This window comes from Giraffa tippelskirchi, chromosome 13 (assembly GCF_054371585.1).
Source record: "Giraffa tippelskirchi isolate mGirTip1 chromosome 13, T2T-mGirTip1v1.2.pri, whole genome shotgun sequence".
Taxonomy (NCBI): Eukaryota; Metazoa; Chordata; class Mammalia; order Artiodactyla; family Giraffidae; genus Giraffa; species Giraffa tippelskirchi.
The window spans coordinates 119,890,066-120,384,694 of NC_137287.1; the positions used below are offsets into that span (position 1 = coordinate 119,890,066).

The 494,629-nt window shown below is 49.6% G+C and overlaps 2 protein-coding genes, 7 long non-coding RNA genes and 1 other non-coding gene across 18 annotated transcripts in view; 6 read left to right on the forward strand and 4 right to left on the reverse strand.

The window, feature by feature from the left end:
- Nucleotides 1–7,373, reverse strand: part of KCNG1 (potassium voltage-gated channel modifier subfamily G member 1) — a 16,079-nt gene extending 8,706 nt beyond the window's left edge. The window contains exon 1 of the mRNA XM_081560325.1: nucleotides 7,342–7,373. The gene's annotated coding sequence lies outside the window, so the exon portion shown is untranslated. The remainder of the gene's footprint in view (nucleotides 1–7,341) is intronic.
- Nucleotides 7,374–64,264: 56,891 nt separating this feature from the next.
- LOC145533253 (uncharacterized) lies at nucleotides 64,265–73,780 on the reverse strand. Its single transcript, XR_014073942.1, has 3 exons — nucleotides 73,560–73,780; nucleotides 65,654–68,723; nucleotides 64,265–65,560 (listed from the first exon to the last, which is right to left on the reverse strand). It is a non-coding gene; the product is annotated as an uncharacterized LOC145533253 (long non-coding RNA).
- A 37-nt stretch (nucleotides 73,781–73,817) lies between these two features.
- Nucleotides 73,818–147,600, forward strand: LOC145533252 (uncharacterized). Its single transcript, XR_014073941.1, has 3 exons — nucleotides 73,818–73,922; nucleotides 77,834–78,222; nucleotides 147,224–147,600. It is a non-coding gene; the product is annotated as an uncharacterized LOC145533252 (long non-coding RNA).
- Nucleotides 147,601–148,466: 866 nt separating this feature from the next.
- LOC145533652 (U6 spliceosomal RNA) lies at nucleotides 148,467–148,573 on the forward strand. The gene has a single exon (XR_014074232.1). It is a non-coding gene; the product is annotated as a U6 spliceosomal RNA (small nuclear RNA).
- Nucleotides 148,574–225,791: 77,218 nt separating this feature from the next.
- LOC145533256 (uncharacterized) lies at nucleotides 225,792–288,627 on the forward strand. Its single transcript, XR_014073947.1, has 4 exons — nucleotides 225,792–226,069; nucleotides 243,892–244,064; nucleotides 286,734–287,265; nucleotides 287,777–288,627. It is a non-coding gene; the product is annotated as an uncharacterized LOC145533256 (long non-coding RNA).
- A 10,014-nt stretch (nucleotides 288,628–298,641) lies between these two features.
- LOC145533254 (uncharacterized) lies at nucleotides 298,642–326,376 on the forward strand. 2 transcript variants are annotated; one of them, XR_014073944.1, is made up of 3 exons: nucleotides 298,642–298,798; nucleotides 319,064–319,168; nucleotides 319,709–322,999. It is a non-coding gene; the product is annotated as an uncharacterized LOC145533254 (long non-coding RNA). The 2 variants fall into 2 exon arrangements; XR_014073945.1 differs by lacking the exon at nucleotides 319,064–319,168 and adding an exon at nucleotides 326,054–326,376 and having other exon boundaries at nucleotides 298,702–298,798; nucleotides 321,773–321,997.
- LOC145533255 (uncharacterized) lies at nucleotides 305,489–310,448 on the forward strand. The gene is made up of 2 exons (XR_014073946.1): nucleotides 305,489–308,669; nucleotides 309,865–310,448. It is a non-coding gene; the product is annotated as an uncharacterized LOC145533255 (long non-coding RNA).
- On the reverse strand, nucleotides 314,121–468,754 carry NFATC2 (nuclear factor of activated T cells 2). 8 transcript variants are annotated; one of them, XM_081560330.1, is made up of 12 exons: nucleotides 439,981–440,321; nucleotides 437,897–438,294; nucleotides 431,678–432,686; nucleotides 427,323–427,494; nucleotides 387,935–388,137; nucleotides 386,883–387,055; nucleotides 373,452–373,592; nucleotides 359,660–359,715; nucleotides 358,887–359,013; nucleotides 356,957–357,646; nucleotides 322,153–322,240; nucleotides 314,121–314,740 (listed from the first exon to the last, which is right to left on the reverse strand). In XM_081560330.1, exons 3-11 carry the CDS (start codon nucleotides 432,160–432,162, stop codon nucleotides 322,197–322,199), a joined length of 2,091 nt encoding a protein of 696 aa, XP_081416456.1. In that variant the 5' UTR covers nucleotides 432,163–432,686; nucleotides 437,897–438,294; nucleotides 439,981–440,321; the 3' UTR covers nucleotides 314,121–314,740; nucleotides 322,153–322,196. The 8 variants fall into 8 exon arrangements, with proteins under 8 accessions (XP_081416456.1, XP_081416457.1, XP_081416458.1 ...); XM_081560331.1 differs by lacking the exons at nucleotides 437,897–438,294; nucleotides 439,981–440,321 and adding an exon at nucleotides 468,431–468,754 and having other exon boundaries at nucleotides 431,678–432,175; XM_081560332.1 differs by lacking the exons at nucleotides 437,897–438,294; nucleotides 439,981–440,321 and adding an exon at nucleotides 451,531–451,888 and having other exon boundaries at nucleotides 431,678–432,175.
- Nucleotides 315,592–317,467, reverse strand: LOC145533257 (uncharacterized). Its single transcript, XR_014073948.1, has 3 exons — nucleotides 316,341–317,467; nucleotides 315,977–316,249; nucleotides 315,592–315,760 (listed from the first exon to the last, which is right to left on the reverse strand). It is a non-coding gene; the product is annotated as an uncharacterized LOC145533257 (long non-coding RNA).
- Nucleotides 388,366–399,590, forward strand: LOC145533251 (uncharacterized). Its single transcript, XR_014073940.1, has 4 exons — nucleotides 388,366–389,241; nucleotides 389,600–389,885; nucleotides 396,860–397,038; nucleotides 399,032–399,590. It is a non-coding gene; the product is annotated as an uncharacterized LOC145533251 (long non-coding RNA).
- Nucleotides 468,755–494,629: the final 25,875 nt, after the last annotated feature.

Here is a 494,629-nt window from a genome sequence, read left to right on the forward strand (position 1 = left end):
CCTCGGGAGAAGTCCCAGGCTGGGCTGGGGAGACCACCCTGACTCTGGAAAGAGGCCACCGAGGTTTGGACCAGTGGAGGGGTCTGGAGAATCGGATGGATTTGCGGCGGGCTTTGGAGAGCAGGAGCTGAGGGGACTTTTGCTGTGGGACTGGAGTGCGGTGAAGGGGTAGGACAAGGAGGTAGGGTGATCCCAGGGAGGCCATTCATCCGGGTGACGGACAGGTGGCGCTAGGAGGCCCAAATTAGAGGCAGCGTTTCCGGGCTACAGGATGATGGAGGGAGAAATTGTGGGCCAATCAGAGAGAGAGAGGTCAGGGATGGGGGCCTCCCACATGGGTGATGGGTGGTATCAGAGCACCAAGGCTGACCCGATGATCACTGGGGAGGGCGAGGGGGAGCTCTGACCTGGCTGGGCTGGATGGGGCAGGAGGGCCCGGCTGGCAGGGACATAGCAAAGCCTGGGGGCCGGTATTCCCTGTGCTCAGTGCCCAGCACCCATCCCCTTGCTGAAGCTGCACACCGCCCCAGCCCTGAATGTCCATGCAGGTAGACACTAGTGGGATTATGACCTGCAGACTAATCCCCGCACCCCTACCCAGCCCTGGCCAAGAGATGTCTGTGTCCTTATTCTGATTCCTGGAAGCAGTGACTATGTTAGCTTCTATAGCAAGCAGTAATCAAGGTTACAGATGGAAATAAGGTAGTCAACCAACTTCCTTTGAGGTGGGAAGATTTTCCTGGACTCTCTGGGGGCCCCCATGCAACCACCAGAGTCCTTAAAAGATGGAAGAGAGAGGCAGGAGGGTGCATCAGAGTGATGAAACGCTGTGAGAGAGACCCACCTGCCAGTGCTGGCTTTGAAGATGGAAGGGGCCATGAGCCAAGGAAAGCGGACAGCCTCTAGAAGCTGAGACAGACGAAGGACAGACTCTCCTCTGGGCTCTCCAGAAAGGAACGCAGCCTTGGAACGCAGCCTTTCCACACCTTTATTTTAGCCCCGCAACACCCACTGCAGACCTCTGTTCTCCAGAATGTGAGGCAGTAAGTTTGTATTGTTTTAATCCACTCAGTTTGTGGTGATGTGTCACAGTAACAATTGGAAACAAATACAGCAAGTGTTGAGAAAAGCTGGTTAGACTCCAGGTTGGGGGCGGGGGATGGGGGGTGCGATTTGCTGATGACCTCAAGGTGGGGAAGCAGAAGAGCCCACTAGCTCTGAAGTCAGGAGACTTGGGTTCAAGGTCTCCTGTGACTTTGAACAAGTCATGTCCTTCCTCTGAGATGCAGTTTCCTTATCTGTAAAATGGGGATATATGTTGCTCTGACCTCCCGGAGTTATGGTCAGGACTAAAGCAGAGGACACAGATGACATAGGTGCTTGGCCCAATGCCTGACCTGCAGAGGAGTCTCAATGGGCCTGCTGTATTATTACTAGCTATGATGGGGATCTGTCCTTCTCCCCTCTTCCAGACAAAAGTGACTCCTTTCTTGACCTGATTAGGCAGGACTGGACCCCAGCGTTGTCTGACCCCCAGAGCCCGTTGCTGGAGGGAATGCAGGAATATAGCCTCTGGGAAGGCCTGAGGGGTAGCAAGGGGAATGAAGGATGCTGGTGTCTTATGACCCGGGAATCCCACTCTTGGGTATATCCCTCAGACTTGGATCCACAGGGCTTATGACAGACATTGTCTGTAATATATTGTTGATACGCCAATCCTTGACTCAGGATCCGCTCCGGGGACTCAGATGTAAGCAGGGAACAAGGCACAAGAATACATCTTGTGCTGCTTTGGTGCCAGGAGGTCTCCCAGTGCCTCTCCCGGGGGTGCGGGAGAAGAACAAGTGATCCAGATGGCAAATGCCTGTAGGTTGCATAGGAACTGGAAGCAATGGACTAGATGCAGGTTTAGCAACACATTCAGATCTTAAAAACATGGTCCCAAGTGGAAAAAAAAAACAACAGAAGTTTATAGCACTTTGCTGTTTATGTAAATGAGCACACACACAACATTACAGATCTTACAAAGACTCGAGCACATGTAAGGGTCTCTGTCAACCACAGGGAGGGTGCCTGGGAGGGCAGGGGGAGGGAATAAGCTTGGGGATTGGAACGAAGGGCACAGTGACTAAGACAGCCTGGTGATGCAGAGCGATATGAATTAAAGAGTGTGGTTAGCACAACCCTGGGTTTTAATCCAGGTTAGAGAAGAAGAGCACAAAAACTCTCACGGCCCTGGGTTTTGCATCTCCCGGGACTCAGCTGACATACAGACCCCCAGGTCCCTCCCAAGACCCGCCATCAGAACCCTTAAGGGGGGCAGGCAGGAACCGGCATTTCTGAAGGCTCCCTGAGAGCCTGTTGATGTTTGAGAGAGAGGAAAGGCAGGGGCCAGGAAAGCCGGCAGGCCTTCTAGGTGCTCTGGGCTTCGGCTGGGAGCCCTCTGCCTGACTTCCCAATCTCCTTGGGGTTCTGGAAGGCTCTGTGGGTCCCACGCGAGGGGAGCCTTGCTGGAGAAGGGGAGACTCTCTGGTTCATGAGAAAATCTTTCTGCACTGGGGCTGCCTTGATCGAATGCCCCTTTGTGAGCCCACAGATCCTCGGATTCTCCCCAGGCAACTTCTCTTCCTCCTGGGAGAAAGATGACGTTCAGAAGCTATGACAGAGGGCTGAGTGCACATTTCGAAAGAGAGAGGATCATTGAAAGCAGAAGGGGTTCTGGAGGGCAGCAGCCCCACCTAGAGGCTGCTCTGTGGCCAGCATGTGACTGGGGGTGGGTACAGGGCCTGGGGGCAGGGGTAGGACTCCGGGGTGGGGAGCAGGACGGGGGGGAGGTCTCTGTCAGGCCTGTCTGGCTATTGCTGCTGCTTCTGCTATTAACCTTTCGGCCTGATACAGCCATCTGTACCCACCAAGTCACCGGCCCTCTTCCGGGCCTGTCTCCCCGTATAGCGGGGACAAGTGTGCCGACCTCACCAGGCTGTTAAGAGGATCTGGTGAATGAAGATTTCATCCCCATTTTACAGACGAGAAAACTGAGGCTTTGAATGGTGAAAACTCATGACTCTGGTGGCAAGCGATGAAGCCAGGCTCCAACTAGGTCTGTGGGACTCTGAGCAAACCTCTTTGACTCTGCATTCTACTATCTCCCTACATCGCTGGCTCCTGGTGGCAGAAGGGTGCCCAGCACTAGCAGCAGGCCAGGGAATGGGTGTCTCACCCCTGTTTTCTAGGCACAAGCTTTTGAAGAGTCTTTTGGGATGGGGAGAAGCAGGCAATTGCCCATAGCTGGGGAAACATCCTTATTCCTACTGGCTATTTGCATAAGAGCAGAGTAAGGAATCAACAACACTGGTTTCATCGAGTTCTGGGTTGCCATTTCGGTCTCTGGGCAGAAGAACTCTCCTGTGGGGTAGCAGGTCCCAAGCAGGGCTGAGGGTGTGGCCTCTGGACCATGATGCTTGGCCCACCGATCACCAGCTGTGCAGCCTTCTGCAAAGAACTTCACCTCTCTGTGCCTGGGTCCTTAGCTGTAACCTGGGGTGTCATCACACTCACCTCCTAAGTGCTTGGAGCCATGCCTGGCACGTTAGAAGTGCCCCCTGTTTGCTAGAATGGCTTCTAGGCAGCACGCCTGGCACCTCACCTGCCCGCTCCTCCCCCCGGCATTTCTTTCCTCAGATGAGCAGTGTGAAGCCGGCACCGCCTTCCAGAGGGCAGGACCTCAGTGCCCGCTGGCCTCACCTGGCTGAAGTCAAGTCCCTCACTCTGCTGGGCCTCAGCTTCCCCATCAGTCAACAGAAGCTGACGAGGCACATGCCTGCGGTCGGCAGAAGGGTGGCCTCCGGAAGAGGTCCACATCTCAAGCCCTGGATGGAACCTGGGAATGTAACCTTACATGGTGAAAGGGATGATGTTACTGCGATTAAACTGAGGCTCTGAAGATGGGGAGACGGCCCTGGATCGACCGGTGGGCCCAGTGTCACGACAAGAGTCCCTATAACAGGGAGGCAAGTCCATGGGGTTGCAAAGAGTCAGGCATGACTGAGCAACCATCACTCAAGGGGATCAGAGGCAGAGATGAAAGAGATATGATGGCAGACGCTGAGGCTGGAATGACGTAAAGCCAGGAGCCAAGGACGCAGGGAGCCCCCAGAAGCTAGGAAAGGCAAAGGAAGGGACTCTCCCTGCAGGAACACGGCCTTGCTGGCCCTTTGGTGTCAGCCCACTGAGGTCCTCCTGGACTTCTGATCCCCCAAAACTGTAAAATAACAAGTTTGTACTGCTTGAAGCCACTACACTCTTAGTAGCATGTGGCAGTAAGAAATGAACCAGGCGCAGTGCAACTTTCTTTAAAAAAAAAACAAAAAGCATTTTTTCCCTGAGCTCCTCAGGCTTTGGTTTCTTTCTCTCCTCCCCACACTTGCCAACCCGTGTCATTCCTTAATCCCGAGCGGGTTTCGAGGGGACTCCAGCGGTCTCTCCCTGCAGTCCCTGCCCTGCCGGGGGAGTATCATCTGTCATGGTCAGGGTTCCTGGCTGGGCTGACTCAGAGGCGGATCATGCCACATTAATCCTCAATTAGGCCGTTAATCAAAACGGATCCAGCCATTAGGCTGGCCCAGGCCCTGGCACACCGGATCCCTGTGAGATGCTGTGCCCACGTGGGAAATCCATCTTCCCTGACGTTCTCCTGTCCACCCTCATTACAGTCCAAGTGGGCTGGCCCTGCTTCCAGTGAGCTGGGGCCTAAGTCACTGGGGTGGGGGCATACTTGCTGGGAGCAGGGCTCTTTCCTCCACCCCACCTGCCCCCTAAGAGGGAACATCCAGGGACCCCCTTCTCCCCCCAGACAGAGGCAGCTTCCAGAACCTCCCTACAATGTTCCTCTGGCAAAATAAAAACAGTCATGCTTGCCTTCTACCAGGAGGGGATTTGGGGCGGGAGCCAGGGGGTCTTTTCTGTTTGTTCCCTGGCGGCCTCTGATTCGGGAGCACAGGGGTAAGCGGAGGCACAGGCTTGGGGGGCAGTGGGGACCTTGGGGCAGCAGGTGGGGGGACACCTACTTAAACAGTCCTTCGCTTCTTGTTCCTCAGTAAGTGTTGAGCCACATGTCTGCGGTCAGCTGCGGCGGGACGGAGCGGGGAAGGAGGGGCGGTATGCCCTGTGAGGCCATCGTTCGGATCCTACCTGGACCACAGTGACTCCATGCGTGGATTCCGTCAGTCAGATACTGTCTGCTAGGGAACAAAAATGGCCAGGAGGGACTGAGCGCTTGCAGCTAGACTTCCTTGCCTCTGCCTTTGTATCAACTCTCTTTTAGAGTGGCTTTTCCAGCCACCATTTTCCAACCATGGGGCTCCATCTTTGGGTTTAGTGAGCCAACCAAGGGTGGATTTCCAGACCCTCTATCTCTGGCCACCAGAAACGTTGACTCTGCTTCACCTATTCGGAAAGGGGACGTGGAGAAAAGACGGCTGGGTCAAGACTCTTTAGAGGGGCCCCGGGTTGACTCCTCAGTTCTGGTTGGAGTCTCTCAGGCCTGCATTCAGGCCACATCTCTGGACCCTTCTGATCTCTGGGGCATCGTCCTCACCCTCGCCACGGCCCAGCTGTGTGGGGTGCAGGGGATTCAAAGCGGTGGCGGGACGGGAGCCTGACTCCCAGATCTGCCCCCATCAGACTCCAAGGCTCCCCTTGCCTGGGCCCTCAAGGCTTGGGACGGGGATCAAGGTTGTACACTCATGGCCTCTGTGGGGTTTGACTGTGTCCCATGACAGACATCTTTCCACTGGAATGGGCTCTTAGGGAATGACGGGTGAAGGCAGTCCCAGGAGCCGTCATCGCCTGCCTTTCAGACGCGCCTTCCCTCCCTCCCTGCTTGGCGGTGCCTCTGCAGAGCTCCAGGACGGAGGACACAGGGTCAAGCTCAGGCCTGACAGCTCCTGAGAAGCCCACCCAAGAAAGCCGGCGCCTGCCCTGGCTCCCGCCCTGGGGCCGGGTCGCCAGCAGTGCCAAACCTGCCTTGGAAACGTGAGCGGGTGAGGCTTCCCGGAGCGACTCTGACTGTGCTGTCATGTGTGTGGGTATCAAACACACCCCAGTGAATAAACCTCGGCTCAGATTCATGGAGTCAGAAGAACCCATCCTCCTTAACACACGCGATGAATCAGAGCAGTTCCAGCTCCCTTCTCTCACCTCCCCTGCATTTATCTTGAGGGGTCAGCAAAGGGGGTCTCTGCAACTGCCTCGTTCACTTTGCTGACTCTGATGCCTGGCACCCTGGATGTGCTTATGGACAGCAAGTGCTTAAAGAAACGCCCGCTGAATGGACAACTTCCATAGTACACCCCATCGGTGGGAGCCTGCCTTCATCAGTATGGGTAGATGGGCTTTTCTCAATCCTTCTCCCATTAAAACCTTTCCCCTAAGGAGCTTTTTAAACGTCTTTTCTTCTTATCCAACAACCTATTCCAGCCTCCCTCCTCCCCTTGAGAATGAATGCAGTAGATGGAACAAGGAAAGGCCATTCTGCAACCTGTCCAGTGACCCGCCTGTACACAGGGGGGCATGGGGTGCTCTCTCCAAGCTGCAGGCCGGCTCCTTCCTATCCTGCCCCACATCCCATCCCTCCCCCTCCCAGTTCTCTCCCCAGCACAGCACCTCAATAACTGTTCCTAAAATAATGAACAGCTGAGATTCGGCATGGTGAGATGCATATAGTAGGCGCTCAACCAGTCTCTCAACCAACCCGTGAATGAATGAAGGAGCTTCCCTCTTTTCCCTCCTCACCCGAAGATTCCATCCAGGCTGAGCCCCTTCTGGGTAGGGAGACCCCCGAGGGTGAGGAGGCCACCTTCCCCTCCAAGGAACAGAGTCTTCTCAAGAGTCCCCAGCGCCTAGCACACAGTGGGCTCTCAATAAAAGCTTGTGGCCCTAATGAACGACTCAATAAACCCGCCTGACGCGAGTCTCCACTCTGTGCCTAAGGATGGAGTGAGTGAGCGGGTGACAGACGGACGCCCCCCCATCAACCTCTCCCCAACACCCCCTCCTCCCTGGACCCTCCTGCGAGACGGCGAGAAACCTCGGCCACAGCTGGGATGCGGCCCCCGCCCTGTCACTTCGCGCGCCGGGGGACCCCAGGGAAGCGCAGAAGCCGGACCCGCACGGTGACCGCCGCGCGCAGCTGCTCCCGGGTCCCCGGTCGCCCCAGACCGCCCCCCTCGGCGGCTTTCCGGGTCCCCGTAGGGGCCACAGCTACGTGCGGCTCCCCCCGCCGGGGCCCGAGTCAGCCCGCCCGGCGGCGCCCGGCGGGGCTGCAGCGCGCCAGGGTCCCACCTCAAGTTCTCGGCACGGCGTCCCCGCCGCGGAGTTGGCCGGGCCGCGGCTCGCGTCCCCCGGCGGCCGGCGGGTCCCGGCGAGGACGCGACCAGGGGCTGGAAGCCGCCCGCGCCGCCTCCCGGAGCGGCCGGCCAACTTCGGCCCCCGGGTCCTGCTCGGCTCCGGCACCCGGATCGAGGGCCACCCGCCTGTGCCTCCCGGTCCCCGCCGGGCTCCGAGTGCGCCGGGAGCGCCGCGCGGCCGCCGCCGAGGGAGGGAGGGAGCGGGGCGGGAGGCGGGCCGGAGGGAGGGGCGGGGCGCGGGGCGGGGAGCGCGGGCGGCGGCGGGGAGCGCGGGGGGCACGCGGCGCCCGCCCGGGGTGTCCGGGCGGCCCAGCGCCGGGCCTGGGCTCTCGCGTGCGCCGCGCGGCGCCGGGCTCCTTCCGAGCCTCCGCCTGGCGGCCCGCGCCGAGCGCCCCGCCGCCGCCCTCTCCGCCTTCCCCCGCGCTCTCGCCCGCGCCCCCCCCCGCGCCGGCCTGCCCTCGGGGTCCCCGCGCTCCGCTGCCCTGGGGCTGCAAGCGCCCCGCGGCGCGCAGGCCTGCTGGGGTCACGTGCTTCCCCGGCCCCGCAGGTCGCGGACCCCTCGCGCGCTGCCCGGGGCTCCAACGTGCCACGTGAAGCGCGCCGGCTCCGCTGCCCGGGGCTCCAACGTGCCACGTGAAGCGCGCCGGCTCCGCTGCCCGGGGCTCACGCCGCGCTGGCCGGGTCTTGTATTTTTCCCGGGAGGTCCTGGTGAGCCGCTGCCCCTGGGCGCCTCGTGCCGCCGCGGGGCAGGGCCAGCACGCGCCCGGCGCCGTCGACTTCCTAGGACGGCACGTACCACTCCAGGTGCCTTTCCCTCCAAGTCCCCGTGCGCCACCGCCCCAGAGTCCGCGCGGCCCAGCTGCCCGCACTCCTGGCCGACGCGGGGCACTCGGACTGGGCCCTGGGGTCCCGAGACGGCTGAGAGCGACGCCTCTCCTCGGAATGGGTAGGAGTCGCGCTTTTGCCATGGGGGTTGGGTTGGAGGGTTCTGCCAGAGAGGGGGTGCTCCACCGCGCAGCCGGCGTTTTTAGGGTCGCTGACCTCGCGACAGCGCCCCGCCGCCCCCTCCACTTTTCCTTCCAGTCTCTACGCCGTTTTCCACCGTCAGAGAACCAAGCAAGGCCGCGAAAAAACCTGCCCTGGGCACAGCCTGTGGCCTCCTCCTCCTCAAGGATGGGGAGCGCCCCCTCTTTCTGGGAATAGAGTTTGTTGTTGTTGAGTCGCTCAGTCGTGTCCGACTCTTTGTCCGACTCTTTGCGACCCCATGGGCTGTAGCCCACCAGGCTCCTCTGTCCATGGAATTCTCCAGGCAAGAATACTGGAGTGGGCTGCCATTTCCTTCTCCAGGGGATCTTCCTGACCCAGGGATCAAACCTGCGTCTCCTGCATTGGCAGGCGGACTCTTTACCACTGAGCCACCAGGGAAGCCTGAGAATAGGGTTAGAGTGTCGCTTATTAGGCAGACATTTGCTCGCTGATGCTGTTGAGGTGACCACGACAAGAATCCGCCCCCAAGAAGGCATGTTCTTCTGGGAGAGAGGCAGGACTAGGAAGGCCATGGGGAGGCGCAGGATTGGATGCTCAGAGAAAGGCAGGGAGGAAGCCAGAGCAGGCTGGTGGGGGTACAGAGTTAAGTGGAGAGACTGCTTCAGCTTGACCTCAGGGGAGGTGACACCGAGCCCTGGACAGGGAGAAGGCGCCCGTCCTCGGAAGGTCTGCTAAGAGGGCTTTCCTCATAGACGGAACGGTGAAGGCCGCGGCCCTGAAGTTGGAGCGAGGAGACGTGTTTGAGGAGCAGCAGGGACATCAGAGAGGGGATTGGGGGATGTAGGAAAGGAAATCCACCTGAATTTGGGGGCTCTAGTGCTCCGGTGGTCCCTACACACACTGTGAGAAACAGCTTTATGTGGTGGGTCACGCCCTGCCTTCCTCTCGCTTCTGAAAATTGGCATTTATATCTTTCCTTGCTCATCATCTGTCTGCATCGAGAGCTAGACCCCACGCTCCATCAGGGTCAGGATTATGTGCTGTCCCCCTAGTATCTCCCACACTGTCTGGCACAAACAGACCAGGCTTCTGAAATTGTCGTTGGAAGGATGCTGAAGGACCGTTCTATGGGACAGAGTTGATCATCTCAGTGAGACCTGGGACTTGCTGACGACCACAGGGCAAAGGTGGAGAGCAGGAGTTCTCAAACGTATTGTGCACCCAAATCCACTTGTTCAAACCCGGATGGTTGACCCTACCCCCTGAGTTTCTGTCTCTCTGGGTTTGGGGTGGGGCCCTTCAAACGAGTTCCCTGCTGCTGCGGCCAGACAGCACGACTGTTGGTCTGGGAGATCACATTTTGAGAGCCTCTGATGTTGAAGATTTGAAACACAGCCCAGCTGAGTCTGACTTCAAAGTTCATGTGAGCTACCAGATCCCCTGGGCCTTGCTTCTGCTTGGGTAGGATCAGCTGGACCTTATGAGCATCTCTGTGGAGGGGCTGTGCCCGGGGGCTGAGCCTGTCAGAACTCCGTGTTCTGAGTCCAGTACTGGGGTGACCTGTGGACAGAGGACCCGAAATGGTGGTGGAGACCTCAGTAAGGCCAGATCCTCCCTCCCACCCCCTATCCACCCTACAGGCACAGGCTCGCTTGCGGGGCCCAGGAACTAAATTACTGCCTGATCTTATCCCTGACTCGTGGTAAACTATGCCCAATAAAATTCTTTTAAATCCTTTTAAGGAATTCCCACGGCGGTTCCCACCTCCCTTTGAAGCCTTCCAGATTTTCAGCTCTTCTTTTCATATCTCCATGTCCCACCCCGAGAAGCATTCCTTCCCAAGCTGTTATGTGGAAATGGATGTTGATGATGCTTGGAGAGTTTCCGGAAAAGATGGAAATCGTCCATGTTTGCTGAGCACCTGTGGGGTGCCAGGCAGGTTGCTGGGGGATTTGTGGATGTCAGCGGCACATATCGGGCCTGTTGGTGGGCTTTGACTCCCAGACATTTTTTATTTGGCCCTGCTGGGTTAGCATTTTCTTAAATGTTAAATTTCCAACTAATTTGAATTAGTTGGCCAACTTTTAAGAATCAGAAGATTTCACATAATTTTTTTTTTTCTTTTGAAACACAGGGAGATCTGGCTGGCATCTCCTGTGTGAGTGGTGTGTTGGTACTGGGTTGTGCCCGCCCCTTTGCCTGTGGATTGCCCCTCAGCTGCCATCGTGTCCTCTGAGTTACCCTGGACCCCCCAGCAGCATGAGTTGCTGTGTCTCGTCTTGGTATATCGTCTGGGGCCTCACAATAAATGGCAAAGCTGGATCTCAATCCAAGCCTGGCTGACCTAAAAGTCCAAGCCCGTCTCTGAAAGACAAGCTACTCTTAGAACCGGGGGCAGGAGGAAGACGTGTTGTCTCTGGCCCCAAGGAAATACCTTAAAAGGGAGTTACTGTCAGTGGTTTAAGGATATGCTTTCCCGCCCATTCATAACCCACTGTCAGTAAGTCATAAAGTCCTGGGTTGTTTTTCCATGGCAAGAAGAGTTATCCAGAGCTGGCCAAACTTTTTAATCCATCTTGCCCCTTGAGATGAAAAGGCTAAGATTTGCAAGACAACTGATTGGAGTTAGGAGGGGGATGTCAGGGAGGGGGGCGCCCGGGCGTGCCATTTGCTCCCGTGAGCTCTCCTGGCAGGGTCTTGCTGAGTGTCCCTGGAGCGCGGCTTGTTGCAGGAAAGATGCAGCCCTGAGAGTTGGGGTGGGGATGGGAGTTGGGGTGGCATTCGTCTGCAACCTCTCCTGGCACTCCGTTGCTTTCCTGCCCTCTTCCTGGAGTGATCTTCCTGTAGATTTCCACATAACCATTTTCTCCATGTCTTGGGCAATTGTCACCTTGGGACTCCTGTTTGGGCCGGGATCAGGGTGGAGGTTTGTGATGCCAAGAGCCGACTCATTGGAAAGGACCCTGATGCTGGGAAAGATTGGAGAAGGCAATGGCACCCCACTCCAGTCCTCTTGCCTGGAAAATCCCATGGATGGAGGAGCCTGGTAGGCTACAGTCCATGGGGTTGCTAAGAGTCGGATACGACTAAGCAACTTCACTTTCACTTTTCCCTTTCATGCAATGGAGAAGGAAATGGCAACCTACTCCAGTATTCTTGCCTGGAGAATCCCAGGGACGAGGGAGCCTGGTGGGCTGCCGTCTGTGGGGTCACACAGAGTCGGACCCGACTGAAGCGACTTAGCAGCAGCAGCAGCAGCTGGGAAAGATTGAAGGCAAAAGGAGAAGAAGGCAGCAGAGGATGAGATGGTTGGATGCCATTGCCGACTCAATGGACATGAGTTTGGGTAAACTCCAGGAATTGGTGATGGACAGGGAGGCCTGGCGTGCTGCAGTCCATGGGGTCGCAAAGAGTCAGACGTGACTTGGTGACTGAACCACAACAGCAAGGTAGAGTGGGGGAGGTTGAGGCCCGCAAGAGTACAACTTTAAGTCTTTATTTTATAAGTTGCTATCTTGCTTATCTTGGGTTTGTCTTGCACTAATTTCAATTTTTAAAAGATATTGCATCAAAATGTTAACTTGATCATGAAGCTTTGTGGCCCCTCCTTACATTTGGCTCCCCAGGTGAGGGCCTCAGCGGCCTCTCCTAGTCCCAGCTCTGCTCTGAGTCTAGAGTGTTCTGGACTGGGAGTCTGGAGAGCTGGGCTCCGGTCCAGCCTGTGCCCCTTGACTCTCTGTGTGTCTGGACCAAGGCCCGTCCCTGCCCTGAGCCTCTCAGCTGCACCACCTAGCCCAGAAAGGGCTTAAAATGATACGGTAGTTTTTATAATGTATTGATGCTAAAATGATCCAAGACACCCACTAAAGCCGTGCATCATGCCCATCCCTTGGTACTTTGGGGCGTAGGACGCCTCACTGACTCTGGTCATTATGGGGTGCTACTCTCATCTTCCCGCGACCCCACACGAGGTGTTTCTCTGGACAAACACCAGGTCTCTGTGGCTGTCGAGTGCAGTGAGCACTGATGACTTTGTTCATTTTCCCCCTGAGGGAGATGCTCGGTTCTGGAAGTGTGGGCATGCACCCTCTTCTTTGATGTCTTGGTTCTTGATCTTAGGCTTCTCTTGTGGCTCAGCTGGTAAAGAATCTGCCTGCAATGCAATCTGGGTTTGACCCCTGGGTTGGGAAGATCCCCTGGAGAAGGGAAAGGGTACCCACTCCAGTATTCTGGCTTGGAGAATTCCATGGACTGTATAGTCTATGGGGTCACCAAGAGTCAGACGCGACTGAGGAACTTTCACTTTCACTTTTCTTGTTCTTTGGTTTCATTCACTGGCTCACACGACGCACATTCATTAAGGATCTTCTACATGCCCAGCGTATAGAAGACACATTTCTGGCTTTGGAAGAGCTTAGTTCTAGAAAAGGAGGCTGCACGTAGCCGATCCATGTGCTGAGCGGGGTCTGCTCGGGGTAGAGGACTTCTAGTTAATTCCACATCCAGAGATCTGAGCACTGCCTTTCCTGGGAGGAGCCTGCATCCTTGGGGCTGTCTCCAAGGGCCCCCAGCCTGGAGCAGCATACAATCACCTTCCTAATAGAATCCTCTCAAGAGTGCTTCAGTGTGACGTTTTGCATCCACACTTGAAGGGGAAAACCTCTGAGTTAGAGTGTTCAGTTCCTCCTAACTCCCCATCTCCACCCCCTCCCCCCATCACCCCTTCCAAGTCCCGTCCCTCCTCTGGACTGTGCTTTGCTTTTTCCTGGTCTGACAGCCCTCAAAGCCCACTTCAAAGCCCACCCCCTTCTTTTAGCTTTCCTCCACGGCTCCAGCCCTCGGGGGACTCTTTCCCTCACTCTTTCCCAAAGCCTTTATCAGCTAATAGGCGCTCCGCCTGGAGCTTAATTAAGATCTGTCTGCAGCCCAGCCAGAATGTTCTGATTTCTTTGCAGGGAGATGGCACTTGCCCAGCAGCCAGTAACAGCCGGGAGGGTTCTGCCCCTCAACTTAACTGAGTGCAAACAGATGAATTTTGCTAGGGCTTCCATGTTTTTAAAAATAAGGAATTATGTGCCAATATTTAACATCAGGAGATCTCACACAAATATCTGGATTTCTGGCTTCCCTTGAAAACTAAAAGATGTGCCAACCCTGGACCTGCATACCTCCCTGCCAAAAAAGCTGGCTAGAGACGGTAGCAGCTTTTTCCCTCTGATGAGACGTGGGTTCTCTAGTTTGCCACAGTCGCCACTGCTCCTAGACGGCTAACGCTGGGCTCCCTTTACGCATCTGCTTTACCTTCCTGGCTCCTGCAGGCGTCTGAGATTTTAACTGTTGCTTTCAACTTTTTCTCTTCTAAGAGGAGAGACAGCTCATCAGAGCGCTGTGCACTGGCAGAGGCTCAGCAAGGCTCAAAGGGAGGCTGGGTGTCGTTGCTCAAGATTGTTGGGTCGATGGGGGAGGGGAGAGTCAGGCGATTGTTTGCCATGAATCCAGGCTGTAGTTTCTTAATATCAGTGAACTTAGATGGCTCTTTGAACTTGGCTGGTACTTGCTTTACTTGTATGTATAGCAACATACTTATTGCGACTATAAAACAGTACAAAAATTAAAATGCACTAACTTGTTGAGAGCGCTGACCGTGTGCCAGAAACTGTTGTCAGATTTTTTTTTTTACATGAAATTCTCACAACAACCTTGTGTGGTCGGTGCTATTATTTCTTCCGATTTAGAGACGAGGAAACAGGTAAGTCACTTCTCAGGATAGGACGCAGCCAGAAAACAAGAAGCTGTGATCGCCGTGTCCACAGAATGACTCCGGAACCGGGGCTTAGCGGGACTGGAGGTGCCGGTAGACGATGGTTTTTAAAATCTACTGTGTCATCTGTCTGTGTTGTCTCATTTCCTGGGATGGGACCCGCCGCTGTCCTGCTGGGAGTCTGTGAGCCTTGAGGCTCCCTTGCCCTGGCACACGGTTGGGGGTTAGGCGGCCCTGCAGGTCAGGCCCTGGAGGTCTTTGCCCTGCAGACACGCAGGAGGATGATAAGGCTTCAGCCAGAGGAGGATGGAGTGGGTGTGGGGCAGGAAAGCAGCGGCCTGCAAGCCAGGACCGGGTCCCCCCAGACAGCCCATGGATCCCCGAGACTCAGATGCCCCAGCCAGCCCGGGGCACCCGCTCACTTCCCCTGTGACCCCACGTCCGAGGTCAGCGCCCCGTTGCTGGGCTCCCTGCATCCGTCTTGCTGCAGTAGAAGGTTTCCGTGCCCTTGTCGTTCGTTACTTTGCATTGCTTCTGGGCTGCATTCCCTCTTATTTCATTTTCCTTTGAAATCCTGAACTCACCCTCTTCGGAGCTGACAGGACCATTCATTTCCAAGGCTGCAGCCAGTCGCAGGGCGGCTGACAGCTACGCGGAGTCCTCTGGATTTCTGCCACCTTGTTTTCTTCCTGTGGACAGGGATGGGAGACAGGAGAATGTCTTCGTTTTGCAGCAGCAAAGCTGTCAGAGCCTCAGAGCTAATCCCTTTGGCCCCAGAGGCCACCGCCTTGGTGGACTCAGTCCCCCTGTCTTTTGTCCTTTTGGACTCAGAACCTTGAGAGGGCACAGGAGGTGCTTTGCTAGTGTCCTGTCAGATACCCTTGGATCATCATAATCGGGAAGATGCCTAGAGACTGTTTGCCGACCCTCTCTGAGGGTTCAGACAATGAGACAGAGCCCAGAGTGGACAAGAGATTTGTGGAAATTGCACAGCAAGTGAGCGACAGAGCAAGACTGAGGGCTGCAGCTCTTTTCGTTAATTGTACAAGCTGGGCTCTGCAGAATCTCAGAAGGCTCAGCCTCGAGACCTCCTGCTCATGCCCCAGCCGTCTGGAAAGCTCTACCGCCAGCCCTCTTCCTCCTCCGGTCCTAGCCCAGGTGTATCTTCCTCAAGCGGCCTCGGATGCCTGCATCCAGAGCAACCCTTCCCCCGCATCACGTTCTTTCGCAGCTTCTACTTTCTTCAGAGCTCTGATCAGTCCCCCAAATAATCTCCTATCCGAGTTTCATTTACATGCTTATTGTCTCCCCCACCAGAATGCAAGCTCCATGGGGGCAGGGACCCGGCCTGGTGTCCGTTATATTTACCCCTTTCTCAAGCAGCTGGCACACCAATGGTGCTCCGTGACTATATATAGAACAAAGAAAGAAAGCCATCCAGGTGGATTTCAGGGACTTCAGCTTATCCTTAGACTAGGGAATGGTTTTCCATAAGCGATGAACATCTAAATGTCTGCGGAATCCCTTTCATTTGCTCTGTTGTTCAGTCACTGAAGTTGTGTCTGACTCTTTGCGACCCCGTGAATGGCAGCACGCCAGGCTTCCCTGTCCTTCACTGTCTCTGGAGTTTGCTCAAGCTCATGTCCATAGAGTCAGTGATGCCGTCCAACCATCTCATCCTCTGTCATCCCCTTCTCCTCCTGCTGTCAATCTTTCCCAGCATCAGGGTCTTTCCCAAGGAATCGGCTCTTTACATCAGGTGGCCGAGGTGGCTCAGCCCATCAGGTGGCTCCAGGTATTGGCGCTTCAGCATCAGTCCTTCATTTGCTTTAAGTCAGATTTTATTGGTGGGAATAAATTCACTCCTAAGAATGCTTCAAGGCCATACGTCTAGCCTCGCTTGGATTGGTTCATTTGATACCGTTTGCTTGGCTCCAGGTCCGTGCTACGCCCTCTGCCAGGTGCTGGGTATGCAGAGACGAGGAGGAGCTGGCGTTCACCAGGATTCTTCTCAGACTGGGTCTCGCCACAAAGGACAAGCCCTTGGCTCATGTGGTTGAAAAGTCGAGGGGCTCATCTGCCTGACTCCAAAGCCCACGTTCTTAAAAAACCTCCTAGGGACTTCCCTGGTGGTCCAGAGGCTAAGACTCCACGCTCCCAATGCAGGGGGCCTGGGTTCCATCCCTGGTCGGGGAACTAGATCCCACGTGCACAACTAAGAGTTTGCATGCCACGATGAAGATCCCGCGTGCACCAGCTGAGACCCTGGAGAGCCAGATAAATAAACATTAAAAACAGCTACTTAAAAAATTACGGTGTCATTTACATACAGTGAAATGCACAGGTCCTAAGTGTGTGGACTGCTCAGTCTTGACAGAGGCATGCATTTGTGTAACACACCCCTGTCGAGGTGCAGAGCATTTCTATTATGCCCTCCTTTCCTATGAGGCCTTCCTCCCCAAAACCTGCCATCCCGGGGCCCCCACCGTTCCCGTTTCTTTCACCGTAGATTAGCTTTGCGTCTTCTGGAATTTCACGAGAGTGGAACCACACTGAGTGTACTCTTCTTGCGGCGTCTGCCTTCTTTGGCTCAATGTGAAGTTCAGTGCTCAGCTTTGAACTTGGATTATCGTAGCATGTGTCACTGGTTCGTTTGTTTTCATTGCCGAGTGCTATTCCGTTGTGGGCTTCCCTGGTGGCTCAGCGAAAAAGAATCTGTCTGCCAATGCAAGAGACGCAGGTTCGATCCCTGGGTCGGGGAGATCCCCTGGAGAAGGAGATGGCAACCCACTGCAGTGTTCTTGCCTGGGAAGTCTCATGGACGGAGGAGCCTGGCGGGCTATAGTCCATGGGGGTCTCAAAGAGTCGGACACGACTTAAGCAACTAAACAACAACAAACAGGTATTCCATTGTGTGGACACGCCGCGTTTGGTTGCTCCGTGCCCTTGTTGATGGGCATTCGGGCGTGTGTTCCCAGTGAGGGGCTTCTGTGGATAAAGCTGCTGGCGGCGGGTGGTCTGCAGGGGTGGGCTTGGCTTTCGCAGCCCTCTTGTTGCTGACTCAGATCCTATTCTTGGTGCCCCCCAGGTCTGGACTCCCAGTCTCGCTCAGCCCCTCGGCCACCCCTGGGATGGAGCGCTCTGGTACTTTCTCTGCCCTCTGTCCGTACCCTTATTATGGCTCACGCTTCATGTTCGTCCCCCTCAGGGCCTCCCATTTATTTTCAAGAGCTTCCTTTTGAAATAAGGAAAAAGGAACCTCATCCATTTCTCCTTTCGTTTCTGCTGAAACAGTTTTAATCCTTTTTCACACGATGTGGATTCTTCTGACGTATGGGGCAGAGTCTTGGATGGGAAGGAATGGGCGGAGAAGGCAACCAAAACTTAGCGCCCATCTCAAGAGCGTCTGTTGTGGTATTTACATATTGTGGGATGGGTTTGGAAGGGAATGCTTTCTCATCACTTCAGGCTACTGGTCAAGTCATTGAATATTTATTAAGCACCTACTGTGTGCCAAACGCTTTGTTGACTCATGGACCCTGAATGCTTAAAAGATATGCTTTCTTCTCAGGGGTAGAGTGGCAGCTCTTGCCTTTAATTTCATCAGGACAGAATGAAAAATCTTTTGGGGAAAAGAAAAAAAATTTGCTGTCAGCCATAGTAGTGGTTTGTGCATTCATTGGTCCACTCTTTTATGCATCTTGAAATAAACATTTATCGAGTGCCTGCTTTGAGCCAAGCCTTCTACTGGATCTTGGGGCTATGGCTTTGGTCATGACCCGTAAGATCTCTGTCTCCATGCACGTTATTTTTTACTTTTTAATTTTTTTTGATGTGGACAATGTTTTTTAAAAGTCTTCATTGAATTTGCTACAATAATGTTTCTGTTTTATGTTTTGGTGTTTTGCCCACAAGGCAAAAGATTCGACCAGGGATTGAACCCACACCCCCCAGCACTGGAAGGTGAAGTCTTAACCACTGAATCTCCAGCGAAGTCCCTTTCGTGCACTTTAAATGTTAGTGAGTGAGAGAGGCAGAGAATAATACGTATGGAATGAGACATAATGGTTAAGGAAGGGTGGACAAGTCAAGCGGTGAGGGTTCCAGAGCAGTGGGGGCAGGTCTGGGGAAGTGACGTCCGGGGCTGAGTCCACTCCTGATCAGAGAGCTGAGCCAGATCCTTCCTCCAGAGTCTGCCCCTTGCGCTCTTTTCTACGAGTCGGAGATTCACTGTGTCGAGCCATGATCACCCTCATCCCCCTCTCTGTGGCTCCTGCCCTGCCTGCATTCTCCTAAATCCAGCCCATCACCTGGGACAGCAATCCACTGGTGCCCGGACCACCCCTGGCTCAGCTGTTCCAGCTGCGCTTGCCATTGCTCCAACTCACCAGGTGTCAGGAAAAGACTTCCCTAAGATACTTGCACGGCTTGATCATTGGCTTGTTTTTAGGTCTTGGCTCCAACATCACCTTCGTAGTGAAGTCTTTCTGGGTCACCCTCTTTAAAAGGACAACCACCCGTCCGCACTCCAGGACCTCCCCAGCCTCTCTTCTGTTTACTTTCCCTCTTGAGCTTTTGATCACCTTTTGACAAACTGCAGATTTTGATCATCTGGGATGCGGGGAGGAAGCAGTTGCCGGAATCCTAGGGAGAGTGCAGTGGAGACGGAGAGCTGTCTGGGGAGAACCAGTGACCTTGGGTTGAGGGACCAGGCCGCCTGGTGAACGTGCTCTCTCCTCACTCCTCCATAGGCTTCCCGTTGGCCAGGCCGAGTCAGAGGATGGAGGCAGGCACTTGTCCTCTAAGGGCCCAAAGAAGGGCGGAAAGTTGATCTGGAAGGGGTGGACTACAAACTCTTGTTTGAAGCCCTGAGCTTTTACTGAAGAGTTTGTTAGCCCTCACAGTGGGCAAGGAGTAACCCAGTGGGCTGGACCTTCATCAGACCAGCAGCATTTCCACCAGGATGTTTGCAGAGAATTACAAGGCCTGAATTTGAACTTCAGCTTTCCCCTGACCAGGTGTGTGATTTTGGATAAATCACCGGGCCCTCAGAGTGCAGATCCTCATTTGTTAAAACGCAGTTAAAAATCCTTGCTTGGGATTTCCCTGGTGGTTTAGTGGCTGAGACTTGAAACTTCCAATTCAGGGGGCCTGGGTTCCATCTCTGGTCAGGGAGCTAGATTCCACATGCTGCAACTAAAAATTCCACATGCCTCAATGAAGATCAAAGATCCCATGTGCCGGAATTAAGACCCGACACAGTCACATAAATAAATATTTCTTAAAAAGCACCTGCAAATCAGGAAGAATTAAGGAAAAAACCTCTCTTCTACATCCCTCTCTGGATGGTTGCGCAGTTTCAGTGAAGATTGGGGAATGCTCTGCAAATGGCAGAGTCTTGGTCAAAATTGGTTGCTTTAATTCCAGCTGCCTAGCACATCGCTTTTTTTTTTTTTTTTTTTAAGCACATCGCTTTTGTTGACTTGGGAATTTCAAGTCTAGATGTAAAATGGGTTCCTGGTCACCATGAGGACCTGGGAATGACAGATGTTTCCAACTCAACTGATTCCCTGAAATTGATTTCTGATGGAAAAATCCACAAAATGCTTGAACTCCCAGGTGTGGGAGTTCTGTTAATCCATCAGTATGCGAGAGGCCCAGTTTCTGCGGGGGCCCTGTAGACAAGATCTTGATTCCAGCTTTTAATGAACGCTTCAGGTAGTGATCGGTATTTTCCCCTCCTCCCTCTAGAGAGGGGAGCGCCCCTCTGGGGGTGAGAGAGGGTGCCAGGGTGGTGGGCAGAGCTGCAGGAAGAGGATGGGGAAAACTGCCCGGGCCCATTTCCTTGTTCCGGGACTCTTAGGCCAGGCGATGGCAGGTAGGAGACACCCCGCAGCCAGAGTCTGGGGAGCCCTGCCCAGGGAGCGCAGGGGACACTGCTGTGGATGGCAAGGCGTTTGGAGGCAGAGGACGCACGCTTCAGCAATCTGGGCCACTAGCCCAGCGTAGAGTCGGCTGGTGGGCACGGCATGGCTAATTGCAGTGATTTGGCATTTGGTGCTGGGTACAGGGAGCAGGAAATGGCAACCCACTCCAGTACTCTTGCCTGGAGAATCCTAGGGACAGAGGAGCCTGGTAGGCTACAGTCCATGGGATCGCTAAGGGTCGGACACGACTGAGCGACTTCACTTTCACTTTTCACTTTCGTGCATTGGAGAAGGAAATGGCAACCCACTCCAGTATTCTTACCTGGAGAATCCCAGGGACGGCGGAGCCTGGTGGGCTGCCATCTAATGAGGTCGCACAGAGTCGGACACGACTGAAGTGACTTAGCAGCAGCAGCAGCTGGGTACAGGCATTGTACCAAGTGCCAGCGTTAGAGGCGGTTCTCAGCCAGCCGCTGCTGCCCGCTGTCACTCTCTGGCTTTGATGATGGTAATCCTGTTTGTTGTCGGGGGTGGGGAGAGGGGCCCTCTTTTTCTCACCTTGGCAGCTTATTGAATCCATTGGCCTCCCCGCCCTGGGGTCTCAGGCTTCAGCGGCCCAAACTCTAGCCTTGACAGGGGAACTCCGAGGATTCAGCTCTGCCACTTCCTTATTCCATCTGTGGACAAGTTGCTTCGTTTTCTGGGCCTCAATTTACCCATTAATAAAGTGAGAGAGTTGTATTGTGATGTGTGAGCTTTCTTCCAATTTGAACGCCTTGTGCTTCTAGGTTGGGTTTCTCAGCCCAGATGCCGCAGGATGCTTCCTGTTTTTGTGCTTCACCTTATTGCACTTCACAGATACTGCGTTGTTGTTTTTTATTTTGCAAATGAAAGATTTGAGGCAACCCTGCACCTGGCAAGTCTCTCGGCACCATTTTTCCAGCAGTGTCCTCTCACGTTATGTCTCTGGGTCAGTCAGTCAGTTCAGTTGCTCAGTCGTGTCCGACTCTTTGCGACCCGATGGACTGCAGCACACCAGGCCTCCCTGTCCATCACCAACTCCTGAAGTTTACTCAAACTCATGTCCATTGAGTCGGTGATGCCATCCAACCATCTCATCCTCTGTCGTTCCCTTTTCCTCCTGCCCCCAATCCTTCCCAGCATCAGGGTCTTTTCAAATGAGTCAGCTCTTCTCATCAGGTGGCCAGAGTATTGGAGTTTCAGCTTCAACATCAGTCCTTCCAATGAACACCCAGGACTGATCTCCTTTAGGATGGACTGGTTGGATCTCCTTGCAGTCCAAGGGACTCTCAGGAATCTTCTCAAACACCACAGCTCAAAAGCATCAATTCTTTGGGGCTCAGCTTTCTTTATGGTCCAACTCTCACACCCATACATGACTACTGGAAAAAACATAGCTTTGACTAGATGGACCTTTGTCAGCCAAGTAATGTCTCTGCTTTTTAATACCCTGTCTAGTTTTGTCATAGCTTTTCTTCCAAGGAGCAAATGTCTTTTAATTTCATGGCTGCAGTCACCATCTGCAGTGATTTTGGAGCCCCCCCAAATAAAGTCTCTCACTGTTTCCATTGTTTCTCCATCTATTTTCTATGAAGTGATGGGACTGGATACCATGATCTTTGTCTTTGAATGTTGAGTTTTAAGCAAGCTTTTTCACTTTCCTCTTTCACCTTTAATCAAGAGGTTCTTTAGTTCTTCCTTGCTTTCTGCCATAGGATGGTGTCTTCTGCATATCTGAGGTTATTGATATTTCTCCCAGGAATCTTGATACCAGTTTGTGCTTCATCCAGCCCGGCATTTTGCGTGATGTACTCTGCATAGAAGTTAAATAAGCAGGGTGACAAGATACAGCCTTGACATACTCCTTTCCCTATTTGGAACCAGTCTGTTGTTCCATGTCTGGTTCTAACTGTTGCTTCCTGACCTGCATACAGGTTTCTCAGAAGGCAGGTAAGGTAGTTTGGTATTCCCATCTCTTGAAGAATTTCCACAGTTTGTTGTGATCTACACAGTCAAAGGCTTTGGTATAGTCAATAAAACAGAAATAGATGTTTTTCTGGAACTCGCTTGCTTTTTCTATGATCCAACAGATGTTGGCAATTTGATCTTTGGTTCCTCTGCGTTTTCTAAATCCATCTGGAAGTTCTTGATTCATGTACTGTTGAAGCATTACTTTGCTAGGGTGTGAAATGAGTGCAATTGTGTGGTAGTTTGAATATTCTTTGGCATTGCCTTTCTTTGGGATTGGAAGGAAAATTGACCCTTTCCAGTCCTGTGGCCACTGCTGAGTTTTCCAAATTTGCTGGCATATTGAGTACAATGCTTTCACAGCATCATCTTTTAGGATTTGAAATAGCTCAACTGGAATTCCATCACCTCCACTAGCTTTGTTTGTGGTGATGCTTCCTAAGGCCCACTTGACTTCACATTCTAGGATGACTGGCTCTAGGTGAGTGATCACTCCATGGTGGTTACCTAGGTCATGAAGATCTGTTTTGTATAGTTCTTCTGTGTATTCTTGCCACCTCTTCTTAATGTCTTCTCCTTCTGTTAGGTCCCTACCTTTTCTGTCCTTTATTTTGCCCATCTTTGGTTGAAATGTTCCCTTGCTATCTCTAATTTTCTTGAGTCTCTGGGTCATCTTTTGGGTATTCTTGCCACATTTCAAACTTTTTCACTGTTGTTGTATCAATATTTGTCACGGTGATCTGTGATCAGTGATCTTTGCTGTTACTATCGTTCATTGTTTTGGGGTGCCACAAATCATACCCAGGTAAGAAGACGAGTTCAATCGATGCCTGTTGTGTGTGTTCGGGCTGCCCCCACGGCTGGCCGTTCCCCCACTCTCCCTCTCTGTGGCCTCCCTGTTCCCTGAGACACAGCAACGTTGAAACTGGGCCAATTAGTAGCCTTACAGTGACCTCCAACTGTTCAAGGAAAGGCAGACAGAGTTGCATGATTCTCACTTTAAATCAGGAAGCCGGAAATGATTAGGCTTAGGAGGAAGACATGTCCAAAGCTGAGAGAGGCCAAAAGCTAGGCCTCTTGTGCATCATGGTTGGCCAAGTTGTGAATTCAAAGGAAAAGTTCTCGAAGGAAATTCAAAGCCCTACGTCAGTGAGCACATGAAGGATAATACAACAAACCTGCCTTATTGCTGATGTGGAGAGAGTTTGAGTGGTCTGGATGGAAGACAAAAGCAGCTACAGCATTCCTTAAAGCCAAGACCTGATCTAGAGCAAGGCCCTGACTCTCTTCAGTTCTGCGAGGGCTGAGAGAGGTGAGGGAACTGAAGAAGGAAGGTTTGAAGCTGCAGAGGTTCATGAAGTTTAGGGAAAGAAGCCATTTCCATCACAGGTAAATGCAAGGTGAAGCAGCAGCAAGTTATCCAGACGGTCTAGGGGAGGGGGAGGTAATCCACGAAGGTGGCTGCACTGAACAGTGGATTTCCAGCAGAAAGAAAACAGCCTTCTGTTGGGACAGACATCATTTTGTCGACAAAGATTGGTATAGTCAAAGTGATGCTTTTTCCAGTAGTCATGAAGGGATGTGAGAGTTGGACCATAAAGAAAGCTGAGCACCAAAGAATTGGTGCTTTCGAAACGTGGTGCTGGAGAAGACTCTTGAGAGTCCCTTGGACTGCAAGGAGATCCAACCAGTCAGTCCTGAAGGAGATCAACTCGGAATACTCACTGGAAGGACTGATGCCCTGAAGCTGAAGCTCTAATACTTTGGCCACCTGATGTGAAGAGACAACTCATTGGAAAAGACTCTGATGCTGGGAAAAGATTAAGATCAGGAGGAGAACGGAGCGACAGAGGATGAGATGGTTAGATATCATCATCACTGACTCAGTGTATATGAATTTGAGCAAATTCCGGGAGATAGTTAAGAACAGGGGAGCCTGACATGTTGCAGTCCATGGAGTTGAAAAGATTTAGACATGACTGAGCAACTGAACAACAACAAAATTGGAAAAAGATACCATCTAGGACTTTCATGGCTAGATAGGAGAAGTCAGTGCTTGGTTTGAAATCTTTAAAGGACAAGCTGCTTCTCTTGTTAGGGGCTAATGCAGCTGGTGATTTTAAGCTATAGCCACTGCTCAATTCCAAAAATCCTCGTTGCTGGAAAATGAAGGAAGAATTCTCCCTGGGAGGTTTTGGTCACATACTCTATGACCATATACTATGTGCTGGACATTGGGAATATAAAGTTGAACCAGAAAGACCTGTCCCTGCCCACACACGAAACCCATATTCTAGAGGGAGCTTGGGGAGAAGGAGACGACGTTCAGGTAACCACGTAAGTGATAAGGCATTTTCAAATCTCACCCTTAAAAAAAGTGTGATGGATGGAGTGCTCCGTGGTGCCTAATTAATTTTCTTCTTTAACAATTTTGAAATTTGCATGTTAAGTTTTAAGTAATTAAGTAGTGTAATCAGACTTTCTTAAGCATTAGGTACATTTGGAAGTTCACGGTTCATGTATTGCCGAAACCTGGCTTGGAGAATTTTGAGCATTACTTTACTGGCGTGTGAGATGAGTGCAATTGTGTGGTAGTTTGAGCATTCTTTGGCATTGCCTTTCTTTGGGATTGGAATGAAAACTGACCTTTTCCAGTCCTGTGGCCACTGCTGAGTTTTCCAAATTTGCTGGCATATTGAGTGCAACACTTTCACAGCATCATCTTTTAGGATTTGAAATAGCTCAACTGGAATTCCATCACCTCCACCAGCTTTGTTCGTAGTGATGCTTCCTAAGGCCCACTTGACTTCACATTCCAGGATGTCTGGCTCTAGGTGAGTGATCACACCATCGTGATTATCTGGGTCATGAAGATCTTTTTTGTACAGTTTTTCTATGTATTCTTGCCACTTCTTAATATCTTCTGCTTCTGTTAGATCCATACCATTTCTTCCCTTTATTGAGGCCATCTTTGCATGAAATGTTCCCTGAGTATCTCTAATTTTCTTGAAGAGATCTCTAGTCTTTCCCATTCTATTGTTTTCCTCTATTTCTTTGCATTGATCGCTGAGGGAGGCTTTCTTATCTCTCCTTGCTATTCTTTGGAACTCTGGATTCAAATGGGAATATCTTTCCTTTTCTCCTTTGCTTTTCGCTTCTCTTCTTTTCACAGCTATTTGTAAGGCCTCCTCAGACAGCCATTTTGCTTTTTTGCATTTCTTTTTCTTGGGGATGGTCTTGATCCTTGTCTCCTGTACAATGTCACGAACCTCTGTCCATAGTTAATCAGGTACTCTGTCTATCAGATCTAGTCCCTTAAATCTATTTCTCACTCCCACTGTATAATCATAAGGGATTTGATTTAGGTCATACCTGAATGGTAGCGGTTTTCCCTCCTTTTTCAATTTAAGTCTGAATTTGGCAATAAGGAGTTCATGATCTGAGCCACAGTCAGCTCCTGGTCTTGTTTTTGCTGACTGTATAGAGCTTCTCCATCTTTGGCTGCAAAGAATATAATCAATCTGATTTCGGTATTGACTATCTGGTGATGTCCATAGGTAGAGTCTTCTCTTGTGTTGTTGGAAGAGGGTGTTTGCTATGACCAGTGTGTTCTCTTGGCACAACTCTATTAGCCTTTGCCCTGCTTCATTCTGTACTCCAAGGCCAAATTTGCCTGTTACTTGAGGTATTTCTTGACTTCCTACTTTTGCATTCCAGTCCCCTATAATGAAAAGGACCTCTTTTTTGGGTATTAGTTCTAAAAGGTCTTGTAGGTCTTCATAGAACCATTCAACTTCATCTTCTTCAGCATTACTGATCGGGGCATAGACTTGGATTACTGTGATATTGAATGGTTTGCCTTGGAAACAAACAGAGTATGATGTATGCAGAGTACATCATGAGAAACGCTGGGCTGGAGGAAGCACAAGCTGGAATCAAGATTGCCGGGAGAAATATTAATAACCTCAGATATGCAGATGAGAACCACCCTTATGGCAGAAACTAAAGAAGAACTAAAGAGTCTCTTGATAAAAGTGAAAGAGGAGAGTGAAAAAGTTGGCTTTAAGCTCAATATTAAGAAAACTAAGATCATGACATCCAGTCCCATCACTTTATGGTGAATAGATGGGGAAACAGTGGGAACAGTGGCTGACTTTATTTTTTGGGGGCTCCATAATCACTGCAGATGGTGATTGCAGCCATGAAATTAAAAGACATTCCTTGGAAGTAAAGTTATGACCAACCTAGATAGCATATTGAAAAGCAGAGACATTACTTTGTCAACAAAGATCCGTCTAGTCAAGGCTATGGTTTTTCCAGTGGTCATGTATGAATGTGAGAGCTGGAATATAAAGAAAGCTGAGCGCTGAAGAATTGATGCTTTTGAACTGTGGTGTTGGAGAAGACTCTTGAGAGTCCCTTGGACTGCAAGGAGATCCAACCAGTCCATCCTAAAGGAGATCAGTCCTGGGTGTTCATTGGAAGGACTGATGTTGAAGCTGAAACTCCAATACTTTGGCCATCTGATATGAAGAGCTGACTCATTTGAAAAGACCCTGATGCTGGGAAAGATTGAGGGCAGGAGGAGAAGGGTACGACAGAGGATGAGATGGTTGGATGGCATCACTGACTCAATGGACATGGGTTTGGGTGGACTCCAGGAGTTGGTGATGGACAGGGAGGCCTGGCGTGCTGCAGCTCATGGGGTCACAAAGGGTCGGACACGACTGAGCGACTGAACTGAACTGAACAGATCCAGAGATAAGACTAGAAAATATATATATGTTTTGGCTTCAGAATAGATAGAGGCTAGGCAGGAAAAATACTTTGAATTCTTATGGTTTGGGTAATTTATTGAGGAGTGTGTGTGTGTGTGTTTAGTCACTAAGTTGTGTGACCCCTGGACTGCAGCCCACCAGGCTCCTCTGTCCATGGGATTCTCCAGGCAAGAATCCTGGAGTAGGTTGCCGTGCCCTCCTCCAGGGGATCTTCCCAACCCAGGGATCAGACTCATCTCTCCTTCATTGGCAGGCGATTCTTTATCACTGAGCCATTTGGGAAGCCCCTTATTGAGGAGTAAGTAATCTTATTAGAAATCTGGATTTGTTTCTTAGGAGTGCAGTAATAAAGTGCCACAAGACAGCTGGAATGAAACAATAGAAATGGATTCTCTCATAATTCTGGAGGCCAGAAATCTGAAATCAGTGTATTAGCAGGGCCGTAGTCCTTCCAGTGCCTCCAGGGGAGAGTCCTTCCTTTGTTTCCTACCTTTGAGAGCATCCCTGTGTCTCCATTTCTTCCCCGCCCATTGTCTTTTGAACCACCTGCTCAAGAGAATTGCAGACTCTCAGCAGCATTTGACACAGGTGATCTAACGGTTTTTAAACTTTATTTTTATCCGATTTTTCTTCTGGCTGCACTAGGTCTTCACTTTGGCACGTGGGCCTCTCTAGTTGTGGCGAGTGGGCTGCACGGCGCGTGGACCCCGTGTTTGTGGTGCACGGGCTTGGTTGCCCTACGGCGTGTGGGATCTTTGTTCCCTGGCCAGGGATCGAACCTGCATCCCCGACATTGGAAGGCTAATTCTTAACCACTGGACCACCAAGGAAGTCCCTGACACGGTTGATCTTGTCCTCGAGCTACATCCTTCTTGGCTTTGGGGACCTCACGTGCTCCTAGCTTCCCACCTTCCTCCCTGATGGCTCTTGCCCAGCCTTCTTTGCTGCCTCCTCCTCTTCCTCCTGACTTTTGAATACTGCAGTAAATCATGACTTAGCTTTTGTCTCTCTCAGCTCCCCTATCTGCATACAGAGCCTGTGCTGAGCTGTGCTTAGTTGCTCAGTCGTGTCTGACTCTTTGCGACCCCGTGGACTGGAGCACACCAGGCTCCTCTGTCCATGGAATTCTCCAGGCAAGAATACTGGGGTGGGTTGCCCTGCCCTCCTCCAGGGGAGCTTCCCGACCCAGGGATCAAACCCAGGTCTCCCACATTGCAGGTGGATTCTTCACCATGTGAGCCACCAGGGAAGCCCAAAAATACTGGAGTGGGTAGCCTATCCTTTCTCTAGGGGATCTTCCTGACCTAGGAATTGAACCAGGGTCTCCTACATTGCAGGCAGATTCTTTGCTAGCTGAGCTACCAGGGAAGCCCATATAGACCCTACGTGATCATATTCTTTCCCAAGTCTTAGAATACCATCTATACTGGACTGATCCTAAGTTTATATCTACAGCATTGATTCTCTTTTGATCTCCAAACTCATGTAGCTATGTATTCAACAACTCCACTTAACGAAAAGTTCCACTGATCCCCTCCCAACCTTCCCCAGATCACTCTTGCCTCATCTTCCTCACCTCTGTCTCACCCTAATGTTATCAGCCTAAAGCCCTCAGAGTCTTCCTTTATTTCAGCACCCCCTCTTCCATCCCACATCCAGTCCATCAATCCGTCACGTTGGTCTTCCCTTCAAAACAAATCCTGAGTCCAACTTGTCAACCCTCCATGGTCCCTCCTCTGAGCCAGGCCACCATCACGTCCTGCCTGGAGGGATGTGGCAGCCTTTTAACTGGGCTCCTTGCTGCTGTTCTTGCCTTCTTACAAGTCATCCTCCTCCCTGCAGCTGGAAGGATCTTTTGAAACCTTAATTCAGATGATGTCATCACCTGCTTAAAATTCATCAGTGGCATCCCAATGCACTTAGGAGGAAAAAAAAGTCCCGATTCCTTCCCGGGTGTCTGGTAGGGCTCCTGCCCACCCCCCACCCCCAACCTGTCTTGTCACCTCTGCCTCGTCTAGGATGCTACTCCAGGCTTCCTTCTGCACCTTGAACAGGCTTAGGGTTTTGTCCTTGGTTTCCCTGTGGATCCTTTCATGGCTGGCTTTTTCTGTTCTTCATGTTTCAGCTCAAAACCACCTCTCCTCAGAGGCCTTTCCTGGTGGGTGACGCCTAGCAGTCTTTGGTAGCTTCTTCGATTTCTGATATGATAAGATGTCCCAGACTCATGCTGTGTACTTCCTGCCCCAGATCTAGACTCAGTCCTTTCTCCAGGGGCTCTGGTTCCTTTACTGGGAAGTGACGCCTAGAGACCACAATCTAGGTACTGGGTGTTCATTGCGGCTGGGTCGGTCATTGTTCCTGGGTATTTTCAGAAGATAGCATTTGGGTGCTGTTGGCATTTTAGTCCCTAAATCATGTCCAACTCTTTGCAGTACCGTGGACTGTAGGCCACCAGGCCCCACTGTCCATGGGGTTTCCCAGGCAAGAATAATGGAGTGAGTTGTCATTTCCTCCTCCAGGGGATCTTCCCGAATCAGAGATTGAACCTGCATCTCCTGCGTTGGCAGGTGGATTCCTTACTGCTGAGCCACCAGGGAATCCCACTGTAGAGTCAGTAAATAGGACTTAAAATATATACAATAAATCATGATTTCATACTTCAGGAACTACAGGGTTTTTACTTAACTTCACTGATTTTACATTGTGTCTCCTTTTCCTCACACCAAAACCTTCATTCTTTCAACAAAAGCATAATTGCTCATCTTTTTTATTCCATTACACACACACACAACAATCTCAGAATAGCAAAATATCAGTGTTACCATCAACAATATGATGAACTAAAGCAATTTAAGATTTACTTGCAGTGCTTTTTTCCCTTGGGATGAAAAGTGAAAGTTAAACTCACTCAGTTGTGTCCAACTCTTTGTGACTCCATGGACTATATAGTCCACGGAATTCTCCGGGCCAGAATACTGCAGTGGGTAGTCTTTCCCTTCTCCAGGGGATCTTTCCAACCCAGGGATCGAACTCAGGTCTCTCACATTGCAGGCAGATTCTGAGCCACAAGGGAAGCCCAAGATTACTGGAGTGGGTAACCTATCCCTTCTTCAGAGGATCTTCCCAGGTATCGAACTGGTGTCTCCTGCATTGGAGGTGGATTCTTTACCAACTGAGCTATGAGGGAAGCCCTTGCCCTTGGGATAATGCAAGTTAAGATACTGTCATTTAAAGTCACTTGGTGGAGGGGACTTCCCTGGTGGTCCAGTGGTTAAGACTTCGTCTTCCAGTGCAGGGGGTGCAGGATTGATCCCTGATCAGGGAAGCTAAGATCCCACATGACTCGTGACCAAAAAAACTAAAATATAAAACAGAAGCAATGTTGTAACAAATTCAACAGACTTAAAAAATGGTCCACATAAAAAAACCTGAAAAAAAGTAAAATCACTTGGCATACCTCCTCTCTGTGAGGTGATGACACCAGCTGGATACACAGTGTCTTCTGTTTTAATTTGTTGTCATTTTCCAAGTATTGCTTTGTGAAAAATTCAACTTTGTTTATGAATATGTAAAATATTTTTGTGGTTTTCATATTGATTAATTCTCCTGCCACTGCTCCCAGATGTCCACAATCTAATCTCTGGACTGGAAGCTGTGAATATGTTACTTTACAGGGCAAAGGGATTACTGCAGATGAGATTAAGGACCTTGAGATGAGGAGATTATCCGTGATGATTAGGTGGGTCCAATGCTTGTGTGTGCTTCCTTAGTTGTGTCCAACTCTTTGCGACCCCATGGACTGTAACCCGCCAGGCTTCTCTGTCCTTGGAATTCTCCAGGCAAGAATACTGGAGTGGGTTGCCATTTCCTTCTCCAGGGGATCTTTCTGACCCAGGGATCGAACCTGCGTCTCCTACCTTGCAGGCGGATTCTTTACTGTCTGAGACACCAGGGAAGCCCAATGGGAATCATAAGCGTCCTTACAGAGGGAGGCGGGAGTGGGGGAGTCAGAGTGAAGCTGTGGCAGTGAGAGCAGAGGTTGGAGAGGAGAGCAGAGGCTGCAAGCTAAGGAACGTGAGTGGCTTGCAAAACTGGTGAGATCCGGGACTAGATCTCTCTGAGAGCCCCCCAAAGAGCACAACCCCACCAGCACTTTGACTTTAACCCAGGGCCCCCACCCCGCACTCTAAGAGAGTAAGTCTGTGTTGTTTTGAGCCAGTTGTGGTGATTTGTTACAGCAGCCGTACAGAACGCATACACTTCCCAAAACTAGGTCTAGCGTTTACTCCTGCCACCCCTACCCTGTTCTCCCCTCCCTTATAATCTTCAAAGTGTATTTATGGCCTATCCTTCCATCTTTAAAAAATATACACATTTATGTAATCAACTAGAAGTCCCTGGTGGCTCAGTGGTAAAGAATCCGCCTGCAGTGCAGGAGACGCAGGAGACTCGGGTGTGATGCTTGGGTTGGGAAGATCCCCTGGAGGAGAAAATGGCAACCCACTCCAGTATTCTTGTCTGGAAAATCCCATGGACAGAGGAACCTGGTGGGCTATAGTCTAAAGGGTCGCAGAGACTCAGACACGACTGAGCATGCACGCACAGCACACATGTAATCAACCATATAAATACACAGCCAAGTGCATGTATCTTTGGACGCCCTTCTTAAGTCAGTAAGTTCTATACGTGTTCTTTTCCTTAACCGTATATTTTAGAGCTTACTCTGTAGCAGCATGAAGTTATTCCTCTTTCCTCTTACAGCTGCAGGCCATCCCCTTGTGTGGAAGCACCGTATTTTATTTATTGGTCTCCTTTGATGACAGTGGGTTGTTTCTAGTCTTTTGCTGATACAGATAGTGCTGCAGTCCATATAGCCTTTTATATTTTTGCCAGCATATATTCGGGATGGATTCTTGGAAGTAGAATTGCTGCATCAAAGAGTAAATGCATGTGCAATTTTGCAGATATTGTCAATGCCCTTAACAGAGTGGATAGCATTTTGCATCACCACCTGCAATGTACAGGAGGGTTGGTTTTTCCCCCCAAACCTTGTGTATAAATCTTTGGATTATAGCCAACATGATAGAGGAAAGATGGTTTACCAGTGTTATTTTTTCTTTTAATTTTTATTTTATACTGGAGTGTAGTCGATTTACAATGTTGTATTAGTTTCAGGTGTGCCAGTGTAGTTTTAATTTGCATTTTTCTTATTATAAGTGAGATTGAACATCTTTTTTTATGATTCATAGATGTTTGCATTTCTCTTTTGTGAGTTGTTCCAATTACATTAGTACTGAATACATCAAATGAATGAGTGAGTGAGTAAACAAATAAATATATCAGAATTTCCAGGAAGAAGATGAGCCCTTTGAGGAAGAGCTAAAAATCTCCCATTTCTTTGTTTCCTAGCCACTAGCACTCCTTCAGACGCCCAGCAGCATGCCAGGCACCTCTGTGGTCCTTGTTGTTACTCAGTTGCTCAGTCGTGTCTGACTCTCTGTGACACCATGGACTGCAGCACGCCAGGCTCCCCTGTCCTTCACTGTCTCCTGGAGTCTGCTCAGATTCACGTCGATTGAATTGATGATGCCTTGAATTGATGCCATCCAACCATCTCATCCTCTGCTGCCTCTTCTCCTTTCATCTTTGATGGGTCTTTTCCAATGAGTCAGTTCTTCGCATCAGATGGCCAAGGTTTTGGAGCTTCAGCTGATGGTTGGATGGCATTACCGACTCAATGGACATGAGTTTGGGTAAACTCCAGGAGTTGGTGATGGACATGGAGGCCTGGTGTGCTGCAGTTCATGGGGTCGCAAAGAGTCAGACACAACTGAGCGGCTGAACTGAACTGAACTTCAGCATTAGTCCTTCCAATGAGTATTCAGGATTGATTTCCTTTAGGATTGACTGGTTTGATCTCCTTGCTATCCAAGGGACTCTCAAGAATCTTCTCCAGCACCACAATTCAAAAGCATCAATTCTTCGGCGCTTGGTAAACATTACTTTTATCAGGCTGGAAAGTCCAATCTGCTAGCCTTTCACTTCCATAAAGGGAGCGGCAGGAGCAGGCTTGTGGATATGAGCACTGGGAGGCCCACCGACCAGGCAGTGCTGTGGGCCATTAGAGCTGGGAAACGGACCAGCAGCGGGGGGTTGGGCTGGACCCTCATGCTGCGTCTGCAGGAGCCGTGACCCCCCAGGACTCAGCCCTGGCTGGGAACCCCAGGCCACTCCCGTGCCCACTGTCTCACCCTCCCCACAGCTGTCCTACACCCTCTGGCCTGACCCAGCTCTCTGCGTTCAGGGAGTGGGAGCTGTTGGATGGATAAGGGGTATACAAGGCAGGGTACCATGGTGGAAACATGGCTGGCTTTGAGCCTGGTAGTGCTGGGTTGAAATCCTGGCTCTGACACGCCCTTAGCTCTGAGGACTTGGGGGAGCTGTTTAACCTGATTCGTGGAAAATGAGGATAATTATACCTTCAGCATCATTATTTTTAAAATGTATGAAATTTTATCTGTGAAGCACATGGTATCTAGCAGTGATGGTTATGCCAATAAGTATGGTCAACTATCGTACACCTAGGATGAGTGAGGTCTGGTACTTGGCATATGTTTTTTAAATTTATTGATTGCATGAGCTCTTCTCTAGTTGCAATGAGCAGGGCTACTGTCTAGTTGCCGTGGTACGTGGGCTTCTCATTGCAGCGGCTCCTCTTGTTGCAGAGGACGGGCTTCGGTAGTTTCAGCTCCCGGGCTCTAGAGCACAGGCTGAGCAGGTGCGGTGCCCGGGCTTGGTTGCCCAGTGGCACATGGGATCTTCCAGGCCCAGGGACTGAACCCGTGTCTCCTGCATTGGCAGGCGAGTTCTTTACCACGGAGGCGCCAGAGAAGCCCGGTGCTTTGTGTGTTTACCTATCATCTGCTGTATTCCTCACGGTAACCCTGTGAGGCCCCTGCGTTATCATTCTGCTGACTCAAATGAGGACGCTGAAGGGCAGAGTGCTGGCGGTGCCCACGGTCTCAGAGCTGCCGACTGGCAGAAGCAGCGAGTGAATCCAGATAAACTGCCTCCCAAGCCAGGGTGCTTACCTGCTTTGCTCTCAGCAGCTGACTCTACAGACCACACCCCAGCCTCACCTGGAGGCTAGTGAACCCGACCTGGCCACCTCGTGGTGGGTGGTTTTCCAGACTAGCTAGGGAGTTTGCAGGGTCCAGTGCAAAATGAAAATGTGGGCCCTTATTTTTAAAATATTCAGCATTTGAAGATGGCGACTGCAGAGCATTCACCCGGGCACAGGGCCCTTCTGAACGGGGGTCGCACACCCAGACAGCCCACCCTGGTGGTCTGAGTGGGGCTGTGCCTCCCAGCAGACTCTGGGCTGGCTGGAGGCACCCTGCCTGCTCCGGAGACCCCTCAAACGCCTTGCCAGCCTCCTAACTTCTCCGAAGGCCCAAAGGAAACCCTGAGATCGGCTCTGTGGCCCCAGACACGAACCCTGAAAGTCTTCCTGGCTGCCCTTAACTCCACAAAGAGCATCACCGCATCTGCATGAAATCTTTACATGTGACTCAGGTTGGCCCAGAACCCTGACGTGCCCAGGTGACATCGGGAAATGCTCCAGGAGGCGATTTCGCTTCCCTCCTCCCCCTCCTCCCTCCCTGGGGGATACTTTTCTGGAGACACTTTTGGTTGTCACAACTGGCATGTGGTGGGTAGAGTCCACACATGCTGCTAAACCCTCTGCAACACACAGGACAGCTTCCCACCAAACAGGGAATTATCTTGCCTCTGCTTGTGCTGACATTGAGAAAGCCTGCTTGAAAGATTTACAAGCCTCTATTTTCCCAGGTTTCTGACTTCTGACCACTTCACAGTCTGGGAACCTCTTTCTTCTTTCTCTTCTTGTTGTTCTGAATGTAGCTTCCCCCTTATTGTCCTCTAAAGTAATGCACCCTTCAAAGAACTTAGTCTTTTACCAGCCACAGAAATGAACTATGACAGGTCTAAGCCAGTTGTATGTACACCCCAGTGGTAGACACTTCTTGCATCTCTTTCAACTTGAGGTTGCCATGTGACACAGTTCTGGCCAATGAGATGTAAGGGGAGATGTGCTGGGGGCTTTTGAGAAAGAAATTTCTCCTTTCATGAGGTGTTCTGGAGAGGAGAGCTGTTTGTTGTCAGACCCTAAAGCCTCCCTGCCTGAGTACCCATGTAGGGATATGGTGTACAGGGCTGTGGCAGCCATCTTGCGATCATGAGGTAAGTCAGGAGACTCACAGAGATGTCTGACCTTACTGAGCCACTGAATAAACCTTGGAAACATCTAATGAGTATAGACCATACTCAAATATCCTTTGAGTTTAGACCTTAGTGAGTCACTGAATAAACCTCAGAAACATCCTTATGAGTTTAGACTGCACTCAAATATCCTTAGATAGACTTGATACCCTTAGACAAGCAACTTAAGTAGTCTCTGTCTCACTTTTTGTGTAAGAAGGAAAGAATAAATAGTGCATAAAGTTAGTGTAGACATTTAATGAGATAATACATGTAAGACATCTAAGTGTCTGGAATATAATAAATATTCAATGTATTATAAATGCCTTTGGTACTGTCACTGTTACCTGAATTAATCAGTTAATTGTAAGTCTTATGGTAAGTTTCTTCTATTGATTAATTCTCACTTAATTATCCAACAAATATGTATGACAGCCTGCCATGGTAATATACTGGAAATGATAGGGAACTATTTAAAAAGAACAAAATGAGAGGGAAACAATACCCAAGAAGTTGTTTATCAGATTCTATCAAAATTCCATTTTATTTAAGAACAATATTTTTCAAACTTTAGTTTTCTGCATTCCTATATTTGTCGTATCCGTTTATCATGTCCATACCATAGTACAATACCTATACTATTACTGAAAAATTTTTTAAACTAACTGATTCTTTTTGGCTAAATGGATTTATTTTATGAAGAAGCTTTGTATCATTACTATGGTAAACGAAAAAGCTAACTTCAATTGGCATAAAAAATAAACAAAATAAAAATGCAGTAAGAGATTCCCTAATGTGATTAAATTAAAACAAAATAGTCATTTATGTGCTACCTAAAATCACCTTCTGCATCACAATCAAACCACTTAGAAAACACTGAAGGGAATAATCATAATTAATGAAAACATTTAAAAACCAGCTAAAATTCATAAATGCTGCAGTGGGTCTTGATATACAAGTTAGATATAAGTAATATGATTATTATGCCTAATTATTCCTCAGCAGTTCAACATACTTAGAGGAAAATCACTATGAAATACAGTGTGGCTTTCTGGTTAGCAATATTCTTCCCCTCCTTATTAAGTTTATGAAATATTTCTCTATCATAATCCCCCAGATATTTCACTGGGAATGTAGGAATCCAGTAATCCCTTTCAGTAGTAATTTACTCTGCACTCAGCATCACATTTACTTAACTTTTTCAGGTTATGGACTTTCTGAAAAATCAATGGTACCTAATCAGCCTGTTTATGCCTGAAGTTATAAACTCTTTTTTTTTCTTGTGCTGGAAAAACTCTTAACACTATAGTTTCCTGTAACATTCAGCCTAATATTCCAACACCTTTGCAAGTTGTTGGCAAAAAGGTCACCCCCCACTCTCCCTCTGCCCTGGGATCTGGGGGTGTATTTCTCTGATACTGTTGGTCCCCCAAATGTTCAGGCCCCTTGAACTTGTTGTTGAATTACTGCAAGTGCTGATTTGTTTGTTTCTGCTGTGCTGGGTCTTTGCTGCTGCGCTTGGGCAGTGAGAGAGGGGGCTACCCTCTAGTTGTGGTGTGTGGGCTTCTCATTGTCAGGCTTCTCTTGCTGCCAAGCAGGGTCTCGAGGGCACGTGGACTTCAGCAGCTGTGGCTCACAGGCTTAGTTGCCCCAAGGCATGTGGAATCCTCCCGGACCAGGGATTGAACCCGTGTCCCCTGCATTGGCAGGCGGATTCTTAACCACTGGACCACCAGGGAGGTCCTTTAACTGCTCTTCTGATGCTGCCTCTGGCCCTGAACCAAATGCATTTCTCACCATCTGTTCAGATTCCTCTCCTGGACGCTGTCATTCTGTATTTCCCTCTGAAAACAGTCTGAACTCAGGTTAGCATTCAGGGTTCTCCACAGTATGACTCTCACCTGCCTCCCTAAGCTTGATCTCCTCGTCTTTTGCACCTGGCCGCTGACTGGACGAGTACATTGTTCTCTGCACACAGCTCCACTCTTGTGTCCAGCCTATTTGTCCTTGTCACCCCTCCTCCTGAACGCTCCTCTCTCGACCTGCTCCATCCCTCCAGATTGAGTTAGTAGTCACCTCCTACAGGAAGACTCCTGGATTCCTTCTGTTTACTGCTCTTGATCAAAAGCAGCATCACCTGCTATCTTGAGCATCACCTGCTACGCTGTAGTTTATTATTTGTGTCCTGAGAGTTTCTCCAGCCTGTTTCCAAGTTTCCTGGCTAAGGAAGCACTTGTGATTCTTTTCTGTATATCTGGTCGTGATTACAGGGGTGGTACTTTGAGATGACAATGGGGGAAAGGCAGTAATGTGCGTGGGTAGGGGTCTGGTGGAGATACAGTGGGGGTATGACTAGCTGCCCCTGGTGGGGAGAAGAGATTCAACCAGCTGTTGCCACAAGAGACTACAGCTCCGACCTGCGGTTGTCGTTCAGGCACTCGGTCGTGTCCGACTCTTTGCGACCCCATGGACTGCAGCGCGCCAGACTTCCGTGTCCGTCACCAACTCCCAGAGTTGACCCAAACTCATGTACATTGAGTCGGTGATGCCGTCCAACCATCTCATCCTCTGTCGTCCCCTTCTCCTCCCACCTTCAATCTTTCCCAGCATCAGAACCTTTTCCAGTGACCTGCAGAGTCCCTGTTTTTCCAAGAGGAGGAGACTGAAATCTGGAGTTTGATGAGAAGCCTCATCCAATGGGCCATTCAGCACGGGGTCTCTGGTTTAATACTGTTAATACGCTAGCCTGCTACCTGCCTGCAGGGTGCATTATGGAGCATGTGGACAGAGAATGTTGCCTGCCATTTCAGTAAACAAAGGATGTTGTGGTCATCAAGTCATCAGCCACTGCAGCTGCAACCCCTCCACCACGCTTCACCCTAAGGGGACTCAGGATGGAGAAAAACAGGATTCTGGCCCTCCATAGCTATGCTGCTTATCATACCAAAGGCATAATTTCAATGAGTCCAAACTCTTGCATCTTCCCTTACATGGAAAAACACTACAGTCATTAACTTGAGATATCTGTTTTTTTATGATAAGCAGTAATTTTTGATCTTGACATTTTTTTTTTCAGCAAAAACTCCTTTGTATCCTGGCTCCTCCATTACCTCTTTAGAACAGTCCCTCAGAGCTCTCTGAGAGGCTGTGATCCTGGTCTGTAGCTGCCAGATCAAGCATAATGCTCAAATTTTAGGTGGTGCATTTTTTTTCAGTTGACAAATGATTAACTGTATACTGAATAATTTAGAAATGGAGACCAGCTTGCCCCACTAGCTACTTTATCCGTCCTGCGAAAACACTGGTTTGCTGATTTTTTTTCCCACCCAAATGAATATGGCAGTAATGTAGCTGTAGTTTATGGGGTGCTTATTCTGGGGGGGCAGGTTCTAGGTGCTCTAGGGGAGCGTGCTCATTTCATCATCCTGACAGCCGTGACACAGGCACTATTATTATGCCTGGAGGGATGCCGTGAGTAGAAAGGTGGCAGATGGGGCTTGCATGGGGCCGAGGTAAGATTTGAACCTGGGGCATCATGTTGGAGGCAGGACTGAGCCTGAGGCGTGGAGTCACACCCCAGAGGACAGGCGGTCAGGGGCAGAGGGCACAGAGCCGTCTTCATGCCAGGGTCTGTAACTGTGCTGACTTCGCCCCATTTTGGCCCCCTCTTCTGGGCCCAGCCCTTCCAAGAGTGCCTTACGCCATCTGAACTCCAGGTTTGTTTCACACTCAGGGAAGTGAGGGGCCTTGCCTAGGAGAGGCTGGGGAAAGGCGAGGTAAACACGGTTAAGCACCGTTAGAGGGTCTTAAAGGGCGAGCGAGTGCTGGTGAGGTGAGGATAGGTAGGTAGGTTAGAGAGGAAGACCACAGACAGTGAGACTGCTGCTGTCCTGAGGTGACCAGTCTGCAAGATGGATCACAACTGGGCACCTGCCGCAGCTTCGTGTCCTGGAGGAAAAAGTCCCTCTGCACGTCTGGCATTTGGGGACCAACGTTACCAGCCCCTGTTCCAGGCAAACTCATATCCTGGAACATCTTTCTTTATTCTTCCCACTATTTGGACTCAGAGCAATAATAATAACAATAATGGTATTAATGGCTAGCATTCGTTAAGGAGTTATGCACCTGGCACTATTTTAAGGGCTTTTCACGTTTTAATTCATGTGATAACCCCAGCAGCATACGACGTCGAGCTATTATTTCCTGTTTAATAAGGAACGGATGAAGAAACAGGAGGCAGAGAGGTGGGAGTTACTCAGTGGGATGTGAATGCAGGCAGTGTGGCTTGGAAGCCCTGCTCTTACACCCGGCTGCGGAGAGTGGCCCTTTGGCTCGGCGGGCCCCCTGCCAGCCCCCACCGGTGGCTTGCTGTCTCTTCCCCCCAGGGAATGACCACTGTCAGGAGCGGGTATGGTGCCCTGGTCCTTTAGCTGTATTTACAGTGGTACCATGTGCTACTTATGCCCTTCTATTCCTCTCTCTAGGGGCCCCCCTGGTGGCTCAGACCGTAAAGAATCTGCCTGCAATGCAGGAGACCTGGCTTCCATCTCTGGGTTGGGAAGATCCCCTTGAGAAGGGCATGGCAACCCACTCCAGGGTTCTGGCCTGGAGAGTTCCATGGCCAGAGGAGCCTGGCTACAGTCTACGGTCACAGAGAGTTGGACACGACTGAGTGACTTTCACTTTCTTCCTGGTGGCTCAGTGGTAAAGAATCTGCTTGCCGATGCAGGAGGCACGGGCTTGATCCCTGGTCTGGAAAGATCCCACATGCTGGGGAGCAACTCAGCCCGTGCGCCACGACGACTGAGTCTGTGCTCCTGAGCCAGGGAGCCACACGGGCTGCAGCTACTCAAGCCCACACACCCTGGAGCCCCTGCTCCACAGCAAGAAAAGCCACCTAAGAAGCCTGTCTACCACAATTGGAGAGTGGCCCCAGATCACCACAACTAGAGAGAAGCCCATGCAACAATGAAGACCCAGCACAGCCCCAAATAAATAAATTATAAAAAACACTAATCCTCTCTTTAAAGTAAATTTGTGTGTTAATGACAGGTCTGTTTTATTCTTTTTTTGTGGTGGTGCTAGTGGTTAAACATAGGTGTAATATAAAGTTTGCCACGTCACCCATTTTTAAGTGGATATTTCAGTGGCATTATAGTCACACTTGTTGGACAACCATCACCACCACCCATCTCCAGAATTTCTCCATTACCCCAAACTGAAATTCTAAACCCATTAAACACGAACTCCCCCCAGCCCCCCACCCAAGCCCCTGGCAACCGCCCTTCTGCTGTTTCTGTGAGTTGGACGATTCTAAGTACCTCATCGAAGTAGAACCCAGAGCCCCGTGTTCTTTTCTGTCTGGCTTATTTCCCTTAGCACAGTGTCTTCAAGGTTCATCCATGCTGTAGCATGTCTCTCAATTTCACTTCTTTTTAAGGCTGAATAATATTCCGTTGTATGGATGTGCCAACATTTTGTTTATCCGTTCATCTGCTGATGGACACTTGAGTTGCTTCCACCTTTTGGCAGCCGTGAATGATATGATGTTGCTATAAACATGGGTGTACAAAAATCTATTTGAGTCTCTGCTTTCAGTCCTTTGGGACTAAGGACTGAATCTAGAAGTACAATTGCTGTGTCTTGTGGTCGATCCGTGTTGAATTTGTTGGGGGAGCCACCATACTGTCTTCCTCATCTCTTTCTTTTTATGCTGCTTTATAGAAATCTAGTCTGTTTGGCTTCATTTACAATCAATGCTGCAGGGACTGTCTTTGGACATGTCTCCTTGCACACACAGGAATGTGTATCAAAGGTAATCTCTGACCAAGTCAATGCTGTTGGGTTGAGGTGTTAGACTTAATTAACACGTTTATTTCACTGGGGTGGAGGTTCAGCCTCCTTTGCCAAGTCCATGATTACCTATGACCTCACTCTCCTGTTGCTCCAGCTGCACCCAGTAACTCCCCCTAGAACATGGCAGAGCCACCTGCTAAAAGGCAGAAAGGCAGCCTGGTGACCTGACCTTCAGCTTTGTCTGTCTGTCTGTCCCGAGGCTGTGTCACCCTCCAGCTCCACCATCTGTGCCTCTTGAGAGTGCCCTCCTTTTTGTGAATACCAGCAATTCAGCGGTCATCTTTCCATTCGGTCTGTGCAGTTTCATCTGCCAGAGTTACTACCCTAAGTAGTTCCTGCTTAATTCATCCCATCCATTTAGTTATTCCTACTTTGACTCTGCCTCTTCCAGGAAGCCTTCCCTGCTTATTCCTACTCCTTATCTCTTTCTTTTCTGAACTTAATTATGATAATGATAGTTTCTGGTACAATCCATATATTACCTTTCAAACTCCTTACACAAGCTCTTTGGGGGAAAATACTGTGACTATTTACATTTTAGGAGGAGGAAGCCAGCACAGAGAGATGAAGTAACTTGCTTCAGGTTACCACGCTGTTGGGTTTGGCAGAGCGGGTTCCAAACTCAAGCAGTCGGGTTTCAGAGTTTTGAAATTCACAGTGTGAACCTCATGCCTCCCGCTTTTGCCACATTTCTGTCTGAACTCTGCTTTGTCACATCATCAGAAACCGGAAACCACCTGGCCTCATCTCTAACGCACAGCAAGGCTGCTGCCCTTCCCGAGAATGCTGCGTCTTTTCCTCTCCTAGTGTTCAAGGTGGATTCAGGGGCTTGGTCCTTCTTGTCTTTGTCTCATTATCATCTGTGAGTCAATCTGCAGGCTGTTTTCCAGGAAAGACGGGAAATGATTTCCTGTCATCAGTGGAAGCAGGCCGATGGCAAAGGATTCTTGAAAAGTCTTTCTGTTTGTGGAAAAGAGCAAAGGAGACTCAGCCAACTCAAGAAGCAAAGTGAGTCGCTGACCCTCGCTTCCAGAGGGGAGCGATGAGCAGCATTAACGTGTTAAAAACGTATTGATGCCTGTAGATATTAGACCCTAAAAATGGGCAAACAAAACTTCAGTCCCTGATTTCAGGGGTTCACAGTGGAGCCACACTGGGTGGTCAAAATGCAGTGACAAAGTGTGATCAGTCCTAAGAACAAGGCGTTACAGAGAAGGGACGCTTCATGCTTACTGGTGTGTGAGTGTATATGAGAGTGTGTGTGTGTGTGTGTGCACGTGCATATGTGAGAATGTGTAAGGACATAGGCATTCATGGATATGCGGGAATATTTGGGAGTACATGAGTGTGTGAGAAAGTGTGAGTAGGTGTGTGTGTGTGATGATGTGTATGGGAATATGTGTTTAAGTGAGTGTGTATGTCTGTGGTTGAATGGTAGATGGTAGGTGTGTGTGTGTGTGCTCAGTCGTGTCTGATTCTTTGTGACCCCATGGACTGTAGTCCCCAGACTCCTCTGTCCATGGCATTTCCCCGGCAAGAATACTGGAGTGGGTTGCCATTTCCTACTCCAGGGGATCGTCCTGACCCAGGGATCAAACCTGCATTTCTTATGTCTCCTGCATTGGCAGGCAGATTCTTTACCACTGCGCCGCCCAGGAAGCTAAGTCTTCCTAAAGAAGCCGATTGTATTCATTATCTGTTACTGGGTAACAAGTGACAGAACCTAGTGGCTTAAACAGCAAGCATGGGCTCACAATTTCTGTGGGTCGGAAATCAGGACTTACTTAGGAGCTGCCTGCCATCAAGGTGGGGTTTCATCTGAAGGCTCCGCTGGGGCCGGATCAGCTTCCAAGCTCCGTCACAGAGGTGGGAAGGACTCGGTTCCTCGTGGGCTGTAGGACTGAGCCCACTCTCAGTTCCTTGTCACACGAGCCTCTGCATGGGACACCTCACCGCTTGGCAGGTGGCTTCCAACAGAGCAAATGAGCCGGCGAGGGCGACAGTGAGCAAGATGGAGCCTGGAGTCTTTTGTCACCTAATTTCTTTTTTCTTTTATTTGGCTGTGTAGGTCTTAGTTGCGGCATGCGGGGCCTGTGTTACGTCATGCGGGGCCTGTGTTACGTCACGCGGGGCCTCTGTTACGTCCTGCGGGGCCTTTGCTATGTCACGCGGGATCTTTCGTTGAGGCACACGGACTCTCTAGTTGAGGGTGGTTACAGCACACAGGCTCCAGAGCACTGGGTTTCAGGAGCTGTGTGTAGCTTGCGGCTCTCTAGCTGTGGCTCACGGGCTCAGTTGTCTGGGGGATGTGCGATCTTTGCTTACCGATCAGGGATCGAACCTGCGTCCCCCTGCATTGCTAAGCGCATTCTGAACCGCGGGGCCGCCAGGGAGGCCCTGTCACCTAATTTCAATGGGAACAGCCCATCACTTCTGCCACTTTCTATTTGCTAGAAGTGAGTCAGAGGGTCCAGCCTACACTAAGGGCTTACACAAGAGCGTGAACACCAGGAGGCAGAAATCATCGAGTCATTCTGGAGGCTGCCTGTCACACATTTGCTCTGGTCAAACCTTTAAGGGTGACCCGGAGATGGGGAAACAGTGTCAGACTTTATTTTTCTGGGCTCCAAAATCACTGCTGATGGTGACTGCAGCCATGAAATTAAAAGACGCTTACTCCTTGGAAGGAAGGTTATGACCAACCTAGACAGCATATTTAAAAGCAGAGATATTACTTTGCCAACAAAGGTCCATCTAGTCAAGGCTATGGTTTTTGCAGTGGTCATGTATGGATGTGAGAGTTGGACGGTGAAGAAAGCTGAGCGCCGGAGAATTGATGCTTTTGAACTGTGATGTTGGAGAAGACTCTTGAGAGTCCCTTGGACTGCAAGGAGATCCAGCCAGTCCATCCTAAAGGAGATCAGTCCTGGGTGTTCATTGGAAGGACTGATGTTGAAGCTGAAACTCCAATACTTTGGCTACTTCATGCAAAGAGTTGACTCAGTGGAAAAGACCCTAATGCTGGGAAGGATTGGGGCCAGGAGGAGAAGGGAACAACAGGATGAGATGGTTGGATGGCATCACTGACTTGATGGACGAGTTTGGGTAGACTCCGGGAGTTGGTGATGGACAGAGAGGCCTGGCGTGCTGCGATTTATGGGGTCGCAAAGAGCAGGACACAACTGAGCGACTGAACTGAACTGAACTGAAGGGTCAGAGGGTGCTGTAGGCAGAGAGAACCAGTGAGCAGACGCGCAAAGAGAAGAAAGCCCACAGCATCAGGAGAAAGCAGTGCCCGTGCAGCTGGCATTAGCTTGTATGTGTGCTTGCACACACGTGTGTTTGCATGCACATGCATGTACACACAGGCTTCCCAGGTGGTGCTAGTGGTAAAGAACCCACCTGGCAAGGCAGGTAGACATAGAGATGTGGGTTCCATCCTTGGATTGGGAAGACCCCCTGGAGGAGGGCTCAGCAACCCACTCCAGCATTCTTGCCTGGAGAAGCCCATGGACAGTGGAGCCTGGCAGGCTACAGTCCATAGGGTCATAGAGAGTCAGACATGACTGAAGCAACTTAGCATGCATGGACACACACATGAACACACCTGTAGTTATGGGGAGGCATGAGACAAATCTAGAGCATATATTTGCCACAGAGGCTGTATCACCAACAGGGAAAAAAATAGTTCTTGCAGGGAGTGAAAAATCTTAGATATTATGGTGGTAAATGGTCCTCCAGAACTCAACCCTGTGTAGTATATCTGAGGAAATAAATTTCATGAGGAAGAGAGGGTCAATTAGGAAAACACTGTCCAAAAGGATCCTTGCAATGAGAGTGATAATGAAATAAAGATCAAGAAATTCTGATCTGCAAAAAGTGAGAGAATCAGTTATTGGATACTTATAATCTATCAGACATTGTGTTAAGCATTTTCTATGTTTTCTAATTCAATTTTGCAACAACTCTGTGTAATCTGCACCTTGTACTGTGCTTAGTTGCTCAGTCGTGTCCGACTCTTTGCGACCCCATGGACTGCCACCCACCAGGCTCCTCTGTCCGTGGGATTCTCCAGACAAGAATACTGGAGTGGGTTGCCATGCCTTCCTCCAGGGGAACTTCCCGACCCAGGGATTGAACCCAGATCTCCAGCATCGCAGGCGGATCCTTTACAGACTGAGCTGCTAGGGAAAACCCAGTTTGCACCTTAGGGAGAAGGAAACTGGGGTGGGCAGCTTCTGACGTGGCCCCCAGGGATCCTCACCCTCTGGTGTTCACACGTCTGTGTGATCCTTTCCCCTTTAATGTGGGCTGGACCTAGTGACTAGCTTCTAACAGACAGAGTATAGCAGAAGGTGTAAGATGTCATGCCTGTGATTAGGCTATAAGGATGGATTTCTTTATAACCACCTAACCCTTGGACTGCAAGGAAATCTAACTAGTCCATCCTAAAGGAGATCAATCCTGAATATTCACTGGAAGGACTGATGTTGAAGCTGAAACTCCAATAATTTGGCCACCTGATGGGAAGAGCTGACTCATTGCAAAAGACCCTGATGCTGGGAAATATTGAAGGCGGGAGGAGAAGGGAACGACAGAAGATGAGATGGTTGGATGGCATCATCGACTCAATGGACGTGAGTTTGGGTAAATTCTGGTAGTTGGTGACGGACAGGGAGGCCTGGTGGGCTGCAGTCCATGGGGTCGCAAAGAGTTGGACACGACTGAGGGACAGAACTGAACTGAATCATGTAAGTGAGACTCCTCTGGGACTTTCTCTCTTTCAGCTCTTCTCATGTGGTTGCTCTGATCGGGAGAGATCCAGGTGGCAGCGAACTCAGGCGGCTCCTGCCATCTGTCAGCAAGGAACTGAGGCACTTACTCCAGAAGCTCCCGAGGTGCTGAATGCTTCAAACACCACAGGCATGAACTTGGAAATGGATCCTTCCTCAGTTGAACTTTCAGATGAGACCGCAGATAGCCTGACACTTTGCAACCCATAAGAGACTCTCAACAGAGGACCCAGTGGAGCTATGCCTGGATTCCTGATCCCCAGAAACTGAGGTAACAAAAATGTGTTGTTTTAAGCCTCTAACTTTTGAAGTTATGTTATTATTTTGAATTTTTTGGCCACACTATCTGGCATGTGGAATCTTAGTTCCCAGACGAGGGATCAAAACCGTGCCTCCTGCATTAGAAGCACAGAGTCTTAACCTCTAGGCCACCAGGGAAGTCCCAGGTGGGAATTTTAAAATGCAGCAATATATAATACAGAAACAGGCTCAGAGGGGTGAAGGCACTGGTCCAAGTTCACACAACTATGATCCCAGACCTGGGCTACTAATGCTCAGCTCAGCTCTCTTTCTCATCCTCCCTGTGTCTCTAGAGTCTAGATCACGGTGGCCTTAAATGCTTGGTGCAGGAGTGGGGCCCCTTTCATGAAGGTGATGGGAAGCTGAGGAAGGTTTTGGTGGGGGGTGACGTGGGGTGGGGGAAAGCTTGTGTCTTCTTGAGTCAAATGTCTAGATTCCAGCTGACAGTGGCTAGCCTGGGAGCTGGGGACATGGGGATCATGCCTGCAAGACCTTCGCTCGGCCACGCTCCCGGGCAGGCAGCGTATCTGCGACCACCCGTGGCCCCGGTGAGAGCCACTCGGGAGGCTGGCGCCTTTCACTTCCTTGTGACAATAGTGCTGGAAAATAGCTTTCTGGACTTGGCCCCAAACTGATAATTAAAGGAACGCTTTATCGCCAGCAAGGGCAGAAGCGTCCACCGATGGCCTTTCAGAAAAAGGAAAAAATAAAATAAAAATAAAAATAGCCTCGCTCCCTTCAGCGTCTTTGTGTTCAGGTGGAAATATCTGGCAGGTTTGGGGCGGCTTCAGCTGTTTCTCTCGCCTCTGTTTTTCTGCCAGGGACGCAAAGGGATGTACTTCGCAGGCTGAGAGTTTTAGTTCAGTTTCTGATTCTGCATGGACCCAAAGGCCCCATCTGTTCTGTCTTTGGCTTCCTGGGGTCATGTTGTTAGAAAACGCCTAGGGTCAGGTGCGGAGGGGCCACGTGGACCTAGGCAAGGCCCAGGCATCAGAAGTAGGGTGTGAGAGTGCGGGCTTTGCACTCAGATTGCCCCGGAAGCCAGCACTGGTTCTGGCATTCTCTAGCTGCATAGACTTGGGCAAGTTACTTGAATTTTCTGAGCCTCGGGTTTCTGACCGGTCAACTGGTTGTACCTATCAGACAGGAGATCGTGAGGATGAAAAGGGAAGATGTAGGTAAGGCATTTGGCCTGGTACCTGGCATATATGAAGCGATCCAAAATCTTAGCAAGATATTGATGCTAGTGGGGGTCGGGGTGTGGAGAGAGTTGGGAGGGTAGGAAAGGGCAAACCTGTAACCCCCGAAGATCACACCCATGGACCTGATGCTGCTTAGTTGAAGCAGCATGTCCTGGAACTTCGCTGGTGGTTCAGTGGTTAAGATTCTGAGCTTTCAATGCAGGGGATACAGGTTATATCCCCAATCGGGGAATTCAGACCCCACATGTTGCATGGTGTGGCCACCCCCAAAAAGTGTAACCGTTTAAAAGAAAGGCTTGATGTCCTCCAGGGACACCAGCTCTGGGGCCTCCCTAAAACTCGGAGATTTGTTGTCCTGCTTGTTGTCCACGAGGGGCCGTAGTCATTGATGATAATCAGGTTATTAAAGTGGGTGCCGTGGCCCAGGGTCCAGGCTCATGGCACCCATGTTAGGGATTAAGGATACTGCAGACGGGTTTGTGTTTGTCTCGGGTTGTTTGAAATAAAAGATCCAATTGATGTGTGTGTGTTAACAAGAGATTTTTTTGTTTCGTTTTGTGATTAAAGACGTAATCCTGACTAGAGGCTAAACGGTCTGATGTGGTAGAAGGAGCCCTGTAGAGGTCTGGACGTCTGGTTTGAGGCTGACGTGTTTTCTAGCATCCTCTGGGCTCAGTTTCCCTAAGTGCGGCGGCCACAGCCAGGCATCTCTAACCTTGTGTTGGTTCCTCCCGCTCCATCTGTGTGCCTCTGGGCAAGTGGGCTCAGCAGTCTCTGCCTTTGATGTCACCTGTAAAACAGGGCTGATAATCGTCCCAGCTCTTGGGACTGTTGTGAGGTTACAGCCGTGGACACGCCTCCCTTCCGCAGGTGTCCAGTAGGCGATGGGGGTCGACCGAGAGCAGGGATGCTGGAGGAGCTCCTTGGTGGGAAATGCTGCCTTGTAGGGGGGCTCCTCGGGGGCGGAGCCTGAGCCGGGACGGCAGAGCCTGCCCTTTGCTGGGGGTGCACTCCCACGACAGAGGGGCTGAGGCAAGCAGGACGGGGCAGGAGAGGAACTGAGTCAGGCTGGGGTCTCAGCTTTGGCCTGTTCCCAGTGGTGGGCGGGTGAAGGGGCCTCTGGCGTGTGAACTGCACAGAACTGGTCCCACCATGAGGCAAGAGGCTAGACCCTGTGACCCTGTGTCAGCCGGCGGATGCTCCCGGAGCGGGAGGGAGGTGGGGGCTTCCTTGTGCATGAAGGTCATTTGCTGGGTTGGGAGGAGCTGGGAGCTGTGGGACGCCAGTCCTCACTCATGCACCGTAGGTTGGGCCGGGTGCGTGCCTGGTAAGGGGTGGGGGGCGGCACCAGCGGGACCTTCTGCCCCTAAAAGATGGAGACACCACGGTCCTTGCTCTTGCCCTGCAGCCTCTTGTGGGGTCACAGCCTGTGACGGGGACGGGGGCTGCAGACTGACTGACTCACCCTTCCTGGTGGCGTCATCCACCTGGACTCCATGCTTCATCTCCACTGCCCCGGCGCTATCCGGCAGTGGAGATGGAAAGCTGTCTGAGCCCTTTGCATGGTCCTTCAAGCCCTTTGCACGGTCCTTCTCGCCTTTGCTGGAAATGAAAGCAGCCAGAAACATTGCTCCCTCAGAGGCCAGAGAGATGAGATCCTGGGGGCTGCTTGATGTGAGAGAAATTGCTGTAAAAAGCACATTACCACAGCGATGGAGAGAAGGATGTTAGCAGGCAGTCCCCAGGGAAGCGAGGTACCTTGACCAGGCATCAGAAGGCTTCCCAGGGGTGTGAATAGAATTCTTCCCTGTGCTAGAGGCTGAGCAATTCCAGACCATGAAATTTGCTGCAATTCGGTTCTGTCCTTGCAGATAAAGTGGATGGGTGTTAGAATTTGACAGATGAAGTTCCCTTGGCTAGGGACGTAACCACAGTGGGCTAGGAGACAGTGTCTCAGGGCTGTAAGAGGTCAGGGGGAGAGTCCTAGAATCGGGGGAGAGGCAGGGCTGAGAGAAACTGTGTTTCATAAACTAAAGACCTAAGACAGCACAGAGTCAGCCAGCCTCAAATCGGAGATGAGCCTGAGAGCAGCCCCATCCTCGTAATTGGAGTGTGGAGCCCGAGGGGAGGTATTGTGGAGCAAGTGTGTGGATTGGGAGCTGTGCATACACTCATTTTTCGGTCTACCCATCCATCGTCCGTCCATCCATCCGTCTATCCATTCATCCATCTATTCATCCAGCCATCATCCACCCGTCATCCATCCTTCCACCCATTCTTCACCTTTAATTAAAACATTTCTGTTGAACAGTTAATGCAGTCACATGGAAAAATTCAAATAGAGCAATGGAATAAAAGGTAACAACGGCAGCAACCTGATTTTCCCCCCTAGAGAATAAGTTACCAGTTTCTTTTCGTTCCTTCCAGAAATATTTTGCAGTCACACGAATGTATCGGTGTCTACAAATGGCAGAAAACTATATTCTACGCCTTGCTCTTTTAGCATGTCTTTAAGACACAGATGGCAACTGTGTCAGCCTGGGCAAGCTTGGGGTGTGCCACGTATGTTTCAGGAACCAGGCTGAGTGCAGAGAATTGTAGACCCAGGCTTTGAAAAGTTCTGCCAAGTGGCTTCCCAGAAATCGAACATCAGTAAGATCTAATTTTTCACTTTCTGTCTGAGTAGGGACAGCTGGAGTTCCATTCATCTGCAATACTTGACATTAAATGGTTTTCTTTGCTACTTCTCCAACCCCCCAAATAAATTAACAGGGCATTTTCCACTGATGTTGCTGAGTAACCAGTTTTTCACAACAAAGCCGTGAACAATTTACCTGTTGTTATTCTAGCAACGTTCACACCTATTGCTAAAAGAGGGCTCCCTTTATCCACACGTGTAAACTGGATTTTCATGCCCAGTTCTTCATTTTCCCCAACTTTTCAAATCTGTAGAAAAGGGAAAAGAATAATACGATGACCAGCCAACTTTATCCCTTCATTTAGACTCACCAATTATTGGCGTTTGACTTTTTTTTGCCACATTTTTCATTTTTTCACCACATTTTCCATTTGTTCCCCTAAACCATTTGAAATTAGGTTGTGGACATCATGATCCTTCATTCTTAGGAGTTTGCATCTCCTAAGAACTAGGACATTCTCCTGCTGCTGCTGCTGCTGCTAAGTCACTTCAGTCGTGTCCGACTCTGTGCGACCCCATAGACGGCAGCCCACCAGACTCCGCCGTCCCTGGGATTCTCCAGGCAAGAATACTGGAGTGGGTTGCCATTTCCTTCTCCAGTGCATGAAAGGGAAAAGTGAAAGTGAAGTCACTCAGTCGTGTCTGACTCTTAGCGACCCCCCTACATAGCTACAATACCGTCATCGTGCTCAAACATTTAGTAATTGGTACAATTGTTTTATCTAATGTAAAATTCATATTCAGAGTTTCCAATTAGCTTCTTATTGTTCTTTGAAGCTATCTTTTTCTTTTCTGATCTGGTCAAGGATTACACGTTACACTCAGTTGTCATGTCCCGTAGGGCCCTTTAACCTAGAATGTTCCCCACACCCCCTTTCCATTGACTTTGTTCTTTCTGCTCCACATGACAGTGGCATTAAAAAAATTTTGTTTGGCCACATGCCATAGCATATAGGGCCTTGGATCCCTGACCAGGGATGGAACCCTGGATTGGAAGATGGGGTCTTAAGCCCTGGACCGCCAGGGAGACCCAACACTGGCAGTTTTTGAAGAACCAGCCAGCTGTCTTCCAGAGTGTTCAGTAACTTGGCTTTGTCTAATTATTGCCTTCTGACTAGATATAGAATAAATCTTTTTGGCAAATGTCATACACAGGGGATGTTTTTCACTTATCGCTGGGCCCCTCTGGGAGGCACGTCATGTCAGTTACTTTCCATCATCAGTAATGCTACTTCTGAGCACTGTTCAAGGTTGGTATCTGCTAGTAAAGCTACTTCTTTCCTTTTATAAGGAACAGTTGAGGCTGACAATTCTGTTCCAAACAGCCTTTCTTCGATGGTTTTAACATCCGCCGATCCTTGCCTAAATCCATTATTATATCGGCAGTTACAATCTCTAATTTTGTCTTTCATTCCAAATTTGTTATCCGGTGCTTGCATGCGTGCTAAGTCACTTTTAGTCATGTCCAGCTCTGTGCAATCCTATGGACCATAGCCTGCTAGGCTCCTCTGTCCGTGGGATGCTCCAGGCAAGAATAATGGAGAGGGTTGCCAAGCCCTCGTCCAGGGGATCTTCTTGACTCAGAGATCAAACCCATGTCTCACATCTCCTGCAAAGAAACCAGCGGGGTTCCTTACCACTAGCGCCACCTGAGAAGCCCTTATTATCTGGTGTTCTTGGGTCAAGAAGGGCTCCATCCGCCTGTCTCTCCCCCTCACCTTTAAATTTCCTATTTTCAGTATCATTGTGGTCTTACAGAGCCTCTCCACTTCCCACAAGGTTTGGCCAGCAGCAATCCCTCTAAGCTGGCTTCTTAGGCCTTCTCACAAATCTCCATCAGTTTTGAGCAACTTCCTTAGGCGCTTACACAACAGAATGTTGCCCCAGAAATGGAATCAGTCATGTCCCCTTTTAGAAGAGGCATGGTATTTATTTATTTAGTTGCTTATTTATTTGGCTGAGCTGGGTCTGCGTTGCTGAGCGTGGGCTTTCTCTAGTTGCAACGAGCAGGGGCTTCTGTCTAGTGGCGGTTCTCCAGCTCCTCATCACAGGGACCTCTCTTGTTGCAGAGCGTGAGGAGCATGGACATGCTAGGGGAAATGCTAGGTGTGATTTGTGTGTTATTACTTCTAGCTCTTTTGAGTGCAGACCTAGGATTCATTTGTATTTAGATCATGAGTTCATAGTGATGCTGCCAATTTTTCCTCACCTCTCCTCATTCCATATTTGTATCTTCATTCTCCCATAACGAGAGTCCTAATTTCAAAAAAAAATTAGTATGGTTACTCATTTAATCTATTAACACGCAGATACTTTCAGAATTACTGTTCTTTTATCACAAATATGCTAAATCAAGCTCAGAGTTTCTTTGCAGTTCTTTTTGTCCCATCCACTGAGGGGGTCCAGTTAGAATATGCATTTAAAGTTACTTGAATCAATTATCTTCTCTGTGAATTGCATTATTTATTTCCTGTAAGATAGAGTTGTTTCTGCTTGTTTTCAATTTTAGGGTTTGCGTCCTTCTATTCCTTTTTATTTAATTTATGTGGTTCAAAAGCAAAACTATATCAAAAGTTATACTCAAAGGGATATGCCTCCCTTCTTGACCTTTGACCCCATCCTCATCTACACACTATGGCAAATAGTTTTCATGAGTTTCTGGATTTTTCTTCCCATGCTTTGTTTTGCTGAAATCATCACACACCGCCCCCCCCCCCCGCCGCCGTTTTGTACCTTGCTTTTTCCCCCTGACAATGACAATATATCTGAGAAATAACTGCATATCAGGTCACAGGCTGATCCCTCTTCTTTTTTCTTTCTTTAACACTTTCTTGTTAGTGTACCGAGCGGTGATACCATATTTTATTCAATCACTCTCCTGTGGATGATCATTTAAAGTTAGATGATTTTTCATATTTGCTGTTACAAATAATGCTGCAATGAATAGTCATGTGCATATTTTTCATACTCATGGAGGTATCTCTGCAAATAAATTCCTAACAGTGGAATTTGGCGGGTCAAAGAGTAAAAGCATATGTAAATTTACCAATTTGGTAGGGGAGAAATAACTCACGTAGTTTTAATTTGCATTCTCTTATTATGAATAAAGTTGAGCATCTTCTTATGTTTGTCTCTTTTATTTTCTGTTAACTGTTCATGTCCTTTGCCTATTTTTCCAGCAGATTTTTGGTCTCCCCCTGCCTCTATTTTTAAGAGTTCTTCATATAGTTGAGAGATTAGTCCTTTATATATATATATATATGCCTATGATATATATGGCTGTAATATATTATTAGCTGAAAAACTAGTTGCAGATATATTCTCTTGGCTTCTCACTTGTTTTTTGAGTTTTCTTATTTGAAAAATGTCATAATTCTTCATTTTAATTCATGGTTTTTTATAGTCTCATAACTCTAGGTTTAAATCTGAGATTTCTCTTTCTTTTGTATGTCTTTATTTAACTAATTACCAAGACTTGATGTTTCTTTCTTCTTAATATTTCTTGAATCTGTTATTTCCCTTCCACAGACTGTGGTTAACATCTTAGTGATTGCGCCCACATGGCTATGAGATCCATTCTCCTGGACCCAGATTTTTTGCTCCTAAGCTGCCTGAATAATCTTCTTAGACTTCTTAATATTGCCCTGAAAGTTTCAGAGGTTTTATTTACTTTTGAAAAAAAATCTTTTTTTCCATCTGTTCTCCAGACTGGATAATTTCTGTTGACCTATATTCAAGGTGAGCAGGTCTTTCCTTTGTCATTTCCATTCTGCCATTATTGCCCATTGAGTTTTATTTCATATACTGTGTTTTTCAGACCTAGAATTTCTATTTGGTTTCTTTTTGCATCTTCTTTTCCTGTTGAAGTTTTCTATCATGTTTATTATGATCATGTATTCCTTTAAATCTTTGCGCAGTTATAGTAGATCTTGAGAATGAGCTACATTTTTCTATTTCCTTGTATGATGAGTAATTTTGTTTTTATCTTAAACATTGTGAAATCATACCATAGAGACTTAAGATTGTTTTACGTTTCTAAAGAGTGTTTGGTTTTTGGATTTTTTTTTTTGGTAGGCAGTTGACTTGATTGAAATAAAATTGTAAAATCTGTCTCTTGAATGGTGGCTAATAGTTTGGTGTTTTTTTAAACCCTTAAATAAAATGGTAAAATCTGTCTCTTGAATGGTGGCTAATATCTTAGTTTAGTGTTTTTTTAAACCCTTAAATAAAATGGTAAAATCTTCTCTTGAATGGTGGCTAATCTCTTAGTGTGTTAACCCTTCTCTTGACCCCTTGGAGTCTTCCTCATACTATTCAGGGTCAGTCTCCCACGTTGTAGGCAGATTCTTTCCCAGCTGAGCTACCAGGAAGCAGACTGAGATTTGGGCGAAGTTTACACACAGACTTTTGGAGCCTTTCCTCTCTGTGTCTCTCCCTTTTAGGGTTCCCCACGTCCCCCACTTTCTTGTGGCTGCAGTTGCTCTGGATTCTGTCTTCCAGTTATTCAGGCCGGAAAGATTGTGGGTTTTCTATCAGTTTTAGCTTCCCTTGTAGCACTGACTGTGCCCGGACCTCAGGCTAAAAAAGTGTAAGAAGTCAGGAAGCCTCCTGCCACTTCCTTCCTCCAGGGCCACTGCCTCTGTAAAGCCCACCTGCTCTGGCTGACTTTCCAGTGCCTTCATGCCGTGGTGTCCTCTGCCCCTGAGTTTGTTGCTATTATTTGTGGGAGAGTCAGTTCAGTAGGAGCTTACTCAGCAAGAAGCAGAACTCTGATTAATTTTTCAAAAGCCTTTTCAGCTTTTCCCTCTTTGTCAAGAACTGGCTCCTCTTTTACTTGTCACGTGTTATAGGTCAAGATGCCCAAGGCAGAATACTGGCAGTTCAAGTTGTCTGTTCCTCTGTCTGCTGGTGCCTTTGCTGTGCAATGGGTCCAATCACCGAGTCTTTATTTACCCATGGAGAATGAAAATATCAATGTGCTGTTTGCAAATAAAGATAATGTTTAGAAGAATAGCAAGCATGTCTAATTATTTCTAATGATTAGTATGTATACTTACTCAGTGAAGGGTATAATTAAGAGCATGTTCTAAAGGAATACAAACCCCTCAATACAATTAAGTATCATCTTATCATCTTGCATTCTCTGTTACCCATAGTTGCTAAAATTAACTCCGGTTTTTCCCATTTTGCTTGAAGAAATACCCCTTTACCTATCTATACCTTAACTTTTGGCTTGCTCACAGGTTTCCTAGCAACTGGGCTAATGAATGCAGTATTTTTTTTTTTTTTTGGTATTCTGGTATACTATGCTATTTTTAAGTACCAAAATACTGCCTTTAAAAAATGTAATACTGTTATTTTGGTATTTTAAGAAATCTGAGGCTGAATCGTGTACATCTTGAGACTTTAAGAGAGCTTTCTGCTTCCTTGAAAGTTTTAATTGAACGAAAGATCACCTGTTGAGAAACATCTCTCTCATCTCCATTAATCAAGAGAAGGAAAAAATAACATGCATTTGAGAAAGCGAAGCTTGTGTTTCAGAGCCACCACTAATAAAAGTTCTCCGTGTAAGTGTGATGTGAACATGACAGTATTGGAAGTGATGTGGAGACTTGTGCAGCAACAGCTGAATCCAATGATTCTGCAACCGTTTATTAAAAACATGAAAGAACTTGAAGGTGAGCTGGCAACAGTTTCCTTAAAGGAAAACTCCAGGCTCCTATCAATAAAAAATTATACTCGCTATGAAGAAATCAGTTATTCCAAAGGGTCTCAAAGTTATTGGAATATGAAAGTGCCAGAAGCAAATACCTGGATCAGCTAACTCTCTCCTCTCCATTCCTCTGAGGAGGTTTCTTAACATCTTGAAAATTTTTCATGACAAAATGCTTGGGAATCAACTATGATGTCACTGATACACACTTTTATTTTTTAATGATTGCATTTAATGAATCATAATATTTAAAAAAAATTTCCCAGCTATTAAAGCTTCTTTTTATTCAATGTTGAATGTTATTTTCGTAATACTTTGTTAGATTTTATATGCTAATAATTTGTATTAAATGTGTAGAATGTGCCGCTTGTATTTGCTGTGCTCATTGTAGTGCTCAACGTTTCATGTTTATACATTGATGTAGTCAAGTTACAGTGGATGATTCATTTCGGTGGTTTAAAATAAGTTTATTCATTTCATACACTTTCTGATAAAACTGCTGTATTAAATACAAAATGCAGGTGTAGTCGTTTTCCGGTGGTACCTGTGCTCATTTATCTGGCCCCTCGTTCAGTTATATCTGCTGTTAAGTTCCTAATAGAGGATTCTTATCTGCGCTCTGCTATTCTCGGGAAGGCGGGCTGGGCGGGGACCGAGTCCTCAGAGGCTGCCTGGTGGATGAGAAAGGATGGATTCAGGTGTGAGAATTCACCCCCACGTTTGTATCCCAGTTAAAGGGTTCACCCCTCTGAGCCCGAGTTGCCCTGCTTGTAAAGTGAGGATCGAGTTTTGTCTACCCTGGGGGGTTCCTGTGATCATGAGATGAGCACGTGCCAACGTGGCTGTCTCCTCGGAGACGCTGACCCCGTGTTAGGCTTCTGTCGCGCCTTCTCTGAAAGAGACTCTGCTAGAAAGCACCGGGCAGCAGAGATGGAGCCTGGGCCCCGCTGCTCGATGAGGGCGTCGTCCTTCTGATGACACTTGGCTCCGCTGGAGGGGGAGCCAGGGTCTGTGAGCCCAGAAGGAGCTCGCTCCGGGGGGCCCGGGGAGGTGAAGTGGGCAGAGGGAAACAGACTGAGGAGTCTAGAGTCAGAAAGCACCCCCCCCAGATTCACATTGCATTTAAATTTTCTCCTTGGAATGGCTCTCGACTTGAATGCAGAGTGAATTGAAACAGTGGGAACTGCAGTGTGGGAGCCTGTTCATTTGTTTTTGGAAGTGCTGTGAGGCTACCCGGCAGGAACCAATGGGGCTGTGAGAAGGTGCTTGTTTCAGAGTCTTTCGGAAGAGCCGTGGGGAGGGTGGAGGGGGGCACTTCTGCTGTCCCTTTGGAGCTGAGTTAGACCTTGCAAGTGGCTTCAGGAAACCTCGAGTTAACTATTGACATTTTCCAGTGACACCACAACACATTGACCCATCTCTTTCCTTGCTAAATCAGAGTTCAGCAAGCTTAGCAGCTAAGAAGGCCAATGTGCATGTGTGCGTGCATGTGTGTGTGTTTGTGTGTGTGTGTGGGGGGGTGGTCATTATTTGTGGTGATTCCAAGTGTATTCGATTTTTGCAAACCTCGGTCTGTTTATCTGATTCCATGACGAAAGTCTAATTGGTTTGAAAATTTCAGCTGACAAACCCTGTCTCGTTCAGACGCCGCCCAGGCTGTGATGAGCTCTCTGTACAGCAGGCCACACATCCTTCCCCAAGTCCGTTTTTAAAATACTGGTGACACTGTTTATTTCATTAAGGCTTTGTGCCTGCGCTGATGAAACAGACTCATCCACGGGATGGAGATGTGAAATACGAAGCTTTAGCCGCCCTCAACCCCCACTGGTTGTTAGGTCCGCCTGTCCCACTCTGTGGTGAAGAGGATCTTTCTCCTCTAACCGCAAGCATAGTACTGGGCACGCAATGGGACTGTGAATCTACTTTCACTCAAGATCCCCGAGAGGCTCACTAGATCCAAATGTTTATGGACGATTTCCATGGACACTCTCTCCATTCACTTAAATCAGGATTCAGTTCAATAGATGTATATTACCCGGTCCCAGGATGGCTACTGGGGCTTCCCAGGTGGCTCAGTGGTAAAGAATCCGCCTGCAATGCAGGAGCCACAGGAGATGCACTTTTGATCCCTGGGTTGGGAAGATCCCCTGGAGAAGGAAATGGCAGCCCACTCCAGCATTCTCGCTTGAGGAATCCCATGGACAGAGGAGCCTGGCGGGCTACAGTCCACGTTCCAAATGCTGAGATACAGCAGAGGACAAAGTGATGAGAATCCCCGAACTTACCTTCTGGGTTTAGGGGTAGGAAGCATAGACAAAGATAATAATTAACAAACAGATGTACCCCAGAGTGTGGTAAATGCTAAGGAGCAACATATAGCTGGGGAGAAAGGCAGACAGTGGGTGGAGGAGGGCAGAGGAGGTACCACATCCTGCTGGCTCCACAGATGTACCCAGAGCCCGATTGATGGGTACTGACCAGAAGCCAGGCCACTGTCTGCAGGTCAGGACGGCTGGTTAAAGTCTGGCCAGAGTGGGGTAGAATGGACATGTCTCACTGACGTTGGGACTCTTGGTCCCTGAAGACTTGCTCGTGGGGAGAAGGCAGGACTGGCCTCAGAGCGTGGCGTCCACCCTGGCCTGTCTGCACTGTGGGGTCTTCATCTGTTCTCTCTGGTTGTCCTCCTTTTTCTCTGACTAATGCTTATTCATTCTGTACGTCCTAGTTTAAACAGTGCATTCTCGGGGCCGGGGAGGGGGTTCGCTGTTCCCAGACTAGGTTGAGGGGCTTTCCAGGTGGCGCTAGTGGTAAAGAACCTGTCTGCCAAGGCAGGAGATCTAAAAGATGCAGGTTGGATCCCTGGGTTGGGAAGATCCCCTGGAGGAGGGCATGGTAACCCACTCCAGTACCCTTGCCTGGAGAATCTCATGCACAGAGGAGCCTGGCGGGCTATGGTCCGTGGGGTCACACAGAGTCAGACACAACCGAAGCGACTTAGCATGCAGACTAGACTGAAACCGTCTCCCCAGGATTGCTCTGTGCCCTGCGCTTTCCCATCACCATCATGCACCCCTGTGACCTTTTGGGGTGCCTGTCATTTCAGTTAGATGCTCGCAGCTGGACAGCAGCTTCACAGCTGCTGGAGGCTAGTGGCACAGTAGCTGCCCTTCCTTGTCCTCTGACCTCAGGGTCTTGCTCGGTGCCTGGAACATCTTCCAGGCAGCCGCTTGGTAGAGAGAGAAGGGAAGAGAAGGAAAGAATGGATGTTCCCAAAGCATAAGGGAAACACAGAGGGAGTCGCTGACTCGGGAGGTGGGGGAAGCGTCACGCGGGGAGCTGATGTCAGTTCCATGCTGAAGGATGAGGAGGCACGTTCCAGGTGGAGTGCGACGGTGGGCGTTTCGGGGAGGCAGACGAGCAGGTGCAAATGCACGGAGGTGCGGGACTGCGCAGTTTGCTCACAGAGTCATTGTGTAGCAAGTCTGGGGAAAGATGTCAGGAGGAGGGGCAGGGGGTGGGGTCAGTGAATCTGACGCGCTCGGCAGAGAGCACAGTACAAAGGACCTCGTGAGCTGTGTTTGACCATGGGCTTTACCCTGAGGCTCAGTGGAAGCTACTGCTTATTTGTGAGTGGACGGCATGGTTACGTTTGTGTTGTAGAAAGATGCCAGGGGGTTGTGGAGTAGGGGAGGCGGGGCTGGGAAGGTATCAATGCTCATTGTGATAGATCCGGAAGCTGACTCCTGTCCTTTATCCCAGCTTCTGGGACAGGAAGCTGGACAGTGGCCCCCACCGCTACATCGGCCCTCTCTCCATCATGATGGCAGCATGAGGAAGGGCATCCGGGGTCGGTATGGACCAGTGAAATGAGAGGGGTTCTCCATCCCCCTGGCTGCCATCCAGGTGGCTGGAAGGGGGCACATTTGGGGAAATCTCCCTTACTCCTGGGCTTCCCTGGTGGCTCAAATGGTAAAGAACCTGCCCAGAATGCAGGAGACCTGGGTTCGATCCCTGGGTCAGGAAGATCCCCTGGAGGAGGGAATGGCAACCCACTCAAGTATTCTTGCCTGGAGAATCTTGTGGGCAGAGGAGCCTGGCGGGCTGCTGTCCATAGGGTTGCAAAGAGTCGGACATGAACGAGCAACTAACACATAAACCCCTGCTCCCAGCGACTCGGGGGGCGGCTCCTGACTGAGGCTCTGCTCCTTGTCTGGCCTCCAAGATGGGCTGAGCCAGGACAGGAGACGTCTGGATGGACCCAGGAAGGGCAGTCACTGGAGCTGATTAAGCCTTCAGGGTAGGTTGGGGCTCCTCCGGGAATCAATGCTAGTCTCCGTCCCTGTGAAATCCATAGGGAGCTGCTGCCTGGCCACTTGGGCCTGGAGATCAGGCTTTCACGGGGAGCCCGTCTGGAAGGTGGACAAGGTACTGGACCCACCTTTTCTTGAGGATCAATTACATGCCAGGTGTTGTTCCATTTCATCCTCGGCAGCCCTCCCAGGGAAGTGTAACCTCAACTTCCCAAAGAAGAACTGAGGTACGGAGAGGTCAAGGACGTTGCCTGAGGTCACGCAGCAGGTTCCTAGAGCGACGGGCAGAGCCTGTACTGGTTCCCCTGGACCAGCTACCAGCTTTTCTGCTTTTGTCTCAGATGTGGTGTCAATGGTCAGTCCAGTCCCTCTACACGTGAAACAGCCAGTGCTTATTAAACACTCTCACCGCGCCAGGCACTGTCCATTATGTTATTTCAAATTCTTGCAACAGTTCATTCAAGATGAAGGTCTTTACCCCCATTCACAAAGAGCTGAGGCTCTAAGAGCTTGGTCAAGGTCACCCAACCGGAAAGCGATGAAATCAAGTTTGAATGTAGGTGATCTGAGTGATCTGGGGGTGGGGGCAGCGGCGAGGGGTGTGCCGACTTGAAGAAGGACCTCAGTGCCTGTCTTCTTTGAAGAAAAAATTCAGCAAAGAGACAAAGATTGTGAAGCAGATGAAGTGTTTATTGGAAGCAAAGTACTTGTGAATCAACACCTCAGTGAACCTGGGGAGTGCGTTGCACCCGTGAGGGCGGCTTACGTCACGGGCATGGGAGCGGACTTCCGGCTTGTCTCTGGCCGCTCGTCTGGCTTGTGCCCATATCGGGCCTGACCCAGGGCCCCTCCTGGTGGGGCATGTGCATCCCTCAGTCAAGACAAATTCCAGCTCGGAGGTTTCTGGCAGGTTGACAGGACATATTATGGGCTGGCACCCCTCCTTCCTTAGCCCCCCCACCCCCCCACCCCGAGACGGAGGATCTTGTCGGCACAGGTGTAGCCCCAGTGTGCCCAGCCCCAGGCACCCGTGGCCCTGGGTTTATTAAATCCCCTCTGGAAAATGTCACCCTTGACCACAAGAATGAGAAAAATGTGGTTGCTTTGTCTTCTACCCATCAGGGGTCTACTGCCGGCCTTTTATCTCCAGGATGCCCAGGGCTTCCCGGGTGGTGCAATGATAAAGAGGCCACCTGCCAAGGCAGGAGATGCAGATTCGATCCCTGGGTCGGGAAGATCCCCTGGAGAAGGCAATGGCAACCCACTCCAGGATTCTTGCCTGGAGAATCCCAGCGACAGAGGAGCCTGGCGGGCTATAGTCCCTGGGGTCGCAAAAGAGTCAGACACGTCTTAGTGACTAAACAGCACCAGCACCAGCAGCAGAAGACTGCCTGCAGCTCCTCGGTTGGGGCCCGTCTATCTCTCTCCGTGACTTCACCGTGGGCGCCCGTCTCACTTGCTCTTTCTCCTTCCATCCCTGCAGCCAGCACTTCTTCTCATCTAAGTCCTTCCCTAGCTCTCTCTCCTTCCGCTCGCCTCCCAAGCAGAGTCTCCACCCTGGCACTTCTGCTCAGACCTGTCGCTTAGGGAGCTTAGAAAGCGAGGATGAGTGTGTGTTGAAATGAGTCAGCAAGTTGTCCAAGCAGAATTCTCTAGACAGCAGTGTGCGAGGCAGATGACAGAGTCAATTACCGCAGCCCCAGGGAAGGGCTGTTTAGTCTTGAAAGAATTAACCAACCAGTGCATAATTATTGCAAATGAACCACCTCTTAATTATATCCGTGTTTCCATTACACACCCCGGTGTGCTCCAGCCCCAGGCATCCGTGGCCCCGGGTTTATTAAATCCCTTTGGCCAAAGCCAACTTCTCAGGGAAGACAGAGACACTGCGTGTGTGGGAACAGCTCCTCTGCTCAAACTATCAACTTAAATGCCGTGTCTTTGCCTGTGGACACATTTGCAGAGATAGAGGAAAAGAGCAAAGTTGTTTCAACAGGCTCAGCCTTTCCCTGCTCCCGCAGAGCTGTCTTCCGCCAGATTCAATGCAATCTCATAGTAAGAGCCACCTTGGCTGGCATATTTCCGGTGCGCCCCGCTCTTTCTATAATTCTCACCTACATGAAAGGCATTGTTGTCTCCCATTTTACAGGCTGGGAAACTGAGCCTTGAGGGTCATGGGGACTTGCCAAGGTCATCCGTTTGGCCAGTTGCAGCCAGGGTCTGCCTGGAATCTGAGTCTGTTCTTCGTGTCCCCTCTCAAGGCGCTCCTCCAAGTAGCTCAGCTCTGGTCTCTGCTGTCCACTCCTCTTACGGTCTAGTTAGAGTTTGTCTCGAACCCCGTTTTATGCCAGCGGCAGTTTGGTGCTTGGCCCCAGAGACTGAGAAGTCTCTGGAGGCTTTCTCGTCTCTTGGGCTGGTTCTGGCCTTTCCGGCTGACTCTGTCCCTGCCCCCTGTTCCACGTGGTGCCAATTGGAAGTCGACTCAGAAGGAACAGTCAGTCTTTCCCCCTACTTCCCACAGAATAAGCCCACCCCCACCAGGCATTTTTGCATAACGCAGGCTTTAGAGAAAATGGGGAAATAAAGAGGTGGTTTATGGGGCTGCAATTTCAACAGTTTTCAGCTGAACGTTAGGTATCCAGTTGTCGTATGTAAACTTTTATTCCAGTACTCGCAGAAAGTGAGAAAGTCACTCGTGTACAGCTTTGTGAATTTTCACAAAGTGAACTCGATCGTGTAACTGGTGCTCAGAGCAAGAAGACGCGCCTCCCTCATCAGGTGTACAGCTAGTGTGTCTTCAACACTTCACACACATTGCCCCATTTAAATTTTCCCATTTACTCTAAGAGAAAGATGCCTTTGTTTTTTTGGCCTCAAGTGTAGCAGGTTGGATCTTATTTCTGTGACCAGAGATGGAACCCTTGCCTCCTGCAGTGGAAGCATGGAGTCTTAACCACTGGACCACTGGGGAATTTCCTAAGAGAAACGTGAAAGAGTTGAGGCTTAGGTTATTTTGCCTCAATTTTTTCTGCAGGTAAGTGGTAGATGCAGGCTTTGAACCTGGGGCTGCCTGGCTCCAGCATCCTGAGATTCTTAACCTCTAGTTTGGGAAGGTATCGTCACGCACTTGATTCTCCTGTGTATGTTCCAAGCCATCACTGAATGCTGACTTCACTTTCCAAAGGTAGGGTCTTGTAGTGGTCTTTGGTGTCTGATATGGTGCAGTACATCCAGAAGGCATTTAATAAGTGCTGGATGAATGAATATGGTTGTTTGAGGCATAAGTTGCTATTCAGATCCTGCCTAAAAGGCAGTAGCTTGTAGCTCTTTTCTAAAAACCAGCCCTTGGTACACCTCCCCCTAGGTAGCAGTGGATTGCAAGGCTGAGCAATCCTTTGGTCTGATTTCATCAACATTTCCTCATCTTTTAGTTTGTGGTGAGAGGGCATGAAAAGAAATAAACAGAGTGATGATGGGGGAAAGACTTCTTCTTGGCTACCATGTAAGGGGAGGCATATAAGATGGATAGAGTGCCCTGTCATCCTCTCAAAGTTCATGCTGTTTTTACTCCAAAGTTCTTGCCCTGCGTGATTTATCGTACTCTCTGGAAAATAATTTTTTTTCTTCTTGAGACCACAGAAGAATCTCTGTGTTTCAAAACACATTTGTGCCTTTAAAACTAGCATATTTGGTCTTATTGCCTCTGGTATCTATAAGCAGACCCATTCCATGCTATTTTTAGGGTCATTTCCAGAAAAATAATTTACTTTTCATTGTGGAGTCTGTCAAGCTAAGCGGAGTTATTTTCTTTGTGGAGTTGGATGAGTAAATTCGGTGCTAAAAGATGGGGCTTTAAAACATTTCCTGCAGAGATGGGGCTCATTGCTGGGTTTATATTGTGGATTAAAATAAAAAGAAGCTACCAGAAGGTCAGCATGTCCATTATGCTTTGTTACCATCTGTCAGGTCTGTTTTCTTTAGTAGTCAGGGCTGTTGGCTTGAATAATAATAATAGCTCTAGCAATAATTGGTTGCCTTTGGGTGCTAAAAATAGCTACTTTCCTAGGGTTGGAGTTGGATGAAACTGGAGTCAAATCTGGGCAAGTTATTTAAGTTCTCTGGCTTCAATTTCCTGATCTAAAAAGCAGGAAGACTTACAGTACCTTCACCATCGGGTTCTATTAGGGGTAAAGCATGATAAGGCATGAGTATAAGGATGGATGGATGCCTCCGTTAGGTGCAGAAGGTACAGGACCCATGATCCTTTTAGGAACCACAAAACATTTCCATTTTAATTTTTTTTAAATCATAAGGAAAACATGAATATAATGTGGTAATAATGAATACATAATAATGAATCTAGCCAAGATTATATCTGTCTTTGTACCTACACAGTCATACAATGTAATTTAAAATTTTTTTATGGAGGAAGGAGCTCATGAAGGTACAGGTACTGAGGATCCATGAGTCATAATGCAGCCCTGATGTGTATCCACTGGAATTAGATTATGCAGTGACAGTAGCTTCAAAAAATGGAAGTATATTTTTCTTTTGTGTAAAAGAAGCCAAGAAATTGGCAATCTGGATTGGCAACTCCTTGGTCTTCAAGGCCTTGGACTTCTTGTGTTTTCCTGCAGCACTGCCTTCAAGTTTGCCTCATGGTGCAAAATGGCTGCTGGAGCTTGAGCCATCATGTCTGCGTTCCAAGGATCAGGTGAAAAGGGCAAAAGACAGAGGGGGCCCACTTCTCAGCTGGGGCAGCTTCCTTTAAGGAACATTCGAATAATTTTTGCACAACACACAGAACTGTGATCACAATGCCACAGCTTAGCTACAGAGGGCGGGGAAGGAGGCTGGGAAATGTCAAATTTTGGTTGGATTCATTGCCTTTCCATTGATCAAACTAGTCAATCCTAAAGGAAATCAACCCTGAATATTCATTGGAAGGACTGATGCTGAAGCTGAAGCTCCAATACTCTGGCCACCTGATGCAAAGAACTGACTCATTGGAAAAGACCCTGATGCTGGGAAGGATTGAAGGCAAAAGGACAAGAGGGCAGAAGAGGATGAGATGGTTAGACAGCATCACCGACTCACTGGACATGAATTTGAGCAAACTCCAGGAGATAGTAGAGGACAGGGAAGCCTGGTGAGCTGCAGTTCATGGGATCACAAAGAGCTGGGATGTGACTTAGTGACTGAACAACAACAATTGCTTTTGCAAATGAAAAGTTTATACCAAAGAAGGGAAAAATAGGGCCAGGTGCACACCTCAGAAGTGAGGGGGCAGTAGCTCTCTCTTATGGGAAATACCTCGAGGGACCAAGAGGGAGACAGGAGAGAGCTGGGCAGACAGATTCCTCCTGCCAGGTCCATCTTGTTAGCTCCATTTTACAGACGGGGTTAGATAAACTGATGCAGAGCAATGAAATAACTCACCTGAGGCCATGTGGTTCTTACTTGCTGACGACAACTCTTGGCTTCAAATCTCTCCATCTACTGGCTTCGTAGCGGGTGAATGTTGAGAGAGAATTCTCCGTAGACAGATGTCACACCCTATCTATAAGTAGATGGTTCCAGAAGCTGAGAAGTGGACAAGGGCCAGTGTTTGTATCCTTTTCCCACTCTCCAGTAAAGGAAGGGAAACATTCACCTCTGTGCTCGTCCTTTGCACTGCAAGACCCACGCTGCATGGTCCTACTGCTCGTAACAAAGCTTCTACAAAACGTGTGCACTTAACCGTTTCCCCAAATGAAGGGTTTCTCTCTAAAAGACAATATCTGTAGTACGTGTGCAGTTTTCAGTCCTTACTGTTACATTTTCACACCCCTAGCCCTGTACCTTATTTCATGCTCCTGCCTACCCCTGGTCCTTGAAAACAATCTTCAGAAGGTGGTTCTTATAAAACTTGTCATGTCCAGAATTAAATTGCAGTGGCTTGATAAAACCCTTGCCAGGAACAGGAAAGCAGCACAGTTGGAATTATATTCTCAAGTGTTCCTGCGGCCTGCTCCAAGTACTAAGGCATTCAGAAATGAAAAGGCATTTGCCCTCTGTGGGTTTCCAGGAAAAAAAGGCACCGAGCAGTCATCTACCTTTTCCTACAGTTTCCTAATTTTCTCAATCCGTTCCTATAGCAACCCTAATAGGGATTGGGTTGCTAGAAAAGCATTCGTTTCTATAGAGACAATTTGTTCTATAAGAGAAAAAGTTTACTTGGTAGCACATGAAATCTAATATTAGGATTTTGGTTTGGTTGGTGCATTTTTTTTTGTCAGTCAGAAGAATATTTCCTGAGCCACCTACAGACGTATGTTGCATCTTTAAGCTCAAATCTTCATCTCATAGTGTGTTCTCATATAGATTTAGGATGGAGGTTACAGAGTCTTAGTCTCTGGGGATTTTTAGTAAGAATATAAAATAAGATTTAAAAAATTTAGAGCACTAGCAGGCTCATGTGCAAGGGAATATATTAAATATTTCCCTGAGACGTTTTTCTTTTGGTGTAGCGATTTGCTATTTCTCTCGACTTTCTTATGAAAACCCTAAGGGTTTTCTTCTTCTTTTTTTACTAGAATCAGATAGATGGGTTTTGGTTGCAAGTGACAGAAATCTAACTCAAAATCAGTTAAGCAAAAAGGGTGGTATCTATCAGCTCTCATTTTTTGGAAGTCTGGAGGTTGCAGGTACGGCTGGATCCAGGGCTCACCAAAGCCTGAATGCTTTCCCTCGCTCAGCTCAACCTTCCACCGTGTTGCCTTTATTCCCGGGCCAGCTCTTCTCATGAGGTTCCAGCAGCTCCAGCCATACCCTTGGCAGCTTCCAGCTAAGTGTCTTCAGTGGAAAGGGAGCACTGTTTTTCCAATAGTTCCTGGAAAAGGCTTGGGGAGGACTCCAAGTAGACTGACTTAGGTCACATGCCCAACCCTGAACCCATCAGTGAGGACTGGGGGAATGAAATGAGCCGATTGGCCAGACCTGGGTCTGGCGCTTACCTGTGGAGTGAGAGGTGAGGTCAGTACCTCCCAGTCCCCACAGAGAGAGGGAAGAACTCTTCTACAGAGGAAAATCAGGAGGTGGAGCTAGAAAAAAGGGGGCCCCAGTCAGGCACTCCAGTGGGTGAGTGCCAATTGCTGGAGCAGACTGACTTCACCACATTCTGAAACGAGAGGGCTGGACCCTAAAATCCCACTTCTTCCCAGCTTGGGCAAAGAGAGATAGAGTGAGTCCGATTTTCCCTTTCCCAATCATTTCATTTTTCTAATTAACCTGCTACCAGCTACACCTTGAGAGCATCTTTCAAATAAGACTTTCCCCCCCTTCTGAAGAGAGTTGAAAAAAATCAGAATACATTTGCATGTTACCTAAAACATTCCAAACCCATGTCTTATCTTTGTCACTGTACAGCTTTCTCTTTGCAATGCTGGTAGCTATATAATTACAGTCACCTTCAGCCTCACCAACTCCTTCTTGAAAAGGTTATTGTGGACAAGGGACAAGAAATCATTTGGAAACACAGCCTAGATCTGTTTTTCAATTGTCTTTTCATCCCAAAGTTCAGAGATTTCTAGAAAATCTCATGTCAGCAGAAGTAGCACATAAGCAATCCCCTGTTGTTGGTGGTTTTTTTTTTTTTGGTGGGGGGCGATGTTCCCTGAGATGATTGAAGCCATGAGTTATTTCAGGGAGGGTACTGGTGTGTGGCCAGTAATTTAAATTAACTGGATTTCCAGGGCTTATTAAGAGCTTAAAATAGAATTGTTAAAATTTAGAGAGCAGTTTTAGTTTGAATGTAATTTCTGCTATAGGGGTTCTTTCTTTTTTTAAAAAAAATGCTTTGTTTTCATTGTCATTAGCTTGCAAAGATATTTAAAAGTTTAAAATAGACTTAGAATTTTTTTCCTTGTTAAAAAACTGGGTTAATGATTTCCATGGAGACTACTTTCAACAAAGCTCTTGTATTTTAGGCAAGGAGCTATCCTGTTGGCATCAGAAGGGAATCATTTGGAACCTTTAATCTCAAAACAAGACTACGTATTTCCTCTGGATGAATCTCTGGCTTTCAGTGGGACATTTGAAAGGCCCTTCAGGATAGAAAGGCTTGTGTTTCAGAGGAGAAAAGCTTTCAAGCAGGGCTCACAAGTGGAGGATTTGCTAAGCGTGGTTGTAGGAAGTATGCGTGTGTGTGTATGTGTGCACGTGAGCAAGTGCATGCGTGCACTGGAGGTTGGAAGAGTTTGTGTTCTTCTAGGTGAAGGTGTCACTTGTAATAACAATGAAGGCCAATGTTCAGCTTGAAAGTCCCCTGCAGTGCCCCTCCAGAGGCCATGGCATCAGGGGAGATTCAGATCCTCCCGGAGAAGCAGGGACCAGTGCGTCACAGAGCCGGATGCACAGCCTTGTCACCTGGGCATTTTGCTCACATCCACATTCTGAAGCAGTAGGTCTGGGGTAGGGCCTGAGATTCTGCATTTGTAGCAAACTCCCAGGTGATCCCTCTGATGCTGGTCCATGGACCTCACTTTGAGCAGGGAGATGGTAGACGGCGTCATCATTTTGCCTCGATTGGGAAAGAGTCTGGATTCTACCAGCTCTTAGCAGTGCTGGCTCTGGTGTATCTTGGCGCTTGATGTCACACCAGAAAAAGAATCCCATTGGAAGGGTAACGCCCAATCCTACATCAGAAGGGCGAGACGATGTCTTAATCCTGGCAGAGAGTCGGGCTGCAAATGGACAGAGAAGGGGAGAGAGAACAGCTCAGCAGTGATTCAGACAAAATTCATCTTTCAAAACAGGAATGGAAACGAAGCCTGTTGTTCCTTCCGAATTTCTTTAAGAATCTTTTTCAGCTAAGGGGGCTGTATTCCCCGAGGGGGTGGAGATGTTTGGTGATGTCTTTGTTCATTTAGCTGAAGGCAGATTTCTCTGTTCTCCTTACTGGGAATGATTGTGTACCTGACTGTTCAGTGAAGCTTTTCATGAGAGTTCTTGATAGCAGGTTTGGAGAAGAGAAGGCTGCAGGCACCCCTGAGCTTTTGGGTAAATCTCAAGTCAGGCAGCCTGTATCAGGTAGCTACTGCTGCATAACAAGCTGCCCCCAAACTCAGTGGTTTTAAATAGCAGCTAGTTATTATTTCTCATGAGTTTAAGAATAAGCTGGGCAGTTGTGCTGATCCCAGCTGGTCTTGCTGATGTGTGTGTGGTCAGCAAATGGGTAGGTTAGGGTCTGGTGGTCTAGCATGGCCTGGGCTAGGATGACTCAGACTCTGCTTCCTCCATTTCTGTCCATGTTCCCCACAGTTCCGGCATGTTCTCATGGTGGTGGCAGTGGTCCAAGAGAGACCTAATGTCCCTGTCATGCAGGAGGACAGGCGGCAATAACCACATGCTTTTCAGGCTCTGCTTGCATCACATTCATTAATCTGTCCCACTGGCCAGAGCAAGTCATATATCCAAGCCCAGCCTCAGAGAGGGAGGGACAGCAAAGTTGGAGCAAAGCTATGGCTGCAGGGAGGCCTTTAATTGGGGCCAGTGGTAACATTAAACAACTGGTCAGCCCCGATTTAAAGCTTGAACCTATAAATATCTAAAGACGGGAGGGACAATTCCATTCATTCATTCATTCATCCACTCACAAAACATGTATTGTCTTTCTATTATGCAAAGCACAGGCTCATCAAACTTAGCTTTTATTTAGAGTAATTTCCTGATTGTCTCTCTTCTTATCTTTTTTTAGAACAGCTTCATTGAAAGTTAATTTCCATGCATAACTGTCACCTTTTAAAGTTTGCAATTGAATTTTCGGTATATTCACAGGGTTGTGCAGCCATCATGATGATCTAATTTTAGAACATTTCCACTCCCCTGAAAAGAAAACCCAGACGCCCCTTCTTCTCCCCAAGAATACTCAAAGACACTGGATGTATCTCTGGGCTTCTGCAGAAACCACGTTTCCTGCAGCCAACTGGGCTCAGGGGAATATGTGTGTGGGCGGGGAGGGGGGCTGGGGTGGGAAGGGGAGGGGGGCTGGGGTGAGTAGGGGAAGGGAGGCTGGGTGGGGAGGGGAGGGGGTTCACGCTCACCTCCCGGGTCCCAGAAAGCTTCATCTGATTATATTGAGCTACTTAGCCCCCCTCCCTCCCAATGTGAATGGGGAATGTTTAACTATTTCCAGGGGCACAGGCTGTTCTCATTTTATTGCCTTGTCATCCCCCCTCCTCCCACTCCCCCTACCACCCCAATCTTCTTTGGTTTGGGGAGAAAGCAGGCGTAGGTTTAGGCAGGGCTCTGGGCTGTCTTCTCGCCTCCGATGAGAAGCCTCTTTTGTTAAAGCTTTTCCTCTCTCCAGTTATTCCCTCTGCCTCCTTTCAGCTGCTCCCTCTCCTCTTCCACTAACATCTGATTTTAGGCCCCAGGATGAAGGAGCAGTGATTGGGAACCCTTAGTGTGTCAATCAAAAACAGAAACTTAAGAGTAGTTTTTCCAGACCAACCTGGAGGCAGCTGCTTGGTACTTAAAAATCAGGCCGTGTTCAATCACTGGGGGGAAAATACAGATCAATTGCAGTCTGATCACAGTATTGTCTAAACAACCTTTGAATTTGTAAATGACATGTGGCGGGGTATTTTTAGCTCTTGTTATTTAGAAGCTGAACAGTCCCCCCCCACCCCCAACCCAGTGCCTCTTCATATTACACTTCTCCTGTGATAATCTCTGCTTCTGTTAGTTTCACCTTCTTTGGGGCTGTTAAATATGCAAATCCTGTTCATCTCCTTCACCTTCCAGACCTTTTCTTTGTTCTGTGGTGATGGGTGTAAAGGAAAAAAAAAAACGTGGTTGAGCAAAATAATTTATCCTTGGTTGTTTTTGAGGCTTGAGATTCTTCGATTTGTTAGCAGTGCCCTGTGGGTGTATTTGTATTTCCTGGATGCTTTTTTTTTTTTTTTTTTAACAGTGAATCCATTTGGCATTTGGGAAGAAAGAATTTCAGCAAAGTCCAGTCCCTCCCTCCGCTAGAAAAAGACCCAGTGGTAGGCCCTTCTCAAGACTCCCGAAAGGTCTTATAGGACCCTCATCCCAGTGCCCTTGAGTATTGTATCCGGGATTGTGCATTTAGACTTAAAGGCCAGTGCTTGGCCTTGTCCACAAAACACTTCTTCCTTTGTGGACTGCAGGCCCCGTCCTAGGGAAGGAAGCCAATGACCACTTGCGTGCACGCGTGCTCAGTCTCGTCCAACTCTTTATGACCCTTTGCATTGTAGCCCGCCAGGCTCCTCTGTCCGTGGGATTCCCTAGGAAAGATCCCGGAGTGGGTTGTCACTGCCTCCTCCAGGGGATCTTCCAGACCCAGGGATCGAACCCGTGTCTCCTGAAGTCTCCTGCATTGGCAGGTGGATTCTTTACCACTGTGCCACCTGGGAAGCCCTCATGACTACTTAGGAAATGAATAAACTTCGGAAGCAAGGTGTCTGAGTACACGGAGTGCTTTTTCTTCTTTCCTTATTGAAAGTAACCTGGACTTCCCAAATTGCAGTAGTGTTGTGAACGTCGTGAACCCAAGTGACCATAGCTAACTCCACGGCAGGAGCTATTGCATGTGCTTTCCTTGTACAAACTCTTTTATCTTCCTGTGACGGCAGGTTTCTCACCCTCAGCACCGTTGACATTTGGGGTCGGATAATCCTGTGTTGCGCAGGGCTGTCCTAGCTACTGTAAGATGTTGACAGCATTCGTGGCCCCTATTCTACCCAGAAGCATCTCCATCTGGAATAACAACCACAGATTCTTCTGCTAAGTCACCTCAGTCATGTCCGACTCTGTGCGACCCCATAGGTGGCAGCCCAGGAGGCTCCGCCATCCCTGGGATTCTCCAGACAAGAACACTGGAGTGGATTGCCATTTCCTTCTCCAACAGATTCTTCAGACATTATCAAATGTCCCCTGAGAGGGGGATGGGATCACCTGCAGTTGAGAACTACTGGAGTGTTTGAGGGGGCACACAAAAAAAGAAAGAAAACAGTAGGGGAAGGAAGACTCAGGACTAGGAGTGCAGCCAGCCCAGGGGGAAGGCGAGGGGTGAGCACAGGGAGAGGATGGTGTTAGAGATGGGGTCCAAAGAGCTGGCCTTGGTTCTTGGCACCACGACCACACTGGTTGTGGGTACCCCGGGTAAGTCTATTTTTCCCGTGCCTTTGTTTTCTCATCTGTAAAATGGGCGTCTGCAGCACAGGATTAGTTGTAAAGAGCAAATACATTGCCTGTTGTGAAAGTCCGAGGCAGATCTGAGTTATTACTGGTGCACATGTTGATAACATGCCTATAGACTCAGGTCAGTTTTGCCTTTTTGTCAGAATCAACTAGGCTTTGGAGTGAGGAGACTCCTGTACTTCCTGTCTACCCTCTGATGATTAGTACTGCAGCATTACCTTCTCATTTATGATAAGACAATAATTTGATTAAAAGCACGTTTGGACAAGGAACAAGGCAAAACATTTGGTGAGGCCAACCAGAGGTGAAAGACTTGTTGTGGACGGGAAAATAGATTTGGGATTTCCAGGTCTAGATATGCCTCTGGAGTGCCCTTTATTCCTTTCTTCTTTTCTCTGCAGAATTCAGCTGCAGGAACTTTCCATTAGTTTGGAAAATGCAGCATTGACAATGACACTTGGCAAGTATAGCTCTCTATCCATGGACTTAAGAGGCAAGAAATAGAGCATTTCTTTATTTGAAAATATTTTTATTTCCAGCCCTGATATTTCGCTGATTCTTGGGGCTCTCTGAACCACCCCCAGCTTCATCCCCAGGGTGGAGAAAGCTTTGGGGGCCTTATCAAGCCCCGAAGCCCTGGGCAGGCTGCTGATCATCTGTCCGCACGTGTTAGCTCAGCCAACCCCAGGTCTGCTGCCTCCTTTCGGCTTCTCTTGGTCAGACTCAGACCCTGTGATCGTTCCTTTCCAAGGGCACGGCACACTCCCACCCACCTGCAGCGTGGCTAAGACTCCCGCTCTGTCGAAGGCTCATGGTCTGAAGAAATCTTTTCAGACCCCACGGTCGTCTTTCCCGCTCCCCTCCTGCATTCCTCCAGGGGACTCATGTCCTGTCCAGATTTTCCAGGTCATGTGACTGAATCCCATCTGCAAGCTGTTTGTCCTTTAAAGCAAAGCCGGTGGTAAGACCCTCATGCAGACCCTTACTTTCACTCTCCTGCAACACCCTGAGCTCCCTTCTACCCCCAAGTGCAAACAAGGGAGCACAGAACCGGCCTTGCTTAGTTCTGTGCGGGGGGGGCGGGGGGGGCGGGGGACAGGAAGAACGTACAAGGAGAAACCCAGACAGTAAAATTCTGAAAATTGGTCTTACAATTTGTTTGTCATCTCCTGAATTCTTGGTCCACAGGGCCAAGGTTTCAAAGCATGGAAAACCACCCAGGCTGGAGCCGGGAGGTGTGCCCTTGGGGGCCCCTAGCCGGTGCTCAGTGCACCTTTGGCGAGAGAGAGAACGAATGGAGCTTTTTCTCTAAGTTAGAAGGGTCTGCAGCCCCAGTCTCCCGTGTTCCATACCCTCAAGTGGAAATTCATCCGACCGCTGAGATGTGAGTTTGACGTTCCTCCCAGCAGCTTTCCTCATGGAACAAAGAGCCATTTTTGTTCTCTGCTCTGCTGCTTGGCACGAGTTGGGGAACGCGCTCAGCCACACCAGGGGGGCTTTTGCTTCTTTAATATAGCGTTGCTGCTCCGACATTTCCCCCAACTCTCCGTCCCCCTCCATCTTCCTGGTTGTCAAGGAAACAGTTTCCTGGACAACCTGTTGACTTATTTGGTTGCCGAGTTTGTATTATCCAGTGTGGGGAGCTATAGTGGAGGATTTTTTTTTTTTAAATGTCACCAAGGTAACCGCCGGCAGCCGCTTAATTATAGTTTTAGGTAAAGATGAATTCTCTTTTGCAAATGTTAAGTGTATTTTGGGGTTGGGGGAGGGGGGTGGAAAACCACCCAGAGACTAGCATTCTCTAATTACATGCTTTCCATTGTGGACAATTCAGTTTTATTTGCAACTAAACTTGGTTTCATTCAGGATTAATTTTTTTTTTTCCTCTAAAAAATCAGGGAAAATAAGTTTAATAATGAAAACAAGGAGAAAAAAGGAATCAGTTTGGTAGGAAGCAGGCATCGAACATGGAGGGGATGGCTGAGATGCAGGCATCACTGAGGGGACGTTTCCTGAAATGGGAATTTGTTTGTGGCTCTGAGAGGCAGTGCGATGTAGTGGTTACGCCCTTGACCTCTGGGGCTGGATTGCCTGGGCTCAGATCCCATCTCTGCAGCGTGCTGGCTGCTGGGCCTCTTCCAGTTCATCTTTGTTACAGGTGTGCTGTGAGGGCTAAGGTATGTTTATTAGATCCTTAGGTGACTACTCAGCATGGCATAGGCACTCTACAAAATTAGCCATCATTCCTGAAGCTGGAGGAGAGAGAGAGCACTTAAAAAAAAAAAGTTAAAAGATCAAACTCTTAAGGAATGTATGAGGAGTCTTCTCTGAGCTGGGTCTAACTTTGTTTTATGTTCCCTCCTTGGTGGCGTAGTATTGATCAAACCAAGAATCAAAGTGCAGTCTTTGGGAGTCGCCGTTTGTGCCGAGAGTTTGAGTTTGGTCCAGGGAAGCTCTTTGGGTGTGTGCTCAGTAGCTCAGTTGTGTCTGACTCTTTTGCGACCCCGTGGACGATAGCTTGCCAGACTCCTCTGTCCATGGGATTTCCCAGGCAAGAATACTGGAGTGGGTTGCCATTTTCTTCTCCAGGGGATCTACCTGACGCAGGGATTAAGCCCGTGTCTCCTGCATTGGCAGGTGGGTTCTTTACTACTGAGCCACCTGGGAAGCCCTGGGGAAGCTCTTTGGGAGATTCCAAATAATCACAGGTTTCTTGGGCCCCAAATGGCAATTGGGATGTTCAGGAAGCCCTTGGCTCTGCTCAGCCTCCTGCACCCAGGCTCTGTCCCAGGTCTGGGGAGAGTCAGGCTGCAAAAGCCCAGTGCTGAGGACCAGCCTACCTTGGGGATGGGGATGGTCCTCTCTGTCACCCACCAGACAGGTGCGCTGGAGACGATGGGGATGGCCCAGTTTCAGTTCAGTTCAGTTCATTTCAGTCGCTCAGTTGTGTCCGACTCTTTGTGACCTCATGAACTGCAGCACGCCAGGCCTCCCTGTCCATCACCAACTCCTGGAGTTTACACAAATCCATGTCCGTCAAGTTGGTGATGCCATCCAGCCATCTCATCCTCTGCCATCCCCTTCTCCTCCTGCCTTCAATCTTTCCCAGCATCAGGGTCTTTTCAGATGAGTCAGCTCTTTGCATCAGGTGGTCAAAGTATTGGAGTTTCAGCTTCAACATCAGTCCTTCCAATGAACTCTCAGGACTGATCTCCTTTAGGATGGACTGGTTGGATCTCCTTGCAGTCCAAGGAATTCTCAAGAGTCTTCTCTAACACCACAGTTCAAAAGCATCAATTCTTTGGCCCTCAGCTTTCTTTATAGTCCAACTCTCACATCCATACATGACCACTGGAAAAACCATATCCTTGACTAGACAGACCTTTTTTGGCAAAGTAATGTCCCTGCTTTTTAACATGCTGTCTAGGTTGGTCATAACTTTCCTTCCAAGGAGCAAGCGTCTTTTAATTTCATGGCTGCAATCACCATCTGCAGTGATTTTGGAGCCCAGAAAAATAAAGTCAGCCACTGTTCCCACTGTTTCCCCATCTATTTCCCATGAAGTGATGGGACTGGATGCCATGATCTTAGTTTTCTGAATGTTGAGCTTTAAGCCAACTTTTTCACTCTCCTCTTTCACTTTCATCAGGAGGCTCTTTAGTTCGTCTTCACTTTCCGCCATAAGGGTGGTGTCATCTGCATATCTGAGGTTATTGATATTTCTCCCGGCAATCTTGATTCCAGCTTGTACTTCTTCCAGCCCAGCATTTCTCATGTTCTAATCACTTGATTACACTGTAACAATAACTGTTTGTCTTAGCTAGCTGGGTGGCATAGTGATGGTGGAAATAGTTAACGCTCAGCCGGGCACATGCAGAATGTGGTTTCTATATTTTCTCACTTAATCCTCTTCATCATTGTGTGATGCTTCTAGAATAGAGTTCCTACATAGGTTTATGTATCATTAGTCTTGTTTTGTAACTTACATTGTATAGGCAGTTTTCTCTTCCTTCATCTTTGTAAATCTCCCATTGCCCCACCCCCTTTAAAAACAAACAAAAAAACCCTCCTTCAATTGAAATTCGGCTGCGTGGGCCAGCCTCCGTCAGATCTACCCGCTAAGACCCGCGGGGAATATTAGCTTTGTGTGTTTTCTCCCTCTTCCTGTAGATATTGTATACGTTCACTATTTTAGAACAAAGACCTGGACAGCAATGAACATGTTGGTTCACAGCAGCTGGAGCTGCTGAGTTTGGCACTAAAGGCTCTGTGCCCACTTGGATGGATTAATTAGGTGTCCAGGGCTGCTTCTTAGGCCAGCGCTTCCTTGAGTGGGTGAAGAGCAGTTACGTGCTGTTTGTTGCCCACCCCGCCCCTTGCCTCGTAGCTTTCTTCATTACAGGCTTTCATGAGGAGCACAGACACAGCAGCCATCTCTGCTCACTGTCCCCTTCAGGGACCACGGAAGTTTCTTTCTGGGCATTGAAGATACATCTCACCCCTTCCCCCTTGCCATTTTTTTTTTTTAAGCCTCAACGTTGGATTGGCAAGCACGCATTTCCCCCGGGATGATTGAAGAAAGGTGATTATGTATTATTAAATGCAAAGAAGAAAAAGAAAGAAATGGTTCTTTGCAACACCCCTGTGGCTTGGCAGAAACGAAAATAGCAAGATGCTTAAATGGTTTCCCTGCCAGTGGGCTGAATGGACGCTTGTGCTTCTGGTTTGAGGTCATTGGCCACAGGGACTGTGCTCGGTATGCGTGGGGTCCCCGGGGGCTGGGGACAGATGGCTCCATCGCGGGGGCCTTTGTGAGGAGTTGGCTACAGAGGGGCAGGGAGGATGGGGTTCACAGAGGAGCTTGCCTCTTGTGCTTCCCTGGGTTCAGAAGGCGGGCAGTCTCTGCATCTTTGGGCAAGTCACATAACCTTTCTGTGTAAGATGGGGATCGTAATACCTGATAATCAGAATCATTTTCTAGGTTTCCAAGCGTTCTGGTGCAGAGTGGAAATAAGCTTGGGCAGATGGGCAAAAGTGCCAGGGTTGGAATCTTTTAAAAAAATTTTTGTTGCAGTATTAGTTGATGTTATAATTGATGTGGGCTTCCCAGGTGGTGCTAGTGGTAAAGAATCTGCCTGCCAATGCAGGAGACGCATGTTCGATCCCTGGATCGGGAAGATCCCCTGGAGAAGGCCATGGCAACCCACTCCAGTATTCTTGCCTGGAGAATGTCTTGAACAGAGGAGTCTGGCGGGGACTACAGTCTATAGGGTCACAAAGGATTGGACATGACTGAAGCAACTTAGCACATAGTTGATGTACAATGATGTGTCAGTTTCAGATGTATAGCAAAGGCAATCAGTTATACATATACATATATCCACTCTTTTTTTTTTTTTTTTAAGATTCTTTGCCCCTGAGTTGGAATCTTAACTCTACCACTTATCAGCTGTGTGACCTTGGGCAAGTTACTTAATCTCTCTGTGCCCCCATCTCCCATCTGAAAAACTGGGATGGTAATGATATATACCTACCTTATAGCTGTTGCAAAATGAGTTAATGCTTATAAGCAATTAGAACAGTGTCTCCTAAATACTCTCTTAAATGTTGGTTATTGTCATTACAGTTCTTCCCATCACCAATATCCAAACAGATGAAGTCAGCAAAACTGGCTCAGCTTCATGACCGAACTGCAAAGTGGAAAAAACCCAGCATGTAAACTCAGACCTTCAGATCTGAAATCTGGTTGAAGTTTTTGTAAGCCCCACAGCTGCGTCCTGAGGGAGGACTTTTAAAAATTTTATTTTATTTTTGAAACACTCCAGCCCTGATGATATTAATAACTTAGTAACCAGGTCTAAACACAAAGTCACACACATAGTTAGTCGACTGCAGGTTGAACTTGCAGAACCCGCCTTCCGGCTCCTCCGCTTGTCTCTGCAAACGAAACTTTGTGATGAGGACGATCAAGTGACCCGGCTCCGTTACAAACGGAGCCAAAACAACAAGTGGCGGGTGAGTGGGGATCAACCGGGCTTCTGTGCACTGACCTTGAAGGTCAGGAGGTTTGCTCCAGGAGGTGACCTCTGCCCTGTATGTTCCCGTAAGAAGCTGGCAGGTGAAGGTCAGTTTTCAGAACTTCCAGGTTCTCCGGGGCATCCTCTTTTTTGGCCCTGGAAAAGGAAGGCAGCTTATCCAAGAGGGGCTTGCTCAGTGACATTCACAAAGCACCTCTGCTGGGCATCAGTTGTCCTGCAGAACTCGAGGAAGGCAGTAGCCTCTTCTTTGAAACAGAGTCATGAGGCCTCATGTTGCCTTTTGATGGGTCTCAGGCTGGGGTTGAGGGTGAAGGCAATGGTGAAGTGGGAAACCCGTCCCCTTGGGTGGCTGTGAGCGACAAAGAAGGGGCGGCAACTGGCCGTTTACTCCAGGACGGACCTCTGTGCCTGCCTGGTCCCAGGACGCTTACGCATCCACGCGTGTCAAGTCCATTCCCAGGGACCTGGATACTCTGAAGCTGAGGACACCAGCTTCAGGGCACCAAGAGCGCTATGCCCCGGGAAGGCTGCCCACCCCCGCTCTGGGTGGGGTTGTTTGGGGTCTGGGTGACGGAGTGTGGAAGGGAGCCTGCCTCCGGTCTGCTCGATACACGCTGGTGAGATGTGGGTGAGAAAACTGCTACCGTTTGGAGGGCGTTCACTTTGCGGTAAGCGCTTTATTCACATAACAAGCAGTGTGGAGTGTTGCTGAGCTGTTGTTTGCTTCCCAGCATCCACCCTTTCCTTCCTTGCTAAGCAAAATGGATGTTATGCTGTGTGGCAGGGTGCCCAGTTCTGGGTGAGTTGTGCTTGGTTTAAGGCTTAAACTTTGACAATCCAGTTTCTCATTTTCCCATCTCCCTGTGAGGCCGTGGATGGATGTGAGGCCCATTTGAGGCCAGGGAATCCTGTGCGGAAGTCTGTTCTGCTGGCTCATGAAGAAGCTTCGTTTTCTTAAGTGAAAGAAGTAGATGTGGGTGACATACACTTCCATCATGCCTTTTTGTGCCTCGCCTGCAAATGTGGTGGCTGGAGCTGAAGCAATCGTTTTGTAGCCATGAGAGAAAGGCCAAGTGTCTCGTTATTCAAAGTGTGGTCTGAGGAGCGGATTGTTAGAAATGCAGAATCTTAGACTCTACTCCAGATCTACTGAATCAAAACGTACATTTTAACAGGCTCTCCTGGTGATGTGTGTGCATGCACGTTAGGGTTTGAGAAGCCCTGGCTGGAGAACCACAAAGACCGCCATCTTGATGTTGTCGAGCTGTTGAACTATAGCCAGTAAGAACCAACCTCTGAGTTTTGGGTCATGGGTTTTCTGTTACTTGCAGCCAGAAGTATTCTTAGTTGATGTAAGTGCTTGAAAGCTAAACAGGTTTATGTGAAAAACCACTCTAATTTACCCAAGAGCCTTATGAATGAAGAAAGGACTGTTGTTATCCTTTCTTATAGGTAGGGAAACAACCCCCACGCTATTTCCCAGGGTAAGACAGCGGATGACCTTGGTGAACCCAGGTCCGCTCCACCGTCAACCTGGGCACTGAAGCGGGTGCTGTGTCTCACTGTAACTCTGATGGAGGCTCATCGTCTAAGCCAGCTGCAAAGAGCTATCACTGCCCCTTGGACAGGCCTACCCATCCCTCCACTTGCCCTGAGCCCAGGTCTCTACTCAGCTGTACCCTGTTTGTCTCGCTTTGTATCACTGGCCTTTTCCTTCCCTGATAATCCTCCTTTTTGGCTATTGCTTCCCAAGGGCACCCTCTTGATGTGTCATTAGTTTCAGAGTTCAGGGGAGAGTCCAGGACTCTGATCCCCCTCATCCAAGGTATGTACGCTTTTCTCATCTATCACCTTCAGGATTTAAAGTCGGAGACCATCGCTTTATTTATAACTTTTTGGCCATGCTATGATTTATTTGGTAGCCTATCAGTGAGAACATTCACATGAAAGCGACTTATTCATCTTGTAACATCGTAAGAACAGCACTTTGAGAACAGAGCTTGCCTTCTTGGCGTGGTAGCTTTTTAAAAAATCTTTGTCTATTTTTAAAAATAATTTTTATCGGAAAATAGTTGCTTTACAAGGTTGTGTTAGTTTCTACTGTACAGCAAGATGAATCAGCTCCACGTACACATATATCCCCGATTTTTAAAAAAATTTCCTTCCCATTCAGGTCACCACAGTGCATTAAATAGGTTCTCTATTTTGTACATGGTATCAATAGTGTGTATGTATTAATCCCAATCTCCTAATTCTTCCCCTCACCCCCATCCCCCCTTAGTGTCCATACGGTTGTTCTCTATGTCCGTGTCTCTAGTCCTGCCGTGTAAATAAGATCATCTATACCATTTTTCTAGATTCTACGTATGTGCCTTAATATATGGTATTTGTTTTTCTGACTGACTTCAGTCTGTATGACACTCTCTAGGTCCATTCACATCTCTGCTGCTTTAAATAGGTGCCTAAGAATCACCTGGGCGAAGGGGCGGACACATTTAAAGTCCAGATTCCAGGGCCATCGTGCTCGGAGGCTCTGAGCCAGTAGGCCTGAGGTGATGCCTGAGAGCCAGCCTTTCTCGGAGACGGCTTCCCAGGTGCCTCTGGGGATCACACCTGGAAGAGTGTTCGTCCGAGCTGGGAAGGCTTGGCAGAGAGATGAGGGCGGCAGATGAGATGGCCCTCCTCCTTCTTTCTCACATTTTTTTTACAGCTGCATGATTAATGTTTTGTTTCAGTAGCTGCAGCCCACTTGGTGATGGCTGCATAAAAATCCATTGAAACTCTCTCTGAATGCAGTTTTCCTGGGGAGAGAACAGTCAGACACCTCTCCACCGCCCCAAATTCGGGCAGCTGATGTTGGTTGGTTCCAGCCCTGGGCCACTTACATTACCTGGCAACATCTGGAGGTGGGGTCAGCTGGGACTCATCTGGGTTGGATGCAGAACTGGAGGCCCATTCTGATGTGTGGTGTCAGGTGATCAAGAAGTGGTTAGGAGGAAAGAGTCTTTGGGTCTGTTTGAGGCAGAATGGCCCTGCAAAGGAAACCATGCCCTAATCCCTGGAGCCTGTCAGTGTTACATTACAAAGCAAAAGGAACTTTGCTGATGTTATTAAGGTTGGTGATCTGTGGCTAAATCACATCCGACTCTTTGCAACCCTACAGAGTGTAGCTTGGCAGGCGCCTCTGTCCATGGGATTCCCCAGGCAAGAATACTGGAGTGGGTTGCCATTTCCTTCTCCAATTGTTCAGGTTTTAGACCTTAAAATGGGGAGAGATTACTGTAGATTATCCAAGTTGGTCCAGTCTAATCACTCAAGCCCTTACAAGCAGAGCAGTGTCCCCAGCTGGAATCAGAGAGATGCCGCAGAAGGTGAAGTTGGCGAGATTTGAGGCATGAGAGGGGCTTGAGCTTTTGCTGCTGGAAGGGCCACGTGAGAAACAAGGAGTAATGCAGGCAGCTGCTAGGAGACGGGCTTCCCCGGTGTCTCAGTGGTAAAGAATCTGTCTGCAGTGCAGGAGAACTGGGTTCGATCCCTGGGTCAGGAAGATCCCTGGAGAAGGGAATGGCCACCCACTCCAGTATTCTTGCCTGGAGAATCCCATGGACAGAGAAGCCTGGTGGGCCACAGTTTATGGAGTCGCAAAGAGTGGGACACAACTGGGCGACTAACACACACACACACACACACATACACATCAGAAGACCAGCCCTGGCTGAGAGCTGGGAAGGAATGGGGACCTCAGTCCTATGACCACAAGGAACTCAATTCAGCCAGCAACTTAAACGAACCTGGAAGTGGATTCTCACCCAGAGCCTTCAGTGAGGGATGCAGTCCTATGCACAGCTTGATTTTAGCTTTGTGAGACCCCAAGCAGGGGACCCAGTCCAGTTCACCTGGACCTCTGACCTGTGAAAACCACAAGATAGTAAATTTGTGTTGTTTTAACAACACAGTGACAGCCATAGGAAACCCACCAAGAGTCCCATTTCTGGATTCGGGAGAGGACCTTTACCATGGTGTCATCTCGTTTTGACCCTCCAGGCTTTTCTGTCCAGGAGGGCTCTTAAGGAATGAAGTCATAATCCACAGGAAAGTCCTGTCTGCACCTCACATGCTACCTTTGTTGTTCAGTCACTCAGAACTAAATCTTCTTTGAACTGTCAGTTGTTGTTCAGTTGCTAACCTGTGTCTGACTCTTTGCAACCCCACAGACTGCAGCACACCAGGCCTCCCTGTCCTTCACCATCTCCCAGAGTTTGCTCAAACTCATGTCCATGGAGTCGGTGATGCCATCCAACCATCTCATCCTCTGTCGTCCCCTTCTCCTCCTGACCTCAATCTTTCCCAGCATCAGGGTCTTTTCCAATGAGTTGCCTGTTTGCATCAGGTGGACAAAGTATTGGAGCTTAAGCTTCAGCATCAGTCCTTCCAATGATTATTCAGAGTTGATTTTCTTTAGGATTGACTAGTTTGATCTCCTTGTAGTCCAAGGGACTCTCAAGAGTCTTCTTCAACACCACAATTTGAAAGCATCAATTCCTTGGCTCAGCCTTCTTTATGGTCCAGCTATCACATCCATACATGACTAATGGAAAAATCATAGCTTTGACTATACAGACCTTAGTTGGCAAAGTAATGTCTCTGCTTTTTAATACGCTGTCTAGGTTTATCAAGCTTTTCTTCCAAGGAGCAAGTGTCTTTTTAATTTCATGGCCGCAGTCACCATCTACAGTGATTTTGGAGCCCAAGAAAGGAAAGTCTGTCACTTTCCACTGTTTCCCAACTATATTCCATGAAGTGATGGGACCGGATGCCATGAACTTAGTTTTCTGAACGCTGAGTTTTAAGCCAGCTTTTTCACTCTCTTCTTTCACCTTCATCAAGAGGCTCTTTAGTTCCTCTTTGCTTTCTGCCGTAAGGGTGGTGTCATGTGCCTATCTGAGACTATTGATTTTTCTCCTTGCAGTCTTGATTCCAGCTTGTGCTTCATCCAGCATGACATTTCACATGATGTACTCTGCATATAAGTTAAGTAAACATGCTACCTTGGATTGTTATAAAATCATTTTCTCCGACTTTGTCATCCTTCGCTACTCCCCTTCTCCAGACAACATTTTACTGTGTTTCCTTTTGGTTATTTTTCTAATGCTCTTTATTCACACATTCAAGATGTGCAAGTCTGTATCCTGCTTTGCTCCCTGACATGAAATATTCTCTCTCTCATCACTGAAACCTTTGCATAAACCTCACTTTTAGTGGCTGCCTCATAGTTCATCTGATGGATGTACTGTAATTTACTTGTCCATTCTCCATTCCTTGGACTTCAGTGTATTTCCTTTCCTCTCCTCCCCAATTATGAATAATTTAACTTTTTACCTAAAGAGCCCCTGGCATTTTATATGAAATCCTTATCACGGATTCCCAGAAGGGGAATTACTAGGCCAAAAGGCACAACATTTTTGGAGGCTCTTGATATAAATGCGAAATCACCTCCAGTTTCTGGGCACCATCTAGGCAGCTTAATTTTGCTCCCTAAGAGTGAGTGGGGCCACCTCTCCTCTTTCTGCCTCCTCCACCGTGCTCTGCACGGCAGGTGTTCCATTAGCACTGGCAGCTTCATCTTGTTCCCTGTCATCCTCAAGGCCTCATTACATCTGACCTACAGACAGAAAGGGAAGGAGTTTGGGAAGCCGAGTATCACTCGCCCCATCTTGGAGACTCCTGCCATTAACCCTTGTTGGAAACACGAATCCCAGCCACTGCCTTCAGCTATGCACCCAACACTGCATCTTGTTGCTGTTATTGATGTGCTTTTAATCACTCTCTGCTTTCTCTGAGCTGCTTTTCTGCTGGGCTGGTAGGAAATCCATCTTGGTCAGCCTTGGGCTTTTTCTCACTTGATTCTGTAAACTGGCTTGGGAGGGACGTCTCAGACAGCAGGAGGAGTTGTGTCTGGAGGGGCCGCTCCTGATTACTAGGTACCATGGAAGAGATGCCTCCTTTGGTCTGGAAGCTCTGCAGCCTCCAGGGATGGAGTTCTTGGCTGGGCCCTGCTTCTCTGGAGTCCTGCCGTGCACTTAGAGGGGGCAGGGACTGCTGCTGTGCAGGGCTCTCAAGGCCCAGGATGTTTTCTGTCTCTAGTTTTGCACATTCTTTCTTTTCTCTCCTTGCCTTCTGTTTAGCCTGTCCGGGCTGCTGTAACAGAATGCCATAACTGGGTGCCTTAAATAACAGTTATTTCTCACAATTCTCAAGGCTGCAGGGTCAAGTTCAAGGCACCAGCAGATCCAGTGTCTGGTGAGAGCCCGCTTTCTGGTTCACAGATGGCCGTCTTCTCACTGCGTCCATGCGTGGTGGAAGGGGCAACAAGGCTCTTCGGGTCACATTTATAAGAGCACCAATCCTGGCATGAGTGGTAAAGAACCCGCCTGCCAGTACAGGAGACATAAGAGACCTGGGTTTGATCCCTGGGTGGGGAAGATGCCCTGGAGGCGGGCATGGCAACCCTCTCCGGTATTCTTGCCGGGAGCATCCCATGGACAGAAGACCCTGGCGGGCTACAGTCCAGGGGGTCGCAAAAGGGTCTGACATGACTGAATGAACTTCGCATAGCAATCCTGTTCCCCAGGGCTCCACCCTCATCACCTAATCACACCCCTGGCCCCGCCTCCTAATGCCACCACACTGGGAATTAGGATTTTAACATACGAATTTTGGTGAGGGACGCAAACATTCAGACCCTGGAAACGCGTCGCCCTTTCTCGGCTGCTAGAGGACGTCCCGCATCTCCCTGCTCTGTTACCTCCCTGAGGGCAGGAAGAGACTTTGGATTGAGGCTTCTTCTTGTTCCACCTGCCACCCACCAGCCCCAGGGCAGGCTTCCAGAAACAGGACCCGCAAAAGGGAGGAAGAAAAAAATTACTTTTTCCAGAAAAATTATTCTGTTGTTCTCAATAAATGAGAAGTCCTGCAGTAAAGAAACTTAGAAACTTGCCTAACCTCTTTTAACCCAGTTTTTCTAAACTTATTTTACCACATTTCTTAATGTTTCAAAATTTTCTTTATAGTTGTGTCAGACATACTGGAAAATACTGGTTTGACCCAGTTAGTGTATCGGTTGGCAAACGAAGGATCTGATACTGGGCGGATCATTCTGCTGCATGTTCCTTACTCCTAAGCTGACCCCTATCTGAGGCAGGACTTAAATGTTTATCGTCTGAGAGACTTTTCTAGACATGGTGAAGTCAGTCAAGCTCCTTTTCAGGAAAGCCATGCTTTTGTTTTCTCAAGGACTCACTGTTTGAAGGTGTCCCATTTAAATTCTTTTTTCAAAGCAAAGGATCTAGTGGATCATTTGTGCGTCTGGACCTCACGTTTCAGCCTTTGGATCGGCCCAGACTGTGTGTGTCCCCGAGGATCTGAGAAACCAGCGCGGAATCAGGGACCTGACCTCGCCACGCCTCGGAGCCCAGTCCCTCTCTCTGAAACCCCGAGTCTCATGGCCTTTCTGGCACAGGAGGCGTCAGTCTGCAGGGCTGGGCAGCTGCTCTCAAGATGTGAATTGTTGATAATGTTCCAGGAGACAGAATGGCACAGATAAAGAATATCCTGTCTGAGGCTGAGAGTGGCTTTAACAGTGGAGAGGAGGGAGCAGAAATAGAATTTATTGAGACTGTTCCAAGCCAGACAAGAGCTAGGTGTTTATTTTAAAACTTTATTTACTCTTTAAATAAGTAATACATGCCCCGGGCACAAAATTCATACAGAAATGTGAACACGAAGCATCTCTCTTCCATGTCAAAGTCCGGCTCACCTATTTACATGTTCTTGTGCCCCACTAATGACATCCTGTAAACAAATGAACAAATATGCAAATGGGGGAACAGAAAATTAGCTCGCTACACATACTGTCCTGCTTCTTGACTTTTTCGCTTGAAGATGGTTCTGTGTCCAATCCTATAGGGCCGACTTCGTACTGAATAAATTTCACTGGGTGGATGCACCATGCTTTATTTAATTGATCCCCTTGGAATAGAATTTTAAATGGCTTTTTAATCTTTTTATATTCGGTGAGATGGTTCCACTCAGGGTGATTGTGCAATGAAAAGAGAAATTTGGCAATGTTTGGAGAGATTAGGGGTTGTTACAACTGGTGAGGGTGATGCTCCTGGCTTTTTGTGGGTGGAGGCTGGGGATGCTGGCAAATGTCCTGTGATACACGGATGGTCCCACCTGAAAGAATGATCCAGCCCACATCAGTCGTGCCATGGCTGAGAAGTACTGTGCTGGGTGATCTCTCTAGCCTGTGGGTTGGGGTTGGGGAATCGGGAGAGAGTGAAGTGTCAAATCCAGAGTCACAAGACTGGAGCAAATGCTTGTGATACAAGAATGCTTCCCTTTCCTGAAGGAGGAGGCGAATGCTACCAGCATGTACATCCCTCAGAGTCTAGAGGAGGTGAGTCTGGACCACTGCAAGGCTGGAGGGCTCCTCTTGTCTCTCAACCACTTATTTTTCCCCCTAGATGCTGCCTTGGAACCCCAGAAAAGTGGGTAGATGATGCGGTTATCCTCAACGAACCAAACACAGTCATTAAACAGAATCTTGGAGCTTTTAATTACCAGCGTATTAGCATATTACAAATGGGGAAGCGGCATTTCACATATCATAGCAGAGGCCTCGGGAAGAAAGGCCTATTTTTACCCCGAATTAAGAGAATATTATGGCATAGAGAATTAATTGTACTCCAATACATCTTCATAAGGGAGATAATTGGATAAAGATTGTTTCTTCCCTCCCACCTCACAATATTTGCAGGCAGATGGCATTGTTCGGGCTGAGACAGTGTGGTATCAACACACGCCATCTCCTCCCTCAGAAGTATTTAATACGTTCACTGGCCTCCTCCTTGCAGGATATTATTATGATTATTTACATCTGTGCAGCCCTCTGTAGTTTTCAAACACATCCATGTGCATTGACGTGGCCTCATATAGGATGGTCAGGATACTATTTCCCCTTTTTGCCGGGTGATAGCTTGGAGGGACCAGAGTGACTTGCCGAAAGCCAGCAGCTCCAAACAGGTGCAGCTGGGATCTGAACTCGTGTCCCGCCACGGAAACGTCGACTTCTGGTCTGTGGGTGATCCTTCGTTTTCTCTCTAACCTGGATGGTCTGGTGGATGTGTGCAAAACCTTTAGCCGGGGAGGGAGTCCCATACGAAGGGATGGTTCCGAACCTGTGCAGTCAAGAAGAGCCCAGTTTCTGTTCCAGCTCTGTCATCTTTGGTCGTTTGACTTTGGGCAAGTAGATGAATCTCTTCGAACCTCGGTGTCCTCACCTGTCAAAGAGAGATGGTGATTCTTATGTCCTGGGGCCGTCAGGAGTCAAGGACACGGTGCCCGTAAGGTGCTCCGTGCAGGACTCCCCTGGTGGTCCAGTCGTTGAGAATCCACCTGCCAATGCAGGGGGCTCGGATTTGATCCCTGCTCTGGGAAGACCCCACATGCCTTGGGGCAACTCAGCCCGTTCACCCCGAGTACTGAGCCCACGCACTCTCGAGGCTGTGCTGAGATGAGAGAAGCCACCGCAGTGAGAAGCCCACACACCACAACCAGAGAGGGGCCCCTTCCCGCCTCAAGCAGAGACCAGACGCCCTCAGGCAGCAACCAAGACCCAGCGCAGCCAAAAGAAAAAAAGGTGCTCAGCGTGGCTTCTGCCAGGAGGTGGACCATGGTTGTGGCTGTTACCCAGGCCTGAGTTTGCGGGCTTGTCAAGCGCTTCTGATTGTATCTGGGCTTCACATGGGGACACGGCAATCCCCAGTGTGGGTGACTTCCGTGGCCGTGGTTTTTGATGCGTCCTCTGGGCTGCTTGCCTCTAAGCCCCGTGGTCCTGCCCAGGCTTAGGAGCACATCCCTTTGGTATCTCCTGCCACCAGAGTTTCCCATCTTCATGGTGACTGGTCAGCCCAGCAGCTAGGGAGGGCGTCTCCTGGCCTTGGGACGTACTCTGGAGGGGGATCACCACATGGGCTGCGGGGCCCGTGATGTGCGCTGTGCTTGGGGTGGTGAGGGGGCCCTTATCCCCTTCTTAGGGGAAGCCTGTCACTGAACTCAGGCTCACTGCCAGACTCACAGAGGAGCCGATACTCTGGCACCAGCTTTTGAAAAAAGAAAGCTTGTTGCCAAGTTCACAGGCAAGGAGGCAGGAGGCAGGGCTCAAATCTGTCTCTGCGATCCAGGGTTCTGGGATAAAAGATAAGGGTTTAGGGAAATTTCAAATCTGGAAGCTGATGGGCTAGTCTTGAATCGGTCCACATAAGCTACTCGTGCTGCTGGAAGCCAGGTTTTCCTTGGTGATGGGCTTCTTGCTTCATAAAGGGCTCTGGTGGCAACATTTCTACTGTTACCATAGACTGAAGATTTTTGGATCGAGGGTCCTGGAGACACAGAGACATAGAGACATCCTGAAGACACGGATTCCATCCTGCACATGTGTCTCTGTAAAATAATTCAAGGTTCGGTTAATCAAGAACCTAATTAAGGAGGCAAAACCAGTTTAAGCTGGTCAGTGTTTTATGTGCTGTTTCAAGCCCACATGGTCAAGGCCACCTAACTAAGGTGGGGTCAAGTTCTAGACCTCACGCTGTCCAAGATTCACACCTTCCCTTGGAATCCCAGGCTCACCTGCCAAGCTAGAGCCTTTCCTTGAGATGAACTCTCCCAGGGGACTATCCTTGGCGATGGGGATTCTAGTCAACCCCGAATCCTTTGCCCTTATTTTGGTAACTGAACCTCACTTTTCCTGTACTTTACAGGAGAACTGTCTGTTTTTCACTCTCAGTCTCTGTGGTTTAAGAGGGGTTGGCTCCAGGGCAATCTAGGTTGAGGATGGCAGCAGAGGCTGGGTTCCGGCTTTCTGGACTGTGAGGTCGGTCCCAGCCACTGCTGGGGTAGCCTCTGTTGAGGGCCATGCGTGGCAAGGAGCGCTTAGCTTCTCCCTGGGGTGAAAGTGACCATGCTGATCATCCTTTGGCATTTGCAGCATGGAGGGGGTGAAGGACCAAGTTCATAGTCTACCCCCGTCTCTACACTAGGTCCAAGCCCTGTCCCTGGAGACAGTCACCACTCTCTATTCTGGACCTAACAGAAGCAGAAGATATGTAAGAAGAGGTGGCAAGAATGCACAGAAGAACTGTACAAAAAAGATCTTCATGACCCAGATAACCACGATGGTGTGATCATTCACCTAGAACCAGACATCTCAGAGGGTGAAGTCAAGTGGGCCTTAGGAAGCATCACTATGAACAAAGCTAATGGAGGTGATGGAATTCCAGTTGAGCTATTTCAAATCCTGAAAGATGATGCTGTGAACGTGCTGCACTCGATATGCCAGAAAATTTGGAAAACCCAGCAGTGGCCACAGGACTGGAAAAGGTCAGTTTTCCTTCCAATCCCAAAGAAAGGTAATGCCGAAGAATGCTCAAACTACCACATAATTGCACTCATCTCACACGCTAGCAAGGACATGCTCAAAATCTTTCAAGTCAACCTTCATCAGTACCTGAACCGAGAACTTCCAGGTGTTCAAGTTGGATTTAAAAAAGGCAGAGGAACCAGAGATCAAATTGCCAGCATCAGTTGGATCACCGAAAAAGCAAGAGAGTTACAGAAAAACATCTACTTCTGCTTTATTGACTACACCAAAGCCTTTGACTGTGTGGATCACAACAAACTGGAAAATTCTTAAAGAGATGGGAATACCAGACCACCTTACCTGCCTCCTGAGAAATCTGTATGCAGGTCAAGAAGCAACAGGTAAACCAGACATAGAACACTATGATTCCAAATTGGGAAAGGAGTGCATCAAGTCTGTATATTGTTACCCTGCTTATTTAACTTATATGCAGAGTACATCATGTGAAATGCTGGGCTGGATGAAGCACAAGCTGGAATCAAGATTGCCGGGAGAAATACCAATAACCTCAGATATGCAGATGACACCACCCTTATGGCAGAAAGTGAGGAGGAACTAAAGAGCCTCTTGATGACAGTGAAAGAGGAGAGTGAAAAAGCTGGCTTAAAACTCAACTTTCAAAAGACAAAGACCATGGTATGCAGTCCCATCACTTCATGGCAAATAGATGGGGAAACAATGTAAACAGTGACAGACTTTCTTTTCTTGGGCTCCAAAATCACTGCAGATGGTGACTGCAGCCATGAAATTAAAAGATGCTTGCTCCTTAGAAGAAAGGCTATGACAAACTCAGACAGTGTATTAAAAGCAGAGACATCACTTTGTTGACAAAGATCTGTTTAGTCAAAGCTATGGTTTTTCCAGTAGTCATGTATGGATATGAGAGTTGGACCATAAAGAATTCTGAGCACCAGAGAATTGATGCTTTTGATCTATGGTGTTGGAGAAGATTCCTTGGACTACAAGGAGATCAAACCAGTCAATCCTAAAGGAAATCAACCCTGAATATCCATTGGAGAGACTGATGCTGAAGCTGAAGCTCCAATACTTTGGCCACCTGATGCTAAGTGCCGACTCATTGGAAAAGACCCTGATGCTGGGAAAGATTGAAGGCAGGAGGAGAAGGGGAAGACAGAGGACGAGATGGTTAGATGGCATCCTGATTCAATGGACATGAGTGAGCAAGCTCCAGAGGATGGTGAAGGACAGGGAAGCCTGGCGTGTTGCAGTCCATGGGGTCACAGAGTCAGACACGACTGAGTGACTGAACCACAGCAACAATATGTGAATCTGCTTCCAACCGGCCATGAAGGTGAAAAAGGAGAGCCTGGACCACCGCATCAATGGTTTGGACGATTACTGTACACATGGACCAGAAAAGGATGTGGGACCTTAAACTCACCTTCTTTATGTATATCAAACGATGACCAGTAGGCTGATTTTCTGTCTCTTTGCTTGTAGCAAGGAACAGCTGAAATAAATATTAATAACTCAGATTGATCATGAAAAAGAAAAGGTTAACCAGACCCTTGGTGCCAAGAGTGGACACATGACCGACGAGAATGCTTATTTCCCTGGCCACAGATTGATTTAGGGATTGGCATGTGACCCATTGGGCCCATCAGAGCTAACTCTGAGATGTTTTAGGGAGTTATTAAGAAAAGAGATGATCTTCCTGCTCTGGTTGCTCAGCTGATAATAAGTACACCCGGGACCATAGAGGCCACTGTGTAAGGACAAGGGCCATGCCTTCTGGGAGTGTAGCCAACACAGAGGATGACAGAGACCAGACATGGCCAGAGACAAATTACTGATTATGTCACGAACACCTGGATCCATCCATACCTGAAGGTTGAAAGTCTGAGTTGAGTTTCAATCACTTGCAACGAAAGAAATCCTGACTAATTCAGGGTCCTGTGGCCCCAAGCATTTAAGCTTCTCTCAAGTCCTCCCCTTCCAGTACATGAGAAGTGCTGACATTTGTCTGAACTCTGTTAACGGGCTGAGTTCAGCGACTAAAAACAGATACCTTCAAGGCGGGGATGGAGGGAGAGGGGAAAGACCAAAAAAAGTCCCCTAATTTTCCACGCTGAATCTCTCCCAGCCTGGCTGAGACACCGCCTTACATTTTATCAGGCTTTTTTACCCCATTTATTTTCCAAGGCCATCTTTGAAACTGGCTATTTTCAAGAGGAAATGACCTGGATTATTTTTTTATGATGGCTGCCTTTTTGTAACCTGACAGATGTTTAATTAAAACTTTTATTATCTCCTAAAGTTAACATAGAAATTCATCTATTATGGCAGCATGAAGCCCCATCTTTGAAACTCTCCTTTTATACCCTAGTCAGGAGAACTATCATTAGCTAAATCCCAACATTTCCTCCCCCAGCCTCTCTAGATAGTGCTGGTGGCGTTGGTGGTGTTTTTACAGTCCTGAACTTCAGCTTAGACACAAGCTCCCTTGAATGCCCCAGGTGGGTCTGTTTTGGTTCCATTCTCCCTGCCCTGCGCCCTCCCTTAGCATCGGGACACTCGGTGCCCTGACTTGTTCACCTGTCCCTCTTCCTCTCCAAGCTCCTTGAGGGCAGTGATTCTATCACCTTCGTTCTGGAGTGTATCGGTATTTTTGTCTGCATTTTATTCATTGGTAATCTCCCCTCAGCTAAGTACCTGGTACCTAGTATGTGCTCAGTGAATGCTCACTGAGTGCATTTCTGCATTGCTCATGCATTGCACGGGGCTTAGCAGAGAAAGGCAGGACCTGTATGAAGGAAGGTTGTTTCCAGTGTTCCTAAAACCACATTCTCTGAGGCTCGACCGTGATGGGCTCGTCTCCATCCTTCTATCCAATCAGACACCAGCTGCCTTTTTTTTTTTTCATTGATTCATTTCATGTATCCCCCAGACCCTGAGGGATTGATGTTTATGCTGTGTCAGGTGTAAATGGGTGAATAGATTCCTAATATTCTACATGAACACATTCAGTCTTCACAGCACTGTAAGGAAGGCACGTTGCTCCCGTTTTACAAATGGGGACTCTAAGATTCTGAGAAATGAAAGAGCCAGAGGTCACTAGGTTTAAGTGGTGGAACTTGGATGAACCCTCTTTTTCTCCAGTTGTCTTACACATGCATCTTATCCACCAAATATTATAGCAGCTTCTGGAAAAACAGAAGTCGGTGTCTTACATTTTGAGGGAAATACGTGAGGCCCCAGTGGGCTCTCAGGAATCAGCCGCTGGAACCTCATTGCATGTGTTGCTCTGCGTTTTCAGCCTGCAGGGGGACCCGGTCATCCCCTTTGCTGGGAGGCAGAAATCCCTCTGTGTTCCTGATGGGTCTGATTCTGAACCTTGTGGGCATCTAGCAAACAACATCAGCTATTCCTGACTTCAGGATGGACAGAGTAGCTGATGCCAAAGAGACAGGGAGCTTGTCACACTGCCTAGAACAAAGCCACTTTCCACAGAGCTAATGTGAATGGGACATGCTGTGATTGCACATACATAGCTTTACATGGTGGTGCTAAATAATTCAGAGAGGAAGCTGGCAGCTCAGTGCCTTTTAATAGTAAATAATTCAGGGGCTCTTTTCATTCCCCCCACCTGTAGATCGGTCTGTCTGCCTGCTGTGAAGAGAGAAGCTGGAGTTGGAGAATAAAGAATGCAAGGGCCATGATAACGAGAACGTTCTCCCGTGTGTGTTTACAGAGGAAATTTGCACTTGCCCCTTTTAAAAAAATTATTTACTTATGGCTGTGTTGGGTCCTCATTTTTGCATGCGGGCTTTCTCTAGTTGTGGCGGGCGGGGGCTACTCTCTAGTTGTGCTGGACGCTGTTGTTGCGGAGCGTGGGCTCTAGGCACCTGGGTTCCAATAGTTGGTGTCACGTGGGTTCAGTAGTTGCGACTCATGAGCTCTGGGGCGAGGACTCAGTAGTTACGGTGCACGAGCTTAGTTGCTCTGCACCATATGGGATCATCCCAGACCAGGGATCAAACCCACGTCCCCTGCATTGACAGGTGGATTCATAACCTTTGGGCCACCAGGGAAGTCTCTGCACTTGCCCTTTGATTTAGGGGCAGAGAAGTTAAGACTTTGAGCATGCTGACTCCTGCAACAAGTTTTCAAAAGCAAGGGAAACAAGAGGAAACGTTTTCCCCAGACACTGGCTCTGATTTAAGGCTGGCAGTTGTGTGCCATTGTGCGTGTGTTTGTCAGCGATTTAAGTCTCCCTCAGCCAACTGTTCAAAGTGAGTTGGAAGGTTGAGAGTCGTGGGCGTCTTGAGCAGGACAGTGTCCTGGTATATAACTCCAGAGTCTGGGTTCTACCTTACTGGTTCTGCAACCCTGGGCCAGTGATGAAACTTTCATATGCCTTGGTTTCTGCATCCATTAATGAGGTCCATAATAGTAACCCCCTCCCCTACAGGATTATTATAAGGACCAAAGAGGAGTGTGCATGTGACTAGTTTAGCTTAGGTCACGGATGGACCTGGAGGGTATTGTGTGTGTGTGTGTGTTTGTATGTTAGTTGCTCAGTTATGTCCGACTCTTTGTGACTCCATGGACTGTAGCCCTCCAGGCTCCTCTGGCCATGGAATTCTCCAGGCAAGAATACTGGAGTGGGTTGCCATTCCCTTCTCCAGGGGATCTTCAGGACCCAGATATTGAACCCAGGTCTGCCACATTGCAGGTGGATTCTTTACCATCTGAGCCACCAGGGAAGCCAGAGGGTATTATACTTAGTGAAATAAGTCAGACAAATACTGTATGTTTTCACTTATATGAGAAATCTAAAAAATAAAACAAATAGAACAAAAGAGAAACAGACTCACAGGTATAGTGAAGAACTAGCTGTTACCAGAGGGGAGAGAGGAAGGGGGTGGGGGCAAGATAGACAAAGGGGATTAAGAGGTACAAACTACTGGGTATAAAATAAATGTTATATGGATGGAATGTACAGCATGGGAAAATAGTCCATATTTTGTAACTTTGATGTGTTATCTATAAAAATATTGAATTACTATGTTGTATACCTGAAATCAATATAATAGGTCAACTATACTTCAGAAAAAAAAAAAGGCTTAGCACAGGGTTGGGCAGTTTGAAATGACTTCATAAATAGGACCCAGTGCCTGTAGTAGATAAAATTCCTCCCTTTACCAAGGAGGTCACCTCGTCTCAGAGAGACAGGAAACCCAAGGTCACACAGTGATAGCTCGCATGATGCGGCCAGTGATCGAATCCTTCCAGGCCTCAGCTTCCCATCTAAGTGACCTTATGGCAGAAGGGAGGGACAGTGTTGCCTGATGGGCTGGGATATGGGGAGGAGGTTTCTTTGTAGCTAAAGAGTTCTTTGGAATATTGAATGTGATCATACAGAGTTTGTATTTCTCTGTTTCAGTATAAAATAACATTGACTCCTTCTAGTGAACCCATGTATTTAACCTCCACCAGGTACTCGGCATGGGGACTCTGGTCACAAACAAGACAGACTAGGTTCCAGTCAATAAGTAAATGAGTTGACAGATCGTTTTATATTGTGGTAAGAAGCCGGAGAGTGACTGGCAGCGCCTTCTCCTGGGAGCCTGGGTTCGGGGAAGGCTTCTGTGTGGAGGTGACGTTCGAGCAGGGGCAGGAGCCATGAGAAGGAGCTGGGCACTGATGGGCTGAGACAGAGCACAGGAGCAGAAGGGTCAGCATGTGCAAAGGCCCTGGGGTGGGGCAAATGCAGGGACTTAACTTCCCTTTTTAAAATCTGGAATAATTTTCATGGCTGTATTAGCTTTTTGTGGCTGCTGTAACAATGTATTATACAGTAGGTGGCTTAATAAAACAGAAGTGTATTCTCTCATAGTGCTGGAAGCTGGGAAATCTGAAATCAAGGTGTCAGCAGGGCCACACTCCCTCTGAAGGCTTGATCGGACGATCTCTTCTTTGTCCTTTCCAGCTCTGGGTGCGGCCAGCATTTCTTGACTTGCAGTGGTATCAACCCCCAACCTCTCCATCCTCACATCACGGTCTCCACTTCCATCTGTCAAGCCTGCCTCAGCCCCACTCTTATGAGCGTGGATTTATAACAGTGGTTTTGTCATTGGATTTGGAGCCCAACCAGATAATCCAGGATAAACTCCTCCTCTCAAAATCCTTAAATCACATCTTTTGCCTTATACGGCAGTATTTACTCTTTTACCAAATACGGTAGAATTTAGAGGTTCCAGAGGCGAGGACATGGACAGATCTTTTGAGGGGCCACCATGCAGCCCCCTACGAGCATTGAGGAAGACGGGCCAGGCTCCAGACATTAAAAGCAACAAGAAGAGGGACAAAACTCCACCTATTTTGAGTTGAGCTGAAAGCAAACAGTTTCCAGTTGTGTAAGCTATTTCTGAGAACTTCAGCTTCTTAATATTCAGAATTGGCTCCAAATATGCTGCTGGGGGCTTCCTGGGTAGCACCAGTGGTAAAGAACCCGCTTGCCGGTGCAGGAGACATAAGAGACTTGGATTCAATCCCTGGGTCAGGAAGATCCCCTGGAGGAGGGCATGGCAACCCACTCCAGTATTCTTGCCTGGAGAATCCCATGGACAGACGGGCCTGGCGGGCTATAGTCCATAGGGTCACAAAGAGTCGGACGTGACTGAAGTGATTTAGCATACACTCGCGCACGTTGCTGGGCCCATACCCAGCTGAAGTCTGGACCTTTATCTGAGTCCTCACAGCCTGTACTTTCCCTGGTCCAGTTTTCATTTACAGAGGGCTTATGATGTGGCGGGCTCCGTGCTAACCACACACACTCCTCAGGGAGCTTACTCACAACAGGTTCAGCTCGTCTAGTAGGCATGCTCCTTTAGTAAGTCTGGTTGAGGCCTGAGAATCTGCATTTTAAGCAAGGCACCAACTGATTCTGATCCAGGTGCAGGCACTCTGGGGTCCCAGCCTGGAGACGTGCAGGTGTAAGGGGAGGGGCGTGTGTGTGCCAAGTCACTCAGTCATGTCCGACTCTTTGCGACCCCATGGACTGTAGCCCACCAGGCTCCTCTGTTTATGGGGATTCTCCAGGCAAGAATACTTGAGTGGGTTGCCATGCCCTCCTCCAGGGGATCTTCCTGACCCAGGGATTGAATCCAAGTCTCTTATGTCTCCTGCACCGGCAAGCGGGTTCTTTACCACTAGCGTCACCTGGGAAGTCCAAGGAGAGGGGACTCATTTAATTGTCAGGTGGCCATGGTGGAAAAAATGTCCTGTTTGCACTCTGTTTGGTGCAGACATGATTGAAATAACATATCCACTTGCAAGAAGGCTCAGGCTGCCTGGAATGCTTTTCTTGCACAGAGGGCTCAGCTGGTAGAGCAAATCCGACCCAGGCTTCTAGGCTTGGAGAGAGTTTTGCGGGGAGCCCCCCCGGGCAAGAGCACTGGATCCAGCTCGGTTTGCTGATCCTGATGCCTTGGCAGGTCACTCCCCTCTGTGAGCCTCAGTTTCCCCCTCTATGAACAGGGCCAGCCAGACTGCTGTATCGACGTCACAGCCCTGCCTATAAGAGTCACTGGGAGTGTTGGGAACCCTGAGCATGTCTGGACTTTCCTGAGTTGGCATTTCTTGGAGGCTGTGACGCTGGTGGTGTGTAGGGTCCCTGAGACCTCTGCGCCCCCTGGGAGGACTCATCAGACTCAGCATACGGTCCTCCTGTGCTTGTGACTCATTCCAGTGAAAAGATGAAGAGCAAAACCAGCAAAGGGAAAAGTCACGTGGGGCAAAGTCCAGAGGAGACCAGGCACAAGCTCCAAGCATCTTTTCCCGGGAGCCCCTGGGATGCGGTTAGTTCCCCAGCTACGAGGAGTGACGGTGTCTTTGGAGTGTTGCCCACCAGGGAGGTTCCTTAGAGACTCAGTGCCCAGGATTTGTAGTGAGGGCTGCTCACGTAGGCAGCCTGGGCCTGGCGCCAGATTTTCAGACTCCCAGGAAGACTGCAGGAGTCCAACACGAACCGCATCATATGTACAAACACTTTAGGTGTAACAAACCATCGTCATTAGTTCATAGGGGTGGGACCCCCTCCCCACATCTGAGTTCCTGAGTGTAAGCCCAGGGCCAATCCTGTCGGTGGAGTTTCAGAGGAGCGTGGCCAGGCTGCAGTGTGAACCCTCTTCCACACTGGTATTCAAAACCCCTTTCCATGCCTGGGGAGTCTCCTATCTTCTGAGACAAAAATCCACCTCTCGTGATAGAGGCTGAAAATGTCGAGTACTCATTTGCCCAGCCATTTCTGTAGTGAGGGGACAGTGGCGTGAGCCCAGTCCTGCCAATCAGATAAATCCACCCAGATTTTTAATTAGAAACTAGTAGCTCAGCTGGTAAAGAATACACCTGCAATGCAGCAGACCCTGGTTCAATTCCTGGGTCAGGAAGTTCCCCTGGAGAAGGGATAGGCTACGCACTCCAGTATTCTTGGGCTTCCCTGGTGGCTCAGATGGTAAAGAATCTGCCTGCAATGCGGGAGACCTGGGTTTGATCCCTGGGTTGGGAAGATTCCCTGGAGGAGGGCATGGCAACCCCTCCAGAATCCCAACCCCTGGAGAATCCTATGGACAGAGGAGCCTGGCGGGCTACCGTCCATAGGGTCATGAATAGTTGGAGACGCCTGAGCGTAAGCACAAGAACAAGAAGTGATACGGATAAGTCTCACGGCCACACTGGTAGGAGGGGGTAGTGGCAGCTACATCCTGTCTGTCCTAGAGGTGGCAATGACACCAGCTCTGCTGCTAGGGGCCCCTGTCCAGTCTCGATGGTGCTGGCAGTGCTGGGCAGCGCGGACCTCTGAAATTGCCCTGGGTTTGTGGGAGGCTTTGGGCACCATGGCCCCTGCCTGGGTCTCTGGTCCTCCTGGAGCGTTGGTGGGTTCCTAGTGACCAGCCCCGTAGCAGACTCTTGTCTTGACTGAAGTTGGACAGAGCTGGGTTTCGTTTCTTGGAGACGAGAATCACTTCAAGATGGTGCTAAACAAGGTTGCATCACAGAGTGAAATGTTCCCTTTTCTATTCTTTTTCAGTTTTTGTTGTTGTTGTTGTTATTTAGGGGACAGTCTCTGCTCCTAGCATCCTGAGTTTCTATAATCTCTTTCTAATAGTTGTGACTCTCTCTTTTATTTATTTATTCGGCTTGATTCAGGTACAATTGACATATAAATTATAAGATACTTGAAATGTATACTGTGGCGATTTGATATGCATATACATTGTGAAGGGACTCCCCCCACCACGTGATCTCCCTTTTATATTTATTTATTTTTGGCCACGCCGAGCGGCATGTGGGATCTTAGTTCCCCAACCCGGGATCGAACCTTTGCCCCCTGCAGTAGACGTGCAGAGCCCTAACCGCTGGGCCGCCAAGGAGTGCCTGCGGTCTCCCTTTTACACACAACGGCACCCCACTCCAGTATTCTTGCCAGTAAAATCCCATGGACAGAGGAGCTGCAGTCCATGGGGTCACACAGAGTCAGACACGACTGAGTGACTGAGCACACTCCCTTTTAAACAAAGACAGCGCACTGGAGACCAGGGTCAGTATCTTGGTAGAATTGAATAACCTGGATGTTACAAAGTGGTTACCTTTGGTTTTTGGCAAGTATATGGTATCAATACAATGATTCCTTTTAAAAATCTTTAAGAAAAAAAATCACCATCCAGTTCATGAAAACCGAATAATAGTCCAGTACTGTATTACGAGCGCGGTTCCCGAATGAAAGAATTGGGGGAAGCAATGTGGCTGGGCCTCAAATTAGACACAAAACACATCCAGACCAGTGAGTGGAGGGGTTCTCAGAAACACAGCCAGGCTCCCCGAACCCGAGGGCTATGGAGGGAGCTGTTCCTTTCCCAGTCGCTGTGCTGGTGAGCCGGGCCCTCACCACGTGCCCTGGAGGATGTAGCCGGTGCCCCCAGGTCTCCCACACCCCATCTGTAGCGTGGGGACATGAGTGACCCTCCTGGCTGCAAGCCCTCAGCTGCACTGAGCTCAGTGCTTGGCTGGAAACTTCCCTCCACTGCAGGGCCAGGGCTGGGGAGGGGCGGGCGCTGGGAGAGAGGGAAGTTCTCTGGTTCGGGTCAGCCTCGGGTCTGGCAGGCTGGGCCTGGAGCTCTGGACGCGGGTCGAGCTGCTCTCAGCAGCCCCTGCCTTGCTTGGGGTGGAATGGGGGTGGCAGGGGCTGACTGGCTGGGCGCCCGCGCCCTCTTGCTTTCCCAGCTCAGCAGTCTGTTTCTGCCCCAGGGCCTTACACTCACTCTTCTTTCTCCTGCCTGGAAGGTTCTTCCCACCCACCACCCCCGCTCCTGGCTGAGGGCTCCAGCTGGCTGCCACCTTCTCAGGGAGGGCTTCCCGGCTGTCACCAGCCAGTACACACCTTAGCTTACATTTTAGAATTTATTTACAAAAATATATGGACACATATATTTATTTATTTGGCTGGGTCAGGTCTTAGCTGTGGTGTTTGGGATCTGTTGTTGTCACACACAAGCCCTGTGGGATGAAGGGTCTTAGTTCCCTGACCAGGGATTGAACCTACATCCCCTGCATTGGAAGGCAAATTCTCAACCTGTGGACAACCAGGGAAGTCCCTTAAATTTATTTTTAATCAGAGGACAATTACTCTACAACGTTGTGTTAGTTTCTGCTGTCCAACAACGTGAATCAGCTCTAAGTATACATATATCCCCTCCCTTCTGAGCCTCCGTCCCACCCCCACCCCTCATCCCGCCCTCTAGATCGTCACAGAGCACCGAGCTGAGCTCCCTGTGTTATACAGCAGCTTCCCACCAGCCAGCTATGTCACACGTGGCCGTATATGTGTGTCAACGCCACTGTCTCCATGTGTCCCAGCCTCTCCTCCCCCAACCCCCTCCCACAAGTCTGTTCTCTACATCTGGCATTTCTATTCTTGCCCTGCGAATAGATTCATCAGTACCATTCTTCTAGATTCCATATATATGTGTTAATATAGCTTACTTTCTTCCTAGCACTTCACATGGCCTGAAATCAGGGTTCTATTTAGTGCCCAACTCCCCAAGAGAACGTGAGCGCCCTGTAGGTGCAGCCAGGACCATGTCCAAACACGATTGCGAATCTCGAGAGGGCCACAGCAGAGCGTGAAGGAGCGTAGAGCCCTTGTAAGCCCTGGCTCCTGTGCTGCTCCGAGGTCTGCACGCCCTGGAAAGCAGCCCCGGCTAGGAACTGTGTCTTGTTCCCCAGTCCCCTGGGGCCCGGAACAAGCCTGGTGCATAGCAGGCCGTCACTAAATATCTGACGCTGACCGAATTGATGAATGAATGAGCCATGTGACTCCAGAGCTGACGGCTTTAGCTGCTACTTTCTCTGAAAACAAATAAAATGCTCCCAACCATTTATCACCGAGATCAACTTGTCCATTAAGATTTAAAGGCGGACCAGACCAAGAGGCTGGGCAAGGGCGGGAGGTTTCTTCTAAGAGCAATTCCAAGAGCCTCTGAGGTTTTGCAGCAGGGCTGTCATGAGCTGGGGTCACTATGTGATATAATGTCCAGTGGCCATGGCAACACAGAGTAAACTCGGAGGAAATTGGAGCAAGGAGATTCTTGCAGTGGTCCAGATGATGGAGATGTGAAGAGAGATGGGGCTGCTGGTTTAAACCCATGTCAGGCAGACCCCAGTCTCCTATCTTGTGTATGCCCAGTCGCTCAGTCATGTCTGACTCTTTGGGCTATAGCCCGTCAGGCTCCTCTGTCCATGGAATGTTCTAGGCAAGAATACTGGAGTGGGTTGCCATTTCCACCTCCAAGGGGATCTTCATCTTCCCGGCCCAGGGATCAAACCCGTGTCTCCTGCAGCTCCTGCACAGAGGGTGGACTCTTTACCGTCTGAGCCATTGGGGAAGCCCTCTAGCATCCTGTCTTACTCCCCACCAATACAATGGGTCAGATTTTAAGGCTTCAGGATAATATTGTTTGGCTTGGGCTTCCCAGCTGGCCCTAGTGGTAAAGAACCTGCAGGAGACACAAGAGACTCCGGTTTGATCCCTGGGTCGGGAAGCTCCCTTGGAGGAGGGCATGGCGACCCACTCCAGTATTCCTGCCTGGAGAATCCCATAGACAGAGGAGCCTGGTGGGCCACAGTCCATGGGATCACAGAGAGTCGGACACGACTGAGCGACTTAGCAGCAGCAACAGCAGCCGGGGAGGTACCTGGCGGCATGAGTTGTCACCGCAAAGGTCCAGGCTTGGCCGTGCACACCCCCCACCCTCAACCCTGTGTCCCAGCCCTTCCCCTAATCCTGTGGATGGAGGAGATGGTTTATGCTGGGAGCACTACATACTCCATAAAAGTTAAGTCTATTTATACATAGCAGACAGACCTGGAAAGCCCACAGCAAAGTAGTTACGAGAAGAAATGTAGGCCTTGGAAGAAGGCTGTTAGAACCAGTGACACGGAGCCAGGGGCTCTGTTTGAAGGAAAAATGTTCCCTTGGTGAAACCCAGAAAGGTACAATTCGACTTGCATTACTTCTAACTCATAGTGACTCTGCCCTGGTGGCTCAGACAGTGAAGAATCTGCCTGCGATGCGGGAGACCCAGGTTTGATCCCTGGGTTGGGGAAGATCCCCTAGAGAAGGAAATGGCAACCCACTCCAGTATTCTTGCTTGCAGAATCCCATAGACAGAGGAGCCTGGTGGGCTATAGTTCATGGGGTCGCAAGAGAGTCAGACATGACTGAGTGGCTAAACAACAACAACAACAAACATGAAGTGAAGATAATAATAATACCATCAGGAAATACCTATAGTGTTTGAGTATGCAAGACTGAATGTCCACCTGCACGTCGGCCGAAGGGAGGCCAAGCCTTCACAAGGGCATTTCCCCTGGGATGGGGTACCTATGTGACTAATGCCCAGCTAATTCATCTTGATTAAGTCTAGCTTTGTTTCTAGAAGCTGAAAACCTAGTGAGGAAGTCAGCCTTGGCTCATATGAACCATTTTGTTTGTTTTTTTTTAATATAATTTTCTCATTTTATTTTCATTCTTTTTTTTTTTTTTAAGTTTTGTTTATCTATTTGGCTGCATCGGGTCTTGGTTTGGGGCTCGCAGATTTTCTGGTTGTGACGCATGGACTCCATAGGTGCCGCACAGACTTAGTTGCTCCACAGCATGTGGGGTCTTAGTTCCCTGACCAGGGATCGAACCCCCATCCCCTGCATTGCGAGGGCGATTCTTAACCACTGGATCATCTGGGAAGTCCTGAAACACTTGGTTTTAATACTGGTTGTTAAAATATTGTCAACAAGTTGTTATATTCCAAACCCCTTCCTCCACCAGGTTGCTCCCCTGGGACCTCCCCATTATCCAGCAGTGAAAGGGTTAACACCTAACCCAGTTGATGAGCTGCCGTGGAGTCACAGTCTCTTCTGATTGGTCAGTCCCCTGGTGGCTCCCAATTGTTAAAAATTTAGAATATTACCCTGGAGGCAATTTATACAATAATGAAACAAGACACAGTAAAAACACCGCAGTGTTGTTGGGGTCCTTTAATGGACCGGAACTTGGGGGTACAGAGTCGACCGATAAGAAAGTCAAAGAAGGAAGAAAAGAGGCTGAGCCGCATGAAGGGGACAGAGAGAGAGAGAGAGATGAAGAAAGACACGGGGACCAGTGCTCTGATGCAACAAAGGCGTTTATTCAACATATTGTGGACATATATATAGTCTCTTACAAGATAGCCCTTTTTAGCAGAGACAGGGATAAAAAATCTTATAAGTTATTCAGGAAGCTGGAGGCTAGAACCATATTCAAGGGAGGGGATTGTAAAAGTTACTTTCCATATCAGAAGGGAAAAGAGTAGTAAATGGCTGCTTTTCACCGTATGGAGAAGCTACTTTCCATACGAACGAGATGCATAAATTCCTATTATTCCGGGAACTGCGTGCAGTTCCTCCAGCGCCTGCATTCAGGTGCTATGAGGAACAAAGGATTTATGCAAGACCGAAAGCAGCACACGGGAAGCCTTCTGTTAAATGCTACCTTACAGAGTGTCACAAGGGCCAAAGCAAGTCGCAATCACCACACATTACAAGGCGCGGCGGCAGGTTTCTCGCCCCTGCTGGGCCAAGCCCCTTCCTGTCTTATCCGGATTCCTCCCTTAGCCTTCGCCCCAACCTCCCTGCCTCCACCTTCAGCCCCGAGTCAATCCATCCTCCACTCAACAGGCAGAAAGACAAATCACCTGGCCTCAGTGCAAAACCGTCAGATGCCTCCTCATGCTCGGGGTCAGGGGAAAGCTCCCTTTGGAGCAGTTGCTGCAGTTTGCAGTTATATATTTGTGGGGTTTTTTCGGTCCCTCCACAGGGCCTCAGGCCCCACCAGGACTCCCCAGTGTTTGTATCCAGTGTCCAGCACGGAACCCGGCACTCACCAGATGCTCACTCCATGTCTGTTTAAGAACGGGAAGGATAAATGAACGGATGGATGGACGCTCCCTGTGACGTCTGGAAGAGCCTGGAGAGGACCATTTGTTTCCTGGGAGGGTTGTGACTTGTAGGCAGAGAAGAGACTGGCCTTCAAGGCAGGGGGACAGCCAGGCAAGGGCCAGGAGTGGGGAGGCAGAGGACGTCACTGCCCTTCAGTAGCCCTTTAAGCAGGAAAATAGTACAAGGAAGAGATTGAAAGCCAGGGGTCTGGAGTGGGAAGAGCAGGGTTCAAGTCTTAGCCCGCACCCCACGCCACACCACTGCCAGCTGGTAATCTTGAGAAAGAGATCCCCTTTCTCTGCCTCAGTTTTCTCATCTTGTAAATGGGGACCTTACGAGCTGTTCCAAGGACTAAATGGGATAAACAGGTATATAATACATGTTAGCCAGCCTGTTTGGTTCTAGGGAGAGAAATATTGAATAATACTTGCCAAGTATTTTCCTTGGGAAGTGCCCTCTGAGCCGATCCTGTTTAAGCATTCTAGCAAGCTTTACCTGGTGTCTGCATTTGACAGAGCAATCTGACATCCATCCCCATGGAGCCCACTGTCCTCACCCTCTGGGTAATTAAGGGTTGGTCCAGTGCAGTGATGTTTAACCCTCACTGAGCCACTGGGGTCACCTGGTGAGCGAAAGAAAATACCCACATGTGCCCATTTCAGCCAAATGAATCCGAATTTCTGGGGGTGGGACTTCCCTGGTGGTCCAGTGCTTAAGAATGCACCTTCCAATGCACAGGGCACAGGTTTGATTCCTGGTCAGGGAACTAAGATCCCACATGCTGTGGGGCTTGGCCAAAAAAAAAAAAAAGAATTTCTAGGAGTGACCTGAGTGTCAGTATGTTTTGAAGTTCCCCATGTGATCCTAATGGGCAGCCAGAGTGAGAACCATTGGTCTGAGTTTGGGGTTGAAGATCATGGGGGTGTCACCAAGAGCCCCACGTGAAGGGGGTGGGGTGGGGGCCGTCAGTCACTTCTCACCCTGACCGCTGACAGCAAAGCCAGACCAACGTAGGTGTGCTCTGAGGGGTGGTTCTTAAGAGCTCAGCTCTGTTGCGTGGTGGGGCCTGTGAATTCCAGGCATCCTTCTCTTTCATGGGGTTGTCTGAAGCAGGAAGCCAACTTGTATCGGTCAGCAAAGCCCAGATTCTTTCACAGTGGGGTGTAACAAAAGGGATCCCGAGATACGTGATGATTTTCTCTGGGCCTGTCTGGGGGCTGATGTGGTTCCTGGTCCTTGTTGGAGGAGCTTTGGGGCCCGAATCTCACTTTTTCTAAAACCTCAAGATTTCTGCATTGCTTTCAGGCTTCCCCCACGGCAGTTTGCAGATAGAGGTCATTTCCCTGCAGAAAACAAACAAGATGCCCAATTAGACTGTAACTGAGCAGGACCCTGTGGAGCCTTCCCGGGAGAGACCCCTCTCCCGTGCTGCTGCTTAGCTCCATTCTAAAGTGCCCAGGTAATAGTATCTGATGCACGTTTCCTGAGTTGTTTTACAGGTGCTAAAATCCCCATCAAATGGAATAAATTAACTGTTTAATGACTATGAGCACGTAGTACCCAGACCTATATTGAAGCCTAGGGATTGATAATGTTAACCCCTGTGATACCACCCTGTTACCCACCATCAACCAATCAGAGAATTGTCCATGAGCCAATCAGATACCCTGGGACTCCCCTCCCTCATCTGGTCTTTAAAAATGCTTTACTGAAGCCCATCAGCAAGACTGGGAGTCTTGAGCACTAGCTGACCCGGACTCCTCGTCTGGCGCCTTACAATAAACGCTGCACTTTCCTTCATCACAACTCGGTGTCAGTAGATTAGTCTGAATAATGAATAATTACAATGAATAATTTTGTATGGGACATACTGTGCTCAGTCGCTCAGTTGTGTCCGACTCTCTGCGACCCCATGAATTGTAGCCCACTAGGCTCCTCTGTCCATGTGATTTCCCAGGCAAGAATACTGGAGTGGGATGCCATTTCCTTCTCCAGGGGATCTTCCCGACCCAGGGATGGAACCCGTGTCTCTTGCATCGGGAGGTGGATTCTTTACCACTGAGCCACCTGGAAAGTCCATGAGACATACTACTTTACTAAAAAAAAAAAAAGCATTTGTTGTGTACCTGAAATTCAAATTTATCTGGACATCCTGTAGTTTATCTGGCAACCCTACCTAAGGCTTTACTTTCTGGGCCTACATCAGGGTTAAGAGCATGGATATTGGCACCAGACACATCCTCGTTGGAAACATCTCCGTCCCTTAGTGGTAACTGAGCTGCAGGCAAGGCATCTACTGTCTGGAAGCTTCTATTTCCCCAAGAGCAAGTGCAAATGATAGTACCTGCCTCTTGTGTGTGCTTCTTAAAACTATATAATAAAATAACATATATAAAGCAAATATTAAGCTCTCAGTAAACAGTAACCACTATTAGGGAACAACATCAGAGACGTATTTTTAATACATAGACTTTATTTTTGCTAATCCTAAGGGTAATTCATACTCATTATGGCAAATTAGAAAATGCAGACAGACAAAAGGAGAAAACCCACCCACGTTTCCACCATTCAAAGATAAGTACTTTTGGTGATTATTCTCCTAGCTTATTTTTTTCCTTGAAGATATGTCTATACAGGCACAGAGAAGCCAGCGGGTCCTACTCCCCCCGCCCCACCGCCACTTAGCATTGACTCTTAAGTGTCTCCCCAGTTTGTTAGATATTCTTTGAACGTCTGACTCTCGCAGTTTGGATAGATACACATTTATTTAGCCAACCTCCTCCTGTTGATCATGCAAGTTTTTGTTGCTGTTATAAGTAGTGTTGCAATGAGCTCTTTATTCTTTATTAAAAATTGTATTTGCACTTGGTCAGACTTTCAGAGGCCAGTCCCAAAGGGCGGGCTCCTGGCTGGATTTCTGGTTGGCTGGCCCCAGCTTTTGTCAGAATGCTTATGTCAACACCAGAGACAAATGGATGCGTGGGTCCAGGGCTCTCTCAGAGCCTCTTGGAAGTGGGGCCTGCTCTCTGCTGAAACGTACAAACACAGAGTCCTTTTTGATCAAAGGGGAATCCTTTCTTTGGCCTCCAGACACGGTCTGTTCTGTTCCTGGTTGCACTGTGACATTTTCATTTATTGCCCTTATCTTTCCTGTTGCATGAACTAGAGAGAAAACAATCTCCCACAGCCCTGAAGTCTGCAGATCCTTAATCACCCATCTCCGCTGGGGCATCACTGCTTATCTTTTTCTAGGACACAGGAAACTTTCCATTCGCCCTGCTGAGTCTGCCTACCAGCCTTGTTTTGCCTGCATCGATTCTCTGCGTTGATAAAGCCTTCTGACTTATGAGTAACCAGCTAATGGCTATTCTGTTCTTTGGCTTGTGCCCAGGGAAGTCTTGGGCAGACCACCTCTTCATATGATGCTTGTATTAATCTGCACTTGGCCTCTCCTTGGTAGAAGGGCATGAGGAACTTTTGATAATCTTGTGGCTATTTGTCTTTGGGGAAATGGGACTAAATTCTAGGGTTGATCTCGCTTAGGAACAGGACGACCTGGTAAGTCTGCGGCAGCAATGGTGCGAGAAAGGAATCTCTAAATACAAAAATACAAAGAGCTCCTCGCAGGCAGCGGTGGGGCACGATGAAGCACTTCAGCCCCGTTTTATGTGCTTTTTTATGTTCTGGCATTTTAGGTTCAAAGAACAGTGCTTGGTTTTATAAAATAGTTTCAGTCCAGAGAGCAGACCACATAAAAGTGTCCAAACAAGTCCTTATGGCTGGAGGCCAGTACGAATAACTCTTTACCTCCTTTGCTCTCCATTCTTGCCCCAGAACCTTCTGGAATGTATTGATAATTCTCAGAGCAGATTTGAGGTAGAGAATTGATTGGATCACGGGGCTCCTGTGAGTCCCCAGGCATGGCTTCTTGCATGCACTAATTTTTTTTCTCCCTAAGTTGGTTGACCTTAGAAATCTGATGATTATACCCAAATCTGCACAACTGTTTTCTTCCCGGAAAATCAATGTGATTTGTATGCGTTGTTAATATTTAGCTCCAGGACATGCTGGAGTAAGTGCCGCTCTGGCGTTTTTGCAGAGGGGTTGAAAGCCTTGTTTGAGGTATCTGGGCTCAGGAGGGCAGCAGGATGATTCAGGGCTTGTATATTCCCCGGTGAACACACCAGCTTCAGGGAGGGCGGCAGGCGCCAGTCGGCTTGGTCTTGAATCTCAGCCTCAGCACGTGCCGGCTTTGAGACCCTGGCGAGTGATTTCACTGTTCTGTGCCTCACACTTCTCATCTGTAGGATGGGGATAATAATAGTCCCTACCTCGCAGGATTCTTTTGACCCATAAATGAATTACTACGCATGAAGCACTTTGAACCCTGCCTATTTCACTGCTGTTATTTATTATACTACAAGTGGTATTTTAAACATTTTTATTTATTTATTTTCGGCTGTGCTGGGTCTCCGCTGCTGCCCGTGGGCTTTCTCTAGCTGTGGGGAGTGGAGGCTGCTCTCTAGTCGCAGTGCTCAGTCTTCTCACCACAGGGGCTTCTCTCGTTGCTGAACGCGAACTCTAGGGTGCCTGGGCTTCAGTAACTGTGATCCCCGGGCCCTAGAGCACAGGCTCAATAGTGGCGGTGCCCTATTGAGGGCTTAGTTGCTCTGCGGCAGGTGGGATCTTCCGGGACCTGGGATCAAACCCAGGTCTCCTGCATTGGTAGGCGGATTCTTTACCACTGAGCCACCAGGAAGTCCTTCCAGTGGTATTTGTATTCTTTCAGTGGGAACTGCTTCGAGCACGGCTTCCCAAAGTTTACTGTGTACATGAAGCGCCTTGCTGTGCTGTGCTCAGTCGCCAGGCTCCTCTGTCCGTGGGGTTCTCCGGGCAAGAACACTGGAGGGAGTTGCCATGCCCTCCTCCAGGATGAAACACCGTAGGTTTAAATACAGATTCTTATTCAGTAGGTTGTAAGTAGGGCCTGAGAGTCCACACCAGCAACAAGTTCAGACTGCGGCCATGTAGCTGCTCATAGACCACAGTCCGAGGTACAAGGATCTTGAGAACTTAGATGAAGATTGCAGATTTCCAGGCCCCAGCCCAGACCCACGGATTTAGGATCATTCCTAAGCCCTAAGGTCTCAAGGAATTTGCCTTGCTAAGCTTCAGACTTGTTTGTGACCTGTCACCCCTTCTTTCTTTTCTGTCGTTTTTGGAACGAGAATGTCTGAAAAAGTGAAAGTGTTAGTCACTCAGTCGTGTCTGACTCTTTGCGACCCTCCAGGCTCCTCTGTCCATGGGATTCTCCAGGAAAGAATACTGGAGTGGGTTGCCATTCCTTTCTCCAGGGGATCTTCCCAACCCAGGGATTAAGCCTGGGTCTCCTGCACCGCAGGCAGATTCCTTACCATCTGAGCCAAACCAGGGGAGCCCTGAGAATGTCTTTCTTGTGCCTGTCCCAGCAGTGTATTTTGGAAGCACATGACCTGTGTTTCACAGGGTCACAGCTGGCATAGAGGATGCCAGCTTCAGGATGAAGCTTCAGGACGAACGGTACCCCGAGTCTCACCCATGTGTGATTTAGATGATCTTCAGACAAGACTTTGGACTTCAAAGTTGATACTGGAATGAGTTAAGATTTTGGGTCTGTAGGGAGAGAATGAATGCATTTTACAAGTGCGAAGGACGTGAGCTGTGAGGGGGCAGGGGAAGAATGAACTGTGTTCCCTAAAATTCACGTGCTGGAGCCTGACGGTGATGGCATCTGGAGACAGGGCCTCTGGGAGTTGATGAGGCATCAGATGAGGTCCTGAGAGTGCGGTCCTCGAGGTGGGGTCAACGCCCTTATAAGAAGGGACCCCAAAGAGTAGTCCTTCGCTCCATGCCTGCCCTGTGAGTACAGTGAGGACGCGGCCACCTGCCAGGAGAAGAGCTCTCACCATAAGCAGGCCGTGCCGGCTCCTGCCCTAGGCTTCCAGCCCAGCCCTGGGAGCAGTAACTGTCCGTTGCTTGAGCCCCCGGCCTGTGGTCTGTTGTTAGGGCAGCCTGCAGCAGGCTCAGACCCTGCGGGTGGGGCTCAGGGGTCAAGTGTTGAACAAGTCTCCAGGTGATTCACGTGCTCCGAGGTCTGGCTGGAAGGAGTTAATTCTGCGGTTAAGGTGGGTGTGGCTTGTTCAAAATCTGTGTGTGGAGAGAAGGTTTTGTTCTTTATTTAGGGCTTAGGTGTCTCCCTATCAACCCTGGGGGCTCAGATGGTGAAGCAGTTGCCTGTAATGCAGGAGACCGGGGTTCGATGCCTGGGTCAGGAAGATCCCCTGGAGAAGGGAATGGCAACCACCTCCAGTGTTCTTGCCTGGAGAATCCCATGGACAGAGGAACCTGGTGGGCTGTGGTCCATGGGGTCGCAGAGAGTCAGACAGGACTGAGCGACTAGACCTTTCACTTTCAGGTTTCTCCCTCCCCTCTGTCTCTGTCTGTCTCTTTCTCCCAGGCCAGGCAGTCTAGCTGTTAGTGGTAAGACTGCTCCCTCTGGCTTTGTCGCCAAGCATCCCCCTCCCTCCCCCTCCCATCCCCTATCTCATTTACAGCACCTCCACTGAAACACATGCCATATGGGGACTGTGAACCGGAACCCGAGGACTGGCTTGGGAAGCTGGTGGTCACTGAGCAAGCCCTGACCACTCTGGGCTGGTGGCACAAAGATGCGGGTCAGGGTTCCAGTCACCTGTGGCCTGGCCATCGTCTGTCTGCACAGCAGTAGGGCAGGTTGTGTGTGCGTTTCCTCTTTGGCATGATGGGCAGCTTGACAATAGGGCCTCTTTCTTGCCTTTCCGAGGATTTCCTCCCCACAGGACTAGACATTTGGGGCTCACCAACGCCTGCTGACACTCCAGTACTCTTGCCTGGAAAATCCCATGGATGGAGGAGCCTGGTAGGCTGCAGTCCATGGGGCCGCTAAGAGTCAGACATGACTGAGTGACTTCACCTTCACTTTTCCCTTTCATGCGCTGGAGAAGGAAATGGCAACCCACTCCAGTATTCTTGCCTGGAGAATCCCAGGGACGGCGGAGCCTGGTGGGCTGCCGTCTATGGGGTCGCACAGAGTCGGACACAACTGAAGCGACTTAGCAGCAGCAGCAACGCCTGCTGAATGGATGAACCAAAGACAACGTGCAGCTGCCAAATTCTGGAGCCGCAACAAAAGCTGAAAGGGGCTCAACAGTCCAGACCTGCTGGTGTGCGTTCAACCACCTTCTCTTAATCCAAGTCAGCAAATATTAGTGATCGTGAACCTTGTGAAGGGCCCAAGTCTGAGGCCTGGAGTGGGGAGGTGGGGGCAGTGAAACCAAATAACTATAATTTAACTTCTCCGTGAGCTGTCCCACTCCTACTTTATATTCAAGGAACAATTATGCTAGAGTGCAATCAGCTGTTCAATCAGTTCTTGTAAAATAAAACGAAGTTGGCTCTATGTATGGCAGTTTATAAAATTATGTTAACCAACTGATCTCATTTAATCTTCATAACAACACTGGGAGTGAGGTATTACTATGGCCCCGTTTTAATGATGAGCAAACTGAGGCTCTGGGAAGCTAAGTCACTTACCTGGCACCTGACAGAGTGGCAGAGGCACGCAGGTCGGAGCCCAGCCTCTTCCCAAGGCCGGAGGAAGGCTCAGCAAATGGCCTGAGAGGATCTGGGCTGGAAGGTGCGGTGCCGTTTAGAGTGAAGGAGGCAGGATGCTGAGGGATGCTGGGCAGGTGGAAACAGTGGATGTCTCACGCCTTGTGCCCCTTGTGGGGCACTCACAGCAGCGTTGGTTTGTCACACCTGCAACTGAGCACTTGAATGAGAAGAATTTCCTGAACTTATAAAATGGCAAGAGATTAAGCGTCATGAGTGAATTGATGTGTGTTAGTTGCTCAGTTGTGTCCAGCTCTTTGCGACCCCTTGGACTGTAGCCTGCCAGGTTCCTCTGCCCATGGGATTCTCCAGGCAAGAATACTGGAGTGGGTTGCCATGCCCTCCTCCAGGGGATCTTCCCGACCCGGGGAGCGACCTCAGGTCTCCAGCAATGCAGGTGGCTTCTTTACCGTCTGGGCCACCAGGGTTGATAGCTAAGGTGAATCTCATCTAACGCCTGGCTTTGAAATATCCAGCAGGAAGGGGATCGAAGGCCTATGCATGTTTGCAAACTGGCATCACCTGCCCTCCCCCCACCCCCCAGGCCCCGGGTAGTTAGCACCAGGCAGCCTCCAGCCGGAGACTTTTCTGGTTGTCTGGGTCAGCAGACTGAGGGAAGGGGTGAGGTGCCAGGCACGTGGTTTAGCCCAGACAGAGCTGACCGAAACCGGAGGGGTGTCCAATGCCACCCTGGGATGACTGGGTCACACAAGCTTCTGACCAGATGGTCTTGTTTCACCTGCGGAGCCTGAAATCCTCGGAGGCCCTGGCAGCCGGGCAGTGCCTGGGTGGGACCAGTGAACCCCTCAGGCAGAGACCCTCTGGGTAGATGCCTCCAAAACATGTGCTGGTCAGAACCCCACCTGGGGCCTTTGTGCCCTGAGGCATCCTGTAGTACTATAAGGATGCTAAGACAGATTGGAACTGTCTGACGTCAGAAGAAATTCAGTCTCACTGGTAATAAAAGATAAGCACATTAGAACAAGATGTAGTTGTGTTATTCATCCCTGGCCAGAAAGCTTGGCCAAGATTAGAAAAAGATAACATCCCATGTGGGTTGGGGGTGGGGGAGCCAGCCCTCTCCACACTGCTCCGAGGAGCGCCAAGGTTACCATCGAAGCTTCCCGGCACTTCACCTGTGACCCCCACCCACTTTCCCCATAGGTAGTAACCCAAGAAATAGAGACTCACACAAAGATGTATGTGCAAAGATGGGTTAGAGCATTTCTATTTGGAGAAGATTAACGTCCAACAAGAGGTGGCTAGTTAGAAATGTGTTGGTATATCCATGTGACAGACTGCCGGGCACTCATAAACCTGATGCAGAGCCTTATATGTTGCTATGGAAAGATGGTCCAGATATACTGTTGGGTAGAAAGTACAGGTTACAAAATCACATACATAGTATCATCTCAGTTTTGTAAAGAACCAAACCATCTGTCTACATGCAGATTATATATATATGAGGAATGGATAGTTATGACTGTATCGATGTATATAGGTATAAATATGGATGCACATATATATTATATATATGAAAGATAGTAATAATCGTTACCTGTGTGTGGTGGGATTATGGGTGAATCCTGTGCTTAAAATTTTTTTTTAAAGGGAAAGCACTACTTGAATAACACAAATGGGGAATCTTTCGAGGCAAAGGACCAGGCTCCAAGGCCTGTGAGCGTGGAGGGTCATGTGGTGCCCGAGAGCCCAGGCCGTCTTGGGCCTGGGGTGACTCCTGCCCAGATGTGTGTCATCTGTGGGGCTCTGGAAGGGGCTGCCAGCTCTCTAAACCTTGGCGTTGGCATCTGAAGAGCCGCATCCAACAGTCCCTACCTCATACAGTGGGGCTGTGAGTATGAAGCCGGGTGACATCTGTAAAGTGCCCGGCGCATAGTAAACATGCAGTAAATCCTAATTAGATATTAGTACATAGTCACTGGGGCTTCCCTGGTGGCTCACACGGTAAAGAATCTGCCTGCAGTGCAGGAGACCCAGGTTCGATCCCTGGGTTGGGAAGATCCCCTGGAGAAGGGCATGGCAACCCACTCCAGTATTCTGGCCTGGAGAATCCCAAGCACAGAGGAGCCTGGCGGGCTGCAGTTCATGGGGCTGCAAAGAGTTGGACACGACTGAGCAACTAACACAAACACACGCACAGAGTCAGTGTAGAATGACGTAACAATCTCCTTCCTTCTTACTATCTTCTCTCAAAATACACACACATAAGTAGTCCTGTATCTAAAAGCATAGACTTGTTTTCTGAAACTCCAGAGGGTGGAATCCATAGGTGAAGTCACAGGGAGACCAATTATAACTCCGAATTAAGAAGAATTTTCCAGCTCTCCAAAGGGAGCCCCATCCCTGGAGGTATTCAAGCAGGTTCTGGGTGAACAGGTGGCAGAGGTGTGGCAGATGACAGATGACTTGGTTGACCCAGGCCATCGGGAGCCCCTTTACAGGACCCCCCTTTTCTTTCCCTGCTGGCTCAGTGGTAAAGAATCAGCCTTCCAATGCAGGAAACATGGATTTGATCCCTGGGTTGGGAAGATCCCCTGGAGGAGGAAATGGCAACCCACTCCAGTGTTCTTGCCTGGGAAATCCCATGGACAGAGGAGCCTGGTGGGCTACAGTCCATGGGGTCACCAAAGAGTCAGACATAACTTAGTGATGAAGATTTGTGGAGACCCACCCTACGCATTAGTTTTACTTACCGTCTGTGTCTGCTTTTGCTCTAGAATAGCAGAGCTTAGTTGCAACAGAGACATCAAAGTCTAAATGATATACTCTCAGGCCCTTTACAGAAAGTACTTGCTGACTTCTTGGTCTGCAAAGAAAGGGATACAGTGTTTTGTTTTTAAATTCTAGGGGGAAACTATTGTCCTGGAGCCCGAGGTCTGTTGGTTCAAGAGGGGTCGTTAAGGAACTAACAGAGCCTCCCTCAGATGCAGTGAAAAAGATCGATTGAGAAGAGTACCTTTCCTAATAGGAGAATTCACGGTGACTGACAGCTGGGCTCCTTACTCGGAAACGCTCTCCTGGCCAGCGTTTTAGAGAACCCTGGGTAGCACCTCCGAGGTGATGTCCAAAATATCTTCCACCTCAAAGTCTGTATTTCTGAAAGCTGGGTCATTATTTCTCCCAATTCCAAGAGACCCTGGGAATAAAGTGCTTCAAGACCTTGGCTAAAATCCTCCCCGTCTGCTTAGGGCTGAAGGTCTATTTCTTTGCTTTTTTGTGCTCAGTCATATCTGACTCTTTGCAACCTAACCCCTGGACTGTAGCCCACCAGGCTCCTCTGTTCATGGGACTTTTCCATGGGAAGAATAGTGCAGTGGGTCGCCATGCGCTCCTCCAGGGGATCTTGCTGACCCAGAGGTCGAACCCGAGTCTCCTACATTGCAGGCGGGTTCTTTACCACTGAGCCACCTGGGAAGCCCCATTTCCTTGCTTAGGTTCACAGAAACCGTGAGCTCCTCGGCATGCCCGGGAAATTGCCTTCTGGATGCAACAAGTTGAATCTGCCCAGCTGCAAGGCGCGTGTTAAAGATATCCCCCTTCCCGAAAATCCAATTTGGTTTCTCAAAATCTTTGCTGCAAATATTGAGCTGGAGCAGAAAATTAAATTTGCTCAGGTTCACACGTGGTTTTCTGTCATTCAAACAAAATGGGACTCTCTCCCCTAAACTTGTGCACCTTCCCTTTGGTCATTTTGGTGGACTTGCCCGAAGAAAACGATAATTTGCTCTACCCAAAGCATGATATAAATGCCCCTCATTTACTAGTAAATTCATGCAGGTGGAACTAATTTAAACCTAAAAGCTAAGCTGAAACCACAGACTTCTGTTCTCAGATCTTGCGGCTCTAGAGGAAGACTTCAGAGGTTGGGGGCACCTTCATCTTTTTTTAAAGATATCCTTTGGGTGAGTAGGCACAGTCTTTTTTTGATGATCTTTCTCCTCGTCTTTCAAACAAGGACACTAAACTCAGACTCTGTGTTACTTGGTTCTCCTCACAGGACCCCAAATAGTCAACCTGCCCACCTCTCCAGCCCTAGATGTATGTGCTCAGTCACGTCTGACTCTTTCTGACCCCACGGACTGTAGCCCACCAGGCTCCTCTGTCCATAGGCTTTTCCAGGCAAGAATACTGGAGTGGGGTTGCCATTTCCTTCTCCAGGGGATATTCTCGACCCAGGGGATCTTCCCAACCCAGCAACTGAACCCACGTCTCTTGTGCCGCCTGCTTTAGCAGAAAGATTCCTTACCACTAGCGCCACCCGGAAGCACCCTCAGCTCCAGAGAAGTTTAGCAACTTGCCTGAGGTCACTCAGCAGGTCGGTGGAGAAGCTGGAATTTGAACACAAGTCCAGCCCGTGCTGGTCCCACTTTGTCACATCTTGAAACACGGTTAGAGCTGAGACCTGCCTGCCTGGGAGAGGGTGAGCGGGTCTGGACCTGAAATAGTGGGGAGAAGTGGATGCCTCTGGTTAGGGAATAGAGGAACAGTCCTCCCTACCTACTTCTTTCCTCCACATAAATATTTATTGGGGACCTTCCTGCCCATACACAGCTCTGCTGGGCTCTGTGGATACAGCGCAAACAAACAGACTCCTTTACTTGTCCTCCTGGAGCTCATGGTCTACTTATTGTTGTTAGTCGCTCAGTCGTGTCCAATTGTCTGAGGCCCCATGGACTGTAGCCCGCCAGGCTCCTCTGTCCTTGGGATTCTCCAGGCAAGAGTACTGGATGGGTTGCCATTCCCTTCTCCAGGGGATCTTCCCGACCCAGGGATCCAACTCAGGTTGCCTGCATAGGCAGGTGGATTGTTTACCACCAGGGAAGCCCTCATGGTCTAGTAGGGGTGATAAACCCTCAGCCAAGCCGGCAGGTCAGAGCCATGCTGAAATCGGATGGTGGCCGGTGTAATGGGGACAAGCTGAGCAGGGAAGGAGGGTTGACAGCCAGGAGGGGGACATGCCGTTAAAATGGGCTGCTCAGGAATGGTCTCAATGAGAAGGGGATCTTCGAGGGCAGCGGAGGAGGGGGCTCAGGGTGAGCCGTGCGGCAGGCATAGGTCACACAGGTCCCTGCAGCACAGAGGAAGGTTGTTGACTTTATTCTGAGCAAAGTGGAGCCACGGGAGGGCCTGAGCGGGGAGGAGCAGGACCGTCAGGCTGCTGTGTGGCCAAGGCAGAGGTGGTAAGAGGTGCTGGTGTCAGGGTTCCGGGGGTGACCATGCAGGTGGGCGGAGGAGGCCGGGTTCCTGAATTTCCAGGAGGGAGGTGGGTCCGGGGGCTGCAGTTTGCTGATCCTTACAGGACGGATGGGAACCAAGTGAGCAGAAATGTGGGTCTTATGAGAAGGTTGCTAATAATAATTATAAATACCAGCTCTTTTGTTTAAAAGAGCTTTTACATATGCTTCTGGGAGGGTAGGGTCCACCTGAACTCTATACAACACACACACATCAGATCCAATTGCATTTCCTGAATATTGTGTTTTCCTTCTGAAAATCTCAAAGCGGCATTTAGACTAGAGGAAATCTAATTAAACGCACAGAGATCTATGCTTATACTGCTAACTGTCTGGTTTAGCCCACAGTTAATTGAAGTCATTGGAGAATCGTTTGAAAGTGGATTTTGTTCTCTTCCAGCCGGGCCCGTGACCCTGCACTTGTCACTGTAATCAGGTCCTGTGGTTCCGTGGCTTCAGAGGCCATCTGGAGAAGCTGAGTGGATATTTAATTCCGTTTGTCATTTGGGGATAACTTTCTTGATTCGCTGAGATCAGCTTTTCTATCACCAAAGCAAGAGTAATTGTCTTTAATCAAAGGTCTCAGTGAAAAATGTTTAGGCTGCCATGCAAAAGGCAGCTTTGCTTTTTTACTGGGATCCCAAATGTGGATTAAAATTCTTGTTCTTTTTTCCTTCTCTTTATTACCTGCTTCAAAATAATATTCTACTCTCTAGGATAGGTTTTGTACTTGGACAGATCTGGGTCTAAACTCAAATTTAGATATTTGGGTGCCTTGAGAAAATCTCAGAGTGTTGAGCTCCTTACTTGCAGAATGGAAACACTGGTGTCCTAGCTTTTCTAAATTATTCCACTTTCCACCCCAAAACAGAGATAATCATGGACATTCATAGAGCATCTCTATGTGCCAGGCGATTTGTTGAAAACATTGCAACCACTGTTTTATTAAATCATCCCAATGACCTTAGGAGGCTGGAGTTATTATGAGCGACTGACAGGGGCAAGGAACACATCTGCCACACAGAGCCATGGGGATAAGTGGGTGAGAAGCAGGTCACGCGCCTTCCTTTCACACTGGCCTAAAATGAGGGGCCTGGGCTCACCTGGATTAGAGAGCCCAGTGGCTTAGATGGTAAAGTATCTGCCTGCACTGTAGGAGACCCAGGTTTGATCCCTGGGTCAGGAAGATCTCCTGGAGAAGGAAATGGCAATCCACTCCAGTACTCTTGCCTGGAGAATCCCATGGACAAAGGAGCCTGGTGGGCTAGAGTCCATGGGGTCGCAAAGAGTCGGACACAACTGAGTGACTAACACACACGTGTGTGCGCACACACACACAGAATGACACTGAAGTCCCAGCCCATAGCAGAGTCCTCTGGGCTGGGTATAACTTCAGCTATCTGTGCCTCAGTTTCTCATCTGTAATAATGAGGATGGGTTTAGTACCTGCCTCATACTATGTGGATTCTGTGAAGATTAAGGGAGTCAATTTGGTTAAGATGCTTAGAACTCTTGTTAGCATGTAACACAAACTATGTGAGTATTATCGCCTCTGTTTCTTGGGACCAGGCAAATGCCTAAGATGGGCAACTGTCTTGGTTTGTCCAGAACTGACTGGGTTCCTAAGACATGGGGCTCTCAGTTATAAGACGAGAACCATCTGGGCAAACCAAGGGGAGTTGGTCACTCAGGAGAGAATGAGTGAAGTGGGCTGAGAGGGGTGGAGGCAAACCAGAGAGCTGGCACCTCGGTCATCTCACTCTGCCAGGTAGTTGGCATCTTTCCTACCGTGGGGTCAGAACTTATTTTTCCAGAGAAGCCAGACAGCTGGATTTTTCATTTTAGATATCTGAATGTTTACATATTTTAAACATTAAAAAAAGAAAAACCCCAACCACACTGCTTATTCCAAACAAAGCACACTTGCCAACCACGCTGGACCCTTGGGCTGCCATTTTACATCTCACTCCTCTCCTTTCAGCCTCCATCCCTTACAGGTGGGATGTTTCTTGGTTCTGAAACACGCATATTTATTTCCTGCCTTCCCGGAGAGGCTCCTTAACTCATTCCTATTTGTTTCTGCAGGAAGCACAAGACAGAAATTAGAGGAGAAAAATGTTCCGTAGGTTGGGTGGCTACATCGACAGAAAGATTTCCCTGATAGATATCTTTCCCCATCACTCATCTGTGAAAGCTGCATGATGAGAAATTAACTGTGGGTGTGAGTGCTGTGGGTGACTCTGTACCGTCACGGTGGTTTGCGGGGACGAAGAGTCGTTCATCTTACCTCACGTGGCAGGCAGGGTCATCGACTTCTCTGCTCCCTCATGGCTGTGCCATCTGCAGACCTTACTTTTTTTAAAAAAAATTTAAAGTATAGTTGATTTCCAATGTAATTTTAGATTCAGGTGTACAGCATAGTGACTCAGTACTTGCAGATTATTCTCCATTGTAGGTTATTACAAGATCATGGGTATAATTTCCTGTATGTGTGTATGTATGTGTCAGTCTCTTAGCTGTGTCTGACTTTGCAACCCCATGGACTCTAGCCCACCAGGCTCCTTTGCCTGGGATTCTCCAGGCAAGAGTACTGGAGTGGGTTGCCATTTCCTTCTCCAGGGGATCTTCCTGATCCAGGGATCAAATCTGGGACTCCTGCATTGCAGGCAGATTCTTTACTGTCTGAGTCACCAGGGAAGCCCATAATTCCCTGCGATACATGGTAAATCCTGGTTGTTTATCTGTTTTATGTATAATAGTCTGTATCTGTTAATCTCACACCCTTAATTTGTCCCTCGCCCTCCCCTTTGGTAACCGCAAGTTTGTTTTTTATGTCTGTGAGTCTGTCTCTGTTTTGCATATATATTCCTTTGTGTTCGTTTTTAGATTTCACATATAAGTGATATACGGTATTTGTCTTCCTCTGACTTATTTCACTAAGCATAATACTCTCTATGTCCATCCACGTTGCTGCAAATGGCAGAATTTCATTCTTTTTTTAGAGCGCATATTCTATTATGTGTGTGTGTATATACACACACCACATCTTCTTAATCCAGTTGTTGCTGCTGACAGGCACTTAGGTTGCTTGCATGACTTGGCTATTGTGAATGGTTCTACTAAGAACATTGGACTGCATGTATCGTTTTGAATTAGTTTCTTCATTTTTTTTCCCAGATACATACCCAGGAGTGGAATGGATCTTACATTTTTCTGCAGCAAATTTGTACTGATCCAATCAGTGGCCTTCACTGATGGAACTCGGAAGCTTCAGGAAGTGGGAAGAGTTGCCCCGTTGTTGGTGAGCATTAGGTCCACTGTGGTGAAGGTTCAAGGGCCCATAGACAAGGTTTCATGAATGCTTATGAAAAAGGCACCTGACTCCTCCAAAATACTCTCCAGGTCTCCCAGGTCCCAGGTACCCACATAAAAGTTCTCACCTCCCCCCATCTCTGAGAACTTTCATGTAGGTGAACACTTGTCCTGGTTCAGTCTCAAAGGGCAGGCATCAGGGATGCTACTGAGGATGCTCGATTCCTCATAGTATTTATATCTGAAATAGGATCACTGGTAAATGGGTCATTAGAACCCAGTGGAACACATCCCAGGGAGAGGGGCACTTCAGGCAGCCTGACCATCTGGTCTACTCACCCTGGATCTTCCCTGGTTGGGTGATAAGCCCTAGAGGAGGTCATTTGCTTTGGTTCTCTTGCTCTCTGGATTCTTCATGTTACATCTTTTATTATTACCTGTCTGCTCTGAGTAAAGGAGAACTCCTTAAGTACACTGTTCCTCAAATTTCACTTCTTTGCACACAACCTTCATGAGTTTTGCTGTATTTATGTATGATTCAGGCTACTAGTAACGTAATATTTTTGTCTACATAAATTCACATGAATTTACTTAAAGGGAAACTTGCATAAATAGGAAGCCAAGATCATGTTCTAAAAGTAGGATTTATAGGAAATATAGCTACAATGGAAGTAATGTCATTATATACCAGCTAGATACTGTTGCCTAAGAAGGCTCTTAACCTGAGACCTGACCCTTTTTTGTCAAAGGGGAAAATGACAGATGTTAGAGGACTCTTAGAGACATCGTAGCACCGTCCTAAGCCTTTATCCTACAGGACGGCAGAACAGGAGCCGCCCCCTCTCTGACTCAAAGCTTTTTAATGTGGTGCTCCCCCCTCCTCACCATCCAAAGTCACAGGGGTCCTACATTTTGGAGAATGCCATCCCAGCAGATACTGTACCTTCAACCTCAGCTCTTCCTAGCCAGGAGGTCCTCTTCAAGAGGGAATCCCTAGACTGAGTCTTCCCCAAATCAAGAATTTCGGGTCCTGCGCAGATATCAGTGCTGGGGCCATTGTCACACTGGGTAGATTCTCTTGATGGACACTGGCTTTAGGGTTGAATGAGAATCTGCAGAGAGGAGCCCAGGAATGAGCTGATATCATAATCTTTGCAAGAGGTTCTTATGACTGATGAAGTCTGTGAACCTTCACCTCAGCTTCTTAGCAGCCGCAAAGAGACTTTGAGATGGAGTGTGCTCTTCCCAACCCCTACGGGCATCCTCCACAGACACAAAAAGCAGCTTTGTGTGCAGGTTATTTATTAATACATTTTAAAAGTGTGCTAAATGCCAGGCATTGTGCCAGCCCTGGGAGGATCCTGCAAAGCAGACATGACAGAGGATGGAACCATTCTTTAATGGATGCAGAGCTCAAACTTGGCTTTTGAGGTGATTCTATTCTCTAAGGCAGTTTTTAACACATCATGGTGCCATGTTCACCTCCATTAACATTTTCATGGGCAACTGAGGGTGTCCTGTTTCTGGCCATGGCAGTCCAGCCTGTCTTGGACCAGTCTTCCTGTTGAGAATGAATGGAAAACCTAGACCAAACAAAAAAAAATCCCTATGAAGGTTTTAGAAAGCTGCTAAGGCAGCCAGGATTTGAGGGACCAAGATTCCAGGAAAAAAGAGAAGCTCCCAGGCTTGAGTCTAGTATTTCAAACAATTTTCCTTTTGAGGCATTTGCTGATTTGGAAGCAGGGGCTGATGGGCTGAGCAGTTCTCTTGGCAGATTTATAGAGCTAGGGCAACAAACATTGGCATTCAGGGCCTGCCAAGAAAGAGGGGCCCTGGTGAACAGCCTCGGATTTCAGCTGGAGCCCTGGAGAGCTGCTCCCTAGGAGTAAGGAGCTAGAAACAGATCCTCTCTCAGAAAGACTGAAGCTCAGCAGTGAGTCATCTCAATCCCTGATTGGATTAAGTTGATCTTTTTCCTAAGCTGGTTGTCTGCCAGAAGCAAAGGTAAATCTTTGGAACGAGACTGGAACATTTATATTTTCTCTTCCTCGCATCCTGTTGCCCTGTATTTCATTGCAGCCGCAGCTCCCGGAGCTAGCTTTACGCAGGTGTTACTCGAGAACACCGCGTCAACCTCTGCATAGCATTTAACTTCCCAGGCCAGGGGTTCTCTGCTACCTCTGCCTGTGGGAACCTGCCTTTCATTCATACACATGCAGCCTGAAAGTAAAAGGAGTTATCCACTTACAGAGCAACTCTTGATCAGTGGGAGATGCAGGTTGTAGAATAAGTGCATTTCCCTTCCATTCTTCAGGAAGAAAATTTTGAGATATATTTATATTTTTTAGGAGATCTTGGCAGGATCAATCACCAGTAGCTTAAGGTAATGACCAACTCGAGGTAGCCAGGAATTGTTTTTTTCTTTTTCCCTGTTACATTCTACTTGGAACCCCACTCCTGTGCATTTGGACTACCACCCCAAATGAACAGTCTATTTACAGGTCAAGGTCTCAGCTTCTACTTTCTGGAGAATCCAGTCTAAGAAAATATGATGTAGAGGTTAAAATCCTCTACTTTTTTCACTTACAATGTCTAGCATACAACAAAAAGTAAGCAGAAAGACAAAGATTAAAAAAACCTAAGAGAGGATACAGCCAACAGAAATAGAACCATAGAAAATTCAGATATTAGTGTTGTCTGAAAATACACTATAGGGTAAAAATATTACTAGAGGTAAAGAAGGATATTCCATAAGGATAAAAATCACACTCTCCAAGAAATACATGGCAATTCTAAGTTTGTTTGTATCTGATACCATAACCTTAAAATCGACAGGCTCAGCTGATAAAGAATCCGCCTGCAATGCAGGAAACCCTGGTTCGATTCCTGGGTTGGGAAGATCCCCTGGAGAAGGGGTAGGCTACCCACTCCAGTATTCTTGGGCTTCCCTGGTGGCTCAGCTGGTAAACAATCCACCTGCAATGAGGGATGGAGAAGGCAATGGCACCCCACTCCAGTACTCTTGCCTGGAAAATCCCATGGATGGAGAAGCCTGGTAGGCTGCAGTGCGTGGGGTCGCAGACAGTCAGACACGACTGAGTGACTTCACTTTCACTTTTCACTTTCATGCATTGGAGAAGGAAATAACAACCCACTCCAGTGTTCTTACCTGGAGAATCCCAGGGACGGGGGAGCCTGGTGGGCTGCCGTCTATGGGGTCCCAAAGAGTCGGACATGACTGAGTGACTTTCACTTTCAAAAGGAGAAATAGACAAATCTCAGTCTTATTAAGTGATTTTTTAAATATCTATCTTCTATCAGTAACTGGTAGGAAAAAAACAATCAGAACAGCTAAGGATTTAGAACATTTAATCAACATTATTAATAAGTTGACCTAATTGCCATATATAGAACATTGCACACTAGAACTACAGAGTACACATGTTTGTCAAGAGCTCATGGAACATTTAACAAAATAGACTACACATTAGGCCATAAGGCAAGTCTCTACAAATTTCAAAGGGCTGAAATCACAGGTCTTTTCTGTGATTATATTTTCTGACTATATTATTTTAGTCAGAATATATTTTCTGACTGTAGTAGAGTTAAGCTAGAAATTAATTCAAATATAACTAGAAAACTCCCATGTGTTTGTAATAAATAACTGACACGTTAAAGAAGAAATTATAGTGGATCACTTTTCGGCCTTTTGGCTCAGATCAAGTGTAGCAATTACGGTGGAGATTAGAAAATATTTTCAATTCAATGATAATGAAAAGATTAAGTATCAAAACTTGTAGAGATTTTTACTCAAATCAAGATGAAGTAACAGAGGCTAGATTTACCCTTCTTTAAATTATTCAAAAATTAGGGGAAAAAGAAGCAACATATATGATCATATATAACAGTGATAACAGTTATCTCTGAGAGAAGGGAGTCAGTATGATTTCTATGATTGTCTTGGCTTATTGCCCAGAGAAGATTTTCACACTGTAGAACAAATCAATAAATTGGAGTTCATCAAAATTAGGAACTCTATTCTTTGAAACATGCTATTAAGAGAAGAAAAAAACAAGTAATAGAATGGGAGAAAATATTGGTAAGTTACTTATCTGATAAAGGACTTGAATGCAGAATAGTTAAGGAACTCTGAAGCTCAAAAGGTTTGAAAATACACTTTATCAAAGAAGATATACCAATGACAAATAAGCGCACAAAACGATGCTCCACCTCATCATGCATTTGTTGTCTAAGTTGTGTCGGACTCTTTGCGACCCCACGGACCACAGCACGCCAGGCTTCCCTGTCCTCCACTATCTCCCGGAGTTTTGTTCAAATTCGTGTTCATTGAGTCAATTTATGCATTATGCATTAGGGAAATGCCAATAAAAGCACAATAAAATACCACTAATCTAATGGCTGAAATAAAAGAAATTGACAATACCAAGTGTTGACAAAGAAGCAGAACAACCAGAGGTCTTAGACTTTGGTGGTGAGAGTGTGAGATGGTAAAGCTACTTTTGGAAGTGGTTTGGCAGTCTCTGTGTGAAGTTGAATATACATTTAGCCCAACCATCTCAATTTTAGGCATTTACCCAGGTAGAATTAAAGCTTATATTTACAGGAAAACCTGTGCAGCAGCTTTGTCTTGTAGTCACCCCAATCTGTAAACCAATGATGGGCACACTTTTCTCTGTGTGCGTTATGCTTCAATAAAAAGCTAAAAGTGTTCATGTTGATGTATGGCAGTTCAGTTCAGTTCAGTTGCTCAGTCGTGTCCGACACTCTGCGACCCCATGAACTGCAGCACGCCAGGCCTCCCTGTCCATCACCAACTCCCGGAGTTTACCCAAACCCATGTTCATCGAGTCGGTGATGCCATCCAACCATCTCATCCTCTGTCATCCCCTTCTCCTCCCGCCCCCAATCCTACCCAGCATTAGGGTCTTTTCCAATGAGTCAGCCCTTCGCATGAGGTGGCCAAAGTATTGGAGCTTCAGCTTCAACATCAGACCTTCCAATGAACACCCAGGATTGATCTCTTTTAGGATGGATTGATTGGATCTCCTTGCAGTCCAAGAAACTCTCAAGAGTCTTCTCCAACACCACAGCTCAAAAGCATCAATTCTGCGGCGCTCAGCTTTCTTCACCGTCCGACTCTCACATCCATACATGACCACTGGAAAAACCATAGTCTTGACTAGATGGACCTTTGTTGGCAAAGTAATGTCTCTGCTTTTAAACATGCTATCGAGGTTGGCCATAACCTTCCTTCCAAGTAGTAAGCGTCTTTTAATTTCATGGCTGCAATCACCATCAGCAGTGATTCTGGAGCCCAAAAAAGTAAAGTCTGACACTGTTTCCACTGTTTCCCCATCTATTTCCCATGGAGTGATGGGACCAGATGCCATGATCTTAGTTTTCTGAACGTTGAGCTTTAAGCCAACTTTTTCACTCTCCTCCTTCACCTTCATCAAGAGGCTCTTTAGTTCTTCTTCACTTTCTGCCATAAGGGTGGTGTCATCCGCATATCTGAGGTTATTGATATTTCTCCCGGCAATCTTGATTCCAGCTTGTGTTTCTTCCAGCCCAGCGTTTCTCATGAGGTACTCTGCATATAAGTTAAATAAGCAGGGTGACAATATACAGCTTTGACGTACTCCTTTTCCTATTTGGAACCAGTCTGTTGTTCCATGTCCAGTTCTAACTGTTGCTTCCTGACCTGCATACAGGTTTCTCAAGAGGCAGGTCAGATGGTCTGGTATTCCCATCTCTTTCAGAATTTTCCACAGTTTGTTGTGATCCACACAGTCAAAGGCTTTGGCATAGTCAATAAAGCAGAAATAGATGTTTTTCTGGAACTCTCTTGCTTTTTCGATGATCCAGCGGATATTGGCAATTTGATCTCTGGTTCCTCTGCCTTTTCTAAAACCAGCTTGAACATCTGGAAGTTCACGGTTCACGTATTGCTGAAGCCTGGCTTGGAGAATTTTGAGCATTACTTTCCTAGCATGTGAGATGAGTGCAATTGTGCGGTAGTTTGAGCATTCTTTGGCATTGCCTTTCTTTGGGATTGGAACGAAGACTGACCTCTTCCAGTCCTGTGGCCACTGCTGAGTTTTCCAAATTTGCTGGCATATCGAGTGCAGCACTTTCACAGCATCACCTTTGAGGATTTGAAATAGCTCAACTGGAATTCCATCACCTCCACTAGCTTTGTTCGTAGTGATGCTTTCTAAGGCCCACTTGACTTCACATTCCAGGATGTCTGGCTCTAGGTGAGTGATCACACCATCGTGATTATCTGTGTCGTGAAGATCTTTTTTGTACAGTTCTTCTGTGTATTCTTGCCACCTCTTCTTAATATCTTCTGCTTCTGTTAGGTCCATACCATTTCTGTCCTTTATCGAGCCTATGTATGGCAGAGGCCAACACAATACTGTAAAGCAATTATCCTCCAAATAAGCTAAAAATGTCAAATAGGGATGATAAGTATTTGGGAAGATCATTTCATTTAACAAATAATTTGTTGTTTAGTTGCTAAGTCATGTCTGACTATCTTGCGACCCCAGGTTCTGTAGCCTGCCTAGCTCCTCTGTTGTTGGGATTTCACAAGCAAGAATACTGGAGTAGGTTGCCATTTCCTTTCCCAGAGGATCTTCCCAACCCAGTGATCAAACCTGCATCTCCTGCATTGGCAGGTGGGTTCTTTACCACTGAGTTGCCCGGGAAGCCCAACAAATAATTTACTGGGTGCCTTTTATGTACCAAGCTTTGTGCTAGAGAAACTGAACAATAAGCCAAAGCCCCCCGCACCCCCCCCCCCCGCCGTGTGTGCATGTTTTATGGCAAATAAAGAATGACAATTCACTCATGATCGGCAGAGAGCAGAGTGCTATGGGAGCCTGCAGGAGGGGAAATGAGAATTTCTCCAGGCAATGGGTTCTCCGCTGAGCACTGAAGGATGACTGGGATTTAAGCCAGTGAAGAAAGGGAGAGAAGTGTTGCAAGTACAGGAAACAGCATAAGCAAAGACCTCAGAGAGGGGAGAGAACTTAGTGCATCAGAGGAACCCAAAATTCATTGTGAGATAGTGACAGAAAGGTAGAAGGAACTGTTAGTGGCCAAGCCACGCCAAGGAGCCTGGACTTCATTCTGAGCGCAACAGGGAACTCTGGAAGGATGTTTGTGAGTGAGGGGAGTGGATTCTAGGGCTATATTTGCTTCTGGATGGCAACAGTGGAGGGTTTCCCGGTGGCTCAGTGGTAAAGAATCTACTTGCAATGCAGGAGACACAGGAGACGTGGGTTCAGTCCCTGGGTTGGGAAGATGCCCTGGAGCAACCCACTTCAGTCTTCTTGCCTGGAGAATCCCATGGACAGAGGAACCTGGCGGGTTATAGTCCATAGGATCGCAGAGTCAGTCATGACTGAGGCAACTTAGTACACACGGCAAGGATGGAGGTATGGAGATCAGTGAGAGGGATCTCCAGTCAGGCAGAGGTGACACAGGGAAAAAGATGGGCAACAGAGAGAGGATTTTGAAGAAGAGTTAGGAGGGGGAATGGGTGGGGCCAAGTGCTAAGTGGGCTTGGCAGGTGGTGAGGTTGATAAATGACCTCTAGGTAGTCTTATCATTTTCAACAAGCACTGGTGGCAGGGGGCAGGTGATGGGGATGCACGAACAGGGAGAGACTCTCAAACTTCATCCCGCTCTCACTGCACAGCTGCACCCATTATCTCAGTGCTGCAGTTCTGACGCTCCTGGCTCATCCACATCCACCCTTCTGTTTACAGCCAAGCCCCGGGGAGGCTGCTGGGGAAAAGCAGAGCCTGGCACTAGAGAAGCATCCTGACAAAATAATTAGTGTCAGCAAGAGGGCGGTGAGTTGCAGATAAAACTTAAATAATCTGAGTCCCGCATTTAAACTGGGGAGCAAATTCAATGCCACCCTGCCTCATCTGGGGGTCCTTGAGTCACTTTCTGGCCTGGATCCTTCTTCTGGACTGGGACCTGATCAGTACATGTGCTGGGTGATCTGGGGTCACAAGGAAGCCAACGGTCTGACACTTGGCAGCAGGTGGCTCACCTCACAGAGCCTCCTGGTGATCGTGACCGTGATGACCCTCTGCCATTTGGACAGCCCACCTTCCCTCTTCCTCTGGAAACAGCATCTTGATTTCCTTTTAGGAAACTTCCTCTCCCCCACTCCCAGTCCATTCAGTTCTGTTGGATCTGACCTTACTCCCAGCTGCGGATGGGAATGGATGGCCCCTTGCTTAGCCACTCCTGCAGAGAGAGAGGTCTTTCCATAAAAGCCCTGCCAGGATTGGATCGGTGTCTTCAGATCACATGTCCATCCACAACCCTGTCACTCTGGGAGGGAGGCCAGGGCACTCTGATTGGGTGAGCTTGGATTACGTGCCACCTTCCTGATGAAGGGGAGGGTTGGACCACAGTTTTTTGTTTTTTGTTTTTTTCAATTTATTTTTTAATTGAAGGATAATTACTTTACAGAATTTTGTTGCTTTCTGTCAAACATCAACATGAATCAACCATAGGTGTACATATATCCCCTTCCTCTTAAATCTCCCTCCCACTTCCCTCCCCATCCCACCCCTTTAGGTTGATACAAACTCTTGAGTTCCCTGAGATGTACAGCAAATTCCCGTTGGCTATCTATTTTACATATGGTGATGTAAGTTTCCATGTTACTCTTTCCGTACATCTCACCCTCTCCTCCCCTCTCCCCATGTCCATAAGTCTGTTCTCTATGTCTGCTCAAGAGCCCTGATCTTGGAGTCCCTCACTAGCTGTGTAAATTGGGCAGGTGACTTAGACTGTCTGAGCCTCCATTTCCCTCATCTATATAACGGGCGCAATAGCAGATCTCCAGCGGGATTATTGGGGGGATTAAGTGAGTTATGGACGGAGGAGCCTGGTAGTCTACAGTCCATGGGGTTACAGAGTCGGACACGACCGAGCGACTTCACTCACTCCCTCACTCTAAGTGAGTTGTTGTTTCCGAAGTTTTCTGTAGACTATGGTAGCCCCTTGGATTTGTTTTTCTCGTACTCTGGACCCTTCACCACCCACTGCTTTATTATTAAAGTATGTCTGTATCGCAGCCCCAGAGGGCTCTGTTCCTGCAAACCAGGTGCTTTTCTGTTAAGTATGTTGGGCGTCAAAGGGGTTAAGAGTGGCCCCCTGGGGCCCGAATAGCTAATGGTGTCACTCAGGAAGTGTCCCGAGCCCTGTGCCCCAGACTATCCGTCCTGTCACCTGGCCCCTCTGCCTCCTGCTCCCGGGGACAGGCTCTCTGGCTCTGCCCTCCTCAGCGGTGAGAACACTGAGCTGAGCAGGGAGGGAAGGGCAGGAGGACCCTCCGCTGACAAGGGGCAGGGCTGGGGCTTGAACCCGGGTCTGCTGGGTTCCGAAGCCTCTGCTCTGTACTCTGTGATAGTCCTTTGTGCTGAAGGTCAGGGGTCCCGTCACAGCAGGAAGTGCCTGGGGGTGTGAAGGTCTTGATCAGCATTGGGTGGGGACCTTTCTTGATTCACTGGCACAATCGAAATAGGTCCTTTCTTGCCTTTCCTGCTCGCCAGCTTCTCCAAAGTCTTGCAGAAGACTTGGGGTGTGATGGGGAAGTATGAAGAGAGATGGGGGAGTCCTCACAGCTTTATAGCACAAGTACTCAGCACGAATGGTTCGGCAAGTCAGTGTTTATGAAACCCCACTCATTCACTTATTCATTCACAGGTGGGAGTCCTGTTTTAGGGTCTGTAGGGACAACAAAGGGACTCCAGTGCACACTCCTCACTGATGCAGGCATCTGGTGAACCCGCTTCCCCGCTTCTGAAAAAGCACAGGGCTCTGGGAGGACCTGGCCCACTCTTGTTCAGGTGGTCGGGTGGGAGGGTTGAGCACCACGTCCTTTGGCCGCAGTTAGCTGTTCAGAGGAGGGTTGGCCCTGGGTCTTAGGGGGCTCTTTCTTCCCTCTGGGGTTGTAAAGGTGATTGGATGTGGGCCTGGGTTTGCTGAGGGCTGTCCTGCCACCCCATGGGGACCCCCTGCACTGATCAGCAGAACAGGGCACAGCTATGAGGTGGAGCATCCAGAAGAGATTTCTAAACTCACTGGATGAAGTCGGGTGCGTCTCCGGACTTCTCGATTACAAGAAGCATTTAAAATAATCAGCCCACTCTAAGTGCGGCTTCTGTCTTATATACACTTGACCACTCGATCTTTGTGATCTCATTTCAAAACCCAGAGGAACATCTTTCTACTTTATTGTAATACTTGTGTGGACGTATAGGTATTTGTGTCCAGTTTAAGAGATTTTTCGATACCCACGGGGACCTGGGTTTTAGTTCTGGCTTTGTCTCTAAACCATAGCATGAGCCAGGGCCAAGTTCACCTCCTTTGAGGGCCTCAGTCTCCCCATTTGTAACATGGATGCGCTGGGCCCACTGCCCTCTCGAATCCCTTCCACTCTTACTTTCTATAAATTTAAGATTGGTATGTGTGTGATGAGACAGAAGTAAACACTGGTGTGTCATCTGCTGGGCTCAGAGTTCTGTTTGCTGAAGCAGACAGGAGCTTGATGGAGACCTGATTGGTTGGGGAAACAGGGATTTATCTGTAGGAGGCCACGGCAGCCCAGACATGGGCTTGGCTGCCTCCTGCAGACGGGTAAAGCATCGCTAATGATCAAGCCTGCCTGTAAAGCTCCCGCACAGATGGCTGTGGGGCTGCACCCTGAGCTTCGGGAAGGGGAGGTAAAGCCTGAGAGCAGCTGGCATCCATCAGCCTCCAATACAGGCCTAGGGCTGTGAAGCTTTTAACCATGTCCACGACCTGCAGGAACAGAGGCCAAGATCCCCAACTAAGAGATGCTCCAGCTCCCAGATTCCAGACGATGACAATGGTGGATGTGACAATTAGCCTGCAGAGACAGTGGCTTTTTTTTTCTTGCTTCAGCAGTGAGACTCATCCTCCTGGGCTGAGACAACCATTTACACTATTGATAGGTTGCAGTTGCGAAGGAGAAAAGCATAATTGTTAGGGTATATTAGGATCTGGGTCGGAGAAGGCAATGGCACCCCACTCCAGTACTCTTGCCTGGAAAATCCCATGGACGGAGGAGCCTGGTTAGGCTATAGTCCATGGGGTCGCTAAGAGTTGGACACAACTGAGCGACTTCACTTTAACTTTTCCCTTTCATGCACTGGAGAAGGAAATGGCAACCCACTCCAGTATTCTTGCCTGGAGAATCCTAGGGACGGCGGAGCCTGGTGGGCTGCCGTCTATAGGGTCGCACAGAGTCGAACACGACTGAAGCGACTTAGCAGCAGCAGCAGCATTAGGATCTGGGTAGCAAAAACCCTGCTAACTGGAGCTAAAAGGATGAGAATATTTGCTCTTTTTTATATAGACACATATTTAAAGAAATAGATAAAATTTTGTAATTTATTTTTTCAATTATTTTGTAAAATCTTTTTCTTTTGTATTGGGGTATAGCTGATTAACAAACAATGTTGTGATAGTTTCAGGTGCACAGTGAAGGGTCTCAGCCATACATGTACATGTGTCCATTCTCCCCCGAACCCCCCTCCCATCCAGGCGGCCACATAACACTGAGCAGAGTCCCCTGTGCTCTACAGCAGGTCCTTGTTGGTTCTCCATTTTAAATACAGCAGAGTGTACATGCCCATCCCAAACTCCCTAACTGTTCCTTCCTTCCATCCTTCCCCCTTGCATCCATATTTCATCCGCTAAGTCTGTCTCTTTCTGTTTCGTAAGTAATTTCATTTACATCATTTGTTTTTAGATTCCACATCACAGAGATGTCATTTGATATTTCTCCTCCTCTGTCTGACTTAGTTCACTCAGCATGACACTCTCTAGGTAGGTCCATCCATGTTGCTGCAAATGGCATTCTTTCAGAGAATATTTGCTCTTTTAACAAGAGGTCTGGAGAGCAGAAGTCACAGGATGCCTCATGTGGTAAGAGGACCCTTTCTGAGTTGGCCTTTTGTCCTCAGGTTTGTCATCTCAGAGTCACAAGGTGGTGGCTGAAGCTTCAGACTTGTGTCCTTATTTCTTTCTAGGGAGAAAGCAGAGTTGAGCAAGAGGCTCTGTCTTTGTCAGCCGATGTCTTCTGATTTGAGAAGACCCACCTGCTCATTCGGAGCTTGCCTGATGGCTCAGCTGATAAAGAATCTGCCTGCAATGCAGGAGACCCCAGAGACTTGGGTTCGATCCCTGAGTCAGGAAGATCCCCTGAAGAAGGGAATGGCAACCCACTCCAGTATTCTTGCCTGGAGAATCCCATTGACAGAGGAGCCTGGTGGGCTACAGTCTATGGGGTCACAAAGAGTCAGACACAGCTGAGTGACTAACACCTGCTCCTTCAATTCATTGGCTAGGATGAGGGCACCCCCAACCTGGGTCTGCAAAGAAGCCTCAGAGAAATCCTAGTGCCAGGAGACAGGGAAGAAAGGGGCTGACCAGGGGTGGGTGGTCAGCCAACGGTGGTAGGGTGAGGACTCCAGCCCCTGTCTGCTCCTCCACGGGGGGCTGAGTCCTAGGAGATAGCCCAGCCCCCAGTCCTGTCTTGGTTCCACCACTTCCTCACCATGTCCCCACAGTGTACAAGACAGAGATTTCAGCCTGTGGAACAGAGGTAAATATCCAGTGTGCATGAACTCAAACCTCAGTCTTTTGGATCCAACTTTAATTTGATACCTACTAAGCCCGCTCCACCAAAGCATCTCCCCCGCCGTGAGCCACCGTGTGTATCTCCTCCTCCGACTAACGGAGTCAGGCTGGACTTGCTGCACCAGCTGCTGTGAGCAGGCTTCAGAGTCTCAGTGGCTGAACTGAGTGTTTACTCTTCACTGACACATAGCAGGCTGTGGATCCAGGCCTCTCCAGGGAAGCTCCCCGTGGAATGGCGCCTCCCATCTCCCAGTGCCTCCATCCCTTATCCACCTGTGGCCCCAGCATCCCTGTGGCAGGAGGAGTCCTGCAGGTCTGTGCCCTGGGTCTTCGATGCGTCAGCCTGGAAAGAGTCCGTCTCACTTCCCGCTGGCCAGAAGTGGTCACATGATCCCAGCCGGCTGCCCGGGGCTGGGAAATGAGGGATGAGCAGGAGACAGGGAATCTGTCTCTGCTCCTGCCTTCCATGGCTTCCCACTGCCCTCAGGGTCAAGTCCCTACCCGGCGGCCCCGGCGGGCCCATCCCCCCCTCCCACAGTCCGTACTCCAGGGGTGCTGGCGTTTTGGGTCCTCAGGGGGGTTTCCCTCCTGCTCACCTCCCTTCCTTTGCATGTGCTGCCCCTCTGACCCCCCTACTTCTCCTGGCTGGCTTCAATTCCTCCTCCATGCCTCACATTAGGTTTCGAGGGGCTGTGAAATCAGGTGGTGGGTGTGGTCCTTAGAAGGCTAGCACTCCCATCCCCGCGGTCACCAAGAAGCCTCGGGGCCTCTGGCAAACTGCTTCACTCTTGTTTCTTTTTCCCTTTAAATTTATTTTTTATTGCAGTACCATTGGTTTATAATACTATGTAGGCTTCATGTACACACGTTATATTTCTCTTCTATACACCCTGCAGTGTTGCTGTTGTTCAGTTGCTCAGTCGTGTCTGACTCTCTGCGACCCCACGGTCTGCAGCACGCCAGGCCTCCCTGTCCGTCACCAACTTCCGGAGCTTGCTCAGACTCACGTCCATCGGGTTGGTGATGCCATCCAGCCATCTCATCCTCTGGTGCCCCCTTCTCCTTTTGCTTCAGTCTTTCAGAGGATCAGGGTCTTTTCCAATAAGTCAGATCTTTGCACCAGGTGCTCACTACCAAAAGTTTACTTTCCATCTGCCGCTGTACAGTTGATCCCTTTTATCCATTTTGCCTCCCTCTGCCCTTCCTTGGGCTTCCCTGGTGGCTCAGCTGGTAAAGAATCCGGCTGCAATGCAGGAGACCTGGGTTCGATCCCTGGGTTGGGAAGATCCCCTGGAGAAGGGAAAGGCTACCCACCCCAGTATTCTGGCCTGGAGAATTCCAGGGACTGTATCGTCCATGGGGTCGCAAATAGTCGGACATGACGAGTAACTTTCACTTCACTTCTGCCCCTTCCTCTGTGGTAACCACTACTCTGATCTCTGAATATACCTGTTGGATTTTGTTTATTTATGTTGCTTTTCATATTCCATGTGCGTGAAATCATACAATATCCGGTATTTGTAATAAGATGGATGGCCTTTGAGAGGACTGAGTGAAATAAGTCGGATGGAGAAAGGCAAATGCTCAGCTCAGATTGGATGGCTGAAGTCTGACTCCCAACTCGACCCCTGGCTATGAGGCTTGAGCTACTAACCTAACCTCTCTGTGCCTCAATTTCTTTATCTGTAAAATGGGGATAAAGAGAATACTTATAACTCATGGGATTGTTGTGGGAATTGAGAGAAACTTATAAAACCTTTTGAAAGTGCCTGGAATGTAGCAAGCACTCAGTAAATGTTGATCTAGGTTCTAACAAGACCCTATCTTCCCCCCCACCCAGCCCCTGCCCCCGCTTATGTCGCACACAGGCAGCAGAGATGTCAGGCAAGTCAACAGGCAGTTACCACCCAGGACGGAAAGTTCCATATACAGGCAACTAAGAGGGGAGCTGGTAAAGTGGGGCCTAGCCCTGCGGCTTGAGATTTTGGCTTTACCCTCGTTGTTGCTCAGTCACTCAGTCGCGTCCGACTCTTTGCAACCTCAGGGACTGGGGCACGCCAGACTTCCCTGTCCTTCACTCTCTTCCCAGAGCTTGCTCCAACTCATGTCCACTGAGTTGGTGATGCCGTCCAACCGTCTCATCCTCTGTCGCCCCCTCCTGCCCTCAGTCTTTCCCAACATCAGGCCTCACCCTTCCTGGGTGTAAAAAGGTGACCACCCACCTGACCTCGATGTGGGGAGACTGCCAAACACCTGAGTGTTTAGAGCATCACCAGCATCTTCTGCCCGCCCAGTTGGGTTGGGCAGGCTTTTTACTGGGTGGGCCAAAAACATCTTATGGAAAACCCCAATGAACTTTCTGGCCAGCCCAGTACTATGCAAGCTGTGGGTGGAGGTCAAGGGAAAGCTGAAATTTGCAGAAAGAGTAGGAGTTGGGAGGAGGTGGGGGTCGGGGGGCTGGGGGGCAGGAGTGGAGCAGCTCTTGTGGGCCCGGCAGGATGCGGAGGGGGAGGGAGACGCAGGGAGGCTGGGGGTAGCCAGGGCATCCTCCCGGATCCGGTGTCTGCTCATCCTGCTGGTGTTCACTGCCCCCTCTATGTCCAGGCCATGGGGCTACAGCAGGGCATAGACAATACGTGGCTGAAGAGTTTAGCCTTTAGCCCTGGCTAATGGGGAGCCAAGGGAGGACATTAGGCAGGAAAATAAAATTTTAAAAAAAATGTGCCTTTAAGGAAGATGCAGAGGCTGACTCAGAGAGAATTCAGATCCCAGCATAGATTCGAAAGGGATCACCATGGCCCAGTCCAAACAGATTTTTCATGACAAGGGCCAGCAAGGCAGCCCTCAGCCCTTTTCCTCCGTGTAGGGTGTCATATAAGATACAGGACGCCCAATTAAATGTGAAGTTCAGACAAATAATTTTTAAAGTATAAGTAATGTCTCCAATATTGCATGGGACATACTTATACTAAAGGGCTTCCCTGGTGGCTCAGACCGTAAAGAATCTGCCTGGAACACAGGAGACCCAGGGTTGATCTCTGGGTTGGGATGATCCCCTGGGAAAGGGGATGGCTACCCACCCCAGTATTCTTGCCTGGAGAACCCCATGGACAGAGGAGCCTGGCAGGCTACAGTCCATGGGGTCTCAAAGAGTTGGACATGACCGGGTGACTAACACGTTCATGTTTACTTAGACTAAATCATCTGCTTACCCTGGCAGCCCTGCCTCCACAGGGTTGCAGGTTGGAGCTGCCTGGCCTCATCTGGGGGAGCCCCAGCTACTTTCAGGCTCACCGGAGCTCAGCCCTTAGCCTGATGAGGGCAGGATAAAGTCTTCCCAAGACAGAGCAAGATGGAGGTGGGGAAAAGTCAGAGGAGCCTCACCCAGCCTCCTCGGAGCCTCACGATGGGCTTTTTCCCCGCTTCCCAGGTGGGTCCCTCACCCCACTCTGCTTCTACAGGAGACTAGCCTGACCCAACCTGACATTTATCCTCTGCCTGGGAGGCTAAAGGAGGGTGGCTTCCCGAGTCAGTCTCATGTTGATTGCTGAGATGGCTGTGATGAATACAACACAACTCCTGGTGCTCCAGGAGTTCCAGGGCTCCAGCTGCCTGCGGAGCCCTTCAGCTGTCTCACAAGGGCGGTCTTGGCCAAGTAGCTCCAGGAGCAGGAATAGCAGAAGCTGCCATTGCTCGGGTCATTAACTTGCTGGTTGGCGTGGAGCCAGGCAGAGTGGAGTCAAGAACAGGCTCTGGGAGTCCGTCATATCTTGGTTCGAGCCTCAGTCTTACCACCGACATGGGCACGATCTTAGGCAGGTACTTCTCCTTCCTGAGATTCAATATCCAGTCTCACAAGCTTGCAGGGAGTTGAACTGAGAGAATGCACGTGAAATGCTTAACTCTACAGCAGCCGGTGGGCTTCCCAGGTGGCTCAGTGGTAAAGAATCCGCCTGCCAATGCAGGAGACATGAGTTTGACTCCTGGGTCAGAAAGATCCCCTGGAGAAGGAAATGGCAACCCACTCCAGTAATGTTGCCTGGGAAATCCTATGGACAGAGGAGCCTGGCGGGCTACATTCCACGGGGTCGCAAAAGAATTGGACACGACTTAGTGACTAAACAGCAACAACAACAGCTCCCGGCACCTGGCCAGGCATCTAAACGGGCCACTCTGGCACTGACTCAAGAGTTTGTTGCCTGCACATCACTGACGAGGAAACGGGTTCAGAGAGGCAAAGTGTTAGGGGTGAGCCTCTGCAAAGGGGCAGAGCCAATGACTCAGCTTCCTGAAACTCAACGTCAGATAACGAAAAGGCAACTCGGAAGGGTTCTCCAACTTGGAGCCTCTGGCTTCTTTATGACGCTGGAGTTCATTTGATTACAAGACTAATGCATATTCATCAAGGTTATCCTTGCTGCAAGGTTATCCTGCATTTAGAAAATGCAGTTTGCCAAACGAAGAAAATAAAACTCACCAGCATTCTCACCACCACTGTCTCACAGAGATAGCCATGGTCGACGTGCCAAGGTGTATATTTTAAGACTTTGGGGAAATTTTTAAAACCATAACTCGGAGACCCCCGCACCGCTCTTATTCACCATGCTGGCATTCAGGGCCAGGGCTCTTTGCTGTGGGATCTGTCCTGGGCAGCATCTCAGACCTCTACCCACCAGATGCCACTAGCACCCCCCCCCCAAGTCCAGACAACCCAAAATGTCTCTAGATATTGCCAAGTGTCCCCTGAGGAGCAAAACAGACCCCCCAACAGCTGAGAATTGCTGGGTTTCGGGGTAGACATTCTAAGTCAGCCACACCTGGCTTTCAACCCCGGCTCAGGTGTAGACTCAGGCAGGTTAGCTGTGACTCTGAGCCCTCACTGCCCTCATCTGTGACATGGAGCCGTGTCTACCCACCTGGCAGAGCTGTCAGGATTGAGAGAGATGCTCCGGGGTCACCGAAGCATCCAGCACGGGGAGCTGCCCTTGACATCATTGTCGCGGTCGTGGGTGGCTTCTCTGATGAGAACGATCCCAACGATTAACAACAAAACACTCCTCTGTGCTTAGAAGGCCCTTCACTCCTGAGCAAGAGGCACGGCTGCTCTTAGGATGGCAATAGAGTTATGGTGAAGACTATGGCTCTAGAGCTGGATGGCCTGTGTTTACATCCTACCTCTGTCCCTAACCACTGGCGAAGCCTCGGGCAAGTGACTGAACATTTCAGGGCCTCGGTTTCCTCGTCTGTCAGATGAAGGCAGTGGTGCCGACCTCACGGGGTGGTGAGGAGTAAATGGATCCACCCCAGAGGTGGCTGTATTTATAAATATCACCATTACATGTGCCCAGTCCTGGGGAGACAGTGTGGGAAGGAATGGGTGCATTCGAGAGCACCAAGATAGGACCCTGCCTTGGAGACCCGCTGGGTGAGGGAGCGGCCCTAGACCAAGGAAATGACCTCCCGTGACCTTGGCAGAGTCAGTGTCCATGAGATCTGGGACACTATAGAGTCTACACTCCATGGGTATTTCAGTTTAAGAAATTCACTGTGTCCTAGGGGCTCCTAAAGGTTTTTATTAATATTTAAATATACATAAAATTTATCGTAATAGCCCTCCAAGTGTACACTGCATTAAGCACACAGTTATGCTGCCATCACCACCATCCATCTCCAAAACCTGTTCAGCATCCCAAACTGAAACTCTGTACCCAAGAAACGACAAACCCCCTTTACCCCTTTCCCAGCCCCTGGTAACCTGTATCCTGCTTTCTGTCTCCATGGGTCTGACTCATCAGCGAGCAGCCTCGTCTAAGGGGAATCATACACTATTAGTCCTTGTGTGTCTGGCCTAGTTTACTTAGCATAACGTCTTCTAGGTTTATCCACGTAGTAAGTAGACTGTGTCAGAATTTCCTTCCTCTTTAAGGCTGAACAATATCGCGTTGCATGAATATGCTACATTTTGTTTGTCCGTTGATGGATATTTGGGTCGTTTCTACCTTTTAGCCATAGTGAATAGCGCTACTGTGAATATAGGTGTACAAATATACGTCTGAGTCCTCACTGTTAGTTCTTTTGGGTGTATACCCAGACGTGGACTTGCTGGATCATATGGTAGTTCTATTTTTAAATTTTTGAGGCCCCGCCATACTATTTTCCATGGCAGCTGTACCATCTTACATTCCCATCAGCAAAGCATGAGGATTCCAACTCCTCCACCTTCTTGCCAATCCTAAGTATTTTAAAACCCAGCCTCCTTTTGGATTTTTACACCTTGAAAATAGTGGAGTATGTGTAAGAGAAGGACTTTCCTACACCATAATTCTTTGTTTTTGAAAGAATTTCGAACCTTCCCCAGGAGCAGTTGCAGGCCTGAACCCCACCATGCCCAGCACTGCAGGGAAGGCCGAGACTGCTTCCTTTCCGGTTGGTCTCCGGAGCCTTCAAGTAGCTGTTTCAAAGTTTGTTGTTTAGATTTTATAATTGCGTATGGGAGGGTTACTCCAAACAAGCTGCACTCCCATCCCTACAGCTTTTAATACCAGTGATGACAACAACTTGGAATTTGATGCCAACAGAAGAAGCTGGACTGTCACAAAAGTCTGGTTTGCAGGCTATGTTCCTATCTGCCAAAAAGTGGCTGGAGTTAAACGTGGTCCCCCCTTCCCCCATTACCCCCTTGAAGGGGACATGGGTCTTCCAGTTCGCTGTTGCCCCACCACACCCTCCTGTCTGCCCAGACTAAGGCTGTCAGTGTCTTTCTGTTCTCTTCAGTGTGATCTGAGGGCCTTCGTTTCCAATCAAATTTTATTTCCTTGCGGCCCCTCCCAAGTCTGAGTCCAGGGCCTTACTCTTGAAGCCCCTTGCCTGTCGCTCCTTTCCTCTGTGATATGGTGCTCCCAGCAGCCTTTTCTCTAAGCAGTGCTCCATGCTATTGAATAGCTCCTCTTTCCTTCCAATTCCCCCTTTCTTCCTTCCTTTCTCCAGTATTATCTGAGCCATTTGCTGTGTGCTCAGCACTGTTCTAGGAGCTGGGAATATAGCGGCAAAGAAATCAGGAAAAAAATCTCTGCCTTCATGGAACTGAGATTCAGGATGTGACAACGGACAATTCATAATACAGCGATGAGTTTGTGGAGGAAGATAAAGCTGAGCAAGGGGATACACTTACCGTCTGAGCCACGGTAGCTCAGGTGGTAAAGAATCTGCCTGCAAAATGGGGGAGACCTGGGTTCGATCCCTGGGTTGGGAAGATCCCCTGGAGAAGGGAATGACTACTCACTCCAGTACTCTTGCCCGGAGAATCCCATGGACCCCGGAGTGTGCCGGGCTACAGTGCCTGGGCTACAGTACACGACCGAGCTACCGACACGCACCAGGGGGCTGCGTGGTGACAGGAACGTGCAGGCGTCTCAGCGCCTCCGCCCCTGTATGTTCTGTGCCTGCTCGTGTCTCTCTCCCTCCCAGCGACAGGAAGTGCTCTGAGTTGGGTCAGTCCTAGCTTTCCCCACTTCTTAGCTGTATGGCTTTGAGAAATGCCCCCACTGCTATGCCTCATTTCTTCTTATCAGTAACATGGAGATAAGAACATCATTTACCTCTTAGAGTTTTTGAGAGGATTAAATGAGCTAGTACATGTGAAAATGTTTAACACTGTGCCTGGCATATAGTAAATATTCCATTAATATTAGCCATTATTACTAAAGACGTCAATTACCCAGCACAATGCCTGACACGTTGTAGGCAATAAATAAACAGTAGTGATAGTTACCATTATTTCTCCATTTCTGTGTACTGACATCCAATTAACTGTTTTTTTGTTCTGCCAGGCCAGCAGTATCTTGTCTCCTTTACTGGAGCTAAAGGATAAGGGGCAGTGAAAATCAATAACCCAGAAAGTGCCTATTGGCAGCACCACTGGAAGCTACTTGGGGAGAATCCAGCGGGGAGTTAGGGCTGGAGGCGGCTGCTATTGGGAAGGATTCCACCCCCAGTTGTTACTGATGTGCAAGAAAGCAATTCAAGAAGTGAGAAAACGTCGCGGCAGAGTTCCAGGGGCTGGACTGGTGCTATGGACCCAGTAGAGTTAGGTCAACATTGGAGATGCTTCAAGACATGATGGTTCATTCTTTCCTTCCCCCATCCAACAATACCTTCTGTGCTTGTCAGTGCGTTTCTGCCAAAACCTACTCCTTTCCTTGCCATCTCTGGGTGGGCATTATTTAGCTTAGACGCATTTTCCCTCCACCCCCTAATGAAGTTTTGATTCCCCTCTATCACCATCAGCTGCCATTTCCCACACGCCCCGAAGAGCTCAGGGAAGAAGGCGTCAGAGTTTTGCCAGACTGGTTGGCTTTGAGCTGCAATTCGGCAGTGCCTGGCAAGCTTGGTGGGGCTGCTTTGATTTTGGTTTTGGTTTTTTTTACATTCTTGAAGAGGAGCTGGCTTGCAGGAACACATCACTAAGGGGAGCTGTCAGAAGGAACGGCTTTGCAGCACCAGATTGCTTGTAGGTGGCAGGTACTGAGGACGCGGTTCAGGCTCCACCCAAGTGGTTAAGTGTTCACGAAGGACCCCCCGTGGGCCGGGACTCCACTGCCTCTCCTGCTGCTACAGTCCTCCTGTAGACCAGGCATTCTGTTTCCAAGAAAACAAGGACATGATCTGTAAAATGGGGGCATCGAGACCTCGGTACTTCCCTTCTCTGCTGTGACTTTATATTAATAATAGTTATGAAAAGGCTCAGCTGTGAACAGCTGAGACCTAAATAACAGGGGTTTAACCAAGGTAAAGTTTGATGTCTCTCTTATGTAACAGTCCGGAGGGAAAGTGCTGATGCCTGGGAGGGCAGTTCTGCTGCAAGACATCCCCAGGGGTTGAGGATCCCTCCAGCTTGGGGCTTCACTGTGCGTGGCGTCCATGTCCCAAGGCTTATTGTCCAGGAGGGCTGGTGAATGGCTGCATTCCAGCCAACGGGAAGAAGAAAAGACAAAAGCTGATAGACCCACCTTCTTGGGCTACTCTTCCCAGGAGTTACCCTTGTCTCTTCCATTCACATCCCAATGTTCTGGTGCCTAGTCACATGGCCGCTCCTACCTGCAAAGGAGACTGGGACATACAGTCTTTATTCCTAGTAGCCATGTGCTTGGCTACAAGATTTGTGAGCTCTGTTACTAAGAGAGAAAGGGCAGTGGCCACTGGGGGAGAACCAGCAGGTTGTTTGGGAAAGAGCAGTGATGCTGTGGAAAACATTGCTGAACGCATCAGAGGACCTACATTTGCATTCCAGTCTGCCCTATCACTTCCCTGGGTCTCAGTTTCCTCACCTGTAAAAGGGGGGTGATGGGAATGACCTCACACTTTGTGAAGGTTAAATGATGTCTTGTATTGGAAATACTTTTTAAGGTTCTCAAAACATCTGTGAACACTCTGGGACATGCTGTGGAAATTCATTTCTGGCGCTGATATTTCTGATAATGTGTGTATCAAATCTGTAGGGGCTTCATATGAAAAAGTCTGTACCTGTCTCCAGGCTTACTCTTGCCGGGTCTGGCAGCCTGGGCTTTGTAGCTTTACTGTGGGTGTTTGGCAAGAGAAATTAGTCGTCAGGTGCCCAGGACCCTGTTAGTGCTGGTTATGGCGACAGGAAGCCCAAATGTGGTACAGTGAGGAGTTCTAAAGTGTGATGTGGGTACAGTTGGTGCACAAGATGACTTTAGATGGAACCTTTAAAACATTTAAAAATAATCACAAGTTTGTTTTAAAATATATCATCAGGAACAAAGGAGAACTTGACCATCAAACCTGGGACTTGTATGGACATTATTTATTGCTTAGGACAGCGTTTTAATCAAGTGAGTTTACTTAAAAAAAAAAAACCTGAGTAAATATTTTAATTTGTATAATACTTGGCTTTAGCAGAAACTCAGATGAGAATTACAGCTCCAGCCACACCTTGATTTCAGCCTGGGGAGACCCTGAGCAGGGGACCCAGTTAATCCTCTCCTGGACTCCAGACACATGGATGGAAACTGTGAGATAATAAATTTGGGTTGTTTTAAGCCATTAAGTTTGTGATAATTAGTTATGTGTGCATGCATGCTATCTCTTCAGTCATGTCTGACTCTTTGCAACCCTGTGTACTGTAGCCCACAAAGCCCCTCTGTCCATGGGATCCTGCAGGCAAGAATACTGGAGAGAGTTGCTATGCTCTTCTCTAGAGGATTTTCCTGACCCAGGGATCGAACCCGTGTCTCTTATATCTCCTGCATTGGCAGGTGGGTTCTTTACCACTGTGCCACCTGGGAAGCCCCAATGCAGGGATAAGAAATTAATACATCTGGTTAGAGATTTATATTTAAGGAATGTCATCAACCTGGGCAAGTTTCTTATTTCAAACTGTTTCATTGTTTGTAGCGTGGTGACAGAGATACATACTTGTGGGGTTTCTGGAAGAACAAGTGAGGAACTAAATATAAGTTCCTACCTAATGTAGGGAAATATTAAGCTTAATAGCTGTTAAGTAGAACACCGGCTGTAGAATCAATCCCCACAAGAACCATATTTGCCCAGGTCCATGACCCCAGGGGGCTTCCCAGGTGGCTCAGTGGTAAGAATTTGCCTGCCAGTGCAGGAGATACAGGAGATGCTGGTTTGACCCCTGGGTTGGGAAGATCCCCTGGAGTAGGAAATGGCAACCCACTCCAGTATTCTTACCTGGGAAATCTCAAGGACAGAGGAGCCTGACGGGCTACAGCCTGTGGGGTCACAAAGAGTCAGACACAACTTGCTGACTGAGCATGCGTGATGGCCCCAGGGATAGGGAAACCTTGGCAAATTTCAATAAAGTTTTAGATTATGTCGTTAAGCAGGATTTTCTTTATGTCCTCCTAATCATTTAGTTTCTTGATTCTTGATTTTCTCCAATCATTTCAAAAGGGTCTGAACTTAAACCTAAGCCTGATGAGACATTTGAGGATGGAAATTTCTGACCAACGCATCATCTTTATAAAAAAAAAAAAGAAAACCAGAGGCTGATGTTTTTGGTTGTGGGGTCAGAAACCAGCACACTTAGGGGACAAAGCCTCCATAGAATTTCCTGATGATCTTTCTCCAGGGTCTGGGGGGAGAAATGCTTTGCCCAGAAGCTGTAAGAGACAGCAACTCACTGGATCTCAGATCGAAGTCTTTTCAATATGCACTGAAAATCATTTCTTAATGAGATAAGAATGCCAGTGAGGAAGTATCTTTATCTGATTTGTTTTGCTAATTAGGAAGACTTAATTGATATTCTAAGGCAGCTTCATTGTGGATAAGAAATTGCCTGGGTCTCTAGTTGAAAAAAATTCCCAGATCTTCAAGTCCCACACCCAGAATTGGTTCCGGAAGTCTTAAGGAGGCTCCAGCTGTCTGCATTTTTATCAAGCCCCCAGGGGCTTCCCTGGTGGCTCAGTCAGTAAAGAATCTGCCTGTAATACAGGAGACACAGGGTCCATCCCTGGGTGGGGAAGATCACCTGGAAAAGGAAATGGCAACCCACTCCAGTATTCTTGCCTGGGAAATCCCACGGACAGAGCCTGGTGGGGCTACAGTCCATGGAATTGAAAAGAGTTGGACATGACTGAGCTACTAAACCATCACCAGGGGACTGTGATGCATGCAGGTATTTGAGGGCTGCAGGTGCCCTCACAAATGTTTAACAGCCAGTTTTCTGGGAAAGAAAAGCTTGATTTGTAACATCAGTGGACTTCAGAGGTGTAAATAGTTCTGTTGCTGCTGCTCCGTCATGTCCAACTCTTTGTGACCCCATGGACTGTAGCACGTCAGGCTTCCTTGTCCTTCACTATCTCCTGGAGTTTGCTCAAACTCATGTCCATTGAGTCGGTGATGCCATCCAACCATCTCATCCTCTGTCGCCCCCTTCTCTATCTGCCCTCCATCTTTCCCAGCATCAAAGTCTCTTCCAATGAGTCGGTTCTTTACATCAGGTGGCCAAAGTATCGGAGCTTCAGCTTCAGCATCAGTCCTTCCAATGAATATTCAGGGTTGATTTCCTTTAGGATTGACTGGTTTGATCTCCTTGCAGTCCAAGGGACTCTCAAGAATCTTCTCCAGCATCTCAGTTCGAAAGCATCAATTCTTCGGTGCTCAGCCTTCTTTATGGTCCAACTCTTATATCCATACATGACTACTGGAAAAACCATAGCTTTGACTAGATGGACCTTTGTTGGCTAAGTAATGTCTCTGCTTTTACAATGAAGTTTAGGTAACACCAGTAAAGGATTCAGGGATTCCCAAATGCACTGGCTGTGACAGTGTCATGGATGTGCTTTAAAATGTGGATTGGTGGGCTCACCACCAGGGGTCTCTACTTAGTGGGTCTGGGGCTCCAGGGACCCCTGTTGGGGTGAGAGGACCACCCTGAATGATCCAATGTATTTGTGGGTCTGGGAATGTGCTGGAGATGATTCACTTCAAATATAGGATGAGAAGGAAAATCTAACCAGAGGGAGAGAAATTCTTCAATCTGTACCTAGTAAATGGTTGTGGTTTAGTTGCTAAGTCGTGTTCGACTCTTGTGACCCCATGGACTGTATGTAGTCTGCCAGGCTCCTCTGTCCATGGGATTCTTCAGGTGAGCGTTCTGGAGTGGGTAGGAGACCCGGGGGATCTTCCCCACCCTGGGATCGAACCCTGGTCTCCTGCATTGCAGGTGGATTCTTGACTGACTGAGCCATCAGGGAAGCTTACCTAGCGAATGTAAAGAGTGAGATCAGAACGGACACCGTGGAGAACACGTGATGATGGAGGAGATGCCGTTAGTGAGGCCGTGGTCCTGGCACACGGAGGGTACTCCGCCCGTTAGTGAGGCCGTGGTCCTGGCACACGGAGGGTGCTCCGCCCGTTAGTGAGGCCGTGGCCCTGGCATACAGAGGGTGCTCCACCCATTAGTGAGGCCGTGGTCCTGGCATACAGAGGGTGCTCCGCCCATTAGTGAGGCTGTGGTCCTGGCACACAGAGGATGCTCCATCCGCGTTTGCTCCTCTCCTGCAGATCCGTGCCAGGTGGGAAGAGCACAGACTTTGGGTAAGAGGGTCAGTCACTCAAGAGGAAGCATCTCTTCCTCCCTTCTCTGTACCTCTTGTGGGTCTCTTGTGACAGTGGGGTGGAGGACAACCCCTCCCCTCACAGGGTAAAATGAGACGCTGTGTGTAGAGGAGCCAAGCCACCAGCAGCTCACAGCAGCAGGCGACCAGGACAAGACCTCGTGCACGTGCAGGCTCGTGCGCACGTGTGTGTGGGCACGTGGTCCTCAGGAGGCGTGTGCAGGAAGACAGGTCTGAAGGCAGCAATATCAGGCATGCTGGCTAACTCCGGAGCTTGATGCTGGGTTTAAGGGCAAGCAAGAATGCCAAGGGAAGGGGAGAGGAGCTTGGCTAATTAGGCGCATAACAAAATAGTGCCGCTCTGGGAGGATTAGATTAGAAGGGCCAAAGCCTAGGTTTGTAGAGAGCAGAAAGAATACAAAGCACGTTATTCCTCGGTGCAGGGTGGGAGAACGCGGGAGTGGAGGCAACTGGAGCCCCTTTGCACCTGGGAGGCAAAAAATAACATCGAGGGAAGAGACTGGGCATGGACTCTTCTTCGCCTTAGTCTTTTCAGGGAAGGTAAGCCACAGACAGCTGCTGGAGCACTTCCCAGCCAGGAAGACAGCTGATAACGGGGGCTGTAGTTAGACACGCGGACGGCTGGAAGCATGACACCCATGGTGTCATGACACTCCAGCCTCCTTCCCAGGCTCCTCGATGAACTTGGCAGATATCACCATCCAGCTTTCAGTTATGACTTAAAAAAAAATGCAACAGGAACCATCCCTGTCACAGAGCAGTTTGCAGAGGGAATGTCTGAGATCAGGGCAGGGTAAAAGCTGGGGGCTCAGGGAATTTAGAGAAGGGGGCAGTCTCGGTAGCAGCTGACTAGAAGGTGTCCTAAGTCCTGGAGCACTGGAAGGAACTCTTTGCCTACAGGGATTTGCCAGAGAAGGGCAACGGTGGAAGAGCATCTTGTAGAGAAGATCCCGCCCCACGTGGATTGGTGCCCAGGCAATAGAAGTGGAGCTGGGATAAAGGTCATCCATCTCAGAGATGCTTAAAGAGCACAGGTTCTCCTACCTGTGCTGGCTACACCTGACACAGCGCTTTGTTGCTTTTCTACATAATCTGCAGGATCCAGTGTGAAATAAAAAATGTAAGGCCCTGGTTCAAAAAGCAGGAGGAAAAGTGGCATTAAAGATACTGAAATATAAAGCTCATTCTTTTTTTCCCCCTGTGATCTGTCTCAACTTGTCATCCTGTTCTGTACTTGCTATTGAATGTCATTCTAAGTAAAGCAAAATTTAAATTAGCATGAGTTTTATGGTTCATCTTTATATCGTGCAATGCCTACTTAAAATGCAAATATAAACATTTAGCTCATATGTGGAATCTCTGAAATGATGCGATTTGTATTTTATAGTGTTTGCAGGAATAGATATTTCATTCTTGCCAGAAGAGTGGACAAAACTAACTCAGCCGCTTTTATTTCACTCCCGGATGTGTGCACATCCTCCTGCTCTACCTTTTTTTTTTCTTTCTTTTGAAAAAAACTGACAAGTAACGAAGAACCGAAAGGAAAAAGCACATTGGTTTGCCTATTTTTTGCTTTCTTTCTGAGGCATCATTTTTAGTCAGTATTGGGTAGTATGTGAGTTACCATGTTCATTAAGAAAGAATGTGATAAGATTTCTTGGTGGTAATGTTTCTTAGAACATCATTGTCTTCTTTCAGTGTTTGAAACTAGTCCCCTGCACCACACCCCACCTTCTCTGAGACATAATTGACAAAACATTTAGGGAATTTCCTGGAGGTCCAGTGATTAAGACTGCGTTCTCACTGCTGAGCGTCCAGGTTTAATCCCTGGTCAGGGAACTAAAATCATACAAGCTGTGTGGCACAGCCAAAAGAACCCCCAAAAGCAAAACAAAAGATTAAGAAAAATTTTTAATGGCTCAGTTGGTAAAGAATTTGCCTGCAATGCAGGAGACCCCGGTTCAATTCCTGGGTCAGAAAGATCTGCTGGAGAAGAGATAGGCTACCCACTCCAGTATTCGGACCTGGAGAATTCCATGGACTATACAGAAATATCAATAACCTCAGATATGCAGATGACACCCACCACCCTTATGGCAGAAAGCGAAGAACTAAAGAGCCTCTTGATGAAAGTGAAAGAGGAGTGCTCGCTTCGGCAGCACATATACTAAAATTGGAATGATACAGAGAAGATTAGCATGGCCCCTGTGCTAGGATGACACGTAAATTCGTGAAGCGTTCCATATTTTTAAACCAGAATTGAAAGAGACACGTGTACACCAATGTTCATCACAGCACTGTTTATAATAGCCAGGACATGGAAGCAACCTAGATGTCCATCATCAGACGAATAGATAAGGAAGCTGTGGTACATATACACAATGGAATATTACCCAGCCATTAAAAAGAATACATTTGAATCAGTTCTATTGAGATGGATGAAACTGGAGCCCATTATACAGAGTGAAGTAAGCCAGAAAGAAAAACACCAATACAGTATACTAATGCATATATATGGAATTTGAAAGATGGTAATGATAACGCTATATGCGAGACAGTAAGAAACACAGATGCATAGAACAGTCTTATGGACTCTGAGGGAGAAGGTGAGGGTGGGACGTTCTGGGAGAATAGCATTGAAACATGTATATTATCATATGTGAAACAGAACACCATTCCATGTTCGATGCATGAGACAAAGGCTCAGGGCTGGGGCAATGGGATGACCCAGAGGGATGGGATGGGGAGGGAGGTGGGAGGGGGGTTCAGGATGGGGAACACATGTAAACCCATGGTTGATTCATGTCAATGTATGGCAAAAACCACTACAATATTGTAAAGTAATTAGCCCCCAACTAAAATAAATAAATTTTAAAAAATTTTTAAATAAAATTAAAACAATAATAATAAAATTCTGAATATACCTTAAAAAAAAAGAAAGTGAAAGAGGGGAGTGAAAAAGTTGACTTAAAGCTCAACGTTCAGAAAACTAAGAACATGGCATCTGGTCTCATCACTTCATGGCAAATAGATGGGGAAACAGTGGAAGCAGTGGCAGACTTTATTTTTGGGGGCTCCAAAATCACTGCAGATGGTGACTGTAGCCATGAAATTAAAAGACGCTTATTCCTTGGAAGGAAAGTTATGACCAACCTAGACAGCATATTAAAAAGCAGAGGCATTACTTGACTGACAAAGGTCCATCTAGTCCACGCTATGGTTTTTCCTGTAGTCATGTATGGATGTGAGAGTTGGACCATAAAGAAATCTGACTGCTGAAGAATTGATGCTTTTGAACTGTGGTGTTGAAGAAGACTCTTGAGAGTCCCTTGGACTGCAAGGAGATCCAACCAGTCCATCCTAAAGGAAATCAGTCCTGAATATTCATTGGAAGGACTGAGGCTGAAGCTGAAACTCCAATACTTTGCCCACCTGATGTGAAGAAGAACTGACTCATTTGAAAAACCCTGATGCTGGGAATGATTGAAGGCGGGAGGAGAAGGGGATGACAGAGGATGAGATGGTTCGATAGCATCACCGACTCAATGGCCATGAGTTTGGGTAAACTCCGGGCATTGGTGATGGACAGGGAGGCCTGGCGTGCTGAGGTTCATGGGGTCCCAAAGAGTCGGACACGACTGAGTGACTGAACTGAACCGAACTGTTACAGTCCATGGGGTGGCAAAGAGTTGGACTTGACCGAGTGACTTTCACTTTCACTTTCAATATACATTTAATTTTATTTACTCTTTTACCTCAGGGGCAGGCAGTTGGGGTAGTCATATTCCCCGTTTCACGGCATGTCATATTAGTTATGTATTGCTGTGTAACAAATGACCACAGATTTAGCTTGTGTGTGTGTGTGCTAAGTCACTTCAGTCATGTCTGACTCTGGGACCCTATGGGCTGTAGTCTGCTATTCTCCTCTGTCCATGGGATCCTCCAGTCAATAACCCTGGAGAGGGCTGCCATTCCTTTCTCAAGGGGAGTCCCTGCATTGCAGGGGGCTTCTTACCACTAGCGCCCCCTGGGAAGCTCTAACTCAGTGTACTTTCATGAGCCCGATTGTGTAGGGTCAGGAGTTAGGCAAAGCTTAACTGGGTTCTCTGCTCAGTGACTCACAAGGCTGGATTCAGAGTGTCAGCAGGATGCATGGCCTTCTTGGGCTTGGGACTCACTTCCAGATGCATGTGGCTGTTTGGCAGAAGTTGATTCCTTGCGGCAGCAGGACTGAGGTGCCCACTTCCTTGGTGTCAGGAGGTCATTGTCAGCGCCTAGAGGCCTCTGTGGCTCCTCGTCAGGTCCTCTCATGACCTGCAGCAGAGCAGTCGCAACATGGGAGCAGGAGAATTTCACTCTCATTTGCTGAGGGGGATCTTGTGTAACCCATCATCATCAGGGAGTCACCTTTGCCATATTCTGTGCTGTGTTCTAATTAGAGCAGATACTCACCCATCACCTTTGCCGTATCTTGTTGGCTGGAAGCAAGTTACAGGTCTTGCTGGCACTCAGGAGGAGGGGATCACACAAAGGCAGGACTCATTGGGGCTACCTTAAAATTCTGCCAGCCACAGAGGCTGCCATCATTTACCGTGCAAAGCCCCCCCCCCTTTTATTAAATTTATGTTTCCTACCTCACTCCTGGTCCCACGCACATTCCCGGCTCACTACCACCCCCATCCCTGGCGTGGGTATCATGGATGTGATTTATGTACTTGGAGGCATGTATATATTGTAAAATATTTAGCATGGTTCTAGTGTGAATGTGCTTTTAATTTATAAACCTCATTCTGTTTCTTTTACACTCGACATTAGATTTCAAGATTTATTCTTAGTGCCATATGTAGTTCATTGCTTTAAATACATTTTCAAAGATGAAAGTGGGATCATATTATGTATATGGATTAATAGCTTGCGTTTCACTTTCAATATGTCTTTTAAATCCTTCCATGTCCATGTCGATTGTCCTTATTTACTGTAAACACTGCATAATTTTCCATTGAAAGGATTTGTTTAATTCCTGCCTCCTCAGGCCCAAAGGGTATTTTGAAGACTTTGGAGGGGTTGATTAAATGGAGCAGAGGGACATTCCTATGGATCAGATGTTCCCATCCCGGGACTGGAGGTCCCTCTCTGCCTGGAATCATCACATGGTTGCTTCCACCTCTACTTCAGTGCCTTCAGGCTCAGTTCCCCAGACTGTGTGGAAGCCCAGAACCAAATCTAGTCATCTCAACCCAAAGCCCACCTGGGTTCCATCAAGAGCATCTCTCTCCGGCCCTGGATTTGAAAACAGACCCAATCTGACTGACTCCTGGACAGCCAGTTGATTTTCAGGCTGTAGGTCAGGTGCCTGCCTTTCGTCCAATCAGAAGGAGCTATTAATATGTTCAACGCCCCCACTGGTGGGTTGGTTAATTCTCTCTAGCTGCCTTTATCCACTGCAGGCATTGAGTCTGCAACCTGGCCTCTTATGTCAGAACTTCCCGAATCCACACAAATCCACACAAATGAGGGGCCATGTCAACACGCAGACTCAGATTCTCTCTAAGGCACAGTCGTAACACCACAGACACTGCCAACAAGGGCAATGATGGTGACGTGCAGTTAACAGTTATCACATCTGCTACAAACAAGGCCTCACCTGTGTATTAAGATGTTCAATCTTCATGACCTTTGAAAAAGGCATTTGGATAGCCCAGGAAAGGTAATCTGATTTGTTCGCAGGTAGTAAGGAACTAGGCCTGGCGGGACTTCCCTGGTGGTCCAGTGGCCGAGACGCTGCTCTCCCAGTGCAGGGGCCCCAGGTTTGATCCCTGGTCAGGGAACTAGATCCCACATGCTGCAGCTGAGAGTTTACACGTGGCAACGAAAGATCACACCTGGGGAAGCTAAATAAATAAATAAAACTAGACCTGGGTTCTGACCAGGTCTGCCTGACTCCAGAGCGTGTGGTGTTAACCTCTTAAGGACTTGGGGAAGCCAGGCGTGAACACTCCAGAAGCATGAGAGGCCCAGCCAGTAGAGGCTGAGGGGGTGGAAGGGGGAGGGCCAGGACCAAACACCCAGGACGGCTTCGAGGGCTGGGTGACATGATGCCTACCCCAAAAAGCCACGTGATAAACTGACCCACATCAAAAAAGGCTGGCTGCCATGGTTAGGAAAATGTTTGCAGCTATTAATCTTTTAAACTGGAACAACTTCATTCACCATCACCAAACATGGAGTTCCTCACGGAACTTAAGAACTTCTCTGTTCTTTGCTCACAGGGAGCGTGGGAGACAGAGAAACACTAGTGCCGATAAGGAATTGACAAGGTAAGTGAGAAGAATCATTTAATAATACATTGAAATTTAATAATAAAAGTATAACTTATTGTTGAGCACTTGCAATGTATCAGGCAGGATTTTAAGCACTTGACCTGCCACATTCCTGGGAGGTATATTCAATAAGTAAGCGTTAGTCACTAAGTTGTGTCTGACTCTTCGTGATCCCATGGACTGCAGCCCACCAGGCTCCTCTGTCCATGGAATTCTCCAGGCAAGAATACTTGGGGGTGGGGGTAGCCATGCCCTCCTCCAGGGGATCTTCCTGACCCAGGGATCAAACCTGGGTCTCCTGTGTTGCAAGCAGATTCTTTACTGTCTGGGCCACCAGGGAACCCCAGGTATATACTATTACCCCCATTTTCGGGCAAGGAAGAGAGGGTCAGAGAAGCTAAGTGACTTGCTCACAATCACACAGGTGGGAGGAAGCAGAGTGATCTTTCTGACTCTCCTGCTCCCCTGCAACGACCCCATGATGCAGACACCATAAGGCAGCATGAGGTGAGGGGCTGCACCCAGTGGTACCCAGATTGCAGAAGGCACCTTATAGGTAGGGATGTGTGGTGTTTGCTACTTTAAACAGAGCTTCTGGCACTGTAACATGATGTTTTTAAATTCCTTAAATTATTTTTTTAAATGAGATCAGTAGTGAAACAGTCCAGTAGGACTTTTCAGAGGAGGAGGCTCTTGGATGGAGTTTGGATGATGGGCACAGGACCAAGATGGAAGGACAGAGGAGACGTCCAAGGAAGGTTGAGCTCAGCTCATCCCGGGGTTGCTGGGCAAGAAAGAAAAGGGGGGGCGGTTTCAGATGGTCAGGGAGAGAGGACGATGGCTTCAAACCAAACCATCTCTCTTCTTCCCACCGGACCATGACAGATGGGGTGAGCATTGGCCAGAGCCCCTTAGGCTGGGCAGTCTGCGTCATTGTCCTGTCTGCTTCTTGCCTTCTCCCTCCTCGTGTGTGCATGTGTGTGTGTGCAGACGCGTGTGCATGAGCAATGCTACATGCTCAGCGATTGCTAAGACGGAAATAACTTCAGCAACGAAGGAGGAGGAGTGTGCAGAGGGCGATAGCCTCCCCTCTTCTGGTCCAGGAGGAGAAGCCAGCCTCGGAGTAGCAGAACCCAAATCCATCCAGTGTCCTGACCCCATGAAGGACCCTGGAAACTTCTCTCCAAGTTTGCATGATGTCCCAGCAAGAAAAGGTCCTGTCGTGGTTCTATTGCTTTGACTGGCTCCTGCCAGGTGTCCGGTGGGACAGAACACTGAATGATTGAAGACGGAAGAGGAAGCATCTCTTTCCAGCAGTCAGAATAGTTGAGAACCTGATTTTTCTCTCCAAGTTCCTTTCTGCTAGTGCTTCATTATCCTACCTTGTCTGGCTTTGGACTTCATGAATGGGGGTGGTGGTTTGCTTTGGCAATCTGGGAGGAGCTGGGGGCTGGATCCTTTTGGGTTCCGTCGCAGACTCACTCGGTGACCTCTTGTGAGGGCTTCTGTCTGTTTCCAAAGGTTTGTTCTCTGGCTCCTGGGTAGATCAAGGCTTAATTTCTTTTGGATGTTTAAAGAGTCTTCTGGGTCTTTTCTGATTCATGTCAGAGACCACAGGGCCCAGACACTTTTAGTTTCTGCAGTAAGCGTGTTTGTGGCATTTTGGATTCGGAAATCCACTGTCCCATCTGTGCATGTCTGTCCCCACTCGGTGGTCTCTGAGGTGTGATCTTTCAACAATAGTAACACTGACGATATAATGATAGTGGCAATTTATCATGCATCTAAGCCCCAGGTACCTCACTGAGAACTTTATTTTATTTACTCCTTACAAAATACTCATCAGGAGATGGATTACTGGGGAGAGCGATGATCAGCGAGATTAGACCTAGAAGCAGCAGGTAGCATCTAATTAAGCCCCGCTGGGTGCCAAGGAAGCGCAGCATTCTTTCTCCAGCCTCTCAATAAGCCTGAGACCCAGGTGCTATTGGCATCCTTCTTTTATAGACGAGGGAGCTTAAGTAATGTGCCCCACATCTTCTAGTAAAGAAGTGGCGGAATCAAGGCTTGGATCCGCATCTGTTTGTCCCCAGAGCCCCTGCTCTTACCACTATGCCGCTCTGGCTTCCTGGTTCTGTGCCATACCCTCACCCGTAATACTGTGGCAGTGGGGGCATGGGCTAAGGGTGCCCATTCTGGTCTATATGGGTGGACACTTCAGGGTGGTCGCTGGAGAAGGAGCAAGTCAGAGTCTGCCTTTGCCCAGTGGGCTTGGTCCGTGGGCTAAGGGTGACCCAGGACCCTTGGGAAATCTGGCCACCAAAGGGAACCATGGCTGGATCCCTGTGATTCCTTGGAGGCCATGAGGTATGAAAGGATGGGAGACTCTATTGAGCCAGGAAGCTGTGTGCTGGCAGCATCACTTCGAGAATCTTGTCTAATTTTGACAACAGCAGTATTAAGAAAGGTATCATCACCTCAATTTTATTTTATTTTTTTAAATTAGTTTATTTATCTATTTTTTAACTTTACAATATTGTATTTGTTTTGCCATACATTGACACGAATCCACCATGGGTGTACATGTTTTCCCCTTCCAGAACCCCCCTCACACCTCCCTCCCCATCCCATCCCTCCGGGTCATCCTGGTGCACCAGCCCCGAGTGCCCTGTATCATGCATCGAACCTGGACTGGTGATTCGTTTCACATATGATAATTTGCATGCTTCAATGCCATTCTCCCATAGCATCCCGCCCTCGCCCTCGCCCTCTCCCATAGAGTCCATAATACTGTTCTATTTATCTGTGTCTCTTTTGATGTTTCGCATACAGGGTTATCTTTACCGATTAACTAAATACCATATATATGTGTTAGTATACTGTATTGGTGTTTTTCTTTCTGGCTTACTTCACTCTGTATAATAGGCTCCAGTTTCATCCACCTCATTAGAACTGATTTGAATGTATTCTTTTTAATGGCTGAGTAATATTCCATTGTGTATATGTACCACTGCTTCCTTATCCATTCGTCTGCTGATGGGCATCTAGGCTGCTTCCATGTCCTGGCTGTTATAAACAGTGCTGCTCATCACCTCAATTTTAGAGAGAGAGAACTGAAGCTTGGAGAAGAGAGGCTACTGGCTCAAGGTCAGCCTACAAGTGGAGGAACAGGGCGAAGTTCAAGACCCAGCCAGTGAGTTCCTTCCCCTCATCTCTTCCTTTGCCAGCCACACCCAAGGACCAGTCCCCATGATCGTCGCTGGCCACGTGTGTGTCACGTGGAAGTTGGCCGTTCTGGTTTCCCAGCGCAGGGCAGGGTAGAGCTCACACTGGAAGCCCCGCTCAACTCCGGCCCACAGATTTGTCGTTGTTGGTTTTTTTCATTTTGTTTAAGATATGATTTGCATGCAGTTAAGAGTCACCTGTTTTACCGAACGGTTCTGGGAGCTTTGAGAAACACCCGGTGTTGTAACCCGCACCTCAACCAAGACCCAGAGCTTCTCCATGCCCCCAGCAACGCGTTTCCCCTGCTGCCTCTTGGTCAAACCCTCCCTGCCCTTGGCTGCTGGCACCCACTCATCTGTTTTCTGTCCCTGTAGTTTTGGTTTGGCAGGATGTTGTATAAATTGAATCATGCCGCACGTGGCCTTTAAAAAAACTTGATTATCTTATTTATTTTTGGCTGTGCCGGGTCGTTGTACCTTATCTACTTCTGGCTGTGCCGGGTCGTCGTACCTTATTTATTTTTGGCTGTGCCGGGTCGTTGTACCTTATTTACTTCTGGCTGTGCCGGGTCGTTGTACCTTATTTATTTTTGGCTGTGCCGGGTCGTCGTACCTTATTTATTTTTGGCTGTGCCGGGTCGTTGTACCTTATCTACTTCTGGCTGTGCCGGGTCGTCGTACCTTATTTATTTTTGGCTGTGCCGGGTCCTTGTACCTTATCTACTTCTGGCTGTGCCGGGTCCTTGTACCTTATCTATTTCCGGCTGTGCCGGGTCGTTGTACCTTATCTACTTCTGGCTGTGCCGGGTCGTTGTACCTTATCTACTTCCGGCTGTGCCGGGTCCTTGTACCTTATCTATTTCCGGCTGTGCCGGGTCGTTGTACCTTATCTACTTCTGGCTGTGCCGGGTCGTCGTACCTTATCTACTTCTGGCTGTGCCGGGTCGTCGTACCTTATCTACTTCTGGCTGTGCCGGGTCCTTGTACCTTATCTATTTCCGGCTGTGCCGGGTCCTTGTACCTTATCTACTTCTGGCTGTGCCGGGTCGTCATACCTTATCTACTTCTGGCTGTGCCGGGTCCTTGTACCTTATCTACTTCTGGCTGTGCCGGGTCGTCGTACCTTATCTACTTCTGGCTGTGCCGGGTCCTTGTACCTTATCTACTTCTGGCTGTGCCGGGTCGTCGTACCTTATCTACTTCTGGCTGTGCCGGGTCCTTGTACCTTATCTACTTCTGGCTGTGCCGGGTCGTCGTACCTTATCTACTTCCGGCTGTGCCGGGTCGTCGTACCTTATCTACTTCTGGCTGTGCCGGGTCCTTGTACCTTATCTACTTCTGGCTGTGCCGGGTCCTTGTACCTTATCTACTTCTGGCTGTGCCGGGTCGTTGTACCTTATCTACTTCTGGCTGTGCCGGGTCGTTGTACCTTATCTACTTCTGGCTGTGCCGGGTCCTTGTACCTTATCTATTTCCGGCTGTGCCGGGTCGTTGTACCTTATCTACTTCTGGCTGTGCCGGGTCGTTGTACCTTATCTACTTCCGGCTGTGCCGGGTCCTTGTACCTTATCTACTTCTGGCTGTGCCGGGTCGTTGTACCTTATCTACTTCTGGCTGTGCCGGGTCCTTGTACCTTATCTACTTCTGGCTGTGCCGGGTCGTTGTACCTTATCTACTTCTGGCTGTGCCGGGTCCTTGTACCTTATCTACTTCTGGCTGTGCCGGGTCGTTGTACCTTATCTACTTCTGGCTGTGCCGGGTCCTTGTACCTTATCTACTTCTGGCTGTGCCGGGTCGTTGTACCTTATCTACTTCTGGCTGTGCCGGGTCCTTGTACCTTATCTACTTCTGGCTGTGCCGGGTCCTTGTACCTTATCTATTTCCGGCTGTGCCGGGTCGTTGTACCTTATCTACTTCTGGCTGTGCCGGGTCGTTGTACCTTATCTACTTCTGGCTGTGCCGGGTCGTCGTACCTTATCTACTTCTGGCTGTGCCGGGTCGTCGTACCTTATCTACTTCTGGCTGTGCCGGGTCGTCGTACCTTATCTACTTCTGGCTGTGCCGGGTCCTTGTACCTTATCTACTTCTGGCTGTGCCGGGTCCTTGTACCTTATCTACTTCTGGCTGTGCCGGGTCCTTGTACCTTATCTACTTCTGGCTGTGCCGGGTCCTTGTACCTTATCTACTTCTGGCTGTGCCGGGTCGTCGTACCTTATCTACTTCTGGCTGTGCCGGGTCCTTGTACCTTATCTACTTCTGGCTGTGCCGGGTCGTTGTACCTTATCTACTTCTGGCTGTGCCGGGTCCTTGTACCTTATCTACTTCTGGCTGTGCCGGGTCGTCGTACCTTATCTACTTCTGGCTGTGCCGGGTCCTTGTACCTTATCTACTTCTGGCTGTGCCGGGTCGTTGTACCTTATCTACTTCTGGCTGTGCCGGGTCCTTGTACCTTATCTACTTCTGGCTGTGCCGGGTCCTTGTACCTTATCTACTTCTGGCTGTGCCGGGTCGTTGTTGCTGCGTGTGCTTTGCCCTAGTTGCGGCGAGCGGGGCCTACTCTCCAGTTGTGATGCTCGAGCTTCTCATCATGGTGGCTTCTGTCGTCGTGGAGCACGGGCTCTGGGTGATGGAGCTTCAGTAGTTGCAGCTCGTGGACTCCGTAGTTGCAGTTCCCAGACTCTAGAGCACAGGCTCAGTAGGTGTGGCCCACGGGCTGAGTTACCCTGTGGCATGTGGGATCTTCCTGGATCGGGGATCGAACTCGTGTCTCCTGTGTTGGCAGGCGGATTCTTTATCACTGAGCCACCAGGGAGGCCCCCTGCATGTGGCCTTAGAGGCGGCGGCTTCCACTGGCCTGAGGCACATGTTACATGTATCTCGTCTCCATGTGTGTGGGTACCTCAAGTCAGGAGATCGTGTGTTCCCAGCCCCCCAGTCCCCACCAGGCCTGCATTCGCTTTGCCTGCCTGTCCCAGAGAGGACTTAGGAATCTGAGTCTCCCTGGCAGAGTGCTTAAAGGTAGCGTGGCTTTTGGAAGCAAATGACTCTGCTAAAGCGGTGGTAACCGTGTGCCCTTGGGCCCCACCTGACAGCGCCTCTCCAAGCCTCAGTTTCCCAATCGATAAAATGCAGATATCCCTACCTGAGAGGCAAATTGGTGAGAGTTAAAGAAAGTAATTTGATCCCTGGGTGGGGAAGATCTCCTGGAGTAGGGAATGGCAACCCATTCTAGTATTCTTGCCTGGAAAATTCCATGGACAGAGGAGCCTGGCTGGCTACAGTTCATGGGGCCACAAAGAGTCGGACATGATTGAGCACCTAAGCACACACACAAAGGAATGCATGCTGATCACTTGCTGAGTGATTGCACTGGGACCTATCAGGTACCCAGTGAACCCTGTTCTGTTCTTTGTCATGACTGGCTGAGACCAGTGTTCTGTGGCACAGTCTGTACACAGCAGCAAATGGCCAGCATTGGTAGGAAGGCTTACATACATCCTAAGTTGCTTCAGTCATGTCTGAGTCTTTGCAACCCTATGCACTGTAGCTCACCAGGCTCCTCTGTCCATGAGATTCTCCAGGCAAGAATACTGGAGTGGGTTGCCATGCCCTCCTCCAGGGGATCTTCCCAACCCAGGAATCGAACCCCCATCTCTTGGGACTTCTGCATTGCAGGCAGATTCTTTACCTTTGAGCCACTGGGGAAGCCTGTGAAGGCTTAGCTACTTACTAAATCATTCAGTGCCCTGTCCCAGGGGGACGTTAACACAATTGCTATATGCCAAGTTGTGGGCACAAGTGGGATCTTAATGGTTAAAAAAACCCCCAAAAAACCCTCACATTGGCAGCGTCATTCATCACATCTTGCTGGGCATCCAGGTCTGGCCCTTGTTCTAAGCCACTGAGAGTCTGTTGAGAAAATCTAGAAAAGTCTTGGGGTTCTCTGTTCTGTGTCTTCCTTCCATCTTAGCCTTTGTTAATTCTCTTCCCAAAGACCTTTAAAAAAGAAGAGATGGAGAATAGTCTGGCTGTCCCAAGCTGCTGGTCCTTTCTGGTATTATGTGATCTGTTTGCTTTTTTTTCAGAAGACGGAATTCCACGGAGGTTGACGTGGCGGGTAGTGAGGTGAAGGGAGACTCTTGGAGATTTATCCGGAGAGGAGCAGGGGTGGGGGTGACCTGGACCCTGCCTCTTCTGTGTGGCCAGACTTGCAGAAGGAAGAAAGCTCAGGTGTTGGGGGAATGCCAAGTGGCAAGACTTTACAGAACATCAGGTGGCATATCTGTTATTGTGGGTTCCGGGCCCAGAGGCAGATACGGCCATTATTGAAACAGTCGTATTCTGCCACTTGATAGTAAGCTAAGTGTTCATCACTTGCAACGTCTCCCTGGGCTGTCAGAGCCTCCTCGATCAGGGAAGCAGAGCCGGTGTTAGCATCTCATTTTACAAATCAAACTGAGATTCAGAGACACAAGGTAACTTGCTCAGAGTCGCACAGTAAGTGAGCAGTGAGTGGTCCTAGAACTTGAGTCATAGTCTTTTGACTCTTGTTTTTCCTGCGGTAGCACAGATTGGGCCTGTGATGGGATGTGACTACTGGGGGAACCGTATGGGGTTATCACCTGCCTGTGCTGCAGCAGGATTGCCAGAAGCCTCCTTGGGGACAGAGACTGCATCTAACCCATTGTGCGTCATTCCCCTTCCTCGTCTTCCAAGGTGCCTGGGCCTCACTATATGTCTGATCTCGGGCAAATGGCTTCTCTTCTCTTTGTATCACCTCAGTTTCCTCATCTGTAAAATGGGTGTAATTGTCATTGTTACTGTGCTATGCATGCAGGACATACTCTGTAAATGGAAATGATCCACCTCCCCCATCGCATGCTCATCAAAAAGAACTTTGGCCCTGGGGCCCACTGGTTTGATGTTGTTGAAAGCGCTGTACTTGGCATCATTTGATTCTACTAATCACTTAACTTTGACAAGCAGTTAACGTTTTTGACTTGAGGAATCCTTTTATCTAGAGCCCTGTTTGACTGAGCACTCCTGGCTTCTGAGGCATTTTTTTTTTTTTGCCAGTTCACAGCCCTCTAGGGGCACCCATCCTATTCAGCTCAGCTGCCATAACAAAATAACGGAGTCTGGGGGGGCTTAAACCATGACATTTATATTCTCACAGTTTTGGAGGCTGGAATTCTGAGGTCAGGCCATCAGCATGGTTGAGTTTTCATGAGAATCCTCTTCCAGATTTGCATTCAGCCCCCTCCTTTCTGTGGGCGGAGAGAGAGCTCTGGTGTCTCATCCTCTTCCTGTAAGGACACGAACCCTTTGGGATTAGGACCCCACCCTTATGACCTTTTAATTTCAATTTCAAAAAATTAAATGAAATTAAAAGACACTTGCTCCTTAGAAGAAAAGCTATGACAGCATATTAAAAAGCAGAGACATAACTTTGCTGACAAATGTCCATATAGTCAAAGCTTTGGTTTTTCTTGTAGTCATGTACAGACTTCTTTATGTATGGACCATAAAGAAGGCTGAGTGCTGAAGAATTGATGCTTTCAAACTGTGGTGCTGGAGAAGACTCTTGAGAGTCCCTTGGACAGAAAGAAAATCAAACCAGTCAACCCTAAAGGCAATCAACCCTGAATATTCATTGGAAAGACTTTGCTGAAGCCAAAGGTCCAATACTTTGGATATCTGATGCGAAGAACCCAGTCACTGGAAAAGATCCTGATGCTGCAAAAGATGGAGGGCAAGAGGAGAAGGGGGTGACAGAGGATGAGATGGTTGGATGGCATCACTGACTCAATGAGCATGAGTTTGAGCAAGCTCTGGGAGATAGTGAAGGACAGGGAGGCCTATTGTGCTGCAGTCCATGGGATCGCAGAGAGTCGGACACAACTTAGTGACTGAAGAGCAACTTATGACCTTGTTTAACCTTTAGCACCTGCTCACAGGTGAGCAAATATGGTCTCATTGAGGATTAGGGCTTTGACATGAATTTAGAGGAGACACTTCAGTCCAGCATATACTTGCTTTTCTTTTTTTAACCTTTATTGAAATGTAATTGACAAATGAAGATTACATATGTTTAAGATGTGCAACTGGTTGTTTTGATGTATGTATATCTTGTGAAATGATAACCACAATCAAGCTAATTAACACATCCATCGCTTCACATAGTTACTAATTTATGTGTGTGGGTGGGATGAGATCACTTTAAGATCTACTCTTTTAGCAAATTTTAAGAACATAGTGGAGCATCGTTAACTGTGGTCTCCATGCTTTACATCCGATCCCCAGAAGGTGTTCATCCTGCATAGCTGAAATTTATGCCCTTCAACCAGCATCTCCCCATTTACACACCTTCCTCACCCAGGCAAGTTCCATGCTTCTATGAGTCCTACTATTTTAGATACTGCATGTAAGTGAGCCCATGCAGTATTTGTCTTTCTACGTCCAGCTTATTTCCCTTAGCAAAACGTCCTCCAGGATTTCAAGAGAGATGAGCATCCCCCTGTGCCAACGTGCTGATGGAGTGGGATTGGTTACACGGGGGCCCTTGGGACCTGCACAAAAGCTGCCTCCATGATGCTGGGAAGGAGAACCTGAGTGTAGTGGGCTCCGGAGACGGGGGGAGAGTGGAAGAGGAATCAGCCAACAGAGTCAGCTTTGTCCAGGTGTTTATCTGTAAAGGGGGGGCAGAGAAGTGGGATGGCAGCTGGGTCTAAATGGTGGCTGAGGTCATCAGCTGAGAGGGATGACAGAGAGGAGGAGGCAAGAGCAGCCCCGGGGCCAGTCTTCGTGGGGAGGAGAGGAGGCAGCCTACAGAGGCATCTGGCGTCGTTGTACTTGGTCAAATGTTTTACCTGGAGAAAGGAATTGCCTAGGATTTTAAATCACATTTCACAATGTGTCAGGAAATATTTCCACCCAGATTTTCCCTGTCGCACCGAAGGATGCTTCCAAGTAATAGAGAGATTAAAAAAAAAAAAATCTTTATTTCATCCCAACATGCCTCAAGGTTCCTTAGCTTATGGGTGGATGTATGTGTTTTGTTACCAAAGGAGACATGAGACTGTCTGTTTCCAGATGTGTTTGAGTCTGTCTCCCATCCCCTCCTTGACATCTGGGACCTTTTCCTGCGCTGTGTGATCTAGTCTGCCCCCTGGCTTGAGTTCCTCCCCGTTCTTCAGCGCACTGTGTCTTCACGCTCTCCTCCCTGGCTTGCCTTGCATCCTGTTTGTCAGCCCCCACACCCAGGTCTCCATCAGTTCATTTAGTTGATCTAATAGAAGCGTCTCCCCAGCCTGCCTGACTCCTGGCTCTCGCTGCCCCTATTCATCTTGGCTCAGAAATATTGAAATACTGCCTTCCCCACACTGCTAAAATATGGTAGTGTCTTAGGTTCGGCAGCATAAAATATAAATTACCTGGCCTGAGTTCACCTCATTTCCCACCTCATTTCCCCAAGACACATTCTGTGCTCACAGAAGGCCGATCTCACTGCCCTCTGAACACCCCAGGTTCTTTTTACTCTTTCCTGCCCTTCCTGTCTGCCAACTGCTTTTAGGATAAAGCTCAATTCCTCAGTGTGCCCTTCAAGGCTGTGTGCCTGTCATCTGCCCTCTGCCCACTTCTCTCACACCGAACAACCCCGGCGCTCAGCAAAGGAGTACTTTCCCGCCCCAGGACCTTCACACTTGCTGTTTCTTTAGACCTGGATACTCTGTCCCATCCCTTCACATGCCCACTTCTCATTTACTCTTCAGCTTTCATGTCACCATTGGAAAGGCCTCTCGACCTTTCCGCCACCATCTCCTACCCCACCCCTCCACCTTATTTCCTGTGGTGTCACTTTGTTTATTTGCTTCATGGAAATGGCCACAGTCTGAGTTGGTGTTGCTGACTTATCTTCTGTCGGTTCTACAGGGTGGGAGCTCTTCCCATCCATGGTCACTGCTGGGTCCCCCACGCTTCGGGCACATACAGTTGTTCAACAGATAGCACTCAAGACAGCAGTTGAGAAGACCCTCTGGAGAAGGAAACGGGAACCCGCTCCAGGATTCTCGCCTGGGAAATGCCATGGACAGAGGAGCCTGGCAGGCTACCATCCATGGGGTTGCAAAAGAGTCAGACACAGCTTAGCAACTAAACAAGAACAAGTCACTCCCCTTCACTCAGTAATTCAGCCCTGATCGTCATATGGGTTGCTCGCTTCTCCCGTGTTCATGGCCAGAAGCGGCTCTTCCCTCCCGTTACTCTGGGGGCCTCCTGGAGAACCCCGGTCACCGCTGTCACGGGCACTCAGGCTTTGGTGAGGGAGGTGCTAGGACCTCCGTTTTACAGACGAGGAAGGGCAAGAGGGGGGATTTGCTCCCAGCCTCGTTCCTGCTGAGTGATGAAGGTGCTAACTGGTGGAGCGTGACGGCGGCGGGGTGGGCCCTGATGGAGCCTGGTGGGGCATGAGGCTACTGTGTTAACTGTCTGACCCATCGTGCGGGGCATATTTTTGACTCTCAGACGCAATAAGCTGTTTTGATAACAACTATTTTATAATATCCCCTTTGTCATCCTAAATTGATATTCACAGATGAAACAACTCATATATACATATAATTAAAAAATAATATAATACCATAACATAAAATAAGTAAAAGGAAAATAATTTAAATAATGGGGCTTCCCTGGTAGCTTAGCTGGTAAAGAATCCGCCTGCAACGCAGGAGATCTGGATTCAGTCCCTGGGTCGGGAAGATCCCCTGGAGGACGATATGGCAATCCACTCCTGTATTCTCTCCTGGAGAGTTCCATAGACAGAGGAGCCTGGTGGGGCATGAGGTCACTGTATTAATTGTCTGACCCATTCTGTGGGGCATATTTTTGAGTCTCAGATGCAATATTCTGTCTTGATAGTAACTATTTTATAACATCCCCTTTGCCATCTTAAACTGATATTCATAGATAAAACAACTTACCTATACACATAAGTTTTAAAAAATGTAATACCATACCATAAAATAAATAAAAGGAAAATAACTTATATAATACTGTATATTTAAGTGAATGTTCTATGACTAGAGAAAGGCATAATGAAGTGGTCATATGCTTTCACCTAATACATAAAACAACATCCACTTGAATTGCTTTGGCACTTTTTATTTTGTAAAGAAATAGAGCCACACAAGACTTGCTTTGTGAACGTGCAGACCAACACGGGGTGTTATGTTGTGACTCAAATACCACAGGTGACGTTGCAGGCAGGACTGTGCTGTGCCTGGCAGGGCAGCCAGCATCCTTGGTCCTCACTCTGTAAAGGCCAATGGTGCTCCTGAACTGCCCCTTTCAAATTTCCAAAATGCCTTCCTGGGGGCAGTTTTGACTCCATCAAGACTCACGGGTGTGGGGTAGGGACTGGGCTTAGTTTGAACCCTATACACAGGGAAGGATCTCCTTATGGGGTCCCTGAGCAAGCTGGCTTCACTGAGCCTCTTTTTACCAAAATGGGAGATAACAGATCTTCCCTCTGAAGAATGCTTGAGGAGGAAATGCCCGGATGTGCCTGCTGTCCCAACAAAGTAGACTCTCAGCACCTGCTCGTTCTTTTCTCTGTACCTGGACAAACTTGTTCTACCAAGGGCCCCATAATCCATCTTTTAGGCTTTGCAGGTCATACGATCTCTGGGTCTCTACTGCAAATACTTCGCTCTGCCATCGCAGCAGGAAAACAGCCAGAGGGCATCACAAAAGCAAACGGGCATCGCTCTGTTCCAGTAAAATTTATTTACACAACCAAGTAAGGGGCCAGATATGGTCTGCGGGCCATAGCTCTCAATCCCTGGTCTTTCTCCATAAAGTGTTGGATTGCCACATCATCTGTCTGCGAAACTGGATCAAAATTTCCTAGGAGTCATTGTTTTTAAGTTTTATTATAAGTAAGGAAGAAGAGGGTTATCCGTCAAGGCTGGAGCAGGCAGGCCCCAGAGGCAGTTGCCAGAGATTATGAAGTATCTGCAAAGTGCACCAATCTCTCATCTCCAGCCGGCTGCCTTCAGGGACCCATGTTGGGGAGAGCTCAGTGAAGATGAGCTCTCAGGGTGAGAGACGGGGTGAGGCCGGAGGAGACCCCGATGCCGTGGACCAAGCCTTGAATGGAGTGGGCGGCTTGTCCCCAGGGCTCCTGAAGGTCCCTAGCATTGCGGAGGGAAATCCCAATTCCTCCCTTGCATTTATTTTCTAAAATTCTCTCGTCCATCCCACACAAAAGAAAAAAAAAAAGAGTGGCCAGAGATCATCCAGCAAGCTGATTGAAACCCTGGTGGTGTTAATCTGAAAGAAGCGTTATCTGTGCTAACCTCCCCCTGCAGCCTATGCCTGTCCTAGAATTTCCATTTAAAATGTTGGTGGTGGGCCTGGAGAGAGGAAGCCAGGGAAGGAAGATAAGGTAGTTCAGAGGCCACATGCTGGCAGCCTGCTAGGCAGCTTCTGCCTGAGGCTTGATGTTCACAGGAAGGGTCTGCCCACCTGAAAGAAAATTAGGTTCCCACACAAAAATCCATCTTTTGAGCTTCCCCTGAACAATTAGGAGCCCCAGGGACTCCTGGACTGTGTCTACCAGCAGCACTGGCCAGATGGGCAGGGGCTGGGGTGGCTGCTGCCTGTGGTGAGGTCCACACTGGCTGGCTGCTACTGCCCCCAAGCTCTGTCTTCCCCCATCCCGACTCCTTCCTCTGCTGGGGCCTCTGAAGGCATCTGGGCCTGAGATGTCAGTATCCCTAAGACACAGCAAAGGAGACCTCTCAGTAGCCGAACGGTGCATGGAAGACGGGGGCAGCCTGGCTGAGGCCACCCGGCCTCTGGAGAGGCCTCCCTGCTCCCACACTGGGCTCCCTGCAGCCGATGCTTTCTGAACAGATGGAAGAATTGGTCCAAAATGCCCAGCTAGCCTGCAACTGCCGGGTTTCATCTCCTTGGCTGTTTCCTAGTTCTTTTTGGATAACAGCCTGCAGGCTCCAATGGTCTCACCTCTGCCCACCTCCCCACTGCCTTTCTCCCCCGCGGCTCCCCACTCGCCCCCCAAACACCATATTCCAGACGCGTTGAGCTTCTAATTCCTTAGGCAGCTTGTTGAGCTTTTTTGTGCCTTCACCAACCTAGATTTTAAATGTACAGCTTTCCTGAGATGTACTCGTTTCAGCTAAGTCTGGGATTGGGTTAAAGTTGACAGAAACTCAAAATAAGCAAGAGGGATGCTTGTTTCTTTCATGAAATGATGGCTGTAGGTACCCAGGGCTGAGAGGCATGGCAGCGGGGCGGTGTAGGTGGTGTAGATGCCCCATCACATGATGTGTGTGGGTGCATGGCCCAATATGGTAGCACACAAATTCCAGGCCCAGAGAGAGGAAGGCAGGAAGGGTCCGAGGGGGTAGGAGTACCGTGGCTTAAGGAGGGCTCCTGGAAGAGGCCTCACGGCATTCTGCCCATTGGGGTGAAACAAGGCCGCCTTAAGCAGCCAGGGAACTGGGAAATGGTGGCTCAGATCGTAAAGAATCCACCTGAGATGCGGGAGACCCAGGTTTGATCCCTGGGTCGGGAAGACCCCCCCTGGAAAAGGGAATGGCTACCCACTCCAGTGTTCTTGCCTGGAGAATTCCATGGACAGAGGCTATACAGTCCATGGGGTCGCAAAGACTCAGACATGACTGAGCAATTAACACTTTCACTTTCAAGCAGCAAGGAAACTGGGAAATATACTTCTCATTCCAGGAAGCCATGCGCTCGTGGGAGGAGGGTTAACTGCCTCGTACCTGCAGGGACCTCCAGCAGTCTCCAGGAATCTTTCTGTTCTTTGCCACCAGCACTGTGAATAGAAGCGGAATTTGGATTTCAAATCATTTGCCCCTCAAACTGTGCTCCTAACAATTTAGCTGCATTGCTTCCTGACAAACAGCACACACAGTAAGCCTTTCAGAGTGCTCATAGAGGAAAGAGAGGTGGATTTGGGTTTTGGTGTGCTTGGAAAGCGTGCGTCTGGGGAGGCTGGCTGCTTCTGTAGTTTTCTTAGAGGAGGATGTTAGGTGAGTGTTGGAACTGATAAAATTTTAAACCGGAGGACATGGTTCTTCTTCTATTTTTTTAAAGATTTATTTATTTATTTTTGGTGGTGTTGGGTCTTCATTGCTGCTTGCAGGCTTTCTCTAGTTGCAGCAAGCAGGGGCTACGCTAGTTGCAACGCGAGGGCTTCTCATTGCAGTGGCTTCTATTGTTTCGGAATATAGGCTTTTAGTTGGGGCTCAGGCGCTTAGCTGCTCTGTGACATGCGATCTTCCCAGACCAGGGATCAAACCCATGTCCTCTGCATTGGCAGGTGGATTCTTAACCACTGGACCACCAGGGAAGCCCCTCTTCTTTTTAAATTTAACTGACTTAATTCGATTTGATGCACATGCCATAAATTGCATGTGTTTTAAGTGTGGAGCTTGACAAGTTTTTTTTTTTTTTTGCTTGACATGTTTTGACACCTGTAAACTCTCTTGTTACAGTCACCTCAGTTAAGACAGAACATTTCCATCATTTCAAAAGGGCTTCCCAGGTGACTCAGTGATATAGAATCTGCCTGCCAATGCAGGAGACACAGGAGAGGCAGGTTCGACCTTTGGCTCAGAGAGATCCCCTGGAAAAGGGAATGGCACCCCACTCCAGTTTTCTTGCCTGGAAGATCTCATGGACGGAGGAGCCTGGTGGGCTACAGTCCATGGGGTCGCAAAGAGCCAGACACGACTTAGTGACTGAAAAACAACAACAGCAAGAGTTCACTGTACATTCTGGATACAAGTCCTCTGTCTGATAGCGTGTATTTCGAATATTTTCTCCCAGTTCACTGCTTGCCTTTTTATTTTCTTAATGGGGTCTTTTGTTGGGCAGAAGGTCCTAATTTTGATGAATTTGTCCAACTTTTCTTTTATGATTGAGGCTTTTGTGTCATGTTGTAAAACATGCTGTGCGTCTGCCGTGTAGATAGATCATGAGGAAGTGTTTATCTGGGTGGTTAGCTCTTTCAGAGCAGAAGTTGCTTGAAAATCTGTGAAGACATGACTTCCCTGGGCTCTCTCTGGTTTTGGGGTCTGTATTGGAAGCCTGCTCCCCACTCCTCTGACCCTCTTACAGCCCGGGGTGAGGCTAACGAAGGGCCAGAATCAGCGAGGATGTGCGTGTGTGCATGTGTGTGCATGCATATGTGTACACTGAAAACAAGCAAACAATTCTGATTTTTGATCTTCACGGGGTGAGGTTTCTCCAGGCGCCTTCCTGGCCTGATGTTCTTGAGAAATGTTGCTTCATAAATATTAAATTGTGTCATTACCTTCTGCGCACGCCTCTGGCGACTGCTTCCTAGAAATGAATTTGGAGTCTTGCGGTAATTACCCCTGGAAGTGTTCATTCAAGTCTGAGAGCAGATTAAATAATAAATAGGAATGTCATTTCTTCGTTCCAATTTAGAACCCTTGTCTCATTATTTTCCTGGATGAAATTGAATGTCTTGGCGGAGGAACGTGAAGGAAGGGGGAGTGGGGATGGAGCATGAGGAGGGGTGAAGACACAGGACGTGATGCTGGAGGACAGGATTCTGGATGGGAAGCGGGGCCTTCTGCTCCTCCAAGGTCTGGGCCGGGTAGCGGGGTGGTAGGGCTGGTAGGGACTGAGAGGGTCAGGCAGACTTAGGGACATGCCCACATGGGCCGCTGTCCTTGCCCAAGACCATCACCACTTCTCACCTCTTTAACATTTTCCCCATAGAGAAAACTGTAAAGTTTTCTTTAATGCAGAAAAGCATTAAAAGGAAAAAAAATAATCCATCCATTGTCCTGCCACCCAAAGTCAACTGCTGTGAGCATTTTGGGGCATTTCTTTTCCTAAGCTTTTTTCTTGGCTGAGTTTTCTTTTTAATATAACTTGAGACCATACAGTAAATGCAATCATCTCTCCTGCTGTGGGTACTGGTTCACCTTTAAGAGGAACAGGATTGCAATTTCCTTGCAGTTTGAATATAAACTGCAAGTCCAGTGGGCCCTGGGCCCCTGTCTTTCCCACCCTTGCATCCGCAGCAATGCCCACCCGGCACACAGCTGGTGCTCAGCCAGCATGTGTTTGGAGGATGGGTTACTTTTAGTGCCTGCGTGTCGCTGCTTAAGAAGAGCAGCCAAGACTTCCCTGGGGGTCCAGTGGCTAAGACTCCTTGCTCCCAATGCAGGGGGCCCAGGTTTGATCCCTGGTCAGGGAACTAGATCTCACATGCTGCCACTAAGACCTGGTGTGCTCAAAGGAAGACATGATTTTTTTTGAAGATTGGCCAGTAGTTCAGGGTTCTTGCGGTGTGCCAGACATATGCTTAGAGCTTTCCAGAGTTTATTTCACTTACCCTACACATTATCCTTCTAAGAGATGATCCTGTTTGTGCTGAGAGCACAGACCTTGGAACGTGTCTGGCGGTGCAGTGTTGTGCTGGAGAACATGTGACTTGGAGCTGAACTGTCTGTGTTTGTACCCTAGATCTATGACTTTCTGGCTGTGTGACCCAGGATAAACCACCTAACCCCTCTGAGCCTCCATGCCTTCAGGTTTAAACAGGCTCTAATACTAAACTCGAGTTGGTTGGATTGTCAAAAAGATGCAGTAAAATAACTCAGAGCCTGGCAGAGAGAAAGTGGTTTGGACTGGTAGCTCTAATTAATACGCTTCTTTATCTGGGTGACCATGAGCAAATCATTTTACCTCTGAGTCTTGGATTCCTCATTAGGAAGATGGAGAGAGTGGTTGCAATCACTGAAATGAGATAAGACATGCAAAAAGCTGAACCCAGACCCTGGTTCATCAATGGAGCTCAGCAAAGACTAGTTATTAATATGAACTAAAAATCAAGATCTCTGGAGCTCCTCCTTCCAAACTCATCCCAAGGGACACCTCCTCCAGCGGTCCCTCCTGATTTCTCTTCTTCCCGCCATGTCTCTTCCACATTCTTCAGTACTCTGTGCCACCTCTGTCCTAGCACCTCCATGCTGCCCTGTCACCTCCGTTTTAACTTGTCTGAGACCCCACCAAGCCCTAAACTCTCTGAAGGCAGGAACCACCCACTAGTCATCACTGCATCCCCAGATTCCAGTGTCTGGCACACAGTCGAGGCCTTACAAAGCATTTGTGGAGTGAAACCATAATGCAAGCTGTCAGGGAGGCCCATGGGGGGCAACCAGAGAGAGGGTGAGAGCTTCTGTTGAGTCATCTCAGAGGGGAGATGCTAGCAGAGGCTTCTGGAAAAAGTAGCTGCTTGTCATAAATTCCAACTCTGTTTGGTAATGTTTGGCCAATCTGTCTTTTCCTGACTTAATTCAAAATTGGATGGGAGGGAAAGAAATTTGTCTGAGTGACTCCAAGTTAACAAGCTGTAATGACGCGTTAGGAGCTGTGTAGCTTGGAGCCATCAATTTGCCCAGAGAGAAGCAGGAAGTGGAAAAGTAACTCCTGGATGTTGGGCGGGGCTGAGAAGACAGAGGACAGGGAGATGTCCGCTCCCTGGGACAGAGGAGAAGGGAGGCAGGGAGCAGGAGAAACGGACAGAGGAGAAGGGATTCTAGGTTTTGTCGGTGCTTCTGGATGGCCCATATTACTCTTCTTTAAAATAAACTTTACTTCCCTGGTGGCTCAGATGGCAAAAAATCTGCCTGCCATGCAAGAGATCTGGGTTCGATTCCTGAGTCTGGAAGATCCCCTGGAGAAGGGAATGGCAACCCACTCCAGTATTCTTGCCTGGAGAATTCCATGGACAGAGGAGCCTGGTGGGCTACAGTCCATGCGGTCACCAAGAGTCGGACCCTTTATGGAGTATAATTTATATGCAGTATGATACACCTGTCTTACCTGTACAGTTTGGGCTTGAACGAACACAAACAGCCATGGAACCACATTTGCTATCGAGACGTAGAACTTTTCTGTCACTCCAGAGAGGGTCCTTGTGCCCTTTTGCAGCCAGTCCCCCTAGCTCATGCATTTTGAATTGACTGATCCTCTTTCTGTCGTGATAAATTGGTCTTTCCTGTTTTAGAATTTTGTACAAGTGGAATCATACAGAATAGACTCTTTTGTATTTGGTTTCTTTCATTCATATCACAGTCAGTACCCATACTATACTTTTTAAAAAATTATTTATTTGGCTGCACTGGGTCTTAGTTGCGGCAAGCAGGATCTAGTTCCCTGATCAAGGGTTGAACCCAGGCCCCCTGCATTAGGAGTGCAGATTCTCACTCACTGGACCACCGAGGAAGTCCCGAGATCTACACCATGTTTTTAAGATAAAATTTGATTCTGCTTCCCAGACAATCCAGTGCGACAAGTGTGTTACTTATGGGTATATTCTTAATGCTGATTCTATAATATTGGTTTAAATGTCCTATCCTTCAAGATTCTACCCCCGAATTCCCCCAGCAGGGCTGGCGAGGTTGATGGCAATGCTGATCAGCATTGATGTTTAGTGAGTCTTTACCATACTTAATAGCATTTGCTATTATTCTATTATCACAACCCTTGACTAAGTTAGGTATTATTGTCCCCATTTCAGAGAAGAGGAATTTAAGGGTCAGAGAGGTGGAGCAACTGAGCTAACATCACACAGCTAAAGCTTGACCCAGGACTCAGACCCCAAGCATTGTGCTCATGACTGCTCTCCTATCGTGCCTTGCAGGGGGACTGTTTTCGTTACCTACAGCCTAATAGCTCCTTCTTACAGCCCCTGTCACACTGCTGCTGCTGCTGTTGCTGCTAAGTCGCGTCAGTCGTGTCCAACACTGTGCAACCCCATAGACAGCAGCCCACCGGGCTCCTCCGTCCCTGGGATTCTCCACGCAGGAACACTGGAGTGGGTTGCCAGTGCCTTCTCCGCCTGTCACACTACTTCATAGTTAACCATTTTACTATCTTTGCTCCCTTATCAGCACGATTTCTTACTTGCAAATGACTGAATCCACTCTAGACATTTTAATAGAAAACTTGTTAAAGGAGATGAGGTGGTTCAAAGAATCTCCAGGAGGGCTGGAGGCAGCTCGGAGGCTACGCAATCAGGAATAAAGCTAAAATCTCACTGAATAGAGCCCCTGATGCCTCCCAAAGCCAGACACTCAGAACTAGGTTCTCTGGGCACCTGTGTCTTCAGTTGCTCAATTCAGAATTGAAATATCACATGACGATGCCTGATTGGTGGAGCCTGTGTCACATGATGATGCCCTGGATGCAAGGAATGCTGGGAGACTGAGTCTCTGGCTTCTGCCATCGAAAGGCAGAAATTCCCCCAAAGAAGGGCAAGGGGATTGAAAATGAGCTGGACAGTCAGAAAACACAGATGTCCGTAACTTTTTCTCCTGTGACTTCCTCCAGGGCAGGGAAGATGTCTAATTTATTTCCGCATCCTCGGGACTTAGAGTATGGCAGATACAGTGTAATTACCAAGCAAGCAGATATTTAGCAAATGAATGAACAAGGGGATGGACGAGTAAGTATGAATTTTTGAAATAGGGAAGACCTCTTGGCATCAGGAAGATCTCAAGGCATCTTAGAGGGGATGTATTGAGTCATTTTGAGACATAGTGTCTTAGTTGCAGGCTCCAGTCGTTCCTTCAAGAGTTAAGGATGACTCAAGTCTGGGGGCATCTTTGGTCCTCAGACCCAGGACCTTGAAGGCCCTTCATGGTCAGATCTGATCTAGGCACAAAAGGAGGGAGTCACCTCTATTTACCCAGAGAAGCAGCATGTCAGCTACAAGCAGAGGGCTGTGTACCTTGCTAGTGACAGGCCTTTAAGGTTGAGGAGAAGGTGGGACTAACATTTATTGAACACAAATGAACACCTACTGTGCTCCAAGTACTCTAATATTCCCATTTTATAGATGAGGAAGCTGAGTCTCAAAGAAACTGAGTAATTTGCCTGAGACAAACTGGCTGCTATGGTTTTGAACTCTGGACTTGCTGCTAGACTTTTTGATTGAAATCTGGCTCTGCCACACAGTAACTGCTTTCGGGCAAATACTTAGCCTCAGTGTCCATATCTGAGCACTGGAAATGTTACCAATACTGATTTCACAGTGTTTTGTACAGATTAAATAAGATTACACATGGAAAACACTTAATATGGTGCTTGACACGTTGTTTAGTCACTGAGTCGTGTCTGACTCTTTCGTGACCCCAAGGACTATAGCCTGCCAGACTCCTCTGTCCATGGGATTTCCCAGGCAAGAATACTGGAGTGGGTTGTCAGTCCTCCAGGGGATCTTCCCGACCCAGGGATCAAACCCACATCTCCTGCATGGGCAGGCAGATTCTTTACTGCTGAGCCATCTGTAATGGCTACTATTGGCTAGCCATTACTAGCAGTGGGAAGCCTAGTACTGGCTCAATATGGATGTCCAGTTGTTTCAGCACAGTTTGTGTAAAAGATGATTCTTTTTCTGTTGAATTGCCTTTGCATCTTTGTCAAAAATCGCTTGACTGTATTTGTGTGGGTCAGTTTCTGGGCTCTTTATTCTGTTCCATCGATCTATGTATCTATCCTTTCATCAACACCGTATCAGCTTAATCACCGTAGCTTCTTACTAAGTCTTGAAACCAAGCAGTGAGATCCCTCCAACTTCATTCTCCTTTCTCAGAATTGTTTTAGCTATTCTAGGTCTTTTGTTTTCCACATAAAATTTGTAATCAGCTTGTCTATATCTACAAAAGAGTTTGTGGGATTTTAAATCTATAGATCAGATTATAGTCAATGAACATCTTAACAATATTGAGTCTTTCAATCCATGAACACATTATGTCTTTCCATTTATTTAGACCTTCTTTGATGTCTTTCATCAGTGTTTTATAGTTTTTTACCATGTAGATGCTGGCTCCTCCCTTACCTCTTCTGAACACTTCCTCAGAGCTGTCTGAAAGGTTGTATCCCGGACTTCAATCTCCAGTCTTGTCCACTAAATAAAACACAATCCTCAACCTTTAGGGCGTGCATTTTTTCAGTCAACAGCTTCTAGTTTAATTTTGTATAATCATAATTTAATTTTGCAAGAACATAGTTTTTATGATTGCTATTCTTGTAAATTTGTTAAGGTTGGTTTTATTGACCAGATTATGGTGCATCTTGGTGAATGTTCTAAGCACACTTGAGATGAACATGCATTCTTCTGTGGTTGGATTAGAGTGTTCTATAAATATTGGTTATGTCCATGTGGTGGGTGGTTGTATATTGACCTTCTGTATCCAAACTGATTTTTCACTTACTTGTTCAATGAATTACTGAGAAAGGAATGTTGAAACATCCAACTATTAACACATTGATATATTAATATATCTCCCCTTTTAGTTCTATTACTTTCTGCCTTGTCTATTTTGATGTCCTGTTGATAGGCACAGATGCAGTTAGAATTGCTATGTCTTCTTGGAGAATGGGCACCTTTATCATTATGCAATACCTTTCTTTATCCTTGAAATAGCCTTTGTCCTAAAGTCAGCTTTGTCTGAAATTAACATAGCTACTCTTGCCTCCCAGGTGGCACTGGTGGTAAAGAACCCGCCTGCCAATGCAGGAGACATAAGAGACTTGGTTTGATCCCTGGGTTGGGAAGATCCCCTGGAGGAAGAAATGGCAACCCACTCCAGTATCCTTGCCTGGAGAATCCCATGGGCAGAGGAGCCTGGTGGCTACAGTGCCTGGGTCACAAAGAGCTGGACACACTGAATGACTAAGCACGCACAACATAGCTGCTCAGGGTTGCTTTTGCCTGGTGTTTGAGTTTATGGAGCTATAGAGGGTACCCACCTGGGGTCAGAAAGGAACAGGGGGAAGAATCTCTGTTTCCAAATATTCAGCAGTCAGTATCTGCACAGAACCAGGCTCAGTGCAGATGGGAATCTGGAGTGAGAGTGCTAGCGAGGCCCAGCGTTGGAGGGAGAGCGGGTTCCCGTGTGAGCGCCGCAGCCTCCTGCAGCCCTGCGTCTGCGGCTCAGCTTCTCAGGCGTGGCGGGAGGCCACCACTGCTTCCAAGGCTTCTCTGTCTTGGTCTGTCTTAGGAGTTTCATCATTCTGCATTGCTAATCTCTCTTCAAGTTAGAAGCTCTTGGTACCCCCAGGAACTCACCTTTCAAAATGATGCTTGGTGTATGCACTGGAGGAAAGGTAAAGGGATTAGCTAGAGATGCAATTTCGATAAAAAAAAAAAAGAAGCTCTTTCATAAACCCCACTGCTGTGTAACTGCAAAATGGGCTGTGAGGGGAAAGAGAAGCTTCCCAAGGTTTAACAGGAAAGACTAACTTGGATAATAGGGACCAAGGTCACGCCTGCAACAGTGAAGGTAAATTCTGCACTTTGATCTCTGGCCAATTCCTAATTATTGGTATTCTCTTGAAGTTTTAGCTTCAATGTGGGTGGAGAGGGTGGCAGGGAGGGGAGGGGACGTTACTACAGCCCTCATCTATATTCCTCACTGAAAATAGCTTTCCGTTTGTAATTGAATATAATTGGAGACAGAGGGTGGCTGCTGGAGGCTAGCTAATTGTCTACCTTCAGAGCCGTGAGGTGGGGGAAGGGGAGGCTAAGAATGTGGAGAAGGAAGTTCCTGTCTGCTCTGCTTTATCCCTGACTGTGTTGGCAAGAACACCAGGGTTGGGCAGGCCTGAGCTCAGACCCCACCTGCTAGCTGGGCAACTTAGCTGGCCTCTGCCTCAGTTTCCCAATCTGTAAAATGAGAATAACAACACGCATGTAGACCATGGTGGTGAAGGTGAAGTGAGATGATCCATGTAAGGTATCTCTGTCCTCGCATCTCACGAAGTCTGGTGCAGAGACCAGCAGCACTCTCTTCCCCAGGGAACTTGGGGGAAAATACAGAATCTCGGGCCTTAACCAGTCTCTGCATCTTAAAAAGATCACCAGTGACTCTAACACGTGTGGAAGTTTGAGCCATACTGCCTTGGTGCCATCTTCCTCCTACACTAAGCCCATTATATTTTTTAAAAAATTTATTTAGTTGGCTGCACTAGGTCTTCCAAAATCTTTGCAGATGGTGACTGCAGCCATGAAATGAAAAGATGCTTGTTCCTTGGAAGGAAAGCTATGACAAACCTAGACAGTGTATTAAAAAGCAGAGACAAAAGTCTGTATAGTCAGAGCTATGGTTTTTCCAGCAGTCATTGTACGGATGTGAGAGTTGGACCGTAAAGAAGGCTGAGCGCCAAAGAATTGTTGCTTTCAAATTGTGGTGCTGGAGAAGACTCTTGAGAGTCCCTTGGACTGCAAGGAGATCAAACCAGTCCATCCTAAAGGAAATCAACCCTGAATATTCACTGAGAGGACAGATGCTGAAGCTGAAACGCCAATACTTTGGCTACCTGATGCGAAGAGCTGACTCATTGGAAAAGACCCTGATGCTGGGAAAGATTGAAGGCAAAAGGAGAAGGGGCAGCAGTGGATGAGTTGGTTAGATAACATCACTGACTCAATGGACATGAATCTGAGCAAACTCCGGGAGATAGTGAAGGACAGGGGAGCCTGGCCTGCTCTAGTCCATGGGGTCGCAAAGAGTCAGACATGATTAGTGACCGAACAACAACAACCAGGTCTCAGTTGCAGCACGGGGGATCTTTGATCTTTGTTGCAGCAGATGGGATCTGGTTCCCTGGCCAGAGATCAGATCCAAGCTCCCTGCATTGGGAGCACAGAGTCTCTCAGCCACTGAACCACTAGGGAAGTCCCTCCATTACATTTTTAGGGTGTTGGGTTTTCTGTGGTCTCTGCTTTCCATTCTTAAAAGGTTTACCCTCCACCCACGTGAAACAATACTCAGAATATGAACAATTGAAGATGGCAGATGACCTCTGTCTACAGTATTACGGCTGAATTCCCACCTCCCATCTGGACTCCCCTCCAGAACCAGTAAGTCACCAATACTTTGTGCCTCTATTAACATTTGCAAATACACAGCCTTTTGGCAACTTGGATCCCATTTTTCAAAGGTACCTAAGGGAACCCACTGTTTAAAGGAACCCCACAGTGGACACTTCTGCAAAGCAAATAATTGCCAACTAATTCATCCATTTTACAAGGCACGATTTTTGCATGTATGGTTTTGGAACAAAGCAGGCTGAGTTGTTGGAAGCTTTAATTAGCAATATTCAGAATAAAAAGCCTTTTTTATTTTTTTCATTGTGGGCGAAATAGGTCTCTTTTCCCAACCTCAGTGGGGCATCAGAATTACCTGTGGAGCTTTATATTTTCACATTTTCAGAGTACGGAAATCTTAAGTGCATGGTTTGGTGGTGTTTACATATGTACACACCTGAGTAGATAAGGTGTGGAACAGTCTAACACCCCCAAAACTCCACCTTTCCCTCCCCAGTTAGTTGATAATGCTCCCCCCAGGGTAACCTTTCTCTGATTTCTATTGCATAGACTCATTTTTCCTGTTTTTGAATTTCATATAATGGAATCATACAGTAAGTAGTCTTTCAAGCCAGAATCTTGGCTTCAATCAAGAAAGATGTGAAAAGTCAAACAAAAGCTACATGTTCTCAACAGTGGTTCTCAAGCCTTGGCCTTCATCAGAACCCCTTGTTCAAACACAGGGCTGGTTAAGACATGGCTTGCTGGACCCCACCCCCAGAGTTTCTGGTTCAGTAGGTCTGGGATGGGACCCAAGAATCTGCATTCCTAACAAGTTCACAGGGGATACTGATGCTATTGGTCCAGGGACCGTACTTTGAAAACCACTGCCCCAGAGCAATAGCCAATCCTTGGGCAGAATTGTTCTGATTTTGAGAGAGTATGCAGTATCTTTTGCCTTGTACCCAAGTTGTCAATAATTTTCTTTATATTTTCTTCCTGAAATGCAACCCACCTCTTCACTGTTTTGCCTGTTTGGGGCAAGACAGGAGCCATTGCTGTCAGCATGCCTCAGCAGTCTTGGCACAGGCATTTCTTTGACAGTCTTGGATAAGGGGATAATTAATTGGGACATTTCTGTTTTCAGTGGATTTTTTAATGAAACAAAACACCTTGTTTCTGCAGACAGCAGTCCTGAGGCAAAAGAAATAAAAGGAACATGATTAAATCTCTGAACAGGCTTCTCTACAAAACTCCCTCCTTGAATCACAGGCTCCCAGCTCACCCCAAACCCCCATAGAAGTCGTCTCCGGGTTATCCTGACTCAGTGATGAAACATAAAAAAATTACACTTGTTCCTTTGTTGCTCCTTCCCAGCCTGGAGAGAAGAGGGCAGGGTGGAGACCCCAAGCAGACCTCGAAGGCTGTCTCTAAGGGCCCTGAAATCTCCCAGGAGCGGAAAGCTCAGAGGGGTTAACTCAAGAGGAAGATGAAAACCCAAGTCTGCTGACTTGGAAGGAAATTTCTTCTTCCTAGTTTTTTGAACAAAGATCATTTCAACATCAAAGATTTTTTCCCAGTGTTTCCTGTTTCCTTATATTCTAAATGCCTTCTGGCTGCAAGCCATCTGTTAATTTTTCACAGTGGGTATTTCTTCCCATATTTCTTCTCAGGAGCCCACATCGCCCCCACCCTCTCCGTATCTATTTCCAGAGATTTCTGTTGAATTAATGGTTTCCCATTCTAGCAGATTCAATGATTTCCTTTATAACATGTTTTACAGTGCCTCTTTTAACATCATGAAATAAAATTAATAGCCATACAGCCTAGCTATACAATTTTAAGTAAGCATGTGTGTGTTGCCCTAAGTGTAATTTAGTTTATTAGTAGTTTATTTAGGAGAAATCAAAATGAAATTAATTTCTAGTAAAATATTATATATTGTCAATAAGCAAACACTCCTGTATAACTGCTAAGAAGATGAAAAAGTGCGCTGACACTTAAATGCAACCTCAGAGAAACAGCTGCAAACGGAGAATGACCCAGATTATTACAGCGGCCACCTGATTAACGCCACTGGCATTTCTGTAGGTGATGTGATTTTTCCAAAATGGTGAATAACTCTTTGTATAAGTTTAAAATAGAGAGGTTCAGTCTTCTCTTTTTATTTACATGATAGTTACTTTCCTGGAAAATCCAGGTTTTGTCGGTCATGCAAAAACGTCCTTTTTTAAAATATGTAAACAGGAGTTAAATTCTAGGAGGAATACTTTGAACACATTTTTCTCCTGTGCGCAAGTCAGGGGGGCGCTTTCTAAGCCTGAATGGTTTGGGGACAGACCTTTCTGTGGCTTCCTGCACGCTGTGGATCATCTGGCATCCCTGGCCCCACCTCCCCCCGTTACTGATGGAGTGTCCCCACCCACCACCGGAGCAACCAAGAGCAACCAAGACGTCTCCAGATTTCCAAAGTGCTCATTTAGGCTGCAGGTGGTGATGGAACAGAGGAGACTGTTGACATGGCTGTTGAGAAAATCAAGGCGAGACACCCCGGTGGCCTGGACTAGCTGCTGGCCGTGGAGACTGAGAGAGAAGTGGACGGATTCTGGATGTAGCATCTGTTGGGCTTGGCTCAGGTGTGGGGTCGGAAGGGGGAAGAAAGGAAGATGCCGAGGATGATTTGCAAGTTTCTGCCTGGAGCAGCTGGGTGGTCCTAGTTACTGCTAGAGGAAAGGGAGGAGTGGGCAGACAGCCCAGCTTGGACATGCCGAGTGTGAGATGTCTGTGAGGAATCGAAGTGGACCTGTCCAATACGTACTTGCTGTGTGAGTCTGGGCTTCGAAACCAGACCACTGGCATAGAGACCCAGTCTGAAGCCCTGGGGAGGGGTGAGGTTTCCTGGAAAGAGGGTCCAGAGGGCTAGTTGAAGAAGGCTCAGCCTGGGCCCCAGTGAACCCCACATCCAGCGCTCGGGCAGAGGGGGAGAGCCCTGAGGTCTTCCTCCTCTGTCGTTGGTTTGAGTCAGGTCTCGCCGGCCTGCCCCTGGGCTCTTTGACACGGGTCTGTGATGAATACACCGCTGTGCCTTGTCAAGCACCCAGCACGCTCTCCCTGAAGACATCAGGGCTCCGCCTGCACTGGATAGCCAGCTGTCGAGAGCTGCATATTGATCACATTATATTGATTCCATCGAGCGTTTTCATCTTGTATTTGAAAACAAGATGAAGCCCATCTGTGCGTGCCATTTGTCTCCCCAAGCCTGATGACATTCAGAAATCCTGAACAAGCTGCCTGACCGGAACTAAGCTGGTGAGTTCCAAATTAAGATGCTGGAGGAGTAGCAGCTGGGGGTCCGTGGGCTCTGACAGAAAGACCTACAATTAACCAGATTCATCTCACACTTCATGGAAGGGAAACACTATTCATGTAAATAACCCATACCTGCAACATTGTGAGGGCTCAAAAAGGAAGAGATGGGCTTCCCTGGTGGCTCGGGGGTAAAGAATCTGCCTGCCAATGAAGGAGATGTAGGTTTGATCCCTGGGTTGGGAAGATCCCCTGGAGAAGGAAATGGCAACCCACTCCAGTGTTCTTGCCTGGGAAATGCCATGGACAGAGGAGCCTGGTGGGCCACAGTCCATGGGGTCAAAAGAGTCAGACAGGACTGAGTGACTAAACAATAACAGAAGGGAAGAGGGTATTACAAGATTCTATGGCAGCAAATGTATCCGTCATGGAGCGAATGTATCAGTCACCTCCTGCCGTAACACTGCAGCACAATGAACCATTCCCGAACTCTGTGACTGATAAGAATTTCTAATTTCTCATTGCTCACGTGTGTTGGGTTGCCTGATCAAGACTGGGCTCTTTGGGGGCATGGCTCCAAACTGTATTCTTTTTGAAATAGAGGCTACCTGAAGTGTTGCCACTTCTCACAGCCGTGGCAAAGATCAGGAGCACAAGCCTGACTTCCCACAAGCCTAAGTTTGTGATACATCTGTCCAGATCCCATGAGCCAAACAGGTCATTTGCTTGAGCCCAAGGTGAAGGGGGGGGAGTGCACCCTAACCCTAGTGGAGGGAACGGCAAAGTCGTATGGTCTGGGGGAGTGGCCTGAGCTGGGAACCACAGTGCAATCTACAAGAGGAAGGGATTAAGAATTCTCATGCCTACCAGGACCTAGCAAGGCCTCACAAACAAAGATGCTGGGTGATAGTGATGGGGTGATATCTTAGTCAAGAAAGATTTGGCCATATTCATCTCATCTGTAAACTCATATGACCTATCCCATATTTCTTGGAACCATTTGGCCATCAGCCTTACATCTCCCCATTTCTGACATAAACATGGGTGCAGAGAATGACTTCCCCACCTTAGGAATGCTAAGACCATTGAAGATGGGTGGTGCCAGAGGCGACAACGATGAGTGGGGACTGTAGCAAAGCGGAAAGCATGAGCCTTGTCAGATACGCCACTTGCTTTCAGCCCATCCTTGTCAGATATGCCACTTGCTTTCAGTCCATCCTTGTCAGATATGCCACTTGCTTTCAGCCCGTTGTTGTCAGATGGGAACGCAGGCTCCACATGGCCTGGCCTCTGAGATGTTCAGAGAAGCTGAAAATCCTGATTCTTATGTGAAATTTCTAAACTTTTAAAATGTTGAACAAACAGAATCCATTAAACAATAGGAAATGGACTGTAGGCCGCCATCTTGTAACTTCTATTCTCTAAGTTTAGATTTAGGAGGTTGATGAGAGCCGTGGCAAGAGTTTTGTTTGTTATTTTCCTGCTCCCAAGGGGCCACCAAAAGAGCAGTGGTTTCTGGACACGACTTTGAGATCCTAAGAGCCAGTTTCCCTATTAGGAGTGAGGTCCGTGAATTCAGAGATGCTCTAGAATTCTTTCCGCTTAATTCTCTTGTTCCCATAAAAATGCAATTCCACCTAAACTGTAAGTCAGAGTGAGTCCTAATTACTGTATTTATTAAAATTACATACAATTAGGGGTTTTAGGAACCAGGCCAATTCTTCCCCAGAACGCCCATTGAAAAGCACTCTTTAAAAGGACACAGGATGCTTTGGGCAGGGCTGCTCATGTGACATCTCCCAGGGCCATTTGGGTCATTTGTTTTTAGGGGCAGAATCTAGCTTCTTCCTGGGCTGTTAGCTCCAGAACTCGGACCCCAACCCCCTCTCAGAGCATCAGGGCGTCTTTTTGGAGATTACATGTAGAGTGATTGTATTTCCTGAGCCAGAGTCAGGACACGTGGTCAGCTGAGGATCTCTGCAGTTTTCACACCTGAGAGGCAGACTGAGAAGGATTGGAAGTTAGATGGATTGGAGGGAGACCAAGGTGAGATGGTTGGATGGCATCACTGACTCGACGGACGTGGGTTTGAGTAAACCCCGGGAGTTGGTGATGGACAGGGAGGCCTGGTGTGCTGCAGTCCATGGGGTCGCAAAGAGTTGGATGCTACTGAGCAACTGAACTGAGGGAGATCAGAGTGATACTTGGTGATTGGATGGCCCGGTGATGCTGTGGCCCTTGGATCCTCCCCAGGCCTATGACTTCCCGAGAGAGAGGCATAGGACACAGCCCTGCTGGTGGAGGGGTCGGGGGATTCAGCCTGTGGTCCTCCTCTTTAACCGAGGCTGGTCCAGGTGAGACCCTTTCCTCAAACCCGAATCTCAGGGTTCACTAGTTTCCCATGCAAGGCAGAGCCCGTGGAACTTGCACGCAGGCCAGAGGAGTGGCACCAGAGACAGCTTGTCCCCCAAAGTGGAGCGTTCTCAGCTTTGAGGCCCTCCCCATCAACCGTGCGTCTCACCTCTCCGCTCGGCCCTGGCCATCCAGTGCACTGGCAGTCTTGCTAGTCCCTGACTCCGCTGTGACCCTCATCCTTCTAGCTCTCCATGGGGTTTGTGTCATCCGCTGGGGCCACCATCGCTTCCTTTGCCCATTTGTCAAGACCCCGTCACTGTGGTCGGATCAGGGTGCCCACCCCCTGCAGAACCTAGCACCCTTGCCTCTGATCTCTTCTCTCTGAATGCTTCCCTTAAGGCCCCAGCTAGAAGCTCCACTCATTCATTCATTTATTTAACATACATGTCTTGATGACTTTTCACCTGCTAGAAACTGTTTTAGATGTTGGGAATTCAGCAGTGAACAAGACTAGTAAAAAGTAGTATACTTTACCCTGGTAGAATGAGGTATCCATCTCATTTGTGGGAGAAAGATGTTAATAAAATATAGCATATATGATGAATAGTATGAAAATAGGAAATTTTACTACTAGAAAAGAAGCAGGAGGCACGAATTCCATCTCTGGGTTGAGAAGATCCCCTGGAGAAGAAAATGGCAACCCACTCCAGAATTGTTGCCTTGAAAATCCCTTGGATAGAGCAGCCTGGCGGGCTACAGTCCATGAGGTCTCAAAAGAGTTTGACGCAACTGAGCGTTCACACACTCAGTTCAGTTCAGTTGCTCAGTTGTGTCCGACTCTTTGCGACCCCGTGGACTGCGGCACACCAGGCCTCCCTGCTCATCACCAACTCCCGGAGCTTGCTCAAACTCATGCCATCGAGTCGGTGATGCCATCCAACCATCTCATCCTCTGTCCTCCGCTTCTCCTCCCACCTTCAATCTTTCCACACTAATGACTAAACAATGACTAAACAATGTACTGATAACCCAGCAGTACGGTTCTCCCTCCTGCAGGGGGAGCTCCTGACCTCGTGCAGGGCAACCTGCCTCCCTGGAGGGGACCAGCCTTGGAGCCTGAAAGCCCACTTCTCTGCCCTCCTAGGAGTCCTCCTGACCTGCTGAAGCCCCTCCCGTATCTTATCCAGAGCCTGGCTCATCCTTGAAGATGGAGACGGCGCCTTTTATCTCTGACAATGAAGAAGCCGTTTCTCCCGAAGTCTCGTTTCATTCATGTTTCAGAGGCAGAGGCTCATTTCTCTTTGCTTGGATTGAAGCCACTCTTGTCACTTCTTTTTTATTTCCTCATTTGAAATAGCAGGTGGTTCCAACATTTTATTTTTCTTTTGGTTCCAGGTTTGACAGAGAGCTACTTGGCTGCATTACAAATCTCTCCTACTGTCTTTTTCCCCGGCCCCCAGCAGCCATTGTGCTGCAGCCTCCCGGCTAAAGCACAGCAGACACACCTGCCTCGTGACAGTAAGATGAAAAAGTACGCTAAGTAAGTTTGCCACATTCAGCAAATCAAAATGCAGGGCCCTCATGCCTCATGTGCCCGGTAAACAGTTTTCCTCAAGTATAAGCATCTCCCAAGTATTGCGTGGGGCATACTTACACTCAAAAACAGTAATAATTTTTATATAAAATTCAAATTTGTATGCTCTATTTAACCTGGCACTAACAAAGCTCCTGTGAGGAGCTTGACCCAGAGCTCGGTGTGTGGTCAGGGTAAGTGGTATCGACAGTGATGGGGCTGTTGGTGACTCAACTGTGTTTTGCTCAGTGCCTCCCCCGCCGTGGCTGTGGGGGTGGGCATGCCTAAGAGGGGATTCCTAGAGCAATCGAGGGTCAGACTGAGTCTCGAAGGTCTGTATTTATTCAGTGAAGGTTTATTGAGCACTTACTATGGACCAGACTTTGCTCTAGGTACTAGGGATTTGGCAGGGAGCAAAGCAGATAAAAATCATTGTCCCCCCAGACTTGAAGTATTAGTGGGGAAAACAGAAGAAGTTAAAGAAGTTAACCGTAAAGAAGTTAAGCAAATATCTAGCATACTGGGTAAAAGCTAAGGAGAAAATATAAGGCAAAGGCGGGGAGAGGAAGTGTTGGAGTGCATTGAAGTTTTGCGATGAGAGGGAAGGAAGCTCTTATTGAAAAGTCAACTTAAGGAAATATGTGAAAAGAGTGAGGAATATGAGCCACGAAGATACTTAGGGGAAGATCATTCTGGAAAAGGGAAATAGCAAGCGCAAAGGCCCTGGGGCTGGAGTGGCCCTGATACACCGAGTAACAGTGAGGAGCCAGGGTGGCAGGAGCGGATGAGTGAGGGGCCGACAGAGGAAAGAGGGGTCTGGATCATGATGCGTCTTGGGGACACTTGACTTTTCCTCTGAGTGGGATGGGCCCACCAGAGAGCTTTGAGTGACGCAACCTAACCTACATTCAAATAGATCCTCTGGCTACTTGTGGAGGACAAGCTGTGGGGCAGAAGCAGGAAGACCAGGGTGGAAGTGACTGCAGTGGTCCAGGTGAGAGAGGCGCTTTGGACCAGGGTGGAAAGTGGAAGATGCCTTGTGAAGGGAGGTGGGATTTGCTGGTGGTTCCAAGTGGGGGAGAGAGCGACACAGGTTGAGCACAGTGTACGTCTGACTTGAAAGAGTTGGCAGATGGAGACGGGGAAAGATGTACCGGTTGAGGGCAACCTTGGCCTGGTCAGCCGAGCGGCTTGTCAGCAGAGCCAGGGACCAGAAACATCTTGGAGCAGAGAGGCAGCTTTCAGCACATGCGGGACAACCTGCGTCGTCACCCTCCCCCCTGCCTCCATCTCACGGTGTTGCTGGGAGATGTCTGCTGTACATCTTGCCTCCCTGATGGCTCTCCAGCTCTGGCCTGAATTCCCGCCATGGGAGAAACGTGCTTTGCTGCTCTGGACATTTGGAGCTGGCAGACTGTGTCGAGAGAGAGATGTGTTTAGAGCAGCAGGCAGGCTTCTCACCCTGGGCAGAGGGCTCCTCCCCAGCTGGAACCTGATGAGGATTTCCGGGGCCAGCTGGGTCTAGCCACTGTTCTAGTTCTCTACCGCTCATCAATAACCTTAGTGGCATCAGCAAAAGCAGTCATTTATCTGGCCCATGAATCAGCCACCAGGGCAAGGTTAGTGTGGGAGGCTCATCTCTCTCCCGTGGGACATAAAGCCAGGGGGGCTTCTGGCTGGGATTGAAGGACCTGCTTCTGGAATGTGGCTTCCAGGCTGGTCCTGGCTGTGGCTGGGGGCTCGGGAGGGCCACGAGGTCTGGGTCCTCTTCATACGGTCTCCCCATGAGGCCTGGGCTTCCTTATAGCACGGGGCTGGGAGCCAAGGAGATGTTTGGTGACCCACGCAGGCGCTGTGTTGCCTCTTATGATTTTGCCTTAAATGTCACATAGTGTCACTTCAGCACCACCCTTGTTGGAGGCAGTCACAAAGAGCTTTTGGTTTCAAGTCCAAGCTCCAGCTGTGTGATCTTGCATAAGTCACTCAACATCTCTGTGTCTCAGTTCGCTTATCTGTAATGTGGGGATAGTCATCATGTTGATCTCACAGGGAATTAAAAGGGATGATACATGTAAAGGACATACACCAGCATCTGGGCCATAGTTAACACTCAGTAAGTATTAGTTAGTACAATTCGTGTAGAGAATTTTTTACTGGAAGAAAATGAAAAATTCAGAACACAGAAATTTAATGCATTTTGCACACTTCCTGTCTTCATGTCTCCATGAGAAGGGGTTGAAAGCAGGTTTAAGAAACTAGCCAACTAGTAAAACTCGCTCATATCTGTTAGCACGATAGCTATTTTAGAAATTGAAAGAAGAAGAAAATTACCCACCTAATTACTTTTATTATCTTTGAACTGTTTGTTCCCAGTGGCGGTTCTCTCTTTCTTTTCTTTTTTTTGAGGTCAAGTTCTATCAGCCTTTATTTCTGTGCATGAATAGTGAGGGTCATACCAAACTGAGTTTGCATCCAGACCTTTATGTTCTCTCTCTCTTTTTAAAAGTTTTTTTCCCCAGCTTTGCTGCAGTATGAGTGACAAATAAAAATTGTATATATTTAAGATGTGCAATGTGAAGTATGTATATTGTGAAATGATAACGCAATCAGCTACACTAACTCATTCATCACCTGGCAGAGTTATTGTTTGTGGTGTGTGGTGAGAACTACCCCCTTAGCAAATTCCAAGTGTACAAGATGTTATTATTCGCTCTGTATTTACTAGTCATAATGCTGTACAATGGATCTCCGAACTTATAACTGAAAGGTTTGGCAGCATCTCTTATGCTTTTGATTGATTGCCCCCCCCCGTTTTTTTGAGACACCAATGGTTTAATGGAGGGGGAGCTTATGCATCTGAAGCAAGGTCCTGGAGTGACAGACACCCCACCGTGTGCATTGCACCGTAGGCAGGACGTGGTGACAATCTCTGCTCCCAGGCGGGTGGGGAGATTACCAGTTACAGGGGAACTGACGTCAGGTGGGCTCATTCGTTACTAGGGAAACCAGCCAAGGGGCACACCCCTCCCCGCCCCCGGATGCGTCAGCACTAACTGGGTCCTGGGACAAGCACATAGACCGGTCGGTCATGTGAGGAGAGAGGCGGTGAAGGGGGCACTGGGTTCCCCGTCTCAGAGCAGTGCGCATCTGTGCTCAGTCGTGTCCAGCTCTTTGCGACCCCGTGGACTGCAAGCCCGCCAGGCTCCTCTGTCCATGGGATTCCCCAGGCAAGAATACTGGAGTGGGTTGCCATTTCCTTCTCCAGGGGATCTTCCCCACCCAGGGATCGAATCCGCATCTCCTGAATTACCACCGAGCCACCTGGGAACCCCATCTTAGGGCAGACTTAGAAGCATAAAGGAAGAGGAAGGGACAAGAGGGTGAAGGAAATACTCCCAGCACAGAATCCAAAGAAAACATTTCGGTACCTTTCCATCTACCTGGAAAAGAGACCCTTTGTCTTAAGGTTTGAAATTGCCCCCCTCCTCTCCCTAAGTTGGAACGATCGCAACCCCAGGGGCCCTGGCGATGTTTTGGGTGGTCCTTACCTACCACGAGTATTGTGTGTGTTTGCAGTGGGAGCCTGTGTGCCTTTCACATTTCCAACATTTGTCACTCAAGAGTTTGATCCAACAGGCCCCTCTACAGAGCCAGGCCAGAAAACTCTGAGTTCAGAGGCGGGTGCTGATATCTGAAAATGTATGAAAGAGGTGTTTTTGATAGGAGAGTGATTCTCAGCTGCTGAATAAGAAATAGTCCTCATCCATAATGCATGGTCCTTGAGGAGAAAGGGAGAAGAGGAAGTCTAAATCTAGCCGAGGCTGGAAAAAGACGAGGAGTGATTGAGAACCATTCAGAACATACTGGCTGCCTTTCCCACGAATCCATCCTTCCCTCCCAGCCCCCTAACCGGCCCCCTCACCCCAGGGATGAAGCCCCCAAGTGGGGGCTCGCTGGCGCTGGCGACGGGTGTTGCTATCAGGAAGAGCTGCAAGGGAAACACTTAGGTGGTAAGGAAAGGTAACAAAAGACAGACAGAGACCAGACACTTCTAGGGGATGTTTTCCAATTCAAATATTCTCCATCCTTAGGCGGTTCTTATTTTGAGATTCTCATTTTGGCTGTAGTTTTTCAACCAAGTGAAATACAACTCCAGAAGCTGGGGGAGGGCACCATATGGGTTTGGGGGACCTTGACTGAATTACATTCCCACTGGCCTAAATATATCCCCCAGACACAGGAAGGAGCCTGTTTGATGCACTCAGCGACATTTCTAGAATGCTTCTGTCCATTCACCGGTGCTCTTTATTAGTTCAATCCTGGTGACAGTGTGGGGTAGGGGTGGGGGGGCAGCTTCCCAGGGCCCTCAGCTGCTGGAAAAGGTGAGTTTTGGAAACATTGTGAGAGTTGGTTTGTATTGGATTGAATAGTGTCCCCCAAAGAGATATGTTTCCAAGTCCTAACCCTACTCTCTGGGAATGTGAGCTCAGTGGAGACTGGGTCTCTGCAGCTGTCATTAGGTTAAGGACTGAAAGGATGGTTTTCTGGATTGGACTCTACATCCAGTGACTGGTGTCCTTACAGGAAGAGAAGGGGGCCCTGAGGAAAGATGGCCACGTGAAGACAGAGGCAGAGATTGGGGTGATGTGGCCACAAGCCAAGGGCTGCTAGGAGCCACCAGAAACGGGAGGAGGGAAGGAAGGATGCTCCCCTGGAGCGCAGAGGGAGCGGGGCTCTGGCGGCAGCGCGGCTTCAGACTCTGGCCTCCAGAACCGCGGGAGAGCACGCTTCTGTTGTGTTAAGCCACTGAGGCTGTGCTGACTTGCTCCAGCAGCCGCGGGAGTTCACCGTGTCCCAACCTCAGCCGCTGTGGCTTTCTGTGTCCCACGCTCCTGCCACCTTCATGCTTCAGCCACGCGAGCTTTCTCGCGGGTTCCAGGTCTTTCCCGTCTCCTTCCCTAACAATGTCACCCAGGCTGACACTGAAGCGTGATTCTTCACGAATCACTCTTGGCTACTTGCTTCGGCCACAGACACCCTCCTTTCACTTTTCAGAATTACACTCTCCTTATCAGAAAAGACTTTCCAGACACCACCCTCACCCTGCAGTATGTTCCATCCCCTAAACTGTGCCATGGACTCACCAGAATGAGAGTTTACCTGTGTGATTGACCTGCTCCCCCCACCAGGCCTTAGGTGCATTCATCAGCAAACGTTTACTGAACCCCTACCATGAGGCAGGCACGAGTCTCGGCAGGGGTGATGGAGAAGTGAACTTTGTATGAGAAACGTTCCTGTTAAAAAATACTGTCTTCTTATAGATATTAGCAGCCTGTAACCGATGTGGTAGCCTTAGGAATTGATGCAGTGGGGACTTCCCTGGTGGTCCAGTGGTTAACAGCGCACCTTGCGATGCATGGGATGCGGGTTCAATCCCTGGTTGAGGAACTAAAATCCCACATGCCATGGGGCAACTAAGCCTGCACGATGCAGCTACTGAGCCTGTGTACTCAGGAGCCCAGGGGCCACAACTAGAGAGCCTGGAATCCGCATGATGCAAGGAGGATCCCGTACGCCACAACTAAGACCCGACACAGCCAAAAAAATTTAAAAAATAATTAGATGCAATGTTCCTAGCAGCATTATTTACCACGGCCAAGATATGGAGGCAACGTAAGTGTCCATCAACAGATGAACAGATAAAGAAGATGTGGTACACACACACACACACACACACACACACACACACACACACACACACACACACACACACACCACACACACACACACACACACACACACACACACACACACACCGGAATACTACTCAGCCATAAAAAAGAACAAAATTTTTCCATTTGCAGCCACATGAACGGCCTTGGAGGGCACTGTGCTAAGTGAACTAAGTCAGACAGAGACAGACAAATACTCTACAGTATCACTTGTATGTGGAATCTGAAAAAATATGACAAACTAGTGAATATAACAAACAAGAAGCAGACTCACAGGTAGGGAACAAACTAGTGGTTACCAGTTGAGGGGGCAAAACGGGGATGGGGAAGTGGAGGTACAAACTCTGAGTGTAAAATAGACTGTAAGGATGAGTTGTACAACATGGGGAATCTAGATATTTTATAACTGTAAATGGAAAGTAGTCTTAAAAATTGTAAAAAGAATTTTAAAAATTTTTTTAAAGAATTAAGATGAGAAAACATGTAAAATGTTTAGAACAGTGCCTAGCCCACAGTAAGAACTCAGTAGTTTCTATCTGTCATTATGGTTCCTGGTATTAAGAAGCCATTATTGGGAAAAAACCTTTGCCGACAAAGGTCCATCTAGTCAAGGCTATGGTTTTTCCATTGGTCATGTATGGATGTGAGAGTTGGACGGTGAAGAAAGCTGAGCGCCAAAGAATTGATGCTTTTGAACTGTGGTGTTGGAGAAGACTCTTGAGAGTCCCTTGGACTGCAAGGAGATCCAACCAGTCCATCCTAAAGGAGATCAGTCCTGGGTGTTCACTGGAAGGACTGATGCTGAAGCTGCCGCTCCAATACCCTTGGCCACCTGATGCGAAGAGCTAACTCACTGGAAAAGACCCTGATGCTGGGAAAGAGTGAGGGCGGGAGGAGAAGGGCACGACAGAGGATGAGAGGGCTGGATGGCATCACTCACTCCATGGACATGAGATTAAGCAGACTTGGGGAGACAGTGAAGGACAGGGGATCCTGGCGTGCTACAGTCCATGGGGTCACAGAGTCAGACACGACTGAGCAACTGAACACCAACATTATTGGGAAAAAGCATGAAGCCCAAACAGATCCGATCCTGCCCCTGTTCTTCTGTGAAGTGAGGGAAGATGGACGGAAACACTGCCTGTGCGGAAAGACACACACGGCTCTTTACCTCTGTTTCCAAGTCTCAGGCTCCTGTTCTCTGCCTCATTGTCTGCCACACTCATGGACACACTCGCACACACACGCACGCACACACACACACACACACACACACACACACACACCTGCAGCCCGCCATCTGCTATGTCACCCCACATAATTGATCGTGGCAGCCAGCTTTCCCAGTGGTTCTGAGGCCCCAGGGAAAGTTCTCAGCATCCATTTCCTTCCACGGGTGAGCTGGCAGGAGCAGCAGGCAGGCCCCCTCAGCACGGAGCTGGTGCTTTAAAACCACACGGATTCGTTATCTTAAGGTTTGGAGGTCACCAGTCCCAACTGAATCATTAGAGGTGTGTTCTTTCTGGAGGTTCTCAGGGAGGAATCCATTTCTATGCCTCTTCCAGCTTCTAGAAGCTTCCTGAATTTCTTAGCTCCCCAGCCAGCATCACTGCAGCCTCTGCAGCTGTCCTCACATCTCCTTCTCTGACCTCCAGCCTCCCTCTTGTAAGGACCCATGTGATGACATTGGTCCCATCCAGACAATCCAGCGTCATCTCCCCAACTCGAGATCCTTAACTTACTCTCATCTGCAAAGCCCCTTTTGCCTTGTAAGGTAACATATTCTCAAGTTGGGGGGATTAGGACATGGACATCTTTGGGAGGACCTTATGCTCCCCACCATGCCCTGACATGCTTGGCTGGAGCAGCCAGCCTTCCCAGGGGATCTGGGGCTTCAGGGAAAGTTCTCAGAACCCACTTCTTCCACCTAGGCGTGAGCTGGCAGGGGCAGCAGGCAGGCCACGATTGCCGCTGACCAGCTAGCCTGCATTACACACCCAGTGATGCTTCTTAGTCACGCTGGCTTGGTCATTAGACCTTGTTCGTGTTGATCTCTGGCGGTTCAACTTCTGTCCACTCTGTGTGTGTCTCTCTTATTTTTAAGAAAGACTTATTGCTCTATTAGTTATCTTTGGCTGCACTGGGTCTTCAGGGCTTTTCTCGAGTTGTGGTCCTTGGGCTGCTTATTGCAGTGGCTTGGCTTGCAGCTGAGCACTGAATCTAGGCATGCAGCCTTCGGTAGCTGCGGTGCATGGGCGCCCTGGTTGCAGCTCATGGGCTCCAGAGTGCTGGCTCAGTATTTGAGGTGCATGAGCTTAGTTGTTCCACAGCGTGTGAGATCTTCCCAGACCAGGGATCAACCAGGATCGATCCCAGACCAGCATCTTCCCAGACCGTGTGCCTTACATTGGCAGGCAGATTCTTCACCACTGGACCGCCAGGGAAGCCCTGTGTGTCTCTCTCATAAGGATACTTGTGATTACACGTAGGGCCCACTCAGATTCCAAGATAAATGCCTCCTCTGGAGAGCCTTAATTGAATCACACCTTTGCCATATCAGGTAATTTTTACTCTTGTGCCATCTAAGGAAATATTCACAGGTTTTAGGGATGAAGATGGGCATGTCTTTGGGGGGCCACTGTTGAGCCCACTTAAGAGGGGGGTGACGAGGCCTCTGGGCAGAGTTGGAGTCAAATCCAGGTTCTGATGATTCTTGGTTGCATGACCTTGAGGAAGTTATTTTATCCTTTTAACTCTCTGTCATTAAAATAGGATTAAGAATCCAGTTCATAGTGAAAGTGAAAGTCGCTCAGTCATGTCTGACTCCTTGTGACCCCATGGACTATACAGTCCATGGAATTCTCCAGGCCACAATACTGGAGTGGATCGCCTTTCCCTTCTCTGGGGGATCTTCCCAACCCAGGGATCAAACCTAGGCCTCCAGCATTGCAGGCAGATTCTTTACCAGCTGAGCCACAAGGGAAGCCCAAGAATGCTGGAGTGGGTAGCCAGTTCGTAGAGTCTTTGCAAAGATCCAACCAGCTAATGTGTGGAAGGCACACAGCATAGCGCTCAGCGCTTAGCAAGCTGCTGCATGTTCTCTTAAAAGACTTATGTGTGTTAAACCTCTGGGTCTTACATGAACTACGTTGAGTGTCTGCTGCCTCCCCGGGACAGGTGCGTTTTGCCCCTCCGGGGGAAGGTGCTGAGAGTGAGCAGGGAAGTCCACGCGTGTGCTTCTCCTCCCTGTTGTTGCCCCAGCTCAGTGCAGCTCAGAGGTGCTCTTGGGTTTGACTCCCACTGAGGCTTCTCCCGGCTGGTTGGGTGGGTTTGGCTGCACCTGTCTTCTGAATGAGGAACCGAGATGCACAGAGGTGGGTGGCTGGCCCTGTCTCACCCAGCCGATCAGTGGGGGGAGCCAGGAAGAGACCCCACTCTCCCATCGCTGAACCCTGAAACCAGTGGAACGTTTGCACTCAGCATCAGGAAATCGCTCCCATCTTCCCCTGATGCTGTACAAGCAATCTGGGGAAGACTGAGCAAGTCTGAAGCTTCACCTACTCCTGACTGTGATGAAACCAGTTGGAGAGGGGCACAAGTGTTGTTTGGAGTCCCCTGGGCATGTTAAACCACATTCTTGCTGATAGAAGCCAGCACCCCATTGAAACAGAAACGGAACATGTATTCCCCTGAGCGAACCTGCATAATTCTGGAGGGTGGGGCTGCAGCACTGGCAAGCGGACTCTCACCTCTGAGCCACCTGGGAAGCCCCTCTTGTCTGGTTACCAGCCCTGAAATGAACCACCTCTGTCTTCCGTCTGTGTCTTGTTTATATGATCTCATCATTTTTGAACACTTCCTCACCTTCTGCACAGCAAGATGTTCAGGCTTACCTTTTGCTCCTGCTCTGAGCCTGGATTCAGCCATTTCTCAAGGGGCCCTGGTTTCTTTCAGGGGGGTGGCATTTAGAAACCAACGTGGGGTTCTGGATGAACCATTGCTGCCAGGTTGTCACGGCTTCTTGGCTTCTCAGTGGACAGAGAAACCTGTGTGCGTGTGTGCACACAACTATCTATAATCTGAGTTTATGCTGATATCTGAATTTATACCCATATCTTTAATTCCAGCCTGATACCACAGGCCCCTCTTTGCCTTCCACATTGGGTCTCCCGTCTCCCATGGTGGCAAACCAGGCTTTTAGCACAACGAAAGTGTCCACTCATGTATTTCATCCTATAACACACACAAAATCATTTCAGAATTGTAGTAGCCAAACCACTGCAACAATGTGACTGCTAAATAGAGTTTTAAATGCATTTGAGTCCTTTTTTGTCTTCAGTCTGAGGGTTGGTGACCCAAGTATTAGGCCTAGAAGTTACTCAGGCTAGCCATCTCTGTGTGATTGAAATACAGCTAATGCCTTTGTGTTCATTCAGTTTTAAGATTTTCCCCTATTCTTGTGGATATAATTTAATTTTTTTGTTATCTGAAACATGGACAAGATCCCCGAAGACCAGACGGTGTAAAGCAGTGACTCAGTAAAGCGTCTCCCCCTCCCCAGCCCCCTCTATATGCTCTCACCATCCCCTACTGGTTCATTAGTCTTTGGTTGTCAGACCTATACTTCTTTTTTCAAAAATAAGCAAATACATATAAAGTAGTAACAATGAGTATCTAGGGAGGAAGCAAGAAAGGGAAAGTTCTGTGACTCTGAAGGAGTATGGATTCTTGCAGCAGGTGGTTAAATGTTATTTTTTTTATTATTATTTATCTATGTGGCTGTATCAGGTCTTAGACGAGACATGCGGACTCTTAGTTGCAGCTTGTGGGATCCAGTCCCCCAACCAGGGGCTGAACCTGGGCCCCCTGCATTGGGAGCGTGGAGTCTTGGCTGCTGGACCCCTAGGGAGGTCCCACATGTTAATTTTTAAAATAAATAAAGTGGAGGGATCCTACATGCCACACAGCATGTCTGAAAAAAACCCAAAAATTGGAAAAAAAAAAAGTGGCAAAGAAGTGGGTGTGCGGTAAACCTTCTCTGGGTTTCCCTCCAGCTCAGGGCCTCCCTGAGGCAGGGAGCCAGCCCTCCTCTGGGGTCCCAGGCCTGCTGGTCCCACCGCTCTTTCTCATTCCGCCTCGCCCTGTGGAAGTTTGGGGGAGCCCCACGGACACCCGGCAAGCCCCCACTACCCCCACCCCCTCCCAGCGAGGTCGTCACAGCTCAGACCAGCATCGCCCCTCCTGCTCTTGGACTCCCCTGTCCCATCCCCTGGAATCCTTTCCTGGTCCCCAGCACCCCAGCACAGGCGATGTTAAAAGAACCTGCGCGTGTCCTCACGGGCAGACCCCAGTTCCTGGAGGCCCCGGGGCTCTCGGCCGCACTGACTCACCCGCCGAGCCTGGGAAGCAGGGTTGTCAGGGTGCATTTGGTTTGCAGCAGGGTTGACAGATTCTAACTGAAGGGCACTATAAGTGGATTCCAGGATACAGAGCTTCTTAAAGACATCCTGGAGACTATTCCACAGCGGAGGTGTTACATTAAGTGACGTTCAACGTATTGTAGCGGGCCTGGGGGGCGGGGTTGACCACCCTGCAAATATGCTGAGGTCTGACCCCATCTACCGGCGCCCCCCACCCCGCACTCTGCACCCCCCTTTGCCTTGAGCCAGCCGCAGAGTCCACTTTGCCTGTTCCCCTCCCCGGGCCTCTGTGCTTGCTGTTTTCTGGACCCAGAATTATCTTCCCAGGGATTTTCACGAGGTGGGTCGTTCCTGTCACTCAGCTCCAATGTCCCCGCCTTGGCGAGGCCTTCCTGGCTGTCTCAGTCAGCTTGGGCTGCCATCACGCAGACCGGGGGCTTCAACAGCAGGAGGTATCATCTCACAGTTCTCAGGGCTGGAAGCCCAAGTTACCTTCCGAGGCCTCGCTCCTTGGCTTGCAGACGGCCGTCTTCTCCTTGCCTCTTTACGTGGTCTTTCCTCTGTGCATGCCTGTGTCGTGATCCCCTCTTCTTATAAGGCCCTGTCATACTGGATGAGGGCCCCCTCCAGGGACCTGACTTTAATTTAGTGATCTCTTTAAAGACTCCAAATATCGACTTCAAACACAGCCACATTCTGAGGTACTGCAGGTCAGGACTTCAGAATATGAATTTGGGGGCAAAGACTTCAGCCCATAACGCTGACTGTTCTATTCATTTATTTATTTATTTGGCTGCTCTGGGTCTTCCTGCGGCATGTGGGATTTTTCAGGTGGGACACGCAGGGTCTTTAGTTGCAGCGTGTGAAGTCTTAGGTGGGGCATGTAGGATCTCGTTCCCTAACCAGGGATGCAGCCCAGGCCTCCTGCCTTGGGAGCTTGGAGTCTTAGTCACTGGACCACCGGGGAAGTCCCTGACTTCTGTTTAAAGTGACGACAGAGGATGAGATGGTTGGATGGGATCACCGACTCAATAGACAGGAGTTTGAGCAAGCTCCCGGAGATGGTGAAGGACAGGGAAGCCTGGCGTGCTGCAGTCCATGGGGTCGCAAAGAGTCGGACACGACTGAGCGACTGAACCATAGCAATATCCTGCCCTATCTGTCTTTATACCATATCCTGCTGTGTCTTCAGAGCATCTATCACTTTCAGAAATGATCTCAACCCATTATTTGATAATTTATTGTTTATCAGCTACTCTACACCAGTGCTGTCCAGTGGGAATATAATTCCAAGTGCAGAAATTGCCGTGTATATAATTTTAAATCTCCTAGTGTCCACATTGAAAAAAAACAAAAAACAGGTGTAATGAATCTTACTAATACAGTTTATTAATCCCCTATTATCATTTCAACATGCAATCAATCTGAGCATTATTAATGAGATAATTGATAACTCATTTTACCAAGTCTTTGGAATCTATTGGGTATTTCATACTTAAGAGCACATCTCAGTTTGGCCCAGCCACGTGTTAAGTGCTCAAGAGTCACATGTGACTTGTGGCTACATGTTGGGCCACAGAACTTTAGAATTTAAGTTCTAGGAAAGCAGACGCTTATTTCTTTGGTTTGACACTGTCTCCCAACCCAGAGTGAGTATTCAATATTTGCTCATTGACTGAGTGGTTAGACATGTTATGCACATGATTGCTTCCTTTCTCATACCTAAGGCAGTATGTTAGTCACTCAGTCGTGTCCAGCTCTTTGCGACCCCACAAACTGTAGCCTGCCAGGCTCCTCTGTCCATGGGATTCTCCAGGCAACAATACTGGAGTGGATTGCCACTCCCTTCTCTAGTACCCAAGGCAGACTTTTTAAATAATTAATTAATTAATTATTTTTTTCTTTTGGCTGCACCGGGTCTTCATTGCTGTGTGTGGGCTCTCTCTGGTTGGGGAGAGCGGGGTCCACTCTCTCTCTCTGTTGTGGCGTGGGCTCCTTGCTGCGGTGGCCTCCCTTGTTGCAGAGCGCGCGCTCTGGGTGTGTGGGTTTCAGGAGTTGCAGTGCTTGGGCAGTGGCTGTGGTGCATGGGCTTAGTTGCCCTGAGGCGTGTGGGATCCTCTGGGACTAGGGATTGAACCCTTGTCCTCTGCATTGGCAGGCACATTTTTAACCCCTGAACCACCAGGGAAGCCCCCAGACTTTGTTAACCAGAGTGGTTTCTTAAGAGCTGGATGGTCCTGGAGTGCTACAATAGATGCTCCCTACACACTGGGATCGTCATGCACATTGATCCTCTTGGCCATTTCTGATCTAGTCCATACCCAGGTTGCACACCCTTGTTTAGTGCCAGAATTCTGGTTGTTGCCTTTGCAGCTTTGTTGCATGTCTGGGGCATGTCCATTACCAGTGTGAAACTCAGACCCAGTCTACATGTCCCATGAAGCCCCCTGAGCTGGAGCGGTGGCGAGGGCAGTAGGGCCAGGGCCCATTTTGTCAGGCTGGTAGAAAGTTTGAGTGACTTTCTTGCTCCCATATATCCTTCTGGAGCGAGAAACAATTGCAAATTCATTATTACTGTTGTTGTTGTTTTTATGTTGGAGAGCTTACTGTACTTCATTTTGCCAATTTCTTACTCCTCCGATGCAGTGTTGCTGAACTTGATGTTGTCTTTGAATCATGAATCGGCTCTTACCATGCTTCCAAAATCCTATTCCCAGCCTAGCACAAGCAGACCGAACCCAGCACATTATCTATAAATCTAATGTAGCTCATCGTTAGTACCGCATTTCTGCTGGAGTCTGCAAACCAGGACGGCTTGTTGGAGGTTGTTTGCATACAGAGTTATTCATGTGGTTAATCGCCCGGAGAATGCACACAGCCGAGGCAGGCCCCGCCAGCGCTGTTTCGCAGGCTCCATCTCTTCCGGGTTCCCTGGGAGCCCTAGACAGGCAGCAAGGCCAGGCGTGTGCTGGGAGGCCGCTGGAGGGCTCTGAGCAGAAGAAGGGCATGCATGACTCAAGGTGGACAGGGCCCTTTGGCTGCGGAAAGGCGGGGTGGGAGGGTCAGGGAGGCACGAGGCTGCTGCAACAAGGAGGAGACGGCGGTGGCCTGTCCAGGGTGGAGGTCCCTTGGTGCCTCTTCCATCACCTCCACAGGAGGTGGGAGGAGGAACGGAGGTCTTCACTGCAATGCTGGGATCGTCTTAAGGAGTTTGAGGGGATGCTGAGTGATCTACTGGCCAAGTTCTTTCTGGAACATGCATAAGCAGAAATGAGATGCCTGCTTGGAAGTTGGGAATGTATTTTGGAAGAGGTTGCTTTTCCGCTGATCTGCAGTTTGGGATGGGATGAGGAGGGGATGCCTGCGGTGCCTGTGTCAATCCCTTAGTCAGAACCCCAAATCACCTCCCCTTATGCCCAGTGTGAATCTGTGACGTCGTCATTGTGACCTGAAAGACCACTGGGGTCCAGCCTTATCCCCTCTCTACTCACTTGTCTCCAGTTTAACCTCACTCTGACCTTTCCACTCCCCCACGTTCTTACCTTTTTAAAAATAATTTTGGCTGCTCTGGGTCTTTGCTGCGACGCACAGGGGCTTCTCTAGTTGCTGAATGTGGGCTTAGTTGCCCCGAGACATGTGGGATCTAAGTTCCCCGAACAGGTATTGAACCCATGCCCCTGCGCTGGAAGACAGATCCTTAACCACCGGACCACCAGGGAGGTCCCCCCATGTTCCTCCCTTTGCCTTGGCTTACCGCTCTCCCCATCTGACACTTGCCCCTCTCAAGCCAGGTACCATAAACTCGGAATTCTTCTTCCAACTTTTTGGAAGAACTTATGCAAGACAGGAATTGACTCTTCCTCAAATGTTGAATAGAGCTGAACCTACAAACCCATGTGGGTATAGAGCTTTGGAGGAGGAGAACAGAAGTCTTTAAATACCATTTACAATTTTTCTTGAACATACTACCAATGTGATTTTAAAACTCCTATCTGCGAAATTTAATATCTGGAACATTTGTGGGTCTGTTTCTATAGTCCCTCTTTCCCCTTGGTCTTGTTCCTTGGCATGCCTGGTGACTTTTGACTGAATGTTGGACATCGTGTGTGAAAAATTACCATCTCTGGACTGCAGTTGCCTCCAGAGGTGAGTCCCCCTACCCTCTGGGAGGCAGCTGGTGTAGGAGGGACTGGGATGCCTGTGGTCACCTCCCCTTTTAGGGTGCCATCCTCCAGACACCCAGCCTGTGATGTTGTCTAGGGCTCATCCTCCTTGGCGGTTCTTGGACTCAGCAATTTGCCTCCTCAGTACTAGGAGACGGCCCCAAACTGCTTTATTTTCCAGGTGGTTTTCTTAGGATTCTGATCATGTGCAACTCAAGAATTCAGGACGTACCTCCGGTGGAAAACCTTACCATAATGGGCTCCCTGCCCTGCACCTGTCTCCTTTCAGCCATGTTGCTCCCTCAGCTCCTGGATGCTTTAGCAGCTCAGAACTCCAACTTGTGACTCTCAGATTGCTTTTAGCAATCTCTAGCTCTACCTCTATCTCCATTTCCACCTCCATCTCCATCATCCTATTAGGAAAGACCATGTGAGGACCCAGAGAGAAGGTCATCATCTACGAACCAGAAAGAGAGCTCTCACCAGAAGCCACACTGGCCAGAATCTTGATCTCAGGCTTCCAGGCTTCAGAACTATGAGAAATTGATGTCTGTTGTTTTAGACAGCCCGTCTGTGGAGTTCTATGAGAGCAGCCTTAGGGGACTAAGACATGTCTTCCTCTATATTGAACACTTCTTGTTCACTGTTTCTGATTTTCCCTCCTTCTAATCTGGGTTAGTGTAAACTCATTTCACAGAAGAGGCAAGTGGAGGCTCCATCAGGTAAACCCCTTCTCTGACGTCAGACACACTGTACCCTTGTTGGAGAGAGGGGCCAACCAGTAGTCCATGAGCTGTATTGCGCTGAGTTTTTTTTTCTGATTAAAAATTTTTAAAGTTTCCAACATTTACAAATTGAGGAATTTCATGGGAAAATAGAAAGTCTGGGGTTTTTTTTTTTTTTTTTTTTTTTTTGAGTTGCTTTCTCCTGGATAAGTAATAAGAACTGGTGTTCCTGGTGTCCCTGGATTGGTCTGGGGGCTTTGCTGGGAATGGTAGGATATCAACCACCTGGCCAGGCTCCCGTAGACCCCAGGCGTCCACCCACAACAGGCCTTGAGTCTTTTCTAAATCAGAGCTGTGTACCTAGGGAGAGTCTGCTTTGTCACAGAGACACCTAGAAGCCCCGGGCGTGTACTTTCTGAAGATCAGGGGTGCTCGATTCAGCGTGTGGGAAGTATGAAGACAGGCTCCCATCTCTTCCCTGTGTGGGGTCTTCCTCAGGGGCCTGCCTCTGCCTGGAGACACCCGTGGGACCCCTACTGCCACGTGTGCAAGGCAGAAGGGCAGATGGGCTCAGACGTGGGCCCTGGAGCCAGGGGCCTGCCTGTGAGGCCCAGCTCTGCTGCGTCCTAGCCGTGTCCCTTTGGGTGAGCTCGTGGACTCCCCAGCCTTATTGAGAAGCAATGAGAAGACTGTTAAGATTAAATGAGCTGATTAGCAAGAGTCAGGCTCAGTGCAGCGCCTTGCAGCCAGGTCCCCCGAGCGGGCAGCTTCCCACCCTGGCGCTGGGGTTACACTGCCTACTTCCTGTGCCGGAGACCCTGCTCTCAGACCCTGCTAAGTGGAGCCTGAGATCCGTTCACGCAGGGACACGTTCCTGCCCACGTGGGCTCCCTCCCTCTCTGGAACAGGCAGGGGCATCGGGGTGAGAAATTGAGTGGTCTCTCCAGCTCTTAAGGGCTGTTTAAGCTCTGAGATTCTGCGAAAAGGCTCTGCCTTGCAGAACTACATTCTTTCCACCCCTGACACTTGCATCATAACGTCTTCCTGGGGGTCCCTGTCTGAGGACTCTCCAGGGTTCTTGCAGGACAGGAAGTGCGTCTCAGCCTGGATGCACCGCAGAGCTGGGCAGCCTCCCCAACCAGCAGAGGCCCATCACTGGCCCTCCTGCAAACTGCCTTCCCATCCCTCTCCCATCCTCATCTGCCCACCCCCAGCAAGAACGGCGGGGAGACGCGTCCGAGGCAAGCAGCACGACACTCAAGCTTAGAAATGCAGTGTTTTGTGTTTTTTTTAAAGCTTCTGACTCTTTGAAAGCTGTTTTTATCACTTCTGGGTCTCTTTCAGAGCCTCTAGCAGTGCTGGCTTTGTTTTGGGAGACGGTGTTTTCTGCTGGGGGATTTGTTTTGTCACCTCTGTGCTGCGCGATCTGAGGAGAAGCACTCCTCACATCTGGGAAGTGTTGCTCCTGCTTCTCTGTGCCCATTTATCCGGAGGAGGAGGCGGTACAGTGTGCTCAGTTTGCCCATTTCATGGATGACTAAACTGAGATCGGGAGAGGAGGGATCTGCAGAGGAGGGTAGCCAGCTGAGTCGTTTGTGCAGGCGTGGTTTTCAGTCCTTAGCAGCAGACAGCTGTGGGTTTGGAGCAAGATCCGGAGGCCCCAGCTGTGCCAGGGACTAGCCACTTACCTACAGGATCACAGGAAGCTCGGGGCAGGGTACCAGGGACAGGTCTGGGGTGACAGGAGGGCATTCATATCTCAGGGCAGGAGTCACTTACCAGCTGGTGTGTGTTATTTACAACTGGTGCCAGCACATAGCATTCAGGGTTCTTGGGCTGCAAGCAACAGAAACTACCTCTGGCTAATTTAAGCAACAAAAGACTGTCTTCGTGTGTTTAAGCTGCTGCAACAAATAACCATGGACTAGGTGGCTTTGACCAGCAGTCCCAACCTTTTTGCCACCAGGGACTGGTTTTGTGGAAGACAATTTTTCCACGGACCCAGGATAGGGGGTTGGTTTGGGGATGATTCAAGTGGATTTACTGTGGACTTTACTTTCTATTATGATAACATGAGCATCAGGCATTCGATCCCAGAGGTCGGGGACCCCTGGCTTAGAGAACAGACATTTCTTTCTCAGAGACCTAGAGGCTGGCCCTCTGAGGTCGGGCCGCCAGCACTGTCAGGCTTCAGCGTGGCCTCTTCCCGGCTTGGAGAGAGCTGCCCGTTCCCTGTATCCCTACACTGAGCAGGAGACGGAGGTCTCCGGTCTTCTGTGTTGCTCATTGCTGAGCACGGGCGGCTATCTCGTTGCGGTGTGTGGGCTTCTCATCGAGGCGGCTTCTCTCCGCAGGCTTCCACAGTTACAGGACACGGGCTCTAGAGCATGGTCTCGGCAGTCGTGGTGTCCGGCCTTAGCTGCCCTGTGGCATCCGGGATCTTCTTGGACCAGGCACTGAACTGGTCCCACATTACCAGGTGTCCCCACTGGGCCACCAGGGAAGCTCCTCTCTTTTCTCTTTTTATAAGGGCACTAATCCTACTCATGGAGGCTTCACCCTCATGACCTAATCATTTCCCAAAGGCCCCACCTCCAAATACCCTCACATCAGAATTAGGATTTCAATGTAGGAATCTGGGGAGGGGTCACAAACATTCAATCCATTGCAGAGACTTCACTGAAGGACATGGGGTCACTCACAGAGTAGACAGTTGGAATGTGAACTGTGGGATTTTGAAGGTGGACTCTTTGGCGGGCCCCCCACTGCGTGATGTTGTAAATCACACACAGAAACACCAGTTGCTAAATGAACAAAGATATGAATCCTGGCTTTCTGCTCAAGGTCTTGTGATGATAGCTCTGCACTTGGCTCTTGCTGTCGGGGAAGTTACCCCTGGGGGCTGCTCCTTCCTGAGTTGGTGACGAGTCAGTCTCTCTCCCCACCACCCACAGCAGCGCATGAGTTCTGGGGGACGAGGCCATGTTTTTCACTTTCTGTGAATTTCACATCCTGACACACCTGTCGAAGCCAAATGCCATAACTGCAATTTCAAAGGTGTCCTGATGTCATTTCCAAGCTTTGTCATTCAAACGAGACTTGTCAGTCACACAAGGATCAGCTTCTCCCTTCATGTTGTGGCTACATTTTTACAGCATGGTGGGGCTCTGTATTTTTATGACTGCCAACTCTTCAGCGTATTTCTGAAATATCAGGCATGATGAAGGCAGACTCGACTTCCTCCTGGCTTTTCCGGCAAACGTCACCGGCACTGTGCTATCATCATTGTGGCTGTCATCGCGGTCACCACACTGCTTCCATGAAGCTTCTTATTTTTAGAGCCTTTTCACACATATGATCTCATTTGAGCCCCACAATAAATCTTGAAACACGAGCAGAGCAGTGAACATCCTCTCAGTGGTGAGCAATCAGAGGCAGGTGAGCTGAGACTCAGCCACGGGACAGCCTGGCTGCTGGCGGGATCAGATCTCATCCATGCTATTAAGATGCCCGTGCAGAGTCCTGTGTTTCAAACTACAAATGCAGATGTAGAAAAACTTTACACTTTTGTTCCTACCATTGACTTCAACTTCTCATTCTTGTCAATGGTAGAAATTGTAATCAAGTCAAAGGAATCATTTCCAGGTTTTGTTCTTGGTTATTTCAGGTTTAAACTCAGCTGTTTGGGGACTCCCTCCCCCTCTACCCCCAGGGTGGCGCATGTGTTGAGATGAGAGGGAGGGAACGTCTGCTTTTCTGCCCTCAGCACCCCTCCTCCCCATGATGACCACGCTCAGCCACCGATTCTTCCTAGGCTCCAGCTGATGGAATAGCACCAGCCTGGTTGGACCATGAGCCCTTCTCTGTCCACTGATGTGACCCCGTGGACTGTAGCCCTCCAGGCTCCTCTGTCCATGGGATTCTCTGGGCAAGAATACTGGAGTGGGTTGCCATGCCCTCCTCCAGGGGATCTTTCCGACCCAGGGATTGAACCTGGGTCTCACATCTCCTGCATTAGCAGGCGAGTTCTTTACCACCTGCGCCACCTGGGAAGTTCACCATTAGCACGTACGCATGACTGACTCTGTAACCCATCCTTGCTTTCCTCGAGGGCTTGGGGAACGCCTAGATGCCCCTGCACTCTCTGGGGCCATGGTGGATGGGAGCTCACACGCTCACTCGTGCCGCCCTGTTGGTGGGAAGGGGAAACCCGGGACCCGGGGGGCCACTTCCGATCCCGTCCCCAAACCCTCAGGTGGTGTGTGGTCTACTGTACTGGAGACAGGGGAAGGAGCGTCCTTTTCAATGACAAACTAGCTGTTCTTTCTGAGCCTCCCCTTCTGCACTGAGCCTCTGGAATCATGTCATTTTTTAAAAATATTTATTTATTTTTATTTATTTGGCGGCGCCAGGTCTTAGCTGCAGCACGCGGGATCTTCTACCTTCCCGTGGCACGCAGGATCTTGTTCCCTGACCAAGGATCGAACCCGGGCCCCCTGCCCTGGGAGCAGAGTCTTAGCCCCTGGACCGCCAGGGAAGTCCTGGAATCATGTCATTTTATAGCCACACTCAACTCCATCACATATGTCACAGAAGGAATTTTTTTTCCCCTCTGCTGAAATGTACTGCCTCTTAAATCACCATTCATGATTCCTAAAGATTATCTGGGTTCATATATCGCTTCTGTTTGTGACATGTTAGGTCATAGATGTTGGCTTTTGCCCTGTCTCTTGACCCTGGTCTCTGGCGGAACTCGTAGAGACTCCGAAGCTGAGATGGTTTCCTCTTCACTTCTCTTGTTGTTGCCCTGCTTCCCTCTCCCAGCAGAGGCGGGGAGTTCAGTTTATGCCCCCGAACGTGGAGGAGGGTGATGTCTCCAGGCAAAAGTGGCTTACTAGAAATGATAAATCACAGGCATTAATAGCAAGACATCCCCTGCCTACAGTAATAATGCTGAGAACAACGTTAGCAAACACTTGACCTGCTGTGAAATAAAACATGATTTCAGAGAAGCCTCTCCCTTCCAGTTAATTCTGGGATGCCTGAATGAACCTGAGACAGCCTCAGTATTCCATCTCACGGGGAGCATAACAGTAGGAATAACAGACGGAAGAATCACCCTATTGTTATTCTCGTGTCTGTGCCAAGTGCTTTTCTGTAGTCGCGTGATCTTTCCAGGCTGAGGCAGAGCTGTTATTGCTCCCGTTTTACAGGTGAATTGAAGGGACTTGATCAAGACCCTGCAGAGAGGGAGGGCAGAGGTTCAACCCCAGTCTGACGGACCCACCCTGGTTCCTGAGAGTTGAGTCCTCTCACCTTGACGTTCCCAGGAGCTGCACCCAAGGACCCTTCCGTTTCCTCTGTCACTAAGGTGTAGGCACTTTTACTCCCTTTTACAGCCACTGCTTCAAGTAGCACTCGTTCAAGGTGAAAATGCTGTTCGTGGGCAGTGTGGTTTTCACACTTTTTAAAATTAATCATCTTAAAAAAAAGTGAAGTGAGGAATGTGCGGTGCGGTGGGGGCGGGGGGTGGAGCTGCGTTCTTATCTCCAACAACAGCCTCACACCCTGCATCCCAGGGGCTGGCCTGAGTGGACGTGTTAAGAGAGATTGGGAAACGGGCAAGGAGTGAGTCTTGCGGCCTCCGGGTCGTGTTCCAGGACCGCGAGAGGTTCTCAGCGTCAGTGAACTTCAGCGCCACGTGGGGAGTCTGCCGACAGCGATAGAACTTGGGCCTCAGCCTACAGCTTTCAATTCCGCAGCTCTGCAATGGGTCTGGAAGTGAGCTTTTTCACAAGCTCCCCACTGGCACTTCAGTGCAGGAGACCAGCAGACTTGGTTTTGTGGAATCTGACATCAAACTTTCCTTCCCTGCCAGTAACAGCCCGAGGTCAATCTCAAGGGAACTCTGGACTTTGAACGTGCTTCAGAGCAGCTTAGTGTAGCAGGACCTCAGGAGACCTGGAGCAAATTCCAAGCCTCATCTTAAGCAAGTCGCTGTAGCTTCTCTGAGCCTCAGTTTTATCACCCGGAAAGGAGGGACTCGCCCACTCATTCTCACCATCAACCCTTGGAGCCCGTCTGTGGCAGGTGCTATACTGGCTTTGGAAATTCAGCAGCGGGTAATGCACAGAATCTGCCCCTCCCCTATACCCCCCTCTACCAGGGAGCTCACTGATGGGGTTGGGAGAACAGACAAGCAGGGGAGGGGGAGCTCAGAGTGCCTGGAGGAAATTGCAAAATCAGAAAGGGCTTCCCTAAAGACCTAGAGCTGAAGTCGAAGCCTGAAAGGCCTCAGTGTGACTGAGCAGGGACAATGCCAGTGTGCTGGGCAGAGGAGCCGCCAGTGGGCATTGTGTGAAACCCATTTAGCAAATCCTAACACTTGTTAAATCTGGACGGTGTACACATGGGGTTGATTCGATTATGATTCTCTGTAGCTTTCTGTATGTTTGAAACACTTCATAATGACAAGTGCTGTATAGAAGGGAGTATTCCTACCATTCAGCTCCGTCTTCTCTGTCTCAGCCGGTTACTCATTGTGATTTGTTATCTGGGGCTGCAAATAACAGCATCTCTGATTAAGAGTAACTGAAACAAGAGGAGTTAGTTTTTGCTGCTCAACAAGAAACCTGAAGAGTGGGGCTTCCAGTTTTCCATCAGCAGCTCATTCATGTCAGGACCCTTGTCAACTCGCTGGCTCTCTAAACCTTTCCTCATGGTCTCAAAATAGTTGCCACTGTCCAGATGTCATCTATTTACACCACTGCCTCCAGAGCAGTTTTCTCGACCTTGGCACTATTGATGTTTGGGGCAGACTAGTCTTTGTCATGCCAGCTGTCCTGTGCATCAAGGATGTGGCCTTGACCCACCGGATGCCAGTAGCACCGCCTGCTTAGTTGTGACAACCAAAAATGTCTCTGGACATTGCCAGATGCCCCATGGGGGACAAAATCACCCTCAGGTGAGAATAACTGGCCCAAACTAGGAAAGAAGAGGAGGATATGTGCTCTTGATGCAGCTTATTCTCTCTGCAGTGAGAGAAACATTTTTGAGAAGCCCCAGCTGACCCTCCCCTTTAATGTCCACTGGCCAGGGGGTGTCACACACCCACACTTGACTGCAAGAGACCCTGGGACAGAGCTTCTGTCATTTTCAGCTTTTCTAGGAGGGCGCGACTCCGTTAGGGGAGGAGGAGGATGGAGATGTTTGTGTGTAGCATCTGCATGATGGGCTTTCACAGGAGGGACCAGGTATCTTTCCAGAGGTCTTTAAATAGATAAGGACTGTCTATGGAGAGTCTGACTTGAAGGATGCTGCCTCTGATGATATGAGTGTCACGTGCTTTACACCAAGGACATGATGAATTGTCGCCTCACCTCTGTGTGGACAGACTATTTCTATCCCTCTTACAGAGATGAAGACTGGGGCTGGGAAGGATGAAGCCACTCGTCGCAGGTCCTACAGTTCCTAAATGGGGGAGCTGTGTGGTATGTCTGTCTCCAAAGCCCACACATGTCACATGTATAGCGCGTGCTCCTCCATCCTCCAGCCCCACCAGCTGGAAGAAGGTGGTTTTCAGAGACACAGCCCAGCACCACCGGGCAGACCACAGAGAGGACAGGGGCTGAGGAACAACCCTTAATAACAAGCTCACCACCTGCCAGTCTTCTCACCTCCCTGCCTGAGGCTGGGAACTAGGAGGGCTTTCTGGAAAGGTCAGATGATTGTTTACCTGCAGAACTGCAGTGATGAGATTGTTTACCTGCAGTGAGAGAATGACCTCCAGGATCCTTCGGTGCTCAGAGGGCCAGCTTGAGAGGAGATGCTGGGGGGCCACAGATGAGTCTGGCAGCTCCCCAAGACTGGCCGCTGGACTCCAAAACTCTCCAGGGCCTTGCTTGACAACTCATTGCTCTCAGCTGTCACCATCCCATTGAACTTCCTTCTATTACTTCTTCCTGTCCTGCAGAGGCGAGAAAGAAGAAGAAAGAAACCACTTCCCCGATTCCTTCATACCTGGGCTGCTCGGGACGCGGTTCTGCTCTGCCAGCTGAGATGTGGAGGATGGTGAGGCCAAGGCTGTCTTCTTGCTGCCTTGGGTTTTCTGGAACCATCCAGTTTTTCCATACCTGCATTTCAGTGACCATTTGCCAACTATGTGAGAGGTTAGGGGTCTGTGCAGAGCTGAAGAAGGCTTCTTATTTGCAGGATCATGGCTTCTGCTGTGTGTTCTTGAAGCCAGCGATTCTGACGGCAGCCCTCGGTCTGTTTTTCCTGGAAAGCCAGCCCAGAGACGGCCCCTTTTGAAATGCCAGTGGCTTTTGTAAGCACCTATTGCCTTCTAGTAATTTCTTTTTTTGAAAGTAGTTAGAGTGGTTCTTTGTTTCTGCAATTGAACCTGACAACTTCGATCATGCCCATACTCTTCACAACACTGACTCCCTCTTACAGATGAGAAAACTGAGGCCCATACTAGCTCACCATCTGGCTTGAGACATGACACTAATTAGTCAGTATTAGCATCAGAACCACAGTATGAAACCAAGTCTTCTGCCCCCTAACCCCGTGCCTTCCCACGTAATCCCAGGAAGGTGTGATTTTTAACCTGGAGTGAAAGTGTAAAGCCCATATTTGACTTGCAAATCACAAAACCACTTTTCTGCTGAATTAATCTGAACTTGATTCTTGTTTGTCTCAATTGCATGGTTAAAAAGGAATAATGATTCTCCTCTGAAAACTAATGATCCTCCCATTGGGCCGAGTGGCTGTGATTGGCAGGGCCCTGCACACACAGTAGCTCTGTGGTGGCTGCAGGCGGGTGCCCTGTGCTCTTGACCCTTGTCCCCAGCCTCCCCGGGCATGAGTGTAGGACAAGATGGTACAGAGGACTCACCACGTATCAGGCACCATTAAGTGCCAGGTCACACACCCTGGTACAGCTCAGAAAACATCATTCTTTTTTTTTTAAGGTTTACTTGTTTGTTTTGGCCACGCTGGGTCTTCATTGCTGCGTGCAGGCTTTCTCTAGTTGCGGAGATTAGCGGCTATTCCCCAGTTGCGCTGCGTGGGCTTCTCACTGTTGTGGCGCCTGGGCTTAGTAACCCTTCAGCATGTGCCATCTTCCCCGACCAGGGACCGAACCCATGTCCCCTGCATCAGCAGGCGGATTCTTAACCACTGGACCACCAGGGAAGTCCCAGAAAACATCATTCTTTAAGGTCACAATTAATAAGCAGGTACGTGGGGTGGCCATAGTTTTATATATATGATTTGTTTTATCTTGGCTGTGCTGCCTCTTTTCTTGCTGTGTGAGGGCTTTTCTCTAGTTCAGTGAGCTGGGGCTACTCTTTATTGCAGTGCGTGGGCTTCTCATTGCGGTGTGTTCTCTCATGGAGCACAGGCTCCAGGGTGCCTAGGGGCTTCGATAGTTGCAGCTCAAGGCTCTAGAACAAGGGCTCGGTAGTTGTGGCACATGGGCTTAGCAGCTGTTCTGTGGCATGTGGAATTTTCCTGGACCAAGGATCGAACCTGTGTCCCCTATATTGGCAAGTGGATTCTTATCCACTCTACCACCGGGGAAGTCCGTGGCCATAGTTTTGACCTGCTCAGTTTCCTATCCTCGCCCTGCTGGTAATAGAGTAACAGCACCCTTGTTTTCATTCGCAGGGGGCTTCTCCCTTCCCATCCTTAGCCTATGTGAGGTTTGGATGGCACTGACCTTCCACATCACAGGCTCCAGGGGGAAGGTCTGACTCAGAACTGGATAAGTACCACATTCCCTCCCTGGATTTCAAGGATTTGGTCAGTTGTTAGCCTGTGGCCCACAGAAACTAAAGGAGGCTTGTTTCTGCAATTTCTCTTTCATTATTGAGAAAGAAAAAGTGGTTCTTTCTGTTGGAGTAAAAGTTGCAAGTAGGGATCTGGTAGGGTTGCCACAGACAGACAGCCTCTCAAAGGATGAAACCCAGGAGGGGCGGTAGGGAAGGCAGTGTCAAAATACAGGAGACAGATTCCCAGTGACATTGTTTACAGTGCTGGATCCAGCCCTACCTGAAACTGTCCTCTATTCTGTTGATGAGTTTTTGGGGTGGGTTTTCATTGGAGACTACTTATGAATAGTACTGTGAGCATTCTTGCACATGTGTTTGGTGAACATATGTTCACATTTCTGCTGGGTATGTTCCAAGGAGCAGAATTGCTGGGTTGTAAGTTATACATATGTTTAGCCTCAGAAGCTACTGCTCAATAGTTCTGCAAAGTAGTTTACCCACTTATCCTCTGTCTATAAGCAGCCGTATCTGGGCATCCTAGTAGTTTTACTTCTTTGCTAACGCTTGACGCTTTTCACATCAACCTTTCAGGTGGGTGCGCACTGGTATCGTTTTATGGTTTCAACTTGTGTCTCCTTGATTGATAAGTAAGGCAGCTCAGCTCCTTTTCACATGTTTGTAGCCATTTTGGATTCCTTCTTTGTGAAGTACCTCTTCAAATAATCTTATCCCTTTTATTTGCATAAATTAATCTTCTGCCCTGATGATAAGTCTGGCTGTCTCCTTTGGAGAGTGTAGCTGTTCATTCTTTTCTAATCTTAGGAGTCTTCAGGAGCCCATCTTATGCATATGTTATTAATTTGTCTTTAGTTCCAGAATCTACTGGGAGATGTTTGCCCTCAAAGAATCTGTTTCAGGCTCTTTTCCCATAAGAAATTTTGATCTTGTGCCTTGTTTGTGTAAGTTCTTTCCCAGTTCTTTGTCCTTCAATACACAATGGCTGCCAAAAAGTTATTTTCTTCTCTTTATCTACCACGTTTAAACAAAATGAAAGAAACAAAAGGATCTCTAGTTCAACCTTCGTGGGCTCTTTGAATTTTTTAAAAGATTTTTTGATGTGGCCCATTTTTTGAAGTCTTTATTGAATTTGTTACAATATTGCTTCTGTGTTATCTTTTGTTGCTTTTGGCTTCCGGGCATGTGTGATCTTAACTCCCCAGCCAGGGATCGAACCCTCCTCCCCTGCATTACAAGGTGCAGTCTTAATCACTGGACCACCAGGGAAGCTCCCAGCTCTTTGACTTTGACCCCAAATCTATCCCTTTCTCCCCTTGGCAGTTCTCTCCTTTCCCACTGGAATCCTCCTCATTTTGTCTCCCTTATTGGTTAGTTCAATCAAAAAGCCCCATAGCCAATCAGACAAGTTTCCTTCCCAGAGAGCAAAAGCGAAGCTGATAGAATTTTCTTTAGAATTTGAGATGAAAGAGGCTGTGAATACTCTCCTGACTGCGTATCTTTGTTCTTGCCACACTTGAAGGTTCTGGGTTCATGCCAATAAATATCTTTTAGAACTTTTTTTTAAAAAAATGGAAAACAAGTTACTTTTTGAGGAGAGGAGTCTCTCTTATTTGATTCTGTTTTTGTTTTTTTTTTTTTTTTTGAAAAAATTACTTATTTGGCTATGCTGAATCTTAGTTGCAGCATGTGGGATCTAGTTCCCTGGCCAGGGATCAAACCCCAGCCCCTGCATTGGGAGCTCAGAGTCTTAGCCACCCGGCCATGAGGGGAGTCCCTCCTGTTTGATTCTTACAATTAAGGACATTGAGCCCATGACTACCACGGGAACTTATATTTGAGGACTCTACTTCCTGAGCACTAACCATGGGGCAGGTACATTGTGGATCGGGTCTCCCTAAGGTCATCCCTAGGTTTGATGGTTTGCTAAGAGGATTCAGCATATAGTTGAGCTCACGGCTATGACTTCTTATGGCAAAAGGATACAGAGGGAAATCCACCAGGGAAAAGGCACATGGAATGAAGTCCAGGGGAACCAGGCACAAGCGTGCAGAGCCCTCTGCCAGGGAGTCACAGGACCGGCAGACTTTCTCCAGCAGTGAGCGGTGATAACACTGGCACAGTGTCACCTACCGGGGAGACTCATTAGAGACTCAGCGCCCAAGGTCTTTGCTGGGGCTGGAAAATAGGCCCTCGCTGCCTGGCACATAACAAGTTTCCCAGAAGGGAAGCAGGTGTTGAGCAGAAACCACACTGTCAGTACAAATAGTTTAGCTCCTCTTACTCGGGAATGGTGGAAGCCTTCCTGAATACACCTTCCCCGATGCTGGCTGAGGGCCAACTTTGTAAGTGATATTTTAAAGGCTAGCAGCTAGACCTGCTATGGCAACTGGATTTTGCAGAGTGAGGCGTTTAAAATTCATGAACCCTCCCAGCAACCCTATGAAGCTACACAATCATTATCCCCATTTGAAGAAGAGACTGGGCTCAGAGAAGGTGGAGAACTTCTCTACTAGGAGTTAATAAGCGGTAAAAACTGGCCTTGGACTAAGTGAAATTACAGATCAGTTGTCCTCACCATTCCCCACTGCCTCTCGGTTATTTAATTTAAATATTTAACAGCGTAATAACCAACAGTTACTGAGTCTTTTTTATGGGCCACGCACTGTGCTAAGTGTTTTTCCTACAGCAGCTCACTTAAGCCTCTTGAGAGAGTCTTATTACTGCTCCCATTTTACAGATGAGGAAACTGAGGCACAGAGATATTGAAAATTGAGCATCATCAGACCATACTAATTGTGGCTCTGTGCTGGATGTGTCTGAGGCCCAGACACTGTGGTTAACATTTTGTTGTTGTTTAGTAGCTAAGTTGTGTCTGACTGTTTTGCAACCCCATGGCCTATAGCCTGCCAGGCTCCTCTGTCCATGGGATTTCCCAGGCAAGAATACTGGAGTGAGTTGCCATTTCTTTCTCCAGGGGATCTTCCTGACCCTACATTGAAAGGCAGATTTTTTTTTTTTTTTTTTTTTACCACTGAGCCACCCAAGAAGCCCCTGGTAAACATTTTACATGCTCATGAGATATATGTGTGGCAGCTCCAGAACTGGGGGTGGGAGGATGTTAGGGGTTTGCTGGAAGGGGGCTTGAGGTTTATGTCCATGTCAGAGAGGAATGGGGGGTGCACTCCAGGGGAGCAGGTGCCACCCTTGTCCCTGGGTTACGGATGACGCTCAGGACTAGGAAGTTTAATGCTTAAGCCACATGGCTCCCCTGGGGCCCCTGGCTCCAGAGACCCTCCAGAGTCCATATTCCTCCTGCTTCTGTCTGCCAGCTTCACCAGGCTGCTTCTTCTCAGAGGCCTCTGTAGGCAAAGGTGAACTGGGGGTGAATCTTGATGGAGTAGATCTAATGTGATGGGAAGAACCAAAGTTCCAGGAGGCAAGGCTGACGAAGGGCTCCAGGGGTTCAGAGGAAAGTGGGGCAGGTGCTTCCAGGAGAGCACCAGGCAACTCACTCACACAGTCAAGAAGGAGGCGGAAATGGAAACATCCAGACTCAAAGCTTCCGTAGGCTTCCAATGCCAAGTGCCCTGTTCTGTTGGGTGGTGATGGGCCCCATGTGACTCCTTCCTCATTCTTTCCCCCACCTACCCTTGCCCTACCTTGGCCCCAGCTCATCAGAAGAGGGACTTACGTGAGTGGAGAAAGGACTTCTTGGAACCCTCGCCTGCAGACTGCAGAGGAGAAGGTGGGGACCCAGCTAAGGCAGACCAGCTGAGAACTTCTCCAAGCCCAGGGAGCTAACTGGCGCTTCCAGCAGACAGGAGAGAGGGAAACGCGGTAGAGAACACAGGACTAGCCAGAGGGCTGCCTCGGCTTCTACTGAGCCCCTCCGTGCTCAGCACACTGGTCCGCAGGTGATTGGCTTGGTGAAATATGCCCCCTTCTCCCCAGAAGTCAGCAACAGTGTTGATTCTGCAGATTCTAGAAAGTAGTGGCTAATGTCATTGTGCTCGTAACAGTGTAGCATGGTGTCAAGTTTATTTTCGTGGCAGAATTCACTTTAATTTAGAGCATCATGAGGTCTGAAGGGGATGCTTCAATTACATTTTTCTGCAGTTTGCAGAGAAATGAAATAAGGCAACAGACATCGCCGATTTGGGTATTTGCAGAGGGCTCTGGTGGCAGCCCTTGTGAAGTCTGTGGGGTTATTTTAAACATAATGTGATGCTCGGTGGAGAGGTGACTTCTATTTTCTGTCTACCCTGAAGGCCCATCTCCCAGCCAGGCACTCAGCACACGGGGGTGCCTAAACCTCTCCAAGTAGGGAACTGAGGACGACAAGGTGCAACCTTGACTTTTCAGCTCAGACCAACCACTTTGGGCACTTTCAGTCTCCAGGCTACCTTCCCGAGGCAGTGGTTAAATGAGACAATGAACAGCAAATGTGGGGCACTGTGGATCCAGGCGCTAGGAAGCTGTTCAGAAACATCAGGCGCGGCTTCTGCTGCCGTGGAGTCCACGGGGAAATACTGAGCGCTGGACACGAGTGCAGCCCAGTGATGGAGGCAGGAGGAAAGGCTTCCGAATCCGCTCAGGGCAGTCTGCTCCAAGTCCCACCTCTGAGAGCAGACAGTGCGAGTTTGCCACCAGCCCTTCCTTCCTTTCCACCTACCTGGAGCTCCTGGAAGCTCCTTCGGGTCCAAACCCTGCCTCCATTCAGCCAGCGCTTTGACTCCACCCTCTGGGTCCTTGTTCATTTTAGCTCGGTTGGCTCTGTGGTGTCCAACTCTTTGCGACCCCATGGATCGTAGCATGCCAGGCTTCCCTGTCCATCACCAACTCCGCCCAAATGCATGTCCATTGAGTCGGTGATGCCATCCAACCATCTCATCCTCTGTCATCCCCTTCTCCTCCTGCCTTCAGTCTTTCCCAGCATCAAGGTCTTTTCAAATGAGTCAGCTCTTCGCATCAGGTGGCTAAAGTATTGGAGTTTCAGCTTCAACAGCAGTCCTTCCAATGAATATTCAGGGCTGATCTCCTTTAGGACTGACTGGTTGGATCTCCTTGCAGTCCAAGGGACTCTCAAGAGTCTTCTCCAAAACCACAGTTCAAATGCATCAATTCTTCCCATCAATTCTTCCACTTTCTTTATAGTCCAACTCTCACATTCATACATGATCACTGGAAAAAACATAGCTTTGACTAGACGGACCTTTGTTGGCAAAGTAATGTCTCTGCTTTTTAATATGCTGTCTAGGTTGGTCATAGCTTTTCTTCCAAGGAGCAAGCATCTTTTAATTTCATGGCTGCAATCACCATCTGCAGTGATTTTGGAGCCCCCCAAAATAAAATAAAATAAAAATAAAGTCTGTCACTGTTTCCACTCTTGCCCCATCTATTTGAAGTGATGAGACTGGATGCCATGATCTTAGTTTTCTGAATGTTGAGCTTTAAACCAACTTTTTCACTCTCCTCTTTCACTTTCATCAAGAGGCTCGTGAGTTCTTCACTTTCTGCCATAAGGGTGGTGTCATCTGCATATCTGAGGTTATTGATATTTCTCCTGGCAATCTTGATTCCAGCTTGTGCTTCATCCAGCCCAGCATTTCTCATGATGTACTCTGCATATAAGTTAAATAAGCAGGGTGACAGTATACAGCCTTGCCATACTCCTTTCCCTATTTGGAACCAGTCTGTTGTTCCATGTCCACTTCTAACTGTTGCTTCCTGACCTGCATACAGATTTCTCAGGAGGTAGGTCAGGTGATCTGGTATTCCCATCTCTTTCAGAATTTTCCATAGTTTGTGGTGATCCACACAGTCAAAGGCTTTGGCATAGTCAATAAAGCAGAAGTAGATGTTCTTCTGGAACTCTCTTGCTTTTTCAATGATCCAGCGGATGTTGGCAAATTGATCTCTGGTTCCTGTGCCTTTTCTAAATCCAGCTTGAACATCTGGAAGTTCATGCTTCACATACTGTTGAAGCCTGGCTTGGAGAATCTTGAGCATTACTTTCCTAGCGTGTGAGATGAGTGCAATTGTGTGGTAGTTTGAGCATTCTTTGGCATTACTTTTCTTTGGGATTGGAATAAAAACTGACCTTTTCCAGTCCTGTGACCACTGCTGAGTTTTCTAAATTTGCTGGCATATTGAATACAGCACTTTCACAGCATCATCTTTTAGGATTTGAAATAGCTCAACCGGAATTCCATCACTTCCACTAGCTTTGTTCGTAATGATGCTTCCTAACACCTACTTGACTTTGCATTCCAGGATGTCTGGCTCTAGGTGAGAGATCACACCCAGATGGTTATCTGAGTCATGAAGATCTTTTTTGTATAGTTCTTCTGTGTATTCTTGCCACCTCTTCTTAATATCTTCTGCTTCTGTTAGATCCATACCATTTCTGTCCTTTATTGAGCCCATCTTTGCATGAAATGTTCCCTTGGCATCTCTAATTTTCTTGAGGAGATCTCTAGTCTTTCCCATTCTATTGTTTTCCTCTATTTCTTTGCATTGGTCACTGAAGAAGGCTTTCTTATCTCTCCTCGCTATTCTTTGGAACTCTGCATTCAAATGGGTATATCTTTCCTCTTCTCCTTTGCCTTTTGCTTCTCTTCTTTTCACATCTATTTGTAAGGCCTTCTCAGACAACCATTTTGCCTTTTTGTATTTCTTTTTCTTGGGGATGGTCTTGATCCCTGCCTCCTGTACAATGTCACAAACCTCCGACCATAGTTCTTCAGGCACTTTGTCTATCAGATCCAATCCCTTGAATCTGTTTCTCACTTTCACTGTATAATCATAAGGGATTTGATTTATGTCATATCTGAATGGCCTAGTGGTTTTCCCTACTTTCTTCAATTTAAGTCTGAATTTGGCAATAAGGAGTTCACGATCTGAGCCACAGTCCACTCCTGGTCTTGTTTTGCTGACTGTATAGAGCTTCTCCATCTTTGGCTGCAAAGAATATAATCAATCTGATTTCAGTGTTGGCCATCTGGTGATGTCCATGTGTAGAGTCTTCTCTTGTGTTGTTGGAAGAGGGTGTTTGTTATGACAAGTGTGTTCTCTTGGCAAAATTGTATTAGCCTTTGCCCTGCTTCATTCTGTACTCCAAGGCCAAATTTGCCTGTTACTCCAGGTTTGACTTCCTACTTTTGCATTCCAGTCCCCTATAATGAAAAGGACATCTTTCTTGGGGTGTTAGTTCTAGAAGGTCTTGTAGGTATTCAAAGAACTATTCAACTTCAGCTTCTTCAGCATTACTGGTCGGGGCATAGACTTGGATTACTGTGATGTTGAATGGTTTGCCTTGGAAACGAACAGAGATCATTCTGTTGTTTTTGAGATTGCATCCAAGTACTGCATTTTGGACTCTTTTGTTGACTATGATGGCTACTCCATTTCTTCTAAGGGATTCTCGCCCACAGTAGTAGATATAATGATCATCAGAGTTGAATTCACCCATTTCAGTCCATTTTAGTTCACTGATTCCTAAAATGTCAATGTTCACTCTTGCCATCTCCTGTTTGACCACTTTCAATTTGCCTTGATTCACGGACCTAACATTCCAGGTTCCTATGCAATATTGCTCTTTACAGCATCAGACTTTACTTCCATCAGCAGTCACATCCACAACTGGGTCTTGTTTTTGCTTTGGCTCCATCCCTTCATTCTTTCCGGAGTTATTTCTCCACTGATCTCCAGTAGCATATTGGGCACCTACTGACCTGGGGAGTTCATCTTTCAGTGTCCTATCTTTTTGCCTTTTCATACTGTCCATGGGGTTCTCAAGGCAGGAATACTGAAGTGGTTTGCTGTTCCCTTCTCCAGTGGACCATGTTTTGTCAGACCTCTCCACCATGACCCATCTGTCTTGGGTGGCCCTACACGGCATGACTCATAGTTCATTGAGTTAGACAAGGCTGTGGTCCATGCGATCAGACTGGTTAGTTTTCTGTGATTGTGGTTTTTGGTCTGTCTGCCCTCTGATGGAGAAGGATAAGAGGCTTATGGAAGCTTCCTGATGGGAGAGACTGACTGAGGGGGAAACAGCCTCTTGTTCTGATGGGCGGGGCCATGCCCAGTAAATCTTTAATCCAATTTTCGGTTGATGGGCGGGGCTATGTTCCCTCCCTTTTGTTTGACCTGAGGCCAAACTATGGTGGCGATAATGAAGATAATGGCGACCTCCTTCCAAAGCTCCCACGCACACACCGCTGCACTCAGTGCCCCCGACCCTGCAGCAGGCCACGCCGACCCACGCCTCTGCCAGCGACTCCTGGACACTCACGGGCAAGTCTGGGTTGGACCCTGGGCTTGGATGCAGTTGTGGAAAGGGGTACCCATGCGATGCAGGCAGCTGTGCTGAAGATGTTGCTGAGATGGCGGAGCTGAGAAATAGAAGACACCCGGGTCACAGGGGGCATCGTGAAACTTCGGGACCGTCCCGCCCGGAAGCTTGATCTCACCTGCTCTTTCATTTGCGGGAAACAGGTCTTGACTGCGCCAGCCCGTGCCAGTTGCCTTTCTCAGTAACCTGCAACTAGAAGCACCCTGTCCTGATGTTCTTTTATAGGTGCAGTTGTTCTGCGTTCATGTTTGCCTTGGAGAAGACAATGACCTCATTTTATCCTCTGCATTCACAGCCTCTCGCCAGAGTCCTGGCCATCTCAGGCACGTCATTATCATTTGCTACATTCAAAGGGCACACAAGTGGAACTTGTAGTCTCCTTGAAAAAATGAGACACATAGATCTGAATCTGAGTGTGATGTGAGAGCTGAGACCAAGTCCTAGCGCCAGTTCTTCAGGCAATCGCGGCTGTCACATTTGATCCTCCTCCTTGAAGCGACCTTACAACACTTTTTGTGAATGAACAGGACAAACAGCGGATGCTGAAACCATCTGTGTGGACCAACCAGCCTTGGAAAAAGAGTCATGGAGACAAGGGGAGTTTTTTCCTGAAAAGGTAAGTTAGAAGTTGTTGAAAGTAGGAGACAGGCCCCATACAAGTGCCCCAATTGAACACTTTTGGTCTCAAAAATGACTTAAGCAGAAGAAGAGAGAGGGAGAGAAAATGTATTGGTGGATTAAAGAAAAATCCAGGGCTAGGTCCATCTTCAGGGACACACCTGTGAACAGATGCTTACCTTTCCGCTGTCACACCGAGCCGCCTTCCTCTGTGTTGGCTTCGGTCTTTTCCTCTGCCTGGGAGCGAGAAGGCGACAGCTCCTGCCCCCGATCCATCCTCACGGGCCCCCAGAAAGTGGGAAAGAATGGCATCTCCTTCTACCTGCTCGGCAAAGGGCTCATCCTGATACCTGTCCCTGTGGCTGGTGTGGGTGGGTGAGGGCTATGCTTTGATTGATTTAGGCTTTGGTCAACGCTTTGGGCTCCCCAGGTGATGCTAGCGGTAAAGAACCCATCTGCCAGTACAGGAGACATAAGAGACCTGGGTTCGATCCCTGAGAAGATCCCCCAGAGGAGGGCATGGCAACCCACTCCAGTGTTCTTGCCTGGAGAGTCTCATGGACAGAGGAGCCTGGCAGGCTGCAGTCCACGGGGTCATACAGAGTCGGACACGACTGAAGCAACTTAGCATGCACACACACACGCACGTGTTTTACCTTTTGGGGAGAGTTCCAATGGACAGTCCCTAAGACATTATTAGGGCACTATTGTCAGCAAAAGGGTGCAGGGCGCTGGGCACAAAAGCAAGACGTGTGCACTGCAGGTGGCAATGAACAAAAAAGTAGAAAGGAATCGACTCAGCCATTTTCCCAGCACACCCTGGAAGGCCCACCATCCCTCAGACTCTGTGCTGAGACTAGGGGACCCATGAGGGACAGGGCGTGGCTTTGCGGCGCTCACAGCCCAGAGGACAGATGAGAGCTTGTTGCTGTCTGGCTTAGAGTGAGGAAGTGGCACAGAGCTGGGCAGGACCTCCGGGGGTTATAGCGGCACTGTAACGAGGGAGGGAGACCTCATGCCCGGAGACATGGAGCCTAGCACAGGCTCTCAGTGAGGACCCCAGGAAGGCTGACTGTTCTGTTTTGTTGGGGTGATGTCAGCGGTCACTTGGGACTAGTCTGCCTGGAACGTGCTTCTTTATAGTCTTCAAGGAGGATGAGTGGGGAAGAGATTGGAGTCAGACCGCCTGGCTTTGCATTTATGTCTGTTTGTGAGGGCTGCCGTCACAAAACACCACGGGCTGGGTGGCTCAAACAACAGACGGTTCTGGACGCCGGAAGGCTGAGACCAGGGGCCAGCGTGATTGGGTTCTGGTGGGCACTCACTTCCTGACCTACGGAGGGCTGCCTTTTTGTGGTGTCCTCACGTGCAGAGGTGGAGAGGAGCGGGGAAGGGACAGGGCGGACGCAGAAGGCTGGAGAGACGGCTGTCTCTTCCTCTTCTAGGAGGTCACGGTTCTATCAGAGTAGGACCCCGCCCTTACTGTTTCATTTAACCTTAATTACCTCCTAAAGGACCTAGATCTGAGCAAACTCCAGGAGATAGTGGAGGACAGAGGAGCCTGGCGGGCTGTCGTCCATGGGGTCTCAAAGAGTCAGACGCAACTTAGCGTCTGAACAACAACCAACCTAAAGGTCTTATCTCCAAATATAGCCATATCGGGGTTTAGGGCTTCAACATGTGAATTTTAGGGGCCACAGTTGAGTCCATAGCAACCACTCTAACCTTTCTAGAGCTTGGTTTGCACATGTGTGCAGTGACGGTTCTTACTGAGCATATCTCCTAGGTCTGTTACATACATATAGAAAGTACCCGGTGTGTCTGTTGCTACTGTTTTTTTCCTCTTACTAACTCTTACTTACTTTACTAACAACCAAGGATGTTGACTCGTCTCAGGAGCCCCCTGCAGCGTCTGGCTGCATTCCCAGCACGCAGTAAGTGTCCAGCGAATGCTGGTTTAGTGAGTCCATGATGTCCTGCTTAGTTTGCCCGGCGCCGTGTCCACCAGTGAGATGTTGGGACATCAGGCCAGTCCGTGTGACACATTAGCCAAGATTCAGATTCAGCTGTGGTTACAAAGAACCCAGGAGAACGGTAGCTCAGCCAAGGCAGTCTGTCTGTCACATGCATCTAGATGAGGCCCCCCAGAGCTGGGACAGTGGCCTCGGGGACCCAGGCGCCTTCCCTGTTGTGGCTCCGTGAGGCCCCGGCTATTCCTCGCATTTGGGTAACCCAAGGTTGGCTCCCCCTCAATTGCAAGGCCCCCATCCCTGGTAGCAGGAGGGAGACAGAGATGAAAGAAGTGTGCACCGCTTCCTCCAGAGGCATTGTGTTGAACAACACTTGGGCACACAGCCCTGCCTAGCAAGGCAGACGGGGCAGTGCGGTTGCCAACGGGCATCCACGTGTCCCACCAGAAAGCGGGGGTTCTGTCACTCGCAGAGACGGGTGGGGAATGGGTACGGGGGCACAGTCTCTGCCCGAGACACTTACCTCTCTAGGGAAGAAGGCCAAAACTCTGCCTTGTGAATGAAAAGGAGCCTGGATGGGAGGTGAGCTGGGATTTGTGCAAAGAGAGACGTCCTAGGAAGATACAGGCCAGAGAGACGGTCTTGTTCGTGAACCAACGTAGAATCTTCAGTCAGCCAGGACCCAGGACGCCCCTCCCCTCTTGCCCCTGAGTGCTGGGACCCTCTTAAAGGCTCTGCCCGGGTGAAGGAAGGAGCCAGTTTCACTCAGTGTCAGATGCCCAGGTCCCATCAAGGAGATGGAGGGCATGCAGGCCTGGCCTGCAGAGCTCTGGAGAGACCCAAGGCAAAGTGTGCCTCTTCCTCCCTCTGAGTGGGAGATGTGGCTTCAAGGCCAGGGAGAAATTTCAAAGTCAAGAGGAAATAGCTTCTCTAGGCGGTGCCTTTTTTAGAGGCAGAGCTTGCTTCCCATTCCTCTGGGCAGCCCTTGTGCTACACGAGGCCTGACAGATAGTAGGCATGCTCCTGCACAAATAATTTGTTGAAGTTTTCCCTCCACTTCTTTAGGCTTGGCCTCAAGGGGGGTGAATATTGCCTTATGATTTAATGTGATCGCTCAGCAACATGAAGCCCGGTGCCCGGCACATAGTAGGTGCTCAGCTATATGGTTTTTCAGCACCTGTGTAAATGTATCAGGTATCATCAGGCTTTTAGAGAAGGAGGGTCTCTACCCTGAAAACCTCCTTGCTATGGACTCAGGACTAACCAATGCTTAAACATGCAGAAAGGGAAAGCCATGATAATTTTAATGACAGTGATCACCAACTGAGCACCTACTGTGTTCCAGACTCTATGCCAGGCACTTGACAAGTTCTTTCAAATCCTTCACCAGCCCTTCAATGTGAGGATTATTACTGCCGTTTTCTAGAGGCATCTGAAAAGTGGAGATAGTGAGAAATGAGCTCATCCCTTTAGAGCAGAGATTGGCAAACTATGGCCCATGGGTCAAATCCAGCCCACCACCTGTTTCTGTAAATAAAGTTTTATTGGCCCACGGCCACTGCCATTCATTTACGTAATGCCTGCAGCCGCTTTCCCACTACAAAGGCGCAGTAGTTGCGACAGAGACCATATGGCCCACAAAGTCTAAAATATTTACTATCTGGCCCTTTCCTGAAAAAGTTGGTCCGGTTTAGAGGAAACACGTGAATCCTTTCTTTTTGCCGGGCTGGAAATCAGGTCAGGAAAGGCTTTGTAAGCCGGGGTGAGGAACTGAGCCCCTGCAGGGGTCTTAGTGTGTGTTCGGGGGTCATCAGTTTGGCTACTGAGGGGAGAATTGGGAGGAGTGAGCAACGGAAGCCTGGTAGGAGTCTGCTCAAGTAAGCTCGGTGAGAGAAGGCTGGGCTGGAAAGTCCTGGTGGGGTGAGAGATGTCAGAGGGGGATCCCACAGCAGAGAGGCTGGTTGTCTGGAGGTGAGAGGGGTGGGAGGAATCAGGGAGAAATTCAGTTTGGGGAGGGCTTGCAGCACTGTGCTCCCCATCCTGTCTGCAGACCACCTCTTGAGTATTGAGCGTCTGGAACCAAACAGCGCCCGGCCCATCCCCCATGAAGCCAGGCCCTCCTCCCGGTCCCAGCACCAGGGAGAGAAGTGTCTGTCTGCCTGCAGTCAGACATCCCAGGAGAACTAGAGGCTGTCACTCTTCCTGAGAACCTGACACGTGTCACTTGACACTGGGGCCTCGCACTCCCAGCCGTTGCTTCTGCTCCAAGGCGGGGCTCAGGGGAGCTGGGCTGCACCCCCATGGGGCTGCTTTGTTCTGGAGTTCTAGCCGCTCTGGGCTCAGGTGAGCGCTTGCCTGTTGGAGAGAGCTGGATCTGGCCCCAGCCGGCCCCCGGGTACCATTTTGAGTGCACACAGCCTCCAAGAGGCATGCTTGATCCAGGCCTGGGAACGGATGGCAGGTGGGAGGCCTCCTGCGTGCTGGAAATTCTTTGCACCTTCAAGAAAGCTGAGGAAGTCTTTTTCCTCCAAAGACGTGACTACTAACTACCTCTGATGTATTTTTCACCCTGAAAGACTTGAAGGCTGTCTGATTCTTGGAGAGAGGGCAGCAGGGTGCTCCAGGCAGACTGGGTCCCTCCAGCAGAGAGCCGCTCAGGAGCCGGGGGGGAGCTGCTTCTCCAGGTCAAACGCTGCCCACGGTCCCCCTGGCTGCCTCACGTCTTGACTATCCCACGACCAACCAATGCTCTGTGGGTCAGAACCATTTTGGTGATAAGTACAGCTCCAGCTGGCTTAAGCACAAAAGGGAATTTATTGGCTTGAGCCACTGACATTTCCAGGGGTGGAATCTTCCTACTTCAGGTAAAGCTGGATCCAGGTGCTCAAACGACATCATCAGACCCTGTCTCTGGGTTCTGCTGCCCTCAATGCTGGCTTTATTCTTAGCCAGCCTGTGCCCCCATGGTGGGAAGATGGCTGTCAGCTCCAGACTTTTATCTACCTGGGTTGGCATTTCCGGCAGAGAGACAATGCCTCTGTGCTAATTAAGGTGCAGGAAGAGTCCTGGATTCCACATCAGTGGCTCTAGCTGGAGTCACATGACCATGCCTAGCCAATCACTGTGGCTCGGAAAATGCTTCCTTGTTGTTGGCCAGACCCAGTCACATGTCCAGCCCTGGAGCTGGGGCTCAGGATGACACCATCAGAGCTAGAGGGGCTATGAGTGGGGCAGGGCGGATCTCCTGAGGTGGCACAGGGGCCTGTTCCCAGAAGGGGACGTACAGGGGGGCAGGCAGAACTGACAGATGGATGACATTACGCTTGCTGGCTCGCTCAGAACGTGACGTGGAAGTGTTATCTGTGGGCCGGACTGGCCCCCGTGACATGGAAGGAGGCAGCGCTACGGTGGAGTGTCTTACGTTAGGCAGCCGTCTACGCAGAGGAAGAACCAGGCACTGGAGTCCAGTGGAGGGCGGGGGGTGGAGGGGCCCAGGGCCCCGGGTGAGAGGACCAGAGGCTCTCGAGTCAGGTGAGGGCCGGGTCTCCGACTTCCTTCCCTCACTCTCCGTGCCTCCTCCCTCACTCTGGCCTCCTTCCTTTCTTCCTTTCTCCCTCCCTCCCCAAATGTTTGCGTGCCTGCCCTGCGCCAGGCAGGCCACTGGACCCTAGGACATGGAGATGAGCAAGACGGGGACGTCCCCTGCCTCTTCATGCTCATGTTCTCCTGGGGGAGGGATAATAAGCAGATCAACAAATAAACGAGACTGCTTTTGAGAGATGAGCTAGAAAGCGACTAAGGGGTGGACAGCCCCCTTCACCAGGGTGGTCAGGGAGTGCTTCTTGGAGGAAGTGACATTTGAGCAGAGGCGGAATGATGCGGAGGAGCTAACCCTGGGAGACATAGGAGTGGGAGAGGAAAGGCCTTGAGTACAAAGAGCCCTGGAGAGGGCAGAAACAGCCAACCACCCGCGTGGGTGGAGCCTGGGGATGGAGAATGTGCTAGAGGTCAAAGTAGCGCTGGGTGGGAGCAGGAGGAGTTTGCCTGGGAAGCTGAGCCGCTGGCTCTCAAGGCCCCTGGACGGGAACTGAGCGCCACTGGGCGCTGGTCTAGACAGAAGGGAGCGATGCTGATGGAGCTGCAGGGGCTGCGGCCCCACCTTCCAGGAGGAGAAAGAGACGATCAACCTCCTTCAGGCCACCCTGGGCCAGCTGCCATGTACCCTTTAGACTGACCCCATGAGAGGCGCGATCCCCATTGTACAGATGAGGAACCTGAGGCTCAGCAGGGTGAGTGGCCCGGGGCTTCTTGCCCGCCTGCAGTAGAGGCATCTTCTGAACTCAGGTCCTTGCGACTCCCAAGCTCTTCCTCCCACCCGGCTCTGCCTCTCCCCCTGGCAGCAGGCGGATGAGGCAGCGGTCCAAAAGTGAGTCATCGCTTCTCCTGCCTCCTACCGCCCCTCCTTGCTTTTCTGGATTTCCACGTTTCTGAGCTGAAACAGGCTGGTATTTCAGTCTGTGGGGAGCGGAGTAGCAGATGGGGGTGGGGGTGCGGGCAGCACGAGGCATGGAAGCTGAACCCCCGCTCCGCTGCTGAGGCTGGCAGCCCCCCCCCGCCCCCCGCCAGATGCTCCCATAGCCTAAAAGACGGTGGGGGTGGCATCCACCAACGACCCCCCCCTTCCCCAGCTCCTGAAATGGTTTTGGAGTAGGAAAGAAAATATGCTTCTCCTAGCACGTAAATGTCACTTTACTTCATGTCTTCCTTTTTTGTCAGTGCAATTGGAAAATAGCTGCTATCTCCAAAGGGGAGGCATTGGTTTCCTCTTCCAAATGCCACGGCAGTCAGGACAGTGCGAGGCTTAATAGAAGATTATTTTTTACAGCTTCTGCTCTCCCGAGTCTTTGAATTCTGATATCATCTTAGCCAGACACACGAGAAGGCGTGTGGAAATTTGCCGTCATAAACAAGTCAGGCGTCTTGCGCGTTATGTCACTTTTTAGGGCCCACTTCATGAGAATCCTGAATTCTGGGGTCCTGGGGTCCCTGACGTGGGCTCAGGCCTGAGAAATTTACTGCAGAAGGAAGACCTTTTGTCATAAATGTCTGTTGATTTTTTTCTGCCCGGTCACTGCTGAAAATAAGGCCTTGATTTCCTTGGGGGTGGGGGGTGGGCATTGCTGCCCCCTCTCCCCTCAGTTCCGGCATTTTGGGTGGGGGTGAAATCCCCCTCAGTCCCCTCACACATGCCCACAGTAGGACTGGCCGAATTACCCAAGCCTGGCTAGTGGATGTTACTCTGCCTCTGACCTACCTTGATGATTCAGGCATGAGCAGGAAACCTAAGTCAGGCCACCTGGTTTAGGGGCTTATATAAGAATAGGATAAAGGGGTCCTACTAGGAATGGGCTGAATGGGCAATAGGCAAACTAGGAGCTGCTGGCAACAAGAGCTGGGAGAGTCTTTTTGACGGTGAGACCAACACAGAGGGAAGCAGAGCTAAAACTTGAGGGGGAGAGAGGGCAAGATGGAGTTCTAGTGGCATCACTGGGATGCCTGGATCCAGCCGTTCCTGAAGCTGAGAGGGCAAGACGGAGTTCTAGTGGCATCACTGGAACGCCTGGATCCAGCCATTCCTGAAGCTGATAATTTTGTGCTCAATAGTTATATGGATTCATAAGTTCAGTTTGATGGCAAGAGTCCTGACTGATACCTGTTGGTATGATCCTGGCTGCATAAAGCAACTGTATCTGAGTCGCCCCACCCTCACGTGTTGCTGCAAAGATATGGCCCATAGCAAGGAGGAAGGGTAGGAGCATAGACACTACTCCTTCCCACCCACGCAGATCCCGTGGGGGCCATCTCTGCAAGGTTCAGCTACTCCCTGGAGATCCCCGAGAAAGATGTTCCAAGTATAAAGGGCAGGGCTCCCTGCTAGGACAGAGCTGGCAGCTGTCAGGGAGGGCAGCACTGGGCACTGCAGCGGGAGAGGCCGCTCAAGCCCCGCCCTGGATTTAACGCAGGGCCTCCCGGGCTACACTCAGCAAGACATTTTCACAGAGACCTTCATTCTGCTTATTCGCTCCCAGAATTGCACTTCGATTCAGTAGACGTTGGCCAAGGACTATGCCAGGTACTGGGGGTTGACGGACCTGGGTCTGACTTCCTCTGTCTTTGTCCCTTAGTGACTGAGTAGTGTTGACCAGGTCCCTGACCTCTCTGATCAGGAATAATACTATCGCCTGCTTCAAAGGGCAGTGAGGAGGACTCAGTGTTCAGCCCTTGTGTGTGCGTAGTCAGTAAGTCGTGTCCAACTCTTGTGACCCCACAGACTGTAGCCCACTGGGCTCCTCTGTCCATGGGATTTCCCAGGCAGGAATACTGGAGTGGGTTGCCATTTCCTTCTCCAGGGGATCTTCCCTACCCAGGGGCCAAACCCACATCTCCTGAGTCTCCTGCATTGCAGGCGGATTCTTTACGACTGAGCCCTCGGGGAAGCCCCATGTTCAGCCCTGGGTCTGGCAAACAGTAAACAACTGATAAGCATTTGCCAGCAGTACTGTTCCAAAGAGGATTGTATCCTAGTCCCCGTGTGTGTGTGTGTGTGTGTGTGTGTGTGTGTCTGTCTGTGTGTGTGATTATTTCTAGTTGTATAGTTGATGGTAAGATGAACACAAGCCACAAGTACACGGAGAGGTGTTCAACCTATGGGTGGGATTCAGGGAAGGCTTCCTGGAGGAGGTGAGCACTGAGCTGAGTCTTGAGGATGGAACCAGAGAGTAGCAGGGCCAGATGCTTAGAGGTGTAGCATGAGGTGCCCAGTGTCTTGTTACTAGGCAGTGGGATATGATGGAACACGGGCAACAAAGGGTGAGCTTGGAAAGACCGCAGGGAAGGATGACAGCAAGCATTTGGGGTAGAGCCTGGGAGCAGTGGCAAGTCCTGAGAGGGTTTTTTAACGAGGGAGCAGATGATCAGATTTGATTTTTACGAGGTCTGCCCCATCCTCTGTGCAGGGGGAAGATTGGATAGAGAGGCGCCCTTTGAGGGGGAGGTCGTTGGTGGCATCTAGAGGTTCAGGTCCAGGCAGAGGTGATGGCCTGGAGGTGAGGGGTGGAGCCTGGCAGGTAGGGGAGGAGAGGACTCAGCTGGACTAGACATCTAAGCACCAAGCTTCCCTCTGGTCCTTGTTATCCTGTGATTTGAAAACCCATCGCATGTGCCTTATAGAGTGATGGGTTGTTTACCAGGATCTCTAAATGCTGATATCATCTCTCCCCTAATTATCCTCATATTTCTCAGCCAGCCTGCCATAGCTGGACGTGTTTCACCTTGATCATCAGTTGTCTTATTTTATTTATTTTCTACCCCTCAAATACCAATCCCATCTCTTAGCTATAGATCTGATTCTTCCAGTTCTTTATACGTGTATGGCCTTGGAAAGTGAAAGTGTTAATCGCTCCGTTGTGTCCAACTCTTTGCGTCCCTGTGGACTGTAGCCCACCAGGCCTCTCTGTCGATGAGATTTTCCAGGCAAGAATACTGGAGTGGGTTGCTATTCCTTTCTCCAGGGGATCTTCCCAATGCACGGGTTGAACCTGGGTCTCCTGCATTGCAGGCAGATTCTTTACCATCTGAGCCACCAGGGAAGGCCCTGGACCGCTCACCAGATGCTCTCCTGTGATCCCAGCTCGTTTTCACAGAAACCCCAGGTAGTAACTAGGATGGCTATCATGGCGCCTGCTTCACAGATAAAAGAACAGAGGAGCTGGGAAATTAGCTGACTTGCCCAGGATCACACAAGAAATACTTGAAGCAGGTATTCAAATCCCAGTCTTTTTTAAAAAAATAAACTTTTAAACTTTGGAATATAAACCTTTCACTACTGTCCAGTATTATTAAACTAAATGAAAACTTCATACATACAAACTACATAAAATAGTAAAACTATATTAAAGGTCACATGTAGGTTAATGTCTTCAACTTGAACACTGGTTAAGGAGTTTATTGACACCATGTCGTTTTTGGCTTCCCAAGGTTGCTTGGTGAGTAAAGAATCCGCCAGAATCCAGGAGATGCAGGAGACACAGGTTCGATCCCCGGGTTGGAAAGAGCCCCTGGAGGAGGGCATGGTAACCCACTCCAGTATTCTTGCCTGGAGAATCCCATGGACGGAGGACCCTGGCGGACTACAGTCTATGGGGTCGCAGAGAGTCGGGCACGACTGAGCGACTGAGCGTGCACGACTGTAAAAACGGATCAAAAGCAACACAAGCAAAGCAAGTTCACGAGCCTCGGAACACTGTGATGGGGATGCTGGTGACATCAGCTCAGCTCCGAGTCTCCGGCACGAGGCCTCCTTCCTGACGCTCTAAGTTTATCACTTCCACCCGGATCTGACCATTTCACTGCCGAGTAGCCCTTGTCTGTGCCTGTTTCCTGATCTGGAAAACGGGGCCACTCTAACCATAGGGTTTATTTCCTCTGGCCAAAATCCCAGGGGACTGTGGTGAGGCTCTAGTGGGATAAAGCACGTTATCCTCTTAGCCCAGTGCCGAGCCCTAGGTGAACTCACATGGTCAGTGTTGGGCACGTGCAGACGGAAGAGCCCCTTATATTCAGTGACCACGGTTTGCAAGGAGTATTCACATCCATTATCTCCTTTCATCCAGCCTGGCAGGTATCGCCACCTCTGCGTTGCAGGTGAGCTGCTTGGAATTCAGAGAGGCTATGCAGTTTGTCCCAGGTCACACAGGTCTGTAAGCAGCTGAGCCAAGAGGGACCCCGGCCCTTCTGACTGCAAGCACCAGGGCCGGGAATGGGGTAAGGAGAGTGAGGCACTCACCTTGAGCACAAGATGTAAGGGGACACCCTGAAATTCAGTGATCACGATAAGTTAGATTTGAATGCAATATATTTTTTTAAAAAAATCAGAATCAATGCCCAAAACAAACAAACAAACAAATCTATGGCAAATAGCCACAAGGCAAAATATCAGATTCTGAAACAAAGCCAGGATCATTCTGAGTGATTGTTTTTCTTTGGCTCAGACTCTGGTCCGGCTGGGCACAGGCTGTGAGTGACCCCGCGCTGACGGCAGGCTCCCATTGCTGGAGGCCGAGGTGGCTCCTCCATCCCCAGGCCTTCATCCTGCTCCATGAGAGGCAGACAGAAGCTGTGAACCAGGTTCCCACCCACCGGGATGAGTGGGCCTGAGCCTCCCTCTCATCTGGGAGTGGAGCCAGTCCTAGCCAATCGCATACAGTGACAGCTGGGGTGGGATGGCCCACCCAGATGTTGGGGTGCTGTTTCCATTCTAAAAAGAGGGCTGCATGTTAAACTTGCAAAGGGGACAAATCCTGCTGCAGGGGAGCCTAACACAGAGGACTTGCGCCCCGATGGTGGGAGAGCAGACTTGGGGCAGAGTCAGACTTTGGCCTGGTATCCTGCCTGACGTCCTCAGGTTGGCATGGGTCTTCAAGGCAGCGGGCACTTGGGTCCTTTCCCAGCTCTGACCCCCCAGTGTTGCCTACTTCTGCTCCAGGCTGTTTAATCCGTGGTTAACATTTTACTCTCGCCTCCTCCGCTTCCTCCTACAAAGCAATCTTGCTGAACTTTCAGGCCAATTAGTGATAATTCAAATCTCTTTTGATCAAACCTGTCTATTTTTGCACTAATAATGAATGGGTTTGTGCGGCAGCCCCTCCCCGCAGTGAAGAGTTCTGGGGGAGGAAGGCGGCCTGAGCCTCCTGGGTTGCAGGGGAAGGAGCCCATCGAGGTGTAATGAGGGGCCTGGGGCAGATATCCAGCAGGGCTGAGAAGGTCTGTGTGCAACACAGCAAAAAAGGGCAGCAAATGTCTCCTAGCTTGTTGCTTCTAGGAGCCTTATCTTTGCCACGAAGGCCGGTGGATGCCTGGGAGCCAGGCCCAAGCTGGCAAGGATGGCCAGAGTCGGCGGAGATGTCGCATTGCCATCAGCAGTCTGCAGGAGCTGAAGAGCAGCTGCCCGCTGGGCAGGTCTGTGTGCTCCAGTTTGCCGCAGTCCCCACCGTTCCCTATTGTATTCCATCTTGTCTGTGTGCCTCACTTACAGTGCCTGTCTTGCTATTCCAGAATTCCTGTCTTCTCTTCTCCCTCATAGAGATTAAGCATTTGGCATCCTGGTATCAGAGTATTTGAAAACATCTCAGGGAAGAGGGGGTCATTAGCACTCAGATCCTCCAGATCAGCCTGTAGATTGGTTTTTAGCAAACTTTCTCTTTCTCCCTGTTTTTTCAAGCCTCTATTGAAGGAGTATATTCCTGCCCCATTGCTGCTACCGTATGATTTGTTTCATTCAATGGAATGGGAGTGAAAGTGACCATTTGCCAGTTCTGAACCTAGACTGCAAGAGTAATCTCATATTTCTGCTTGTCCTTCTGGTAGCTTCTGGTTTTACCTGTGGACATTACAAACTCTTGGATCATAGCCTCTCTTTTCACCCTGGGTCCCAGAATAAACACACATGGAGAAAACCCATGTCAGTTTTCCTACAGACCTTTCAATGTGAGGATAAATGTTTATAGTATGCCACTGAGTTCTGGGATGTTTTGTTACACAGCAAAAGCTGACAGATACAGAGCCTATGATCTTCTGAGGTTCAGGGAAACTGTGGCAGTGATGAGCTTCAGTGACACTGGGATAAAGGTACTGAGTTGGGGCCAGACCAACCCTGACATCACCTTGATAGGATCTTAAACTTATCAAATCTTATGATCTTAGGCATGTTCTTAACCTCTGGGTTTCTGGGGTGTCCTCGTGTGGTAAATGGGTGCAGTCATCCCTACCCCCTGGGGCTGTTGTGAGACCTGACAGAGATTGCATCAAAAGCATATGAGATGTAGTTAGTCCTCAGTACCTTAGTTTCTTTTTTGCCCCCTTCCAAGTGTTGGCAACCTGGGAAGCTTTGAGAATGGCTTTGTGAATCGCCGTGTCCCCAGAAGCCATTTGATAATAAGCTTTATATTTAAAGGCTCTGCAGTGAGGCTGCCTGGCTCCAAATCTAGCTGCACCATTCCGTTTACTACCTGGATGACTTTGGACAAGCTAACTAACCCCCCTGGCCTCCTGCACCTCAGGAGGGTGAATTTTCTAGCTCAGGGCTGTGGGGGTGGGAGGATCCCCCGAGACAGGACAGTGTCAGAAAGGCAGGCAGGTGGCACCCAGCAAGGGCAACCTGCAGCCCCGGCCACTGCGGTCAGTTCTGCAGGACTGCAGCACTTCTGTCTCATCACCTCTCCCTCCAACCAGGCTTTCTCCACGTCGGAGCCATGTGCCACCTGCCACATAAATGACGTGGATGGGAGAAGGATTTACTTGTTAGAATTCAGACTCCCGGGCCCTGTCTCTGACCCGTAGTGTCAGATTCTCCCAGGATGGGGCCCGGAATCGGTGCCCACTTTATAGAAGTTTGCATCTCAGCCTCTTGGGGGCTAAAGCTTGCTGAGCTGATCTGGCCTTATGTGTATTTTGTAGTTCAGGGGGGCAGCCGTCCTGGCTCTGTGGTTTGTCTCTGATGGAACTCCTCCAGAGGACGCTCTGGTCCCGTGGTTCCCCAGCCACGGGCAGGTCACTCAGCGGAACAGTGCAGCTCTGGGGTGTCCATGACCCACCTGCACCCGCAGGACAGGCTGCAGCCCCCGTGGCCTTGGAGCGGGCCAGGGAGGACCTGGTCCTCGATCATGCTGTCCCTTGCCTGCTGTGTGACCTTGGGTGCATGGCTTCCTCTTTCCACATCCCAGCCGCTGCGTTTTCATGCTGCTGGGGGTGGGTTCTTCCTCTGGGTCCCAGCTGGCTCTGACACTCTGTGCTATTGTGTTCTGAGGGCCAGTGTCACTGTTACGGCAAGTCACTTACTGCTCTGAGCCTCAGTTTCCCCGTCTGTAAAAGCACTGTGATAATAGATGCTCTATTATAGGGCTATTAAAAGATTATTGTTATTGTTCAGTCGCTCAGTCATGTCCAACTCTTGGCGACCCCATGGACTGCAGCACGCCAGGCCTCCCTGTCCTTTACCATCTCCTGGAGTTTGCTCAAACTCACATCCACTGAGTCAGTGATGCCATCCAACTGTCTCATCCTCTGTTGCCCTCTTCTCCTGCCCTCAATCTTTTCCAGCAACAGGGTCTTTTCCAATGAGTTGGTTCTTCTCATCAGGTGGCCAAAGTATTGGGGCTTCAGCATCAGTCCTTCCAAAGAATATTCAGGACTGATTTCCTTTAGGATGGACTGGTTTGCTCTCTTTTCAGTCCAAGGGACTCTCAAGAGTCTTCTCCAACACCACAGTTCAAAAGCATCAATTCTTTGGTGCTCAGCCTTCTTTATGGTTCAACTCTTACATCCATACATGACCACTGGAAAAACCATAGCTTTGAGTATACAGACTGTTGTTGGCAAAGTGATGTCTATGCTTTTTACTATGCTGTCTAGGTTTGTCATAGCTTTCCTTCCAAGGAGCAAGCGTCTTTTAATGTAGTTGAGGGGAATACAGTAGGGGCTGACTAAATATGTATGTGAAACTATAGCCTTTTAGAGCATTTTAAAGCACTCAACTGTTAGTGCTGTTCTGTAATTAGATGATTTTTTGGGGCCCCTGGAGAGCCCAGTAGAGACTGTGTGGGCTCCTTGCTTGTGTAATAGCCTGACTAAATTCTTAATGTTTCTAAGAGACCTTGCTTCTCTAGATTTCTGCTTATTCATCCTCCAAACCATAGACCCCTTCTTTCTAATCAGAACATTACCTGGAAAGTCAGTTACCTACATGCCTCATGTTCTAACTCCTTCATTCGGGCATCTAATAAAAATCCACTGAGGTTCAAACATTTCCTAGGAATTCTTCCTGGAAATGGGGATCCACTCTGAACAGGACAGACACAGTCTTTATACTCCGAGTCTGGGATGGGAGTAGGATAGGCTCACCCTCAAAGGTCTACAGGGGCCACTGCAGGAAGCATAAATAGGCTGGAACCAGTCTTCAGCCTACTTTTGAGACCACACCCAGCTGAGTACAGTTCAGTTGTTCATTTGTGTCTGACTCTTTGGAACCCCATGGACTGCAGCACGCCAGGCCTCCTTGTCCATCACCAACTCCCAGAGTTTACTCAAACTCATGTCCATTGATTTGGTGATGCCATCCAACCATCTTATCCTCTGTTATCCCCTTCTCCTCCTGCCTTCAGTCTTTCCCAGCATCAGGGTCTTTTCAAATGAGTCAGTTCTTCACATCAGGTGGCCAAAGTATTGGAGTTTCAGCTTCAACAGCAGTCCTTCCAACGAATATTCAGGACTGATCTCCTTTAGGACTGACTGGTTGGATCTCCTTGCTGTCCAAGGGACTATCAAGAGTCTTCTCCAACACCACAGTTCAAACGCATCAATTCTTTGGCGCTCAGCTTTCTTTACCGTCCAACTCTCACATCCATACATGACCACTGGAAAAACAATAGCCTTGACTAGATGGACCTTTGTTGGCAAAATAATGTCTCTGCTTTTTAACATGCTATCTAGGTTGGTCATAACTTTCCTTCCAAGGAGTAAGCATCTTTTAATTTCATGGCTGCAGTCACCATCTGCAGTGATTTTGGAGCCCCCAAAAATAAAGTCTGACACTGTTTCCACTGTTTTCCCATCTATTTCCCATGAAGTGATGGGACTGGATGCCGTGATCTTACTTTTCTGGATGTTGAGTTTTAAGCCAACTTTTTCACTCTCCTCTTTCACTCTCATCAAGAGGCTCTTTAGTTCTTCTTCACTTTCTGCCATAAGAGTGGTGTCATCTGCATATCTGAGGTTATTGATATGTCTCCCAGCAATCTTGATTCCAGCTTGTGCTTCTTCTAGCCCAGCGTTTCTCATGATGTACTCTGCATATAAGTTAAATAAGCAGGGTGACAGTATACAGCCTTGCCATACTCCTTTCCCTATTTGGAACCAGTCTGTTGTTCCATGTCCATTTCTAGCTGTTGCTTCCTGACCTGCATACAGGTTTCTCAGGAGGCAGGTCAGGTGGTCTGGTCTTTCAGAATTTTCCAGTTTGTGGCGATCCACACAGTCAAAAGGCTTTGGCATAGTCAATAAAGCAGAAGGCCTGTGCATTTAATTATCTTTTGAAGACTGTCTGGGGTAAACAGCATTTGACTCCAGGTCCATTTGGTCCCTAGGAGGCTAATAAGCCCTCATTGATTTGGTCTTGTTTGAGTGGTGAGAGAGCTTAAAGGAAGCTTCATCCAGGCCCCAGATTGTCCCATGAGCAGACCCAGACCCTCTTCACTGGATACAACTACCACTTTTCACTATAGAACCAGATTCCTAGAGCTGGATTTGGCCTGAACTTGGGGTCAGTTAGGATTACAATGAGGTATTTCTTTGCCACTCAGAAGAAATCTAGAGGTAGGTTCTCCAGATGGTATAGTGGTTCCACAGTCTTCAGTAATTCAGATCCCTTTCAACTTTCTACTTACTATCCCTAGAATGTGACCTTTTGCCTCATGCTCCAAAATGACTGCTAGAGATCCAGCCATCACATATATGTTCTTTTGTGCACCTACACAGGGTCCCTGTAATCTGCATAAATTTGTGTAGTGAAGCAGAAGTTTACTATAACACAAGTGTATTCATAAATGGACTGGGCATTTCTAAATTGGTTCCTAATTAACCATTATTTCTTGTTTCATACCAGCTGTTTGTTTCTACCTATTCAAATTTGTTAGTCAAGCTTGTCCTCAATGTCGAATGTCGCAAACACCAGGCAATATTATATCAATTACAAAGTGAAATTAGAAATATTGCCAAAAGTGCAGAATTCCATGAAACTGATAAAAGCAATACTGGAAAATGACTCAGTTTCCACCCAAAGACTTTGACAAGCCAGAACCTGGGGGAGCTGGTCCTTTCAAAAATCAAAGGAGGGACTTCCTGGGTGGTCCAGTGGCTGAGACCCTATGCCCCAGTGCCAGAGGGCCTGGGTTTGATCCCTGGTCGAGGAACTAGATCCCACACGCCACAACTATAAGTTCACACACCCCAGCTAAAGACCCAGCATGCCACAGTGCCCATCGAAGACCATGCACAGCATAGCTAAGACCCAGCACAGCCCGATAAATAAATAAATATATTTTTAAAAAAATCAAAGGAGAGCGTCGTTAATAAAGGTAACAACAGGATTAACTGCTTCAAACAAGAGCTGCCAAAGGTTAAGTGTGTCTTTTGGGAAAATTGATCCAGCCTTGAAATGACCCTTTTTATAACCTGATTTCAAATGTGATGTTTAAATCCAAATGAGTAAAGGATGTTGTTTATATTATGCTCTTAAAAAATTACTCCCAAAGAAAACACTGAATCCTGAATTCATTCTGTTGTTCACTGTAAGAAGTTAGCTTATACCTTTTATTGCATCTTAACCTTTTTAAAGGTTTTTAAACACTTTTCTCAGTGTTATCTTATACGTCAGAATGAAGCAACCATTTGTTGTTGTTACTAGGAAATTTAGACCCAAGTTTTTAGTGTAATCTTCATTTTTCTAGTATCAGTTTCTTCAAGCATGAAGAACTTCCCACCCTTTTTGATACGTGTGTCAGAAACGTAGAATTCACCCGCTGCCGGGCTTTGTCCAACCCTGAACAGTCAGCACCACGGTCGCCTGTTTGAAGTACACATTTGAATAATGCATCTGGGACCATTCCACCTGGCTGGTGGGTGAACCTAGCCCACTGCCCAGTATCCATGCCGTAACAGGACATCCTTTTTTTTTTTTAAAAAAATCTACTTTATTGAAATATAATTCAACATACAGTAAAATGCATATTTGTAATGTGCAGTTTAATGAATTTTGGCAAATGTAACCACCACCCTCACTCAAGATAAAGGACATTTTTCTCACCCAGAGGTCCCTTATGTCCCTTTGCAGCCTCCCACCCCTTCCCCATCATAGACGACCTAGACAGTCACTGGGCTGATTTCTGTCACTCTAGGTACTGTTGCCCATTCTAGAACTTTGTAAAAATGGAAATGCAATGGTATGCAATCCTCTGCACCTGATTTCTTTTGCTCAGACTGTTTTTGAGATTTGTTTGTGTTATTGCGCTGATCATCGATTCCTTCCTTCTCTTCGCTAGGTGGTATTTAATGGGTCTGAAGAGAGACATTACGTAGTGTTGGCAAAGACGTAGAGAAACACTTTTTGGCTGTTTCTCATGAAGTGAGACATATGCTTACTCTGTGCCCCAGCAATTCAACTCCTTGGTGTTTACCCCCAAGAAATGAAAATATACATCCAAAGACCTGTACCCAAATGTTTATAATAGCTTTACCCAGAATAGTCCCCAGATGGAAACAACCTCTAGCTGTTGGGGTCCAGTCAGGGACAGAAGCCACACCTGTGTGAAATAAAATTCATATGTTATAGTAAGACAAGAAAAAATTAAGCCTAAACAATGTTCTCTGCCCTTTGGGCTCTTCTCCCCAGGGTGGTGCGCAGTGTATCTGCACTGTGCGTGGACCAAACCTCCCCCATCGGCAGAAATCCCTGCGCAGCCATAAAGAGCGACACGATCCTAGCATCACCAAGACAACTCCCGGGGACTTCCCTGGCGGTCCCGTGGTGAAGACTTGGCCTTCCAAGGCAGGGGGTGTGGCTTTGATCCCTGGTTGGGAAGCTAAGATCTCACATGCCTCATGGCCAAGAAACCAAAACAGAAGCAGTACTGTAACAAATTCAATAAAGACTTTAAAAATGGTCCACATCAAAAAAAGAAAAGTTGTTAAAACATAACAACACAAAATATAACATGTAACATTAAAGTATATAAAATATAACAACTCCTTAAAATATAACATTCCTTCTTGATCTTGTAAGGGGCTACCAAGATGCTTAGATCTGGATCGTGTCAACTGTCAATCACGTGTCATTTAATATACAGTTCTCTGTCTCAAAACCTTATATAGACTGTGCCTGGACTTCCAATGGGTGGACTCTCAGAGCTTTCTGAGATGCTCTTACAAGGTTATAATCGTCAAATTGGACTTGAATAAAATTTTGCGTTTCTTTGTAGAGCGACTGATTCATTATGTGTCAACACCCATCATCTGAGTATTTTCTCAGTTCATTTCAGTTCAGTCGCTCAGTCGTGTCCGACTCTTTGTGACCCCATGAACCACAGCACTCCAGGCCTCTCTGTCCATCATCAACTCCCTAAGTCCACCGAAACCCATGTCCATCGAGTCAGTGATGCCATCCAGCCATCTCATCCTCTGTCGTCCCCTTCTCCTCCTGCCCCCAATCCTTCCCAGCATCAGGGTCTTTTCCAATGAGTCAACTCTTGACATGAGGTGGCCAAAGTATTGGAGTTTCAGCTTCAACATCAGTCCTTCCAATCAACACCCAGGATTGATCTCCTTTAGAATGGACTGGTTGGATCTCCTTGCAGTCCAAGCGACTCTCAAGAGTCTTCTCCAACACCACAGTTCAAAAGCATCAATTCTTCGGCGCTCAGCTTTCTTCACTGTCCAACTCTCACATCCATACGTGACCACTGGAAAAACCATAGCCTTGACTAGACGGACCTTTGTTGACAAAGTAATGTCTCTGTTTTTTAATATGCTGTCTAGGTTGGTCATAACTTTCCTTCTAAGGAGTAAGCATCTTTTAATTTCATGGCTGCAATCACCATCAGCAGTGATTTTGGAGCCCCCCAAAATAAAGTCTGTCACTGTTTCCACTGTTTTCCCATCTATTTCCCATGAAGTGATGGGACTGGATGCCATGATCTTAGTTTTCTGAACGTTGAGCTTTAAGCCAACATTTTCACTCTCCTCTTTCACTTTCATCAAGAGCCTCTTTAGTTCCTCTTCACTTTCTGCCATAAGGGTGGTGTCATCTGCATATCTGAGGTTATTGATATTTCTCCTGGCAATCTTGATTCCAGCTTGTGCTTCTTCCAGCCCAGCATTTCTCATGATGTACTCTGTATATAAGTTAAATAAGCAGGGTGACAGTATACAGCCTTGATGTACTCCTTTCCCTATTTGGAACCAGTCTGTTGTTCCATGTCCAGTTCTAACTGTTGCTTCCTGACCTGCATACAGGTTTCTCAAGAGACAGGTCAGATGGTCTGGTATTCCCATCTCTTTCAGAATTTTCCAGTTTATTGTGATCCACACAGTCAAAGGCTTTGGCATAGTCAATAAAGCAGAAATAGATGTTTTTCTGGAACTCTCTTGCTTTTTCGATGATCCAGCGGATATTGGCAATTTGATCTCTGGTTCCTCTGCCTTTTCTAAAACCAGCTTGAACATCTGGAAGTTCACGGTTCACGTATTGCTGAAGCCTGGCTTGGAGAATTTTGAGCATTACTTTACTAGCGTGTGAGATGAGTGCAATTGTGCGGTAGTTTGAACATTCTTTGGCATTGCCTTTCTTTGGGATTGGAATAAAAACTGACATTTTCCAGTCCTGTGACCACTGCTGAGTTTTCCAAATTTGCTGGCATACTGAGTGCAATGCGTTCACAGCATCATCTTTCAGGATTTGAAATAACTCAACTGGAATTCCATCACCTCCACTCGCTTTGTTTGTAGTGATGCTTCCTAAGGCCCACTTGACTTCACATTCCAGGATGTCTGGCTCTAGGTAAGTGATCACACCAACATGATTACCTGGGTCGTGAAGATATTTTTTGTACAGTTCTTCTGTGTATTCTTGCCACCTCTTCTTAATATCTTCTGCTTCTGTTAGGTTCATACCATTTACTGTCCTTTATCAAGCCCATCTTTGCATGAAATGTTCCCTTGGTATCTCTAACTTTCTTGAAGACATCTCTAGTCTTTCCCATTCTGTTGTTTTCCTCTATTTCTTTGCATTGATCGCTGAGGAAGGCTTTCTTATCTCTCCTTGCTATTCTTTGGAACTCTGCATTCAAATGGGAATATCTTTCCTTTTCTCCTTTGCTTTTCGCTTCTCTTCTTCTTTTCACAGCTATTTGTAAGGCCTCCTCAGACAGCCATTTTGCTTTTCTGCATTTTTTTTCCATGGGGATGGTCTTGATCCCTGTCTCCTGTACAATGTCACGAACCTCCGTCCATAGTTCTTCAGGCACTCTGTCTATCAGATCTAGTCCCTTAAATCTATTTGTCGCTTCTACTGTATACTCATAAGGGATTTGATGTAGGTCATACCTGAATGGTCTAGTGGTTTTCCCTACTTTCTTCAATTTCAGTCTGAATTTGGCAATAAGGAGTTCATGATCTGAGCCACAGTCAGCTCCCGGTCTTGTTTTTGCTGACTGTATAGAGCTTTGGAAAAGGCAGTTCCCTACTGAAGGGGTAACAGGTTTAAAGGATACAGACACGGCAAGTCCAGAAAGCAGTGCCCAGGGCTGAGGGAGGGTGAACAGGGAAAGCGTCAGAGGCCCCTGACCCGCAGGCGGAGCGTCACCCTCTCCTGGGGAGGGTGCAGGTGAGACGGTCCTGCTGACGGTCTGGAAATGTGCTGCAGGGCGTGTGAGCCAGACCTGGTCTATGAGGGCTGCTCGGTGAGTGCAACGGGCCTGAACGTGGATCTGCTGGCATCCAGGCCACAGAACCATCATAAGACCCAGAACCAGGACGAGAAGGCTTTGTTTCTGACTGTGAATCACAGGACCCCACCAGCTCTCTCTTCCAAACCAGCCTGCCATCATCAAGCCAGCCTGCAGAGGGGGAACGTTGACGGGGTCCAGCTCCAGTGTCCCAGAGCTGGGCAAAGAGGAGCAGGTTTGATGCTGAGAAGCAATAAAGTGATAGCGCACAGCCCAGGTTCCATCAACCAGGGATAAGGACACTGCTGTGTCCGTAAGATGCGTGAGTCCTTTCTGTATCTTCATGCTCCTCTGAGCCACTACCCTTGTGTAGTAGTAAGAGCGGCTTTGGGCCTCCGGAGATCAAGTGGAGAGGAAGTAGGCGGCTCCACCAGGATGCTGGCTGTTAAACAGTAGAGGCCGAAGGTCAGCTGTGTGTGCTGACGTAGCACTGAAGGCATCGTGCTTAACCCCAGGGGAACAGTGCTGGGTTCCAGTCCTGCCTTTGTATCTACCAGGGGTGTGGCCATAGGAAACTCCCTCAACCTCTATAATACAATGTTTTCACATCTCCAAGTGGGGATAATAGTAGTCAATCAATTCAGTTACTCAGTCGTGTCCGACTCTTTGCGACCGCATGGACTGCAGCACGCCAGGCCTCCCTGTCCATCACCAACTCCAGGAGTTTACTCAAACTCATGTCCGTTGAGTCAGTGATGCCATCCAGCCATCTCATCCTCTGTCGTCCCCTTCTCCTCCCGCCTTCAATCTTTCCCAGCATCAGGGTCTTTTCCAGTGAGTCAGTTTTTCCCATCAGGTGGCCAAAGTATTGGGAGTTTCAGCTTCAGTATCAGTCCTTCCAATGAATACTCAGGACTGATCTCCTTTAGGATGGACTGGTTGGATCTCCTTGCTGTCCAAGGGACTCTCAAGAGTCTTCTCCAGCACCACAGTTCAAAGGAATAGTAGTGCTTGCTCACTTTGTGGTGTTGTAGGGGTTCAAAGGTGAAACGCGGTTTCCTGGCAGACCAACTCCGTCCCCCTGCTCCTTGCTGTTTCTACGGCCCCTGACCTGAGGATGTTTCCTTCACCCTCATTTTTAAATAGTTACATTTTAAATAGTTACATAAGAACCTACCCAGTAGCCTCAATTTTGCTGCTGGCCTGCAAAGCCTAAATGATTTACTATCAAGCCCTTTGAGAAAAAGCTACTCAACCCTCGATACAAAGCACGTGGGCAGAGAAAAAGTCCTCGGTGGATGTTAACTGGCACTGCTTCAGCTCTCAAGGAGCGTGTCTCCTCAAAGGCCTTCCTGTGTAGCCCTCGGGAAAGTCAAGCATGCTTTTAAAATAGCCGGGGATAAGGACAGGGCAGCTTGGCAGGCTGCAGTCCATGGGGCCCCAAAGAGCCAGACAAAGAGTGACTGACAGAGAACAAGGAATACCAATCACTGCTTCCCCAGCATCGTTCCAGGTCCTGTGAATGTAGCAACTCAATTCTTAAAACACCCCCATGAGGTAGGAACTATTATTATCCCCATTGGAAAAGTAAAGTAAACAGAGGCACAGAGAGGGTGGGTATCCTGTAAGGTCACACAGCTGTGAGCAATGGAGCTAGTGATCAGATCGTATGGCCACTCTGTCCTGCTGCACTTGACAAAGCCGGGTCGAGCCCCTAGAGGGTGCGCGGCAGACATCTGTTGACTGCACACGTGCATGGGGTCTGAGGGCAGAAAGCAAACGAGCGAATTGCCAAGCTTGTAAGAGAGGAACTTCGATGTTCTGCATCAGAGCCCGGGTGCCTGACCGTGACAGATGGGTGCACAGATTCCACACAGCCACGCAGGCTCCTGTTCTAATGGTCTAGCCACTTCTGATCCCCACAAAGAGAACAGTTACCGCATTCAAGATGTGCCAGCCTTACACGTTCGATTACACATTCTCTGCAAGTCCATCGAGTGTGCCAAGTCGCTTCAGTCGTGTCTGATTCTTTGTGACCCCGTGGACTGTAGCCCGCCAGGCTCCTCTGTGGGGTTCTCCGGGCAAGAATACTGGAGTGGGTTGCCACACCTTCCTCCAGAGGATCTTCCTGACCCAGAGATCGAACCCTCATCTCCTGTGTCTCCCGCACAGCAGGTGGGTTCTTTACCCGCTGAGCCACCTGGGAAGCCCCCATGTCCATCAAGTAGCTCCAGTTGTTATGTCCACCTTCAGAGGAGGACACCCAGGCCCAGAGCAGCTGACTGACCAGCAGATGCCACACAGCTAACTCAGGGTTGTGCCAGTTCTCACACGCAGGTCCGTGCGACGTCAGGGCCAGGCCTCTCAGCCACTCGGGGCTCTCTGTGAATGCAGGGGCTCATGCGAGTTTTCACAGGAACCCCAATGAGCAAATTCTGAGTCCAGACAACCGCGTGACGGGGGGCCCGATTCACATTGCCTCGGCGAGCCTTCCCTTTTAAAAGCACGCCCTTTGACGCACCTGAGCTCTGCGAAAGTTCGCTGTTGATCTGCTTTTCCAGAAACCATCGGCTGGGGAAGTCCAGGTTCACGTGTGAGCCCAGAGGCCTCGTGGACAGCCGTCCCTTCGTTCGTCTGGATGAACACCCCCGGGAGAGATGCTGACACTCACGACCTCATCACAGAGAGGGCTCCTCCCGGGAAAGCGTGTCAGTGGCAGGAAGGACACCCAGAGGTACGCAGGAGATGTCTGGGGAGGGTGGCGGTGAGACGGGGGTGGCGTGTGTGCTGGAGGCAGGGCAGAGGTGGGGAAGGAGGGAGACGGGCCTCCGCCTGCCGCATCCAGAGCAGAGTTTGTCTGGTGGTTCGTATTTGGTTGGTTTTTCTGCCCATGATGTTGGTGGGGGATTTTATAATTGCCAAGAACAGGATGCCTAGCCCAAAAGAAAACGTTTTCTTTCACTTACTGCGGGTCACTCGTGTACCTGCTCTGTGTCTGCCAGGCGCTCACTGGGAGGAAGGTCAGTAAGCAGGTGCTTCGTAAATCAACAAGGCAATGGCAGGTCGTGCTTCCCGCCCCGAAGGGGTTGAACGAGGCACCTGGAGGAGCAGGCACTCAGGGGCCGCGCCTCTGGGGAGGGACCCTCTGAGCTAAGGCGAGGCGGAGGAGAGCCAGCTATTGGCTAAGGCGAGGCGGAGGAGAGCCAGCTATTGGCGATTTGAACGAAGAACTTTTTCCAGACGAGGGATTAGCAAGTGCAAATGCCCTGAGGCGGGGATGGACTGCATGCTAGAGCAGCAGAGAAGGCTGCTGCGGCAGCGGGATGGAAGGGAGGGAGGCGGGGTCAGGAGACCCTTGAGGAGGGAGGGAGGGCGTGAGAGGTCTCGGTCTGGGCTTTGTCCTCACAGCAGTGGGCAGCCACGGGCGGGCGAGGCGGGTGACGGCATCAGAGCACTCCAGGAGGCACAGGGAGTCTGCAGGGGGTCCAGCTGTCTCTCTGCTCCGTCACTTCACGGTCTCCAGGTGGCCGCCAGCTTTGAGGCCGAAGGATGCCTGTAAAGCGGTCAGGAAGCAGAGTCTTTTCCAGAAGCCCCCGCCCCACCAGCGGGCATATTCATGCCCTTAACCAGAACCAGGTCAGGCGAGCATCCTCGCTGTGAGGTAGGCTTGGGAGATGAAGCATCCAGTGAGGAAAACCGTCTGGCCCCTCCTGACCGTTAAAGCAAGTTAAAAATAATAGATGTGTAATTCATGATCCACGTGATTGTCCCCCAGGTAGTAGTTGAGCTGTATTCCATAGGCCCCAGACTCAGTGGCTGGAGGCACAGCCTCTGTGTGAGATGGATGTGGGTCCAATTCCTGTGTCTCTAAGCAAATAACACCACCGTTCAAACGGAGCACCCAGGCCGGGCACGTGGAGCCACGGCAACAAATGAAGATGCTCAGGGCGGGAAGGGGGAGAGGACCAGCCTTTGACTCAAGAGATCTCAAGCCACTGTACTCAGCAGTAAATCAGAGGCTTGTCCAAAGTTCCGGGGAAACGAGCGGGAGTGGGGCGCCGAGCCCCCACCCCACCGCCAGCCCACCCAGGCTCCGGTTGGTAGGAAGGCTCGGGGCCGGCTCCAGCGACGGGGTCGAGGGTCTGCTCCTCGGAAGCGGGAGGCCGGCCGGGCTGTGTGTTAGGAAGGGCACGTGCGCCCTCTAGTGGCGGCCTGGAGCTTAGCCCAGCGTCCTCCCGGGGGGCCAGAGCGGGTCAGCACTGGGCTTGACCCCCAGGCTCAGGGACCCCGGAGGAGAGGCACCCATGGTGCTGGTGAGAGCTAGCATTTGTGGGGCACTCAGGGTATCCCTCCATGCACCTTACAGGCATTGACTGTATCCTCTTGACAGCTCTGAGAGGCTGGTCCTTTTGTGCTTCCGTTTGAACGGTGATGTCATTTGCTTAAGAGAGACAGGCATCGGACCCACATCCATTTCACACAGAGGCTGTGCCTCCAGCCGCTGAGTCTGGGGCCTACAGAATACACTCAACCATTACCGCTGGGGGACAATCACATGGATCATGAATTACATGTCTATTATTTTTAACTTGCTTTTTCCAAAAACCTTGTCTGAGGCTTCTAGGGGACTTAAGTGGTCCGTGGATGGAGTTTGGGAATCCCTGTGGATAGACATGAAATGCTGTGTGCGTCTCTGCACATCTCCATGGAGAGAGGCCCTGAGCAGCTGTGAGATGGGCAGAAGGGCTGGGACCCAAAGAAGTCACAGGGCCTCTGTTTCATATTGTTTTGATGTTGTGTTTACCCCTTCCAGACTTGGAGGTGGGTGGGGATGGAACTGATTATGTTTGTCACGAAGGCTTGTCTGTGCCCTAATTGCCTTGTGATGGACTTGGGTCTTGCATAAACTGGCTTTTGTTTAGCTCTGGAAGCATCTTGATTTTGACAGCTAACCAGGGCCTCTCAGAAGCTGAGGAAGGCAAAAACCATTTAAAAACTTTTAAAATAATTTTGTTGACTTATTTTGGCTGTGCTGGGTCTTCGCGGCTGCACCTGCTTTACTCCGGTTGCAGTGAGTAGGGGCTCTTCTTCTTTGCAGTGCAGGTGTCTCATTGCAGTGGCTTCTCTCGTTGCAGAGCAAGGCTTCTGGGGCTCAAGGGCTTCAGTATTCATGGCTCCTGGGGTCTAGAGCACAGGATCAACAGCTGTGGCACACGGGCTTAGTTTCATGGGCATAGCTGCCCTGCAGCCAGTGGGATCTTCCCAGACCAGGGATCGAACCGGTGTCTCCTGCATTAGCAGGCAGATTCTTTACCACTGAGCTACAAGGGAAGGCCCTAAAATTTAAAAAAAAAAAAAAAAAAAGTAAAGCTAAAAGGGATATTAGGATTGTGGTAGATTTTAGGGTTTTTGTGTTTAGGTAATGCTTTTCATATAAAGGTCGGTGATTACTCATCTAAGATACAGATACTGTCAGAAGTCTAAATGGGGGTCTTCTCTGAGTAAACGGCCCAGAACAGTTGGCCCTCCGGCCTCTCTCCCCACACGATAAAGGGGACCAAGTAGGTGAATTGTATCAACCCAGATGCTGGCTTTGAGCAGAGCTAAGACAGCATCCACTGGTTTTCCGGTTTTTGGAGATGCAAGGCCACCTCCACTACAGACAAATGAGGTCCCTGGGTGGGGGCATCCTGGGGCCAGGGGCCAGGTGAGGGTGGGGAAGGCGAGGAGCAGGAAGCCGCTTGTCTCCCCACAGAGAATTCTCCACATCTAGCCTCAGAGCTTGGGTTTAGCTTAGTTCCGAGCCCCCAGCCCTCCTTCAAAGGACACATTGAAGCTCCTTCCAAAATTGGAAGAAATGACTTTGAATTTCCGCCTGTTTGAGCGATGACAGGAGGAGCGTGGGCTTTGAGTTGGGTTTGGGTTCCTGCCACTCTGGTGCTGCAATGACTTTGGGTTAACCTCTTTGAGCTTCTGATTCTTCCCCTTTGTGGCCGGGTTGATAACAACCCCTCCCCAGGCAGCTGGAGGAGAACGTGGAGTTCGTTCAGCTGACGTCGAGGGTGGGCCTGTGAGCGCCTGGTGCTTGGGGCCTGGGGGCCCTGGGATGCCGGTCCTGCCCTCCGGGTCCTAGGTAGTGTAGGGGACACAAGAGGCAGTGGCAGATGGGAGCAGGGGCTGAGAATAGGGCCGTGGGTCCCACCACCTGTGGCTCAGTGGACCAGCCAGAAAGGGGGAGTGGGACCATGGTGGGTGATCCCCACAGTCCTTTTTAGGCAGAGGGAGAGAGGCAGGCATAAACAGGGGTGAGGTTTAATGAGATGCATGCAGCTGACCTCACTCCTAAGTGTTAGTCACTCAGTCATGTCTGACTCTTTGCAACCCCATGCACTGCAGCCAACTAGACTCCTCTGTCCATGGGATTTCTCAGGCAAGAGTACTGGCGTGGGTAGCCATTTCCTTCTCCCTAGTATCTAGAAAGTCTATTTCCAGCCCCAGGCTGTACCTCAGGAGCCGTGCTGAAGATATTCATCTCAGGACTGTGTGTACACACATATAACAGGAAAATGTAGTGTCCATCAACAGGAGGACCGGCAAATGCCTTGTGCCATATTTGCAGTGAAACGGAACTACGGTTACATTTATTAATATGGACAGATCTCAAACCATCGTTTTAGAGTGAGAAAGTCATAGTCTTTTATTGTTATTTATGGATACAGTTTATTCATATGAAGTTCGAAGCATGAAAAGCAGTAACGTGTATCATTTACATATAGGAGCATATGTTTTATAAAGGTAAAGGCAACTATGGGATTGATGGATGATTCAGGAGATGCTACTGACATCTAGTGGCTGGAGGCCAGGGATGCAGCTAAACATCCTGCTGTGCCCAGCCAGCCTCCCGGCCAAGGATGCTGACGGTGCTGAGCTGGAGGGGGTGAGGTAGGGGCAGGCACTAGAAACCACTCAAAGAAGCTGACATGTCATTCAGGATGTGCAAATGGACTGTCACGGATGGGAAGCCTCTTCTAAAGGTCAGCTTCCCCGCAGTTCTGTCTGCAGAGAGACCTGAGCCCCGCTCCACAGTTTTTATAAAGGCCGCCATATCTCAGCCCAGCCAGCTGCCACAGGGCCAGAGCCAGTTGTGGGGGCCAGTCTGGAGCCCCTCCAAGGACTTCTGGGGACAAATTCCCTCACTGGCTTTCTCATCCCGCTGAGGGCTGATTTCACTCTTTAGTAAGTAATATCCTGTTAGGTCCTGACAGCTGGGCTGGGGTCAACCTTCTCCCCACCCCCCACATGACAGATGAGGAAACCGAGGCACAAAGAGGCAAGGCTTTAGCTGTAGGACACATCCCAATAGAAATGTGAGCTTGGGCCTGAGGCTCTGGAGTACTGAGCCGTCTCGACAGACACCACCTCTCAGGCCCGAAGTCTCCAGGGTCTGGATATTGGGACAGCGTGCTCTGAGCCAGGGGTTAGAGGAAGTGGGAGCAGATGAAAGCTGTATTTTTTTTGCATGAGCTGATGTGTGATCCTCACAATCACTCTGTTTACGGAATCCGTCTACACACGGAGCATTACTCAGTCCTCCCCGAAACATGTGTGAAAAGCTAAGCATCGCTATCTCCATTTCCCTTAAGGAAACAAGATGGAACCTGCCCCAGCATGGCCCGAGTAGAAAGGAGCAGAGGCAGGATTCGAACTCGGGGCTCGGGACGTGTCCCTGGCTCTGCCCTACTGCACAGCACTGCCTTCACTTCTCAGCTGTTTCAGTCTCTCTCATCCTCTCTTTCTAGGGCCAGTTCAGACATGGAAACCCCTGCCAATTCATTTTTGATATTTAAGGAAATGGAAGGGCCCAGGAAATCAACTTGAAAATTTCAGACTTTTAGCTGAAAGCATTTCAGAGGAACCGGCTGTGCGTGTGTGTGTGTGTGTGTGTGTGTGTGTGTGTGTTAAAAGAGCAGAGTTGAAACAGTGTTTGCTCAGAGGGGTGTGGAAATTTTTCCGGCGTTTCCTTGGTTACATGCTCTTCTAGGGTGCTAGGGATGGCTCCACCAAATCCCATTAGAAGTATTTTATAAATGTATGAATCTTTTTTACCTTAAACCCCCTCCACTCAAAAATCCATAGAATTGGAAATTGATCTTTGTTTACAGCAAGACCATTAACAGCTAATTCCTTCCCACAACCACCAAATCCATCTTCTCTTGGAGGCCAGAAAAAGCAGCGCCCGGGGTTTTGGTGGGCAGACGGAGGGGAAGCTCCTGCAGACACGCCGGGTCTGGCCCCTCGGGGTTGCCCTCACGTCACGTCTCGGACCCCAGCCGCCGTGATGTCACCCAATTCCACGGTGCAGAGCTCCCCTCGCGCTGTCTGCGGTCAGCCCAGGACCCAGAAGTGTCGCCCTTCCCGGGATCTGGTGTCCCGATGAAGTCAGATTTCCTGGGCTGTGGATTCAGTTACCGATAATTGCCTTGCGAACTGGCAGATGCAAAAATAAACATTTTCTGAGCCTGAAGGACACGGAGCTCTGGGGGTGGCCCACCAGGCGGGGCCGCGAGAGTGCTGCTGTGGAAGCCATCTGGGGGGAGTTGGGGTGGGGGGAATCGGGCCCCGGGCTCTGGGTCTGGAACATTCACGCCCTGGGAAACCCGGTCCCGGGTGAAGGGTGGTGTGCTCCGCTTTCCCTGACTTTTCACCTGCGGGGGAGGGAAAGATGCTCTGTTGGGGCAGGCCTGGGTCCCCGCGGGGCGGGGGCCTTCCAGAGTCGCAGAAAGGAGATACGGCAGAGGGAGAAACCCTGCCAGGACCGGCCGTGAGTCACTGTTTCCAGCACCTCCTGTCCCTGCTCCAAGTCTGCTGTCTCACGCTGTGGTTGCTCTGAGGGGTGAGGGCAGGGCCTGGCCTTGGGACAGAGGCGCATCCTGAGTTAAAGGGACCTGTGTTCTTCCCACGGGCCAGGTGTGGGGAGAGTAGCGAGACCCCCGCCCCCCCGCCAGACAAAGAGCTCTCATTGCATCTGAACGGAGAAGAGAATCCTAATTCCCACAAAGTCCTGCGTCATGTGGGCCCTGCCCAGCAAATACCCCCCCACCTGCCTTCTGGGCCCCTCAGCCCTAATATCACCCCTGCTGTTTCCCAGGTCCCCAGGCTCCTTCCCAGCACTGGACCTCAGGGTGTCTGCACTGCCTGTGCCCTCTGCCTGAAATGTTGGTCTCAGGTCTCTGCCTAGTTGTCACCGCCTCAAGGAAGCCCTCCGTGATCACTCAGTCTAAAGTACCATCCCCGCAGTTTCGTCCCATCCTTCTTACTCTGTGTTTCCCCTCGTAGCCTTTGAAGTTACCTGGTGTGATGTCACGTGTGGATGATTTACTGACAGTCTGTCTCCCCCTCTACAACATCAGCTATATGAAGGCAGGGATTTTTGCTTGTCTTGTTCACTAGCATGTCCTCATGCCAAGAACAAAGCCTGGCAGAGTAGATGCTCCATAAAGAGAGGACAAAGGTGTGAATGAGTGTTGAACACCTAGACACAATAGGAGAAGAGGTCATGGAGCTATGAGCTGGGCACCAGGGCAGATGCAGTTGTGCTCACCTTGGGTTGGGGAAGCTGACAAGGGGAGGGGGTGAAGATGCCATGAGGAGCCTGGGAGAACTGTTTCCCACCCGGCCCCTCTGCCTGCAGAGGAAGTGGTATTTTAGAGAGAAGTGTGAAGAGGGAAGTCTTTGGAGTCTGATTACTTAGGTTTCAATCTCAGCCTTACTCCTTCTCCTCTGTGTGAGCCTGAGCAAGTCAGACAGCCTCTCTGAGTCTGTTTCCACATTTGAAAATTGGAGCTAATAGCACCACCCAATAAAGGACAGAAATGGTATGGACCTAACAGAAGCAGAAGATATTAAGAAGAAGTGGCAAGAATACACAGAAGAACTATACAAAAAACATCTTCACAACCCAGATAATCACGATGGTGTGATCACTTACCTAGAGCCAGACATCCTGGAATGTGAAGTCAAGTGGGCCTTAGAAAGCATCACTACGAACAAAGCTAGTGGAGGTGATGGAATTCCAGTTGAGCTATTTCAAATCCTGAAAGATGATGCTGTGAAAGTGCTGCACTCGATATGCCAGCAAATTTGGAAAACTCAGCAGTGGCCACAGGACTGGAAAAGGTCAGTTTTTATTCCAATCCCAAAGAAAGGCAATGCCAAAGAATGCTCAAACTACCGCACAATTGCACTCATCTCACATGCTAGTAAAGTAATGCTCAAAATTCTCCAAGCCAGGCTTCAGCAATACGTGAACCGTGAACTTCCAGATGTTCAAGCTGGTTTTAGAAAAGGCAGAGGAACCAGAGATCAAATTGCCAATATCCGCTGGATCATCGAAAAAGCAAGAGAGTTCCAGAAAAACATCTATTTCTGCTTTATTGACTATGCCAAAGCCTTTGACTGTGTGGATCACAATAAACTGTGGAAAATTCTGAAAGAGATGGGAAGACCAGACCACCTGACCTGCCTCTTGAGAAACCTGTATGCAGGTCAGGAAGCAACAGTTAGAACTGGACATGGAACAACAGACTGGTTCCAAATAGGAAAAGGTGTACGTCAAGGCTGTATATTGTCACCCTGCTTATTTAACTTATATGTAGAATACATCATGAGAAACGCTGGGCTGGAAGAAACACAAGCTGGAATCAAGATTGCCGGGAGAAATATCAATAATCTCAGATATGCAGATGATACCACCCTTATGGCAGAAAGTGAAGAAGAACTAAAGAGGCTCTTGATGAAAGTGAAAGAGGAGAGTGAAAAAGTTGGCTTAAAGCTCAACGTTCAGAAAACTAAGATCTTGGCATCCAGTCCCATCACTTCATGGAAAATAGATGGGGAAACAGTGTCAGACTTTGTTTTCTTGGGCTCCAAAATCACTGCTGATGGTGATTGCAGCCATGAAATTAAAAGATGCTTACTCCTTGGAAGGAAGGTTATGGCCAACCTAGATAGCATATTTAAAAGCAGAGACGTTACTTTGCCAACAAAAGTCCGTCTAGTCAAGGCTATGGTTTTTCCAGTGGTCATGTACGGATGTGAGAGTTGGACGGTGAAGAAAGCTGAGCACTGCAGAATTGATGCTTTTAAACTGTGGTGTTGGAGAAGACTCTTGAGAGTTCCTTGGACTGCAAGAAGATCCAATCAATCCATCCTAAAGGAGATCAGTCCTGGGTGTTGATTGGAAGGACTGATGTTGAAGCTGAAACTCCAATACTTTGGCCACCTCATGTGAAGAGTTAACTCATTGGAAAAGACCCTAATGCTGGGTAGGATTGGGGGCAGGAGGAGAAGGGGACAACAGAGGATGAGATGGTTGGATGGCATCACTGACTCGATGGACATGGGTTTGGGTAGACTCCGGGGGTTGGTGATGGACAGAGAGGCCTGGCGTGCTGCAGTTCATGGGGTCGCAAAGAGTCGGACACAACTGAGCGACTGAACTGAACTGAACTGAACAAGTGGTTTGGGATGGCTCTAATAAGATCATACAGTTCGTGCACTTACCCGCGTGCCTGGCAGGTGCCTGAGAAGGACAAGAAACCCGCTTGGGAAATTGTCAGCAGGGTGGGAGTCTGGGAGTCAAAGCCTGAGAGCCCAGGTGAGCTTTGTGGAGGACTGCTTGCGACAGGGCAAGTGAACCAGCTGGAATCTCTTCCAGATCCAGCAATCCTAGAACTGTGTCCACGATCATGTCTGATCACTAGGAGAGCCAGGGTGAGTGTGCACAGCCCATGTTCAACAGTGACCCCTAGTGGCAAGAAGAATCAGTGCATGGAGTGCGTGGTTCCCTCTCACCAGTTCCCTTGTTCAGAAGTAGGGCTGGCCCCCTTCGGACCCAGTAAATCCCTGAGTTCTTAGACGATGGGAGTAGTGAGGAAGTTAGAGGCTCAGAGGAGCTGTTAGATTTCCTGCTAATGAAGCTCAGTTTATTTACTGAAAACGTGAAAGCAATAGGGAAGTATTTGGGTACCTCACAAAGATTATAGAATAAATCAGAGGTCAGCAAACTTGTATTAAAAGACATCCCTTATATGTGGAATCTAAAAAGAAATGATACGAATGAACTTACGAAACAGAAAGAGACTCACGGACTTAGAGAATGAACCTGTGGTTGCCGGGGTGGTGGAGGGGGAAGGGGTAGTTGGGGAGTTTGGGATGGACGTGTACACACTGCTGTATTTAAAATGGGTAGCCAGTGAGGACAGGGAACTCTGCACCATGTTATGTGGCAGCCTGGATGGGAGGAGTGTTTGGGGGAGAAAGGATACACGAATATGTATGGCTGGGTCCCGTCGCTGTTTACCTGAAGCTATCACAATGTCGTTTGTTAACCGGCTATACGTCAATACAAAATAAAAAGCATTTTAAAAGATTATATAATAAATATTTTAGCTCTGTTCCAACCAATGGGAGTTCTTTATTAATGATTATCTTCTCCTTGAGACTGATGGAAGCCGAATCACGGACGAGGTGAGAGGTGGGAAGCTTTCGCTCCTGTGATTTATACTCAGTTCAGTCCTTTTCATGCCTATATGTGTACACACACGCACAAGCTTAGGAATGTACTATTTGTGGTTGTAAAAATGGAGTTGCTCATCTTCTGCTCTGAGAGTCTGGAAAAGTTTACGGATATCAAATAGTGCCCGCTGGCATTGTCCAGCAAGACACATCACTTCCCAGAGAGCGGGCACTTCCCTTCAGTCTAGCCACGTGCTTACCATCCAGGCTCAAGCTGGCATCCGGATTTTCCACTAGACAGTCCGGTCTGCGTGCTCCAACAGCCAGCTCAGAGATCCTCCTGCCCTCAAAGCCACAGCCGAGTCCAGGGCCCCCGGGAAAAACCACCTAGTGAGTAGGGAGAGGAGTCTGGGTCACAGGCGAGGGAATTCCTCACATCCCAGTCCCCTCCTCCTCTCCGCACAGACGTGCTCGTTGTCTTAAGGGTCTTTCTTTAAAACTTTAAGCAGAGCTTTTAACCATGATGTGTAACATACGTACGTATTCTTTACATGCTCATAGATTTTGGATATAGGTATTTGGAAACAGTGGAGCTACAAAGATAGGCTTCAATTTTTATATGTTAAAGTATATGAAATGAGAATTAGCCTCCTATTTTGGTATAAGGGCTTCCCAGGTGGCGCTAGTTGTAAAGAACCCGCCTGCCAATGCAGGAGACTTAAGAGACGCAAGTTCAATCCCTGGGTCGGGAAGATCCCCTAGAAAAGGAAATGGCAACCTTCTGCAGTATTCTCGCCTGGAGTATCCCATGGACAGAGGAGCCTGGCAGGCTGTGGTCCATAGGATCGCACAGTTGGACATGACTGAAGCAGCTTAGCACCAGCACTACGTTATAAGGGTTTGATCAGAGAAAGAAAGTCAATAGGAGAGATTTCCCCTGGGAGTCTGACCTCATGCAAATGTGAGAGCCGGTTCAGCAGCATATGTGAGCCTGTTTCTTTGAACGTGAGGCTGGGTGTCAGCAGAGTAGCTGCCACAAAGGAAGGATGGATGAGAATTGGGGGCCCATGGGGACGAGCCAGAAGCCAAAAGGACAGACTCGAAACCTCACCCAAGCGACCTGCAGGAGAAGGTTCAGCACAGATGGGCACCTGCCCAGGATTTGGAGAAGCTGAAAGAAGATGGTGCAGGCGCTGGAGGCTGGGGGCTTCCTGCTGCCCCAGGCCAGCCAGGTGAGCCCACAGACAAGCGCCTGTGGGAGCGGCCACGACAACGCCCCCGGCACCCACCCTCCAGGCATGAAACCTGCAGCTCTGCTTCTCCGCTTCTGTCTTCAGATCTTGCCTCAAATGTCTCCTGTGGCCCATGCTAATCAGAAACTACACAGGGGAAGGAATTCTGGGAATTCCAACTTTGCTGGGATGACACAATCCAAACCCACCACAATTATGACATCAAAAAGTACATGGTTGTGAGTGAATTGATTTGGGCTTTTATTAGAAATGTCCTTCCCAACTGTCAGTTTAAATGTAGACATTTAAAACTTTTATGAGAAAGTTCTGGTATCATGGGAAAGACTCGGAGGTCAGAAAAGCTAGTTTGTTTTTTAGAGTTACTAGCTGTGTGACCTAGAACAAGTTACTTAACCTCTCTGAAATGGCATAGCTTCACTTGTAAAATGGGGGTTAAAAGTACCTACTGCAGATAGATGTTATATACAAGATTTAGTAGCTTCTGAATTCATCAGGGCACATGACAGTATGTCATATTGTGTGGTGCCATCTTCAGGTTTGTACCAACCCATCTGAGTCTCTCGCTGAACTGTGAATCCGTGAAGTCCAGGGTGATAATTAAGTGACCAGCATGAATGAATAAACGTACTATATCCCTGGGTACTAGGCAGAATAGGTGTAGTTGCTCCCGTTTAAAAATAACGAACTAAACTTCAGTAGTTTGTGAATTAAGTGTCTTAGCCAGGACTCGATGCCTGACCTTCTAATATCTAACCCAGCGCCCTTTACAACACAGCCTCATGTCTGTCCTGCATACTGGGACATTCTGGGCATACTGTGAGGAAGTGGCTTTGTGTTCAAAAGCAGTTGCTTTGCTTTTTCTTTTATTTCCCCCTGATTCTGAAGTTGTGGAGAGTGCTTGGAGTCCTTCACAGGCAGCCCCCAGCAAAGGCTTGCTGGAGAGGCCAAGCCCCACCTCCCCGCCGAGGAGTCTGTACGTTCTGTTTTGGTTCAGTTCCACCTGGTCCTGTTCATCCATTGATTCAATCATCCAACAAAATGGATTAAGCCTGTCTTATGTGCCAAGCATTGTTCTAGAAAATGAAAGCACAGCAGTGAACAAAGCAGATACGACCCTGCTCTCGTGGTACTTACACGCTTCTAGGCTGTGGTAGCCAGCCTCCGAGGGTGGCCCCGTGGTCCTCGCCTCCCCGTGTTCACACGCTTGTGTAGCCCCCTTCCACAGTGGACAGGGCTGACTTAGGTCACACGCACGCACGCACGCACGCACGCAGAAAGGAGCAATAGCTCCTGTGGTGGCCTCTGAGGTGAGGTTGTAAAGACGTGGTATCTTCCGTCATGTTCTCGACTGAATTTCTCACTCCGAGGGCACCCAGCGGCCATGCTGTGAGGACGCTGAAGCACCTCGGCGTGGCAAGCTCCGCAACTGAGGAACTGAGGCCTCCCACCCTCAGCCGTGTGAGGGAGCCATCTTGAAAACAGATCCTCCGGCCCCCGGTCAAGCCTTTGCGTCAAACCATGGCCCCAACGACATCTTGACTATGACCTTGTAGAGACTGTGAGCCAGAACCACCCAGCTAGGCTGCTGCCATGCTCCTGATCCACAAAAACTCTAAGATAATCAGTGTTCGTTGTTTTAAGCCATTAAGTTTTGACTTTTTATTTTATATTTGGCCGCATCGCAGGGCATGTGGATCCCTGGTTCCCTAGTCAGGGATCAAACCTGTGCCCCCTTCATTTGAAGCACCGAGTCTTAACCATTCGACCACCAGGGAAGTCCCAAAGCCATTAAGTTTTGGAGTAATTTGTTATGCAGCGATAGGTAACTAATACACGGGCAGAGACAGAGGATGCTCAGAACAATCCCAAATCAAGGTTAAGTGCTATGGAGAAAAAGCGGGGAAGAGGACTGCTGAGATGGAAGGAGTGAAAGTTTTAAAAATGGTAGGCAGGGAAGGTGACGATTGATTGAGACTGAAAGGAGATGAAGGATTTCACTGCGTGGAAGAGTCTTCCAGGCAGACGGGTCAGCAGGTGCAAAGACCCTGAGGCAGAGCTCAAGTGTATAGAAGGATCAGCAAGGAGGGTGATGTGGTTGGACTATGTGATGTGAGGAAGATGAGGCCAGAGAGATGATATGGAGCCCAAAGGTGAGGTGTGGAAAGTTCTGTGATAAGGTGATGGCCACAGTGGCCTGTGACTCTGGATCTGTCTCAGAGCCAGGCAGTGCCCTTCCCAGGCATTGCCTCCACCAATCCTCACCAAGTGGGACTATCCCCATTTGCCAGATGAAGAAACTGAGGCCCACAGAAGTTATATTACTTCCTTAAGGCCGCCCAGTCAAGCTGTGAGAGCCAGGAATCAAACCCAGGTCCTCAAACCCATGGTCTGAATGGCCAGCTGGAATCTGGGTGGGCAGGGAGGGAGAGGGGGCTCTCTGTCTGTCTCCCTGATGGCTCGCCTTGTGGTGCTGTGCGTCTCAACGGGGGTCTGCTGAATCCGTGTTGTGGGAGGTTAAGTCTGCATGTCTCAGGCCCTGGGTTGAGCACAGGCCATAAATGACCCATCGGGGTGGAATCCGGGATGGGCCTGAGGTTCTGAGGATCAGCAAAGAAGCTTGGAGGTGCTCCAGCCCCGGGGGGAAGCAGGACCAGCCGAAGCCCACTTGGCAGCGGGGCGTGCCAGCTTTGGTGCTGGCTGCCCGCAGACAGGCATGAGTCACCACGGGGCAGCACCGTGCGGTCTGCCCGGGACGCGCTGTTCTGCGGGGACCTTGGCTCCCACTGGGAGCCAGGGCCAAGCGGGCAGAATCCGTGGAAAAATACTGTGGTGGGGTACACCCTGGCACTCGGTAGTGTTCTGTGCTGCCCCCAGTTTGCCCATGGCCTCCTGCCAACCACGTGGGATTCAGCACATTGGTTTTATGGAAAAAAAAAAAAAAGCCAAGAGAGCACTTTTTGAAAAGTCCCAGGCCCAGATGCTGGGCTTTGCTGTTCTCTATCCAGTTAGAACAGCAGCATTATGTGGGCTGAGTGCAGGGTGCTGGGCCATGATGTATGTTGTTGGATCACGTTAAGTCCTCATGCCAGTCTTACGGGGGTGTGCCTTTATCAGTCCCAAATTGCAAGTGAGGAAATGGAGGTTACAGGGAGGTGAAAAAACCTGAAGTTAAGACAGAGTTTTCATATTGTGTGGTGTGATCCTCCTGGGGACCTCTCGGGTTAATTCAAGGTCACAGTGAGGGGCATGGAAGGGACCAAGGGCACCCACCCCTCCGCACTTCAGTGTGAGCACTGCATTCTTACATGTGGGGCTTCTGGTTAATAGTATTCGTATAAATAAACAAGCTTTCCCTTGTTTATTTGTACTAATAATGTAAAGTACACAAGGCCAACTCTTAGTCTGCCTATTCAGTGTCCATTTTTCCCTTCTTCACTAACAAAAAAAACCCAGTTTTATTTAGTATGGCATTGGACCCACATCCCAGCCTTGCTTTATCATCAAGGTAGCCAGTGAGATATAAGCTGAAGTCAACAGATGGGCTTTTAAAAAGGCTCTTAATAAAAAGTTTGCTCACTCACTGGAAGGTGATCCCTTTTGGTCTTACTTCTCTTTGTCTTCTTTTTCCTGCTTGGAACTCCAACAAAATGGCTGGAGCTTTGGCAGCCACTTTGGACCGTGATTCATCATTGAACATGAAAGCTTGTGCTGAGATGGTTAAGGCAGGAGCCTGGGATGTTGATGGTTGTGTGCCAGCCTTGCTGTACCAGACCTGTACTGCCCTCTCCATGAAAGAAGAAGGAAGCTCACCTTTTAAAGGCTGTATTTGGGCTTCTGTTATATTTAGCTGAACTTAAACTTATCCAGCAATGTTTTTGGGTGTTTGCCCTATGCTGGTCACTGAGCTAAAACTGTATGCACATAATCTCATTTAACCCTTAAAATAACCTGATGTGTTAGGTGGGCTATGGACCCAGGTAGCCTGGATTTGAATCCTTACCTCTTTCAACTTAGACAAGTGACTCTATCTCTTTGTGCCTCAGTTTTCTTACTTTTTAAATGAGAGTAGCAGCAATATTGCCTACCTCATCAGGTTGTTTAGCAGATTAAGTGAGATTATGTACACAAAGTATTAATAATATCTGGCACATAGTAGGTGCTCAGTGAACGTCAACCATGCTTAAAAATCTATTTTACTGAAGTGTAGTTGATTTACAATGTTGTGTTAATTTCTGCTGTACAGCAAAGTGATGCAGTTATATACATATATTTTCTTTTTCATATTCTCTTCCATCATGGTTTATCACAACATATTGGATATAGTTCCCTGTGCTCTACAGTAGGACCTTTGTGTTTATCCATCCTATAGATAATGGTTTGCATCTGCTAATCCCAGGCTCCCACCACATCCCTCCCCTACCCCTTGGCAGCTGTGTCTTTTCTGTGTCTGTGAGTGTTTCTGTTTCATTGGTAAATTCATTTGTGTCATATTTTTAATTCCTCATATAAGTGATATCATATGGTTGCATCCTCCTTGGGCCTGGACGGGGCTGCAGAGATGAGGAGCAGGAGCAGAGGGGGACGTTGATGCAGGCCTGCAGGTCAGGGATGGCCTGGACCAGGCTGGCCGGCCAGCCAGAGGAGACACAACCAGACCTGGGGCATCTATTGGAAGCAGAGCCCACGGGACCTGCCCCTGGATTAGATGTGCGAGTAGAAGGAAGTCGGAAGGTCAAGGGACACCGTTGAATGGTGAGAGTGACCTGGTGGATGAGGGTGTTGTTTTTGGTGATAGAAAATATTACAGCCGTGACCTTGGGCAGGTCACTTAATCTCTGCCTACCTCAGTCTTGGTCGTCAGTAAAGTAAGATTAGTAACTTCCTACCTAGGAGGGCTGTTGCAAAAATTAATGAGATAATAGCTACAGGCATCTGGGGGAAAAAAACAAGAAAGAATAAAACACACACATAATTTATATGTAATATTTGATTTATATGGGCTTCCTAGGTGGCGCAGTGGTAAAGAATCTGCCTGCCAAGCAGGAGACACAGGTTTGATCTCTTGGATCGGGAAGGTCCCCTGGAGAAGGAAATGGCAACCCACTCCAGTATTCTTGCCTGGGAAATCCCATGGACGGAGAAGTCTGGCGGGCTCACAAAGAGTTGGACACGACTTAGCAAGTAAATGGCAGCAGCAACATGATTTATATACTACATATGTGATTTTCTGACATATAGTTGATTTATAGTGTTACATTAGTTTCAGGTGTACAGCAGAGTGATTTGATATTTTTATAGATTATACTCCATTTAAAGTTCTTATAGGATATTTGCTTTGTTCCCTGTGCTTTACATGACATCTTTGTATCTTATTTATTTTATATTCTATTAAAACCTTGGAGAAGGAGCAGTTTGAAGTGACGTGGGGGGCACCAAAAATTCACTTTTGGAATTTTTTTTTTTTCCCCAGTTCTATTGCTGGAAGAATCATGCCTCTCAAAGGAAATAAGAACCCTCTTGATGAAAACTCACTTTTGCCAGTTGTGGCAAAGGCAAATGACATTACGTTTTTGCTGTCATCTGCAAAGGCCACCCTCCTGAGAAATGGCCTCTCCTCAAACCAGCAGAGCCTCTGAAATAGGACGCCTCTTGGAATGGTTAAGTTCGGGCCCACTCGCTTGTTGACGTCACTCAGGGTCTGAACGTTCTGTCTCACCACTACAGATGTATAGATTTCAGGGTTTCGAGGGCTAACAGGGAATTGCAACATACTTGTGGGCTCAAGTCATTTCTCAACTTTCAGGCCCTCTCGTGGTCGCTCACATAACAGATGGTTCAGGAGCTTGACGTAGGTACCAGCCATCCTGTGTGTCAGATATGTGTTATGTCAGCCCCTCCGAGGCTCTTGGTTCCTGAACCTCAGGTGATTATGCCTGTCATCCACGCAGTCGTTCTGACTCTCTGAATAAGGGTTTTCTGGCAGTATCCAGAGACATTTTGGGGGCTTCCCTGGTGGCTCAGATGGTAAAGAATCTGCCTGCAATGCAAGAGACCTGGGTTCAATCCCTGGGTTCAATCCCCTGGAGGAGGGCATGGCAACCCACTTCAGTATTCTCGCCTAGAGAATCCCATGGACAGAGGGCCCTAGTGGGCTACCGTCCATGTGGTTGCAAAGACTCAGACATGACCGAGCAACTAAGCACAGAGACATTTTTGGTTGTCACAACCACAGGGGTTGGAGTTCAGAGGGGATGCTCCTGTTATCTAATAGATGGAGGCCAGAGGTGCTGCTAAACACTCAACGATGCACAGAACAGCCCTCTCCTCAGGGAGTGATCCAGCCCCAAATGTCAACAGTAACGAGGTCGCGAACCTCTGCTCTAGAGCTCCTTGTTGGTTGAACAAATGCTGAATGCCTGCTATGTGCCAGGTCCTGTTCAGCCCTGGAGGCAAGACTGTGAGTGAGAGCCATGAGCTTCTTCCCCCATGGAGTGAACGCTCTGGTGGAGAAGGCAGATAAGATACCCGTGCGCAGGTTAGTAGGGCTTCCAGGCTGGCTCATCGGTAAAGAGTCCGCCTGCCGATGCAGCACGCACAAGACGCGTGGGTTCCGTCCCTGGGTCGGGAAGATCCCCTGGAGGAGGAAATAGTAGCCCACTCTAGTGTTCTTGCCTGGAGAAGCCCATGGACAGAGGAGCCTGGCGGGCGACAGTCCCTGGGGTTGTTAACAGTCGGACACGACTTAGTGACTAGACAACACCAACAGTACAAATTAGCCTCTTCCCTAAGGTGACCTCAGAGGATGCAAACTGCCGTGAGGACAGGGCCCGTGTGTGTTTTCACAATCGCTTCCCTCGAACCTGGCACCGTGCTTGGTGTGGAGCAGGACTCAGTGAGTTTTCCCTGACTCTGTGGTGATTAAGACTCTGCTGGTGGTTTTCTATGTGCCCTGGGGCGAGGCCGTCTCTCTGTGCCTCAGTTCCTTCATCTGTAAGACGGGGAGTATCACAGGACCCACTTTGTAGAATTGTGGGGATCAAATGAGAGGATATATGTAAAAGGCCTGGAACATGCCTGGCCCACAGTAAACGCTCAGTAAAGGTAAATAACATTTGTTCATTCATTCCTTCATTCATTCTTCCCCCTGCCATGGGTCAGCAGAAATAATATTTGCTCTCACTCCTTAGTTGCAAGCCTGCCCTTCATCTTTGGCAACTGTCGTTTGTTACAAGTGACAATACACTAGACGCTCCAGCTGGTATGAGAAGGATGGTGAGGTAGAGGAAGCGGGCTTGATTGAGAGTGGTCTGTGTCACCACTGCGGAGGACACAGACACAGCTCCGTGACTACCAGTGGCCCTTCCGGGGCACCATGACGAGTGGTGACCGTTTTTTCATGTCCTGGCGCCTTAGCAGCCTACACAGGTCTCCACCTGGCTTCTGACCTCCTGGTAAGGTCTTCCCTTCTTCCACTGTCAACTTCTACTGCCATCTGTGGCCAGGTCCCAAGGGGACACTCTGGTCTAAGGTCTCAGTTCTCTATCTAGATGAGTCAAGAGCCTTTTGGTCAAAGTCAGAGGATATCGGTGGAAATGGACTCAAGCCAAAAAAAGAAAACACAGCAGCTCATATAACAGAAAAGTCAGGGGATGGCAGGATTCAGGATGCAAGGTTTCCAGAAATTTCTCTCCCTTGATCTCAGTTCTTCTACCTTGGCTATACTCTCAGGCAAGTACTTCCCAAACACTAGCTCAGACTCCCCTCTCCATCCCCGCCAGTGACTCTGGAGTCACATTAAACAAGTTTAGAAACCTCAGCTGGAAGAAAGCATATCTTTCCAAATCCTTCCCAGCAAAAATACTGAAGTCAAGGGTGACTGGCCCATCCGGGGTCATGTACCTGTTCCTGAACCAAGGTAGCCATGAGGATGTGGTGTTTTGATTGGCCAGGCCTGGGTCATGTGCCTGCCCCCTGGTCTGGAATAGGAGTGACTCCACCCATACAACCTAGGTTGGTAACAAAGAGGAGGTGTCCCCACAAAAGCAAATCAGGGTGCTGTTACAAAAGGTAACACCCCAACAACAGAGGCCAGCTGTACCATCTGATTGAGCTTAAACCCCGAAGGCTGAAGCCCCCAATCCCTCCTGACTTAACCAGATGTTGGGTTAGCGCTGGCAGCCAGCTTTTTTTTTTGGTGAGCAGCTGTCAGCGTGTGGACCATTCCCGTGAAAGACAGAAGGCTTCAGGGAGGCTATGTCCAGGTGGGCCCAGCAACCTCTCCAGCACCAACTGCTTCCCGATATCGACTGGACACCACACCCCTCCCATTCACCTACTCCCTGGAATGACCTCCTGGCCTATCTGTAGAGCAAAAGTTCCATGGATTCCCTTTCTCCATGTAAAACTCACCTTAATTTGGAGACAAACTGATGAAACCAGGTTAATCATAAAGCATACTCAGGGTGAAACCTGACCTCTTTTTTTTATCTTTTAATGAGAGATTTGGACATGCCTGCAACTATTTTGCTGAGTTTTTTTTTTAATTTTAAATCCATTTGTATTTGATGTTTTTTGACTTTTTCCAGTGTTATCCGCTTTAAAATAAGAACAGGAGGTAGAAATGACTCTCTGAACTTTCTCCCTGTTCAGCTGTTAATGGAAGAAATATACTAAAAGTGTGCATACTAAACATCATGCAATAAAAAACCCTCTTTGTGGGAGGACTAACTTTGAGTAAGAGCTGTGGAGCAGGGACCCCCTGGTGACCCCTGGTGACCCCCTGGTGACCTCCTGGTGACCCAGGGGTCATGGCTGCTTCTTCCAATACAGAGGGTGCAGGTTCAACCCCTGGTTGAGGAGCTAAGAACCTGTCTGCATCAGGGTCAAAAAACCCAAAACATAAAATAGAAGCAATATGTAACAAATTCAATAAACACTTTAAAAATGACCCGCATCAAAAAAAAAAAATCTTTTTTTAAAAAAGAAAAAAATTGTGGCTAAATAATAGTAGTGGTGATATCAGTTCATCTATATTGCACATCTCCTATGAACTGGGTTGTTCTAAGCACCTTATCAGTATGTGTTAGCTTCTAATCTTGTTCCCATTTTATAGATGAGGACACTGAGGCACAGAGAGGTGAAGTGACTCGGCCAGGGTGACAATGGCTGACAGATGATAGAACAGGGATTTAAAACTGGCTGGTCTAATTCCATTACCCACAGGCCTGGGACAATCTGGTTCCCAGCCATTTCATCTTAAGATGACTTCATTCTTTCTGGATGGCTGAGAGCTCACCCCACTTGAACCTTTTTTCAGGTTCATTCAGCAAAGACTGCATTTTATGACTGCTTGATGTTTTTGTAGTTAAGGCTGAACCCATATTGGTAAACGGACTCTCTCAAAATCTCTTCCTCTGCCAGAGTTCTGTTAGCCTGCAACCCTCAAAGCACTTTGCATATACAAACTTCAAAGACAATTATATCCAGCTTGACATGACCAGAGGGTGCCTCCCAAGGCCCTGGCAGAGATGACAATTGGCAATGGAACTGTTCTTAATGATGTTTCATTTTGATCGAACCAGAAAAAATGTGCAAACACTCAAAAGGCTATTTACAAACTCCAGCTATGCCTGCTGATCCGCATCTAATTCTGCTAATCACATAAACACAAATTTTATCCCCACCCATGGAATACATTTCCAGCTCATACCCACCTTCTGCCCTCCTCCCATCTCCATCCCCACCCTCAGCCAAGAAACCACTTTTGTTTGTTACTTACAGTCACTGTAATTAGTATTGTCTACACAGCAATACCAGGCAGGTTCCCTTGCTTGCTCCTTGTCCCAAGATGTGCCATTAAAACAAAGAACGTTACGTTTTCTAAATCTAAACAATCCCAAATGTGTAGGGTTGCATTTGTTAAAAAAGTTCAGAGAATGAATCCAACTTCAGATTTCCATCTATAGCCAATTATATGTTAGGATTAGGTTTCACTAAATATAACAGAACCCCCCAACCCCATCCCCCTGCAATATGCTATGCCTTAAATAATATCAAAGTTTATTATTCTTTCATAAAAATATCAGAGATCAAATGACTATCTGTTCTGCCATCTTCAGCATGTGGCCTCCATCCTCAAGGTCATCTTATGATTCAGCTCCAGCCTTCATATCTACCCTCTAGGAAAACAGCCAGAAGAGAATGAGGAACCAAAAGGCCCTCACACCCTCCCTTTTATAGAACCTTTCTGGCAAGAACCCCACCCAAGTTCTTTTTATGTCTTTTTGGTCAAGTCATGGTCATGTGGCCATATCCACCTGCAAGGGATGCTAAGAAATGTAGTCTTTGGACATTGACTGACATTCAACAGTCTCTGTACCATAAGAGATGTAGTGTGACTAGGTCATCCCGAAAGAACTGGAGTTCTGACCCCCAAACGGTGCTTGGGCCAAGAAGTCACCTGGTGTTTCTCCCATCATTCACTGACCCTGAGTCTTCATTACCTGGGACAAACTGCCTTCCTCCAGATTTGGGGATGGAAGTGACATTGTTTCTAGGTACATTTGGCTCAGCAAAACCAAAGGAGCAATCTTCTTGTGTTCTCAAGAGTGTCTCCAGGCTCCGCCCCGGAAGCAGCCGTGACCTCTGTAGCTGAGACTCTGCCCCCCTCTTTAACCATCTACTTGCCTCTGCCCCACCTTCCCCGATAGAAAAGCATTTCAAGCCTCTGCTTTGGGATTCTTTGTCTCCCTCAAGGTGGCATTACCAAGAATCAGCTCTTCTGCCATCTGTTTTACCTTCTTTTTCTTATTCTTAATCCCTCATCAGCTCTTTCTAGAAATCCCAGAGGTTGGCCATAGGGTTGTGGGGGAGCTTAGAGGAACTGGGGTCTCCTTTAGTGGGAGCCCAGTGGGATGGGCATGGTGGGCAGAGGTGGGCAGTGGAGTTGATCAGGAGTCACTGGGACTCAAAGACCAGAGAGAAGAACTTGGGTTAAGGCAGAAGGTCTCAACCAGGGCGGTTTTGCCGCTAGATGATATCTGAAGACGTTTTCAGTTGTCACGGGGGTGTTCCTAATATCTAAAGGGTAGAGGCCAGGGGTGGTGCCAAACACCCTACAGGATAGAGCACAGGCCCCCACAACAAAGCATCATCTGGCCCAGAGTATTGACAGCATTGAGGCTGAGATATTCTGTCTTAAAGCAAACAGAAGACGTAGCTTAATAGTTAAAAGCATGTGCTCTGATGTCAAAAGCTTGGTCTCAAATCCCAGCTCTGCCAAGTGGCAACTTTGTGACTTTAAACAGGCCCCGACTTCTCTAGCTTGTCTGCACACATGCAGTATTTGAATGACCTCTGGGGCATCCTGAGAGCTGAAGGAGAGAATCCTCATAAAGTGTGTTGTCTGGTACCTGGTGCCTAGACCTCAAACAAGTTTGCAGACTGGGATCGAGTCAAAGAAATACTTATATATACATTGGGATTGCCAGGCTGAGGTTTATAACATTTCCGTCCTGTCCTGCAACTCAAAAGAAAGCAAACGGTTGATTCTAAAGTTGAAAAACAAGGGGGTTTCCTTGGTGGTCCAGTGTTTAGGAATCCGCCTTTGCAATGCAGGGGACGCAGGTTCGATCCCTGGTCGAGGAACTATGATCCCACGTGCTGTGGAGCAACTAAGCCCGAGCGCCACAAGGAAAGATCACAACAAAGGACACAACAAAGATCCTGCCTGCTGCAAGTGAGGCCAAACGCAGCCACATTAAATATAAAGTTGAAAAACAAGAAACAGAAATCGAATGGGATTGTGCAAATGCCATTTCAGACTAAACCAAGAGGCAAGAAGAAGAGGCCGTTCTGTGAACTGCGTGCAGGAGCACGTTGGGAGCGCCGGCCACCTGGACCCTCTTCTCTGCTCACGAACGTTCACAGCAGTGCTCCACTTAGCATCGTTGGAGGTTTGACCCGGCCTTCTGCTGTTCAGATTTCTGGCTGGATTTGGTCTCACTGAGCTGGGGCTATTTAAAAGATGCTTGCTCCTTGGAAGGAAAGCTATGACAAACTTAGGCAGTGTGTTAAAAAGCAGAGCCATTACTCCGCCAACAAAGGTCCATAGAATCAAAGCTATAGTTTTTCCAATAGTCATGTACGGATGTGAGTTGGACCATAAAGAAGGCTGAGTGCCAAAGAATTGATGCTTTCAAACTGTGGTGTTGGAGAAGACTCTTGAGAGTCCCTTGGACTGCAAGGAGATCAAACCAGTTCATCCTAAAGGAAATCAACCCTGAATATTCATTGGAAGGACTGATGCTGAAGCTGAAGCTCCAATACTTTGGACACCTGATACAAAGAGTCAACTCATTGGAAAAGCCCCTGATGCTGGAAAAGATTGAAGGCAGGAGGAGAAGGGGCGACAGAGGATGAGATGGCATCACAGACTCAATGGACATGAGTTTAAACAAACTCCGGGAGATAGTGAAGGACATGGGAGCCTGGCGTGCTGCAGGTCATGGGGTCAAAAAGGGTTGGACACGACTTAGTGACTGAACAACAGCAACAAAAGAAAGACTTGAGGCAGAGACAGAAATGTCTGAGAAATATTTCCAGAAAGAGCGATCCAGGCAGAGGGAACAGCAGAAAGAAAGGCCCTGAGTGGAAGCAGAGCCCGTCCTGGTGAGCAGCGAGCAGGGCTGGAGCAGGGGGCAGAGGGAGGAGAGTGATGGGGGGAGACCTGGGCCTCCTGGGACCCTTGCCCTGCTCCTACTTGGATGAGAAGCTACTGCAAAGTTTTGAGCCAAAAAGGGCCTTGATTGCAGGGGTTTTGACAGAGCCCTTCTGCTGTCACATGGAGTGCAGACTGCTGACCCGGGAGCCCTGAGGAGGCAGCCGTGAGGGCCCGGGTGGGAGGGAGCAGGGAGCGAAGGAGATGCTTAGGGTGTGTCTTGAAGCTGGGACCAGCAGGATTGGCCGACGCATTGGAGGTGGGTTATAAGGAAGAGTCCCCATGGAGAAGTCACCATGTTCTGACCTCAGAAACTCGGGTAGTGGGTTCAACAGGGGCCTCCCAAGAAACACGCTTGAGTCCTAACCCCCAGGAACCAGTGAAAGTGACCTTATTTGGAAAAAGAGTCTTTGCAGGTGTAATTATGGATCTCGTGATGAGATGATCCTGAAATAGGGTGAACCCTAAACCTAATCAGAGAGGCTCTGTAAGAAAAGGAGAGGATGCGAAGACCCACGGAGGAGACAGGCATGGGAGGATGAGGGCTGAGACTAGCGTGAGGTGTCTAGTGATCCAGGGAGCAGCAGGGATGGCCAGGCCACCCCCAGAAGTTAGGGGGACAGGACACGATGGATTGGCCATCAGGACCCCCAGAAGGAATCAACCCTGCGGACGCCTTGATGTCAGACTTCCAGCCTCCAGAACTGGGAGAGAATAAATTTCAGTTGTTCAAGACACCTCAGTTGTGGTACCTTGTTTTAGCAGCCACGGGAGGCTCATACAAACTGGAAAAAGGGATTTGCCACTTATTGAGATGGAGATACTAGAAAGAGGTTTGTGAAAAAGAGGGTGGATGGTGGGGCCCTAGTAAACCCTGTGTAGGGAACCTGGTGGCTCAGCTGGTAAAGAATCTGCCGGCAATGCTGGAGACCTGGGTTTGATTCCTAGGTTGGGGAGATACCCTGGAGATGAGAATGGCTACCCACTGCAGTATTGCCTGAAGAATTCCAGGGACAGGGGAGCCTGGCAGGGCTACAGTCCATGGGGTCACAAAGAATCGGACACAACTGAGCAACCAACACTTTCAACTTCACTTTTTCAGGGAAGCTGTGAGCGTCCAGTGGGGTGATGTAGGTGTGTCCAGCATGCCTGACCCTTGTTGTCACACTTGGGACCTTCTCCCCAGACCCTTCTTGAGCCCAGTCCCCCTCCACCGAACCCCAGCAAGGCCTTCCTCCTCCACTGTCTGAAACGACCCCCTGCCTCTCACTGCGCCCGCCATGTGGGCTCATTTCCCTCCTAGCACTTAATACCCTCTGGAATAATCTTACTCTTTGTTTGGTTTTTGTCATCTATTTCCCCAATACCAAGACGCACACATGCCTTAAATTGAAATTTTCCCAAGGACAGTTGTTTTCTCTGTTTTGATTTCATTTCATCTCTCGCCTCTTTGTTTTGCTCTTTAGCATTGTTTTCTTTTATGAATCCCCAGGGGTCAGGGCAGTGCCTGGCCCGCAGCTGGCCCCTGGGAAACAGTCACCCAAGGCACTTAGCTAGTGTTTGCTGACTGCATTCCCTTCTGCATCTTCAACTCAGCACTCAGACACTGAGTCCTGTCTGACTCTTTGCAACCCCATGGACTGTAGCCCTCCAGGCTCCTCTGTCCACGGGATTGTCTAGGCGAGAATGCTGGAGTGGGTTGCCATTTCCTCCTCCATGGGATCTTCCTGACCCAGGGACTGACCCCGCGTCTCTTACGTCTCCTGCACTGGCAGGCGGATTCTTTACCACTAGCGCCACCTGGGAAGCCCAGATCTTAGACTGACGGGTAGCCATGGTGCTGTGCTGCAGCCTCCCCAGGGCCACTTATTAAAAATGTGTGACGCTGAGATTGTGATTCACTGGGTCTGCGTTAGGACTTAGAAATCCACATTTTTAACAAGATCCCAGCATGATGCCGATCTGAGTAGCCCAAAGGGGCTCACTCCTTGTCCAGTTCCCCGGTCCAGGCTGCCCTGGGAATGGGACCAGTACACGACTGCCGCTGAGACACTGCCCTCCTGGGAGGCTCCTGCCTGCTGGGGACCCGGCGGTGTTATGCTTGGCCAATCGCCTCGCCAAACTCAGGGTCTCGAGCTTGGGCTCACACTCAGCTTTAGGCCCTTCTCCAGAGCCCCGTTGGTGGGCACGGAGCTTCCGACGCACACAGGGTGTTTCTGCACACGTGTCTGTCTGACTCACACCACACGAGACAGAGCCGGGAAGGAGCCTCCCGTTAGGACACCCACTTCAGTGCCAGCGCTGGACAGTGTCACTCCAGATGCCTGTGACTAACCCTTGGCCCCAAGGGCATCCCTGGGTGGGAAAGGGAGGAGACTTGGCATCTCTGGGGTTTAACATCCCCAGATGATTTATGAAAGTGTCCTGTATACTCTGGGAAACTCAGATAAAGGACTTGTGGGATGGAGGCGAAGAACGGTGGGCAAGAAGGTGACCTGCAACCTTGACTATTTAAGGGTATGGCTTCCAGAGCCTCGGGCAACAGTCGACCTTCAAAATGATGCTTGACCTTGGAAAGCGATGAGTCACACGATGAGTTGCTGATGGCAGAGCTTCCAACCTCTGGAGCCCCAGGGCATTTGTGTCCTGGGAAGCCTGTCTGCTTGGCTGATGTCAGCTGCTTCTGCCAAAATGCAGTGAGCCAGTCTTGCTGGGGAGAGCTCAGCTTCCTGGGAGGATGCTGGGCTGATAAACACTCGGAGTCTCAAGGGTCTCATCTGGCCCTAGGGTGGGGTGACCGTACATGGATCCATGCTGTTGTTGTCTGGTCACTAAGTCTAATGGCAGAAAGTGGAGAGGAACTAAAGATCCCTTTTGATGAGGATGAAAGGGGAGAGTGAAAAAGCTGGCTTAAAACTCACCATTCAGAAAACTAAGATCATGACATCCGGTCCCATCACTTCATGGCAAATAGATGGGGAAAAATTGGAAGCAGTGACAGATTTTATTTTCCTGGGCTCCAAAATAACTGCGGATGGTGACTGCTGCCATGAAATTAAAAGACGCTGGCTCCTTGGAAGGGAAGTGGTAATAAACTTAGACAGGGTATTAAGCAGAGACATCACTTTGCCGACAGAAGTCCATAGAATGAAAGCTATGGTTTTTCCAGTAGTCATGTATGGATGTGAGTGTTGAACCATAAAGAAGGCTGAGCGCCAAAGAATTGATGCTTTCAAACTGTGGTGCTGGAGAAGACTCTTGAGAGTCCCTTGGGAAGCAAGGAGATCAAACCAGTCAACCTAAAGGAAATCAACCCTGAATATTCATTGGAAGGACTAATGCTGAAGCTGAAGTTCCAATACTTTGGCCATCTGATGCAAAGAGCCAACTCATTGGAAAAGACCCTGGAAAAGATTGAGGGCAAATGGAGAAGAGGGCAGCAGAGGATGAGATGATTGGATGGCATCATCAACTCAATGGACATGAGTTTGAGCAAACTGGGAGATGGTGCAGGACAGGGGAGCCTGGCGTGCTGTGGTCCATGGGGTCGACAAGAGCTGGACACGACTAAGTGAGTGAACAGCAACTGTTGCTCAGTCCTGTCTGACTCTTTTGCAACAGCATGGACTATAGCCGACCTCTGTCCATAGGATTTCCCAGGCAAGAATACTGGAGTGGGCTGCCATTTCCTTCTCCAGGGGATCTTCCCAACCCAGGGGTCGAACCCGAGTCACCTGCATTGCCAGGTGGATTGTAAAGAATCTTGGTGCTGAGGTACCAGGGAAGCCGCAAATGGATCCATACATGAGAATAAATCGGGATGGTTCATGGAGATGAGGCCAAGGAGAAGCAGAAACCAGAAGGCCAGGAGGTGGGTGGGGTGCCTTATTTCTATTTTAACTTGTACTGAAAAAAAAAAAAGGCAGCGAAGATTGGTGGGGCTGCCCGGATGCCAGACTGACCAGGAAACCCTGGTCCCTGGTTCCTTCTCTCACATGCTACTGCACGTTCCCGATGCGAGCTGTCCATGTTTTCCACACATCGAGTCATCCCGCAACACCGGCTGTGTGTCCTACAATTCAATTCAACTCTGACACTAACTGGAGTCGGCACCGATCCCCACGGGTTAAGGGCTTAGTCCCACCACACTGTCCCTTCCTCCATTTCAACACAAATCCGAATCCAGGTCACTATCGCTAACCTGTGCTTCTGACTGGCTGGCAATAAATGGGAGGTTCCCACAACCCCCTCTTCAGAACCCTGGAAAGCAGTTTACCTTCTATCGTCAGTTTATTATAAAGCAGGAGTCCCCAGCCTTGGGGACCTAATGCCTGCTGATCTGAGGTGGAGCTGATGTAATAATAATGGAAATAAGTTGCACAATAAATGTAATGCATGTGAATCATCCCCAAACCATCCCCTGTCCACCCCGGTCTGTGGAAAAATTGTCTTTCCTGAAAACTGGTCCCTGGTGCCGAAAAGGTTGGGGACGCTGTCATAAAGGGTATTTTAAAGGATCCAAATGAACAGCCAGATGAAGATACACATCGGTGTCTAGAAAGACACCAGGTGCTGGGACTCTCTCTGCATGGACTTGGGGCTCACCCCGCTCCTGGCACGCGGACGTGTTCATCCTCTCTGAAGCTCTCTGAATCCTGTACTCTGGGAATTTTTATAGAGCTTTATCACATAGATACGATGGATTATTGGGCTTCCCAGATGGCTCAGTGGTAAAGGGTCAGTCTGTCAATGCAGGAGACACAACAGACGTGGGTTCAATCCCTAGGTTGGGAAGATCCCCTGGAGGAGGGCTTGGCAACCCACTCCAGTATTCTTGCCTGGAGAATCCCATGGGCAGAGGAGCCTGGCAGGCTACAGTCCATGGGGTCACAAAGAGTCGGACACGACTGAGCAACCAAGCACAAACATGTATGCTCAAATAACATATATAATATATATGTATACATTGTATATATAATAAGCTGGAGCTGGCACTCAGCTGTGGCCCAGACCCCACGGGCAGGCTGGGGTGACTTGGACTTAGGAAGCGCCAGTGTGGGTGGAGCTGCGTCCCTAGCACAGATCTTTCAGGTGGATTTATAGAAGAGGGCGGCTGAGCGCTGGCTGAAGTGGTTTCGCCGGGGCCAGTCGTTGAAAGGTCTCCCCACCAGGAGGTGTTAGAAAAAGGCTATCACGTCCAGGGCCGTCCAGGGAATGGGCACGGTCTCTCTTCGGGCCTGGCTGTCTCTCTCCCACCCCAGGGCCTTTGGACACACTCCCGATGCCTCCCCTCCACCACCCCATATAGGACATTGCCATCCCACCCTTGAGGACCTTAGCAGTTTGGGCCAGTGTGTTGCTCCTCCCTGCAGAGACACACTTCCAGTTTTCTCTCCGAGGGCAGGACAAATATGCCTGGTTTTTAGTGGAAGACTTCACAGAGGCATCCAGCAGGTGTAAGAGGGGGGTCTGTGTTTGGGATGCTTTTAACCCTTTCAAGCCATCGCAGAGCCTTACAATGCAGTGCCCTTAGCCAGCCCCTCAGTATGACCACGTCATAGTGCAGGACACCTTGAATCGGGTTCCCTGCTGGGCCACTGACAGGCTGTGCGACCTTGAGTGAGTGAGTGTGCACCTCTGGACTTCCATTTCCTTGGGGTAAAAGGGCAGCAAGACAGCCAGCCTTCCAGGTGCTCCGTGAGGCTGCACTGGCTCCCAGGAGGCCCCTCCACAACGTCAGCCAGTCTCCGCAGACATCCTTCCATCCACCTTGCAGCAGGGGCCAGACTTCCAGGTCCCACCCACCCTGGACGATGACGGAGGTTGGTGCCCGAGAGGTTCAGGCCCATTACTGCGACCACCCATCTAGGTTAGAAAAAGCAGGTGGGGTTCAAGGGATGTGTGCAGACAGGTGCACATGCCAGTAGTATCTGTAATGATGAAAATGCAGAAACGGTCTAGATGTCACTCCTCGTAAGATTTAGTAAACAAATCACAGCACCGCCACGAAGGGGAATGCACTGTCTGTTGACGCCTGCCTTTACTGGCACTGTGGGTTGATCGCTCAGCTTTCACCCCCGCTTCCCCTTTCTTCTTGGCAGCTCCACCTCCTTTGTTGTCCCCTTTCTGATGCACGGTTCCCAGGTGGCCCGTGGTAAAGAATCTGCCTGCCAATGTGGGAGGCACAAGAGACAAGGATTTGATCCTTGGGTTGGGAAGATCCCCTGGAGGAAGAAATGGCAACCCACTCCAGTATTCTTCCCTGGGAAATTCGGTGGACAGAGGAGCTTGGCGGGCTACAGTCCATGGGATCGCAAAGTCGCAAAGAGTCAGACCTGACTGAGCTCACACGCACCCTCGCTTTTCTAATGCAGCCTTGAGACTCCAGAGAAGCCGACCCCACCCCTGGGTCCAGCAGAAAGCTCTAGTTAGTTGAACTCAGCGATCAGCAAACATATTCAGTTAGGGACCAGATAGGAAATACTTAAGGCTTCACAGGTCACACCGGGTCACAGCTAACTCTGGTGTGGTAGGAAAGCAATGCAGACGACACACGAAGAAGCCGGTCTGTGTTCCAGTAACTCTTTACTAAGAAAGCCAGTGGGGCAGATGAGACCCGCAGGCAGCAGCTGCCCACATGGCCTAAGCCAGTGGTGAACATCTAACCCACCACTGTGACTGGTTCAGTAACTCAAGCTGGTCCCTTCAGCACCAAGCTGGTGGGAGTTAAGGGTCTGATCTTGGATGAAGGACGCCTGCAAGGCCCTCTGTGGTCAGAGCAGGGCTCTCAGAGGAGGTGACCATGGATCTGGGGCCTGAAGGCTGAAGAGGCAGTCACTCAGAGCTGGGGCTGGGATCCCAGGTGCAGGCAATGACAGGTGGGAAGGCAGAAAGGCTTCGTTCTCAGAAAGAGGCTGGGTCCCTGGAGCAGAGTGAGGGAGGGCGGGAGAAAAGGCCAGTTCTAGGCCTGCTGGCCTGGGCGGAGCATGTGCTGTGGTCTAGTGGGCCAGGAAGCCATTGGAGAATTCATCAAAGGGTTTCAATAAGCTATCTTGTGTCATAGGCCCCAAGAAACATCCAGAAAGTTACATGACCAATGTTAATGGTCCTTATCACTAGGAGATAACTGTCCATTCGCTGGTGGCTCAGATGGTAAAGAATCTGCCTGCAATGGAGGAGACTCAGGTTCGATCCTTGGGTCGGGAAGATACCCTGGAGGAGGGCATGGCAACCCACTCCAGTATGCATGCCTGGAGAATCCCATGGGCAGAGGAGCCTGGCAGGGTCCATGGGGTCGCAGAAGTCCCTAACTGGAAACACTGGAATGTCCATCAGGAAGGGTACGGAGCAACCAGATGAGGCATGTCGGTACAATGAACTGCTTGTTTGTTGCTGTTTAGCTGCCAAATCGGGCCCCACTCTTTGCGACCCTGTGGTTTGTGGGCTCCTCTCTCCACATGTGTTCACTATTCCGGTGACATCAGAATCCCTGGGCACCCACCATGGGGGGAGCTCAGTGAGATTCAAAGCGAGTCCAAGGTGCGCATGTTACCTTCATAACTGAACCGTATTGGGAGCACTGTCAGCCCCCAGAGACGGGCTTCCTGCCAGAACCAGAGTTTGCTCTGAATGCAGTAAGAAGACACAGGCAGAAAGAAGCCTGAATGACCACGGAACTGCTTCTTATGTGAGTCATTTCCCCAGGTTAGTCGGCCGTTTCCCCTGAGAACGGTGACTTGGAAGGAAAGGGGAAGGCGGTGTGAAGCCTACAGTTCCTTCTCCTGTCAGTGCTTCCTCACTCGTCGGTGAGCGGAAGGTAGAGAGTGTGTGCAGACGTGCCAAGCGAGGAGTGAGGACATGCGCCCAGGATCCAGGGCCTACGGGTTCCAGGACCTGCTGTGGACTCCCAAACCCACTGATGGTCGAGGTCAAGTCCTGCAGTCAGCTGTTCTAGCCTTGCTTCTGCTTCGGCAGATTCAACCAGCTGGGGATAGTGGGGTTTTTTTTGTTTTTTCTAACTGAAAAAAGATCCATATAGTCAAAGCTGTGGTTTTTCTGACAGTCATGTATGGATGTGAGAGTTGGACCATAAAGAAGGCTGAGCACCAAAGAATTGATGCTTTTGAACTGTGGTGTTGGAGAAGACTCTTGAGAGTCCCTTGGACAGCAAGGAGATCCAACCAGTCCATCCTAAAGGAGATCAGTCCTGAATATTCATTGGAAGGACAGATGCTAAAGCTCCAATACTTTGGCACCTGACGCGAAGAACTGACTTGTTGGAAAAGACCCTGATGCTGGGAAAGATTGAAGGCGGGAGGAGAAGGGGACGACAGAGGATGAGATGGTTGGGTGGCATCACTGACTCAATGGACATGAGTTTGAGCAAACTCCGGGAGATAGTGAAGGACAGGGGAACCTGGTGTGCTGCAGTCCATGGGGTTGCAAAGAGTCAGACACAACTTAGCAACTGAACAGCAATAAGTGGACTTGTACAGTTCAAACCCATGTTGTTCAAGGCTCAACTCTAGAACAGTTGAGTTTGTTTTGTATGATTTTCACTCTTCTGGTCTGGATGGAATACATGCGCTTATACGGGCCAGGAAACAGAAGTTGTGTAGCTTTGGTGATTCTGCTTACGGGGTAAATGCTCTTCTGTTTGTATTTAGAATTGGGATTGTGCTGTGTTCAAATGGATGGCAAAAATACATGCCATCTGTGAATTTAATATCGTACGAATTTAATATAATTTAATACAATCATTTAAATTAAAATGCTTCCCTATTCTTAGAATGTTAAATAGCAAATATAAAACACTCTACCAAGTCGAGAGAGACCACAGAAGAAAGGAAACAACTTTATATTTTAGTGCCTTTAATACCTGTAGCCGCATTTCTTCTCCTGCTTCCTGAACACGGGCCCTGCATTTTCACCTTGCCCTGGGCCCCGCAGGTTGAGCAGCGAGTCCTGTGTGTTGTGGAGAAAGAAACGAGAGAAGAAGCGGTCAGGGGCACGGAGCAGCGCTTGGCCGGCAGAGGACTGGCTCTGAGCCCAGGCCTGGCCTCCCCCCACCCACGTTTGCAGAGAGGAAGGAGCTGGGAGATTTGTTTGCACTCAACTCACTTAATCAAGTGGCTGGGCAGGCATCAGCAGTAACTTAGACTTTATCACAATATTTTCTTTGGCTCCTGGCTTCACCTTGAAGGTGAAGTTGGGGGGAGGTGGGGGGGCGCGGCTGCTCTGAGCTCACTCCCTGGGGTCCTTCTGGAGACGTGTGAGCACAAAGAAAGCTCATTCTTCTGCTCTTAAAAACAATCAGGCCCTTTCCCTCTTTTATTTATTTTTTCACGTTAAGTCCAGTTTAGAAAGAGCTAGGGGCCGTGACTCAGTCCTTCCCCGCGCCCCTTGGAGAGGCTGCCGTCGGGAGCATGGGGCCCAGCTAATCTCCGGGAGCGATATTTACGACCCTTGGGGAGGCGGAAGGCAGACACTGCAGCATCACAGCAGCCAGGAGCTGTGGCCCTGGGGTGGCCTGGCACTCTCCCGGAGGGTCAGCCTCGCCAGCACCAGCTCAGCTTCCCCAGAAGGCTCCTCAGCTTCTGGGCCTGGCAGGGCTGGGGAGCTCAGGCAGCAGGTGTCCAGGCGAGGGGCGATGTCAACGGCACCCTCAAGCCCCTTCTGTGATGCTCGCTCTCCCAGGACCACATGGGAGCAAACACACTCTGGAAGAAAGCCTTGTGCCTGGAGAGGCCTCAAGGATCAGGAGGAAAGGAACTGAGATCAGGAACACTGTCCACTCCAGACAGTGGGATGATGTCACCTTCTAGGGAGCGGGGCTGTGGCCTTTACTCCTTGGGCCACTCTGAAGCTTTCTCCAACACGGCCATCCAGCACACAGACAGAGTCGAGGAGGGAGCTTAGCTTTGCCACCCCTAGCAGTGGGTTTGAATGCCAGCCCACAGTCTCGGGAGGCCACATAGAGGGCCTCCATGCATGTTAGTTACACTTATGATCAAGGTGCACCAATCTAAAATGTCATCATTTTTAAATGTCAGTGTGTCAGAGACAGCTGTTTGTCCCCCAGATTGATTTTCTCCTTCTTCTTTGATAATGGCATTTCTGGATTTTAGCTGGGCTCATGAAAGTCCTGAATAAACTACACTTTCAACAGCTTGGCCAAATGACCAAGCTCAGGCCAGTGGGCTGGCTCTGAGCTGAAGTGATGTGGGAAGCTGCCAAGCCTTGCCCTCAAAAACAGAACAAGCCCTCCCCTGCCCACTTGCTGCTGGCTGAGTGCAGGCCCAGATGATGTGATGGTGAGCCATGTGGACCTTCTGGAGGGTGACGCTCTGGAGTGGAGACAGAGCAACAAGCAGGAGGGATCCTGGGTCCCCTGGCTCCATGCAGCCTCCATATCCATCTGCTAATCTTTGCACTGTTTTGAGAGAGACAGATGAAATGATCTCTTATTTAAGATGCTATCATTTGCACTCTCCAGTCTAGCATCTGGACCTGTATCCTAAGCAATTCCTTTGGCAACTATCTCAAGTTTTAAAACAATTATGTGGGCTGACACAGAACACATCCACGTGTTGGATAATACTGGTGCTGCTGCTGCTGCTGCTGCTGCTGCTAAGTTACTTCAGTCGGGTCCGACTCTGCGACCCCATAGACGGCAGCCCACCAGGCTCTGCCGTCCCCGGGATTCTCCAGGCAAGAATGCTGCAGTGGGTTGCCATTTCCTTCTCCAGTGCATGAAAGGGAAAAGTGAAAGTGAAGTCACTCAGTTGTGTCCGACTCTTAGTGACCCCATGGACTGTAGCCCACCAGGCTCCTCCGTCCATGGGATTTCCCAGGCAAGAGTACTGGAGTGGGGTGCCATTGCCTTCTCCGATACTACTGGTGGGACCACTATAATTCAACCTCTGATTTAGATTTGGAAATCTGACCTGGGTGGATAAGACAAGAAAAACTTCAGTTTGGTTAGAGAAGATGAATTCATTCAGTTCAGTTCAGTTCAGTCTCTCAGTCGTGTCCGACTCTTTGCGACCCCAGGAATCACAGCACGCCAGGCCTCCCTGTCCATCATCAACTCCCGGAGTCTACCCAAACCCGTGTCCATCGAGTCAGTGATGCCATCCAGCCATCTCATCCTCTGTCGTCCCCTTCTCCTCCTGCCCCCAATCCTTCCCAGCATTAGGGTCTTTTCCAATGAGTCAACTCTTCGCATGAGGTGGCCAAAGTATTGGAGTTTCAGCTTCAACATCAGTCCTTCCAATGAACACCCAGGACTGATCTCCTTTAGGATAGACTGGTTGGATCTTCTTGCGGTCCAAGGGACTCTCAAGAGTCTTCTCCAACACCACGGTTCAAAAGTATCAATTCTTCGGCGCTCAGCTTTCTTCATCGTCCAACTCTCACATCCATACATGACCACTGGAAAAACCATAGCCTTGACTAGATGGACCTTTGTTGGCAGAGTAATGTCTCTGCTTTTCAATATGCTATCTAGGTTGGCCATAACCTTCCTTCCAAGGAGTAAGCGTCTTTTAATTTCATGGCTGCAATCACCATCAGCAGTGATTTTGGAGCCCAAGAAAATAAAGTCTGACACTGTTTCCCCATCTATTTCCCATGAAGTGATGGGACCGGATGCCATGATCTTAGTTTTCTGAATGTTGAGCTTTAAGCCAACTTTTTACCCTCCTCTTTCACTTTCATCAAGAGGCTCTTTAGTTCTTCTTCACTTTCTGCCATAAGGGTGGTGTCATCTGCATATCTGAGGTTATTGATATTTCTCCCGGCAATCTTGATTCCAGCTTGTGTTTCTTCCAGCCCAGCATTTCTCATGATTTACTCTGCATATAAGTTAAATAAGCAGGGTGACAATATACAGCCTTGACGTACATCTTTTCCTATTTGGAACCAGTCTGTTGTTCCATGTCCAGTTCTAACTGTTGCTTCCTGACCTGCATACAGGTTTCTCAAGAGATAGGTCAGATGGTCTGGTATTCCTATCTTTTTTCAGAATTGTCCACAGTTTATTGTGATCCACACAGTCAAAGGCTTTGGCATAGTCAATAAAGCAGAAATAGATGTTTTTCTGGAACTCTCTTGCTTTTTTGATGAGCCAGCGGATGTTGGCAATTTGATCTCTGGTTCCTCTGCCTTTTCTAAAACCAGCTTGAACATCTGCAAGTTCACGGTTCATGTATTGAAGCCTGGCTTGGAGAATTTTGAGCATTACTTTACTAGCGTGTGAGATGAGTGCAACTGTGCGGTAGTTTGAGCATTCTTTGGCATTGCCTTTCTTTGGGATTGGAATGAAAACTGACCTTTTCCAGTCCTGTGGCCACTGCTGAGTTTTCCAGATTTGCTGGCATATTGAGTGCAGTATTTTCAGAGCATCATCTTTGAGGATTTGAAATAGCTCAACTGGAATTCCATCACCTCCACTAGCTTTGTTCATAGTGATGCTTCCTAAGGCCCACTTGACTTCACATTCCAGGATGTCTGGCTCTAGGTGAGTGATCACACCATCGTGATTATGAATTCATAAGAATAATAATTAAAAGGTCAATAATCTATTGGGAGCTATCTATTCCAAGACTGTGCTAGGTCCTTACCTTGCATTATAAGTTTGTTTTCTATGTCTGTGAGTCTTTTTCTGTTTTGTAAAAATAAGTTCATTTGTATCTTCTCTTTAGATTCCACATATAAGCAATATCATATTATATACATCTTTCTCTTTCTGGCTTACTTCACTTAGTATGATCCATGTTGCAGTTTTTGTCAAAGCGGTTCATCCATGTTGTTGTAAATGGCATTATTTCATCACTTTTTTATAGCTGAGTAATGTACCATTATATGTATATATTCCATTGTATGTACATCTTTTTTATCCATTCATCTGTTGATGGACATCTAGGTTGTTTCCGCGTCTTGGCTATTGTAAGTAGTGCTGCAATGAACACTGGGATGCGTGTATCTTTTCAAATTATAGTTTTGGTCTTTTCCAGAATATGCCTGGGAGGGGGATTGCAGGATCACATGGTAACTCTATTTTTATTTTTTTAAGGAATCTCCACACTGTTCTCCATGGTGGCTGCAGCAAATTACATTCCCACCTTTGGTATGGGAGAGTTCCTTTTTCTCCACACCCTCTCTAGTATTTGTTATCTGTAGACTTTTTAATGCTGGCCATTCTGACCAGAGTAAGGTGATAACATCATTGTAGTTTTGATTTGCATTTCTTTAATAGTTATGATGTTGAGCATTTTTTCGTGTACCTGTAGGCCATCTGCATGTCTTCTTTGCAGAAATATCTGTTTAGGTCTTCTGCCCATTTTTTGAGTGGGTAGTTTGTTTTTTGATACTCAGTTATATGAGCTGTTTGTATATTTTGAAAATTAATGCCTTATTGGTTGCGTTGTTTGTAAATATTTTCTTCCATTCTGTAGATTCTCTTTTCATTTTGTTTATGGTTTCCTTTGTTGTGCAAAATCTTTTAAGTTTAATTAGGTCCCATTTGTTTATTTTTTTTTTATATCCATTACTCTAGGAGATGGACCTGAAAAGATATTGCTGCACCTTATGTCAAAGAGTGTTCTGCCTATGTTTTCCTCTAGGAATTTTATAATAGCCAGTCTTACATCTAGTCTTTAATCCATTTTGAGTTTGCTTTTGTATAGGTGTTAGAGACGATTCTAATTTCATTTTTTTACGTGCAGTTGTCCAGTTTTTCAGCACCACTTATTGAGGAGACTGTCTTTTCTCCATTGTATATTCTTGCCTTCTTTGTCATAGTTAAATTGACTATACGTGTATGGGTTTATTTCTGGACAAGGTGGGCCCTTTTAAAGATGAGGGTTTATGACATTGAGTATGAAGTAAGACATGCTTCACCTGGGGTCAATGAGAACATCTGGGTACCTGGGGCCAGCAGGAAGCATAGTGACCTCTAACAGTGCATTCTAACCACCTACCTCTGACGTCAGAGACAACAGAGAGGCTGGGATACAGAGAGGGAAGGGGGTCTGCCCCTGAGCAAACACACAGGTAGTGGCAGCGCCGGGCTTCAAGAGAAGTGTCTCTGCAGGTAAAGAAACAGAAAGAACCAATATGCAGGGGACCCCAGGACCCCCTCACTCATGGGCCGGATATCAGGACTCCCTCCAGCTCCTCTGTAAGCCGCCGTGATGGCGGAGATGCCCAAAGGGTCCCCAGGCGTGCTGTGACTGGGTGAGGAACCTGGTCCACAGGGCAGAGGGGAGGGGGAAGCACACACCCTCTTTCTTCCGTGGCTACACCCCGAAGTGGGAGCCTTCGCTTCCACCACCATCCCATTGGCTGGAACGTGGCCACATGGGCACCCCTGGCTGCAAGGAGGGTGGGGTCATGTGGTCATTCTCGGTGGCCATGTGCCCAGTGAAAGTGGGGGTGCTAGCATCAAAAAGGAAGAGGCAAAAGTTACTATCAGGAGATAAATACCGATTCCGCCACAAGGCTGAGAGAAGAGAAAACGGAGACCTCTGTCACCGGCATGGGGCTGGAGGTAGAAATAAACAGCCCCTTCTGGGGGAAGGATATGAAAACATCCATCACACGCATGGTTAATAGCTTCATCAGATTCTCATCTCCTTCCTCCTTCCTAAGAGGAACCCTCCTTTGGTCAAGATCACAAAGTACTTGGCTAAAAATTTCAATCTCCCAGTCTCCCCTTGAGACCATGAATTTGAGCAGAAATCTGCTGGGGATTTCTGGAAGAGCTTTCAACTTTCTGATAGAAATGCTCTCCCTTCTTGCTTCTCTGGTCTTCTTCCTACTGGAAGCTCAGGAGTTTCTGCAGCGGCATCTGTCAACTAGGACAAGCGGGCATCCAGGGGGAGCCTGCGTCTTAGTCATGACACTGAGCCCCTACCATCTGTGGACTGCCTACTGCAGACCTCCTTCTAGCAGAGAAAAGCAAACCCTTTGTCTGTTTAACCCTCTTTGCTCTGGCCGTTTGGGGTCTCCCCGGCCTGCCTGTTTGCTCTCTGCCCTTGTATATTATAGGGAGGCTCGCTGCTGGGAGTGCTTTGCCCACATGGACACAGTTCATGGCTGATCCCACCATCCCAAGGAAAGGCCCCTTAGGGAAGGAGGAAGGAACCTGTGTTTCTGACAGTCTTTATCGTGATCCTTTATCTGTAAATGCAAAACAACTTTCAGGGGATCTCAGGACATTTGGAAAAAACAAACATCACAAAAGGGAAGGATCAAAATGGATAAACTGGTCACTTAGAAACAGCAGAGAGTATTCAAAGAGGTGAAGAAGAACTATGTTCATTCTACCTGAACCTTAGGAGGATTCAAGAGACTTGCATCCACGAGACCAGGTTGTTATGAAAATGGAGTAATCAGAGAAGCACGAATCATGTTTGAGAATGAGAAATAGGATGACATTTAAAAATTTCCATGAGTGGACTGAGAAATAAGACATAGCCAATGATGAAGTTAGTGATCTGGAATACGGAATTGAAAAAACATCTCCCAGAACATAAAGAGACAAAGCTGGAAAATGTAGAGAAAATATGAGACAAGGAGGATAAATCCAGGAGTTTCAGCTGCTGTAAAATGGGATTTTCAAAATAAGAGAGAGAGTGGAGGGGAGGAAATAATAAAAGAGATGAAAAGAACATTTCTGGGCACTCCAGGAAAGACTTGAGTCCTTAGGTTACATGTGGAAAGACTTGAGTCCTTAGGTTACATGTTTCCCCTGGTTGCATTTATGATGCATACCTACAGACATCCAGGGAAATTTTAAAACATTAAGAATAAAAAGGCTACTCTATAGGCTTTTGGAAATCATAATCTTTAAAGTGATAAGTTACCAAAGATTGAGAACCAGATTAACACCAGATTCATCATCTACCTGGATGCCAGAAGATGATGGGGATATGAATTCCATGTTCTGAGGGTAAAAAATTCTTAAAACATGTATATTGCCATATGTGACTATTTCACAGCCCAAGTATGATGCGTGAAACAGGGCACGCAAAGCCAGTGCACTGGGACATCCCAGAGGGATGGGATGGGGAGGGAGGTGGAAGGGGGGTCAGGACAGGGAGATACATGTACACTCGTGGCTGATTCATGTTGATGTATGGCAAAAACCACCACAGTATTGTAAAGTAATTAGCATCCAATTAAAACAAATAAATTTAATAAAATATTACATGGAAAAGAATTTTCTCAATCTAGGGTTATTTATGTAGCCAAACCAAATAAAGATATTCTTAGGCATTCAAGAATTTAAAAATTCACCATCCATGTACTCTATTTGAAAAAGTTATCCAAGGATTTATATCAGCCTCCTGAAAAAAAAACTAAGAGGAGGGCATATATATTATTTAAAAGTGTCAGTTGACAATTATACAGAAGAGTCAAAAGAATACTAGAAAGAAACTAGAAGACTGTGGGTTAGACTTGACACTTGGAAAATTCTCTTTTGAGCAGTAAACTTTCAGTGACTCGGAATCACATTTCGTTCTTCATGGATCCCTTCACACTTAATACTGTTTACTTGGTGATGTTTCAGGGCTACTTATTAGTTCACAGTTTGTAGAGTCAGCCTATTGGCAGTTGTATATTTTTTCCAGCTATGGTTTTTCCGATAGTCATGTACGGATGTGAGTGTTGGCCCATAAAGAAGGCTGAGTGCCAAAGAATTGATGCTTTTGAATTGTGGTGCTGGAGAAGACTCTTGAGAGTCCCTTGAACAGCAAGGAGATCAAACCAGTCAATCCTAAAGAAAATGAATCCTGAATATTCATTGGAAGGACTGATGCTGAAGCTGAAGCTCCAATACTTTGGCCACCTGATGCAAAGAGCTGACTCATTGGAAAAGACCCTGATGCTGGGAAAGATTGAGGGCAGGAGTAGAAGGGGGCAGCAGAGGATGAGATGCTTAGATAGCATCATTGACTCCATGGACATGAGTTTGAGGAAACTCCGGGAGATAGTGAAGGACAGGGAAGCCTGGTGTGCTGCAATCTGTGGGGCTGCAAAGAGTCAGACACTGCTTAGCGACTGAACAACAACTGACAGTTCAAAGAAGATTTAGTTCTAAATTCTAGAACAGAATAATGAGAAATAATAGTAACACACTGAGACAGTATATAGCAGGCACTATTCCAAGCACTTAGCATGAATTAATGATTTTTATCTGCATGAAAACTTTGTGAAGCAGAGACTATCAGTATCCTCATTTTTACTGATAAGGAATCTGGAACACAGAGAGGTTAAGTAACTTGTCCAAAATCATCCAGCAAAAAGTGGCAGAGGTGGGATTTGAATTCACACATACTGACCTCAGGGTCTGCAAAGTGAAACTAATGTAACTAACGTGCTTAGGAAACAAGAGGTAACAACACACAAGTCAGAATCACTGCACTAATTTCTTTATCTTTCAACAGAAGGAATTGTTCAATACCATCTAAAAGAATCCGTCTGCAATGCGGGAGACCTGGGTTCAATCCCTGGGTTGGGAAGATCCCCTGGAGAAGGGAATGGCAACCCACTCCAGCATTCTTGCCTGGAGAATCCCCAATGAACAGGGGAGCGTGGTGGGCTACAGTCCATGGGGTCGCGGAGAGTCAGACATGACTGAGTGACTAAGCACAGCAAGGATAGATAATCCGGAAGTAGAAGCAGACATATTGTTACAGGCAAACTACCGTCAGAAACACTAGGAAACCTGAGCCAAGACTTGACACCCCTGGGGAGGGGGCCGGAGAGGTCTCTGGTGGAAGAAGACTTCTCGTGTTACACTTTACTTTTTGCACCCCCCTGCCCCGTTCAGATATTTATACCCTGAGATATTACATTTGTCTTCATGTTTGCAGCTAATACTTCTTTCTCACCGTTGAAAAAAATGTTTTATTATGTATTATTGCTGTTATTTTAGAAACAAGTTCAATTTTCCCCCAGATTAATTCTCTAAATGTGTTGCATCATCTTGACAACCTTGAGCGGAAGTTGCACCTTTTGGAGTAACGCTCATGGTTATCTGCGTGAAAACTTTGTGAAGCAGAGACTATCAGTATCCTCATTTTTACCAATAAGGAATCTGGAACACAGAGAGGTGTGTGGCTCCACATGAGGAGCAGGGGGCAATCTGGAGCCCACCTCTGGCAGCCAGCTCAGCCTGTCCCCTCAGTTGTGTCCAGTCGCCTGTCCCCTCAGTTGTGTCCAGTCAAGCCTCCCTCCCACTCCCAGGAAAAGTCTGTCTGGCAAAGTCTTCCAAGTTCAGAACCTTGGCAGATGCAGTTTTCCAGAAGGAAGCCCACGACTCCTGGGCAATGGCTGTGTTTGTCCCTCTCCTACAGGGCAAGGGTGTTGGACGGTGGGCCCTGGGAGAACGTAGAGGAGGACTTGCTGACACTGCGACCCGAACCATCAGCGGGGGTGTTTGGGACATTTGTGACCCCCCGCCTAGGTCTGGCAGGGTCCTCCAGCTCCCTGGAAGGTTTTGGGGGGTGGAGGTCCCTGCAATGTCGGGGTCTCTTCACACACACCCCCCACGACTGCTCCCTGGGTCTGCAACCTTTTGGCCTCCTGTGTCCCCCACTCATCAGCGCCCAACTCCCAGAGCCCCCTTCTGGAGCCACCGACCCAGCCACAGGCCCGTCGAGGGTTCCAGACTCTGCCCGAAGCAACTGCATCCATGTGGTTCTCGCCGTGAGTCATGGTGGGTCTGCACCGCCTTCCTATCTAGGGAGCCGGAGATCGCCTTTAATTCCCTCCAGCTGGGCCCTTCAGGGCTGAGGTAATCTGTTCTGGCGCAAGAGGAAAGCAGAGAGTTTGTTGTGTCTTTGTTTCATTCAAATGGTTTGGGTGATGACTCACTCAATTTCTCCTTTCTTTCTTTTTAAACCAGGGCACCGTCTAGAAGTCGTTTTTGATTAGAAGTTGACCTCAGAAGTATGCACGCATCATTTTGAAAACATCCGCCAGCACCACAGAGACCGACTCAGAATGAGAAGGGACGCGGCGGACGGAGGCCAGGACCGGGGCCTTCCCACACGGCCCTCGGTGTGGGGGGGCCGCTGGCCTCAATCAAAGTTGGGGTGCCGTCCCCCATCAGCTCCCCGGGTACCCGCACTGAGCTGGGGCCAGCGGGGGGAGACAGGGACGATTGTCATCATTGTGGTCGTCGTCATGACGCCGGCCGATATTACTGAGTCATTGCAGACCACGCCGTTCTCATGGAGCTGTCTGCTCTAGCAGCATCCTGTCAGGCAGGCACCCCTGGACTTTGTGGTCTGAGTGGCATTGTCGGGTACTTCTCAGGACCTGGGAGGTCAGGGTGGAAGGTCAAAGCCCCTGACCCACTTGGGCGGGACTACCTGGCGTCGGGATCGGAGGTCCCGTTAGGAACACAAAGCCCAAGGCAAAGCCTGCTCAGCCCTGTGGGAGAAGCTCTGAACCGGAGAGGTGGCAAAGGGTGGTCAAAGGTGGTGAGCAGGGCGTGAGTGGGGTTCAAGGTCAGCGGCGACAGGAGAGGGGAGCGGGAGGTTGGCCACACGGGCTGGAGAGCAGCAGAAAGCTGAGGCTGACCAAGATCAGTTGCATGTACGTGTGCTCAGTCGTGTCTGACTCTTTGAGACTTCATAGACTATAGCCTGCCAGGCCCCTCTGTCCATGGGATTTTTCCGTGGTAAAAATAGCGGAGTGGGTTGCCATTTCCTTCTCCAGGGGATCTTCCTCACCCAGGGATCGAACCTGTGTCTCCTGCATTGGAAGGTAGATTCTTCACCCCTGAACCCCCTGGGAAGACCGACCACAGTCTTGGTTCTGATTATCTGCTGTCCACTCTGTGCCATGTGGTCTGCGAAGACAGGTGGGCATGAAGCCTTCATTTCCCCGAGAGCCTGCAGGCTGTTGGAAGGGACCAGGCTGGGAGCAATCGCCTCCAACCAGGGGATTCTGGGAAGCTCCCACTGAGGGGCGGCTTTGGCCTTAGGCAGGGTGGGGGTGGGGGCCTGCACAGGAGGGAAGCAAGCACCCGTGTGTTTAGCTGAGAGACACACCCGTGAGGAAGACGGTGGCTGCATTTGGCAGGGGTGTGGGCTGAGAGAAAGGGGGGATCCTAGGGACTCCAAAAGGTGGGACAGAAAATACTGTGAAGGTCTGCTCACGGTAGCAATGTTGACTGATACAGCCAGAGAGGCCTGGCGTCAGGCATCCCTGCCCCAGGGAGAGGCAAGTGCCCCAAAGGCCTGGAAGGCTGAGCTGACTGCCCCACCTGTGGGAGCAGCTCCTTGGATGGCACCCCTACTGTCCGCATCTTGTGAGCCCTCCTGTGAGGTGTTTGAATATCGATGAGCCGGTGGCTAGTGGTCAAGAATCCACCTGCCAATGCAGGAGACACAAGAGACGTGGGTTTGATCCCCAGGTCAGGAAGATCCCCTGGAGGAGGAGATGGCAACCCACTCCAGTCTTCTTGCCTGGACAGTCCCACGGATGGTGGAGCCTGGCGGGCTTCAGTCTGTGGGCAAAGCGTCAGGCATGACTTAGCAACTAAACAACAAACCACCTGTGGGTGGCCAATGTGTCTCTTTCCTGGGGCTGCTATAAAAAATTGCCACCAACTGACTAGCGTAAAACAACCCAAATCTGTTTTCTTTCAGACCTGGAGGCTGGAAGTCCAAAATCAAAGTGTCCAGCAGGCCACGGTCCCTCTGACGGCTCCAGCTAGGAAGGACTCCCTCATTGCTTTTTCCAGCCTCTGGAGGCTCCAGGGGCTCCTTGGCTCATAGCAGCCCAACCCTAGTTTCTGCCCCCATCTTCGCGAGGCCGTCTCTGGGTCTCTGCCTGACACTTGGCACTGGGTTTAGGCCCCACCCCCACCCCCAGATAATCCAGGACGATCGTGAGGTCACCGATAATGCCAAGGATGCTTTTTCCAAATAAGGTAACTTTCACAGGTTCCTGGTGGACACTCGTGGGGTCTGAGGTATGCATGCATGTTAAAGTCACTTCAGTTGTGTCCAACTCTGCGACCCCATGGGCTGTAGCCCGCCAGGCTCCTCTATCCATGGGATTCTCTAGGTAAGAACACTGGAGTGGGTTGCCTTGCCCTCCTCCAGATCTTCCTGACCCAGGGATCGAACCTGTGTCTCTTACATCTCCTGCACTGGCAGGCGGGTTCTTTACCTGTAGAGCCGCCAGGAGGCCCCATTTAACCTGCGACCGTCAGTAAGGCCTATTTCCCCCCATTAAGTGGGAGCTTCCTGAGAATGGAAACTGGGCCTCCCTCCCTCCCTCCCTTCCTTCCAGAAATATCGAGGGAACACCTGCCATGGTCCAGGCCCAGTGCTGGGCCCCAGGGAGACTGAAGCAGTGCAAACATATCCATTACCTGCCTTCGCAGAGCTGACTTTGCAGTGGGGGAGGCAGACCCAGCAGAAACGAACATTCCCGCAGGCTGCAGGTAGAGCTGCAAAGGAAAGCAGGGAGGGGCAGGACCAGCAGGGTTGGGGGCTGACGAGGGCGGGATGGGTGGACCAGCTTCAACCAGGGAGGTCACGGAAGATGTGACACTTGGGCCGGACCCCAGATGCTGAGAGGGACCAGGCTGGAAGCCCCCCTCACTTCCTGGCCGTGTGTGATCTCGGCCAGTTGCTGCACTCCTCTGTGCCTCAGTTTCCTCGTATGTAGAGTGCTGACGGCAACAACACGGTCTCCTGGAGCCATCCCGAGGGCTCGGTGAGTGAACCCGTGAGGTGCCTCACAACCACAGGATTCCTAGAACTTGCTTCATAAGCCACAGCTAATCCTGAGGAATACCTAAATGTTAACGCTCTTGCACACAAGCAGAGCCATGCACCAAAAACTTTTGTTAGTAATTTGAGGAATATGTATTTAAAAAAACAAAAAAAAAGACCCCAAAAGTAGTCATCACATCACATCCCAAAGCAGAGCTCCTGGCGTGCATGCTCAGTCGCTTCAGTCGCGTCCGACACTGCGACCCCGTGGACTGTAGTTTTCAGTGTCCAGGCTCCTCTGTCCATGGGATTCTCCAGGCAAGAATACTGGAGTGGGTTGCTGTTTCCTTCTCCAGGGGATCTTTCCCAGCCCAGGGACCGAACTCGAGTCTCTTATGTCTCCTGTGATGGCAGGTGGGTTCTTTACCACTAGAGCCACCTGGGAAGCCCCTTAGACCTCCTTACTCTTTCCTTATCTTACCTCTTAAGAATGGGGCTTGTTTGAATCAGGTGGGAGGCTGGGATAGAAACCCTATTTTCTTTAGGGTTTAGGGCTTTAAAATCTTCAGAGAGGCCTAGCAAATGTCCTGGGGGATGTTGGCCAGTGTTTTGGGCAGAGCGAGCTGAGTCCTTGGGACCTCGGGACCAGCTAGCGGAGCCAGGGGCTCCTCCTACGTTGTGTTGATGCGGCAGATGGACGGAGATCAGGCGAAAGGTGGTCCTGGAGTGAGATGCCGAGGACAGGCAGAGAGGCGGGGGAGAGGGGGCCTTATAGGAGGCCCAGGGAGAGCCCCGGGCCCCAGGGCCAGCGTCTCCTCCCGCCTGGGCCTCCGGGACCCGTCCCTCTAGGGGGCAGCAGGGCTCCACCGAGTGTCTCCGTCTCGGGAAACGCTCCTCGTCTTACTAACAGAATGTGCCCCAGTATCAGCATCAGGAAAATTTCTGCACAGACTTTGCCTTGGCTGGGCCCAGAGGATGTCTCTTTTCACCTTCGGACGTTTGAGGGGGAAATGCTCATTAGGAAGAAAAGTATTTAATGTCACGGTAACATGTGAACGGTTCCTAAACACAGAAGCCGACAGCTGTACCCACTTAGCGAGCACGTTGGGGTTCCAGCTGGCAGGAGTTCACCCCTCTCCAGCCTGGCCTGGGAAGGAAGCTGGATTTCTAAGACTTATAATATTCACAGGGAGAAGACGTGCGTTTCTGCACTAGTGTTCATGGCCAGGTTTGGGTTTTTAGACCCTCCAAACAAACCTCCTTGAGCAGATCTTCCCCACCCTTCTTAGGGGGCACCTCGTCCTCTTCCTCTCTTACTGGGGAACCAGGACAGGCCCCGGCTGTGTTTTGATGTAACCCTGGGACAGTGCTGATCTGAGGTTCATGGGCAGCACCTCCTCATGGTGTGGCCTCTGGGGGCAGGGGTTACAGGTACCTGCGTGGGGCGCACACAGACCTGGTTCAGGTCCTACCTCTGCCACTTCATGCCGTGTGGTCATCAGCGGGGGTCCTCCTGGAGCCTCGCACGTGGCCTAAAGAACAAGGAGAGACCCGGCCCGCAGGGTGACTCATCCAGGCTTCGTGGGGTGCCAGGCCCACCCTGACACTCACCGCCCCACCGCCAGCCACCCTACCAGCTCCCATCCCCCCGCCTACTCCAGCCTCCTTGCGTCTTCTGTGGCACTTGTCACTCATCTCCATCCCTCCTGTTCAGGGTTTACAGTCTGTCTCCTGCCGGAATGTGAGCTCTCCCCTGCTGTAGCCAGAACACATCCTCAGCATCAGTAAATACTGTTGAGTACACATGTGAGCGAATAGGAGCTCTCACCCAGCTATCAGGCCTCAGTTTCCCTGGATGCGCACTGAGGATGGAGCTACTGAGGAAAGTCTCCAGGTGCTTCTGGATGGATCCTGTGAGCAAACCGGTGTCTAAGCACCCGGCCCAGGCACTCAGCAGATGCACGCTCATGTCCCTGGTTGTCAGATTTCCAATGTTGTGTGCGGCTTTTTTGAAAAATTCTTACTGATGGTTCATTTCTTCCAACCCAGTCATTTTATATTTTATTTATTTATGTATTTATTTTCCGCATGCTGGGTCTTCATTGCTGCACATGGGCTTTCCCCTCATTGTGGCGGGCGGGGGCTACTCGAGTTGCAGTGCTCAGGCTCCTCACTGCAGTGGCTTCTCTTGTGGCAGAGCATGGGCTCGAGGACTCGAGGGCTCCGTAACTGTGGCTGCCGGACTCTAGAGCACAGGTTCGGTAGTTGTGGCACACGGCTTGGTTGCTCCACTGCATGTGGGATCTCCCCAGATCAGGGATTGAACCCGTCTCCTGCATTGGCAGGTGGATTCTTTGCCGCTGAGCTGCCAGGGAAGAAGCCCTGTCTGTGGCTTTATAATACAGTCAGGAGAATCACCACCCCCAGTCCCCCAAGGGCAGCCACCATTTACACAGACTCACCCAGTGACGCCCACGTGGGGTCTTGGCACGTTGAATGTTTCTGCACACCAGCTGGGGTAGGCCCAGGGAGGAGAACCCTGAGGTCCAGAGAAGTGGGCTCATGGGCCCGTGGAAGTGATGTGTGGAGCTTAGGACTGTGTCCGCTCTCCTGAGTGAAGCAGGTGGGGGTGCTCAGTGGGGGAGGAGCTGGTCCGTGGTGGGTAACAGGCACCCCCTGTGGTGGCCAAGAACATGGGCTCCTGAGGCACACACGTGGACGTGGCCATGAGTCCCAGCCGGGCTGCTTTCCCACTGGGCGGCCTCAGCGGGTGACTTCACACCTCTGAGGCTCAGTTTCCTGTCAGGCGGGGTGACGGGAGCCCGCCACTCTGAGGGCTGGGGTGAGAACGTAACAAGCACAGCAATGAGCGCTGTTACTGTGCTGAGTTCAGAGCTGAGCAGAGGAGGTGAAGGACGCACAGTAATGGCCCCTGAAGACATCCACGTCCTAGAACCTGGAACCCGTGAATGGATGCCACCTCGAGAGGGGGGGTTAAGGTTGCAGCTGGAATTAAGCTTGCTAGTCAGCTGACCTCACGGTCAGGAGACTGGCCTGGGGTACCCGCGTGGGTCCAGTGGAACCACAAGAGCCCGTAAACGTGGACGAGGGAGGCGGCAAGGAAGGCTGGACCTGGCACTGCTGGTGCTGAAGACTGAGGAAGGGGTCGTGAGCCAAGGAGTGTGGGTGGCCCCCAGAAGCTGGAAAAGGCGGGAAAAATCCTTGAGCTTCCAGATGGAACGCAGCCGTGGCAGGACCTTGACTGTAGGCTTCTGACCTCCCAAACTATAAGGTGATAATGCTCTGCTGCTTTAAGGCATAAGTTTGTGGCAATTTGTTAGCACAGTGACAAGAAACTCAGAGGAGGAGAAGGACCCATCTCACAAGGCAAACTACAGCTGGGCTTCCCTGGGGGGCTCAGTGGCAGACTCGACCTGGGTCACCCTCCTCGGAGCAGAACTTAGCATCAGTTGAAGACCGCTGACAGTGGTGGTGGGGGGTGGGGGGCGGTGAATGCTCGTAGAACCCAGGCCCTTTGTAAATGAAAAGACTGTCCAGATTATCAGCATTTCAGAGTGAGGTGTCCCCAGAATTAGTCCTGAGCAATGTTCTGCTCCACATGGCCCCATGGGTCAGTCAGGTAGGAAATGCTTTTTTTCCATCTTTTAAACAGCCGCGGTACTCTTTGTCTCTGAGAGGTTCTGAAGTCTGCAGCAAAAAACAAGAAAAGCTTTCTAACTTCAATTCGGCACTTCCAAAGATATCATACTGTAAACCTGCTTCCCCAGTCTCTTCCCCATGTAGCGTCTGCTAACAGCTCACGAAGTTTGTGTTTGGTGGATGGGCTGATCTAATCAAATCAATTCATGAGACAAATGGAGAAATCGAAGCCCAAAGAGGTGGAGGGGCACTGGAGAAGCAGTGCGGCTCAGAGGGGAGAACGTGGGCTTCAGAGTCAAAGAGACGGGGCTGTGCGGCTGGGCTCTGCTGTAGCCAGGCGCATGGCCATGGGGAAGTCATGCCACCTCTCAGGGCCTCTGGTTCCTGATGAGTAAAATGTAGGTAAGAGACCTTCTTGGCAGAATACTGTGAATGACTGTCTCCATCCGTTTGGGATGTTATAACCAAGTACCATGGTGGGGAGGGGGAGATGCTTGTGAACAATAGAAATTTATTTCTCACAATTCCAGAGGCAGGGAGTCTGAGACCAGGATGTCAACAAGGGCAGGTCCTGGTCAGGGCCCTCTTGTGGACTGCAGGCTGCCCATTTCTCCTTGTGTCCTCATGGGGTGGAAAGAGAGCTCTCTGGGGCCTCTTTTGTAAGGGCACTAATCCCCTTCATGAGAGCTCCACCCTCAAGACCTAATTACTCCCAAAGGCATCTCCTAATACCATCACATTGAGGGCCAGGATTTTAGCCTGAGTTTCCAGTCCATATTCATGGCCCACTGAAGTGGCTGGCAGCCACCTGGTAGGTTGTTAAGGAAGAGTAGGTACTACTATTTCTTCAGTTCAGTTCAGTTCAGTCGCTCAGCTGTGTCTGACTCTTTGGGACCCCATGAATTGCAGCACGCCAGGCCTCCCTGTCCATCACCAACTCCCAGAGTTTACCCAAACTCATGTCCATTGAGTTGGTGATGCCATCTAGCCATCTCATCCTCTGTCGTCCCCTTCTCCTCCTGCCCCCAATCCTTCCCAGCATCAGGGTCTTTTCCAATGAGTCAACTCTTGGCATGAAGTGGCCAAAGTATTGGAGTTTGTTGCCACAAGTCACCACAAACTTAACGGTTTATAGCACAAATTAATTATCTTACATTTCTGGAGGTCAGGAGTCCTAAAGGCAAGATGTCGGCCGGGCTATTCCTTTTGGAGGCTCCAGACCAGAATCTGGCAAAATCCGTTTGCCTCTTCCAGTTTCTAGAAGCTTCCTGTGTTCTTGGCTCACATCACTCTGACTTCTGCTTCTGCCATCACAGCTCCTTCTCTGACCTTCCTGCCTGCTTCCTATAAAAGACTCTGCGACTGTAATGGGTCTACCTAGATCATCCAGGATAATCTCCCAACCCCCAGATTCTTAACATCATCACAGTCACAAAGTGCCCTTTGCCTTGTAAGGTGACATAGTCCTAGGTCCCAGGAATTAGGATGGACCTCTCTGGAGACCACTGTTCAGCTGACCTCACTCCAGATGCCTGCTTTCCTGGCCCTGCACACCTCCTGCCGCCGAGGGTTCTCTCTCTCCTTTGCTACAGGCTGGACACCTGTAGCAGCAATCAGAGGAGTGATTTAGTTCTGACCTGGGGTTCTGGTTGAGTCAAGTGCAGGAGAAAGTTTGTGTTCCTCCGAACACCCACCGGCCCTCTCAGCCGTGCTGGTTGCAGTGGAAGAGCATCTCAGAAGGCAGACTGCAGCCATGGATTCCAGAGAAAACTGACTGTGCAATGTCTGTTCATTCCTCATATACTGGAGTGCCTGCCACGTGCCTGGCCCTTCTCGGAGCTGCAGGCACAGCTGTGGACTGGACGGATGGGGGCCTGCCCTCAGGAAGCTGACCTTCTTGTGGGGGAGAAAGGACAGTTAGGGAGGGGTCATTTAATAGGCACTAAACCAAAACCAAGGCAGTAGGTTATGGAGATGGGGGTTCCAGGGGGGTGCTCTGTTCACCCGTGGGGCTGGGGAGGGGGAGGGGCATGCAGGCTGACTCCTGGGGTTCTGGGTCTGACAGTGGAGCTGATGGTGATGTCGTCTTCAGAGAGGGGTTCATAGGAAGAGGACATTTTCAGGCCTGCAGAGAGGTGACGGGCCCCAGGTCCATCTACTTCGGGTGTCAGTGGGTGAAGAAGAATAATCTGAACTGGAGCCAGTGAACATAGCTTTTGTTCATCCCAGGATGGGAGTCAAAGCAACAGGGTCCCCATGGAGGAGACGACAAGAGGGCCTGGGGGCTGATGCCTGGGGGGCCTCCATTTGGGCTGCGTAGGACGAGGGGCCAATGGGCAGAATCAGGGAGACAGGTGCAAGAATGTCCAGAAAACCAAGAGTGAAGGAGCAGGTTCGCATGGTGGAGAGCACTCAACAGTGTGGAACGCTGCAGAGAAGCCCAGGAAGGGAAGGATCGAGAAGGACCTGTTTGGTTCAGCTGGAGGAGGGCCCCAGTAGCCTCGGTTTGGTCAGCGTGCTGGGGGCAGAGAATGCCGAGGGCAGTGACGGAGGGTGAGCAGGAGAGGATGCGGGGACAAGACGCGCGAACAGCTCTTTCCTCGGCCGGGGTGTGCGGAGAGAGCCAGGCCAGGGGCTGGAGGGGGGCATGGGGGTGACGACTTTCTCCGTCTTTCTGGTTTATGTAGACGGGGGACACCCAGCTTGTTCAAATGCTGATGCTCGAGACCCAGGAGAGGGGGACGTGAGGATAAAGGGAGTGGTTGGCCAGGTGCTGAGTGGGTGGGAGGAGGCTCCCCCAGAATCCCCACATGGGGGTGGACGCCCGCCTGGGAGGAAGGACCCAGCACAGGGAGGCCTGTGGACCGTGAGCAGGAGGGGTGCGCAGCGAGCATGTGGGCACCGGCTCTGGACAGGACGGACGGCAGCCTGAGGACCCCCTGGATGGGTCGTCATGGGGCTTTAAATCCATGAGTGATGCGGTCCGTTTGGTGCCTCAGAACCAACGTCTGGCAGCTGAGTGAGTAGGTAGGAGAAGCACGGAGACCAGTAAGGAGGCTGATGTTCAGATCCATCAACCTGCTAGGGATGGCGCTCACAAGTGTCCTTCTGCTCTGCAGAGATGCTGGTGGAAACATCCATTGTAACTCAAGATGGGGAATGTTCTGAGATGTGGTATGCTTTGAAGTTTATTTTTGTAAAGCTTTTTTTTTGGATGTGGGCCCTTTTTAAAGTCTTTATTGAATTTATTATAATACTGCTTCTGTTTTATGTTTTGGTTTTTAGGGGCCACAAGGCATGTGGGATCTGAGCTCCCTGACCAGGGATTCAACGCACACCCTCTGCATTGGAAGGTGAAGTCCCAACCACTGGATCACCAGGGAAGTCCCTGTTTTGAAATTTAAAAACACAAGATCTAGGGCGGGTGTCCCCAGCCTCTGGGCCGAGGACCGTACCTCCTGTCAGATCAGCAGCGGTATTAGATTAGAAATAAAGTGAACAATAAATATAATGCGTTTGAATCATCCTGAAACCATCCCTCCAAATCCCATTTTTCTGTGGAAAAATGGTCTTCCATGAAATTGGTCTCTGGTGCCAAAAAGGTTGTTGTTCAGTCGCTAAGTCACATCCAACTCTTTTGCAAGCCCATGAACTGCAGCACGCCAGGCTTTCCTGTCCTTCACTGACTCCTGGAGTTTGCTCAAACTCATGTCCATTGAGTCGGTGATGCCATCCAACCATCTCGTCCTCTGTCGTCCCCTTCTCCTGTCCTCAATCTATCCCAGCCTCAGAGTCTTCTAATGAGTTGACCGAAAAGGTTGGGGACCACTGATGTAGGGGAGGGACAGACTGGACTTCGATCCTGATTCCCTCCCAATAAGCTGTATGACCTCAGGCTGGTTACTTGACCTCTCTCTGATAGTTAATTGTTTGTAGCTGTATAACAGATTAGCTCGAAATTTAGCAGGCGGCAGGGTCCAGAGGCTGCTGAAGGCCTGATGGGGTGGGATCCACTTCCAGGCAAAATCAGCGGCTGTCGGCAGGGTTCAGTTGTCCCTGGGCTGCGGACTGAGGGCCTCCGTTCCTCACTGTCCGAGGCCAGATGGAGTTTGTCAAGTAGGCTGGGGGGAAATTGAGTCTGGAATTCAGGGGTAGGATCCAGGCAGGTGTCCCAGGCACATAGATAGTATTTAAGTGATTGGATGCGGTCACCAAGGAAACCAGGGCAGATGGGAAAGCGGTCCAAGAGCTGAGTCTGGGTGTATCCCAATGTTGGGAAGATGAGGAGGAAGCAACGATAGATGATGAGGAGAGGCCAGTGGAAAAGAAGTGACTTGGGGGCCTGGGGCCAGTGAAGGAGGCATGTCAGGAAAGCAGGAAGGCTTAACCCGCTGGTGCTGCTGACCATTCGAGAAAGGACCGTGGACTATTGACCGCTGATTGAATAATGACCTGGGGTCGCTGATGACTTTGACAAGGTAGTGTCACTGGGTGTGGAAGCTGATGGGAGTGAGTTCAAGAGAGAATGGGACGGGAAAGGCATGGGAGAAAGTGGACACATACAATATTTGAAAGAGTTTCGCTGTCAAGGAAAACTGAGAAATAAGGCAGTTGCTGAAGGGGGAACTGTAGGATTCACAATTATGTTTGAAATAGGAGAAATAATTGTGTGTTTGTATTTTGATCAGCATTGTCTGATAGGGAAGGAGGCTGGGTCATGTCTTGAGAAGATGAGAGGGAATGGAGGGGAGCATCTAAGGAAGGGACAGGGTGGTTTTTGAAGTATCAGGAGGCAAAGCCGAGGGAGCACAGGGGCCCTGGGGCTGGGAGGCAGGGGTGGTGGTAGGAGCTCACGGCTGCTTCTGTGTTCCTTCCCAAATAGGAAGCAGGCTGGGAGAGGAGAGGGAGAATGGCTCTGGGAGGCGCTGGGAGTTCAAGGAGAGGGCATCTGCAAGAGTCTAGAGTGGAGGACAAGGAGAAATGGACTCTGGTGTCCAGGCAGTGATGGTCACGGGTCTGCAGTGCGTTTTTCTGTGGCCACGTTCGTGGGCACGGAGGAAACGGACAATTGAATTTAACCAGCTTGGGCGGGTGGATGATGCTCGGCTGTGGGATTTAAACTGGGAAGGGGGAAGAGCGGGCATGTCAAGGGAAAGGCAAAAGTGAAAAAAAAGGTCGAAAGGCAAAGGATCGTGGGTGGCAGGTGGGATGTGGGGTTACTGGAGTCGGAGCTAGAGAGAGAAGCCAGTGTGAAACGGGAGGGTGCTTAAGACTGAGATGGTGCTGGGTGGGAGGCTGGGCTACAGTTATTAGCATTCCGAGGGCTATGGGCCATCGTTTCAGGACTGGGCATCACCTGGGCCTCGTCGGACATGCAGGGTCTCTGGCCCCACGCGAGACCTGCTGAGTCAGAATCTCTGGGGGTGGAGCCAGCCATCCGTGTTCCCGTCAGCCCCGCCCCCCAGCTTTCTGATGAGCACGCAGGTTTGAGAACCACTGCTCTAGGGAAGAATGGCCCGTGGAGGAGGACAGTATCACAGGCCAGGAGAACTGGAGAACCTGAGAAGTCAGGAAGGTGAGAGCACCGTTTGAGGGAGATGACATTGCTGAAAATTAAGACGGGGTACAGCGGAAGAAAGTGCCCAGACTCAGGACCTACAGTTACTAAGAAATGAGGACAGTGGCTGGGTGGAGAACACTCTAGAAGTGGCAAAAAATAGTAAGGAAGCCACCTACCCTGGAGCCCAGTGATATAAGGGAGGTGGAAGACAGGCAGCCCCTCTGAGGGGCATCGAGGGCAGGACCACGGCTCCCCACAGACGTCCACTGACCCCTGGCGCTTGTGCGCATGTTACCCTACATGGCAGTGGGGACTTGCAGGTGTGATCGCTAATCTCTGGATGGAATGACTAAAGTGGGTTGTCCAGGTGGGCCCAATGTGGTCAAAAGCGTCCTTATAAAAGAGAGGCCGGCGCCGCAGCTCCAGGGAGGGCGGTAGGGCGAGGCGGCTCTAAGATGGCGGCAGGCCCACAGGCCAGGAGGCAGATCCGACCCACGAGACCGCAGGAGGGACACGGGCCCCGCGGACGCCTCGAGTTGAGCCCAGTGACACCATTTTGGATCTCTGACCTCCAGAACCATAAGGTAGCGAATTTGAATCACTTTAAACTACTGCGTTTGTGATCATGTACCATGGACGTCTGCAAGGGAAGCAGGTGCCTTGGGAGGGTGGGTGGGTTTCGGAGCAAAAACACCAGACACTCGGGCGGGAAAGGCTGACAGTGTGGGGTTTTGTTTACGGTGGGCCATGAGGTGTGGAGAGCAGAGTAACCGCGGCCATGTTTTGGGAGCTGGGCTGGGGGGCAGGAGGGGGAGATGCGGGCCGGTTTGAGAGCCTGACATCAGTAGGGTTAAAGGACGAAACGGTTCGCGCTGAGGGTGAGGCTGTGGGTGCTGGGTGCCGGGAAGGGGCGGGATCTGGGGCCCCCGCTTCACTGCGCTCAGAGGGGCCCAGACCCGCTCTGGGAGCGTGGGTCCCTGTCGGAGCAGCCGAGGTGTCCGCGGTGCAAATGTCGGAAGAACGCTCCGCGAGGCCGGGGTAGGAGGCAGCGGCGCCCACGGGGTGCCCTGGCCCCCTTCGCATCGTCTGTAGAAGAAATGAAAAGGTTGGTTCGGGAGCGGCGGGGCCGCAGGTGTGTCTGGGGAGGACCAGATGGAGACGAGCTGACTCGTGGAGCAGGAGCGCCTCGCCCACCGCAGGTTCACCTTGTCAAACAGACTCCCCGGGGAGGTCGCGGTTCGCGTTTGGCTTGTAAACAGCAGCTGGCTGGCCGCTCCGCTCTTACCTGCCCCCAGGGAGCCGTGGAGCCGAAGCAGCCAGCTTTTTACAGGCGGGAGGGCCACGGGTGACGGCAGGATGCCAGAAGGCAGATAAGAGCCTGGCGGGCTTGGGTTCCAAGGAAGGATGGTCTTTACTGCCGTCTGCAGCAAAGGCAGCTGGCTTGCTTTAGGAGACAGCCTAGATCATCCACGGATGTGTAATTAGAAGTGAATAAAGTGAGACATACGGGACAGGAGAAAGGTCTCTCTTGAGTCAGATGTTTGGCTTTTTAAAATGTGTTAAATATTAGGAAATGATGAATTTTCCATGCATTCCGGATGAATCCATTGTTCCTAGTGTCACTTGCGTGTGTGAAACGTGGGCGTGTTTGTTCATTCTGCACACACTTCCGGAGGGCCTCCTGAGGGCAGGATCTGGGCACATGGCACTGAACCAAAACAGACTATCCTCGCCCTCATGGAATTTACAGGTGTAGGAGGCAGATTGTAAACAAGCAAATGGTTCAAACAGTCCACGGGGTTGCAAAGAGTCGTACAAGACTGAGCAAACACACACTCAATATCAACTCCAGTCCAATTCTGTATCTGACGTGGTGGGTGTTGTGTGTGTGTGGACAGGGAGGGGGTAGATCCCACATTCTATGAGGTCAGGGAAGCCTTTTGAGAGTGAGATGTTTGAGGACCGGAGAGATGCGGGCGAGCAAGTCCACGAACCTTGGGGTCAGAGTGTTTTGGATCTTGGCAAAGCTGAGACAGAGTGGGACGGACTGGGACAGGGTGAGGAACTCAAGACGGGCCAGAGGTGAGTCTGGTGAAGTGGGGAGCAGGGAAGGTTGTCGCAAGTCTTGACAGAATTCATTCTAAACGTGAAGGGAAGGTCCCAGTCCCGTGCCTGGTGGCTGCTGAGCCTCTTGCATTGTCTCAGACCCGAGTGACTGAGCTGCCTGTTATTTTGAAATTTAAAAAAGGATACCAGCGAGATGACAGAGTAGGAGTCTTCTATTGTCATTCTCCCACAGAACACCGATGTCTTCTTTGGCTTTACTGAGGTGTGACAATTGAAACTGTAAGATACTGAAAGTGTACATCATGATGAGATGATAAAAACTGTGAAAGGCTCCCCCATCTAATTAACACATCTGTTACTTTTATTTATCTATTTGTGAATGCACTCTGGGTCTTCATTGCTGCATGATGTTTTCTCTAGTCGCAGTGTACGGCCTTCTCTCGTTACAGACTACGGCTCTAGGCGCTCAGGCTTCAGTCGTTGCAGCACTCGGACTTAATTTCCCTGAGGCATGTGGGATCTTCCTGGTCCAGGGATCAAACCCGTGTCCCCTGCGTTAAGAGGCAGATTCTTTACCATTGGACCACTCAGGAAGTCCCATCTACTTTTTTTTTTTGAATGTTGTACTGTTACCTTATTTCAATTACACAATAGCAATATGCTCTTGGGGCTTCCCAGGCGACTTAGTGGTAAAGAATCTGCCTGCAAATGCAGGAGACCTGGGTTCGATCCCTGGGTTGGAAGATCCCCTGTAGTAGGAAATGGCAACCCACTCCAGTATTCTTGCCTGGAAAATTCCGTGGACAGATGGCAGGCTGCAGTCCATGGGGTTGCAAAGAGTCAGACAAGACTGAGCACACGTGCACTCAATATCACCTCCAGTCATTGTGTTTTACATTAGCTCCTCAGAACTTATCTAGCTTATAGCTGAAATTTTGTACCCTTTTACCAACTTCTCACTATTTCCCTCGCCCCTGGAAACCACTTTTTCTGTTTCTAAGATTTTGACTTTGTTTTATTTGTTTGATTCCGCATGTAAGTAAAACCACGCAGTGCTTGTGTCTCTGTGTTTGTCTTATCTCATTAGCGTAATGTCCTCCAGTTTCACAGTTGTTTTAAATTTTATTTTTATTATTTTTTTTAACACCAGAAACATTTTGTATTGAGGTATGGCTGATTAACAGTGTTGTGATAGTTTCAGGTGAACATACATATATACGCATCCATTCTTCCCCAAGTCCTCCTCCAATCCAGGCTGGCACATAACATCAAGCAGTTTCATGTGCTATACAATAGGTTTTTGTTATCCATTTTAAATATAGCATGGTGTACATACATGATCTTCCCAAAGTCCTTACCTATCTCTTCCCCTCCTCCCCACCCCCACAACCATGAGTTCTTTTTCTAAGTCTATTAGTCTCTTTCTGTTTTGTAAGTAAGCTCATTTGTATCATTTCTTTTTAGATACTACATACAAGGGGTGTCATATGATATTTCTCCTTCTCTGACTCACTTCATGCAGTATGACACTCTCTGGGTCCATCCATGTTGTTGCAAATGGCCGTATTTCATTCTTTTTGATGGCCGAGTAATATTCCATTGTGTGTATATGTGTGTGTGTGTGTGTGTGTGTGTGTGTGTATACACACCACATCTTCACCCATTCCCCTGCTGATGGAGATTAAGGTTGTTTCCGTGTCCTGACTGCTGTAAACAGGGCTGCAGTGAGCATCAGAGCACATGTATCTTTTCGGGCCATGTTTTTCTCTGGATACACGCCCAGGAGTGGGATTCCAGGGTCATATGGTAGCTCTGTGTTTGGTTTTTTAAGGAACCTCCATACGGTTCTCCATAGTGGCTGAACCAATTTACATTCCCACCAACGTGCAGGAGGGTTCCCTTCTCTCCACACCCTCTCTAGCATTTATTGTTTGTGGATATTTTGATGATAGCCATTCTGACTGGTGTGAGGTGATAAACTCATTGTAGTTTTTATTTGCCTTTCTGTAAGTAGTGATTTTGAACATCTTTTCATGTGCCTATTGGCCATCTGTTTGTCCTCTTTAGAGACATGTCTGTTCAGGTCTTCTGCCCATTTTTTTGAGTAGGTGGTTTGTTTTGATGCTATTAAGTGTCATAAGCTGTTTGTAAATTTTGGAGACTAATCCCTTATCAGTCACATCATTTGCAAATATTTTCTCCCAATCTGTAGGTTGTCTTTTTATTTATGGTTTCCTTTGCTGTGCAAAAGTTTTTAAGTAGGTCCCATTTGTTTATTTTTGCTTTTATTTCCATTATTCAGGAGATGGATTAAAAATGATGTTGCTGTGATTTATGTCACAGTACTCTGCCTATATTTTCCTCCAAGAGTTTTATTAGAGTGTCCAGTCTAGTATTTAGGTCATTAACCCAATTTGAGCTTACTTTTGCATATGGAGTTAAAGAATGATCTAATTTCATTTTTTCACGTGTGGCTGTCCAGTTTTCCCAGCACCGTTTGTTAGAGAGACTGTCTTTCCAACATTGTATAGTCTTGTCTCCTTTGTCATAGATTAATTGACTTCATGGGCTTATTTCTGGGTTTTCTATCCTATTCCATTGGTCTATTTTTCTATATTTGTGCCAGTACCATACTGTTTTGATGACTGTAGATTTGTAGTATAATCTGAAGTCTGGGACCCTGATTCTTCTAGCTCCGTTTTATTTTTTTTCAAGATTGCTTTGGCTATTTGGGGTCTTTAAGGCTTCATAAAAATTTTGAGATTTTTTTCTAATTCTGTGAAAAATGCTATTGGTAATTTGATAGGGATTGTATTGAATCTGTAGATTACCTTGGGTAGCATAGCCACTTTAACAATATTGATTCTTTCAATCTACAAACATGGTATATCTTTCCATCTGTTTGTCGTCTTTAATTTCCTTCATCAGTATCTTACAGTTTTTGGAGTACAGGTCTTTTGTCTCCTTCGGTAGGTTTATTCCTAGATATTTTATTCTTTTTGATGCAATGGTAAATGGAATTGCATCTTGAATTTCTCTTTCTGATCTTTCATTGTTAGTGTATAGAAATGCATTAAACTTTTGTGTATTAACTTTGTAACCTGCAACTTTACCAAATTCATTTAGTTCTGTCTTCCAGGTTACTTACCCATTCTTCTCATGTATTATTCACCTCTGTTTGTTTGTTCTTTAGTTCTTCTAGGTCCTTGGTAAACATTTCTTGCATCTTCTCAATCTTTGCCTCCATTCTTTTTCTGAGATCCTGATTTATCTTCACTATCATTCTGAATTCTTTTTCTGGGAGGTTGCCTATCTCGACTTCATTTAGTTGTTTTTCTGGGCATTTATCTTTTTCCTTCATCTGGGACATAATCCTATTTCTTTTCCTTTTGGGTAGCTTTCTGTGATTGTGGTATTAGTTCTGGAGGCTGATGCGATTGTAATTCTTATTCCTTCTATCTGACCTTTGGTGGATGAGGATAAGAGGCTCGTGCAGGCTTCCTGATGGTAGGGATTGGCTGTAGGGAAAGCTGGGTCTTGCTCTGGTGGGCAGGCCATACTCAGTAAAACTTTAATTCAGTTGCCTGCTGATGGTGGAGGCTGTGCTTCCTCCCTGTTTGGCCTGAGGCGACCCAGTCCTGGAGTCTATCGGCTTCTATAGTAGGGCTGTTGGTGACCTCCAAGAGGGCTTGTGCTGGAGACGCATCTCCCAGGACTGCCACCGCCAGTGCCCCCACCACCGTGGCAGGCCACTGCCCACCCACCTTTCTACAGGAGACCCTCAGACACTCACAGGTAGGTCTGGCTCGGTCTTCTGCGGGGTCGCTGCTCCTCTCCCCTGAGTCCTGGTGTGCACAAGACCCTGTTTGTGCCCTCCGAGAGTCTCTGTTTCCCCTGGTCCCATGGAAGCTCTGCAATCAAATCCCACTGGCCCTCAGTCAGTTTCCCTGGGGATTCCCAGTCCCCAGGCTGGATCCCCAGGCTGGGGAGTCTGGTGTGGCAGCTAGAACCGTCACAGCAGTGCCAGAACTTCTCTGGTATTACTGTTCTCCAGTTTGTGAGTTGCCTACCCAGTGGGTATAGGATTTGATTTTTATTATAATTGTTCCCCTCCTACCATTTCGATGTGGGTTTCTCCTTTGTTCTTGGACATGAGGTATCTTTTTTTGGTGGATTCCAGTGTCTTCCTGTCCATGGTTGTTCAACAGCTAGTTGCAGTTTTGGTGCCCTGGCAGGAGGAGATTGAATGCATGTCCTTCTACTCGGCCATCTTAATCACCTCCAGTTTCACAATTTTTAACATATCAAAATACCGTGTTTTATGTCTTAACAATGCACACTTTGTTGATCATGCCTTGATAAGTTTGGGGAAAAAAATAAATGCAATGGGAAGCCACTGTGCAGACAGGGAGGGCAGGTATGAACCAGGGCAGCCAGGGGCATAAAGATAAAGGTGGTCCAGTGGGCCTGAGGCAAAGAAGTGGGATTCTAGAGATGGATCCACCAAAACTTGCTGATGTATGGAGGCCCAGGGACAGTGAGAGATCCAGGGCCACTCCCAGCTGCTTAGATGGTGTTGTCATAAACAGGTGTCATAAACAGAGTGTGCTAGAGGGTTTGGGCTAGGCAGTGGAGAGAGGAGATTGGAAATTAGGAACCTTGGGGGCGTGTTGAGCTAGAGATGCCTCCTGATTATCAGAGTGGAGAAGTCACACAGACAGGTGTGTGAATTTGGAGCAGGTGTGTGAGAGTATATGTAAAATCTGGTGCCAAGATGGTCCTATGAATGCTTTTCCTCAAGAACTGTCCAGAAGGTATGAATGCTTTTCCTCAAGAACTGTCCAGAAGGTATTAATTGCAGAGAGCTCTTTATCAGCTCTCCATTGCAGCCCTGACATTTTGAGAACCAGTGGAAACCAGCAGCCTTGTGACCTGGGGGTGTTTCATCAATAGCTCATAGAAAGCCCTCAGCTGCTCCCTCTGACCCCCACTTAAAAAAAAAAAAGCTAAGATCTGATTGTCACCATACTTTGTGTCTGGAGTTCAGTGCGGAATTCTATTTTTTGGCTGTGCTGGTACTTGGCTGCTGCACGCAGCTTTCTGGTGCAGCGGTGAGTGGAGGCTGTCTGATTCCGGCCCGCGGGCTCCTCACCGCGGTGGCTTCTCTCGCTGCAGAGCACGGGCTCTAAGGCATGCAGGCTTCAGTAGCTGTGGCGCACCAGCTTAGTTGTCCCGAGGCATGTGGAGTCTTCCAGACCAGGGATCAAACTGTGTCCTCTGCATTGGCAGGTGGATTCTGTTTTAAAAATTTTGTAAGTGTGAGTATGTGTGTGTTAGTTGCTTAGTCATGTCTGACTCTTTGTGACCCCATGGACTGTAGCCCGCCACGCTCCTTTGTGCATGGAATTCTCCAGGCAAGAATACTGGAATGGTTTTTCATTCCCTTCTTCAGGGGATCTTCCTGACCCAGGGATCAAACCTGAGTCTCCTGCACCGCAGGCAGATTCTTTACTGTCTGAGCCACCAGGGAAGCCCATTTATTTTTAATTGGAGGATAATTACTTTACAATGTTGTGTTGGTTTCTGCCATGTGTTAACATGAATCAGTCATAGTTACACATATGTTCCCTCCCTCTTGAACCTACCTCCTACCTCCCACCCCATCCTACTCCTTTAGGTTGTCACAGAGCACCAGGTTGAGTTCCTGTGTTGTATAGCAACTTCCCATTAACCATCTATTTTACATATGGTAATATATGTATTTCAACACTACTCTCTCAATTCGTCCCACCCTCTCCTGGCAGGCAGATTCTTAACCACTGGATCACCAGTGAAGTCCTAGTGCAGAATTTGAGTTTAAAATCTCTAGTAAACCAAGAATTCTCAGAAATCCTGCAGTGAGGCAAGGGTTTCCATCTCTTTGGTGATAACTCCGTATTAAGCCGTTTACCAAGTGGACTTCTGAATTTTACTGGGACAGTGGAAGCAGAGACAGTTTAGAGTGGGAAGCTCTCTTTGGAGGAAGCTTGGTCCAGTTCATTGCAGCTCCCAGGGCTCCTCAAATAAAAGAAACTACTCTGCTTTCATTTCTTAATGATGCCTGTGACCTGTGCCTCCATCACAGGATTATTTCATAGTCAACCTGCTCTTGCCAGGAAATCCATTTCCTTCCCATCTGTGAACCTGAAAAGGTTGTGTAGGAGTCAGCGTTGTGCTTTCTCCTGGAAGCCCTGTTACTTCTTAATTTCTCACGTGTTATAAGCCAGTGTTACACTTCTCCTCCTCAGCACAGATGTGCACACCTCACTGCTGCAGGGAGCAAGGGGCATCAGCAGAAGTGCCGGCTCCTCGAGGAGGCGAGGTCGGATGCCCCGGGGTGTGTGTTTCCCTTTTGTTTTAGGATTTGAAAGTTGGATAAGTTCAAGTTTGGGGCTTTAGCTAGTTAACTAGTTAGTTAACTAGCTATCCAGTTAGAAAAATTCAAGCCCTATCGTCAAAGCTCTGAATGCTTCTTTCCAGATATTGGGAAAGTGAACCCTGGCTTTGAGTGAGTGAGAGTTTCCCAACATTTTAACTAGTAGATGTATTAATAGTTAACATCTATTAAGCTCTCACTGTCTGTGAAGTGGGGACTGTTCTTATCTTCATTTTACACCTGGGGAAACTGAGGCGTGGGCTGAATTTGTTTAGCAAGTGTAGGCTCACATAAATGTAGAACAGATTTATTTCTTAAATGGTCATATGGTTTTATCTGTATAGGTTTATATTTTGTTTTCTGCTTCAGATGATTCTGGGTTCTATTCAGGAAAAGTGGCATGAGGTTTTCAGAAAGTGAGTGAATTTAAAGAGAACCAGTTATATACAGGTACAGCAAAAATCGTGAGGGGCCAGAGTTGTGGCTAGGGTGAGTGTGAGGGGGTTCCTGGAAAATACTTCTTGTGAGACTCTTGTATTTATAAGTGATTTGAGTCATACTCAAATCAACATTTCATGGACTTCTCCGGTGGCTCAGCGGTAAAAAACCTGCCTGCAGTGCAGGGGATACGGGTTTGATCCTTGGTTTGGGAAGATTCCCTGGAGGAAGGCGTGGCAACCCACTCCAGTATTCTCACTGGGAATATCCCATGGACAGAGGAACCTGGCAGGGGTTGCAAGGAGTCGACGAACACAACGGAAATCACGGAGCACGTGCACAGCAAATCAGTATTTCAGCCCGTTCTGTTGGCCCAGTCCCATACGATCCACAAAAATGAAAAGCCTTCACCAGGAAGCTTTTCTGGAAACTGGCTGGGCCCTATAGGTATGGGTCCTTGAGCTCTTTGGGACATCTGGCTGACCTTGTGCCCTGAAGGAAATGGATGAGATGGCCCCACCAGAGGGGGGGACCAGGGGCATTTCAAGCCAGCACTCATGCAGGACCCTGTATATGCTTGGGACGCCCTACCCACATGGAACAGCTGGTTCCAGGCACTGGCAGGGGCTTGGGAAGTCCCCAAGAAGGTACCCCAAATGCAGGGTACGGTGGGGTGGAGTGGTCCCTGAAGTACACAGCCTGGGACAGGGACCCTGCTTCCCTGCGGTTTAGGGGATGTGCTGAAGAGTGGGATGACATTTGAACTGTATTACTTTAAGATTGTCAATAGCAATCATTTCCCAAACCTCATAGATGCTTTAGCTATAAGGAGAAAAAACTGTTAAAAAGAGGAAGCCAGCCAGAAAATTCTAGTCTTTATAATATCTAATTCTGCTTGTAGGTTTGATGGTAAAAGATAATTTGGGGGAACTTGGGGATTTTGTAAAATATTCAAGCCAGGAGACTGTTTTGCCTTCCAAGTGACCAGCTCAGCCCAGTTCACTGTAAGAGCTGTGGGACTGTCTGCGAGCTGGCCCAAGGTGGCCACTAGAAATCTGCTTACCTGGATGCTGCTTCTAAGGGGGTCTACAGACACACAGCAGCAGAGCTGCAGGGAGGGAGCAGGACAAACCCAGACTGAGCTCACGGCCCTGTCACCTTGGGCTTCTGATGTAAGAGGTCAGTATCAGAGGTTATGGTTCCTTCCACACAGCCTCCTAAAACCATTGGCACCTCCAGAGTATTGGAGGTGGTGGTTTAGTCTCCAGGTCGTGTCTGATTCTTGTGACTCCATGGACTGTAGCCCGCTAGGCTCCTCTGTCCATGGGATTTCCCAGGCAAGAATACTGGAGTGGGTTGCCATTCCCTTCTCCAGGGGATCTTCCTGACCCAGGGATCAAGCCTGGGTCTCCTGCACTGCAAGGGGATTCTTTCCCACTGAGCCACCTGGGAAGCCCTCTCCAGAGTATCAGGAGTGTCTTTTGTGTGCTGATGAGATGATTGGTGGTTGGGAGCCCTAGAGAGCTGCTGGAAGGGGGCTGGCAAGAGGCATGATCGGAGGGTTGGAATTTTCAGCCCCGGAAGCTCCAGGGAGTGGAGAAGGGTTCTAGTCACCGATGGCCTGTGATTTAATCAATCACACATACATAATGAAGCCGCGCTAAAAATCTCTATAAATGACTGGGCTTGGAGAGCTGAGTTGGTGAATCGAGGTGCTGGGTGGGGAGGGTGATGAACCCAGAGAGGGCAGAGAAGCTTCGAGCCCCTTCTCCAGATCGTGCCATATGCATCTCTTGCCTCTCTTCCAGAGTTGTATCCTCTATAATAAATCTGTAAATATAAAGTGATGAGGATTTCCCTCTTCCATCACAGCTCAGTTGGTAAAGAATTTGCCTGCAACGCAGGAGACCCTGGTTTGATTCCTGGATCGGGAAGATCCCCCGGAGAAGGGAAAGGCTACCCACTCCAGTATTCTGGCCTGGAGAATTCCATGGACTACACAGTCCATGGGGTTGCAAAGAGTCGGACACGACTGAGCAACTTTCCCTTTCAACACATGCAAACTACCTTTTGGGCTTCCCTTGTAGCTCAGTCAGTAAAGAATCTGCTTGCAATGCAGGAGACACGAGTTCGATTCCTGGGTCAGGAAGATCCCCTGGAGAAGGAAATGGCAACCCACTTCACTATTCTTGCCTGGAAAATCCCATGGACGGAGGAGGCTGGTAGATTCCCAGTCTACGGGGTCGCAAGAGTCGGACATGACTTAGCGACTAAACCAACCACCACCAGTGGTTAAGAAAGTGTCTTGCAATGCAGGGCACTCGGGTTCAATTCCTGGTCAGGGAACTAAGATCCCACATGCCATGCACTGCAATTGCTGAGCCCATGAACCACAGCAAAAGATCTAGCGTGATGCAACGAAAATCCTGCGTGTGGCAACTAAGACCCGACACAGCCTGATAAATATTTTTATAAGTGATAATATCAGAGGTTAGAAGTAAAATGGATAAGTGCTGATCTCATAAGGCTTATGAGAGTCACGCATGGTTCATGCACACAAAAAAAGTCCCTGCTGTATGAACTCAAAATGGCAAGGGGTGTTTGAACAGCATCTCTAGAGAAGAAGAGACACACCCAAGGAGCCTTTGCTTTCAACAGTTTTATTGCTGAACTATCATGATACAAGCCGTATAAAAATACTTTACATATAGCAAAAATAAACTACATTAAACTGGAGATTAAAAACGTTTTGCATAGGAATGTGATGTATTCAAACTCCTTTTAACAGTCAAGATTTTCAAAATCTAAGCCTTCCAGCACCACCCCAGGAGAGAGACTTTTTATTTGTTGGAGAGTTAACAAGGACATTCTCAACATCATCTCCCCTCTGAGGGCTCTATGAGGGCTCTAGAGGCAACAGCGGGGAGTGAGGTTCTTTGACAAGATGTGTGTCAAGGTGCTAAGCTTGTCCCAACCACAGCCTCCATCAGTTCAGGCCAATCAGCGTGCTGAAAGCACCTGCTAATCTCATCATCTGCATCTAAAGCCCGAACTAGGTAGGCAGAGTTTATTGTAACTGGCCAGCAGCTGCTTAAAGGCAGGTTTTTAAGCACTCAACACCCCAGCTCGTTTTTTTGAGAGGGGAGCTGGCTTAGGGAGCACAGCTAGCTCACCAGCCACCAGAAAAGTTTGTATTTAAACAGTTAAGATAGTGGTGTTGGCTATAACTCAAGACACTCATGAAAACTGAGAGAAATTGATGTTTGGGGTCAGTTTCATGTGACGCTTCTGTTTCTTAGGCACTCAGTTGGAATGCAGGAAAACCACTTGCATCGGCTGGTTTGGCCCCGTGAGATTTCACGCCCAAGATCCAAGGCTAAGGTGTGCTGGGCGCCCACTAAGGGGCCGGCCCTCCACGAGTGAGTGCAGCAAGGTTTACCCAGCTTGTCGGAAAGGTCACAACCTCCGTGCCTCTCGTAAACGTAAAGCAAACAGCTGTTAACCAGACCCTGACATTCTTTTCATTCTGAACAAATAAAAAGCACTTGGAAAGGGTTTGACATGAAAATAAACAAACTCAAGCCTCCCTTTAGTCCAGAGTGACAAATGAGAACCCATCGGCTTCCGATCTGTCTGCACGTGACAGCTCCCACGCTGGCCAAGGCTGGCTTCCTGAGAGGGATGGCTTGACCACTGGCTGTAAACAAGAATGGCTGCATCCGCGCGTCCCCGTCCTTAGGAGTCGCCGCCTCGTTTTGTCGGGGCGGTGTCTCTGCTGGAGAACTCGGGGGGTCCCTCGGGTAACGCGTTTGTCCACCAGGATTGAGGCGGCTCGGTAAACGTCAGCCTGTGCTTCTGTTCTGTGAACATGAGCCTTTTTAGACTCCCCGTCACAACACAGGCAGTTCTGTCACCTCAGAGTCACCTACTGGGTCACTTACTGGGGCCCGAGACACTTTCCAGTTCCCAGTGACAAGATGGCGGCTCCAAGCCGAAGCTGGCAGCGTCCGCAGGCAGCACTCAGGCGCCGCCTCCTCCCAGGGAGCCATCCCTCCCCCTGCCTTGGGCCGCGGCTTCTTCCAGGAGGCAGGAGACACAGGCTCTGAGGTGGGCTTTTTTCTTTTCTTCTCCTGGAACGAGTAACACATCTTCGAGAATACATCCTCTCTCTCAAGGAAAAAAAAGTCCTCAACAGATATGTAAAAAGAGACACTTGAAAAAGATTTTTAACCACTTATAAATATTTTCTAATTCCAACAAGGATGTGATATTTTGAGGACAGATACAAAGCGTAAAAATACAGATAAGAAAATAAAATTTAATACCATACTCATTAATTTGGGGTTGCCATTATATATTATCAAGCAGCAGTTTTTTTGTACAATACAGGAAGACTTACAAACTTTGGAAATATACTACAGATTGCTGTTGGAAGGGGTATCTATTTACATGACCTTGGATGTAGCAAGTGCAAACCTCCACCTAACAGATCCTTCTAACACACGTGCGACACACCCATCTTGACAGTTTAGACATCCCTTTTCTCTCTCTTTGAGGCCCTATTGCCTCTTCCCATACTGAAAATATTTCATGAACAGTTTCCTCGGCAAAACTTCCCCCTGGCCTCTGTCACTGACAAAACTTTCTTGATTGCTGTCACGTCCTATTACACGTTCTCTTGCCTGTTTATGTCGTGAATCTAATGCTTTTGTTTCTCTTTCCTTTGTTATTTGGTATAGCTGTTTATGAAAGTGCTTTCTATAATACCCAGCTAGGATGTCTTAGAAAAAAAGAGTTTGTGAGTGTCTTACAGACACGAGCACATACATCTATACGTACAGAAGTTTGAGCTACTAGGAGGCCCTTTGCACTAACATGGTTAGAATAGTGATAGAAAATGCATTAGTCCTTTTTCACCCCATGCACAATGCAGCTGAGCGACTTTGCTACAATGGCAGGAAGGCACTTGGGTAGAACATTCAGATAAACGAGGAAAGGCCAAATTCCCTCATGCAAAAAAAAAAAAAGGCTCCCAGCCAGGTCAAATGAGAATAGATTGCTCACCAAACGCTTGAGCCCTTCCCCGTGAAGTCAGTATTGCTGGAGAGTTCTTTGGGTAAAGCTGCTTAGATAAGGAACTCTATCAATGAGGAAGAATTTTGCATCCCAGAAAGTTTGCATCCCGCAATGGCGGTCAGCTTCTTATGGACACTCCGTTTATTGAAAAGAATTCTGCTAAATTCTGCTTGGGGTGGGTGAAAAGTCCCCCGTCCTTGGGGGAAAAGAAATGCCAGGTCCTGACCGAAAGGGTACAGACACACGGCTGCAAAGGCATTCTGTTCTCTCGCTGGATCCCCAAACACAGAAGGCCCGAGTCACCAGGTCCTGAGTTCTAGTCCAGCTGTCAAAAGGTTTTCTCTCCCTGGGTAGACTTGACAACAAAGCCAGGACGTAGAAAACCCAGTTAGGGGAACCCTTAACTGCCACCCGTCTCAGAGTGATTATCAACTCGACCAGGCAGAGGCCTGAGCAAAGCCAAAGACTGCGAGGAATATTTACACTCCATGCCGATTGGGGAGAAGCAATTAACATCCGGAAAGGAATCCCTGGCTTGTCCTGGGGTCTCTGCAATTAGCGTAAACAAACGTCTGTGTGATTAAAAACTCGCCTGCCAAGAACTTGGGAGGGTTTTGTTTGTTTGCAAAAATTGCCCTAAGGGAGACAGACTGGTGGGTGCACTCTGCAGAGAGAAACGGTGGGGGGAGGGGGATAAACTGCGTACTCCTTTTGAGTGGTCTGAGCAGAGTGCATTCAAATTGAGGGCCGTGCAGGGAGTGGATTTGCCTCTTTTTAGGTCACTTTTGTGTTGGATTAAGCAGCTAATGTAGATGTGGCTTTGGAGGTGGGGGAGAGGGGCGGGTTTCAATGGGCCCAGGCAAAGGTAACCAACAAACTCTGGAGCCAAATCCTGAGCTTGTGTGTCCCACTGCGTCTAGGCCGGGCAGGGGACCCGGCCTTCCTGGAGGAACCCACCCACTGAAGCGCTTGAACCTGCCAATGACCACACTTCACTTAACAAAGATACCTGCGTGTTTTGTTTTGTTTTGTTTTTTTTGGGGGGGGGGGTGCTTCAGCCCTTCTGCCATTCCTTCTCAAAATTCAATGCGCATGCTTGAGATTCTTAACTACATTATGGAAAAGCACTTGGGCTCTTGGAGAAAAGTAGCTGGGAAGAGCACAGAGTTGTGAAGCTTGTCCGGCTGCAGCAGTCCACCCTGCACCTGGGGTGACTGACGTCCACCAGTCCCGTGCAGGGGGGAAGGGCAGCTGGCCAAGGGGGACCCCCTCCAGCCAGCTTTTTGAAAGCAGAGAAGGGGTGGGGGGAACATACACATGTCATAACTTAAGGCCAAGAAGTTTTAACAGGTGAACTTGTATAAGCCAGATCGGGTTTTTTTTTTGCTTCAGAAGCAGAAAATCTAAAAACAAAGCTTGAGCTGTGGCCCATCCCCGGTGAGGCCCATGCGACCCCTAGGTGAGGATGGGCCGGCTTCTCTGTTTCTCTTCAGCCTGTCAGCTAGGTCACGTTCCTTTGGTTGCTCTGTTGGAGAACCTCCTTTCCTTCAAAAGGTACAAGAGTCGTATTGGTGACCCGAGAAAGTGAAGGCGAGGGCTGGGGTTTAGTTGCCCTGCCCCCATCTTCTGTTCCAGCGGGCGGTCTTGTTCAGAATGTATCTGGGGTCAGCAGGCACTTAAGGCTTGGATGGGACACCGTTAAAGTCAACAGAGATGCTCTTGGGGATTTAGAGCAAGACCCGGGGTGCAGAGAGAGAGGAGGCGAGCTCGGGAATGAAGGTTAGCTTTCAGCGGAGAATTGGCCCTGCCTGCAGCCTTGGGGCAGGGTGGATGCTGGGGCCCAGGTGAGGGGCGTGGGAGGCTCTGGGGTCAGCGATGTGGACGGTGTCCTGCTAATGACTTCTTCTACGTCTGATTTCGGGCAGGAGGTCCTGAAAACTCCTTCCTTATAATTTCATTGACTGCAAAAGAAAGAGAAGGGGCAAGTGAGATGGCAGGAAAAACACGAATGTGGTCAGCTTTCTAGAACCTAATTCAAGAGGGCTGTTTTTTAAAACAGCTTTGCAGTAATACATTCGACAACTTTTAACGTAAGAAATGCCTTCCCACATTGTGACCCTCCCCCACCCCCTGAAATGATGCTATTTTGTGGCACGGGTTTGTTAGTGAAAATTGCCCAATGGTAACTTTTAAAAATTGTGGTGGCAGAAATGGAGCTGGGCCACGGGGCATGGCTTAGGGAACACACTCTCCTTTTTATTGAATGCACTGAGGTGCTCTACTTATACCAAGCTCTGTCTGTTACTAGGACATCCAGAAAACACCCACTCTGTGAGCAAAACACAGCTTGACCCACAAAACCTACAGCTCTCAAGACGGGCCTTTAAAAGGAGAGTGGGCAGAGCCACCACAAAGACTAGCCGTCAGTGCAAACAAAATCTCCATCTCTTCCAGCACAAGCAGGAATTCCACCCCCTGCACCCCTCTCCTCCCTGGTGACACTGTGAGCCTTCTCAAGTACCAGCATTCTCCAGGGACTCTGGAAAGTTCCATCTCCCCCTGCCCCAGGAGACTGTGAGGAATTAGCAGGGAACCAAGAAGGCCATGCCAGCCACTAGTGTCAAGGGACTAGCCCTCCTCTCCCCTTCTCACCGCTGCGCTGAGGCACCGGCTCCTAGAATCAGGACAGGAAGGTCTTAGAATAGTGGCGATTACAGAAAGCCTTCCTTCAGTGTTCTTGGGGAACAGTTGCCATCACAGGCAGCCCAGACACCAGGCAGGGTTGTGTATCCTCCCTAGAGTGTATGTGCACCTTGGTTATTGCAGCTGACCGTGTGGACTGGCCCCAGGGGCAGAAGAGGAGGCGGGGGCAGAGCCCCTGGGATCCCATCAAAGGTGGATGGGTCTCCCCCTTCCCAGTTCCAGCACTAAATGGCTTCCCACAGGCTCCTCCTACTTTGTTTCCTCATCTCAGTCTTATCCTGAAGTAGAGACGGAAGAGCAGAGAGGGTTAAGTGTTCAGATGTGTCCAGAGTCCCTCCGTGGTCACGCCGGGCCCTGCTAGGTTCAGGGTGCTTTTCCCTGGAAAACCCCTGCCGGGATGAGTCTTCAATGCCCAGAATAAGGAGAGAGCAAACACTGCTCTGTTGCTGGATGAGCCAGATTTAACTCTGCTCCCTCACCAAACAGGACCTCACCTCCCCATGCCTCAGTTTTTTCCTCTGCAGAGTGAGACTCCTTATCCTGTGTACATTTCAAGATTGTGAGGATGTTGGGTTCTGATGTAGCTACAAGCTCCTCACACAATGCCAGGTACCCGGCACTGTGTAGCTGTCGGCTGTGATGGGTGGTGACTGCCCCCATGCGTCGTGCTGGACGGGCAGCCCAGTGCTTGGCGTCAGTGGGCTTTGCTTTGTGGCAGAAATGAATCGGGCATCCTCCCTGTTCTTCAGATGTGTGCTGAAAGCAGGCTGCAGGGAGAGGTCGAGGGTTCAGGGTCCAGAGTCAGGCGGCCAGGGCTAGACTCCCACCTCTGCTGCTTCCCCACTGGGTGAGCCTCACCTCAGTGATGGAACCGCTCTGTGCCTCAGTTTCCCCCTCTGCACACTGTATAAAGACATGTCCTTCTTGCTACAGCTGTTGAGGCGCTTAAATGAGATAACACAGTGAGAAAATTATCCCAGTCCCCAGCGTATAGCAGATGTTGGTGTGCAGAGTAGTATGTGCAGATGTCACGTGAGAAGGCGACACAGTATCAGAGTGACAACCACTTCTCAAGGGCAGGAGTGGATCCACCGACAGGAGCTCAGAGGATGACTCCACGCATTCAGCCGACCAGCTCTAACTGGGTGCTGACTGTGCACCAGCTGCCTCCCAGGGGCCCCGAAGCAGGAGCTGGCTGAAGAAGCCCCCCCAGCACCCCCTCCCCGGCCTCTGGGAAGCGTGCGGGGCTGGAGGCCCTGGGCGGGGGCCGCCAAGCAGGAGCGAAAGCACGGTGCCAGGGGCGGAGGTGGGGCTCGGTGTGGCTTCACGCGAAGCTTTTCAAAGCCCGGATTCTGAAGGGCTTCCTGTTTTCTCAACCTAGGAAACCGAGAGGAGTCAATCCTCAATGGAAACTCTCCACGGCCTCAGTTTTCTAAAAATAACGGCTGGGCAGTACCGCTGGCAGCGCTGCCCTCACCAGAAGGGTCGTTTCCCTCCTCGGGGCTGGGGGCCGGCTTAGGGGCTGGGGAGTGGCCAAGCCCCCTGCCCGGTGGACAGGGACCACCCCGGCTTTCTGAGAGCAGGGTGTGCCCGGCTCTCAGCCCGGTGGGCGCTGTGTCCCGGACCCCGCGGGGCGGGGCGGGGCGTGCAATCGGGAGAGGAGCCTTTCTTTTCTGAAACCTCAGCGCTGGCGCCCCTGGCCGTAGGGGAGAACGTTCTGGCTCAGAAGTGGCAGGGGGTGGTGCCCATGCCTGTGTCGCCACGCGGGTCTGGATAAAGCGTGGGCTCCACGTTCCTCGAGGGGGGTCTCGACTGGACTACCTCACCCCGAGTTGAGAGGCCCCACCTCTGCGACCTCAAGCACTGGGGCGTAAGGGGAGAGGGGCCACTGCGCGGCCCTGTCTCTGGATGGATTCCATGATAGCACCAGGGAGCCTCTCCCTTGTATCCCCCCGGGCCCTGCCGCCTCATCTCTGTCCCATCTCAGCCTCCCTTCCTCACTCCGGCCCACTGCGTGCTTTGCTGTCGCTGTTTAGTCACTAAAGTCATGCCCAACCCTTTGTGACCCCATGGACTGCAGCCCACCAGGCTCCTCTGTCCATGGGATTCCCCAGGCAGGAATACTGGAGTGGGTTGACATTTCCTTCTCCAGGGGATCTTCCAGACACAGGGATCGAACCCACATCTCCTGCATTGCAGGCAGATTCTTTAGCACTGGGCTCCCGTTTCCCCTGGTCTAGTCCCCACTGTGACCTTCCTCCTGTCGCCCTCCCCCACCGCCAACCACAGGGGCTTCCGCTCTGCATGCTCCCCAGGCCCCAGGCATGCCTCCCGCCTCTGCCCTGTTGCGGGTCTCCCCGCCTCTTCTCCTGCTTTTTGTCTTCACTTCACTCAAGCCTCTGCTTGGCCCCCAGCCCTGGGGACAGTCAGCAGTGACCCCACCCTGCCGGATGTGCTCAGTCTCGGCGTCTCCTCCATACACCAGTTCCCGGCAGTTCACTCTCCTCGTTCTTTAGTTTTCTTGTTCCCTCACAGCACCGCGGGCTCGTGAAGAGGCCTTGGTACGTGGGAAGCACTCAGTAACATATTTATGAGAAAGCAGAGCTTAGCAAGAGGCTCAGTAGCCTTAGGACACACTGTCCACAGTGGGATTTGGCTCCAGGTCTGACTCTGAGATCTGAGTGTTGAAACCCACTCTTCCAGGTCAGTGCCGTCAGCATGTCCTTCATCCAGTGAATGTCCTGAGCACCCATCATATGCCACCTCTTCCCAAATAGGGCCACGGGCAATTCTCCAAATGGCTCCCCTCCTTGTCTGAATCCTAACTTCCCTCCTGCCCCTCTTCCTGAGTATTACCTTTGCCTGGAAGCCGCCTCACGTTCCTTCCCTGGGGTCCCGACTCCCTCCAGAAGCAAACACTGAGTTCTGTAGGCGCTTTGCTTGCCTCTCCTGGGCCACCTTATCCGAGTCACCTGTCTGCTCACTGCACCATGGGTGGCAGCACGCATGTGAGCCCACCACGAGGACCCTACACCATCAGCCTAGGCCGCTTGGTTTTTCTGTCATCCAGTTGACAAATGGGTTGTTGGTAGGTTGTCTGCCTGGAGCTGCTTCTCCATGGAAGACTATAAGCCATTCGCTTTTTTTCAGAGCTGTGTGCTAGGCACTGTACCAAGCCGTCAGTTACTTCTCACACCACACCTAGCAGTACAGTCGTCCCCATTTCATAGATGGAGAAAGACAGGCAGTCACCTGGCAGAGCAGGTGAAGGGGAGGGATCGGGATTTGAACCCACATCCCATTTTATTAACCTGTACATTAATTATATGGCTCCACCTTATGGGTAAAGAGACTGTGCTGTGAAGTTTGCTAGCCATCACCTTTCTTCTGGGGCCCCAGAATCCTTAGCATCATTTGTATGAGTCAGGAAAGACCAGGGCAGCCTCTGCTAGGTGAGGGAGCAGAGGGGTTGTGTGCTGAGTGGTTAAGGTGGTCACTGAGAATCACTTTCTTGGAACAGAATTGAGGCCAGCAGTGTTCAGTCTGCCAGAAGCACCCCTGACCTTTTGTTACCCTTATAGAGAGAGGCCGTGATGAAAACACGGATGTTGAACACGGCTACAACCTCAGGGTGCCTTCTAAACCTGACACCCAGGGCTGAAACCAGAAAGAAAAGACAGATAGATGTAAGTATATAAAAATTATACATTTTTCTTTAAAACTCCATAAAAGAAATCTGTAATGTTTTCAGGTTACATGACAAAGGTCACCCATATATAAAGAGATACTAGAAATCAATAACAATTCTAATAGCTACAGACATAAAAAGAATATAGCAGGGATTAACACACTTTTTCTGTAAAGGGCCAGATAAAAATATTTTCAGCTTTATATAGCCCCTTACGCAACACCTCAGCTCTGCTTAAAAAAAAAAAACAAAAAACAAATATGAAAGCAGCCACACATAATATGTGAGCAAATGGGCTGTGTGCCGATTTTAACGAAACAGGCCAGGGCCACATTTGGCCTGAGAGAGAGTTTCCCAGCTGTAGGATACACACCAATGGTACAGAAGAGAAGGAAAGCGGAGTGTGGTTTCTTCCCCTCCTTTTCAGGGGTACCAGTGGGGGGAGTCAGTGCCTTTACTAGTATTCATCAAACAACTCTGGGTTGATTAGTGTTAAATTTCTTACAACTGACTTCTGCTAGCATCCCACTCCCCCCAGGAATTTTCCGGCTCACTTGCAGGCCCGGACGCCTGCATGCTGACCTCCTCCTCCTAACCGAGCTCGGAGGTTCTCCCGCTTGAGCTTGCCGAAGAACGGCTACTCGGAGTTCCACACGGAAACCCACACAAATGGACCGGAGGCGCCACTTAAGACTTTCCAGGGAATTTTGACTATTCCAGGCTTTCTTCCCTTTAACTGCTGACTTTGGAACCTAATCCCCTGAGAAAGCCCCACCGGCAAGGAGGGGATGGGCCTCATCCTGTTTCTCTCCCAAACCTCAGGCATGTTTTCCCAAGTCTGGTCAGACCATGTGCGGGCCCTCGAGAGCCCGGGGTGGCCAGAGAGAGGCTCCCGGAGCAGGGAGGCAGCGCGCTCGAGGCCAGAGACGGAGCCTGTGCGCTAACAGGGCGGACAGTCTGCCTGTGGGCCTGCTCCTCTCCCTCCGGGGACCCGCGCGGGGCCAGGTGAGGTGGCTGCACATGAGGGCGGCCGAACCAGAGAGCCCGTGTGGTACTCTCTGGATGTTTTTTCCCCTCTAGCCCTAGCTGCGCTCAGGGAAAGCTACTCTGAAGGCCAGGAGCGAACTCCAGAGCTGGCCTGCTGTGTCCTGAGCACCAGGCCTGACTGCCCCACAAGCCCACGGAAAGGGGGCCGTTGGCAGTGTGGGGTGTTACACCCCCCGGCTTCCCCCGTGACTCGGGTTTCACAAAGCTTTTCATCTGCTAAGCGCCTCCGAAGCCTTTCCTCCCCTCCCAGCCATCCCCGCGGGCTCTGAGGGCACGGAGAACTGGAGAAGCGCTGTCTAGAAGGGCTAGGCTTCAGAGGCTCAGTGGAAAGGACAAAAACCCCTTGATGAGGCCCGTAGCCCAAAGCCGTGGGTGGGGTCTGAAGAGTTACGTGATGGTAAGTCCCCTCTGAGGCCATGCAGAGCAGAGGCAGCCTGCCAGCGTTCCCAGGCCCCTGCGAGGTCACAAACATTGCCAAGTTCTAACATCAGGGAGGGAAGAAGCGCATTCAAGAGGCTCTTTGATGACTGGCTGAGTCTGAACACTGATCGTTCAGCTGCATTTTTGTCATCCTGGCCCCCCCGGATGCAGAGTTCTCGGGTGGGACTCTAACTTCTGCTGGGTATCCAGTCAAGGGTCACTGGTGTTAATGTTGCCTTTTCACTGTTGATGGTGTTGGAGAGTCACTGCTGGGGAATGTGCTAGGGAAACCCTGCCCCCTGCTAAGGTTCATACTGCTGTTGGGAACTTTTGGTACACCTCAGCGGGCATCCTCCTCTGGGAAACAGGGTTTGGGATGTCAGCTCCGCTGTGTGTGCTGACAGAGGTGACATCAGATGGTTATTTTTACTGGGTTTTCAGCGTGGGATATGAGTGTGATGCTACCAAGGACTCTGGGTCTGGCCTGTGATGGAGTGAACCCACTTTCACTGACAAATGGACAATTAACACATCATTGACCCGGGGATTTCTGCAGAAACTAATGTCTGGGGCTGTAATACGTCTCCGGTCGATAATGTTTCTACAAAGTCACAGCCCAGTAGAACATCAAGAGGCACGTAAGCCAGAAATACTGGCACGGGCTGGCCTTGGTGAGCGCTCACCATGTGCTGGGTACTGCACGTGCTCCCTGATTCTAACCACCTGCAGGGGAGTAAGGAACAGCAGTGGCAGCTGAACAGCTGAGGCACAGAAAGGTAAAGGCACTGTCCCAGGTGGACTCTCTACCCCGAGAGCCTCCTGCTCCTGGTGTGGTCACCTGGGCTCCTCGGCACGGGCCCAGGTCCCAGAGTCGATGGAGGGGATCTCCTGCTTGCAGCTAAGGCCAGGGGCTCCCCTGAGCTCAGTGGGAAAACCACACACAGCTCTAGCCTCGTTCCAGAGCCTGGGTTCACATCCAGAAGTTGAGCGGTGGGTTAACCCCTTCCAAAACGTGTGAGAAGGCCCCTGGGGAGAGGTGGAGCTTTTGAGTTGACGACTTCAAGGTCAGAGAGGACCCATGTACTGGGCACGTCCAGAGGTTTCTGATCCACCTGCCCCCTCTCTCATTCTCCAGTGCAGAACGGCCCACCACTGACGGAGAAACCTGCCCTAACTTAACACCAAGCACAGTGTACAAAACCGCCAGGGAGCTGACTCAGGGCGGGAGCAGAACTTCCAAAGGCTGGGACCCAGCTCTGCTGCCTCCTCCCTGGAAGAGGGTGCTGGGTCCCCTGGGAGAGCATGCAGGCACCCCACGCCTCGTAGCCACCCCCTATGCGCCAGCCTCTGAGAATCCCAGGTATGTCCCCTGGGGGTGGTGGGGTCTAGCCCTCAAGAGTAGGAAATGTTGGAAAATGAGAGGGCCTTCAGGTGGTAGAGTTTTCCTGTAATTTAAAAAAAAAAAAGGAAACACACAGCTGGAAAACAAAAGGAAAGGCAGAAGATATCAATTACCTTTAACTTTGATTTCTCGGATCAAAGATCACAGTCATTCTGTTTCATAATATGTTTTGTATCCAGCTAAGGTGTGTGTCTATCAGCTCTGAAAAAGATTTGCAAAACCATTTTTGAGAAGAAAAAAAATCACCTTCAACCTCTATTCTGCTTCCAACTCATGCTAATATTATCCATTTAATGAGTAGCTGTTGACCTGGGGCCTCTCAGAACCCAGAATAGACCTCAACCCTCTGGCCATAGTTTAAGCCCCAATTCTGTATTGTCTTAACATCTGTACCAGAATTCACCCCAAACCAGGGTAGTATCACTGAGAATGAGGGACTTTGTACAAAGAAACAGGGAGCTCTGAAATCAAAGTTGATCAGCAAAGATAATGGTAGGTTTTTTTTTTTTTCTTTAAAGCAACACAAAATGACTATACTGCCGGTATGCCACACAGTTTCAAATCAGGGCCAGCTAAAGAGATAAAATAACACTGGCAGATCAGAAAATCAGAATCTGATGACGGAGCTACTCAAAATGTAACCAGCCTCCTTCAGGCTTTTCTGTCTGTGCTACATTTGACCTGTGCTTCCTCCTCAAGAGAGAGACAACCTCAGTGGGCATGCAAATTCTTACCACTGTACACTTTCTTCCTGTTTTTCTCTGGTTGACAAGTTACTATTTTTATAGCCCCTGCCCAACTGAAGGCGCTTAGCAAGGAGAGGGGAGCTGTGTATTTTACAGGTATTCAGTTATATCACATTCTCACTTCCATTTTAAATAACCCCGCTCTGTAGCTGTAGCATGCCTACAGCTTTCAAAACACTGGTTTTCTTAATCCCTCTTTAAAGTGGCCAAATTAGAGGACCAGAGTGCATTTTGAGTGCTTGATTCAGAGGTATTTTCTGGGATTAGTTTCTTGCCGGGAATGACCTCGCCTTTCTCTAGATGCAGCCTTATTTCATCTTTCTGTAGGTAAACCAGGATAGCCTCTCAAAAAGGCACGAGCGCCCTGAAGGCTCATCCACAAGGCAGAGGACACGCAATAGTGAGATCTTGTCTGGAGTTGCAGGCCTAGACTCCCATGTGCTGGGCTCTAGTCAGGGCTGGTCTGATTGGGACTGGCTGGGGTTAGGCACAGGCTGCAGCCGCCCAGGACGAGATAACCATCTCCCCTCTCCTCCTCGGTACTGGCCGTGGACACAGTTTGGACCATGCATTTCAGGCCATCTCCTGGAGCAGAAAAGCCCACAGGCGGCTCCCTCACCATATCTCTTGTCTCTGCTACTACACACTGGCTGGTTCCAAATCCAAGGCAGAGGGCTCTCTGACCGTTCACCTCTCAGGGCCTTAAAATGGCACCTCCATCCCGACAGTGGCCAAAGGAATGTTTTCAGCCCAGACCTCACCCCCAAACGCCAGACTTAGATATCAAACTGCCCACGAGGCATTCAAAACTTCCAGTAGTCAAAACCCGTCTCCTGACCATCACCGTCATCACCCCCGGCACCCCGCTCCACTCCTTCTGGTCAGTCTTGGTCACAGCCCACATCCTCTCCAGACGCAGATGCTCCTGGATCTACCCTCAAAGTCTACCCAGAAACTAACAGCCTCCCCCACCTCTTGTCTGGCCCCTGGCACTGGCCCTCCCCCTCTCCATGCCTCTGTGCGGGGCTCCTGGTCCTCCCACAACCCAGCTGGTCCTGTTGGCACTTAAGGCACAACATGTGGCCTCAGTGGTTGCTCCCAGAAAAAAATGGCTCCAAGGTGCTAACATGGCCAAGATGTTTGCACTTCATCCGCACATTCAAGTGGGCTTCCCTGGTGGCTCAGCAGTAAAGAATCTGCCTGCCAATGCAGGAGCCACAGGTTTGATCCCTGGGTCCCGAAGATTCCTGGAGAAGGAAATGGAATCCTACTTCAGTATCCTTGCCTGGGAAATCCCATGGACAGAGGGGCCTGGTGAGCTACAGTCCATGGGGTCACAAAAGAATTGGACATGACTTAGCAACTAAACAACCACCACCCGTTCAAGTTGCACTTAGTGGAGACCAGGTACCATGCACGTATCCAAGGTCACAGCCTTGGAGCCGCACTTGTGAATCAAGCTGAAACCCCTGCACCAGCGGCGGGTCCCTCGGGAAGCCCAGGGCTGCTCCAGCTCCATGCCCATCCCCGTGTCAAGAGTTCAGAGTTTATAAAGCATCAAACTGACCGGTCTGATTGCAGACTTTTGAGGTGCAACTTCCTGTTCAGTTATGAAGTTCACCTTGCATCGTCTGCTTCTTGGTGGAAGGCAGGCACCAAGAGCCAGAGGTAGGGCCTGTTTCAATTCAGCCAAGACCTTGACCACAGCCCTCCCGCTCTGCAGGGGGCCCCATACTTCCTCCTCAGTTATCTCTTGGGCTGGGCTGTGATGCCCACTTCTCAGGTCAGGTTACTGAGGCAGAGAAGGATGGAGCGGGACGTCCTGGCTCTGCGGGTGCTAGTTCTAGATCAGGACTTCTCACACGTGTGAGATCACCAAGCTGCCCCGGGGATGGGTGAAAACGTAGTTTTGCAGTAAAAGGACTTGACACGAAAGCACTCCTCATCAGTGTGATGTGAGGTCTCACAACCTCTGCCGGAGCCTGCATTTCCCACACAGCGGGGATCAGAATGCCTCCATGGAGAGACCGCTGTGAGGGTGGGGATGCCGGAGCCGCCTCCGTCGCAGGCAGGTGTGTACCAGCTCAGCCACACGGGCCGTAACGAAGGAGGACGGAAGGCCGAGAGGGACGTGGCGGGAGACAGGCCAGCCCGTTCCGTCCTGCCCGGTGACCAGGAACACGGCCGTTTCCCTGCGTGTCTCAAGACCAAGGCCACTCCGCTGGCCAGCTCTTGGTAACGCGGACACTGAGAGAGAAGGCGGCGTTTAGAGTTACCGCACGCTCCCTGGTGACACCTAGAAACCCGCCCAAAGGCAGGGGAGGCGGCCGCTGGTCCCAGCATCGCTGCCCCACTTTGCGGTCTTCTATGAGGCTACTGCTGAAGACCAGTAGAGTGATGGGCATTTTTCCAGTCCTTGGCATAAATCAATGAATTGTCCTGCTTGCTAGTCTCGTGGATTTAGGATAGAGATGAGAAATGGTTCACTGATAATTAACACGAAAGTGCAAGGTGTCAGCAGATAAAACACAATCTGTCACCCTGACAAGTTCTACAACAAGTTTCCAGCCTCCTGAGAGCACAGGCACACATCTAAAGGAGATGGTGTCCAATGGGAAGTCCTGTGTCCCTCTGCGTCAGGGGAGGTAGGCTGGGCTTTGTGGTGGCTGAGTCACTTAAGTGGTGTCCAACTCTTTGCGACCCCAGGGACTGCAGCCCTCCAGGCTCTTCTGTCCAGGGAATTTCCCAGGCAAGAATACTGGAGTGGGTTGCTACTTCCTCCTCCAGGGATCTTTCCAACCCAGGGATGGAAGCCGTGTCTTCTGCATTGGGAGGCAGATTCTTTATCACTGAGCCACCAGGGAAGCCCAGACTGGTCTTGGTGGTAACGGTGGTTTAGTCGTTAAGTTGTGTCCGACTGTGTGACCCCATGGACTGTAGCCTGCCAGGCTCCTCTGTCCGTGGGATTCTCGAGGCAGACTGGTCTTAGGAACGTTCAGTTTAACAATTTTATAATGGAAACTCGGGGGCCTCTCCCAACCAGTGTAGAATGCGCTACCATTTTCTCCATCCCCCGCTTTTTCCATGATTACACATCAACTTACCATCTAGGGAGAAACTTTTTCTAAGCTAGAGAAACTCAGACTCTCTCTAAGCTAAGCTGCCCTACCAGGGAGGACTAACCCACTGTACCAACTCAGACCTGAGCTGAGCTCATCTGCCCAGTCCTTTCCTCCAATTCAGCAGAATTTCTTCCGATTACATGTAGCTAAAGAGGCAGCTCTCCTATCAAGCAACCGCACGGCTTCTAAGGTGGCAACCACAGGCAGGAAGGCGCTCTGAACAAACCACGCTCGCCTCCTCGTCCCCTGCCACTTCCTCGCGGCCTCGGCCCCAGAGCTCTGCTGAGCGGCATCAGCCACAAAGCAAGTGAGCACAGTGAGCCGTTGCCTTTAAAACAAAACAAAACAGAAGCAAGGAGAGGCACTTGTTACTCCATCCAGCTGAGATTCGGGAGAGAGTGATCCAAACCCACAGCTCAGCCTGCAACCACAAATGAGATGATAAAATAAATACCTAATTGTTTGGGAAGCCAGCTTTGTCTTTGGAGGTTAGAGGAATTAACCAAGCATTTCTGTGAAGATGTCTGTGTTTCCTTAAAGCTTTGCCCGTGCAGGAGAGGGAACTGAGGCGGGTCAGACAGGCCAGGTGGGGGAGGAGGGGAGCGCGGGGCAAGGAGAAACCGCTCCATGCCGAGCTACGTTCCTCGTGTCACTGAAGCGCACAGAAGTCCCTCGAGGCCTCTGAGAAAAAGTCCAAAACCACAGGCCTGCCTCACGCCACCTTTCCTTCGAAAACCAGCACAGCTCCTGCTGCTTAGAAAGGATTCATTGGCTATTTGCTGAATCACCTAGTCTCATCTCCACCTTATCCTTCCATCAGTTCACCTTCCAGATTGTTCTGTGTCCTGCCACGTGTGTCATGACCCGCTGACCACACAGCCCACCCCCCAACAAGAAGGACACCCTTACATATATCCATGTGTTTCCAGAGCCCGACCTAAGCCCATCTCCCCCAAGGGGGCATCCTGACCACTTCATGCTCCATGAGCCTTAGGCATTTGGTCCTGAAATTGGCCCCTGAAAGCTTTCAGCCACATCTGTCTCCCTCTCGAGGCCCTCAGCCCAGTTTGGTGTGACAACTGATGGACCTCACTGTCTGTCCAGCAAGTGCTGGTGCCACATGCACCTGGCAAGCCCTCAGCGTGGAGCCCCCCTGACCGTCTGCCCGCCCGGGGAGGAGGAGGAGGAGGAGGACGGTGCAGGAGCAAGCAGCTGGGTGACCGCAAGACACACCTGGGCCCCGGGCCCCCCAGCCACCCTGTCCAGGCCAAGAAGCCACTGGCTGCCTGGAAAGGAATTCCACCAGTCCAAGAGGGACCTGATCCTACATTTCTCCCAGTGAGAGTCACAGGCCCGGGCCTGGCACGGACAGCTTGCACCTCACCACTTGGAGTGCCCGGCGAGGACTGTGTGTGTGACATCACCCCTGGTGTCCCTCAGATACCTTAGCTCTTCCAGGACATGCGAACAGAGCCCTAACTCCTGACTCAAGCCCCGCGAGCAAACCTTCACCTTGCTCGGGACAGCACAGTCCGTACTAGGGACCCAACTGTGTCCCCCAGCTCCCGATGGGGAAGGCTGGACCCCCAGTGTGATGATTGGAGGCGGGCCTTTCCAGTCTCTGGAATTCTGTTAGGGCAGCTGCTCTGCCCAAGACCACCACTGATATCTCCGCATGTGCCCCCAGGGTGGGCGTCCGCCAGCGTGGCACCCAGGGTCACCATCGGGGCAGGGTGTGAGCAAGCAATAGGCGCGGTCGCGGCCCAGCGTTCTCCCCACCCCCCCACACACACCCCTGTGCACCGCACGGCTAAGCCGCCTCTCCCCGCCGCACACCTGGCCTCTCTGCACACAGCCAGCCCCTACTGCGGCCCGGCTCCTCTGGCCAGTAGCCCCCTCCCCTCCCCTCCCACCCTGACCTCAGCGGTGTGGCCTTTCTGTGTCTGGCAGGGTCGTACGTGTTGAGGGTGGTGACCACGGCCGGCCCGGCACAGGGGCTGAGGGCAGTGAGCAGGGACCTACACCCAGGGCAGAGCCGCAGGGAAACACGCAAGGGGGTGCCAGGGTCCAGGTCTGGCCAGCTCGGCCCTGCCGTGGACTTGAGGCAAGCCTCGACCCACTCCGCACCTGCCCTGCAGAAAGGGGGCAATGCTGGTTCTTAATCTGAGAGGGAATTTGAACAGTTTTAGAGGGAATCAGTGTGTTGACACAGGTGCTGTAAACAGCATCCAGCATGTTGCAAGCACCCCCGACACACATTCACCAATGGAATGGGAGCCAACTGTAATTGTAATGCAAGTTACCAGAAAACTCTGTGTTGGCGTCCGTTCCTATTAACATGGCTGGTGTGTACTAGTCTACCTCACAGAAAACATTTGGTTAACAGATTGAATTGATGGGTGACCAGGCCACCTTCTCTCACCAAAGCACTTTCACCTTGGAAGCTGCTCTAAATTTGCAGTGTGGGTGGGTCTGAGGTCAGCCAGGCCCCCAGAGGTGCATTTTCACATCCTGCCGAGAGGGCCCTCCTGCCCCGACCCAGGCCACCCTCCACAGTGCGCCGGCTGCACTGGGCCAGCGGCATGCACAGCGGCCTCTGAGTCACCAACCTTCTGCGAGCCAGAGGCCCCGGAAGCCAAGCCCCCCGGAAGCCCCAGTGTCTTACCAGCAAGACCGCGTGGCCTACGAGAAAAATGCTCCACCTTGTCCCAAACTGTCCTCAGGTCTCGGGATGAGTAAACATGGCACTTATGAGGCTCCGGTTTCGAGTAAGAAGCTGAGGTGCTAACTGGGGGGAGGGCAGGTCGGTGGCTGGCAGCCAAGAAGGTGCCAAGCACTGAGGGGCGGGGGGAGGTGCCCTGTGCTGAGCCAGCCTCCGAGGAGATGCCCTCTGCCTGCTCTGGTCCAGCAATGTGAGACGGGCCACACGTCCTGGCCAACTTCCTGGGGCCTCAGTCCCAGCAGCCTCCCCCAAGCCCACCGTCCACCCGAATCAGACCTCACGATGCAGAGCTCCAAATCCACATGCAATCCCCCTCCATCAAGGCTGAGAGGGCAGTGTCCGAGCTGCACCCCAGGCATTGACAGCGGAGCTTGGCTCCTTGGCAAGACAGGCGGCAGGTGGTCAAGTTCATTTCCACAACTTCTAAAGGACCGCACATGCATGGGCCCATGAAACAACATTCAGTGAGCGCCCTCTTGCCAAGCCCGGGCTTTCACATATATCGTCTCATTTATGGTCACTGACAGCTCTGGGCACATGCCAGCGTTCACAGAAGCTTAGCATTAGCTGGACCAGGGTGAAGCCCACCTTTCCCTCGCACATGGTTACCATGGTGATGGCCCCTTGTTGGCGGGGAGGGTTAGCATGGCTCAGGCTAGAAGGGCCTGTATCTTGAAGTTCGAGACATGGTCACTGGGTTGTCATCACCCTGTGAGAGCAGGGACCTCGTCTCATTCACTGCCATAACCCCAGCACCAAGGACAGAGCCCAGCACACAGCAGGCGCTCAGTAAATGTTCACGGAGACAGCCGAGTCAATGAGTGAAACACAAACTCCTAACTGGTTTAGATTTAACCAGAATTTGCCCAGTTAATTCTGTTTTCTTTTGTGGCCTCCAGTGGCTGGTCTGAAACCCCGGCTAATAGGAAGGTGGTAGGTCAGCTGTTGTGTTAGTTGCAGATGAAACCTTCTGAAGTGACAGATGGCAGGACTTCCCTGGTGGTCCAGTGGGCAAGAATCTGCCTTCCAAGGCAGGGGAGTGGAATAAGAATTTTATGCAGCAGAATAATAATTACAATTATTTTTTAAAATTTAGATCACTTTCTACAAAGCATTCCACATATAATTATGATTAAATAGAGCAAGGAGATGCCCTCGGTCTGCTCTGGTAATCCTACAGAGTAGGTATTAACTGTCCCCATTTCACAGGTGATGAAACAGGCACAGAGAGATAGGGGGTCACACACAGCTTATACAGGTGCTAAGTCACAGAGTTGGAATTTAAACCTACCCAGCTTGCCTCAATCTACTGAAGATGGGAATTGTTTTGTAATTATCACCTGGCAGTCAGAACTTGCTTCTTTGACTGCAGCTCTGAGCAGAGACTAGTCCTTGGGAGACCCCAACTTTTATCAAGGTTACACAGTAGAAGTCACCCATCTAGTATTCAAGGAAAAATGAGAGTGCAGTAACACACCATGTTCACTGCAGTTGATCTAGGGGATGAGATTTAATAAGCAAAGAGTGGCTTGGCCCCTTTGGGACCACAAGGCCAAGCCTGGGGTACAAATCTAAAAGGTGAGATGGTGCTAGATATTCCTAAGACTTAATGTACAGCCAAGGCCTGGGGTTCAGCGAGAGATGGCAGGACTTCCCTGGTGGTCCCGTGGTTAAGAATCTGCCTTCCAAGGCAGGGGATGCATCTCTGGTGGAGGAACTAAGATCCCACCGGCTGTGGGGCAGCTAAGCCAGCGTATCGCAACTACTGAGCCCACGCGCTCTAGAGCCCACACTCCACAACAGAAGCCCACGCACTGCAATGAAGAATCTGTGCGGCCAAAACAGAGAGAGAGATGGCAGTTTCCCAGGTGTGACTAGAGCCGTCTCTGCTTGCTTCTGTTGGCAATAATCTCCAGCAGGAGAGGAAAGTTGAAGCCCGCTCCCTACAAAATCACCAACAACCTGTGTATCCAGACCCGAGAGAACCTGAGCCTCCCCGTGGTGTCACTCTGGTTCTGGCTTGGGGCTCTGGTGGCATAGAAGGTACCCTCTCTCCATCTTAGCCTCCAGAGTCAGGGGCCCATGTGACGGGGAGCTCCAGGAGATCCCACAAAGTGACAGAGGTGAGTGGCTGCCAGGCTGCAACTATACACAGCTGGACGCCCGCTGGCCTTCAGTAAGAATTCCATTTGGATGAACTCTCACCAGCCAGCACCACCCACTGCTGCGACCCAGGGATCCCACTTGGCCTCAGCAAAGGCCATTCCTTTAAGATCGAAGCAGATGCATTTCTCTTCCTCACTGTCCCCGGTACGCCCGCCCCCCAGCCTGCCTTCTACACTCCAAATGCGCCAAGCATACTCCTACCCCAGGGCCCTTGCACTTGCTGTTCCCTCTCCAAGGATGCTGTTCCCTTAGGTATCCGCAGGCCTCTCAGCAGGATCTCTGCTCGTGTCACCTCAGGGATGCTCCCCTTCTGGAATAGCAGCCCCTCTGCCACTACTGTCCATGCCCCTTGGCCCTACCTTACCTTTTGTCATAGCACTTGTTCTACCTGGTGTTACCATCAATGCTTAGACCATGAGCTCAAGGAGAGCAGTCTGTGTTCCCTGCAGTATCCCCGGCAGTGAACAACACATAGCTGTTGGGTGAATGGCTAAATGAAAGAAGGAACAAATGAATGGACAAACTGTGGCTTCTGAGTATTGGCAATCCAGTGTTGACTTCGTCGTGGTCAGACGTGGGGCACTGTAATGCCCGTCTCTGCAGAGAAGATTGCAAGGGAAACAGAAATCATGTTTTGCTGTCCTAGGGGAAACCCAGGGGCTCTGAGCTGTGGGCCAGGCTCTCTGTCCCCTGCGGGCTCCTTATCTGACTGGTGGAGTCCTGGCTCCAAAGTTCCACAAGGACCACAGCCCCCAGAGCATCTTGCACCGAGCTTGGTATGCAGTCAGCATGTTAAACTACGCCGTGAACAGGCTTGAGATGTGACTGGAATCTAGGACTCTCAACCTTCGTTTTTCACTCCGTCCAGCTTCAAGGAGGAGAAACTTTCTCCATTTGTTAGCATCTCTATTCTGAGTGCATTTCATCTGCCAACTGGGATGTGGCTACAAATTGCCCATGAAAAGACCTTAGCAGGAGGCAGATTTTTAAGAGCAGCCTAGCCTCAGGATGGTGACTGCAGCCATGAAATTAAAAGACACTTGCTCCTTTTAATAACTTTTAAGAAAAGTTATGACCAGCCCAGACAGCATATTAAAAAGCAGAGACATTACTTTGCCAACAAAGCTCCATCTAGTCAAGGCTATGGTTTTTCCAGTGTTCATGTATGGATGTGAGAGTTTTGACTATAAAGAAAGCTGAGTGCCGAAGAATTGATGCTTTTGAACTGTGGTGTTGGAGAAGACTCTTGAGAGTCCCTTGGACTGCAAGGAGATCCAACCAGTCAATCCTAAAGGAAGTCAGTCCTGAATATTCATTGGAAGGACTGATGCTGAAGCTGAAACTCCAATACTTTGGCCACCTGATGCAAAGAACTGACTCATTTGAAAGACCCTGATGCTGGCAAAGATTGAAGGTGGGAGGAGAAGGGGACGACAGAGGATGAGATGGTTGGATGGCATCACTGATGCTATGGACATGAGTTTGAGTAAACTCCGGGAGTTGGTGATGGACAGAGAGGCCTGGTGTGCTACAGTCCATGGGAGTCAAAAGAGTCGGACACGACTAAGCGACTGAACTGAACTGAACTAAGCCTCAGGAAACTGGAGACACTTAGAGATATAAGGGTCAGCTTTCCAGCTACAGCTCTTTGTCATTCCAACCCTGGGGACGAGTCCCCTGGGGCCACTGAGCTTCGAGGGGAGGAGGCAGGTGTGGGGACCGTGGTGATGAGCTTGTGAGGTGCAGCCCAGCCCATGTGGCAGGGCCAGGGGCCAGAATGACAGCAAGCCCTGCGAGAGGGGGCTTGCGCTTTACCTCTCTTATAACAGATGCCCTTGAGCAGGTTTGAGAAGGACCCTGTAAACACACAGTCCTGTACAGCATCCATTTTCCCCAACTTGAATGAAGGATTCGATCTAAAGTTGACATCAGGATTCAGTGCCATTCTGTGAAGCCTGATGAGCTGACTCTCTTAATGTGTCTGCAGAAAAGCCAAAAGACACTTACTGGGGAACAACCAGCTGGTGACTAAACCTACCAGAAATCAAGAATATCCACAAGGTGGCTGTGATTAAGAACTGTCACCGGGGACAAACTCATCTATGGAGCAAAGCTGAGAGACCAGGAAGGCCGCCAGCACTCGCTTGGAAACACCGTTTACAGTGATGGGTTACAGGCCCGCAGGGAAAGGATGGGCTTCTCAATGGATGAGCTGGGACACCCCTCATCCACAGAGAAAGCAAGGAAATGAGAACTGTACTTTGTTTTGGACATGCCAATGGAATTCGGGTGGATTACAAACTTAAGTGTGAAAGGTAAGGCCGTGATGTAAGTGGAAGACAATACAGGAGAAGCTTCACCTTCTGTCATCCGGGGAGAAAGGGACTTCCTAGACCAGTTCTTCCAGCTCGAGGAGCATCAGAATAACTGGCAGGCTAGTAAAAGTGCTGATTGCTGGGCCAACCCTAGTGTTTCTGATTCAGCATGTCGGGGGGGGGGTGGGCGGGGCCCAAGAATTTGCACTTCTGACATGCTCCCAGGTCACACAGATGCTGTCAGTCCCATGACACATTTTCAGTAGCACCATCCCAAACAATGCTCAGAAAGCACAGACTTTTTCAAAGATAAATGTAACTACATTACAAGTTGCTGTTCGTGGAGAGAGAGCATCTCACTCACACGAGTTGTGCCAACACTTGAGTAATCATCAGCATCAAACGGTGGGAGGGTGCGGAGCCATGGAATGACTTCTCCGAGGCTGATGGGAGAATAAACTGGTACAACCGCTTCCGAAGACACTTTGGTGTTGTCAACTAACGCGGCAGAAGTGTACGCCCAGTGACCAAGCAATTCCACTTGTAAGTACAACCAGACAGAAACTCTTCTGTGTGCACAGAAAGGACATTCTGGAAAGCACTGTTTCTACCAGCATAGGGGGGAAAAAACTGGAAATGACCAGATGTCCACAATCAGTACAGTGGATTGACGAGCTCTACAATGGACTACAACAAGGCAGAGAAGAGGAAAGAAGTGCAGCTATAAAAACGACAACCTTTGAATGGCCATGAACGTCATGTTGAAGGAAAAAGCAAGCTGCAGAAAACTAGTTACAGCGTGACCGCGTTTATGTGAAGTTCATAAGCATGCAAGACTTGTGCAACTCAACATCTTGCTTAGAGAGTCAAACAAGTGGTGAAATTATTTTTTTTCAAGCAAAGAGACAAACACAAAATTGAGTGAGGATAGCACTAAGTCTAAGGTGGGAGGGGAGAAAATACATTTCAAAATTCTGTGCTCCATGGAGGTCAACCCGGTGCCGGGTGACAACCTAGAGGGGTAGGATGAGGTGCGTGAGGGGAGTTCAAGAGGGAGGGGACGTGTGTGTACTGAGGGCTGATTCACACTGTTGTCTGGCAGAAGCCAGCACAATATTGTAAAGCAATTACCCTCCAATTCCAAATTTTTAAAAAAGAGTGGGAAAAAAATGTGCTCAATCCAGGCTTAGAGCATCATGGGTATGACCACTGCAGAAGAGAGACAGACCCAAGCACTCTGATGGAGGAACACTCTGCAACCTGGGAGGGAGCCTCGCCCAAAGCATCAGACCCAACCCGATCCAGCCGCTCGTTTCACTACTGATTCACAGGAAATGCTGGGGACGAAGCAACAATGATCAACAGCACCTAGGAGCTGCAGTCAACAAAACCCAGGCTCCGTGCAAGCCACCTGTTTCTCCAAAGCAAAGACAGCTAGGGGGAAAGATGAAGGGCGCCCAGACAAGGAAAAGAAACAGAAATCACAGTTCAACAGTCAAGACAAACCGTGGGAAAAAAGGGCATTTATGAGGCGTTTGAAAATCTGAGCACGGAGTGTGATAGTAAAGATTTTAACATACTATATACATAAAATGGGCTTCCCAGGTGGCACCGTAGTAAAGAATCCACCTGCCAGTGCAGGAGACTCGAGTTCCATCCCTGGGTCAGGAAGGTCCCCTGGAGTAGGAAATGGCAACCCACTCCAGTGTTCTTGCCTGGGAAATGCCATGGTCAGAGGGGCCTGGTGGGCTACAGTCCATGGGTCGCAAAGAGCTGGACATGACTGATTACACATACACACACACATATAAAATAGAATATATGTGTGTATGTGTATAATTAAATCACTTTGTTGTATACCTGCAGCTAACCCAACATTGTAAATAAATGATACAATTAAAAAAATTTTTTAATAAAAAATTAGCCTAAAAAAGAGGTTCACTGTGAGAATGAAAATTAGAAGTTTTTTTTAAAAGACTCCTCTTGTAGAGAAACAGAACTGAAAGATTTGCAAATGCAAAATGTTTTAGAAGCCAGAAGAGTACAAAAACAATGGTTATGCTCTTTTTCTTTACACTTGGGGTAGGTACACAGTATTTATTTGTATTATTTTTTTATATCTTACATGTATTTAATGAAGGCCATCTGGCATTTAAAGGAAAGAAGGAAGAGCAGGAGAGAGAAGGATGGAAGGAGAGGGGAGGTGGGAGACGCGCGGAGGAGGAGGAGGGGACGGGAATGGAGCGAACCGAGAAGGAAGACAAGACCACACAGGCCGCCTTGTGCCTCCGGCCCAAGAACCAGCCTGGGGAACAGCGGCAGCGTGCCCGTGAGGGAGCGGGTGAGGGGGCTTCCGGCACACACGGCAGAGGAGAAGGTCGCCACCTCTGAGAGGCCCTCCCAGACAAGACTGTCCGAAGTCCCCTCTCACAGCGTCTGTGTCTCTCCTTCAAAGCGTGTCTCAGCGTCAGAAACACGTTTCTGTCGCACTTACTATCCCTCTTTTCCATCAGACTGCAAGACCCATCAGGCAGGGACCGCCCCTCCATCACCCGGCACCTGTCAACTGACCTAGCTGGCCTCAGCTGTCAAGAAGTCGTCCTGTAAGCTGGCACCTTCTGAGCGCTTGCTCGGTGCCGGGTCCTGGCCTAAGAAATCTACATGCATTAACCAGTCAGCGTTCACCCGGCTCCCCGAGTAGGTGGTATTATTATTATTATTCCCATTTTGCAGTCCAGTAAACCAAGAACTCAGCTGAGAGGCCTCGCTCAGAGTGATGGCCAGCAGGTGGCCGAGCCAGGACTTAAACGCAGGCGGGATTCCAGGGCGCAGACTTGGAACCGCTCTGCCCTGCCTTCCTGCCTCGCCAGTAAACGTTGGTTTAATGGTAAAGACAGCAACTTTTTGTTCAGACCTGAAATGACCAGAGTTAACTGTTGCAGTCCGGGAGGCCCTGGCTGCATCAGCTCGTTTCTCCTGTGGCCCACCGCAGGCCTTGAGCTGTCCCTCTGCACAAGCGCACACACTACGTGTGGCCACGTTACCAACCACAACGCGAGTCAGCAAATCAGTGCCCTCCGATGAGTTCTCTGCCTGCTACGTAGTAGCTGTAGGTGCTCAGCAAGAGTGTCAAGTAGAACTGACTGAATTGAAAGAATTGAGGCCAGAATGCCAAACCTTCCAGTGCAGAAATTAGGGGTGCCAGTGTCTACGTGGAAACATCCCATCTTCTTTCTCCCTAAGAGATCCATCAGCCTGAATGAGCCCCAATGGGAATTCGGGGCACCCACAGGTGGAGGCCCTTGTCCTACCAGTCACCCCTATTTCAGCACCTTTCCTTCCTGCCCCCCTTCCATCAGCCAAACAGACGGGCCCCTGAAAGTCCAGCAGATCCCTCAAGGCAGTCCCCAGGGCTGCAATTTAGAGCTTGAATTTAGGCACCTTCAGGGTCAGGTGCCAAGAGCCTGTGGCCAGGTGACCCCCATGACCTGCACTCTGACATCAGACAGCTAGGGCTGGGGTGGGGGACAGGCTGGTGCCCAAAGGGGTGGCACCAGGGGACGGGGGTGAAGTCCTTCCCCCTCGTCAGAGGAGAACAGGAGGCTGGCGGGCAGGGGGGGCAGGTACCCTCTTCTCTGAAAGGGGGCGGGGCTGAGCAGGAGAAGGGGTTTCTGGGCTGAAGCGTGAATTTCTCAGAAGCCTGGCAGACTGGAAAACACAGGGCTGGCTTCTGTCTTCCACCCCCAGAAATGCCAGGAGCCCGGGCAGGGAGGGAGGCCCCGCTGGGCTGGGAGAGCCCAGCCAGGCCTAGGTGCAACATGGCGCTGTTTACAGAGGGAAGCCCCGGGCCAGCCTGGATGCCCACTGCAGGGCATCCCCAGCCACTAGCTCACGCGCTCCGCCCGCGGTGCCCCAGGGGACGCGCCTCCGGGAGGACAGGGGCTCTGGAAGGTGGCAGCCGGAATCAGGGCACCGGAGGCAGCAGGGCCGCCTCTTGGCATGAAAGGGGGGAGCGAGCCTGTGGGTGTCTCCACAAAAAGAGGGCTCTGGAGTCCAGAGGGCGCCCTGGCCAGGCTCCGTAGGCTCCCACGCGGACAGGAGGGCAGGTCGAAGCTGCGCCCTGCGGGCGGCCCGCTCCTGCCGTTGCACAATCGTTTCCATGGCACTCAGCTTTGCTGTCACAACAACTCCAGGATGGCCCAGCGCTGGGCAGTGCTGCCGGCTGGAGGCGAGCAGTGCACTTTCGAGCAGGCCCTGAAGCCAGCACATTTTTGAAGGCCTGCCCCGGCCCGGTCTCTGGACTCGGCCTCTGTCAAATCCACGGAGCAGTCAGGGGCCTGGAGAGCGTGGCATCGACGGGGTGCCCAGGGGCCTGCTGGGGGCCCCCGTGTTGTCCCCACAGGGATGGGATTCCTCACTGCCACCCCACTAAGAACCAGCGGGACACTCAAGGGCCCCAAACTCCAAGCTGGCCTTACGATGCCAAGCGAGGAAAATGCCCCCACTGCTCCCAATAAATATAACTTAACTACTGCTGTGAAGGCGAGGTGCTCAGTCGCTTCAGTCGTGTCCGACTCTTTGCAACCCTGTGGACTGTAGCCAGCCAGGCTCCTCTCTCCATGGGATTCTCCAGGCAAGAATACTGGAGTGGGTTGCCATGCCCTCCTCCAGAGAACCCTCCCAACCCAGGGATCGAACCCGTGTTTCACGTCTCCTGCGTGGGCAGGTGGGTTCTTTACCACTACTGCCACCTGGGAAGGTGACTGACTAACATCTTAGGCTTACAGGCATTTGATTAAACATCCACCACTTCAATTCTGTGGTTCTTCCCCCTACATCTCTCAAACGTTCTTAAAGGTCTTTTGCAAAGCTCACAGCCCTTGGTTCCAAAGCTGTAGTGATAAGACCTGATTCTAGGACGTGGGGCACAGGTCATCTCCCCAGATTTTATATGCTATCACACCTTGCTAGCAGTTGCTCTGGACTTTATTTGTACTCCTGAACTCCCAAAGAAATGTATGGCATCTTTCCTCCAAAAAAAAACTAGATAAAGAATATCTATATTCACTGGCTGTGTGATCTTGGGCCAGTTACTTAACCTCTCTGGACTAGTTTTTTTCATTTATAAAACAATAGTAATTATAGTCCATGCTTCATGAGGCTGTTGTGAAGATTAAATTACTTAATATAATGATGTCTTAGAAGAGTGCCTGGAATATAATAAGTGTAAGTATTAGCTTCTATTATTATTAAAAAGTAGTAGTACCATTGTGGTTTTATGATGAATAGTTTTAAGTCATTTAAGACCCAAGCAGTATATAATCTCCATTTCATTTGGGGATATTCATTCAGTTCCACAAATAATGTGGTGAGCATCTTACATGCAGGGAGCCGGGCTGGACCGCATAAAGTGGACTTTAGAAAACGCTGTGAGGGGCTCACCTGCCATGTGCAAAGTCAGCCCAAGGGCGGCTGGGGTACAGACAAGTTAGAGACATTGGTCCTCACCACTCGGAGCCTTGAACTTGAGCAGGAGGGAAAAAATACACAGAAACACCTAAAAGGTATATGTAATAAACAGCAACTGCAAGGGACCAGGTGTGTCTCCAGGACTCACACGAACAGAAAAACTCTATGGCTGCAGGGAGCAGAGAGCTTGTCAGAGCCTTGAAATGGTGGTCAGATTTCAAAAAGCCTCAGGGAGAGGGTAGGACATTCTAGGCAGAGGTGATGGCTTGGGCACAGGTTCAGAGGCAAGAAAACCTCAACACAGCGACGTGTTCTCCTCCACTCAAAGCCAAGAGGGGTGGACGAGGACACTAACACATCCAAACAGTGGGCGATGCATCTGCAGGCGTAACTAAAATCTTTCTATAGCCCCATTTTAAAATATGTAATAGCTTTTAGGGTCATGGCTAGGACCTGAAATGTGTCCCTTCCTTTTATCTTTTTTTCCCTTAATTTTTTTTAAAGTAAACACATGCATATGGCAAAGACGAAAAAAAATTCCAAACCATAAAAACAAACAGGAAAAGGTCCCTCTTCTACACTTGCTTCCAGCTGCTCAGCACCCCCTCGCGTGGCCGACTCTCATTAACAGATAGTGAGGTTGCTTCTGATCCTCTGCTGGCACGAACAGGACTGCCGTCGACCTCTCGCACCCTACATGCAGCAGGGTGTCCAGAGGGCCTGGGCCAGCATCCCTGACCAGGAGGCGCACTGTGAGGTCTGCACGGATGGCCTCAGCCGCAAGCGCTGATCAGCTAGTAAAGGAGGGTCAGCACGACCCTGGACAGAGGAAGATGCTGAAGCCGACAGGCACTCTGGGGAGTGCCAGCCACGTGGCTGACCCTCCTACACGCGCTTTTCATGTATCACTCCGTTTAAACCTGAAGCACTACTGTTACTCCCATTCTACAGATGGACACTGAGGTCACGGACATTAAGTCACTTGCCTATGGCAACATCTCAAATTCCTTAGGACAGATAGGGGAGAGGGGGCAGGAACAGAGTAGGGTCAGGTAATGAGCTCACTTGAGCACTGGCCAAGTCCAAGGTTCCTGCCGGTGTCCACATACGGTGTCCAGGAGGCAGGCAGATCCATGGGTCTGGAGGGAAAGCTAATTTTCTGATGTCTCATCAGAAACACAGAGTGAAAGGCCCAAGATCAAGGCTCCATTCTGTTTATGAATTGAATCTAGATTACTCTCTTACATGCATGCTTCCAACAGCTCATCCCCTGAGCCTGGAGCTTTGAGACCTGAGACCAATCACGGCTTCACTCCTCAGCCTGGTCTCATAGCTGTGATTTCCGAGATAATTAGTCTCTGCCTTCCAAAGGTGCTTATTAACTGAGAGGGCGTGTTGTTACATTGTAATTATTTCCTATACTTGCCAGCCTGTCAAACACACATCCAGACTGCAACCTTCGACCTGCCAGCAGCTTCCCTTCCCTCCAGGAATCAAATCCAAACCTCTTGCTATGGCCTCGGAGGCGCTCTGAGGTCTGGCCTGCCCTTAAAATCTCATCTTCTGGTCGTGAATCTCAACTACCCCAGGCCTCTGTTCTCTCCTCCACACAAACCAGCACTCAGACAGGCTGTTTCCTCTGTCTGGAATTCCCTGGCCCTACCTCCTCCATCAGCCCTCAGCTCAAGGTCACCTCCTCAAGGAGGCTGTCCCTGAGCGCTCCGTCTGAAGATAGATACACCCTCCTCTACCTTCAGTTCTGTGTTTTACTCAGCACCGAGCCCATCTGAAATTCGCATTACTTATTGGTGGTTGGTGTTCAGTCCCTCAGTTGTGTCTGACTCTTTGTGACCCCATGGCCTGCAGCACGCCAGGCCTCCCTGTCCATCACCATCTCCCAGAGCTTGCTCAAACTCAGGTCCACTGAGTCGGTGACGCCATCCAACCATCTCATCCTCTGTCATCCCCTTCTCCTCCTGCCCTCAATCTTTCCCAGCATCAGCATCTTTTCCAATGAGTCTGTTCCTCGCATCAGGTGGCCAAAGTATTAGAGTTTCAGCTTCAGCCCCAGTCCTTCCAATGAATATTCAGGACTGATTTCCTTTAGGATGGACTGGATCTCCTTGCAGTCCAAGGGACTCTCAAGAGTCTTCTCCAACACCACAGTTCAAAAGCATCAATTCTTTGGTGCTCAGCCTTCTTTACAGTCCAGCTCTCACATCCAGCTTCTGATTAGCATCTCCCCGAGAGACTTGGTCCCAGGAGGGCCTCTGTCTACTGCAGTCACTATTTTAGCCCAGCTTCTGGCACAAAGCCCAGAAGACAGTAGGTGCCCAGTGAATATCCATTCAGAGAAGGAATGAATGAATGGGCAGCAGTTGATTAAAGGTAAACCAAGAACAGAAATGCCCCAGGGAGACGCCTCCTGGCCGTCTCCTAAGGCAGCAGCCTACCAACCCCATGCTGGGGAGGCCTTCCCCCATATCTGTGGGGCACACAAGTCTATAAATTGCTTTTCACACATGCCTCGCCCAAGGCGACAAGCAAGGAGGAGGCCACGTGGGGCTCCGAGTCAAGCTTGCTCCGGTAACAGCCACTTACCAGCATCTGATCCTGAAGCCACTGTCCTGGGCCCTCACCAGGGAAAACACTGAACGCAGCCAGGAAGGAGGTCCCAGGGGCTTCCCACACCCCGAGGGAGCCAACAACTCTCCAGTCTACGAAACGGAGCTTTATGGTCAACACTCAACACTATGAAGCTACTGTTTCCCCCAGAATCAAGCACTGGACCCTTCTGACTGGTGGTTCTTAACTGGTGGCAGCTCTTCCTCCCAGAGAATATCTGGCAGTTACCAGTCACCGCTGGTTGTCACAGCTGGGGTGCGTGGGGGCTGGGGTGCTACCGGCATCTGGTGAGGGGGGCCCAGGGCTGCTGTTAAGTGTCCTACAGGGCACGGGACAGGCCCCAGGACAAATGAGCAGGCCCTCAATGTCAGCAGCAAGCTAAGAGCCCCGTTTCAGGGAAAAAGGCAATAAATGTTCTGGGGTTCCTGGATTGAGTCTGAGGAGAAGGGCTCCCTGAATTTGAGGAGAATCAGCAATAACTGGATGTGTACGGCCTCTTCCCTCTGCTGCTTTAGATTTTCTTCATAGACTATAACCGCCTGACATTATTATACACAGTCAGCCCTCCCCATCCACGGTTCCACAGCCATAGTCAACCAACCATGGACTGAAATATTTGGGGGGAAAAGCTCAGATAGTTCTAAAAGCTAGGCAACTGTTTACATAGCATTTACCTTGTATCAGGTATTACAATTAATCTAGAGGTGATTTAAAGCATCCGTGAGGAAATGTATAGCTTACATGCCAATACTACATCATTTTATATAAAAGACTTGAGGAGCTATGGATTTGGGTATCTGCAGGGGGGTCCTGGGACCAAGTCCCTGTAGATACGAAGAGACAACTGCATCTTTATTTAGCTATTTGTTTGGGTTCCCTAACCAGGAGGTAAGCTTCTTGAAAGCAAGGACCTTTATTATGCACTGCTGTGCCCCCAGGAGCTAAAAATTGCACTTGGCATATAGGAAGCATTCAATAAATGTTTGTGGAATAGATGAAGATAACTCCTAAGAATATTGAACAAAACAAAACATCCAACCTCCTTGTGTATCTGTTTTCCACTAGCTCTGCAGATGGTTGTGATGTTGCTCAGTCGTGTCCAACTTTTTGCAACCCTGTGGACTACAGCCCACCAGGCTCCTCTGTCCGTGGGATTCTCCAGGCAAGAGTACTGGAGTATTCGTGCTGTTGCCATTTCCTTTTCCAGGGGATCTTCCCCACCCAGGGATAAACCTGGGTCTCCCACATTGCAGACACTTTAGCTCTGAGCCACCAGTGCTACCCTAAGCACATGGGTGAGTAAATATAAAAACTACATTTCCCAGCCTCCTTTGCAGCTCACTGTGGTCATATGACAAGGCTCTGGCCAATGAGGCATCAGATACACGGATAAATGCAATTTCCAGGTCATGACCTTAAAGGGATGGGACATGCCTTTCTTCCCCCCTTTCCTGGACCCTCTCCTGCATCCAGGAGCCATCTTAGATGGTACAGATGAGGGTACCACCCTAAAAATGGCAGAGTGATAAGAAAGAGCCTACTCTTGGCACCATGGGACCAGTATACCAGCCCTGGATTGCTTATGTCTGTGCTGTTACATGAGAAAGAAATCATCTATCTAGTTTAAGCTACCGTTACTTTGGGTTTCATTTATAGAAGCCCTCTACATTCTCGTCAATACAAAACTTTCCCCTGCCCTGCAAACTATTTAAGCCACACAATGCTGCAAGGAGTATCTCAGCCAGCTGGCACTCAAGAACTATTTTATGATTTTCCCCTTCACACATGTAGGGAATACAACTCTCAGTTTACATATAGAATTCTTTCTTTCCTGATGCCTCAGAATATGTGAGCACATTGCTTCATAAGCCAGGGGGAGAAAGGAGAGGAAGTCATTATTTAGATCCATCAAATGATAAAGACAAAAGAAACAAGAAAAAAGCCCATTAAAATCTTAAAACGTCAATTATGTTTCAATCTATGAGTTCATAATGGTACTTAAAAAAAAAGTCCTTAATTGATTACCACTGGAGGATGTTAATGAACCAAACCATTATTTTAAAAACTGGTAAATAGAGGGAAAGAATCCAGCATTCATTCTGCTCTTCGTATATGAATTCTACCATTGTTGATGAAGGAAAGTTTCTCTTTATAGAACTTTTCCAGCTAACAGAGAGGAAGGGAAGACAGAATTAGAACAGAATATGACCACTTTACGGATGTGAGACTTGGACCATAAATTAGGCTGAGAACCGAAGAATTGATGCTTTTCGAACTGTGGTGCTGGAGAAGACTCTTGAGAGTCCCTTAGACTGCAAGGAGATCCAAACAGTCCATCCTAAAGGAAAGCAGTCTTGAAAATTCATTGAAAAGACTGATGCTGAAGGTGAAGCTCCAATGCTTTGGCCACCTGAGGTGAAGAGGTGACTCACTGGAAAAGACGCTGATGCTGGGAAAGATAGAAGGCAGGAGGAGAAGGGGGCAACAGAGGATGAGATGGTTGGATGGCATCACTGACTCAATGGATGAGTTTGAGCAAACTCTGGGAGATAGTGAAGGACAGGGAAGCCTGGCGTGCTGCAGCTCATGGGGTTGCAAAGAGTTGGACATGACTTAGTGACTGAACAACAACAATCACCACTTTGCAATCACTGCACCACTGAATTAATGCAGTTCAGCGCGGCCCATCAGCAGCTGGTAACGTGACCAAGAAGATGGCGGCTGACACCATGTTCTTCCTGACAGAAAGGTGCTCCCACCTATGAAGCAGTCTTGCCCAAAACAATTAAACCCAAATCCATGAAAGCACTAGAACTGACTGCCAATTTACAGGAAATACAGAGGACAAAGGAACAGGCTAAACCTCACCCTGGGGACATAATTGGTAAAAGCCGAACTGTGAGAAATTTTATAGGATGAACAATCTGGTCTTTTTCAACAAATAAATTGCTAAATAATAATAATGATGATGATAAAATAAAAAAGAGTTCCTACCATTTCATCTACAGGGGGAACTTCTGAATGACAACAGTCTTGGACACTAAAGGCATCCACGGGCACTTTGTGGGCCTGGTCTGAATCCTGACTCAAACTACAGAATAATAAAACCAGGAGAAACCCTTTATGAGATGGGTGAGATGGCTGGAACTTTATACACCAAGTATTTCCTGATTTTAAGGAATTTTCGTTAAGCCTCATGCACATTAGTGGTATATTATGAGTATTTTCAGAACCCTTTTCTTTTAGATACACATACTGAATCTTTACACATGAAATGATATGGTTTTAGTATCCAGGATTTTTGATGTAGAGAATTTGCTTCAAATTATTATGGTGAAATGGAAGTGGTTGAAGGTAGAGGTGTAGAACAAACCAGACTGGCCATGAGTTGACCACAGTTGAAGCTGGGGGGTAGGTAAGTAGGTACATTGTGATACTCTCTCTGTATATATATTTATAGCATTTTCATCCAAAAAGGTGTGTTTAAATCTTACCTCCAGCCACAAGGAGGGGGAGGGAAGAAAGAGGGAGCTGACACCTCCAAAGTCCCCGCTGTGCAGCAGGCACTGGGTTAGGCAGCCACAGACGTGTGTGGCGCTTCCAGAGGACTGGTTACAAAGGCGAACACCAAACAGGTCTAATGGAAACCCTGGCTGAGCGAGGTCGGCCAAGTGTAAGAGGAGCAACAGTACCAACGTGCTGGTAAATTACTAGGGACGCTCCATCCGTCTTCAGGAGACAGGAAGGGGTGGGGGCAGCTATGGACAAGTACATGCTCTGTCTAGAGGAGGGGGTCTCTGCTCAGACCAGCCTTGACTTTGACTCCAGGCAGCTGCCATGCAGAATGTGGGGCCTAGGGTGGCCAGATGTTTGGATTTTCCAAGGAAAGTCGGAAATCTGTATTTTTATGTGCAATCTCCTGGTTTTTAAACGTTGGCATCTAATCCAAATATTTTTTTAAATACTGCGTGGGCCAAACAAAATATCTGCAGGCTCAATCCGGCCCATGGAACACCAGTGGGCCGCCCCCGTGCCAAGTCCTAAAGCAGACCACAACTCAATCCAGCTGTAAGAAGTGGAAAGGGTGCATTCATCAACTTTGGGTCAATTCTTTTTTAGGCTTCCAATAAAGCTGAGCATTCAAAAGACACCATCAACTTCCAGAAATCTATAAGAACCGGCTGCGGAACATTTCAAAGGCGTTCCCCACGTCGTCGGCTTATGCAACAGAACCTCCACTCTGTCCAGGGTTTTGGAAACTAACAACCAGGGAGCGGCCTTTCAACTTTCCCGGGGGTGGAACTAACAGGCTTCAGATGAAACCCATTTGTTGGTTTGCAGCATGCCTGGGACTTAAGTCCAAACCGCCTGCAACAGACAATCTCATCATAAAATCGAGTTGGGGTACTTGGTGCTCATTGTAAAATGACCACGGCACACACTGTTTCACTTGCCTGGCTGGAGATCTGATTTCATGGCAGCTGAAAGGGGTGCTGCCGATGTCATCCTGATGCCAGGAAGGAGCAGGGTTGGTTCTGAGGACCTGCCCAGACTCCCTCTTCACACTCCACCCTCAGGGTGCCTTGGCTTCACCTCGAGAGAGACACTTGACATCGTGGATGAGCAAAACAGGCTCCAGCCCTGCCTTTACAGTCACAGTCTCAGCTAACCAGATCCCAGGGTCAATAACAAATTAAAGAGGTGTCAGGAATGTGGTGGAGAAGAGCCAGAGAAATGGTTTCATCATTTCCCAAGAACAAAGCCTTTCTCTTTTTGTTTTTGGAAAGGAATGAAAAGTAAAAGAAAATGGTGCTAAAATAAAGTTGAGCTGGTCCACAGCAAGAAAAGAGAGCCCAGAACTAGGCTCGGGGGTGACAAAAGACAAAATGCACACAAATCTCAACCCTGTGGAACAAAACCAGGGCTGTTCCATTAAAGAAGGGTGGTTTTTTTCCTATGAAAATAAACTTTACTGTTTATTTAAAATGGGTCTATTGATACAGGAGAAGGGAGAGAGTACAAAGTAGAAATCTAGTATTAAAATAAGATTTGATTGACTGTCCCCCTCCCATATAATTCATAGCCTCAAATAACTAAATCGCCTTTCAAGTTCTAACTTTGCTAGAGAGAAATGAATTACAGCTCAAGCTGATACTGGGGAGTTATGTGTTTTTTTAAGACACGCATTCTGGATGATCTTAGGTGATGGCCTGGGACAAGGCAAGATCCATCACAAGTACAGTCCTGCCTGGAATGACGTTACAATAATCACCCAGTTGCTCATGATCCTGAAATAAGCCACATCTCCAGCCTGCCCGGCACTTACAGCGAGGGAGGAAGTGAGCCCTAGCAATTTCTGCGGGCTCTGCTAGTGAGAGGGAACGTCTGGAAGAGCCTTGGGAAAAAGGTCGGGACGCTCACCTCCTTGTATATCTTGCTTAACTGATCACCTTATTCCTTCACCAGCATATTTGCTTGTGGCCACGAGATCATAACCTCATTTTGAAGGTGGAAACTGAAGGCAGCACAGTTAAAACTGGGGGTTTTGGTGGCTGACTGGGGGGCCCTCGGATGACACCAGACAATCTCCTTGGTCCTCTTTCTGGGGCCCTGTCTGCTCTCTGCGGGCCAGAGGCTGCTCTGGAATGCAGGCTGAGTGGACAGCAAGTCTGAGAATGGACTTTCTTGTGGTCTGGTAGCATCTGACCTCAAAATGCAAGAGCACATTCCTTTGAAAACATCTGCTTTGCAGAATCTCAAAAAGATGGCTGAGCACTTCTGGGTCTGGAGTCAGCTGGAACGTGGCCTCTTAAATTTTCATAAGCCAGCAATGCAAAGTAGGCGTGATTTGGGATGAAAGGACAGCTAAGTGCCACAGCCAGAAGCTTGAGGTTCTCAGAAAGTGAGGAAGCATCAGGAGGAGCAAAAAAAGGTGCCCCCGGGACAGAAGCCTCCCCTTGGGGAGAGGGAGGCAGACCTGCCACCTCAGTGATCGTCAACCACGAGTTCTCACAAATTTTGTGGGCTTGTCTCTCTGTTGTTGCTCAGTCCCTAAGTCGTGTCCCACTCTCTGCGACCCCATGAACCGCAGCACGCCAGGCTTCCCTGTCTTTCACTATCTCCTGGAGCTTGCTCAAACTCATGCCATTGAGTCAGAGATGCCATCCAACCATCTCATCCTCTGTCGTCCCCTTCTCCTCCTGCCCTCAATCTTTCCCAGCATTAGGGTCTTTTCTAATGAGTCAGCTCTTTGCGTCAGTAGCCAAAGTATTAGAGCTTCAGGGTTGAATATTCATTGGAAGGACTTCTGTCTAGGCAAGCAGTTTTCTGGACTTCGGCCCTTTCCAGGGAGACTCTGAATTCCCTCTGCCGAATTAAGAAGCAGCAGCCCAGCAGGAGACAATGACCCAGGCGAAGAGTCAGCCTCAGGGCTCTCTCCAGAGCCAGCTCTGCCCCTCCTGCGTCTGTCTTCAACCAGTCGGGCGGCTATAACAAAACAGTCACTTGCGGGCTTATAAACAACAAATATTTGTTTCTCACAGTTCCAGAGGTAGAGAAGTCCAAGATCAGAGTGCCGGCCAATATGGCCTACTTCCTCCAAGATGACTGCCTCACACGGCGGAAGGGAAGCGGAGGTCTCTTCTATAAGGGCAGCGACCCCAGCTGTGGGGCTCCGTCCTCGGGACCTAAGCACTTCCCGGGCCCATGGCCTAAAGCCATCACACCGGGGGATGCGCTTCAACTTATAAACTGAGGGGGACACACACACTGAGTCCATAGCACTGGCCCAGAATTGACGACGATGTTGGTGGAAAAGAGTGTGAACCACTGAGCACCTGCCACGCATGCCAGGTGCGGGTCAAAGCGCTTTCCTTATAGGGTGGCTCCCATTTCCATGCCTGCAATCACCCTCCAAGTCGGGGGCCACTATCGTCAGCCTGAGGTCACAAAGGAGGGAAGCGCTGAGACCAGCCTGAAAGCCAGGGAAGACAATTCCAGAAACTCTATAGCCAGCAGGCCCCGAGTCAAGGCTGGACCCTCAGAGCAGACATCCCATTCCTGAGAGCGGGCCCCTGACATGCCCGCCTGGTCCCTGCGTGACGGGTGCGTAAGCGCTGCTGTGATAGCGAGAGACGCTCACTCCCCGTCCACGGGGGCCTGTGGGCATGTTTTGCTCCCTTTGGTAGAACCAAGGGGGAAAAGAAGATATATCTGCATGTGCTCACGATTACAAACAGAAACCACAACGTGCATTCCCAATTGGGAGGATAACCCCCAACGGGGAGGACGATCTTACATGTTACAATGGTCTGTGGCCCCGCAAAGGGCCTGGTACCAAAACAGGTATTGGGATTGACACTATGGGATTGACAGTTCATGGGGGTGGTGATTAGGAAAAAAATTATTTTAAAAGGGGCCTAAGTGGAAAGGGTGGCATTAGTGATAAAAAAAAAAAAAAAAGAAAGAAAAGAAAAAAAGAAATCCTACTCTAGAAGGCTTGAGAAAACTGGTGTCAAGGAGCAGGGCAAAAATGGGAGGAAGACTTCACTGGGTATCTTTTTGTATTGTTTTTTTCAAGCATGTAGACATACTGCCTATATAAAATACAGATACCTTTTAATGAACTTTAAAAATGACGGCTGACCAAAGCCTTCAGCAGAAGCCTAGACTCTGTTGGCGCCCACAAAAGGCATGTGAATTCAACCCTGGGATTTCTGGTGCCTTCTGGTGCCCTGCGCATCCCCACACTACAACATCCAGATCACACTCTCCATGGTGCCATCAGCCAGGCAACCACTTTGCTTAGTTCTCATCAGAGCAGAGAATCCCTGCATGTCAGCCTCCATCAGAGCCGCTGCCCCCAGGGAGGCTGCCCACAAGCCCAGCCCTCCTGGGCCAATGCGGCGGCCGGACACACGGTCGTCGTCAGCGGCGGGCAGGCTGTCACGGGCTTCACACGCCTCTCCAAACAGGAGCTCCTTTGTGACAGCCTTGCCCTGGGCCCTGAGCAGCCCCAGTGAAAGCCCCCTGACCTGCCAAAGCTGTGCCAGGCACGCGCACTTCCCCACTTCCTGCACGCTGGAGGGCACGCCTGTCTGTCCGTCCACTCTTCCCTGGCCTGGTTCTCACGCTCTGGCATATTGAGCCTCTGGGTAGAAGCCTGGGACCCTCTGCCAATGGCACAACTAGCAGAACTTGGGCCTGACGTTCATGCCCCGCCGGGCACGCAGAGCAGGGGGCATGCGAACGAGGATTTCCCAGCTGGCCCTGGGCCCAGGGCATCGGCCCCTTGTGCGGGAAGGTGTCCCGAGGCCCCCGAAAGCAGCTTGGGAAGGAAACCTTGAGCCTGTGCCCTGGGGCTTTGTGCCCCCAACTCCAGCCCATGTGGGAGAGACAGGGCCTAAGGGCACATGGGCTCATCACCAAAGACCAGAATAGCCGATTTTTATTCTCTTATGTAGACATATGGTAAAAATTTTGAACCCTGTCCTCCAAAAAGTCAATTAAATCCACAAACAGAAAGAGTGGCTAACATTTATCGAGGAGTACTTTGGGCCAAGCCCTGTTCCTAAGATATGACACGCCTTAACTCAATACACTCTCACCACCGCCTTATGAGGGAGGAGCCGGGATCATGCCCATTCCGCGGATGGGGAAACTGAGGCACGGAAACTGAGGCACGGCAAGGCTAGTTGCTTGCCCAAGGTCACAAGTAAGCATGAAACCTAATACTCAAAGCTCCATTCAACCCGTCTTACAGAGACGACGGCAAGCAAGTCCAGAACCGGGAACAAGGGAAGCCGCTGCTGCTGAGTCGCTTCAGTCGTGCCCGACTCTGTGCCCACCAGGCTCCGCCTCCCTGAGACTCTCCAGGCAAGAACACTGGAGTGGGGTGCCATTTCCTTCTCCAATGCATGCAAGTGAAAAGTGAAAGTGAAGTTGCTCAGTTGTGTCCGACTCTTTGCGACCCCGTGGACTGCCGTCTACCAGGCTCCTCTGTCCGTGGGATTGTCCAGGCAAGAGGACTGGAGTGGGGTGCCATTGCCTTCCCCAGAACAAGGGAAGGGGAAGATTCAAACAAGGCCAAATGGAGGACAGAGCGCTGAGGGCAGACTCCTGTCCCGCAAACATTTCGTGTGGCCGGCTGCATCTCTGGCCCAACTACCTGGCAGCCCCAGGCAAGCACCTCCACGGAGAATCTCGCAAGGTGTGGCCGGCTCCTTCCAGTGTACCCATGTGGTGCCCGAGTTTCAAGGAAAAGCTCCTGGGGGCTGCCTTGCCACCATGGGCCAGTTTGGGGCTCACTCTAACCTGTCCAGGTCTCTCCCGGGGCAGGAAGAGAGCAGGCACCAGGGAGGTGAACCTGGGCCGTGTCTGGGCCCCAAGGTGAACAGCGCGTGCACCCTCCGCTTCTGGGGGCCGGAAGGGCAGCCCCCGAGAGTCACAGGTCGGCGCCTTCTCTGGGGCTTTTCCCTACCTTTTGTCCACGTGGAGTATTCGCATCAAACAAAAAAAGGTCAGAGCATTAGAGTGACCAAAATAAAGGCAAGGCTGCAGAAGGCACCACAAGAAACCTGAAGGGAAGTAGGCTATTAGGATGACCATTGTTACTATTAAGGGAGCAAATGATTACTGTTGAACGTCTTTTAGGAACCTTATTTACAAGTGCAGATCTTAATGCGTGTTTGGCAGTCCTGACTATCTGAGCAGGAGGTGTAGTTTTCATGGGGGAGAACAGAGAGTCCCAGAGAGTTTAAGTACCTGGTCCAAGCAGGGGTCAGAGCCGCTGTACCCACACAGCCTGCTGCCCCTGGGTCTGCAGTCCCCTGTAACTGGGTCTCTTCATCAGAAGTGAGAGCTGGCCCCAGAGTCAGAAGATGCAAAGTGAACTACCCTTCCAACTGCTCCACAAGACCCCCTGCACCACAGTGGGCGTCGAAGCTGGTATGACCACTTTGGAAAACCATCTGGCAAGGGCTCCACTCCTGACCCTCTGTGTGGAGGGCAAAAGAAGAGTTCGAGAGTGGTCATACGGCTTCTCCATAAAATGAGAAACGACCCCAGTCCTCTCTATCGACAGGAACATGGACATAGAGGCTGTAGGAAATTCCCTCCATGGACAACAGGATGAATGAACCTCAACTACACCCACGATTGCTGGGTCTCACAGGCTACTCATGGTGGAAGGAAGCCAGACATAGGAGAGCGCAGCTGCCTGACTTCTGTTTCCACAAGAAGGCAAAACCAACTCCCAGGGTTGGGGGGCAGATAACGGCCGCCTTTGTGTAGAAGGCAGAAGACCCCTTGTGGGGGGCTCCTGGGGTTCCAGCCAGATTCGGCGTCCTGCATGGACCGGGTGGTAATTACACGGTGGTCCACCTGGTGAAATCCAGCATACGCCTCTCATTTCTGAGTGTGCCTGCATTTCAATATGTACAAATAATCACACTTATTTAATGTATTTCAAGAAATGATTGTTTAGTTCCTGTGACGAATAGAAAAGTAGATTCACAACCAAACAGACTGGTGTGTGCTCTTCTGAGCTGTATGAACACACACTTCCCATCTGCCATGTGTGGCAGAGGCTCTGGCCATCACTGAGACCTCATCCTTCTCCCCAAGATACTTCAAGAAGGGGACGGAGGGTCTCCTTGGAGTTCCGTGCCTCCCCATTGTCCCCGGTGTTCTTGTCTGCGGCAGAGTCGCAAGGCTGCTGGCGCAGGCTCGCCACCCTGAACCCGTGGCGGGACGGCCTGATGACCTGCGAACCCGCAGCTCTTTGGAGACCGTGTCACCCACGGGACCCACAGGAGTCCCCTCCGAGGCCCCGCTTCCCGGAGCCTCTCCTGCCCGCCTGCCCCCCCGCATGGCGCACACACTGCCGACCTGCCCATGCAGGTGCCCTGGTGCTAGAATGTGCAGCTGCCCCTCAGTTCTGGGCAGGGGAGGGCTCAGAACTCCCTGTAAACTCACCCCATTCTGGCAGTTCTAGTTCCGTCTCAAACCACTGCACTAATGAGGGGATGTGCAAGGCAGCATTTTGTAAAATGTGCCATCCCCCTGCCCCTGTGCACCCCCCCACAACACTTGCCATGGGGCTCACTGCCTTTGTATTGGGGTTTGTCTAAAAGGAAGCAAACCCCTTGTTTTCCATCTCTCACCTCCGTACCGTCCACTGGCCAAAGGCAGCCAGTAACCTCTCCAAAAGAGAAATCGGTTCACGGTGCCCTCTTGATGAAAACCCACCAACAGTAGCCCACGCCTCTGACCTCACAGCCTCCTGCCTCCGCTCCCTAAAACCACCTCCCCTCAGATCTTCCCCGAAGCCCACCTCTCAGGGCCAGCCTTACTGTGCCCTGGAGGGGCCAGCGCCCCCCAGCCAGCCACACTCTGGCTTCTGACTGGTGCGCACTCCCTCGTGGCTTTCTACCACCGTCTGCAAGATGCTCGTCTGCCACCTTCTGTGCTAACGTCTGCCTCGCTTACCCGGAAAACGCCCCACGAGACCAGGGACTTCTGACTTGTCACTAGCTCACCCTTGAGTCCCAGGACCGTGCCTGGTACAGAGAAAGAAAGAAACTGAAGTCGCTCAGTCGTGTCCGACTCTTGCAACCCCATGGACTGTAGCCCACCAGGCTCCTCCATCCATGGGATTTCCCAGGCAAGGATACTGGAGTGGGTTTCCATTTCCTTCTCCAGGAGATCTTCCCGAATCAGGTATTGAACCCAGGTTTCCTGCATTGCAGGCGGACTGTTGACCATCTGAGTCACCAGGGTACAGAGAAGGTGACCAGTTAATGCCTGTGGGTGGTTGGGGGGGAGAGGGAGGGAAGGAAGGCCAGGATGGGGGGAGAGGAAGTCAGGGGGAGGAGCCGGACGGGTTGGGGCAGGAAAGGAGGGAGGGAAGGATTTGCTCAGGGCTCTCAGGATCAGGCTCCTGTTACGAGCTGAAGTATTTCCCAGGTACAGCCGGGGGCTTTAGAGCAAAAAGCCAGTTACAGAAGGGGACAAGTGGGACAGAGGGAAAAAAAAAACCCAACAAAAACAGTGAACGTGTGTGCAAAGCATGCATTTCAGAAGAACTGTGAAAGAAAGCCTAGGTCCAGGCAGGCACACAGGAGAGGAGTGAGGATACGCTGGCCCTGGAATATCACTTATTTTGCTAGCTCAGAAAGAGACTTTTGGAAAACGTCTCGAATCCTTGGAGTGGAGAAAGCAGAAGCTGCATTTTGGAGTTCCAAGGGAAAAAAATGGGGGCCAAGACAGACAGCATCTGTGTGCAGGAATGCAGTTTGGGAAGGAGAGCGGTGGGACCAGGTGGGACGCAGACCAGACACACCGGGTCGTGAGCCAAGGGTCGGGGAAAGAGGCCCAAGGGCCGGAGCTCCCCAGGATCACAGTGGGGCGGCGTGGCCACTGCTAGGGTGATGTGTCTGCATTTGGACCCAAGTCCTCTGTGGTGACCCCTTCCCTTTCCAGCTGCGGAACCTTCCTTTGACCCTCAAAGCACATCAGCCCAGGTCTCACAAAACAACCAAGGAAAGTCAAGTTTGCCAAACTCCCAAGGCAGATGAATGGCATCTGAGAAATAGCCCCCCATCCCCGCCCCCAGAAGCATCTTCTGCTGAAGTTCGGACAGCCAGAGTGTATTTTGTGGGGGGATCTCCACTGAGGAATTGATAAAAGGGATGGAAAAGGACCTAGCATGCCTCCCAGACAGACTAGAGAGATGACCCCGGGATTTCCAGTTTACTGGTCAGGAAGAAAGGCCAGAGAGCTGACCGGTCTGAACTCCACCTTCATGAAGTCAGCGGCGGAGTCTGAGAACGTTCTGTGAGTACACAGGCCAGAAGGTGTCTGTGAGAGGGGCCTCAGAGCCCAGCAGTTGGCAGACGATGCTGTACCCCTCTTCCTGGCAGCTACAGAGGTGGTGCTGGCTGGGGCTCAGCCCTGAGCACACGACAGGCCACACGGGCACCTTCCTGTTGAAGGGACCTGGGCTGGGCAGAGCCTTGGGGACATCACCAGTCAGGCACAGAGCATCTCTCCAGCAGCCACAGGGCTGCCTTCTGGGGCCACACGGGTAGAGCTCATCCCCTGCCCTGAATCCTGCTCCAGCCCCAGGAACATGAAGCCTGAATACAGCACACGGGACGGGGCAGGGCTGGTTCTGAACTCTGAGATGCCTCTGCGTTATTCTTCCCGAATGTCAGGGGAAAGGGGTCCCAGGCCCGCCAGGCTGCGCAGCTGGAAGGGCTCTGTTCACAGAGTAGACTCAAACACAATGTGAGCCGCACCCCCTGGAGTTGTGCTGGTGATCGAGTCATTTTCTCTTGTTTTAGAAACTGAGAATGTCCACGAGGTCAGTAAAGGCTCTGAGAAGTCCTGCAGTAAGCAAGTGGTATAAAAACTTGGTTTTATCAAGTGTTTCTCCCCCGTTTTCAGCCACAGAACCCTCATTTCAGAGAATACTTCCTAAAATTCCAGGGAACTGGGCTTATGGTTTGTTGTTGTTTTGGTCTCTCAGTCATGTCCCTTGTTGCAAGGGGTCATGCAACCCCTTGGACTGTACCCTACCAGGCTCCTCTGTCCATGGGATTTCCCAGGCAAGACTACTGGAGAGGGTTGCCATTTCCTCCTCCAGGGGATCTTCCGGGACCAGGGACTGAACCTGTGTCTCCTGCATTGGCAGGTGGATTCTTTACCACTGAGCCAGCAGAGAAGCCTGGGCTTATGGAGAGGGTACTTAAGAAAAGGCTCCACCTGGAGAAGCAGGTTCACTGTATTTGGTTCTCCAAGACAGCCCTAGAGCCGACTCATGTTACTGATCCTCTGGGAGGCCATCCTCACCCTGACCTTCAACCTGCCTGTGTTCAGAAAGACACTCAGGAGGCCCCAAAGGGTCTCCATGCTCAGCTGCTTCCTCCGTAACACAAGCCTCTGTCTGGGGCAACAAGAGGTGCTCAGAGCTTACTCGTGACCGTGGATTCTGATGCATGATGGAGAACCAGCGACTGACCCCTTCTCTTCCCAAGATGCTCGCGTTGGTCTGTGTGGTGGGATGACGGACAGGGTGTGAGGGACCAGCACATTTCCTACTCTAGAGACCAAAGCAACGCCGGACAGAGTCAGGGGAGGAAGGTTCCAGCCCCTGCTCCGCCATCACTTATTCATGGAGAGCCTCTGCCTGATCCGCCCCGAGCAGACGCGTGGAGAGCGGTCGGATTACAGCCCACCCATCTCTCAGTCGGGAAGGCACTCCGCATTAGTGCAGTTTTCTACACGTAACCCCCTTTCAGCTAAGCACCGACACTTGACCTTCGCCATTTCGGGTATACGTTGAGAATGGATGGCACCTGGGTCTCTCTGTTTAAAACAGCACAGTGCCCCTAACTCAATCTGCGTTTGAACGTTCAGGACCAGACAGCTCCATGATTACCTCGGCAGTACTCGGAGGTCACCTTTGTAAGGCACTTGCGGCAGTCTGACTCTAAACTAAGAGGTTCTCAGGACTTTTGCTGGATACATTGGGGGGGAAGTTTTTGAAAGATAGTTTTACTAGAGAGAGGATGTGGAAACTACAAGACAACCCAGACTGTTAAAACTTTGCATAAAGTAAAAGTCAACAGTCTCTGAGTGAGCGCCCTGCACTCACTGTGTCTGACATCTAGCACCCGGTCTTTATGATAACTATTGTGGCTATTTCAAAGCTTTTTGCCTTACTTCCTATGCCTTGGCTGCATTCCCGAGAGTAAATTTTCCTGAATAATTGACATTTCAGGGTGTCTCAGATGCTGTTGCCAGTCAAGGGCAAGGCTGGAGCTGCAGATGCCAGCCAGTGGGATAGGCTTTCCTTCTCTCACTCAGAAATCCAAGCCACCTGTTTCCTTCCTTCCCCAGGGAAAGGCCACTCTGCCCACCCCGCCCTCTCTGCTCCTGCAGTGGCACCTGGCTGGTCCCAGGTGAGTCCTATCAACACAGCTCGCCCTCTCTCCCTGCAATCGTAGACCAACATCACCCACGTTCACTCCAACAAGTCTGCCCACCGGCTGGGCCCTGCCACTCGGGCACCTACAGACACACAAAGCTGCCTCTGCATCTGTTCTTTGGCCCAACCAGCCCATCAGCTGGGCTCACCACAGCGGAAGCTCACTGTTTCCCCGCATCAATGCGCGGCTCTGTTCCATGGGCACGTGGTGGAGACAGCCTCCAGCCTGCCCGCGAGCCCCCATTCATACGCCCTTCCGATGCAGCCACCCTTCAAGATCTCTCCTTCCCTCCGCCCCACCTCCCCTAAATACACAACAGAAGACTATATAGTGGGATTTATTTTTTTCTCTCTTTCTCTCCAGGAATAAAAGGTTAGCTTTCCTTCCTTTCTGTTGCCCTATCCTTGGTCTAAATTTGGCAGATGGAAAGAGAGTGGAAGCAGTTAAATGGACCCGGTCTGTGACCCGGGGGACACTCCTAGGGCCAGAAGTACCCTCATTTGCTCTTTCTGTTGCCATGGTTGTAGAGGGGGCAACTAAAACCCCTAACGCCAACCCCAAGCTCCTGTTGGGCAATGATTCATGCAGACTTGGGTGAGGCCTTAAAGGTCATCTTATTTAACTCCCTTCATTTACAGAGGGGGCCACCGAGGCCCCAAACAGGTCAAGGAGGCTACCCTGGCCATACAGTCAGCTTGCTGGGCATGCGGGTTGACTACAGGGCATCGAACTCACGCACAATGAGGAAGACAAGCCTCTTACCGTCATCCAAGTAGGTCTGGTCCAAGTTCTGCTCCTGTTTGATCGTCACGCCCGCGGGTAACACTTCCTTTTGGTCACTGACCGGGGGTCCGTTTTTGGCGGCTCTTTGGCTGGGGGCGTTCTGCTGCTGGATGACCGTGGGGTAGGACCCGGGGCTCAGCCTCTGACCTTGACTGACAGGGGGCGGGCCGGGCCTGGCAGGGCCAGGCGCGAAGTTCTCGCAGTACACGATGTGCTGGAACTCCTGGTGGCTGCCGCAGCGCAGCGGCTGGTTGGTGGGCGAGTAGTGGATGACGGGCGAGGCCTGCTGGTTGGCCGGGCCAGAGTGCAGCAGCGCCGCGCCCTGGCCCTGCGAGCCAGTGTGAACCAGCACGGAGCGGTGGGCGTCTGCCAGGGCCAGCGGCGCAGCCATGAGCGCGGGCTGCTGGTAGCCCAGCAGGCCGGGGCTCAGGCTCTTGCCCCGCTGGTAGAGGACGGCCGCCGGGTTCTGCTGCTGGTAGCGCGCGTCGGGGGATGAGAGCCCCGAGCGGAACTGCTGGCAGGGAGCCATGGTGGCCACGAGGCAGGAGGGGGGCTCGGCCACCATCGGGTGCTGCGGGTAGTACGGCTGGCTCCCCAGACCCCCATGCGCGGGGCTGCAGATCAAGGCGGGGTCGTACTCATCCGTGGGCTCCGTCTTGATGGCTGGGACTGCGAGGAGAGAAGAGCACATGGGGCGGACCTTTCTTAGCGCCACCGGGGTGCGCGGAGGATGGGCAGATGGCGGTCAGGAGCACAGCCTTGGGAGGCCAGAGGGGCGGGATCAAACATCTGGGCTCGGGCAAGAGGCTCTCCCTGTGCAACTGTATTAGGTTAGAAATTTTACCTTGGGTGATGGCCTTGAACTATAGGTCTTTCTGATAGCGGAAAGTGGCTGGTGGGTTCGCGTCAGCCCTGGGACGTGTGCTGTCTTTTCCCCCACGGGGAAAGCTCGGGGAAGAGCTAGATGTAAAATTATGCCTCCGCCTCCTCCCTCTGCGCTGGCAGCTCCCGTCCCTTCCCTGCCTGCCCTCCTTCAACACACTCAGCATCGTCTGCAATGTCTGTGCACTTCACGTGCTCACTTATTATCTCAACCCCTCACTACAGGATTCTTCTTCTTGGTCTTTTTTGTTCAATGCTGGGACTCCAGCACCCTGAATAGTTGTTATTGTTTAGTTGCTAAGTCGTGTCTGACTCTCTGGCCACCCCATGGACTGTAGCCCACCAGGCTCCTCTGTCCACGGGATTTCCCAGGCAAGAATACTGCAGTGGGTTGCCATTTCCTTCTCCAGGGGATCTTCCCAATCCAAGGATTGCAGGCAGATTCTTTACCATCTGAACCACCAGGGAAGCCCACCCTAAACAGTCCCTGGCGCCGAGGGGGCACTCAGATATTTTCTTGATGAAAGAATGGATGAAACATGGCTCTCGTTGCCCGTCTTGGGACTGCGGTACTTGGTGGGAATGAGGCCTCCTGGCCTGGTGATCCGCCCAGTAACTCTGTTTACCTACCAGGTGACCACCTACTGTGGGGTCCCTAAGAATCTGTACTTTAGGGCATATTCACCTTCTGCCCCTACTGTGATCAAATCTACAACAGAGAGAGGAGTCATCAACCTTGCCATCTTCCAGTAAACAAGCCTACGTGTGCCCCATTCTTATTCTGCCCTCACAAAGGAAAATATTAATAACAACAGCCAATATCATTGATGTACACGGCCCCAAGCACTTTACATGCATTTGATTTCTATAGCTCCCATAAGGAAGGTGCCATTTGACAGATGAGGAAGCTGAGGCTCAGAGAGGTTCAGTCACTTGCCCAAAGTCGCCCAGCAGATCACATGTGTCCTCACCCGCACTCCAGTGCTGCCTCTTCACACCCAAGGCGCCTTCAGAGAGAACTCCTTACCTGGGTGGTAGGTAAAGTGCTGAGGCTGACTTCGTTTTCTTTTCCCGTTGATGACGTAAAAGTTCACCTTCACTGAAGTCCGAATGTGCTTGTTCCGATACTCAGGAATCTCAACAAAAAGCATGTTCTGAAAGAAAGTTGTCAGTAATTTAACTGCAACCGCAAGTAAATTCCTATCCAAGGTCCTAAGCACAGTGAGCCAGCCCATCTAAAAGGACTCCTGGTGGGGAGTGTGGGATTAACAGATGCACAATACTCTATATAAAACAGACAAATAGGATTTACTGTATAACACAGGGAACTGTATTCAATCTCTTGTAATAACCTATAATGGAAAAGAATTTTTTTAAAAAAAGAATATGGATATATATGTATACTCATACATAACCAAATCACTTTGTGTGCACCCAAAACCAACAGCATATTGTAAATCAACTATATTTCAATAAAAATAAATAAAAATAAAAAGACTCATGACATATCCTGCAGGCTTATAGGCAAAATTCTAATTAAAGGGAACTTGACTTTTCAGCTGCAGCAAAGATGACTTACTACTTACTCTATCAAAGTATATTAAGATGTCACTGTTACAAATCAGAGGGTCTGATGCTCAAGAAACATGTAATTCACTTGTCAAGTCAATACCCACTAAATGCCTATTTGGTCCAAAGCACTGGGATGTTGGTGAAGGAAGGAGAAAAAAGAGGGAAAGAGAACACAAGGGTGGGGGGTGGACAGGACAGGGCATCCGGTCAGCGTGTCTGGGTGCTTACAGGCTGGCTCTTGTCTTTATCCACCGTGGCCTCCATCTCCCAAATTTGCTGCCCATCTGCAAAATTTAGAAATGACAGACTTTGAAGGAATTCTTAGCAACCGAAGATTTAAGACAAAAACTCACCAGCTTATACCGATCTTGGCTTCTAAGTTCGATCACTTCAGTAAAGTGCACCGGCATGTTTGCATTAGGTATGCATGTATGTACATATACATACTTTTTTCTCTATAAACACAAATTTCTTTTTGCAAAGAGAAGGCACATGGACAATAGAAAATTGGGCAGCGCTACAAAATCAGGGAAAAAATAGAAATTGTCCATCATCCCAAAACCATTATCTTTTTTCTCTATATTTAAATATCTGCATCTTTCTTTAAAACACAAAGATTGTTACATGCTTTACTTTATAATATGCTTTGTTCAACCAAAGGCTATTTCCAAAATGCTCTCTGCATATGCCAAGACTGTTGCAGGGGCCCCATTACAGAACCGTGGCTGTCCCAGACATGACTTCTCCATTGTCTGAGAACACAGGTGGCTCGCATATTCTGTCCTCAGAGGTTTAAACAATGTCCTGGCTCATGAGGCCTTGGAGAGGGAGGGAGCACAGGCGTCCACCCTCCACCTTTTAGTCAACAGAGAGCCTGGCTCTCATGTGACTCGTCACAACAGGCACGGAGAGGCTTCAGTGGTAAACCCTCCTTCCCTGGAGCAGCACTGGCTCCCCAGTTTGGGGCCAGCAAGTTGGGCCAAACAAAACTCTGCATTTGCAAATAATAGATTTCTTTTGCTGACCACCTACATCGGCCAGTGGGCAGTTTGGGGCTGAAACAAATCATTTCCACAAGTGTTTCCAGTGTGTTTTGTGGAGCACTGGCTCTGAAGAATATTAAATGGGTTTATGAGAAAGGAAAGCAAGCTCCACCAGCTAGTAAGCATTTGGCAAAGGCAGAGTCAGCCAAGTGGATTTCTTTACTGCAGGACTGCTCAGAGCCTTTAATCTTCTCAGGTGTAGCATTAACTCTCCAAGGTGGGCTGGGTATGTACCGTGTCCCGACATTTGGCCAACCCCTCCCCGCCCCCCCTCTTTGCAAGCACAGTGATTAGCAGCTTCTGTGATAGGTTAGATTTGAATCATATAGTCTTGGACCAGCAGGTTTACCCAAAGAACCTGAGTTTCCAGGCATTATTTCAATGTGTAGAGGACATATTTCCCAACATAATAAGTAATAAAAAGTCGTGATTGCCACCAAAGTTGATGCAATCGAGATGATCTGCAGAAAGAACAAGCACTGAGATGGTTGGAGCCCTCTCCAACAAGTCAGCCTGTAAGTCCTGGCCTTACAGTTCTATTGCGTGCAGTTCCTGAAATGACGAGGAAAGACATAGGTTTATGTCCAAAGGGAAGAGATCCCTGCGGAGGGGACCAAGTTAGAGTTGCCACCATGTCACCCACACCCAACACATGGTAGGTGCCTAGTAAACATTTCGTGTCTGAGTGTACAAAAGTGTCAGCAGCTCCAAAGGCTGCTAACGGGGGCAGGGAAAAACCAGGAGCTGACACCAGCTGCTGCTCAAAAGGAAGCAAGAGAGGACGGATAGATAGATATCAAGGCATCAAGACAGGGTACGTCCAGTGTGTGAAGCCCTGGACAAAGCTCTTCTGAGAAAATACTCCCTTTTTTTAGTTAAAGACAGATCATAGGTCATCGAACAGAGACACATGTCCACCCCTCAGAAGGCAGTTTGAGCTAAGCACAGGTCCTCATAAAAAATCACGTCCTCACTAGCTGCAGTGTGAGCTGTGTCAGAAGATCAAGTAACAAATTAATCCAAGAAAGGAACAGTGTTGATGTCTGGTGTGTCGCCCTCCTCCTTAGCCTCTCACTGGCTGAACTGAGTTCTTCCATCACGTGGTTCCAGATCCCCAAGCCCATGCAGCTCCTCCACCAAGTTAATGGAGGTAGGCAGGCATTGGCGGTGGCTTGGCCTTCAAGACTCAGCTGAAATCCCCTGTTTTGGACCAAGTTTATTCCCTCTGGGTACCCCCACCATTACCAGTTCTACTGCCTCCCCCATCCTACAGGACACCCTCAGGGGCCATGACTTCATCTCATGCCCCAGGACTCAGTCATTTGTTGACATGATCAGAGTTTATTACATCACTGCAGTAAGTAACAGTTATAATCTAAGCGGTGGCTGAAGTAGAAAAGTGCTTCTTCAAAGAAAACAGAGGTCCATGGGACAGAAACAGTGACCATCAGTGGATAAAGGAAAAAACAAAATGTGGTCTATACATACAGTACGGATGTGAGAGTTGGACCATAAAGAAAGCTGAGAGCCGAAGAATTGACGCTTTTGAACTGTGGTGTTGGAGAAGACTCTTGAGAGTCCCTGGGACAGTAAGGAGATCCAACCAGTCCACCCTAAGGGAAATCAGTCCTGAATATTCATTGGAAGGACTGATGCTGAAGTTGAAGCTCCCATACTTTGGCCACCTGACACGAAGAACTGACTTATTGGAAAAGACCCCGATGCTGGGGAAGATTGAGGGCAGGAGGAGAAGGGGACGACAGAGGATGAGATGGTTGGATGGCATCACCGACTCAATGGGCATGAGTTTGAGTAAACTCTGGGAGTTGGTGATGGACAGGGAGGCCTGGTGTGCTTCCCTTGGGTGGCAAAGTCCGTGGGGGTGGCAAAGAGTCAGACACAACTGAGCGACTGGACTGAACTGATACATACAGTGGAATATTATTTAGCCTTAAAAGGGGAGCAAATTTTGATATGTACTATAAGTATAGACCTTAAAAACATTATGAAATACACCAGACACAGAAGGACAAATATGGTTTGATCCCACTCATATGAGGTACACAGAATGGGCCAATTCATAGAGACAGAAGAGGGACTGCAAGTTACCGGGGACTGGGGAGGGCGAGAGTTATTATTTAACAGGCACAGATCTCCTGTTTCAGAAACGGGAAATGTCCTGAAAATAGTGCTGTGTTACACAACATTGTGAATGCATTTCAATACTACTGAATGGTAGGCCTACAAATGGTTAGAATGATCAGTATTATGTTATGTGTAGTTTGTCTGTGAGTCACTCAGTCACGTCTGACTCTCTGAGACCCTGTGGACTGCAGCTTGCTAGGCTCCTCTGCCCATGGAATTCTCCAGGCAAGAATGTTGGAGCGGGTTGCCATTCCCTTCTCCAGGTGATCTTTCTGACCCAAGGATGAAACCAGCTCTCTCCCGCATTGCAGGCAGATTCTTTATGGTCTGAGCCACCAGGGAAGCCCAGGGTGTAGTTTCCCACAGCTCTGTTTTTTAAAAGCCAACTGGCCTATAGAATGGCTTGGTGGCTTTTTAATTAGCTGCTGCCATTTCAAGATGAAATTTCACCTACAAACAAAGATTTTGCTGTTGAAAAAATAATTCCGACAGGTGGCACGGTGCCTGATTTTTCTTTCCTTTCAAATGTGGGTCTTTTCACCATTTTTTCCATTTTTTTAAGGCCCCAAAGGCAGTTTTAGACATTTGGCCTGGCTGCCTGAATGGAGGGCGGGGACATGCTCCCACAGAGCAGGGCCACGCCGCTGTCTTGTTCTCTGCTTTCTCCCTGGGACGACGTGCCTGGCACTTAATAGATACTCAACAAACACAGGTGGACTAACTGCACAAACCGACCTCAGGATTCCCCCGTGCTCAGCCCATCGCCAGAGCTCAGGAAATGGCCGGCTACTGGCCACTCTGGCAAAGAGAGCCCACAAAGGGAAATCACCGCATGTCTGTGAAGAGTCCTTTGAGGGAACTGACTGAAGGAAGGAGCCTGTTATTACAGGTGCAGACAAGGAATCAAACTCAACCAGAGCCACTCAGCCCGAGTTCTAGATAATTTTAGGTAATCCACCTCCGAGTTGCTACCCTAGGTCCGGGACTCAGAAAACCTGCCTAGAACAGCAGAGGCTCAAGAAGATCAAGTCTGCTTCTACTGCTCTGGGCTGAGATGAAATAAAGGACCTCGGTCTCTCGAGCAGATGTTCAGGCAAACTTCCCCTGTCCTAAATTAACAGGGGCTGGCAGCCAGCACAAAATAGGCTCTTCCAAGTCTTTACTCAGAGGCTGAAAGAGCCAGCTCCTTTGGGCAAAGAAGTTGGGTCTACAGAAGCCTCAGCAAGACTCTGTAAGAGAAAAACAATCGGATGGGAAGCACACGGCTCAAGAAATATCCCAGCCTTTGCTCTCACTTGGCCATGGTGCCAGGAGAACGTGGGGCCCCATGGCCAGTGGGTCTGTGGCTGGATGGCCCCGACACTGGGTTGGTTCAGTGGAGCACTGGCAGGCAGCTCTTGAAGCCTCTGATGGAGCAGTGCATCCAGAAGCAGCAAGCAGGGCTGCAGTCTCAGCAGTCAGCCTCGTGTCAGCGGTGGGCTAACGTCAGCACCCCCAGCAGAACGGAGCACGCTCTCGGAAGAAGGGAAGCAAGCCCGTCCTCACTGGGGCCGGTGAGCGTGCCACTGGGCTCGAGGCGAACCGGGAGGAAATCAAAGTGTCAGTTTGGGTTAGGAAACCACGTGTGATGCTTCCCAGGCCTGGCTCTGCTTTTTAAAATTAGCTCCCTTCTCCATGAAGATGGCTGAAGTCATTTCGGTCTGCTCTTTACAAATGCTTAACTCTCAGAAAAACTCACGCTCCCTGGATGCACAGGCTTAATGAGCTGAGCAGATGGGGGGTGGGGGTGGGGGTCAGGAATGGCCCCTTAGTTAGGATTTCATCCACCCAGAATGGTACCACTGGGCTTCCCAGGTGGCTCAGTGGTAAAAGACTCCCCCTGCCAATGCAGGAGACACAAGTTGGATCCCTGGGTCGGGAAGATCCCCTGGGGAAGGAAATGGCAACCCACTCCAGTATTCTGGCCTGGAGAATCCCCTGGACAGAGAAGCCTGGCGGGCCACAGTCCACGGGGGCGCAGAGTCAGCCGCGACTGAGTGGACTGAACAACAACAAAAATGGTGCCACTGCCCTAGATGCGCTTCCTGCGAGCTGGAGAGGAAGTGCCTGATTCCCGCACCTCCCCTCTCTCCCGCCTCACCACTTCCTCGGCAGACTGACCACCCCCCTACCCGTGTCCCCACCCGCACAACTGCACTGACAGCTCAGTCCCGGCCCCGCCCCTCACCCGAGCTCATTCACTGTCCAGATTGCCAAAGCAATCTTAAAAACGCGAATTCGATCATGACATCTCCCTGCTTAAAAGCCTCCAACAGCTACTCGCTTCTGGAAGGAAATGCAAACTGCTCGCCACGTCCACACGGCCGGCCTGACCTGACCCCCCATCCCCACCCAGCGACCTCTCCAGGCTTGACTGGCGTTGCACTTGTGTTCACCCTGCACCAGGCGCCTGGGTCTGCTTTCAGTTCCCCAAACACGCCAGGCCCAGCCCCACGCTGGGACCCTGGCCCGGGGCAGTTCCTCCTGCCCCTGGACACTCTTCCGACCGCCCGTTTGGCTCCCTCTTTCCCACCTTCAGGGCTGGACGCAAAGTCACCTCCTCAGGGAAGCCCTCCCTGACTACATGGTCCATGGTTGCCAGATATAAGAAACAAAAATACAGACTGTTGAGTTAAATGTGAATTTCAGAAAACAAGGAATACTTGTTTAACTACCAGTATGTCCCAGTCTCTGTGCCACTGCACGGGACACACTCACACTAAGAAATCTGCATTTAACTTAGCGTCTTGTATATGTCTCTTAACCCCAGATCCTTTGGTCTTGCTCTTAGGACTGGTTCCCCTGTCCTCCTAACACTCATCCCATCTCAAAGTGACCTGCTTGTAGTCAAGTTTGAAACTATCCATGCCCTGAGGGCAGGGACCTCCTTGGTCATATGCCCCCAGTACCTGGCACAGAACCTGTGCACACTCGGTTTTTAATAAATATCTAGGGAGCAACCACAGAAATCCTGGGGGCTGAGTGCGTGGAGGAGCAAGGCTAGAAGGGCATCCGCACGTCATCTGCATAGAGACCAGATTTCAGCTCAGCTTTCATCCCCCCCCCCCCCGGGGGCACCTCTTCTCAGCGGTGGGCTGTCCTCCCTAGGTGTCCTCCACCAGCTCACACAGTCACTCAGGGAACCAGGAAGTGGGGGTCTGGGACCCAGCCTTCCTCTGACTGTGTGCTGTCAACTCCAGGAAGTCTGCCCGCCTCCCGCGGTGAGCTGGCTCCCCACCTGCCTGACGGGGGTGGGGCGGGCCGTTCCTCCATTCCCCTCCATCACAGCAGGCACGACAGCAGGGTCTGATGGCTCAGAGCTGACAGGAGGGGAAAGGCTCATCTGTGCCAAGAAGGACCCTTCTCCCAGACAAGAAACCAACCTGGGCCTTACTCACTCGGGCAAGTAAACCGAGCTCCCAGGGGACACGTGGACAGTCAGCTGACATGTTCTGGGCACTTACCATGGCCCAGCACTTTCAGATCCTTGATCTCCTTTTACGGCTCAAATACCACCAAACCCCCTTTTACAGATGGGGAAACCAAGTCCCAAAGCACATAAGATGAGGTCTATCCAGGCTCCGAGCCAACTCTGCTGGATGATCCAAAATCCAGCCTGCTTACCCTTAAACACATACCACTCTAACTTTTTTAAAAAAGTATGCAACCAAAACTGCAGGAAAAAAAACAAAAAAACACACGAGGGTGTCAGACAGTTCATTAATAAAAGATATGATTTTCTTGACGGGGGTGGAAATTCCAGCCTGCTAATTGCAAATTACAGAAAGTCTGTTGGTGCCAAGAACAATTTCTGATGGTGAAAACACTAGGGCCCATGTTAATTAGAAAACTCATGTCCTCTTTTTAAGGCGTTGAAATAGCAGGATCCTTCAAAAGTCTGTTCTTGCACACAGAGGACTGGAGTTTGGGCAAACACTCAGCCCTCTGAAAAGAAGACCATTTTCTCTATCTCCGGGGGTGGGGGGGGGGGCTCCTGAGCTGCGATCTGACTTCTGTTGTTGAGGGAACGCTCAAAGCCCCAGCCAGCTGTGTATAAGTGGTGGGCTCCAGCCCAAGGGACCTGTGACACCGCGGACATGAGTCACCAAGGGCAAAGGTCTACAGAGCCTTAGTCATGGTCAAGCCCAGCTTGAAGGCTGACCTTTCCCAGAGGCAAGTCCAAGGCAGAGAGACTCCCAGACCAAGTCAATTGTTTCAGAAGACACCAGATGGGGTGAAGCCAAACCCATGGAGAAAAACAGGTGGGAAGAGGAGGTGTCTTCTCTAAGTGAGTTCCAATGTTTCCAGGGGACGAATCCATGGAAAAGTACTTAATTTAGCAAAAAATTTTTTATTTTAAGCATATGCATTTATATTTATTAAACAAAGCTCAAAATACAACCTTTGGGAACCTCCAAGTCATAAAATGACTCACATTAGGATGTGATGACTCAGTGGGAAAGAGGGAATTCCAATTCTACCACCCACGCCTTCTTTCTAAAAAATCAATTTGCCCTCTCAACAGGTGATAGGAGCCTCTGCCATCAGACTGGTCCAAGAGACCGTCCAGCAAAACAAAACACAAGTTCTCTTCAAACAATTTAAGTTTCAAAGCTGAGTAATCCGACACAGGCACGTTTCCAACTGACGCCCCCGCGGGACACAGAGGGCCAGGGAGCTACTTGGCTGGGGCCAGGGGGAGGGGGGGGGCTGAATTAAGAAAGATTTACCAGCTGAAAAATTCCAAAACCCTGTGTCATGTGGAGGAACCTTCCAAAACATTGGATCCCACCCAGGCGCGGCGAGTCGCTCAGAGCCATGGCAACCGCGTTTCCGCTGCCACATCACTTTTATTTTTGTGTCCTTAGATTTTTTCCTGTTTTGCAATGTTTTGCTGGGACCCCCGACTCCGCCTGAGGCCTGGGTGGCCGGGGGCCAGGGTTACCAGCTGAAGTCAGGAACAGCCTGGACTTCCCAGAGTGAACTTTGCCTGGGGAGGTTACACATTTCTTAAATTTCAGAGAATATAGAAAGGCTTTTCAGCAATTACTGAAAATGGTCAATAGGAAAGCTCCGGATCATTCTGTGGAGTTCCTCTTTGTCCTCTTGGATGTGACTCGAGAGATTCCTCTGGGGTTGATGATAAATGTTCCCCGGGATTCCGGCTCTGTCACCAGCTGTGAGCTGACCCATGGCTTGACCTCTGTGAGCCTCAGTGACCTCATCTGTAAAATGGGAGTAATGCTGCCTGCCTCTCCAGGCCAGTTTGACTATTAAATATATTTACTCAGCAATATGTATAAGCACCTGCTTAGCAACTAAACCACCACCACCACAAGCACCTACTAAGTGCCAGGGTTGTTCCAAATGCTGTAGACACAGCAGCAAACACCAAGTTCCAGCCCTCAAAGAACTCTATATGTGAGACTAAATAATAAATGAGCAAAAAAAAAAAAAAAAAAATAGATAAGATCTCTCCAGTAGATAGGACTTCCCTGGTGGTCTGGGGGCTAAGACCCTGCACTCCCAATGCAGAGTTCAATCCCTGGTTGGGGAACTAGATCCCACGTGCTGCAAATAAGGATCTCACACGCCACAACGAAGATTAAAGATCTCATACGCTGCTACTAAGACCTGGTGCAGCCAAAATATTAATAAATAAATGGTTAAAAAAAAAAAAGGTGATTTTCATAGAGCTAAGAACTTCAGAGAAGGCAGGGCAGGGCAAGGGGACAGAAGAGGGCAGGGCAGGGGGGGAGATCGAGCAACTTCGAAGCAGATGGTCAAGGAGGAGCACCTTAAGGACGTCACCTCTGAGCTGAGCTTTGTAGAAATTGGAGGATGCAACCCATCAGGAAATAGCAAAAGCAAAGCTCCTCTGACGGTAAGGAGAGTAGGGTGTCTGAGGACAGAGTGAAGACAATATAGCTACGACCCAGGGAGCAAGGAGGCAAGTCCACAGAGCTGAAACTGGAGAGATGGGCCAGGGCCAGCTCGCGCGGGCCCCTAGAAGTCCTGCAAATCATTAAAAATAGTAATAAAAACAATATAATAATCATTATTATTACTGCTGCTATAAATAAGATGCCACTTTCCAAAACACCGAGCTTTTCTAACTTAAGAAACACCACGCTCCCCTTCTCCTACTGTTTTTCCACTGTCCTCCAATTTGTCATCCTGCTGGAGTGGAAACTGCCAATTCCATTTCAGTCGACGGCTATAAAAAGCACGCTGGAGCTGGTGGTGCCGATGACCCAACGTGGGGGCTAAGATTAGCCCAGGAGGCTGTCACCTTTCCTTAATGTGAGAACCAGCTGGGGTTCCCCTTCCTTGGAAAACTTCAACTGTTCCACTCCGCCCCACCCCGCAGCGGCCCAGCCGGCCAAATTGTCCATGGAGATGGGAACGGGGAGCCGTTTTGGAAAAAAGAAGTTGAGCAACAGGGATTCCCCCTGCAGAAGGCGGTCCTGGGCTGGGTGGTGAGTGCTTGGGGTCAAAAGAGCAGGACCGGCTCCCTGCGAATACAAGGGCATCCCCCCCACACCTGTCGGAGCCTCAGGGGGCCAGACATCCCGTCATGGAAGCCCTCCACTCCTCGGGGCCCAGGGGCACCTCGCACACCCCAGCCCGTCTGTTGGCATCGGTCCAGGGACCGCATCCACCCAGGAGTCTTTTCAGTTAGACACTGAACAGTTCTAAAAGGACCCTCCTGCCCTCAGTGACCCACTGCAGAATTCAAGAGGCTCTCTCACCACAAGATGGTTCAAGTCAGTGGCTCAGGGCAGCTAAAGGATCTTCAGACAGACTCACCTGGTTCTGACCTTTTTCAGAGTAGAATAGCTAATGATCAGGCTTCCTAGGGGCCAAGCCAGCACTGCCATTTACCAGCTGTGTGATCTTTACTCAATTATTTAACCTCTCTGTGCTTGGTTTCTCAGCAAAAAGGAAAAAAACAAAAAGAATATTATCTTTTTGAACAAGTAATTATCTTCTAGAGCTGTCATGAGGAATCAGATTGTTAATATTAAAACCCATCAAGGGCTCAGAATAAGGCCTGACACCTAGTTTATTATTACTCATTCTTGTTTTTCAATGTCTCCTGGTTCCATGAGATAAAATCATACTCAGCCTTGTCCTATCACAGTATAAATATAATAACAGCCACTAATATTTAACAAGCATCTATGCAAGATGCTAATATTAGAGCCTAAAATGCCAAGCTCCATGCAAAGAGCCTAATCTGTATCATGTCATTTAATTTTCCCATCTCTCAAGTGAAGTAAATCATCTGTATTCTACAAAAGAGGAAATGCTGGCTTACCCAGGATGGCAAAGCTACCAAACGCAGATCACAGATTCGAACCCAGGCCGTCTGACCTCACAGCTACGCTGGTAACCACTGCAGCTGACAAGCCTCCCAAAGTTTGCCCACGAGGCCTATGCCTGGGGCAGTATGTGTACAATAAGTGACCTATGGCCTGAACAAGGAAAATGCTGGAGAGACTGTAAAAATAACATGGAACACTCCTGATGCTCTGAGAGCCCACTGCTTGCTGATGAGTTTAACTCTGAGAGGGAAAACTATTAATTCATTGACTGGAAACGGAGGTCCAGGGAAGTTGAATAACAAGATGATGCTGGATATTATCTGCAGGCAAGTCCCCCAACTTCTCCAGGCTTAGCCACCTGCTTGTCTGGTTAGATGAGACGAGGCGCAGAAAGCAGCAGGCAAAGGGCGCAACCACAGAGGGGAAACTTCATCATTCCTCCTGTTAACATGCAGCTTTTCAAAGCTGAAAGACACTCTGGGTTTTTCTCCCTTCAAGAGGTAAACAAATTTATTCTGAAACCAAGAGAAGGAAAGCTGGAGAGTAAATGTCTGCCTGCCTTCCATCCTTCCTTCCATCCATCCATCCATCCAGCAAATACCTATCTGAGGCCCTTGAATGGCCTGCCTCACAAGTACGTGAGTTCCCAGGACAGTTGAAAGCTGTCTGGCTCCTAGCTCCACAAGGAACTTGGTAGCACCTGGTCTCGGAGCCATCCCTCCATACTTCCAGCAGTCCCCCAAGGAGACTGCTCACCTGGACATGGAGAACAAGATGTCTACATATTATCAGCATTTTCCGCTCTGCCAGTAAGATGCCTGGAAGCCACACACTTCTTGTGGAAGTCAGCACAAAACCATCGGGATGATTTCCTGGTCCTAGAGACCCATCCAAGCTGGGGAGGCTAATGCTAACTTGGCTATTTACATTTCATGCCACTCTCCCGCTCGAGAATCCACCACGATTCCCTATTACCTTACTCCTGTGCAGACTAAGTCAAGGCCATGTCTCTACCTGGCATCAGGAGACCTCTCTGCTCTGGGCTCTGCTCATCAAAACACTTCCTGGTGATAACCAGCCTCTATTCCAGCCACATAGGTCTGTTCTCTGTCTCATGAGAGCCCAGTAATGTCTTGCCATTGAGAATATTGTACACTGTTTCACCGCCTGAAAAATAAAGCCTCCTCCAAAATGTATCAAGATGTGCAATGCCTTTAAACCCAAGACACCACATGTCGGCCTCAACCTTAGGAAATAACAGTAACAAACAGCATGAGCTAATACATATTGAGCACTTACTATATCCAGTTGGCTCTCTGTATCTGTAGGTTCCACATTCATGGATTCAACCAACTACAGACAAAAATATTCCAAAAAAAAATTTTTTTAAGAAAGTTCCAAAAAGCAAAACTTGAACATGCCACTCACTGGCAACTGTTTACAAAGCATTTACCTAGTATGAGGTCTTCTAAGTAATCTAGAGTGATTTAAAGTACATGAGAGGATGTACATAGGTTCTACCAAATACTACACCACTGCACACAAAGGACTTGTGCATTTTCCAAGTTTGGTATCTATCAGGGTCCTGACACCAATCCATTGCAGACCCTGAGGGACAAGTGAACCAAGCATTTATGAACTCTAGATCTCATGACCATCCTGTAAGGTATGACTGTCACCATCCTCATTATACAGAGAAGGAAACTGTTGCCCAGAGAGGTTAAGTAACTTGCCCAAGGTCCCCCAGCTAGGAAGGAGGAGGACCGGGCTTTGAACACAAGCAGTCTGGCTGGAGTGCGTGAGCCCTTACCTAGCTGACCAAAGGCACGTACAGGATGCGCATCATGGAGTCACTTACAACAGCACAAAGTTGGAAGCAGCCTCATGCCCAACAAAAGGAGGACGGTTAAATAAAGGATCGGCAACCACATGACAGATGCAACGCACCCACCTACACGTCCGCGTTCCTGCTCACGACACCATCACAGCCCCTCACAACTGCAGGGCCCGACCACGTGCCCTCTGAACTGCTCAAACCCACCCGTCCATCTCCCCACACCACGGCCCTATTTCGTGCCATTTTTCTTTGCCATGGCATCAGCAAGCCTCTTTAAAATCATCCACCTTCTACCACGCTTCCAAGATGTGAGGAAGCAGTTCTCACACCCTGGACACAGGGCCAGCCCACCCCAAGAGCAGGCTCTGTGTGAACGTGGGCAGAAGCACGCCTTTCAGTGACACTCAGGTCCACGACCGTCCAGTGTGAGTGGCGGCCCCCAGAGGAGGCGCCCTCACGCCAAACCCCACAGCGGACAGCCCGCCCCTTATCTTCCGTGGGTCATCCCCAGGGCAGTAAACAGACATCAACTCACCTTTCAACGGACCTGAAATCATGTCCATAGAAAAGGAGAGAAAAAAAGCTCAGCCTAGCACCCATAGCTGTCAAGTAAATTATATAACCTGATACTTTTCCTTCTTCAGATCATGGTCTTTTTACCACATCCTCATTGGTATACACATTAACAGACGGCCCATTTTAAGAAAGGGTACACATGTCCATTAAACCTCTCATAGCAAAGGCGTGCAAAAATCAAGGACTAATTCAGCACAATTTTTTAAATTAAAAAACAGGGCATTTCCGGGATGGGCTGAAACCACTACTGGCCCACTATTGGTGGAAGTTTCCAATTTGTATATTTCCGGAAGGTAATTTGAATTCTACAAAGCAATATGTATTTAAAGCTCTCAAAATGACTACCCAAAATCCCACATGGGAATAAACCCAACATAAACAAAAAAGATATGCGTGGAGTTTCATGTGTAAGAAGACTAACTAATTAGTCCTACAAGTATAACCAGATTAACCACAGTATTAGTTACAATAAAAATATAAGCTGCCAATGTTTATTGACTTACAATATACCTGGTGTTGTCATAGTTACCTGACATGTATTAACTCGTTTAACCCACGTGACAACCCTAAGGGGTAATAACTCTTGTTATAATCATTCTATTCATGAAGAAACAGAGGCACAGAAAACTCAGGTAATTTGTCTAAGATCACAGAGCAAGCAGGTAGCAAAGGCAGGATGTGAAACCAGCATATCCAGGGCCTGGATGTATGATATCAAGCATGTACGATTACCATTGTGCCGTTACTATTCCCTTTTTGATAACAGTTTAAAATCTGAAAGGAAAAAAAAAAAGGTGTCTCCTTATGTGTAAAAAATAATTTTAAAAAAAGAGTTGGGGGTGGGAAAAGCCTTATCATCCAACCAAACAAGCCAGGATGACTTAAAATACACCATAGGACATTCATGCAACAGTGGACCATGTTGATATCAAAATCACTGGAGACAAGGAAATTTCTCAGAGTGAGTAAGGAACTCTACACAATGGATCGACCCGCCAAATCAAGAAGAAAAAGATGGTCACTTTCGTACGGCGCTCGGAAGGTGCTCTGACCTGTGGTCTTCTCGGTAAACACGACTTTGGACTCGGCCGTGAAGTTCTGTCCCGTGAGAATCATCTGCTGGCCGCCGTACACCAGGCAGCTGTCGATGTCTTGTCTTTCCACCATGGGCAGCTCGTGGGCAGACCGCTGGGCTGCGGGCGAGAGAAAAAGAGGTCGCTGTGATGACGGGAGACACCCACTCGGAATCGTCCAGAGATTTCACGGGACACGATGCACTCTGCCCACCTCTGTCACTTGTTGTCACTGCAAACGCGGAACCCTCACCCCTGGCAACCAGTGACTCTGCAAATGTTATGTTCTTGTCAACGTGCCCAAAGTCTTTGGGGCTAATTTTCTCCTAACAACAAGTTTCATTTTCATGACTCACGAGACCGATGGGCCTGTTCTCCTTTTAGGAAGGAGAGGAGAATAAGAATTTGATTTATATATATACACACATAGATATATATATAAAAGGACAGGCAGATCAACCTTTCGGCCAGAGGTTTCTTTTGCTAGAGCGCACTCTCTTCTCCTGCACTTGACGGTGGCCACACACAGAGCTGACGCCCGGAAACTTGAGGACTGAATTCCTGCGAGTTTTGATGCTTTGGCCTCTGAACTCATTCGCCCCCGTCACATCTCTGACCACATTTTCTAGCACTCCCCCTTGCTCACTCCCCTCCAGTCACACTTCCAGAATGTTCTCATCGTCTCTGAAACATACACAGCACCTTGCTATCTTTGAATGCTTGCATTTTCAAGCCCTCCTCTCTGGAAGGTTCTTCCGTGCTTGCCTGCACGGCTGCCTTCCTCACTACTTGCAGGTTTGTACGCGGATGTCACCTCCTCAGAGAGGCTTCCTTCCCCCACCATCCCACCCTCCCCCTCACGGCAAACAGCAGGACCACCTGTCCGTCTGTCTGACAGTGCCTCCCCCTCTCTTTCCTGCTCCATCCTGCTTAGTTCACCTCCAGAGAACTTCCCACTTTCAGATATGCTCCCTGTAGCGTTCTTGGTTCATCTGCATTTCATCTCTTCCCCACGAGAACATAAGCCCAGAGGAGAGGAGCGTTGCTCTGCGCATGCTGTGAGCCCAGGGCTGGGTCCAGTGCCCAGGACTTAGCAAGGGGTGCTTGAGATGGATGTGGGGATGGATGGGAGGGAGGGAGAGAGGCAATGAAGGAGGAGGGAGGATAGACAGAAGGTAAGAAGGAAAGACTGATGAGTGAACAGATAGAGGGATGGGTAGACGGGGTGGAGGGGCGTGGAAGGATGGATGGATGGAAGGAAGGAAGGATGGATGGATGGAGACAGGTATGGATACAGAAGTATCTCAATATATCTTGACACATATTTATCTTACTATCTCTACATTATCTCTATATCCTCATCGGTATCTACAACGAGGAATGGGACAGGCTGAGTGTTTAACTACAATGATATACTTGAATGCTCACCATAACCTTCTAAGGAAAAAAGTATACTGAAATTATATACCTTTGGGGAGAAAATGGACGCCTAGAAGTCAGCTATGGTGATGCTTAGATTTGACCTGAGCCCTCAAGAGCTGGCCTGTCCAGCTGCAGAGCCCTGTCCCTTAGCCCCTCCGTCCAGCCAATTCTTCTGGAGGGCGGGCTGCAGGAAAGAATGAAAACCCTCTCTAGATGCCTGCCCCGGGCAGGATGAGAAACGGGTCCCGGCCGACATGAGGGACCATCTCCTGGGCCTTGCCTCGGCAGTGGAGGCTGGCCCGCCCCCTGGGTGAGTCAGCCTGAGCTCCTGGCGTCCCTCCCAGAGCCCGAGGACTGGGCAGAGGGCCAGCCCTCTCTGTGCCAGAGGCCGGTGGACCGCCCCCTCCGGGAGCCAGGGACGCAGCCGCGTGAGGCGCGGGCCTAACCCTGCCCTCCCGGCCGGCCTGGGCCTCCAGGTCCAGCACCCTGTCTCTTCTGCCCTGGAGAGCCACGTTGAAACCCATGCCTTCAGCAGCAACTGTGCACTCAGCAACCTTTAAGGAGTGTGCTGTGGACAAGACGTTCCCAGACACTGTACATTGAAAACACAGCCCGGCGACTCTCAGTGACCTCCTGGCCGGTATCTCCCCGTCCCAGGCTCAGCCTAGGCTCTCTGTTCCCAGGGCCCAGCCAGCCAGCGTGGTTCTTAGGGGCTGCCAGTTAAGGGCACATATTAAAAAGGCCTCTCCACAGGAGCTGCTAATTTCTCCCACATGGGCTGGGTTATTAATCCTTTCTTTCAATAGAGGAGTTTTGTGTGACTTCCTAATTGAGCTGCCATCAATGGAGATTTATTAGCAGTGAAAACAGCAGTCACGCCGCCTAGAAGAGCAGGGCCTGGCTTTTCGGATCTGCCTTGGATGCATTTGTGGGGCGAGGAGGGGCTTTTGGTCCCAGGGATAGATGGGTGGGAAGGCCACAAGACCCATGCCGCCCATTCTGCAGGTGGAACGCTTGAGTCATCGCTCCTGGGTGAGCTGGCCAAGGGCTCGCGTCCAGCCAGGCCAGGGACTGGACGTGGCCGAGAGCTCTCAGTGCTGGGCGGGAGGCTGGCCCGGCCAGCTGCTCCGTGAATCACCGAGCATTGCTGCGAACACAGCTTGGCTATTTCCTGAAGCTCCCTCCAAAGTCTCATAGGTTCAGGCAACCAACTGATTCTCCCTTTACCAAATCCTCATTTCCCACCCCTTCTCCTTGATGCTTAGTCACTTAGTCGTGTCAGACTCTTCGCAACCCCATGGACTGTAGCCCACCAGGCTCCTCTGTCCATGGGATTCTCCAGGCCAGAATACTGCAGTGGGGAGCCTTTCCCTTCTCCAGGGGATCTTTCCGACCCAGGGATCAAACCCAGGTCTCCCGCATTGCAGGCGGATTCTTTACCGTCTGAGCCCGCCAGGGAAACCCCTGCTTCTCCTTACCTGAACAAAACCCATCTTTTCTAATGAAAATGTAGAGAGTCCAGTCTCGCTTCCTGTAAGCTTTTATCTGAACTGTGGTCTTGCAACTCAAAGTGTGGGCTCACGTATCAGCATCCCAGGGACGGGGCGGGGGGTAGAGAGTGATGTTAGAGATGTAGAACCTTGGGTACCACCCCAGCTCTGCAGCTTAACAAGGAACCCAGCTGACTCTTATGAGCTGTCAAGAGGGAGAATTACTGCTTAACCCTGGCTAAACATGAGGATCAGCTGGGAAGTTGAAACAAACATGACTTTCCAGCCCTAATGCTACCATTTTACAGAGACAGACATGCTCAGGACTCGGCTCCACGGAGGGGCAGCCCCTGCCCGGGTGAGGCTGTCGCGTGGGACAGTCCTCGGTTTCAGCTCAAGTCCCCCCCAAGGTGATCCTTTAGGGGGCTTCCCAGCTGGAAACCTCACTTTGCCCATCTGAAAAACGGAGCCATCAGCAGGTCCATCTCACAGGCTGTTGTGAGGGTTAAATGGGAGAATTCACAGAAAGCATATTTGATTTAATAAATCCCGGCAGGTAAAGCAAACAACACGATGCGCCGCAGTTCCTGGAGCGGTTGCCCCGTGTCACCCGATACCTGCGAACTGTGTCCACACGCTTACACACAGTACGGCGCTCATCAGCGCTGTTTCTGCTGGATCCCGACCCCAAACCCAGGTGTCTCGGCCCTAAACCCCAGCATTTTTCAAGGTGGGGGTCCCAGGTCACCTGGTTGAGGGAGGTGCTTAATCAAAATGCAGCCTCCCAGGCCACGCCCTTAACCCTGGGCCCCACGTCTCTTGGAGGAGGCTGGACATTTGCATTTTTACAATCTTTCCAGGCGACTTGTTGCACACACTCTGCTTGATAGCCAAGCCCCACACTTAAGAGGCCACCTGAGGACTAGGGGACCTCCTCCAGGGGAGGCCCTGCACCCTCAGGGAGCCCAGAGGCAAAGCAAATGAATCCCATTAGCCTCTGAAAGAGGAACTGAGGAGAGGCAAACAGCAACCAAAAGTGCCCTCCCGGGGTCCACTTCCTCCTCCCTCTCTGATCCAAAACCTCTGACACCGAGGGCTACTCGCTGGGGTGACACTGTCACGGAGACAGGGCTCCCCGCAAGCCCACTGGGCCTCCCAGGCCTGCGACACCACCCCCGACGGCCCCCACCGAGTCCCGTTCGGCTCTTCAACCATTAGCAGTGCCAGCCCCTCCAAGCCCCCAAGCCCTAGAGCGGTCTAACCAAGCCGCCGCGGGTCAGCAGCTTAGAGCTAAGCCCACGGCCCACATCTCACCTGTGGGTGGAGGCGACCCTTCCGCTGCTGCTGAAGCATCAAGGTGGCCCTCGAAGCCGGGAGATTTCCCCCAGGCTTCCCTCCGGCCCCTGCATTCTGGCGCGTCATAAAGTGGCTTGGGGCTCCTGGGTTTAACGAGCTCTGAATCAACAGGGCGCTGTTGGTTTAGCCCGTTCGGGTGTTTACTTTCACTAGCAACAGTGGTTGATGGGGAGTCGAGCCGCGGCAGCAAAGACTAAGTGAAGGAAGTTCACCCCAGGTGGGTCCTCCGGGTCGGCCTGGACCGGGGACACTGCTGTCTGTCTGCCGTTCTCCATCACGGGGCTGCCTGGCCACAAATGATGACCCACCCGAGAACCTCAGGGGAGAGTTTGGCCAGGGAGACCAGGTATGCAGGGCAAGTGGGTTCTGTTAATAACTGCAAATAGTTACAGCTGCCGCAGAGAGTGCCTTGGATCCCAGAGACTCCTCATACACATTTTTCTTTACATTATAAAGCACACACATCATGAGGCAATTCATGGTCATGGGTCAAAGGAAGGATGCTGACAGGTGACTGCCTGACTCTGAAGCCCAGCTCGGTGACATCTTAGCTTGCGGAACCTTGGGCAAGTCATTTCATGTCTCCATGCCTCTGTTTTCTCATCTATAAAGTGGGAACGCATCACAGTGCTGACCTCAGAGGGCTGTTTGCAGATTAAATGAGCTGGCGCACGGGAAGTGTGTGGTACCTCGTCAGAGCTCCGTGAGCGTCAGTTATGTTTATTTTTATGGCTGAACTTCATGAGACCACAGAGCAGGAACGATTCCCATTCTGGAGCTGAGGGCGCTGAGCCTCCCGGAGGAGGAGCTACATGCCTTGGGAGCTCACAGCTACGGAAGGCAGGGCAGGCCGGCAGAACTCGACCCCAGACTGTGGGATTTCCCCCACCCTGAGTGACTCCTTTTTAGTAAAATGGGGAAGACTCAGTGGGAAAGCAGCCAGCCAGCCTGAACCAGGAGGGCCCCCAGCCTGCCACGTCAGTCTCACCCGGGCTCCAGCACTGACCATCCCCCAGCTGCAGAGCCCTTCTTGCCTGTACTCCGGGCCCCTGGCCTTGGCCGTGAGCCTGGCCTGGCCCAGAACGCGGTGCTCCGGCCTCGCCTGGGAGGGGCTGGGAGCAGGCCCGGCAGACGGCCCCTCAGGCCCCCCTTGGCTGCTGCCCGGTCTTCCCTGGGAAGCGGGAGATGGGGACAGGGGAGCCAAATTCTCCCTGAGTGGGGGGTTCACCTCTGTGCCCTCACCTCTGTGGGACCTGTGAGCACCCACAGCACAGGAGTGGGGTGCAGCGTCTGCAAAGGTAGGGGGTTCATGGCGCTGAAGACCACCTTCCCGCTCTGGACCTCAAGGGGTCTCAACTTCCCCCTGGAAAATGGGACATGAACACCAGGCCCTGCAGGACTGGGACCTCCCCTCCAGTCCCCGCAGCACTGGGTCCATGGGGGCACCCATGCCACTGTACTCCCAAGGAGCCCCGAAGAATACTCCCACGGGTCTCCAGTAACCAAGACCCTTCCAGGGGGCTCTGTGAGTCTCTTCGTGACTAGTGAGCTCCCTGGCCACTGGGGGACCCAGGCAGAGAACTGGACAAGAGCTTTAACCCCCAGCTCCGCCCTTGCCCCTGCCAGCCATGTGACGAGCAAATCAGTTAGCCCTGCTGAACCTCAGCTCGCTAGATACAAGCTCAGTCTTTAAGAGGAGTCTACCGAGGCTGGGGGACTTCCCTGGTGGCCCAGTCCAGTGGTTAAGACTCTATGCTTCCAATGCAGGGGTGTGGGTCTGATCCCTGGTCAAGGAACCAGGAGCCCACAAGCTGCACGGTGTGGCCAAATTTTTTTTTTTTTAATAAGAAAACTTTTCTAAAAACTAGAAGCATAGGAGAAAATCTTTGTGACCTTGAATCAGGCCAAAATAAATAAATAAATAAATGTTCTGAGGCTATGATGAGGATGGAAATGAGTTAACATACACGACAGCTGGGGGCACACAGCAACTCTTCAATGAAGGGGAGTTTCGCCTGCCCCACCCCTGCAAAATGAGCTCAATAAAAGGCCACAATCCCAGGGTCAGGTAACCTTATCAATCAGCGAAGAAGCCACCCCAATCCTGGGCTCCCCAAAACCCAGCTTTCCTGTAATCGCCACCCAGCCAACCCACAGCAGATAACCATCTGAGCTCTGCTGAGCAGCAGGGTTGTGACTTGCTGCCAGCTCCCCTAAAACAAAGAGTGTTTGCTGAGCCCCCATACCTGCTGCCGCTGGAGCTGTGTGCTCTGGGCAGTGACACAAGTGCAGAGAGAGGTAGGTAACATGTGCCTTGCAGACCGTCGGGGACGGCTACTGTGGGGGCAGGACGAGCCATACCGCAAGGGAGATACTGGGGTTATTCTACTGTACGGAATAGATATTAATATTCTTACCAGCCCCACTTTACAGATGAGAAGACTGAGGCATGGAGCTCTAAGTAACTTCCCTGGGACTAAACAGTTAGTAAGTGGCAGAAGCAGGATGTGAACCCAGGTCCCCAGTCCTAGCCAGCACCCTGCTGCTGCTTGCCATCATGTTGGTTTCTGATGTTTCTGAAACATGGCTCCTTGCTCATTGCTTAAAAACCACCTCAGGGAGGGGGCCTGGCCTACCTGCCCTCTGCTCCATGCCCCGATGTCCTCCCAGATCTGATGCTACACCATCTCAAGGGAGGCAATGCAGTGTGGGGCGGTGGGAGGGCGCCCACAGCCCCCTGAGGGTCGCTGAGCTGGTCTCCAGTTTCTATGAGATGATTAATCAATCAGTCTGACACTCCTGATGGAGCTCAGCCTGGGTGTCCTGGGATTCAGCAGGACATGATGTCACAGTTGGCTTGGCCCCTGACTAGCGGTCTGACCACAAGCAATTCGTTTGACCTCTCTGTGCTTTAGTCTTCCCATCTGTAAAATGGGAACGGATGCTGAGTTCCTAGAGTTCTCACCAGGATTCAGGAGCAACAGAGAAAGTGCTTGACACACAGGGTGACTAATAGCTGTTGCCTGTCCTTTACCTCTTCCCTGTCTCCCTCATCTCCTCTCTTCCTTTGGTCTTCAAGTATTTATCAGCATCTGCTCTATGCCAGGCACGGTGCTAAACAAATTTCCCTGGTGGTCCAGTGGTTAAGACTCCACGCTTCCACTGCAGGGGTGCAGGTTCGATTCCCGGTCGGGGAACTAAGATCCCACATGCTGCACTGTGCGGCCATAAATAAATAAGTGTGTGTATGTGCTCAGTCACTCAGTCAAGTCTGACTCTCTGTGACCTCATGGCTCACCAGGCTCTTCTGTCCATAGAATTTTCCAGGCAGAATGGCGTGGGTTGCCATTTCCTACTCTAGAGGATCTTCCTGATCCAGGGATCAAACCCACTTCTCCCGCATTAGCGGACAGATTCTTTACCACTGAGCCACCAGCAAAGCCCATCGTGACACTCAGTTCTATTTGAAATAATGTCTTTGCCAGCTTGTCGACTGTGGATTTTCCCCACAGTCAGAAAGTGACCTCTGGCATATCCAGGACTTTGTTTTGTTCACTGCTGGATCCCTGGTTCCTAGCACTGTATAATATACTCCAAAAGGAGAAGGGGGCAGCAGAGGATGAGATGCTTAAATAGCATAACTGACTCAAAGGACATGAATTTGAGCAAACTCCAGGAGATGGTGAAGGGCAGGGCAGCCTGCTGTGCTGCAGTTAATGGGGTCACAAAGAGTCAGATATGACTTAGTGACTGAATAACGAAAACAAAATATGTTTTTAATTGCAAGAATAATGTTAAGGAGCCCATAAGAATCATATGGGTCATTCTGGCTTCTGGCAGGGGCAGATGGATAAGACAGCATCTCTGATTTATGAAGCAAAGCGCAATCAATTTGCCCATCTGGTCTCCCTCATTCTAAGGATTTCCACTAAGCACTGCTGTGTGATCACCCACCTCCCACGTCAGGCTTCGAGAGTGAAGTGGAGGGGTAAGGGAGAGCTGGAGAGGGAGAACAGTCAGGTTTTCTAAGCTCTCACTTTCAGAAAATGGCGTATGAAATAATTGCATTTCCATATGGAAAATGATGGCACTGGACCTTACTTCACACCACACACAAAAATGGATCTGAGATGGTTTGTATCCCTAAATCTACTAATAAAAGCCAGAATCAAGAAACTTTTAGAGGAAAACAGAAGAGAGTATGTCTGCTATCATCAAGTGGGCGGAGATTTCTTAGGGGAACGTAAAGAATAATAATCCCCAAAGAAAAGAATAAGTTAGACTTCATAAAATATTGATGCTCTTAATACGGCACAATTGAGAAAATAAATAGGCAAGCTACAGACTGGGGGAAATATTCATAATACATAAATCTGACAATTCATAAATGACTACTGCATATTAACAATAAAAATACAAGGGACTTCCCTGGCAGTCCAGTGGTTAAGACTCCACTTCCAATGCAGGGGGCGTGGGTCCAACCCCTGGATGGGGAACTAAGATTCCAAAAGCCACGCGTCGCGACACAGCCAAAAATCAAAAAATGAAAATATGAGTAACCCAATAAAAAATGAAGAAAATCTTTGAACTAACACTTTAGTGAAGAAGGCATTTGATAACCAATGAGCACACAGGTTAGGGGTTGGCAACATTAGCCTTCAGGGAGACGCACACTGATGGGTTAGGCACAGTGAGATACCATCTTCCACTCACTGGCAAGACTGTAACTCGAAAGACCGACAGCCCAGTGTTGGTGAGCACGCACAGCAAGCGAGACTCTCAGACACCCTGGCAGGAGTGTAAAATGACTGGGAAAAGACATACATTGAAACATACGCTTTCCCCCATGACCCAGCAGTTCCATTTCTGGGTATTCACCCAAAAGAAAAGAAAGCATTTGTCCACAAGGGCCTCGAAGGAGAATGTTCATAGCTGCCTTATTCATGTTCCCCAAACCCCGGAAACAACCCAAATGTCTATCAGCGATAAATAAATAATTGTTATATTCATACAATTGAATACTGTTCAGCAATTAAAAAAAAGAGAGAGAGAGAACCACCAAGTCACGCAATAACAGCACTGGATCTCAAACACCATCACGCTAAGTAAAACCAACCGACACAAGAGTGCTTGCTGTGCTAGTCCATGACATGAAGTTCTGGAAGAAGGAAAGCTGAGGTGACAGAAACCACAGCAGTGGTTACCTGTGTGGGGGGCTGGGGAGGGGGCGATGGTTGTGGGGGAGCAGGAAGCCTTCAGGAGTGGAGGAGAACGCCCTTGATCTTGTTTTGAGTGGTAGTCACATGAGTGTACACAATTGTCAAAAACCATTGCGTCTGTGCCATCTCGTGTATCTTAATTCAGTTCAGTCGCTCAGTCATGTCCGACTCTTTGCAACCCCATGAATCGCAGCACACCAAGCCTCCCTGTCCATCACCAACTCCTGGAGTCTACCCAAACCCGTGTCCATCGAGTCGGTGATGCCATCCAACCATCTCATCCTCTGTCGTCCCCTTCTCCTCCTGCCCTCAGTCTTTCCCAGCATCAGGGTCTTTTCGAATGAGTCAAGTCTTCACATGAGGTGGCCAAAGTACTGGAGTTTCAGCTTCAACATCAGTCCTTCCAGTGAACACTCAGGACTGATCTCCTTTAGGATGGACTGGTTGGATCTCCTTGTCAAGGGGCCCGGACCCGGGAAGGCTGCCCACAGCTGCGATCATGTGTGGGCTTACTGTTGTGCAAGACAGGGCGTTCCCTTCTGACCTCTTCCATGTTCTCCTATGAGTGGGAGGAGGGTTATCTGCCTGGCGAGGTGGGGGTGGCCTCCAGAGCTTGGGAGACCCAAGAAGGTTCAAAACAGTCTCTCTGCTGCGAAGAGGGGAGGAAACTCAAAAGACCTCCCTGGCAGCACTGAAGATCAGGTGGAAACGAGACTGGGAAACACGAGGCATCTCTCTGGGCATAGGTGAGATGTGACCGCAGCCACGCTGGCCAGGAAAGAAATAGAAGGGATCTGCCTTTCCAGCAAGTAACTCCGCTTCCAAAGAGCAGCCTCCAGCGTCTTGTTCAAGACTTTTCTATTAGATTCTGAGAGATCACCCTTGATCCCTGAGATATCCCATAGTAAAGATCCTTCCAAAGTCAATAAGTTAACCCTGCAAATCAGCAGCAGCCCACTAAGTGTTTTTCTTACCAGCTCACCTTCCCCAAAGGGTGTGCATGAAATCAATTAGTGAACAAATATTTATAGTACACATACTGTGTCGATATGGGGCTTTGCAGGTGGCGCCAGTGGTAAAGAACTTGGGTTGGATCCCTGGATCAGGAAAATCCCCTGGAGGAGGGTATGGCAACCCACTCCAGTATTCTTGCCTGGACAATCCCATGGACAGAGGAGCCTGGTGGGCTACAAGTCCATGGGGTCGCAAAGAGTTGGACAAGACTGAAGAGAATCGTCATGGATGCACAATGTTGATACATGTCATGGACTGTTTTGTTAACAAATATTGTATGCATCCCTAAGAATCAAATGAATGGGGAGCCAATTAGCCCATGAATGTTTGTGAAACTGCCAGGCTGATCCAGAAGAACAGAACTAAGAAGGAGACAGAAATGGCAGAGGATTCTGTCTTCCCTCTGTGAGACGGGGAAGTGGTCCATCAGTATCTCTGCTTGGTCTTGCCAGAAGGGCGGGTGTTATAGAAACCAAAAGCAGGTATTTCATAGAACTAGAAAGTTGGAGACTGTACCTCTGCTCCCTACCATGTAAAAACGAGTGAATCACCTTACCAAGAAAGTCTCGGTTTCCTTATCTGTCAAAGCACAGTAGTTGAATCAGCCAAATGCTTTTTTATGAGAAAAAAAAAATGTTCTGTTGGAAGTTCAAACTACTCTCTAACACCCTGGGGAGGTGCATGCCGTCGGTGACGGTGCCTAAAAACCTCAGGATGATGGGAGATAAAGGGGCTTGAAGAACCCAAAGATGGAGAGGAGCAGGGCTGCTGTCAATGGTCCCTCTGGCTCGCCGCCTCGCTGCAAACCACAGCCCCATCCTGAAGACTGAGTCATCTGCCAGAAAGAGGAGACCTTATCTTCTCAAAATCCCCCAATCACTGAGGAAGAGCCTGAGTTTCCTTCCCCAAACATCTTGAGATGTTCAAACCAAGAGCAGGGCGGGGCGGCCACCATGACTAGCACTTGGGGGCCCAGGGCAGGCTCTGCTGGGTAGAGGAGGGGAATTCCAGGGCTTCTGAGATGATGTTTTTCAAGCATTTGTTTCTCCTTGTTGTCTGCTGTTGGGTCTTTCTTCTCTAACATCAGAGCACAGACTCGACACCAGATCCAGCCTGACCCCTACCCTGACTCACCGGCCTGGGGAAAGACCACAGGCCTCCTTCCTCCTCTTCCTAGGACCAATGGAGACCAAGCCCCGGCTTCTCTCTCAAAGCAGGTCCACCCGGTCCCCTTGCTGGCTGAAGGCCAGTCTTTCTCAACCCATTCTGCATAAAATTTTCATACTTTCCCTTTGCTCATGGGTGTCTGATTAAGACTACCTCTGATGAATCTAAGACATGTGCAGTCCTCAGCTGACCCACAGAATGTTTTAATTTGTTGCTGCTTTTTAAAAATCAGGGATGAATTGGGAGTGTAGGACTGGCGTATATACACCAAAGACAGATAGTGGGAAGATGCCGTGTAACACAGGGAGCTCAGCCCGGTGCTCTGTGATGGAGGGGTGGGAGGGAGCAGGGGGTGGGAGGGAGGTTCAAGAGGAGGGGATGTATGTGTACCTACCACTGATTCCCTTTGTTGTTCGTCAGAAATTAACACATTGTAGAACAATTATACTCCAATAATAAAAATCATGAGATAACTGGTTTATCTTTAAAAAAAAAAAATCAGATTTGGCCACATTGAGTCGACACTCTCACATGAAAACGGTGGCTGGGTTTGAGTAACAGCAGCCAAGTGAGACGGGGAACGTGCCATCCCGGCCCCCAGTCTCCACCACACCTACTGTAGCCCCCACAACCCATCACACTCATGCCCATCACCTCCCCAGTCTCTGTAGGTAGCTGATTTTGTGACACCTAATTATGGTAAAATGCCCAGTAAAAAGGGGGGAAAAACCCTGAAACATAACGGAATATGGAACATTACTCTAACATAAAAAAGATATTCTCAGAAGAACAAGACTTCAAAAGTTATATAAACAGCTTTTGTTTCTGTAACAATGTTTACTTCTTTCCCTCTTTATGCTTTTCAAAATGACTTCTAAACTCTCAAAAGCTGAGCTGACAATAAGTTTTGTCAGGTCTAACTACAAAATCCAACAACAAACTTGTCCAAAGCACCTAAGAATGAGCTCAGAACAGTTTCATTTTTTGAAGCCTGGGGGAGCTGCACTGGGTCTCGGCTCAGAGCCTCGTCAAAAGGCAGATCTTGGCCCCCATCCCCACACAGGATTTGGAAAATCTCCTGCATCTTTGTTTGGGTATCTTTATCTCTACCAGACCACAGGCTCATAAAGGACAGAGAAAACATCACGCTCATCTGCAGGTCCTCAGCACTGCACAAAACAGTGAGCAGATTCTCAGGAAACACACGGATGGGCTGAGGGTGATGGGGATGCCTGGCTCCTGCATGCCAAAGCTCCTGCTCAGAGCCCACTCTGCTGGGACAAGTCACCCACCCCTCATCTCCATCCCTCTTCTCTAAAAGGGCATGATGAGAAGAATACCACACACTGAGCACTCGGCCTAGTGCCTGGTGGAGTCACCGTTCCATAAGCGAGAGCCACTGTGATATTATTATTATTCTACTGAAAGAAGAGAAGAGCACCAGCCATAGAGGACCTTCAGTGCAGCCAATTCATGCCAACTGCATGTACCCTTTTTGAGACCAGCCCAACATGTATACACTTCAAATCTTCTCAACCAAGCTGTGGGCCACTTCTCAGCCATATTACTTTTTACATGAAACCCTCCATAAGTAGACAGAAGCAGAGAGCAACCCTGAAATGTGCTCGGCCTCTGGCCCCTTTGGTCAGTTGGGGCCGCCGTTCATCCCCGTGGGCCCTGCACAATCTTGCAGGGCACCCTGCCCAGGTGACAAGACCCACCCTGCCCAGAACCCAACTTACAGCACTCGATGGGGTTCGACGCCGTCTGCAAGGAGACGATCCTTCCACTGGACTCTGGAATGTGCACCCGGAACACCAGCCTCACCCGCGTGTTCTTCCTCCCGATGTCTGTCTCGCCTTTCCGCAGCTCAATGTCCGCGTTCCTCAACTTCAGGATCCCCGCACAGTCGATGCTGCCAGAAAGGAGAGAAGCCACTGACAACCGACCATCTCAGGGAGCTGGAGGTCCCCCACAGTGGGCGACTAATATACGGATAAATTGTTCAGCAAGGAATGAAGACAATGGTGGGTAAAACACAAAGCAATTAGGGAAACTCCCCGCTGGAAGTTACTTCTCTAGGAAGACTCTGCATGCCAGCTGTTCTACTCTCAAAAGTATCTGAAAAACTCAAACGCACAACTGGGGAAAATTGCTTATGGACTATGCGATAGTAAGTGTATTGACAGCAAACACCTTGAATCTGATAGATGTACCTTGGTGTGAAAAAGGCATAATGTTTGCAACTAACTCTCAGCCGGTTCAGGAAAAAAACGGAGGGATGGGGAGAAAGAGTCATAAAGCAAACGTGGGAAAGGTTAACAACTGGGAAATCTGAGCAGACGGTGTAACGGGAGTTCTCGTATGCTGCTTGCAGTTCTCAAGTTTGAGATTAGTCTCTAATACAGTTGTTTACACTCCAACACACGGGTGCAATGTTTCCCACATTTTAGCCATATGCATATTAGCCCTGTTAGGTTAGACCTACCTGCATTATTATTTAATGATTTTTAAGTCAAATAAATACTTTTCATAAAAATAAGTTTAGCCTCATTCCAAACAACATCATCTAAAGGTGCGTAAGCAGCCTTCCTCTCAACACACCTGAAAAATATCAAGGTCTAGAACTTTTCACATGGAAATTTTTAAAACAGAAATCTCTGTGGGTCCACCACGGACGGGGGACCCCTATCAAGCTGCTTCCATCAGTTCCACAGGGTCAACCGCACACCTCTCACTCAGCCCCCGCTCCCTCCCCTGTGAGGACCCACGGCCCTTGGCCCCCCATCCTTACGTGGCCCTCATGTTGTTTTTTGGCTCCAGCGGAATCTCCAAGACTTTGGTGTTGCCCACGATCTTCTCATAGCTGGTGGTGGTGACGGTTTTCCCTGTGATCCGATGTACCTGGTAGAAGGCATGGGGCTTAAGGATCCGCTCGTCAGCCGTCCCAATGAAGATCTGAAGCCCCAGGGGCTTGTTTTCCATGTAGCCGTGGAGCTGAGGGTGAGAAAACAAAACAAATCGTCACAGCACTATTAACACAGAGGGTATCGGGCTTCCCAGGGGTAAAGAATCTGCCAGCCAGTGTAGGAGATGCAGGTTCGATCCCTGGGCTGGGAAGATCCCTCAGAGAAGGAAATGGCAAGCCACTCTAGTATCCTTGCCTGGAGAATCCCCTGGACAGAGGAACCTGGTGGGCTACCGTCCGTGAGGTCACAAAGAGTCAGACATGACTTAGCAACTGAACAACCATGGTGGCTGTAGTCCCAACAAACAAAAAGACCAGAGAAGCTCCTGGGTAGCAGAAAGGACACAGGGTTGCTGCAGTGTCTAGAGTTATGGAGAAACAGAAACAACCTAGCTGCCAGTCAGAGGGGACGCCTGGACAACTTACAGGGATCCTCTCTAAAAATGAATATTAAGCAGCCATGAGAAAGCATCCGATACATCAGAGCTGCATTTATGGAGAAACAGCCAGAAACTATGCTTCACTGGTGACTGGGGTCATGGAGATGGTAGTGAGAACAGAAAATAATTGGAAAAGATAAACCAGAGCTCTTGACAGGGGTTGCCTGGAAAGATCAGAAGAAGGAACTTTCAGTTTTTATATGACTATATTTCAATTAACAAGTCAAATTTTATAATTTAAAAAAAGAGCAAGGCAAACGTACTATCATCGAGGTTAAAAGAAAAGTAAAGACTGGAAGGAAATATGTGTAACATATAATAGGCAAAGGATTAATACATAGAATATGTAAAGGACGCCTACAGAGGAGACTTCTCTGGTGAGAAGGTCACCAGAGGTGAACCTCCCCCCCTTTTTTCCCCCAGTAATAAGAACACTGAGCATCTATGGAAGGTGTTAGGGATAAAACAAGGAATGGAGACCTGGTCCCTGTGTTTTGGAACTGAGAATCTAGGGTGGAGTGGGGGATAGGAGAAGAAAGAAGAAAACCTAAAACAAGTAAATAAATGAAATAATTGAACACTGTATTAACTCTTAGATGGCAACAAATATCCCCCCTAGATTAATTCAGCTCAGGGGACAGCAGTGGTTCCGCAGAGGAATGTAGAAGACTAAACTCCAAACTGTTTTAAGAAGTGGGTACTGGACACTTGCAAAACACCAACAGCTCGTATAGATGTTAATTTTTACAAACACACCAAAAGGCACGATCATAGCCACGAGTTTCCATAGCCACCTTGGGACGCTAGAGACCACCCCTCTAGGAAAGCTTAGCACCAAACAAAAAATGTTCTAAGTTCCAAAACACAGGGATCAGGTTTATATTCCTTGTTTTATCCCTAACACCTACCATAGATGCTCAGTGTTCTTATTACTGGGGAGAAAAAAAGGGGGGGTGGATTTTCACCTCTGGTGACCTTCTCACCAGAGAAGTCCTCTATGTAGGGGGGTTCACTGGCCGTCCAGTAGTTAAGAGTCTGCCTTGCAATGCAGGGGAAACCAGTTCAGTCCCCGGTCCCGGACGATCCCAGGAGCCGTGGAGCAACTGAGCCCGGGCGCCACAGCCACTCAGCCCACAGGCTGTAGACCCTGGGCTCTGCAACAGGAGATGCCCCACAGAGAGCAGCCCCCACGGGAAGGAGCCCCACGCGCCACAGCTAGAGGGCAGCCCCCGCCCGCCGCCATCAAAGAAACCCGTGAGCAGCAGTGGAGACCCAACAGAGCCATAAACAAATAAATGAATATTATAAAAAAAAGAAGAAAGACGACAAATGAATAAGTAAAGGCCAAGATTCCTGGCCAACCCATTTAAAATCAAGTCCCACCCCCAGTGGCCCTCCCTAACTCCTTTCCCTTCTTTCATCCCATAAAACATCCTACATGTTTTCTCAGTTCCTTTTGCTTAGGTCTTTCTCCTACAACTAGACCATCACCTCCTTGCAGGCAGGGATGTCTATTGATTTAACTCGCCACGGAATCCCTAGCACCTAGAATAATGCTTGGCACATGGCAGGCATTCTAATACAATTTGCTAAATAAGTTAATAAAAAGAATCCAACAGCAAAACAGACAACAGGTTTGAACAGGCGATTCACAGAAAAACGAATGACCATTAGCATAGAAAAGATGTTCAACTTGCCTTGTAAACAGGAAAATACAAACACAAAATTAAACAACTACGGGATATCATGTTTCACCCACTAGAGAAGCACCCTTGTAGATATTTGATAATATTAGGTATTCTGGAGGCTGTGAGAACACACTCTCCTGAAGATGATAAGAATGTAAATGGTATAACTATTTTTCGAGTAGCAGCTATTAAAATTAAAAATACATATTCCCTATGACCTAATAAACCCACTTCTCAGTAAGTACCCTAGATGAAATCTGCATACAAGAGATAAGCACAAAAATGGTTACTAACATGAACAGAGTTGTTGAACATAGTTTCGTCAATTAGGCTTATGAGTAATATAACATGTCCTAGCTATGAAAGCGGAGAAGGCAATGGCACCCCACTCCAGTACTCTTGCCTGGAAAATCCCATGGACGGAGGAGCCCGGTAGGCTACAGTCCATGGGGTCGCTAAGAGTTGGACACGACTGAGCGACTTCACTTTCACTTTTCCCTTTCATGCACTGGAGAAGGAAATGGCAATCCACTCCAGTATTCTTGCCTGGAGGATCCCAGGGACGGCGGAGCCTGATGGGCTACCGTCTATGGGGTCGCACAGAGTCGGACACGACTGAAGCGACTTAGCAGCAGCAGCAGCAGCAGCTATGAAAGATTGCAACAGTTTCAAAAACAGTATGGTAGAGATCTACGACCTTGCCCAGAAAGATCGAAGACATACTATTGAAAGAGAAAAGTAACTTGTAAAAAATATATATTTTTTTATTTGGATAGCAGGAAACAACTTATTATTTTTAATGCTGAATGTTTTTGATCCATTCATTTATATTCATGTAAATACAACAGCAAAAGGTGTGGAAGGATGTGCTCCAAACTGACCATACCACGATCACTTCCAGGGATGGAGGAGGATATCAAGGTTGAGGTCAAGGTCAAAGAGGACTTCAACTTGATCCACAAAGTTACAGGCAGAAGAGCTGCCTGGAAACCTGTGAAATTTAACACTGGTTTTTGAAAATAATACATCAGAAAAGAGAAAAGGATGCTCAGCTAAGGGTTAGAAGCTGGGTTCCCATCTGGCCACTCCGCAGCTGAGAAATTCTGGGAAAGTCCCGTACTCTTTCTGTGACTCTGCTCCTTTCTCTGCAAACTGGGAGGAAGCAGGGTGTGACAAGTGACAGCTCACTTGAGATCCCACCTTCCACAGCGTTCTACAAGAGTCTAGGAGGCTCTCTAGTCAACTATAAACCCAAGGCTCCAGGGCAACAGATGAGCACACGTGGTCTAGAATTTCGCTGTTCAAGACAGCAGATACTACGAAAATTGAGCTGAGAAGTCAGTTTCTCAGTCACACGAGCCACACATGACAAGCACCCAGGAGCCACAAATGCCTGGTGGCTACCACGATGGACGGCAAGATACAGGACGCTTTCATCCTCGAGAAAGTTCTACTAGACAATGCCAGTCCAGAAAGATGGCATCTCTCGTGCCCCTGTAAGCCCTAGACCAAGAGGCAAGCTAAGGGTGGAGCAGGGCCAGATGGCAACCTTCTTCATAATCTGACAAGCTGACACCCACAACATTTACATACATGTCCGATACACACCCGAGAAGCACCCTTGGGCAAAGGTGGAAATGCAGTCAGTCTTATCTTTCCACCCCCCCATGCAAATTGCAGAATAAGGGACTGATGGAGACAAAAATCACAGGAGGAAGGGCAGCGTGGAGAAGAGGTTTTGTTTTTGTCCATCTTGCCTTTCATTTGGACCCAAGATAAACATCTCTCCTCACCTCCTGTTCGGGATTTCCCGGGAGGTGGTAATTACAAAATCGGTCAGAATTAAGGAGGAAAGCAGGTGGCATAGATAGTGATCCAAATGGTCTGAGGCTCCGTCTGCCTCCCCGTGACCCAAGAGCAGAGATCGCAGGCTGTGTGCATTCAGGGTAAACAGCCAGAGAGCAGCTGGAGACAGAACCTGTCACAGCCCCATGGCTCTACCTGAGGGCAGCCACCTCCGCTTCCCCCTCCCCAGTGGCACGTTAATCAGGTCACCACTGCCGCCCCGAGTGGCTGCCACCGCTCTCACCAACTTCTGCTGGTGTCTAACAGAACCGCCCACTGAGCCTCAGAAAAATGCAAATCGGACCCAGACATTCCCCCGCTCATAACCCTCCAAAGACTTCCTGTGGCTGGAGAAGAAAATTCAAACTTGATGCCATGGTCTATCTGTGAGGCTGCCAACAGCCCAGCCTCTGTCTTCCTATCTGCCCCCCACTACGCTCCTGCCGACACAAGCCAAGCTTCTGTTCCCTGAGCACAGCGAACTCTCTCCAACCTCAGGGCCTTTGCATAGGCACCTTCTCTGCTGGCATACTCTTCCACTGGTACTTCTAGCTCTCAGATCTTCAGGTCTCTCCCAAACCACCATTATCTACATATGCCCAGTGCTGGAGCCAGCTCTTTCAGACTAGCAAGAGTCAGTTGGTTAAACTTCCAGGAATTTTTAAGAGCTATCAGACATCATTTTGGTAGCCTGAAATCAACCACGGGGAGGATATTTACACCACAGAAATCAGAAAATGCTAAAAATCGGGGGCTGTTTTTTCCAGAAAAGTGGATCTTAAAGATTCACTAACACACCATTGGAATAGTCACTTCGTTACCATCTGACATTGTCTTGTTAGTTGTTAATTTGATCAGTATCTCTCTCTCCCACTTGAACAGGAAGTCCTTCATAGAAGGAAGTGTGTTTGTTTTGTTCAGCGTGATCACTAAGAATCAATGGCCACCATCAACAACAGTGTGGTGACTAAGCATACGCTGTCCTCAAGGCCAAGGGCCATACTCAACGTTTCACACGTATGGCAGCAATTCTAGGCAGGATGGGCCCATTCTGTACATGAGGAAACTGAGGCTGGCGAGGTCCTGGCGACATGCCTCAGTGGACACCGTTAGTGCGGGGCAGGATGCTCTGGACCTGCAGGCTCTCAGTCTATTTCCACAGTGTGCTGTCTGTGTCCTTGCCATCTGGTGGGTTCACAGCTGCTTTATGACCTACAACTATGGGTCAGAAAGAGCAGATTGGGTTCTCAAAGGAGACACCAGTGCTAAATGATAAGATCCAGAGTGTTCTTCCTGCTGAACAAGAAGTGGGGGAGGGGGGCGGAGGGAGGGAAGCAGAGAAACGGGCAACAGCAACCAAAACAAATAATGCTGCTTCTTGAGAGAGGAACCTGCTGCTTTCAGCAGGAACTCTCTGGGTCTCAGAGCAGCCCCTGTATAAGCTGGACTAGCTGATGCCACGTGCGCAGACGGAACCCACCCCACCCACGTGAGCTCCCCCTCCCAGAGAGGGTGGGAAAAGGGACTTCACATTTGGTCAGACACCCCCAGCTCTCCACCCAGGCCCTGCTTCTTACTAGCAGCTGTGTGACCTCAGAGCAGTGACCCCACCTCGCTGAGCCTCCATTTGCTCCTGTGAAACAAGGACATCACCTTCCACTTCCCAGGGCTCTTGGAAGGCTAAATCAGATGATCTCTGTAGGGCCCCAAAGCCCAGCACACAGGAGGTGCCCACGAAACAAGACTTCTTGTCATCAGAGGATGATGCAACTCAAAACACGGAGGCGATACGACAGAACTGAATGGAGGAGCAAAGAATGAATGTGAAAGACTCAACGTGTGAAAACAACCTGAAACACACTCGTGTGTGGTGGAACCCAGGCACTTACTCCCTCATCTCTGTGCGCAGCTGAAGAGCCCCTGACGTGGAAGGCTGGGAGAACCATACCACCTAACCTGGAAAGACAGCTTCCCCTCCCCTCTCCACCCTCCCCCTCCCCAAAAGGTGGCAGAAGGTACTCAGAGCATGTGCATTCTGGGGGAGCCTTGCCAGCTCTGGAGGTTTGAGAAGAGCATATAGTAATTTACATGCTTCTCCAAAAACTGAGTGATTGGGTCTTGCAAACAGAGCTTGATGTCTTGGGAAGGCACGTCCTACCCCTGAGGTCCCAAACACCTTGTGGTCCCCCATTTGAGGAAGACCACGGTCTTGAGGCTACTTTCCAGGCTTCTCCAAAGATAAGGTCATCTCAGGGGCGCTTGGCAAGCAGGGTGGCCTCCCAGCCATAGCAGACACCCGCCTGCCTGCCCGTTGCAACCTAGAAGCTCAAAGTCAGCCAGCTTCCAAAGCAGAAGAGGCTCCACTTGCTGCAGCCTAGTGAGAGCGAACATGTTCCGCATCTTGTAATTTCCCAGGCAGTCTGCAGGATTCCAGGAAGAAGGAGGTGCTTCAGACACACACCATGAGGGTCTGCTGCATGGGCAGGCAGGTGTCGGAGCTGACCGCTCCTGCACAACAACGTCCAGAGGGAAAGGCAGGCAAGTCCCTTTTGGGGTGAGAAGGCCGAGGCTTAGCGGGGGTTAAGCCACTTGCTCGTGACCCTACAGCTCCAAAGCCATCGGTGGGACTGCAGGGACGTGGCCAGACCTGCCTTCTCTCTGTCATCTGCCTCCAGATGCTCTCAGATCTCAGACTATGTCTATTAAGACAGGCGGGTACATCCCACCTACTCAGCCAAAGGAACAAGGAATACAAGGAATCGTGTCTGCATCTCAGAGACCCCCAGTTTCCCAGAGAAAGCTCATAAGACCCACCCTCACCCCCAAATTCAAGCTCTGCCCACTCTTAGGGGCAACTTAACTGTCATGATGCACAGATCAAAGGGCATCGGTACATGATGATACTTGCTTTCCCTTTGTCTTGTTATGAAAGAAGGACTCATCACACATTGTAGAAAAATGGACAATATAAAAATATATGAATTATAGAAGATTCTTGAGAGTTGCCTGGACAGCAAGGAGATCAAACCAGTCAATCCTAAAGGAAATCAGTCCTGAATAATCAGTGGAAGGACTGATACTGAAGCCGAAGCCCCAATACTCTGGCCACCCGATGGGAAGAACTGACTCACTGGAAAAGACCCTGATGCTGGGAAAGATTGAAGGCAGGAGGAGAAGGGGGCGACAGAGGATGAGATGGTTGGATGACATCACCGACTTGATGGGCATGAGTTTGAGCAAGCTCCGCCAGATAGTGAAGGACAGGGGAACCTGGTGTGCTGCAGTCCACAGGGTCGCAAAGAGTCGGACATGACTTAGCAATAGAACAACACAGAGAAAATACTCCCACAAAATAAATACGCATTTTGGTGTACATCTTTCCACAGTCATCTTCTACGCACTTAGGGAAGCACAGCTGGGATTCTATTTTAGATATAGTGTGACCATTGCCCTTTGTTGCTAAATGCTGTTTAATGGGACAATCTCAAATGATTGCATAGAATCTCCCTGGGCTTAGATTGGCACAAGACTAGTGAGGGGCCCAGGCGCACGATTTAAGGAGGCACTGGCTCTCAGGGCTATGCCAATGCAAACTGGGTACCTGACAGTAAGTGCTACCTTAAATGTTGTCCTCCCCTGCACCCCTTGTATTCACCCTTTGTTTGGACCCACATCTTTAACCCCCTGCAGCTGGGCATTTAGGTTGTTCAAGCACTCCCTGTTAGGTAATGTTGCAGTGAGAACTCACAAGTGACACTTCCCTAAAAACCATTCCTCTATCAACTCTGTTCAGAGTTTTTAAATACTCTCAGATGCATGAGGCTGCCATCAAACCTAAAATGTGGGATTGATTTGCAAAATGGCAACTGGCCAAGGAAACTGTTTCGAATTTTACTAAAATCAAATTTTAACGATGTTAAGTAGCATTTTTTTGTTGTTGAATTTGGAATATTAGGAAATTGGTATCGTTCTCAAAGATTACATTGTGAAAGAAGGAAAAAGTCCATGGGGACATTTCATTGTAATTCCCAACTGCCATACAGCACGTGGGGCGAAGGTCTGTTACAAATGCACATGAATCCCAAATTCTGCCTTTATTTTTAGATGCAAAAAATTGCAGAACATAGCTGCTACCCCAACCGCAGTCCCATCACACACACACACACACGAGGAAAGCTAGTCCATGAGTGTCCTCTCGTCTCAGTGGTCCCAACAAGCATTACACAGCCACCTAATGGGCACATGTTAAAAACATCATTTAAACTAACTCATCCCTCCTCCCTAATCCTCCCTGTGCCTCACCTCCGTAGTGGATCCATCTCAAAGTCCTATCAGTGTGATTTCCGGAAGGGCACTCAGATCCATCACTACTTCCCCATCCATCACTTCCATACAAAACACCACTATTTCTCTCCTAAAGAGTTTCCCTGCATTCCCCCTGGTCCTCACGCATCATTTTCTGTCCTGTGGCCAGAATGACTTTTTCTAAACTCCCAGCTCCCACTGGCTGCACCACGACCACATGTGATCTGGCCCCATTCTCTTACCATGGGCTCCCTGCCTCTGACCTTTCAGAAACACCCTCTCCCCGAGTTAATTCCTAATCATACTGCAGAGTGTGGCTCAAATATTATTTCCCAAGAAAGTCTTTCCTTGCTCCCTGGATGAGGCGGGGGCTCCCAGTAATAGTTTTCTTTGCTGTGTTTTTCATAATTGCAAGATATAGTTAGGTGCCCAATTAATTGTTGCCTCTCTGGTCCTTTTCCATCCTCCTGAAGTTCCAAGAGCAACTAACTGCCCTTTTACGAAAGAAGAAACGGAGGCTCAGTGATGTGAGGTGCTCAACCAAGCAAGCTGCAGTGCAGAGATTTGAACCTAGGTCTATGGCAGGAAGGATATTTCCTCCATCTGCTCGATGTCTGACTGATGCAAAAGACGGAACAAGGGCGTCACTCAGGTAAAAGTTGACCTGGTGGAAACACATGAACCCAAGAGCTGAGTCCGCAGAAACAGGGTGTGCCCAGATCTGTGGCAGACAACTTTGCGGTTATCTGTCAAAATTACAAATCACTACACTCCCTTGGCTGCAGTAATTCCGCTCCTAGCGAGTGGGTTATCCCATGGATGTGCAACAAAAATTAATGATGAAGTTATTCAATGAAGCGCTCTTTAAAACAGCAAAATATTGGCAAGAACCTAAAGGTCCATCAAAAGAGTACTAGTTACATCAGTAGTGGTACATTATGGTCTATAATACTGTTATTAAAAAAAAAGAAAGAAAGAATGAGTATGCTAGGGACCAGCACATTCAGACCAGTGTCTGAATGGCAACCCCTGGAGGTGTGCAGTGCACAATGTGAGCAACCATACGGGGCACCCTCAGGAAGCTTTGTATATACTGATATAGAATAATCTCCAAAACAAAACATAACTGTGAGAACAAATGTATCTCTTGTGTTTCTAGGGTGGAGAAGGGACATGTGTTTATGTGTATGTGTAGTGTGTAAGTGTATATCCAAAATAAAAGTAGAAAAGAAATCAGGCCTTATTTTACAACGTCTACTGGGCTTCAATCACTCCCAGGAAGGAACTCTGTTGTCCCAGGAGCCAATGGTTGTAGCTCCCCTGAACCCAATACGTGGGTTACAGTTCAACACAAATGAAGGTGTAACATAGAAAGAGTAAAGCCAAAATATTCATTCAAAGTGAGCCCCTCTGCTTTTCCCTTCGTAAACCCTGACATTTGTTTTAAAAGCCACAAAGAAGGAAAACAAAAGCAATGAAGGCATAAAACCATGTGCCACGTCCTGTCCCATCCTGTGAGACAAGTGAAGACTCAGCACCCACCCACGGAAACCTCAGGAGCAGGAGTCCAAGGTGGAGCCCCCCAGCAAAGGAGGAGGCCGGCAGAGGGGCCAGTAGGCCCCCCTCGAGTCCAGGGTGGGGGGGGCCCTCACCAGCAGGGAAGCAACCACACACCACATCCAGGGGAGTGGCAAGTCTTGGTGCCTCAACGTTGGAAACCCAGTGACTCGCAAGTCCGATTACCACTGCTAGGGTCCAGGCTACCAGCAGCTTTTGCCTGGACCTGCGCAGTAGACCCCTCACGGGGCCCACCTCCTGCCTGCACTGTTACCCTAACTCCCTCCTGGTCTCTTTGTTTCCATCCTTGCCCGTCTCGTCCCCTTTCCATGTGATCTCCTGCACAAAGCAGCTAGAATGTACTTTAAAACTGCACATGAGGGCCTTCCCTGGTGGTCCAGTGGTTAAGAATTCACCTTGCGAAGCGGGGGACGAGGGTTCCATCCCCGATTAGGGAAGTAAGATCCCGCAAGCTGAGGAGCAACGAAGCCCGCTCTGAGCCACTACCGAGCCCATACGCTGGAACTAGCGAGTCCGTGCGCCGTGACCAAAGATCCCGCCGGACGCAACAAAGGCCCGACGCAGCCAAATGAATAAATATTTGGAAACAAAACAACCACTGCACATTCTATCCTGTCGCTCCTCTGCTCAACCCACCCCCACCCCCGCCCAGAGCAAACATCTCGTTCAGATCACAAAGCCAATGTCTTTAACATGACTCAGAAGACCCTCCACCTCCAGCACCCTCCCGGCTCCCTCCGCGGCAGCCACAGGGGCCTTGCTGTCCTCCGACAAGCTGGGCACCGCGGGCACACTCCAGCCTCAGGGTCTGGGCACCCAGTGCGCCCTCTGCGTGGGGCGCTCTTCCGCCACGCCCGCAGGGCTCATTCCCGTCCTCTCTCAAGCCTCTCCCCAGATGACCTCCCATCAGAGAGGCTCTGCCTCACGGCTCATCCCAACACGGCAGCCCACGCCCATCTCACTGTTAACCCACCCACCCGGCTTTGTGTCGCAACAGAGATTCATCATCGCCGGACGCTCAGCTCCGAGATGTATTTATGTGATTTTTTTTTTTCCTCCCCTACTAGGGCATCAGCAACTTCCTCGTGTTGCTCACCGAGGCCTCTGCAGTGCCTACAGCACCATGCGGGTGCTGGACACTGCGCGACCCCAGGAGGGAGGGGAGCCCCGTGGGAGGAGTTTGAGCCGCTGTCATCCTTCCACACCTGCCCTCCTCCACGACAAAGGGCGGTTCTGCAGCCCACGCGGGCACCACAATTATCTTCCTGGCCTGCAGAGACCATTGTGTCCCGCTCAGTGTGGGCAGGACACGGCTGGTTGGACAACTGGCACCTGGACTCCTCCTGCTCCAAAAAGAGGTGGCGGCATCTCCGGGATGTGACAGATGAGCCCTCTGCCTGCCTTCTCAGCCAAGCGGGGGATGCCCCCGTCAGGGCCGCCTTCAGCCTGGCAGGAGACCTCCGTGGCCAGAGGCCTCTCTGCCGGAGCCACATTCTATTTTATTTTACTTGATTTCAATCAAGGCATTGTTGATGTACCATGTTACATAAGTCTGAGGTGTACAACGTAGTGATTCACAATTTTTAAAGGTTATATTCCATTTGTAGTTATAAAATATTGGCTCTGTTCCCTGTGCTGTACAATCTATCCATGTAGCTTATTTATTTTATACGTAGTAGTTTGTACCTCTTAATCCCCCGATCCCTATCTGGCTCCTCCCCACTTCCACAGGGCCACGTTTTAAAAAATCACCCTGCGAGCCATAAAAAGAGAATGAGACACTTTGCATGGGCTTGAAAACAAAACAAGTCAGTCTCTCTCAGTATTCTAAATTAAGAATCAAGTCATTCTATATTTCTCGCATCACTGGAAATTAAAAACAGACATATCTACCGCACAGCAAGCATGCTGACTAAAGAGAGAGGCTCGATGGCCTGGCACATGCTAAATTTGTTTCCAATTACCATGTCCACATTTGAAACCCCGAGGAAGCCGGGGAACACAGTGTGGCGAGATCAGAGGCAGGCACATGAGCCTAATGGGATTCAGGATCCATGCTCTACCCCACGGCCCTCTCCCCAGAGCCCCCCAGGGGTCTTTGAACAAAGAAACTGGATCACTGTGCCCCCCACCCACCCAGACACCAACTTTCCCTTCTCTGGCCCCACCCACCCCTCTGCGCGCTCAGCCCCCAGCTTCTGGTCCACCCGACAGAAACTTCCGCTCAGCCATGGCTCCCCACCGGCACCCCCATCCTGAGCAACTCTCTCTCCCGGCCAAGGAGCGACTGAGTCACCTAGGAGATGAGTCTGGAAGTGCTGGACTGAAATATGCAAGCCTTTTCGGAGTCGACATTTGGAAGGAGGTTTGGGGTTTTTTTTTTTCTGCTTTAAGAAGCCAAGCGAGTACTCCTCACATCTCTGTGTCCTCCCTGGGTAGAACCAGCATAACCCTGAGATGCAGAGCACGAACCCTGGAGAAGCCAGACTGTCAGGGGTTACATCCTGGCATGGGTCCCTGACTCCATCACAGCAGAGCAAGACATTTACATCTCAGGGCCTCCGTTTCCTCATCTGTTGATGGGACCAGTGACAACACACCCTCACGGAGTTGCTGGGAGGTTTCAGTGAGTGACACACAACGCGTGTTGCAAGCGCTCAATCAGTGTCACCTTTCACGAATATCCCTTCACGATGCCTGGGTGACTTTGGACAAGGAACTGCTTCCCTCTAGTCTAAGGTCTTGGAAGAAACCACCGTGAAAAGCTTTCTTTGGTCTCTAAAATGTAACAACCCTCAGGTGCATTTAGAAAATCCAAAAGCTTCATCACAGTCTACAAAACCCTACATCAGCTGGCCCTTGCCCATGTCACCAACCTCATCTCCCCACTCTGGTCCAGCCACGCAGGCCTCCGTGCTGCTCCTAAAACACGCTGAGTTTGCTCCTACCCCAGGGCCTTTGCACTTATGCTCCCGCAACTTAGAACACGCTTCCCCCAGGCCTTCCCACGGCTGACAACCCCCGGAGCCTGTAGGTCTCAGCCTAAGCCCAGGGCCTTCTCTGCACAGCCTGACGGAAGCAGGGCCTCCTCACTGTCACTCCATCCATCCTGCTGATCCCCTTCAATGAGCATTAGCTTATGCATTTGCTCCTTGATGATTGTCTGTCTGCTAAAATGAAAGCTTATTCATTGCTATGTCCCAGCCTCTTGAACAGTAGCTGGCATATAGCAGATGTTCAATAAATATTTGCTAAGTAAATAAATGAACAGATTAATTCTTAGGTTCCTATGTGGCTCCACATACTGCCAAGTGATTCATCCTCCAGTGACCCTGAGAAAGGAGACTTATTCATGTCTAGAAGAGAATCCCCATGTTTGGAGTCTGCCTGAGTTCACTACCACTTGAGCCAGTCTGCAGGAATGTGTCTCACCATGAAAGAGACATATTATACCAGGCCAATTCCATTGGAAGTCAAAGAGGAGACAAACTCAGGCTGGAAATATTAAGTGTACAATCTCTTTTCCAGCAGCATTTAGAGATGAACATAGGGAGAAACTGAGTTGAAAGGGCATTGACTTGGCAACCTCTTGGAGATGGTGAGGAAAGGTGAGACACAGGCCTTTGTGTTCACCCAAAGAGCAGACAACAAGCAAGAGCAACCTTCAGAAACATTTCTCCATGAGCCTCTGGCCCAGGGCATCGACCTGATATTGAGGAATGAAGTGTTTGATGTCTGCTGGGTACCTGGGCTCTGGGAGAAGCAGGGAAGGGGGAGAAATTGAGTGCCCCCTGGAAGGGGCAACAGAGGACTGAAAGTAGCTCAGGAAGACCTGGTGCACCTATCTGACCCTGACCAGTGGTACCCAACACGGCTGTGTCAACACCCGAGGATGCCGAGACGAGAATCCGCAGCCAGCTCCAAGGGCAGCCCCTCTGAACACTTAGGTGAAACATCCCAAAGAAAACGCAGCTCAGCTCACATAAATGTTCTACTAAAGACAGTGCCATCTGGGCGAGGCATAAACTCTGGCCCCTCCTCTTTCCCTTGAGCCAAAAGCTGAAAAAGAACCCAGAGATGGTGGGGTGGGAAAAGCCAGAACTTGTGAAATGCAAGACAGGCAGCTGAGCCAGTCAAGGCATTAAAACGGTGAGCTATTCCCAATCAAACGACACCCCCCGCCCCCACCCCAAAGGCCACGCAGGTCTCTCTGGATCCAGACCAAAAACTCTGAGTCACTTTTGCCACAAAGGGGAAAAAAGGAGAAGGCAGACGTGATGTGTACCTTTCCGCACTCTATTTTGGGATTTTAAAGATCCAGTTTCTTTCATTTCAAAGGGTGGGTTTTTGGAGGGCTCTGCATAACCCCTGCACCGTGCGCACGGCGAGACGGCGCGGAGACGGGCCTCTGTCGGTGACCTGGGGAGAGGCAGGGCCCCTTTGGCAGATCAACAGATCGCATCATCCAGGAACAAGGAGCCTGTTCTTGTGCGGAGCCGCTCGAGGCCGGCTTTCACAACACGATGGAAGCATGCGGGCCCATCTGGCCTGACTCACCTCTTTCTGGAGGCAGCCCCGCGCCCATTCACTCATTCATTTATTCGTTCGTCCAGCAGACAGCCTCTCAGGGCAGGGCTGCGGAGCTGAAAGTTGTTCTCAGAACACTGACTGACCACACATGCCCTGGGTGGAGAATCAGGTACCTCTCCAGATGGGTGGTGACATCCGAGATTATCACTGTCCCACAGTTTACTGAAGATGTGGGGTTTTGAAAAGCTAGTGAATCAGGATTTTTCAGCCTCAGCACGATTGACTGAGGTTGGTTTAGGGGCCAGCTCATTCTCTGTGGGGCTTCCCTGGTTGCTCAGCTGGTAAAGAATCCGCCTGAAATGTGGGAGACCTGGACTCAGTTCCTGGGTTGGGTAGACCCCCTGGAGAAGGGAACAGGTACCCACTCCAGTATTCTGGCCTGGAGAATCCCACGGACAGAGGAGCCTGGCAAGCTACAGTCCACGGGGTCGCAAAGAGTCAGACACAACTGAGCGCCTTTCACTTTTCAGTCTGGGTGCAGGGCGGGGAGTGGGGCGCGCAGGCGGAACTGTCCTGTGCATTATGAAGGTTTAGCAGCATCTCTGGCTCCGCCCACAAGATGCTCCCCTGCCCAACTCAGTTGTGATGACCAAAAATTGTCTATGGACACTGTCAAATGCCCTCTGAGAACAAAATCACCCCCCCTTGGATCATCCATCATAGACCTTTCCTGCCCTCTCATCAGGAAGCATCCTCCATGGACCCCTCCCAAAGGCCTGTTACATCTACAAGGTTAATATTTACCTCCCTATTTTGAGTTTCCGGTAGATGTAACCTAAGCCTAACTGAAAGACCCATCATCTCACCATCCCACCACCCCACTATTTCCTCCACACCTTCACATCCCCTCGACTGCCTCTCAATGGGAATAAGATGACTATGCTCAGGGGAACCTCAATTTAAAAAGTATTCAAGGTTCAAAGAGTAGACTTTTTGGTGCACAAGGCTTCATAACAATTAAAATTTCTCTTAAGAGCCAGAACTGAAGTGAATCTGAAAGAAAGTGCCACAGACAGAGAGTCAAAAGATCCAACCGCTCAGAAACATGTCAGGCAATGACACTCTGGTCAGTCTGCTCGCCCTCTTAGGCACAACTGGAATGGGTGTCTAGAGAGGCTGTCTGTCTGACACACACAGGGGTGACGATGGTGCGCGCTCGAAATAAAATCGCTGCTTACTTTCTGTCTGGTTTCCGAATTGCTTTTTCCTGGTTGAAAGGTGCCAGGCCTGGCAGTTTTCTAAAAATTTAAAACTCAAGTCAACAAATATTTGTTGAGCACTCTCTCAAAAAAAGCCACGCTAGGGAAAACTTTGTATAATGGGGGATGCTATAATTAATCATCATCATCATAACTACAGAACCAGCTAATAATGTACTGAGTGCTCCTTACATATTGGGCATTGTTCAACAGCTATCCACTCAGTCAGTCCTCATGGCAACCCTGTGAGGCAGACACTATTATTTTATATGAGGGAACCAAGGCGCAGAGAGGTTGGGCAATTTGTCCAAAGTCACACAGCCAGGAAGCGAGAAGTCAGGGTTCCTAGCAGACGGGTCTGCCTCCGAGGTCCACTCTCCTGACCCTAGTATGGCACTCTGCTCCTGCTGCCTCAGAGCAGGCAGGCCCACAGGGGCCACACAGTGTCCCCACACCTCGACCCTTCTCCCGCCATGTTCCAAAGCTCTTACTAGGCCGTTAGTCACCGAACCGTTCTCTTTTAAAATGTAACTTGTATTCTTACTTGCAGAAACATTTTCAAATAAACTTTACATTTTTTTGCATAATATATAGCTATACAAATACTTATAGAATGTTGGCGTTGCTCAGTCCCTAAGTCGTGTCCGACTCTTTGTGACCCCGTGTGCAGCAGCATGCCAGGCTTCCCTGTCCTTTGCTGTCTCCTGGAGTTTGCTCATACTATATGTACACCATAAACAGTTACACTAACTATTATGCATGAGAATAAATAAGCCAAAAGGTGATATTGTACAACACAGAACACAGAGCCAATATTTCATAATAACTGTAAGTGGAACATAACCTTTAAAAATTATGAATCACTACGCTGTATACCTATAAAGTATATAATATTGTATCTCAAATATATCTCAATTTTAAAATGTTAAAAAAGAATCAATAAACTCGAGTTAAAGCTACTAGAAATATTTGGATATACAATAATGCTGTTCAAAACTCTTCAGTAGAAAATGCTGACAGAATGTTGATAGTTGTCGAGTGATGAGTATATAGGGGCTTCATTGTGCCATTCTAATTTTATGTATGTTTGAATTTTTCAAAAAATTTTTAAAGAATAAAAATTGTTAATTAAACTTTATGTCTCTACCACAAATAGGAATCCAGGACCATCGGTCAGCAATCAAAGGTACACATAAATACACAGCAAAATAAAGGTGCCAAGAAAACAATTATAAATGTTTTTTTAAAATGCTGATTAAGTACCACAGAATTCATTGACTAGGAAGCCCCAGGGAACCCCAGTTGAAGAACACTAACTGATGTAGAAGTCCATCAGAGGCAGTGCTAGGGAAAAGCACAGGCAGACTTGGGAGCCAGGCAATCATCAAGGGACTGGGTAAAAATCTACCTGGATCAGCGCCAGACACAGGAGAGGCTCAGCAAACCTTTCGCTCAAGGAGCTGAGAAGCTCTGCAAGAAGAAGAGGTACCATTGCCCTGCCCGTGTGCTAGCAGAGGGGTCCTGCGTGCAGAGAAGGAAGTGGAAAAAGAAAACCCACTGAGGTGTAAAACTGATGCATTTTCCTCTAACCAAAAGTGGCCATTTTTTCAGGGAGCCATCTGCCAGCCTGCCTGTCTTCCTCATTCTGTGTGTGCACCTGTGGGGTCTCCAGGGGTGGGCTAAGTGTTTAACAACCAGTTCTCCATGGGAAAAGCTCAGTTTGTAGGGTTTGCCGATTTCCATGGTGTAAATATTCCCACCAAGGTTGATTTCAGTTGGTAAAGAATCTGCCTGCAGTGCAGGAGACCCCGCTTCAATTCCTGGGTTGGGAAGGTCCCCTGGAGAAGGGAAAGGCTACCCACTCCAGTATTCTGGCCTGGAGAATTCCATGGAATCGCAAAGAGTCGGACACGACTGAGCAACTTTCACTTATGGAGAGTTACCAGGCTTGGGAAGGGATGTTCAGTGGTGGACCCTACAGATCATTTCCATGGTAGGGAGACAATGGATGTAAATAACCTCAGGGGCATAGATTATAGGAAAACATAGGAGAATCCTGAAAACTTAACAGTAGATTCCCATAAACCAGTACAAACCAGCACGGGCACCCCCTGGGTACACACGGGTCTCTACACACATCTGTGCACACACACACCTGCTTGTGCATCCCTCTATCCATTTCTCACTCTTGTCCCGCTGATGGGGAGCACGCACACAGGCGCGCCCCGCCTCTCTCTCCAGGAGAGACCTGAGAATCTCTCTAGGTCTGGCCCCATCTCCCCGCGGCTCTTCCAGCCCTCTGTGTGCCCCACCCTCCACAGGCAGCTCCGCAAACGTCCTGCTACACCAGCCTGGGCTCCGCTCAGGGCCGGATCCCGGCCCGATGCTCCGGGCTCCTTCTCACCCCAGCAGGGGCCTGGTCTTTCAATCCGTTCACACACATCTTCCTGTCTAGACAAGGCCGCTGGCTGCCAGGGCCCGGGAGTGAATGAATTCACAGCCCTCCGCACCCTGGCACCGCCGGGAGCTGGCAGAGCTCCGCAGGGCTAACCCCGGGAGCCCAGGGACCCCTACTCAGACCCAGCACAGCCCCCCAGGCTCGTCCAGGAGCCGCAGCGGAGACTCCGGCCGCGGCCGGGAGCGGGTTCGCGTGAGCGCGGCTGGGCGGGTGGCATGCCACCCCCGGAGAACCGGGCGCCAGCCCCGCCAAGAGCCATCCATCATCCTCGCACTGAAAAGTGGGAAAACAGACAACAAAACCCCGACCCCGCCTCATTTAATGTGAACCGAATACAAAAGCCACAGGAGAAAGGCTTTCCTCTTTGCGCTTCCCTTTTCCGGCCCAGAAACACCAACAGGCCAAGATAAGGGCGGCCTGGGCCGCCCCCTGGATGGTTTCAAAGAGTTGGCACCCACCCACCCCCAGGCCCATTCCCATGGCTAATGGCCTCCCCAGTCCACCGGGGCCCCGGGGGGGAGGGGGAGGCGCCGAGGCCCCACGCCAGGGGCTTGGAAGAGGTTTAAGGCTCGCGCTGCAGAAGGGAGGAAGCGTGGCCTGTCAAGAGGCGTGATAAAGCATCTCCTTATCGGGAACTTTCCTTTTAACTGTATCCAGGGAGCGCCGGGGCTGGGCCCTCGTCAAGGCCGAGCGCCTTCCTTTCATGTCGCCGGGGTCCTCCGGTCCCCGCGGCGTCCGCGGGCGCATGGAGTCGGAGCATCGCGTGCTGGCGTCCTCAGTTTGAGGCCAGGGTGCTGAGCCTGCAACCCTGGTGGACTGTGTGGCATTTGCAAAGTCACCCAAAGCTTCTGGGCCCTGGATTTGTCATCAGGAAACCAGAAGAAGGGATTTCAAAGCAGTGGAAGCCAGCGGTATAGACTGAGGGTGGGGTTGGGAGCTGGCAGATCCAAGCTCGAGTTTTGGCTGCCGAACTCGCTGGCTGGTGACCTGGGACAAGCCACTCAGACCCTCCAAAAATGCTTCTGCGTGTGTAAAATGGAAATAGCGCCTGCCTATTTCATAGACTCATGAGGAGGAAATGAGTTGTTACACACGGGCAACTTACAACCGTGTCAGCACATAGTAAGTGCTCAATGAACATTAGCCATCATCTTCACTGTGTTTTCATGGAGCTGTTCTGGACACGGGATGAGGTTTACTGGCATCACGTCACGTCTGAGTAATGGGAAATTAATGATGTACCAGAGAAATCACTTCAGTCTTGCGGACCATTCCGCTCACCTTCCCACTCGGGGGTGACTCCTCTCTCGCAGGAGGAGAGTGCCTCCCATTATGGCTCTGGACGCAAGCCAGCTCCTCCATCCCAGGCAGCTCTGCAGAAAGAGCCGCCTGGTTCAACGCCCCAAGAAGACCCGGCCGAGCTGACCCCCTGAGAGGTCAGCGTGTGGAGGCAGCACCCAGTCCAGCTCAGTCCATGCGTGGCTCCTTCGTCCGTGCTGACGTCAGCACTAGGATGCTCTCCTACCAGGATGGGCAGAAAGACCAAGCAAAGAGCCTGGCCTGGAACCCGGCAGCTCTGACGGTCAGCTTTCTCAGGCCCCATCTGTGTCTCAGGTCTAAGATCACTGGGGCTACAGAGCACCGGCCCGGACTGTACAAGGGTAGAAACAGATGCCCACCTCGGGTGTGCTCAAGGGGATTATATAATACACGCAAAGAGCTTTAGAACAGCACCCGGCACATAGTGAGTGCTCCATAAATGTCCGAGTTACCGTCACCCGTTTCAAGCCTTTCTCTAAGGCAGCTCAGGGTCGTCATTCATTCATTTGGCTCATGAGTCCTTAGAACAGAGAGGAAGGGGCAGGGCCCACGCTGCCGCCTAGGCCACGCCTGGCACCGGGCACTGTGACGCCTCAGACGGTAGCTCAGAGAGGCGAAGTAAGCTGCCCAAGGCACCCAGCTCGGAAGGGTTACAGCTGGGAACCAAAGGCGAGTCCAGAGGCTTCCCCAGCCAGCTGCTCTTCTGCTACAGCGGCTCCTCCCATTTCCTCTTTGTTAAAAAATCGTCCTTTTACTTTCAAGTGGAAACGCAGTGCACACCAGTGATTCCCTTCCACTTCACTCTTAAGAGACTTGTTATTTCAGGCCCCAGAGCCCTTTCCTTTGCTACCATTTTCAGACCTCTGCTCGCTCCGGAGGCAGCCCGCCCCAGCCAAGAGCTGAACACCGCCCCATCCAGAGACTCGGCCGTGACGGGTGAGGGGCTGGGACTCGGCTGCCAGCGGAGAGGCCCCCCGGGCCCCCACCCCCGGTCACCTCACAGCAAGGGCGAGATTCTCACCTCCCGCGGCAGGGAGGCGAGAGGCCGAGAAGCCAGAGTCTGCCAAGAAGGGCTTCTGGAAGGAAAGGGAAATGAAGTCTGTTGTAAGAAGGAAACGCTCACTCTGACTCCTCAAGGACTAGTGAGGCCCGGGAGGCCGCCAGACGCCCAAGCCCTCTGTTCGCGGAGAGAGACGATGAGTGAGAAGACAGCCACTCGCTGGACCGAAGGCAACTGTGAACGGGGGTGCCCACCGCCCGCAAGCGAGCCACGTGGGAGAGGAGGCTGCATGGGGACTCAAATGCACAGCTCAGGAGGGTCCCAACTGGGGACCCAACAGCAAGTTCAGAGGCTTCCCTGGCCTCCTGTCCAGGCACCGGGGTGTTGGAGCTGACCTCCGGGCAGGCAGAACGAGCCCCCGCCCAAGTCTGTGGGGCCAGAACCCCAGCCACCCCAAAGCCTCCTTTCTGATGGGGGTTTGAGTGTGCCGCTCAAAGCGAATGCAGCTTCTCCATCATTTCAGGGGCGAACAGAGACAAATCCCACCCTCAGTGCCCAAGATGAAGCGGTGGGCTGGGTCAGTACTATAGGGCGTATGGATGCTGTCAGGTTCAGCTTCATCCGGTTCTGAGCTGGGATTTCCTTTGCTCACTGGCAGAGTGCAGATAAAATCTGCAGCACTTGTTTTTAGCAAGCATGGAATTTGGAGGGGCCGAGGGAAACAAACTGGCTCCCTGTCCCCAATCTGTGGGGTTCGATTCCATTACTTTCCGTTACTTTCTGAGCTTGAAACCCATGATAAACACACTCGTCCCCGCTCCCACGTGCAAGAACTCATATCAACCACGCTGGCCAGGCTGACACCCCAGTGTGTCACCTGATGAAGAATTTAATTCACATCTCAATTATCCTCCCTTGATCCCCATGAAAAATCTGTGCAAAAGAACAGACCCCAACCCCTCGCTACTGAAATGAAGGACAACACTGTCATTTTTATTGAGGGGAAGTTCAACTTTATAAGTCAAAGTCTCACTTCTACCTATATTTTTTAAAAATAGACTTTGGGTAAATCCAAAGTCTTTTTCCCCTGAATATTCATGGAAGGACTGATGCTGAAGCTGAAGCTCCAAAAATTTGGCCACCTATGCTTGGAGCTGACTCATTAGAAAAGACCCTGATGCTGGGAAAGATTGAGGGCAGGAGGAGAAGGGGATGACAGAGGATGAGATGGTTGGATGGCACCACTGACTCAATGGACATGAGTTTGAGCAAACTCAGGGAGATAGTGAAGGACAGGGAGGCCTGGCGTGCTGCAGTCCATGGGGTTGCAAAGAGTCGGACACAACTGAGAGATTGAACAACAACAAAAATGCTTAGACATGACAGTCAGTGAGACCTGGGAACTTCTTTCCAAACATTTCCCACAACCAGTAACAAATCCCTGTCCAGGGTCACCAACAAGGTGCCCAGAGGAACCAGGCAAGGACTTGGACGAACACACTGGACCTGGTTACAATTGGGGGGGCCGGGAGCCCAGCTCTGATCTCAGTGGAGGGCAGCCCCCCAACTCCTGAGTACTCTTAACACAGAGAACATGGGCCCAGTGTTGCCAGATCTTCTGGTTATTAACACCAGCCAGAGATCCAACCTTTTAAGAGAAATCTCCAAATCTGTAAATGCTGGTAACTGGTGTCAACTTGACATCCTGAGCTGCTAAAACCATCTGCGGACAGACTCAGACCTTGAGCTCCGAGACAGTGTGCTGTCAGTTCTGCATGCTGTCTAGGGTGTTCCTGAAGCCTGGAACATTCTTCCTTCACATCGCTCAATGCCCTGCTCAAATGTCACCTCCTCCCAGAAGCTGCCCCAGATTTTCTGAGCAGAGTGAGTCATTCAACCCAGACCCTCACCATCTCCTCCCTCTAGTACATCCATATCTGCTTTATCTTTACCTCCATAAAAAGAACAATAATAATAATAGCTAACATCTATGGGACTCATTCTGCCAGGTGCTCTGCTTAATGCTTTACAGTCATCATCTCTTTTCCGAGTACCATCATCATTCCACTTTAGCCACAGAGAGGTTAAGTCACTTGCCCAGTGTCACACAGCCAGTAGCTGGCAGAGTCAGGGTGTGAACCCAGGACACCCAGACTCTATCCCTCCTCCTGCTGTTAACTCTTCATTCAGCTGCCTCCCTCAGACCTCCGGTATGCCCAAGTCCAGTTCTCCCAGCAGACTGAGTGCTCCCTGAAGGCAGAGGCTGATCGATTTCTCTCTCCACCCCGGGTGCAGAGCTGACACGTGGTCAATATTTGCTGACTGAATGAAGGATGCTGCCCGACCTGACCTTCCAGATGCCCCTGGAAGGTTCTGGGGGCAGGTGTTAGGATGTCATCCACTAAGATGTACTCTGTTCTCAGCAGCTAGCTGGGGGGTGGCAGATGCGCTCAAGAGGTAAGGAACACCCCCTCACTGAAAACTCTTACTCCTGTCCCAGGCCTGAGAGGGGACTCGGGTCTGACCACAGGGCAGGACCCGCATCCCGGTCCCCAGCGAGTCACAGCCTCCCCAAGTCCACTTGGCACCTGGCGACGCACCTTCCAAGGCTGTGCCTCTGCCCGAGGAGGGGGTGACACGCTCACCCCCAACCTCATCCCCCACTGGGGATCGCAAGTCAAGGAGCGATTCTGCTTCCCTGACAAGAGAAACAAATCCACCAGAAAATTAAACACACACCAGCCAAATGCGTGGGAGCGGGGCACACAGGTGCGGACCCAAGAGGAAGGGCACACGGACTCTCTGGACACACCCCGGCGGCTCCTTGGGGACGCTGTCTGGACTCGGTGCGATCCCCTTTCTGTACCCGCAGTCCTCGGTAGAGACGCCTGCTGAGCCCGCAACCAGCTTTACCCCGAGCCCAGGAGCCCACATTCGATGCCGAGTTTCCTGCAGCTCCTTCCACCCGCCCGGGCCCCTCCCCCTGCAGCAGGGCCAGGACGGGCTGAGGAGGGGTCATCGGAACAGGAAGAAGACGGGCTGAGATCTGGGAGGTGGCCTGCGTGGACAGGGCCCTTGAGGCACAGTAAACAAGCCTGCTGCCTTGTTCCGAGCCGGACCCCAGGAGCCCCGATCCTACCACGGCCCTAAAAGCATGCGTTCAAAGTTAAAGTTAGACTCACGCAAAGCTGCAGCCCCCAGGGGAACTCGGGCTCAACAACAATCCTCCCTTTGACTAAAAACCACAAGGAAACACCCACGGCATACTTCTTGATTAAAAAAGGAAAGTGAAAAATAAGGTTTTTCTTCTTCTTCTTCATTATAAAACTAACTTGTGCCCATTCCATCAAGTCCGCACTTCTTTTCGCCCCCGGGGAGCCCAAGTCACGCTGGGCAGAGAGACCAGGGGCGGCGGAAGCCTGGTCACATCCCAGTGCTCTGAACTGGTCCTTCTTCATTGCTGTCACTTCCTTCCTCTGCTTCCTTCAGCGCAGGAAAGCCACCGAGGGGCCGCCCGTGCCAGCACCCCCGCCCCCCAGGCACCGTCCGTCCGTGGGGCCAAGGCCAGCTGGGGCTCACCAAGGCCTCCAAGGGCCAGCGGGGACGCTCCCTCAACTGATGCCCCTGTACATCAGGTGCCTCCGAGTGACAGGCACAGTGCCCAGGCCTGGGACGGGGCCGTGATGGCGGGTGGGTAAGTGGGCGGGAGGGGTGGGAAGAGAGGAGGACGGAAGACTATCTCGGTCTATGAACAAGCACCATCAGGAGAAAGGGAGCGGGTGGCAGAGGACAACGGTAGCTATTTTGAACAGAGGAATCAGGGAAAGCTTCTTTGTGGTGCCCGTTAAAGTGAGACTTGAGTGAAGCAGAGACAAGGGCCGTGTGGACAGCTGGGGACGTGGACAGCAAGTGCAGAGGCCCTGAGGCAGGATGCGGACGGGAGGCAGGAGGGTGACTGAGGCAGGATGCAGAAGGGAGGCAGGAGGGCGAGCGTGGAAGGCGTCAGGACGAGCAGGGAGGCAGGAGGGCGACTGAGGCAGGATGCGGACGGGAGGCAGGAGGGCGACTGAGGCAGGATGCGGACGGGAGGCAGGAGGGCGACTGAGGCAGGATGCGGACGGGAGGCAGGAGGGCGAGCGTGGAAGGCGTCAGGACGAGCAGGGAGGCAGGCCGGGACCCGGGGACACAGGGCCCCGCACTCCACGGTTAGGAGTCCGTGTGAACGGGGCGGGAGGGGGCACGGCACGATTCAGAACCAGGGAGGGCTGCGGACCCATCCACGTCTCACGCAGACCCTCTGGCTGCTGTGTGGGGAGCAGACTGGGTGAGGGGCATGCGCGGAGGAAGGGAACCCCGTTAGGGAGCTGTCGCTGCCACCCAGACTAGGGAGGATGCGAGCCCAGCGGGCAGAGGGGAGGTGCTGAGCATGGTGGGGCCAGGGGCACTGAAGTGCCAGCATCACCCTCCCTGGCACAGACACACAGACCTGTGACGGATGCCGACAGGCAAACAGGATGCCAAGAGAAACGCATGAGAAGGAGAGAAAGATCGGAAATCTGAAACAGTTCCACGTACTCTCTCCATAAGGCTTACTCTGGGCAAGCCACACATTTCTTGGGGGCTCAGCTTTCTCATTATAGTACCCAATTCATAGCGGAACTATGGGTAAGGCAAGGGGATACATAGTGCCTGGCGTGTTGTACATGCTTCATAAAAAATACATTCCCAACTTCTGCTTTTAACACTCTGAGTGGTGGCTCTGCCGATTTAGTCACTGAATAATCTTTATAATTCATATCATCTCTCTGACCCTCCATCTGATAAACGCAAACCAATGATGATGGTACCCACCTCAACTACTCGGTGTGAGATGGAATGAGACATTAGCTGAGTGAAAAGTCTGGCCCTCAGTAAAACAGCAACTGGGGCCCTCAGTAAAATGGTAGCTGATGCCCTCAGTAAAATGGTAGCTGAAGCCCTCAGTGAGATGGTAACTACACCTCTCAGTAAAATGGCATGAAGCCAACACACCAGCCATTCAGCTAGATGATTTCTAAGTCTCCTTCTAGCTCAAGGATCCCCAAACTCTAAGCCAGTGAGCTTCAAGTCCATGAATGAGTCAACTCTGGAGGTAGGAAATGATGCAAGTGATGCAGGCCAAGGTGAAGAGAAGCTGGAACTCCCACCTCAAAGCGAACAGAACTAAATGCAGGTGCTTCTACTCAGGTGACACCTATGGATCTGAGTCACAGACTCATGTAAGTGTAGGGGTGGGAGGGTGCTTACAGAGCACTACCCTCTGTTTCAGAGCCAAGGCTCCCACAGCTCAGAGAGAAGTGTGTGGGCTGAGACTGCACAGTCAGGCTCAGGCAGAGGTGGAAGCTGACGAGGCTCCCCGCTGGCTGGTTAGAGAGTAGGAAGGAGAAAGCAACAAAAGCCCCATCTGAGAAAAAGAAAGGAATGGAGAAGGGATGCCTTTCAGACTAGCAGAAACACCTTTCTTGCCACCAACAGTTAAAGTCAAATGTCTTAAAGGACTAGGTAATATATCAATGAGCTGAGCAAAGGCTGATGAACGTCTCTAACCTAAAGATACTCACACTCAGATTTTTCCTCTTTTTAAGAATTATATCACCAGGGCCACCGCTAGGTTGCCTGGCATTTTTGTACTAATTAGGAAAAGACACCTCTCCCTCTGCACCCTCAGAAGGCATGTGTCAGGACACTGTCTTGATAAGTATGCAAATGTGAATGGGTGCCCTCATGACATGCAGTGCCCTTGTGCCGTGCACAGCCTGAGCAACTGTACCCAATGACACACAGAAGACTTCCCTGGGCTGTGACTGGGGGACCTCTGTCTACATTCCATGGTCATATAAAAGGCACGCAAATGCCACAGCAAAGGTCATGTTGTAGGGGGGACATGCTCACTATTAATACTTAATTCCTGATCAGAACCCACCTCTGAACTAATATGCAAAGTGGATACCAAGAAGGCTCCTGCCTCAGGGCCTTTGCACTCACTGTTCCCTTCCTACAGCACTTTTCCTCAAGACAGTGACACAACTTATTCTCTCACTGCACTCGAAAATCTGGTTAAATCTCACCTCTTCAGAAGGTTCTTCCCTAGATGGCATCCTCACCGACTCACAAGCATCTTCCATCCCTCAGCCTGCCTTATTTTCCTTCTTATTGCTTTTTTTTCATCACTAGATTTATTGTTTTGTTGTGTGTCTCCCTTCATCAGAACACCAACTCAGTGAGAACATGGGATGTTGTCTGTTCTGTTCACTAATCTATCCCCATCTCCAGTCAGCAAACTTTTTCCGAAAGGACATGAATCACCAGGGGATCTTACACAAGGCAGGTTCCAACTTGGCAGACGGTGGAGAAACCTGGGACTCTGCATTTTGAACAAGCCCCCAGGGTAAGTCCGTGCTATTGGTCCATGGACTGAACTGAGTGAGGAGAATCCAGCACGGAGCCTGGTGTGTGGTGAAAGCCCATCAATGTTTGCTGAATAAATAAGAGAGAAGCTGGAAGACCACTCAATCCTACTCCACGCTTTTCTCGCTACTTTTTAACCATGCCATCCTGCCCACACTGATACCACCCATGGCTTTTATCGTCAATGTATCATTTCTGGATGGAGAGAGAAAGGATACAGGCATAGATGTGGGATACAGCCAGTGTAGGCTGATGGACTCTTTTACATCACTACACCAGGGGACAGGTAAAGCCAAGGCTTAACAAACATTTATTTGAGGCAGCTTCCAAAACTTGTATTCATTAGGGAAGTATTTACAGTTTTACAATAAACGTCAAATCAGGGGAGATGGAATTCCCTTAACAGCAACCTAAGTTTGAATGAGAGAGTTCTATTTGGTTAAATAAATGATGCCAAGAAGATCTACTCAGCTTCACTTCCTAATTGGAAAATCAAAATGTGATGCCTCTTTAAGCTCCACAGTAATAATGGCCTTGATCGTTTACTGGCAATTTTAAATATGCAGGGCATTCTGCCAAGTCCTTTATAAATTACAACACCAGTGATGATGGCAGTGACAACAGTGCATCCAACCACAAGGATACAAACTGCCTCTTGAAGGACTCAAGAAACTGGTGAAAACTGGCTTCAGGGAGATGAGGTGCCCCCGCCCCCACCACTGCCCAGGTCTGAGGAGGGAGGTAAGTCTTGTCCTGTGCATCTCTTATATCCTTCAAATTCTGCATCACGTGAATGCACTTCCTTCCCCAAAAGTAAGTGATATAGGAAACCAGAGCCGGCTGTACTCAGCGCTGTCTCACACACGCACTCATCTCCTATAGTTCCTAAAAGAGAAGTAACATGCTATTCAGCTCGCCGTGAGGGATCCTGAGGCCCCAGGGGTCAGCTGATCCTTGTTCACAGTCATACCAATTAGTGTGATGAGGACAGCTCAGGGTGGGCAGGAACCCAGGTGCACGGAAGGGTGACGGACAGCATGAGACTAAGCACCCCAGCAAGGGGAAATTTTGTCTTGATGTGCAAATAGACTAGATTTATTTCCTGATTCTTTTTTTTCCCAAAATACCTAGGCAACAACAGAAGCCCCTAGGAGCAACCTGAAAAATTATCTCAGGATCATCAAAGATTTCTAAGGGTGCAGGCCTTGGCACTAGAGCCTCTAGGTTCAGTTCAAGGTTGACCCACTTCCTGTGTGACCTTAGGTAAGTGACTTAACCTCTCTGTGCCTTCAGGTACTGCCTAGAAATCATGGTAGCATTGTATCCACTTACACACGGAAGGCTCGTAAAGCAGTTCTCGTCAACCTCACTTGTATCTTAGCTATTTTCCCCTGGATATCATGAAAATAAACAGACTCAATAAGGGAAGGGGGCAGGGCAGGAGCTAGGTGCCATGAGCTTACGTGTGCAAAGCGTGGGGAAAACAATGGAAGGAAAACACCAAAGCAATGAGATTAGTTCTCTGCAGGTGACAAGGGGGGCGGTCTGCTTTCTTTTTTATATATTTTTCAAATGCTGAGAACATACTAAGATAAGAAAAATAACAGAACAAAAATTACATATATATGATTACGTATTACATATACCTGATGCACATAAACACACATATATAGTATATATATGTGTATTTATACATTTATATAAAAATATTATATATATGTACATACACACACACACACACATACCCCCACACGAACTTTTTCAAACCTGAGTCAGAATGTTCAGAATCAGCCACCCCTAAGCAGAGAGCCTGAGGACCATACACAACAGGGGAAATAGTTTGGCCAAGGAGCCCGACAGGTATGCTTTTAAATTCAGCTCCAGGACTTCCCTGGTGGTCCAGAGGTTAAGAATCCACCTACCAGTGCAGGGGACACAGGTTCGATCCCTGGTCTAGGCAGGTCCCACATGCCACGGGGCAACTAAGCCCACGCGCCACAGCTGCTGAGCCCGCGTGCCCCATAGCCTGTGCTCGGCAACGAGAGGAGCCCCCTCAGTGAGAAGCCCCCGCCCCACAACCAGACAGCAGCCCCCGCTCACTGCAACTGGAGAAAGCCCACACAGCGCAACGAAGACCCAGCACAGCCACAAATGAACTTTAATATAAATTCAGCTCTGCCACGTCTCGCTATGCAACTCTGAGCAAGTCCTCTGCCCTCACCCAGAGCACCTGTCAGCGAATGACGGGCACACGTGTCATCGTGTCATCAGTATTGCGTTCGGGTCCGTCCCAGCTCCAGGGTGACAGCATGAAACCAAACTTCCACGTGAGAAAAAAAGCCTCCCTTCTTTATGGTAACAGGATGGTCCAGAGGAAGATAAATAATAACAGGAAACAGGGCTGATGCGCACACAGGCAGTGCTTGGTGCATGCCAGGCCCCAGTCTGTGCCTTTTCCCATCTTAAGTCATTCATCTTTGCAAAAGCCCTAGGAAGTAGGCATTGGTATCGCCCTCTCTGCTAAGTGGTGTGACCGTAAGCCTCAGTTTCCTCATCTGTAAATGGGGTTAATAGTGCCTCCTGCAGGTGGCACACAGGGGAAGCTTGGTCAGAGTCACTAGTGACCTTCTGCTCCCTGGGGAAGGCACTCAATGCCTCCGAGCTTTATTCACAGGGTAGGGAGAGCATGCCTGCCTGAGCCACTCCATGTGACATGCCTGTCACATAGCAAGTGCTCAGTAAACAGACACGATTATGGGCAGAATCAGCCCACAGTCTTCTGGGAGGTTCAGAACAAGCAGCTCTAACCTCCACGCTGTCTCCCAGGATTCAAAGGGAGGTTCTTTCTTCTTCCAAAAGGCAGCACAGACCAATGGTTCAGTGCGGGTTTTGCCTATACACCTCCTAAGTCCAAATCACAGCCACCACTCACCAGCTGGGTGACATCAGCCACGTTGCCTAACCTCTCTGTGTCCCAATGTCCTTGTCTGTAAAACAAGAGTCATCCTACCACCCACACTCCACGGCGTGGCTACAAAGACTTAAGCTAGTCACTCGAAGGAGAGTCCCCAGAAGATGCTCAACGCATGTAGCCGCTATTGTTCTATCCCCCTGCCTGGCCCTTAACAGGGACCCACAGATTTGTTTATGAACAAATGAAGTTTCCTCTCTATGTTCCCGCTGGTTGCCAGACGCATTGCAAGCACTGCTCTCTTTCTGGTACAGTTATGCCTTCAAGATCCTAGATGCCTCCTGTTCTCTGCTTACACTGGGGGTGAGGGGTGGGCGAGGTCTGATCACTCACGATCATTTCTGTTCTCACGTGAGCACCTCATGCTTCCCTCGGTGCTTCCGGGTGTACAGTCAGGTGAGCACACTGCACCATCCAACCCCGCACCGTCCACCCCGTCACACCGTGCAGGCCCCGCCCCAGGACACTCTGCTCCCCACCTGGCTCACCTTGAAGGCCAGCACCTGGCTCCCTGCTTTTACAAGGCCTACCTGAGCACTCCAGCCCCAGCCACGGTCACCCAGGAGGGCTACATCTGGCCCACAGATACATTTGGTTTGGTCTGTACTCTTTTATTTCGGAAAAGGCAATGGCACTCCACTCCAGTACTCTTGCCTGGAAAATCCCATGGATGGAGGAGCCTGGCAGGCTGGGGTCCATGGGGTCGCTAAGAGTCGGACACGACTGAGCGACTTCACTTTCACTTTTCACTTTCATGCATTGGGGAAGGAAATGGCAACCCACTCCAGTGTTCTTGCCTGGAGAATCCCAGGGACAGGGGAGCCTGGTGGGCTGCCGTCTATGGGGTCGCACAGAGTCAGACACGACTGAAGCGACTTAGCAGCAGCAGCAGCAGTAGTCTTTTATTTTAAAAAAAATGTTTTAATTAATGGCCAGTGTTACAATCAAGAGACTGGTATAGAGACAAAGGCAGGGCGGTGAGGACGGCGCCTCCTAAAGCTGGCCTTAGCATCCCCACCCCATCCCACTCTCACCTTTAAAGGAAAAGGCCGGATCAAGCCAGCCCCAGAAGGTCACTCCCCTCTGAAAACAGGAGCATCACAGTGGCGGGGACAGCCTTCTCCAAGACTACAGCCACACCGTGCCTCCTGCCTGTGACCCATGTCTCAAACAAAAAAAAAATAATCCGACCAGCCTGACTTTCAGAACACTCGAGAATCCAACCAGCGCTCAAGTCTCCCACCCCTCAGTGCTACTCCGGCCGCCGGCCTGTGTCGCCTGGACCACGAGCCTCCCGCGTCTCCCTGCTCCTCTCCCAGCCCCACCGACAGCAGTCCTCAGCCAGAGGGATCCTGCTGAGACCCCGTCAGACCCGGTCTCCTGGCCCCCACCTTCCTGCGCGTGAGTTTGCAGAGCCTGAGGCCTGAGTGGGCGCATCCTCTGGGCCCCTCCCTCTCCTCTCGGGTCCTGACTCGGCCTGCCCTCCCCACGCAGGCCTCCTCTCTGCCCGCAGGCCGCGCTCAGGGTGGCCCTGGACCCTCGGAGCTCTCATCCCCAGCAACCTGCACCTTTCAGTCTCTGGGCTCAGATGCTAGCTTCTCAGGAAGGCCTATCCGATCACGCCTATTTCCCCACCCCCACCCCGGCGGTTTTTCCCACAGCACTTATCACCTTCCAACACACTATTGAATTTTCCTATTTATTATATGTATTGTTTATCTCACTGCAGCCAGAAAGTCAACGCCACGGGGGCAGGAATTTGTCTCTGTTTCGGTCACGGCCGTATTCCCAGCGCCTGGAACGGGGCCGGGCACCTGGAAGGTGCGTAGTGATGAACTCCCAGCGAAGGAGCAAGAGGAGCCCCTGGTGATCTCAGCGCACACGCCCCTCCCCTGAAGCTGGAGCATCGGTTTCCCTCCTCTCCTTTCCTTGCCCAGAAGGTCGGATGGAACCTCTGTCAAGCAAATGCAGCAGCCCTGATCGAGACAAATTAGCATCAGCAAGCCCTGCTTCCTGTTTCCCCGAGCCAACCTCACCGAGCAGTTTTATGAGTGGACAGAAGCCAACACGCCCAGCCGGTTGCCAGAGAAGCGAGGCTCCCTGTCACGACTCCAGTTTCGCCTGGTAAGGAGGAAACCCCATCTGGCTTCTTTCTCCCCTGTCTCAGATGTAATTTAAAGTGAGTCGCAGAGAGTACAAAAGCCCAAATCCAACAGGATGAAAATCACTGTCCTGTAATCTGTTTCACGAGATGAAAGCTCGGAGACTTGACTGCCTCCTCTGGGCTGGGAAGGCGGCAACTGGGACAGGTGCGGCCCGGCCTCCCAGACTTCTCCCTGCGAAGCCCGTTCCTGTTACCCAGGACGAAACCGAGATCAGGTTTCTGCATCTGCGAGGAATTCCTCCTAAAGGATCTGCCCATGTTTTTTCCATATGTCTGAACATCTGTTGGAAAGAATCAGGAGTATTGTCTTTGAAGGTGTGTAGTATGCTTAAACAGCCTTGGATTTTGATTACTTTCTAACAAAAAGGATGGCTTTCCAATCCTTCTTACAGTTCAAAACACGTCCCAGAGAGTGGTGAAAATAACATTTATCGAAAGCCCCCGCACAAGGATGGATGGAGAAAGTAACCGAGTGTCCTCCACGGGGAATTTCTAATGCGGGATTATAGTGAGAGGGCCTGGAAGCAGGCAGGGAAAGGGTTAAGTGACAATGGCATTATACAGGCAGCTCTCAACTGGGGTATTATGAGCTCCCATCAGCTAAAGAGCCAGGGAAACACTTAAAGCCCAACCTTACAAAGCTGCCTTTGAATGCCAGTTTTGTCCACCCAAGGACCACTGCTTCCTGCCCTGAAATAGAACGAGGAAATGATGGCCAGGTTCCACCAAAAGGCATGTGGCTCTTTCGAGGTGAATTGAGTGGTTCCCTTTCTCTGATCCCTACAGGTCAAAGTCAGGTCAAAGAGCTACGATAACCAGACTCCTCAGAAAGAACCATAAACTTGCTCTAGTTCATGGGATTTAGAGCTTTATAGGTGGCACTTCCAGGCTCCTGCAACCAGCCACAGACTTGCTATCATTGCCTGGATGCCTCACAAGCCCTTCCTAATTCCCTCACCCCACAATGAACTTGTAATCTTCCCCTAAGAAAATGACTTTCACCCCAAGTCTTCCGGAGTGGCAGATGACACTTCCTCTCCACCCACGGCTAAGCCAGCACTGAGTCCTGAACCTCACACCATGGAACCCATTCTCTCGCCGCCCAGTGCCACCTCCCCATCCTCACCGCCTTGCCCTTCCACCTGGCACTGCCACAGCCTGTCAAATTCACCTTCCTGCTTCCTCCCTTAGAGGAACCCACTCCTTAGAGGGAAGCCCAAGCAATGCCAAAGTATTCAATCAGAATCGCCTTCCTTCCCTGCTCAAAACTCGCCACTCCCTTCCCCTTGCCCTGAAATAAAACCCTAGTTCCTCATCTTGGCTTATGAGTCCTGCCAACCATCACCCTCTGGGCTAGTCAAGTGACACTGGCCTTCCTTCAGGTCCTCAGAAGTTCTTCCCTGCGTCAGGACCTTGGCATGTGCTGTGTCCTGTACATGGAACACTCACCTCACCTACCACACCAAAAGAGACAGAGAGAGGAAGGGCAATACTCCTCTCTTTGCTGGCTCAATCACCTGCTCCAGGCCCCAGGTGACAGTCACCTCCTTAGAGAGATCCTCTATCTAACGCAAGTCATCTGAGTAGTAGTTGCTTGGCACAGCTTGTTCTGTCTCAGCAGTCACCCCCAAGTTGCACATCCAACAGATGAACTCCCAATCAGCTGTCACAGTCTACCTTGGAGTCCAGGTATAATCCCAGATGGCCTCATCTGGCCTCCCTGACCCACTCACATCTCAGCAACAGTCATACCAAACCATCCTGGTCTGCTTGGCACGTCCTGCCCACCCCCTCGAGTTCCACCAGGGCACAGACCTCATCCATCTCACACCCATCATTGCATTATCAGTGCCTGGCACACTGCCTGGCACACAGCAGGTCCTCAACAAAATATTCACCGAATGAATGAGTCATGAGATCTGAAAAGCATTTAAAGTTTGAAGCAGACTTTCTTTCCAGACCAACTGACATTCAAGAGAAAGAAAAGACAAAAGAAAAGACAGCTGAACAGGGCATATGCTTAAGATTTGCAATTTTATATTTAAAGAAAGCGAAAGAAATGGTCATGTACTCATTTTATTTTCATATAGAGAGGCGCATAAAACCACGAGGGGTACAGAAAAAGTGAAGTTTTATAAGCGTGGCAAATAAAGAGAAGGGTGGGAACCAGTCCCTGAGAGGGAGGAAAGGGAGCCAGGGCACAGTACAGAAACCGAAACAGATGGAGAGAGACAGAGATCAAGGGGGAAACCTCCAGAGGCTCCCAGGCAAGGTACGAAACAGGCCCTTCTGGGATTGGAAGGGCAAGCCTCCAGGGCTTGACAGAGGTTTTCACACCTCCTTAAAGGTTAAGAGTCCTTGTCTTCTTAAAGCCCCCTCTCCTTTTCATTTTTCAAAGAGGCTTTAAAAAAAAAAAAAAAAATGACTTCCTATGCTAAAACAAATCAGGGGTTAGCACATTTCATTTTGAAGAAAACCCAATCTATTCAAATGATTAAGAAAAAAAAAAAAGGCTTCACTTTGTGTCTTTTGAGGATATGGCTATACATTTTTAAGTCATACATTGGGTTTTCAAAGTAAGGAACCAGAAGAGGGGCAGAGGGACTTCCCTGGCGGTGCAGGGACTCCACTGCGGGAGGTGGGGGGCGCAGGTTTGATCCCTGGTCAGGGAACTTACGATCCTGCCTGTTGCATGTGTGGCCAAAAACGAGGGGAAAAAAAGAAGAAGAAAAAAGATGGATCCTGGGGAGCTGCTGGAAGGAGAAGCATCAATGCCAGGCACAGTGTAGAGGACATCTTCAGAACTGCATCTACAGTCCACTTCCTTTTCTAGAACTTTCCATGGCCCCAGCCCTTGATGAATGGGTGAGCAGAGCCTTGCACTGCACATGGTCTGACCTCTCTGGCCAAGCTAACTGGACCAGCGGGTGGCACCCTTTCTAATCAGAGCCAATTAGAATCTCCCTAAAGGTCAGGATTTGGACTCCAACGAGCTGGTGAGGGACTAGAATTAAGACAGCATAGAAAAACTGATAGGCAGGAGGTGCGGGCATCTTTCTACCAGCTCTTCTCTGTCTGGAGAGAACAAGGAGGCAGGGAAAGTTGGTCTGCAGAGAGATGTGGAAGATGAGAAAAGCTGTCTAGCAGGCAAAGCCAGACATCAGAGTCCAAATTCTAAGTCCACCATTCGAGAGCTATGACCTTGAGTAAGGCCCTTGACATCTCCTTGACCTAACTGTAACTACTTCCTAGGGCTTTTCTGAGGATTAAATAAGTTTAATCTAACTTAACACAGACATCACTTGGAAAAGGGTCTGACATGCAGTAAGTGCTCGCTAAGTGTTAACTATTATTTACATCATCTTGCTAAACTGTAAGTTCATGGGGGTGAGGGTTTCTGGCTGTTTCGTTCATACCATATCCCAGAATCGAGAACCATGCCTGGAGCAGAGCAGTGCTCCACAAACGCTGGTTGAATAATCAGAGAGCAAAGATACCACGTAGCCCCCTGAGGACAGATACCATGGGCACAGCCTCCCAACTGTTCTTCTTGTTTCTCCCCTGCTTTTCCTGTACCAGGATGAAAGCCAAATTCTCCCCCATGGTTGACCAGGCCACGCGCGCTCCGGCCCCCTGCTCCCTCCCTCTGGCCCTTGCAGTCCAGTGTTGGCTTCCTCAAGTTCCTCTGCCGCAGTTTGCTTCCTTCTGCCCCCGGGCATTTGCACCTACTGCTCCCACCACGCATCCTCAGCCCTGGTCTCTTCTTCAAGGAAATCTTATCAGGGAAACCTTCCCCTGTCTACACTGACTTCTCCATCTTATGCACCTAGAGCCTCATGCACGCTTCCTTCCTGCCGCTTACCACAGTTTGCAATGTTATTGTTTGCATGATTATTTAAGTCAGCAACTTTATACCCCCAGATCATGAGCTCCATAGAGAAGAAGACCATAGCTTCTCTCTTAGTCTTTACTGTACCTCAGCATTAAGCAGATGGCAAAAGGCAGGTGCTCAGCAAATTCCTGCAGGATGTGTCCACCTGTTGACCGGATTGACTGAGCAGAGAAATAAATCTTGGACTCGTGACCACGAGCCCAGGTTCTTCTTGAGCTGAATCTCCTGACCTGATTAGATGTAATTCCAGTAGGCTCCTCACATACTCCCCCTTTGCTCACTGCCTTTCAGTGAGTTTCTCTCTCCATTACAACCAAAGGCTTTGACTCCAACATACCCTTTCACCGCCTCCAGGCCAGGAGGTTCTCATCCTCGAGTAGATAAGCCTCACTTGATAATGATATGAAGGTTTTCTTTTCCAAAAATCACTTTTCTCATGGAGCAAATAATACCAGACCAGCCCTACCATCATAAACAACTATAAAATACAACAAAAGTTTACAAGTCAACTGCTTTCGGGGGAGGGGGTAATTAGGAGGGAATGGATACGTGGCTACGTATGGCTGAGTCCCTTTGCTGTCCGCCTGAAAACATCACAGCATTGTTAATTGGTTACATTCCAATATCAAATAAAAAGGAAAACAATGCTGAGTATATTTGAGATCGAAGATTATGAAAGGATAAAGATGGATGTGCCTTTTCAACCCAGAAAAAAAATAAGCCAACTGCTTTCAGGCATTAGACAGCAGGCAGCATACGACCGTGGTCCACGAGGGAAGGGAAACACACGAGGTGGACCCGTGCTCCCTGCAGCTCTCTGCCTAGAGACACTTTCCCTCCCACATTCAGAGCGTGGGGTTCAAACAGCACACAGTGGTCCTGCTGAGCAAGAGGTGGGGGCAGAGTTCGGAGTCTCAGGCTGTGGAAGCAGCTAGAATCTGTGGGTGAAGCATCAGAGACGAGGAAGGGGCTGGGGGGTCCCCCAAGTCCTTGACCAGGGGCTGGGCTGGGTAATCACATGGGAAATGTGCAGGGTTTATCAGAAGGAGGCAGCTATAGGGTAAAACGGGAAACAGAGAAGCTGGAGGTTCAGCAGAGCTGGAATATCGGAATTCCAGCCCGTCAGAGAGGAGTGACCCCCTCCTCGCAAAGCATCCGAAAAGACTAGGCCTTAAGAATGAGGTCATGCTTTAGAGTAAAGGCTACTTTAGACCCGCGCTCTCACAGTCTAAAACCAAGCCTGGGACTTCCCTGCTTGTCCAGAGGTGGAGAACTGCCTTTCAGTGAAGAGGGCACAGGTTGGCTCCCTGGTCTGGGAAGATCCCACATGCCTTGGGCAACTAGCCCATCCCGCAACTGCTGGGCCCACGCTCCAGAACCCTGGAGCCCCAACTGCTGGGCCCACGCTCCAGAACCCTGGAGCCCCAACTGCTGGGCCCACGCTCCAGAACCCTGGAGCCCCAACTGCTGGGCCCACGCTCCAGAACCCTGGAGCCCCAACTGCTGGGCCCACGCTCCAGAACCCTGGAGCCCCAACTGCTGGGCCCACGCTCCAGAACCCTGGAGCCCCAACTGCTGGGCCCACGCTCCAGAACCCTGGAGCCCCAACTGCTGGGCCCACGCTCCAGAACCCTGGAGCCCCAACTGCTGGGCCCACGCTCCAGAACCCTGGAGCCCCAACTGCTGACCCCACACGCCTCACCTAATGAAACGCTCGTGTCAGGGAACCCACGCTCTGCCACGAGAAGCCACAGCAACGAGACACCCGCTCGCCGCAACTCGAGAGTAGCGCCCGCTCTCTGCAACTAGAGAAAAAGCTCGCAGGCAGCAACGAACGCCCAGCGTAGCCGAAAATAGATAAATGAACAAAATATTTTTAAGTAAACATTTTAAACCAAGCCTCCACTAGATCCACAAAAGAAGGACTTTCGTGGCTAGCCGTACGAAGTTGAAGGGTGTGGGGAACACTTCGGGCTTTGCACAGGTCCGCTGTAACAGAGTAAAATTAAACCTATGGAAGTTCAAAGCGACCAGCCAGCGACTCAACTACCTTTAGAGGAAGACAGCAAAAGCAAGAGTCTCTACAACGCCCAGTACACATCACCATCCCAGTATCACTACACAGTCAACAATTACTAGACGTGCAAAGAAAGAGGAAAACGTACCATGTGGTAAACGAAAAGAAGCAATGAATAGAAACAAATACCCCCAAAACTGTGATGTTAGATTTAGAAGTTCCAAACAATCACTAAAGTCCGTAACCAGGTATACACACTCAAAGCTGCCTGTGGGGATTTTAGGGTTTAAGGTTTGTATGTTTGTTTTTTGTCTGAATTGTCCTCATACAATTTCAGGAGATGCTCGAGAATCTGCATTTTTAACAACTACTCTCAAAGGTTCTGATACACCATCAGATTCTTATCACAGAATACTTTGATAAGTATTTTGCCTTCACTTTATACTTTGCCCTCACTTTATACTTTTAAATACTTTGCCTTCACTTTAAGGCAAATTAAAAAAAAGAGTTAAATTAAATGTATTAATGGGCTGGTTAATTGAGTTGGCAGGTAGGCACCAGTCAGCAGTTCTGGTTAACCAGACTATACAATTAAGAACACTTTAACTCTGATCATTTTGGGGGGAAATTAAAAAAAACAATTCTCTATTTATTTTGAAAAAAATATCAGGTTAAATCAAAAGCCACAGACAAAAGATAATGATTAAGGAAAAAACAGTAGGAAATGCTCTGGGTATAATGTAAAGAGAAAAAAAAATCAAAGTACAAGCTACTGTAACATCAAGTATATAAACGTACAGTGATAGACATTGCCATGTTTGTGAATAGAAAACAGGCAACAGGAAACATATCAAAACGGTAAAAAAAAAAAAAAAAAAGAAAAGAAAAAAATGATTCTAGGTGGTTGGACTGTGTGTAGTTTTAACTTTTTCCCACTTTTCAATATGCCGATTTTCCTTAGTGGACTCTCACCTAAAATTGAAACACAAAATGACGGCCTCAGAAACCTTCAAAACAGACACCTCCACTAAACTGTAGTAGTTTCTCAGTCAGAAAGAGAAGGAAGAGGACGACCCAGCATGAATATCACTTCGATCCTTATGCAGCTCAGGAAGACTTTTTTCCTGGCTTCTGAGTGGCTTTGTTAGCTTCTGACACTCAATGTTAGACTTCCCATCCCTTCAAGGGATAGGAAGCTGAGACACGCACTGCAGTCTAATGAGCACCAAACAACAGCTCAGCAGAAGCGAGTGGCCCAGTGACCCGTGAGGACACAGAGGAAGGGAACGCAGGTCCATACCTGAACGACGGGGTGGCCGCCCGTCGGAGCCTTGACAGCCCCGCGGCTGCCTTCCGTCTCGTAGTGCGCCCGGTGGTGGGGCTTGGGCTGCACCTCGATCCGCAGCTCGTAGGTGCCTGACTGGTGGGAGAGCGGCCACTCGAGTGGAGGGAGGGAGGCGGTCACTGGGATGCTGGAAGGAAGAGCAGACACAGCGGTCACGTGCGCAGTGAGCCACAGCCGGCCGCCCTGTACAATAAACGTAAACGGCTCCTCTCCTGAAACTCATCCAGCAGGCACACGATAAAATGCTGGTGGCTGGGAGGCACACGTTCCTGAGACATGATCGGCGGGCTCTTCACAAGGTCAAGATCTTTCTCCTTCTCTGTTTTCTCTTCCGTCTTGATGAAGACAGAATGGCTGACATCTCAATTTCCGAAGCTAATTTCATGACATGTTAGTTCTAGCATGTTTCTAACTGCTGCAACTTCGCTTCCTCTGGGAATTTTGAAAAATATCACCTCCCACGTCTAAAGGATATCCCTTAGTCACGATGGTTTTTTTTTTCCCCCAAAGGAGTAAGTGTGGGACAAGGAACTCTGTCACAGAAATCAGGGGTCCCATTGGGTCACTAACTTGCCGTATGACTTTAAGTAAGCAACTTCAACTCTTTTATTGTCAGCCTCCTATAACGACAAATGGACTAGATGGCATCTGAAGTGTTTTTCCAGCTCTTATTTCTATGTCTGATTATCTCAATTAAAAATAAATTTAGGAAGAGGCCATTCCCAGTCATAGTCATTACTTCTTGGGTCAAGTGTAGAACATCTGACCACAGAGAGGTGTCCGGTTTTGGCATGGATGAGCCAAACCACTCAGATTCCCTACAATTAAATGAGGAATAAAGGTCAAGAGCATGACTGGAGTTACACACCCAAGCTCAAGTCCCAGCTCCATCTCCAAATACCTGTGTGACTTTGAGCAAATACCTCCATCTCCCTAGGCCTTAGCTTCCTCAACTATGAAGTGGGGATATTGAGATCATAGAAACAGCTTAAGCATAATAAGTGCTCAATAAATATCAGCTATAATTATTTTTCATGTAATAATTGTATATTTCAAATAAATAGTTACTTCCTGTTGACAATCTGTATTAATGGTAGTGTCAGACAATCTGACTATATTATTAATGGTATTGAAAGTTGTAAGATCTTTGAGGTCAAGCCATTAAGTTTAATCTTACTATAAAATCTCAACCCTACCCAGCACACACAACAGATACTTGATATGAGGCTGGAATTATGTCATTGAAGAGATGACTGAAGGCTTGACAATCTATATCTAGAGCATTCACTCAGAGTCCCAGAGAATCTAAAAACATTTCCCAAGCTCACAGAGGAAGATGTAGTCAAAGCTCCAATTTAAGCCTCTTGCTCCTTCCACACCTCTACATTGTGTCTTATCTTACTAATTTATTTAAAATAGGTCCAAGAAAATATTTAATTCATGGAATGAGTCTAGAGCAATGCCTGGTCTAGCAATGCCTGTCCAATGTCGGTGGGCGGATGAACAAATGGAAGGATAAATGAAAGAATGAACAAGCAGTTTTATTTCAAAGAACCCTCGTATGTTCAAAGTAGCTTTGAAGCTGTGAATGCATGAATTTGGGTCACTGTGTCCTGATTTTTCACATGCAGGAGGAAACATTAATGTAATCAGGATAGCCTTTCCTGCTAAGTCCAGAACTGCCAGAAGCTAACATTATCAACTGGACTTAATTAAGCATTTGCAATGGGCCAATTCTAATCCTTCTCTTAATAGAGCAATTCCAAGGGGACAGTTGGTGGGGGGGAGGGGGAGACAACCCCACAAACTCCATCAGTGCTACAGCTTAACCTGAACATACAACTCAACTTACACTTACATCCTCACTATGCAAGCAAATCTCTAGCCATTCTTTATAATGACATTGCCCCTGAAGTCCGTCTAACCCTGAAATCTTGGGGTGTCCAAAGTGCCTTTATTTCTGCCTTAGCTACAGTTCCAAGATGCCTTCAAGCTTCTGCCTACAACCAGGGTGCCATCTGTGTTACATATTCTTATTCTCATAGTCGCAATTTAAAATTGTTTAAAGTTAGCAAAATAAGGCTTATTGAAAAATCACTCCACCCCTGTATTAATCAAAATATATAGTGAGTAGAAGATTCAATGCAATATCCCTAAGTACCAACTTCTAACTTTGTTTGCTTCTAGAACAATTAGAATACAATCTTAAGACTCAGACCACTGGAGTGAATCTGACATTCTGCACTTGAATTTCAGCCCCTGTGGAGTTATCCACACTCCCTGAGATAAATATCATCACAAGACTTCTTTGAATGACCCATCCTCTCAATCTAATAGAAAACTCTTGGAAATATCTCACTGGCTGGCACAGACTGGGCACTTGCTAGGGGCGGAAGGACTCTAACCCATCAGAACCTCTCAGACCAAGCCACATAATAGAGAGGAAAGGGTTTCATATACAATAAAGTCTCAGATAAATGCCTGACAATCATATCTTACCTTAATGTTCCTCCTCACTCCCAATCATGACACAAGTCATGTTTTGGAGATCGATCCAGGAGTTGATTAGAAAGAACAAGGGGTCAGGAATCTCAGATTCTGGCTTCCAGCTTGGTCATGAGCTAGCTGGGCACTGACGGGCATGTCACCTCACCTCTCTGAACCCCGATCTCTCAACTTCACCAGGGGTTGTTCTTGACCGGCGGTCTAAGGTGACTCCAGGAAACTGGAGCCTCAGAGCTCCGTGGCCAGATGGCCTTTGCAATGACGGCACGTTCTGTCCACCGCTGGGAATAGCCCCTACACAGAGGGAGTCACTGAACCCTAAGAAACCCAGAAACTCCTTTTCTTACGGGACACACACTGACCTACGACGGCCCTAGTGTTCTCAGAACCTGCCCTGGAGGACACGTCAGACCAGAAGCTCAGTTCAGCCTATTTCGGCCCGGGGTGCAGGTGAGTAGGGGAATTTGGGCATTCAACATTTTATTTGAAAAAAAAAAAGACTTGCATTTGCTAAAAGCAAGTAACACTTTAAAAACCACTGGAGTAAATGGTAACAGCATAAGGCTTTGATTCTGCACCTGATAAAATAGTATCTGCTCCCAATTGCTGTGCACCTCATTTTCCTTATCATTGAAATGAAGACAAATATATAAACAAACCAGGTTTGGGGGAGAATTACATGACGTAATCCACAGAGAGAGCGTATTAGAAGCGTGCCAGGCACACAGCAAGCATCCTGGCATGCTGGTGACTATGATCGTCAGTATCATCAATCTTAACAGCTACTGGGAGCTCAGTCTCCTAGCAGCCAGCTCATCAACGAAGAAGCAACAAAGTGCTTCCTCTACAGTGATAAGATTCTCCGATAACAATAACAGCTGTCTCTTTCATGAGCTCTTACTTATGTCGGTTCTATGTTGAGTTTGATATATATTCTCTCACCTAACGCTTAAAAATCAGAAATGAGGCAGGTACTGTTATTATCCTCACCTCACAGGTAATGAACCCAGGCCCAGAGAGGTGCTCAATGAGAATGAAGATTCTGATTGATTAGCAATGTCTGCCTTGGGCATAGCATCAAAAAGGTGCTCCATGAGAGCGAACCCTCATGACTAGCGATGCCTGTTCTGGGCATAGCAGCATGGCAGCAACCCACATGCCCAGGTCACACAGCCCGCGAGGGGAAAGCCAGGACTCACACCCAGACTGGGAGACCCCAAGTCTACACACTTCAGTTTGCCAAGATTTGAAGCTCCTTGAAGATTCTGGCTCCCACATTTTCAGAGGGCCTCCATATCACTGACTGCAATATCGAGGCACATAGCAGATGCCTACAAACATCAATTCTTCTTATAAAAAGATAGTCAATGTCATGCCCTGTGGCTGCCTTTGTGCTTATTAGAATGTCAGCGCCACGAAAGCAGAGTATTTTTCCCATTTTGTTCACCCCTGTCTCCCCAACACCTGATGATAGTGCCTGGCACACAGGAGGTGTTTGATAAATATTTGTTAAATAAGTGAATGAATGAACACGCCAGGTGCCTTAGGAGCAATCACAGGCACCCTAGGACTGCACCCTCCTAACAGCCCTCCAGGAAGTCAGGTACCCTTACACCCACTTTACAGACGGGAAAACTGCCGCTCAGAGATTCTTTGCCCCAGACAATTTCAAGATCTGGCAGCCAAGCACAGAGAGACCTAGGATTGAAAATCAGTCTAGCCAACCCCGGGTCCCATGCTCATCACCAGAAAACCTCCTCTTAAAACCGGACCGCGGACTAAGTCCTTTCCAAAGCCGGACTCACCTGCAGATGGGAATGGCGGGCACCAGCTGCTTGGGCCAGGTGGGCGGCACCAACAAGATGGACTCGGGGGCCGAGTTCCGCCTCTCCTCCTGCTCGCAGGGGCCCAGGAACTCCACGGCAGGGTAGAGGTGGCGGGGCAGGCCGGCCTTGGGCGGGGCGGCGGACACCGGCGACGGGTCAGGACTCGTCTTCCACATCTTGGGGGGGATCCCACAGGGCGAGTCGCCGGCGAGGCTGTTCAGGGCATCCATGAGGACGGCAGGGCCGGCCGAGGGGGGGTACCCGGCGGGGATGCCGTCGTCCCGGGGCTGCGGCGAGGGGCTCCGCGAGCGCTGGGGTGAGGCTCCGGGCAGCGGGGCAACCGAGGCCCCGGTGCACGAATGCCGCCGCTTGGTACCAGGCGACGAGGAGCGGGAGGCCGGACGGGGCACGGGCGAGTGGCGGCCCAGGCAGCTGTCCTCAGCGAGGCCGGTTCGAGGTGACATTATTGGCGAGGTTCTGGGGGAATAATGAGCAGGGATGTTTTGAAACTGGGGACACAGGTCGTCGGGCCCGCCGTTGTTGGGCGAGACGCAGGGCGAGGTGTAGGGGGAGAAGGTGTCGGAAATGAAGCTGGCAGAGGAGCCGCTGCTAGCGGGGCTCAAGCAAAGCGGCTCGCGGTACCCCTCGAAGCCGGGCACGGGCAGCGTGAACCTGGGGCTGGCCGCCACCCCCGGCAGGGGCGGCTGCTCGCCCAGGAGGCCAGTGTCTCTCACGCGGAAGGGCCCCCCTGCCTGTATCAGTTCGTGGGATGGAGTGATCTCGATCCGAGGGCTCAGGCCCGAGGCCCCCGGTGGCTTGGCCGGGCTCAGAAAGTTCTGGGGCCCCACCCTATCCGGCTCTCGCAGCCGGCCGAGGGGCTCGCCAGAGAGACTGGCCAGGGGGCTGTATGGCTTGAGGCCATAGTCCAGGACATCATCGGGGTAGAGTCCGGAGGGTGGGCTGGCCACCTTATGTGCACTCGGTTCTTCTGGAAAGAGAAGGAGGGAAGGAGGGGTCTTTTTAAGCCTCTAAAACACAACTCCCGATGCAGAGCAATCACAGGTTGGGTTTTACCTCCTGTTTTCTTTTTTGTTTTAAATCCCCACCACACCAAACCCCAAAGCTAGAACCTCCTTCTCTCACAGAAGGAAATTGAGGCAACTTGATCCCAGATTCCCTGGACAGAGAGACCAAAGCGGGGAGGGTTTAGCGCAGGAGCACAGCTGGCCCAAACCATGCAGCCTCAGCCAGAGACCTGGAAGGCTGGCCACCCGAAGGCTTCGGAACTTTTGTTTCAGTGCAACCCTTAGAGGAGGTGCCCTTTTATTTCACAATTCTGTTCACACCATCATATTCACTGGCAACTGAAACGAAAGCTTCCCCAAACAATACTTACCCTGATTCACTCTTATCTATCCTCCTGTCTGGGGTTACTTTGTTTAAATGCTGGTCATAACTCATTAAACAGATTTCCTGTCCCATCGGTGGGTCGTGACCCACAGTTCGAAAAACACTGACCAAGGCCCGTCTGATCATCCTACCCATGTGATACAGCGAGAGGAATGCAAGGGGGAGGCCACACCAGCTCTGGAGCCCTCTCTGGGTTCAACTCCTAGATGTTTGTGCCCACGTGTAAAAAGGGGCTTCATTTCCAGCCAAGACTCCCTAGCCGTGTCTCATCTCATGCCATTTTACAGATGAGGAAACTGAGGTCCAGGGAGGGGAAGAGAGTCACCCAAATACAGAACGAACAGGACTGGAGAGTCCACAGATGAGCTACTCAGCCCCCAAAAGACAGTCATAACTACGGAGCTCTCAAGCTAATAAAATCGGTGGATACAAAATGATCTGATTTTTTTCTTTAATCGTGGCCACCTAACTAAGGCTTCTGCTGCCATCTCGAAAGAACCCACGGCTGGAGGGTGAAATTATCAAGGGAACTACTGTTTGTTTCCACCACCCCCATCCTGCTCCTCCTTCAAGCTCCGGGGGTCAACAGAGACCCCCTCCCACCACACACACCCCCTCTCTTGCTGCTAGGGTCAGCCTCTACTCTCCTCTCATGCCCGTAATCCCAATCCATCAGCTAAGTCTGACTCCTCTACTGAAACAGAAACAAATTCATTCACGTGCTGCTCCCTCCCGCCACCCTCTACCACTGAGCCAGGGAGGGGGCCCCTGGTCTCCCCGTTTCTACACTCGCCCTCTCTGGTCTGCTCTCCATGCAGCCGTCTATTGAAATGTCCACTGTAACGCGAAATCCAGCTTAAAGGCTGTCCCCGAGATGTCCCCAGGACAGGCCTCAGCACGGGCTGGCCCCAGCCTGCCTCCCCACCCGCCTCTCCCCACTTTCCCCAGGCTGACCCAGCACCAGCCCTGCTGACTTCGTCACCCATTCTTCAAGCAGCTCCTGCTGCGGAATTCCCTCTCCCTGGAAACTCTCCCCCACCGTGACCTTCCCCTGGCCGCTGCCCTTCACTCCTTCACACGCCTGCTCAGTCAGCAGCTCCTGTGACCGGCCCATCAAAAAGATCATTCTCCACCCCGTTTCCTGGCCACCTTTTCTCCACTAAACCCTGTTCGCAGCTCATGTCACATCAGACCTTATCTGTTTAGAGAATCGCATCCTGCTAAGGGGCAGGCAAACTCCAGCCCATGGATCGAAGCTGGTTGTGCGTGTCCATAAAGCTTTATCGGAACAAAGCTACCCCTGTTTGTTCACACAGAGCCTGTGGCTGGCTTCCGCACTGTTCACTTCAGTCGCTCAGCTGTGTCCGACTCTTTGTGACCCCACGAATCGCAGCACGCCAGCAACGGCAGAATCAGTGGTTGTGCTCAGGGATGCTCCTCTTTCTCTGCGCCCTTTCTGGGCTGGCCACCCCGGAGCAAGTGCTATCTGGTTCAGCTGAGCTGATCTTAGAGGGTTTGGGTGGTCCCCCTCCTCAGGTGGGAGCCCAGAAATGACTTTCCAAAGCTCCTAGAGTCAAGATAACCTCAAACAGGCTGGCCAGGCGGAGCCTCTGCCTGCCCCTCCAGCCTCTCCTCTCTCTCTGGACTCTGGCCAAGCTGGCTGTTTTTCTCAGAAAGTGCCGAGCTCTTTTCTGCCTCAGGACCTTTGCACTTGCTGTTCCCTTGGCTCAACAGCCCCTTCCCCAACCCCACCCAGCCCTCTTCTCTGGGTAACAAAGGCCGCTCCTTCACTGGAGTTTTGCTGAAGTGTCATACACTCCCACAAGTCTTGCCGACCTTCTTGACGAGATCAGACCCCACTCACACGTCCCTGCTCTGCGCCACTGCACGCCTCACAGTTCTAACTCAGTAATTCTCCAGTTCCTTATTTGTATTGTTGGCCTTTTCCCCAGCTCCCAGCCTCACCTCCACCAATCATTAATTCCATAAGGGCTCCCTCAGCCCCCACTGGACCCCTAACACCTGGACAGGATCTCCCACAAAGCAGGCCCTCCAAAAATATTGTCAGTCTGCTGAACAAATGAATAAAGCATGAAGTATTTAAACTGCTACTGAAAGATGCTAACATCCAAACCAAAAGGTAGATAGACAGAACCTCAAGAGGGGGTGATTTGGTAATATCAAAATTCCAAACACATGTACACTTGAAACCACGCACCGGCACTTTCAGAAATCTCTGCTACAGGTACACTCCTGTGTGCAGTGTGATGTGTTCATAAGTTCAATTAGTCCAGCCCTGTTCTCAATCCCCTCGAACTGGAAGTAACCTTCTATCCATTGGCTGGGGATGGGTTAAATTCTGTCATTCATACAGTGAGATATAATGCAGCTAGGAAAGGGCGGGAAAGGGTCTTTTTGTATTGATATATAGTGACCACCAGATAGTGTTACAGATGCTCACAGTATGCATAAGACAGAAACAGAGGGTGAGTGTACACACACACCCACACACACACACACACTGCTGATGGGTGCATAGGTTTTTCTCTGAAAGTCTCAGGTTACAGGAACCTCCCCCAAGGAGAAGAACTAAGTATTAATAATTAGGGGCAGAGGCAGAAAGGAGACTCTGATTTCTGTATTATGTTGAGGGTAGAAATGCAATTTTCGAAAGACATGTTTTTATTTTATTTTGTTCCAAGGGGAGCAGGGTGACGAGAGATGATCTCGAGTAGTGACACCTGGTTTGGGAAGCAGGGAATTGAGTTCTAGTCCTTTTCTGCCACTAACTAGCCATGTGACCTTGGAGACAGTCCCCCACCCTCTCTGGGTCTAGACCTCCTCATTTGGAACAGGACGATATTAAACCCAATCCGTCTCCTTGGCTGCTTCTGGCTCTGAAATCTTTTCATTTTTCTAGCTAGAGTCTGTAGGGTCTAAGATTCTCGTAAAGCTGCAGTTCATTATCAACTTGCATTTGGGCCTGCAAACACACACACACACACACACACACACACACACACACACACCTTCCTGAGGGGTAAGAGAGCATAGATTTTTAATCTAGGAAGAGATCCAGGTCAAATCCACGTTTGACTACAGTCTACAAAACAAAACACAGAAAGCCTCTTAGCAAAAATTCCAGCCTTATCAGAAAAACTGAGCTACATCTTAGCAGAAACACCCTCCTCGGGCTGATGTGAAAGTCACAGAAAACTTAAAAACACACATCACTCACACTCTTGGGCAGCAATGAAAAACAGAAAGGCCAGTTTCTGCTGAGCAAAAGTATTTAAAGCATTTACATTGGTTTTAATTAATACAAGCAGTAGAGTGTCTTTTTCTTTTCTCTCCCCAGGATTTTGAAAGTTTACCCACAAGCAAGGAATATGGAGGTAATTTATAATTATTTAATTCTCAGTCGCCTGGGTATTTGACAGTAATTCTCACAGACAAAAGGCCCATCGTTCAGATATTTCTTTAAGTAGCTAGGGTTCTTCACTGTGTCTCTGTAAACAGCCACCACCCTTGCAGACTGCTCCCTTGAAGCCCGCGCCATGCCCACGCAGCCCTGGGCCAAGTTTGTTTCATTTCAGAAGCACCCGATTCTCTCAGAAGGGTTTCCAAAGAGCTTGCTTTTCTTACCACTTGCATGATCTTTGCTATATTCATGTACCACCAGTGAATATTATTTACTTAATATTTCTATTTAAATTCATTCGCATATGACTTTTTTTAAGGAAACTTTACACCCTGCCACAAATGGAAAATCAGTGTCACCTCCATAAATAGAAGGGAGGGTAAAAATACAATCAAAATAAAAGTTACTAAATTCAAGTGAGACACCGTTGCTAGCCCAAGGCTCCCAGCCTCAGGCCCACTTTTTTTTCCTCCTCAATGCTCATTTTTTTAAAGTAAGGTATCATTTCTACATACAGATTTTGAGTGTAGAGTTCAATGAGTTTTGCCCAATGTTCCATTCCCTGGTAGCCATCACCACAATCAAGATGTAGGACATTTCCACAACCCCAGAAAGTCGACACTTTTTCAAAGCTGGCAACGGGAGGAAGAAATGGCAAACGTCAAGAAAGAAAGGCGTTAAAGATACAATGACACCTGATGGAGGCCTCACTCCTTCTAAGGAGATTAAAGGGAAGCAGCTTTGCCAAGAGGATGGCCCTCTTATGAATGTCCCCATAGGAGAGCATAAAACCAACCCACGTGCCGTGGAAGGCATCTGGCCCACACTCAATGCGTCAGTGTTCAGAAAGAGACAGAGGGTGGAGCAGAAATGGGGGATTCAGAGGTCGTTGTTCTAGGTCCTCTGTGCCTCCATGCCTTTGCACATGCTATTCCCGTAGCTCAGAACACCCTTCCACACCTCCTGTCCTCACTTCTCCTAGCAAGCCACTATTTGTTCATTTCACTTGGGCCACCTCCTCCTGAAAGCCCTCCCTGCTTTTCCCTAGGCTGGCTCAGACACTACAGACTCTGCAGTGTTTCCAGAACTTACAGAATCATGTAGGGAAGTCTATCAAGTACAGATTCACTCCTCTGTCTCCCTACTAGACTGTGAACTTCTGAAGACAGGTTAAGGTCAATGATAATAATAACAGTAATAACAACAGTAGCAGCAGCTAATATTTATTGAGAATTTATATGGCAGGCTCTGATGTAAGTACATTACAAGTAGTCCATTACTTAATTCTCACAACCTATGAGATGGGTGCTGTTTACTCCCCTTTTACAGATAAGTTAACTGAGGTACAAACAGATGAATTAACTTGCCTGAGGTCTTGCAACTTGAACCCAGCAGACCTGAGACCAGGGATTCTCAACCTCAGGACTACTGACGTTTAAGTGAAGTGAAAGTTGCTCAGTCGTGTCCGACTCTGCAACCCCATGGACTATACAGTCCATGGACTTCTTCAGGCCAGAATACTGACATTGAGGGCTAGAAACTTCCTTGCTGTGGAGGCTGTAGGATGTTTAGCAGCATGCTGGCCTCCGCCCACTAGACGTCTGTAGCATCCTCACTCCTTGCTCAGTTTTAACAAGCAGAAGCATCTCCAGGCTTGCCAAACTTCTTCTGCCAGGCAGAATCGCCTCCAGCTGGGAACCACTGCTCCAAGCCCGACAGCTCCAGGGCCTCCCCCGGGGCCTGCCCACGGCCAAGGCCCCAAACACTGCTGGGAATATCAGCCCATGAGTCACACCTGAACTGACTCAGAAATGAGACGTCGGCTCCCTGTGAGCCCTGGCAGGTAAATCGTTTCTGCAACAGACATCTGAGATCACCACCGCCCTCCCTTTCCCATCAGGTTCTCAGGTGCCCACCCCACATCCAGGTCCCATGAACGTCTGGGGAGACCTCTGGCCACTCTCTGAAACTGGAAGACAAGAAGGCTGGGGCGGCCACTCCAGCCCCACTTCAGCAGGGCATCTGCACGGAGATCTGGGTCTCGGTCAATACACGGTGTTAGATCACGTATTTGTTCAGTCGCTCAGTCATGTCCACCTCTTTGCAACCCGCTCCACGGCCTTGCGCCCCGGCTGTGTGATCTGGGGGACCTGTGAGTCCTCGTGTATAATACGGGGCTGAGGTTGGTGACAATACCCATCTGACACTTCATCTCATGCACATGAAACCCAAAACACACAAAATAAACAATAAATAAGGCCTTTTGGTATATTAGTAGTATTATTATGGAAAGAATTATCGTTTAAGTTGAAAATGCTACCCTTTCTCTGCTTTCATTTGGCTTCCCTGGTGACTCAGATGGTAAAGAATCTGCCCGCAAGGCAGGAGACCTGGTTTGATCTCTGGGTCAGGAAGATACTCTGGAGAAGGGAATTGCAACCCACTCCTGTATCCTGGCGAATTCCATGGACAGAGGAGTCTCGTGGGCTACAGTCCATGGGGTTGCAAAGAGTTGGACACAGCTGAGCAACTAACACTTTCTGTTTACATTCCCTTATTCTACAACCTAAAGTGTGGCACACACTGGCCCCCCAGGGACTTCTTTTAAAAAAGAAAAAGGGAAGAAACCTTTATAAAAATAAAATGTATCAGTCAGCACTTTGAATTCTGTTTTCTGCTAGCCTTCAGAAAATATGTGGAGTAGGTAAAGAATGCCTCTGACACTCCTTCCAGTCCATGCTTTGCACTTCTTCTGGGCTATGTGGGAGCTAACCAACTAAATCTTACTAAAGTGTTAGTGACACACCAAATTCAATGGACATGAACTTGAGCAGCTCCAGGAGACGGTGAAGGATGGGGAAGCCTGGCGTGCTATAGTCCTTGGGGTTGCAAAGAGTCGGACATAACTGAGTGACTGAACAACAAAGCTAACTGCAACAACAAAAATGATTCTCTGTAACACATCTCTACCATTTACTTTATACCAAGAACCACTCTGTATGTATTTAACATACACTAGTGTTTGTTTTACAAGAACCCTTCGAAGCTTGTGATAGTTTCCTCATTTTCTAAATGGGGAAAGTAAGGCTCAGAGAGGGTGATTAATTTGTCCAAGATCACACAGCTGCTAAGTGGCAAAATTGGGTTCGGTCTCAGGCGGCCCAGCTCCTCCAGCCCCATAACTCACAAAAGGGAATATTTCCTGGATCATGACGCCTTCACCCCAACACAGAAAACTGAGGTGTCCCCAGAACAGGAACTGGTCTGGAGCCCTTGAGGAGGTAGGCTGCCCTAGACAACGGAAGACACAGATTCCTTTCTTCTGGAATACTCATAATCCCTCCGTTTGCCCCAGGATTGAGTCAACGATTATTTAAAAACCTCACTCAGGCCACACGGCGCTCTCTGCCAGCTCCTGCCCTCCTGAGCCTCCGGCGGGCCTGTTGCTCACCCTCAAGGACACAGGGCCAAGTCTGAGACCGCTGCCAGCGCCAACCCACCGGCCAACAGATCGCTTTTGAAAAAAGGAACAGCAAGAGAACGTCTCTCCGCTGAGGATGACAAGCGGGTGGAATTTTCAGGAAGCAGAATAGAATGACCAAAATAGAAAGCCAGCTAAGGAAGCTCCAGGAGGCGTCTGTCCTGGGGGGACGGGGGGGGGGGGGGGTGCCGCGTGAGCCGGGCACTCAGGCTTCAAAGCCGCGGAGGAGAGGAGCCAGGAGAGGAGCCAGGATACGGCCTAGAGGCCGGGCCCCAGAGCTGTGGTCCACCCCTGTCTGAAGCGACAGACCCACTGCTCACACCCCGAGGTGGTGGGAGGCCTGGGCCCAGGTTTGAGACATCACAGTCTGTTGCCATGGCAACAGCGTGAAGATGCCACAACCTGGCAGCTCGCACGTGCAGCAGGAGGGCGGGGAGAAGCGGGAGGCCCCTCCCCGCCCCTCCCCGCCCCTCCCCGCCCCTTCCCTGCATCCCTCCGCTCTCATAACCCACTGTGTGATCCGGGCTGCAGGAAACGCCAAGAGGAGCCGAAGCTGGATGGACTTCGCATCTGGCGGCTTGCACCACCTATAGAAAGACCTTCTTTGAAAATTTACCGATTGCGCTTTGAGTAACACATTCAGCGCTTAGCAAACTTTCCGACAGGCCCCCCTCATGCCCCTACGGCCCCCAACAGACACGCATGCGGGAGGTAATTGGATTCCCGATCAATGAATCGTGTGTTAATGATGACGGGGAGAATCAGGTGGTCACACCCGTCATTCAGAGATGACACACACAGACGCAGGGCGTGAGAGGTGAGAAATTCCATCCAGCTAAGTCAGGTCCAGAGATGCCAGCGAGGGAAAGAAGGCAGTTTACCATCCTGTCTCGTTCAACGTGGAACCACTGGAAAAAGCCACCATGACTGCCGTGCCCTTTGCTGACCCTGCGCCGGCTAAGACGGCTGTCTGCCTTCACCAGACAGGACAGAAAGGAGCTCTGGGTCCTGCCTCCCAGGCAGCCTGCCACGAGGCCAGGCGCCCAAGACCCAGGACCCGGGACAGTGTGCAAGCTCCAAATCTTACAGAATGGCTACTGGCATGGCTGTCTGCAAAAACACACACACCCGCATGTCTTCCTTGTGGAGAGATGTATGGGGTCTGCAAGCCTCAAGTTCAGCTTCCGGATGGAAGGGCAGGGCCTGATGGACATGAAACCCCACCTCGTCCTCAAACTGGGATGGGAAGAACCGGGTGGAATCATTCCACGGGGCCCTCATGCTTTCAAGAGCTCCAAAGACCTTCCCATCTTCCTTCATTCACTGCTCCTCGAGCCCTCCTGTGTACCACGTGGCTGACAAGCACCTGGAAGCCAGGTACCATCTAGTCCTCTGTGTCACCGAGGGGGCCAGGGAGGCCGAGGGGGGTGGGGATTCAGCCACAGTCACAAAAACAATCAGAGCAGGGACTTTTCTGGCAGTCTAATGCTGACGACTTTGCCTTCCAGTGCAGGGGCTGAGATCCCCCATGCCTCACGGCCAAAAACCAAAACATAAAACAGAAGCAATATTGTAACAAATTCAATAAAGGCTTTTAAGAAATGATCCACATCAAAAAAAAAAAATCTTTTGCAAGAAACCAGGGGCAGAGCTGGGGTTCAAATTGAGAATCATTTAGATGCCATAAGATATTAGAAGTACACCTCGGTGCCTTTTTACAAATGTGCATCCACCATTCAAGACACAGAACGTTTCCATCCTGCCAGATGGTTCCCTAGTGGCCCCACCCAGCCAATAACCCTCATTCAGGGAGACCTACTCGCCCGCCTTCCCTCATGATGGCCTGGGTTTGCCTGCTTTGACCGTCACATAAATAAAACTGTATGGAATGTACATGTACATGATGTAGATCTCAACCTTATGTCTGAGATTTAACAACGTCGTATGCAGTAATGGATTCTTTTTCATGGCCGTGTAATAGTCCATCAGATGCCAACATCAGACTTGGCTTATCCGGTCACCATGCCACACTGCCTCCACTTTTCAAGAAGACAGCCATCTGAGATGGAATTTGTGCCTTAGAGAGGCCCTTCTCTAAGAGAAGACAATCTCCCCGCATTTGTCACGTGGCACACAGCAGGGAGCAAGGCTCAGGAGACTTCCTTGCCAAAAGGAGAAGAAAAGATCTGGTCAGAAGAATCAACCAGAAACAGATCTCAGATAATCCTCCCTCCGAAACAGGGTGCGCGTGGCTAACCCACCTCTCTGTCAAGGCTCTGCACAAGGAGACATAGGCAGGGGCCCGTCCGCCTTCCCTGCTTTGATTCCTCCAACTCACTCAGCAAAGACCCCCCTCACCTTTATGCCAGCGCCCCTCACTGAGCCCCACAACCCCTGACATGGAGTGCAAAGCTGGTTTCCACCTTTCTTTCAGCCAACTTGAAGTTCAAGTGCAAACTTCCCCTTGAAGACAGTGGGGCCCCTGGAACCCCTGGCCAGGGGCAGAGACTTAAAATTAATACCTGATTGACAGATGGCTTCTTTATTTACACTCACCCCCAGGAACTTTCACTTCAGTGCCCTGTTCCCGGGGGCGGGTACGCTTCATCAGAGGCTCCTGCCAACCCCGGGCATTAATGACCTCCTTTCTCCATGGCAATGGAGATGAGGTCACGGGTTGTGGATTTCACACCAGGAGCCCACCTTCTCAGGAGCACACAGGTAAACAGCCCCTTTCTGTGGTCTTTACAATAACTTTCGCCAGCACTGCAGACGTCAAGGTTTCCCCCCACCCCGACCCGCGCTCATTTAACAGCCCACCTTTCTCAGCAAGCCCAAGCAGGTTTGTTTTGATAAGGACCTTTATAAATCTTGAGCTTTTGCAGGCAACTTTCTTACCTTCAGAAAGCTCACTCAGGCGTGGCTCAATTAAAATTCACATAGAAGCACTGGCTTTTAGAAACGCATCTTATTAACTGAAACAGGCCCAACTGAGAAAATGCTCTGTTTTTTTCAAAACCTCAGGTCAAGAGGCACGGAAGGTCCTAAATGCCAACTCAGGAAAAGCAATCTCTCTGCTCTTCCTGTAGTGTCCTCTCTGCCTTGGATACATTTCTCTGCAGAAGAAAACAGCACTACAAGTCTAAGGCACAGAACTTCAGATCTAAATGCCAGTTTGTACGAGAGGCAAGGGACAAAACAACACAAAACACCACCACGGGGACGCCACTGGCAAATCCACCACACAGAGGCCAGTACAAGAAAAATGACCCTGCTTCTTCAACAACGGCAAGAAAACAGACTGGTGGGGATTTTTATAAAATGAGAGAGATCTAATGGCCATGTCAATGAATTACAATGTTAGGATCTTGTCTGGATCTTGGTTCAAACAAGTTAACCATGAAAAGACACTTGTGAGACAAGCAGGAAGTTTAAACACTGGACATTTGAAGTTAAATATTATGGCTTTGGGGGCTTCCCAGGTGGCACCAGTGGTAAAGAACCCGCCTGCCAATGCAGGAGACTTAAGAGATGAGGGTTCAATCCCTGAGTCAGGAAGATCCCCTGGAGAAGGTCATGGCAACCCACTCCAGTATTCTTGCCTGGAGAACCCCATGGACAGAGGAGCCTGGTGGGCTACAGTCCATGGGATCGCGAAGAGTCGGACACGACTGAGTCAACTTAGCACACGATACAGCTTTTTAGGTTTGGTAATGGTATTTGATTTTTCTCAGGAGCCCTTATATTTGAGGGCTACATTCTAATCTATTTATTAATAAAATATTCTATCATCTGCAATGTGATTTAAAGCAAGCAGAAGTGGAGATGCAGAGAACATGTTGAGCTGGGGAAGAAATAAGACTGGCCTTCAGTGGGTAACCGTAGAAACTGGCTGCTGTGAACACGGGAGCTAATGATACCATTGTCTCTACTTTTCCACATTTTGGACAAAGTTTAGGAAAATGTCACGGGCCATTCCTCTTGCTTTGGGGGAACCCGCGCCGGGCTCCCCTCCAGGTAGGAAAGCTGACACACCCCAGGGAGAGCCCCAGGGCGAGTCTGGCCTTCTTCCCTGAGCTCGGTTTGGGAACAATCAGTAAAACCCAACCTCGCACCAGCCCAGGGAAGCCGAGTCTGGCGGAGCTCTGGGGAGCCGGTGGCTGTTTCCTGTGCTGGGGAGGGGGGAAAGCGGAAGTCCCTTCGTGGGGGGAAGCCACAAGACATCCATCACGCGGCACTTTCCAAGGCTGCCTCTTCCCGGCCCAAGCTCAGGGGTCCCGCGGCGCCGCGGCAGGACACCTGAGAAGGCCCTGCCTCTCTGAGAAGCAGCCTCGGGGAACCTTGCAGAGTCTGAACAACTGAGAAAGCTTCTGCAGCCGGCCTCGTTCTGGGGCTGAGGCAGGGGCCCGTGCCCCGGGCAAGCTTTTCATCAGAACTGATCCCTACATAGAGCTGCCCAGGTGGCTCAGTGGTAAAGAATCCACCTGCCAATGCAGGAGGCGAGGGTTCGATCCCTGGGTCGGGAAGATCCCTAGAGAAGGAAAGGGCAACCCACTCCAGTATTCTCACCTGGGAAATCCCATGGACAGAGGAGCCTGGTGGGCTACAGTCTATGGGGTCGCACAGAGTCGGACACGACTGAGCATGCACGCACGATCGCACGTAAGTTCGATATCGTGCTATGATGCTGATAGCGACTCATCTCCAAAAAGCATCTTCTCTTAAGGCTCAGGATTCTTCAAAGGCCAAGGCAGAGACTCTCCCCTCCAAGGACCCAGTGCTCTCAAGAAGTTGGGTGAGCCAGGCGGTTTCTCAGAACACACCACCCTGCTCCCACCCTGCCGTCCAACCTGCACGTAGCCCCGCTGCCCGCAATCACACTGCCTTGTGGGAACCTGCCATCACCAGCCCCACTTCACAGATGAGAAAACAAGCAGACAGGATCAAAATCACCTGCCCGGAGGCAAACCACTAAGAAGGAATTACGCAACTTTTCATCCATTTATAAGGCAATGATTTATTGTATGCTTGCTAATGCCAGGTACTTCAGCTTGGCCAAGGTCAAGCAAGTAAGAGACAGCTAAGTCAGAACAAGCCAGGATTTCCTGACTTCAGATCTGTCGCTCTGGCTTATTGAGCCAATGGCTGTGGAGCTGGGGGGACACGTGCCCCGGGAGGCATGCACGACAATCCACTGGGATGTAGAAAGAAATACAGAAACAGCAGAACTCGTTTATAGTCTGTCCTTTCCCACTTGGGTTTCTGTTGCATATTTTATGAGTATCATCCCATTAGGACAACAGTGAACATACCATTGATAATTATGTAGAATCAAAACATCATGGGTGAATGCGCCCCATGTTGGCATTAAGGGTACCCAGGAACGCTGGGGTCAGTGAGAGTCAGGCTGAGCTACAGTGCTGAGGACAGGGACTTAGGACTCCAGTTGCCTGGGCTCGAAGCCTGTCCTGCCACGTACTTCTCATGACTCTCAGCAAAAGTGAACTGACCCCCAAGAATTCTGACTTCATGGGTCCTGGGTATGCCTGAAAGATTCTAGTCTGTAGCCAGGATTAAGGACCACTGGCCACCAATGCTGCATTTCTCAAATGTATCCAAGCCCATCATCTTACAGGACTAAAAAGCCTTGAGAGGCAACTCAAATAACACAGCATTAAGATTTTAAGAGCCTCCACTTCTGATCAAGGGCTTCCTTGGGAGGTCAGTGGTAAAGGATCCGCCTGCCAATGCAGGAGACACGAATTCTATCCCTGGGTGGGGAAGATCCCCTGGAGAAGGAAATGGCAACCCACTCCAGTATTCTTGCCTGGGAAATCCCATGCACAGAGGAGCTTGGCGGGCTACAGTCCCTGGGGTCACAAAGATTGAGACACGACTGAGTGACTAAAACAACAACTTCTGATCAAAGGCTGAGGGCACCTTAAGAACAGACGGCCTTTAATCTGGAAGCTGGGCTGACATGTGCTCAACAGTAAAGAATGATTCAGGCAACTTTCTCCCCAGTTCTTTTGCCTCCCTTGACAAGGCCGCTGCTCAACTCAGCCCTCACTTCACCTTTCCAGCTGCACCTGGAGACACTCTTTGTACAAAGCAGGCTTATTAAGGGTTGTCCTTAACTCGACACAGACGGCAACGTCTCTGAATGTCACATGTGTTTAGCGAACTTGCTTGCTTAGGGTAGAGCTCTATTTTTAGTAAGCACCAAAAACAAAAAAAAAGCCCAGATACTATATATCAGCACCTCATTTGTCCCTATTTGTTTACCAGGCTGTGTCCCACATTGGCCTGGGGGCCAGACAAGGGCAAGACCACATTTCATTCATCTCTGTGCTCCACAGGGCCTGGCACAAAACCAGCATTCAATGAGTGTTTGCTGAAAGAATGAGGCTTTAATTGTGCCCTGTGAATGGGCAGAGAGCAGGTGGCCCTGAGTTGAAGTGCAGATGACATTAGAGGATGGGCTACAGCAGGGTTTGTGACTCTACCTGAAAATGGTATAAAAGGTGAAAGTGAAAGTGAAGTCGCTCAGTCATGTCCGACTCTTAGCGACCCCATGGACTGTAGCCTACCAGGCTCCTCCGTCCATGGGATTTTCCAGGCAAGAGTACTGGAGTGGGGTGCCATTGCCTTCTCCGGTATAAAAGGTGAGCCATGGGCAAAAGGGGATTGTGCAGCAGTGGGGACATATGGGCGGTAGGGATTGGGGCTTCCCTCATAGCTCAGCTGGTAAAGAATCCACCTGCAATGCAGGAGACCCCACTTCAATTCTTGGGTTGGGAAGAGCCACTGGAGAAGGGATAGGCTACCCACTCCAGGATTCTTGGGCTTCCCTTGTGGCTCAGCTGGTAAAGAATATGCCTGCAATGCAGGAGACCTGGGTTCCATCCCAGGTTGGGAAGATCCCCTGGAGAAGGGAAAGTCTACCCACTCCAGTATTCTGTCCTGGAGACTTCCATGGACTGTATAGTCCCTGGGGTCGCAACGAGTCGGACACGACTGAGTGCCTTTCACTTCAGGGTGTTCAGGTGCAGAAGGGTACGCGCATGTGTAGTGTGCTCCTGCAGCATATGGGACCTGAGGCTTTCATCAGCCTTTCAAAGGTCTGTGACCCAAAGAGTTTGAGGATCAGCAGAATCAACTATAAGCAATGGTCAGGAGTCCACTTTCCTTTCTGAAAGGTTAAAGTTAACGCCATGTGCATCAGCTTACCAGAGGAGGGACATGCCAGAGTCACTGAGGCAGACTAGAAGCAAGCCCTCCCACCACCCACCTCTGGAGGTGACCGGGGATCCCCAGGGTCCATCCATCTTTCCCAGTGTATTACAAGTTGGAAGAAGTAAGAATGCATACAAAGAAATTAAGCTTCTGACCTGTCTGCTGACAGCCAGCATGCCTCTCCCAAGTTAGGCTCAGTAGCCCTCGCCAGGACTCCCTGTCTGCATTCTTCCTATTACTATGTATTTAGCTCTTTCCCTCAAAAGAAAATAAGAGTTTACTTTGCATGCCTCTGAACAAATAAATCTGAAAACTCAGAAAGGTGAAATGGATGATTTCCTAGGAAGATAAAGTTTACCAAAACTGACTCCAGTAGAAAGAGAAAATGTATACAGCCCAATTCCCATAGACACAATTGAGAAAGTTATCACAGAACAAGACCATAAAAAGGCACCAGGTCCAGATGGCTTCACAGGGGAATCCTATCACAACTTTAGGAACTGGATAGTCCCAATAATACACACATTGTTCCTGAACATAGAGAAGCAAAGAAATTTAAACTTGACAGCACACCAAAAAGGACATTACAAATATCACTCATGGTTTAATTGCTAAGCCGTGTCCGACTCTTGCGATGCCATGGACTATAGCCTGCCAGGCTTCTCCATCCATGGGATTTTCCAGACAAGAATATTGGAGTCAGTTGCCATTTCCTTCTCCAGGGGATCTTCCCTGATCCACGGATCAAACCCAGGTCTCCTGCATTGCAGGCAGATTCTTTACCAACTGAACCACCAGGTGAATACTGCTAAAAGAAATCTTAAAAAATATTATCCAGTAGATGCCAGGCCCACCACCATAAGAAAATAATACACAGTGACCATGTGGGGTTAACACCAGGAACGTTTCAATATTAGGAAATCTATTAATATAAATGATCTTAGAATAAAATCATATTTTTCCATAGATGCTAAAAAGTCTGTGGCATAACTCAACTCCCATTCCTAATCAAAACTCTCATGAAAATAGAAATGGATGGATACTTCCCTAACATAAATACGTATGTCTCAATTCTAAAGCTAACACTGAAGATTCTTCTGCCTGGGTCAGGAACAAGGCAAGGATGCCTACTTTCCACTACCATGTAGATGCTACTGGAGATATTAGTCAATGCAATTAGACAAGAAAAACAATTAGAGGCACTAACTTATTGAGGGCAGGGACTGGGTCTCATTTTCTATTACATCCCCAGGATCTAACACCATGGGTGCTCAATAATTAGACAGATGAGTAAATGAATAATGACTCACATGAATAGAGCACCTCTATTAAAGAAATCAAAGGTTTAATAAAAAGATAGTGACAAATCACACTGTGTTAACTGATTTGAATGGGTTAAGCCATTCAAGGCAAACAGTTCTATGAGGTAAGTACTATCATTCAGTCACGTGACAGCTGAGCAAACAGAGGTCCTGAGAGATTAAATGACTTATCCAAGATCATCTTGTCAGTAATGTTTTAAATTCCAGTCTTGCATGGTGCCAGGCCCCTAACTGCTTTGTGTGTGTCTCTCACCACGTGAGGGGACGAGAAACTCACGCAGTAGATCAGGAAGCAGGCTCTGGCGCAGGACTGCCAGGTTCACATTTCAGCTCTGCCAGTTACCAGCTCTGCTTTATTGGGAAAGTTCCTTCACCTCTCTATGCCTCATCAACCCCCTCTACAAATGAAGGTGACAACCTTCTATGAAGTGTGCACCTTCTATGGTTGGAGGGGTACTACACGGGCTAATAACATCTGCCACACGCTCAAGTTCCATAAAATAAGCATCTGACTTCCCCCAACTCCCTACCTGCCATCACCAGTTCCTGACAGTGTCTGTCCCAGGAGCAATCCTCTTCCTTCCTGGGTCTTTTGCCAAGCGCATTGCCCAGAGTTAAGGAGAACACCTCATGTGTATCACCAACATACTGTCATGTGGGACAAAGTGTATTGGCCAGACACGGCCTAGTGTTGATCCTTGGGGAGTTTCATGCGGAAGCAGATAAAAGTGACTGGGCGAGCCTGAGCCCGACCCACACCTGGAACAGCTCGCTTCAGCCTCTCAAGGCTCGCGACATCCCTTCTCTTCCTGAGCCATGATGTTTCTCTCCTGATGCCTTCCCAGCAAGGACTGATTGCAGAGTCCAAGGCATAATTCCTCATCCTTAAGTTAGGCTGCACGTTTGGCAAGGAGTAACTTTATGATAGAGGAACCTGCCAAAGGTTACCTCGGCCAGGTGATCAAGGCTATCATCAATAATGATAAATCATGTTGATGGTAGGTACCCATGATATGATGTGATGGAAATGGTCACTTTACCTCTGCGGTCTTCCCCCAAAATCCACAGCCCTATCTAACCATGAGAAAAACATAAGATCCCACTGAAAGGACATTCTACAATGTACCTAGTCAGTACTCCTCAAAACTGTCAAGCTTATTAAAAAAAAAAAAAGACAATCTGAGCAAAGTATGGACTTAGCTTCATAAAACTGTATCGTAATATTGGCTCACTAATTATAACAAATGCATCCCACTAACGAAGGATGTTCCTCCTGTGGGGAGCTGGGTGCTGGGTATACAAAAGCTCGCTGTACTCTCTTTACAGTTTTTCTGTAAATTTAAGACTGTTTCCAAAAATAAAGTTTAGTTTTTTAAAAGATAGATTCTGGGGCCTTCACCGTGGTCATTTAGACACCCATCTGGCGGCCACCAAGCACCCCTTTGCCAAGAAAAACTATAAAATGCACCTCCCATCAGATTTGGCTTGGAAACTATTTCCCCGGAAATCTCCCCGCTGCAGGAAAAAAAAAAAAAATCCGTTGATTGTAAATCTGGGAGGGATGTAAGTATTCCCTCCAAACATGACTTTAATCTTAACGAAGAGCAAGACCACTGATGCTAGAGGGATCGTTTGCAGATTCTTAATTGTATCTTTTTAAAGCAAAGGATGGCTTCCAGATTGCAACTCAAGAAGACTCGTCCCTTTGGCTGGCTAATTATTTCCATCTCCAGCCAAAATAGAGAATAATTACTAACTACCATCTTCACTTGGTATCCGAGTGAAGGGCATCTCTGAAGCCAGAGCAAGCCCTTCACCTAAGGAGTTTCACCTGAAGACGCTGCGGAGGGAAAGTTAAAACTTCTCTGCCTCACACAGCATCTCTGGGAAACAGCAAACCCGGGAGAGTCCGGAAAGGGCCTCCTACACACACCAGCCAGCACAACTCCTTCCTGCTGCCCCGATGCAGCCAAGCCCAAGTGCATCTGGAAGTCGCCAACAGGCCTGCCCCCAAGGCTTCAGCAAGCAGTGGCTGAGCTAGGCTGTCAAAAGCAGGAAGCCTGGTTGGCTTTTTCTGTTTTTTCCCCCAGACAACCTGCTAGCCAGAAAAATACAGTGCGGCTGGGTGTGCGACCGCCTCCTCTGACCAAGGCTCCTGTTAAGCACGTGAAATGACGGCCCAGCCTGGGGAAATCCCCAGTCCCCAGCGCAGAGAACACTTGCAGATATGGACTGACAGGTCGCTGAGGCAGGAATAAGCCTGCACCTTCCTGAAACCACGGGCGGGCACCCTCCAACCCCCCACGGTCTGAATGCCTGTGGGGCGGGGAGGCCCACTTAATAAAGCTCAGACTGAAGCATGTGAGGTGATGTGCAAACGGCAGCGGCAGAACTCAGGGAGGAAATGGCCCAGCCGCCTAAGATGAGGGCGAACCACTCTCTAGCATTAGATACAGACAACCTCTTCCTTAGAGTCAACGCAAAGTCCCCAACAACGGCTCGCACACGGTGGGGCTCGGAGGTGGGCGGATCCGCTTCACCAGCCCTCTTTTTGCACCATTCCCGGACTGCCTGCCGAAAAACTCCATTCTTTGGCTTCCTCACCTCCTCCCTCCGAAGGCAAAACCCATAGCTTCCACCGCCCACTGATGAATGACCAGCAGCGGGCAAGAGACCAGCTGAGACCCCTGCTCCCTTTTGCTTCACCACCAGTGACCCTCAGGGAGAAGTAAGTGGAGACTGACGCCCCACCAGGCAGAGAGCCTACTGCCCTCTAAAGGTGGCTGCAGTCTCCGACGTCTCCCGCCCTCCCTCTCACCTGGGGAGAGGCAGCCTCCCCCCCCCAACTCCAGGCTCCCCAGGAAACGTGACGCGTGGGGCAAGGGGCCCCACCCGTGGCCACTGCCCAGGCCCCAGCCCCAGCCCGGGCTCGGGGGCCAGGCCGGGGCGAGCCTCCACCGACCTTCGATGGGATTCAAATAGTCATAATCGAACAGGATGGAGAAGTCTAACTCGTCCTGGGGGCTGCCTCCAGGCTCGTGGCCCGGGGCGTCCCCGCCGTCGGGGTCGGGCTGCTGCTCCGGGGCGTCCATGGCGCACGAGGCGGCGGGAGGGCGGCGGGCCGGGGGCGGAGGCGGCTCGGTGGCCTCCCGGACCCCTCGCCGGGGAGGGCGAAGGGAGCAGGAAGCGGGGCGGAGAGGCGGGCGGAGCGGCGGGGTCACTGTCCTCGTGGGGACACACGCGGGGTCCGGGGATGGCGCGCCCGGGGGAGCTGAGCGGCGGCGGCGGCGCGCGCTTCCTGCTCCGGAGGCACCTGTTGCAGCCCGGGGAGGGGAGGCGGGGACAGAGCGGCCCGGCCGGCGGGGCGGGGCCGGGCCGGGCCGCCACCCCGGGACCGGGGAGGGCGGAGACGGCCGGGAGGAAGCAGGCCGCCCCCGGTCCTGGCCGCACAGCCCGGCGCCGCGGGTAGCCACCGGCCAGGCGCTCGGGCGCGGCCGGCCGCCGCTCCCGCCCTCCCCGGTAAGCGCTGCGCCCCTGCCGGCTCCAGGATCCGGATGAGAAAGCCACTTGTCTTTTTGCCCTGGGTGACCGGCTGATACCAACAAGCGGGGGTGGGGCGGGGGGCGCGGGGTGCACCCACTCCCTTCTCTTGCAGACCTGCGCCTCTGTGAGCCCGCAGCTGTGGCTCGATTTTCACCTCCATCAGTCACACCCAGGACTTGGCAAAGTATCCCAGATACTGGAAAAGCGCAAGTCCTACCTCCCTTTCCATCTGCACCTCTTGGCCACCTGACATCTCCAGGGACCAGTAGGCACCAGACACTCTCGCCCGGGGACATTTAGGTCCTGGTGGGGGAAGACTCAGGACCGAGATAAACTCCAGAACAAAGAGCATCCCCCTGAGCTGTCAGCAGAGTGCTCACCAGAGACGTAGGGGAAAGGCTGGGGCGGCTTTGGTCCCCTCAGCGGTCCGGGGGCAGGGGAGGCCTCTCTGGCAAGATGGCATTTGGACGACCTGACTGCTGGGCAGACCTGGAGGAAGAGTGCTTCGGAGGTGAGAACCAAAACAAAGAGCCAGAAGCAGCTCAATGTGGCAGACCAGGTCAGAGGGCAGCGCAGGTGGAAAGGGTGGCTGGGGACGAGTGCACCTGGATGCTTGATCAAAACGCAGATTCCCAGGCCCCGCACTGGAGCTTGGGTCCATAAGTCTGGAGCAGAGGCTCGGAGATGTGTATTTTTAAGCAAGCATCCAAGGTGAATGCTACGAACAGGTACACTTAGGGAACAAGGCATAAGAACCGACGCCCAGCACCCCCTCCATAAAACACTTCCAGGGGTCTTGCACCAAGTTAGCTCAAGTCAGAAAACAGACTCACAGAGGTAGAGGAGATGAGACCAGTGGCCTCCACCTTTACAGGACATTGGCATCACCTGAGACACTTTTTAAAAATGCCTGTTCCCAGGTTCCAATCCAAACCCACTGAAGGTGTTTTTTTTAAATGACCTCAGATAACTCTAAAGGGCGGCCAGGGTTGAGAATTACTGGATCAGAAAAGGAGGTGGGAGAGGTTCAGGGGTTCCCTGAGAGCCACAGCTTGACCTGAAACGGGGACTGACTCGGATCCTTCCCCACATGCCAGAGGGATGGAGAAGATGCCCTCTTTCAGGGGTAGCGATCTCGGTTCCAGTAAGGGATTTGTGTGAAGCTGTCAATCATTATTCATTCCCCATTCCTTTATTGGGCACCTGCTAGGTACCAGGCACTACTGCAGATCCTGGGGGTGCAGCCATTGGCAGGACCAGGTCTCTACTACCCTCATCATATTTATATCCTGTTATTAAAGAGATACGGCAATGAATAGGGTTTTCCAAATCGCACTTAGACCAGTGACTCTTAACCCAAGTTACACATTAGCCTCACCTGGAGAGCTGTTAAAAAAAATTCATGAGGCTGGGCCCCAGGAGGGGCCAGTTACAATCAGAATGTTTGAGACTCGGGCATCAGTACTTTGTAAAATCTCCCCAGATGCTTCCAATGTGGCCTGGGGTAAGAATCACTGGTTTAGACACAAACTCCATTCCAGGATCCTGGGCCTTGATCACGACTCAAGCATTTTTCAGTCTTGGGAAGCTCTTTCTGGTTGTCAGAACATAAAAAAAAAAAAAAAAATCCTCTTCTTTGTTTCTTAGACATAAATATACACATACCAGGTGTGTCCAGCAAGCATCCTAGGGGTGGCTGATGAATTTAGGTGGAGGAGGGGAGATGACCCAGGCTAGGACTACTGCCAATTCAGGAGACACGGGTTCGATCCCTGGGTGGGGAAGATCCCCTGGAGAAGGAAATGGCAACCCACTCCAGTATCCTTGCCTGGAGAATCTCATGGACAGAGGAGCCTGGCTGACTACAGCCATGGGGTTGCAAAAGAGTTGGCCACGACTGAGCAACTCCACAACATAATGATCCAGAAATATATGGATGCTCTTTGGTCCCTGTGACAGGACTCAAAATCCAAGCCCTGAAATTTGGCCAGGGAAAATCAAAGGAGCCAACCCGTCCTTGTGCTACAGTCAAGGAGAGGCTAGTGTCATCGTCACTTGTCCCTTGTCATCCGTCCAGCCATGATGATTAAATGCCTCTAATCTAGTGGACATCTGTTGATTCTGCCCACCTGGCATCATTCCCCCCTTCTTCTGATAACAACACCCCAGTGTGTTCCTTTGAGAAACTACTCTTGATGATGCAATTTTGGTAAAATTATCTACCCAGTTGTCCCATACTACCCTGGCAAAGAAGTGTACAAATGACTCAGACTTGGCCAGTCAGAGAAGTTTATCTCCATTAGCCTATGAGATCCACTTGGGCAGGGGTCATGATTGATTCAGTCACAGCTTTATGTACAATGGGTGTGTGGATATGCAGATAGATAAATGAATGGATGGATGAGTGGATGTTTGGATGACAGATGGATGGATGGATGTATGAAATGGCAGAGTGGGTGGATGGATGGATGGATGGATGATGATGGATGGATGTGTGGGTGGAAGAGTGAATGGATGGATGGATGATGAATGGATGGGTGAATGGACGGATGGATAAGAGTCCGACTGTCCTTGTGTATATAAGATCCTTATATTTGTCTTTAAGGACCCTCCTCTCTAAGACTTAATCTGGCCACTCCATTGTTTGGGCAAGAATCTAAAATCTTACCCCCAGCTGACATCCTCTTGAGATACCCAGTAATAAGATGAGATAGTAAAAGTAAAATCACCTTCCATTTGATAAACTGCCTTGTGAGAATGGCTCAGGACATGGCAAATAATACTCTAATTGCCTCAGCTGTTCCTCTGAACAGTGGAAATATTTTTTAAGTTTCTAGAATCTGGAATCTGCACCAAATCAGAGCTCTTTAAGGGAAGGGGTTCAGACTAGGTCCTGACCCATAACAGAGTTTCTGCTAGAGCACTGGGAAGTGAGCGAGTTTTCTTCTCTAAAGGCCACTTTGAAGGTTGGGCCTTGGGTTGGGGGATGGCATATTTTCATTTCCAAAATAAATAATTTGTGCTGTTAGAAGCAAGGAGCAGAATGCGTGACCTTTATGCATTCAGAGGCCACTCCGGGGGAGGGGGGGAGCAGCTGGAGGCCTCGACAATGCAACCTGCCCTCTGCCCCGCCGCTGACCTTGTGGAGGCCCTGGCCTTTGAGCTTTTCTCCAGGCTCCCCAACAAAAGTGCAATGGGAGGCTAGTGAGGCCACTGAGGGTCTGAAAATCCTAGCACATGTCTGATCCTGGCCCAGGATTTCAGCTCCATTCAAACGCATTGACTCTAATGTATAATTGCAAACTGAGACAAGTGCCATGCAAGGAAAGAGGAAGATGCCACAGAGTTTACAACAATAACGTCAACACAGAATTCAGGAGAGGCTTCTTTGGGGAGGTGATACTTAAGCTGAGAACAGAAGGCTGAGCACAAGGTAGCCAGAGAAGAGTGAGGGGAAGAACTAACAGCCAGCTGGGAAAGTATGTGCAAAGGCCCCGAGGCAGGAAGAGGTAGGAAGTATTGGAGGAACTGAGAAAAGACTGGAGTAGCAGGTGCTTGGGGACAGGCAAGAAGATGGTGTGAGGTAAGGCTGAGGAGTTAGTGGGGCCTTCGTGGAGAATTTTGGACCTAAGACCAGTGAGGAATGACTGAAGTGTATTTAGGCAGGTACATGACAAGATCATATTTGGGGTTTTAAGCGGATGCTCTGGGTTCTGGGTGGAGAAGAAACTGCAGGTGGTGAGGTTTACAGCAGGAAGACCAATTAGGAGGTTCATGCAGCCATTCAGGCAAGAGAAAATGGGAGTGTGGACCGTGGTGAGGACAGGAAACAGTGGAAACACACAAAGGCATGCGTGCTCTCACCCTCTAGTCCATCCTTGAGTTATCTCTTTCCCTCTTCCTGGCTGCCTCTTAAAAGGCAGCATAATCTGATTGCACGTGAATACAAATACTCAGAGTACACCATCCCTCCCACCCACCCTACCCCATCCCAGGTGACTCTGAGCGCTGAGGCCCTTCAAGTCGGCCCTGGAAGGACCACCCCCCTCCCCACCCCACACATAGCTCTGCCTTCTTTTCCCCGTTCTGGTATGAAGCTTATTGTTAGCCTCAGTCTCCACCTCTCCCGGGGCTTCCCTGATGGCTCAGCAGGTAAAGAATCCTCCTGCAATGCAAGATATGGGTTTGATCCCTGGGTCAGGAAGACCCCCTGGAAAGGCAATGGTAACCCACTCCAGTATTCTTGCCTGGGAAATCCCATGGACAGAGGAACTTGGTGGGCTACAGTCCAAAGGATCGCAAAGAGCTGGACACGACAGAGCAACTAAGCCGCGGACCTGTCCCACCATCCACGCAACAGCTGCATCTGGGCACCCAGCAGGCGCCTTGGAGCACACTTGTCCAAACCAACCCCATCATCGTCCGAAACTGCTCCTCTCGCACAGTTCCTGGCCAGATCACCCTCCCATTCGTCACGTTCTCCCACCGAAAACCAACGAGTAAGTCCTTTATTTCTCTCTGCTCACACCCACAGGCAAACCCTCACCAAACCAAAAAACCCCAAATCCCATCGTGTTTCACCAGCTTCACTGTTCCGCCTCCGACCCCGGCAACCCTAGCGCACGTCATCTCTCACCCTGATGACTATCTTCCCTGTGTTACTTCCACACTGGCCCTTACATGGAGCAACCAAAGGGATATTTTGAAAGGGATCCTTGTAAGGGCCAACATGGAAGTAACAAGACAAGGGAGGAGGCTCCTATAGTCGTCACGGAATTAAACACAAGCACCTTGACCTGCAAGGTCCTAGATAAGCTGCCCCACGCCAGCTCCCTTTAGGCATCATCTCCGGCCCTGTTCCCTTCTCTGACTTTCTTCTGCCACCCTGTCCTCAATCGTCCAGCTGTTCCTCGAAAATGCCAAGCATGGCCCTACCCTGGGGCCTTTGCACCAACTCTTCCCACTGATAAATGTCACTTCCTTGCTTCATTCATTCCTCAGCTCAAATGTCAGCTCCTCAGAGAGAACTTCCACAATCATCCCAATCAAAATAGCACCCCCTGGTCTCCTCCGTCTCCTGACCCTGCTTTATGTTCCTCAAAGCCCTTATCTTGGCAGTGTATTTATTCATAAGTACATTTGCTCATCTTTTCCTGCCTCTTCTCAATTGACTGCAAGCCCCACAAGACCAAGAATGTTTGTTTTATTGACTGGCATCTCTAGGGTTGTCAGATGCAGTGAACAAAAACCCAGGACACCCAGTTAAACTTGAATTTTGGACAAACAATGAACGCTTACGCTTTTTAGCTCAAGTATGTGCCCCAACATCATATGGGACATATTGAAACTAAAAAAAGTATTCATCATTTGCATGAAATTCAAAGTTCACTGGGCATTCTGTATTTTAATCTGGCAAGTCCAGCTGTAGCCCCAGATCCTGGAAGCGTTCCCAGGGCACAGTGGGCTCTCACTAAAAAGGAGCTGAAGGACTCAACGAAAGAACAGTGCCCAACAGAGCTCACACTGACAGATCACTCAGAACACGAAGCGGCACCAAGAGGCGAACCTGAGTCCCTGGTTGCCTCAGTTCAACAGGACTCGTCAGGGATGTCCGGAAATCTGGTGTTTTGCACAACTGGTGGCCCAGCCTCTAGCATGGTTATGACACCTGTAATCATTTTTATGTAAATAACATTTCATCTGACTCAGTGGCTTCAGGGAAATTCTGCCTGTACATGCTTTTTTTCTTTTTCAAAAGGAAAAGAAAAAAAAAATGACTTGTAAAAAAATATGCTCTGGTATAGGAAATAGATTCTTGGGGTCATTATAACAAAACTGATGGATTTGAATCCATTCGCTGCCTCCTTTTCCAAGCTGGACTTCCTGGAGGTCAACGGCACCCACAGACATGAAGACATCATTGTCTGGCCAAGGTTGGGGTGACCCTGTGGTACCATCAGGAAGATCACAGAACTGGGGCCCAGGATCCAATCCGAGAGCTTCCTCTGAATCACTCTGCGACTTTTAAGCAAGTCAACTGGCCTTTCTGTGCCTCAGTTCTTCTATCTATAAAATGGGGGCAGTAAATTAGCTAATACCTGAGGCCCCATTCCAGCTGATAGTCAAAGAGGATTTAATGCTAACCTGAGTAGCAGCCAAGGTCATTCTCATGGGTTCAACCTGTGCTATCACACAGGGCCCTGCACCCAAAGGACCACACACAAGGTCTAACACTCTGCCATCACCATCTTAAAATTCTTAGTAATATTTGAACCAAGGGCTGAGAATTTTCTTTTATGCTGGGCCCTGCCAACTACATAGCCAGCCCTGATGGCAGCACGTAACAACTAAGTCACAGGTTCTCAGCCCAAACCCCACCATCCCAACAACCCCACCATAATAAAAGCCTAACTATAAAATGTAGGCACTGAAATGTGTTTAATCCAAGAACTAGGAACTCTCCTTCCCAGATTCCAGAAAGGACTTCCCCTCAATTTAAGTACATCTGGGGATTATCACCCTAGATGCTAATATTTTAATTTACAAATGGATGCATTTGACTCCTCCAGGACTGGAACCAGGGTGAGGCAAGTAAGGCAAAATTCAAGGGGGTGCCAAAAACCTCAATAATCAGATACATTATGTTTTCATAAAACATGTTTTTAAAATAAAAATAAATACAAAGAAAATCTATGTTAAGCAAACCATTACACTTGGAATAAAGACAGGATCAGTATCAGTGCTGTGTGGACCCATACTAGACCCTGAGGTAAAAGGAAAAATAAGTAATACAGATCTTGTCTTTATTTAATTTTTTTTCTATTTTCGGTTCATCGTAGACTTTTGCATCAGTTTTTTTTGTTTATTTACTTATTATTTTGCCCTGCAGCATGTGGGAATCTTAGTTCCCCGACCAGGGATCAAACCCACGCCCCCTGCAGTGGAAGGCAGATTCGTAACCACAAAGTCCCTTTGCATGGATTTCGATTTCTAAAATATTTCGACCACTGAGTATTCTGGCGTCCCCTTCTGTGTTGCCTCCCCCTAAAGCCAGTTTTCAGGAATGAGCTCCTCATGATTTAGGGGAACCACAAGACAGTTTCAAACTTGACTTTCACTCCAATCTACGATCAGCATCATCTTTTAAAGCCTGGACGGGACTTCTCTGCTGTAAGAAAGGTAATTTCCAGGAGATGGTTGCAGCTGAAGGCAGTTTGTTGAAACCGGTGCCCTCCACCCCCCGCCCCCCCACTACTACCAGGCAGGCAGAGAGGGTTAAAGCTCCAGGAAAACAGGGATCTACCAAAAGCCGGAACCCAAATCAAGGTGTAGGCTGTAAGGAGACACCCCCCGCACAGCAGCAGTGGTCACAGGTCTGCAGTAGCTTAGCCAAACCCATCCTGCAGGCATATTATGTTTGGCCTACCCCGTAATTTTTTTTAATCTAAACTTTTTTTTTTAATTGAGAGGTTTCATTTAAAACTTCAAGTGTCCGACGGCTCCCCAAAATGGGAAGACCGGGCCACATCGGACCTGTATTCCCAGGTGGCCCCGTCACCCGGGGCTGAGTACAAGCCGCCTCTTCCAGGTGATTCTATTGCTCTCAGGCCATCACCGCCACACCCGCTGCCCCGTCCACCCCTGTGGGCATGTGAGTGCCAGACCCTGGTCTCCAGGCCCTCGACTCCTTCCCCCAAGTCCCTGCTCACCTACTTTGTCCCGGCTTTGTCTGTCCTCTTCATGCCTTGCTTCCGTGGCACATTCCCTTCCACCTTCTGGAACTGACATTTCACAGGAGAGCACGGTCAGCACACTCACCTAGCCCTTAAACTATTGTTCTTGCCTTTAATTAAGCAGGAGGTGTCACCATCCCTCTGCCAGGGGAGCTTCGCCTTCCACTGAATCAGAGCCTTAATGGCAGGCAGCAGAGGGCTGGTTAGCTAGGGGATGGAGCATTGGTTACTCTTTGCCCAACCCCAGAACTATTTCTTCACCGTCTGCCATTTCCCTCTGTCCACCATCAGCCTCTGTCACCCGGCTGTCTCCCCAGATGACTGCACCCCCAGGATCGGGGCTCTGATCTCCATCTTCTCTCCCGCCCTAGTCTTGCAGACTCAAGCATCTGCGTCGAGTTCATAATCTATGAAGTCAGAGAGGGATGCGGACAAGCAAGCTGACCTCAGGGATCTCGAAGCCACCAGCCTCCCTCCAGCACAACCACACCCCAGAGCATCTCCCACCTGCCCCCTCCCAAAAAAGCACATGGCCTCCGCTCTTGCCCTCTCTCTCTTAAATTCCTCTATCAACACAATCAGTAGACTTCATCGAAATTTTAGTTCCTTTGCATGTAAATGGTTTCACACATGATTGTGTCTCTATGTGACTTTACAAAAAAAATTATCTGACTTTCAAATGTAAATTAGTACATCTTATATATCTTGGATTTCTCCATACCACCTAGCTCATGCCTTGTAATAGCAGGTCCTCCACAAACCCCTCTGAACTCACTGGTTGAGTGACTGAACTAGGTCATCCAGAAGAGACCCCAAAGACTTAGAAGAAAGTCGATTTATCCCAATCAGGAAGAACTCTTGTAGGTTCGTGGTTGTTGTTTAGTTGCTAAGTCATGTCTAACTCTGCGACTGCATGGACTCTAGCCCCACAGGCTCCTCTGCCCATAGGATTCCCCAGGCAAGAATACCAGAGTGAGTTGCCATTTCCTTCTCCAGAGGATCTTCCCGATCCAAGGATCCAACCCCAGTCTCCGGCACTGGCAGGCAAATTCTTTACCACTGACCCACCAGGGAAGCCCTTGTAGGTTAGTAGGCTGAAGAAAATGAACAACTTGACTTTGAAACACTAAAAGAATAGTGAAAATGGCAGCTAACAGGAACTGATCACTGTGTGTACGCGGAGAGCAGCACAGAGCTGATCTGCAAGCCTCCAAGCATCCGCCATGTATAAAGATTACCGTCACCCCCACTGTTCATGGAGCAGGTTGTGATGTTACTTTTGAAGTCACACATGCTGAACCACATGAAGTGGTTTTGTCCCACAGTAGTCTGATACTCATTACTGAGTCACACTGTTCCTGGGTTATTAGCTCAGGGTGGATGCGCTAAGGGACGTTGTTGGACCAAGATGAAATGCTGAGAGAAGCCTTCTGACTCCCGGTGATAGCAGAGAGAGAAAGAGGAGCTGCGGTGGGGAATCCAGGCTGGGAGAGAGGAAGATCCACTGGAAGTGGTCCATATTATTCACAAAATTAATGGCAAGTGCCCTTGAATGCCAAAGATAGGGACCACCCCTGCGCAGCCCCAGGGCTCAAGGGAACACAGTTTGGGAACCAAAAAGGAGAACTCTCTACAGACAGGGGAACACCAGCTCCTCCCCACTGCCTGCTCCCCACACTGGTCCGAGCCCCTGTCATCCCCGCCCAAGCCACTGCAGTCGCCTCCCACCTGTATTCTAAGCATCCACTGTTACCTGGGAGAGGTTTCCCACTTAATGGTCAGTGTGACTGTCTGAAAAGACTCAGCAACTCACACCCTCAGCTACTTCTGATTTCCCCAGGGCACCCCCATTACTTCAAACTGCTCGCAAAATCCTGCTGGGTCCCGCCCCGGCCTGCTTCCTCCACCTTTCTGTTCATATCGCACTTCCCCTCCCTCCCTTTCTGTTTCAGCCACACTGGTCTGGCTGCTCCTTGAAGATCCCAAGCACAGCTCTCTCCTCCCGGCCTTGGGGCTCACAGTTCCTTCCGCCTGAGATGCTGTAGAGACAGACCCCTCACCGTTCAGAGGTCAATAGATAAGACATCTTTAGAGAGGAAGGGACCCACGAGTGTGAATTATCCCCACGAGTGTGTGCTGCATTACATCCTCTCCCCAAATACGCTCAAGTCCTAACCGCAAGAACCGGTGGCAGTGATCTTATTTGGCAAGAGGGGCTTCACAGATGTGATCAAGTCCAGATGAGGTCCTCAGAGCTAAGGGTTCAAATCCAACGACTGGCATCCTTATAAGAAGAGGCAAGCACACACAGACACACAGGGAGAAGGCCCTGTCAACACACAGACGGAGAGTGGAGGCGTGCAGCTAGGAGCCAAGGAGCCCCGAGGACAGCCGGGACCACCGGAGCGAAAAGAGACGGGGAGGGGTCGTGCCCCAGAGCCTCCAGCGAGAACACAGCCCTGACACCTTGATTTCACACGTTCAGTCGCTGAAACTGTGAGAGAATAGATCTCGGTTGTTTCAAGCCACCCGGTTGCGGTAACTTGTGATGGAGCCACAGGAAACTCAAACACCCACGCCCCCCACACACGTATGAACCGAGTCCTTCGCAGCTCTGCATTCCTATTATGGTCTCTGGCCCTTAACACCGTTCCGCATTTATCTTGGACGTTCCTGGGTGGCTCCCCTGAGGTTTGCCCCGTGAGGACAAACACCCTCGCTCTTGTTCACTTTATCCCCAGCCTGTTGAAGGGGAACTGGTACATCGGAGATGCTCGAAATGATGAAAATGAATTAAATGGCCAAGGGGGCTCCTGAGAGGAGATGAGAATGAGTTAAGCCTTGAAGAAAAAGGTGAAAAAAACAAAGGGAGCAGGGACCCCGGGGTGGAAAGACTGGCTCAGGCCAAGGCAGAGGGAAGGACTAGAGGATGCCAAGGAGCGAGTGGGCAGCCGGACATGGGCACCCTGGAGGCTCAGGGCAAAGAAGTGCGAGGCGGAGACTTGGCCAGTGAGAGCGGCTTTGAGGAAATGGGTCCCTACTGGCAGGTCCCAGCTGGAGAGGGAAGGGATGGGGCTGCCAGAAGCTCGTCAGTGGCCCAGAGAGGCCAGGTGGAAGGCAGGAGAGCGCCCCACTGCAAGCCCGCCCAGCTCACGGACTGGCTGGGCGATCCTGCTGCAGGAAGCCACGGAGGTCGGACCGGGCAACCCTTAAAAGCGAGCTTTCAGCATCAGCGCTGCCCTCTAAATGCCTTGACCAGGCCCCGTCTTGGTTTCCTCTTCTTGAAATGGGAGGATCGTACTCCATTGCAACTGGTCAGGTTATTTTGGGAGAATCCGCTAAGATAATACCTGTTACGTGCTCGGCCCTACAATACATACAGTCTGGTGGGGAAAACAGAGGCCCTCCTCGCGATGACTGTTCAGCCTAACGGGGACCAATGTGGTAGAAGGGGATTGCCTCCGAGCTTTGCCTTGTGACCCGGGCGCAGCAGGCACCCCTCCCTGTGCAAGACAGGGCTGGTTGGGGGTCAAGGCGGTGGCCCGTGGAAAAGCCCTGGGTCAGTGCCTGGCAGATACGGGGCGCTCGGGAAGCGGTGGCGGCTGTCTCGGTCGTTGCCGTTGTTGTTGTTGTTGGGAACTGACTCATTCCAGACAACAACACGAAAGCGTGGGCCTGTTGGATGACCCACAAGGAAGCCTGCTTAGGTCACCAGTGCTTGGTGGGAAAACGCACAAGTCAAAACCACCGTCATGTCAAAAATAGGCGGAATGAGTGAGCCAGAAGGACGGCGCGGTGCTTCGGAGTTTAAGTCTTAATTCTGTGGCCCGAACAGGTCAAGCACCCCTATTGTGTATCATTCATTCATTCCTGCATCCACTGAACAAAAGAAGTCCTGAAAACCTACTGAGTATCAGGCATGTTCCAGGCACTGGGGCCCCCGGAGTGAATAAGACAGCTGTGGTTTCTGGTTCCTGGCGTTCAGTTCTGGAGGAGGACGCGGACATGGCATGGACAACGGCCATCAGTGTGAGGAGCATAGGATAGGAGAGGGCAGGGTGGGGGCCTGGGGGGGCGCACAGGAGGGCCCCCATCCAGTCTGGGCGGTCAGAGTCTTGAATTCTTCATCTAGTGAAGGAACAAATAGAGTAACCTGCCGCGCTTCCTCTAGGTAAGAGCCAAAATACTCAGTCACACGTGTGTATAGTGAGAGCTAGCCAGTGAGAATGTGTGGGAAGCACTCAGCAACTATTGTTTTTTTTAAGCTGGATTTGGGGTGTATAAATATTGAATTAACGAATTATACAATAATATTAGCAGCACTTATTAACTGAGTAGTTTGAGGTTCATGCTGCTTAATGAAAGACTGAAACTCTCTGTAGATTGGTAAAAACGATGTCTGTCTTTTCCCTCCAAGGGACTCTGCTGCCTTGAGGCCCTCCCTGTTATTGTTTTTGTTTAGCCGCTAAGTCGTGTCCGACTCTTTTTGCAACCCCATGGACGGTAGCCCACCAGGCTCCTCTGTCCATGGGCTATTCTAGGCAAGCATGCTGGAATAGGTTGCCATTTCCTTCTCCAAGAGATCTTCCCAACCCAGGAACTGAACCCGCATCTCCTGCATTGGCAGGCGGATTCTTTACTGCTGAGCCACCAGGGAAACCTGAGACCCTCCCTTATTGTTGTTGTTCAGTCTTAAGTCATGTCCGGCTCTTTGCAACCCCTCCCCAGGGGAGGAAGCAGGCCTGCCTCCCCTGTCCTTCACTATCTTAGACCCTGCCTACAAATCAGCAAATGAAGGCTTAAAGTCTGGTCCAGCAGGGGAGTCTTCTGGGACACTGCTCCTCCCATTCTGATTGACTGATACTCATTTGCTACATACAGTAACCAATACTCCAGACAACATTACTAGCACTTTTCTAAATGTGGGGAAACTGAGGCACGGGAGAGTGAATCACTTGCCCCAGGTCAGGTAGCCAGCAAGTGGCAGAGCCAAGGTTTGAACCTCTCACTCAGATCCTAAGCTGTTGACGACTTGGATATACAAACCTGGGATCCACCAGAGAGTCACAGAAACAGACGACCTGGCCCTGTCCTCAGCTGACTTAAGAAAAGTTCTTAATAAAGGCAGGAGCATCTGGGAAAATGAGTGCTTCTCTCTGAACTTCTGGGAAGAAAAGGCAAAGCCCAGAGGTCTTCCTGGAGGAGGGGCTCAGCCAGGAGGAGGGGCTCTCGGAGCGGGTCTGGGTTCTGTGTGGGAAGAAAGCAGTGCTGGCTTTACTGCCCCCTGCCTTCTGCGACTTCTATTCCTCTAGTGGAAGTGGGAAGACGGTGCTCCTGAGGCAAGGCGAGGCACGCTTCCTGACTCACCCTCCACTCGGGACAAATCAGAGGCTGCCTCGGTTTCCCCATCTCCAATAAGGATGCTTGTCCCTTCCACTCCGCCCCCACACTTCTTTCTCTTCCGGGACATGGCAAGGACCAACGTAATGTTGGCAAAAGAGGCCAGGACTAGGGTCTGGCCTGCCGCAGTTTCCTCATCCGTCAAACGCTGTGATACCAAGTGATAATAACAGTAGTAAGTTCCAGAGACGGCAGAGCACGTGGCCAAGAGCCTGGGTCTGAGTCCTAGCCTCCACCGCGTCCCTGCTGGGTAGCACTGGCTGGTTCCCGCCCCTCTCTACGCTTCCCTCCCTGCTCCAGCACTTATGGTGCACAGTGGCCCTGACAGTGAAAGACTCCACGCGTGTCAAGCTCGCAGCCCTGCCGCTCCCAGTCACTGCTCCTAACACTCTCTCACTCCCGTGGGAGGCAACAGAGCCCCTGCCGTGGGCCGGGCTTTGTGCTACAAACTTACTTTGTGATCCTGGGCAAAGCTGGTTCTCATTGTCCCCAACTGTCAGAAAATAATAACATCCAGTGTGTGTTAAGTACATGTTAAACACAGAGGTAAGTGTTTTATATGTATGATTTCATACGATGCTCATGACACCCCTGTGAGGTCATCACTGTCATTATTCCCTTTTACAGACGAGGAAATGGAAGCTTGGCAAGCCATAATCCCAGCCCAATCTGTGTCACTGTGAAGCTCCAAGAAGTTACAAAGTCTCTTGAGAAGTTTAAGGTACTGCAACTCTTCAAAGAATTTTTGCCATAAAATCCAGTTTCTATATCGATATAAGTTACAGTTTTGCATTTTAATAGGAATCCACTCCAGTATTCTTGCCTGGAAAATCCCATGGATAGAGGAGTCTGGTGGGCTACAGTACATGGGGTCGCAAGAGTCGGACACGACTTAGCAACTAAACACTAAACACAAACAGGGTATTTATTCAGTGTTGACTATAAGCACGGCAGCATTTTAGATGCTTTACGTGTGCTACCTCACTGACTCTCACAACCTTCTTTAAGGGAGACGTTATTATTGGCTCCATTTTACAGATGTGGAGACTGAGGCCCACAGAGTTTAAGTCACTCACCCAAGATCACACAGCTGCAGTGCAGCTAGGCAGAAATTCTAAGCCAGGCAGAAGGCAGGGAATTTTGGTCTGGGAGTGAGCAGAGCTCACCCTCAGTTTGTTTATTCCTGAAATAGTTTCCATCATCCCACTGCAGATAAAATTGAACACACCTCTTTCAGATCTTCAGCTTTTCCCAGGGCCTCGGCCCAAAACTGCACAGCAAGGTCAGTATTTTCTTACCATGCAAATAGTTCTATTTGCTATTTAATGACCCCGCCCACCTGCGTGCACCCTGAGATCTGCCCCTCTGTTCCTGGTGGTGTTTGAGTGTGAAGGGCCATTTGGGTTTCCCTCAGGAGACCCCGCTGCAGGGCACAGTCGAAGCGCCTCTCATGCCAGCTGTCTCTGAAGGCTGGAATTGCAGTCTGTGTGCCCAGTTGCTTTGGCATGCCAAGAGTCGTTTGCCGGGAACAATGCGGTGCCCTGTCTCCCACATGTGGACACACACTAGCACGCACGTTCTACAGTCCCTGTACACATGAGCGTGGGCTGGGGAGGTTAGGCAATGCACGTGCACACACAAAATACACACACTTCCAAAGCTTGAGAGAGGAGCAAGTTCACAAACCTGGAGCAGAGGTGTGACAGCCTTAACAGAAGGTGAGGATCGTGTGAGATCGCACTGTAAGACAGGAGTCTCTTCCCAGCTCTCTTTTTCCAAATAGACTTAATTTTGGCATTTGTCTGTCCCCCACCCCCACATCGTAACATCTAACACTGCCTTTCAGTATACATAGCATGGCAGTGAAAACCCATTCCCGTCCTTAATATATCGGTCGCCTGTCTCAAAGCACCCCTTTTACAGGTGATGCGATATTAGTAATGATTTTGGTCATTATGTCATAGGCTTGACCACTAGCCGAGGACAGGATAAACTAGTACCAGTTAAAACGCTCAGAGTGCTGGCAGGGTCTTGCTTTCAAAAGTGCAACTCAGCTAAAAATATGTCATTGAGGTCCGCTGTGGCAAAGCACACCATTTACCTAACCCAAAGCATTTGGCCCCACTCCGGTTTTCGAAAAAAAAAAAAAAAAAGCCCCTCAGGTTTATTTACTGAAATTGTCATTTCTTCCCCCCCAGAACTTTAATCAGCCACGCAGAGCACAAAACCTACATTCAACTCTGATTTTATGACACGAGGCTAACTCCTCCTACGCATATTTATTTCATTTAACTCTTGCAGCCCTGCCCTTTCGGCCATGCCCCCCACTATTCGCGGGACTGGCCTCCGAAAAACAGATCCCATCGCCTAATTTCCACTTTTCAAGTCCGGTCTGATAGTGTACAGCCGAAATCCCTCCACAATCCCAAACCAGATGGGACATTTTCATATCATATTCGTATAGGTTAAGCCCCTCCCGTAAGATCTAAGTAGTATGATTCCGGGGCGAACTCCAAGAGGAGGGGAAAAAAAAGAGACAGAAGCACGGAAAGGAGAGTGTAATCAGATCGCGAAACAAACTGATGGTACATTGCACTTTAAAGGGGGAATCGGAGAACTGAATCCACTAGGCACATCAGAAAAAAAAAAAAAAAATGGGAAAGAAAATTGTTTAAATGTCCCAGAGCATCTGCGGCTCTGTTAAAAAGTAAAGCCTCCATTACCAGATAGTGAAGTACCAAGCCTGTCCTCCTAAAAGAAAAATAAAAAGCTAAATGATGATGATGATGATGATGATGATGATACAGCTGAATGACATCTGCTCTCCAAAGCCCAGCGCGGAAATGGTTAAGCAGCCCGCGGTTAGTAGCGAGAATCCCTCCGGGTGTCCCACGGAGGGGACCATCCTTCTGACAGGCTGGCCCGGGGAAGGAATCCCGCCTGGGGACGCTTCGCTGCCCCCGCGCGAGGTGGTCCCAAGTCGGCGCCCCCGACCCCCCTTCTTGGCCAGGGCGGGGGGGCCTGTCCTCCCGGCCACGCTACCTGTGTGCCCTGGGAAACCGGAGTCCCCGGGCCTGCCCGCGACCTCCGCCGGGAGCCGAAAGCGCTGGTGGGGGAAAAGCAGAAGGGAAAGGGCCGAGAGGCGGGAGGAGGAAGCGGCCGGAATCGAGGGCGGAGGGCAGTTACCTTGGTCCACAGACCCCATGGCGCGGAGGGGCTGGCAGTACCCCCGTCTCAGCGCAGCCTCTCTCTGCATCTGGAGGGGACGGGGGCTCGGCGCGCGGGCTGAGAGGGCTCCGCGGGGGCAGACCCGGAGCCAGGGGGGCGCCGTCCTCTCTAAAGCATGCTCGGGGGGCTGCCCTGGCCGAGGCGCCTGCGAGCGGCCCGGGAGCTGCGCGCCTCCCGCCTCCCGGCTCCCGGCTCCCGGCGCGGCGGAGTCGGCGCGGCTCGGCGCTCGGGCTTACTCGAGAGGGAACGCGACTTCCTTCCCCGCGCTCCGTGTTTATAGGCTTTCAATGCAGTAAAATAACGGGATTCCCTCACTGTTTCCTCCTGTTTATCCAGCGCCATGGAAACCGCTGGATCCCGTCCATCTCCAAAACTAAGGGCTTTCCTGCAAACTTCACACTCAGGAATCCATGACGTCGCCCGCTCCGCGGCCAGCCAGCTCCGTGGCTCCCTCGGCCGCCAGCACAAGTCCCTGATTGTTCGCGGAGAAAAGTCAGGGAGACGGAGCGATGCGGGCGACGGCGAGGGGAAGGGGGTGGGGGCGTGGGAGTGTCCAAGTCGGTCTTGCCCGAGCTCCAGGCGGCCGTTCGCAAGGATCGCCCCAGCCACCGCCTCCCTCTCCCGCTGCAGCTTTGCATAAACCCTGCCCAAGGCTCCCAAGCGCCCCCCAGACCCGCGACCCTCGTTTTCCAAGCGGCCGTCTCTCAGAGCAAGTCGCCCAGGGCTCACATGGACATCTCAAGGGGTCCAGGGCCCCTGGACACTGACCTAGGGGGCCCTTCCCTGTCCCTGGGGGCCTCCAGCTGCCCAGAATTTTTGTGCTCAGGACTGATGGGGAGGAAGAGGGAGGTGTGGGAAGAGGGGGGGGGAGGGGAGGAGGGAAAAGAAATAAATAACGGTGCCTTGTGTCAACTCTCCAAGATTTTTTTTTTAAGAGGTCTATTTTTAGATTCATTTAGAAAACCCAAGGTTTCCAGTGATGCTCAGAGGCTCCAGCAATAATGAAATGGCCAAAGAGACACCGAAACCAGGCAACCCATGTGTTTACACATGCTCTGAATAAACAGGAAAATAAAGGGAAGGGATGTCATGAACTCTGCATAGCCTCCAGAGGATGGTCCGTGGGATGCCACGCGTGGCCCCCATCAACAGGCCACGGACCCTGAAGGCAGGAGGGCCGGGGGAGGTGCTGCTGTCAGAATGCTCTTTCTGAACTTAGCCTGGTTTTCCCTCTCCACCTGTGTGCAGGGTGGGAAATTGGGGGGCCCCCAGATAAAGCTGACTTTGCAAATGGCCATTTCAGACCCTGTTGTGGGCACTGATAAAACTGCGGGCAGCACCAAGGCTGGTGACTCATCAGCGCCTCCCCAACTTTCTTACAGACTTTGAAGGGACATTGAGAGGAGCTGGCTCCATTGGTGGGACCACTCTGTATTCCACACCTTGACCCACTAGAGCCTCGCTGGGCTCTCAGACGTGACCACCCCTGCTGGAGACGTGGTCTCACAAAGACCCCCACGCCCACCCAGCTCACTTCAAAGCCTGCTTCAGGCATGGTGGCCTCCAGCTACACTGTTCCCCCACCCCCCAAAAAAGCATCTGTATCTGCCCACCTTCCACGCAACCTTGCCTCAAACTCCTTGCAGCCAGCCTCCCAGCAAGGGCGCCTTCTCCTCCACTTTCTACAAGGGAAACCGAGGCCCAGAAAAGGCAGATGACATGCCTGCTGGTTTCCCCAGCAGATACCGCAGGGCAGCCAGGAAGGTCGGGGAAGAGATTCTTTTCAGGGAACCCTACTGAGGAAGACCCATCCTCTGAGGTCCCGGCACCCCATTATCTGGGGGCAAGAACAGGGTGACCACCTGCCCCAGTTTGCCTGGGGTTGAGGTGCTTCCTGGGATGGACTTTGAGTTTTTAAGCCGGGAAAGTTAGGAGCATGCTGAGACAAGTGGATCATCCTGGCCGTGAGTGAACCTCCGCGTCAGCTTCCTTCATGGGCCCAGGCCTCTAGAGTAAGGCTGCAAGCCTCCGTATGTGGCCTCTGAAGAGCAACCCAGCTCTGCCGCGGTCCTCAGTAAATCCCTGCCCCCGAGTCCCCTGCAGAGTAAAGCAGACACTGGAAGGGGTTAGCCCAGCTGTCTGCTAGCATCGCCACTAGCCACATGTGGCTCTTAAAATTTAATTAACAATGAAATATAAAGCTAAAAGTTCTTTGATGCAGAAGCCACATTTCCAGCGCTCAGAAAGCCACCTGTGGCGGTGGCTACTGAGTTGAACAGAGCAGAAGAGACAGTTCCGTCCCTGCAGAAAGTTCTGTAGGGCGGTGGGGGCTTAGGCAACCTGAGAGGCAGGATAAAGTACAGGCTCCAGAATCAGATGCTTGGCTCTGACACAGCGTCACTTACCCAGTCTGTAAAATGGGAACACTATTAGCGCCTTCCTCGGGGTTGATGTCGGGATGTGATGCTAAGAACATTAAAGTATATAATAAATGCTTAAAATGTATATAATGTATGTCTGTATATATATATACTGTTTATATATATGGATGTGTGTGTGTGTGTGTGTGTGTGTGTGTGTGTATAGGTTTTCTTTACGCCGTCCTACACTCAAGGACTGAGCAGTCATTAAGGCAGGTTGACTGATCCTGCTGTCCATGGCCTTTGCCTCCACTGAAAGTGAAGTGAAAGTCACACAGTCGTGTCTGACTCTTTCCAACCCATGGACTATATACAGTCCATGGAATTCTCCAGGCCAGAATACTGGGGTGGGTAGACTTTCCCTTCTCCAGGGGATCTTCCCTGACCCAGGAGTCAAAGTGGGGTCTCCTGCATTGCAGGTGGGTTCTCTACCAACTGAGCTATCAGGGAAGCCCCTTGCCTCCAGACTTCCCTTCATTAAACACAGCTGCATCCAGGGCGTAACGCATGTTCTCTGCAACATCTAGCCTGTTTCACACTCCCGCTGAGCTTGACGCTGGAAGCCCTGTTTACAGATGAGCAAACCGAGGCTCTGTGCACTGACGTCCACACAGCCAGTCCAGATCGGAACCCACTGATGTCCACACAGCCAGTCCAGGTCAGAACCCACTGATGTCCACACAGCCAGTCCAGTTCGGAACCCACTGATGTCCACACAGCCAGTCCAGATCGGAACCCGACTCTGTTTGGCCAGAACGCCTGTGTTTTTGGCACCACTGCCCCTGCCTCCCAGAGGCCTCCCTGGAAGCCGAGGTCTCAGAGGCCAGCAGGGAGGCAGGAAACGGGCACGTTGGGCCCTCCTCTGCCAGACTCATTATCGGGGATAATTTTAGACTCAGTCCCACCCAGGCTCAGGCCTCGGAGGCGGGCCGGTCTCCGCAGGTGCCCTGCGCTGCTGAGAGGGGACGCCTCTTGGAACCTGACAGAGTTGGCACTGAGCAGTTTTATAGAGCCCACTCTCTGTCACAGTTAAGCATTTTTCCCTTTTAAAGCACATTAATACTACAAGGAGTGGAGCCGGGGGAGTCGCAGCTGAGTCACCTAATTTGCCCTTATGGGCTACAGCTTTCAGCTTCTTAGTTTAGCCGCTCTTCGGTTCGTCAGACAATTTCTTTCCTCTCCCAGTGCCAGGGCAAGAAATATTTTGTCCTTTTGAACTGAACCACCCACTGTTTTTCACTTCTCTCGAGCACTCTCCCTTTTTTTTTAAGGGATGCTCCGAGGGGGGTGGGTGGGGAGCTTCCGCCCACTAAATTATCCACGAAAACTCCCAAAAATAGAAGCTCTCAGCTGGGGTGGGAATGTGCCAGCAGATGGGGAAAAAGCAAGAGAGAAGCTGAATCAAAGCAAATAGAAGGCATCCAGGTGGCCATGGGGAGAAAGGTCCAGGGAGACTGTCAGGCATTCGGGCTGAAGGAGACCTTGAATCACCGAGGAAGCCTTTTATTAGAATCTCTCCCCTCCAACAGCCTCCTAAATAAGAAACACAGGTATTTCTGCTGAGACATCACTACTGATGCTGCCCAAGCAACTGATTCAACACCAGGAATATTTAAGAGGGCTTGGGCAGCTTCGAGGCGGGCACCCACGGGTCCTCTGGCTGCGTTTATAGCCCGTGTCATCCTCACCTGTCTGTCACCTTGACCGCCAACCCCTTCGCGGCTGGAAGGCAGACAGCAGTTAGAATGGGTCTGGGCTCCCATGTGTCTCAAACACAGAATGTGGGAGAGACCCCCATATACGGAAACCAGAATGATGGGGGTTACAGATCTCTTATCACCTGACCATTGCCTGAGTACTTGCGGTGGGGCAGGTGGAAACGCATTGCCTCCTCTCAGCAACCCTAGGATCAGCATTCTGCGGGGGAGGACACTACAGCACAGGGAGGTTATGCAGTTTGCTCTAGGCTGCACAGCGAGGACGTGGCAGAGAGAGGGCTGGAAGCCCCGCTACCTGGTTCTAGAGCCCGGGTTCTGACCCACCAGGCAGTGTGCCTCTCAAGTGTCAGCTCAGGTGCTCCACTGAATATATATGATTATATATATATCATTACCTTCAGCAGAAAGCCCAGAATCCCACATGCAGCCTACAAAGGTCTATCAAATTCACCCCCCTCCCTTCCAGCCTCACCGCTCACCTCTGACACCTCTGAACTCCATGCTCCTGCCTCCAGGAGTGCTCAGAGCCCCTGAACCATCTGAGCTTTACTTCCTCTCCCTCCCGTCTCCACTCTCCTCTCTTGGGTAATTCCACTGGCCTCCAGGGCTTGCCCTGGATAGTGTTTCTTTGAGGAGGTCTCAGCCTTCCTCAGGCTTCCCTGGGGCTCAGCAGTAAAGAACCCACCGGCAATACAGGATCCCTGGGTCAGGAAGTTCCCCTGGAGGAGGAAATGGCAACCCCCTCTGGTACTCTTGCCTGGAGAATCCCATGGACAGAGGAGCCTGGTGGGCTACAGTCCATGGGGTCACAAAGAGTCAGACACGACTTAGCAACTAAAGAGCAGCAGCTTCCTCCCCGGTAAAGTGGAGCCGTGAGGAGCGACAACTGTAGCTAACGAAGCACTAAGAATGGTGCCTGGTACGCAGGAAGCTCCTGATAGATACATAGGTATTAAAATGACTCTCATCTTGCCACCACACGCAGCAGTTACACAAGCACCCGCATCCACCAGAGACACCGTTTCAGAGATCTCCCATCCCTCTTGGAATTTAATCCAGGAACCTCGCCGTGACTGTCCGAGCCAGCCCCCGAGAAGGTCCCAGTGCTGCCCACCGGGCTACCCTGTCCTTGTGCAGTGCCCTCCCTCCCTGCGGAAGCGTGTGACCACTAAGGCTAGGTTATGGAAGAAGTGTGGCTTCTGCACTGAGATCTTGGCTCGCTCCCTCGGAGGGCAGCCGGCCGCCACGCTGTGAGGACCCTCAAGCAGCGCTTGGGCGAGATCACATGGTGGAACACGGAGGCCTCCTGCCAGCAGCCAAGACTGCAGGTGAGGCAGCCACGCCAACCGCGGAAGCTGCCCAGGCCCACAGAGACATGGCACACGCGTTCCTTTAAGCCCAAGGAACCGAGACCGGAGGGGACGTCAGCAATCTAGCACCGCGGCCTCCAAGACCCTCCCGGATCCCCCCACGTTCTCCCTCGTCTGCCTCCCTCCCCACTCGCTCACCCGCCGCAGCCTGACTGTCCTACCTGGCCCCACCTGGTGACTTCTGTGCTTCCTTTCCCCTCACCTGGAACCCTTTGTCCCATGACCTCTCATGGCTGGCTTCTTTGATCCTCTTAGTCTCAGTTCAAACGTCACCCTATGAACACATTCTTCTATGATCCTCATCTTCAAAACTGGCTCCTCTGCCCTGGAGCCCAACCCCTCCAAACAAATCTCCATCACAGTGCCTGTTGTATTTCGGTAGAACATTCACCACTTGCCACAAATAAATGACATATTCATTGTTCTATCAGAGGTCTCCCCTGCTTCCCAACAAAATATAAATGCTACAAGCGCAGGACTTTGTTTTATTCTCAGCACCAAGAATGATGCCTGGCATACAGTGGGACCTCCAAAAGTTTTGTTGAGTGAATAACAGAATGTAAAAATTGTCTCATCAGTTCATTTACTTGGTTATGACTCACCTCCCCACTAGATTAGGAAAAGAGGACCATGCCCATCTTACTTGGGGTTTGGAATGATGTCTGGAATTGGTGGGTACTCAGTAAATAATCCTATGGTATGTCTCCTGAGTGATGTCTATGCATCAGGCCCTCCCAAGCCTCCTTACGTACTAATTCATTTGGTCCTCACAACCCTGTAGGAGCAAGACTACTATTATCCCCATTTTGCAGGTAAGGAAGAGTCGCAGAGACCCAAGGTCCTCAAACAGTAAGGAGCAGAGACAGCGTGAGCTTGGACAGTAGGCAGCCTGGCTCCGGAACCACACTCCCAGGTCCTCTCGAGGCTTGTCCAATGACTGGCAGGCTGCTCTGAGCATCTGGCCACCTTCTCAGCCGGCTGGGGAGGACCCTCGCTCGGTCACATGGCCGAGGGGGTGGCTGAGATGCTCGGCTGGGGTTGGCAGGGAAGCAGGAACGGGGAGGCGGCTGGGCAGCTGGAGAGGCTTTCCCCGTTTCCAGGCGATGGAAAGGTTCACCTCATGCGGAAAGAACGCCCCGTTCCGTGGTTGTGGCGAGGAGCGAGGTGTCTCCCCGGCCTGGTTCATTTCAAAATACATTGTCTTGCTTCTAACAGCCTGCCTGATCTGCTCGTGGAGGTTCTCATGACGGACTGTTCCCAAAATAATACCCAGCGCCGCTTTTTCCAACTCAGAAGTGCTGAATCTTGCTACCTCCCAATCAGTCGCTGGCTGCCTCCCAGAACCCTGGTAATCCCAGGGTCCCCCAAGCCGGAATGTGACCCAACAGGGAGATTTCCGAGGCATTTGGAGAGAACCCCGGATGCTCCCTGCCAGCTCATCGGGCTGCTGACGGCGAGTTTCCAGGGAGAGCCTACCCCTGCGGCGGGCGCGCTCCACGGCTGCAGCGGGGATGGAGCAGAGGCCAGCGGCAGCCCTCGGGATGCCCCGGGCCCGCGGGGATGGGGAAGTTTTTCCTAGAAGCTGGAGAGCTGACGTGGAGAGAGAGGGAACGGGGCTCGGCCTGCCTTCCTCCCGCTGCGGGCAGAAGGAAAGGAAAGGCGGGGAGAAGGAAAGCTTTATCTCCTTTGCATTTTTCTGAGAGCTCAGTCTGAAACATTCTGGCTTTTCTTTTGTTTAAAAAAAGAAGTGGGGGAGGGGACTGAGGTGCACATACCTAGAGTTTTTCTCATGTTTTATTTTTTAAATTATTTATTCATTTATTAATTTCTGGCTGCGCTGGGTCTCCATAGCCGCGCGTGGGCGTTTCTCTTTGTGGCAAGCAGGGTCTTCTCATCGCGGGGGCTTCTCTTGTTGCCGATCCTTGGCTCCAAGGTGCTTGAGCTCAGTAGCTGTGGTTCCCAGGCTCTAGAGCACAGGCTCAGTAGTTGTGGCCCATGGGCTTGGTTGCTCCGTGGCGTGTGGGATCCTCCCGGATCAGGTATAGAACCCGTGTCTCCTGCACTAGCAGGCGGATTCTTTACCACTGAGCCACCAGGGAAGCCCCTCTCCTCATATTTTAAAAATCAACTGGGGACTTGCCTGGTAGTCCAGTGGCCCCAGAAGGGGTCCACATCTTCCACTACAGGGGGCGTGGTTCAATCCCTGGTTGGGGAACTAAGATCCCACCTGCCCCACAGTGCAGACAAAAAAAATTTTTTTAATTAAAAAAACAAAAAAATCAATCAGCCTGTCTTGTTGCTTTGCTGATTGATTCCACCAGATTGTCACACACCTGCAATATTCTGGGCACAGGGGCTACGGCCACTGTGAAGAGCACCGTCCACCCGGGGCTTACAGTCTGGGGGGGTGGGTCAGGGAGAAGGCACAAACAGAGATGACAGGGGTGGATGGTGATACATGCCGGGGAGGAAACAGAAAGTGCAGCAAGAAGGTAGAAAGGGATGGGGAAACGGGCCAGTTTAACCAGGGTGGTCAGGGCGGGCTTCACCGAAGAGGTGACGTGAGCAGAACTGAAGTATGAGAACCAGCCACACAGCTAGTTGGGGAAAGACCTTGAGAGCAGAGGGAACGGCATGTTCAAAGGCCCCGGGGAAGTCTCCTTTATGGTAGTGAACCTACTGTCACTGGAAATATTCATTCTTTCACACACTCCACAAGCTTTCTGGACACCTGCCGTGTGGCCTTGAACTCGCTGCTGGAGAAACAGGGGGAAAACCAGACAGTGTGTGCACGGCTTCTGGGAACACTCCATCCAGTGCGGCAAGAAAGCTCAACACACATTACAAAGCGGGGTTCTAGGGCTGCAGTGAGAGAGGCTTGGGGAGCCACAGGACATATGTGAGAGCAACATAGCCCAGTCGTGGGGAGAGGGGTGGAGACCGTCAGGAACAGTGTCGTCTACATGGCATCAATAATAGTCACTAAAATTCATTGACTGTTTATACTTTGCCCTTTTCCAAGTGTTTGACATGCGTTGACTCATCTAACCATCATAACCTTTGAAAGAAATTCAAATTGTTTTCAAAGATGATGAAAGAGGCTAAATGACTTGCCATCATAGGTCACTAGGCGGAAGAGCCTAGAATCAAACCCTGAAAGAGACAGGACATACAGTCCACTTTCCCTTCTCTTCTTGCTGCTAAAATGGGGACATGATGGTAGGCGCTCAAGCAGCCATTTTAGGCCATGGGGAAGAAACTGGGTTAAAGAAGACAACTGCCAAATGGAAGAAGCTCAGGTCCCTAAGGATCATGGCACCTCCATATCAACCCTGGCCCTCCCACCCAGGTTCTTCTGTAAGAGAAAAACAAATATCTAACGTGTTGGATCTCCTACTATTTGTGGATCTTCTGTACAACAGTTAAACTTGCTTCCTAGTCAATGTGGAGTTTACTTTAAAAGAATGAAGATACCAAGTACAGAGACACTGAGTAACATGATCAGATACGCATTTCAGAAAGATAGCCATGGGTGGAGCTAAGAGTCAGGGCTTCAGAGCCAGCTGGGCCCAGGGCAAATCCCAGCTCCACCTTTTCTCAATTCTATGACCAAGCTACTCATTTCTCTGTACCTTGGTTTCCTCATCTGCAAAATGGGAGTGATATTAGCCAACTGGAGAGCTGCTGTGAGGAGTCAGCACCTGGCACAGGGTAGGGAGCCTTAGGCCCTGCGAGTGCGACTGTAGGGAGACACGTCTTACCCAAGCCCTGCGGTCTCCACCAACCTCTCCTCCAGGAGGCCGTGCTCAGTACCTGGGAGTCCAGAAAGATGTCTGGAAGCAGCTCCAGTCCTCTGGGGCAGTCAGCGGGAATGGGCCACAAAGGGGAATGCCCGGATGGGGCAATCACCCAGGATGACGCCACTGAGCCCTAGGGAGCTGCATCTCTGCCGGGGGTGGGCCAGGTCGTGTTGCAGGAGCCACCTCAGCACAATCCAGCCCAGGAAGCCGAGCCTGAGGACCCAGCGCGGAAACGCGGCCGGAGAAGAGAGCTGCCCTCCCCCGGGCGGGCTCCCTAGAAGATAAGGAGCCCCGGCTTCCTGAGGATGTGCTCTGAACTTTCCCGCTGGCTCCTCTGGGCTTGTCAAAATATTTCTTTGTGGAGCCATCCCTGTTTTTCCATTAATAAAGGTACTTTTGGGCTCCTGGCAACAATGAGTGACTGTTACAAAAGAGGTCGGGCCTTCCAGGATAAACACTGCTCATCCCAGACCCCAGTTGGCTGGCTCTGGGCTGCCAAGTGTGGGGAGCAGAGTTCTTATTCCGGGGCTCTCTGTGTTCCAAGCCATGATCTGGCCCAGGAGAGTGGGCTTTGGGCCATCTGCCTCTGCGGGGAGGACAGTCACACCCGAGCAGAAGGGCAGTACCACTGCTGTTCAGGATCCCCAGGCTTTCCCAGTGCAGTGCGGGCCACATCCATCCGTCCCTGCTCCAGCTGATCAGTCAGTTGGGCAAAGCACACTTGTTGATGTCTTGCTTTGGGTCCAGCACCACACAGACAGAAAAGGCACGCTACTGTGGTACTGGAAAAGACTCTTGAGAGTCCCTTGGACTGCAAGGAGATCCAACCAGTCCAACCTAAAGGAGATTAACCCTGAATATTCATTGGAAGGACTGGTGCTGAAGCTGAAGCTCCAATACTTTGGCCACCTGATGCGAAGAGTCAACTCACTGGAAAAGACCCTGATGCTGGGAAAGATTGAAGGCAGGAGGAGAAGGGGACGGCAGAGGATGAGATGGCTGGATGGCATCACCGACTCGATGGACATGGGTTTGAGGAAGCTCAGGGAGATGGTGAAGGACAGGAGACCCTGGAGTGCTGCGGTTCATGGGGTCACAGAGAGTCGGGCACGACTGAGCGACTGAACCACAACCACCAGCCTGGAAGAGCACAGACCTTGCAGAGCGACAGACATGGGAGCAGGAGGACCCCCAGGTGCCTGGTGAGCGTCTCCCCGGAGACAAGCAAAGTGGGGCAGGGGCATGTTCAGCACAGTGCTGAGGACCGCGGGCCTGGACCCAGATCCACCAATTATGGACCACGGGGCCTGGGGAGAGGGACCCAGCCTTTCAGGGAGCCAGTTTCCTCATCTGCAAAACGGGAAAGCAGCAGAAGTTAATATTAAAAATACGCTCAAAAGAGAAGTGTTCACAGTGCAGGGCTAGCTATTAAACTGTTGTTGTTAGAGCAATCTACATGCCTGTCGACAGGTAAATGTATAAAGAAGATGCGGTATATACGCACACTGGAATACATAAAAAAAATGAATTAACACCAGTTGCAGCAACATGGATGGACCTAGAGATTATCATAGGTCAGAGAAAGACACACACTATGTGATATCACTTTTATGTGGAACCTAAAACATGACACAAATCAACTTATTTACCATGAACAGAAACAGACTCACAGACAAAGAAAATAAACTTACAGCTACCAAAAAGAGAAGGGGGTGGGGTGGGAGATAAATCAGGAGTTTGGGATCAGCAGATACAAACTACCACATATAAAACTGACAGACAACACGGTCCGACTATGTAACATCGGGAACTATAGTCAATATCTTGTAATAAACCACAATGGAAAAGAAAAGCTTCTTCCCGTGGCTGGCACACGGGTCGTAGGAGCCGGCAGGCGGCCTCAGTAACCCCCAATGTGGGCCTCTTCTCAGGCCGCTGAGCATCCTCAGGGCATGGCAGCCGGCCTCCTCAGAGAGAGACCAGAGAACCAGGAGTCCAAAGACCTAATCGCAGAAGTCACTCCCCTCACCCCTACACACCTGCTCCTCGACGCACTCAGGGAGTCCAGCCCACATTCCAGGGCCAAGGAATTAGGGCCCACCTTCACCTCTGAAGGGCAGTGTGTCAGAGAACTCAGATACAGTTGAAAATCATGACAGTGACCAAAATGTGCCTGAAGCAGACCGGAAGGGCTCCAAATACCAGCTTCTGCAGACCAAATGAGCACACATTGCAGGAGTCCCTTTGTATGAGATGCTGAAATCAGTCCAGACCAGTCTACAGGAGGGCGGTCAGAGTGACAGTTGGCTGCATGCAGGGTGGGGTCAACAGCAAACAGCAGTAGAGATGGTCTGTATCTTGATGGGGTGGGGGTGGGGGTGAAAGTACACTGTTTGAACTGTATACTTAAAATGTGCATTTCACTATATGTAAATTAGGGCTTAGCAAAATTGACTTTAAAAAAAATACCAGCTCTCGGACTTGGACAACTAACTGCTGCAACAATTGCTTTGGTCTAGCCCAGGGGTTGACAAACTATTACCAAATCTGGCTCACTGCCTGTTTTTATAAATAAAGTTTATTGAAACATAGCCATGTATGTTTATGTATGGATCGTCTCTGGCTTCTTCCCTGACAAAATGGTAGAGTGGTACAACTGGGTTACAACAGAGACCAGACGGCCTACAAAGCTGAAAATATCGACTATCTGGCCTTTTACAAACCCAGTTTGCTGACCTCAGCTCTAGAGGCAAACTAGAGACTTAATACTACTTTAGATGTATTCGTTTTCAGGGCCAAATGGATCCAATGTCCCAACCTTTTTACCCCAAAACTGTCTGCTCCCATGTGTGCATGGCAACTTCTCCCAGAGGCAGGCAGATATGGGAAGACCCACGCCCTCCAAAGATCCCTCCATTTGCCCCATTTGGGAACCATCTGATGCTTCCTTGGAAGTGCCTTCTGCAGCCCACTCTTGAGTGTCTAGCAGCTCTGCCTTGGCTAGAGAGTCAAGAAGAGGGTCATCAAATAGAACCTGGCCTCACAGAGCTGGAGCCAATGGCATCACTCCTGGGGGAGTGTTTATATTTCATGAACTATGCTTATTGACCTGGTGGCTCAGATGGTAAAGAATCTGTCTGCAATGGGACACCCAGGTTCAACCCCTAGGTCAGGAAAATCCCCTGGAGAAGGGAATGGCAACCCACTCCAGTATTCTTGCTGGAAGTGGAAAATTCCATGGCCAGAGGAGCCTGGTGGGCTACAGTCCCTGGGGTCGCAAGAGTCAGACGTGACTGAGTGACCACACTTGCTGTCTTTCATTCTCACTGACGCTCAGCCTCCCTTCCTGGTCCTCCCTCCTTCCCTTCCCCCTTCCCTCGCTCCTTGCCTCCTCCCTTCCTTTCTGCGTGTCAGTCCACCGGATTAGTCATGCGCCAGGTTCTCTCAAAGTGAGTCTTTTGCATGGTGCTGACTCAGTTTGCAGTCAGGTAGGCAGTATAAAATCACACATTATAATCAGCTTTAAAAGCAAAACTCATTAAAAACCAAAATGGGAGCAATGATGGAAGGAAGGCTGCAAGAAGGGCCCCCAGCTCTCTGCCACAAGCTTTTCTTCCCAGGCCTGAGAAGTCACAGCCCAGGACATAGCCAACAATCTCCAGGTCCCAATTCTGACTGACCTTAAACCCTGACCGGGCTGGAGCGTCCTGCAAGTGAGAGGGACCTTATGCCACAGCCCGCTGGGAACACCTTAGATCCTCTTTGGCTTTGCCCCCACCCTCTAACACCCCTGCCTTCTTCTGGAAATAGTGCCCCGATTCTTATTTGGGGATCAAACCTTTCTCTCAGTTCATGCTGTTCAGAAGGGCTGTGTCCACCCCAGCTTTGGGGATGGGCATGTGACCTGGGTCCAGCTTACCAGCATCTTGAGTGATTGGCTCAGGCCAGTGAGAATTGGTTCGGTTCTTTAGTTTGTACCATTAGAGAAAAGCCTCTCATCTACACACAACTTCTTCTCTTTCCTCCCGAAATAGAAGGACACAAGTCCAGAATCGCTGTCAGCAACATCACCGCATTGCATTGTCAACAATAAACTCCTTTCTTTTTACTTAATTTGTACATTTGCATGAGTCATGGGTTGAATTTGAATTCCAGATAATTTTTTTTAGTATAGGTATGCCCTATGGAATATTTTGGAAAAATTTAGGCAAGAAAACTATTTGCTGCTTATGTGAAATTGCAGTTTAACTGGGCATCTTGTCTTTTATCTGGCAAACTTACCAGCTTGGGCCAGGTTTCAATTCAGGTCACTTGAATCCAAGCATGTCTCAACTGATGCCCAGCCCCACAGCCTTCAGCAAGAGCTCAGAGGTACCCACCAGCCCTGCACCCCAAGAGAGGGATTTGCACTGAGACCCCACTGCCCTCCTTGAGACAGCGACTTCTCCTGTTGGCAAGGACATCACGCCCGAAAGTAAAGACCCACTGCCAACCTCCTGTTTAGAAATGCCTCCTAGAAGTCAGGGCTTGCTGGGCATTCTCTTGCTTCCTCCTTAGGATGTGATTCTAGGACGTAAGCAAGCCACAGTCCTCATTTTATAAATGAGCAAACGGAGGCTTGGGCCTCCCTGATGGCTCAGTGATAAAGAAGCCACCTGCCAATGCAGGAGACGTGGGTTCGATCCCTGGGCCGGGAAGATCCCCTGGAGAAGGAAATGGCAACCCACTCCAGCATTCTTGTCTGGAGAATCCTACGGACAGAGGAGCCTGGTGGGCTACAGCCCATGGAGCCGCAAAGAGTCGGATGCGGCTTAGTGACTGAGCACTGCCACAGTGAGGCTCCCAAGCCCTGTGTGTCCCACCAGGTCAGCCGTGTTTCCCACCAGGCCCGGGTTCAGGGCGACACCTCTCAGCGGGAGGCAGCGGCTCCCCAAGGACCTTTTGGAAGAAGCCTCGTGGCTGCCCTCTGCACGGAGGCGAGAGGCCTGGAGCATCTGAGTCACTGTGGCTGGAAAACCCAGTGGCTTCCTTCCCTGACAGATTTCAAGGGACTGGGCCGCGGGTAAGGGAAGGGACAGCGAGCAAGCCGACCCCAGGCGGCAGGGCAGGGAGGAACCCCCAGTGGGTCCCGGGGCGGGCAGGGTCCCCACGCCCATCCCAGCCTCCCCAGCGTTTGCCAGGCCCCTCTCCTCAAGGGCGCTTCCATGTCAACGCCAGCTTTGCTTCTTTTTTCTTTTCTCCTTCTTTCCTTCTCTCTGTTGTTACCACTTTAAAAATAAATAAATAAAGCAAACCAACAAAGCAAACATCTGGAAAGTTTTGTGGAAAATGATGGCATCTCGCTCTGACAGCCACTCCTCCCTGGAGTCAGAACGAAATGCCCACAGGATGCACAAGTGGCCCCAAATGCTCGCAGAGGAGAGCCCGGGCCCTCTGTTCTCCCACCAAAGCCCTGTCTTCGCCCAGGGCCACACCCTTCCAAGCACACCACCATCTCCAAGCGGGTGGGTCCCAACTCCTTACCCTGCACAAGTGCCCTGCAGGCTCCTGGCCTCCCTGGCCTCTGCCCCGCATGTCCCGATCCCACCCCGCTGCCTCCTCCCACTGGGGCTTCTTTCCCACTCAGCCAGTCTCTGCCACACCTTGGACTTCCATCTCACTCCTGACCCAACACCAAAGCCTCTCCTCCCACCATCTCATCTCTTCTCCTTCACTCCAACCCACCCCTCTCCCACCATCCTTGCCAAGGGTGTCTTCCCAAAGAAAAGCTCAGATGATAGTATCACACCCCTGCTCAACAACCCTCTATGGCTCCCTACTGCCTCCGGAGATGAATACCGGATTTCCTCACTACGGTGTCAAACCCTCCTGTGGTGGATGTCCACTGTTCTGGTCTTCCATCATTCCTCTTCTTCTCTGGGCAGCTCCACTCAGTTTTCTTGGGGGAAGAGAGAAGCCTCACACACTCCCCACGCTGAGCCCACAGGCTTTGGGGGCTGCCCTCAATCCCACGTCCAGGAGGGGACTGTGTGACCCAGGCTGGGCTGACTCACATGCTACAACCCCCTGAACACAGGAGTTGGTTCAGGGTTGGCCACGCGAACTAGGTTTCTGGCTGGAACTACTGGGAAAGAAGGGCTTTCTCGCCTCTATTGGTGTTGCCAGCCTAAAAAGATGCAGGCCAGAAGCAAACATCCAATCAAATAAAACCAAGAAATAGAAGCAGACGCTTGATATCAATTTCACCCTAGATCCAGCCATTCCTGAAGCTGACACTACTCTACTTTTTAGATACGTGAGTCAAGAAATTCCCAGGCTTCTGTCACTTATAACCATAAGTCTCAGCTGATACAAGTTCCACATCTTTCTCTCCATTATAATGACTATCCAAGAGCACAAGTGGTCCACTAATATTTAGTCATTGATTACATGAGGGCAGGACACACATGTCTGCCTGGTCACCACCTCCTCTCCCTCGATTCCACATCCCCTACTCTTAATCTACTAAGACATCCCCATCATTTAAGTCTCGGCTGAACTATGGTTCTTAGATAGGCCTTTCCGGGGCCTCCCTGGTGGTCCAGTAGTTAAGAATCCACCTTACAATGCAGGGGACACCAGTTCCATCCCTGGTCCGGGAAGAGCCCACACGCTCAGGTTTCCAAGGTAGCTCAGAGCAACTAGGCCTGGGCACCACAACTACCGAGGCCACGCGCCCTGGAGCCCGTGCTCTGCAACAAGAGAGGGCTCCGCAACGAGAAGCCCACGCAACAAAGAACAGCCCCTGCTTGCCACAACCAGGGAAAGCCCGCGCACAGCGACAGACCCAGCACAGCCAAAATAACTAAGCGAATAAATAACATTATAAGAAAGGCTGTTCCTAATAATCCCAGAAAAAAAAAAATGCCTCCCTATTAGGGGAAGATGTGAATCTCTTCTGGGCCTCATAACACCCCAGTCTTTTCCTTCATAACACTTCTTGCAGTTGGTGATTCCTAATGATTGGTGAAAGTAGTTAATTATTCTGTGTTCATTTCCCCTCCAAACTGCAAACTCCACCATGTAAGACATTGTTTATTTTACCTCCACATCTCCAGAGCCAACATGGAGCCTGGCACAGAGTAGGTGTCCAGTAAATGGTCAGTGAATTAATAAATGCCTTGACACCACTCCGAAATCAATTAAAAGAACATGTGACTCATGTTTCTCAATTTGAATAAAAATGGCGGAACCACATTGCCTATTAAGACCTGATCCAATGAAGGGAGGTTCTAGGGAGAATCAGGCTGGGGGAGGCTTGGAAAGAAATTGCCTCTTTGTGCAACTCCACAGGGGTTTTAGCATCTTGAACTTGATCAGAAAGCCCGACACAATTTGTGATTCATTACTAGGGACCCTAGCCACGCCCTGAAGCAAATGTCAAATTTCACACATTTAATGAACTCCATACTTGAAATATGTGGCCTGTAAAATCTGATTTACACTGCTGTTAAAATCCATGGTGCCTAAAAAGGAATGCGAAAAGTATATATTTGTGCTTAGAGAAGGGCCTTTTTTCCCCGAGACATTAATTCACTCCAAGGCGCATAAATGTTCCCTAAAGCATTATTTCAATTGCAATATTTCTTTCAGCACCTCAAATTTAGTTACCAACTTTTGAGAAGAGTGGCTGTGTTAGGTCACACATGAGTGGCAAAGTGCCACCATGTAATTGTCAGCTCTCTGGAAGGTAAGCGGAGTTGACAGCTGAGCTGGGGACAGCCCCCAACCTGCACAGCCAAGCTTACTTGGCACCATAATTAAAACCTGCCTTAAGTCAACACCAGTGCAGCCATGGTGCTTGGCAAGGTGGGTTTGTTTTTCAGTTCAGCCCAAATCCTTATTTATTGGATGCTACCACCTGGTGTTTCTTTCTTCTCCAGGTTCACTGCTGGCTTTGGCACGTTTTAGCTAGGTTTGGTACCTGGGGCGGCTGAGCTACCTGGCAGGTGACAGATGGCGTCCCTCTGGGCTGTTCCATGGAGCAGTAAGGACACAACTTTTATGGCTACTTCCGGACTGAGAAGGACACCCTGACCACCACGGCCACCACCCAAGTTTCACCGGTTCAAAAAGTCTATCTAACAAGAGAGAGAAAAGGCAATGCAGACCATGCTGGGGTCAGTCAGCTGCCTCGCCCACGTTGGCTTTGGAGAAAGTGAAGAAGTGTTAGCCATTCAGTCGTGTCTGACTCTCTGTGACCTGATGGACTGTAGCCCACCAGGCTCCTCTATCCATGGGATTCTCCAGGCAAGAACTCTGGAGTGGGTTGCCATTTCCTTCTCCAGGGGATCTTCCCCACCCACGGATCAAACCTGTGTCTCCTGCATTGCAGGCAGATTCTTAACCTTCTGAGCCACGTGAACAATGGAAAGCAGGGGTCAAATCTGATTGGTCTTCCTGCATTCCTCTCTCAACAGTGATTGGTTTAGGGGTGGGCGTGTATCTTGGTACTGGCCAATGAGATGTAAGAGGGACTTCTGGAGGATCAAAAGAATGTGTCTTCATTTTTCTAAAATTCTACCAGAGATCCTGAGTGTCATCCCGGTGTGGAACTTAGTGCCTCTATTTCAGAGTGGGAACTGAAACCTGGAGAGGGAACATCTTGATCAGGGAGTTCAGGGGCAAAGCCAGCATTATTACTGTAAGGAACACAGTTATTCTTTGAACACCAAGTGTCCATTTGCCTTTTCTTCTTGATGAAACCAAAACAATCCCTTTCAAAAATTACCTCTTCCCCATGGTAGACCATCTGGAGGAACTGTGAGTCAAAATACCTGGCCATGAAACCCAAACTGGATTCATCAGATTCTCCCACCAGGACTTTGGCTCTGGCGTGATGTGAGGTTGTTCAGTTCAGTCGCTCAGTCGTGTCCACTCTTTGCGACCCCATGGACTGCAGCACGCCAGGCTTCCCTGTCCATCACTAACTCCCGGAACCTGCTCAAACTCATGTCCATTGATGGATTAAATAAAGCCAGAGGTGATAAAACAAGCTGCAGTAATCTGACTGTAGGTGGATTAGCTCCTGCTAGCTGTATCCCCAGTATATCCTGGTTCTGTCTGTTCCAAGCCCAAGCTCCAGTCTGACAATAAATTCTCCCTCCCCCAGTTCTTGGCTAAGCTTTGCCATTGCTGATTTTGGTTGTATGCAAACATGGAGCTGTAACTGATACAGAATGGTTTTATGTGTTCATGCATCATGCTGGCCATTCACCATATATCAACATATTTATTTCTCCCAACAAGTACTATCAGTTAGGGATTAGGCACACATACACTCAGGTTTCCAAGGTAGCTCAGTGGTAAAAAAAAAAAAATCCGCCTGCCAATGCAGGAAATGTGGGTTTGATCCCTGGGTCAGGAAGATCCCCTGGAGAAGGAAATGGCAACCCACTCCAGTATTCTTGCCTGGCAAAGCCTATGGACAAAGGAGACTGGTGGGCTACAGTCCATGGGGCTGCAAAAGAGTCGGACACAACTTAGAGACTAAACAAACAGCATGTACACACACAGATGAAAAACCTCAGGCTCACAGTACATTATTTGCCCAGCATTTCATAGTGAGTTAATAAGCCAGGTCTGGAAGTGTATCTTGCTTTCCTTATCTGTCAGATGAATTTAATTCCACTTAAACCACACAGTTACTGTGAGGACTCAATGAGACAATACAGGTAGAAGACAGAGCACACACAGCCCTATTTGAAAGCCATGTGGTTCCCAGAAGTTTCTTTTGTGAGAGGCATCTCCTGGGCCCAGTGGATATTCTCTCAAGAATCAAGAGTTTTCTCATGGGTTGATCCAGCTTCCAAAAGCCACAACCCTGGACCTGGAGAAAAAAAATCAGTCATACCTGGGGCAAGCAATGTGGTCTGGGGCATGAGCCACATCCTTGACATTTCTGTCTATGGAAATTTCAGCAGGTCCATTGTCTAAGCTGGCCAGGAAAGGTCAGAAGGCCGTGAGCCCCGGCATGGTGGAGACAGCCCCAGGGCGGTAAACGGATGTCTTCCTACCAGATAACAATGCTCACCTCCAGCCACTCATCAGCGCTGGGGGCTATTGCTCTTCTTTCTCTTCCTCAGTGCCCTGAGAGCTTCCTGCCACAGGGCATTTGCGCATGCTTTTCCTCTGCCTCAAATACTCTTATTTCTCATATCTACGAATCCTGGTTCCCTTCCACTTTCAGATTCAAGCTCAAAATTCATCTTTTCAAGAACACCATCCCCGGCCACCAAGTCTGAAATAGCTATCTACAGTCCTCATCCCTCACCCCTACCCCACTCCAGTCAGTCTCCCTAATGATACCCTGACTGAATTTCGTCATAGTCATTATTGCAAAATGCAATTACCTTATTTGCTTACTTCACTCATTCACTCCACATTTGTTGAACACTCACCGTGTGCAACCTTTTTCTAGGTACCCAGAATAACAAATAAGTCAAGAGCATACATTTTAGTGGGCAATACTGGAAAAAACCAAAGAAAACAACAACAACAAAAGGCTCTGATAGTCCTAAGTTCCTGAGGACAAATACAGCGGGATAAGGGGTAAGGAGGGGCTTCCCAGGTGGCTCAATGGGTAAAGAATCTGCCTGCCAATGCAGGAGACACGGTTCGATCCCTGGGTCAGGAAGATCCCCTGGAGAAGGACATGGCAACCCACTCCAGTATTCCTGCCTGGAGTGTCCCATGGACAGAGGAGCCTGGCGGCTACCGTCCACGGGGCTGCACGCCTGAGCTACTGAGCATGGCAAGGTGTTAGGGAGCCGCAGGGCAAGTTAGATATGGCGGTCAGGAGAGGCCTCTCTGAGAAGGGATGTCTGATCAAAGATTTAATGATGCTTGTTTCTCCTCCAAATGAGACAAAAGCTCCTTCAGACCAGGGGCCATGAATGTCACATCCCCAGTGCCAAGAAGCTGCCTGGCATCCAATAGGTGCTCGTGGATGTTGAATGGTACCCCTAGACACTCCAGGGGATCTCTTCCTTATGACAACATCCCTGAGATGACTCATGACTTGAGGCCTCTACTCCATCTCAGGGCTGACTCTGCTCATAATTAGAAGGTGGGAACAGCCACAATGACAGCAGCTAGAGAATGTGGCAATTTCCTGGGAGCTGCTGTGTCAGGGATGGAGGTGAGGAGGGTCCCCGGGAATGATGGGAGTCAGATAAACAGGGTATGCGTCATCATTGGCATTTCTCAACCTCTCATGACATGCATTAAGGAATGCAGCTTGTTGGATGGAAGTCAGGCTGTTCCTTTTACCAGGAGCCTGAAGTTGAGGGTTAAAGGGGATTATAGCTCCAAACAGGCAGCTGTCTTTAAGACAACAGACCTGAGTTCCTATCCTTCCTCATCTCTTAACTAGGACCTGTGTGACCCTGAGCCAGTCACTCAATCTCTTCAAATCTTGCTGGTAGAAAAGATAATGACAGTCTCTCCCTCTTCAGAAAGATTCTGCCTACAAAGTACTTTGCACAAAACCAGAGTTGCTATTGAACCAAGACCCCACACACCAGGCTAAGAAATGATCTGATGCAAATTAAAACCACAATGCAATACTGCCATGCACCCCCCAGAGTGGCTAGGATGAGAAATACTGACAACAAAGAGAACGAATGGACAAGCTACAAGTGAGGGAAAAACTTTTTTGGAAATCACATAATCAACCATATACTTCCATACAGAACACACAAAGAATTCTCAAAATTCAACAAGAAGCAAACAGGAACACTTCACCAAAGAAGACGTGGGTGGCCATCAAGGAGATGACAAGAGGTTCAGCGTCATCACCCGTTAGGAACATACAGTTAAAAATCACGAAGCGAGACCACCACACGTCTGTCAGAACGACGAAACGAAATGACTGACAAAAGCAGGCGCTGATGAAGATATGGAGCAACCGGAAGCCTCGTGTCGCTGCTGTGGGACGTAAACCAGCGCAGCCACTCTGGGCACAGTTTGGCAGGGTTTGGTTTGTTGTTGTTTTTGGTTTTTTTGCAGAATTGACATATGTTATATACTAGAAAATATAATAAAAGTTATATACCCCTATATGCTGTATAATTAAATGTGTTTTAGTGTACATACAGTGACACAACCATCATCACAATTGAATTTCAGAACATTTTCATCACCCCCTAAAGATACCCATTAGAAGTCACCCCCATCCTCCGACAGGCTACTTTCTGTCGTTACAGATTTGCCTCTTCTGGACTGTTCATTTAACTATGGAATCACACAATATGTGGCCCATGAAAGTGAAAGTCGCTCAGTCATGTCCGACTCTTTGCGACCCCATGGACTGTAAATTCTCCAGGCCAGAATACTGGAGTGGGTAGCCCTTCCCTTCTACCAGGGATCTTCCCAACCCAGGGATCGAACCCAGGTCTCCCACATTGCAGGTGGATTCTTTACCAGCTGAGCCACCAGGAAAGCCCAAGAATACTGGAGTGGGCAGCCTATCCCCTCTCCAGGGGATGTTTCCAACCCAAGAATTGAACCAAGGTCTCCAGCATTTGCAGGTGGATTCTTTACAACTGAGCTATTAGGCAAGCCCTATGTGGCCTATAGTGACTGGTTTATTTCAGTCAGCACAGTGTTTTCAAGGTCCATCCATGTTGTATCATGTGTCAGCGCCTCACTCCTTTTTAAGGCTGGATAGCATTCCCTAGCAACGGACAGACCACATTTTGTCCATCCGTTCATCAGCTGATGGGCGACTGGAGTGCTTCCCCTTTATGGCAACTGTGAATAGTGCCGTGAATATTTATGTTGTTCTGTGGCCCTGCTTCAACCTTAGTCTCGCTCAACGAGGCTTTTCTCATTGCAAAACGAGGATAACACCACCTCCTCATCACAGAAGCAGGCACAGGTGGGAAAGCACTTTGCAACCGTAAAATGCCGCAGCACAGCAAGGCCCACTTTTTTTCATGTCGGGCTCCTGAATCTTCCAGAGCCCACTCTTAAAACTCAGTGACCACAACATTGTAAATCAACTACATTCCAATAAAAATAAAAAACAACAACTCGATGACTTAATGCCACCGAACCGTACACTTTAAAAGGTTTAAAATGGTACACTTTGTGTATGTTTTACCACAATAAAAAAGCAAACTCAAAGTCACAAAGGTTTATGGAACCCTCGCCACGGGCCATGTCCTGGGCTGGCTGAGGACAAAAGCGGAAGCCAGTCCCTCCCGAGCCGTCCCTCCACGTCCCCCAAGAGCACAGCCCAGGAGGAAGCACTCCAACACGGGCTCCCGTCCCCCACACCCCCTTCACTTCTCTCAAGCCTCTTGGTTTATTTTTTCAAACTCAAGCAGATTTTGCCTTCTGCTCTATTAATCTGTTTTCATGTTAAAAATAACAAAACAAAACATGTTAAATGACTTGCCAATCCAACGACTGATTCACTCTCCTTCTCCACCCCAAGTTGCTGAGTCTGTAGAGCGTGGGGGACGGCCTCTTTGGCTCCATCTACCCCCCAGTCCTGAGGGGTGTGAGCCCCAGGCAGGGATGCCCAGGTAGGCCCAGCGCAAGGCGGGCAGGCTGGCGTCCTACTCCAAGTACTGGCGTGGAAGGAGGGGGGTGGGGGAGGAGGGGCCGCTCAGAGCAGGGCCTTCTAAAGGGAAAGCACCTGCGAAGTCAAGGAAGGCGTGGGAAGAGTCAAGGTGGGATATGACCTCTGTGCCTAAAGTTTGCAATCTTTCAAAAACCCTATCCACACAGGTGACCTCAGGGTTAGGAAAAAAGCACGCACATTAGCCCATTTCTAGGAAGGACTTGGAGCTTGGAAGAGATGCCCCGACCCCCTTTCTGTCGCCCGCCCTCCGCTTGGAATGAAGACCACAGCTGCGTCCTGAGCCGCGCGGCAGGCCTCACAGGTGGGGCTCCTATTCCTATCAACAGGCGAGGAACTGAAGCTCAGAGAACTTACGGCATCAGCCTCGGTTCACTCAGTAGGTGTGGGGATGGGTATTCAGGTCTGTCTCAGTCCCAGCTGGGTCCAGGGCATGGTGCCCTTTGCTGCCCACCTCCCCACCAAATTCCAGCCCATCCCCTATAAGGTCACTGCATTCATTTCTCCTCCCGCCCACCATCAGGCCCAGAAGAAAGGTGGGGTTTCCCCTGGTGTCTCCCTCAAGCATGAAGCTGTTTTGGAGCGAGAGTCTCCACGTCTGCATTAGGTTGCATGGTTAGCGGATTTTTTTTTTTTTTTCTGGCTTGGATTTTCTTTAATTCTGGTGGTGATGAGCTGCCTAATAAAATTATGCTAAGTTATGTGCATAGCGAGCAGCATCTTACACTCTAATTACTGGCCATGTCTTTGAAGAATTCCTGTGCAATTTCCAGACTAATCAATTCACCTCTTTTCTTGGGTCTGATTAGTCGTTTGGGCCAAAGGGAGCCCCCACCCTCAGCCCCACTCGAATCAGCAGGGCTCTGGATGTTGTTAGCTACTCCAATTGCCTTTTAAAAAATCTGTTTCACATAAAAGGACAAATGAGAATGAATATTTGCCCATCTTTAAGACACTAACTACATTCTTTTCCACAGCCTGTTTCTCGTTATTATTTCTTTCTTCAGGAGGAATTTGAACACAGCCTGGGTTCCCGCACGCAGTTCATGACTGCAAAGGGCTTCCTCTTCGAAATCCAGCCCAAATGGGCATACTCTGGAAATGTGGCAGCTTCAAAGAACGTGACCCAATTAAGTATCTTCTACTGGTTCTTCCTTCAGACTCACCTTCTAAATCAAGGGTGGCCAGCTTTCCAGGGCTTGCCTGAGAACAATCATCTCTGCCCACAGCACCCCAGGCGGGGCTGAACAGAGATGCTTTGTAGTATTTGCTGGAAAAGCAAGAGGAAACTTCAGCCAAGGACCAGCTTCTTCTCCCCCTTATATAATAGTGTCATTTATGCCAATAAAGTCATGCAGAAAGACTGGGCATGGGAGTGGGTTGACTCCAGTGGGGATGGTCTCACCGGAACCCCCTTGGAACACAGAGTGGAAACAAAGACAGGCAGGGGTGGGTCAGTGAGGAGTAAAGAGAGAATACGATGGGCCCCTCGGACATCGTTCAGGTTCTGACATACTAGAGCCAACTTTAAGATGCTTGCTTGGTTCTCACAGCACTCAGTCTGGATGCCACGGATGGGGGGGTTGGCATTCCTGCCTCCCCACCCTCATCTCAGCACTCCGGCCATGCGCCCTCCTTTCTGCTTCTCCAATACACCCAGCCTTTCCAACCCCAGGGCCTTTGCACACCCTGCTACTTGAACACCACTTCCCCCGGTTCCTTTCCTCTCATCCTTCAGGCTTCTGTTCCAACGGTCCACCCCAAAGGGCTCTTCTCTGACCCCCCTCACTTCCTCTATCCTTACTTATACCAGATCATCCCTCTCTGTCTCCCCTTCACCCTGCTTTCTTTGGAGGACATTGGAGTCTGTACCTGCATGTCCCCTGTCTCTCCCACACAGAAGAAGATCATCATTACAAGGGTAGGGACTGTCCATCTTGTTCTCTCCTGTGCCTCCAGCCCAAAGAATGGTACCCAGCACATAGTAGGTGCTCAAAAAATATTTAGCAAATGAATGAATGAAAATATCAGCATATTCCACACAATTCCAATCCCTCTTTTTTTGGATTCTGCAACCGTTCTGGAAGGAAGTAAAATAATATATATTTCTGGGTTTATCTAGAACCAATAAAAGGGGGGAAAAGTTCTTAAATCTCTTGGAAACAAACAGCAGGCACTTAGAACACCAAACTCCCGATGTAAGCAAAAGAAGCTACAGGTTGAGTTCTAAGATATGAGACCTGGCTGGTCACTGGACGCAGGTTGTGGGGCTGGGGACTTCACATATGATTCAGTTACCCCAAATTTTAAGGCGAATCCATTTCAAAATCAAAACCTCAATATGGAAAGTGGAGTGTGGCTTTGGCATTCCTACGAGAAGGCAGGCTTTCTGAAAAGATGCTATGTTGTAGATAACTCATCCACAAAAGGGGGAGTGGGAGGGAAGGGGAAAAACCCCAGGATCGGGTGTCTTTCTCTGCTAACGCTTCAAATGAAAACCGATCCGGGAGTGCGTGACCCTCCAAAAATCTGCCAGCCCCCAAAGTACTTAAGTTACCCCTCCGACCACAGCCACATGGAGAACGAAATTAAATCCCACGGAAAGATTTGACTTTTTTTTTTTTAACATTATGCAATGTTTGGATGAAAAAAAGGGAAGGGGGGACTATTAGAAGAAAAAGAAAAAAAAAAAAAACCTCATCTTTTTCCCAGAGTTTAGCAAAGCTATTTCTAGCTTTTAACGATACATCTCACCATCACTTCATGGGTAGTTTTGAGAGGCGAGAAGGCGGGACCGTTCTGTTATGTAACCCATTTAAAGTAGGAAATTAGCAAGTCCTGAATGAATTCTGTTACTGTGCTCCGACTTGTGGAAAGTCTGGAGCGACTACAGTTCTATTTTGAGGTGAGCAAATCCATCATTTACAGATCAGCTCACAAATACCGCAGGGTTTCATGTCACCCTGAAAAGTTTCATAACAAAAACAGCTAAAGTACTTGGGGTGATGGAACATTTCGTCTCTAAACCTTATTAGCCCGAAGAGCAGCGAGGGCAAGGCTTCCCAGCTGCCAATTATTCAAAAATGCAAATATCTGAGATCAAATATTCATCTCACCCTGCCCCCATCTTGCTGTTTTTTTTTTTTTTCCTTCAAGCGAAGTCCAGCAAAACAGTCCGGTCAACAACATAAAAAGAAATGTCTGTTTTTAACGGAGCCGTTG

Excerpts from the sequence above, each read along its gene's own strand:
- NFATC2 (XM_081560326.1), bottom strand. The coding sequence starts at position 451,660 with ATGGACGCCCCGGAGCAGCAGCCCGACCCCGACGGCGGGGACGCCCCG. Across the intron at positions 427,495-431,677 it reads CCCGCCATTCCCATCTGCAG|CATCCCAGTGACCGCCTCCC; the intron begins GTGAGTCCGGCT and ends TCTTCCTTCCAG. Across the intron at positions 359,014-359,659 it reads ATAAAGACAAGAGCCAGCCT|AACATGCTTTTTGTTGAGAT; the intron begins GTAAGCACCCAG and ends ACTTTCTTTCAG.